Raw genomic sequence first — 576,716 nt, forward strand, 5'->3', positions numbered from 1 at the left:
CTGAAAAGTCATGAAGGTGACAGAAGATAGGAGTCGACTCAGGTAATCCGTAACAGTCAACACAATATGTATATCTTAGGGTAACTATTAAATTACTTTTATAACCCATTCGCACATCTACAACGCACATGTGCATCAAGTACATCTGGTGTAAATTTGGCTAATTTTCAATAATGCCACATCTTTTTATGTTTATGCTTGTACATAGCCATGATGACTTTTTATATACAAAAAAAATTGTTTTCAAATATGACAGTTCCATCGGATATTCAGGCTTCCTTCAACAAAAGACTGAATTACTGGCCATGACATTGCGCAGGTCGCTGAAAGGGGCGTTAATGAACACCAAACAGCAAACAAACTATATTTACAGTAATATTCATATTCTTACTGATTATTTGTATTATAAAAGGTGTCAAACACAGTTATAAAATATTACATACTCGTTTGGTGGGTTGGAGTAAATAGCATGGTCAAAATACCATTGGTGCTGTCATACGCCACAATTCAAAGAAAACATGCAACATAAAAAAAAACAAGAAGAAGAACAGAAGAACAAAATTCCATAAATCATTGCCCAAAAGATATAGTAACCAATGTATTGAATTTGGGGTTTATTAGCTCACCGGGACCCGAAGGGCCCCATGTGAGCTTATGCCATCACTTGGCGTCCGTCGTCTTCCGTCGTCTGTCGTCGTCGTCTGTCGTCGTCTGTCGTCATCTGTCGTCGTAAACTATTTCAACAATCTTCTCCTCTGAAACTACTGGGCCAAATACCTTCAAACTTTAACTTAATGTTCCTTAGTGTATCTAGTTTATAAATTGTATCCGAGGTTTTGATCCTTCGACAAACATGGCCGCCATGGCTAAAAGTAGAACATAGGGGTCAAATGCAGTTTTTGGCTTATATCACAAAAACTAAAGCTTTTAGAGCAAATCTGACATGAGATAAAAATGTTCAATTGGTCAAGATCTATCAGCTCTGAAATTTTCAGAGGAATTGAACAACCCATTGTTGTGTTGCTGCCACCGAATTGGTAGTTTTAACAAAAATTTGCAGTTTTTTGTTATTATTTTGAATATTATTATAGATATATATAAACTGTAAGCAGCAATAATGTTTAGCAAAGTAAGATCTACAAAAAAGTTACATGACCATAATTGTCAATTGACTCCTTAAGGAGTTATTGCCCTTAAAAGACAATTTTACACAATTTGTTCATCAAGTTTGCTAACATTTAAAAATCTTCTCCTCTGAAACCACTAAGCTAATTACCTTCAAACTTTAACTAAATGTTCCAAAGGGTATCTTGTTTATAAATTGTATCCGAAGTTTGTATCCATCGACAAACATGGCCGCCATGGCTAAAAATAGAACATAAGGGTCAAATGCAGTTTTTGGCTTATATCTCAAAAACTAAATCTTTTAGAGCAAATGTGACGTGGAGTCAAATTGTTTAATTGGTCAAGATCTATGGGCCCTGAAATTATCAGACGAATCAAACAACCCATTTTTTTGTTTGCTGGCACCGAATTGGTAGTTTTAACAAAATTTTGCAGTTTTTTGTTATTATTTTTAATATTATCATAGATATATATTAACTGTAAGCAGCAATAATGTTCAGCAAAGTAAGATCTACAAAAAAGTTTACATGACCAAAATTGTCAATTGACCCCTTAAGGAGTTATTGCCCGTAGAGACAATTTTAACAATTTGTTCATCAAGTTTGCTAACATTTAAAAATCTTCTCTGAAATACAGGTGAGCGATTCAGGCTCTTCAGAGCATCTTGTTTCTTAACAAATTAAAAAAAAAAACAAAACGTAAATTAGTTTTAGACGGAAAAGAATAGAACAAATTGTCTAATTTAAACATGTTAAAGGCAAAAGACCTGAGACAAAGACTTTTTTTCTATCACTCGACCATCCCTTCTTTAGTAAGTTTTAGTGAGAAAAAACACAAAAGATTTAGAAAACAAGTAAATCGACCAAAGACAAAATAAAAACCAACTTGCTACACGGTTTAACAGCTGAAGACTACATTTACGAAACAGGTTTAAGTTATACCATATCAACCAATACATGCAATAATGCATCTGTAGGGTTGTTTTGTTTTTTTCATTATAATTTGTGTATTTACTGATTGTAAATCAATGTCAACATACATAGTTCAATTTATTACTTCCGCATCTAAATTGATCATTGGTAAATAAAGTTATCAAAATGATTGGAAATATCGCGTTAGTCTTCATTATTTGTTCCTTTTTGAATGGACTTAATTCTGGAGGTAAGTTTATAGTTTTGCATCATGTTAAGTGTAATCAATTAATTCATGCTAGTGGTTCAGATATTTTAGAATCACTTTATATTATTTAACATTACTGCTAACCATATAATATTTTATACTTATTGACTGGGTATGAGTGGAATAGTAAGTTTATTGTCCCCGAGGTAAAACCATTGCCCTGAGGCGTAGCCGAGGGCAATAGTTGTATTCGAGGGGACAATAAACTTACTATTCCACGAATATCCAGTCAGTGAGTGTTTTATTATACCAAAAGAGACAACAGACAATAAATGTCGGGGCTAAATCAACTATCGTAATATAAAAAGCAGAAACACAACCATACTGTTTAACGTATACTTCATATATATTCTGAATAATAAGGCTACGTCCTGCACTGACGTCAACCATAGATACAATAAGTAAAACGCGACGTCGCAACTCCCACGGTATTCTCAACATCTTCCAATCCCGTAGCTGCATTTAAAATTCCGCGAAATATAATGACGCTTGCGGTCAAATAGTTTCATCGATGTCCAATAGTTGGAAACTATTGACCAGTCAAATAGTTCAACGCTTGCAATTTAAAAAATAGTCAAAATATTGTGTACTTATTTTATATAGAAAATGATAACTGAGGTATAATAAAAGTAATTTAAACATATATATTGTAGATACAGTTACATGGATTGAGAGCGCATCAAGATGTGGTCTTGCAAATCAACAAGAAATTCAAACAACAAATGCTTCATATCCGCCATCATGGATAGGAGGCTATTACCTAACAACTTCCTGGGTGGCATACCTAGGTATGTAGCAGAAAAAAACACTGCTATCTTCTACCACAATTAGTCTGCTGGTTTATGTGTTTGAACTTAACAACAGGGTTTACAACAAAGTGAAGATATAGCAGTTGTCATTCTGTTTTAGTCTTTAAATGTAGTTAAAACATTTTCACTGACTGAAATGAAAAAAAGAACACTTTTAAATAAGCATAAACAAACAATTCTTGTTAAGAATACGGCATATAGACACATATGCATTCATCTTAAATAAGATTGACAAGCGTACTGCAAATGAGGTGGATTGTTGGATTTTATTTTTTTTATCTTTTAGTTTCGCCTCTTTCTATTTTACAAATATTATAAACATCTTTTATGTATTCTGATATTTATTAGAAATATATCTATTGGGATTTTAGGTTGTTTCTACAATATCACAAGTTTCAATGACGACTCTGATCGCAAACCAAACCAAAGTACTCTCCTGCAGCCTGTCTCTCAAAATGTGACGCATTTAATTATTTTACATAAGAGGTAATCATATTGTTTTGGTATGCTCATAGTATATTTAGTCCGTCAAATTTCATTTTGATTTATGTCGAAAACAGACCCCGGAAATACCAAACTGGTTCAAATGATACTCCTGCAGTATAATATGATATTGATTTAACTGACAGGTGTCTGACTCTTCCGAAGCTTCTGCACTTTCCCATGATATTATAGGGGTTTGATTTTGTTCAATAATCACTGTAATCATGAAGGGATATGGTTTGCATGCAAGTGCAATCATTGGGAAAATCATAAACAACAGCAAAGCGCTTTCATTTGTGTTCTTTATCCCAAAGTAACAGTGAGACATTCAAAATAGTGTAAATGTTTGCAAATCAAAGCAGATTATTATTGCAATTAAAGTGGCAGTGTTTATTTATTATTGATATGAATAGCTTTACTGAAATAACACAAACTGATCGGTTTTGCATGTTTTGTTGCAGTTTAAACATTGTAGATGCTTGAACTCAAAGAAGAATCTTCATGCAACTGATCCGGAAGATTGCAAATCTGGAAAAAGACATAAATACTTTAATGTCTACAAAACTATAAAAATAACGAAAGGTAATACCTATCAGTAACTGGCACTTGATTGTTAAACTCTTAAATTATCCATTTGGTAGACAGGTGTATAAAGAGATGCTTGGTATACACATCAATGAAAGCATAATATCCAATGAAAGACTATTCAAACATTCAATTGAGATACCGGATTTTAAAAAAGTATCTGAAGCACAAGATCGTCCAAGAATTATTTTTAAATCAGATATCATAAAAAAGCAAACCACAATTGTATGAATCCCCAATGTATAAAAAATCCAAACAAAACCACACATGAATATATCACAAACATAACACATGTATTAGGGCTTCTGGCATGCATATTGACACGAGGCTTGGCTTCACTAGTGTTTTAGACCTCGAAATCTCTACTTTTGTTCTGATAAATGGTAAACATAGAGTGAAAAAATATATACAAATCAGCTCAGAAATATAAATTAACTTTATAATAATGTATAGTCACAATTAAAATTAAAATCTAAACCGCAACAAAGAATCCATATAAATGCTGAAATAAAACTCTGTCAATCGTCAAGCGGAGTATTTTCAGTTTCATACGGCAATGTACGGCGATTCATAACAATAAGAAATGCTCTTTGGCTGTATCATAAACAGAGTTTTAATGATTTTCAATCCAAAAATAATTACAGACGTATTATTTTAAACTACTTGTATACACAGGAGGAAAAGCTCTTCTATACAAAAGATACCAGATCAAAGAATTGAAAATTTCGTGTAACTAACGACGTTGATCATTAGGTATATGAAGCATAACAGAAATCGGTACAACACTTGTCTTTTTATGAATAACATTTCGTTTAGGCTGAGAGCAAAACATCACTGTTCATTCTATTAAACATAAAACATATTAAAAACATTTAAACGTACCTATAATCAACGCTCAAAACATTTTAACATTCTGTCTCAAACCAAAATCGACTTCTGAACTAATCATAGAGCTCGATATCTTTGTTAATACATTATTTATGTAGAGCGCTCAATTATCTTGATTGAAGATTGTTGGTGTTTAACACAACTTTCTGCATTCTTGGCTATATATTGGCGGTAAATCATCATGAGTATAGACAGGGAAGGTATACTTACTTCTAAAACACTAACTATCAAAGATACGTGTTTGTTCTTTCAAATTTAGAGAACCCAAGAGGTTTCAATAACCAGAAACTACAATGTACAATTATACAAGACGACAGAACGACAAATAAATTGTTTGTGAAGGCGGAACAGTGTGATAATAGGAACTCTGTCTTGTGTGAAACATCAGCAAAGGGTACGAAAATAATTATGCAATATTATGCATGACATAGTGTTCCAATTTTCACCCATTTTCAGATGAGTAAAAAGAAATTGCAACAACTATTCCACTTGAAACATTGTGTATAGTTGACATTCTTTGAAATAATTCTATTTCAGTTCACTATATATTAATTATATTAATATCGTTAAATCTGATGAAAAGATGACAAAAACATGTATGAATATGTTTTCTAACATTACTACACTATAATGAGACATACATGAATGCATGTTTAAAAAACATAAAAAAAAAAGACGTGTACTTTTCTTATAGTGAACTTCAGACTTTCGTACAAACATATAGAGAAGATTCCCATATTAATAGATACAATGATTCACACATTGACTTTGATTTCCTGGCAGATCATTGATAATTCCGTTAAATGTATTTACAAATGAATTTTGCTATTTTCATATAACTCCTAACGTTTCAGGTATACATCCCCTGCTGTATTTTTGTTATGGTCTCATCATCCTTGATGACGGTTATCTTATACTGTATAGATTGTGTGATGAAAAGCTTGATAGTTTGCAAACGTAAATGATTTTATAATACTTAAATAAAAATTTGGCTGGGGTAATAAATGTACACTACTTACAATAAGTGCGTCTTTTATGTCACTGTTGCTGAATTCTACAAACACTTTTACTTAACGCGAAATATCAACCCTTACCTAATCTTTATTCTTTCAAAATAGACTTCCCCAGAATTAGCACAACTCTCTTTGTACTAAATGCTCTTTAAGTTCCTTAATTGCCAAGGCTGTATTTAAAAAAAACCTTCCGAAACTGTGGGTTCCCAGAACTCTTCAACTTTGTACTGTATTTGCCTTGCTACATGGTTGACAGTTATGGGATATCCCTGTCACAGGAGACTCCAATTGTCGTAACTACAATCACGTTTTTACCAAATGTGATGACCAAATTAGACTTATAACCAAGTTTGTAATACATTCAACACGACGAGTGCCACATGTAGAGCATAATATCCTTCCGAAGCACAAGAGATCACCCAAAGTTTTTGGTGGGGTTCGTGTTGCTCAGTCGTTATTTTCTATATGTTTTGTTTTATGTACCGATTTTTGTCTGTTGGTGTTTTTTTGCCATGGCTTTGTCAGCTTATTTTCGATGTATGAGTTTGAATATTTTTTTGCGTGTTTTATCCGAGTGTAACTGATGGGTATATTAAAGAAGAAACGCGCGTCTTTCGTACACAAAGGTAGTCCTGGTATCCAAATATGATTAATCTATTCATATGTGTTTTGCTCTTAAACTGTTTGGCATTAAGTGGTCATGAGTATTGAAATTTTGGTAGATGATACACGTGCTTTGTGGACTTACCTTTAACCTTATAATTTTGATTTCTGTTTTTCTCTTCAAATACGTGTATTAACACTTATCTACGTTTGCGCCCAATATGTTGACCTTTAGATATATAATTATGTATTGATATCGAAGTCTTGATGTCTTTTAGATGTCTAGGCAATTTTTGTTTTAATAAAACCCAAAAGATTCATGAATATGAGGTTATTTCTTAAAGAGTTGATTGCTAAACGTCCAGTTCATACTCATTACGTAAGTTCAGGATGAAACACATAAGAGGCATTTCACATAAAAGGTACGTTTTGAAAAATTGGTTGATTTGGAAATTAAGTCTCCACATGAAAAAATAGGGCGTCTTGAACTGCTCACCAATTGAGTTGTTGAAATGTTTATATAACATGTATAACATGCTGAAAACGTAGAATTCTCAAAGGTTTTAAAGATTTGGAATAGTACTGCAGAAATGTACTTTTTTTTTTTTTTAGAATTAAGTGTTTTTGACGACAACAATTATACGTATGCTGTAGCAAAAACGAAGTGCAATATATTGGATTATTACTCCGTCAAAGACAATCTTAGTCTTCAAAATATTACGTTCGAAGGGAAATCATATTGGACAAACGTTTTAAGATTTTCGACGGAACGATGGGTAAATAATACCACTGACATCGATGTCTTGAAAGGTTTGGAATAAACAACACATAACTTTAAATGTATTTGAAAGGCTAAGATGGAATTTCAGGACGTTCTTTTCGCATTTAAATACACAGTATATATCTTAACATGTTCATGTTGATAATGTTCATGATACTGTTAAATTGTTATGCATTTCGTGCGAGATAAGAACGAAGCATATACGGAAAAGTTGAAAACAAAATAACAACACTTACAACTTGAATGACTTTTCAACAATCACAATGCTAACAGGGAAGATTACTAAACTGTGTCTTTCACTCCTGATATCGAATAAAATAGTAAACGAAAATGCTAAAGAAACGTGATTGTACTTCTTCGGTGATTTTGTTTTTAATGATTAAGAATAAGTGTCATTTTAAACTCCCCCTTCCCCCCCCCCCCCCCCCAATTATAATGATATTGATTTGATCTTAAATATACGACAACTTCAAGAAAAAAAGATCTGCTGTATTGTTTGCATCTATGTGACTTTTCTGGTTTTGTTTGGTCGTTCTAACTAATATTAACAATATTGTATCCAATCATTCATCTATAATGTCTATAACATGTTTAATAAGTTTATTTAGCTATTTTTTTTTCTTTAAATTTTTTGTCATGATAAATCAATGATAAATGCGTTGGAAGTTATTGATACTTCGCTTCTATTTAAGATATCACGAAAGCTACGAGAAACCAGATATGTTTATCAGCATCACAGATTGTCGGATTTCCACCTGCTGTAAGACAATTACCTTGAAACAACTTTCTACCATTTAGATGTTCTCCTGTATATACACCTTTAATAACAGATGCTGTACTGAATACTGGTAAGAAGACAACTAAATGTGTTCTTGCCGCAGTGGTTTACTGCTTAGTCTGTTTTTGGTGATATCCATTTGACGTGGCTCTGTACTTATACATCCCGTCATTGTGTTATGGTAAATTTTTGTATTCTTGTCTTTCATTTTTGTTAATGTGCTTTGTCTATATGCCTTTTTGTGTTTCTTTGTTACATATGACGTGGCTCTGTTCTTATACATTCCGTCATTGTGTTATTTTGCTATGGTAAATTTTTGTATTCTTGTCTTTAATTTTTGCTAATGTGCTTTGTCTATATGCCTTTTTGTGTTTCTTTGTTACATATTTGTTTATTTTTTATAATGATTAAGATTATAACACAATGTTGACTGCTGTACCCCAATTTTTGACATTTTTACCTATTATGTCTGTTTGGTTTGTTCACACATCGTTGTCAATATAATGGAATTTTATAATGGAAATGTTAGAGGTTTAGCTAGCTTTAAAACCAGGTTCAATCCACCATTTTCTACGTAAGAAGATGCCTGTACTAAGTTAGGAATATGACTGTTGTTATCCATTCGTTTGATGTGTTTGAGCTTTTGATTTTGCCATTTGATTACCGGCTTTCCGTTTTGAATTTTTCTCGGAGTTCGGTATTTTTGTTATTTGACTTTTTACTGTTGGTATCGGAGAGATTTAGGTCATACTACAATACCATGCTACACAGTACCAATAACAACAAAAAACGAGAAATCTCATTATGAAGGCAAAAGTAGAGTTACAAGTTATAAATCAGAAGAATTTGTTTATGTGATATATTGTGTGAACAGTGCCAATGACACGACTAAATTTACCAAAGACAAAAGAACGTGGGTGTAAGCAACTCTATGTCAAGGTACAGCCTTAAACAGTGAGCAGACACATTAGACACCAACATATGAAACCCACTCAAGTATAGGCTCCTGAGAGGCACATATAAAATGTGATGAGATTAAGCATATTTGTGAACATTTGACATTGGTGTAACAGTACAACGTAATAACACAATACGAAACTCCTCGCCCATTGAACTTTTTGTTTTAAAATTAAGAATATGGTGCATAAAGACTATTTAAGCATAAAATATTTGTGGCATAGGGGTGGCGCCAATGTTAGGAAAACTCTACAATTATGACATCACAAAGACATCACAAATGACGCAAATTGATCCAAATCTTTTTAAATTGAAATCATTGTGTCATAAGACATTTTATCATAGATTTCATCAAAATCTACCAACATTGTGTTAGTTAAAATTTTGAAATTTTATGAGGCCAAAACTATGATCTAGTGAACCAAATCCTTTCTTATAATCTTGAGGTATACTATAATTTCAAATGAAAGTTGAGCAAACAACAAAAAATCAATAATTTATTCATTAGAATACCTATACAGAATAGATGTATATACTGTATTTTTCTGTGTAACTTTGCATTCTTTAATGCAAACTCCAAAATTGAAACATTTTACATATTTTTAAGTATAATTGTCATAAGGATCATACTGATATATTGTCAGACATCTATGAAACTACAACAATCAACGACTAATTTCGACACGTTGAAAGCCAAAGTGAATCAAGCAATGCAGAATGGACATCAACGTATGAAGTTGATACAACAAATGACAGTTTTTCCTGTGATGATTCAGTGGTTACTTTCAATCGAGGTACTGTATATACATAGACCAATCTTATATTTCTCCACCCATACCAGTTATATTGAATTCCAAAACGTTAGCTTTGATAGCATGTATAAATACAACATTTTAATTTTTAGAGTGCAGAGCTAGTGTCGCTCTAATGGGCAAAAAAAGGAGGAGGAATAAAATGTAAAAACACAAAATCAGATAGGAAAGCAAAGCTCTTCTAGTACTTTGTCTATATCGTTGCTGGAGGACTAGTTCATTATAGACCCCAAAACACGTTAACGAAATTAAACGATTTGAAATAAATTTAATTATAAAATTTATTGCAATGAAAATAGAGATCAACATTCCATTTGTAACTTTGTCGTGATAAGGAATGTATACCATTGAAATACCCTTCGTGTTGACGCTTGATTATTTGTCATGTAGGTGGGGTATTATTGTATCGCTGGTGACTGGAGTTATACCTCTCAAATGACGATTTTGGACTTATGTTTTTCTGTTTATGTCTATAGTAATGAAATTAATAAAAGATAGATGCAACGGAGCAAAGTATAGACAGCAAAATGGAGCAGGATTCATTTAACTACTCACTGGAATATGTTTAATGCATATTGTTTTACAAGCCCCTATTCTGACGTTGCTTTGGCCCCTTTCCAAAATCATGCATCGGCATTTGATAACAGATCTACATGTAAGAAAATGATAATATGAGCGAACCAACTCGATTACACCTAATTAGAATTACATTATTGATGTCATTCAAATGATGTTTTTGATATAATGGAATTAATTATATTCTAGATAAGGAAATGCCTGTACTAAGTCAGGAATATAACAGTTGTTGTCCATTCGTTCGATGTGCTTGAGCTTCTTATTTCACCATTTGATAAAGGATTTTCCGTTTTGAATTTTACTTGGAGTTCGGTAGTCTTGTTTTTTTTTTGTGACTTATTTCTTTTTGTTTTGCATATCATCTTAAAAAACTTGTAAACAAATATTTAAGAAATAACTATAATCGAGTTTCAAAATTTCATTTACCTTTTAATTAATTATAACTTGTGTTAATTTTTAAAACATTAACGGTACCAATATTTCTGCACCAGTTGCACATTTTGACAATAAATGTGTCTTCAGCGATGCCCCAGGCCATTTTTTTTTTAAAAACCAAAACCTATTAAGGACATGGTGAGCTTATAAACGAAAGGACTATTTTGATTTGTTTATGCTTTTTGAGACATCATTTCAAATATTTTAATTAAAAAGATTCGTTACATCCTAATGGTAATTATACAAAAAACAGAGCGTTGTGAATTATTATTTATTAGTAAGCAGACCATTTTTTTTCATTATTCATCAATGTTGAAAGTTTTAACATTGATAGTTAAATGCTTGTTATGAAACGATATGTTAAAGAGACCTGGAAACTTAGATTTTCTTTCAGCTTTATATTTCAATACTTCAATATTCATTGTAATGATATTACCTCAGAATAATCCACAAATAAAGGAGTTATACTATCATCTTATATGTATATCTATCATATTCCTTTTAATTTTTTTTCTAAATAGGAAGCTTTCTAGAATATATCGTGTCTACATCTTTTGCATTTGGGATATTAATTTTTGCCATATTTGTCATTTGGATGTGCAGGAAAGTGAACAAGACAATCAAAATAAAGAGAAATATCCTTTCTCCGAGGAATATCGTGTCTCAAAATCAAAACTCTGCAAATGAACATGATTTCGTGAAATATGATGAAGTTAATCCTGCTGAAATGATAGATATGACAAGTGCCAAACTAATAGAAATCAAGGAAGAAAAAATTGACCCGGAAACAAATTGGAACCACATCAGCTATGTTAACCAGTTTGATCAACATGAAGGCAGCATTCAGGTTCTACTTTCACATGATACAGAATATGAACATCCTTATCACACTTTGGAGGAAAATCATTTTTCCTCACAACATGAATATCAGTCCCCTAAAGCGAAGCATGAATATGAGAATACTAAACTATGATAAGGAATTAGTCATATTATGTGTATTGGAAATTGTAGTTTCTAGATGTATATTATGATGTTTACCTTTTATTTAGTATGATTTTGTCTATTCCACCACGTCTGTTTAAATTAAAAGATAATGTAAATGTTAATGTACATGTTGTGTTTTAATTTAATTAGACACCTGTTTTGAATTTTGAATAATCAAATATTGAAGGGAAAAACGTTTTCACAGCTTGTCTTCCCTTTCTCCCAACACAAAGAGAACTATTTATTCTTAGTCGAACTAAAGATAAAAATAAGAGCATATCGTATGATCGCCAATGAGTAGACTCTCAACAAGAGACCCCCATGACGAAATTTTTCTGAAATACATATGGATAGAGGCGTAATTGAATTCGTAGGAAGACCCAAAGTGAAAGGAGGGGTAGTAGAGAATTTAGAATAATTTTAAACTCTTAAAAGTTCGGGGCATATAAATGTTGAAAATAAGCCGCACAGACCTTTGTTTTGACCCTTGAATAAAGTAGTGCATATATTCTCTCCATTATATGATATATGTTTTAAGAAACTACAAATTAAATGTGGCACAGTTGTAGTATTAAAGGGAGTTCCTATGGGAAATTGCATTGTCTGTATGCCTTTTTGGGTTTCTTTGTTATATATGACGTGGCTCTGTACTTATACATCCCGTCATTGTGTTATTGTTCTATGATAATTTTTGTATTCTTGTCTTTCATTTTTGCAAATATGCTTTGTCTATATGCCTTTTTGTGTTTCATTGTTACATATGACGTCGCTCTGTACTTATACATCCCGTCATTGTGTTATTGTTCTATGATAATTTTTGTAGTCTTGTCTTTCATTTTTGCTAATATGCTTTGTCTATATGCCTTTTTATGTTTCTTTGTTACATATGACGTGGCTCTGTACTTATACATCCCGTCATTGTGTTATTGTGCCATGGTAGATGTTTGTTTACATATTTGTGTGTTTTTATAGTGATTAAGATAATAACTCAAAGTTGACTTCTGTACCCCTATTTATGACATTTTTACCTATTATGTCTGTTTGTTTTGTTCACATATCGTTTCCAATATAATGGAATTTTATGCGACTGTCATACAAGTGAGAGGTTTGGCTAGCTATAAAACAAGGTTTAATCAACCATTTTCTACATATAAAAAAGCCTGTACCAAGTCAGGAATATGACAGTTGTTGTCCATTCGTTTGATGTGTTTGAGCTTTTGATTTTGCCATTTGATTAGGGACTTTCCGTTTTGAATTTTCCTCGGAGTTCAGTATTTTTGTGATTTTACTTTTTGATAGAAGTGCAACCTGTAGGGTCATTTTGGAAAATGGCGAGGATTGACATTAACAAATTATTAACATAAAATGCAAATAATCAGATGCAAATAAACGATAGACTTGTAAATAACAAAGTCATTGTTCAACGTTCTTAACATTTTTTTCTGAATATAAATTGTCGATTCTATTGTATATAGCCTTATGATTATTACAACCATACAAAAAAAAAAAAAACAAAAAAAAAAAAAAAAACGCATACAACGCTTTCGATTTGTTTTCTTGGCAATCCATACAAAACAATCCGATATTCCTAAAAATGTGTGTATGATTTGTTTTTATATGTTATAATGAATTACTTCTTGAGAGGAGAGGAAACTTTCAAGAATGAAAATGAAAACACCCCTCTGAACACAAATAAAAACATAAATCATATTTATGTAAAAATAATCGCCCGATACAACTTCTCATTCGAACTTTGGGATACGCATATTAAAAAACAATAAATTCCTATCCTTTATAGTCTAGTATAAACGTAAATGTTTCCGTATTTCGAAAACTATCAGGAAATTGTTTTTGTTAAAATCAAAATGGTCTGCCAAATGTGCTCAACATAGTTCTTAATTCTGATAATACATGTAGTGACATGTTTGTACAATATTTCGTAACATGAATGGGAAAACACACAATCCATTTTAGATTTGTAAACTGGACAATGTTAAGAAAAGAAAATATGATAATTTTTTTCATTATAGAAAATGAAAATAAGGAATAAGCATATTATATCTTGATACTTGCCGACGCCTATCGCTTATTCTATTTTCGCAACTTAATTTTGCACAGCATAATTTTTATCTACTTTGGACTGTTAATTCTAAGATCGATGACGCGTTATTAAAGATCCAATTTTCAAGTAATTACTTAACTATAAAATATATGCTGTTATCCAATCCAACCGTCATATAAAGAAGACTTTAGAAAATATCATAAAACCTATATGCATGATGTGTATTAAAATTTGAAAAAAAATATAATGCGAAGCAGCACAGAAATACCATGTTCAAATGAAAAATAAAGAAGAATGGGAAAAAAAAATAGAAACATTACTTTGAAAAGTCATGAAGGTGACAGAATGAAGGGAATTGATTCAGATATTCCATAACAGCCAACACAATAGTTTAAATCCAAGTTTCAGTATTCAGTTGATTTTTATAGCGCATATCGAATGGTCAACATCCATGTACATGATGTGCATCTGGTGTAAAATTGTTTGATTTGCAATAATACCACATCTCTATATTTTCAGGCTGATACACAGCAATGATGACTGATTAATTATCAAAAGTATTGTATTGTTTCAAATATGACAGTTCTTTCTCCCCGGATACTACAGCTTCCTTCATCAATTAAAAACTACATCGTCCGCCATAACACAGCCTAGGTAGCTGAAAAAATAATACCGACAACAACGAAAACAAAAAAAAAGAAGACAAAAATAACAGTCTTATGCACTTTAACATCTTCGCGGATGAATTATGCCAAAAAGTAAAAATGTCTAAAATAATATTTTATATTCGGTTCTTTTAGCATGATAAGTTGGAGTAAAGAGCATGTTATTAGAAAATATTAAAAAAAAAATCCCAAAAAACATTGATGTTATAATAGTAAAATAAGAAGATGTGTTATGATTGCAATGAGACAACTCTCCACCAGAGATCAAATGGCATAGAAGTTAACAAATCTAATATCGCATAAAAGGATTTGAAATGACTAATGTAAAACAAGTCAAACGAAAAAACTAACCGCCTGATTTATGTACCGACCAATCAACGAAAAACAAATATGATACACAGTAACAAACGAAAACCACTGAATAACAGGCTCCTGACTATAAGCCAACTTTCGAAGAAAACAGACAACTTAAACATGAAAAAAAGAAAGACGAAAAGTCGAACAACAGTTCATCAATTTGTTCTCAAAAATTAAAGATTGTATTACAATTGTCTTGAATTTCGGGTTGATCTTAACTAAATTGAAACTTGAATAAGTAAGACAGTGTTTATCTCGAGATAACATTTCTTTTACAACTTTTGAAAATATTCTATCCAGTTGTTTTTGTTTGGTTGTTTTGTCAAATAAGGAAAAGGCCATTACTAAGAAACCAAAAAGTTTCAGTTAAAAAAAAAGTTTAAATTTGATGGCATAAACTGAAAATGCGTTGACTGGGAACAAAAAACATGTTTCTAGCACTCAACTATCCTTTACTTAGCTGTAAGTAAACCCCCCTCCCCCCACACCCCCCCCCCCCCCCCAAAAAAAAAAGGTCAGCCTACAATACCATGCTATATCAATTACAACGAAGACGACACATCTGATTATGAAGGCAGCAGTCAAAGTAGTGTTACAAGCTATGAAGTGTCTATTTCTACACCCTGGATGATACATATAGGTTAATAAATTATACCAATTGACTTCAAAAGCAATCATAGTATAGTACATTTTGTCATGTCGCGGACTTTTATAACGGACTATTCGGTATTTGTTTTGCTTATTGTTGTCGACGTACAGTAGCCTTGGAATACTTAAATAAAGGTTATTTGAAATGTGTTGGATAGTACTACGGCCTTTTCCATATCGGTCCTGGTATCATCCCAAGACACCAATATTAGCCCCAGGCAAAAGCCGAGGGCTCATATGGGTCGAGTTATGATACCAGGGCCCATATGGGAAAGGACATGTTGAAATCTATTGATCACACTTTATACAAATACCTTAAAAGAAATAGACAGAATTGTATTACTCCTTTCGGCAAGATCATGCATTTTGTTCCCCATTGAATAATTCCGCTATCTTTTTAATTGATGTTCCTCGTCCGTCAATTTTATTATGAACACATATTATGTCATTACAGAGCATTATTTCTAGTTATTTGCCCATGGCCGGAATATGGGTAATCTGTTTTTTTTTATTGCATATAAAAAACCTGATGTTTTCGTAACACATGTGTGATAATAATTGTTATTTGCTACTGGTAAGAACAACGTGCCATTAGCTTATGATATCAATAATTGAAAAGAAAATAAGTTATAACATGAATTACATGAATTACAAGAACTGTTTTCATTTGGGTTATTTTTACATGTACACCTTTAGCATTCTTTCCTTTCAAATTTGTTTCTCATGCTACATGTATATCAATCGTTTTGAAAACAAACATGGTAGATTTTATGTAAATTACAACATTTTTTGTAAAATAGCATTGGGAAATAAGAACATTTCTTTATTTCTGGTAAAAGTAAGGTTAGTTTTAGTGTTATCCAGAAATGTCCAAGTTTTTATTTCACAGCCATTTACAAAAATGTGAAAGTTCACAACGACAATTTGGAAGCAGGCATTTCAACCAAATTTTCAAAGCCTGCTTTTGAGAGTTTTAATTTGTTGAAAAACCAATAATTTACTACACTTTCGAAGCCCATGCACAAAAAGTAAAATAACAAAAATATCGAACTCTGAGGAAAATTCAAAACGGAAAGTCCCTAATCAAAATACAAAACTGAAGACTGGGCAAGACGAACCCATCATACAACCTTCATCTGGCATCTTTTTATTTTTCTGGAAAAAGCATTTGAAATACTGTAAATTTCCAACTTTTTTCAAATACAAATCAACATTATGACATTATGATTGACGCATGATGAAACTAGATTTTTCAAAATATAGTATACGGTTTTCGAACGTTTGAAAGAATAATACTTTTGAGAATTATGTCAACAAAGTAAATTGCAAATACTAGTATTAAATTATTCAAACTTTAAATGAACAGAAGGGGTAGCATGATACCATCTGGATTCTCATTTCGTCCTCTTATACACGTCAATGTGACCTGGGCTCTAAAGCAGTAATAAATGCGCCAATCATTTGTGTAATTTGAACTTTGTATAATTTATAGTGATTTTAAAGTCATACATTTATACAAATAGAGGCAACAGTAGTATACCGCTGTTAAATAGTCATATATCGATTAGAGCGAACACAAATCCGGGTAACAAACTAAAACTGAGGGAAACACATCAACTATAAGAGGAAAACAACGGAACAACAGAAACACGGAACTGCAACAAAAACAAACGCCAACATACATAGAAACAGACTATTTGATAACAACTGCCATATTCCAACTTTTCCATTCCATAATCACCAACATAAGAAATGTTTTGGTTTCATCTAACCAGAAATTTCAAACTAATATCTGTTCTTGTAGTCAACATTCAGGCTTCCACAAAATAATTTGCCGTTTAAAGTGTTTCAAATAAAGGCAACCATAGTAAACCGCTACTCAAAAGTCATAAATCGATTTACTGAAACAAAATAGAAAAAGTAATATATTTTAAAGAATAATTTGTCACTTTTTTTTAAAACATATAAAGAAATCTCATAAAATAACAATTGAAAACACAAGTGTTTTTCTTTCGCCATGTTTTATGTTATGCTTTAAGATACTGTACACGCCAAAGCGAGACATAGTTTCAATTATTGTACCTGATGAATTGTTTTTCTTTAGGTCGTTATTTTTTCTCTCCAAGATTCAAGATCATGAAACAGGAGCAACTACAACATGTACAATACAATTCACCTGGTCGTTGCTCGTAGTTTTGTGAATCTTCTGCCTATGTCGGATTGAATGTAAGTTTACAATAATAGGTGCATGAAAACTGATGTTATCTCCTTATTTTATTCTTAGAAATGTTCGGTACACGTCAAAACCACATGGTGGATTGGTAGTATAGTGGTCGCTTCGAATACAGATGGTTGTAGGTAGGATGTCCGTTGGATCCAACTAAAGACTTGCAAATTGATATTTGCGGCTTCTGTACTACGCACATGGTATTTAGGACTAAGAAGAAAGAATGAACGGCTAAGAGTTATAATATAGTGTTCTTGAAAGGTGACATGCCGTTCTCCGGTATTTTACCATATCAATTAGCACAAAAATCAACCCATTGCTTAGCGTGTCGGTTAAAACAAAAAGTAGTGCAAAGCATTTGTATTTTAGTCGCATTTTAATGTTTCAAAGAACTACCACTGGACGTTAAACATTAATCTACCGTAGATTGTACACGTCAACGGGTGTCACCTCAACAACACAATATAATTATCCAAATTACACGAGTACATACACGTATTGATGAAGAACAACATAATTTTATAAAAACGTCAATGAGACAGCAACCCAAGTACTCAATTTAGTCAGAAAGAATTCAGAGCAAATATTCTTACTTCAGTAACAAATAAGTGCCAACACTTTAATCCAAGCTTTATTACTCCCCTATTGTATCCCTAGATCAGTAATCAGTGTTTCGGTACCGACATGATTTATAACTAAAAGTGTTCGTTTATATATTTAGAAACTATTTTAAAAATCAAAGGTTCAAACTCCCTCAGGCAAAGTTAACCAAAGATGGATAGGCTATTATTTTTTTATCCGTTTTTGTCATGTAGCTCTACATGTACATTTATGTCAAGTCTTAATCATGAGAGAGAGGCGAAAGATACCAGAAGAACATTCAAACTCATAAGTCGAAAATAAACTGACAACGCCATGGCTAAAAAAAAAGACCAACAGACAAACAATAGTACATAAAACACAACATAGAAAACTAAAGAATGAGCAACACGAACCCAACCAAAAACTGGGGGTGATCTCATGTGCTCTGGAAGGGTAAGCAGATGCTGCTCCATATATGGCACCCGTCGTGTTGCTCATGTTAGTACAAACCTGGTAAAATGTCTAATTCGGTAGGTCAAATTCGGGATTGTAGTCACTACATTAGGAACATATCCGCTATCATTTGTGAGACAGATATTCCATAACGGTCAACCAACTCGTGATGGCCTCCGTAAAACTTAAAAAGGGATGATTTCAACTTCACCACTTGGAACTCTTGGTTAGATAGCTTCCTTGTGAGCAGCGACCCTCTATCAATGAAATCATGATAGATTCTTCGCTTTCTAATATTTGGCTTTGAGCTTTCCTTATGAAGGTGAATACAGAAAAGCGTTTCGGACACTGTAAATTTGTAATGTTATTTTCATTTTGTTAAACCGCCGCGATCTTGATAAGATGCACAAAAAGTTCGACAGACTAAACAACATAAAACAGTAAACGAAGACTTTTGCGTCTGAGTATTTGTCCATGAACAGATCCATCTAATTTGGACCTGGTGGGGGTTTCGAATTATTAGATCTCCAAGGGAACTTATTTTTCATAAATTGATTATAACAGGACCTAACGCTGACATTTCCAAAAAACTTGAGTTCATCTCAGTTTTTTTGGGTTCGTCCAATTGTTAGTTTCCTATGCATTTTTATGCGTGTTTGGTTACTGATTTTATTGCTCCTTGGAATCTTCTGCTTTTAATTAACACTTTTTTAAAATAACATTTTGACTATAGAATAAGGTGACAAAATCGAAAAAAATCCAAAATAGACAAAAATTATAGCCAAAGCCGGGCAAGAGTTTTGTATGAGGGAATTTAAAATGTTTCAAAATTTTGTATAATCCAATTTAGAAATAGAGACAAAAGACACACAATATTGATTTGTACATTTGTAAGATAACGTTTATCTTTTCATATTGTAAGTGAATGTATAATTATGAACATAACAACAGTTTTTAACAAAAAAGAAGATGTGGTATGAGTGCCAATGAGACAACTCTCCATCCAAGTCACAATGTGTAAAAAGTAAACAAGTATAGGTCAAAGTACGGCCTTCAACACGGAGCCTTGGCTCACACTGAACAACAAGCTATAAAGGGCACCAAAATGACTAGTGTAAAACAATTCAAACAGGAAAACCAACGGTCTAATCTATATAAAAAAACGAGAAACGAGAAACACTTAAGAACCACATCAACAAATGACAACCACTGAAACAGGTTCCTGACTTAAGACAGGTGCAAACAAATGCAGCGGGTTTAAACATTTTAACAGGCGCCAACCTTCACCCTAACCTGAAATAGTAGTGTAACATTACAACATAGAAAGACACACTATAAAATATCAATGGAAATGGTGGCTTAACTCAATCAAAAAGACATATTAACAACAACAAGTAAACATACACTGAACGAATAAATTTGATCTAAGACACAATGTCAAAAAGACAACTATAACCCTGGACAAAATGGCGTTGTATAAAATAACGTACACAGGTAAATTTGAATATAATATTTTGTTGTTAGGAGTACGGAGATATTTTTTACAAAATAAATAAATTGTTGTTCATAGTACGAGAACAACAGTGAACATTATCGTCATACTAAATACCTATCAAAGGTGGAACATATTAAAAAAAAGTGTGACGAGATATAACACGAAATAAGTAAACATTGAATAACAAAAATGCTTTACAAATTGTGTAACAGGTCAAATTAACAGGAAAATTCGATCTGAGAGTACTCGCAGTTACTGAAAGCTAGTTAAAAGCCAAAAAACAATTAATAGTAAAAAATCATGCATCAGAGACTAAAATCAACTAAAACAAATCCCAGGGATTTAGTGTTTTAACGCAATGGACAGTCAAAGAAGACATGACTTGTGCAATGCCAAAATAAAAGTATCGACAGGCAGTAGGTTAGTTTGGATTTAACCTTATGATAAATATGTATAATGCTATATATAGATAAAGCAATCTCTATATAGAAAATAAACGTGGATGTGTTTATTTATACATCCCAAAAAAACATTCGAAAAGAATACAAATTTAGGTATGTTTTAAATTAGCTGATGACAAAGTCGATATTTGTGTCAATGTAAACAATATTCAAAGATCTTATTACAACATTAATAAGATAATCTTTACTAATAAGTCTGTTTAAAGGTTGGATGAGTTTACACGGTTGACATAGTGATTTCCGCGCTTTTAGTAGAATATTACCGTGAAATTCCAGATGTGAAATACCGTTTTTAATAAGTTTTCTACAGGTACAGCCAAATTTACTAATCAAATCTTTATATCTTTGAAAGAATTTAGTAAAAGTTTTAAGTAAATAAACTCATCATAGATACCATGATTGAAATTCTATATTTGTGCCAGACGCGCGTTTCGTCTACAAAAGTAATTTTTGGTAACGAAATCCCTGACTTAATAATTTACCAGTGATGCATTTATTACGTTCGTTAAAATCTATGAAATCAATCCACACACGGGCATTACGAACGAGTTAGGATAAATAAACACCGTATGATGGAGCCAAAAGGAACATCGCTGTCTAAGCAATACAAGAATACATCTGCTATTAAAGGGGAACATTTAGTGTCCATAGAAATACCTACTACCTGTCTATACACTTTATCTCCGAAACGTACATAAATGTTACGCAGGAGAAAATTTAAAGATTCAATCATATCGTCACATTTCCAGTAAGTGTATCTAGCATTCTTTCTTTTTCGTTACAGAAAAAGGCTTTAAACGAGTTACAGCAAATTAATTTGCAACGAGATTTTTCAAAAGACTGTTTGTCTTTTTATTTTTGGCCATGGCGTTGTCAGTTTATTTTCGATCTATGAGTTTGACTGTCCCTCTGGTATCTTTCGTCCCTCTTCCTTAATTAAATATGAAACTTTTTCTTGATAAGATTGTGTTGAAGTGTAGTATAGAGAGTAGAAAAATCATAACTGTCAACAGAATTAAAAGGATCATCAAAAGCACGAATTTTATCTTAAACCTCTAAAGAATTTTTAACACTCCAAAAATAATTAATACCATTATTTTCATAAGCTTTATTACAAAAGTTAAAAACAAGTTCTTTGATAGTAGTAATGGAGGTAGTTAGAAGCACTGACAGATTAGTAGTAGAACACTTACTAGATGCGGAGATGAAACGAAATTTAAATGGTTGTTTTTGTAATTAAGGTAACCAGTACATAGTCGGGACTTTCAAATGTTCGGAAGAGGCTTTAAGCTGGGTAGTGGCAGTGATATGCTTGTTTACAATTTGACTCTCTATGGAGCATACGGACCTGAATGTAGACGAACTGATAATTTCGTTTCGGAGAACTTCCGTGTAGTATATGCGTCACACCATCACTACATTATTGGCTGCTTTGTCTGCCGGTACGAACACAAACCGCTTTGCGAGTACTTGGAGTTTATTTTTGATGTCGGGAAGGGATAAGAATAAAAAAAAAACGACTCTCAAACCAAACAAACTCCAATAAAACATAGATTACACAGTCATGCTAACGTTTAATTACGATTAAGTCACTTTGAAGGCTACATTAATCTTAAGTTATTATAATAAATCCAGTAACCTAATTGCACAGTTGTTTCCCTATTTTGAAATTTTATCGGGTCAAAATGCAAAACTACATGTCTAGCTGTGTATTGATAAACACAAACATTCACACCCTTAAATGCCAAGTCATTTTTTTTTAAGTCAACGTTGAATATTCGAAATCCTAATAGTCTGTTTTGAAAAAAGTTAAAATAACAAAAATACCGAACTCCAAGGAAAATTCATAGCGGAAGCATTGCTGTAAAGCTACCCTTTGTGTTTTCCGAACTTATATTAATTTTTTGGGGAACAGGTTACTACGTATACATTTTTATGAAAAATTCGAATGTCTTGACTACATTTTGAATTAAGGGTTTACATTTATACAATATAGCATAAGATGAATATACATTACTAAAGGGGGATTTATATTTTATCGCTTTCTGATTTTGAACATTTTTAAATATTGCATTTAATATTATACATGCACCAAGTACTTTAGTCGAGCATATGTATGAGTTTCGATGAGCAGTATTTGCATCTGAGATCTGATGGTACACACTGTATGCATCCATGCCCTAATCCAAGATCAAAAGCTTTATGTAGATCCTTTGAAAACTTGTTCTTCGATCTTTACAACCATAAGATAGGTGAGAGAACTTTAATCAGAACAAGAGAGGTCAATTAGTTCATGTAGTTACGAGAATGAAATGCAACTAGGAAACGAAGACTGTGTTTCTTTGCATGCGAAGCCAATGATTAGTTCAGGTTGCAAGTCGGTATTGCTTGGCGTATGGTGAAAAGGCTGAAACATAGATTACATCGAAATATGTAGATATATGATGGGAGGTTTGTGTTCACGCAAATTTGGTTTAACCCCCACCTCATTTTAGGTTTATTGCAACTGCTATTCTGAATAGTTAGACCATGTGTTGTTGTTTGTATACATAACTATCTTGACATCTGTTTTGCTCGAATGAGTCGGTTGCTGGTGTTTGTGTGGTCCATATCTTTGATTTTACTTTTTTTATCCTGTTCATGTGGTATTCGATAAAATAAAAAAGTGCTGTTTTGATCTATGCAGCCAAGTCTTTATTGATTGCGGATTAGAAGACAATCCAGATTCCGTGTATTAGAGATGAAACAAATTTAGCGTTGTATAGAGTATGTAATCTGTAGAGTAACGGTAAAAACATTTCAGTTGACTTTAAGTTATTATTAAAATACGAAGATGTGAAATAATTGCAAATGAGACTACCATCCACCAGTGACCAAATTAAATGACGTGAATATACTAGATCACCATACGACACTCAACAATGAAAAAACCGCATTGAAAGCTATAAAGATACAGAAATATCATTAATATGTAAAACAATTCAAACGAGAAAAACAACGGCCTGATTAATTTTAACCCAATAAAAATAAACAAATTAAAATGAAACAAACGAAAACCTCTGAATCACGGGATCCTAACTTAAAACAGGAAGGAACACACAGCAGTAGCGTAGTTAAACATGTTTGCAAGCTCTTATCCCTCCCTTAGCCGGGACGATGGTTTTACATCACAACATAAAAACCCACCGTAAACAGGACTTAACTCATCAGATCCACATGAAATAAACAATAATAAGACAAACGACACAAAGTACCAATTTAAGAATACGCACAGTTATTGAAACTAGTTCTAAGCCAATTACAACTGATCAAAAAATCCTACTACAGACTAAAAAATCAATCAGAACGCATCAACCAGATTTAGTGCAAATGCGTCATAACCAGTCTGCGAAAATTATGATCGTGTACAATGACAATTTGTAGTGTCGACAGGATGCTGGATCATAAGCATTCAGTTTATTGAAGTTATCATAGGTAATTATATTGTTCTTGTAAATTATAAACCGAACAATAAATAAACATTGACTGATGGTTGTTTGCTTAATGTCAAGTGACAAACATTTCGTGCAACTTCAGGATTAAAATAAATTAAATACTACTACAACTGGTACGTTTTTGCAAGATAAGTAGACCGGGATGAGGAGTAGCAATTTCGCCTGCCACTAGAAAATAGGAGCACATTGGGTTGGAGTATAAATTTTGCCTTTCAACGAGCTATCTTATATAGTTGTTTTACATGTAACATAACTTATTTCACGTCTCCATTCCGACAGGACGTACCTTTATATTCATACATCTTGCTCAGTCAAACGGATGCCCTTTAGACCAATAACAATGAAATCTTTTTTTTCAAATACGAGTTGCCCTCGGCGGCAACATTGGTGAACGAAGTAAATCGTTGCAATGCATTTATTATAAAAGTTCAATATAATACATCTGATTTCTCTATTTTGATTTCTTATAAAAAATTTAGACAAGACCCGGATGATCAAGAAAATGGGGATAAGAACTGTTTGGTAGCTTAACAAATGGACAGATTCCAAATGAAATATACGGTAGTTTTTTGTTCCGAACAGCACACCATATTTTGCTTTTTCTATGAAGGAGGTAATTTCATTTCATTTCTATTTCTACATCAAAATGTTTCACAATAGAATCCTTCCAACCAAAACAAGACAGGCAAAAAACCCTAAAACAACTGATGTTTTCCTGTTGCTTCAAAGGTTATCAGACCAGAAAAAACCCCAAAACAAAACAAACAGAAAGCAAGACAGAAAAATCAAATTAAAACAATAAAAAATAAAGCCAAGATTATAAATATATCAAACGAAACAAAACAAGCAAAGTTAAACAAAGTAAAAAAATCGAACAACTACAAAGTAACAAAAAACCAAACGAAAGTAAAAAAACATTCAAACCAGTGTAAATTATTTTAGTGATCTAATGATCACTGATACTCAGAAAAAAACTGTTGCGATAAATGTCAAATTCAAAATTCTATTGAAAGTGACATGTTTTTTTGTTGATTTGTATCATAATTGTTTAATTTCTAAAGATATTTTGTCAAACGATACGCATCGTTTATCATCACTTGCAAAATCAAGGTAACCAAGGGACTTTGCAAAAGGCAACAAATGTCTGAACTATCACAATCGACTTTGTATTTTATGGTCCATGAGATTGTGTTAAATTTGCAAAAAAAATATGTTAAGCGGAACTTTAAATAGCATCTAAAGGTAGTACCCAACTTATGTTGAGCGGACAGAAGGACATATGCATTATTGAATCGCTGTAGAATCCCTCTCTGAGGCGAGGGTATTAAAAAACAAAATGCAAACAAAGAGATAGTTTCTTACATACACGAAATAAATACAACCATGATCAATCTCAGACATTTTCATTTATATGAATAACAGGAGTTATTCCATATTGATAGAACTTTAGTAGGTTTTTCTATATGAATGGGATTTTGAATAAATAAGCATATTCACCTGCGGAAAAAGTATATTCACCGCGCAAAACGTCGCGTGCTTTTACGTGTATAATAACGATACAATGTTTGACGTTTAGTTGGTTTTGGTAAATAACTGTTATTTTATACATATTTTTCCCGCTCGGAACATGGAATAAAACAATTACTGTCTTTTGTTTCGGTAAATATGTGGTTTAATTGACTTTTGAAAAACCTAATGACATTCACTTCGGCCGTTGGCCTCAGTGAATATCTTTTTTTCACAAGTCAATAAAACCACACATTTACCTCATGAAAAGACAGTAATTGTATAACATTCGACGATATTCGATATTCGAGACAATAACTAAATTTCATCCCTGATTCATTAACTAAACAAAACAAATATAAAAAAGAAAGGGTTGCACCAGTTGACAGGTGCCCAGATCATTTTAATTATAGTTAGCTTTCGATAAGGACAAGATTGTAGTTTATATAACAATGCTGATATATCTCCAATCATGCCTTTCGTCGGGAAAGATCGTTCATTACGCATGCCTTTATGCCTTCATTTACCAGATAGAAGACGCGCCTGTATCAGTGCACTAATAAAGTTTCAAGCATCTACATGATTGTCATTCTGCAGGGTAGTCTAGAAATAGTTTATGTTCCGCAAGTACGAAATGTCAATTCCCGTACGATTGAAAGGTGGTTGACCAACTTATTAGATCTTAATTTCCCGAATACTTCGAGCAGTATAGCATCAAAATTTTTCACCCATTCGCTCAACGTGTAGTGGAAGTGACGATGCGTACATTTTTGTCACGTGCTGATGGAATTTACATGCTAGATATAACTAACTACCATATCTCGGAACTGGCCAAACAAAATCAAGATACTGTAAAAAATCACTGAACATCGATAATACATGAATGCCAAGAAATATGAATATATGTTTAATACAAAATACTCTTTTAAAACAACGTGTTAGGCAAACACATTGGTTACACATCATAAGACGAAGCGCTGGCTTTATGCCCACTTTTTGGAGATAAAAGAGAAGGCAGCATCGATAAATTGCCTGATAATACATTTGTTTGGACGGCATTAATTAGGTCAAAAGTTCTTATTTGGAAAGATAGAAAACAGAATTATAAAATGCCGTACAACTACTTCAAATGTCAGTTACTAGGTAAATATTATCCGTTTTGAGATATTAGATTGTCAAAGCTTCTTTTGAGCTTTCTAACTCAATCTTTTATGTTTAATTATATTCAATGATTAAAGCAAGTTTTATGCGTTGTCCAAATTAATTCTAAAGCAACTTTGTGATAATCAATTACTTAGAATATTTTACTATATTCCTTGAACTTTTTACTGTAATGTATTATTACGAAATAACCAATGTATTATGTGAATTTAGCGTTAATGTAATTATTGGACTTTTAAATATTTGCAAGTATCTTGTTCCATGTTTTAGTACAATCATATAATTTGTTTCTAAATACTATGTTTTGATGACGCAGGTGTCAGTACCCCGTTGGCGCTTGCCCCCGTTGTAAAGGGGTAGTTTCACAATAAAGTATATATATATTACTAACATTTTCTTATCTTTCATGAATGTTTGTCATTACAGAAAAAAATAGAAGATGGTAGTACTGTTAGTCTGTCCATACAAAGTGCAGAAGATACTTACTTTACCATTGTTCTGTGGTGTAATCTGACAATGCTTCCGATGTGTACTGTGCTTGATGATGAAGGTATGAACATGGGCACTTTTTCAAATAACAGAACCATTTGTAATGTTTTTGTTGTTGAGAAAATTACAATGTGATAGATGTCGCAAAATTAATAACTCTCACTGTAAATGTTGACAGTGTTACTTGTTTGTCGATTTCGCGAAATCTTAGAAAGTAAACATGCATTTGTGTGTTCATTTTTCATCAATTAAAAAAAATAAATACACACAAATTCTGAATTTACAGAATGAAGACCTATGTTTTCTTTATTATTGATTTAATAATACCAATTTTTATATTTAGTATTTATTCGTGTATATTTCCTTTATTACTTAAAGATCCTATACTTTGAAAGGAAGTAGATACAAAATTCAAAATTTACGAATTATAAAAAAAAAATTTAATTATATGATAGCACCATATGTTCTTGTTTGGCAAATATACATGATTTGCTGCGTTACATATTTGTTTTTCGTTCATTATTTTGTACATGAATTAGGCCGTTAGTTTTCTCGTTTGAATTGTCTTACATCTCTCATTTCGGGGCCTTTTAAAGCTGACTATGCGGTATGGGCTTTGCTCATTGATGAAGGCCGTACGGTGACCTATAGTTGTTAATTCTGTGTCATTTGGTCTCTTGTGGAGAGTTGTCTCATTGGCAATCATACCACATTTTCTTTTTATATACATATGAGATAAATGCAATAGCCCCTCCCCCCAGTGTGGTTAGTTTAGTATAATTTATAATGCCATGCTAACTCGTTCCTTATTTGTCAAATGGTACAACACCCCTCCTTTTTCCCTAGGCAATGTATTAAATATTTTCTGTGTACCTTTGTATTTATTTATGTAAATAGATTTAACTCTGAAATTCAAACAATTTGAAATTTTTTAGTATATCTTAATCTTAATAACATTTTTATTCAGACAAATATGAAACTACAACAAACATTGACGATTTTCAACAATTTGAAATAACTTCCATTAGCCAATCACCAGCAATGAAAAAAGACGTTGAAAGACGAAGTACCTCAAACAATGCAGAAGAGACATCAAAGTACGAAATCAAAACAACAGATTACAGTCTTTCCTTTGATGGTTCAGTGATTACTGTCAATCGAGGTACTGTATATATTATATATAGAGCCATGTTGTGTTTCGACATCAGAATAGTTTTATTGAGTTTTAAACATGCTCAAATTTAGCATTTTACTATAGAGAGTACAGCATAATTGTCTCTCATTAGCAAAAGGGAAGAGAAATAAAATGCAAAAAATCGATTAGGTAAAGTGATGCTATTGTTAGTCTTGTTGTTCAATATCGCTGCATGTGGACTAGAAGACAACAAGAGTATAGCACAATTGTCGGTGCGTCGACGCAGAATGATTTCAAATGTATAGTTCTTTAAAAAAGATACAACGAACATTAGGTTCCAACTCCATCATTACATTCAGTAAAAACATTTTAGAAACGGAAAAAGGACACAAACCTGAAAATGAGAATAGCAAAATATGATAAGGAATTAGTCATTTCGTGTGGGAAATTGTAGTTTCTACTAGATGATTACAATATATTATAATTTTTACCTTTAATTAGTATGATTTTGTCTATTCCGCAACGTATGTTCATTAAATAATAAGTTCGATAGTCATGATGGTGGTCTCCGAGCACTCCTGAAAAACTGATCACCACGAAATAGCACAATAGTGTTGAAAGTTGCTTTAAACACCAATCAATCAATCAATCAATCCAAATAATAATAAAGATAATGTATATGTGTACGTACATGTTGTGTTTTTATGTAGACGACTGATTTGAAACTGGGAAATCTCGGTTATTAACTAATATTGAAAGGAAAAACGTTTTGACAGCTTGTCTACCCTTTTACTCGAAGCAACGTGATCTATTTATTCTTAGTCGAAATAAAAATAAAAATAAAAACATGTCGTATGATTGCACCGGAAATGTAAGGAGATACTACTCTACTAGTGGCAACCGTCCTGCTTAAATACAAAATCGGCAATGAGTCTTATTCGCTGATTTCATAATCGCGTAAAAGAGGTAATGGTTGTGGTTACGACCATTACCTCTTTTTACACGATTATGAAATCAGCGAATAAGACTCATTGCCGATTTTGTATTTACCAGAGACAGCAGGACGGTTGCCACTAGTAGTGTAAGGAGATCCTACTCTACTAGTGGCAACCGTCCTGCTGTCTCTGGTAAATACAAAATCGGGAATGAGTCTTATTCGCTGATTTCATAATCGCGTAAATGAGATAATGGTTGTAGTTACGACAATAAGATCATATTCGTGGTCATGTTGACTGACTAAGATATCTCATAACGGTTAACCAACTCGCGTTAGCGTACGTGAAATTTTGTAGGGATGACTACAACTTTTCCACTTGGAACCATTGGTTCAAAATCGTCTTTATATCTTTTCATCTGAATCGATACAACTATGATATCATGCCTTAAGTTTATTGTAATATGTCACAGGGTTGATTGCATACAGTTGAAATCACCCCCAGTTTTTGGTGGGGTTCGTGTTACTTAGTCTTTAGTTTTCTATGTTGTGTCATCTGTACTATTATTTGTCTGATTGTCTTTTTATTTTTGGCCATGACGTTGTCAGTTTGTTTTCGATCTATGAGTTTGACTGTCCCTCTGGTATCTTTCGTCCCTCTTTTGAAAGGTTTATTTTTTTCATTAGTGTAAAAGTATACTTGGTCGACTGTTATTCTATAATTTGCAGTAAAAAGATCCAATGGTTCTAGTTTTACTAGACATGGACTGCACTTTGTTGTTAAAAGACTAATATAGTTATATATATTATTTCCTAGCACTTACCATTCCAGGAGAACATGGTTAAGTTCAATATAGCTTACTTACATTTACTTTGAATATGAGTTTCTGCTAGGTGGATAATACACTAAAACTTAACGTCAAAAAATCGCTCAGGCAAAAATCTATCAATATACAATTCATATGAATGTAAGCTGCATTCCCATATTCATGTATTTATTTTCGCAAAAATATAGCTAAAGGGGAATTCGAACATTTAGATATAACATTAATAAAGTACATTTACAGTAGTCTGAATGTAACACGTTTTCAATAAGTAAAAATATGCGAAACGAAACCGTCCTTCAACAAAAGTAATAGACTATATAAACCTTATTTGACTGGCCATGCCAATAGCAGACATTTATGTACCAAAGTATCAGGATTATGGAACGAATGTAGCTTTACAATTTGTCAATTTTCAGGCAGCGGGTCGTCAGCGGGGAAAGGCCTGCTGCATCGGAAGTCCCGACGACCAAGGGGACAAATATTCAAGTCGAGACTATTAATTATCAGACTACTTCTGCAAACTTTTAAAAATAAAAATCCTAATCAGGTTTCTATTACTCAAATTTAATTTCGGTTAAACATGTTAAAGAAAGTTTTGTAATCAAATATGTCATTTGGATTTATAAAAAAAGACAGGCGTAGACAATTTCTTAACAAACGAAGTGTTTAAACAGGCTAGTATGTACATGTACACCCATCACTAAATAAGTTGCATATTTTCTGCTGAAATATAGATTCCTTGAGCAATCATTCAAGAAACTTCTCCTTAAGATCAAACAAGCTAGATATAAATTAAGACGACCACAGACAAAAATATCAATATGAAGCGCGTACAAAAGATGTGCATCGATTAACCTTTCTTAAGCTTGTTGAGCTTTTCCTTTTCCTTTCTTATCCGTATCATATGAATTTACGATGGTACGCGCAGGTTTAAAGAATGTTGTATGATTGACATATATCACAAATCTCATAATAAATTCGTAAAGGAAACACTTAACAATATAATGACACTTAACTATATAAGGACACTATGTACTAATATAGATTGATCAACACAGGAAGTCCAAAATATTTCATGAACTCTTAATAGCTGTCATTCACACTAATATCGGTTGTGGTATTCAAGATTAGACTTATACATTAATAATGTCAAAGACAGTACTAAGAGATAGAAACTTGTTCAATGGCCGCACCAAACCTGCACATAATTACAGCATGTTCAATGCAGAAAGTATTGGCAGATAATTAAATCATGCTTCTTTAACTATAAATACGCGAAACAAATAAATGTTTAAACAAAAAACAAACTTCGTAACCAAATATATATGTTTTATTTGAACTATGCTAACCATACAAGCAAATAAGATAAAAACAAATAAAAGACTTGTTGTATAAGAATTTATATGATGAATAATTGTTTTGAAAGGGAAAAACACATATTTTCTGTTTTCCGTATATTTCCAGTTGCACACTATACATATTTTAGAATTCATTAATGAAAAAAGCAGATTCGTGCTCAGTATAATTAACATAATTACTCATTTAAAAAATGTGTTTATCTAAAAAAAAAAAAAGGCTTAACCTAAATTTTATTTACATAGATTATATAGTTTTTTACACTTTAAAATTCTACAATTTAAGCTACACTCTCATCTATTTCATCCATAGGTGTTGCTAAAGAATAAATTTTAGATTCTCTTTTAGATCCTCTTAAATCGAGTTGTATACCAAATGGCATTGTATCTGAACTTATTGGGAGCATATGCAACAGTCTGTCTCTTAAAGACAATCTTCTGTCGTCTGGTTCGTCATAAATGTGTGTACTTTTAACGTTTATTCTCTCTGAAAAGGGTAACAATGCAAATGAACTTGCAGCATGTATGAATTCGGGTTCATCATTGCTGACATTCACAATAGAATCAGTCACGTCCGTTTGGTTATCCACATCAGAATCGATTACAAACTGTTGATGGTTAAATTGTGTTTCCCAAGCATCACAATTATTACTTACTCGGCATTTTGATTTTGGACTACCAGATCGTGATGCGCGCCTTTTGATTAACGACTTGCGCACTTGTTGACCTTTTTGTACGACGCTTTTGCTAATCTGGGAACACAATTTGTTTACCTTAGAACTTGCCGTGTCCCAAGGTTGATTGAAAAACACTGACCATATTAGCTCTGGTATGGTGATATTCACTGCTGTCTGCAAAATGAGGTGATGTTTCAGATCGCAACGTAAAGTCAAGATGCTGATATTCACAACCGTTTTCTTCCTTTTGGGAATTTGCATTTTGACAAAATTTGGTAGCACAGAAACGCGGTCCTGCTGTTTCATTTGACGTTGATGCTTTATCTATAGGATCGGAATAGTTTTCCGCCAAAACGTCAGTTGATCTGGTGGGCTGTGGAGGTCCTTCTATGGCCAAGACAACATTTTCTTCAGACTTTGAAATAGGAAATGTATATGTTCCCCTATATAAAAAATGAATGAATACTTATTTATGTTAACCTTCAGTTGTCATTGTATTATTTTCTGTCAATTGGTTGCTGTGTTAAACGATACATAAAAAATACCCGATTAGTTTGTTTATTGATAAGATCGGAATAATTTTCAATCGAAGAAACTAATAGTATCGTTATTTGCATAATAATGAACATTTGAGAGGTTAAGCTAGCTTTAAAACCAGGTTCTATCCACCATTTTCTACATAAGAAAATGCCTGTACCAAGTCAGGAATATGACAGTTGTTATCCATTCGTTTTATGTGTTTGAGCATTTGATTTTGAAATTTGATTAGAGACTTTCCTTTTTGAATTTTCCTTAGGAGTTCAGTATTTTTGTGATTTTACTTTTCAAAAGACATAAAATGGATTATGATTTTGAAACTGACATATGCAATTGTGGAGGATATGGTTAAACTTTATTTTTCGTTTTTCCGCACTGCATTTTTAATATCTACCAGAAGCGTAAAGAAAGTACTTACTGTAAGGTATACGTTTTGCTAATTTTGAAATTCTATTAGCGTCCTGTAATTATTCGTATATTTTCCTTTGGTGTGCGGCCTGAACAAGCAACCAACAATCAATCAATATTTTGGTTTGTATGGGTAGCTGGCTCATTAACAAACTCCAAAATACAAATAACCGAGTGCAGAACGTACAAAACCTTATGATACATTTGTTCGGCACCAAGCCCATATATACTCTTAAGAACAGTTACTTCATAGATGTTTAAAGTTAGATATAATCTTTGCTTCACTAGGGGAAACAATCTATCACAATGTTTAAAACGTGAACTTTCCCATAATAATGTTTAAATTTACCATCGGATAATACATGTGCTACATCAAAATTCCAAAAGCAATGATTGTCTGTGTCTGTCTTGTTGACGTTTCTCCTACATAATTATCCTTGTATCCATACGTTAAGTTGAAAGCCGGTCTTAAGTTGCAAGGCGCATGTTTGCTCCCATTTAAATGTACCCTAATTTAAGCGGCAGTAAATGTTTACAGTTCTCCATCATAATAACTTTTAATTATTGTACTTGTCTGAATATGCATGACAAATATGGCTGTTGAGTTAAATAAATTAAAACAGCTATAAATCAATCCAAATATACATAAATGTATCAATTTATTTATAATGCTGTAACGTTCGCTATTTTGGCTATTGCATACTCATTTAAAATTATACTGAATACGGGATGTAAAAAACATTTCCTGATCGCACCAAGTCACATAAATATGCAAACACAATGAGAAAAACAAACAAATTTATACCAGGTTGTATTGAAAAAGATTACCTTAACTGTATTTGGCAAAACCTTTCGATATTTTTGGTCCTCAATTCTGTACAAATTCGTACTCTATTTTGCCTTTTTAAAAATGTTTTTAATTTAAACATTATTGATGATTCTTGGCGTACAAAATCTTTAGCCTGGTATCAATGATGCGTTTATTAATAGAACTTTCATAAACAAAGTATATACGTATTGAACGGAACTAATGATAATTAAACCTATTACCACACCTTACATCTAACCATATAGGCCCAAACATTACTGCATAGATTCGCATTTCGACAATTACTTTATCTTGAGACCCAAGGATAAATAATATAAAATTAAAACTCATCCAATCTTCGAAAAGCTAAACAGAAAAATGACAAAAATTAAAGCCAAATCCAAACAAAGGCTCATGAGATTATAATTTTAGAAAGAAAACACACATCTTTATATTTCAGTTGATTTTCTCAGACTTAGTACATCCAATTTCAATAAACTGATATCCGATATACACAGACGCTTATTTTGTGATAACTTTTATAAATTCAATTATGAGTCATTAGGTATCAAACAGACTAGCAAATAATACTTGTTTAACTCTATCATGTCTATATATGTATCTACAATTTATGTTCGTAAACAGACAAAGTGTAAAAAGTTAAGATTAAAACGAATTTGTTTTTTTTATACATAATTTTTTTTTTAAATCAATCAACTTCTTTCATCTAGGTCATTTTGATTAGCCAGCGTTTAAACCAGCATGCATTTATTATGATGCATACCTCTTCGGTTTGTACACACAGCAAGTTATAGTTGCAATTAGAATTACCAAACATGACACACTCACAGCAACGCCTGTAAGAGATAAACATACAAAGTTGAAACTGGTTTCAACCCAAATGAAATACGAATTGTAGTTCTACCAATATAGAACTGCTGTTGCCCAAAAAACGATTAATTTTATCGTTTATTTATTTATCAAAAAAAATCGTAAAACTAAATGTTTTCCGTTCAACTTCTTATAATCGTTCAAAACACTAAAAACATTTGATATGAAAGGAAGTTTAACATTCTTTGAATATAGTGTGATCAGCACCAAATTGGATGCAGTTTTTTTTAAAGGCAAACATACTTGAAATTTGGCCTGCTGTTTTGAATAAAGTAAAAAATGATGAATATACATAATGTATTAACACAACATGTCATTTAAAAAACTCTCACACCAATTGTTTTCAAATGAAATGAAAGTGGTATATTAACTTGTATATTTAGTACCTATTTGCAGAGCAAAGACAGAGTTTTCGTAGAGAAATGGGGCATCAGTTGCATTAGTTTCATATATAGACGACCAATCTATATTAGTTGATAAATCCAGCCTTTCTACATTTGTTGTCGTTGTAGTTATGTTGCTTTCTGTTGAATGTAGCAATTTAATGGACGTATATTCTAAATCCATCGGTATTGTTGGGCTTGCATTATCATCGTTTTTATTTGTTACAGTAATGCTGGTTCCTGAAAGTGAAGCAATGTATACATATTTCAATCTGCTTGAGCTATTTGAGTATCGATGTTATCTATATTGCAACGAGTAAATAGAAACAAAGGAAATTCAAATTCATGTATCACCCAATGCATATTCATTCTGATAGTTCTCTATAAATATCATACGTATATGTATGTATCCATGATGTTTTTGTAATAAAAGTTATGTGCTGTTGTGTCTGTATTTTGGGAGTGTTCATTGAGAAATTGCTTTTTATTTAACATGTTTAAGAAGTTAAAAATCTCTTCCAAAATGATAAAAAAAAATTATAATAGATCAAAAGTATAAGACAATCAACAAGATTAAGATAAGCTATTCCTGTGCTTGCTTAAAAATGGAGTGATTTTTAAAAACTACATTTTTAGTGTTAAATTATGCGTCTGGATTGTTTTATGGAAAAAAAGAATGCTAAACAATGGAAACCGTTGAGTGAGAAAAATGAAAAAAAAAACACTAAAAAAAAAATCCAGAAACATGAGATTACAGTGCAATCATTTCTTATAGATAAAGGCCTCACAAAATTGAATTTAGTTTAATCAACTTCCCTAGTCACATCTCATTCATAAATGCAATAGTTTTTGAGACTAAAAACCTTTTTCGAATCGAGCAAGACATTTACAATACAAGATGCTATCTGATGAACTATGCATAGGGCGCAACACAATAGGTACAGGTCATAATAATTGATAATATATCAAAATAAAAAATTAGTAATCGATGCTTGCCAAAGAAACAAAAGACAACCATAAAGCATATTTCTAACTGTACTACTACACAACAACATGTGGTTCATTGCAATGTAAACCTTTAACAGATTGTTTTATTTAAAGTGTGTTTTAAAAATTAGTTTATACTATTGTGTGTGTGTTATTTTGATTTTTTTTCTTGGCACGCTGATATCTTGTGTGTGCTTGATTTTTGTTTGAGGGTTTAGATGAGCACAAGTGATCGACGAACTCTCATGTTTTCTACAGCTAGCTCCCTTTAACCATAACCATACAGACGTATCCTGATTCAACTTAAAAAATAATCGCAAAGCATATACGATATTTGATACAAAAAAACGAAGAGAATTAGTTCAATTTCTTGTGTTAGACTTAACATAGACGATCTACTATACAAGCAGCCAGCTACAAAAACCATAATATGTCAAGTCAAATTCTTTCTATTTGGAAATGCACTTTCAAGAGCAAAGTGGATCTGCCACCAGTTTAAAATACACAACTTTAACTTTAGGGGTAAACAAGTACACAGGACAATGTTTAAATCTTAGGTTAAACAAAGATTTTAGTATAAACGCGTAAAAATATCATGTTTCAGTCTTGCTCTGTCTTTAGTTTTCTTTGTTGTGTTTTGTGTACTTTTTGTCTTTTCGTCCTTTTTTTTTACCATGGCTTTTTCAGTTTGTTTTCGATTTACGATCTTGAATATCCCTTTGGTATATTTCGCCTATCTTTTTTCAATACACAAGAGAGTAAACTATATACCGAAACTTTGTGAACTAGTTTAAAACTATGACATTCTTACTTGTATTGGGTTTCATATCGATGACAACAGATTGATTGGTACGTCCTGATTTCCTTTTATTAACTTCTATCATCTATGCAGTATTAGTGACAACGGTGACGAATATCATTATATTTGTGTATATAGTATACGAACGTAGAATTCAACTGAGGAATATGAGGGAAATATACCTCAAACGGTATAAAGCATAGAAAGACTCTCTCACCCAAATAACGAATTGCTATATTGGTATGAATAAAAACGAGTAAATGTAGTTAGGAAATGATACATAAAGTAATATATGTATAATTATAGTACTTGTAAGAAAATCTCAGTACTTCAAATACAATACTATAGTTCATGCTTAACAGTTGTATTTCAATACCATGTTCATCAAGTACAGTACACACCAACTCAATACACTGCAGACTAATGTTGAAAAGCCGTAAAGTGTTCTTGTTTACCTCTTCTGTAAATAATGTATTTGAACTCTTTTTATTGATTTACCTTCACAAAAGCACATTAGTACATGTCAGATGTGAATAAAATAATGATGCAACATATTGTAAACAATTGACGAAAATAAGCGTTTTATTGAATTGTCTAAACAGATAATCAGATCTAGACTCTAGTTTAAAACATAAATAGTTGTTAATTTCTACGTCATCTGGTCTCTGTTGGAAAGGTGTCGCATTGGCAATTATTCCACATCTTTTTATTTTTATATAGTCTTGTTATGAAATAGACTTGAAATCGATTTATCATTGAAAACAACTAATATATGAAATGTGAATGTACTAACCAAGCATTGATTGATTAAGGGACAACTTACCTAGCTGACATTTAGAGTTGTTGTGTGGTATTATATATTTCTTATTTGCATTTGTCCAAATATGTACATTAGACCTAATAAAGGGCGTCCAAACAAATGTATTGTTTGGTAATTCATCCTTGATTATCAACCATTGATCTACAGGAAGTGAGCATCCGCTATTTGAATTGATGTCACTCTTAGATATGTCACCAAGATTTGTTGTACCTAGAAAGATAATTTAATATCGTACCTTAGTACATGTATAACATTTCAAAATATTCTTGAATGCCTTACATTATAAAATTTATAAAAGGTTTCATTGGCCTTGTCTTTATTCGAAATAATAGAAAAAGATAGACCACCTACCAAACAGTTTAACAACATCAATGTATTCATGTGACTTTCTATAGAGAGCAACCGAATCGTTTCTTTATAAATTTAGTTTATTTAAAATTTGTTAGATAATCTATATAGAAATTCCCGTCTTGTTATGACCACGGTCGACCAAAAGCTTGCTACACGGTTTTAAGCATTGACCAACTGATGCAAAGCTAATAGTGAATGTGGGATAATGGTTTCATTAGCAATCGTGCCACATCTCCTTATTTTTATATGTACATGTCTTTACTGGTTATGTTGTTTGGTTTGGATGCTTTGTGACGGAAATGACGCATTCGATTGATTTGTCATTGAGATATATATACTCACTGCTATTTCATTCATACTGGTGAACATTAAACGGCATCTTTTCTTGTTGTTATTTGATACCGGTTTAACAATAAGTAACTGGAACAGAGAACTTGATATCCTCAATATGACTTCATTTCCCGTTTTTATGTTTTATGTTTTATATTCAATTATTAGTTTGTGTTCTTAATTGAACATGCGGATTTATTTTCGAATTTTTATGAATGTAGAATAAATAGGGAGATGAAATTACCTCCTCCATCTGTGATGCAAATTGCAGTGTGCTGTTAGGAACAAGACACTGCTTTATATGTTACATTGATTTCATCTATCATTTTAGCTACAATGCAGTTTCTATCCAATTCATCTTGATTTTCTGGGTTTGGTTGAAATACTTTGAAAATAATTCAAGAAAAAGCATCAGTTTAATCACACTTAACGTCCGACACGCAAAGCAATGAATGTGGTTTTTAATTTGATAGATGCTTTTGTGCTTTTTTGTAAATGATTGTTTGTTTTGATATTGTAACACAGTGATGACTGCTGTACCCATATTTTGACTATTTTATTTATTATGTCTGTTTTGTTCACGCATCGTTGTAAATATAACGGAATTTGATGAGACTGTCGTACAAGTGAGAGGTTTAGCGCTATAAAACCAGGTTTAATCCACCATTTTCTACATTTGAAAATGCCTGTAGCAAGTCAGGAATATGACAGTTGTTGTCCATTCGTTTGATGTGTTTTACCATTTGATTTTGCCATGTGATTAGGGACTTTCCGATTGAATTTTCCTCGGAGTTCAGTATTTTTGTGATTTTACTTTTTAATTAAGCTTCTGATACCTAGAGTTTTGTATTGCATTTTATTCGGACGTATTACTGTTTTCTGTAATCATCTTTTAATTTATTCACGAATTCACCTCCTATTGCGGAATCTCGGTCGGTTACAAACGGGTTGCAATTTTCATTTTGATTTCGATTTTTTTTTTTTTTTTATACTGAACACATATATCATGTAAATTTTTCGTCATGATTATTTCGATAGTTAAAAACATTAAAATGACCAAAAGTTGAAATGAAGATTTCATGCAACACATAGGTGACAATCGGTAGACAGATGACCGCTGATTTGCGCTCAATTATATAGAGAAAACGTTTGGGAGGGTCTGAAAGTGTCTGTTAGAGGCAGGTGACCGGTAAAACGAGGTGACCATTAAGGCAGGTTTGCCTGTACTTTGTTTTGCCAATTTGTATAGATAATTTATTGAAAATAACACGATTGTTGCTAGGTAACAAATGGCAACTTGTTAACATTTCTGCCCGATAATAAAGTCTCATTCAGGTCAAACGTGAACAAAATCTGTACTCAAATACGTCGGGTTCCTGCTCCATCAATTGTGGATTTACAAATTACACAGAACTGCTCATATTCGATACAATAAGTTTAAATATAGTATGGATTATTAAAATATCAGAAACAAGACGAGCGCAAGTTATAACTGTCCATACAAGGGTAAACAGATATTGTATAATTTTAGGCCATATCATTAATAGTCATTCTTCGAATTATGATTTACAAATTACTCTCATTATGCCACAGCATGTTTGAAAAATACATAATGCAAATCAAAACCAGGAGCTTGATGTTAATTGTGTGAATTTTGGTTATGTCAGTTGACAATTGGTTCGTCCTTTGTATATTCTGTGATTGACTGGATATGTGTTTTATAATGCTAATTGTATTTTCGTTGATACTTGATTTCGAGGTTTGTATAGAACCCTATGAGAATTTTACAATTCGTGGAACATTTTAATTCGTCGTTTATCTTTACCAACCAAAGATACGAAAATTGGTTCAAATGAATATAATGAATCTACAGTATGAAGTAACTACAATGTAGCACGCCTGGTTACAACTTGTCAACCTCATGCACCATTTGAGTAACGATTTTAAACATACAAATCTGAATAAGGGTGCCACATTACTTGAAAAAAAAAACCCAAACAATTTCGGAGTCGTCAATCTTTCTTAAATGTGAACTTGTTAATGAAAAATGTTATATTCTGCAATTCCTGTCGGTATTCCTATAACTAATCTAGATTTATGTTACCTTTCATCTGATTATACACATCAAAGTACCAGTTGTCTTTTGATCCACATGTAGCATTCGTCCACTGATCTGTACATGAATGGTTACAGATTTTACTAGTGTTCATGTTTGACCAATTTTGATCTCCTAAACACACGCGTGTGTTCATCTATTAAAATAAAAGATGTTCTATATTAACAACATAAATACGAAGATGTGCTATAAGTGCCAATGAGACAAATCTCCATCCAAGTCACAATGTATAAAAAGTTAATAATTATAGGTCAAAGTACGGCCTTCAACACGGAGCCTTGGCTCACACCGAACAGCAAGTATGTTTCAACATATTGAGCTAATGGCCAAATTTTAACGTGTCTAATACGATCATCTCGTGTTTTTGGATAATAACGTATTAAATTATAAAAAGTGAAGTATTCAAAAGATTTAGGTAAGTTAGCAACCCAACAAAGCAAACAAATACGTGTTTGAAAAAAAAACCAACATCATAGTAACTAAATACAAATTGGCGTAGCTTCAAAATTAAACTTATCATTTTCTACTTTGCAAAATACAGCTAAGGTAATCTATTTCCGGGGTCGAAAACCTAAAGTTTTTCTCATAATTTATGTCAACACAGAGGTGCTAAACGTGATTACTTACAAAAATCAAAGGCTTCATTTGTCGAGCGCAAATCCTGACCATGTAGAAAAAGAAAAAGGTGGAAAATTGGAGCATGGGGGACATAGCATGGGTTAATCGTGATTTTTCTAACAGTAAAGAATTATGTCACGATGCATATGACACGTGACGACTGACATCCAAGTACTTACTATATAACTCAGTTATTGTTGAAGTCATAAAATGAACAAGAAATTATTGATTATTGGGAGACATTCCTATTATAAAATCTCGGCACTTACTTAAGAGATTTAGGGGACGACAAGTCACATACATACACCCAAATAAAACTACACACAAAATTAAGTTATCCAGAAGGATAACCGGGTTCTGCTCCACTGTCACACACGAATAGCTGCAGACGATAAAAGTCCGTAAGTAAGAAAACAAGAATGTCTTGTATATTAACTGATAGCCATAAGATCGAAAAATAACATTTAGCTTAAAATCAAACGTGCAAAATGTATCAAATCATTACAAATAAACTCAATGAGATATATCTTTTTATCTTTTTTATTACTTTTGAGTAAATCAAAAGCAACACTTGCAATGGCTATATTTTGGATAAAAGCACACATTCAACCATTTACATATAAAGAAGCTTGGGCACGGATTCAGAAATTGAAAAAAGCAACTTAAACAATTTGTCGAAAAAAATAAAGATCCAAAACTACGTTTCTAGCTATAGGTTGCACTTTGTAAATACAGCTGTTACACAACCCACGCCTCTTTTGGGGAGATATATAATATTCATAGATATTTTATTTTGTTTACATACTGGTTCCCAGATATGATCTCTATGTTTCATCTCATTGAGACATAACTTGGGAACATTACCCAAAAAATATTATAAATAAACATAAATAGCGGTCGCCTTGAATTCTGAGGAAGACCCAAACTAAAGGGAGGGATAGTACAGAATTTTTGTATATGTTTAAACTTTTAGAAGTTCGGGGCATATAATTGTTGAAAATATGCCGCACAGCCCTATATTTTGACCTTTGAACAAAATTGTAGTGCATATGAGCTTTCTATTCTAGAATATCATTTTTTACGAAACTTTCGTAAAAGTGGTACAGTTTTAGTCATAAAAGGATCTAATCTGGGAAATTGCATTGTCTGTATTTACAGAAATGCAACCTTAATGCTGCTAATAGTAGAAATAAAATTTAATATATACATGATATATAACCACTGAACCATAAAAAAGATAGAAACATTCGTTAGTATTACAAAAAGCTATAGATATGCGCAAAACAGATTTCGTTTACGTGGTTTGATTAATTTTGTTAATATTGACAACATTTACAAATTATAACCTACCTTCACGCCGAAATATGAAGACGATTCACATTTTATTGAACAACGACCTGGTGAATTGTATTTTAGTTGTTTCATGTTGTTCGTGTCTGTATACGAGGAATTAAAATAACAACCTAAAAAAAAAAATTACCAGTTACATGCAATGAAATAGGTTGTTATATTTTAATTTTTTCTAAATATTTCTGTACTGAATAAAAACACAACCTGGTATCGTTTATTGATTCTTTCCTGTAATAACATATTTCTAAAAAGCAACCTTTTCTTCTATATCTGTGCGTCCTTAAATTCATTCATATATTCATAATTTTTTTTTTGTCTCTGAAACATGTTTATACAAGTGTTTTTATAAATCGATTGGTATATAAAGCATTGAACGGAAACCGACTATACTGTTCATGTGTTCATATATGTAAATGACTATACATAGTTTAAAAAGAAAATATCGAACTTATCCCTGATTTAGAATATATCAGAAGGAAATGAAAGAGATGATCACTTAATGGTTTATGACAGACATGTACAGATGCTTTTTCAACATATATTGAAGGAGTCTCTCTCCATGTTTGAAGTCCTTGATTTGAGGAAAACTGATAGAAAAAGACAATAACAGAAGCAGATTTAATCATAACCAGACCGGAGGTGACAAATCTCACGCATGGAATTGACCAAACAAGAGATACAGAAACCATAACTCAACTTTTCAACGAACTGAATTTCCAAAATGTACAGGCAAAACATTTTTTAAAACTGGATTGGCAATTCCGACCAATGAAAATTAGGGCTTTTAAGGATGTACTTAGGTGACAAGAAAAAAATCTAGATCTAAAAATTGATACTATAAGTCGGAAGAGCATTAGTTTAAGATTAAAATAAGCTAAACATATTGATAGGTTATTGAGTTCTTTTTCGAGATATTTTGTTTAAAAAAAAAATGGCTGGATAAGGCTGACTCGGACTTTTACCTTATATTTGCATTGGTACTATTTGGGTCTCAAATCGAAAGAAAAAAAAACTAGAATCTGCTTAAATTTTGGTAAATGACCTACTATATATGAGCCATTATTATACCTTACATATATTATCAAGAATTATATTGGGTAACACGTTATCACGTATCATGAAATTAATTTTCATTTAATTGCAAGGAAGGACGAATAACCATAAAAATTTACACCAGCGGTGAATAACCCTGTTATTCACCGGCGAATAACTTTTAAAGTTTCTTGATTTGCACACGAGCTATATCTCACGAAAATGACGTCACAAACGTAAGTAAACAAAATAGCAACGTCCACGTTCTACAGGAAGCACATCGAGTGTTGAGGAAACAAGGCTTTGGCCATGCGTCTAGTGCCGATAATATCTCTTATAAACGGTCCGTTTCAGGGCCATCAATATTTTACAAAAAGATTCTACCTTTGTTATACATACGAGAAATTCTAAAACACAAATTTATTTTCGAACGTTGACTTGTGTTTATTACTATACAGTAAGTTAATAGTCCAAGTAATTATGACGTCATGAAGGGCTATTTTAATTTTTTCAGTGACGCCTTCCTGTGCCCTTAGTGAAATAACCTTCTCAAGTTGACGATTTTGGATATTCACCCTTTTCTACGGGCCATAATTGTATATTGAAGTCTTATATGAAAAGAAAAATAGGTATTATGGGGCAAAATATTTTACCCTGTATCGTAGGGAAAAAAACCAAAGAGTCCGAAAATCTGACACAAATTCCTAAACCTCACCTAAGTACATCTTCAAACAAACGAAAAGTTAAATTCTGATACTCTTAAAATCGAACAAAAAACGAACGAATTGAAGAATAGAAGGATGGTCCAAATGTGGAAGTGGGGAGGGATGGGGGGAGAGGTCAATATTTGCCACACATTGAAGTGCACAAGACATATCTCTGCATAACTCAATAAATGCAATTAACTATAAATTACCTTCATATCTCATCCAATGTGTAGAAATGAACACGTCATATCTTTCCCTTTCCAGATAAGGAGATCCATCATCATCATGGTAATTAATATGACATGGTATTGTTGTACATTTCCCCAAAGCATTCAGGTTTTCTGAAATTTCAAAATAATTGTTTTAGTATCTGCATCACGTCTGACTTTTCAAATAATGTAATTCTAAATCAAACAAGTATTTTGTATCAAAAGAAACGCATAATTGATTTTTAAGTATCTTAATACATGTATTTTGAATGGAAACGTATAATTACTAATAAAGATATTCACTCAAAACGTGTTTGATTGAGAAGAGGACAGTCAATTCCTTCGAGATTGCTGAATAAAAGTCAGTTTATCACAACTTGAAATACTTCCGGTGCCTTTCAAATTAGTACCGTGTATGACCACCTCTCGCTGCTAGGACTGCTATGCATCTCCTCGGCATGGATAATATCAATGTTTAATGATGTTTCATGGAAATGCTCGCCATTCCTCTAGCAACATTTGTCAAAGCTGATCAAGGGTCGGAGATGGGAGTTGACGCTTGCGCACACGTTTATCTAGTTGGTCCCATAGATGCTCAATAGGATTCAAGTCCAATGATTTTGAATGCCAAGGTAGCACATTAATGTTATTTTGCTCAAGTTAGTTCATAGTTAAACGCGCTGTGTAAGGCCTAGCATTGTCCTGCTGGAATAACTCCTTCTGTAGGTCAAAAACATGCATAAGGTGAGGTTGGTGAACTTTTTCCAGGACCTGTGAACCGTTAAATTACCCGGAACAGGTACCAATACCGTTTTACGACATTAGAGATAGCCGCCCAAATCATTAGATTTCCGCCACCGAAGCTGTCCACTCCTTGATACACGAGGAACCAAAACGTGCATGCATGCACAGTTCGACACGAGTTCTTCTATCACGTTTCTGAAGCTTAAAACAAGACTCATCATTGCACCAGATTTTGCGCAAGTTGCGTAATGTCCAGCCCCCCCCTTCACTGTGTTGCACCATCGTACTCTATTCCGTGTAACATCCTCAAAACGGGTCCAAATAACGGCCTCCTGTGTCTACTGCCATGTTGTTGCAGTCGATTGCAGACTGTTTGCGAGCTGATTTTTTCTCAATCCTGGTATTCCAACTCCAGCGGCTGTTGCGGCAACGGTTCGGTTGCATAAATCAAATACCCTTATGTAGTGATATTGTTCAGGAGTCGGGCGGTTCTTAGTACAGCCAGTCTGCTGGTATCTGTTCTAAAGTCACTTTGGGACACTTCGGCCTGGAGATGGCCGACGACGATATTTCGAATAGCAAGGTCCAATGCAACCTTGGCATGGCAGAATTTTTACATTTTGATGAATTAAATCTTCAAACTTGGTCCTTATATACGCAAAAGTGTAACAGTTGAGTTGACCACAATATTCTTGTGAAAAACGTTAGCATATCTCGCGGCGAAAAATATCATATGACTATAAGGGAGTCGCAAATTTCATGTAAAAAGAGAACCAAATCAAAAGAACGGGCATTTAAAGTTTAAAACTTACCTGTAAAAATTTCCAAAATGCAATTGTCTGTCTCATTTTACTTTATAAAATATATATTTTGCATTTTGAAATATTCATCCGAGCTATGCGTTTCTTTTCTTAAACAGTATATAAAGATGAGATTGAAATACGTAAGTTGTAATCCTTTTTTTCTAACTTGATTTGTATCTTCTTTATGTTTTTTTTTTGTCGCCCCGATATAGCCTTTTTGTGTTGATGCGGCGTTAAGAAAACATTAATCAATCAATCTAAATGGTTTTACTAGATGTGAACATTGGCATACTTCTGTTGCACCCAATGTCGAATAATTCCATCTTTGAGCCAACTAAATATATAGGTCAAAAGAAATGACCAAGTAATGATGGATGCAGTTGATTACACGAAGCTGTATTGCTTATTTCTTAAACATGTTGTCAGTATTTAATAACAAAATATGTAAAGATTCAAAATAAAAGATTTGGTTAATTTACAATCAAGTTCAATTCCAACAAAACGTTTTCAACGAGCATACAATTCATGCAGTTTATGCCCTTCTCCCTCATGCTTCAATGAAATAGTCCGATAGACATTTAGTCAGGTTGATTATGTCGAACAATAGCATTTCTTGGAAATTTCTATCATACTCTTTTTCAAAATCTTTGTCAACTTTTTCAAATGTTGTCGTCAAATTCTTATTGAAACTAAGTGTACAAACCTGCTACTATTAACAGCATTAAAACAAAAGACGTTCTTAAAAACATATCAACAGCCATTTTGAAATATTAAAGATTTCCCGTTGTTGCAACCCAAATACGGAAATATTTAATAACTTAAAGTTACTAAACACTAGTGGATAAAATTTCTATTTTAATCTTATTTCGGAAACAAATTAACGTTTCATTGTTTTCGAGATTTGTAAATATTTAGCAGCGTTTTTTTCTGAGGGGAACTTTTGTGTTATATAAACTTTTAGGGTAACAATAGAAAATATGAAAATATTTCTAAAAAGATGTTCAATGCGAAAACGAATGTTTTTGATTTTACTTGAACATGTTGAAAAGCTAGTTGAATTGAATAAACTTGCTAATGATTTATACTCTAATAAAAAAAAACTCTGCCTTTACGTATGAGTTCAATACTTTTAATGAAACCCTTTAAACATCTTTGACTTTTACCTTACACAAATTTTCTGTTTTTTTTCTGCAACACCCGCTTTTATTAAGAATTTGAAACATCGAATAGTTTTGTTTGATTATGTAGTTTTTGATAAATTAAGTGCATAATCATGTGATATTATTGTACGATATATATATATATATATATCAAATGTATGTGAAAGAGAGGCGAAAGATACCACAGGGACATTCAAACTCATAAGTTGAAAATAAACTGACAACGCCATGGCTAAAAAAAAAGACCAACAGACAAACAATAGTACACAAAACACAACATAGAAAACTAAAGACTGAGCAAGACGAACCCTATCAAAAACTGGGGGTTATCTCAGGTGCTCTGGAAGTGTAAGCAGATCCTGCTCCACATGTGAAACCCGTCGTGTTTTGCTGAAATGCTGAAAGTGGCGTTAAACACCAATCAATCGCGATATATATATATATATATATATCCGGATATGGTGTACAAATATTTGCACCTCATGTTTGCGGTATACCATCTTTTCCACAAGTTTATTGTTTTCTGTTTGGTATTAAATAAATATTAAGATCCATTTTGTTAGATCTGGTGATCAATTTATTTGGCAATCGCCAATGGCAGTCAGCAGGGTTTAAGAACATCAGTTGTTCGACCTGTTAGTCAAATGCGTTTTGTTAAAATAGACTTTTTCACTTTTTTTGGTCTTTTGGAAATTGTTGTTTGTGCTGTATTTAGACCCCTTTACCAAGAAATTTATTTTTACATGCACACGTATAAAAATTGCGGTTTTTATCCAACGCAATCATAGGTTTGAACGTTGTTTTCAATTTAGACTTTTATATATATATATATATATATATATATATATCAAATGAATGTGAAAGAGAGGCGAAAGATACCAAAGGGAAATTCAAACTCATAAGTCTAAAATAAATTGACAACGCCATGGCTAAAAAAGAAAAAGACCCACAGACAAACAATAGTACATAAAACACAACATAGAAAACTAAAGACTGAGCAAGACGAACCCCACCAAAAACTGGGGGTGATCTCAGGTGCTCTGGAAGTGTAAGCAGATCCTGCTCCACATGTGGAACCCGTCGTGTTTTGCTGAAATGCTGAAAGTGGCGTTAAACACCAATCAATCACTATCAAATGTATGTAAAAAAGAGGCGAAAGATACCAAAGGGACATTCGAACTCATTAGTCGAAAATAAATTGACAAAGCCATGTAAAAATTATTTTAAACAAATGAAATAAGAAGCCACAGGATATAGTTAACGAAATATCGGCATCCAACAGTTTTTATGATTGTTTGATTGATTGATTGGTGTTTTACGCCACTTTCAACATTATTGTTCTATTTCGCGGTGATCAGTTTTTATTGGTGAAGGAAGCCAGATTGCTCGGAAGGAACCATCGACCTTCGGTAGGAAAACTTACAATCCTAGTCAATCAAAATTAGAAACGAGCGCACCGGTGACGTGCTGGAACAGTTTTGATGAAAAATTCAGTTACATGAATGATATTAAATTTATTCTACACTAATTAATTGAAACAGTACTAGTTTGACTGCACTGGATTTGCAATTTGCTTTTTTCATCCCTTCAGTGATCATCGTAGCTGTACAAATAGACATATTCACAATAAGCAGAAACCAAAATAGAATCCGAGAATGAAACAAAACCCAAAATTAATGATAACTGAGAGGGTGGGTATTCTCCTCTGTAAATATCAGTGTGAACTCAATCAGTCTTTTCATTAATATTATTCTTAATCTGAAATAATTATATCGATGATTACTTGAAATCTTCCGGAGCACCTGAGATCTCCCCGGTTTTTGGTGGGGTTCGTGATGCTCAGTCTTTAGTGTTCAATGTTGTTTTTTGTATGCGTTGTTTGTCTTTTGGTATTTTTTTCCTTTTCTGACATTGCGTTGTCAATCTTCTGAATATACTGGTACAAAGTATATACCATTTAAAATGTCGATAAGGCAAAATGAAATTCAAAATCGAAGAGCATTGAGGACCCTAAAATCCGAATACAGCTAAGGTAGTCTATTCCTGGACAAGAACATCCTTAGTATTTCGAAAAATTCAAAGTTCTATTTACAGTTAATTTATAGTTATGACAATATCAAAAATAATTCATGTCAACACAGAAGGTCTGCCAACTGTGCTGGTGATACTATAATATAATCTAGAGGCCTATGTCGCTCACTTTTACAGGTATATGTGCATCTGCAACATCGGACATTCTCTGACACTGTAGAATAGATTTTAATCCACGATTAAAGTCCTTTTTTCTTGTTCTAGTGGTGCTGATACTTTTCGTTTTACAGTATCTCTCTATCGTCTATAGTTGTTTTAATCAAAACACAAATAAGGGCATTTATAGCTGACAGTACGGCATGAGTTTTTTTCTCATTGTTGAAGTTCAAACGTTGACCTATGTTGTTTATGTCCTCGTAACTTGTACACTGGTGGAAAATTGTGAATATGAATATTTGCTATTAAAAATTTTGTATCCTATCCATAATAGTTTTCAAGAGAAAAGATAAAACATTAAAAATGGTAAACATCTTTATTGAAGGCCAATAACTCCAATATTGATTGACTGACATTTTCATCCATATTGTCGTAGTTCAAGATCTTGTCTTGCTGATAATATTTTACACAAACGTTTTATTGTGCAGTTTATCTCTCTCAATTACCATTATTACAGGCAAAACACACAAAATGTTGGTTGACAACCGAGATTATCGGACACTTTTTTAAACGAGTTATCACAAGAATGTTGTGGCCAAGTTTGGTTCCAATAGTTTAGTGGAGATGATTTTCGTTATGGACGACGGATGACAATTGACACCGATGGACGACAACGAAATACGACACACGCTAATTGCAGGAAAAAGCTCACACTGGCCCTATGGTCCAGATGTGCTTTGCAATGCTATCGGATCAATACAGGAAAGAAAAAAATCTAATCTGATGTTCAGGACTTATGAAGTCTTACACACTAAAATCGGTTGTTGCATTCTAGATTAGATCCAAACATTAATGTTATAGATGATACTGAGAGATGCAAACTTGTGCAATGTTAACAAATAACCTGCACATAATTATAACATGTTTATTGCAGCAAGTATTTAATAGCTATTAAGTGATTCCCTATTATCTATAGATACGCAAAGTAATGTCCATATAAAAATACGAACTCATTAAACAACATTTTGTTTTAATAAAACTATAATAACAACACCAACAAAATGAAAAAGAACGTACAAAAAAACCACATACAAATGTGATTAGAATTTGTTAATGGAATTTAAATCTTGATTAGTAAGTTAAAAAAAAAAATCGTTCAGTGTTTCGTTGATTTCCATTCCCGGATTATTCATTTTTTTAGACTGCTTTGAGGGAAATGCAGCGTGTTGATCATAGTAATACGTTGGTAAGGTTGGTATTCATGATATAATTAATCATTGGAAAATTGTATTAATTTACACTGACTCCCACATATATATATTTCTATTTAAAACTATAGAATTTAAGCTACACTCTCGTCTGTTTCATCAATAGGTGTTGCTAAAGAATAAATTTTAGATTTGCTTCTAGATCCTCTTAAATCGAGTTCTATACCAAATGGCATTTTAAGTGGTCTTATTGAGATCATATGCAAGAGTCTTTCCATTAAAGACATTCGTCTGTCGTCTGGTTCGTCATAAATGTGTGTACTTTTAACGTTTATTCTCTCTGAATATGGTAAAACCGGAAATGCACTGTCAGTTCTTCTAAATTCGGCCCCATCTTTGCTGGAATCGATTGTAGAATTTGCTACGTCTATACTAATATCACTTTTATTATCAGCATTAGAATCGAATACGAACTGCTGAATGTTCAATTGTGTTTTCCTAGCATCACAATAGTCACTTGCTCGGCATTTTAATTTTGGACTACCAGATCGTGATGCGCGCCTTTTGATTAAGGATTTGCGCATATTTTGACTTTTTTGAACAACGCTTTTGCTAATCTGAGAAAACAATTTGTTCACTTTAGAGGTTGCTGTGTCCCATGGCTGTTCGAAAACACTGGTCACATTATCTCTTCCGTGCACGTAGTCGTATTCATTGTTGTCTGCAAATCGTGAAGTTGGTTCAGATCGCAAAGTGAAATCAAGATGTTGATATTCACCGTTTTCTGTCCTTTGGCAATTTGTGTTTTGACAAGATTCGGTTGCACAGAAACGCGGTCCTTCTATTTCATTAGATGTGGAGGTTTTATCTATAGGATCAGAATAATTTTCAGCCAATGCAGTAATTGGTATGGTGTGCTGTGGGGGTCCTTCCATGGCTATTACAATATTTTCTTCAGACCTTGAAATAGGAAATGTATATGTTCCCCTATATAAAATAAATCAAAGACTAATGTCTGCTGATCTGTAATTGTCGTCTTGTTGTTATTTCCCGTTGGGTTGCTGTCCAATCGATGTGTACCCGACAGATTTATTTTTGATGAGTTAAATATTCTTACATATATACATAAATTTGTCTTTAAAGAATAATTTACCATGAGCAATTGGATGATTTTTATAAATCTTCAAAGAGGGTTCACATTTTTACTTTGAAGACGTACAAAATCTGCTTAATGATTCAGAGAAAAGCATATAAGTCAAAATGTCAAGTTTTGTTTATAAAAAGTATTTGTTCGCAAGAACTATGTATGTATTGTGTCACCTGGCAACTTCCATGTGACACAGCCTTAAAGATGGGTCGTCGTCATTGTCAGCGTCACATTGCTCATTCGAAAATTCGTAGACCGGCTTGACAGAAATCAAACAATTTGGTACAAATTCTTCGACAGGACATGAAATTGAGCACCCGCTATTAAAATTTGTGATGTGATTAATTTTGCGTGTCATTCATCCGGATTTCTCGCAAAACGACTTCACAGAAATAAACCAAACAATATTATTAAACAAAGGTTTTCCTATTTAATTAAATGGTCGTTTGATAAATCTGTTGCAAATCTTTTTGTTGCAATTTTAAACTCATATAAATTTTTTTTCTCTAGTGAGAACGGTAGAAATGCTACATATACTAGCTGGAGGTGTGAACACATGATTAAAGATGTAAATTTTCTCCTTGATAACATTTATTTACGTTTCGACAATAAGGTTTATCGACAGGCTGTAGGTATTCGTATGGGCACCAATTGTGCCCGATAAAAGAAGCCTTGTTCCTGTACTGTTATGAATCACAGTTTATGGCCAAACCCAGTAAAGATCTGTCTAAATTTGATTTAATTGGAAAATTCAACAACACTTACCGCTATCTTGATGAACTTTTTATCGTTGAATAATCAAGAATTCTCTAAATAAATTGCCGAATTTTGCCTAAAGGAGCTTTCTTTAAATTAATCAAATATAAACAGCAATAACTCTCCTTTTTCTTAATTTAGATATTTTAGTTTTACACGAAAAAATTACGACAAATTAAAAGGGAAGATTTACTTTTTCAATAAATACAAAGATTTGGTTTGCAAGTTTGGTTGTACATCTAGAAATCGTATTTCAAACAGAATAGCACATCCTAATTTTTACGGACATTTTGTTAACCTAGCACGGAATTTAGATACGATCCGGGTAAACTTATCAATCCTTTATATGAAGTTATTCTAAAAGGTAACCAATTCAACACTATAATAAGAATATTGGAATATTGTGTGTTTTTGGTATAGATATTGATTTGTTATCAGTAAATAAAACCATACTTAATGTTGTTGTTAAACACATATGTACATTCATGTACTACAATCTGTCGATACCTATATGTTGGCATTGCAAAAAGTCATGTTTTCCCTTGACTAATAATGACTTCATTAAACTAAATCCATTGGATGTTGGATGTGTACTGATTGATATTTTAGTCTGAGATACATGATTGTTTTTAGTTGCTATAGGCTTTCAACTAGCTGTCAGTCACTGTTAGGACTCTCAGATCTTTACTAAGTGTCTTTTTTGTTGTGATACATATGGTGCCACTTCAAATCTGTGTTTTCGTTCACTGTTTTCTGCTTTGTATCGATCTGATGCTCTTTTTCAACTAATTTTTATAGTTTTTTCTTGTATTGTACTGTTACACCAATGTCCCAGGCTAGGGAAAGGGTTTGGCGCCAGCAAACTAGTTTAACCCTGCCACACACTGTATGTGTCTGTATCAAGTTAGGAGCCTGTAGTGGTTGTCGTTGGTTCATGTCTATCAAATTGTTTTGTTATAAATAAGGCCGTTAATTTTGATGTTTAAATTTTTCATGTCGGGGCATTTTATAGCCAACTATACGATATAGGCTTTTCTAATTGTTGAAGGCTGTACGGTTGCCAATAGTTGCTTACATACACTTCATTTGTACTTTGCTGGATAGTTGTCTCAATGGCAATCATATCACATTTCCTTGTTTTTATATGCAAAGATTCCTCTTTTGTACCTTTTCTAAATTTGCATATCAATTTTTGGCTTGTATTATTTCGAAACGAGAGGCGCAAGTTGTTTTCCTTTGAAGTCTCATGCATTTAAAGTTTAGTATTCTTGGGATGTAAAACTATTTCTATTCTATAATTTTCAATTACCTGTTTTTTATCCGAATGCAGCATGCAATGATTGCACTGAGCATTACCATAGCACACGCGCCAAGGGTAATGCCTAAATCAATTAGAAAACAATAGAATTTAATGTTGTTTTTTTATTGTATGATTGCCGTCTCTTATTGAACTACATCTACAAATATATTTAAATTTAAATTGATTTTCTGTTCTTACTTTTAACGTCAAAAGTGTTTTTGTGAGTTCATTAAAACGAGGCTTATTTATACTAAATTCGTCAGAGGTGTAAAAATAAACAGCTTAATCTCAGAGAACATGGATTGGTTTATAAGTTAACAATGGATTTGAACTAGCTTTCAGTTGTTGTGAGTACTCTAATATCGGTTGTCTACGTCTTTTGTTGTTTTTGTTTTTTGTTTTTTTTTGTGCTTAGTACATATCTGGTGAGTTAGTCGAGGCCTTTCCACATAATTTTTACCGTTTGTTGCTATGATGTGTTGTTAGATTACTTTCCTAGGTCAAGGGATTTGTTCAGCATTGCAAAACACGTTAAACCTTGACATATTCCTTGTGTGTCTGTTGCAAGCCAGGAGATTGTAATGATATGGTTGTTGTTTTTTGCTGTCTGCAAGATCAATGAAGATGGGTTTTTCGTTCATTATATTAGTATAAATCAAGTCGATGGTTTTCTCTATTGAACTGTGTCACGTAAACTTTGTCATACCAGTGCCTTTAAAGCTTACTACACATACCATACGGTACGTTTTGCTCATTTGTGAACGTCAAGCAGTGACCCTTTCATTGTTCACCATGTTTTTGTTTCGGTATGTATTAAAGTATATGACGCACAAAGTGGCAGTAAATTATGTTATATTAATTTTGTCATTGATATTTTATGCTTATCGTTTTTGTTATAGTGATTATTATTGTAAATCTACATACTATTTCCAATAAAACATAACGAGAAGTTAGCGAGTAATATTCTTTTTTAGCGTCAAATGATCGATGTCATCAGTGAAAAAAAGCTTGAATAATGATACAATAAAAGAGTTAATTTAGGATGTTAGGATGGTGTTGATGGTCCTAAGTGTTAAAGTAATAATCACTTTAAACATACATTTAATGTGAAGTAAATTGGCTGTTCAATCTGGTGGATAATCGTCTCATTGGCAATCAAACCATATCTCCTTATTTTTCATATATCATATATATGTCACAGATGTTTATAAAATTTCGCACACAACTTTTGGATGTGATACTTAAACTGCAAATCGAAAGACAAAAAAAAAAACCAAAACATTTCACTGTTATATTTGCTAAAATATTATTCAATAGCAATACCTAAAATATATATAGAACATTGTCAAAAGGTTCTGTACAAAACGTTCTTTATATCCAGTTCATAGATTATTTTTACAAATCGATATGTATTTGCAAGACAATTGACCGTTTTGATGGTGTCAAACTCTCATAGTTAGGTTCAACGGCTTGTTTTGAGTATACACCAGTTACGTTGTGTTTTGCTGCGTAAATAGCACAAAAAGTTGTGAAACGGTTTTTGATGTCTTTCACTACCATCACGATGAGAGATTGCTTAATAAGCTAACAAAAGAAGTCGATGACACCATGATTATTCTTATCACGTTTTATCAGACAAAAAGAAATTAAGTAATAATACCATACTAACTTTAAAAAATCCAAGGACTCATTTTGACCATTGAATTATTTGAGACAAATTCAGACGGGTGTCTGGTGAAGCAAATTTAAAGCTCGATGTCTTTGATACTTTTGTTTAAGGAAATTGTTTCACTCACATTATAAAAATAAGAATATGCGGTATGATTGCAAATGAAACAACTCTTCACAAGAGAACAAATGACACATGATTTTGCTACAAGTTTATTGTATTATTAAAGTATCAATTCAATGATATTTTAATAATAAAGGAGATAAATAGATATTTTTTTATCACCAATTTAAAGTAATGTTAAACATTCACAGTGTGACATTTCTATTCATCCAAACCGCCTCATCGCGATCGTTTCATTTTGCATTACAAAATTACATAGATATAAGAAGATGTGGTATGAGTGCCAATGAGACAACTCTCCATCCAAGTAAAAATTTATAAAAGTAAACCATTATAGGTCACAGTACGGTATTCAACACGGAGCCTTGGCTCACACCGAAAAGTAAGCTATAAAGGGCCCCAAAAAATTACTAGTGTAAAACCATTCAAACGGGAAAACCAACGGTCTAATCTATATACATACCCATCTGAATAACAAATACTGGGTCATAATTTTCTACAAGCAGAGTATTGTTCGCCACAGTAGTGTTGTAACCAATGCTGTTGTTCTCAACAAAAGTAATTTCTTTTTCAGTTGAGAGAGTATATTGCTGTCTGTCATTTGTAATATGTTTCGTTTTTGTGTTTGCAAAGCTGCTGGTTGTTTTTTCTGCAAAGATTACAATGCATTTGTTTGACATGAAAAAATTAAACAACATTTGCGATGTGCTATACTAGAATATTTTGTTAAATTCGTAATGGTTAATTTGCTCTTCATAAAATTCTACCCCAAACATGGTTAGTCATCTAACAATCTAGTTACATAGGGTACAACAGACTATTTCAACCACTACATCCTTCGAAAATCACATTAAAACAAATACAAAATAAAAAAAAAACAGTTTACGTCTCAAACACTGATTTACTAGTTTGATAGAGAGTTTTTCGATATTGAAAACTAATGCTCATCAGTCAGGTAAGTTTTTTATGCGAACAAAGCTTATATCATTTGTTATGATGTATATACATATTGATAAACAGTTGAATGGTTCATAAAGGTTTAGGATGTGTGAAGCAATATTTGCAAATTATCATTTTCTTACGTACTTCTGTAGACTACTGACACACTATATGACTATTCTCTCTTATATAATGAAATTTAAATGATTTCCTTCTGATGAATTTTGCACCAACAATGTCCTTATATGTAACTTAATAACCTTCTATGTGTTTTTCTTGCATGAATTGTCTTCCTCAACGACGCTTCTTCAATGACATAGTGCATAACCTAACGGAAATTTTATTAAGGTGTTCGACCACCAATTCAAAATCCCCATCTATTCATGCATTTCTTTTCAAATTCTACAGCTTTTAAAATAGTTTACTTTAAGTTTAACTTCATATAAACCAGGTATATCCTGAATTGTACATGTATCACCAATTTCTCTTTCACCAAAAGTTTCATTTCTGCAAATGTGTTGGTTAGTTTAAGAAAACGGTGACACCAAAAGCACTATTTTTTGTCAGGGAAAGTCTACTTTTGCATACGTTCTAAATCGATGTGAGTGAGTTGGTGGTCTGACATCTAAAGGTTAGAAATCTGAGCAGGTTTAGTATCTACGGTTATTTTCCCTTAACTGTAGTTTAAATCTCTCGTTTTTTATTCATATTAGTTACTAGTGTTACAGTCATGCTAATTTTTGTTTATTAGGTAACAATTGTTTTGGTATGAAAGTCTTGAAATTGAAAACAATATGGCATTGGATTGCCTTCAAAATATATAAAAAAATACAGTTTCTTTATTTTTACATCATTAATTATCACCAATCATTACCTAAAATACATTTTTCTATGAACAAATCTGAAATATTGTTGTCCCGCTCTGTTATGCAATTATGTGGCTGATAATTGTTGCACGGTATTCTTTGTAACTCCGGTGTCAAAGATTTGTTCACGAAGGCACATCTTAGGTCTTTGTTATTTTCAATATCTGTTACAAAAAATATACATTTAAACACCATGCATTAATTGCGTACGGACGGGTACACGACCACTCTTACCTTGGCCAATTCGTACTCAATCAACTAGTACTTTTGTCAACTCGTACTTTTACCCACTCGTTCTTCCACCAAGTCGAATCATTCAATTAGATAATTTTCTATATTGCACTTTTATCTTTAAATCTGATATAACGTTAAATTTCGCAACATTAACTGATACGGGACACACTTCATACGTCATCTGATTCCCATATTTTTCGACTCCAATCGCTGATAAAGGGGAAACGAATATTGCGTTATGAAGGTATTATGACTTCGATTGTCACCATTGTATGTCATCCACGAAGTGTTCAAATAAATTCATCCAACCCAGCCTTCGTAGTTACTATCTAACAAAGTAAGGTTTTCGTTGGCTACTAAGCTACACTTAGCAGCACTCTCATACCAAGTCATCATTTCTATGTCCTCATATTGATATTCTATTTAGTGAAAAAAGAATGCATAATTGTACATATTTTAAGAAAAAGATTACTCTCTATATGAATTGACAAACAGGGATATTGTCATTTAACACAAAAGACTCAAATTCCATTCACTGCCTTGTCAATATAATAACTTCATTGGGAACGATTAGACCCACACATTTAAAAGCAATTGATGTATAAGACCCAAAACATGAAGAGCTATATGACCAAATTAGAACTTAACAATAGCCAAATTCATCTTACTTTGTCTGAGGAATTTGTAACCTTAGTTTCTAAGTAATTTCTGAATTTATCAACGAATAATTTAATATGTTTAGAAATAGTTTGTTAAAACTCAAGGCAGTACCGAAGCACTGACTACCGAGGTGATGATACCTCTGGGACTAACTGTCTGACAGCCTTTGTATCAACCAAGTGTTAGTAAATGGAAATCACACTTAATAAATTTCGTGCATCGGAAGAGATTTTCTGGATTTAACTTCACCAGGAACGTTCAAGCCAATACATTTAAAAGCCAAATGTTTACGACCTAAACATGTGAAGAACTATATGATCAAAAGGGACATAAAAAGATAAAAAGTAGTCGAATTCATCTAAGGTAAGCTTTGCCTTAGGGAGTTGGAAACGTATTTGCTTAATTATTCCTGAATCAATCAACGGGTAATTTAAGAATACAGTTATAGGAAGATGTGGTATGAGTGTCAATGAGACAACTCTCCATCCAAGTAACAATTTATAAAAGTAAACCATTATAGGTCAAGGTACGGCCATAGTTTGTTAAAGATCAGGTCAATACCAAAGCCAGCACTCACTACTGTGATTTACACGGGAACTAAAAGTCCACCAGCTTGAAGTAATGTACAAAAGAACTATGAACGAAATAATCAACATACAGTACCTTTAAAGTATTTCAAATTTACATTAAATACGTAATTGAATTCATCTACCCGTTAAAGGACGGCACATATATTCTCATTGTATTAAAACATCTACCTAAATACCATACATGTATCAATACTCAAATATACATTGTGTACATTCTGTGATTTTAACTTTTGCGTCAGCGGAAATGCATGGATTCGACTCATGTCGTTAAAAAGGTACGTTTTGCTTTTTAAACATAATAAACAAACCTGATATACCCATACAACTCAACATCCAAAACTGTACAAATATTATTGTGCACAATATAGTAAAATAAGCCATTTTGGATCTTCTCTCATTCATGATCATTTCCTGTGCAAGGAAATAGAAAACTGTTAAAATAAGGAAATAAAATAATATTATTAGTACAGAATATTCAATTTGTTCAGCCATTACATTTAATAGGAAATGATTGTTTTTTTATTGCAATTGTATATCATATTTTATCTTTTTAAAAATGTTTTCGTGATAAAAGAGATGTATGGCATATGTCGGTGGCAAAACGACAACATACCAATGGAACGAAGAAATCACAAATGACATTGTAGAGTTCATCAGATGTATTCGACAACAAACAGTTGTCTATCATATCATAACTTTTAAAAACAAAAAGTGAACAAAGGGTTCCTATTTGTAAAGTTAAGGTCGTCCCATCGACACTTTTACGAGCCCCTTCATTATTTAGTTGAACATTATGACATATATGTGTCGTAGACTCGAGATCTTTAATGACCGCATATATGTTTCAAATGTCGAATCCACAATCCCTTCCAAATTTCCTTGGATATGATAAGTTACATGTTTTCTGCCTTGAACAACCAGCCTGTAACCACCAGTTTAGTAAAATTTCTTACTCCTTTTAACTACCTGATATCACCCTGGGATGTTAGTGAGGTTACTGTTTGTTAATATCTTCTGTTTTAGACAGGATAATAATAGAGGTACAAAGTAGATCTTGCAATAACAATGAATAAAGATAATGTACAATACTAAAAGTATACAGGACAAATTTGTCGGAAAGAATGCAAAATCATTAACAGAAGCCTGAAAGAACAAAGCGCACAGATACAAATTATGTAAACGGAGAGTTACTCTTGATACAATTAAAAATACTTGACATAACATATTTGATAGTAAAATGGAACAATACTAATATGACACCATACAGAAACGAAAACTAACACGAATATTTATAAAAGGCGTAAGCCATTCAACTTCATATAAAATGACTGCATTTGGTTAGATATACTGTGGAAGTATATATTCGTGGGTCTCAATTTCTGTGTTTAAAAGATATTTTGTTTACGTGGTTTCCTCAATTGATATATATTGTAGTTAAGTTGAAAAAAAATATCTCCTTTTGCTACAGTTCATGCACACAAACTGTTTTATTTTTATTCGATTTCCAAAATTTAAGACCTTGTTACATTCTTGAAGCAAACTACTCAAAGGTATGTCTCCTAGCGATTACCGCCTCTTCATGAAGGGAAAGTCTGTCGATTGTGCACATTGCTTAGCTGTTTTAGTCAAAAATGGGGTCAACTACTTTGAAATGTAATTATCTATATTACAATGTATTTCAACAAGAGTGCACACGCTGAAACGTTTCACCTGCTTTTCTGACCATTGCTTTTATGCTGAAAGTCTTAAAGACAAAGGTTTTACAACAAGTATCTCATAAACTCAACATTTTTAAAGCTCCACGATAATGACATCAAGGTCAGATAAATCCAGACAGACATGTAAACCTTACAACTATTCTGTACACCAAATATCATAGTTGACTTATTGCTTATGGTACCATACCAAAACAAAAAAACTTAAGATTGACCATGAAAATGAGGTCAAGGTCAGGTAATCCTGTCAGACAGACATGAACACCTTACAATCATTTTATACACCAAATACAGTTGACATATTGCTCATAGCATGTATAGTATTTGAAAAACCGACCAAAAGACAACAACTTAACATTGAACAATGAACCATGAAAATGAGGTCAAGCTCAGATGAAATCTGCCAGACTGACTGACTGTACCCCTTACAATCATTCCATACACCGCATAAAGTTTGCCTACTGATTATGCTATCAGTGAAATGGACCTAACTACGTAACTTCAACTTTGATCATTAATCCATGAGTTGAGGTCGAGGTCAGGTACTATCTGACAGACATGTAGATACTGCAAAGAACCGACAAACCAAATATAGTTATCATATCACTCAGAATAAATGACAAATTCCCATGACAAAAAAGCTTTTTTTTTTAAAGCAGTCGCTGAACCATGAAAATGAGGTCATAACATAAGGTTTCTGCTTACAACGAATGAAGCATCCAGGTTGTCTAGCTACTGAACTCTAAAGATTTATACAAATAGTTTACACCGCCGCTGCCGCCGCAGCCGCCGGATAGTAATCCCTATGTCTCGAGCATGAAATATTGATTAAAGCTAGAATATTGCATGACATATCAATTGTTTACATGTAGATCAATTACCTTTTCTCTTAGAATTCCATATTATAATCATTGTCTGTTTAAATAGTGAATATTTCAGACATCATCTCTCAGGTCTTTATCCAACAGGGCTTAATGTTATGCTATTGTGGCCAAACTTACAGAGTGTAGTTTTCCACACTTGACTAGGATATTTTGACTTGTGTTCATCCTTTTTTAAGGAGTATGTCTTGATTTCTTTAATACTATAATGACCATCAAACTAAAGAAATGCTATGAATACATGTAAATTAATTCGAAACATGTCTACAGGTAACGTTTAAAACTAAGACAAGGCTGACATACACATGTAATAAACATTATCATTCCATTTCGAATCTTAGGGCATTTTGACAGTATTATTTGGTATTTATTTGACACCTAGACCTGTTCATTTTCTGACCTCCGCACAGTTATCACTGTTGTTTCTTATTTTCATCATTTAATGTCAGAAGAAAAGTTGTTTTAGATTATCAAATAGTCAGTGTGTTCGACTTTTTGAGCAAGGGAACTGTAGGATTTTATATTGCTGTTGAATGTTTTTCTCTATCTACTGTACTTTTAACCAAGAACACAAAAGGGAGTAAACATCGTCATTCAATTAAAATTATAACCACTAAACAAAATCCACTACCCATCCTCATTAAAACAGATCCTTCTCCAAAAGTTTATTTCGCCATTGCATTTTGTTTCATATTCGAGCTAATTCCAAAGTTTTGATGATACCAAAACATGCATATTTCGGACAAAAAAAAAAAGGAAAAAAATAATGCAACCGATAGGTCGACCAGGATTGATTGATTGATTGTTTCTTGCTTCACGTCGAATGACAACTATTATGTGCATATTCGAGACGAGAAGTTATTAACAATAAACTATATAGGTACGTTCTTATAGAATGGACGACAGTGACGAAGGATACAATTTGCATGACCACCAATAGACTATTTTCATATTACCGACTTTTGACTCCAGATTATGTATTTTTTAGACAGGTTACCTTTTCTGTGGTAGGACATTCTGGTACCCGGTCAAGTAAAATCAAACATATAATCGGTGCAATTAGAGGGGAAGTTTGCTGTTTTCCTATGATTTTGTCGTGTATAGAATACATAAAACAGTTAATTTCCCCCAAAAATTGTACCGATTGAAAGCTTGATTTTACTTCTTTACGTTGCTCTTACCAGGATGTCCTACCCGTAGAGAAGGTAACATGTCGAAAAATTATATAATCCGGAGTAAAAATTCGGTAATATGGAAATAGTCTTTTTGAAACACATTGTTGTTCCAAGGGTTCTTTAACAAGAAGGAACGTGACACCCTCGCTATAGTACAGTCAATCTGCCATAAAAATGGCCAAACCTTAAACAAATTGCAACAGAAAGAAATGTGGTCTCATTTTAAAGGTTAATATGGCCTCTATCCTAAATCTGAAGTTCGGAAATACTATATTTTTGGGGTAAAATGCAGATTTTTATAGAAAAATCGATGAAAACTGGAAATAAGCCAGAACAAGTTTATTTTGTAGTAAAATCATTTAAACAGTGTGTGATACAATAGACATTGATCTAAAAAGAAATAGTATATGCAAGAAAGTGCATTTGTATGTCAAAAACGTAATTTTGGGGTAAAAAATGGAGTTTTTGTGGAAAAATCCAGCAAAACTGGAAATAAGCTTTAAATATTTAATTTGGCAGTACATCAATGAAAAAGTTTGCTTTTTGGCTTTGTATTGTTCCTTTTTAATTGTGTTATATACATAAATGGCATTATATGACAAACTTTAAATTTTTGGTCCACATTTTGGGGTCGAAATGCAAATTTTCATTGAAAACTTACAAATAACTGAAATGCTTTAATTATGTATTAGTCAATAAAATTATTACTTTTATGTGTACTGTAAATTGAATTGCCTTCCTCTAAAATGTTTTTAAATATTGAATCCATGACCAAAAATTATAATACGTGTCAAAAATAAGATTTTCATTAAAAAAATCAAGAAAAATGTGAATTGAGTACTTATACTTCAATTTGCAAAAACAACCTCATGCACTTATACATTTTTTTTAACAGTCAGTTTTTCTAATTATATAGATATATTGAACAGACGTTGTAGAGGAAAAACAATATCAGCTTCACATTCATGAGACAATGTCCATACTATAGTTCATACAAAAACTGACATGAATAGTCCTTCAACCTGTTTATATAACACTTTTTTGTTCTTTAAAATTATAGTCTTGTTGCCATTTTTCACTATACACATCAACATTAATTCTAAATTTCGTCCAAATCATTATGTGTTACTATGCTTGAATTTGAACAGTTAATGCCACGACACTCGCCGCAACTAGCAGAAAAGTCAATTCCATGTTTTCGGCACGAACATCTTCTTGAATCACAGTTCTGTTTGCAGTTACATCGTATTACTTTAAGCAGTTTTTCGGGTGCCGGTGGTAATATACATCTAACAGGCATCCGTTTACTCTCTGATGTATACCAACCCCATTGGTTAGGATCTAAATCATGTCTCTCTCCAATCTAAATTTGTGTTTGATAGAAGGTTCTCATGCTATGTAGTTTAGCAGCATCAGATGTTGGTGGCAGAGAGTGTACTTGAACAAAAATGTTCCCTACAACAACCTTTGACGCAAATTTTCTGTATCGAAGTAAATCTAAGCCTTCTACTGACTGAACACCGCCGTACAAATCGACTAAAACTTCTTCTCCAGCTTTGACAACCTGAGCTTTGCTTGATTTCTTAAGGAAAAGCCGTGCTTGATCTTGTAAGTAAGCAGATGATTTAACTTTTTTCAATATTGCTCCTTTTCCTAACCCAAACACTCGTGATGTTGTGTCGCACCCACTAAATGCGTGTATAAACGGCAACAACCGACAGATAGCTTCACCCAAATGTTTCTATGTCTTTTTGATATCCCATATTCCGATCTTTTGAACACTTTGCTTCGGTTCTGACTTGAAATTAATGTTTTTGTTATGCAGCAGGGCATGGTAGCAAAGTAAAACAAGCAAATCTGTGTCTTCGCCTATAACTACAACATGTCGTTCTTCTGAAATTGAGACTGCTGTCTGAACGATATTCAAGTCTGCATCGTCAATTATCGTATAATTACTTGCCTTAAATTTTCCACTTAGCAGGTTGATAAATCGTTGTTTGTTGTCTGGATTTGACAAAAAAGCATCCTTTTTAGTTTTACAGGGCATTTCAGCAGAAAAATTAATTTTCGGAGAAATACATCCTTTTGATAGTCGTATGTGAGTAATATCTTTCACAGTTGGTACACCTGGACATCCATCAAATACAATAGTTGCGTCAGTGTAGTGGCTTTTAACGTAATCAACATACGCTTGACAAATACTATTAAATGAGTTTCCCTCTGTCCAAGGTATGCGATGTATGAGACCCACCATCTAATACATGGTGAACATTGGTGCCTGTTTCCAAACATCCGCATCCATCAAAGTCCCAAATTGCGTCTGCTAGAATTGATTTATTTGCCTGTCTTGGTAAACCATTATTGTCAAATAACGAAGATGGAACACTACAGAGTTTATATTTGAATATTAGTGATATGTCTTCAAAGAGTCCATTAGCTACGGTGGTGCATCTTTGAAAGAGTAGCTGTGGGTCGACTTGTAATATTTCACCATCTACTTTGATACTAGTTTTGCTATTTAAAGTTATTACTTGATTTTTTTTCTTGAAAGTGTAGTCATTGACGTTTTGTCCAACAAGAGATTCTATTATCGCGGTCCCCACATCTTTTGAATTGTCTACATTAACAGAGCTAACAGCTGTTACTCCAGTTTCAATATTTTGCAGTGAACTGTCTCCAGTGAATGGACTGCGTTCTTTCATAAATGTAAGAATGGACATAATGTCTTCTCTGTCTCGTTTTTGACGTGCAGTTGATTCTTCTTTGTGCTGATCACTTGTATAGTAGCCTACTCCTGTGAGCTCTTGTATCAGTCATTTCAAAATAAAGTACAATTCCGAATTGGAACTTTTAAAAAAGTAAAGTGGTTTGAATACAAATTATATTTAAAGAACTAAAAACACATTGCTTTTCGAACATATTCCCAAAATATGCAATCTTATCGACACCTGAAAATGATTTTTTTTGAAATATTGTGCCAGATGGTGTCCGATTTTGTCCATCCTGTTACTTTTTTCAAATGTCAGAAAACATGATATTTAAAAAGAATATATCTAATCAAAGTATGTATCGTACTTATATAACAGTGTACATTTGACATCCCATTAACATTTATCCTTTATGAAGATTACCAAAAGAAAAATCTGCAGATAGTCGGTACGTTCAGAAAAATCATCATTTTTTTTATTTTCTAAAAGCTCTTAAAAAAAAAGTTTGGTAAACTGGGCAGCTCAAATCGACTAGTTTGTCCCTTTTTAATAGTATTAAATACAAACTTAGCCAAATGATCAGTTTTGTTCATAGTAAAAATTATTTTACACATTTTTGAAGGTAACAGGAACGAACAATGGCAGTAACAGGAAAGACAAGGAAGTAACAGTAAAGACAAAAAACTTCTGGTCACATAAATCAATAAAAAAACAACTTTTGGGGATTTCCCAGGGATACAAAACCAGACAAATAACAAAAACTGAATAAATTGTATTCCTTGTTTCGTCGCTTACCCTGAAGTAAGAGCAATACCTGGTTGGCCCGAAGTCATAAAAATGGGTTAAGATAAAGTGACATGTCATTTTGTGAGTTCAGTGCTTTTACGATTTTGCTCAGGATGTTGGTCTTTATCTCGTTATGTAAATCTCACCCTGAATATGCATTTAAATGTAAATGGACGCTTACCAATTACCAATCTGACCTTCCGTCATACAATCGTAGAGAAAGTATACATTATAGGAGTAAAAACCAAAACTAATTTCATCTTTTCAAACTTTAAAGTAAAACTTCTTAAAAGAACACAACACAAGATTTGAACAAAAAGTCATGAAGAACATTTTCGATTGTCAATGATAAATATTGTAGTCTTGACAAGGTTTTTTGTCCATATTTCCGGATCCACTTCATAATTACTGGAAGACCCTTTGATTTTCTTTGGCTTTGGAATAATGGCCAATATTCTTGAGTAGTTGTACCAGCACTTGTCTTTTACAGCTTTTGGCCAATAAAAGACATTCTTCTTTATATCTCTTTCAAGTCTTTGCATGCATACCACATATACATCTGAAGAATCTACGTCTTCCACATACCCTGGATATGGTGTGCTTTCATAGTCTACAATGACGTACTTGTGAAGACAATTTTTAGCGTCAGGGATGATTTCAACAGGCTCGTTTTTTTCCAATAAGGGCACACAGTGGTTTGGAACCCAGTAGTTATTGTTCATATCGAGGCGAGTTGATGTCCACATAATATACAACGGTTTATCGGAATCTTTTTCCATTGGCTCTATTCTCCGATAAAGATCTTTTCGTACGTTAGGATTCCCTTTTTTTGGATACACTGACACTATTGGCCTTCTAATAACACTTGCCAGAGCAAAAATCTGCCATATGCCCATGTATGTTTTGGAATTTCTTATCTGCATTATTTCTCTCTCATATATATCTTCAATTGATCTTTCCGTCAATACAACGCCATGGGTGTATTCATCAGAATACATTGCGAAACTTTTTAAGATGTTTTTATTCTGTTCATCGGTCCCAAAAGCATTTGACAAGTAGTTTTTATCCAGATAAAACTTTTTGTTTAGAGATAGTTCTTTTATGATATGAGCTCGGATTTCATAGGCATAAGAATCGTTTCCAAAAACAAAAACACTTCCGCATGCTGGAAGGCAGTTTCCATCAGCTCTGACCTAGTACTGGAAATAGAGTTTTGTCGGTGCAGACGTCATCTGGGAATAGTTTCATGGATCTATTGTCAATAGCAAAGTTATCTTTTTGAACGAACCGATCTTTTCCATGCAAAGTTTCTGTAATAGATTCCAAACAAGTAATTTGCAAATGTTCAAAAGATCCACATTGACTTGAATTCTTGTTTTGACAGGTTTTGTCCTCTTCCATTTTTCTCTGTAATATAACATCTTTTTTATAAGAATTCTTGATTTCCAAATTTATATCTTTATATGGTGTTGATGTAGATACCAGTGGTTTAGATTTGTTAATCAACTTTGCTTGATCTGTACCTCCACATGCAGAAAATTCAAACGAATCACAAAGATGGTCAGAGCAATGAACATCAATGCAGCTTATGCCTCTATACCTTAGCTTTCTTTCTGATTCGGTGAAGATTTGGTGTATTTTTATCGTACCTGAAATAGTTTTCAATGGTATAGGAATTCTTTTGTCTACTTCTAAAACGTCAGGCTCCTTAACTTCGTAAAGCTTGATTTTAGTACCAGTCTCAATCGTCTTGATAAATGCATCTGCTGTCAATATATCTGCTCCAAAGCTAACTTGTCTATCTGCTGATCGTTTAATAGATCCCCCTATGCCATCTGGTATTCCCTTCCCATGTCCTGCTTCGTGGAAGTTCCAGCAAGCACCAGTGAACCCAAGCTCAAATGGCATGGTTGAAAGAAGATAGAAATTAATTTTCTGTCTGTACTGACTTGTAGGTCCATCGCTGTAAAAATGCAAGTACTCTACAAATGGATACAGAACTTTGATTTCATTCAAAATAGGTAGCATGTATGCCCATATACTTTGAGGGTCATGTCTGAGGGAATCTGACACTCCACAAAATGAACGGATAGTATCCATATCTTTTGTAACATAGTAACCAGTATGAAGGGAAATTTGTGGTAATGATGCTCCAAAATGCATCGACTGAATTTCCTTTGACATCTTGCAAGAGTAGTTTTCTGAGAAGTCTACATGAATCAGACATTCAGTTTGACTTAAAGTTTCTTTGAGAGTTTTGTAATGTTTATACTGATTTTTGATATTGAACAGATGGCGACTGTACGAGGGTCTTAATAACTCATGAAGTTTTTCTGTTGCCTTTTCGATAGAAGCACTTTCTTTTTCCTTAACCGTGACGCTCAATTCTTTTTCGTCCCCACCTTTGAAGGTCTTTTTGATCTTTTTAGTATGCCATTGAGACCAGGTTACGTCAACATTCTTGTCCTCTACTGTTAGTTTGACAGTCGATTGCTTACAGTCTAGACAATTACCATACATACAATCAAGATTATCCATGGAACATACTGTTTCTTTTACTAAACTTTCTAAGTTTGCAGTCTCAACAATTTTTGCTTTCTTAAGACAATCTGCAATCAATCCTACGTTTTCGCAACATTTACAAAGGCAAGTTTCTCTTTCTTTTTCTGTTGCTTTTCTAATCCAGTAAGGCTTTAGTTTCCAGAAAGTTATAAAGCCTATCTTATTGTTTTCTGCTTTAAATTTGACAAAAAGATTCGAAAGTGTGTCGTTCAGGAATCTAATTTGTTTTTTCATTTTGTTCACACTTTTTGTATTCTTTTTATCAGTGGTAATTCTGGAATTGTCATCTCTCTCGAAAAAGGCCTTTACTGTTCCTCTAAGGTTGGCTAATATTGTTTGTTTTGACTTTCTATTCCTTTTACTTTGGTTTGTCACCTGAATTTGGCTATGGGCAAACTTCGTCAGTTTATACTTTCGGAATAACTTGCTCCTGAGAATTTCCAAGATTGACTTCTTCATTGATCTATTTTTCTCACAGTTGTTTTGCATTTCATTAATAAGAACATGATAAAAGTCTAAAGTTTTTCGAACAGACTTGAAGTTCCTTGATGCATGTTTAAACAGCCGTTTTGTCCTGCTTCGTGGTGTTTCTAGTTTTTTATTTTCTATCAAATTCATCTTATTTTTTTCTCTGTTTAACCTCATTCTGTACATTTGCACTCTTCTGTATGACTCTTCAAATTTTCTTATCAATAATTTGTTTGTTCTGTAAACTTTAGCTTTTTCTCTTTTTCTTTTCCTCTTGCTTGCAATATTCTGTCTCGACGGTCCTGGAGCATTTTCCTGTAAGGCAACTGGTACGCCCTCTTCTTGAACGGCTTGTTCATCGTTAGTAAGAGGGGATCAAGGGGGTGTTTAAATATTCTTCATATTGGTTTGTCTCTTTCGTAGATCCCTTTTGTAATTTTTCCAATATTTTCTCTTGGAACGAAGTTCTCGTTTAGTCATTTCATCTATATTTTTTTTCTTCCCTACATCCTTGAGCATCTTGTATCTTTCTCTTTCATTTCTTAAATATTGTTCACGTCTAGAAGGGTCAGTATCTCTTTTAAGCCTGTAACGACGCTGTTTCTCGGCCTGAGATAGTACCATGACTGCAAGAAAGAAATACAAAATTGGTTATTATATTTTATAAGCAAAATATTGTTATTACAAAATAGCACACTGAAGCAATATTGGTTAAATCTGAGGTTAAAAATAAAGAAGTTACCAAGCAGAACAAAAACCATTAATAGAGAATAAATATAAAACAATTGAGGTTCATATACTAGAATAAACATCTAAGTCTTTATTACAAACGATGAAGCTATAACAAAAAATTATTGACAAAAAAACTAATGCAAATTTAATATGACAGGCTTAATGGTTGTACGGTAATATCGGCGACTGAACTTTCATTTATAGTTGAAAATGATAATAAGACATCAATTGAGTTAAATATTGCCAGATCGAATGAATTTTACAAGTTTAAATCGCAAGTCATCGTTTTATTTTCCTTTGCATTATCATATATAAATGTCTATCCTGTTACCAGTTTTGTCCGTCCTGTTACCAATCAAGGTAACACATATTTGGTCAAAACAATATTTCGATATGAACGTATATACCATAAAATAATGTACCGTATATTTATAAAAATCTAAAGTGTTAACTGTAAAAAATTTATTGAGGACCATTCAAACAGCATTTTGACTTTTTTTCACAAAGAATGTTTATCTTTTAACTTTTTTGTCCATCCTGTTACCATTTTTGTCCTTCCTGTTACTATTTTCTTGGTAACAGGAAGGACAGTAAAAGGATGGAAAAATTATAGCATAACCCGAATTTTTTATAAAATAGTCGCTCCCTCATAACTGATGCAGTGTTTTTATACTTCCGGCCCATGCATACGTTACGGTAACATACGTTTTATTAGTATAGTGCAATTAAGGATGTTCGCTACTCTGTTTCAAAATAACAAGCTTTTTAAAAGACTTTTATAAATTGATAGTATATAAATAAAGGAACTAAAAAAGCAGAAAAAAATGAAGGGTCCGTGTGCTTGTTTTCGAGATATAAGCCATTGAAAATTTGGCGGGAAATAATTCTCTCTAGACTTTTCATACATTTAACATTAGCACCCTTTTTCTTTGAAAAAATATGAAAAAATAACAAGGATTTTATAGGATTTTCAAATATAGCTTTTAAAACTTTATGTAATAAAATTATGAAAAGAAAAGTAGGGGTTAGTGGGGAAATATTTTTAATGGCACTACATGGATAAAACCAGAGGATTCCGAATATCTGGCAAAATATTCAAAAACAAGAGGAGCGAACATCCTTAAAAACTATAAAATAATAGGTAACATTAAAGACATAATAAAAAGGTACGCATAAATCAGTACTTACCGATCTTTTGAATTTGATAGCCAAACGTTTTCCCTTTTAAATCTTCACGCTGCCATTATGTCCTGGATCAATGTCTATGACGTCACACTAAAAGACTTCCGTTTTTGAAGGGAGAAACTATTTTTTTTCCGTAAACAAGTAAATAGTAACAGGAAGGACAAATATTCACGAACAGACATTCTAGTTACTGAGGAATATTTGTGTTCTTAATTTTAACCATGGAAAGTTATTTTTCTCAAAGTTATGATGTTACTGAATAAAAAAATCATCCTGTTGACCATGTAAAAGCTATTTTAATTACAGATTATTTGAATGAAAAAGTAAGATATCAAATATGAACACATGGAAATTGGCAATTTTTTATGCTTCAACATTCACAAAAAAACGAATAAAATTTCTGCACACTAATATTTGCACTTACTATCTTGCAATATGTGTAACGTATAATGTTAAAAAGAAAAATGATGAAAAACAAGCAAATTAAACGGATAATAGACAATAACCGAAAAATGTACATTTTTTTGAAATGACTGGTATAGCTTGATTCATGCCTGCACAAGCGGGCATTGACAAAAGCCACTGTGATCTTTGACTTTCACCCATTACACGGCCTCTTGTCAGTCCTCCTGCTGTTTTTACACTCCTCATGAGCACTTGTTCAATCATCAGATCTGAGGACAATCCTGCCCAATATCTATCACTACGTCTCATTACATGATGGCCATCTTTGAAAGCAGCAAAAACTTCCGGATGCTCTGTTTCAAGTTGTTGCATCATCATTAGATACACATACGCAGATTTAGTATATAAGTTGTGACCAGAGGCGGCCAAGTATGGCAACATATCTTTAACACTTTTTAAATGCAATTCCTAATTGCCAGTCCGTTCTGCTTTGATAAACTGTCTAAGGATCTGAATCATTTCTTTATACTGAAGCCATAATTTAGAGGTTCGATTTTTCTTCATTTCTTCAAGTGGTCTGTGCATTGTTTCGTCGATGCTCTTAAGTACAGCACTATCACATGCAGAAGGTATGGGCAGTGTTCCTTCCAACAATTCTGTATATACATCGGCTGCCTAAGACAAGATGTTGTCGTCAAAATTATCATTTATATTTCCTTCTTCATTTTCTTCTGATTCTGGGAAAACGAAGTTGAAAATTTTAGATACAAGTAGGCTGTGGATGGCAGTGTCAACAAGCACGTGTCCTCTAATCGCACGAGGTACAGCTTTACCACTAAGCATGTGAGTAACTGCATTTTGCGCATAAATAAGTTCCAGAATTTCCTGGAGCCCCGAACTCCTCATAATGTGACCAATGCAACCTAAGAAACTCATTTCTGTGTGAAACGCTCCTAAACGCAATACTACAGACTTCAACTGACTATTTGGATGTTCATTTTGAATTAATGTCAAGGCTTTCCAATACAATGGCTGATCGAATGTCAATACCGGTGTTCTGTTGTAACGATGTGCTTGATTTGAAACAAACAGTAGAGTCGAGTATATGCATGACATATCGCTAGCATTCATATCTATCATAGGAAGAAATATAACTGTTGATTTGCCAGGGTATTCTCCCTTATGTATCATCTGCATAATACCTGACCAACCTGGTGTTGGATTCTTTAAGGGCCACACTACCAGTGACAGTAAATCCAGACTCGCAATCCTGTCTATTGCCTTTAATTCCCTAAGCTCTGAAAAAGTAAGCTTTGTCATACAGTCATTTTGAGGTTTGTAATATTGAATATTGACCTTTGCTATTGAATTGATATCATCAGACGAAACAGACATTCTAGGAATAGGTGCTGTTCGCTTAGTGCCTGGTGTAATGCCGGCAATGATTCCCATACCATGAAATGTGTTATTGCCATCGAGTGTTCTCACGTTATGGTCTACGTTGTCAGCTACAAATTGAATAAAACTATTACATATTTCGCCAGGGATGTCAACTCCTTGTGTTAAAGCGGCACTGGATTCAAATTTTTGAATTTCTTGATAAGATGAGCAATATCCTAAGCTATTTAAAGTAGAAACCAGAAAACGGGAAGCAAAGTTGTGTTGTAGTTGAATGCCAAGACCAATTTGCAAAGGAGCAATAAGCACACGGGGTCTTGATGCCTGAATTATTGCCTGTCCAATAGAAGCTATTTTCATTTTAGAGTCCTTTTCAGCAAACATTGTTTCTAGTAGATAGCTTAAGCTCTCGGGTACATATTCCAAATTTGATTTTAGTGATGATACATTTGATGCCAATGGATAATTTTCCTTGTCCCCTTTTAAAGATCGGATGTCACTTTTGATTAATTCTGCAGCAGCTTCTATTATGGCTTTTTTTCATCGTCTGGATTTTGATATGTTGGTCTTTGGTAAAACTCTTGCAAAACACAGGATGCTGTATCTCTCAACGTAACAACGCTAATTTTCCCACAAATATCTGTTAAAATAATATTTTCTCCAAAATGGTTTCTCAGTTTTTTCTTCATATAAACTGAACTGTATGCTTGTTCTCTACACAACTCATTCATTTTATTTACCAGCTCTTCAATAGTTATCTGTTCATCCTCGTGCTCTTTGAGATAATCTACAATTTTTAAAAATTGTTCACCATAAGCTGCTGGTCTTCCCTGGTAGTTGTTTTCCTTTGCTTTAGTGTCTGGTGAAAATGCTTTTGGGACTTTCTTACTTGTTCTGAAGTTAACACTGCAGGTTTGATGATATAGTGCATCTGCAGCATGTAGATCACTTATGCATTCAAGCCTCCTACGTACTTCCACTGCTCACTCATCGTCTCTGTCATTACAAACTTTTTCTACCCTCCTCTGAAAATCATCAGTTCGGACAGGAAAAACGTCGTTTCCTATAAATTTGCATTTCTGTGCCTCTTTCCCGCAAAATAAGCAATGATCTTTATAACTGAAATTTGATTTTGAACGTAGGTTCGGAATATTAGTAACAGATTCCTTCAGTATATTCTGCTGCCTCTTGCTTTTTGTAATTTCTGTTGGGTTTGTATATAATTTTCTACATTCCTGGTGGACAAACTGTCCTGCAGAAGCTAGTATCTGATACTCTCTTTCTCTACTCGCTTTATTTATTCCTTGGCTTCCTTTTCCCCATAACTTGACTAGCGATAATATATTGTCATCTTTGAGGCATATGATGCATTTTTCCATAACAGCCACTGATACCTGCAAGTATAAAAAAATATATAGCCTTTAAACAGTAGAAAATACTTATATTTCTTAATAACAATGTGTATGTACCGTCTATCACTCGATCTCCTGTGCATATTGAGTGTGAATTTTAGAATTCAAATACTCCTGATGACGATTTGTGCTTCATGAAACCAGAAAAACAATCTATGAAACATTAATTGTTGCTGGTAACGTAAAGTAAATCTCAATGTTTGGAATTTCTAATACTAATTTGAATGTTTATGAATTTTACCGTCTTTGTACTATACACTCCGATGTGCTAGCTCGTTAAATTAATAGCCCATAGAAAGACATCTCTGATGAATCGAATAATTTTGATCCCAAAACTCCTATCGTTTGCTTTTCAAATATATCATGCTTACCGGAACAGCATCAACTAAAAATCCAAGAGTCTTTGGTTTAACCTGGCAGTGACTCAAAGCGTCCGGCACTCAAGGCTATCAGATTATCGTTTATTTTACGAAACTGGTATTTGATATTCCAATATGAGTATATTTACTCTTACATCAAACATTTGTGCAATGTACATGTAACTCTATGATTCGTTATTAAAAACCTTAAAAACTAATAAATCACCGCTGGATTAGATCTCATTATGGCATACATGATATTGCATTAATTTTGCTTATGTCATCCAATACATCAAAAAAAATCTGCAAAAATAAAATAATTTCGTAATTTTCAATATGCTTGTTTATTTTTAAATCTATTACGGAAGAAGTAATCATCATCATACATGAAACGATTGTTATTTTTGCGTTTTGTATAAATTTGTTTGTTTTTTTACATCAGGATTACACTTATGTATTTATATTTTTCTAATAGTTCTTATTTTATGTTGCAGTATATAAGATTTATGCTACTTTTCTAATCCGTATACATTTAATAAATGTTAGCTTTTTGTCACTAACGGCGTTCCATAGTTTTTAAATTTTGACAAGGACGTATGTAAAAATGTTACTATTCTAGAAATAAAACGTATAAATGGGTCTAATATAATGATACATACAATTACTTCTGTAAATATGTGTATTTTATTTCAAAAAAGTTCTGATTACTTCCTTAAATAATGCCGAAAATAGTGTGTGAAAAACCTGCGTAGTGACGTCACTCTGGAATTTGTGTTTGATGATTCGTGCTTTAACAGTTGTTGTAACTAGTATGATAAAGGATATATAGACTTATTATGGATACTTACCATCAATGGAAGTCTTCGTTCACATTTTATAAATATTTTAGCAAAATAAATCAACGATAAAGTTTGTACTGACAAAAGTCTTGTTGTTGTAGTTGTCTCCCTTTGTGTGTATGGCGATCTTTTTTTGACAATATCTGCAAGCCAAAATCCACAAATTACACCCCCAAATTGATCCCTTTATACAGTTTTTATTTTCAAAGACTTTTTATATGTTGTATATGGCAGTCATCTGATAACATAAAAGTAATAATATATTCTGTTGCAATTAGTTTACAGCTCTTCTATAAAAGCATGCAAAGCAAACCTTTGATCAACTTGCTTGCTATGTTTGCTTGGATGTTTGCAAACAATAGGTAGGCGGAGTTTCAGTCTGTTTTGTATATACTGGAATTTGATTAGACAATAAAAATTGACATGCAATGAAGTTCATGTTTATTGTCCAATCAAATTCCAGTATATAGTAAACAGACTGAAACAGACTACCTACCTTTTGTTTACAAACATCCAAACAAACATAGCAAGCAAGTTGATCAAAGGTTTGCTTTGCATGCTTTTATAGAAAAGCTGTAACGTTTTTCATAGATTGCCTGGACTACTATTAGAGTCATTGGAATTAATTTCGACCAGACGTGGCTGTGTATTTATACATCCCGAATAGTCAAACGGTCGCCCCACTTTAGCAAAGTTTACTGTAGGACGGGAGAAGTCCACGGATGACAATAGTTCATTACCCTAGTCAATCCTTAGGATTTGAATAAAAGGAGATGTGCGGTATACTTTGACAAGACAGCAAACCAACGATACAGTAAAATTAAGAAATCCAAATTCAACATACAGTCTTTTATAATAGACGGATGCCTATATAATTTGAATCCGCTCCATGTCTATGAAAGTAATTTAACATTATTTCCCATAACAAATGTGCCAACTGGAACAAGAACATGTTGTGTGATTGATATATACCACCCTCCCCTTATTCATCTCATTCAGTGAAATTACGGACGATAAATAAAAGTTGTTTCAATAAAAATCAGTACAGGAAATTTAAGATCTTGTGTAATACACAAAACACTCAATATAATGTAATGTTTTTATGTATATTACACGAGGTTAATTACGAAAACTTGTTCTTTTTAGCTATTTCTATGCAAAACACTACATGGCTGGTCACCACTACATGTATCTATTTTTGAACATATTTTGCTAGGATTTTTATCTACTGCTGTCTTATTACAGTCAAATATAGCTGTGCTTAACCGGTTTGCTAAACATAGACCAGTCCATGTATATATATTTATTCAGGTTATAGGTCACATGAAGTAGTAACGGTCAAGTTATTGTTTACTATAAACACGTGTTTGTGTTTATACTAAGCACATGGTTTGTGTTTCTGTAAGTTATAAATGAATGGCATATACACGCAATGTGGCTTATTCGGGTTTATGCAGCTCGACATGAGATTCGTGAAAAGCATGATTAAGTATTACTTAAAGTCATATGAAACTTCAAATTAAAAAAAAAGTTGAATATGTTTTATATACTTAAATGGGTAAGTTTTACTAAAACATGTGATTATTGTGTAGGTGAACCTTCTTGTTAAAGAAAATCCATTATATTATCAAAATCTTCATAAATGTACCGCTATTGAATTATTGTCTTCCCAGTCAATAATTCTCCAACATTTTCCCGTATGCAGTGACCTTAGCCACATGACCTCTCGTTAACACTTCGGCCGCCGCATAGCGCAAGTGCGTTGAGAAAACCGTACGTGATGTAATACTGTAAACAAACGTGTACATTGTGTACTGGAAGGTAAATAGTAATAACTGATTCTTAAAGAACACATTTAATACAACAAATCATTTAACAACTGTTATGAAAAAGTTTGATTTACAACTGAGGACGCATGGAAAATAAAAAAAAAATTATCATGGCTCTAACAATTTACTTATTGGTCACGAGTTCCACGTGCTTTGTATTGTTTGTTTATCAATGTCACGACCCGGTAAACTTCGGCAACACACTCGAAAGTTAATTAGCTTCCTATCAACAATCACTGAATAAAATATTAGTTGTCGATAATACGTTTAAGATTCGTAATAGATATAAAAAAAAGTACATGCAGGAGTTAGTTTAGGATATATGAATAACAGTGGTTCAATAATTTCGATAACATTAAAATTTCAAGAAACTCGTTACATATGACTTTAAGGGTTTCGTTTGAGAAATTAAAGTTATTAATAGTTTGCCTATAGATTACGTAGCAGCAGTTCGTTATTATGTTGACCCACACATCCACCTCTTTTTAAGTTTATTATTGTTAATGTGTGTATATAAATATATATTAAATTATATTAATATGTATTTTTCCTCTTTTGTATATAGATTTTGATTAAGTTTACTATTATATAATTGGATTGGTAGTGCTTGTCTGAATTAATAGTGAAGGACTTTAGTGTGAAGAATATTCAATGTAATTGGTATTAAACTTGAATTTGCTACACCAGTAGGCACACTTATCATATTCATATGGTGGCCGGTTAAGGTCATTTCGCGTGTCCGCGAATTCGCATTTTCGCCTTTTATATTCTCTAGGGCGAAAACGCGAAAACGCGAAATTGTTGCACTTCTTGATTCGCGTTTTCGATATTTCGCGTTTTTGCCCCAGAGAATATGAAAGGCGAAAAGGCGAAATTGTTGAACTTCTTGATTTCGCGTTTTCGATTTCGCGTTTTCGAGATTTTGCGTTTTTGCGTTTACGCATTTTCGACTGGCGTTTTTTCGCGTTTTTGCCCTATAGAATATGAAAGGCGAAATCGAGAAATGACCTTAACCGGCCACCATATGTCCATGTGTTGTTTTATTTATTAAATAATTTATATTTGTTTAAGCTTGGCGAATTATAATATCAAGACAGATGTTTTAGGATAAACTCATCAATGACGTGTGCAGTTATGGTCATTCATCCAGTGAAAAAATATAACACTATATGCATTAGTAAATAGAGAGACACACTCAATGATTTTTTTGTAATACAGAGAAAAAAAATGCAAAAGAAATTGTTAAAATTTTGGAAATTATGGAAATATGAAGGTATAACACTTACACGAATCCAGTTGCAAAAAATTCTTATGTCGTTATTCTATGACGTCTAAATAAACTTGTTTCTTCTATTTATTCCTAAATGCATTTTTAGGGGGGGGAGGGGGGCATAGTTTGCAAATGGTTCTTCGATCTCATTAATTCCTTTCTTATACAGCTCGAATAATTTTCTTTAAAAATTTTCCATCAAGATTCCACTAAATGCATATTAAATGTAACAAAAGAAAATAAAAAGGTTTAAGAAACAAATAGTAATAAATCACATACCTAATTAGACATAATAACTTTCGATCTATATATAAATAAGAAGATGTGGTATGAGTGCTAATGAGACAACTCTCCATCCAAATCACAATTATAGGTCAAAGTACGGCCTTCAACACGGAGCCTTAGCTCACACCGAACAACAAGCTATAAAGGACCCCAAAATGACTAGACAAGTGTAAAACAATTCAAACAGGAAAACCAACGGTCTAATCTATATAAAAACGAGAAACGAGAAACATTTAAGAACTACATCAACAAATGAATAATAATAATAATAAAAGATGTAGGAACCACGTCAAAAAGACAAACTCTAACATTGGACAAAATGGCGTTAAATAAAACAACGTACACAGGTAAATTTAAATATAATAATGTTGTTGTTAGTACGGAAGTAAACATTTTTTATTATCGTTTTTCCTTTCTGTTTACTCTGTAAAACTATGTAGCTTTTTAATGGGTCGTGTGGTGTGGGGTGAGTGGGATTGTGACACTCTTCTTCTTCTTGGCTGGCTTTATCTTTTTACCGTCTTATAATGTATTATGATCTATTATCTTTTCTGTACCTTTTAAAACATATACATTTTATATTTACATGTTATTTTATCAGAGACATTTTAGAATTATTCAACTGAAATTAAATTAAACATTGTCATCACTGTCACTTCTCTCTACCAGATTACCGGTAATTATTAAACTTTCCAGTTGTTCGTCTATTACAATCATTATGTCCATTGTTCTGTATTCAGCCATACCGTTTGTAACATTAAAAGTTTTCTCGCAATCCGAAAGCGTTAACTCTGCCACTGCCTCATGTGCAAGTTTCAAACCACCGTCCATTCTGTGGGTTACGTTTTTTAAACGAGACATTTTGTTTTATTTGGTTCCATATGAGTTCGATCGGGTTTAAGCCCGGATGGTAAGGTGGTATACGTATAAATTCATGTCCCCTCTCTCTAGCGTTTGCCTGTATGCCTCTGCTAAAGCAGGAAGCTGTGGATGGAGAAGCTTTTAATCAAACTGTATGTGGTGTATTCGTAGCCCAGCCTTCCTAGTATTCGATTTTAGTACATTTGTCAAACTTCATGGAATGATATGATGCATTTTCCATTTATATAATGACGTTCTTTTTTGTGAGGTTGCTCAAAAGGTCTTCTGTAAACAACTTTTTAAAAATTATCACCATTCATTTCGTGATGATAGTCACCAGTACACTATTTCGCCATTTAAATAAGAAGTTAATTTAAAACAATTCCGAAATTTCATTCGTTAGTAAGACGTTGTCCGCTCACACTCATCTACCTGTTGTCAACATTTCTTTGCGGTATATCCAGTGTCGATCCATGTATCATCTTTGTACACAAGGTTTAATACCCTTCTCCCGGTAATATTTAATTCTGTACAAATGATGAATTCATGTTTTAACAATTACACCTTTCTCGATAAGGACCGTTCTTTTTGTTTGTGATCGATTCTACTTGAAACAAAGTTCCCTCACAATTTTAAGAAGAAGAGATTTACTTCGGAATCCATGAACATTAATGTCAGATTTAAGCGTTTCATTTGTGGTGATTTGAAAAGCAGATGACGATAGAATAAAGGCGATATAACCATAGAGTTATGTATTCAAAGAACTGTATTTTCAAAGTAGTTAGTGCGGGAAAACAAGAAGGCGCATCACGAACGGCTCTTTTGGGTATGCTTAACTACGAAAAGATGAATTTCACTTCGTACCCCGAGAATTTAACCACATATGTGAAAATGTCTCAGCCTCGAATCATACATACTACCATTACCGCCTTCCTGAAATGAATTGTGCATGTTGACCCAATTAATTTGTACATTTTTTTCTGTGAATCTTAAGTTGAAACGTCATCACTCTATGTATTAAATTATCATTAAAGAATTCCTTTAAGTCACATTTCGTTCTGCCTCTTCGATTGTGTTTATTCGTAACGGTTTTTATTTACAAAATACTTTTAAATGTTAGGATTTCTAAAATTTTCACCTGCATTAACGCACGTGATAAAAATAATTGATGACGTCTATAATATGTAAGGGGTTAAAAGAAATAGGACACGGCTGATTATATCAAATATAATCTTTAAATACTTGGAAATAATGAATTATCATAGTACGGCTTTATACGTATTGTCAATTGTCGAAAATTCTTAAAGGTTACCTAAAATATAGTTCTGCAATTTATTTATATGTCTATCTTTTGGTTTCTAAAGTGTTTGCTAAAAGTTATATTACAGTGGCTACCATTCGTTAATAGTATAGATATTCAACAACATCCGCATATTTCGTATTTACCACCTAGTTAACAGAAAAAGTGTTCGAACAAAAGAAATTAATGAAGTGTGTTTTTGCTTGGTATCATCAGCTCAGTAGTCAGTGCCCTAGTACTGTCTGGTTTATAAAAAGAAAACTTTTCAAAAATCATCCGTTAATAAATCAAAATATCTTTTAGGAAACTAAGATTCCAACTCTCTAAGGCATCATTATCAAAAACCAACTAAACATTATACTAAGGCTCCAGCTCACCCAAGCAAAGTTTACCGTAGATAAATTGGCAATTTTTATGTCCAATTTAGTCATATAGCTCTTTACGTGTTTTTGTCTTATACATCCTTGGCTTTGGCATTTTTTGGTTTGAGAGTTTCTGGTGAAGGTAAATGAAGAAAAACGCTTTGTACACACGAAATTAGGTATTAAGTGGGTTTGTTTTCTTTAGCTGATACGATATTTGCGTTTGTTATCATTTTTTGTTAATATTTTACTACTGCTTTCAATGAAGGTGCTGAACCAATGGTTCACAATGCTAATGTTGAAGTAATATGTATGCAAGTTTTATGAACGCCATTATAGTTTTGCTGATTGTTTTAAATTTTTGGAACTGTCGATGACGGAATATGTTTCAATTGTCGTAGCCATAATTCTATACTCTTTTGTAAGGTTTTATTCATTTAAAACACCACCAAATGTGACATTTCATCGAAATATCAAAAATTATGTTTTTTGTGTAGTGTTTTCTGGACTGTTGCTTGTTCATTTTTTTTTCAAAATGGTTTTGTAAATCATTCTATGGCTTTTGGTGGGTGATTGACCCTTGGTATTTTCTTAATTTGTATGATACAGCTTGAACTGTTGTTGTCGTATTGCCATCGGTCAGACAATGATTCAATATCATGCAGAGTACTTTATGGAAAGTATATCCTCATAATATTTATTTCCCTTTATGGATCAAACAATGCATTCTATGCATATTTGATTTAATGTATGTTATGAAGAGTGTTTTCGTTATATATGTAGTTTTTAAATATAGTTACACGTAACCTTAGCTGACATTTTATAGGTACTGTTGGTTGAATATATGTGTTTATTTGTTTTCCATAATGTTGCTTCAATGCCATTTCAAACTGTGGTATGCTTCTAACAAGAGCTGAAAATCCAAATACGACTTGAAGGATTAAGGGATAATGCTACTTGCTACTTCAATTTAGAAGTTCCTGCATAGTTTTATTATTTTTAAATTATGATATGTTCACTTCCTAAACGAGTAATTGGATGTATATTTTAAAAATCAAAAGAGGATTAGTTCCTATCATTATTTCCTTAAGAATATAATGCACTACATTTCTGGCAAACGCGGATTATTTCAAAATAAAATAACGAGGTTTAGTATGATTACTAATGAGACAACTATTCATCTGAGTCCAACTGAAGTAGATTTAAGCAACAATGAACAAAAACAGTAACGTAAATCCATCTTTAAAAGACACAGAAAAAAAATGACTGCCTGATTTATGACAAAACAATAAAATAAACAATAGGACCATGATGCAAGACAGCAATAAACGATTATAGAATTGCAAGTTCCTCACTAATGACAGGCACATACATGTGTATTTATACACATTGGGGTTGGATTTAACATGTTTGTATCTGTAGGAAAATTATTACAAACTTGATAGAACATCCTATTTTATACAGTAATATTGTTTCCCGAGCAGTAAATTTAGATACGATCCGGGCAAACGTATCGATCCTTCAAATTAACCCATTCTTAAAGGTTGTCGGATTTCGAGGTATAATCTAGGTGGTTGTACCACAGGAACTTGTCTCTGAATTTTGTTTCCCTATATACCTTAATATAACTAAGGTATATAGAAAAAAAAATTTCTGAGACAAGTGCCTGTGGGTTGTACAATGTACTCAGTTTCGGTTTCAATGCCAGTATTAATGTCTAATTTGTTTGATTATATATCATGTCTGACCAATTTCACTGCTGTATATGCAGCATTTTTAGTGACTGCTTTGTTTGTTGAAGTATCCCGTCTGACTGATTTCACTGCTGTTTATGCAGAACTTTTAGTGTTTGCTTTGCTTGGTGATGTATACTTTCTGACATAATGCAATCCTGTATATGCAGCATTTTCAGTGTTTACGTTGTTTGTTGATGTATCCTATCCAACTGAATTCAGAACTGTATATGCAGCGTTTTCAGTGTTTAACGTTGGCGTGGACAACCTTTTTATATCGCTTTCACTTGGAATCCATTGCAAACCAAGTTGATCGCTGCATATGTCTTCAGTTGCAAAATAGAAATCCCTTCTTGTCTTTATCAAATTTTGTTCTTGTATTTCTAAGCTGTACTGTTTTCTAGAGAGAATATGCATTTACAACTTTCAATAAATATAGGCCTAGATAGCAAGTCAATGCTTACATTTGTAAGCTTAAGATAATTAAAAAAAAAATGCTCGTGGAAGTTGCATCCGTTACCTAATAATCATCACAATTGAATAATTTAAGACTATTACAGTAGATCGTGTGTCTTCCGCCATCATGTATTGTAAAATACCAGAAATCAATCGGTCTAGGTCTTGAATGAAATGTGCCTATACTATCACTTAACGTCGTGTGTCGAGATGTTCCTGCAATGATTATTTGCATTTTCAGAAAAAGCGGCAGCAATAGTGTACCGATGTTCAGATTCCACAAAAATAATTAAAAATCATATCAGTCAATATAATATACTAAATTGTTCGTAAATTGTATTTGCCCAAAAACAGAGCAAGACAGGGTGCAGTGTTACTTTATTCGCCTTTATGAGGGGCCTGATGGGTTATTTTCGTTGTTCGTGATCGGCGCATTTTCGCTATTGTGATCCGTTTTTCTACAGATTTATTTTTTTTTATATTTTCGTGATCCGTGATCATGGAAATTTATTTTCTGTGAATCGTGATTGACAAAAAAATCAACTCGTGGTTTTTGATTTTAGTTGTAGTATTGGTGAATCAGGGTTATCATTGAAGGAGACTTGATAGTCACATATGATAATATATATATATGGTTTGTAATAGCTAGAGTAACGATACAAACACTTTTTTCATTGTTTTGTGGATTATGATTGTTTACTCTTTATGACAATGCAAGTAGTTTTAACATGTCTTGACAGTTATGTAATAGTTAGCAAGGTTATAATCAAGTTGATAAGAAAAACGTATCATTTACTTTTGAGGATTACTGCTTGACAAAATGGACTACCAGTGGCAGATCTAGAAATTTTCATTAGAGGGGTCCCGCTCCAGTCATGCTTCAGTGATTCACTTCATGTATATGATCAACCAAAGTTTTCCCACAAACGGGGGGGGGGGGGGGGGGGGGGGTGGGGGGGGGGGGTCCCCTGAAAAACTCTCTAAATCCGCCTTTGACTACTATAGTTGGCCGTTCAAATATGAGAATATTACATCTTATATGTATAGAATACAGTGGTCTCTTAAGCCCAAAATAAAAGGGCATCGCACCTTGGGTGCCCTTAGCCACGCCCTGGGTGCCTTCAATTGCGTCCCTCCCTAAAGCCTTTTTCCAAGGGGGAGATAGTAAGTTTATTTTGCTTCTTTTGGTTAATAGTGATCTGATGTATGAATGTGTATTGCCATGTTTTATGAACATGTAGTATGAATGACTTTTCTAATGCAAATTTTATAGAATAAATAATCAAAACAACAACTTATGCATCTTTATTAACATGATATACAGTAAAAAACGTGAACTCGTGATACGCACAGAAACGTAGACAAAAGAAATGAGAAGTGGCTTTTCCTATCATAAAAAAGTGCCCTGCCCTTCACCGGCCCCCTGCCCCTTTCTATTTCTAGCTGGAGCACTTCAAGTGATGAATATCTCATCTGGATTTTGTCTTGGATGAAGCAATTAGTTTTGAAGGTACAGGTTAAGTGTTGTTATTACTAATTTCCAGATGTAGTATAACTGTAAGATGTTTTGTGGTAATGGATTTGGAATGAAATATTAATTGCAAATAATTTTCTGGAACATGTTGTCAGCTGGCTTCTTATATTTTTTATTATTTTGTTGCGGTTTGTAATCTGGACATTTTTTTTGTAAGTTCTATAGATGAGATCTTCATATTGGTATTATCATTTAGTGCTTTACATTTGGTTGCATGTGTAAGCATATGCTTTTGTTAGTTGGAATATTTATACTTTCATTTCTGATGGCAACAAGTTCATGTAATACATATAGTCAGGATTATTAGTAAGCGATAGTTGTTTTGTTTGTTTATGTTTATTGTCATGATTGATATGGACTATATAGCTTGCTGTTTGGTGTGAACCAAGGCTTCATGTTGAAGACCGTACTTCAACCTATAATGGTTTACTTTTACAAATTGTGACTTGGATGGAGAGTTGTATTTGGTACTGATATGACATTCTGTTATATCTATTGACAAGATTGAGAACACATTTTTCTGTAATAAAACATATTGAATTCTATGATATCATATTTAATTATTTATCGGTAATTTGTGCATTTTTCCTTTGATGTGTACTCTCTGATAATGTCAGTATCAGTTGACTGGTCGTGATATATAAATTATTGGGTCAGTTCGTAATTGAAATGCTCGGGTGCGCTGTGTCAGGATCTTCTTTCCCCTTTCATTCACAAAATCATGCATGATTTTTTTTTTGCAGAATCGCAAGAGTGTTTTGGTGAATGTAACACTTCTCATATTGTTTGAAAGTTTCAGTAAAGTTAGTTTGCCTTTTTGACAGATTGTGTGAAAATTCGAACAGAATATGAATAAAAGACCCAATAAACTTTTAAAAAATGCACTATTATTAATAGCTTTCCTTGCTTATTCACAATGATGTACAAAATGTATAAATATATCATCCATGCTATTCCGATCTGAGTTTTTATTCATACATAGTCTGGTGCTGTTCCAAGTAGTCTTCTTTTTCTGTTTCTTGTGAAGTATTTGTTTTACCTGTTCAGTCACTTTAAAGTGTTACAATTTATATTTAGACGCAACACAGAATAGTGACCAAAAAGGTACTGCTATCATATGAGAGGAGCTAGAAAAAAAATGAAATGTACCCATTTCAACATTTTTGTGGGACCATGAAGATGTGGTTTCATTGTCAATATATAGACAGATATTCATAGACCAAATAACAAATAAGCAACAAATTCAAAAGTAGATGTAGGATGAATTATTGAAAGAAGGGGTACCCGGGGGCCCCAAACTTGACAAGGTTTGGTTTGGAACAAGTAATATGTCTGCATTAACATTAAATGTAGGTTTTAATAGGGGGACCCAGATCGCCTTTCCCTAAATCCTTTTCTGAAACTAAAGGTAACCGCATATTTCTGGGCGCGGTTGAAAAATAAATGAACATGACTTTGAAAAAGCAAGAATATTACATGTAAGCTAAAAGAAATAGACCAAATTTGGATGACATCTATTAAAATGTTTGAAATAATTATGAAGTTGACAAGAAATGAACTTGTTCAGGTAATATACAGTCAGCCTACATACTTGTTGCCTCCTGAAATGTCTGCTTACACGGTGCTTTCCTAAAATGATTTGTAATGTGATCGTTTTCATGATGAATGCTGAGCAAACATAGATTATGCCGTTGGTTTTCTCGTTTGAATTGTTTTACATTGTTATTTCGGGGCCTTTTATAGCTGACTATGCAGTATGGACTTTGATCATTGTTGAAGGCCATAAGGTGACCTATAGTTGATTATTTCTGTGTCATTTTGGTCTTTTTTTGAGAGTTGTCTCATTGGCAATCATACCACATCTTCTTTTTTTATATTATAATGACAAGATAAATGTTATGTTATCCACCCAACTAAATAAAATATATAACTTCTCGTTGAACTTCTAAAACAACGATAAATCTGCTGATTCATATCGTATCATTCAATGCTGTCAGATGCTAAGTGAAAAATAAAGAAATTTACCTTAATGTATGCTTCTATTATATTCGGCATTGTTATTCAGTTATGTCCAAAGCAGAACTTATGAAAGGCATGCAATAATTTATTTTCAATAGATTTTTGGCACTAGTTAAGCGACGTCTATGTTCATGATGTCATGTGATCATCTATATATATAAGAATATTTCATTAGAGTTGATTTATTAAAGATTGCTTTGAATCCTACTTATTGCTATTTGTCTGCAATTACTGGCCATCACAAAGGTTCACGTGAAATTTTGACGTCATAATACAAAATATCTGACGCCACAATGGAAAAGTGATTGTTGTATGATGTCAATGGTTGAAGCGGGACAGATTCTGAGGTCAGCTGGGACAGAACTCCATAAAGCGATTAGGTGTATGGTTATTATATATGGGTACTATGTTCAGGAGGATGAATTCTAACATATATACGTAAAATACCTGTTCGGTTTTGGATTAACATCCTGGATCTGGATTTCCTTATCAACCACCATCATTGTTAACGCATCCAAGTCATAAACTAGAGCCTTTACATAGTCAGTTCGATCTGCCAATATCACATATTACAAATAGATGAGGAACAAATCTCACAAACCCAGAACTTATTTCACCAGATAAGGAACAAATCTCATAAACCCGGAACTTATTTCACCAGGTAAGGAACAAATTTCACCAACCCGGTACTTATTTCACCAGGTAAAGTGTGGAACTTATTTTATAGAGATGGAACAAATTTTATAGAAATCATCTGTGAAAAAGTTCTCCCAGAACATATTTCCTGTGATATTAGTTCCACTGGAACTTTTTTCACAGGAACAAATTTTGGCTCACATATACATATAGTATCAGCTCATTCAGATTTGAAAATGTTAGCAAAATAGCAGCACCATCTGAAAATGAGAAACCTTGATTATCTCGAGCATGTGAATCAAAGCAAATAGTAATTATCATCACGACGAAATATACTTATTGTAAGACCTGGTACATTGTAATGTGAACAAATTAGAATTGGATTTATCTATATCAAATGCAGTTCTCAGTGCTGTTGATATATCAATTAACAATGACTGCTGAGCGCCACTGTGTACAGTGGCAGATCCAGAACTTTTCATAAAGGGGGCCTATCTAATCAACCAAGGGGAGAGGCGGCCCCCAGGCCCCCCCCCCTTTTTGGATCCGCCTGGGGTGTACAACGACTCCAAAGAATAAATCATCATGTACGAGTACATTAAACTGTCTACCCCACATGCGAACATCATTTGGGACCTCGCTTGGGACCTCGCTGTGTTGCAAGTATCTTGGGTTTTCAGGCATATTAATTCAAATTGCTCATTGCTGCCTTTTTTAATTTCATCTATAGTCGTAGACGTCCAGCTAGAGGGGTCATTAAACAAAGTATAGTGCACTGAAACCCTTGCCCATAACTAAACCGTGAAGCTTGGTGTTTGCTTCCTTGCACACACGCTACCATATTACTCACCTTGTTTGTTTTCTATTCTTCTAATCAGCTGTTTGTCGGCAATATTATCTGTTTTGTTTACATCAGAAATCAATGAAGCGGTGAATGCGCGGGAAACGAAAGGACATCTTCGTATCAATACGGTAAATTCCGTGATTTGAATATTTTCTAATCAATATGTTCAAGCAATGACAAATATGAGGATAACATTTTTTAATCATAGAGCACACGTTTTGTGTATTTACTATTTAAAATTATAGTTTATGAAGAAATATAGCAAAATATGTTTCAATACGCACTATAAAGTGAAGATTAGATGTATTATTGATTTGTTTTTGAAAGAACATTAATAATCCATAAATACACACTTTTGTACCAAAATTGCAACAAAATTTCAAGATAACATAAATTTCATCATCACAGAATGATATTATTTGCTCAAATTGACAGGGCTTCGTGAACTGAATTTGGCTTAAATTATGATAGCAACTGAACACTTCATTATAGTTTCTACCGATGACCTACTATCATGATTTTTATCCGACCCCACTTACGGACGCGTTGACATATAATGCATACAACTCAATAATAGCCAATCAGACGTTAAGATATCCTTCACTTCCCCCAGAAGCAGCCCGGAAGCAGCTGAGATGCAGCCATTTAATGTTATTTATAACCAATGAGATACCGTTAACAGATTTACAACATTCCAGACGTCCAGCTTCTGACTAATCAGACCGTATCACCATGGTGATACGGTAATAACCATTGCGGTAGGAACGCATGCAATTGTGTTCTTACCAGTATTCAATGTATCAGCTGTTAATGCAGGTGTGTATGCAGGAGAACATCTGAATGGTCAAACATTGTTACAAGGTAATTGTCTTACAGCAGATAGATATCCAGCACTCTATGATGCAGATAAACATCTCTGATTTTTCATGTTTTTCATGATATCTAAAGGAGAAGCGAAATATTAATAACTTCCAACGCATTCATCATTGATTTATCAAAACAAACATTTAAAAAAAATATTAGCTATGTGATTGGATACAATATTGTGATCATATGTTGATATTTATTAGAATAATTACCTTTCAAGGCATCAATGTCAGTGGTATTATCTACCCATCGTTCCGTAAAAAAAACTGAAAAATCTAAAAAGTGTCTTTGATGGAGTAATAATCGAAAATAGTACACCTCTTTTTTGCAACAGCATACGTATAAATATTGTCGTCAATAACACTAAATTCTGAAAAAAATTTAAAGGCTGGATTTTTAACAGTACAATCCTGCAGAACTATTCTAAACCTTTAAAATCTACTAATACTGTAAAAACGGTTTTTACAAAACCTTGGTACAAAGGCCCATGCGGGTCATTCGAAAAACAGAAATATCATGTCACTATTGTTTTTAATTATATTGTTGAATCCATCGACAGCACACAGAATCATTGTTTATCACTGTCATGCGTTTTATTAGATATTAATCGAAAATAAATTAAAGCTATTCCTTACTGTCATTATGAAGAATTTGGAACCCGTGACGAACCAGCCTCGTTCTGAATGACTTCCGGGATGGAAATATGCATATTTATAAGGTCGATAGATCAATGCATTTGAATACATATAATACCAAACATCTGACACTTATACTGCTATCGATGTATATTCGGAGAAAAGTTATATATAAATAAACATTTTTGAACCAAAATTGAAAATCGCGTCATGTATCCTTGATGCCCATATACAACAAAACCATGGTATAATTGTTAAAATTATACTAAAGACAGCTATGGTATAATTGTTAAAATTATACCATAGATCATGTAGATAGCTATGGTATAATTTTCGATTATTGAGATTTAATTATACTCTGGTTGCATTCCCGCAGGTTCCATTGTACATCTATAAACACTGGACACTTTTAATTTGCAACACACACTCATTTGCAAATCCGCTGCCGCCTCTCCTTAGACCTACAGTGTCGTGTATATAACCAAAATGTGCGGAATTACATGGGATTCAATAATTTCATTGCTTTTCTGCTGTTATTATTATATATATTTTGTAATTTGATTTAGAAAAACATGGGATTTTCAATATCCCATGGGATTAACCATTATCCCATGGGATTTTGGTTAAATCCCATAGGATTTTTTTGGGTCCCATGGGATAATTGTAGTCCCATGGGATATTTGTTGTCCCATGGGACAAAAAAAATCCCATGGGACAATAATTATCCCATGGGACAAAATAAAATCCTATGGAATTCAAATTATAAATATACAGTAATGTGTATGTTACAATGAATTCTGTTTGGTAGTAAAAAGTTTATAATATATATATGAGTGTATTTTTTTTTTTTTTCATTTTGTCACAAACATGTTTTTAATTTGTTTATATGACAATAAAGATTATTATTATTTTGGAAAGTATAATAATATTTAAAGTCAAAAAATAAAATCCTTTAACTGAAATAAAATGATGACATGTCTTAATAAAAGAAAAAAATATTGATTTGAAATCTTGGTCTTGTTTGTTTTATTATGAATAATAGAACTGAAAAAAATATTTCATATTCTGACTGAATAAATTGACAAAGCACAGTTAATAGTTTACTCTTTTCATGAGGTAAAGTTTTCTTTGTTATAGTTCCATTGCAATACATGAATATGCAAACGATTTGAATCTTATTCCTTTGTGGTGTTCATAATATTACATTTATATTTGCAAATTTATAAAATAAACACTTTTCCTGTTAAGTTTTAGTTTTCTTGTTTCAGCTTGCTATGAACAATTATTCAGTCCACTATATAAGAGTCAAGTAAATAAATTATTTCATCCACTTGAATATTCCTACAATTCTTAGACAAAACATTTTTGCAATCTGTTCTTCAAAAATCTTCCTCCATATATCTTTATTGGATGGAGCGATTTAAATGAGTGGACAAAGCAAGTTCATTTGGACAATAAAATACTAACATATTTTTTCATTCCTCCCTTCTTTCAATTGATAATTACGTTGTTCCATTTACATGATTAAGTTCTTGTGCATCTATGATCATGATGATATGACTCCTTTTTGTTTATAGTCATTATGTTGAAATTTCCTCTTTCTTATGTAGGAAAAAAACACATTCCCTTTCAAATTAATAAAAAAGTCACACTATGTAGAAAAATATCAACTTTAAGTTTGCTGTTCAGTATTGACCTGTTGAATGATGATCATGAAAACCAAGATGTCTGACCTACAAATACACAAAACTCAAAAATTATAAATGAAGAGAAATACAGCAATAAAATGGCTATTTTATCATGTTTATGTACATTTTGATAAAATTTCATTTGAATATTTAAAATTGTAAGAACTCTTTTTTCAGTGCTTTGTGTCTATGGTTTTCATATTAGTTGTTTTTTGTGCCTTGTTGCAGTCTTTTGAGTTAAGCCAATTGCAACAAATGTTTACAGTTTGTTCAAATGTTGTGCTGTTATTAAAACCACTGTCCCAGGTTAGGGGTGGGTTGGGTGCTCACTTAATGTTTATTTTATTAATTGATATTTGCTTTGAATTAGCTGTCAGTAACTGTGAGTACTAATAGATCTGTATGTTGAGTCTTTTTTGTTAAATGGAAAGAATAAATTTCCAGCCACATCCGGTCTGTGTTTTTGGTAGCTGTTTTTCTGCTTTCAAATTGTTGCATTCTAATGAGTTAATAAAATTTAGAATGAAAACGAGAATGTATCAAAATAACTTGACCCAAGACCAGAAAAAAACCCTTTTCAACTGATTTTATAGTTTTTATATTGAACACCACTGTCCTTAATTAGAGGAGGATTTGGCGCCAGCAAACATGTTAAACCATGCCACATTTTGTAAGTGTCTGTCCCAAGTCAGGGGCCTATTATTCAGTGGTTGTCAATTGTTGCTATATATCATATTTGTTTTGTGCAAAAATCAGGCACTTAGCTTTCACCTTTGTGGTGTTTCCCCCAAAGCATGTTTAGCATGGATAGACACCATGCCCTTTTTAAATGACACCATGCCCTTTTTGAATTGTTTTACATTTGTTATTTCATGGTCTTTTATAGATTTCTATGCAGTTTAGGGTTTGCTCATTGTCGAAGGCTGTACAGTGAACTAATTTTGTTAAATTTAATGTCATTTGATCTCTATTGGAGAAAAGCCACATTGGCAATCATACCTCTTCTTATTTTTATATCAACCCTACCATATTTTGCCTGTCCAAAATCAGGAGCCTGTACATAGTTCAGTGGTTGATGTTAATTCACGTCCGTCATATTTGTTTTTTCATAACTTGTTTTTTTTTATAAATTAGTCTTGTATACATGGTATATTTGAAGTTTGAATTGTTTTTTTTTCCAAATTTTGTTTGTGGTGAATTTTATAGATGACTATATCATGTATAGGGTATGGGTTTTCTCATTTTTTACAGGTCATCATTGGCCTCTAATAAGTAATTGCATTGCTTACATCCACTTAATTGAACTCTGGTGGATAGTTTTCTCATTTATCATACCACATCTTATTTTCATAATAATCATTATTCAAGGGCAATAACTTTTATAGAAGCGGACTTACCATTTAGGTTTTGTTGACGTCTGTAAATATATTTTTGTTGATAATTTCTTTTGTTTATAGTTTCCCTTTATCTTTAATGTTCTTGCCCTACACATAAAAGGGTAAACATAATCATTTAATGACAATAACTACTATAACATAATGAGTAGGCAACTGACAATTTTGGATCATTTACATATCTTGTCTTGCTCATCATTTTTGCTGTTTAATATTATCAATATTCTATGAAAATGAGGTCACAGTAATATTAAACTTGGCAGACAGACATCTTCTTATTTTTATATGACACCTTGCAGTCATTCCATACACCAACAAGTAGACATATGCTTATAATATCCGATATAAAATGCTCCGCTGGGCGCAGCTTGGTACGACCGCCGAGGTCGAACCCTGAACAGTTGGGGCAAGTATGGACACAACATTCAAGCTTGATACAGCACTGAATTTGGATTGTGATTAAATATTTGACACAGCATAGGTTTCTGACACAGAATGAATGTGGTCTAAGAACTTTCAAATTTTTAATTTACCTATTCAAACCATATCATTATTATTTGCTTTTATATATAAATCAGAAATAACCAATTTAAAATGAAAACTTTAAAAAAGAAAAAAAAAATCCCTCCCCTAAATTTTTTGAACCCCCTTATGATTCATCACCCCCAAACTCAATCCCAGCCTTCCATTTGTGGTATGGTACCTTGCAGTAAAATTTCAGAGAGATCCATACACTTGAACACAAGTTATTGTCTGGAAACTAGAAAAATGCTTGTTTTTAGGCCCCTTTTTGGCCCCAAATTCCTAAACGTTTAGGGCAATTACCCCCAAACTCAAACCCAGCTTTCCTTTTGTGATATGGAACCTTGTAGTACAATTTTATAAAGATCCATACACTTACACACAAGTTATTGTCCTGAAACTAGAAAAATGCTTGTTTTTTGCCCCCTTTTGGCCCCTAATTCCTACAATTTTGAGGCAATTACCCCCAAAATCAATCCCAGCCTTCCCTTTGTGGTATGGTACCTTGCAGTACAATTTCAGAGAGATCCATACACTTGAACACAAGTTATTGTCTGAAAACTAGAAAAATGCTATTTTTGGCCCCTTTTTGGCCCCTTATTCCTAAACGTTTTGGGCAAGTACCCCCAAACTCAATTCCAGCTTTCCCTTTGTGAAATGGAACCTTGTCGTTCAATTTCAAAAAGATCCATACACTTACACACAAGTTATTATCATGAAACTAGAAAAATGCTTGTTTTTTGCCCCTTTTTTGGCCCCAAATTCCTAAAATAATGAAGCAATTACCCCCAAAATCAATCCAAGCCTTCCCTTTGTGATATGGAACCTTGTGGTACAATGTCAGAGAGATCCATACACTACCACACCAGTTATGTCTGGAAGTTACAAAAATGCTTATTTTTGGCCCCTTTTTGGCCCCTAATTCCTTAACTGTTCCAAAATCAATCCCAACCTTCCTTTTGTGGTATTGAACCTTATGGTAAAATTTCATGGAGATCTATTCACTTAAACTAAAGTTAGAGTGCGAAAACCAATGTGTCTTCGGACGACGACGCCAACGTCATACCGATATACGACCAAAAAATTTTTAATTTTTGTGGTCGTATAAAAATGAAAAAACCAAGAAAACTTAGCATTGACCAAAGAACCATAAAATGCGATCATGGTTATATGAATCTGCCAGACAGACATGCACACCTTACAATCGTTACATCCGCCAAATATAATTTACCTGTTGCTTAAAGCATATGATAAACTGACAAAACAATGCAAACTTTTCATTGACCAATGAACCATGAAAATGAGGTCAAGGTCATATAAAACATGCCAGACAGACATGTGCATCTCACAATCATTCCATTCACCAAATATAGGGACCTTATTCTATGTTATTGCTTACAGTATCCGAAAAAAACACAAAAACTAAACATTGTCCAATGTACTATGAAAATAAAGTCAAGGTAAGATGCAACTTCTCAGTCAGATATATGCACCTTACAATCATTCCATACACCAAATATAGTCATGATAGTTGACCTATTGCTAATTTGAAAATAAGAAAATAGAAAAACTGACCAAAAAACAAAAAAATAACATTGAGCAATGAACCATAAAAATGAGCATGATGAGGTCAAGGTCGATAAAACATGCCAGACTAACATGTACATCCTTAAAAATTTTCATACACCGAATATACTTGACATGTTGCATACAGTATTAGAAAAACTGGACATTTTTACCTAGGAATAGTGATGTCATGGACTAGGAAATTTAGTCTGGGGACATAAATAATATTTTACTGACATCGGACTAAATATACTAGTAAATTCTGTATCCATGGACTTTTTATACTAGTTATATTTGTCTGACCAGACAATTTTTACCAGGACTAATTTATCTCTTACACTAGTTCTCAGAGAGACATGTCACCTTACCTTGACACATTATTCTGACTCTGAACAAACCAGTATTTGCTCTTACTCCTTAATAATACTGCGTGCTTAGGGAAGAAGCAGCAAATACCAACTTTAAAGTCTTTGGTTTTACCCGGTTGGGTACAAAATAAACAACCTTCTGCACTTGAGGTGAACACGCTACCACGAGACCAGGCAGTATAATATAAGGAGTTAACCCAAGATTTAAAGTTTCCAAGTTTTTGCAAAAACTGGATCAAAATCATCATTGAAAAGCAATAACTTTTTAATAAAATTTAAGTTTCTCTTTAATTATTACAGTTTTCGAGATAAAAAGGCAAATTCAAGAAATATGAAGAGAAAAAAAAATGGTTAAAATCTGTATTTAAGGCAACAACTCCTATGAGTCAGCTGCCAGTTTTGATGCAAATGGACAGTAGATTTTTTTTTTCAACATTCTGAACATTCTACCCTTGTCAGATATTGTCTATCTATTTTGGCCTTTTGTAGCTTATTACGCAGTTTGGCTTTCTGTTGAAGAGCCGTCACATTGGCAATGATACCATATTTGTATATGTTTTTGTCATGTAGGTGTAAGGAGACAACCTTTTGATTTTCTGGTGGGATAAAAAGGGGAGACAGATTTTTTATCACCTGGCCTGGTAATTTTTTCAGGGTTCGTAAGGATAGGAAACCCGGCAAATTGTAACAAACCACTGTGGTTCGACCATATTTGCCAAAAGATTAGTCCAAAATAATTATGACGTCTTGGAAGGCTATTTTAACTTTTTTCTGGGCACGTAATAGTCAAAGTTGTGACTGAGTGCGGAAATATGAAGATAGATAGATAGAAAAATTATAAAGGGACATAACTGTAGAATGGTAAAAATGATGCTACCCAAATTTGAACTTGATCTGAGTTTTGTGGTAATAAGCATTGTGTGTAAGTCTCATAACATTTGACTGAGGCTAACTTAAGTAGAGAACAGAAACTAAAAATTCAGCAATTTTTCTATTTGTAAACACGCATAACTGTAGAACAGTTGTGTATAAGTTTTATAACATTTGGTTGAGACAAACTAAAGTTTGAGAACGGAAACCAAAAATTCAGCAATTTTTATGTTTATAAAGGGACATTACTCAAGAATGGTAAAAGTGTCGCCACCAAATTTCGTACTTAATCTGTATTATGTAGTAATAAGCATTGTGTATAAGCTTCATAACATTTGGTTGAGGCAAACAAGTTAGAAAACGGAAACAAAAAATTTGTACTTAATCTTAGTTTTGTGGTAATGAATATTGTGTATTCACATTCACAATATTCATTACCACAAAAGTCAGTATTCACCTCAAAAGCTAACAAAACCTTTAAACAGACTTATTAAGAAGGGATATAGTTACAATATTGTTGTCAGGTCATTAAAGATTGCATATTTTGGCTTTAATATTGATTCACTTATAGGGTCTTTGCATCGGAATTAAACATATTTATTCTAAAACCAGTTGTTGGCATGACACGGGTTATGTTCTTCTCATCTATTTTATGATGGTATAATACTAAACCCCTAACAGGAGGGATTTTGCCTCATATTCATATGATGAAGACATAATCTTTCAATCAGCTTAATTGAGGTCTGGAGCTGGCATGTCAGTAACTGCTAGTAGTCTGTTGTTATTTATGTATTATTGTCATTTTGTTTATTTTCTTTTGTTTCCTATTCTGATATCGGACCCGACTCGGACTTCTCTTAAACTGAGTTTTACTGTGCGTACTGTTGTGCGTTTGTTTTTTCTACATTGGCTAGAGGTATAGGTGGAGGATTGAGATCTCAAAAAACATGTTTAACCTCGCCGCATTTTTGCGCCTGTTCCAAGTCAGGAGCCTCTGGCCTTTGTTAGTCTTGTATCATTTTTAATTTTAGTTTCTTGTGTATAATTTGGAGTTTAGTATGACTTCCATTATCACTGAACTAGTATACATATTTGTTTAGGGGCCAGCTGAAGCACGCCTCCGGGTGCGGGAGTTTCTCGCTGCATTGAAGACCCATTGGTGGCCTTCGGCTGTTGTCTGCTCTATGGTCGGGTTGTTGTCTCTTTGACACATTCCCCATTTCCATTCTCAATTTTATTCATAATGTTTGGTTGGGGCAAACTTAAGTTACAGAATGGAAACTAAAAATTTTGCAATCTTTCTATTTATAAAGGGGCATAACTCAATAATGGTTAAAGTGACACTACCCAAATTCAACTTGATCTGTGTTTTATCAGTGGAAGTCAAAATTAAACATTGCATTGTATAAAGCATTGATTGTAGTTGATTCAACTATAATAATGGACAAAGGAAGATAACTCCAATTTTAAAAATTACTTGATATTTAGAAGAAAATAAAAATTTTGCAATTTTTCCATTTATAAAGGGGCATAACTCTAGAACGGTTAAAGTGACGCCACCAAAATTCAAACTTGATCTGTGTTTTGTGGAAATAAGCATTGTGTATAAGTTTCATAACATTTGGTTGAGGCAGAGACATATAATACAAGAGATTGGCAACTCTAGTAGAGTCTAAATAACAGCCAATGAAATGACGCATTATATGTCTCTGGTTGAGGTAAACTTACGTTAGAGAACGGAAACTAAAAATTTTGCAAATTTTCCAATTATAAAGGGGCATAACTCTAGAACGGTTAAAGTGACGCCACCAAAATTAAAACTTGACCTGTGTTTTGTGGTAATAAGCATTGTGTATAAGTTTCATAACAGTTGGTTGAGGCAAACTCAAGTTAGAGAATGGAAACCAATTGTGGGACGTTCGGACGTACGTACGTACAGACGGACAAGGGTAAAACTTAATTACGCTACGGCGGGGGCATAAAAAAATTAAAATAGCCTTGCTAGACGTCATAATTATTTGGACTACCAAAAGATGTAACCTAATTCTTACTTGTTTGGGGAAGAGGGGATTAACCGAACCACTATTCAATCTAAATCAGTGAACTGAATTATTGTCTTTTGCAGTAGTCCGAGTCGACATCTGTAACTAATCATGCAAATTGATAGTCAACAGTATACCTCTTTCAGAATGTCAGCTTACAGATTATAATAAACAATTAATTTCCCCATAGGCGGCAATGATAGCCTTTTTCGAGATACAGACTTTAGAAAGCTGATTTTTTAAACGAAACCTTGCTAGAATTAAAGAAAAGTTATTAGGACAGTATTTTTTGGTCCAAAAAATATAGGTTCGCGTTGCTTTTCTTAGCGTAATTTGTACTTATCTCCCATGCCTATCAATTTTGCACTTAAAAATACGTGTCTCATCCTAGCGTTTAAAAGACATCTCAGTTCCGTTAGGGCTAAGGAAAATAATTTATTTGGCCTTCGGTATAATGCAGAATGCACGAAGTCTCTAATTACAAAAAATAACGGGCGCACATATCAACCAATCAGGATTAGCTATACTCTTAATTCTGAATACCATGTTATGCTCATAAAATGGCTGCGCCCATAAAATCTAATGGTGTATTGTAACCTATACGCTATTTAATACTTTCTAGAATCATGCAATTCATAGTTCGTTAGATGCATAAATATATATGCCACACAAAAATCATCTTCAAAACGTTCTGGCATTACTCTCTGAATTTTCACAATTTTTTATCAGAGGTAACCCCAGTCAAAAAATGTGGGAAAAAAATTTCTGATTTTGTTAGTAAATGCGGTACTGCTAAAAAGGGCCTGAAGATAATGTCCACTTTCTCCAATGATTCTTTATATGTCATCAAGTACTGATTATATTGATACCAAAACCGATCCAATATGTAACTACTACGGTGAATTTTGAACAACAGTTTTAAATGAAACCATTTTCGTATAAAAGTACATTTTTGAAACAGACTATAGCATTTCAAAATATGAAAAATGTGTAAATATTTGTGTTGAAACATCGAAAACTATTCGTTAACTACAAAATGTCATGCCTATTCTAATTTTTATAGTCTGCCATTCGAGTGAACATTTCAATGTTCGAAGGGGATCATTTCTGTACATTTTCACTGAATTTGGTAATTTCGATAACAGCACTTGGATCGAGATTGTCATGTTTAAAAATCGATTTGTATATCCAAACTCTAGACGTGTATGTGCTTTTTTCAAACAAATCAGCATAAGTTCAGAAAATGACATATTCTCTCCACAGTAAGTCAAAAGTCGAACCCACCCTTGTTTCTAAGGTAAAACGCTATACAAATATGAAACAGACTATAGCTTAAAAACTAGTTCATCAATAATTCATTTATCACCAAAAAATACGGTTTCACATCAAATATCAAGTAAAATTACTGTTTTTGACACTTTTTGAGCACTATGATAAAGAAATGTCGACGCTGTATAGATTATAATAAACAATTAATTTCCCCATAGGCGGCAATGATAGCCTTTTTCAAGATACAGACTTTAGAAAGCTGATTTTTTAAACGAAACCTTGCTAGAATTAAAGAAAAGTTATTAGGACAGTATTTTTTGGTCCAAAAAATATAGGTTCGCGTTGCTTTTCTTAGCGTAATTTGTACTTATCTCCCATGCCTATCAATTTTGCACTTAAAAATACGTGTCTCATCCTAGCGTTTAAAAGACATCTCAGTTCCGTTAGGGCTAAGGAAAATAATTTATTTGGCCTTCGGTATAATGCAGAATGCACGAAGTCTCTAATTACAAAAAATAACGGGCGCACATATCAACCAATCAGGATTAGCTATACTCTTAATTCTGAATACCATGTTATGCTCATAAAATGGCTGCGCCCATAAAATCTAATGGTGTATTGTAACCTATACGCTATTTAATACTTTCTAGAATCATGCAATTCATAGTTCGTTAGATGCATAAATATATATGCCACACAAAAATCATCTTCAAAACGTTCTGGCATTACTCTCTGAATTTTCACAATTTTTTATCAGAGGTAACCCCAGTCAAAAAATGTGGGAAAAAAATTTCTGATTTTGTTAGTAAATGCGGTACTGCTAAAAAGGGCCTGAAGATAATGTCCACTTTCTCCAATGATTCTTTATATGTCATCAAGTACTGATTATATTGATACCAAAACCGATCCAATATGTAACTACTACGGTGAATTTTGAACAACAGTTTTAAATGAAACCATTTTCGTATAAAAGTACATTTTTGAAACAGACTATAGCATTTCAAAATATGAAAAATGTGTAAATATTTGTGTTGAAACATCGAAAACTATTCGTTAACTACAAAATGTCATGCCTATTCTAATTTTTATAGTCTGCCATTCGAGTGAACATTTCAATGTTCGAAGGGGATCATTTCTGTACATTTTCACTGAATTTGGTAATTTCGATAACAGCACTTGGATCGAGATTGTCATGTTTAAAAATCGATTTGTATATCCAAACTCTAGACGTGTATGTGCTTTTTTCAAACAAATCAGCATAAGTTCAGAAAATGACATATTCTCTCCACAGTAAGTCAAAAGTCGAACCCACCCTTGTTTCTAAGGTAAAACGCTATACAAATATGAAACAGACTATAGCTTAAAAACTAGTTCATCAATAATTCATTTATCACCAAAAAATACGGTTTCACATCAAATATCAAGTAAAATTACTGTTTTTGACACTTTTTGAGCACTATGATAAAGAAATGTCGACGCTGTATAGATTATAATAAACAATTAATTTCCCCATAGGCGGCAATGATAGCCTTTTTCGAGATACAGACTTTAGAAAGCTGATTTTTTAAACGAAACCTTGCTAGAATTAAAGAAAAGTTATTAGGACAGTATTTTTTGGTCCAAAAAATATAGGTTCGCGTTGCTTTTCTTAGCGTAATTTGTACTTATCTCCCATGCCTATCAATTTTGCACTTAAAAATACGTGTCTCATCCTAGCGTTTAAAAGACATCTCAGTTCCGTTAGGGCTAAGGAAAATAATTTATTTGGCCTTCGGTATAATGCAGAATGCACGAAGTCTCTAATTACAAAAAATAACGGGCGCACATATCAACCAATCAGGATTAGCTATACTCTTAATTCTGAATACCATGTTATGCTCATAAAATGGCTGCGCCCATAAAATCTAATGGTGTATTGTAACCTATACGCTATTTAATACTTTCTAGAATCATGCAATTCATAGTTCGTTAGATGCATAAATATATATGCCACACAAAAATCATCTTCAAAACGTTCTGGCATTACTCTCTGAATTTTCACAATTTTTTATCAGAGGTAACCCCAGTCAAAAAATGTGGGAAAAAAATTTCTGATTTTGTTAGTAAATGCGGTACTGCTAAAAAGGGCCTGAAGATAATGTCCACTTTCTCCAATGATTCTTTATATGTCATCAAGTACTGATTATATTGATACCAAAACCGATCCAATATGTAACTACTACGGTGAATTTTGAACAACAGTTTTAAATGAAACCATTTTCGTATAAAAGTACATTTTTGAAACAGACTATAGCATTTCAAAATATGAAAAATGTGTAAATATTTGTGTTGAAACATCGAAAACTATTCGTTAACTACAAAATGTCATGCCTATTCTAATTTTTATAGTCTGCCATTCGAGTGAACATTTCAATGTTCGAAGGGGATCATTTCTGTACATTTTCACTGAATTTGGTAATTTCGATAACAGCACTTGGATCGAGATTGTCATGTTTAAAAATCGATTTGTATATCCAAACTCTAGACGTGTATGTGCTTTTTTCAAACAAATCAGCATAAGTTCAGAAAATGACATATTCTCTCCACAGTAAGTCAAAAGTCGAACCCACCCTTGTTTCTAAGGTAAAACGCTATACAAATATGAAACAGACTATAGCTTAAAAACTAGTTCATCAATAATTCATTTATCACCAAAAAATACGGTTTCACATCAAATATCAAGTAAAATTACTGTTTTTGACACTTTTTGAGCACTATGATAAAGAAATGTCGACGCTGTATACGCTATTTAATACTTTCTAGAATCATGCAATTCATAGTTCGTTAGATGCATAAATATATATGCCACTCAAAAATCATCTTCAAAACGTTCTGGCATTACTCTCTGAATTTTCACAATTTTTTATCAGAGGTAACCCCAGTCAAAAAATGTGGGAAAAAAATTTCTGATTTTGTTAGTAAATGCGGTACTGCTAAAAAGGGCCTGAAGATAATGTCCACTTTCTCCAATGATTCTTTATATGTCATCAAGTACTGATTATATTGATACCAAAACCGATCCAATATGTAACTACTACGGTGAATTTTGAACAACAGTTTTAAATGAAACCATTTTCGTATAAAAGTACATTTTTGAAACAGACTATAGCATTTCAAAATATGAAAAATGTGTAAATATTTGTGTTGAAACATCGAAAACTATTCGTTAACTACAAAATGTCATGCCTATTCTAATTTTTATAGTCTGCCATTCGAGTGAACATTTCAATGTTCGAAGGGGATCATTTCTGTACATTTTCACTGAATTTGGTAATTTCGATAACAGCACTTGGATCGAGATTGTCATGTTTAAAAATCGATTTGTATATCCAAACTCTAGACGTGTATGTGCTTTTTTCAAACAAATCAGCATAAGTTCAGAAAATGACATATTCTCTCCACAGTAAGTCAAAAGTCGAACCCACCCTTGTTTCTAAGGTAAAACGCTATACAAATATGAAACAGACTATAGCTTAAAAACTAGTTCATCAATAATTCATTTATCACCAAAAAATACGGTTTCACATCAAATATCAAGTAAAATTACTGTTTTTGTCACTTTTTGAGCACTATGATAAAGAAATGTCGACGCTGTATAGATTATAATAAACAATTAATTTCCCCATAGGCGGCAATGATAGCCTTTTTCGAGATACAGACTTTAGAAAGCTGATTTTTTAAACGAAACCTTGCTAGAATTAAAGAAAAGTTATTAGGACAGTATTTTTTGGTCCAAAAAATATAGGTTCGCGTTGCTTTTCTTAGCGTAATTTGTACTTATCTCCCATGCCTATCAATTTTGCACTTAAAAATACGTGTCTCATCCTAGCGTTTAAAAGACATCTCAGTTCCGTTAGGGCTAAGGAAAATAATTTATTTGGCCTTCGGTATAATGCAGAATGCACGAAGTCTCTAATTACAAAAAATAACGGGCGCACATATCAACCAATCAGGATTAGCTATACTCTTAATTCTGAATACCATGTTATGCTCATAAAATGGCTGCGCCCATAAAATCTAATGGTGTATTGTAACCTATACGCTATTTAATACTTTCTAGAATCATGCAATTCATAGTTCGTTAGATGCATAAATATATATGCCACACAAAAATCATCTTCAAAACGTTCTGGCATTACTCTCTGAATTTTCACAATTTTTTATCAGAGGTAACCCCAGTCAAAAAATGTGGGAAAAAAATTTCTGATTTTGTTAGTAAATGCGGTACTGCTAAAAAGGGCCTGAAGATAATGTCCACTTTCTCCAATGATTCTTTATATGTCATCAAGTACTGATTATATTGATACCAAAACCGATCCAATATGTAACTACTACGGTGAATTTTGAACAACAGTTTTAAATGAAACCATTTTCGTATAAAAGTACATTTTTGAAACAGACTATAGCATTTCAAAATATGAAAAATGTGTAAATATTTGTGTTGAAACATCGAAAACTATTCGTTAACTACAAAATGTCATGCCTATTCTAATTTTTATAGTCTGCCATTCGAGTGAACATTTCAATGTTCGAAGGGGATCATTTCTGTACATTTTCACTGAATTTGGTAATTTCGATAACAGCACTTGGATCGAGATTGTCATGTTTAAAAATCGATTTGTATATCCAAACTCTAGACGTGTATGTGCTTTTTTCAAACAAATCAGCATAAGTTCAGAAAATGACATATTCTCTCCACAGTAAGTCAAAAGTCGAACCCACCCTTGTTTCTAAGGTAAAACGCTATACAAATATGAAACAGACTATAGCTTAAAAACTAGTTCATCAATAATTCATTTATCACCAAAAAATACGGTTTCACATCAAATATCAAGTAAAATTACTGTTTTTGACACTTTTTGAGCACTATGATAAAGAAATGTCGACGCTGTATACGCTATTTAATACTTTCTAGAATCATGCAATTCATAGTTCGTTAGATGCATAAATATATATGCCACACAAAAATCATCTTCAAAACGTTCTGGCATTACTCTCTGAATTTTCACAATTTTTTATCAGAGGTAACCCCAGTCAAAAAATGTGGGAAAAAAATTTCTGATTTTGTTAGTAAATGCGGTACTGCTAAAAAGGGCCTGAAGATAATGTCCACTTTCTCCAATGATTCTTTATATGTCATCAAGTACTGATTATATTGATACCAAAACCGATCCAATATGTAACTACTACGGTGAATTTTGAACAACAGTTTTAAATGAAACCATTTTCGTATAAAAGTACATTTTTGAAACAGACTATAGCATTTCAAAATATGAAAAATGTGTAAATATTTGTGTTGAAACATCGAAAACTATTCGTTAACTACAAAATGTCATGCCTATTCTAATTTTTATAGTCTGCCATTCGAGTGAACATTTCAATGTTCGAAGGGGATCATTTCTGTACATTTTCACTGAATTTGGTAATTTCGATAACAGCACTTGGATCGAGATTGTCATGTTTAAAAATCGATTTGTATATCCAAACTCTAGACGTGTATGTGCTTTTTTCAAACAAATCAGCATAAGTTCAGAAAATGACATATTCTCTCCACAGTAAGTCAAAAGTCGAACCCACCCTTGTTTCTAAGGTAAAACGCTATACAAATATGAAACAGACTATAGCTTAAAAACTAGTTCATCAATAATTCATTTATCACCAAAAAATACGGTTTCACATCAAATATCAAGTAAAATTACTGTTTTTGACACTTTTTGAGCACTATGATAAAGAAATGTCGACGCTGTATAGATTATAATAAACAATTAATTTCCCCATAGGCGGCAATGATAGCCTTTTTCGAGATACAGACTTTAGAAAGCTGATTTTTTAAACGAAACCTTGCTAGAATTAAAGAAAAGTTATTAGGACAGTATTTTTTGGTCCAAAAAATATAGGTTCGCGTTGCTTTTCTTAGCGTAATTTGTACTTATCTCCCATGCCTATCAATTTTGCACTTAAAAATACGTGTCTCATCCTAGCGTTTAAAAGACATCTCAGTTCCGTTAGGGCTAAGGAAAATAATTTATTTGGCCTTCGGTATAATGCAGAATGCACGAAGTCTCTAATTACAAAAAATAACGGGCGCACATATCAACCAATCAGGATTAGCTATACTCTTAATTCTAAATACCATGTTATGCTCATAAAATGGCTGCGCCCATAAAATCTAATGGTGTATTGTAACCTATACGCTATTTAATACTTTCTAGAATCATGCAATTCATAGTTCGTTAGATGCATAAATATATATGCCACACAAAAATCATCTTCAAAACGTTCTGGCATTACTCTCTGAATTTTCACAATTTTTTATCAGAGGTAACCCCAGTCAAAAAATGTGGGAAAAAAATTTCTGATTTTGTTAGTAAATGCGGTACTGCTAAAAAGGGCCTGAAGATAATGTCCACTTTCTCCAATGATTCTTTATATGTCATCAAGTACTGATTATATTGATACCAAAACCGATCCAATATGTAACTACTACGGTGAATTTTGAACAACAGTTTTAAATGAAACCATTTTCGTATAAAAGTACATTTTTGAAACAGACTATAGCATTTCAAAATATGAAAAATGTGTAAATATTTGTGTTGAAACATCGAAAACTATTCGTTAACTACAAAATGTCATGCCTATTCTAATTTTTATAGTCTGCCATTCGAGTGAACATTTCAATGTTCGAAGGGGATCATTTCTGTACATTTTCACTGAATTTGGTAATTTCGATAACAGCACTTGGATCGAGATTGTCATGTTTAAAAATCGATTTGTATATCCAAACTCTAGACGTGTATGTGCTTTTTTCAAACAAATCAGCATAAGTTCAGAAAATGACATATTCTCTCCACAGTAAGTCAAAAGTCGAACCCACCCTTGTTTCTAAGGTAAAACGCTATACAAATATGAAACAGACTATAGCTTAAAAACTAGTTCATCAATAATTCATTTATCACCAAAAAATACGGTTTCACATCAAATATCAAGTAAAATTACTGTTTTTGACACTTTTTGAGCACTATGATAAAGAAATGTCGACGCTGTATACGCTATTTAATACTTTCTAGAATCATGCAATTCATAGTTCGTTAGATGCATAAATATATATGCCACACAAAAATCATCTTCAAAACGTTCTGGCATTACTCTCTGAATTTTCACAATTTTTTATCAGAGGTAACCCCAGTCAAAAAATGTGGGAAAAAAATTTCTGATTTTGTTAGTAAATGCGGTACTGCTAAAAAGGGCCTGAAGATAATGTCCACTTTCTCCAATGATTCTTTATATGTCATCAAGTACTGATTATATTGATACCAAAACCGATCCAATATGTAACTACTACGGTGAATTTTGAACAACAGTTTTAAATGAAACCATTTTCGTATAAAAGTACATTTTTGAAACAGACTATAGCATTTCAAAATATGAAAAATGTGTAAATATTTGTGTTGAAACATCGAAAACTATTCGTTAACTACAAAATGTCATGCCTATTCTAATTTTTATAGTCTGCCATTCGAGTGAACATTTCAATGTTCGAAGGGGATCATTTCTGTACATTTTCACTGAATTTGGTAATTTCGATAACAGCACTTGGATCGAGATTGTCATGTTTAAAAATCGATTTGTATATCCAAACTCTAGACGTGTATGTGCTTTTTTCAAACAAATCAGCATAAGTTCAGAAAATGACATATTCTCTCCACAGTAAGTCAAAAGTCGAACCCACCCTTGTTTCTAAGGTAAAACGCTATACAAATATGAAACAGACTATAGCTTAAAAACTAGTTCATCAATAATTCATTTATCACCAAAAAATACGGTTTCACATCAAATATCAAGTAAAATTACTGTTTTTGACACTTTTTGAGCACTATGATAAAGAAATGTCGACGCTGTATAGATTATAATAAACAATTAATTTCCCCATAGGCGGCAATGATAGCCTTTTTCGAGATACAGACTTTAGAAAGCTGATTTTTTAAACGAAACCTTGCTAGAATTAAAGAAAAGTTATTAGGACAGTATTTTTTGGTCCAAAAAATATAGGTTCGCGTTGCTTTTCTTAGCGTAAGTTGTACTTATCTCCCATGCCTATCAATTTTGCACTTAAAAATACGTGTCTCATCCTAGCGTTTAAAAGACATCTCAGTTCCGTTAGGGCTAAGGAAAATAATTTATTTGGCCTTCGGTATAATGCAGAATGCACGAAGTCTCTAATTACAAAAAATAACGGGCGCACATATCAACCAATCAGGATTAGCTATACTCTTAATTCTAAATACCATGTTATGCTCATAAAATGGCTGCGCCCATAAAATCTAATGGTGTATTGTAACCTATACGCTATTTAATACTTTCTAGAATCATGCAATTCATAGTTCGTTAGATGCATAAATATATATGCCACACAAAAATCATCTTCAAAACGTTCTGGCATTACTCTCTGAATTTTCACAATTTTTTATCAGAGGTAACCCCAGTCAAAAAATGTGGGAAAAAAATTTCTGATTTTGTTAGTAAATGCGGTACTGCTAAAAAGGGCCTGAAGATAATGTCCACTTTCTCCAATGATTCTTTATATGTCATCAAGTACTGATTATATTGATACCAAAACCGATCCAATATGTAACTACTACGGTGAATTTTGAACAACAGTTTTAAATGAAACCATTTTCGTATAAAAGTACATTTTTGAAACAGACTATAGCATTTCAAAATATGAAAAATGTGTAAATATTTGTGTTGAAACATCGAAAACTATTCGTTAACTACAAAATGTCATGCCTATTCTAATTTTTATAGTCTGCCATTCGAGTGAACATTTCAATGTTCGAAGGGGATCATTTCTGTACATTTTCACTGAATTTGGTAATTTCGATAACAGCACTTGGATCGAGATTGTCATGTTTAAAAATCGATTTGTATATCCAAACTCTAGACGTGTATGTGCTTTTTTCAAACAAATCAGCATAAGTTCAGAAAATGACATATTCTCTCCACAGTAAGTCAAAAGTCGAACCCACCCTTGTTTCTAAGGTAAAACGCTATACAAATATGAAACAGACTATAGCTTAAAAACTAGTTCATCAATAATTCATTTATCACCAAAAAATACGGTTTCACATCAAATATCAAGTAAAATTACTGTTTTTGACACTTTTTGAGCACTATGATAAAGAAATGTCGACGCTGTATACGCTATTTAATACTTTCTAGAATCATGCAATTCATAGTTCGTTAGATGCATAAATATATATGCCACACAAAAATCATCTTCAAAACGTTCTGGCATTACTCTCTGAATTTTCACAATTTTTTATCAGAGGTAACCCCAGTCAAAAAATGTGGGAAAAAAATTTCTGATTTTGTTAGTAAATGCGGTACTGCTAAAAAGGGCCTGAAGATAATGTCCACTTTCTCCAATGATTCTTTATATGTCATCAAGTACTGATTATATTGATACCAAAACCGATCCAATATGTAACTACTACGGTGAATTTTGAACAACAGTTTTAAATGAAACCATTTTCGTATAAAAGTACATTTTTGAAACAGACTATAGCATTTCAAAATATGAAAAATGTGTAAATATTTGTGTTGAAACATCGAAAACTATTCGTTAACTACAAAATGTCATGCCTATTCTAATTTTTATAGTCTGCCATTCGAGTGAACATTTCAATGTTCGAAGGGGATCATTTCTGTACATTTTCACTGAATTTGGTAATTTCGATAACAGCACTTGGATCGAGATTGTCATGTTTAAAAATCGATTTGTATATCCAAACTCTAGACGTGTATGTGCTTTTTTCAAACAAATCAGCATAAGTTCAGAAAATGACATATTCTCTCCACAGTAAGTCAAAAGTCGAACCCACCCTTGTTTCTAAGGTAAAACGCTATACAAATATGAAACAGACTATAGCTTAAAAACTAGTTCATCAATAATTCATTTATCACCAAAAAATACGGTTTCACATCAAATATCAAGTAAAATTACTGTTTTTGACACTTTTTGAGCACTATGATAAAGAAATGTCGACGCTGTATAGATTATAATAAACAATTAATTTCCCCATAGGCGGCAATGATAGCCTTTTTCGAGATACAGACTTTAGAAAGCTGATTTTTTAAACGAAACCTTGCTAGAATTAAAGAAAAGTTATTAGGACAGTATTTTTTGGTCCAAAAAATATAGGTTCGCGTTGCTTTTCTTAGCGTAATTTGTACTTATCTCCCATGCCTATCAATTTTGCACTTAAAAATACGTGTCTCATCCTAGCGTTTAAAAGACATCTCAGTTCCGTTAGGGCTAAGGAAAATAATTTATTTGGCCTTCGGTATAATGCAGAATGCACGAAGTCTCTAATTACAAAAAATAACGGGCGCACATATCAACCAATCAGGATTAGCTATACTCTTAATTCTGAATACCATGTTATGCTCATAAAATGGCTGCGCCCATAAAATCTAATGGTGTATTGTAACCTATACGCTATTTAATACTTTCTAGAATCATGCAATTCATAGTTCGTTAGATGCATAAATATATATGCCACACAAAAATCATCTTCAAAACGTTCTGGCATTACTCTCTGAATTTTCACAATTTTTTATCAGAGGTAACCCCAGTCAAAAAATGTGGGAAAAAAATTTCTGATTTTGTTAGTAAATGCGGTACTGCTAAAAAGGGCCTGAAGATAATGTCCACTTTCTCCAATGATTCTTTATATGTCATCAAGTACTGATTATATTGATACCAAAACCGATCCAATATGTAACTACTACGGTGAATTTTGAACAACAGTTTTAAATGAAACCATTTTCGTATAAAAGTACATTTTTGAAACAGACTATAGCATTTCAAAATATGAAAAATGTGTAAATATTTGTGTTGAAACATCGAAAACTATTCGTTAACTACAAAATGTCATGCCTATTCTAATTTTTATAGTCTGCCATTCGAGTGAACATTTCAATGTTCGAAGGGGATCATTTCTGTACATTTTCACTGAATTTGGTAATTTCGATAACAGCACTTGGATCGAGATTGTCATGTTTAAAAATCGATTTGTATATCCAAACTCTAGACGTGTATGTGCTTTTTTCAAACAAATCAGCATAAGTTCAGAAAATGACATATTCTCTCCACAGTAAGTCAAAAGTCGAACCCACCCTTGTTTCTAAGGTAAAACGCTATACAAATATGAAACAGACTATAGCTTAAAAACTAGTTCATCAATAATTCATTTATCACCAAAAAATACGGTTTCACATCAAATATCAAGTAAAATTACTGTTTTTGACACTTTTTGAGCACTATGATAAAGAAATGTCGACGCTGTATAGATTATAATAAACAATTAATTTCCCCATAGGCGGCAATGATAGCCTTTTTCGAGATACAGACTTTAGAAAGCTGATTTTTTAAACGAAACCTTGCTAGAATTAAAGAAAAGTTATTAGGACAGTATTTTTTGGTCCAAAAAATATAGGTTCGCGTTGCTTTTCTTAGCGTAATTTGTACTTATCTCCCATGCCTATCAATTTTGCACTTAAAAATACGTGTCTCATCCTAGCGTTTAAAAGACATCTCAGTTCCGTTAGGGCTAAGGAAAATAATTTATTTGGCCTTCGGTATAATGCAGAATGCACGAAGTCTCTAATTACAAAAAATAACGGGCGCACATATCAACCAATCAGGATTAGCTATACTCTTAATTCTGAATACCATGTTATGCTCATAAAATGGCTGCGCCCATAAAATCTAATGGTGTATTGTAACCTATACGCTATTTAATACTTTCTAGAATCATGCAATTCATAGTTCGTTAGATGCATAAATATATATGCCACACAAAAATCATCTTCAAAACGTTCTGGCATTACTCTCTGAATTTTCACAATTTTTTATCAGAGGTAACCCCAGTCAAAAAATGTGGGAAAAAAATTTCTGATTTTGTTAGTAAATGCGGTACTGCTAAAAAGGGCCTGAAGATAATGTCCACTTTCTCCAATGATTCTTTATATGTCATCAAGTACTGATTATATTGATACCAAAACCGATCCAATATGTAACTACTACGGTGAATTTTGAACAACAGTTTTAAATGAAACCATTTTCGTATAAAAGTACATTTTTGAAACAGACTATAGCATTTCAAAATATGAAAAATGTGTAAATATTTGTGTTGAAACATCGAAAACTATTCGTTAACTACAAAATGTCATGCCTATTCTAATTTTTATAGTCTGCCATTCGAGTGAACATTTCAATGTTCGAAGGGGATCATTTCTGTACATTTTCACTGAATTTGGTAATTTCGATAACAGCACTTGGATCGAGATTGTCATGTTTAAAAATCGATTTGTATATCCAAACTCTAGACGTGTATGTGCTTTTTTCAAACAAATCAGCATAAGTTCAGAAAATGACATATTCTCTCCACAGTAAGTCAAAAGTCGAACCCACCCTTGTTTCTAAGGTAAAACGCTATACAAATATGAAACAGACTATAGCTTAAAAACTAGTTCATCAATAATTCATTTATCACCAAAAAATACGGTTTCACATCAAATATCAAGTAAAATTACTGTTTTTGACACTTTTTGAGCACTATGATAAAGAAATGTCGACGCTGTATAGATTATAATAAACAATTAATTTCCCCATAGGCGGCAATGATAGCCTTTTTCGAGATACAGACTTTAGAAAGCTGATTTTTTAAACGAAACCTTGCTAGAATTAAAGAAAAGTTATTAGGACAGTATTTTTTGGTCCAAAAAATATAGGTTCGCGTTGCTTTTCTTAGCGTAATTTGTACTTATCTCCCATGCCTATCAATTTTGCACTTAAAAATACGTGTCTCATCCTAGCGTTTAAAAGACATCTCAGTTCCGTTAGGGCTAAGGAAAATAATTTATTTGGCCTTCGGTATAATGCAGAATGCACGAAGTCTCTAATTACAAAAAATAACGGGCGCACATATCAACCAATCAGGATTAGCTATACTCTTAATTCTGAATACCATGTTATGCTCATAAAATGGCTGCGCCCATAAAATCTAATGGTGTATTGTAACCTATACGCTATTTAATACTTTCTAGAATCATGCAATTCATAGTTCGTTAGATGCATAAATATATATGCCACACAAAAATCATCTTCAAAACGTTCTGGCATTACTCTCTGAATTTTCACAATTTTTTATCAGAGGTAACCCCAGTCAAAAAATGTGGGAAAAAAATTTCTGATTTTGTTAGTAAATGCGGTACTGCTAAAAAGGGCCTGAAGATAATGTCCACTTTCTCCAATGATTCTTTATATGTCATCAAGTACTGATTATATTGATACCAAAACCGATCCAATATGTAACTACTACGGTGAATTTTGAACAACAGTTTTAAATGAAACCATTTTCGTATAAAAGTACATTTTTGAAACAGACTATAGCATTTCAAAATATGAAAAATGTGTAAATATTTGTGTTGAAACATCGAAAACTATTCGTTAACTACAAAATGTCATGCCTATTCTAATTTTTATAGTCTGCCATTCGAGTGAACATTTCAATGTTCGAAGGGGATCATTTCTGTACATTTTCACTGAATTTGGTAATTTCGATAACAGCACTTGGATCGAGATTGTCATGTTTAAAAATCGATTTGTATATCCAAACTCTAGACGTGTATGTGCTTTTTTCAAACAAATCAGCATAAGTTCAGAAAATGACATATTCTCTCCACAGTAAGTCAAAAGTCGAACCCACCCTTGTTTCTAAGGTAAAACGCTATACAAATATGAAACAGACTATAGCTTAAAAACTAGTTCATCAATAATTCATTTATCACCAAAAAATACGGTTTCACATCAAATATCAAGTAAAATTACTGTTTTTGACACTTTTTGAGCACTATGATAAAGAAATGTCGACGCTGTATACGCTATTTAATACTTTCTAGAATCATGCAATTCATAGTTCGTTAGATGCATAAATATATATGCCACACAAAAATCATCTTCAAAACGTTCTGGCATTACTCTCTGAATTTTCACAATTTTTTATCAGAGGTAACCCCAGTCAAAAAATGTGGGAAAAAAATTTCTGATTTTGTTAGTAAATGCGGTACTGCTAAAAAGGGCCTGAAGATAATGTCCACTTTCTCCAATGATTCTTTATATGTCATCAAGTACTGATTATATTGATACCAAAACCGATCCAATATGTAACTACTACGGTGAATTTTGAACAACAGTTTTAAATGAAACCATTTTCGTATAAAAGTACATTTTTGAAACAGACTATAGCATTTCAAAATATGAAAAATGTGTAAATATTTGTGTTGAAACATCGAAAACTATTCGTTAACTACAAAATGTCATGCCTATTCTAATTTTTATAGTCTGCCATTCGAGTGAACATTTCAATGTTCGAAGGGGATCATTTCTGTACATTTTCACTGAATTTGGTAATTTCGATAACAGCACTTGGATCGAGATTGTCATGTTTAAAAATCGATTTGTATATCCAAACTCTAGACGTGTATGTGCTTTTTTCAAACAAATCAGCATAAGTTCAGAAAATGACATATTCTCTCCACAGTAAGTCAAAAGTCGAACCCACCCTTGTTTCTAAGGTAAAACGCTATACAAATATGAAACAGACTATAGCTTAAAAACTAGTTCATCAATAATTCATTTATCACCAAAAAATACGGTTTCACATCAAATATCAAGTAAAATTACTGTTTTTGACACTTTTTGAGCACTATGATAAAGAAATGTCGACGCTGTATAGATTATAATAAACAATTAATTTCCCCATAGGCGGCAATGATAGCCTTTTTCGAGATACAGACTTTAGAAAGCTGATTTTTTAAACGAAACCTTGCTAGAATTAAAGAAAAGTTATTAGGACAGTATTTTTTGGTCCAAAAAATATAGGTTCGCGTTGCTTTTCTTAGCGTAATTTGTACTTATCTCCCATGCCTATCAATTTTGCACTTAAAAATACGTGTCTCATCCTAGCGTTTAAAAGACATCTCAGTTCCGTTAGGGCTAAGGAAAATAATTTATTTGGCCTTCGGTATAATGCAGAATGCACGAAGTCTCTAATTACAAAAAATAACGGGCGCACATATCAACCAATCAGGATTAGCTATACTCTTAATTCTGAATACCATGTTATGCTCATAAAATGGCTGCGCCCATAAAATCTAATGGTGTATTGTAACCTATACGCTATTTAATACTTTCTAGAATCATGCAATTCATAGTTCGTTAGATGCATAAATATATATGCCACACAAAAATCATCTTCAAAACGTTCTGGCATTACTCTCTGAATTTTCACAATTTTTTATCAGAGGTAACCCCAGTCAAAAAATGTGGGAAAAAAATTTCTGATTTTGTTAGTAAATGCGGTACTGCTAAAAAGGGCCTGAAGATAATGTCCACTTTCTCCAATGATTCTTTATATGTCATCAAGTACTGATTATATTGATACCAAAACCGATCCAATATGTAACTACTACGGTGAATTTTGAACAACAGTTTTAAATGAAACCATTTTCGTATAAAAGTACATTTTTGAAACAGACTATAGCATTTCAAAATATGAAAAATGTGTAAATATTTGTGTTGAAACATCGAAAACTATTCGTTAACTACAAAATGTCATGCCTATTCTAATTTTTATAGTCTGCCATTCGAGTGAACATTTCAATGTTCGAAGGGGATCATTTCTGTACATTTTCACTGAATTTGGTAATTTCGATAACAGCACTTGGATCGAGATTGTCATGTTTAAAAATCGATTTGTATATCCAAACTCTAGACGTGTATGTGTTTTTTTCAAACAAATCAGCATAAGTTCAGAAAATGACATATTCTCTCCACAGTAAGTCAAAAGTCGAACCCACCCTTGTTTCTAAGGTAAAACGCTATACAAATATGAAACAGACTATAGCTTAAAAACTAGTTTATCAATAATTCATTTATCACCAAAAAATACGGTTTCACATCAAATATCAAGTAAAATTACTGTTTTTGACACTTTTTGAGCACTATGATAAAGAAATGTCGACGCTGTATAGATTATAATAAACAATTAATTTCCCCATAGGCGGCAATGATAGCCTTTTTCGAGATACAGACTTTAGAAAGCTGATTTTTTAAACGAAACCTTGCTAGAATTAAAGAAAAGTTATTAGGACAGTATTTTTTGGTCCAAAAAATATAGGTTCGCGTTGCTTTTCTTAGCGTAATTTGTACTTATCTCCCATGCCTATCAATTTTGCACTTAAAAATACGTGTCTCATCCTAGCGTTTAAAAGACATCTCAGTTCCGTTAGGGCTAAGGAAAATAATTTATTTGGCCTTCGGTATAATGCAGAATGCACGAAGTCTCTAATTACAAAAAATAACGGGCGCACATATCAACCAATCAGGATTAGCTATACTCTTAATTCTGAATACCATGTTATGCTCATAAAATGGCTGCGCCCATAAAATCTAATGGTGTATTGTAACCTATACGCTATTTAATACTTTCTAGAATCATGCAATTCATAGTTCGTTAGATGCATAAATATATATGCCACACAAAAATCATCTTCAAAACGTTCTGGCATTACTCTCTGAATTTTCACAATTTTTTATCAGAGGTAACCCCAGTCAAAAAATGTGGGAAAAAAATTTCTGATTTTGTTAGTAAATGCGGTACTGCTAAAAAGGGCCTGAAGATAATGTCCACTTTCTCCAATGATTCTTTATATGTCATCAAGTACTGATTATATTGATACCAAAACCGATCCAATATGTAACTACTACGGTGAATTTTGAACAACAGTTTTAAATGAAACCATTTTCGTATAAAAGTACATTTTTGAAACAGACTATAGCATTTCAAAATATGAAAAATGTGTAAATATTTGTGTTGAAACATCGAAAACTATTCGTTAACTACAAAATGTCATGCCTATTCTAATTTTTATAGTCTGCCATTCGAGTGAACATTTCAATGTTCGAAGGGGATCATTTCTGTACATTTTCACTGAATTTGGTAATTTCGATAACAGCACTTGGATCGAGATTGTCATGTTTAAAAATCGATTTGTATATCCAAACTCTAGACGTGTATGTGTTTTTTTCAAACAAATCAGCATAAGTTCAGAAAATGACATATTCTCTCCACAGTAAGTCAAAAGTCGAACCCACCCTTGTTTCTAAGGTAAAACGCTATACAAATATGAAACAGACTATAGCTTAAAAACTAGTTCATCAATAATTCATTTATCACCAAAAAATACGGTTTCACATCAAATATCAAGTAAAATTACTGTTTTTGACACTTTTTGAGCACTATGATAAAGAAATGTCGACGCTGTATAGATTATAATAAACAATTAATTTCCCCATAGGCGGCAATGATAGCCTTTTTCGAGATACAGACTTTAGAAAGCTGATTTTTTAAACGAAACCTTGCTAGAATTAAAGAAAAGTTATTAGGACAGTATTTTTTGGTCCAAAAAATATAGGTTCGCGTTGCTTTTCTTAGCGTAATTTGTACTTATCTCCCATGCCTATCAATTTTGCACTTAAAAATACGTGTCTCATCCTAGCGTTTAAAAGACATCTCAGTTCCGTTAGGGCTAAGGAAAATAATTTATTTGGCCTTCGGTATAATGCAGAATGCACGAAGTCTCTAATTACAAAAAATAACGGGCGCACATATCAACCAATCAGGATTAGCTATACTCTTAATTCTGAATACCATGTTATGCTCATAAAATGGCTGCGCCCATAAAATCTAATGGTGTATTGTAACCTATACGCTATTTAATACTTTCTAGAATCATGCAATTCATAGTTCGTTAGATGCATAAATATATATGCCACACAAAAATCATCTTCAAAACGTTCTGGCATTACTCTCTGAATTTTCACAATTTTTTATCAGAGGTAACCCCAGTCAAAAAATGTGGGAAAAAAATTTCTGATTTTGTTAGTAAATGCGGTACTGCTAAAAAGGGCCTGAAGATAATGTCCACTTTCTCCAATGATTCTTTATATGTCATCAAGTACTGATTATATTGATACCAAAACCGATCCAATATGTAACTACTACGGTGAATTTTGAACAACAGTTTTAAATGAAACCATTTTCGTATAAAAGTACATTTTTGAAACAGACTATAGCATTTCAAAATATGAAAAATGTGTAAATATTTGTGTTGAAACATCGAAAACTATTCGTTAACTACAAAATGTCATGCCTATTCTAATTTTTATAGTCTGCCATTCGAGTGAACATTTCAATGTTCGAAGGGGATCATTTCTGTACATTTTCACTGAATTTGGTAATTTCGATAACAGCACTTGGATCGAGATTGTCATGTTTAAAAATCGATTTGTATATCCAAACTCTAGACGTGTATGTGTTTTTTTCAAACAAATCAGCATAAGTTCAGAAAATGACATATTCTCTCCACAGTAAGTCAAAAGTCGAACCCACCCTTGTTTCTAAGGTAAAACGCTATACAAATATGAAACAGACTATAGCTTAAAAACTAGTTCATCAATAATTCATTTATCACCAAAAAATACGGTTTCACATCAAATATCAAGTAAAATTACTGTTTTTGACACTTTTTGAGCACTATGATAAAGAAATGTCGACGCTGTATAGATTATAATAAACAATTAATTTCCCCATAGGCGGCAATGATAGCCTTTTTCGAGATACAGACTTTAGAAAGCTGATTTTTTAAACGAAACCTTGCTAGAATTAAAGAAAAGTTATTAGGACAGTATTTTTTGGTCCAAAAAATATAGGTTCGCGTTGCTTTTCTTAGCGTAATTTGTACTTATCTCCCATGCCTATCAATTTTGCACTTAAAAATACGTGTCTCATCCTAGCGTTTAAAAGACATCTCAGTTCCGTTAGGGCTAAGGAAAATAATTTATTTGGCCTTCGGTATAATGCAGAATGCACGAAGTCTCTAATTACAAAAAATAACGGGCGCACATATCAACCAATCAGGATTAGCTATACTCTTAATTCTGAATACCATGTTATGCTCATAAAATGGCTGCGCCCATAAAATCTAATGGTGTATTGTAACCTATACGCTATTTAATACTTTCTAGAATCATGCAATTCATAGTTCGTTAGATGCATAAATATATATGCCACACAAAAATCATCTTCAAAACGTTCTGGCATTACTCTCTGAATTTTCACAATTTTTTATCAGAGGTAACCCCAGTCAAAAAATGTGGGAAAAAAATTTCTGATTTTGTTAGTAAATGCGGTACTGCTAAAAAGGGCCTGAAGATAATGTCCACTTTCTCCAATGATTCTTTATATGTCATCAAGTACTGATTATATTGATACCAAAACCGATCCAATATGTAACTACTACGGTGAATTTTGAACAACAGTTTTAAATGAAACCATTTTCGTATAAAAGTACATTTTTGAAACAGACTATAGCATTTCAAAATATGAAAAATGTGTAAATATTTGTGTTGAAACATCGAAAACTATTCGTTAACTACAAAATGTCATGCCTATTCTAATTTTTATAGTCTGCCATTCGAGTGAACATTTCAATGTTCGAAGGGGATCATTTCTGTACATTTTCACTGAATTTGGTAATTTCGATAACAGCACTTGGATCGAGATTGTCATGTTTAAAAATCGATTTGTATATCCAAACTCTAGACGTGTATGTGTTTTTTTCAAACAAATCAGCATAAGTTCAGAAAATGACATATTCTCTCCACAGTAAGTCAAAAGTCGAACCCACCCTTGTTTCTAAGGTAAAACGCTATACAAATATGAAACAGACTATAGCTTAAAAACTAGTTCATCAATAATTCATTTATCACCAAAAAATACGGTTTCACATCAAATATCAAGTAAAATTACTGTTTTTGACACTTTTTGAGCACTATGATAAAGAAATGTCGACGCTGTATAGATTATAATAAACAATTAATTTCCCCATAGGCGGCAATGATAGCCTTTTTCGAGATACAGACTTTAGAAAGCTGATTTTTTAAACGAAACCTTGCTAGAATTAAAGAAAAGTTATTAGGACAGTATTTTTTGGTCCAAAAAATATAGGTTCGCGTTGCTTTTCTTAGCGTAATTTGTACTTATCTCCCATGCCTATCAATTTTGCACTTAAAAATACGTGTCTCATCCTAGCGTTTAAAAGACATCTCAGTTCCGTTAGGGCTAAGGAAAATAATTTATTTGGCCTTCGGTATAATGCAGAATGCACGAAGTCTCTAATTACAAAAAATAACGGGCGCACATATCAACCAATCAGGATTAGCTATACTCTTAATTCTGAATACCATGTTATGCTCATAAAATGGCTGCGCCCATAAAATCTAATGGTGTATTGTAACCTATACGCTATTTAATACTTTCTAGAATCATGCAATTCATAGTTCGTTAGATGCATAAATATATATGCCACACAAAAATCATCTTCAAAACGTTCTGGCATTACTCTCTGAATTTTCACAATTGTTTATCAGAGGTAACCCCAGTCAAAAAATGTGGGAAAAAAATTTCTGATTTTGTTAGTAAATGCGGTACTGCTAAAAAGGGCCTGAAGATAATGTCCACTTTCTCCAATGATTCTTTATATGTCATCAAGTACTGATTATATTGATACCAAAACCGATCCAATATGTAACTACTACGGTGAATTTTGAACAACAGTTTTAAATGAAACCATTTTCGTATAAAAGTACATTTTTGAAACAGACTATAGCATTTCAAAATATGAAAAATGTGTAAATATTTGTGTTGAAACATCGAAAACTATTCGTTAACTACAAAATGTCATGCCTATTCTAATTTTTATAGTCTGCCATTCGAGTGAACATTTCAATGTTCGAAGGGGATCATTTCTGTACATTTTCACTGAATTTGGTAATTTCGATAACAGCACTTGGATCGAGATTGTCATGTTTAAAAATCGATTTGTATATCCAAACTCTAGACGTGTATGTGTTTTTTTCAAACAAATCAGCATAAGTTCAGAAAATGACATATTCTCTCCACAGTAAGTCAAAAGTCGAACCCACCCTTGTTTCTAAGGTAAAACGCTATACAAATATGAAACAGACTATAGCTTAAAAACTAGTTCATCAATAATTCATTTATCACCAAAAAATACGGTTTCACATCAAATATCAAGTAAAATTACTGTTTTTGACACTTTTTGAGCACTATGATAAAGAAATGTCGACGCTGTATAGATTATAATAAACAATTAATTTCCCCATAGGCGGCAATGATAGCCTTTTTCGAGATACAGACTTTAGAAAGCTGATTTTTTAAACGAAACCTTGCTAGAATTAAAGAAAAGTTATTAGGACAGTATTTTTTGGTCCAAAAAATATAGGTTCGCGTTGCTTTTCTTAGCGTAATTTGTACTTATCTCCCATGCCTATCAATTTTGCACTTAAAAATACGTGTCTCATCCTAGCGTTTAAAAGACATCTCAGTTCCGTTAGGGCTAAGGAAAATAATTTATTTGGCCTTCGGTATAATGCAGAATGCACGAAGTCTCTAATTACAAAAAATAACGGGCGCACATATCAACCAATCAGGATTAGCTATACTCTTAATTCTGAATACCATGTTATGCTCATAAAATGGCTGCGCCCATAAAATCTAATGGTGTATTGTAACCTATACGCTATTTAATACTTTCTAGAATCATGCAATTCATAGTTCGTTAGATGCATAAATATATATGCCACACAAAAATCATCTTCAAAACGTTCTGGCATTACTCTCTGAATTTTCACAATTTTTTATCAGAGGTAACCCCAGTCAAAAAATGTGGGAAAAAAATTTCTGATTTTGTTAGTAAATGCGGTACTGCTAAAAAGGGCCTGAAGATAATGTCCACTTTCTCCAATGATTCTTTATATGTCATCAAGTACTGATTATATTGATACCAAAACCGATCCAATATGTAACTACTACGGTGAATTTTGAACAACAGTTTTAAATGAAACCATTTTCGTATAAAAGTACATTTTTGAAACAGACTATAGCATTTCAAAATATGAAAAATGTGTAAATATTTGTGTTGAAACATCGAAAACTATTCGTTAACTACAAAATGTCATGCCTATTCTAATTTTTATAGTCTGCCATTCGAGTGAACATTTCAATGTTCGAAGGGGATCATTTCTGTACATTTTCACTGAATTTGGTAATTTCGATAACAGCACTTGGATCGAGATTGTCATGTTTAAAAATCGATTTGTATATCCAAACTCTAGACGTGTATGTGTTTTTTTCAAACAAATCAGCATAAGTTCAGAAAATGACATATTCTCTCCACAGTAAGTCAAAAGTCGAACCCACCCTTGTTTCTAAGGTAAAACGCTATACAAATATGAAACAGACTATAGCTTAAAAACTAGTTCATCAATAATTCATTTATCACCAAAAAATACGGTTTCACATCAAATATCAAGTAAAATTACTGTTTTTGACACTTTTTGAGCACTATGATAAAGAAATGTCGACGCTGTATAGATTATAATAAACAATTAATTTCCCCATAGGCGGCAATGATAGCCTTTTTCGAGATACAGACTTTAGAAAGCTGATTTTTTAAACGAAACCTTGCTAGAATTAAAGAAAAGTTATTAGGACAGTATTTTTTGGTCCAAAAAATATAGGTTCGCGTTGCTTTTCTTAGCGTAATTTGTACTTATCTCCCATGCCTATCAATTTTGCACTTAAAAATACGTGTCTCATCCTAGCGTTTAAAAGACATCTCAGTTCCGTTAGGGCTAAGGAAAATAATTTATTTGGCCTTCGGTATAATGCAGAATGCACGAAGTCTCTAATTACAAAAAATAACGGGCGCACATATCAACCAATCAGGATTAGCTATACTCTTAATTCTGAATACCATGTTATGCTCATAAAATGGCTGCGCCCATAAAATCTAATGGTGTATTGTAACCTATACGCTATTTAATACTTTCTAGAATCATGCAATTCATAGTTCGTTAGATGCATAAATAAATATGCCACACAAAAATCATCTTCAAAACGTTCTGGCATTACTCTCTGAATTTTCACAATTTTTTATCAGAGGTAACCCCAGTCAAAAAATGTGGGAAAAAAATTTCTGATTTTGTTAGTAAATGCGGTACTGCTAAAAAGGGCCTGAAGATAATGTCCACTTTCTCCAATGATTCTTTATATGTCATCAAGTACTGATTATATTGATACCAAAACCGATCCAATATGTAACTACTACGGTGAATTTTGAACAACAGTTTTAAATGAAACCATTTTCGTATAAAAGTACATTTTTGAAACAGACTATAGCATTTCAAAATATGAAAAATGTGTAAATATTTGTGTTGAAACATCGAAAACTATTCGTTAACTACAAAATGTCATGCCTATTCTAATTTTTATAGTCTGCCATTCGAGTGAACATTTCAATGTTCGAAGGGGATCATTTCTGTACATTTTCACTGAATTTGGTAATTTCGATAACAGCACTTGGATCGAGATTGTCATGTTTAAAAATCGATTTGTATATCCAAACTCTAGACGTGTATGTGTTTTTTTCAAACCAATCAGCATAAGTTCAGAAAATGACATATTCTCTCCACAGTAAGTCAAAAGTCGAACCCACCCTTGTTTCTAAGGTAAAACGCTATACAAATATGAAACAGACTATAGCTTAAAAACTAGTTCATCAATAATTCATTTATCACCAAAAAATACGGTTTCACATCAAATATCAAGTAAAATTACTGTTTTTGACACTTTTTGAGCACTATGATAAAGAAATGTCGACGCTGTATAGATTATAATAAACAATTAATTTCCCCATAGGCGGCAATGATAGCCTTTTTCGAGATACAGACTTTAGAAAGCTGATTTTTTAAACGAAACCTTGCTAGAATTAAAGAAAAGTTATTAGGACAGTATTTTTTGGTCCAAAAAATATAGGTTCGCGTTGCTTTTCTTAGCGTAATTTGTACTTATCTCCCATGCCTATCAATTTTGCACTTAAAAATACGTGTCTCATCCTAGCGTTTAAAAGACATCTCAGTTCCGTTAGGGCTAAGGAAAATAATTTATTTGGCCTTCGGTATAATGCAGAATGCACGAAGTCTCTAATTACAAAAAATAACGGGCGCACATATCAACCAATCAGGATTAGCTATACTCTTAATTCTGAATACCATGTTATGCTCATAAAATGGCTGCGCCCATAAAATCTAATGGTGTATTGTAACCTATACGCTATTTAATACTTTCTAGAATCATGCAATTCATAGTTCGTTAGATGCATAAATATATATGCCACACAAAAATCATCTTCAAAACGTTCTGGCATTACTCTCTGAATTTTCACAATTTTTTATCAGAGGTAACCCCAGTCAAAAAATGTGGGAAAAAAATTTCTGATTTTGTTAGTAAATGCGGTACTGCTAAAAAGGGCCTGAAGATAATGTCCACTTTCTCCAATGATTCTTTATATGTCATCAAGTACTGATTATATTGATACCAAAACCGATCCAATATGTAACTACTACGGTGAATTTTGAACAACAGTTTTAAATGAAACCATTTTCGTATAAAAGTACATTTTTGAAACAGACTATAGCATTTCAAAATATGAAAAATGTGTAAATATTTGTGTTGAAACATCGAAAACTATTCGTTAACTACAAAATGTCATGCCTATTCTAATTTTTATAGTCTGCCATTCGAGTGAACATTTCAATGTTCGAAGGGGATCATTTCTGTACATTTTCACTGAATTTGGTAATTTCGATAACAGCACTTGGATCGAGATTGTCATGTTTAAAAATCGATTTGTATATCCAAACTCTAGACGTGTATGTGTTTTTTTCAAACCAATCAGCATAAGTTCAGAAAATGACATATTCTCTCCACAGTAAGTCAAAAGTCGAACCCACCCTTGTTTCTAAGGTAAAACGCTATACAAATATGAAACAGACTATAGCTTAAAAACTAGTTCATCAATAATTCATTTATCACCAAAAAATACGGTTTCACATCAAATATCAAGTAAAATTACTGTTTTTGACACTTTTTGAGCACTATGATAAAGAAATGTCGACGCTGTATAGATTATAATAAACAATTAATTTCCCCATAGGCGGCAATGATAGCCTTTTTCGAGATACAGACTTTAGAAAGCTGATTTTTTAAACGAAACCTTGCTAGAATTAAAGAAAAGTTATTAGGACAGTATTTTTTGGTCCAAAAAATATAGGTTCGCGTTGCTTTTCTTAGCGTAATTTGTACTTATCTCCCATGCCTATCAATTTTGCACTTAAAAATACGTGTCTCATCCTAGCGTTTAAAAGACATCTCAGTTCCGTTAGGGCTAAGGAAAATAATTTATTTGGCCTTCGGTATAATGCAGAATGCACGAAGTCTCTAATTACAAAAAATAACGGGCGCACATATCAACCAATCAGGATTAGCTATACTCTTAATTCTGAATACCATGTTATGCTCATAAAATGGCTGCGCCCATAAAATCTAATGGTGTATTGTAACCTATACGCTATTTAATACTTTCTAGAATCATGCAATTCATAGTTCGTTAGATGCATAAATATATTTGCCACACAAAAATCATCTTCAAAACGTTCTGGCATTACTCTCTGAATTTTCACAATTTTTTATCAGAGGTAACCCCAGTCAAAAAATGTGGGAAAAAAATTTCTGATTTTGTTAGTAAATGCGGTACTGCTAAAAAGGGCCTGAAGATAATGTCCACTTTCTCCAATGATTCTTTATATGTCATCAAGTACTGATTATATTGATACCAAAACCGATCCAATATGTAACTACTACGGTGAATTTTGAACAACAGTTTTAAATGAAACCATTTTCGTATAAAAGTACATTTTTGAAACAGACTATAGCATTTCAAAATATGAAAAATGTGTAAATATTTGTGTTGAAACATCGAAAACTATTCGTTAACTACAAAATGTCATGCCTATTCTAATTTTTATAGTCTGCCATTCGAGTGAACATTTCAATGTTCGAAGGGGATCATTTCTGTACATTTTCACTGAATTTGGTAATTTCGATAACAGCACTTGGATCGAGATTGTCATGTTTAAAAATCGATTTGTATATCCAAACTCTAGACGTGTATGTGTTTTTTTCAAACCAATCAGCATAAGTTCAGAAAATGACATATTCTCTCCACAGTAAGTCAAAAGTCGAACCCACCCTTGTTTCTAAGGTAAAACGCTATACAAATATGAAACAGACTATAGCTTAAAAACTAGTTCATCAATAATTCATTTATCACCAAAAAATACGGTTTCACATCAAATATCAAGTAAAATTACTGTTTTTGACACTTTTTGAGCACTATGATAAAGAAATGTCGACGCTGTATAGATTATAATAAACAATTAATTTCCCCATAGGCGGCAATGATAGCCTTTTTCGAGATACAGACTTTAGAAAGCTGATTTTTTAAACGAAACCTTGCTAGAATTAAAGAAAAGTTATTAGGACAGTATTTTTTGGTCCAAAAAATATAGGTTCGCGTTGCTTTTCTTAGCGTAATTTGTACTTATCTCCCATGCCTATCAATTTTGCACTTAAAAATACGTGTCTCATCCTAGCGTTTAAAAGACATCTCAGTTCCGTTAGGGCTAAGGAAAATAATTTATTTGGCCTTCGGTATAATGCAGAATGCACGAAGTCTCTAATTACAAAAAATAACGGGCGCACATATCAACCAATCAGGATTAGCTATACTCTTAATTCTGAATACCATGTTATGCTCATAAAATGGCTGCGCCCATAAAATCTAATGGTGTATTGTAACCTATACGCTATTTAATACTTTCTAGAATCATGCAATTCATAGTTCGTTAGATGCATAAATATATATGCCACACAAAAATCATCTTCAAAACGTTCTGGCATTACTCTCTGAATTTTCACAATTTTTTATCAGAGGTAACCCCAGTCAAAAAATGTGGGAAAAAAATTTCTGATTTTGTTAGTAAATGCGGTACTGCTAAAAAGGGCCTGAAGATAATGTCCACTTTCTCCAATGATTCTTTATATGTCATCAAGTACTGATTATATTGATACCAAAACCGATCCAATATGTAACTACTACGGTGAATTTTGAACAACAGTTTTAAATGAAACCATTTTCGTATAAAAGTACATTTTTGAAACAGACTATAGCATTTCAAAATATGAAAAATGTGTAAATATTTGTGTTGAAACATCGAAAACTATTCGTTAACTACAAAATGTCATGCCTATTCTAATTTTTATAGTCTGCCATTCGAGTGAACATTTCAATGTTCGAAGGGGATCATTTCTGTACATTTTCACTGAATTTGGTAATTTCGATAACAGCACTTGGATCGAGATTGTCATGTTTAAAAATCGATTTGTATATCCAAACTCTAGACGTGTATGTGTTTTTTTCAAACAAATCAGCATAAGTTCAGAAAATGACATATTCTCTCCACAGTAAGTCAAAAGTCGAACCCACCCTTGTTTCTAAGGTAAAACGCTATACAAATATGAAACAGACTATAGCTTAAAAACTAGTTCATCAATAATTCATTTATCACCAAAATATACGGTTTCACATCAAATATCAAGTAAAATTACTGTTTTTGACACTTTTTGAGCACTATGATAAAGAAATGTCGACGCTGTATAGATTATAATAAACAATTAATTTCCCCATAGGCGGCAATGATAGCCTTTTTCGAGATACAGACTTTAGAAAGCTGATTTTTTAAACGAAACCTTGCTAGAATTAAAGAAAAGTTATTAGGACAGTATTTTTTGGTCCAAAAAATATAGGTTCGCGTTGCTTTTCTTAGCGTAATTTGTACTTATCTCCCATGCCTATCAATTTTGCACTTAAAAATACGTGTCTCATCCTAGCGTTTAAAAGACATCTCAGTTCCGTTAGGGCTAAGGAAAATAATTTATTTGGCCTTCGGTATAATGCAGAATGCACGAAGTCTCTAATTACAAAAAATAACGGGCGCACATATCAACCAATCAGGATTAGCTATACTCTTAATTCTGAATACCATGTTATGCTCATAAAATGGGTGCGCCCATAAAATCTAATGGTGTATTGTAACCTATACGCTATTTAATACTTTCTAGAATCATGCAATTCATAGTTCGTTAGATGCATAAATATATATGCCACACAAAAATCATCTTCAAAACGTTCTGGCATTACTCTCTGAATTTTCACAATTTTTTATCAGAGGTAACCCCAGTCAAAAAATGTGGGAAAAAAATTTCTGATTTTGTTAGTAAATGCGGTACTGCTAAAAAGGGCCTGAAGATAATGTCCACTTTCTCCAATGATTCTTTATATGTCATCAAGTACTGATTATATTGATACCAAAACCGATCCAATATGTAACTACTACGGTGAATTTTGAACAACAGTTTTAAATGAAACCATTTTCGTATAAAAGTACATTTTTGAAACAGACTATAGCATTTCAAAATATGAAAAATGTGTAAATATTTGTGTTGAAACATCGAAAACTATTCGTTAACTACAAAATGTCATGCCTATTCTAATTTTTATAGTCTGCCATTCGAGTGAACATTTCAATGTTCGAAGGGGATCATTTCTGTACATTTTCACTGAATTTGGTAATTTCGATAACAGCACTTGGATCGAGATTGTCATGTTTAAAAATCGATTTGTATATCCAAACTCTAGACGTGTATGTGTTTTTTTCAAACAAATCAGCATAAGTTCAGAAAATGACATATTCTCTCCACAGTAAGTCAAAAGTCGAACCCACCCTTGTTTCTAAGGTAAAACGCTATACAAATATGAAACAGACTATAGCTTAAAAACTAGTTCATCAATAATTCATTTATCACCAAAATATACGGTTTCACATCAAATATCAAGTAAAATTACTGTTTTTGACACTTTTTGAGCACTATGATAAAGAAATGTCGACGCTGTATAGATTATAATAAACAATTAATTTCCCCATAGGCGGCAATGATAGCCTTTTTCGAGATACAGACTTTAGAAAGCTGATTTTTTAAACGAAACCTTGCTAGAATTAAAGAAAAGTTATTAGGACAGTATTTTTTGGTCCAAAAAATATAGGTTCGCGTTGCTTTTCTTAGCGTAATTTGTACTTATCTCCCATGCCTATCAATTTTGCACTTAAAAATACGTGTCTCATCCTAGCGTTTAAAAGACATCTCAGTTCCGTTAGGGCTAAGGAAAATAATTTATTTGGCCTTCGGTATAATGCAGAATGCACGAAGTCTCTAATTACAAAAAATAACGGGCGCACATATCAACCAATCAGGATTAGCTATACTCTTAATTCTGAATACCATGTTATGCTCATAAAATGGCTGCGCCCATAAAATCTAATGGTGTATTGTAACCTATACGCTATTTAATACTTTCTAGAATCATGCAATTCATAGTTCGTTAGATGCATAAATATATATGCCACACAAAAATCATCTTCAAAACGTTCTGGCATTACTCTCTGAATTTTCACAATTTTTTATCAGAGGTAACCCCAGTCAAAAAATGTGGGAAAAAAATTTCTGATTTTGTTAGTAAATGCGGTACTGCTAAAAAGGGCCTGAAGATAATGTCCACTTTCTCCAATGATTCTTTATATGTCATCAAGTACTGATTATATTGATACCAAAACCGATCCAATATGTAACTACTACGGTGAATTTTGAACAACAGTTTTAAATGAAACCATTTTCGTATAAAAGTACATTTTTGAAACAGACTATAGCATTTCAAAATATGAAAAATGTGTAAATATTTGTGTTGAAACATCGAAAACTATTCGTTAACTACAAAATGTCATGCCTATTCTAATTTTTATAGTCTGCCATTCGAGTGAACATTTCAATGTTCGAAGGGGATCATTTCTGTACATTTTCACTGAATTTGGTAATTTCGATAACAGCACTTGGATCGAGATTGTCATGTTTAAAAATCGATTTGTATATCCAAACTCTAGACGTGTATGTGTTTTTTTCAAACAAATCAGCATAAGTTCAGAAAATGACATATTCTCTCCACAGTAAGTCAAAAGTCGAACCCACCCTTGTTTCTAAGGTAAAACGCTATACAAATATGAAACAGACTATAGCTTAAAAACTAGTTCATCAATAATTCATTTATCACCAAAATATACGGTTTCACATCAAATATCAAGTAAAATTACTGTTTTTGACACTTTTTGAGCACTATGATAAAGAAATGTCGACGCTGTATAGATTATAATAAACAATTAATTTCCCCATAGGCGGCAATGATAGCCTTTTTCGAGATACAGACTTTAGAAAGCTGATTTTTTAAACGAAACCTTGCTAGAATTAAAGAAAAGTTATTAGGACAGTATTTTTTGGTCCAAAAAATATAGGTTCGCGTTGCTTTTCTTAGCGTAATTTGTACTTATCTCCCATGCCTATCAATTTTGCACTTAAAAATACGTGTCTCATCCTAGCGTTTAAAAGACATCTCAGTTCCGTTAGGGCTAAGGAAAATAATTTATTTGGCCTTCGGTATAATGCAGAATGCACGAAGTCTCTAATTACAAAAAATAACGGGCGCACATATCAACCAATCAGGATTAGCTATACTCTTAATTCTGAATACCATGTTATGCTCATAAAATGGCTGCGCCCATAAAATCTAATGGTGTATTGTAACCTATACGCTATTTAATACTTTCTAGAATCATGCAATTCATAGTTCGTTAGATGCATAAATATATATGCCACACAAAAATCATCTTCAAAACGTTCTGGCATTACTCTCTGAATTTTCACAATTTTTTATCAGAGGTAACCCCAGTCAAAAAATGTGGGAAAAAAATTTCTGATTTTGTTAGTAAATGCGGTACTGCTAAAAAGGGCCTGAAGATAATGTCCACTTTCTCCAATGATTCTTTATATGTCATCAAGTACTGATTATATTGATACCAAAACCGATCCAATATGTAACTACTACGGTGAATTTTGAACAACAGTTTTAAATGAAACCATTTTCGTATAAAAGTACATTTTTGAAACAGACTATAGCATTTCAAAATATGAAAAATGTGTAAATATTTGTGTTGAAACATCGAAAACTATTCGTTAACTACAAAATGTCATGCCTATTCTAATTTTTATAGTCTGCCATTCGAGTGAACATTTCAATGTTCGAAGGGGATCATTTCTGTACATTTTCACTGAATTTGGTAATTTCGATAACAGCACTTGGATCGAGATTGTCATGTTTAAAAATCGATTTGTATATCCAAACTCTAGACGTGTATGTGTTTTTTTCAAACAAATCAGCATAAGTTCAGAAAATGACATATTCTCTCCACAGTAAGTCAAAAGTCGAACCCACCCTTGTTTCTAAGGTAAAACGCTATACAAATATGAAACAGACTATAGCTTAAAAACTAGTTCATCAATAATTCATTTATCACCAAAATATACGGTTTCACATCAAATATCAAGTAAAATTACTGTTTTTGACACTTTTTGAGCACTATGATAAAGAAATGTCGACGCTGTATAGATTATAATAAACAATTAATTTCCCCATAGGCGGCAATGATAGCCTTTTTCGAGATACAGACTTTAGAAAGCTGATTTTTTAAACGAAACCTTGCTAGAATTAAAGAAAAGTTATTAGGACAGTATTTTTTGGTCCAAAAAATATAGGTTCGCGTTGCTTTTCTTAGCGTAATTTGTACTTATCTCCCATGCCTATCAATTTTGCACTTAAAAATACGTGTCTCATCCTAGCGTTTAAAAGACATCTCAGTTCCGTTAGGGCTAAGGAAAATAATTTATTTGGCCTTCGGTATAATGCAGAATGCACGAAGTCTCTAATTACAAAAAATAACGGGCGCACATATCAACCAATCAGGATTAGCTATACTCTTAATTCTGAATACCATGTTATGCTCATAAAATGGCTGCGCCCATAAAATCTAATGGTGTATTGTAACCTATACGCTATTTAATACTTTCTAGAATCATGCAATTCATAGTTCGTTAGATGCATAAATATATATGCCACACAAAAATCATCTTCAAAACGTTCTGGCATTACTCTCTGAATTTTCACAATTTTTTATCAGAGGTAACCCCAGTCAAAAAATGTGGGAAAAAAATTTCTGATTTTGTTAGTAAATGCGGTACTGCTAAAAAGGGCCTGAAGATAATGTCCACTTTCTCCAATGATTCTTTATATGTCATCAAGTACTGATTATATTGATACCAAAACCGATCCAATATGTAACTACTACGGTGAATTTTGAACAACAGTTTTAAATGAAACCATTTTCGTATAAAAGTACATTTTTGAAACAGACTATAGCATTTCAAAATATGAAAAATGTGTAAATATTTGTGTTGAAACATCGAAAACTATTCGTTAACTACAAAATGTCATGCCTATTCTAATTTTTATAGTCTGCCATTCGAGTGAACATTTCAATGTTCGAAGGGGATCATTTCTGTACATTTTCACTGAATTTGGTAATTTCGATAACAGCACTTGGATCGAGATTGTCATGTTTAAAAATCGATTTGTATATCCAAACTCTAGACGTGTATGTGTTTTTTTCAAACAAATCAGCATAAGTTCAGAAAATGACATATTCTCTCCACAGTAAGTCAAAAGTCGAACCCACCCTTGTTTCTAAGGTAAAACGCTATACAAATATGAAACAGACTATAGCTTAAAAACTAGTTCATCAATAATTCATTTATCACCAAAATATACGGTTTCACATCAAATATCAAGTAAAATTACTGTTTTTGACACTTTTTGAGCACTATGATAAAGAAATGTCGACGCTGTATAGATTATAATAAACAATTAATTTCCCCATAGGCGGCAATGATAGCCTTTTTCGAGATACAGACTTTAGAAAGCTGATTTTTTAAACGAAACCTTGCTAGAATTAAAGAAAAGTTATTAGGACAGTATTTTTTGGTCCAAAAAATATAGGTTCGCGTTGCTTTTCTTAGCGTAATTTGTACTTATCTCCCATGCCTATCAATTTTGCACTTAAAAATACGTGTCTCATCCTAGCGTTTAAAAGACATCTCAGTTCCGTTAGGGCTAAGGAAAATAATTTATTTGGCCTTCGGTATAATGCAGAATGCACGAAGTCTCTAATTACAAAAAATAACGGGCGCACATATCAACCAATCAGGATTAGCTATACTCTTAATTCTGAATACCATGTTATGCTCATAAAATGGCTGCGCCCATAAAATCTAATGGTGTATTGTAACCTACAACAAAGAATCACTGGTGATAGGGGAGTGTAACCGATAAATTGATCCTGAATCAGATAAGATTTTCCCAGTAACGGAGAACCCCTTTCTTTGAGTGAATATAAATAGTGACGGGGGTCTCACAAATAAATTTAAATCTGAGTTACAGGAACATCGATTAGCAAAGTAAACTTACATATTAATCTCGAAGTTATTTACGGTAAAGACAGACTGTGCTCCTGAATTAAGGTATTATACATTTGTGTATTTTACTCCGGGGGGGGGAGGGGGGGGGGGGGCACTTCCAATATACAAGGTGATAGGACGTGCCGCTGGAATAGGTCACTTTTTCCAGCTTGAAAATATGGGAATAAGTAAGGAAAACTATCAGAAATATATGATAAGGTCGATCAAGTTCCAATTACTTGTATATGAAAAGCCCTGTCATTTTTTTCACAGCCGAAAGTCTCGCCGTAAGTAAACATTACATACAGAATCTTAGCCTTACATATTCCACTTTTCCAACACACTCCACGAAAACCAACCAATATGGGAAATTAAGGTTACAATTTTACCCACGCAATATATGAAAAGGTATACATTTTTAAGATCTAAATTATATGAATAGGGTGGGGTAACAGAACCCCAGCGGCGACCCCCCTAATCAATTAAGTATTGAAGTCCCCCCCCCCCCCCCCCCCCCCCCGAGGTATTTTACTGCTACAAGATATTTGATTTGCTAATCACGCACCCGTTGATGAGCAGAGAACCATACTTTCAAGCCAGGGACAGTCTATACTAACAGTTAGTATAGAAAGTCCCTGTAAAAAGGCAGGCAAATCCTAACAGTACTGTAACTTAATGATACATGTATATCAAGTTACAGCACCTCACCCAGCACAGTTAGCACACTGGTGTGTGTCAGTCTTATAATATAAAACTGCGTAGGTTCATATCGTTTGATTCGACGTTTTTTCTGATATTTTTTAGGACCGTTGTCATCATTGTCAAATCCGACCTGACCTGCAAAAATATAATTCGACTAAAAACAATGCCAGTCAAAATTGCTTTTTGAGACTGGGCGACTGAAAAAGTTTTAAAATGTGACCTTGTGACCCTAATTGGAATTCTTCATTCATCAGCGTGTGTCGGTGTGGCTAAAAAGGGGGCATTGTTTTTTTTTCTTGGGACAAAAAATTGTTTCTATCTTTATTAAAAAAAAAATTAAGACCAATCATAAACTTTTTTTTCAAAACTCAGTGTCGTATTTAACTGTTTTCCCAACAATATTTAATAAAAGCTTAAAATGTTTGTTTCACTTCCCTCCTGATTTTTTTTCTCAAGAAATTATAGAATCAGTTAATGGATATATATATATATATATATATATGTCTGTGGTCACCGTCATGCATTTAGATAAGAAATTCCAGCATGCATCATCAATTAATTCATGTGTATTTGTGACATCAACATATCTGAAACATTATATTATTTCCCAGTAATTATGTAAAGCATTTTGATTTACAATTATATATGTCTGTGACTTATGCATGTATATATCTTACAAGCACTTGTCTCGAAAAAAATCCTATATACTTTAATAAAAGTATATAGGAAAAAAATTCTGAGACAAGTGACTGTGATATATCTGTCAGTCCCAGAATAATAAATATAATTGTATCTTAATCTTTGGAAAAATCCGATTATTAAATTGGTAAATTCTTTTACTTCATAATTATGTCAAAGTATACTTTTTAAAGTTTTAAATTTTAAAGTTAAAATGAATATTCCGTTTTGATCTGAGGAAAAACTTTTTAAACTGTAATGACATGGTCAGTCAACTGATTTGTTGCATGGCTGATTACAGGTAATTAAAGCATGCAGTAATTTTCCATTACGACAGTGCGTGTACCGGTGTGTTCTCATTTCGTGAATTCCAGGTAAAAAAGGTAAAAAATATACCCTGTGGTGTGTATAACGTATTAAAAATACCGGTTCATTCCTCCTATTCCCACTTTTTATAAATCTGGTAAGAAAAGTTAGAATTTCATGTGGGAATAGGGGGAAAACTTGTGCAAACAAAGGATTATACTGTATAAACATTGATTAATCAACTTTTAGTTGACAAGTGTTTTTTTGGGATAGGTAATAGGTTACTTTTGTGTGTGTATGAATTCTGTGTTTTTAATTAAAATAAATATGAAATAAATGGAAACAAATATAAGTAAATTATTTTTTTCTTTTATAACACAAATTCAACAGTTGATTCAAGCAAGCATTATAATATGAAACAAACAATACAAGTTAACAGCACTAAAACAAATCATACATTGTAGCACACACATTAGAAATTCACTGTATATAAGTCAATTAAAGTTTAATAATCTATTCAACATGAAGAAGGTGGGAGGCTGCATCACCAAACTGTACTGCTATGACTTCCTGGTTGTGGTGTCTAACCTTAAGCTCTTTTAATCTGTTGTTGATTTCGACATACTTTTGTTTTTGGGTCACTCTCTTCCCACCGGCTGCATTCTGATCATGTTCAGGGAGTTGAAAGCTTCCTCATGTTTCATTAGATTTATATATGAGTTTAAAGATGTTTGGATGTGGGTCCTGGACATGTTTTTTCAGCTTGCTGTGCCATCCCTCTAGATGTGTAGTCCTCGGTCCATGTGCTGTGTAATGGTCCCAAAGGTGACTGTTCTGTTCGACCCAGTATGTTGTTACATAGTCTGTAAAGGACGTGTAGTTGATGTTAGTATCAATCTGATCTATGTCGGTGAGGGCATTAAACCACACGTCTTCGACCTCAGCAGAAGGTACATGTGAAAGAACAGTGGCACGGCGTACTAGTTGATGAAAGTTGTTGTCTTTCTTGTATGGAACCTGAATCCCTGTTTCTTGTGCTTTTCTCCAGATGCATTGTGTGTAGTGGAAAAAACTTTTGCGTTGATGCCAGGAAATACAGAATATACTGCATTTCGGATGGCAAGTCCAGGAAGATAGTGGAAGGCTGAAGTTGTAGTTGGTGTTGGTGGCATACATCTTTGAGTAAAGTCAGGAAGTAAACTGTGTACCAGTGGATACATTGCGCCGTCAACCATTGCGTGAAATGTGTAAAGTTGGAAGAATAGGCTCGGACAGGAGGAAAATGTACCATCCCCATATATGATATTTGCAGCTGCTAAGTGTAATAGATTATTTTGCGTACTGAAGATTAACATACGCCCAACTGTGTTGTCGTCTGTTAGCCGGAATGTGTCACCTTTGGTAGTACGAGCCCAAATACCATCTGTGTTGATTTCATCAACAGTTTTTGGTAAAACTATTAGGTTCTTCTTGCGTTTGTTGTACATGGAAATCTTGCAAGATGGGAAAGTTTGTTATAAAATTATCTATCATCAATTTATTTGTTCGGATGACAATTTTTTAAATTAACAAATTCAATGATTGTTAAATCTTATTAATACTTCTATTTATCTGACTTATTCTTTATTGATTTTTTAAGTATTACAAATAAAAAGTGTAAGAAATATGTTTTCTTTTAAAAAATACAGGTAAATCTTAGGTGAATTTTTAATTAACCTTGATTGTTATAAAAACAAATTATTTATCAAAACATCTATTGTTATTTGCATGTGGGAATAGAAGGAATAGTGATTTTTAAAAGGTGGGAATAGGAGGAAGACACCAAAATACCATAGTTTTCTAGAAAACATCCTGTCTATGTGTAATACAGATTGATGACATTACACAAAATTTCTTTCGTTAAAAGTAGTTAAGTATCTATGTCCATTCCCTATTGCAACACTATAATTTTTTCGAAGAAAAAAATGTTAAAATTTTAAAAAAAAAACATTTATATAAAATAAAGAAGAAAAAAGTAGCAAATAAACTTATGTAACTACGCATTGAGTAAACATAATTTCACTTTACATGTACAAACCCTTGAGAAAACGTATATATAGATGTGTTTAAAAAGGCCAATTCCCAGTGGATTTATTTCACACTAGGACCACAGGCACTTGTCTCAGAATTTTGTTTCCTATATACCTTAATACAGGGACTTTCTATACTAACTTAGCATAGAAAGTCCCTGCTTAATATAACATTAAAAGTATATAGGAATTTTTTTTTCTGAGACAAGTGCCTGTGACTAGGAACTAAGATAACTAGAACTAAGTTCATTGGAAAGTCTTTTTGTCTGATACATGTATAAGTTTAGATAATGTACATAATTAAGAACAGCTTCAAATATATGCCTATAAATTAACGGTACGTCTAAAAAACGCTCAGGACCTCCTGAGTGCAGACAGGACATAAAAAGTCACTCAGGACATGTATATATGTTTTAGTGAGCGTTTAAGGGTATACATTCGATAGATAAATTAATAGTTGATCTTATAATTTTGGTTTTGATAAAATCAAACCAACATTAAAGAAGTTATTTGGGATACGTCATGCATGACCGATGATCATATTCAATACCAATCATCATTTTGATTAGGACGTTTGATCTTTAGTAATTAGGACTGATTGGTGATGGTTATAAACACATACAAGTAAACTTTGCAAACAAACAAAAAAAAAAACCGTTTCCTTGGAAAAATTATAAAAATACATGAATATTGTTTTTACAAAAAAAGTTAAACAAATTTTTCATTTTGTATGTAATAATTGAAGCCATTTAGAAATATAAGAAATCTTCACATAGTCGGGAAATTGTCAATTCAAGTTATTACATTTGAAAACGTTAACAAATATAGATCTTATTCGATGTAAAATGTGGCGTCCTTGGAGATCAAAACCCCGTTTAAATAGGGTTTGTCTACTTTCGTCTATTGCCGAACATTCTATAATCCAGGATTTTTACAAATCCTTGCTATAATATAATGAATCGCGTCGCCAATATCACCACAATTACATTACGTACAAATACAATCTTCTCTTAAATATTTGGCATCTAACAATTTCAATAGGAAATTTTGAGTCGAAACTGAAGTACCAAATCTACAAAAAGAATCACTATTTTTTGTAGTAGTAGGCGTCGAAAACTAAACTGTTTATAATCTTTTTTTTCTCCTAAATTAATTGAAACTCCTGAAATAATTTAACATTATCTATGGACAGCTTACATATGCAAATCTTTCTAGAAGTATGCGAGTGTATTGTAATAATTTGTTCATTAACCCCCCTTTTTCCTTCTATAAAATTACATTGTAATCGATTTTATTTTCAAATTTGTGTTTGCTTGGATTGACATTTAGAACGTACAATAAAAAGTAACAAGTAAAAAGTCACGATTCAGTTTTGGGATATTTTTTTCTTTGAATAAACTTAATTTTAAAAACGTTTCGGTATTTTTCTGAAACATTTTTAAAAGGAAACGGACTTGTAAACAAAATTTATTTTTGAATATTAATACTGAACAATGATTTTTAAGAAAACAATCTGCCAAAGTGGTTTGGTAATTAACTGGCTTCATGCTGTCAAAAATGTCTCCTTTTTATAAGTTATTGATAAAAAACACTATTTGATGGCGAATTAATCATTTCCTCAACTAAATACATTTATCTATAAATAAAGTCAATTCGTCAAGAACTTTCTCTCTATATTTAAACAATTGTGAAATAATTAATTTAAACTTTTGTACTGCGACTTTCTGTCCGTTTACCAATACTTATTCCTTGTTAAGTTTTTTCATATCCATTTACGAATACTTATAATGTGATAATTAATTTTTCCGGATGTTTTTTTATCCTATTTTCATATCAAACAACCATGTTCCCCGTAGAACGGAGTTAAGAACAAATTTAGGAATTTAGTACTTAAAATTTTCAACAACAAAATTTTACACTTTCATTTACCTGGATTTTTTTCTACGCTTCGAAGCCACATCCTGCATCAAACTTAGCCAACACCTCGCATGGCGTATTCACGATGTGGAGGGATTGACAATATACAATCAAAGTTAGCAATATACAGCAAGTAAATAATTGGGTGTTGAATGCCAGTAGATCTGAATTTGTAATTTTTTAAATTGAATTTTACCTGTTTAGAACGTGTATTGTTGAATTGTTTAATAAAATTACACACATAATCTGGGCTGATATGCATAAAACCACTTTAAGTTCAAGGTATCAATGAAACTGGGTCTGCATGAAAAATGACTTATCACATAATACCAGAACCTATGTTTACTGTTAGACGATAAGAAAATATAGCTGTAGGCCTAGTTGAAAATCTTTACAAATTATTTATTCTGTTAAATTCTATTTGACTGTCTGGGTGCTTCTTATGTGTTTTAAATGTTTGCGTTTTGTATGCTATAGTTAAGTTTTATAGACTGTTGTACGTTATTTGGTCGTTTTTAAGTTTTTGCCATGGCGTTGTCGTATGTCTTCGACTTATAAGTTTTATATAATCTGCATCTCTTGTGCTGTATTTTAAAATGTATAACAATTTTCATCAATACACCAAAAAATACGAATAAAGCTTTCGTATATATAAAAATAAGGAGATGTGGTACGATTGGTAATGAAACAACTATCCGCCAGTTCAATTCAAAAACCTGATATAAGCAAATGTGACTTACTTACTTACTTTAGTCAGAGAGATCTTGAATCTGAATTCAAGGATACGAAGTGGGAATGATTTAGAGGTGGATTAAGGTGGGGGCATGGGGGGCCCGCCCCTTTTTTGGAAAAAAATTGGTTGATTATTTAGAGAATCACTGAAGCGGGCCCCCTCTTTATGCATGACAGTTAGTGCCTCCCTATGACATTTTTTGGATCCGCAACTGGTGAGGACTTCATAAAAAAATATTTAGTAAGTTTTTGTTTTGTGATAAATAATGATTTTACATTCACATAGACAGAAATAGGATAAAATAAACTACCGGAAGCTTAAGTCCACATAAGAGGGTATGGATGGGGGTTAACAGAATAGAGAATAACGGGCAAACAATAAAGATTAAAGAATAATGAAATGCTAAAATATGAGGAAAGAGAATAATGAGCAAAAAGTGTAAGTTTGTAGAAATATAGCTAAAAAAAATAAAGAACACAGAAAAAGAAGACCCCCCCCCCCCAACCCCAAGATCCTGACTTCAACTTTAACGCTGCCGGGATATTTTGAGACAAAGTGCACGTATTAGTAGTCAGCCGAAACCACTAAGCGTTTTGCATCCATACGAATTTTTTCGGGATACTGACTGCATAGTAAATTATCAATGTACTTCTCTGTTTCTTGGGAAAAATTTGGTTGATTATATAGGGATCACTGAAGCATGACTGGAGCCGGCCCTCCCTTATGAAAAGTTCTGGATATTCATAAAATAAACAAACAAATTATCCAAAAGATGAATAATACTTAATACTTACGACTAAGATTGATTATAAGTATACTTGAGTCGGTTTTACAAAAAAAACAATTACAAGTAATCGTAAGTATACTGTATTGTACATGACTTAATTACTATCAATATTATTTGTAAGTTTTTTTGTGAAACTTACTGCTGAATTGTTTATCCATGCTTATGGTACATCTAAGTTGTACGCTTTTTTTAAAACCACCTCCAAGGTTTAATGTCTGCTCGCCCATAGAATCTGTTTGTAGATATAGGAAGATGTGGTATGAGTGCCAATGAGACAACTCTCCATCCAAGTCACAATGTATAAAATAAACCATTATAGGTCAAAGTACAGTCTTCAACACAGAGCCTAGTTTTTGTCAAAAATGAAATATATTGATATTAATAGTATATAGGTTAAATAATTTATTCATACATTTTTAATTGACTGACCTAGAATTATCATGATTATTGAGGACTTTAAACCATTCCTATTTTTAAAAAGGGACAAAAATAAAATTTATATATAATAACAGGGTGATACAAATGAGAAAAACTCAAGAAATTGTTTTCAATTAAGATAAATACATGCAGTTAATAATGGTTTTCAGTTGTTTTTTAAAGCAGAGGCAGATTTAGTTTAAAGTTGGAAAAAAATTAATACACGAAGTTAATCCAGAATTATGTGTTTATCATTTTTTTTATGTTTAGGTTGCCAGCAAGATGAAAAGAACAATGCAGTTCAAAAGTCAAAATGTGGATAAGCTGTGGTACAAGGTTCTACTTTTGCAGATTTTCATATTTTGCATGAATGAATTTGAAGTTTATATCATGGAGGGCAGAGAAAGAAAAGAAACACTTCAATTTTCCTGCTTCTGAAAGATAAATGTAAAACATCTTGTTTGGTAAGTTTTATGCTGTTTTGATAGTGTTTGTGCGTCCATCTGTCTTTCTCTAAATTGTATTCACAGGCCTCGACAATAACGCTTGTCCTATTGTCCGGTACCAGAGGAAAAAAAGGTCGGACAAGTAAAAGCTATATCAAGCTTGTCCGACGGGACAAGTAAAATTATTCTGCAGAAAATAAATTTAATCCAACTTGGATGAACAAAGTAATTATAAACAAAAAACAAGAAAAGAAGATAAAAACAAATATTAATTTGACATGTTTACTTGCAATCGATACTTTAAAACTGGTTCTTTGTCAGGTACTTTTTTAGAGGTAAAAGGCATACTTTTCTCGGAAACCAGTCTTACTGAGGGTGTCATTCGGTCCAGTCATTAGTAAAACCCTCTTACTGATCCGAATCAGCGATGCGCTTTGTAGCTCGGAAAAAGATTCAGCTCCAAATTTAATAGACAGTTTGGCACCGTAGGAAACATATTTAATAGACATGATTAATAAACAGTTTGGCAACGCAGGAGACATTTCGGGACCAAGACAAATCAGTACCTCGTTTTCCGAACTTATTCTGTTGCTTTATAATAAATACCATACCGGTAATTTTTTTAACAAAAAATATTTTTTTAAATAAAAATGAAGAAATTATTTACCATAAAATTCACAAAATCATATTTGATCATTTGTAGAAAAAAAACAATACTTGCAATACGGTGACCTATAGTTTTTAATTTCTGTGTCATTTGGTCTCTTGCAGAGAGTTGTCTCATTGGCAATCATACCTCATCTTCTTTTTTTTATTAATTGCATTTGAAAAAAACTTTTTTCAACCTTAAAACCAAGATACAAATCCAATGAGTGTACATTGACAGGCTTATCAGACGGTGCCTCATGTGCAGAGTCTGATGAGACTTTGGCACTGAAGGAAGCTAGAACCTAAGTCCTGTGACATGACTAGATTCAGTTGTTCTCGACTCATATTTTTGTAAAGTATTTCAAAAGATATATATCAAATTCTGTTCTTTTGTTTTAATTCATTTTGTTCCTTGAATCAACTTGAAATGCAAAAATGGTTATTATTAAGATTTTTTTTGGACAAGTTACAATTTCATTCGGACAAGTAAGTTTTTGTATGTACTTGTCCTACTGGACAAGTTGAAAAAAAATTTATTGTAGAGGCCTGAGAACCGGAGCATTTTTTTTAATGAAACAAAACGTTATAAAGAACTAATAGAGAATTTAATTGTGGTCTGTGGCCAATAATTTTGTAGTAAACATGGTAAACAATAGTCAAGATTAGCTTTGAAGATAATAATAATTACTTTAGATGTATGTTTCATTATGATACTGTTATTTTTATTGGCTAACAGCAATTTCGTGTCCTTCTGAAATTAAAATTCATTGCACAATGAAGCTGACATGAGGTCCCACAATAAAGGGCACAGGTAAATTAAAAAAAAACTTGATAGAAATCGTGTTTTCATGATCCTAGCTAAAAAAAATGTAATTATATTATTGAATGCTTCTTTTTGTAACTTCATAGGCAAAAAAAAGATCATGATAGGGGTGTAAAAGCTTTGACCGTGCGCATAGTTTTAGAATGAAGCACTTCTGCGCTTCATACAAAATGTACTTCGGTCAACGCTTTTACACCCCAATGAAGTTACAAAAAGAAGCATTCAATTCTTAAATAAAGATGGTTTAACTATCAAAGGTCAGGGATGTCTATTGGGCAAACTAGCAAAGTAAGCAACCCAAAATTTGGTCAACAAGACTTGTGAAATAAGCTCTGAGAGCTTGGTAAATGATCTCTCAGCCTTCACAACAATCCTAGAGCACTTGGTATCCTGAAGTGACTTACTGTGAGCCCTTTCACTTCTTACATGTACATGTATGTATATATATTTTTATTGAAGACATACATGTATATGTGCTGCTTCTGAAATATACCATGTGATCTTATTTAAAGAGGTATAAAATTACCTATTCATAGATACTGTATAAATTCAATGAGTTTAATTGTTGATTATCATTTTTACAGGAAGGAGAGGACAGAATGGAAAGAAAACGGCCCTACAGAGTTACAGATTCAACAAGGACTCAAAAAAGGGGATAGTTGCATCATCTTATGGGGATGTAATCCAACAATGTAAGTAGTAGTTTTAATGAATTTTTCACAGCATGCCCAATTCACCCTCAAAACCAGCCATATATCCCAAAATTTTTATAGAATTTCTTTACAGACCTACAGTATACATTTGTATTTACTGAGAATTGATTAAATCTAAGATTTAATTGACCCAACAGTCTAAAAGTTGTACCCTCAAATTGAAAACGCACATAACATTGTCATTGAAATATTATAACTTCATAATTCACAATGAAGTTAGATATTATAACCAGTCTATATATATCGATAAGTAAATAATATTTTTCTTATCCATAAACAGTTTTCAATTTCCTATAAGTTCTGAGCTTATTTCCGTTTGGATTGTTTTGGTCATTAAAAAGGTTATGTTTCCAAAGATCAAGATATTTATTAAGTGAAATACATGTAGCTGTGACAAAAGGCCATTTGCCAATATGTTGTTAGTAGATATTTTTGGCTTAAGAGCAGATTTTTGGAAGGGGCAAACTGGTTCATTCTTTTTCCATTTTACTTCAGGAGTCAAGCAAGACTGAAAAGTTTTATCTATAAATTACTTGAAAATTACATATTTTTTTCATCCCATTTATCATGACTTTATAAATAGCTATCAAAATGATTTTGGGTTCATTGGTGTAAAGGGGGGAAATCTCACATGTGACACTTAAATCATGAATATTACTGTGGATTCATTATTATTCGTTGGATACCAATTTTCGTGGATTTCGTGGGCACAGGTGAACCACGAAATTAAATGTTCAACGAATAACAAATTTTATATAGGCTTATATGCACACTTCGACAAACCACGAAATTAAATATCCACGAACATCCAAGTTTTTCATAATCCACGAAAATTGGTACCCACGAAAATAAATGAATCCACAGTATAACTTTATCACAAATCATGCATATAAATCATGTAAATGAATTAAAATATTAATGAAAAAGTATCAATATTCTATTGTAACATTCTACAAGTTCATAAAGAAAACAAGCATCACAATCAAATCATGCACTGGACTTATTTTGATTTCTGAAGTGTTTGTACATGTGCTATTAAACCAAGAAATACTTTCCTTTCAAAAGTTTGACCAAAAACCAAAAGATCTGGCTTTTAACCACTAATTGGCAAATCAACTATCTGTTGAAGGATATCAGATTTACAGAACTTGAAAAATAGATTTTTTCACTATTTCCAACTTTGACAGCTCAAATCTCTAAAAGCATTACAGCTAAAGAGACAATATCTGTCAGACCTTTGCTTTCATAACAAAGCTATTTAATATGGACATCAGTAAGAACAGGCTTTGCGTCTGTCGTCTTCCATGGTCATCGTAAATTTTTTCAAAGGTTTTCTATGAAACTACTGGATGGATTGGGACCAACCTTGGCAGGATTGTTCCTTAAGACAGAACTGATTATGGAATATTTTATCCATAGAAGAACATGGCTGTCGTTACTAAATGTAAAACAGTTTTCAAAAATATCTAAAAAAAAACAAAACATTGGGTTAATCTAAAATCTGATAGGGTAAAAATGTTCAGCATGATGAGATCTACCTGTGTAGACATTATAATGTTTAGGGTAAAAAACCTTCATGACCAGCTTCTCCTTTCAATAACATAGAGAACACGCAAGTTTAGCAGTGATCGGAAAATATTATTTTTACATGGGTTATTTTCAGCACATTTTACAAATATCTACATGATCTAAGATTTGAATGGGACATTTTTTTATAATTCTAAACGATATATTTTAATTTAAAGCTTCAATGGGCCTATGGCCCATGGCCCCTGCCTTTCCCAATCACTGGTTCAGCCAGGAATGAATCATATATAATTTTGGACCTTATGTGGGAGCCTTTTCCATGAACATGTGTTGATCAATATCATCAATACTAAGTGTAACATATCTGTAATTGTTTATTTTATTTTATTAAATGCAGCCAAAGGTTTCAAATGGCTATTTCTAAACTTGTACTGGAAGATGATGGGACTGAAGTAGACAGCATGTATTTCGAAACCCTACCTGACAATTGTCTGGTAATGATATTAAGTGATGGACAGGTTTGGTCACATTTACCTTCTTCATCATGTTCATCCTCACAACCTTCTTCATCCTCCTCATCTGGACAGACTGGAGATCATAGTAATGGTAAATGTAGAAATTATGTTATATTTGTTTGCTCATCTGGTCTGTATACAGAAGAGCACGAGGCAAACATCAATTAACATTAATTTTGTGTATCATTGTAATTAACATATTTTGGAGACATTTTTTTTCTATGAAACTTTTATGTCAACTCTTTATATGTAAAGTTGGTGTACTATTATTGTCTATTAACTTAACTACCTACCAATGCATACAGTAAAACTTGTAATCATATTTATTTCTGTTTTAAATTGCAGTAAATCACAGGGTTATGGCCATGGTGGAACAGATTAGAAAGGCTGAATCTGCAAGTAGTTCGGTAATTATTTCCCTTACTTAGGCAGGGGAATATTGAAATACCCTTGTCTTTTTGTCCACCCGAAAAAGCTTTCACAAAAATCTTTGCCTCCTTTATTGGATTACTTACAAATTTGGTATTTGTGATCATGGTGATGTCAACTTTTTCTTGCCATTGTCGGTAAAGATCTAATTTTTATACGCCCGTCTAAGACGGGACATATTATGGTATACTGTCTGTTGGTCCATCCGTTCGTCATTCATACTTCGGACAATAACTAAAAAACACTTCCACCAACTTTTATAACACTTTGTTGAATTGTTTATATATTGAAGTAAGCTCCCGTTTGATTTTTATGAATTTCAGATTTTTCGTTTCCATGTAATGAAGTTTTATCCTTAAAAAAGGGGGGGATTTTTTAGTTTTCTTACAATAATTCAAAAATGCTTCCATCAACTTTAATGTAACTTTGGTGAATTGTTTATATCTATTGACGTATGATCCCTTTCAATTTTTATAAATTTCAGATTTTACATTTTTCAGTTATGAATTTTTATACTTAAAAAAGCCTAATTAATGTACAAAAATAAATCATTTAAAGCATACAGACAAGCTAAAATGGCAATAGGCATATCATGCGCTTATACCGCAGCTATTTATTAAATTTTTTGCGATAAATTTGATTTTATCACAAAAAGTTTAAAGATTAACAATATATTTGTTTTAAAAAAACAGCAATATTAAATGCACACAATAATTTCAGCGTTTACTGTATTTCAATCAAATTTAAAATCACTTTTTTTTTTAATTACATGAACTACCTTAAAGTTTCTAATTCAGTATTGCCAAATTAGTAATGATAGAAAAGATATTCCTGTCTAGTTTTACTAACAATCTTTATATGGTTATGCATCTGATTTAGAAGATTACAATCTTTGAATGAAAAGTAAACTTTTTACCTTTGAATTTTCCTGGAATATATAGGAATATGACTTCAAGATAAAAAAGATAAAATGTTTTTAAAAAATTTGAACCTTTTTTATCAATATACTGTACTAATTTCTATGAAAATTATCATAATCTCTAATAATTATAATATATTATTCATTGAGCAAAATGTATTTGAAGATGAAATATTTTTTTGAGAATTTCTAAAATTGGTTGAAATAATAGGGACAATTTAGCTTGTTGCACTACTTCTGATATATCACTGTAGAAAAGACAGTTTTTCATTGAATATTTGCTCACAGAAAATTAAGTTTATTGCAGTTTTACTTGTGTCTCTAAGATTAAAATTATTCTACTTTAGTTGACTTATGTGGGTCTGTATATTTTGTGATGAAAATTAGAACTGTCAGATTACTAATCATACATTTAAATTCATTTCAGAGGGCTGCAAATACAAATGTAACAACAACCTGTGGATGGCAGCACTTTTCCTATCAGTTCATGAAATATATCATGGTAAAAAATACCAAAAACCAAGCCAACCTTGGACCTAGAAGTATATCAATAAGTCGGTCAGCCAGTGAAAATGAAATATTACAGATTTTAACCAGCATATTCTTTCCAAGGGGAAAAAGTGTGAAGGGGAGAATAGAATCGATGGATGTAAAACTTGGTAGCTATATGGGGATGGTAATAACAGATATTGGTGCAACCTTAAGATCTAAAAAACCCCATTTTTATCTTCTGACAAAAGAAAAGGTATGATTTTAGGTTTAAAAGTAAATTATAAGGCCTCTAACAACTGCCCTGATCACGTAATTAGAAGATTTGTTGAAGATACCATTTCAAAGTTGTACCTCCATGTACAGGCAAACTTTAGGGGTGGTCAGGATATCAGTAGAAAAATATTGTTTTCAGTACACAATGGAGTACATTAAAAGGTAAAAAAACAAACTTAAGGAGGCTCGCGGGTATAAGATTTTGAGAAAAAAATTAAACATTTATTTTTCATTTCAAATTTTATTAATTACCTTTAGTAGTTGTTTCTTTATCATATGGTACAAAAATCATTCCAAAAAATCAATTCGTGTTGGCCCCAGGTGACTTTTAAAATGTAGATATCATTGAAAAATTATCTCCCTTTGGTGCAAAAATGCCATTTTTTTGCATTAAAATTGAAATATCTTTTTTAACTCATCGGTGATCTTTATTTTTTATTTTTTATTGTTGTTTTCGAATAAGCTGTACATAAACTAAAAAATTGTAAAATTTAAGCTATTTCTGTAATTTAGTTCTTTTTTTATTTCGATAATATCGTTTTTTCTCCTATTAGTTCAACAGAAAAAAAGGACAAAAATGTATGCTTCTTTCGAAGGCAGATTGTGAGTGTAAATGAACGGTGACCCCATTTTTTTATTTCATTTTTCTATTAAGTATAAGATAAAGTTCATTTATAGAAAAATATAGCGAAATCCTATATTAAATAAAAGAATTAATTTAGAACCGCGAGCCCCTTAATCAAGATATTGGAGGAAGGGTTAAAAGGGGTGGTGGCGGAGGTGGAGAGTATACTTTGCATGTGTGAAAGATGCATAGTCAGTCCACCATAGGCTGCATGTGTCCAATGCAATCGACTATACTTTTTGGTCCCCCATTATACAAGGTTCTACATGTTGTGTTTCCATGCAAGTCCTGACATTGATGGTTTTTGTTTGCTCTAAGCATCATACATCACTGATGCCTAATGTTTTAATGCATATAGCCCTTGCAGTCACCGTTGATTTACTTTGATCATATATATATGACATCTGAGATATGATCTCTGTGTTTTTATTCACAGATTCCTGAAATACTCAGTTCTGCATCATCAGATTCAGATGACTTACCCGACCCAGAAATGTCACTTCCTGTCCTCACTTTTAGGCAGAGCCCTACTATGCAAACTGATTGGACACAGCCTTCATCACAAGGTCTTACTTTGCACACTGATCGAACACAGCCGTCATCACAAGGTCTTAGTATGCACATTGATCGGACACAGCCTTCATCACAAGCATATGTTACTCCACAAAGGAGTGGGACTGGCATGTATAGTATCCAGCAAACACCTGAGACTCAATTTGTAACTTTACAACCGGAAGTACCCAATGTTACCCCACAAAGACCTAGTAGTAGCAGTGCAAGTGCATCTTTGGCAACAACATGAACAATGTGGAATGAAACAGGAACGCCAGAGGTAAATTTATTATTGCTTTCTGTGAGTGTGATAGAGGCTATATCAGTGCTTTTGAATCTTTTAAATGAAATCTTAACATATGTCTATGCAAAATAAACACTTGTCCATTTTATAAATTTGAAGTAAATTGAACATGCCCATATTTTTAGATGAGTTGCAATGAAGTTGAACTCTGCTATTGGTTTGATGATGGAGGACGGGCAGGCATCGATATTCGTTTCCAGATGATAAGTTTACATCTGATTAAAATGAAACTTTGGGATAGTGTTACATATCAAGCAATTGAGAACCCTATGGATTTTTGGGAAAATCTGTTAAAGGTCAAGGTTACAGTCACAAAATTTCTGAATTCTTTTTTTGTAAAAATAAGGTTTCCGTGACGATTACTCCAAAGTTTACATCTGATTAAAATGAAACTTGATCGATATTGTTACATATCAACCAAGTGAGGTCTCTATTGTTTTTTGGGAAAATACGTTCAAGATCAAGGTCACAGTAAAAAAAAAATACTCAGAAAATTTTGTAATAATAAGATTACCGGACGATAACTCTAAAAGTTTACATCCAATTTGAATGAAACTTTGGAATATTGTAACATGTGGAGTAATGAGTAACAGAAATCTAAAATGACAACTGTTATCCACCTTTTTAACAATGCATGATATGAAAGCCAAAAGCACAGTTAATTGTTTTGGTTTTTTTAATTATGGATATGTTTTTCGCTCACCTGACTTAAGATTATGTTAACTTTACTTGCCATTACTTGATGTCTCCATTGTTTGGTGAAAAAAAGGGGGGAGGTAGATGGATATGTGTAGCAGTCTTGTTTGGAAATGAGGTATATACATATAATTTTATTCCTAGTGTATTGATATCTGCTCATGAATACTTAAATTCTACATTTGTGCACTTTATTCTGTAGGAGCCCTACATGATTATTTGTTGGCTTGTCCTGCATAAATCAGTGTTTGTCTCGGCTCATCCTACACAAAACAGTACTTTTAAAATAGTTTTAATCTATCAAAAAAAAAATGGCTGTATAGTTACAAAAGAGCATTCGAATCATATTACAATTTTTATGTTGCCTGCAATGTGTTGCAGGAGCCACATTTAAGGTCACTTTGGGACCATGTGTCTTCCTGCGTCGTCTTCACCAAAAAATTTCGTCTAAGTTTTCTCAGCTACCACTTGACGCAGTAAGATGCTTGAAACTTTGCAGAAGTCTTAATGCAATAGTACTGTAAGGTGTAAAGGCCATAACTCATCTACTTCCAGTTTAACGAAAACTAAGGGATGCAGGTGACATACGCATTTCAGGGAAGGCTCCATCTAGTTTAAAAATAACTCAAAAACAATTACATTCAGCAAAAAATGTGATAAGGGGAGCATTGTTCAGCGTGACAAGACTGACCTATGCCATAATTTTCAAAATGTTCAAATTACCTATGTTGGAGTTAAGATGCTTTAACTATGAATACAACATTGAGATTAGACAACATGGGTAATAAATTCAGTTTAATATTATTTATTTAGGACAAAATTGGATAAGAGCTGTTTTTGCACCCATCCACCACTTCCACTACAGACTTTAACTGAAATTGGTCTAAAATACATGATGATGTTCCGTTTTAGTACAAAAACATGTCAATATTAGGTTTTGTGAGAATTCTTTTAAAGACAGATCTAGATTATGTGCCCAAATACGACTAAAAATCGGAACATTGTAAAAAATTGACCAATTTTTGATGTATGTTTAAAAATATTTCTATTACTTTTACTATTTTTTATATTACAGGTGTGTATACAATCCAGAAAATGTACCATTTGTTATGACAAAGATGTAACAGCGTTTCTGGTACCATGAGCGCATAAATTCTGCATGGCTTGTTGTAGAAGAGTACAACGTTGCCCCTTGTGTCGGATTGAAATCACAAATGTGGGTTCCCTGCAGACCAATAATGAGAACTGAAAGTGAAACTCATAATTCATAACATGCATAAGTTTGTTGACAAAATAGTCATAGTTAAAACTTTTTTTCAGTTCAGCATATTTTTATACCCCCTAGAAAAGGTGGATGATTATTGTGAATTTACAAAATGAAACAATATATTTGAACGTATATCCAGTTGATATGTCATAATTATACCTCTTGTCCACAAAGGGGAATTGGCACACTGTTTTAACTCTGTTCATCCGTCCAAAAGTAAACATTTTTACCAGATCCTCTAATCCCTTGAAATTTGAAAGAATAGCAAAACAGATTAGTACAATGAAGATGAAAATGGTTCAGTGGGCAAATATTTATAGTTTCAATAAAAATAGTGTTAGTGAATCTAGAAGTCTTAACTTTCTGTATCGTATTATCATTAGAAAAATTCCATCTCTGGAGTGAAATTGGTTTTTTTTTGGTTACTAAACAGGTGTGGTTATGCCATAATGTTCTTTGTTATGCCATATTTTGGTTTTAACTTCCCGATTAAGTTAATGTCAAACTCCTTATTGATGTCTTAGTGTGTTTCAGTATGTAGAGGTATTTTAAGTGAGGCTGTACTCACAGTTTTTTTTACCTGTTAATCCTCTGGTATTTGTGATAAGCATTGTATGAATGTACAGACAGTCAATGACAGTACTGTGATATGTTTGTTTATTTAAGTTTGTTTGTTTTATAAATACTAATCACCTTTTTATTTTTTTAAAGAAATCATCTTTTATAATTGTTAGATTTAGGCATTGCAAAACAGATTTAGGCATTGCAAAATAGATTCAGGCATTGAAAAACAGATTTAGGCATTGCAAAATAGATTCAGGCATTGCAAAACAAATTTAGGCATTGCAAAATAGATTCAGGCATTGCAAAACAGATTTAGGCATTTTAAAACAGATTCAGGCATTGCAAAACAGATGCAGGCATTGTAAAACAGATTCAAGCAATGCAAAACAGATTTATCTTTTGTACAGGCTTTATATTAGAGCCTATTGTTCAAATCCTTTCCTCCATTATTTTGTGATACATGTCCAGATGTGTTTGCAGGCTATTCTGTGTTTCATCATGTATGTATGTGTGCTGTACTTTGTCTTTTTTTTTTAATTTGTATTTGCATGAAAATCTGCATTAAAGTTATAATGCAAACTTTGAAGTTACTTTTTTTATTTCCGAACCAAATGCAGACATTTTGTGTTGCCTTTTGTAAACCCTTGACATTCTCTGGATTCAACACATCTGTCAATTTGTCTACCAATAATTTATTCACACTGCCATCACAGCTCATCCATTGTCTGTCATCATTCTTTAATTTTTTTTCAAAAATCTTCTCTGAAACCAATGAACCAATTTACTTGAAACTTTATAGGGATGTTTTTATACATGTTCTTTACAAACATTCCTCCTTTAAAGACCTTTTCAATTGATTTGATCGAAAACATGGCTGCTGTTATTAAAAATAAAACATAGGGGTCAGGATTTTGCATATAACACAAAAACAAAGCAAAAGCAGATATCAGAATTCTGAAAATGAAAGAGTGTTCACTACATCAAGACAATAACAATCAAAACCAAGGAGTAAACAAAGACTCACAAAAACCAAAGGACATTTACATCAACAGTTATAAATAATAATTAAGAAACAACACGAACTCCACTAAAAACTGGGAGTGAAATCAGGTGCTCCGGAAGGGTAAGCATTTCCTGTATCGTATACGGCACCCGTTGTGTTATTTCTTTGTTCAGTTCGGTAATGATGGAAGGTTATTATGACTGAGGAAGAATATCAGATATGATTTCTGACACACTTTTGTCATAATGGCCAATCAGCTCATGATGGCGACCGTAAAATTTCTTGAGTGATGACCTTAATTTGATTGATTCATAGCCCTGTCTTAGCAACTTTTGAGAAAGCAGTATTCCTCGTTCAACAAAATCAGCGTATTTTGAGCTAGCTCTAGAGTAACACATCAATTGAGACACATATACTCCATATGCTGGTGCCGCTGGGATGTTGCTACACAGAAATTAAAAGTTGACTATAGGAAAATTAAAATCATCGCGTTTATCATAAATTTTGGTATTCAACCTACCATCAGTAGTCATTTCGAGAAAAAGGTCTAAATATGAAGCAGATTTATCTGTGTCGGTAGTATCTTTAATTTCAAGTTCACTTGGATATATTAAATGTAAGTGATCACTGAATCTATTATTATTAAGAGACAGTTACTGTACATCATCAATATACCGAAAGGTGAAATTAAAAGACTGGGCTAATTTCTTTTCTCCTTTCTGTACAAGCCCTTGGATAAATATCAAGATCTATCTGCTGTGCAATTTTCGTGATGATCTACTTTTGGTAAATTTTTTGTGCAAATCCAGGAATTAATAAAAGAGTTATTGCCTATTAGGATATTTATTTAAAACTTGAAGACATTAAGTTTTTTGGTCATGACTTCAAAATGTCAGGAGACTATAGAGTAAATATGCTCATTGAAATTTTTCAGTATCAAAGGGGCTTCAATTTGAATTAAAGATCAAAGGTTGCCCGTTACCTTTGTCCTTAGCAACAAGGCTTATGTGGCACTTAAGTTCTTAGCAACCATGGTTATTTCCACTGGTGACAATATAAGCTTTGGTTTGGTACTATTTTCCAGGGTAATGTGTCAAGGTCATACCAAGTTACTATAGCAACTTACTGGGTGTAGCTAAAAAAATCCGTAGCAACTATGGTTATTTCATTAGAGGACGATCAAGGCATATTTATGACAAAAATGTCTGAGACCATTGATCAAGATCATGGCCCTTCACTATTGCACAGTGTTTTCCCTAACTTTTTTGACATCACGAAAAATATTTGTGAAATTAGCCAGCAATCTCTGTATAGTATGAATGGTCTGGACAGCTTTATAACCGTTAAAAAGGCAGCATTATTGCAAAATAGGTGGTTGATTTTACTGGATACTGGCTTTCATCAAAGCTATAAACAACTAATAAATAAATCATGCAACCAAGACTAAATTAGCAATCCGTACACATCCATCATCCAATGGATTTAGTGTAAAGACGTCATTAACAGTCAGAGAAAAGCATGACCTTGTGCAATGCCAAGATACAGGTATCGACAGATTGTAGATCCATGAATGTGTATATGTATATAACAATAATACATGTAATATTTAGTTTGCTTTTAATTTCCTGATAATAAAATCAATATTAATACCAATAAAAACAATATTCAATGATCTAATTACAGTTTTGAATTGGTAACCTTTTAGAATAAGTTTATTTAAAGGATCGATAAGTTTATCAGGATCGTTTCTAAATTTCCGGGCAGGTAAACAACATTTCCGTAAAAATGAAGATGTGCTATCCCGTTTCAAATAAGTTTTTTACAGGTACAACCAAACTTCAAAACCAAATCTTGATATCTATTAAAGAATTCAGTAAATGTTTTAAGTATTTGTGGTAACGAAATCCCTGACTTAGTAATTTACCAGTAAAAACGTCACAACAGACACGGGCATAGCGAACGAGTTGTGAAATATAAACACCGTAAGATGGTGCCAAAGGAACATCACTTTCCAAAATAGGAAAATTAACAATAGGGAACGAAAAAAGTCAAGAATACACAATTCACAATAAAAGTAAGCAAATTAAATGCGATTATTGAAGTTCATAAACCATATATTACAATTGAAAGCTATCACACCAGTAACCTTATCATAACAATGAGCTCTTCATAAATGAAGTACATAGATACAGTAACACATGTGAATTTGAGTAGCAGTACAGTAGTAAGGTAACGAAAAGTCGCCCCTTTTGTCGTAAATTTTAGTTTGGAGTTCCCCGTTTAAAACCGAAATATCTTTATCTAGGAAAGGACAGTTATCACCGTTTAAATTTCATTTATTTATAGTAAGTTCCTTTGGGTAAATTTTGGCAGTATATTGAGAAAATTCTTGATTATTTAACGAAAAAATATCACCAAGATAACGATAAGTATAGTTGAATTTATCAATTAATTGCAATTTAGACGGGTCTTTACTGGGTTTGGTCAAAAAATGTGATTCATAACAGTACAAGAACAAGTCTGATTTTAAAGGGGCGCAATTAGTGCCCATAGGAATACCTACAACCTGTCGATAAACTTTGTTGCCAAAACGTACATAAATATTATCAAGGAGAAAATTAACAGCTTCAATCATCTCATCACACCTCAAGTAAGTATATGTATCATATTCACCTTTCTCATTAGAGAAGAAGGCTTAAAATGAGTTGCAGCAAATATATTTGCTTTCAGATTTACCAAACGACCATTTGATTAAATAGGTCCTGGAAAACTTTTATCTCATAAGATTGTGTGGAAGTGTAGTGTAAAGTTTAGAAAAGTCAAAACTGTCAACAGAATCAAAAGGACCATCAAAAGCACGTTATTCATCTAAAACATCCAAAGAATTTTTTACACTCAAAATAATTAATTCCACTATTTTCATATATTTTATTACAATAGTTTATGATAAGCTCTTTGGTAGCAGTTAAGGAACTTGTTAAATACACTGAAAGATTAGTTGTAGGACACTTACTAGAGGCCGAGATGAATCGATATTTACTTTTTTTAGGTGTAGTTTAGGTAACCAATACAAAGTCAACCATGAAATATATAGGTCACAGTGACTTAATTCCACTTGGATGCTAACAGACTGCCATAGATGCATCTATATGGAATTTTACATAGCAACTAGTACATCTAGTAACTACGTTAAAGCTCATTCGGACGTAAACTTGAACCATGGAAGTAATATTTAAATATTACTTCCATGCTTGAACAAAGTCAGTCAACCATGAAATAGAGGTCAAAGTGACTAAATTTCACCTGGATGCTGACAGACTGCCATAAATGCATCTATATGCAAGTTTTCATGACATTAATACATGTAGTTGCTAAGTTATAGCAAGGTTGGACGTAAACCTGAACCAGATGGACGCGGGGGTGACCCCAATAGTTCTTCCTCAACTTCGTTGAGGCGATTTAAAAATCATGTATTCTTGTATTTGATGGACATAGGGAAGTAGATTAGCATCCAGGCAAATGACGATTCACTGTATGCACCCATGACTTACATCTTCCACTTCACTGAACTAATTTTATTTTTAATCTCATGCTAATTATCTCAGCAAACATGTTTTGAAACGGATTTTTTATTCTTAAATACCTTTTGTTTTAATCCTAATCATGGTACAAATCAAATATTGTGTGTTTTTTTCCTATAAAAAGAACATATTAATTCTATGCAAGTTGAATAGTCAAAGCAGTTCATTAAAAAATATATGGCATTTGAAAGAAGTTGATTATAAAAAAAAATCGCGTTGCCATAAAAAAAATTGCGCAATTTTTTTAAATTAAAGTTTGCTCGCATGAAATGTATGGTTATGCAGTTATAGAGAATAGAAATAATATTACAACATTTATTAGGTGTCTCTGATATGATGCGGGCAACGTGAAACATTGAGATGCTCTACAATAAGAATATACATCGAAACAATGGTCTTTCCTTTGATTTTGTCTATAATAAACCTGCCAGGGCTTCGACAATGCGTTGAAGAGGCAAAATGAATTATAAACAACCTATTGATCGAGTTTATCGTGTAAAAATGTCATAAACTGATCAAGATATAACTTCAATAGTGATAAACTGATAACCGTAACTGGAATTACGACGATTCCAATATAGCGACGGCTGAAATAGGTAAAATCTTTTCAGTAATTTTTCTCAAATGTAGCCCGTTATTGTCACGAGTTACTGATGTAAGACCACTAATTCGGGCCTGGCCAAAAAGCACATACCAGAGAGTAGTACATATTTAACACAAGATACTTCCTACGCTTGAGTGTTACTTTCAAAATATGTGGAATATTTAGGTACTTTTGGTATCAAATGAAAGCTGAAGGACTGGTGATCATTGAAGAACACTTTTGGACTTTTAATTTTGAATATAAAAAAACTGCACCAAATTTTAAAAAGGGGGATACTTTTTGTCTGTATGTCAGATCTGAAGTACCTGTTTTGGTACATCCGAAGTTCCGGGAACCAGTTCTTTCTTCTATGCCATTAAAGGTATGTTGATTTTTTCAGTACAAGACACCATATAAAAGTGTTGCTTTGAAATGCAATGATTGTCACTTCATTTGAATTTAAATCAAAAGAGGTGTGCTTGCTTGAAACGGAGGAATTAACATAGAAAGCAATGAGACCATGAATTAGTGGTGTACTTCCTACTCAGCTGCAAGGTTTTTCTATATCATTACACCCTATTTGAATCGTAACGGTGCACTATAATGGTCTGAGCGCTTAGAAAATTGCTGTCGAAAAATTTGGGATGATAATCGTAGTTCAATTATGGCATTTTTCCTGTTTGATATTCGTAATTTCTTTATGGGATAATAGTAACTGAAAAATAATAAATATCATCCCGAATTTTTCGACGGTAATTTTCTTAGCAGTTAGACAATCGTAGTGCACCGTTACGATGCAAATATGATAAAATGGTATAGAAAAACCTTGCAGCTGAGTAACTATTGACAAAAACATGCTACATTCGAGAAAAATGACTGAGAAGATTTTACTTATTTCTGCCGTCGCCATATTGGGATCGTCGTAAATCCAGTTACGGTTATCAGTTTAACACCAGTGTAACTTTCAGGATGTAAACTGTCTGTTTTTTGTAGTAATCATCCCACATCGTCTCGGTAATTAAACAAGAGGTGATCGTTCATTACCAAAAAGTTTCAGCCCGATTCGCTCTTTCCATAGGCTGTTTATCTACAACCGTCTATCTATCTTTAATTGTGGTATAAATAACACAGGTTGGTCTCATGTGGTTCGATAAAGGATATTTCAGAATTTGCCAATCAAGCTGTTTAAGCTTCTGTCCAAATAAGGTTTTTGTCTCGCCTGCGACGAAGTCGCTGAAAGCGAGACATAGGCGTTACTTTTTCGACATATCTGACGAACCATTTTGAAACCCATGGATTGGTTAGTTGATAAACAATTTTGGACAGGATTTGAATGCTTCGTTTATAAAAAAATATTTCAGGTTGGAAAAAAACAAAACAGATCACAAAATCCGAATTGGCATCATTTAATACAGGGAAAAGTTTCATTTGTTTAGAGGTAAATATGCGGAAAAGTAAGATAAAAATTATAATGATTTGCGGAAACGTAAACTTTTGATTTGCGGAAAAGTAAGATATAATGATTTGCGGAAAAGTAAGATATAATGATTTGCGGAAACGTAAACTTTTGATTTGCGGAAAAGTAAGATATAATGATTTGCGGAAACGTAAACTTTTGATTTGCGGAAAAGTAAGATATAATGATTTGCGGAAACGTAAACTTTTGATTTGCGGAAAAGTAATAATGTAAATTTGAAAAATTTGCGGAAATGTCATGCGCCCGTCTCAAGCTAAGAAGTTTACTAAAACATTGTCACAAAACGCGTCACTACCATCTTTGTGATCAATACAATAAAACCCAAGACGTGATGCATTTTCAGAAAATTAGTTCACATTTTAAACCGGGGGTAAATTAACATGAAATTATTATTATTAGTATCGGAGGTCAACCCTCCTCATTGTTTTCTAGTGCCGGATCTTGATCTTCCTCATTGTTTTTTTTAGTACCGGGCATCAGCTTTCCTCGTTTTTTGTAAATACCAGGAGCCAGTACTCCTCAATGTTAGTTCAAAATATACATGTATCTTTAATCATTAATTTAGCATGACTTAATGATGCTAGTACCCGATATATGTGTATTTTATTGATAAAAACAGCCCATATTTATGTAGCAGAAGCATTCTACTTTTCAATAAATAACTAAAAGTTTACATTTTAACAATTTTGTAAAACTACTATATTTTGGGGCCAAAAAGGGGTCTTACTGGACCTACTCCTTTCTTCATTCTGATTGGTTGATTTAAAAAAAATCTCTTTGGAAGTCCAATCAAGGTGAGCATGAGCAACTCACGCTTCTGTGAGTCTCTACCTGTTTGTTTGGCTTCAAATTGTACTTTTCATTGTTGAAGGGCTGATTAAATTGACTATATACATGTATATATCTTTATTCCCACAAACCAAATTACAAAGGTACAGAGATTTGCATGTGGCATTTAAATGTTGATTGTAATGTTTTGTGCATTTCATTAGATGAATGATTATTGTGTTGTAATACATGAACGAGGTTACTTTATTATTTAGCGACATATTTTATTTATATCCTGGAAAGAGAGTACAACAATGAACAGTAGTAGTAAGTTCACAGACTTGTTTGTCATTTGTTTATTGAAAGTACAAATATCTTAGTGAAAACTAGTTTATTTCATTATGAGCGACTTGGTGTGTCTTTAAAAAAATATTTGGTAATAATGTGTGAAGTGGAAAACATCATGTTTGTTAACCAATTGTCTTTTTATATTCATTGTTGCATTTGAAATCCTAAGACATCTCCATTTGAACTTAACAGATGTCAACAATTTTAATTCAACAATTATTTGATTGATAGCAGCAATGCATTAGTATCAATGTAAAACATTATTTTGCAGGGGTGTTTTTATGATATTTGAAAGGGGCGTAGAATTAAATCATTCGGGAAAAAATTGGACCTTTTTTTGGCTAAAAAGCAGAAAGTAATTGTGAAATGCACTAATGTAACGGTTCCTGACTTGGAGCATGTATATTTTATAGTTAAAGTGTCAGGGTGTGACATTTTGTTATGCCGAATTCTCTCCATTGATTGTCTATCGTATATAAAAATGATTGGATGGATCTTAACAGCAGTAGACCAATAACGAGCAATTCCAAATTCTAGGGTATTAGGCGTTACTTAACATTTCGATAGTCTTAGGCCAGGATTTATTGAATCGGAGGCGTAATTACGGTTGACCTGGTAAATGATCTATAGGGAAGCTCAGAAGCTCCTGGATTTCAACAATTTAGCATCAACATATGAAGTAGCCAGACTGATAAATATCTCTCTATTTTAGATTAAGCTCTGGTTTCGTTGAACGACACACCTGATACAAGACAAACAAACACTGAAGAATAAAGTTCTTTCGTTCTAAATATTGTAGGCTTTTAAGGTGGAATACATGATTGAATATGAAAAATTGACGTCATTGTACCACAGTACTAAATTAAGGCAATCAGTTTATTGTCTAGTTCCGACAAGTTTATATGCAAAGGAAGATGCCCGGGGTAGGAGGGAGGTTGCACCAGGTCTAAACATTGACGGGGTGTTCTTCTAGGAGTTCAAAGCCTTGACCTAGTTCCAGACAATTTTTGATTGATTATGATAACAGACCACACATTGATGAAAATAATCTGCCTCCGGATCACTCAAATTGTGAATTGTTTGATTAACATGTGGATATGAAATCTTTTGAAGAAGTTATAAATTCAGTTAAAAAAAAAAAATAAAATGGACATGACAAATGAAAAATAAATATTAAACGATAACTTTTTCTGAACTTTTGATATATATAATATAATAAAGATCTATTTTGTTACATCTGGTAATCTGTTTATTTGGCAATCGCCAAGGCAGTCAGCAGTGTTTTAAGAACATTCGTTGTTCGACCTGCTAGTCAATTGCGTTTTGTTGAAATATATTTTTTCACCGTTTTGGACTTTTGGAAAATGTTGTTTGTGCTGTATTTAGACCCCTCTACCAAGAAATTTGTTTTGAATGCATACGTATAAAAATTGCGGATTTTATCCAACGCAATCATAGGTTTGAAACTTGTTTTCAGTTCAGACTTGTATTTATAATACCCCGTTCTAGATAGTCAAATCTGACCTCTTCCAATGCAATGCGAAAAATAACCCTAACCCCATCAGACAATTTAGCTGATATGAACCCCGGTTGTCGGAACATACCCGTTATCATATATAGTGTATCATGATAGGCCCATTACGCCATCACCTGGACCCGTCCCTAGTTTGTTAATTTTTTTTTTATCTGCATTGCCAAAATATTTCAAATCATTATAGTAGTCTGGTACATGTATGATCATTCATTGGTCAATTTTTGGGGGAGCAATTTGAAAGTTTTGTAATCTGAAACATGTTCTTTCTACCCAATCGTTCTTAAAAATTAAAGTCTAACGCTTGCAGCCCAATCTTTTTATACCCCCGCAACGACGTTTAAATAAGGGGTGTATACTGGAATCATTATGTCCGTCCGTTCGTCCGTCTGTCTGTTCGTAGACATTTTTTGTCAGGAGGAAATCTCAGAACCTGTTCAGAATTTCTTTTTCAAATTTTTCAGAATGTTACCTACCATATGAACTTGTGCCTCTGATATTTTCAGATTGATTCGTTAAAAATTGAAAAACTTACAGTTGTTTGGATTTTTTGGTACTTGATATCTATATGGACAATAAATTGTCCAGAGGAAATCTCAGAAATTGTAAATAATTTCTTTTTCAAATTTTGTTTAAACGTTTACTACCATAGGAAAGTATGCTTCTGATATTTTCAGATTGATTCGTCAAAAATTGAAAAAGTTACAGCTGTTTTGATATTTAGGTACTTGGTATCTATATGGAATCTCAGAAACTGTTAACTAATTTCTTTTTCAAATTTTGTCTAAACGTTTACTACCATAGGAACTTGTGCCTCTGATATTTTCAGAATGATTTGTCTAATTTTGAAAAAAAGTTACAGCTGGTTGGATTGTTTGGTACTTGGTATCTATATGGGGGGAAAATTGTCCAGAGGTAATCTCAGAAATTGTGAATAATTTCTTTTTCAAATTTTGTTAGAGTGCTAGTAAACAAAATACCTTGTACCTTTGATATTGGTACCCAATACTGATTTGCAACTTTGAAAAAAGTTGTGCTAATGGACAATAAGGTAGCGGGTGGGGGTGTTTTAACTTTGCTCCTGGGTATACCCAGATTATCAAAGACATTTTGTGTGTAAACAGTCTTTGAAAATCAAGTTCGAGACACAGATTTCATTGTTTTGTTCACTGTATTTGAATTCAAAATTGAAGATCATGTTAACTTTGTTATAAACTTGTTAACATTCATTTGTTTTGAGAATAAAGTTTTTATTCAACTTTATACTTCTTTTTTACACAACAGACTTATAACATACAAGACATCTTCAGTTTCATAATATCAACTAAGATTCAATCGGTATTGTGAATCCATGGACAAGTACAGTGCAAAGATATGGAACGCCTCAGCTGTCTTATGTGGAACTCTGATATTACTTTATGTTGTTTTATTATTACTTTATGATATTTTGTCTTTACTTAATATGGTTTTGACATTACGTAATGATGTTTTGATATAACTCAATATGGAATAGTCATTACTTAGTGATATTTCGATATTACACGATATAGTTTAGTATTGACTTGATATAGTTTTGTCATTACTCGATGTGGTTTCACCATTATTTAATGTGGTTGTGTCATTAGTCAATGTGGTTTTAACATTACTTGATGTGTATGTGACTTTACGTTATGTAGTTGTTTCATTACATGATGTGGTTTTGTTATTTTGTAATGATGATTTGCCTATTCTTTATATGGTTTTAACATTACGTAATAATGTTTCAAAATTGACGATTTTACACTACATGATGTGTTTGTTTCATTATTTGATGTGGTCCTGTCATTCTTTGATGTGGTTATCCCATTACTTGATGAGGTAAAATCACGTGACCAATTCGGAAAAAACCTGTTCTATTTTTAGATAGATTTCCATGTTGTATGTGCCTTGGATGAGTGTGGCCATCCATCGAATTAGAGTTCAAATTAAAGTTAGGGTTACTGTTTGAGTAGAACTTTGAGTTAGTCTTTGATTCCGAATTCAATTCATTATTAGAATTAAAGTTTTAGTTAGCATTGAGTTTCGAGTTGGACTTCAAGTTTGAGTCACATTTAAAGGTAGAGTTCTAGTTACACCATTAAATTTGAGTCACTTTTTGAGTTTAAGTAAGATTCGAATTTAAGTTTCATTTAGATTAATTAAGATTTTGAGTTGAAATTCGTGCTATCTTATATGAGTTCGTAATTAAATTTTCTATCGCGGAACAAGGACTTTTGCTCGGGATTCCGAAAAGAGGGCTGCGGGGTATGCGTACAAAAGATAAACAATGTTACAGTATACAAAACGCAACATAGAAGTTGAAATAAAGTTAGATGTGGTGTGATTGACAATGAGACAACTATCCACCAGAGTTTAAATGCAGTGGATGTAAGAAATCATATATAGGCAACCGTACAGCCTTCAACACACCATATAGTCAGCTATAAAAGTCCACCATGCACCATGTGAAAATTCAAACGAAAAAAACAAACGGTCTTATTTATATTTAAACAATCTACAAAAAAAAAAATGACACACATTTATACAACGACAATAATTGAACTTCGTGCTCCTGACTTGGGGCAGGTACATAAAGAAAGTGCACGTGGCGGAGTTAAACATGTATGTGAGCGCTAAATCCTAACATTACATCGGACTGTTACACTTGTTAAAGTATGGTCAAGGGACACCCGGGAAAACCTGCAGACAAGCAATTGTTAACAGACAGGCTGCATAGAAGCTGAGAAAAGAGTTATGTACAGTGTTATATGTGTTAAATGTGTTCAAAGTATCAGTAAAACAGAAATTATTTTATCTAAAAGCACTGACACGCAACAACACATCATCACAAAGCAACTCACTAAACACCAGATCAATCTGCTGACAAAAATGCGGCGTAAGTTTCGGGACTTAAATGGCATCAACGAAACATGCTCTGTCGCCATACTTGGGGTAACAAATTGCAATGTGTACATATAAATACAACACAAAATTATATTTTATTTGTTAATTATATGCAAGTTGGAAGAACTGCAGTGATCGTTCGAAATAAAAGTTCGGCATCGGCAGAAGTTTGAACAACAGGAAACTCATTTTGTCTCCTCCCAGAAATAAGCTCTACAATTTGAAGAAACTGTGCACTACATCCATGTTCAGTTATATCTGTCGAATGTTGTTGTATCAAAGTGTCAATTGTGTGTAAATTACATGGCAGGGGAAAGGAATAGTCTAAACCCCCAAAGATCTCAGGTTGATAATACATCATATCCGGTATACTTATGGGTGCTATTACTTCCTGCCGTTGCTGTCGAATTCTGTGACTATTCCATCTTTCCTTGAACATGTCAAGCTGATGTTGCACGATGGAGAGGTAGCAAAATCGGACACATTCTATATGAATAGGTGATGAAACATCTAGAACACCAGTATCTTGAAGATCTCGGAAGTGATTCCTCCAATAGTGAGTAAAATTTGTTTTTAGAGTTCCCCAGAACCTCTCTATTCTTTGATTTCCCACTGATCTACCAATTAAAAAACTGTTTCTGCCAGACATATTATCATTATGGTCATGTCTGAGCGCTCTTTGCAAATCCCGCATTAGAACATTTTTTCTGTTCCTGCATCCGATTGAATCGCCCTTGGAATCCTTTTTATCTTCCTAATCCATGAAAGAAACCAAAATGCAATAAATCTGGGATTGTTATTCGACCGACTTGCAGTTAACCACAACATTTTCCGAGAATATCCGTCTATTGCTCCGTGAATTGCAATGCCATATGGCTTAAGTTTGTCATATCCATCGACATGAATAAGAAAGTTGGGTCCCCTGTTGAAATATAACCTCCTCCTTAAACGTCGACGACTTCTATTGGCTACACCATCTGGATCAATTGCTTTCAAGCAATGTCTTACCCTTGATTGTGTAACGCAGACACCAATCATTCCTTCAAGTAAAAGCTGAGAAATCTGTTACGATAAAATTTAAAGCAACAACATTTTTTAAGTCGGCATGTAAAACAGGAAGTATATGTGCGGCAAATCTGAAACGGGGAGACACGGTACATGTCATCATGGTTTTTAAAAACCATGTATATCACATACATGTACATATGAAATCATCCCCTCCAGTAGAAGCTGAAAAAAATCTGTTACGGGAATATCGCTTGATATGTACTATATGCATTCAATCCTCATGGGTATTAATGTGCATTAGAAATAATATTTTATTAATAAGGCGGAAATCCTAATTCAAAAAGGCTTTAAGAAGTTGACCTCGTTATTAAGAATGTTCGCTTGTCATGTTTTGGATTTTTTGTCAGATTTTCGAAATCCTCTGGTTTTATTCATTTAAATGCCTTAAAAAATTTGCCCAAGTTGACTCCCATTTTTCTTTTTATACATCTTTTACATGTATAAATAAGCCATTTGTAAAAGTCTTATAAATAAAATTGAGAATGGAAATGGGGAATGTGTCAAAGAGGCAACAACCCGACCATAGAACAGACAACAGCAGAAGGTCACCAACAGGTCTTCAATGCAGCGAGAAATTCCCGCACCTGGAGGCGTCCTTCAGCTGGCCCCTAAACAAATATATATACTAGTTCAGTGATAATGAACGCCATACTTAACTCCAAATTGTACACAAGAAACTAAAATTAAAAATAATACAAGACTAACAAAGGCTAGAGGCTCCTGACTTGGGACAGGCGCAAAAATGCGGCGGGGTTAAGCATGTTTATGAGATCTCAACCCTCCCCCTATACCTCTAGCCAATGTAGAAAAGTAAACACATAACAATACGCACATTAAAATTCAGTTCAAGAGAAGTCCGAGTCTGATGTCAGAAGATGTAAACAAAGAAAATAAACAAAATGACAATAATACATAAATAACAACAGACTACTAGCAGTTAACTGACATGCCAGCTCCAGACTTCAATTAAACTGATTGAAAGATTATGTCTTCATCATATGAATATCAGGCACAATCCTTCCCGTTAGGGGTTTAGTATCATACCATCATAACATATATGAGAAGAACATAACCCGTGTCATGCCAACAACTGGTTTTAAAATAAATGTGTTAAATGCCGATGCAAAGACCCTATAAGTGAATCAATATTAACGCCACAATATGCAATCTTTAATGACCTGACAATAGTATCGTAACTATATCCCTTCTTAATAAGTCTATTTAAAGGTTTTGTTAGCTTCAGAGGTGAATACTGATATTTTTGTGCTTTATAAAGAATATTTCCATAAAAAATTGGATGTGAAATACCTGAACGTATAAGAAGTCTGCATGTTGAGCTATATTTACGAATGATGTCCTTATACCGATGATAAAATTTAATAAATGTTTTGACAAGTTTGTGATATCGAAAACCCTGGTGTAATAATTTTTCAGTAATACATAAATTTCTCTCGTTAAAATCTAAAACATTGTTACATACACGAGCGAATCGTACAAGTTGAGATATATAAACACCGCAAGATGGTGACAAGGGAACGTCACCATCTAAAAATGGATAATTAACGATAGGAAATGAAAAATCATCTCTTTTATCATATATTTTAGTATTAAGCTTTCCGTTAATGATATATATATCATGATCGAGGAAAGGGCAATGGTCATTGTTAGTATTAGCTTTATTTAAAGTAAGTTCAACAGGATAAATTTCTTTAGTATACATACTAAAGTCGTCATTATTGAGAGCCAAAATATCATCCAAATATCTAAAAGTATTATTAAATTTGTGTATCAGATGTTGTTTCGATGGGTCTTTGCTGATTTTTGTCATAAATTGTAACTCATAGCAATACAAAAAAAGGTCCGCAATAAGTGGTGCACGGTTAGTCCCCATTGGAATTCCGATAACCTGACGATATACGGAATCTCCAAAGCGAACAAAAATGAAATCTAGTAAAAATTCAAGGGCATATATAGTATCAAAGCATGTCCAATTGACATAGTTTTTTTGTAAATCTATTTTTTAATAGTTTTTGAGAACTTTAACTTGTCAATGATAAAGCTATGAAAGGACAAGAGAGAACATTTTCCCGCCAAAATTTCAATGGCTAATATCTTGAAAACAAGCTCATTGACCTCTATTTTTTTTTTTTGCTTTTTTGCTTCCTTAATTAATCCCCTATCAATATATACTGTTGTTACGGAAAGCTATTTAATTTGAAACTGAGTAGCGAACTTCCGTAACCGAACTTTGGCTTCCCATTTCGGTATTTTTTGGTTTTTAGTACTTCTTGTTTTAAATTATTTTGGTTTTCGGTATTCCAACTGATTCGGATCATTAATGCTGCTGACGAGAGGTAACTCCTTGAAATGTACCTACAGCATATCAAAACTTTCAATATCTTTGGAATTTTATTATCTCCCTTTACCTTTGGAAAATATCCAAATTTACAACACTAACTGCATTTTATAAACTATTGTTTTTCTCTTAAGACTAAACCCTGCCTGATATGCTACTGACAAACATTTTGTTGCGTGGTACATGTGCATTTAGAAATTTTGTATTAAGAAACTTACAATTGGCAGATTGCATGCATTCATCTTGTTCATCTTAGCAGTAAGTTCATGTGGATCTGGAAAGAAAAAAAGGTTTTTATTTACATTCATGTATTTCAGATACAAATGTATATACTTCACAAAACTAGAGGTTTCAGGACTTCACAAAACTAGAGATTTCAGGACTTCACAAAACTAGAGGTTTCAGAGCTTTAATCGTTCATCTGGATGTTTGAATTATCTTCGCTTTAGAGAGTGTACAGAGCATATGCTATCTCATGATGCTTTTGGCGCGTCGGATTTAGGAAAAATTACTTCCAGTTGACAAAAGTGCCCATTAACTATATATTTTGGACCCTGTAGAGCATATGCTACATGTATCACAAAATCCAATTTTAACCCACAAAGGCCCCTTTAGGTTTAAGACAAACTACTTCCGGTTGATAAAAGTGCCTAGCAACCATATGTTTTGGGATTTGATAGAGTATATATATGCTATCATAGGTTACAGTTTTTCACCCAAAATGGGCACTTCCGGTTTTGAAAAGTGCCTAGCAACCAAATATTTTGGGATGTGATATTACACTTCTGTGCTGACATTAATTATCATTGATATGGTCATATTTATAGATTAACTGTTTACAAAACTTTTGAATTTTTGAAATACTAAGGCTTTTCTACCTCAGGAATAGATTGCCTTAGCTGTATTTGGCAAAACTTTTAGGAATTTTGGTCATCAAGGCTCTTCAACTTAGTATTCATTTGGCCTTTTCTACGTTTTTGGATTCGAGCGTCACTAAGGAGATTTTTGTGTAGACGAAACGCGCGTCTGGCGTATATACAAAATTTAATCCTGGTATCTAAGATGAGTTTTATATTTACACCAAAAAGGGCACTTTAAGGTTTAGAAAATTTACTGCCTGTTGATTATAATTTATATAGTGCCTATTAACCATATATTTTCAGTGGCGGATTCAGAATTTTCATAAGTGGGGGCCCACTGACTGCCTAAGAGGGGGCCCGCTCCAGTCACGCTTCAGTGATTCCCTATATCAGCAACCAAATTTTTCCCCAAAAAGGGGGGGGGGGCCCTTGCCCCCCATAAATCCACCTCTGATTTTGGGATTCGCTGAAGCTTTAGCTATCACAGGGTGCTATTTTCAACCAAATAGAGTACTACAGGTTAGAAAAAATATACTTCCGGTGACAAAAGTAGCTTTCGAGTTATTTGGAAAATACTACAGATAGAAGTAGATTAATGTGCTTGGCATTTTAACATTTTCTGAATAATATTTCTTTACAAAAAGAAGTAGAGAATAAATGGCAAAAAACTAACATGTCACAAACACTCCGCATCCCACGAAAGACCTATAGTTGTACAAATAAACATTTAATTTTAATAACATTTAAACTCGAAATAAGAATAGACTTGCTTGACTAAGATGACGTTATTTGATTTGTATATTGAAAATGCAGACTGAAAATTTAGTCATTTGTAAATTTTTTATCACAGGAATGGGTCCTGATTAACCTTAAGAGGGAATTGCGCTGATACAAAAGGTGTGGACAGATGGACGGACAGGGTGATACCTATATAGACCCCCCCCCCCCCCCCCCCCCCCCAAACAATTATGTTATAAAATACTTACTCACCAAAAGACTTTCTATCTACCAAACTACATCAATCCTGCGATGCTGCCATCGGTACAAGCTCAATATCATGTCTGGTATAACACGTGTCAAACGAGGTAATCAGCTGACATGGGGAAATATATCAACAGTTCTTATGCTTAATTAAAACTTTCCAGAGTACATTTCAAGCTGGTTTTCTTCATAAATAGATGTAGACTTGTTATATTATTATGTCTTTATAAACTTAAAGTTGTCAAGTTGTCTAATGGGAACGCTCACTTTCACTTCAGGAAGTATTCAAGATAAAAAAAGACGGAAAAGAACACCACAAGGAAAATAGAATCAACATATCAACTGGCCTTGCTAACAAGTCGCCATTCCTTGAAAACAAGTAAACATTCCCTGAAAACAAGTCGGAATTCCTAGTTAATAAGTAAGAATTCCAAGAAAACAAGTAGACATTCTTTGACAATAAGTATACTTAATTTGTACCATATACGCTTCCATACAAAAGCAATCATTTTTATATGCTGCATTTATTTATTAATCGCTACAGGCATTTGAAAAAATCCCAAAGTCAAATGATTGTAACTTGTTCGTACGTTCTATGTGCAATTAGCCAGTGCTTTTTGTTTTTCCTTATGCTTAAACAGAAAATAAGTGATTAAACTAGTAAATTTGCGACCGAAGATGACAAAAGGAGAAAGGAAACTCATATATTGAAGAGAAACAGGCAAAGCCATAGAAAAATACGATAAACAACGAAAAGACAAACAAGAGTCTACAAAACACTTTATATAAACCTAAATACCGAGTAGCACGACCCCCTCCACCACACCGCTCCCCCAACAACGCCGGGTTGATATCAGGTAAGTATGTTTTCCTGGCACGATTACAAATTTATATACAGCGACTTTGTAGTAAGAGCTAAAGCTGGCAGCAATGTAACAAACAGCGAGTTCGATCATGAACTATAGTATGTCAACTAAAAGGTGATAAAACTTTGCATGCATGTCCGGTCTGCCAAAGTTAAACTCACTTTTCGAAATGGCAGAACTATTGAAGATTTGTGATGTCAACAATAATTATCAGGATGGAACTGATTTGGTAATCCTTATTCCAATGAAATCAATAATTAATTTGTCCCAGTTATGATAGAGTTAAGAACTCTCTACTAGAAAGCTGAATAACTAAGAAACAATCAGGCGTACAAATGTATTTCAATCATTCGTTACCACAACATTGCTAGATAGAAATTTTTATTTAGAAGCAATTGAAAATACACTATCGTGAAATATGATGTCTCATTATATACCGAGTGAAAGGTACGAAAGAAATGTATAATTATTATTATAGATTGCTTGATTAATGAAACAAAAAGCATTACGTGATTAAACCAAAGGAATATTTGATATTGATATCACATATTTAGATTTTTGAGTGCATTCCAAAATGTAATCATTTAAAAATGAAATATAGATCATGTGTAAAAAAGAAAACGGTCTTAAATTGTTAATTACAGAGCCCGAGGAGCATAGAGAAAAACAAATAATTACGTTGAATGAGGATATAATGGTTATTCGTTAGATGAAGTGCATGTTCCATTTAATGTTCAGATTTAGCAAAATCTCACCTACTATGGGACTTTTAAACAAATGTACAGTCATTCTGATTATTACGGAAGCGTATTAGGGTCATTCTTTTTTACTTTTTTTTTTCAAATTGTCGACTTTAATCTTGGAATTATCAACTTTAATCTTGGAATTTCCAACTTTAATCTTGGAATTATCAACTTTAATCTTGGAATTATAAACTTTAATCTTGGAATTCTCAACATTGAACTCGGAAATTCCAATTTAAACTTGGAAATTCCAACTTTAATCTTGGAATTATCAACTTTAATCTTGGAATTATCAACTTTAATCTTGGAATTATCAACATTAAACTGGACTCTCGCCTCTGCCAAACTGTGCACTTCTATTTGATGTGGTTTACTGCACCAATTTTTATATAATATACATCACTAATATTTGGTACCTATATCTATATAAATATACACAAAGAATGACCTTTACTCATATACAACATTTTAATTATGACCCATGCTTATATAAGCACTAAATGTATATCATCACTCATAATTTCCGGAGTTCATTTGGGAATAAATTTGAAAGGTGAATTTTAAAATACAGATTCCGGGACTTTATAGTTATGTAAATATAAAGTCCCTGATTGATTCAAATACCACAATTGGCCATTAATATAAGATTTCCAATTACATATGTAGAACATACCCCAAATTAATAAAGTTATGACAGAATAATGCCTATCAATATAGAATGTAATTAAAAAGTAGTGTCATATTTATGTAAAATTATGACCCATATTTTTGGCATATCCACGTATACCCATTAATACGAAGTTACTTCCCCTTTCATGGATATTAGGCTACGTGAAGCTATACAAGACTTTAGATATAACTTGAAAGTTTAATGTTGATAATGCCAAGTGTAAAGCTGATAATTCCAAGACTAAAGTTGGAATTTCCAAGTTAAATGTTGGAATTTCAAGACTAAAGTTGATAATTCCAAGATTAAAGTTGGAAATTCTAAGATTAAAGTTTGAAATTCCAAGTTTAATATTGATAATTCAAAGATTAAAGTAGATAATTCCAAGAATAAAGTTGGAAATTCCAAGATTAAAGTTGATAATTCAAAGTTTAATGTTAACAATTCTAAGATTAAAGCTGATAATTCCAAGATTAAAGTTGGAAATTCCAAAATAAAAGTTGGAAATTCCAAGAATAAATTTGGTAATTCCAAGACTAAAGTCGACAATTTAAAAAAGGATGTCCCTTATACGTTTTCGTAGATTATAATAACTTTAAGAACATGCCATTTTTTTCTCGTGCCATCTGCAGCCACGACCACGACAAAATTGAACTATGTCAAATCTGTATACACCAGTTTTACACAAGCTCTGTATAGAATAGCGTAAAACGACATTGCCTGGAAAAGAGTATGTCACTATACAAAAAGAGAAAGTAAACTCCGTTTCAAAAGATTTTACAATATCATACAGAGGGTATAAGTTACATAACTTTTTACCTGGCGCCCTTGTTTCTTAGAAAAAAGCTATTCAAATACCAAATGTAAATTTCTCACTTAATAAGAATGGCAGCAGTCCTTTTACGCCAATTGTTAATTTTAAGATGTATCATTTGCGCAAAATATCATTTTTCAAAGGTATCAATTGTTCCAATATACGGAATTCATTTGGGCTATTATTATATTCTGTAAAAAAGGGTTTAAAAATTTATGTACCTTTAAGATATAATCTATGGAATAAATGGGATATTGTTGCTTAAAATTAAACCGAAACGTGAGTACACAATCAAAATCTGGAATATTTTCTCGTGGGTTTGAACCCACCCCCACTGAAAAATATTAATTGGCCATATTATACCTCGTTGTGTTCCTGTACCACCTATGCATGCATTTATGATAATAGTTTATACCTACAGTCACTACCAGTTACGTAGTGGCCATCAAAAGATGCCCACCCCCACCTGATTTTGGCTACTTTTTCACGTTTTTCCGATTTTGAACTCTTAAACGGCTTTCAAAGTGCCATATTTCATGAACAGACATCTGAGAAAAGTTTATGGACCATGAACTGCTTGGTTGAAGTCCCTGCTATCATGACAGTTCAGCTGGGGCAGTTCAAAAAAGGTATGGAGGGTCAGACGGGCCATCAAAGAATGGTTGTCGCCATCACGCCTACAGGCGGGATTGGGGGCTAAAGGGTTAAGACTTGCACTTCTGTTTAATTACTAACAGCGACAATCAATAAAGATTAATCAACGGGATCCGTGATCTCGTTTCTAATCCGTTTTCTTGGATTCCCAATGCATGATTTCGGATAAACGATCCTTTATCTCGGTTTCCAATAAGTGATCATGTGGCATGGCTGTTGATAGTTGAAAACTGACTATTAAAAAAAAACACTTTACTTTTAAAGAGTGATTTTGACTTTTTTAAGAAATTCAGAATCCGCTGGTTTTATCCACGTAGTGCAAATAAATTATTTGCCCAATCACCCCTATATTTTTCATAATTTTATTACATATAGTTTACAAAAAACATTTTTGGAAATCTTATAAAATCCTTGTATTTTTTCATACCTTTTGTAAGAAAAGAGGTGTCAATTTTAAAGTATGAAGAATCCAGAGAGAATCGTTTCCCGCCAAATGTTCAATGGCTTATATCCCAAAAACAAGGACATGTACTCTTGAATTTTTTTCTATTAGTTATAACAATCTTTTAAAAAGCTAGTCATTTTGAAATAGAGAAAAGAACATTTTTAACAATTTTTAATTATAGTTTTACAAATAAAACTAATGATGTTTCTATAGCAAGGCTTATACCCTCCGTACATGCATGTTAGATGCTGCTGTAAAATTCAGTATTTGGACAATGACATTTTGAAAATTTTGGCTTTCAGCCGTATCAATGTTAAAGGTCAAATAACTTTTTGGGGTCAAATGTCAAAGCCAAAATGACATAATCTTACTGACAAATCACCTTCCTGAAAGGCGTCTGAATACTTAGTTTAATATAAAAGAAAAGAAAAGATATGGTATATCCATCCATGAAACAAATCAGTACATGCGCAGCAAAAAAAAAAAAAGAAAAAAGAAAAAACCCACAAAAAACAAAAGAATAGCGCTTGTATTGCTGTTCTTCATCTCAGGTCACAATTAGTAGAAAAAACAAAGTTTATGAAGTATCCATGATCGATGACACAAAATCAGTACATACACAGCAAAAAACAAATGCACAAAAAGGCTAAGTTTAGTTAACCTAGTAAGTTCTCAAGGGAACAGTTATGCCTTAACATAAATAACTATCATTGGGGTCAAACGTCAAGTTTAAGGTCCGAGTGACCTGATTTTGGTATTTGACATATATTTCTACATAAAAAGTTTTGTCAATCTAAGTGCTACGGTAAAATAGATATGCACCGTACACAGATCAGACAATGTTTTAAAGTAAAAGGGTCAAATGTAAAAGGCAAGGTAGGAGTGACCTAACTTTATTATTTGAAACATCTCTTTCCCATGATGCATCGGCGTTACACGTTTGGTCAATCTAAGTTCTACGTTACAAAAGTTATGCGCAGGATAGAAACCAGAAGATTTTACTTTTATAGGGATCAAAGCCAAGGTCAGAGTAACCTGATTGAAAAACCAAGATAACGGATTATAAATCTGAAATCACGGATAAGAAATCAGAAATCACGATTTGGGAAACCGAGATAACTGATTATCATCCGGGATCACATGCTATGGCGGGAATCTGAGATCACAGGTTGGGAAACCAAGATAACGGATTATTAATCCGAAATCACGGATTAGTAATGCAGATCACGATTTAGGAAACCAAGATAACGGATTAGTAATCTGAGATCACAGGTTATTAAACCGAGATCACAGGTTGGGAAACCGAGATCGCATGTTGGGAAACCGAGATAAAGAATTATTAATCCGAGATCACGGATAACTTATCTGAGATCACGGATTACTAATCCGAGATCACATACTGGGAATACGATATCACGGATTGGGACTCCAACATCACTTCATTCATTAGTAGAGTTAATTTGATCTGCATCTTACATCCATTTTGTAGTCACAATTCTTTTTTAAAATGTTTCTTGCTTCCATGAATCAACAAGCTAGTTATTATTTATTTTTGATTGTGTATAATTTGTATTTTTAGGACAAAACAAGACGTAGTGCATTATTTCAAAAGTTAGATAGAAGGGGTAACTTTCTTTGAAAAAAAAACATAAAAAAAAAAAACAATTAATGAAACAAGTATTCAGTCTTTCCTCATGATTCATGTTATGCTTTTGAGTTACAGCAAGACATGATTTCAATTCTGGTACCTGATAATTTGACTTTCTTTAGGTTGTTATTTTTCTCCTCAAAGAGTCAAAAGCACGAAACAGGAATACCTCGATAACAATTCACCTGGTCGTTGCTCATTATTTTGTGAATCTTCTCTCTATTTCGCTGTGCAGGTAAGTTAACTATAATATGTAAACGAAAGCTGATGCTATATCCTTGTTTGATTCTAAGTGATGCCTGTTACACGGTAAAACGGTGGATTCATGGTATGGGGGTCGCTTTGAATACGAATGGTATGATGTTCGTCGGATCCAACCAAAGACTTGAAAATTGGAATTTGCGGCTTATGTGCTCCGCATATGACATTTAAAATAAGAAGAAAGAAAAAACAGCTATGAATTATAATTATGTGTCCAGATAAGGAGACATGCCTTTTTACTGACTTTTGACCATATACCAACTAGCACAAAAATCAACCTATAGCTTAGAGTGTCTGTTTTGAAGCATTCTTATTTTAATCACATTTGAATGTTTCCAAAAAGTACCAATTGACGTTAAACACTTATCTACCGTCCATGGTACACGCCAGCGTGGTGTCACCTCAACAAGCAATTTATACGAGTATATACACGTATTGATGACGAATACAATAATTCCATGTAAACGTCAATGAGACAGCAACCAACATACTAGATGTTTAGCATTCCTGATAAAACTATAGATCAAGAAAAGCACTTTGGACGCAGCATTCCAAGTATCTATAAAGCACTATTTTCTTTTTTTTTTTTAAACCGCTATGATCCTCGGCTGATAAATTATAAAAAGATTTAGCAGAACAATCATATATCTTGAAGTAAGTTCTTTAACATACAGAACAACAAACAATAGTAAACAGAGTCGTTCCGCGTCTAGGTTCATGAACAGATCCAATTATTAAACTATATACTAGGAATATGACGAAGACCTGGTGGGTGGTTTAGAATCACATGACAAAAAACTTGAAACAATTTAAACAAAAAAACAAACGGCCTGGTGTATGGTGAAAGATTGATTTACAATGTTCGCGTTGAAAAGGTTGAAGTGCAGATTCATGAACCTAGCAACACTTAATGTTTTGTCAATGACATTGTAAAATTAAGGAGATGTGGTATGATTGCCAATGGGACACCTGTCCACCAAAGTTCAAATGAAGTGGATGTAAGCAATTGTTTATATGTTACTTTGTTTAAATGTGTATACATATTTTTGTTTAAAAGAATTTCAATCACTCTAATCAGTCTAATCATTGACTATGCTTTTTTGTGTAATATTCATTAGATTGTATTGCTCAAATTTTGGGCACCATGATTGGTGAATAAAATATCTTTTCAAAAGTTTTTGGACAACTGTCCGATAGGAATAGAAAAAAAAATACGGACTGTCAAACATAAAAAATAATCCAATGAAATATAGATTACACAGTCATGATATGTTGAATAATGACCAACACACGTTGAAGGCTATATTACTATTATAATATATACAAGTCTAAATTGAAAACAACGTTCAAACCTACATGTATGATTGCGTTGGATACATTCACTAAATTGCACAGTAGTTTCCATAATTAGAATTTTATTTGTTTCTTGCTGTGTATTGATACCTAAACAAACACATGCAGACCCTTAAGGATGTATTCTTCTGAAGTTTCAGTCTCGTTGAAATCTCGTTCGGGAATTATTTCCAAAACATGTGATACAAGTAGGAGATATCAATGAATTTAAAAAATATTATAATCAAATTAAACTCTGTGAAAAAACTGTGTACTTACAGTTTCTTTTCAAAAATTCTTTGATATGTGTTTTTTCAATCATTTATAACAAAAAAGTTGAAATAATATGCTTTTTGTTCTAAAAAAAAGAGAAAAATCTCTAATTTGCAAAATTGACAGCATGGTCAATTTGACACAAAAAAAGCAACAAGATTTTATAAAACTTTCTAATATTAACACCAACCTATAGTGTTTTTAAGTTAAAATTATTCAGATTGGTCCAATTCATCTTTAGTGAAAGTATGAAAAAAAGTGTAATTGTGAAACTGTGATTTTTTTCATGAAAATAGCCCAAAAATGGGTAAAAATTGATGAAAAATGGGAAAATCAATAAAAATGGGTACTTTCAAATGGCTGTAGCAAAAAAAAAAAAAAAGTGCACCACCATATGATTTTTTCTTCATCAATTACTTTCTTACAGTCATATAAACCAAAAAATCAGGTTAGGAAAAAAAGTTTAATTCTAGAATTTTTTGCTCCTTAGAGGTGTACATCCTTAAATGCCAAGTTATTTATTTTAAGTTAAGAAAACGTTGAATATTCGCAATCCTAATGTTCTGTTTTGAAGCATTGCTGCAAAGCTTTGTTTTTTCATAAATTGCATTAATTTTTTGGCGTCGGATTGCTACATTTTATGAAAAATGCGAAATTCTTGACTACATTTTGAATTTAGGTTTAAATATGTTAACGGCAATAAGAAAAATTAGGCATTAAGCTAAAATCATAGGCAATAAGTTAACGTCTAGGCATTATAATAAGTTATTGTCTAAAATTTTCATTAAGCTTATTTCCTGAAATCTGATGATGATTATTCAACCTATTGCCAAACAACATTTTAGGCAATTAGTGAACTTTGGGATTTTTTATTTATCTTCCATGCAAATGTACATTCGGTTAACTATTCTTGATGTCAAGTTTTGTTTATATAATATTGCAAATATTGATATATATTAATTTAACAGATCTTCAAATTTTAGTATTTTTCCATATTCATAACCGAATTAACTTGTATTTCTTTGTGGTATTACCAAAATTGATATGTTTCAAACAAGTGATCGTATCCAATGAAGGGAGAATTAAGGATTGATGATTCTATCTGAAAATTATTTGAAGAAAATTCGCACTTAACTGGTCGACCTGGTTTTGGTCACAAATTTTTTTCTATTTATTGTATGTGATATGTAAAACATTACTGTTAAATTTTTTGTTAAATGCTTCCAGGCAATCATGTCTTTTTCACTTCATCATCTGTATCATTAGCATTTAAGTGACATGTCTACTGTAGACAAATTTCTCGAATATTTGCGGTCTAAATTTCAATCAGTGAAAACAAGGAGTATATACCCAAGATAGTACATTGATCTTTTGCCAAAGATTGAATTTTTACCTTTGAGAATACCCAGAAAAGACGGCAACTATAATAGACTATTACAATTAAAAAAGGTATGGCATTTTTATCATTGGAGGCTTTGAAAGGTAAAAAGTAAAAAAGGATTTGAGAATGATGATGAAAATTTAAAAACAAAATGTTTTTCTAGAGGAAATGTATGGTACTTTGGTAAAGGCACATAAACAGGCCATGGCGACAGAGACAGAGTTCATTTCGGGGTCTTTTATAGCTGACTGCGGTATGGGCTTTGCTCATTGTTGATGGCCGTACGGTGACCTATAGTTGTTAATTTCTGTGTCATTTGGTCTGTTTTGGAGAGTTGTCTCATTGGCAATCATACCACATCTTCTTTTTTTATATTTGTTACGTTAGAGCTTGCACGTCAAAATGTGCGTCAGAGGTGACTTTCGATTTAATTGTTGTTTTCACAATTTTTGGTGCATCCCATAAACTGCAAAGTAACAATGGTCGTGAATTTACAGCTTTGGTTATATCCGAGATAAACTTAAGGGGCCAGAACTAGTACTGACTTTATATCAGGTAGTTGACATTTTAAACTTCAGTTCTTATCATGTTTTTATGTACCAAATGTATTTTAACTTTGAATAAATGTCTTTTTATTTACTTGCATATACATTTTAGGCATTAAGATTAATGCCTGGACACATTTTTCAGGATTTAAGCTGAAATTCTAGGATTTAAGAATAATGCCTAACATAATTTAGGCAATTTACTGCCTAGGAGTTAGCTTATTGCCTAGGATTTAAGCTTAATGTCTATTTCACTTATTGCCACTAACATATATATATATATATATATACAATATAAGATGAATATACAATACTAAAGTGGGATTTATACTATATCGTTTTCTGATGATAAATATTTTAAAACTTTCATTTAATATTATACAAGTATCATGTACTTTAATAGTCGAGTATATGTATGTGTTTCGAAGAGCAGAATTTGTATAATAGATAAAAGGCCTCTAGTCAAAACTGTCATCAGCCTTGTCCTAATCCAAGATCAAAAGCTACATGTGGATCCTATGATAACTTGTACTTAGATGTATACAACCATAACATAGGTGAGAGAACTTTAAATAATCAGAATGAGGTAGGTCAATAGTTCATGTAGTAATGAGGATGAAATGAAATTAGAAAAAGAAGACTTCGTTTCTTTACATGGGAAACCATTCATTTGTTCAGGTTGCAAGTCGGTATTGCGTTGCGTATGGTGATTAGGCTACAACACAAATTACACCGAAACCTGCATGTACATACATTATGAGAGGTTTGTGTTCACGCAAATTTTGTTTAACCACACCTCATTTCAGACCTATGGCAACTGCAATTCTTGATAGTTAGACCATATGTTGTTGTTTGTATTGATAACTATATTTACGTCTGGTTTGCTCGAATTAGTCGGTTGTTGGTGTTTCTGTGGTCCATATCTTTGTTCTTTGATTAGTTTCTATATTGTCTAGTAACCCTTTATATCCTATTTATGTGGTTTTTGACACTATAAAAAGAACTGATCTGATCTATGCAACCCAGTCTTGATTGCCTGCGGAGACAGTTCAGATTCCATGGAGTAGAGTTGAAACTAATTAAGCTTTGTGTAGAGTATGTAACCTGTAGAGTAACGATATGAACAATTAATTTACATTTAAGTTAATATCAAAATACGAAGATGTGAAATGATTGCAAATGAGACTACTATCCACCAGACAGTCAGGATTCTACTTCGTCAAAATTATCTCCCCATTACGCCGCTGATTTTTTCCAATCGTAAAAATGGAAGCCATTGTAGGGATGACGCGCTGTCAAGTTAGCTCTTGAAAACCGATAATTTTTTCAACACAGCATCATAACGATCCTTATATGAAGTTGTATTTTAAAAAGACAAATGTATCTACTAGCTATTAAAAATCATTTAATGTACTTTTAGGCGTTTAGTCAACTTAAAACTATTGTCTGATTGGTTTTCAGGGGGAATTTTTTAAAGTTCATAACACACTAAAAACATTCTAATTGAATATTTCGTGGAAGGCAGGCTAAAAATTTTCAGGGGTTGGAGATTAATTACTATAGATAATACATACAAAAAATTAATTTTTTTTAAGTTATGAATTTTTAAGATCCGCTTGAAAGTACTTTTAGTTAAAATTTGTTATTCAAACACACCTACTCTGTTCTTATGACTCATCAAAAAGGTATTTCACTTGACCCATATATTTCATTTTTTAGTACGGTGAGTTTTTAATGTTATTATATCAACCTGTAGCCTGAATATATAAAAATAATAGAATCTGAAGCGAGAAGATGTATCAAATATGTGCTTCATTCGTTTTCAGGACAAAAAAGTCGGCTCAAACACACCTGAACATAAAAAGGTGTTACTCAACTTTCTCTTTTTGATGCAATTATTGCCATTTTTACGATTTTTTACCAAAAAATGTCGCCGGGGGCAGAGATGCAACGTAATGCTTTAAAAAGATCAATCTTTTATTTTTCTGTGGAATTTGTTTCGGCGGAATCTATGCTTATGCACAAAAAAATCCACATGTATTTGCATCTACCACAATCGACTGTTTTGTGAAAATTTGTCTTTAATTTAAAAGTGTACAAATATCTCGAAGCTTCATACTATAGTTTAAGTACAAACACGTATATAAGATGCATAAAATCCTAAATTATGCGCCTACATTAGACTTTTAAAGCCCAAAGAAACAATTCAAATATACCAACTTGGCCTTTTTTACCTTCTCTAATAAAGAGTTCCATTTCTTTTGTTTAATTTCAACTGGATATCAGCCTGCAGAGACCAAATGACGTGAATATACTAGATCACCACACGGCGCTGAACAATGAGAAAACCCATACCGTATTGATAGCTATAAAGATACAAAAATAACATTAATAATATTATGTAAAACAATTCAAACGAGAAAAAACAACGGCGTAATTAATCTTAACCCAATAAACGAAAAACAAATTATAAGAACAACCAACGAACACCTCCCAATAACGGGCTACTAACTTAAAACAGGAACACACAGCATGTGGCGTGGTTAAACAAGTTTTCAAGCGCTCATCCCTCCCTTAACCGGGACGATGGTTTTACAGCACAACACAAGAACCCACCGTGAAAATGGTTTGACTTATAAGATCGGCATTAAGCAAACAATAATAAGACAAATGACACAAAGTACCGATGTAAGAATACGCATAGTTACTGAAAGCTAGTTGGAAGCCAATTACAACTGATCGAAAAGGTTCTGCTCGGAGACTAAGATATCAATAAGTACACATCAACTGGATTAAGTGTAAATGCGTCATAATCAGTCTGCGAAAAAACATGACAGTGTGCAATGACAAAATGTAAGTGTCGACAGGTGAGGATTTTGGATCATTCAGTTTATAGAAGTTATCATAGGCAATTATATTTTGAACAATAAATAAACAATAAACAATAAATACACATCAAGATGGTTGCTTGCTTGATGTCAAGTGACAAACATTTCGTGCAATATCAGGATTAAAATAAATTAAACACTACAACAATTGGTACGTTTCTGCAAAATAGGTAGATCGGGATGAAAGGTAGAAATGTGGACTGTCCCTGATAAAATTAGAGTACGTTGGATTGGAGTATTAATTTTGCCTTTCAACGAGCCATCTTACAGAGTACACGGTTGTCATTCGGTATATCGAGAAAAAAGATTTTGAAAGAATAAGTAAAGGTGGTCAAGTATTGTTATTGGATTGTGAAAGATTTTTATAGGATCGTGAAGGAAATCTTATCGTGAAGACACATGCAACGCCAGTAACAATCTAATTTAATCAATTACATTTTTGTATAATGACAAATATTGGAAAAATAAAACTGTCTGTCAAAATGGTTCAATATTATGATCATTTTCCAAGAGAAATCAAGGCTTAAGAGTACACCCTTTTTACAAAACTACAAAAGGCAGATTGCTCCTCGAAATTTCAGAGCAATAAAAATGTAAACAAACATGATTTATTTTTAAATTTTTATTGCATAAACTACTTTTCTCATAGAAATATCATTCAATATTACTAATTAAAATAGTTCTCAAAGTTATTTTTTATTTAGTTTAATCAGAAACTTTGCAAAAAATGGTAATATTTGTAAATATTTGACATTTCTGTCCGTGAAAGATCAGGTACCGTATTTTGGTGATCGTGAAAAGGATCGTGAAAGATATATTACCGCTTATTCTTTATTGCAAACAAAAGACAATTTATATTTGTCATTGGTATAACAAAAGATTGGGTTTGCATGACTTATTCACTTTTGTTTGTGAATAGGGCTATGATGGTTCAATGCCATTGGATCTGATTATTTGATAATAACACACCGACTAGTTCTCGCATAACAATATAAGTCCGTCTGTCCGTCCTACATATGTCTTATGTCGTTTGAAAAGTTAAGATGGTCTCATCTGATTTCCATTAATTTTCATGCATAGTCATATGTCTATAACGAAGATCCTTGCTGATTTTTGTAGAAATTGGAAAAAAAACTTCAAAATGATGCGCACAACTTTCAAACTCGTGCTAACGACTTTCAAAAATGGTGCGCACGACATTCAAAATAGTGCGCACGACCTTCAAGAACTGGTGTGTACGACTTTGAAAGTCGAGCGCACCAGTTTGAAAGTCGTGAGCACCAGTTTGAAAGTCGTGCACACCAGTTTAAAAGTCGTGCGCACCAGTTTAAAAGTCGTGCGCACCAGTTGTTGAAAGTTGTGCGCACCAGTTTATAAATGTCGTGCACACGAGATTAAAAGTCGTGCGCACGACGATTTTTGAATTAGTGCGCACCAAATTAAATCTCCGGTAAACGAAAATAGTTATATTTACATGGCACTTAAAGGGCTCCGTAATACAAAATGACATATACACTTTCCCGATAAAATACAAAATAAGTAAAATGTAAATACAAGGGTATACAAAGTGAAATCAACACTATAAAAATCTCATAATCGCTGCTAAGGTGAGGAAAATTCAAAATTTTAAAATTGAAATCATCTCGATTGTCATAGACTCTGGAATTGGGATGAGCGCTGTAGTCAAATTCGGGGTACGTGTAGAGGCCGAGATAGCTGTATATGTGGTGTCTATAATCTCTACTTCATGACTTTCACTGGAACCCTATCAGAGAATTTTGTATTGTTAATGGAAATAATATCTTGAATACACCTGTATGTAAAATTAAATGATATAGCTTCTTTGATCTAACCCTTACAAAAACAAAAACGTTCACATTAAGATGTCCAGGGGAAGACCACTAGACCCCCCTCTGGCTTCACTTATTCGTGGATGCCCTTAGTATTATATAGACAAAGATATTTACTTTTCGCTCCTAGAGGTCTTATTATCTTGGATGCATAGTTACATGCAGCATTGCCTCTTAAATGAAAACAGGTCTAAATATGGGTATTATTAAGAAAGTTGAATCATTTTTGACAGACATAAATTTGTTTTCTGATTTGTTTCTACTTATGAAAATACAGCAGATTTTTTTCACAGATTTTGAAGTATAATTACAATTAATTACATTCTCGATCCGATACCAGATCTTGCACGATCCGATCGCAATGCTTGACCACCGTTAGATATTCTTTCACGATCATTTTTCTCGATATACCGAATGAAACCTGTGGAGTAGTTTTACATGTTTTACATGTAGCATATCTTATTGCACGTCCCCATTCCGACAGGATTTACCTTCTCGCTCAGTCAAACGGGTGCCCCTTTAGACCGATAAAGCTGAAATAAATTAACTTGAGTTTCCGTCAGCGGCTATATTGGTGAACAAATTAAATCATGTAAATCCTTGCAATGTATTTATTGTTAAATATCTGATTAAAAATGTGTAAATTGTTTAGAATTGATGCTCTTTCTGTATTTATCAAAAAAAATTTAAACACAAACCTGATGAACAAGATGAGGTGGATAAGAACTGTTTAGTAGTTAAGAAAATGGACAGATTCAATGCGAAATATAAGGCTGTTTTTTGTTCTGAACAACACGCCGTAGTATGCTTTTCAGACATGTATGAACGAGGTAACTTCATTTAGTTTTATATATCAAAATGTAGCATCCCTATTCCCCGCTCAAAAAGAAAACTTAACAAAACAGAAAATTCAAATGCAAACAAACAAATTATAGACCAAGATAACAAAAATATAAAACAAAAAGAAAAAAGAAAGTAAAGACAAAAAATAAAATCAAAATAAAAACAATTTGTCTGATGGTTTCATAACGTTGTGTTTAATTCTAGAAAGCATTTTATCAAACGATACGTCTATTTTCACTTAGAAGCCAAAACAATCGACTTTTTAGCTCACCTGACCAAAAAGGGCCAAGTGAGCTTTTCTCATCACTTGGCGTCCGTTGTCCGTCGTCGTCCGTTAACTTTTACAAAAATCTTCTCCTCTGAAACTACTTGGTTAAATAAAACCAAACTTGGACTAAATCATCCTTAGGGTATCTAGTTAAAAAAATGTATCCGCTGACCCCGCCAATGAATCAAGATGGCCGCCATGGCTAAAAATAGAACATGGGGGTAAAATGCAGTTTTTGGCTTATATCTCTGAAACTGAAGCATTTAGAGCAAATCTGACAGCAGTAAAAATGTTTATCAGGTCAAGATCTATCTGCCCTGAAATTTTTAGACGCATCTGACAACCCGTTGTTGGGTTGCTGCCCCTGAATTGGTAATTTGTAGGAATTTTTTGCAGTTTTTGGTTATTATCTTGAATATTATAATAGATAGAGATAAATTGTAAAAAGCAAATTGTTCAGCAAAGTAAGATTTACAAATAAAGTTACATGACCAAAATTGTCAATTGACACCATAAAGAGTTATTGCCCTTTAAAGTCAATTTTTCACAATTTTTCGTAAATTTTTGTAAATTTTTATAAAAAAATCTTTTTCTCTGAAACTACTTGGCCAAGCTCATTACAGATAAAGATAATTGTAAACAGCTAGAATGTTCAGTAAAGTAAGATCTACAAACAAGTCACCATCACCAAAACAGAGAATTTTGTCATGAATTCTATTCTTGTCTATAATGTGTGTCCTTTGTTTAATATGCACATAGACCAAGGTGAGCGACACCGGCTCTGTAGAGCCTCTAGTTTAGATAACTACGGGGAATAACTCCTGGACGTTAAATATCAAAACTATCAAAATCAAACATAATCTGTATCTTATATTCAATAAAACTGTGGTCAAGTTTTAAAAGATGTCAAACAGTATTTTAAATTTCATACGGAAGTTGAATTAAACCAGACGCATAAGGTGATAAGGGGACAATACAACAGCAATTGAAAAAAAAAAAAACTATCAAAATAGACTTTGTCTTGTATCTTATGGTCCATTACAATTTGTATTGAAATATCACTTTACTTGGTGGAACTTTACCCTCTAGAAACCCAACTTATGTGAGACGGACCAACGCAAGGAAGGAAATGTGCATAAGTGCATTAATATATGGTCCCTCTCTTCGAGGCGGGGTTATAAAAAGTGAACAAAAACAAGACAAAAGAGATACTTTCTTAATAAACGAAATAAAAATAATTTCTAATATGAGACATTTTCATCGACATGTATAACAGGACTCATTGGAAGACAATGGAACAAACAGCCCAATTTTATATTTCATGATGAATCACCGAAACAAATCAAATATAAAAAATGAAAAAAAGTAATCTATATGCTCTGCAACAGTTGACAGGCTCTTTCACCGTTTTAAGGTAGATTAACTGTATACCGCCATCTTGGATTGTAAAATAGCAGTTCACTATTATAGGTCTACCTCTTTGCTTTAATCTGCAAATTTTGAGACGGATTGGCAATTAATAGGTTAGACTGTTTATTATAATAATGGAACATAAGTAATTTATAACATTATTCAAACTGATTTATATACAAAAATACCAAATATTTGTGTTTGTTCGAATCAAATTGTCAACTTAGCCATTTAAGGGGAGGTACATGTAACTCAAATGGTAAAGTTTTTATAAAGAAATGATAGAAAAATTCAATTTTTACTTGTAGCAAGAACACAAGGTTGGTGACACCATTTTTTCTTTTTTATTTTCTAAAAGCATATTTTAAAACCTATCTTCTCATATTTCATTTCAAAATTCTATCTCATAGATTTCTTTTTATTCACAAAACAGTTTTTTTCATGAACAATCTATACAAATTTGAGCAATTTTGCACGACTTGTAGCTTGAAAAATAGCACGGTGATATATACTTTTTATTACATTTTTGAAAAAGAAGCATGGAAAAATCTACATTGTGGCAAAGTATTCGAAAATTCGATCTGAGGAAATATATAAATACTCCAACTTAAATATAACTAGGTTTAAATCGAAACAGGATGAGAGTTTATTTAAAGATTTATGACAACTAACTGATACAATTATCATTAAGTCGACTAATTGACACAGGCATAAATACTAGAAAACAGTTAAACTATTAGACATAAGTGTACGCTATTAATTCTACAATGCAAAGTCGAAATTTTGTAAAATATCAATGATCATCTTTAATAAATGAAATGTCACAAAATAAGAATCACTATCATTATAGATGTTTAATATATGATACGCTTCTAAAAAATCGTTTTAGGGATACCCGAATTTGGTAATATATCAAAAGACAAAGTTGATTTACTAAGGCATTGCTCACTTTTTGGAGATCAGAGAAAAGGAAACAACGATATCTTGCCTGATAACAAATTTGTTTGCACGGCATTCATTAGGTCTAAAGTTCTTATTTGGAAAGATAGAAAACAGAATTATAAAATGCCGTTACACAACTCAAAATGTCAGTTGCTAGGTAATTGTTATCCGTTTTTAGAGATTAATCTGTCAAAGCTTCTTTTGATCTTTTTAAGGTTACACGATGACGAAAGACGTTATGCCACGAATTATTGTTCCTGACGTTATTGAATAAAGTTCATAATAACGATCAATTATATTGTTATGTTTTTAGTCTTTCTCCGTATATAAGAACATAGCTATCGATTGAAAAATCTAACAAAATAAGTTAAAAAAAAAAATTTCCCTATATATCTGTAGGACTCTAAAGTGCGATGGGGACGCTAAAGTACGATAGTCACGCTAAAGTGCGATGGTCTGCGCTAAAGTGCGATGCCTCCATACGCTAAAGTCCGATGGTCCGCGAAAGTATAGACGTATGAAACGTAGTTGGATTATGACGTTAACAGTCGTTTATACAAACCAAAAATGAACATGCCGGAAGATAAATTAAGAATATTTGATTAACAACTTTGAAACCAAATGTCCATGACTTAATTAATTTAAACGTAATCGTGCTTTGTCGGCTGAGGCAAATGTGTTTTTTTTTTCGGGTGCTGGAAGAAGGATTTGTATCCTGCAGTCGAACATTTTACTATATAGATACAAAACAGCATACGCATAAGTATCCTGTATCCTGCTTCAATTGGAAGCGAACGGATGCATTTAAATCATTGTTTACGTTGCAGTTTACTTTGCGGTCCCCGTTAAAATATTGTCGATTTTATTTAAGAAATGACTGTAATATTTTTTCTGTCTATGAAGAAATAGCATAAAAAATGTGGTGCACACTGAATAACCCGCGTAGCGGGTTATTTTAAAGTGTGCACCTCATTTTTTATGTTATTTGGAATAGACAGAAAAAATATTACAGTCATTTTTTATAATTTAATTCTTAATTCCATTTTAAACCGGAGTAAATCATGAAAAAACGTTGATGACGTCAAGGTCACATGACAAATTTATGTCTATGAGCTGATAAACAAAACAACGTCAGCCAACCGGAAGACGCGTTACATCCAAAATTAAATTATTGAAAAGTAACGTCGGTAGAATTATAAATTGTCGGCTAAAACATTAGTAAATTGTAGGAAAATATAACATGTATTTGTACTGGCTACGAAAAAGGAGAAAGCCCGGAGAACATCGCCTTTCTCTCTCATTTAAAGTAAAGCTTAAACACATAAATGTTACATATTCCGACAATGAACGAATTTTGTATTTGTAATTTACAATGATGACTGTAAGGGGAGGTGTTCACATTAGTGATAGACTTTGTAAACGGCAAGCTACACCAATTATCTAAATATTTGATACGCCCGAATTGTTAAAAATTCATTTATAGGAAATATAGTATTTTGTGACACCTAAGTTACCTTTTAAGCAATAATTAAGTGGTCGGTGTTTTAAATTTAGAAACAATCACTTGAGGCTACCGGTAAAGTATAAAGCCTATAACATATGTTATACCATACTAGCGTTTGCAAAAAGACTATTTTTTAACATCCATGTACTTTAACGTTTTAAGCCCTCTAACCATACCCTTTTGGTCCATCGCACTTTAGCGTGATATACCATCGTACTTTAGCAAACAAACAACCATCGCATTTTAGCGTGAGACACCATCGTACTTTAGCGTAGACCATCGCACTTTAGCGTGACCATCGCACTTTAGAGTACCATCGCACTTTAGAGTCCTACATATCTATGTAAATTTGTCGCCAAAATTGACGTTTTCATATAAAAATTACAACAAAAAAAAACAAAAATAGTGACCCCCAATTTTTATTTCATATTCCGATGTAACTCGCATCAAAGTACAAGTGTGCCAAATTTTTTAGAAAATCGGGAGATATGCCATTTGGTATCGTGTTACCTTAAATCAATATTTTATGTATAATTGGATACAATGATTAAAGCAAGTTTTTTGCGTTGTCCAAATTAATTTCAATGCAACGCTTGTATTAATCAATTATTAAGAATATTTTCTGATCTTTCATGAACGCTTATTTTTATAGAAAAGATGGAAGATGGCAGTACTGTTAGACTGTCCATACAAAGTGCAGAAGATACTTATTTTACCATTGGTCTGTGGTGTAATCTGACAATGCGTCCGATGTGTACTGTGCTTGATTATGAAGGTATTAGCATGGACACTTTTTCAAATAACAGAACCATTTGCAATGTTTTCGTTATTGCTAAAATTACAATGTGATAGATGTCGCAAAATTAATATCTCTCACTTTAAATGTTGACAACGATACTTTTTTGCAGATTTTTGAAATCTACAAAATTTACCTTGCATTTGAGTGTTCATTTTTCATCAATTTCAAAAATAAATGCACACAACAAGTTCTAAATTTATGGAATAAAGTACTATAAAATTGAGAATGGTTTTCCTTATAATTGATTTAATAATACCATTTTTTTGTATTTGTTCGTGTATATTTCCTTCATTAATTTAAGATCCTTTACTTTAAAGGTAAGTAGATACAAAATTCAAAATTTTGAAATTATAGAAAATCGATATTTTATATGTGACAGCACTATATGTACTTGTTTGGGCAATATACATGAGATAAATACCCCTCCCCCCTTTTCCATCCAAGTGTGGTTAGTTTAGTTTGATTGATAATGCCACGCTAACTCCGTCCTTATTTTGTCAAAAGGTACAATAGATAAATGCAACACTCCTCAACTCAATGTGGCTATTTAGTTAATAAGGTTAAAAAAGTTTACCTTTATATTTGGTGCAATGCGTAAACACGAAATTCTCACTTAAAAATTCAGAGTGAAACTTAACAATGAAGAGCAACATTATTTAGAATTTGTTCATACTCCGTCAGCGAAAATATTTTATACATATGCATGAAGGAGATATTTGTTTGTGTACTGCAATGATGTTGTCTGGTGCTAATGCACATTTTCAACTTTCCTTATAAGTATTTTGTAATACCTCAGCGTCTTCCCTAGGCAATGCATTAATATTTTCTGTGTACATTTGCATTTATTTATGTAAATAAAATTAACTCTGAAATTGAAACAGTTTAAATATTTTTCAGTATATCTTAATCTAAATAACATTTTTTTTCAGACATCTATGAAACTACAACAAACAAAGACGAGTTTCAACGATTTGAAATAACTTCCATTAACCGATCACCAGCAATGATAACAGACGTTGAAAGACGAAGTACACCAAACAATACAGAAGAGACATCAAAGTACGAAATCAACACAACTGATGACAGTCTTTCCTCTGATGGTTCAGTGATTATCCTCAATCGAGGTACTGTTTATATATAGAGCCATCTTATGTGTCTCCATAAGAATAGTTTTTTGCTCAAATTCAGTATTTTACTATTCAGAGTACAGAATAATTTTCGCTCATTCACGAAAGGGAAAAATCGAATAGCTATGCTATTGTTAGTCTTGTTGTTCAATATCGCTGCTTGTGGACTAGAAAAGGGACGAAAGATACCAGAGGGACAGTCAAACTCATAGATCGAAAACAAACTGACAACGCCATGGCCAAAAATAAAAAGACAAACAGTCAAATAATAGTACAGATGACACAACATAGAAAACTAAAGACTAAGCAACACGAACCCCACCAAAAACTGGGGGTGATCTCAGGTGCTCCGGAAGGGTAAGCAGATCCTGCTCCACATGTGGCACCCGTCGTGTTGCTTGTGTCATTACAAATCCGGTAAATAGTCTAATTCGGAAGGTCACATTCGTGAAAAGGGAAGGGTATTGTAGTTACGACATAAGGAACATATCCGATATCATCTGTGAAACGGTTATTCCATAACGGTCAACCAACTCGTGATGGTGTCTGTAAAATTTACGAAGTGATGATTTCAACTTCACCATTTGGAATTCTTGACACGAAGCTTACGGGTATAGCACTTTTGTCGGCGCTTCGACGAAGATATGATTTTGAACGTATAATTCTGTAAAAAAATACAACGAAACTCAGGTACCAACTCCATCAGGCACAGTTGGTCTTACTCTATTTTTATCTTCTAAAGTTCGTTTTTGGTCATATGAATTCTCAAGTAGAATTACTTTCCTAATAGAGATTATTCCAGAAAAACTCATCGGTCGCACCAATTAATTCAAATTCATAAACTGTTAAAATGTGAAAAAGGACACTGTATCATGCATGTGGAAGCCCTACAGTTTCAACGTTGTCCGTCCGTCTGTCTGTTAACAAAGTTGTGTAAAGAAGAAACATCAGAAGGATGAAATGGACACCAATAAACATTTGCACAGTTGTACATAAAATATAGATTTTGCTTATTTTTTTCTGTTACCTATTCTAACATCGGACTCGGACTTCTTAAAAACTGAGTTTTACTGTGCGAAATGCTGTGTGTTTGTTTATTCTGCATTGGCTAGATGTATAGAGGGAGTCTTAAGATCTCACAAAACATGTTTAACTCCGCCATATTTTTGTGCCTGTCCCAAGTCAGGAACCTCTGTCCTTTGTTAGTCTTATATGTTTTTTAATTTTGGTTCATTTATATGTTTCGGAGTTTAGTGTTACGTCCATTTTTTTCTGAACCAGTATACATTTTTGTTTAGGAGCCAGCTAAAGCCTACCCCCGGGTGCGGGATTTTCGCAGTGTGGAAGACCTATTAGTGGCCTTGAGCTGTTTTCTACTCTTTGGTCGAGTTGTTGTCTCTTTGAAACATTCCCCGTTTCCATTCTCAATTTTATACATATCATTTGTTGTTTAAAAAATCACCGCGTTATCTTTGTGCATACATGTAACACAATGTAAGATTCATCGACTTTCTGTCAATACTGTTGAAGTTTACAAAATAAATGTTGCAGTGATTTTTGAAACAAACAATTGTTTTTTCCAAAATGAATTTCGAAATTTGCCAAATGCATTTTTACAAGAAAATAAAATAAAATGCAATCTTAGTTTTTGCTAAGGTAGCTAGGGTGTCTTCCTCCATCTTGGATTTTGTAATACCAGAAAACAATCGGTCTAGATCTTTAATTAAATGTGCAAATTTCGAGAGTAGTAGGTAATTCATGTGTATACATTTTCATTAAAAATATATAACATAGAAAATGACATGTTTAATCATATTTATTGCTGTATTTTACAAAAAACAGAATACTTTTATTTGATTCAATTTTTTCCAACTTTGCCACATAAGGGGAGAAAACTCAAATGTAAGGGCAGATAATTCTGATAAAGAAACTTTTACAATAGAATGTGTTAGGAATTTACCTATTTTATTATGTAGCAAGAAAACGAGTCCCGTCACCCCCTTTTTTCTTTATCTTATCTGAAAGAATATTATTAGAGCTATCTTCTCATATTTAATCTCAAAATTCTATGGTGTAGTTTTCGTTTTAAGGCGGAAAGTTGGATTTTCTATGCATAATCTATACAAAATCTGTCAATTTTGCACAACCTGTAGCGTGGAAATAAGTCCCGTGACCCATTCTTTTTATTATCTTTTTTAAAAAAGCATAATATAAACTACATTTTGACAAATTATTAAAAAAAACTATGGGTTTTAATTTAGACACCCTATCTACCTTAAAACTCACAAAAGTTAAGATTTTTTTTTTGCTAGGATTTCAAAGAAATATAGAATATAGGTATGATAAATTAGACTATCCAAACGTATTTTTCGGAAACACATAAGTACTAGTTTTTTTAGGATATTAGTCAATTCCAGGTAAAAGAAGTTGAACGATGTTCAAATATCATATATCCATTAAAAAAATACAAATCAAGGTGAAATTACAAAAAGAATTGAGGGAAATTGCATAAATTCAACAGTGACCAAATGCGTGGACAGGGTAAACATCTCCTGCTATGCATGCTTCACCATGTTCACCTGTCATATGAATGAACCTTCAGTAAAAGGATATTAGAAACGGAAAAAGGATACAATCTGTGAGTATACAGATCAGTCGACTAGTCCGGTATCTAACGAATGAGACCGTGATTACATGTTGCAAGCAAATTGGGACATAGACAGATCGTAATTCGTAATAATGAACTTAAATCTTGTGTAGTTTCACGTTCAGTGTCATCATTCCACGAATATGTTGGAGCAGTTTTTGTATACGGAGAACATCCATGTAAGAATATGAATAAAGCTTTGTTTTTCTACACAATATCCTTATGATGATAATGATATAAGAAACAGACCACTGTTAATAAATACTAAACAAAATCCAATAATCATAAACAGCATAGTTATTATTTTTTATTTTACGAAACCGTTTCTTTGATGCGTATGCATGTTGAAATATAGATAAACGCATGTTATGAAATGACAACATGTATGTTACAATTTATTAAAAAAGACCTGGAAACATTTGCTATTTTCTAGATGTTTATTTCAGGTTTATATTTCAATATTTATTGTTATGAAATATGACCTAAGAATAATACACAATTAATTATTTATGCTGTCATCATCATGATCATATATGTTTAATTATAATATAACTTTCTTTCTTTTTTCTAAATAGGAAGGTTTCTAGAATATATCGTGTCCACATCTTTTGTATTTGGGATATTAAATCTTTCCGTTTTAGCCATTTGGATATGCAGGAAAGTGAAAGAGACAAACAAAACAAGAAATGTCTTTTCTTTGAGGAATATCGTGTCTAAAAATCAAACCTCTGTACATGCACATGAATTCGTGGAATGTGATGAAGTTAACTCTGCCGAAATGATAGATATGACATGTCCACAAATAAAGGACAAAATAGTCAAAGAAGAAAACAATGAATCGGAAACACGTTGGAACCACAGCTATGTTAACCAGTTTGCTCAGCACGAAAGCATCAGCCTTCATAATGTATTTCACAATGATAACGAATATGAACACCCTTATCACACTTTGGAGGAAAATCGTGTTTCACCACAACATGAATATTCGTCAGCTGAAGCGAAACCTGAATATGAGAATACCTAAATATGATAAGGAATTAGTCATATTATGCGTGTGGGAAATTGTAGTTTCTACTAGATGATTACAATATGTTATATTTTTTATATATGATTTTGTCTATTCCGCAACGTATGTCCATCAAATAATAAGGTCGATAGTCATGATGGTGGTCTACGAGCACTCCTGAAAAACTGATCACCCCGAAATAGCACAATAGTGTTGAAAGTGGCTTTAAACACCAATGAATCAATCAATCAATCCAGATAATAATAAAGATAATGTATATGTGTACGTACCTGCTGTGTTTTTATGTAGACGTCTGATTTGAAACTGGGAAATCTCGCTTATCAACCAATATTGAAAGGAAAAACGTTTTGACAGCTTGTCTACCCTTTTACTCGAAGCAAAGTGATCTATTTATTCTTAGTCGAAATAAAAATGAAAATAAGAACATGTCGTATGATTGCCAATGAGTCGAATAATCGATAGACCAAATGCTGTTATTACCACTAAAATATCCCTTTCGTTTCTATATAAGATGCTGAACCGAATACACATATACAATTAAGCAGAATATACCAAAGGAACATTCAAAACTCATAAGTACCTAATCAGGTTACTATTACTCAAATTTAATTTTGGTTAAACATGTGAAAGAAAGTATTGTAATCAAATATATTATTTGGATTAAAAAAAAACAGGCTTAGACAATTTCTTAACAAATGAAGCGTTAAAACAGACTAGTATGTACATGTACACCCATCACTAAATAAGTTGCATCTTTTCTGCTAAAATTAAGATTCCTTGAGCAATCATTCAAGTAACTTCTCCTAAAGATCAAACAAGCTAGATATAAATTAAGACGATCACAGACAAAAATATCAGTATGAAGCGCGTACAAAAGATGTGCATAGATTAACCTTTTTTGTTGATCTCGACCTTTTCCTTTCTTATCATTATCAGATGAATTTACGATGGTACGCACAGGTTTAAAGAATGTTGTATGATTGACCTATATCCCACATCTCCAAATAAATTCGTAAAGGAAACACTTAACAATATAATAACACTTAACTATATAAGGACACTATGTACTAATATAGATTGATCAAAACAGGAAGTCTAAAATATTTCATGAACTCTTAATAGCTGTCATTCACACTAATATCGGTTGTGGTGTTCAAGATTAGACTTATACATTAATAATGTCAAAGACTGTACTAAGAGATAGAAACCTGTTTAATGGCCGCACCAAACCTGCACATAATTACAACATGTTCAATGCAGAAAGTATTGGCAGATAATTAAATCATGCTTCTTTAACTATAAATACGCCAAACAAATATATGTTTAAACAAAAAACAAACTTAGTAACCAGATTAATATGTTTTATTTGAACTATGCTAACCACACCAGCAAATAAGATAAAAACAAATAAAAGACTTGCTGTATAAGAATTTATATGATGATTAATTTTTTTGAAAGGGAAAAACACATATTTTCTGTTTTCCGTGTATTTCCAGTTGCACAATATACATATTTTAGAATTCATTAATAAAAAAAAAACAGATTCGTGCTCAGTATAATTAACATAATTAGTCATTTAAAAAAAGGCTTTACCTAAATATTATTTACATTGATTATATAGTTTTTTTACAATTTTAAATTCTACAATTTAAGCTACACTCTCATCTATTTCATCAATAGGTGTTGCTAAAGAATAAATTTTAGATTCTCTTCTAGATCCTCTTAAATCGAGTTGTATACCAAATGGCATTTTATCTGATCTTATTGGGAGCATATGCAACAGTCTGTCTCTTAACGACAATCTTCTGTCGTCTGGTTCGTCATAAATGTGTGTACTTTTAACATTTATTCTCTCTGAAAAGGGTAACACTGCAAATGAACTTGCAGCATGTATGAATTCGGGTTCATCATTGCTGACATCTACAATAGAATCAGTCACGTCCGTGCTTTTATTTATTTGGTTATCCACATCAGAATCGAATACAAACTGTTGATGGTTAAATTGTGTTTCCCAAGCATCACAATTATTACTTACTCGGCATTTTGATTTTGGACTACCAGATCGTGATGCGCGCCTTTTGATTAACGATTTGCGCACATTTTGACCTTTTTGTACGACGCTTTTGCTAATCTGGGAACACAATTTGCTTACCTTAGAACTTGCCGTGTCCCAGGGTTGATTGAAAACACTGACCATATTAGCTCTGGTATGGTCGTATTCACTGTTGTCACCAGAATGAGGTGATGTTTTGAATCGCAACGTGAAGTCAAGATGCTGATATTCACAACCGTGTTCTGCCTTTTGCGAAATTGCATTTTGACAAGATTTGGTAGCACAGAAACGCGGTCCTGCTGTTTCATTTGACATTGATGCTTTATCTATAGGGTCGGAATATTTTTCAGCCAAAACATCAGTTGATCTGGTGGGCTGCGGAGGTCCTTCTATGGCCATGACAACATTTTCTTCAGACTTTGATATAGGAAATGTGTATGTTCCCCTAATTAGAAACAATGAATACTTATTCATGTTAATCTTCAGTTGTCGTTGTATTATTTTTATGTTATTTGGTTACTGTGTTAAATGATAAGAAATAACTAACTGTAAGGTATAAGTTTTGTGAAATTCATATATCGTCGTGTAAGTATTCATATATCATGTATATATTCCTATGGTCTGCGTCCTGAACAAGCAACCAACAACTGATGAAAATTTTGGTTTGTATGGTTAGCTGTCTCATTTACAAACTCCAAAATACAAACAACCGAGAACAGAACATACAAAACATGATGATACATTTGTTCGGCACAAATCCCATATATATCCTCGTCTAATGATTTTCGTACTTTATAGAATGTATTGTGACGTCAGAATTGCCACTGAAAAAGCATGCATAGTACGAACTCATAGGACGTACGAAAACATATGATCTGACCATACTATTAAGAAGAATTAATTGAAAGATGTTTAAAGTTAGATATAATTATTTTCTGCGCTAGAGGAAATGATCTATCACAATGGTTAGAACGTGAACGTTTTCCATAATGATGTCTAAATTTGACATCGGATAAAACATGCCTCACATCAAAATTCCAAAAATAATGATTTAAAAGCATATGTATAATTGTAATCCTTTACATCGAATACGGTTCTAACCTCTAGATCTCATTTGCTATTTTTTTTTCGTCGGGTCTAGATTTCTTTTGATATTTTATTCGTTGGGTGTCTTTCTTGTTGACGTGTATCCCACATAATTATCCTTGTATGCAAACGTTATGTTGAAAGCCAGGCTTAAGTTGCAGGGCAAATGTTGGCTCCCATTTAACTGCACTATAATTTAAGTGGCAGTAAAGGTTTACAGTTCTAAATCCTAATCATGATAATAGATTTTCATTATTGTACTTGTCTGAATATGCATGACAAATATTGCTCCGGAGTTCAATAAATTACAAAAGCTATAAATCAATCCAAAAATAGAAGAATGTCAATTTAGTTATAATGCTGTTACAGTAACGTTCTATATTTTGGCTATTTCATACTCATCAAACATTTTACTGAACGCACCAAGTCACATAAATATGCAAACATAATGAAAAAAAACCAATCATATCAGGTTGTTTTGAAATAGATTCCTTAGCTGTATTTGGCCAAACCTTTCGATATTTTTTATTCAAAATACTGTACAAGTTCGTACTCTATTTTGCCCTTTTAAGTTTAATTTGAACATTTGTGATGAGTCTTGGCGTACAAAGGTTTTTAACCTGATATCAATGATGAGTTCATTAATAGTACTTTTCTAAACAAAGTATATACGTATTGAAAGGAACTAATGATAAATTAACCTTTTATAAAACACTACATCTAACCATATCGCCCAAAACATTACTCCATAAATTCGCATTTTGACAATTACTTTATCTTCATTGAGACTGAAGGCCAAATTAAACAAAATAAAAACTCATCCAATCAAAGCCAAATCCAAACAAGGACTCATGACCATTTTAGCAATTTTAATTTTTTAATTGATTTTCTCAGTCTTATTACATCAAATTTCAATAGAATTATACCCGATGTACACAGACGCTTATTTTGTGATAAATTTTATAAATTCAATGATAAGTCATAATCATCAAACAAACTAGCTTCGGTAAATAAATTTTGTTTATATTAACTCTACCTATGTTTCTACAATTTACGTTCTAAAACAGAATAAATGTAAAAAGTTAATAAACGCCTTTCATTCAGGTAATTTTGATAAGCCAGCTTTTAAAACAACATGCATTTATTACTTTGCATACCTCTTCGGTTTGTATACACAGCAAGTTACAGTTGCAATTAAAATTACCAAACATGACACACTCACAGCAACGCCTGTAAGAGAATATCATAGAAAGTTGAAATTGATTTCAAACCCAAATGGAATACGAATTGTAGTTCTACCTTTATACAACTGATGTTGCCCAAAAAATGATTATTTATAAAAAATCACTTTAGACAAAGTGTTTATTCCGTTCAATTCATTATCTTTGTTCATAACCCTAAAGACATTTTTAATATTAGAGGAAGTTGATCATTCTGTGAATGTTATATAGTGTGATAAGCATCAAATTTGATGCAGTTTTTGTTAAGGGCAAAGATACTTGATATTTGCTCTACTCTGCTGCGATGAATAAAGCTAAGGATGATGGATATAATACTATATTAACACAACATGCAATTCAAAAAAATTTCACATCCGTTGTTTTCAAATGAAAATGAAATGGTATATAAACTTGTATATTTAGTACCTATTTGCAGAACAAAGACTGAGTTTTCGTAGTGAAATGGGGCATCAGTTGCATTAGTTTCATAATTAGATGTCGTTGCATTAGTTTCATATTTGGACGTCGTTGCAGTAGTTTCATATCTAGACGTCCAATCTATATTAGTTGATATATCAAGCCTTTGCAAATCTGTTGTCGTTGTAGTTATGTTGCTTTCTGTTGAATGTAGCAATTTAATGGACGTATATTCTGAACCCATCGGTATAGTTGTAAATGTATCAGCATCGTTTTTACTTGTTACAGTATTGTTAGTTTCTGAAAGTGAAGAAATGTATACAAATGTCAATCTGCTTAACCTTTTTAATTACCAATTTTATCTATATTGCTACGAGAAATAGAAACACAGGAAATTCAAAGCATGTATCACCAAATGCACATTTATTCGAACAGTTTTCTATAAATATCTTACATGTATCCTTGATTATTTTGTTACAAGATGTGCTGATGTGTCTGTATTTTGGGAGTGATCATTGAGACATTGCTTTTTATTCAACATGATTGCTGTTCAGTGTGAGCTAAGGCTCCGTGTTGAAGACCGTACTTTAACATATATGTGTTGATTTTTACAAATTGTAACTAGGATGGACAGTTGCATCATTGGCACGCATACAACATCATCTTATATCTATTAAAAAGTTTTTAAAAAAACGATTAAACAAAATTATGATACATCAAAAGTTTAAGACAATCAACAATATTAAGAGGAAGCTCTATTAACACTTGTGTAAACATCTGGTCTATTCAAATACATCTTGATTGGCATTTTACAAAACTATAAAATAAAGAACAAATTTTTCAATAGTAAAGTGTATTGCATGGAAAAAATATCAAGTATCCCCCCCTAAAAAGTCATTAAAAATACTTCCTTATTAAATATGCTCGGAGCTTTCTCGTAAAAAAATCTTTTAAAGAGTAGAATTTTACTGGGGCTAATATTCGGATTGAAGGATTTACCATAATAAACCAATACAGTCAAGTGTCTGTGTGTGTGTGTGTGTGTGGGGGTTGGGGGGTTAAGGGGGGGGGGGGGGGTTATATTTGCTTCACATTAAAGCGCACAAGACACTTCCATCTGCAATTAACTATAAAGTATCTTCATATCTCATCCCATGTGTAGAAATAAACACGTCATATATTTCCCTTCCCTGATAAGTCAATCCTGCTTCTTGGTAATTAATATGACATAGTATTGTTGTATTCTTTACCAAAATAATATTGTTTTCTGACATTTTAAAATTAAATATATTGGTCCAGTGAAATAACAAAGATATGATTGGTTCAGTTGATTATACGTAGCTGGAAAATTTATTCCCCTAAAAAGTACTATCAATAACACACACGGTACCAATTTTTCTGCACCAGATTATCATTTCGACTATCAATGTCTGAATCTCTACAGTGATGCTCGTGGCCAAAATACTTGAAAATCCAAAGATTAATGCAAAGATGAAGAGATATATACCAAAAAGGACCAAAAAAGTAAAGCCTCAGTAAAGATTCATTCCTTAATTTTTAACAGCAAATTTTAATAACAATAGATCAATAGATCCTCCTGTTTTTATACAGACATTTGTAGAAAAAAAAAAAGAATTCGATTAGTCTAAAATATGCTCATTTCCAACAAAATCTGCCTATTCAACTAACAACAATTCACACAATGCATGCTCTCCTCCCTCAAGTTTCAAGGAAGTAGGCCGATGTATCATATGCTGGTTATGTCGAGCAATGTCATTTTATGGAAATCTGTTTCATAATATTTATCAAAATCTTTGTCTCTGTTAACAAAGTCTCAATCAAACAAAGTGTACAAACCTGCCTCCATTAACAGCACCAAAACAAAAGACGCTGTTGACAACATTCCAACAGCCATCTTGAATTATAAATGATTTCCCGTTATTAAAAAATACGGAAATATTAATTGAAATTCTTAAAAGAACATTATAGTGGATGAACTTATTCTATATAAAGCTAATTTAGGAAACAAATTAACGTTTAAGTGTATTCGCGATTTGTTAATATTTATCAGAGCTTTTCTAATGATGAGTGTATAAAATCAATTTTAGGCTTATAATAGGAAATATGAAAATATTTCAAATAAACTGTTGAATACAAAAACGAATGTTTCAGATTTTACTAAAACATGTTGAAAAGGTAGTTGAATTTAAATAAACTTGCTTATTACTTATACTCCGATATAACAACTACTCTGCATTACGTTTTTATGAAAACCTAAAACAAACCTCTCCGACATTTATCTTAAAAAAATAATTAGATCTTTCTGCTATAGGCGTATTTTGTTTGATTAAAGGGGCACTAACTACGAGATATATAAAAAATAGTAAATATGATTTTATTTTGATCAATCGTTCATGAAAGTGAAATAGTGAAATAATATATCGCTTTTAGCAGCCAGTATGGTTCAATTTTGTCAAAATAAGCTAAGAAACTTTGATGATGAACTATTCACTTGCAAGGGAATAATTCGACCTCATTGAATCCGTATTCATGTGAACTTCAGGTAAACCCCTTAGCTAGAGGTGGATACCACATGCATTGTGCGTGTTCAATTATTTAAAGGAAAAGAATGTCAACATTGAAAGTGAAACAAAGGTAAATCATTTGATTGACTGATTCGATCCACAAAAACAAACATTCTTTAACAGGTAAAATCGATGATTAACATATATTTTTAATCTATAATATGAAATTAAATAAACATAGAAAAATCCAAATGCACGTGTCTGATATCTATTTATATCTATATTTATGTTTATATCGCTTATATGGCAATCGGAGGTCTTCAGGGGTCAACTCGACAGTTAATTAGATGGCGTCTAGACTAAAATACACACGAAACGAAGTTACATATTTATAGGTATAGAACCACTAATTCAGGCCCGGTCGGAAAGAACATACAAGAAAGTAGTACATATTTTAAACAAAATAGTTCCTACGCATAGCTGTATCTTTGTCAATAGTGGGAATATTTGGGTAGTTTTAGAATCAAATGAAAGCTTGGGGACTTGGGATCACTGTAGAACCCTTGTTGAAAGTTTTATTTGAATTAAAAATAAGTATATGAAATTTTAATAGGAGGGCTCATTTGGCCTGTTGTTCAGATCAGAAGTTCCTGTTTTTGTACTATCAAACTTCCGGGAACCAGTACGCTCTAATATGCAATTAAAGGTATGTTGATTTTTTCAGCACAAGTCATCATAAGGTACAGTTTTTACATGAAATAACTGCCACTTTATTTGAACTTAAGACAAAGAGGCCATTTATGCTTGAAATTGCAGAATTTAACATAGAAAGCAATGGGGCTATGAATTAGTGGTTTTATACCCATAGAGCCCATGCCCAGGAATAAGACAGTTGTTGTCCATTCGTTTAATGTGTTTGAGTTAATGATTTTTCCATTTGATAAAGGATTTTTCGTTCTGAATTCTACTTTGAGCTCGGTATTTTTGTTATTATATTTTGACTAATCGCCTTTTGTTTTGCACATCATCTTAAGAAATATATTACAGAAATAGCTATAATCGAGGTTCGAAAATTACTTTTACCTTTCATTAAATTATTTTATTTAAAAAATTTTATAACGTAAACGGTACCAATATTTTTGCTCCAGATGCGCAATTTGACAATAAACATCTCTCGAGCAATGCCCCAGGCCAACATTTTCAAAATCTGCGACTAATTTAAAACATGGTGGGCTTATAAACGAAATGACTTTTTTTTGGTTATAATAATTCCTATTCTGTGAAAAACCACACTGAATCTACAAGAAAATATAATAATGATGATAGTATCAAAATTCTGGACTTTTTGATCGAAACTATTTGTAGAGTTGGAGGACTTACATTTCAACAGACAGTATTCGAATGTGCACCTTTACTGTCCGATTTGTTTTTGTCCTCGAATGAGGCATAATTCATTCAGAACCTTCTAAAAGACAAACAAAAAAGCACTATGCGAAATTCTCAAATTTTACTTTCAGATATAGGATCACTTCACAGTAAAAGCTATGAAAAACAGGACGATTTCAACTTCCCATTATCAATTTCTCGATTCCTTAGCAGTAACATACCCTCTTTCCAATCGTATGGTGTATATACATCTCTGTTGATACGTTATGCTCATGCATGTTCACACTTAAAGAACTTTATATACAGGGGTGTGCTCTTACGCAGAAACTACTCCAACAGAGTTATGAGGAGGAAAGATTAAAAATTCGTAAGGGTTCCGCAGAACCCAGTGTATCGCCTACTTTTGCTGATGTCTATGTTTTCAGTGTGATAGGGGAATGCAAATAATAGATTTACAGTTAATTAAATAAAACGTTTGAAATACTTGTAAAAAATGAATACAGTATGCAATCAAATCTATAGATTTATAAAAGAGTTGAAACATAAATTTATTGAATGGGGAAAACATTATTAAGAATTTTCCTCTAGATACTATCTTTTGATTGTAAGAAGCTTCTGTCCAAATTTGGTAACAATCCAGGATGGTTTATAAATCTAATAAATGTTTTAGAAACTGTATGTAATGTTAACTGGAAGAAAAACTTAGTCCATTTATAAGTAAAATACGGATAAACAAGATTTTTGTTTACAAAATGTACTTCTTGATACTGTCTAATGATCATAACCAAGCTTCTGTCCAAGTTTGGTAGTTTGGTAGTTTAAGAAAGTTATTAAAATTTCAAAAACTTTCACAACAGAGTTAACTTTTGTGGACGCCGCCGACGATGACGACGACGGAATATAGGATCGCGAGGTCTCGCTTTTGCGACAAAAGTCGCAGGCTCGACAAAAATGATACTCCGTAAACAAGACATTTTATGGACACCATCACAAATTGGTTGATATATACGATATGTCTGTGTCTGTGTCTAAACCAAATAACGACATTTTTACCATCTACTTCGTCTGGTCTTTTAAGTTTCGAACGTGGCCTAAACCCGAATATGACTTTTTTGCTGAGTATGAATTCTCATTACTATTAAACATGTTAAACGTGTCTCGGTATTTGTACATCCAACAGTCATGATGTATTAAGTAATGATGTGTGATTTGTAATTCTGATTGATATTGTCTTGTGGTTTTCATTATATTTCTATGTTTCATATGTAACTATGTGAAAGTAAAGATAATTAATCACCTAGTTCATTTATATGATTTTTTGCGTTTATGTAGAAGTTCAGTGTGTTCTTTTCCTCTTCTAGTTGATGTATTTCCCTCAGTTTTATATTGTGACCCAGATTTGTTTCAGTTAAATCAATTTATGACTATTGAACAGCGGTTTACTACTATTGCCTTTATTTAATAAGTTTATGATTTTTGAGACATTATTTCAAATCTTATAATTATTAAGATTCGTTATATCCTAATGATGATGATACAAACAGACTGTTGGGAATAAGTACGAAAAAGAACAACTCACTTAACCTATTTTTTTATGTATTATTAAGCAGCCCGTTTTTTCCATATTCATACATGTTGAAAGTTTTACCATTGAATGTTAAATGCTTGTTATGAAACGACATGTTAAGGTCATCTGGAAACTATTGCCATTTTATAGATTTTCGTTCAGCTTTATATCTTAATATTTCACTTTTCATTGTAATTGGTATTACATCAAAGTAATTCACAAATAAAGGAGTTATACTGTTATCGTATATGTATATCTATTATATACCCTTTTATTTTATTTTTCTAAATAGGAAGTTTTCTAGAATATATCGTTTCTACATCAGTTGCATTTGAATATTCATTTTTACCATTTTTGCCATTTGGATGTGCAGGACAGTGAAAACGACAATCAAAAGTAAGAGAAATATCCTTTCTCCGCGGAATATCGTGTCTCAAAATCAAACCTCTGCAAATGAACATAATTGCATGAAATATGATGAAGTTAACCATGCTGAAATGAATATCAGTCACATAAAGCGAAGCCTGAATATGAGAATACAAAACTATGATAAAGAATTAGTCATATTATGTGTATTTGACATTGTAATTTCTAGATGTATATTATGATGTTAACATTTTATTTAGTATGATTTAGTATAATCCACTACGTTTGTCTAAATTATAATATGATGTATATGTGAATGTACCTGCTGTATTTCAATATAAAACGTCTTATTTGTAAATGAGTTAATCCGATCATCACCCATTATTGACAGGAAAAACGTTATCACAGCTCGTCTACCTTTTCGCCTGAAACAAATAGAACTATGTATGTTATGCCGAATTAGAATTGAAATAAGAATATGTCGTATGGTTGCCAATGAGTTAACTATCAAAGAGTATCCAAAATGACGAAATATAATTGAGCCAGTATTTTTTCAATAAGAATATCTCTTTCATATAGATCAGAACGCTGAACCAAATACACAAATCAAAACCAGCAGGAGATACAAAGGGAACATTTAAACTCTTAAGTAGATATAAACTGACCCCATTGCATGAAAAAAAAGACGACAACGAGAAGACAAACAATTTCACATAACAATACATAGAAAAAAGATTGCGCTGCTTGAACCAATAAACAGCTGGTGGTTATTTTCGATGTACCGAAAGTGTAAGCAGATCCTACTCAACTAGTGAAAACCGTCGTATTGTCCATGGTTAATACAAAAAATGGCAATGAGTCTCGTTCGTTGAGTTCATAGTCGAGTAAAAAAGGTCATGATTGTGGTAACGACAATAAGAACATATTCATAGTCATATATCACTGACCAAATTATCACATTACGGGCAACACAATTGCGTTAGCGTAGGTGTAAAGTTTTAACTGCAACTTTTCCGCTTGGAATTATAGGATAAAACTCTTATTCGATAAATATAATTTGCTTTAAAAAATCAAATGCATATAGTTTTACCAGACGTAAACTGAACTTATTTGTTAAGAGACTTGTACAAAATTATATCCTAGCACTTTTTAGTCTGATCATTGAAGAAGAACATTGATATATAAGCGAAATATAGCTTACACACACATTTACTATGATTATGTGTTTTTGTGTGGTTGATAATACAATATCAGACATTTAAGTATCAAAGCAACATGATTATGAAACGAAACTAGCTTGACGACCAGGTATCGTTATTAGACAGCGGGTCGTCAGCAGAGAAAGGCCGACTACAACAGATGCCCTGCCGACCAAAGAAACATATTTAAGTGGAGACTATTAATTATCAGAACACTTCAGTCAGAAAATATGAAAGAAGAACGCTTATTTGTATAAAGAAAAATAGATAATTCATCGCATTATCCAAAATGCTAAACCAAAACCAAATATTTATGTTTTTATAATCATTTCTTTAACTTGGCCATCTAGGGGAGATAACTCTTATAATAGTAAAATTTGTATACTTAATGATAGTATTTTTGTAGCAAAAAACCAAGTTCGGTGACACAATTATTATTTTTTTTTTCTTAAAGTATATTTTAAAACTTATCTTCTCATATTTTATTTTAAATTTTATCTCATAGATTTTTCGTGGAAAATCTTTACAACTTTGGTCAGTTTTGTAATTTTTTTGTGCATATTTTTGTTTTATACGACTTGTATCTTACAAAATAGCCCGGTGACCCATACTTTTTATTATATTTTTTGAAAAAAAAGATAAAAAAAATTTCATTTTGGCAAAGAATAAAAAAAATCTATCTGATGAAATATATGCTGATGATCCACCTAAAGTCTTGTTAAACAAGTCTTCTTATCATAGTTGTTATTCTGATTTAAAACAATAAGACTAGGTGTATACAAATTCTTAACAAATGGGATATTTTTAACAGGCTAGTATGCGCACCTATCATCAAAATGAGTTGCATATTAATGTCCTGCTGAAATTGAGATTCCTTGTATACTAAATTAAGTAATTTATCATAAAGATGTAACGGGGAACTAATTATATCCGCCGTTTCTTCAATGCAATTTAATCATAATTGTGGGGCAGATTTTTTATTTCCTATATTAGACTGCAAAATTTCAATGACTTTTTTTAATTTTCCTCGGAGTTCAGTATTTTTGTCATAATAGTAGCCCCTCCATGGTTTCTTGGATAATTCTTTAAAGGTTATGACCGGAATTTAAGAGAGCAATACTATTTTAGGTATAAAGAAGGTAATTTTATTAACTACCTCGTTAAAATCGAAAAATAAATTTGGACCGTTTACTCACACAGTCATCCACTTTACATTCCAGATTAACATAACATTGAACGGAAGTTGAACGTTTAATGAATAAATATCCTTTGGATATACATGTACGAAATATTTAAGCATCTTTACATATTCTTCATCTCGGTAGAATATCCCATTTAAACATTTGTAGATTTAATAAGGGACTTCATTCGTGGGAACTGGACTGGAATCCTGTAAATATGATCCTATTCTAGATCAAACAATCTAGATATAAATAAAGACAACCACAGACAAAATGATCAAAATGTAACGCGTACATAAACATATGGATATATTTCAATCTTTAACCTTTGTTGTTGATCTCCACCTTTCTCTTTATTATCCGTATCAGATGAATTTAAGGTGGTACGCATAGGTTTAACAAACGTTGTATGATTGACCTATACCACACAATTAAATTCGTAAAGGAAATACTTAACAATATGATGACACTTAACTATATAAGGACACTATGTACTAATATAGTAATAATATAATAATACAATAATATATTTTGACGTCATATATTCATTTGTTGATATATTCTGTCTTTCGAGATCTGTTGTCATTGTAGTTATGTTGCTTTCTGTTGAATGTAGCAATTTAATGGACGTATATTCTGAACATAGCGGTATGGTTGTGCTGCCATTATCATAATCTTTATTTGTTACAGTATTGCTGATGTCTGAAAGTGAAGCATTGTATACATATGTCAATCTGCTTGAGCTATTTGATTATCGATTTTACCTATATTGCTACGAGTAAATAGCAACAAAGGAAATTCAAATTCATATATCACCTAATACATACTACAGTTCCTGATAATTATCTTACATGTATGCATGAATGATTTTTTGGCACTAGAAGTAATATTGTTGTGTTTATGTATTTTTAAAGTGTTATTGAAAAATAGCTTTTTATTTCAGAAGTTAATCAACTCATTGGTTTCATACGTGATCTTTAAACAAAAAATAATACGTCAAAACCATAAGACAACTTGTGCTTGCTGAAGAGTGGAGGTATTTTTTGAAATACATTTTTTGGGGTTATTTATGCGTCTGGATTGTTAAATGGAGAATAGAATGATAAGCAATAAACAAATTTAAAAAAATCAAAGAAACAGGTCTCATTAGACTGATTTTAGTTCAATCAACTTTCGGTGTCTTATCTCATTCATATATTAAATAGTTTTCAGATTAAATACTATTTTCCAATCGAGCAAGAACATAACGGTACAATATGATATAGCACGAGTTTTATTCGGTTTATCAGGAGAAATGATCGTGAAAGAATAACTAACGGTGGTCCATCATTGCGATCAGATCGTGAAAGATCTGGTATAGGATCGTGAATGAAATATTATCGAGAAGACACATGCTCCGTCAGTGAATAGTCTTATTTAATCAATTATTATGAAAAATATTGGAAAAACAAACAAAATGGTTCAACATTTTGATAAGTATCCGAGAAAAATCAAGACTTAAATATACACCGTTTTTACAAAACTAAAAAAGGCAGATTGCTCTTCGAAATTTCAAAGAAATAAAAATGTAAACAAACGTGATTTTTTTCAAATTTTTAATGCATAAAATACTTTTCTCCTAGAAATATAGTTCAATATTACTGTTTGAAATAGTTCTTAAAGTTATTTTGATTTAGTTTATTCAGAAACTTTGCAAAAACGGTAATATTTGTACAAAAATTGATATACGGATCGTGAAAGATCGGGTACCGCATTTGAATGATCTTGAAAAAGGATCGTGAACGATCTGTTACCGCCTATACGTTTTTGCAAAAAATCCACTAAAACGCGTGAATCTTTCTTTAATCAAGTGATTATTTATTCTTGTAGTCGGTATATCAACATATTGGATTTACATGACTTATTCCGCTTCACTTATGTTTGTGAATAGGGCTATAATGGTTCAATGCCATTGGATTTGATTTTTTTATAATACCACACTGACTAGTCTTCTTATAACAATATAAGGGTGTCTGTCCGTCCTGCATAAGTTTTATTTTGTTTGAAAAGTTAAGATTGTCTCATCTGATGCCCATTAATTTTTATGCATAGTCATATCTGTAAAACGAAGATCCTTGCTGATATTTGTAAAAATTGGGGAAAAACATTGTTTAAAACAGAAGAGCAGAAATACAACTGTCATATTCCTGACTTGGCACAGGCATTTTCTTATGTAAATGGTGGGTTAAATCTGGTTTTCTTGCTTGCTTATACGCCTTCTTGTATGACAATTGTTTAATGTTCCGTAATATTGCCAAATTAGGGGAGCAACACTAACAGAATTAATTGGTTTACGTGGTCATATCTGGCATCCAGTAGGATACATCACAGACATAAAACACATCTTAATTTAACGTTCAATAGAAATCAGAAGATGTGGTATGAGTGCAAATGAGACAACTCTCCGTCTAAGTCACAATTTGTAAAAGTAAACCAAGGTCAAAATACGGCCTTAAACACGGAGCCTTGGCTCAAACCGAACAAACACACTTACAATCGAATCAAACAATTACGCCAGGCAAAAAAAGAATATGTAGTTGATAATACAGCCAGTATAGTAAAGCATAATTAAGGAGCCCCTTAAGTGTCATGTAAATATAAATATGTTTGTTTGCCGGATTTTAAATCTTGCACGCACCAGTTTGAAAACTCGTGCGCACGACTTTCGAACTTGTGTACATGACTTTCAAACACGTGCTCACGACTGTCAAAAATAGTGTTCACGACATTCAAGATCTGGTGCGCATGACTTTGAAACTGGAGAGCATGACTTTTAAACTATTGCGCATGATTATCAAAATGGTGCGCACGGCTTTCAAACTGGCGCGCACGACTTTCAAAGATGTTCTGCAGACTTTCAAGAACTGGGGCACACGACTTTCAAACTTGTTTGCATGACTTTCAAACGTGTGTGCATGACTTTCAAACTTGTGTGCATGATTTCAAACTGGTTCGCATAACTTTCAAATTGGTGCATACGACTTTAAAACTCGTGTGCACCAGTTTAAAAGTCGAGCGCACCAGATTTTGAAAGTTATGCGCACCAGTTTTTAGATGTCGTGCCAAAACTAGTGCGCACCAGTTTAAATGTCCGGCAAACGAAAATATTTCTATTTACTTGGCACTTAAGGGGCTCCGTAAGGGTCTCCTCTCATAATGACATATACACTAACCCGATAAAATTCATAAAAATTAAAATATAAGTAGAAGGGTATACAAAATGAAACTACGCTATAAAAATCCTCATGTGTTCTTATCGCATCTCTGTACCAACCCACATAAAGAACGCTAAAAGTCAAAAATCTGAAAGCTGGATGCACATATACCGAACCACGACAAGAGTCATACGATCAAATGGAACATAATACTATAGTAGTACAAAGACAAATAAAGATAAAACTGTAAAGTAGATAAAATACTACACAGAGTCAACACCTTAAACCCTGGTTCATTAATTGTTTGTGCAGGCACTGATAACGTTTTACAAACTCGAACTGAGTATCAGCTGCAATCTCTTGAAAATCGTATGAGTTCAGAAATGTATACTTCATAGGCGGATGAAGTTGGTAAATCGCTGCTAAGGTGAGGAAATTTTATAATTTCAAAATTGAAATCATCTCGTTTGTCATAGACTCTGGTATTAAAAGATAACAGCTGTAGTCAAATTCGGGGTATATGTTTAAAAATGATGCAGAGGAAGCTGTATATGTGGTGTCTATAATATCTAGTTCATGACTATTAATGGGACAAAATGAGAAAAGTTCGTATTGTTAATGGAAAGAACATCTAAAATACACCTGTGTGTAAAATTAGATGATAAAGTTTATTTGATCTAATATAAAACTAAGAAGATGTGGTATGATTTCCAATAAGACAACTCTGCACAAGAGACCAAATGACACAGAATTTAACAACTATAGATCATCGTACGGCCTTCAACAATGAGTAAAACCCATACAGCTATAAAAGGCCACGCAATGACATATGTAAAACAATTCAAACGAGAAAACTAACGGCCTGATTTATGTACAATGAACGAAAAACAAATATGAAATACACCAACAAACGACAACCACTGAATTACAGACTCCTGAATTGGGACAGGCACCTACATAATGTGGCGGGGTTAAACTTATTAGCAACCCTCTTTCTAGCCTATCGTGCGGGTGCACTCGACTCCAATCTTAATTGACTAGGAAAGTCAGTTTTTCTATCGTAGGTCGGTGGCTCCGGGCACTCCGGCTTCCTCCACCAATAAAAACTGGTCGCCACGAAATAGCCCAAAAGCTGTGATTAAAAGTGGCGTTAAACACAGAAAATCAAATCAAATCTTTCTAACCTGGGACATTGGTGTAACAACAAAAAAATGAACAAACTATTAAATTCAGTTGAACAGGGCTTTACTCCTCAGATCGATACAAAGCAAAAACAAGTAACAAAAACACAGATGAGCACGAACTCTCATCTTTCGACAGTTAACTCCTTTCAACAGTCACCGTTCAGATTAATCCTGATTCAACTTACCAAGTTAACAATATTGGCAAAGCATATAAGATATTTGATACTAAAGACTATTAGAATAAATTCAATTTCTTGTGTGTGATGAACTTTACTTAGACGATATACAAGCAACCAGCTGCCAAACCATAAGATTGCAGGTCAAATTATTTCTATTCGAAAATGCACTTTCAAGAGGAAAGTGGATCTGCCAACAGTTTAAAATACACAACGTTAACTTCAGGGGGAAACGAGTTGAGAAGACGATGTTTAGACTTTAACTTAAACAAAGATTTTAATATCAACGCGTACAAATATCATGTTTCAGTCTTGCTCAGTCTTAAGTTTTCGTTTGTTGTGTTTTGTGTACTGTTTGTCTTTTCGTCGTTTGTCATTTTTGCCATGACTTTGTCAGTTTGTTTTCGAATTTTAATTTTCATTATCCTTTTGGTATATTTCGCCTATCTTTATCAATATACAAGGGAGTAAACTATACCGAAGCTTTGGGAATTGGTTTCCAACTATGACATTCTTGCTTGTATTGGGTATTTTATTAATGATAACAGATTGATTGATACGTTTTTTTTTCTTTTATTACCTTATATCATCTATGTAGTATTAGTGACATCCGTAACGAATATCAGCATATTTGTGTATATAATATACGAACGTAGAATTCAACTGAGGAATATAATTGAAATACACATCAAACGGTATGAAGAATAGACAGACTCGCTCAACCCAAAAATGAATCGCTATATTGGTATGAATTAAAATAAGTAAATGTAGTTAGGAAATGATACGTAAAGTAATATACGTATGATTATAGTACTAATTAATAAGACAAAGTACTTCAAATACAATACTATAGTTCATTCTAAATAGATGTATTTCAATACCCTTTTCTTCAAGTACATTACACATCAAGTCAATACACTGCAGACTTATGTTGAAATTACGTAAAGTGTTCCTGTTTACTGCTTCTGTAAATAGTGAATTTTTTTTTTTATTTACTGTCACAAAAGCTCATTAATACATGTCAGATATGAACATACTAATGATGCAACGTATTGTAAACTATCGAACAAAATAAACGTTTTATTGAATTGTCTTAACAGATTATTTGATCTAGTATTTAACATGAATAGTTGTTAACATCTACGTCATTTGGTCTCTTTTAGAAAGGTGTCGCATTGGTAATTAATCAACATCTTCTTATTTTTATAATAGTCTTGTTATGAAATAGACTTGAAATCGATAGATCATTGTAAACAACTAATATATGAAATATGTATTGTACTAAACAAGCATAGATTGATTTAGGAACAACTTACCTAGCTGACATACAGAGTTGTTGTGTTGTTTTGTATATTTCTTATTTGTATTTGTCCAAATGTGTACATTATACCTAATAAAGGGCGTCCAAACAAATGTATTGTTTGGTAATTCATCCTTGATCTTCAACCACTGATCAACGGGTAGTGAGCATCCGTTAATTGAATTCATGCCTCTTAGATTTGTTACCATGATTCACTCTACTTAGAAATATAATTTAAAATCGTACCCTAGTACATGTATAACATTTCAAAATATTCTTGAATGTCTATCATTGAAGAAATTATAAAATGTATCACTTGCCTTGCTTTTACTAAAAAAAAAAATAGAACAAGATAAGACCACATACCAAAATAGTTTAACAACATAATGTATTCATGTGACTTTCTAAAGACACCAACCGAATCGTTTCTTTATGAATTTATAAATTCAAAATGACTTATATAATCTATTTAGAAATTCCCGTCTTCTTATGACCACGGTCGACCAAAAGCTTGCTACACGGTTTTGAACATTGACCAGACAAACTGTTGCAAAGCTTATAGTGAAGTTCCCGTTTTTAATATTTTACATTTTTACTCTTATTTTGTGTTCTTAGTTGAAAATGCTGATTTATTCTCAAAATTTATAAATGCAGAATAAGTATTGAAATGAAATTATAATACATAGTGAAATGAAATTACCTCCTCCATTAGAGATGCAAATTGAAGTGTACTGTTCGGAACAAGAAACTGTTTTATAGGTAACATTGATTTCATCTATCTTTTTAGCTACCATGCATTTTCTACCCAATTTATCTTGATATTCTGGATCTGGTTTAAATACTTTGAAAATAAATCAAGAAAATGCATCAGTTGAATCGCACTTAATTAAAGCTTCTGATACTTAGAATTTTCTATTGCATTTTAGACTGATGTAAAATTACAATTTTCTGAAATAATCTTTGCTTTAATCTTCTCTGTTTTACCAATTTGTATAGATAATTTATTGAAAATAACATAATTGTTGCTGGATAACAAAAAGACAACATTTACACTATTTTGCTCAAGTCAAACGTGAACAAATCTTAACTTAAATGCGTCGGGTTTCTGCTACACCAATTGTGTAAAATTTTGATTCGCCAATTTAATGAGAACTGCTTATATTTGATACAATATGTGAAATATATGATATTGACTATTCATAAATCATAACACTGTGCGAGTTGTTACTGTTCATACACGGGTAGAGCGATATTTTAGAACTTTAGGCCATGTAATCATTGTTAGTCTTTCTTTGAACTATGATGTTCATTTCTCTCATTAGTCCATTCCCCTTTCCACAGCAAGTTTTAAAACTACACAATGCAAATCAAATCCAGAAGCTTGATCTTGGTTGTGTGAATTTTGGCTAATGTCAGTGGACAATTTAAGGTTTATTCGTCATTTGTATACTAGAAGATTGACTGGATATGTGTTTTTATCCTGCGAATTCATTTATTTTAGTGGGTAGTAATGTTTGTGGATCTTATAAAAATTATGTTTTCGTTGATACTTGATTTAGTGGGTTTGCTTAAGTGTTCATACAACCCTATGATTATTCTATTATTCGTTGAACATTTCAATTCGTCGCTCATCTATATCAAAGAAAGCTATTAAAATGGTTCCAAAGTAATAATAAAGAATAAAACTAGCACACCTGATAACATGTTACTCTACAACTTGTAAACATCATGTACCGGTTGAGTGACGGTTTTTAACATAAAAATCTAGAGAAGGATGCAACATTTTTAAAACAAACGACAACCAATTTTGGGAGTGGTCAATCTTTTCTTTTTTTTTTACTTGAACATGTTATAGACAAATGTGATTTCATTTTCTGCAATGTCTGTCGATATTCTTATACTTAATCTAGATTTCCTATACCTTTCATCTGCTTTTACACATCACAGTACCAGTCGTCTTTTGATCCACATGTTGCATTCGTCCACTAATCAGTACATGGATGGTCACAGTTTTCACTAGATATATATTTGACCAAGTTTAATTTTCTAAACACACACATGTGTTCATGTATTAAAATAAAGGATGTATATTCACATGAACGTTTCAAAATATTGAGCTAATAGCCAACTTTTAACGTGTCTGTACATGACGTGATATAAACATAATTGCCTAACTAATAGGACCATTCCGTGTTTTGGATAATAAAGTATCAATTTATAAGAAAGTGAAGTATTTAAAAAAAAATAAGTTAGTTTGCAACCCAACAAATCAAACAAATACATGTTTGAAAAAAACACCCAACATCATATTAACTAAATCAAAATTGGAGTAGCTTTAAAATTAAACTTATTATTTTCTACTTTGCAAAATACAGATGAGGCAATCTGTTTCCGAGGTAAAAAATCTATAGTATTTCTGATAACACAGAGGTGCTAAACGTAATAACTTACAAAAGTCTAAGGCTTCATTTGTCAAGCGCAAATCTGAACAATGTAGAAAAAGAAAAAGGTGGAAAATTGAAGGGAGAAGGGAGAGAGAATGGGGTTATTTGTAATTCTTTTAAACAGTAAAGAATATTGTTAAGATGCAGATGATACGTGACGACTGACGAAAAGATACTTACTATACAACTCCGATATTGTTGAAGTCATAAAATGAACAAGAAATTATTGGTTATTGACAGAATTCCTTTTATGATATCTCGCCACTCACTTCAGAAATTTAAGGGGCAACAAGTGACATACATACACTTAAATAACACAATAAGGTTTTCTAGAAGGGTGCTTACGGTAAAAGTCAGTTATTAAATTGATAGCAATAAGTTCCAAAAATAACATCTATTTTAAGATTAAACGTCCATAATGTGTCTAATAATTGCAAATAAGTTTAATGAGATTTATCGTTTTAACTTATTAAATACTTTTAAGTAAATTTAAAACAGCACCTGCAATGGATCCGGATATGTTTGGATAATATCACACGTTAAATCGTTTACATATAAAGAAGCTTGGACACGGATTCAGAAATTGAAATAAAAAAACTAAACAATGTGTCGACACAAAATGATTCCAATTTACTTTTCTAACTTAATGCTGCTAGTAGAAAAAGTGCAATTTAATATATATAGCCAGTGAACCATAAGAGAACCATAAGAGAAAAAGAAAGCCATGTCAGTTTTTCCAAAAGTAATTGATGTAAGCAAAACACAAAATTGACAAATTATAACCTACCTTCACTCCGAAATATGAAGACTATTCACGTTTTCTTGAACAACGACCTGGTGAATTAGGGTGTATTTGTACCGTGTTGTTTGTGTATGCGTATGAGGAATTAAAACAACAACCTAAAGAAGAAAACATTACCAGTTTCATGAATTGAAATAGTTCGTTATTTTTTTTATTTTTCTCAATAATTCTGCACTGAAGTGAACACTTGGTATAGTTTATTGCTTCTTTCCTGTGATAAAATATTTCGAACAAGAAACCTTTTCGTGTTCATCTGTTAGTCCTTGGCATTTTTCATGTATTTACAATTTTGATTTTTTTTTCTCTTTGAAACATGTTCAGAAAAATCTTCTTGATTAATATAAGGAAGATTTAAATGGATACCCGACTACATTATACCTTTGTAATAGAAAAATCAGACTAATCTTTGATTAGCGATTTAAAAACTCACAACGAGAGGAAATGAAATATAGGATAACTTGATGACACTAGAATTGTATAGTTGCTGTTCAATTTATATTAAAGGGCAATAAGAAGAACCGAATTCATTATTACTTGACCGGAATTGGCTTTCGGAAACTGAATTTATGAAATGCACGGATGATACATTTTTTCTGTGTTTTTCGGATCTTTTTGGATTCTTCAAAGAAAAGGGCTTCGGATGCATGATATTGATAAAGTATTGTTTTCATTATTGTACAGCACTGGTTTAATATCGCTGCTGATGGTTTGTCAGTCCCCAAAGTATCCTCAGTTCAGTAGTCAGTACTTCGGTACTGACATGATTTATAGCAAAACTTTCTTAAGTTGTCCGTTTATAAATTTACCAATTATAATGTGACTGTTTAAAAAACTTAGGTTGAAGACAAAGTTGACCTAAGATGGATAATAAAGTGTTCTTTTTGTTTTATCTTTGTATGTTTCTTGAAATTTAACCTTTTATTTGTCTTTTGTTCAAAATAGTTCTAAAAATCGATGGAAATGCCGACCAATACAATTTAGAGCTTATAAATGATGAAAAGTTAGAATTTTATTTCCATTAGATCAATAAGTCCATTTAACATTGTAAATTTGTGAAGAACCAATTTCATTATCTGCCGTTTAGTTTTAATCGGTAAAAGTATTAATAGTTTCTGGAGAAAGAGTGTCGCTCTCGATCAAGTGTTTGTTTTCAATTTCTTTTGTATGCTGTTCATGCTGTACGTTGATTAAACATTTGAAAGATTGCAGGTGATGGAATGCAAACCCGATTAAGCTACTTGTCATTCTTCAAGAAAACCATTAAAAAGACGGTCATGTTTCCCTAGTTATCAGCATAGTACAATATCGTAAAACGTTTTTTTAACCATATCACTCAACTTACCAGTGGTGTATTTTCGGCTTTTTTTCTAGAACGTTGCAATTGACCATAGAGAAGAAGCATAAAAGAGATCGGTTCCTGAGAGATGTCAGCTCGATATTTTAGCGTGATTCAAGAGAGAACAAGTCGTTAGGACCAGTATAAGAGAGACTGCAAATAACCAAGGCGCTGAAACTCCAAATGGCAAAACGTAAAAGGCTCGCTTTAAATTTTGATCTATCCTCGATATTGATAGATATCCGATTTTATTTTAAACTAGAATCTTTGACAAACGTTATGATTTCAATTTTTTCAATTGTCAACTTCCCATTTGTCAGCAGTGACATCCCCTCTGCTCAATCGTAAGGCGTTTACATATCAGATATATACGTTACGCACGTGCATGTTCACGCTATATCTCATTAAAACGGTTGTGCTTCTTGAAATAAAACTGCCCCAACAGCTGAGGATTCTCGTTTGAAGTTGTCCATCTATATTGACATCAATGAATAGATCAAGCTATGAAGTCGACTTTCTACTTTTCGTGTTATCCTATCGTAAGATATAAGTATTGTCGTCTGATCGGTTATTTTATCGAGTGAGTCCTATTCACAGTTGTGAAATTTTGACTAAGTGTAAATTTAAACATCGGTGAACTGTTCTCGATTTAATTTTAACCTTTGTTAATGTTATCTTGCATTGTTTTCAATTGATCATATTTGTTGTTTTTAAATTGCATTTTAAGATTATGGATTTTACACTTTTGCCAACATTGTTCATACTGAAGGGTCGTTAACAATGTTTAGGCTACCAATACAGACATAACCAGCCGCATTTTATGTAATTTAGGAATTGCACATGTGATATCAGGTGGTTTGCATTTGAAGTCACCAAATAGTTAGATTCAGCAACATATGTTTGCTGTTGAAAATTGTGACTGCAATTAGTGTAGTACATATTTGAAGGTATTAGCGATGAATTGAAAACACTGATAATCGAAGTCGGAAGATTATTTGTATTTCACTGATTCATGATGAAGGAAATTGCCTTAATTGATGGCATCAAGCCTTTGTTTGAAAAGAAAGTGTTATATCGATCTTTTCTCTGTTCAAATTCTTATAATGTGAACAGGATTTGATGGGCAAGATAAGAGATGATATATGCAAGAATAGATTACCTTAGCTGTATTTGGCAAAATCTTTCTGAATTTGGGTTCGCAATGCTCCTCAACTTCGTACTTTAATTTGCCTGTTAATCGAGCGTCACTGATGAGTCTTTTGAAAACAAAACGTGCGTCTTGCTTACACAGTTTTAAAGCTGGTGTCTATGATGAGGTTATATACATAATTAGATTGAATAGATAGAATGGACATTTTTGACAGTCGTTACTAAACATATATTTTTAAGGAATTAAGTTTTGAACAGTTGTTGTGTGCGGATGTGAATGATACCAAAAAGCTTTTAAATAAAATGTAAAAGGTAATATGTATGGAAATATCATGTAGTGATAGTGATGCACAAAGTCTGACGTTGCCTGTATTTACCTCGGGGGAAAGGGGGAAGGGGTCAGTGGTAAATAATCTATCTTACGGACAAAAATATATAAATGTTCTGAGGCAGTCGTGAAGGTATTAAAGTTTAACGAAGAATATCGGTATAAAAATATATTGTGAACTTTTACCATACTTTCAGTACCTGCCAGCCTAATTGGAATGCTTAATTCACTTGTACCTGTGTTTTGTTTTTTAGAAAACTGATTATGACTACGGTATAGTTTTTATTGATTTAAGATTTACGTTTGTCTCTATGACCAAGATCGTAATCTAATAAAAATTGGGATAGTTTTTTACAAAAACTAGATAGACATTAGCCTGAAATGTCCAGACCATCGAATGCGGTATTATTTTCCTAATATTTATCATGTCTTTGTCGTCTGAGGAATTTTATTTGTTGCGAAATTTTGCTAAAAACTACGTAACTTGCTTAAACGTGTTTGTGATTTTTGTTTTTATTCAGATTTGTAAAGATGTTTTTCTTTTAGAAATCAGTTTGTTTACTTATAAATTTCGGTTGACTGTGTATTTATCTTTCATAAGATGACATTACATATTGTGTGATTCATTTAATTAAGAGAAAATTCAATATGATTTATCAGTAATCTTCAACGAGATATACATTTGCCAAGGCTCTGCGTTGAAGGCCGTTCTTTGACCTATAATTGTTTATTTGTTATACTTTGTGACTTGGATGGAGAGTTGTCTCATTGGCAATCATACCACATCTTCTTATTTCTATTTAACAAAACTCCTGCAATTCAGAGAAAAAGTTTTGAAAAAAAACACGATTATCATTGTAAAATACAATAACTTACATAACTTTTCCGTTGAAATTTATTTTCATTTCTGCGAGAAAAAAAAATCAAACATGCGTGCTTGTCATTTAATTTGCATTCAACTTTTTAAATTATTTTGGCCTCGAGCATCCCTAAATAGACAGTTATTGTCAAAATGCACATCTGGTGCAGTGAAATTTGCATCATTCATATTTATAAGACAGGTGTATTATACTGATTTCAGTTTGCATGACACGGATTTGCCGAACACCATCATCAGATTGTCAATGGGGCTAACATTCAGTTTAGACATGTGTGACAAAAATATTAATTGGACGAACGAAAGGAACGCATGGAAGGATGGACGAAATGAAAGCAATATAGCCAAAAGTTGGTGAGGGAGTATACTTTTTTGCTATACATTGAAGCGCACAAGACACAGCCATCTTCAATAACTTTATAAATGCAATTGATTATAAATAACCTATATATTCCATCCAATGTGTAAAAATAAACACGTCATATCCTTCCCCGTCTTGATAAGTCGATCTCTCATCATGGTAATTAATAAGACATGGTATTGGTGTTGTCTTCCCTAAAGCATTCTTGTTTCCTGAAGTTTCAAAATATTTTTCAAGTTATTGCATTACGTCTGACTTTCAAGGTAGAAATGAAAATAATGTAATCCAGAATCATACATATAAAGATGAGATTATAGTACTTAAGTTGCGATCCTTTCTTTAAGATTTTTTTATCTTGATTTGTATCTTCTTGATAGTTTTATCAGATGTGAACATTGGCATACTTATATTGCACCTAAATAAATGGGCCAAAGGAATTATAGACCAAGTAATGATGGGCGCAGTTGATTACACGTAGCTGTATTCATTATTTACTTAAAAGTAAGTTGTCAATAAAGTCCACTTGTATTTAATAACAAATGTAAAGTTTTAAAAAACAGTCTTGGTTAATTTCTAATAAAGTTCGATTCCAACAAAATGTGTGTATTCAACGAACAAACAATTCATGCAGTTTATGCTCTCCTCCCTCATTCTTCGATGAAATATACCGATATAAGATTAGTCAGGTTGGTTATGTCGAGCAATGCCATTTCATTGGAAGTCTCTATCATAACCTTTTTCATAATCGTTGTCCGCTGTTTCATTTGTTTTTCCTCAAATTCTTAATTAAACAAAGTGTACAAACCTGCCTCCATCAACAACATCAAAACAAAAGACGTTTTTGACAACATATCAACAACCATTTTGAATTATAAAAGATGTCCCGTTATTGCAAACAATACGGAACTATTTAATAATATACTAAACAGAACAATAGTGGATGAAATTTCTATAAAAAGCTTATTTCGGAAACAAATTAACGTTTAATTGTATTCGATGTGTGTTATTATTTATCAGAGTTTTTTTTTCTGATAGGGAACTTTTGTATTGTATTACTTTTCCGGGTTAAAAAGAAATATAAAATGTATTACTAATAAAATGTTAAAATGCGGAAACGAATGTTTCTGATTTTTGTTGAAAATCTAGTTTTATTTGATTAAACGTGTTAATTATTTATATCCTGATACAACAAATACTCTGCATTTACTTATGAGTTCAATACTTTTAATGAAATTTTTAAAAACAAATATCTTTGACTTTTACAATGTTTTACCTAACAAAACTTTTTTTTTCTTCAAAAGACGTTTTTCTTAAGAATTTAAAACATTGACTAGCTTTGTTTGATTATATGGTTTTAATAAATTAAGTACCGTTTTATATGATATTATTGTACCAAATATATATCTGTCAAATGTATGTTAATGTCATATAATAAAAAATAGAAAAAAATGTATTCAAACTTTAAACAAATAAAATAAAAAGCCACAGAATATAGGTAACGAAATATCGACATCCACGCGGTGGTTATGTTTATTGGTACATGATTGCTCGGAAGGAACCACCGACCGTTGGTAGGAAAACTGACAATCCTAGTTAATTTAGATTAAAGTTGAGTGCACATGCCACGTGCTTTAACAGTTTTCATGAGACATTCAGATACATTAATGATATTAAATTTGTATTACACTTATTACGTGTAACAGTACTAGTTTTACTGCATTGGATCAACATTTTGCTTTTTGTATCACTTCGGTGATCATTGTAGCCATACAAATAAGCCAAACCAAAATAAAAAAGAGACCGACACAGAAACCAAAACCGAAACCAATGATAGCTGAGTGGGTTGATATTCTCCTCTATAAATTTCAGTGTGAACTCAATCAGTCTATTCATTTATATTGTTCTTAGTCTAAAAGAATTATATCGATGATTACTAGAAATCTTCCGGAACACCTGAGATCACCCAAGCTTTGGTGGGGTTCGTGTTGCACTGTCTTTATTGTTCTATGTTGTATTTTGTATACTGTTGTTTGTCTTTTGGTCTTTTTCCTTTTTTGACATCGCATTGTCAGTTTGTTTTTGACTTTGAGTGTGAATGTCCTTTTAGTATCTTTCGCCTCTTTTTGACTCGTCAATTCGAATGATATTTTTGTTTTTGAAATAGTGAAGATTAAATCAACCTCTACTGAATATACTTGTACAACGTATATACCATTTAAAATGTTGATAAGGCAAAATAAAATTTGAAATCGAAAAGCATTGAGGACCTAAAATTCCGAATGGTTTTGCAACAGCTACGATAACCTATTCCTAGGCAAGAACATCCTTAGTATGTCGAAAAATTCAAAGTTTTATAAACAGTTAAGCTATAGTTATGACAATATCAGTGATAATCCATGTCAACACAGAAGTGCTGACTACTGGGCTGGTGATACTATAATATAAACTGGAGGCTCTAAAGACCCTATGTCGCTCACCTATATAGGTATATGTGTATCTTCAACATCGGATACTATCTGACACTGTAGACTACACTTTAATTAACGTTTAAAATGTATTTGTTGTTGATCAATGGTGCTGAAGTATTTCTCTGATTACAGTATCTCATTATCTGGTTTAGTTTTTGATCAAAACACAAAATAAGGGCATTTTATAGTTGACGATACGGCATGAGATTTTCTCATTGTTGAAGGCCTTACGGTGACCTATAATTGCGTTTATCCTCGTAACAAAACTCTGGTGGAAAGTTGTTTCATTAGTAATAATACCACGTCCCCTTATTTAAATGATTTTATTATGCTGCATTAAAAATTTAGAAAATAAATTAAGACAACCACGGATGATCTTGGGTGCTGAAATATTTCTCTGTTTACAGTATCTCATTATCTTGTATAGTTTTTGATACGACATGAGATTTTCTTATTGTTGAAGGCCGTACGGTGATCTATAATTGCTTTTATCTTCGTAACAAAACTCTGGTGGAAAGTTGTCTCATTGGTAATCATATCACGTCCCCTTATTTTAATAATTTTATAATGTTGCATTAGATATTTAGAAATAAATTAAGACAATCACGGATGAGGTTTCGGACATGTTGCGTGCACATGAATATTTTCTATTTAAAGTGTCTCCCTATCTCTATAGTTTTCAAGATAAAAGGCAATAACATTAAAAAAGGTAAACATCTTTATTGAACGTAAATAACTCCAATATTGAGTTGACTGACACTTTCTTCCATGTTGACGTATTTTAAGATCTTGTCTTGCTGATAATGTTTTACGCAAATGTTTTATCATGCAGTTTCTCTCTATCAATTATAGTTTTCAAGGTTAAAGGCAAAAACAAACAAAATGTTGATTGACAACCGAGATTATCGGACACTTTTTTAAACGAGTAACCCTAATGATGTTGTGGCCAAGTTTGGTTCCAACTAGCAAGTAGTTAAAGAGGAGAAGATTTTTGTAACTGACGACGAATGACGATTGATAACGATGGACGACGACGACGTACGATGGACGCTAAGTGCAGAAAAAGGCTCATACAGGCCCTATGTGCCAGATGAGCTTATAAATGCTCATGGATCAAAACATGAAAGAATCAAGTCTTGTCTGATGTAATGAACTTATGACGTCCTACACACTAATATCGGCTGTTGTTTTCTAGATTATATCACTGCAATAATTGTATAGATGGTACTAGGAGACACAAGCTTGTGCAATGGCAACAAAGAACCTGCACATAATTACACCATATTTAATGCAGAAAGTATTAAAAAGTTATTAAGTGATGCTTTATTACAAACATGTATCTATGTATACGCATAATAATCATGGTAATGTTCCTATAAAAATAAAACCTTACTAAACACACATGTTTTAATGGAACTATGCTAACAACACCAACAAAAAAGAGAAAGAACGGACAAAAAAAAAAATAGGTCAAAACACGTAAAAATGTGATTAGATTTTTTTTTATTGGAAACTATATCTTGATTAGTTAAAGAAACAAAAATATTCAGTGTTTCATTTATTTCAGTTTCCGAATAATACACGTTTCCGACAATATTGATAAAAATGCAGCGTATTGCTCAGTGTTATAGGTTTGTATGGTTTGTATTCTTGTCATAATTAATTATTGGACAATTGCACTAATTTACACTACAGTTGGGTGCAGACAATGCATTACATAAAGTAAACGCAAGTTAACGCCTCGTGCACATATTTCGTTAGTTAACTTCAATTTTCGCGTTTACTAGTAAACGCGCGTTTACTATAATTACGTTAACGCGGTCAAAATGGAAATTTCTAATGTCTACCCGAGTAAACGGGCGTTTACTCTGTGTCCGTTTAGTCAGTAGTAAACGGGCGTTTACTTCAGATTTCACAAATTTATTTTTACGTGCACTTAAAAGTAAACGGGCGTTTACTACAGATTTCAGAAGTGTATTTTTACGTGCACTTGAAAGTAAACGCGCGTTTACTTTTCGCGTTAACTTATTGTGTAGATTAAGAAATAAACTTCGTGTTCATTTGTACATTTATTTTATTAAAACGACTTTTATCTTAATATTTTACTTATATGTGTTTCAAACCAGAACAATTCAAAAACACCTTTAATTCGAAATATTAATTTTATTTAATTACAAAAAAATCAGTTCCAATAACTTTACTGATTAGCAGATTTTCTATATATTTTCTTTTCAAAAGTTACATGTACAAATATCGAGGCTGATAGAAAGGTTATCCAACTAATCGGAAAATATTTGTATATGATGGGATATAAACATCATGGTTTACGTTGCTTCGTTCCCCATTTTTAACTGTCTCTTCGAATTCCTATATACTATGAGGTATAACTCGATGCATTAATATTTAATACAATATTTTTAATCGTAATTCACCTTGTTTGATTGGATTTACATGATTTAAGCTTCTGTTTTGCCAAATGCTCAAACGAAAATTGTACAGTGTATTGAAAGGGATAATAAAGTGTTGTATAAATATGTACATTTGTACCATCTCGTCAATTTAAACAGACTTATCCATAACGATTATAAATGATTTTTGGGACGTTCGAAAAATATACTCGATCTGCACATGAATGAAATATTGCCACTGGACGTTATGCTACAAACAAATTCAATCAACCTACATAATATATTAACAGTAAACCATGTATACTATTCCAAGAAGAGAACTTCTCATAGTTTTCATTATAAAATATATGAATCAGTCATGTGAGTGTTAAACGATGCCGTTAAATAGTTTTGTTTAAAATAAAAAACATTACGAACTGCTGATATAAAAATATTTACTGATTTACTATGTGACTATAAGATTTACATAATAAAATGCAAATATGGTCAGTTTTGGTTGATGCAGACAAATAATTTTGTTATGCGAGTCAGTCTGATGTATGAAAACTACAGAAATTTGTTTATGATTCAATATTTTGAATAAAAAGAGGACATGCTGCTACTCTAAATTGATGTAGAACATTTTTTGTAGTCATTATGTTTCAATATTGCTATAATTTGATTGATACAATCCATCCTTACATGAAAATATTACTGATTAACTATGTGACTATAAGACTTACATAAAAAAAAAAAGCAAATATGGTCAGTTTTGGTTGATGCCCACAAATAATTTTGTTATGCGAGTCAGTCTGAGGAATGAAAACTACTGAAATTTGTTTACGATTCAATATTTTAAATAAAAAGAGGACATGCTGGCACTCTAAATTGATGCGAACAAAATTTTTTAGTCATTATGTTTCAATATTGCTATAATTTGATTTATACAATCCATCCTTATATGAAAATATAACTCATTTACTATGCGGCTATATAGATTTACATAATAAAGTACTTATATGGTCAGTTTTGGTTGATGCAGACAAATAATTTTGTTATACGAGTCAGTCTGAGGTTTGAAAACCACTGAAATTTGTTTATGATTCAGTATTTTGAGTTAAAAGAGGACATGCTGGCACTCTAAATTGATGCGAACAAAATTTTCTAGTCATTATGTCCCAATATTGCTATCATTTGTATTATACAATCCTACTTACATGAAAATATAACTCATTTACTATGCGGCTATATAGATTTACCTAATAAAGTGCTGATATGATCAGTTTTGGTTGATGTGGACAAATAACTTGATAATACGAGTCAGTTTGAGGTATGAAAACTACTGAAATTTGTTTACGATTCAATATTTTGTATAAAAAGAGGACATGCTGGTACTCTAAATTGATGCAGAATTTTTTTTTGTAGTTATCATGTTCCAATATGGCTATAATTTGTTTTATACAATCCATCCGTATATGAAAATATAACTCATTTACTATGCAACTATATTGATTTATATAATAAAGTGCAAATATGGTCAGTTTTGGTTGATGCAGACAAATAATTTTGTTATACGATTCAGTCTGAGGTATGAAAACTACTGAAATTTGTTTAAAATTCAATATTTTGAATAAAAAGAGGACATGCTAGTACTCTTAATTCATGCAGAACATTTTTTGTAGTCATTATGTTCCAATATTGCTATAATTTGTTTTATACAATCCATCCTTACATGAAAATATAACTGATTTACTATGCGACTATAAGATTTACATAATAAAGTGCAAATATGGTCAGTTTTGGTTGATGCAGACAAATAATTTTGTTATAAGAGTCAGTCTGAGGTATGAAAACTACTGAAATTTGTTTTCGATTCAATATTTTGAATAAAAAGAGGACATGATGGCACTCTAAATTGATGCGAACACAATTTTTTAGTCATTATGTTCCAATATTGCTATAATTTGTATAATACAATCCATCCTTATATGAAAATATATCTCATTTACTATGCGGCTATATAGCTTTACATAATAAAGTGCTAATATGATCAGTTTTGGTTGATGCAGACAAATAATTTTGTTATATGAGTCAATCTGAGGTATGAAAACCACTGAAATTTGTTTACGATTCAGTATTTTGAGTTAAAAGAGGACATGCTGGCACTCTAAATTGATGTGAACAAATTTTTTTATTCATTATGTCCCAATATTGCTATCATTTGTATTATACAATCCATCCTTACATAAAAATATAACTCATTTACTATGTGGCTATATGGATTTACATAATAAAGTGCTGATATGGTCAGTTTTGGTTGATGCTGACAAATAACTTTATGATATGAGTCAGTTTGAGGTATGAAAACTACTGAAATTTGTTAAAGGGAAAATTCGCGATTTTTTACTTATCATCTTATTATGTTCATAATACCATAAAAAACATATTCACCAAGTTTTATCTGGATTTGAACACTAATAAAGAAGAAAATTAGGAATTATTAATTTTATTTATTCGAACTTCCTGACTTCTGTGACGTAGTTTAAGTCTTTTTGCATGCCGGGAGTGGATTAATCTCATTTTAAGTCTTGTTCGTTAATCATCTTATAACGCGATTTAAAGCGCATCGACGACTTTTGGCGTAGCTATTAACCAACTAATAATTCAGAAAGAAAAGTGATCAGCCGTGCAACTTTTAAAATTAAAATGCACCTTTTATATTTCAAGGATTTCTGATATGCTTATAGTAATAAAAGTAAATCATACAATTGAATGTTTTTATGATTTTTTTTCCGACGGATATGTTGAACAAACATATATAACTGATAGTGTAATAAAAATGCATGTTTGTATTTTCACCTATTACTTCAGTCGAGGATTTGTCTTACTATACAAATCCTTGGTTCAGTCTAGTACTGTGTAAATACAATGCATGTGTATTATACTGACACCACCTGGTAAAGGCGTGGTTAAATTCACGGTTATTAAAAGATTAGCATTATGTAATTTTAATCTTTTGATCTTCACAAGAGTTTTGTTTGGCCTCAAGGGTTCACCGTTGTAAGTATGAAAAATATGGGGGGAAAAAAAGATAAAACAGAAGCGCGGGTTTGAGACAGGATATTTTTGTTATTATTTGGGGAGGAATATGGTGGCAAAATAACTGAATCGCCGTTATATATTTTTTAATATTTTGCGTTAGCTCAATTTTTTAATAAATAGGTGGTCATTTTGTTGTAACATCGAAATTCTGAATTATTTTCAATTAAATAATTTCATAGATAAAAATGGCTCACGAAAACGAGCGTATAAATCAAAACTGTACTATTTCAAATTATCATCGGTAACCTTGAATATTTATTTAAATGTGCAGAGAAAATTATCAGTTACATTAATATAGTTTGGTCCGTCCAAAGCGATCTACATTTACCTAATCGGGAATGCCCTGATTAAAATATTCTAAATCTCACAACGTATAAATTCTTTAGCTATTTGACCAACGATGTTTTAAAAAATTAACAGAATCAATCTAACGTCAACTTTCCTTTATTGAATGGAGAAAGACCGGCGGAATCAATTTTCAATGTGCTTTATATCTTGTACCTTTGCAAGACTTATCATTCATTCATAAACCCACTCTAAACCAGAGACATATATAAGTCTGTTTAAACTGACAAGAATACTCCTAAAACGGACAAACAGTATATTCTTTAAATTTCTGTGATTTAATACCAAGAAAGAAAAAAATCCCGAAATTAATTTGATACTCAATATTTTTCCGGGAAAATATTCACATCCTCATTCGGTCTGAAAAAAGATAAGAATTTGGTGTACAGAACATGCAGAAGTGTGAATGTCATAAAACCTATTATTTGTTATATCAGAAACCATTATAAATGTGAACCTGTATACGTAAGACCTCATGGGACGTCACCTAAGATCACCTAACCACATACAGGTAATATACAAGTAGCTCTGTTATACCCGGAAATTTCAAGGTTAATCACTACTGATACAGAATATACCAATGCAACGAAAATTCTGATGATTGTGAAGCATGACCATTCATTATTTTAGAGGCGTCTTAGGTGGGGGATTGCCGGAACGATTTAATTTAAATTCTGACTAGGTTTTTTTTCCTCAATTTAAATCACTGAACTAAAAAAAAGAAGAAGAAAACTACGCCCAAGAACAGAATTCTTCTTGTAAATTCATAAATACACCGTTCTTATTTTGTAACTTTCGATAGACATGAACTCCAACCCACTCCCCAAACCTGGGAACAGTATATCTCACAATATATATATTCCTGCCAAAATAACAAAAAAAGGAGAAAAAGAAAGACATGAACGGTAAATCACATCAGATTCAGATATTTATATAGTTGATTGTCGTTAGCTAGAGATGAATACATGTCTCTGCGTTAACTTATAACAATAACAGGAAAGTATAAACTTGAAATAGATTTATGATGAATGCTATGCAGCTGCGACACTCCTTTTTATCACAGCGTACATGCATGTATTTAAATGACTGTCCGTTATTTCGATTAAGAATGACAATCGTACGTAAAATCCTATAGTTCATGGTGAGACCTTTTGTACCAGATATGCGACTTTTCGTATTTATATTTTCTCTTATATTACTCTCATTTGATATTTTATGCATAAGTGCAATATTGGGAATGGTTTATTACCACCACAAGCTAACTAAGAAAATTAATCAACCCTCTAGCTGACCAGACGTTAATACAACTACTATCAGTCTATCCGCAGTGAAGTTTCTTTATTTCTTCAAATAGGCTTTTGGGGATCATTAGTGTACGTCCAGTGGCATATATATTACATGCATGTCGGAACAGGAAAATTGACATCAGGTACTTTTAGAACCATGTTCACATTATTATACAGTATACCCAACAATTGTGATGATGACGAATTTCTTAAACTGTTCAAAATAATCTTATTGAAAAATAAATCTGTGATTTTACTATGTCCATAACTTCGATGGGCCAAAGCAAGTTAGATATCGAACTGTATTTAAATCAGATTGGTTCTGGATGTTTCTCTCGTATATTCAATTTACATGTATATATTCTAAATTGCGACTATCTATAGTTCCGTAACCTTCTATCTAGGCGTATAAACCAATGATCGACAAGTGCGTACATTTTGTTAAATCAATATTTGAATGTTTCAAGATGTCCATACTTTTTGACAACGAGTATAATTTTATACTTACATTTTCCCCAATTTACCCTTGGAAAATATGTAAATAGATTTTTTATTTTATCAAATCTTTTTTTTTTGGAATTATTTAGATTTTCATAAATATCATTCTTTACACCAGAAAGGTTATTTATAAACAAGCGTATGAGTTTAGTAATGACTAGTATATCACTATCGGACACGCAATACAAAGATGTATATTACACCTGATAGTTTCAAAATGGAAAGTTACAAGTTATCGGCCGTGTACACTGATCAATACCCTCAATTGATACACGAACTTGCTTTATGTTATTGTGTAATAAGAGTTTTAAAGCCCGACAGGAAATCGCTTGAATACCTGGACGTGTCACCTCACAATACCTCTGGGATTTCTGAAGCCATGCTAGTGATCAGATAAGGGAAGGTCCGAATTTATTTAAATAAGTTTATTACATAAAAGAATTATGAACAAACTAGATTTTCGAAAACAATTTTACACGGAACACTTATTTATGACTTTGAACTTTGACTATTAACTTATTTCCATTAAAATTTCTTGTTTCATAAAACTTAGTTTAAAAAAAAAAACAGTTTTAAAACGACAGACCATAGTACTAGTTATTTAAAAAAAAATACATAATTACATTTTCCGTATCAAGTTAGTTAGGAAAGGTTGCACAACCATGTCTATTATAATCTTTTTTGTGACCCGGGAAACTGTTTATGCTTTCCTTGTCGGATAAAACAACCGTTCACTTGACAAGATATCGACACTCAATTACGGCTACGTTAGGTTACTGCTTGTTTTGGTCCTTTGTGGTTTAAAGATATATCGTGTTTTATATTCAGGGAGGATGTCAAAATGGCCGCATGCGGAGAATTGATACTCTAAATTTAAAATCGATGGTGATCTCTTATCTAGCAGAATAAAACTTTAATATTTATGAATTTGTGCTTTTTTATACATAATGAACATAATATCTATTTTTCATTTTTTTGCGAAGTTTCCCTTTAACGATTCAATATTTTGAATAAAAAGAGGACATGCTGGTACCATAAATTGATGCAGAATTTTTTTTAGTAGTTATTATCTTCCAATATGGCTATAATTTGTTTCATACAATCTATCATTACTGAAAATATTACTGATTTACTATATGCTACTATAAAATTTACATAATAAAGTGCTAATATGGTCAGTTTTGGTTCATGTGGACAAATAATTTTGTTATAAGAGTCAGTCTGAGGTATGAAAACTACTGAAATTTGTTTATGATTCAATATTTTGAATAAAAAGAGGACATGCTGGTACTCTAAATTGATGTAGAACATTTTTTGTAGTCATTATGTTTCAATATTGCTATAATTTGATTTATACAATCCATCCTTACATGAAAATATTACTGATTAACTATGTGACTATAAGACTTACATAAAAAAAAAGCAAATATGGTCAGTTTTGGTTGATGCCCACAAATAATTTTGTTATGCAAGTCAGTCTGAGGAATGAAAACTACTGAAATTTGTTTACGATTCAATATTTTAAATAAAAAGAGGACATGCTGGCACTCTAAATTGATGCGAACAAAATTTTTTAGTCATTATGTTTCAATATTGCTATAATTTGATTTATACAATCCATCCTTATATGAAAATATAACTCATTTACTATGCGGCTATATAGATTTACATAATACAGTGCTTATATGGTCAGTTTTGTTTGATGCAGACAAATAATTTTGTTATACGAGTCAGTCTGAGGTTTGAAAACCACTGAAATTTGTTTACGATTCAGTATTTTGAGTTAAAAGAGGACATGCTGGCACTCTAAATTGATGCGAACAAAATTTTCTAGTCATTATGTCCCAATATTGCTATCATTTGTATTATACAATCCTACTTACATGAAAATATAACTCATTTTCTATGCGGCTATATAGATTTACCTAATAAAGTGCTGATATGATCAGTTTTGGTTGATGCGGACAAATAACTTGATAATACGAGTCAGTTTGAGGTATGAAAACTACTGAAATGTGTTTACGATTCAATATTTTGTATAAGAAGAGGACATGCTGGTACTCTAAATTGATGCAGAATTTTTTATTTGTAGTTATTATGTTCCAATATGGCTATAATTTGTTTTATACAATCCATCCGTATATGAAAATAATACTCATTTACTATGCAACTATATTGATTTCCATAATAAAGTGCAAATATGGTCAGTTTTGGTTGATGCAGACAAATAATTTTGTTATACGATTCAGTCTGAGGTATGAAAACTACTGAAATTTGTTTAAAATTCAATATTTTGAATAAAAAGAGGACATGCTGGTACTCTTAATTCATGCAGAACATTTTTTGTAGTCATTATGTTCCAATATTGCTATAATTTGTTTTATACAATCCATCCTTACTTGAAAATATTACTGATTTACTATGCGACTATAAGATTTACATAATAAAGTGCAAATATGGTCAGTTTTGGTTGATGCAGACAAATAATTTTGTTATACGATTCAGTCTGAGATATGAAAACTACTGAAAGGAGTAGGTCTGGTAAGGGCCGATTTTGGCCTCAAAATTCAAGTTCATCTGATGACAGATTTTGGACACTTTTTAAACACTTAAGTGTCTACTTCAGTCGATTCAATCAGTTTATGTGAAAGATTTGAACTGATTTAGTCATTAAAAACGCTCAAATTCAAGCTTAAATATGAAAAATCTATCAAATATGCCATAATATGTCACTTTTCAGATGTTTTTTGTCAAAAATGAAAGTGGCCGCATCCGTGTTCATTCTCAGCCTTCATATATGTTATGTATTATCATTAAATACACCTTACATTTAAATATTAAGAATGAAACCAAATGCGGCCACTTCCATTTCAGACGGAAACCGTCTAAAAATTAACCAAAATGATAAAATTTCGAAGATTTCAGTAATTTAGCATGATTTAATGATGCTTGTACCCGATACATGTGCATTGTATTGTCAAAAACAGCCAATATTTATGTAAGAGAAGTATTCTTCTTTCTAATAAATAGCTAAAAATTTACATTTTAACAATTTTGGAAAACTGCTATATTGTGGGGCCAAAAAGGGGTCTTACCGGACCTTCTCCTTTGTTTAAGATTCAATATTTTGAATAAAAAGAGGACATGCTGGCACTCTAAATTGATGCGAACAAAATTTTTTAGTCATTATGTTCCAATATGGCTATAATTTGTTTTATACAATCCATCTGTATATGAAAATATAACTCATTTAATATGCGGCTATATAGATTTACATAATAAAGTGCTGATATGGTCAGTTTGGTTGATGCGGACAAATAACTTTATGATAAGAGTCAGTTTGAGATATCAAAACTACTGAAATTTGTTTACGATTCAATATTTTGAATAAAAAGAGGACATGCTGGTATTCTAAATTGATGCAGAATTTTTTTTAGTAGTTATTATGTTCCAATATGGCTATAATTTGTTTTATACAATCTATCATTACTGAAAATATCACTGATTTACTATATGCGACTATAAAATTTACATAAAAAAGTGCTGATATGGTCAGTTTTGGTTGATGCTGACAAATAACTTTATGATATGAGTCAGTTTGAGGTATGAAAACTACTGAAATTTGTTAACGATTCAATATTTTGAATAAAAAGAGGACATGCTGGTACCCTAAATTGATGCAGAATTTTTTTTAGTAGTTATTATCTTCCAATATGGCTATAATTTGTTTTATACAATCTATCATTACTGAAAATATTACTGATTTACTATATGCTACTATAAAATTTACATAATAAAGTGCTAATATGGTCAGTTTTGGTTCATGTGGACAAACAATTTTGTTATAAGAGTCAGTCTGAGGTATGAAAACTACTGAAATTTGTTTACGATTCAATATTTTGAATAAAAAGAGGACATGCTGGTACTCTTAATTGATGCAGAATTTTTTTTAGTAGTTATTATGTTCCAATATTGCTATAAATTTGTATAATACAATCCATCCGTATATGAAAATATAACTCATTTACTATGCGGCTATATAGATTTACATAATAAAGTGCTAATATGGTCAGTTTTGGTTGATGCAGACAAATAATTTTGTTATATGATTCAGTCTGAGGTATGAAAACTACTGAAATTTGTTTAAGATTCAATATTTTGAATAAAAAGAGGACATGCTGGCACTCTAAATTGATGCGAACAAAATTTTTTAGTCATTATGTTCCAATATGGCTATAATTTGTTTTATACAATCCATCTGTATATGAAAATATAACTCATTTAATATGCGGCTATATAGATTTACATAATAAAGTGCTGATATGGTCAGTTTGGTTGATGCGGACAAATAACTTTATGATACGAGTCAGTTTGAAGTATCAACACTACTGAAATTTGTTTACGATTCAATATTTTGAATAAAAAGAGGACATGCTGGTATTCTAAATTGATGCAGAATTTTTTTTAGTAGTTATTATCTTCCAATATGGCTATAATTTGTTTTATACAATCTATCATTACTGAAAATATTACTGATTTACTATATGCGACTATAAAATTTACATAATAAAGTGCTGATATGGTCAGTTTTGGTTGATGCTGACAAATAACTTTATGATATGAGTCAGTTTGAGGTATCAAAACTACTGAAATTTGTTTACGATTCAATATTTTGAATAAAAAGAGGACATGCTAGTACTCTAAATAGATGCAGAATATTTTTTGTAGTCATTATGTTCCAATATTGCTATAATTTGTATAATACAGCCCATCCGTATATGAAAACATAACTCATTTACTATGCGGCTATATAGGTTTACATAATAAAGTGCAAATATGGTCAGTTTTGGTTGATGCAGACAAATAATTTTGTTATACGATTCAGTCTGAGGTATGAAAATACTGAATGTTGTTTAAGATTCAATATTTTGAATAAAAAGAGGACATGCTGGCACTCTTAATTGATGCGAACAAAACCTTTTAGTCATTATGTTCCAATATTGCTATAATTTGTATTATACAATCCATCTGCATATGAAAATATAACTCATTTACTATGTGGCTATACAGATTTACATAATAAAGTGCAAATATGGTCAGTTTTGGTTGATGCAGACAAATAATTTTGTTATACGATTCAGTCTGAGGTATGAAAACTACTGAAATGTGTTTACGATTCAATATTTTTAATAAAAAGAGGACATGCTGGTACTCTTGATTGATGCAGAATTTTTTTTAATAGAGTTATTATGTTCCAATATTGCTATAATTTGTATAATACAATCCATCCGTATATGAAAATATAACTCATTTACTATGCAGCTATATAGATCTACATAATAAAGTGCAAATATGGTCAGTTTTGGTTGATGCAGACAAATAATTTTGTTATACGATTCAGTCTGAGGTATGAAAACTACTGAAATTTGTTTAAGATTCAATATTTTGAATAAAAAGAGGACATGCTGGCACTCTAAATCGATGCGAACAAAATTTTTTAGTCATTATGTTCCAATATGGCTATAATTTGTTTTATACAATCCATCTGTATATGAAAATATAACTCATTTAATATGCAGCTATATAGATTTACATAATAAAGTGCTGATATGGTCAGTTTGGTTGATGCGGACAAATAACTTTATGATACGAGTCAGTTTGAGGTATCAAAACTACTGAAATTTGTTTACGATTCAATATTTTGAATAAAAAGAGGACATGCTGGTATTCTAAATTGATGCAGAATTTTTTTTAGTAGTTATTATGTTCCAATATGGCTATAATTTGTTTTATACAATCTATCATTACTGAAAATATTACTGATTTACTATATGCGACTATAAAATTTACATAATAAAGTGCTGATATGGTCAGTTTTGGTTGATGCGGACAAATAACTTTATGATATGAGTCAGTTTGAGGTATCAAAACTACTGAAATTTGTTTACGATTCAATATTTTGAATAAAAAGAGGACATGCTGGTACTCTAAATTGATGCAGAATATTTTTTGTAGTCATTATGTTCCAATATTGTTATAATTTGTATAATACAACCCATCCGTATATGAAAATATAACTCATTTACTATGCGGCTATATAGGTTTACATAATAAAGTGCAAATATGGTCAGTTTTGGTTGATGCAGACAAATAATTTTGTTATACGATTCAGTCTGAGGTATGAAAATACTGAAAGTTGTTTAAGATTCAATATTTTGAATAAAAAGAGGACATGCTGGCACTCTTAATTGATGCGAACAAAATTTTTTAGTCATTATGTTCCAATATTGCTATAATTTGTATTATACAATCCATCTGCATATGAAAATATAACTCATTCACTATGTGGCTATATAGATTTACATAATAAAGTGCAAATATGGTCAGTTTTGGTTGATGCAGACAAATAATTTTGTTATAAGAGTCAGTCTGAGGTATGAAAACTACTGAAATTTGTTTACGATTCAATATTTTTAATAAAAAGAGGACATGCTGGTACTCTAAATTGATATCAACAACATTGTGTAGTCTTTGATAACATTATTAATTAACTGTAATCGTCAATATGTCAATCGAAAATGACAAGTTGGTTATTTAATTTTGAAGTACCTTTTATATTTGATATTTTAGGTCAGTGTATCCAGGATACGCTGACAATCTGCGTTAACGCGCGTTTACTACAAACAGTTATCGTGCGTTTACTTTTGACAAAAATAGAAGACGTTAATGCGGAAGTAAACGCGAAAGTAAACGCCCGTTTACTCTTTACAAAATTAGAAGACGCGCCGTTTTTGCGTTAACGCGGAGGTAAACGCGAAAGTAAACGCCCGTTTACTTTTTATGTCTACTGAAATTTCGGAGTTAACGCACAGTTAACGCGGCGTTAACATGAAGTGCACGCGAGTAACCGCCGCGTTAACTTTTTCGGCCCGTCTACATGTAATGCTTGGTCTGCACCCAACTGTAACTCTCAGATATGTGTTTTACTATATGTATCTAAGATTATACAATTTAAGCTACACTCTCGTCTATTTCATCAATAGGTGTTGCTAAAGAATACATTTTAGATTTGCTTCTAGATGCTCTTAAATCGAGTTCTATACCAAATGGCATTTTAAGTGGTCTTAAAGAGATCAGATGCAAGAGTCTTTCTCTTAAAGACATTCTTCTGTCTTCTGGTTCGTCATAAATGTGTGTACTTTTAACGTCTATTCTCTCTGAATATGGTAAAACCGGAAATGCACTGTCAGTACTTCTAAATTCGGACTCATCTTTGTTGGAATCGACGGTAGCTTTGTCTATATTTAGATTACTTCGATTATCCACATCAGAATCGAACACAAACTGTTGATTGTTTAATTGTGTTTTCCAAGCATCACAATAATCACTCGTTTGGCATTTTAATTTTGGACTACCAGATCGTGATGCGCGCCCTTTGATTAAGGATTTGCGCATATTTTGACCTTTTTGTACAACGCGATTGCTTATCTGAGAAAACAATTTGTTCACTTTAGAGGTTGCAGTGTCCCACGGCTGTTCGAAAACACTGATCACATTAGCTCTACCATGGTCGTATTCATTGTTGTCCGCGAAGCGTGGCGTTGTTTCAGATCGCAATGTGAAATCAAGATGTTGATATTCACCGTTTTCCGTCTTTTGGCAATTTGTGTTTTGACAAGGTGCTGTTGCACAGAAACGCGGTCCTTCCATTTCACTAGATGTGGAGGCTTTGTCTTTAGGATCGGAATAATTTTCAGCCAACGCAGCAGTTGGTATGGTGTGCTGTGGAGGTCCTTCAATGGCAATGACAATATTTTTGTCAGACCTTGAAATAGGAAAATAGGAAATGTATATGTTCTCCTATAGAAAATAAATAAATGACGTATCTATACTGAGTAAAAAAATGAGCAAACAATGTTCGTCTTTTTCTCTATTTCAAAAATAAACTATACTTGTAAACCCTTAACATGTTTAAAAAAATCAATAATTTTAACAAACAAAATAAACTATTAGATGGAAGTTTTAATTTCTTTGTCCAATTTACTTTAGAAATATCTAGTTTAAAGTGTTTTAATGAAAATAGATGTTGCTAAACTAATTTTTACTCAGTAGATGTTGACATTTAGATGTCTAGTTTATTCATTTATTCACTAATAAAATATCAAAATTGCAAAGATATCTTTAGATGAGAGTCTTCATTATATATTGAACAATCTGTGAACTTTATTATTCGTGTTGTAGTTCATCAATTAAAACTGAAAGCATTTTTCAACATAAACTCAATAAAAGCATTTTCTTTTTTGTTCCGACAAAAATATCTTTATAATTGTATTCTCATTTTTATAGCTTTTGTTAAATAAATTTTCAGATATAATGTTACCTCTTCGTAATGCGAATGCAGCATGCAAGAACTGCAATTAGCATTACCATAGCACATGAACCAAGGATAAAACCTGAATAAAGAAAGCAAACATAATTTTATATACCATGTTAATCTCTTTTACAATTGTTAGTCTAATGTATCTACTACCTGTACTTCCTTATTCAAAAATTTACATTAACAAAAAGACATGGTTTAGAACAATTGCATTTCTGACCTAATACTGATATGTTTAAAACAAACTGGTTGATCGAACAAAATAACAAGATACCAATGAATGTGAAGCATCATATGCACAATTCGATAAATAATTTCTGATAAAAAATGATCGAAAAAGCATGAAACAAATATTGAAATCGCAAATGACAAACGTTGCATGAAAATCAAACCATACATCACAAAATATGATCTCAAAAACACACTTTGGCGAACGTGTGAATCGGCGATTCAGCGAATTATTGACCTTTTAGTTTACACATTTCGTAATGTAAATTATAACTGCATTTAAACAATGTATACATGGCTTATTAAAAACTCAGTTATCCGACAGCGATGTCAAACCAAAACGAAATTACAAAATCTATATTTTAATTGTGTACACCATATATGTCCATTCTACCATTTACTAGATCATATGACACACAGCAATGCAATGTTACATTTATATATCAATGCTACATGAAATCAAAATATAGAGATGGTTAATGTTCAAAAAGTAGATACACACAAGTTCTATTCTTTGCAAAATTGTTTTTAGAAATATTTTGGCTTATGTATGTAAATCGTGTTATTACTACTACAATACTAGTTGGCTGCCAATAGAAAAGTATGTCAAGTAAAACTTATACCCGATTTATACGAATATCAAAACTATAACTTCTCATTATACATGTTCAAAGCATAAACCAAGGAATTAAAGTAGACATAATTGAGGTTTTATGATGTTTTATGATGTTTAAATTTTTTTCTTTTAAACCCGAGCGTAAGTAATAAAAGTACCTTTATTAAAAGAATTATAAAATCATATCAAACGGTATCATATATCATATATAATTAAATGTTTATGTATTGTTCAATCATATGCACAATTTTACAATATTAATCACATAACTCAGAATGTTTCGACAACAGATTAAACTGCGTAGTTTATAAGATTAAAGATGTTATCTTCATAACTATAAATTGCGAAATATGGTTTTGCTTATAAAATATTACAATCTAATTAGTATGATAAACACAGTATCATGTTTTCGACATAAATAATATATCTTTAAATACGTTCCATACAAACAAAAGTACAAGATACAAGTATTGCCGTCAATCAATGAGGTAAACTACATTATTACATTTAACTTGACATTTCTTTATCGGGAAGTCTCAGCATTAAACGCGTTGATTATTAAAATTTTATAATCAATATTTTTGTTACAAAAACACTATATTGACATTTATATTGTTCACCAATCCTTACGAGTATGATTGTCAATAAGGAAACTCTTTACCAGAGACCAAATGACATAAAAGTTTACAACTGTAGGTCACCGTACGACCTTCAACAATCAGCTAAAGCCATAGAGCATAGTCAGTTATAAAAGGCCCCGAAATGACAAATGTAAAACAATTCAAATTAGAAAACCAACGGCCCGATTTATGTACAAAAAAATGAACGAAAAACAAATATGATATTCAGCAACAAACGATTACCAATGAATTAAAGACTCGTAACAGCTAGTTCAAAGCCAAAAACAAAATCATGCATTTAAGACTTAAATGTCAATTAGTATTAATCCAACATCAAATGGGTTTAGTGTAAAGACATCTTTAACACTCACAGAAAAACATGACCTTGTGCAATGCCAAGATACAGGTTTCGACAGATTGTAGAGCCATGAACGACAAATGTGGTATATAAAAATTGCATTCAGTTTGATTTAAATTGACTGATAGAAAAAAATCAATATTTATACCAATAAAAACAATATTCAAAGATCTAATTACTTTGTTGAATTGGAATATCCCGTTTGAAATAAAATGTCGACAGGTACTGTTTGGTTTATAACCAGAATGAAATTGCGAAATACACCTCTCCTTAAATTTTATAATAATAAAACAGTACATACCCATTTGAATCAGAAATACTTCGTCATCATTTTCTTCACTTATAGTACTATTTGCAGTTGTAGCGTTGTTTCCACTGTCAGTTGGGAATTGCTGCTCGTAGTTTATGCTAGACTTTTCTTTATTCCTATAATCTGTGGTTGTGTGGCCACTTGCGGTTTTCTCTGCGAGAGAACATATAATCTAAATTACAATCAATACAAGAATAAACGTATTCTTATTTTCTCTGTAGTTAATATGTAGAATATTACGATGAGCTATATATCTATGTTAGGTTAAATTGCATTGTTGTGGTAGATCACATTAAAGTTTATTGCAAAATGTACATTAATGTTTGCACCATTTTAATAGGTTTTCAAGTAAAAGAGAAATAGATAATACATTTAATATGACACTATAGCCCAAACCTTTTTTTTTAACGATTTCCACAATAAGACTGTCTCGTATTCAAACACACCTTCTATTGAGATGTATGGATCGTTTAGAAGGTATTTTTAGTCCTTATATTCAGTCTTGTTTGGTACATTTTATGTAACTTTCGCACGATAAGTGAGGTATCCCACTCAAGTTTCATTCCTTAGTGAGTACTTTATCGCCATAACAGCCTTCAAACTTTTTGCTAATTTGTCGAATAGATTATTGTGTCACGCAGTAATATGATTAAGAGTAACATATGTATTTTAAATTGTTTTCTGCTGTAACTAGCAAATACTTTGTGTGTATATGTTAAATGGTATCGTTAAGCAAAATGCATTACACTTAAACAGATTCAATACCATGGTTGAAACATCTTTATTTTTCTCGTTTTTGGTAACAATATTTGAATGCAAGTGTTTTTATTCTGAGGAAATTGTTCCCCGCACTATTACGATAACATAATTACAACTGGTGATGTATCTTTATATACTCTCACTTTTTTACCTGTGTCACAGTTTTGCTTTTGGAAAAACAACGAAAAATGTTTATCTAGGCCTGTATAACAAATACATGTATGTGACTGAGAACTGTTGCATGGTCTACTTTGTAATTTTACTCCGTTCGAATTGTTGACGAATACACAACTGTGATTTTGTATACCTGTAAATATCCGATAATACATTAATAAATGATTAAGCTAAACAAATTTCAGCAAGTTGTAAATGTTTTATTGGATAATGTTAAAAATAAAAACTCCGTATTTGTTTAGTGTCTTTTTTACTTAGTGTGGCAACGGGAATGTACAGACACTTTATTCATGTTTTTATCTAAACAGCTCGCAATCGTGAAGTAGGTCGAGTGTGGTTTTTTGACCATCCCTTTTGGATATGTTGCAAAACTATTTCTACGGTTTAAAAATAGTTTACCAAGTATTATTCATATAACTACAAACACGTCTAAAATTAAACTAGCAACATACTATTTGTTGTTAGGTATATTTATAATGTTCAGAAAAAATCATTTTAAAATCAAAATCAGATAATTTTATTGAATTTGCTATGACAAATTGTGTTTATCTTTATTCTTCAATAACATTAGCCCCGTGGCCCCCTATTTTAATTTGATATTCGTAAGTATTTATAAAAAGCAATTATCTCATTGAATTTTAACCAATTCTGTCGTTTAATATTTCGATGTTTAAAAGAGGAAAAAAATAAGTTTCTCATATATAACTGATATTACAAAAATGATTTCGTTAATTTCAGTGTATTTTAACGAACAAACAAGGTCCGTGAGCTTTAGTTTTTCGATTGAAATTTGAAAGTACATTGACTCAGAAGACTTTTACAGAAGTTTGTGTGAAATCTATCTTTGAAAATTTAGACACCCCAGCTATATATATCAAAAGACTGAACAAAAAATATTAAGTGATTTTTAGTCTTTTAGTCAATTGTTAAACTTATCCAATGTGGTCAACTCAGTACTGTGTTGTCAATTCGCTAGCAGTGTATTGAGATCTGTTCAGTTTATGTTCAGACTGTTTAGTAATTGTAATTTATCTTTACACATCAACGTTATACTGAATTGTCTGAAAAGCTTCTGAACAGTACTGAAGTGACTGCAAGCGAGGTGTCTGAACAGTACTGAATTTACGGCAGTGGATAGGACGAACAATTGATTGAAAGACTGAACATGATTTTTAATAATTTGATGTTACAGACTTTTTAAATGACGTTATGATCAAAATGACTGGTCAAGACTAAAATTCATTTTCTTGTAAACTTTGATTTGCAAATATTTTTACTATATTATGTGTTTGCTCCAAGATATAGCAATGGAAATTATCTACATGTACATCACAACCAAACAAATTATAAAAATACTGTATGTAGTCTAGGAGTTTCATTAAAATGGTTGATCTTCGAATAAACTGAATCCATTTTTAGACAAAGATAAAATGACATGCAAAATAAATGCCCTTCTCAAATTTTGATAGGCTTTTTTCCCTCGTAACAATTCAAGTAAAACCATTTTTCGAATGTAGGAATATTTTTTAACATCAATTTAACCAAAATAATAAATTGCGTTGCATGTGTATTTCTTTGTTTATTCCTTTTTAACACATTTACATGGATCGAGATAAATAAGAGTGACTCGAAATTTAATCCGTTTTCGGGAATTAAGCGTTCATTATTCACCATTCAATAAATCAGCGTAAACAAATAGTAGAGCACCCATATACATCAGTGTCATTATTATTAAAAATCGAAAAACCAGTCATAAGAAGCGCATCACAGTTGTTATTAAAAAAAACAGAACACATAACTATTGTTATGGTAGGAATGGAATTTGACACTGTTTGATGATTCGATTTGGAATAATAAAAGAGGGATTGAGCTTAAAAAGGTGCTTACTAGCGTTTGGTTTAAAAATCATAAATATATTAGAATGTTTAGTCGTAGAACTAATAGAATGAATACCAGTTATAATGAAAAATGACTGGAATCGACCCTACTGAGATTTTACAGTTATCAAGACGAATTATTTTACCTGTTATCGCGGTCTGAGGTCTTGCAATACGAGACTACTTGATCATTTTATATTGTGTCGACTATTTGTACATTTGACAGCTTACGTTCTCTCGTGTGTTTCACCGAGTTTGTAAAACTGACAAATAACAAATTTCAAATGTCAAGTTAATGTTCTTACAACGAATTGCTTGTAACCAATGATATAAAATGATTGCGACGACAAATCGATTGTATAAGACAACTCATCGTGCCGTTCAAAATGTCGTCCCTTCTCTCGAATGACCCGATGTTGTCAGCAAAGAAAATTTTAAAGAAGTAAGTCTGAGCCAGATATAATAGATGCTTTCTCAAACATGTCACGCAAATGACATGGTATGCAGAATCTAAAATAGAATAAGAAAACCTACTGGAAATTCCAAGGTTGCATGATACATTTCTTTCAATTATGTGCATAGCAATGGATTTGTCCAACCAAACAGGGATAGTAGATCTGTAAAATGTCATCCAATATGACGACAAGCTGGATTCATTGTGTGCGGCTTCAATATTCGGGCACGTCAAATTATTCTTGTCAGTTCTGCATTTGTTTACTGTTGAATCTAAGTTAACGTAAAGCAGAAAAAACACAGCTTAAACAATGAAAAACAGTTATATCAGAGATTATAGCTAGCAGATTGGAGATTGCAAATATAGATATGGTTTGGAGCATGATATTATCTTACATAACTTGTTATTTTGTAATTTTTGTGCACCCGTTTTACCTTTCAATCTGCAATATATAAAACATCTACAAGTATGAAAACGGATAGCTAAAAATTCAGGATCATTCAAACCGTATTGTTTCATCAGTGAAGTTGAAACTATATTGATTAATGCAATCGTGTCATTGTAAAATAAGACTAACATTGTTCGAACATAATGAATACGATCACGTATTTCGTTCATCGAAGGATTATATCTGGGATTACAGGTCTCAATAGTTTGTCTCGTTCGCTTAACAATAGATCAATTTTAGCTATAGGGTTTCGCTCCTTAATTGATTCATGTCGTCGAATTCAATATAAGTTGCATAGTTATTGTAATTAATCATCCGACGTCCAAAACTGAAAATCCGTTTATTTTGGATTTATAAACCAATCTAAGACAGAAATACATTGAAATATCACCTTCGTTATACCTAAATGTTCTAATAAAGTCCATTAGGTTTAATGTGTATTAAATACAGCTTTACTTATCAAAACTTCTGAAAAAATGAAATCAATTTAAATCAAACCTTGTCCGTCAAGAGCAAACTTGGAATAGATGAAAAATAAGATAAAGTATGCAAACTTCTATCACAGCATTTTGGCCATATGCATTTCAAAGCTACAAACTCAGCCTTAGTTAAATTTATGATATATTCAACATGCTTTTCACTATTTATTTTCATTGTACATGTGTTTGAGCGTTTTAGCATAAAACTTTCCTTCTTTGCAAGACTCACCTGAAATATTGTTATGCTTCGCTTTCTCTCTGGAAAATTGACACCTACCTGCGTTCTGTTGATTTTCACAAAAGTCTTCTGTTCGGTCAACGCAGCTTTTTTTTGCTATCATACACGAATGGCCAATTGAACCATCTTCTGAACATGCATTCTTTGTTTTCTCAATACAGCAATTGAATGTGTCCTGAATGCCATACGGTTCTAAACATCAATGATATATTTGAACATGTAATTAAGCACTTACTATAAAAAGAAGGATTTGTTATTATTGTTACACATTGAAGCAAACCTAAATAGGGAATGTTTGTATTGATTGGTTTACATATAAGAATATAAGACGATATAAAACAGTGTATAATTCCATAAATCTCGTTTGTCGATTTGTTAATCAAGCATTTTTGTCCTTTTGTTTTATATTGCATTGTTATAGTGATGACAACGAGTACTCGAATACTTACTCTGAAGATCGTGTAGTCGAGTGCAAGTTTGATACTCAGATACTTTCCCCCCGCCTGAGCAATATTTCAACGTGATTTTATTTCGTTGGAATTTTTCTCCCTTATCGTATCATGAACAGTGTTAACTGTTTTGTTGATAGCAAGTGTACATTTATAATACAAAACATATGCCACAAAAGTGCATCAACCATCATCAGTGGTTTTGACTTGGTTTATATATAGATTGTCGAATTGTCAAATGGTAAAGGTGATAACATGTTATGTGTGTGATGCCGAAGACATATGTTGGTGTTGCAATACAGACACGCATAATAAAGTGAACATTAAACACATATCTCTGTGTCTGTTAGAATCACCTGTAATGTCATCACCAAAATATTAAAATGATTCAACATTAATTTAAGGGGGTACAGAACACCTAAGAGAAGATAACTCTTACTCATAGTCTGTTTCATTGCTGCGTTTTATAATCACATGTAATATGCAAGAACTTAAAAGATCCTGATCAGAATGTTTACATTGTTGCTAAGAGCAGATGTACACCTATTGTTATTCATTTAATCTTTAATCCATTTATAGTACCACTTTTTCAATAAATGAATCTTCAAAGAGACAAAATAGGAAAGTTTCAAAGTAAAATACATTAAAAAAGACAACCAGGAGATCAGAATTTTTCAAATGGACAAATGAAGGGAAACAGAAAGACCAAGACGTATTTGGCATCTTTAATGACCACTACAACAGTTGAACTATATTCATAGCTACATTGACACACGGAGGGAAAGGGGGGGGGGGGGGGGGGGGGGGGGGGAGTGGTGGAAAGGTTTATCCGATATTTTTTCGGTAAGGGTTTGCCATTTTTGTCTCAAAATACGTACCCATTTTAATACAAAATTCATTGAAATTCAGTACCTATAATTATATAAATATTTAAGAAAGAATGACCTATACTTATATACAATACTTAAAAATGACCCATTCTTATATAACTGCACTAAATCTATATCATCACTCATAATTCATAAATAAGTGACCCCCGTGACATAGCAGCAGAGACTGAGGTTATTTATCCCCTTTATGGGAAACCACAGTCCTAGTGTGTGAGGAGAATAACAGTTTAACTAGATCTGCTTGCATCAGGCATGTACTGTTGTATTTGTAAATCCCCTCTTCACCTATCCAAATACAGTAGGGGGGAAGTTGTTTTGGCTTAGCGCCGTTCAAATTATCTCCCTTACTCATAGAAAGGGAAAATGAGATCACGAAAGAGAAATGACTTGGCACGGTCTATAACGAATCCCAAAAGCATGCCTGTGCTGTTTTACGAAATTATCAGAACGACTCCAATCAGAAATCTGACTATCCTATTGTTATAGTTAGTCTGACTCTATTACCACATGTTTTTTTTTAAATACGCAGAGAGGGTACACAATACGACTTGTGTTTATATCAACAGAAAGTAAAAAAACGCCTAACAATAAAATTATAATCAAATAAACAAATAAATCAAGGACAATAATACTCTGCTTCTATCCATACCAAATTGATTAAAATTAAACCAGAATTGACTCCACGATACTTACTTGAAAACCGTAGTTTTGAATGAAATACACTAGCGTAAAATTGTTGGTTACGAGTAATTTATGTATGACATATGAATTTGTGTGTTGAAAAACGCTGGCATGTTCGTTTTTTTATGCATTTTAAAACTTAAGGACATGATTTATATTCATATTAAAAGTAAGAAGATACCAATGGTATAATCGACCCGATAGTGTATCATTTACAAGTCGAGGAACAAAGACAACAACAACAAAAAACCCCATCAAATTCAGTCCACAAAACATTACAGAGAAACCAAGTTTTGATATTTTTTGTCTTGATAACAGATACTTTATGTATTTCGTATACATGGAATTTGTTGATATGTCATAATGTGTGTCTTTATTGTTGTATGATCGATTTGAATAGCACATTAGAGCTTGTGTTATATGTATTTGTTTCCTAAATATTGGCTTTACACCAAACTTTGAATTCAATTGAATTAAATTAACAAGCCAAATATCTCAGGCCTAGGTTAAGAGACAACAAGTCATGGTCTGCTCAAGTGTTTCTTGCTTAAAATACAGTTATCGTCTTCGAGGTCAAAGTTCAAGGTCACATGAATGTCATAATTGTACGGGTATACACCACCTCATGATGAGACATCCACATGCCAAAGATGTAAGGCCTAGGTCAAAAGACGAAGAAGTTATGGCCTGTTCGTGATTCTTGCAAAAAAATACATTAATTTGACCTTGAGGTCAAATTTGAAAGTCACATGAAGGTTATCGTGATACAAGACACTTAACCTCTTGGTGATACATCTACATGCCAAATATCTAAGGCCTAGATCAAAAGACAAAAAAAGTTATGACTATGTACTATCAAAACGGATCTTGCTCTTATTTGTTGAGCCAATATGAGGGTGGGGGCATATTTTAAACTTTAATAGAAAAATATCTTGTAGTTAAAGTTTTATAAACTTTTGCAAGAATAACAGACTGATATAGCACTACAAATGGTTAGTTTTTTTTTTAAATTAAACGACACATTTAAAACAAAAATCTTCTTCATTAATTTACCCATTATATTCACTTTTGGGGGCTGAATCTGAGACCCCCCTTTTTTTAGTTCGGACAAAAAATTTAAATCCAAAATAAAAAACTTACAAGTAAAGGGTATCGATGAACTAAAATTTGTCTCAGTTATCACTATAAACTATGCTATTGTTAATTTAGGATTATTTTTTGAAGATATTGACATATATACCGCTATACCCATATTTCTGAAACTTCCAAGCCTGGCCGATATTAGCGTGTAAACGTTGCCATATTTGAGTTGCCAAATCTTTTACACCTATGGTTCAAATCTTTTGAAATTTTATAGATGTTTACCTAGGCCTAGTTTATCAATAAGAGAAAAACAAGAAAAATTAAACGACAGGTTGTTTTTTGGGGTATAGTATTGGGTATCCCCTTAAAGAGATAGACATCAATTCAAAAACGAGTATGTTCGTTTGAAACTGCTGTTGTAGGTAAGATAGGAACATAAGAAGTGCATATTAAACCAGAATTCAAAATGCCAACATTCAATACTATCAAATCACGAACAAAAAAATATTTGCGAAAAAACAGCGATGATTTTCGAACGTTCGTCTGTTCAACATGTATCCTTTATGTACGGACAAATGATTTCCCAGGCTAAGAACTAAGTGGGGTACGACAATACTAAAAAAGACAATACAATCACAAAACACAATACACTGAAAACTACTAGTGTTGATATTATCTGAAAAGTCGAGTACTTGCGAGTTTTCAATCAAGTATATTTTTGTACTCTTCAATGATTTCGCAAAAGAAAATTGCCATCCCAATTTTACAGGTTTAAGTACATGTAATATACATCCATGCATCAAACAAATACAAATAAAAGAAATACGAATAAAAGGAAATGCAGTAGCATCATATGTGGTACCAACTTTGTTGCGCCAGATACTCATTTTCACAATTAATTTTCACTGATGCTCGAAGTAAAGCGAATAGAAAATACGAAACTTTATTCACAGTTTGAAGCTGATGTTAATAACAAAAAAAGGACCAATAAGTATTACCAACCTCAGCCAAGTTATATTAGTTTTCTAATAAACACATAGTTACACACAAACAATAAAAAACTATTCATTGCATCAAGTCAATTTATAAATCTCAAACATGCGCAAATTTTTTTCTGAACTACGGTTTCATATCAAATGTAATGCATGGATAGTATGAAAGTTTTACTTTTGGGGGTTACTGTTCTTTCTTAGAAATGTTTCCCTAATATTCAATCAACAACATCACAGATTCTTAGAATTGTATGGTTTAATCAATATCGCAGCTGAACAATTTTAATTGAGAGGCATAATCATATTCCTTTTTTTTTAAAAATGAGATAGAAGATAAAAAAAATAAAAAAAATAAGACACCCAATCAATGGCATAATAATAAACTAGGAACGACGAAAAGGACAGACAAAAGTGTGCAAAATACTACAAAGACAAACACACACTTAACTATACATACATCATGTACCACAAACTGGATGCGATCTGGTGTGCTTAGAATGGTAAGCAGTACCTCTCCACATGTGACACAAGTCGTGTTACTCAAGTAAACATATGATGATAAGTTTCAGTTAAAGATGTCACAATAGGGAAAAAGAATATGGAATACGATAATTTGAACATGACATGTGTGACACGATTATTACATATCGATTAACAAAACAATTATCATGGCGTATGTAAAGATTTCATAGGGATTAATAAACTTTACTTCTATGAACCCTTGTTTAAACAGCTTCCCTGAAAGTAGCATCCATATGTCACAGATGTCATCATGTAAACATGAATGAACTCGGATAAATAGTGACTTTGTGATTGGTTAACGCCGGCAAGTTGTGACCGCCTATAGATCCGTATAGGGTTCATGACGTCATGTCTACTATAAAAAGTGACGTCATCTATTTATGATTAGGTATGTTATTGTTTATTTTTATACAAAACACGGTAGGAAAAGTCCCGTGTGCGATAAATTCGTTATACGGTTGACTACTAGCCCCCGATGGGTCCATAGCGGGTCCGAAAATTCATAGGTGATTCTGCCTTCGACCTCATCCCTTACGGATTTTACTAACCCTCTACTGATCCATAGGAGGCCGGTAGCAAACCATAGACAAGACCCATTGGTGGCCTTCGGCTGTTTTCTGCACTTTAGCCGGGTTGTTGTCTCTTTGACACATTCCCTATTTCCATTCTCAATTTTATATAAAACTTATAATATTAGTTATCTTACCACCTATACATTTCTAGGATAATGATTGGTTAAAAGCAACCGCGTGGAGACCGTGTATATTCCATTTTTTTTTTGTTAGTAGGCGGGCTTACTTCAATACACGGTTAGTAGTGGTGTTACGTCCCTTAATAAAAACAACACGGTGTTGATGAAAAATCTTTACAATTTCAACAGACGAAGAAATTGATGATGAACGATTGAAATAAATTCATAAAACACATTTAAAGCTAACAAGTTGTTATGGTTGGCATTTTGTATTTGTATAGATTAACGGAACATGCGGAAGTAGGTTCTTAATACTAACGGTATTGAAGACTTGATCACTTTGATAAGCCACTACTCTAAATACCACATGTTTAGATATTCGGTAATATATATTCGTTACATAGTGTGCTAGTAACCTAATTCGAGCCTCGCTCTCACCCCATATGGAATTTACTGACCCCATATATATCGTATTAAGTCACTAGCACACTATGTAAATAATATTACACAGTGTGTTAATGACCTAGTACAATGTGTATGGGGTCAGTAATTTCCATATTGGATGAGAGCGAAGCTCTGATTCCATATGGGTTGCACTGACCCCATATATATCGTATTAGGCCACTAGCGTACTATGTACATATATATCCGACTATCTTAACCTGTGGTATTTGGACTAATGGCCTCTCAAAGTGATCAATAGTAAGAACCTAACTCCATTCGTCAATACAAAAACAAATGCAAACAATAACAACTTATGAGATTTAATTTGTTTTCTACATTTATTTTCAGTGGTTCATCATCAATTTCTTCATCTGTTGTTTGAGCGAAACGTTTCAAATTTTTGTTCAACGTCATGTTATTTTACAAAGGGACGCAACACTGCTACTAACACAATATTAAAATGAAACACGTCCACTAACCCAATGTTAAATATACACGGTCTCCACGTGCACGCGGTCGCATTTGACCAAAGGTATTCCTAGATATATATATAGGAGGTAAGATAGTCAATACATATCTACATACTGCTGGTGATGCAAATTTAATCTTACCTAAGTTATGTTCATAAATAGAGTAATATGTTTCAGACGACGATCCACATGTACGCCATGGATCCGTGGATGTACAACTTGCAATGCAATCAGGTGTTTTGACATTGGTACTTTGAAAACCAAGTTCTTTAATATCTGTTTTATTGAAACACGCACACAACTTTTCCTGTCCAAATGTAAAACAAATCATTAAACAGGAACTATGATGATTAAATTCACGTTTCATTCGCTTCATTTGCATAATATACTAATCTCCCTTTTCAATGTTGTACACTAGATAACTATGTGTATTAAGACTTTCTACATTTAATCTTTTTAAACTTATATAATATAGAGTTATTTTGAAACAGTCCAATTATGTTAACAAATTAAGATTGAAATAAGTATATCTTATGAATATTTGAATAGTTACCTTTAATCCTAAATACTGATAAGCTGCGCAAAATAAAGAGCACAGTGCTGGGGAATTCTCTTTCAATGTAGTGTTTTGTTTTATGCATTTTTTTACGTAGAAACAACCTAAAAAAGTAATGTGTTGTTATAGATGACGTTAAGCAAAGGAAACATCCTTTGTACTGAAGAGAAAACAGATCAGTACGGGAATGAAATAATACACACAACACATGTTTAGAGTTATACCAATCATAATCATGATATCGGCATATTTAATAATTAATAAATGTTGCTTGCCGCTATTTGTAAGCACTGTGATATACTTAATTACCTCTAACGAGGTATTAATAGCAATTCTATCAAAGGATACACACATGTGCACATATGTGCAATCACAGTTAAATCAAATGATAATTAATCAATGGTGGCATGGACAAAACAAAATTATACATGTTTTTAAATTTCGACTTTATAACCCATAATTTTCTTATTATTATTCTATGTTTAACATATGAACAATATTTTGTTATACGCTACACAGATGAAACAGGAAGATTGCATTGACCTTTCAGACTAAACATGACGTCACAAAATGCTATTTTTCAATAATGAACTACGAAGTAAGGAAACCGCAAACATGTAACTACATTTTTGTACCTTATCTGACTTTCATTGATATTTTTTTCTTGAGCTGATTCGTATCCTAACGGTGTTTAATTGAACGATTGATATATATCTCGCATTTTACGTTTTACTTCTATTTGTACTAAAAAACAAATTCAAAATTCAAATTCTTCTTTTTTTCTATTAAAAGAGCGATAGAAGATTGATATTTTATTAAGAATTTCCATTTTGCTTCAATATTTCAGTAATGTGTCATGTCTTTATTCGAAATGTTGACTGATGGACTGGTTTATACCATTTGAGACACAATGCGCACCAGCAGTGGAATCAAACCAGTGTTTGTAAAAACTCATCAAAGATAAATAGACTTATTTCCATTCTCATTTTTATTATAAAATATTTCGCTAGACATGCAATTCGCGTGAAAATAATGCATGTTATTAACTAGAAATATAATCTTTAAAAAATTTGGTGGCTATATGTTGACTGCATCTATATATTTCATCGAACTTGAAACACGTATAGTCAAATCTGCATCATATCTTGACTTACAACTAAACATTGTCAATTTGAGTTGATTGAATACCTAATTTATTAGAAAAAAGACGATATTGATATTACCCTTGTCAAATTTGTATTTCTGTGTCGACATATTCCAACAAGGCATGAGTAATTAATATGTATCTCCTTGTTGATACACTTATCACTAGCTTGTTATCCCTTAAATGCGTTTCCTGATGGAGGGTTACTGCTTACAAGGAGGATTTTGTGTCAAGGGTACTAAAAAATTTAGTTAAACTCATAACTCATTCCTCAAATGTGACATTACAACTACACTTTTACTTGTAATGATTAACAGGATTGGTGTCAATAGTTGAGCAGAAAATATTTGCTCTTCTAAAGCAAATAAGACCCCTCCCGGTTCGTAGTGGAGTTTATGTTGCGCAATATTGGTTTTCTTTATAACGTTTTGTTATTAATCTTTGTTTTCTCGTCGGTTTTTGTGTTTGCCTTTTTTTCAAATGATCATGTTTGCTTGAACCTTGGCAACTTCTCTCATTTCAAAACAACCAGTCATGTACGGTTCATTGTTTATTTGTTTTAGCTTTTGACATCTCAAACAATTGTACCTTCAGTATAGTACAAGGGTATTTTTAAAAAAATAACAGTTTTTTCCATCTTGTGTTGATTTTTATATGTTTTTTTAATTTCTAGCTTCAGTCTTTAGTTTTTTGTTCTGTGATTTGCATGTTTTATGTACTGTTGTTTGTCTGTTTGTCTGTTCGTCTTTTTCTTCTTAGTCATGGCGTTGTCAGTTTATTTTCGCTATATGAGTTTATTAAATTCTTTCATAGATACAAAGATTTGATTAGTAAATTTGGCTGTACCTGTAGAAAACTGATTAAAAACGGTATTTTATGTCCTAAATTTTACGGTAACATTGTACTTAAAGCGCGGAAATCACTATATAATCCGTGTAAACTCATCGAACCTTTAAACAAACTTATTAGTAAAGGTTATCTTACCAATGTTGTAATTAGATCTTTGAATATAGTTTACATTGGCACTAATATCGATTTTGTCATCAGCAAATTGAAACATAACTAAATTTGTATTCTTTTCAAACGGGATGTATAAAGATACACACACGTTCATTTTGATCTATAAATAGGTTAACTCCTAACTAGCTTACTGCCTGTCGATACATTTATTTTTGGCATTGCACAAGTCATGTCTTCTTTGACTGTCCATGACGTTAAAATACTATATCCCTAGGATGTGTTTCAGTTGATTTTAGTCTCTGATGCATGATTTTTTATTATCAATAGTTTTTGGCTTTTAACTAGCTGTCAGTAACTGCGAGTACTCTCCAATTGTACTTTCTTGTTTATGACCTGTTGATACTAATTGTAATTCTTTTTTGTTATTTAATGTTATTCAGGGTTCTGGTCTATATACCAGCTTTGATAATTGTTTGGTATTACTATAAATTTCACTTATTCGTACTATGAACATTAAAATTATTTATTTTGTAAAAATATTTCCTTTCTCTATTTGAACTGTACACGTATATCTAACAACAAAATTATTTTTATTTACCTGTGTTTAAAGTAATTGCAAATGGCTGATATTTTTGTTCAAGTATATTGTTTTTCTTAAATTGTTTAACATTTCACAGCGGTATAACATGTTACTTTAATTATTCTTCCCTTAGTTTATTTATTTTGTTTTTGCATTGTATCATAGATCAAATTTATTTGTTCAGTGTATGTTCACTGGTGTTAATATGTCTTTTGATTGAGTTAAGCCATTTCAATTGATATTTTATAGTGTGTTTTTCTATGTTGTGATGTTACGCTATTGTTTCAGATAAGAGTAAAGATTTGGTACCATTAAAACGTTTAAACCCGCTGCAATTGTTTGCACCTGTCCTAAGTCAGGAGTCTGATGTTCAGTAGTTGTCGTTTGTTGATGTGGTTCATAAGTGTTTCTCGTTTCTCGTTTTTTATATAGATTAGACAGTTGGTTTTCCCGTTTGAATGGTTTTACACTAGTTATTTTTGAGGCCCTTTATAGCTTGCTGTTCGGTGTGAGCCAAGGCTCCGTTTTGAAGACCGTACTTTGACCTGTAATGGTTTACATTTATAAATTTTGACTTGGATGGAGAGTTGTCTCATTAGCACTCATACCACATCTTCTTATATCTATTGAATGTCCCTTTGGAATCTTTTGCCTCTCTTTTACGTCTTTTTGTGTATTTGAACAGATTTGTAGTTTATCTGTTGATTTAATTACTGCATTTACTACAAAAGAACGTATTTGTTTCCGACTAATATCTTATTTAGTAGATATGCATTATCATCTCATTATTCCTGATACTTGATTGTTCAAGAAGTTTCCTTTATACTTGTCTTTTCCTATGTTTGCATCTATACACGTTTTAATAAATTTGGCTTAGCTTTTGTAATCTTTATTTTAAAATTGATTTTGATAAAAAAAGAAACATGCTTATCATTTACTATTGTAAGCACCTTCGTATGTCATCCATGATGTGTTCAAATACATTCCTCCTACCCATCCTTCAAAATTGTCGTCCAAATATTTAAGGTTTTCATTTGTTACTAAGCTGCACATAGACGCACTGGCATACCAAGTTTGTATTTCTCGTTCTCCCGGTGGGCTTTCTGTCCAATGAAAAGACAAGGCATTACTCATATTTAAACGAAAGCATGGAATACCGTATTCATGAAACTGAAAAAGTTCGTATACGTACGCAAGAAAGAGAATAGAAGACACAACTCTTCCGCTTTGTCTATTTGCCTTTTTTTATTTTTCTTTGTTGACATATTTGTTTGTTTTTATAGTGATTAAGATTATAAAACAGTGTTGACTAATGTACTCCTATTTTTGACATTTTTTTCCTATTCTTGTGTTTGTTTTGTTCACACATCGTTGTCAACATAGTGGAATTTTATGCGACTGTCATACAAGTCACAGGTTTAATTAGTTGCAAAACCAGGTTTAATCCACCATTTTCTGCATAAGAAAATGCCTATATCAAGTCAGGAATATAACAGTTGTTATCCATTTGTTTGATGTGTTTGAGCTTTTGATTTTGTTATTTGCTTAATTAGGTACTTTCCGTTTAGAATTTTCCTCTGAGTTCGGTATTTTTGTTGTTTAACTTCTTACTTAGACTCAATCGTAGTGACAGTTGTGCTTAAGATGTGCAAAGATTATCTGATTAAATGATATCTATATTTCACTTTTCAATTGTTACAAATTCGAAACAAAGTAAATTAACGTCTCATCATTGACGCACATGGATATCTGAACCCCAGCATTTCACAAATAGATATTTCATGTTGTAAACATCGATCGAATTACATGTATACATGGATACGAATCAAATGTCGTAGTATGATCCCGTATTGAATTTTAATATGTAAAAAAAACAAACCTGATTTACAAATAGTAAAGCAAATGCTCATTTCTAAACAGAGTATTGTCCACAGGATAGAAATATAAGCCATTTTGAATTTATATGTGTAATGCATTTCCAATTAAAGGAAATATTACATTGATAAAACAAGGAAATATTACAAAATAATAAATATAGATCTATTTGTTAAGCCTGTTTCAAACGAAAATAATTTTCAAAAAATGCATGTATATTTTATAATTAGATTGTGATCATACTATCATATTATGATGTGGTTTATTTTTGCATCCACTGGGTCTATGAAACTGCCGGTGGTGGTTTCATCTACGATGATCACCAGCCCAGTACTCAGCACTTCTGTGCTGACATAATTGGTAAAGATTAATTTATTTATGATTATAAAGTTGCTGTTTCGAAACTTTGTTTTTTTTTAAATACTAACGATTTTCTAATCCCGGAAAGCATAACCTTAGCTGTATTTGGCAAATTTGTTAGGAATGTTTGGTCCACAATTCTCTTCAACTTCGAATTTTGTTAGACCTTTTTAACTTTTTTGATTCGAGAGTCACTGATGAGTTTTTTGTAGACGAAACGTATGTATGGCGATCATTATTTTAATCCTGGTATCTATGATGTGTTAATTGTCTCACCTTTTTCCGTTACTCATTGATGAATTAAGGACATAAGTACATATGTCAATGACAATGATAAAGCTGTAAAATGAAATATCAATTTGATGAATTCAACAATGAACAGTTGTCATTTCTATAACTTATAGGTATAACTCAGTTAAAAATCATCCCTTCCTCATTTTTCCGGACGCCATCAGGAGTTGAATGACCGTTATGGAATATCTGTATCACAGATGACAACGGGTATGTTCCAATTGTCGTAGCTACAATCCTGTTCCCTTTCCGCTTAATGTGACCTACCGATTTAGTCAATATGTGAGCAACACATGTGGGGCAAGATCTGTTTACCAATGCGGAGCTCCTGAGATCACTCCTGGGTTTTGGTGGGGTCGCTCAGTCTTTGGTTGTCTATATTGTGTTTTTGTACTGTTCTTTGTCTGTTGGTCTTCTGCTTTGTTGGCCATGGCGTTGTCTGTATATTTTTGAATTATGAGTTTGAATGTCCCTTTCGTATTTTCGCCTCTCTTTTATAATCTCCCTTTCCTCCGAAGTAGCATGATGCAAATTCATGTATATATATAGTAACCATGTCATTAATAATAATTTGATTATAAAAAGAACCATACTAAGACATGATTTACGATACGACTAAGAGTGTCTTACTAAGGAAATGCAAAATACACTGTTGCATGCATGAACTAGGATAACTATTAAGCCTCTATGCATTTGAATTTGAAAAATAAAAAAAAGAACATAGACAATCTCGTCATCAAAACCAGGTTGACTCTGAAACACCAATTCTGCATGTCAAGGCAAAGTAAAAACAGTTACTGTAGTAAATTAACTTTGATCTAATATGATCATTTTCTCTGAACAGTTCTCAAAAGACTGATGAAAAATTATTTAAGTCATTTCAAATTTTCTAGTTAGTTTTCAGACTTATCCACTTCTGAAAAGTTAGCACACTGTTTAGACAATAAGCTTGCAGTCAATTAAGTTTTGTCCATTCTATAGCTAAACTGTTCAGTACATGTATTGTGCTTGTACACATACCCATCATACTGAATTTTCTGACATGCTACTGGAAAAGTCACCGAACAGTAAAGAATTTACCGAAATTGAATTGTCTATACAGTACTGAATTTACCAAAATATATGATATAAACATAAGAAGATGTGGTATGATTGACAATGAGACAACTATTCACCACAAACCTAATGTCATAGAAGTTAACAAAGATAGATCACCATGCTGGCTTCAGTAATGAGTAAAACCCAAATCGCATATAAGTCTTTAAATTTACTGAAAGACTAAATATAACAAAAAGTAAAATCACAAAAATACTGAACTCCGAGGAAAATTCAAAAAGGAAAGTCCCCAATCAAATGGCAAAATCAAAAGTTCAAACACATCAAATGAATGGATAACAACTGCCATATTCCTGACTTAGTACAGGCATTTTCTTATGTAGAGAATGGTGGATTGAACCTGGTTTTATAGCTAGCTAAACCTCTCACTTGTATGACAGTCGCATCAAATTCCTTTATATTGACAACGATGCGTGAACAAAACAAACAGACACAATAGTTAAAAATGTCAAAAATAGGGGTACAGCAGTCAACATTGTGTTATCATCTTAATCACTATAAAAACAAACAAATGTGACGAAGAAGCACAAAAAGGCATGCATCAAATTTAACATCCTCATTTTGCTTATATTATACGATTTTATTTATCTATGTAAAATCCACCCATAAAGGATGGAAGGTTTAAAGTACTGGCGTAAAATCGCGCGTTTGAAATTTGCACAGGTAGACATAAAATAATTTTGTCGTTCAAAGTATGACGGGATACATAAATACAGAGTCACGTAAAATGGATATCACAAAAACCAGACTTAACAGTAAAAGTAATATTAATAAATAAAATATTTTTTTCGTTCAAAGTATAACGGGATACATAAGCATAGAGTTACGTCAACGGACAGACAGTCACAGAACAAAAAGTCATAGGACAGAAAGTCAAAAATTTGATAGGACAAAAAGTCACAGGACAAAAAGTCACAAATATTGTTTTGACAATTGTTAAAATATATTAGAGAAAGATCTTGAAATATTTTCCTTTTATTACCTATATTCATTTTACAGTTTAGGAAATTGTTCTTTAGCCTTGATAAATGAAAATTTATTAAATTTTAATCATGCAAATGATCTATTTCTTGGCACCAGTAAGCCGTTTAAGTACCAAGCCACTTTGACATTTTGTTTTCTTAACAATTATTTGATCATTATTAATATCTATCCGAATAAATTTTAATTACAAAGTTGCTTTTATATAGTAGTTCAAGAAAAATACCAAAACTTTTTTTTTTAAATAAGTATTTTCTTATTCAAAGAAAAATAATTTCAAAACTGAAGTGTGACTTTTTGTCCTGTGACTTTTTGTCCGTGACTTTTTGTCTGTGACTTTTTGTCCTGTGACTTTCTGTCCTACATTCGTCAAATGGATATCTCAAAAAACAGACTTAACAGTAAAAGTAATATTAATAAAGACAAATTAAAGAAAAACAAGACTATTTCGATAGTTTTAAGACCTAATATTTACGTATTTTGAGATAGGTATATTTTTATGAAAATTAAAACTCTGCAAATACCAATGCGAACTTCTTGAATGTAAACGCTCTTAAATTAACATCATAGATTATAGTAAATACTGAAAATTAATAAAGGATAAAAGTTTGAACCAACCACATAATGACGCAATCAACGCAATAGTTCCCTATCAAATCAAATAGACGACTGTATTGATGTATTAAAGTACATTGTTTTATTTATTCCGTGTTATAATACAAAATGTAATTCTGTACACTAAGTAATTGATTTTCTTAAATAAAACTATTGAAAAGATAATTTTATCATCAAAGGTGTCCTTTCTACGTTAACTACAATGTCTATGTATATGAATTATATCTTAATAATTCCCATAAATACGAAATTAAAAATTCAAGTAGTTTTACAGTTTAAATTTTATTTAAAATCACTGAAGAAGATGAAACGGAGGATTTATTATAAATCTTCATACACGGAGTGCTTTCTATTCGTGGTTGTCCGGCCAGGGAGAACTATATCTTCTTTCTGACAGATACACCTCAACAACATGTATATGTACAGTCCTTTTTATTTATCAATGTGTGTATGTCCTTTTTAATTGAATTAACGAGATTTGGCCATTGTAAACTAATGTAGTAAATATTCACCCTCTAACTCTATCTAACAAAAAAAAAAAACCAAGACATTTACAATAACATTTTTTTTTCAACTTCTGGGCTTTAACATTATAACTGTTAAATCAAGGTTAAAATAATAACAAAGGTATGGATGTAATATAGAACACTGGTCCTTATGTCACTATTTACATAAAGCCTTGCAACTACAAACATGCTGTTCCTTGGCTTTGTGTTTGTTATTTGCTGTGCATGTACTGATTTTGTGTCATTGATGGATACCCTTTATCCTTTGTATTTCTATTATTTTAGAAATCATATACATTTTATACCGTATGGACTTCAAAATGAGAAAAACCAATATGATATATAGCCAGCTGTATGAAGGCAACACGTGAAATATTCGAAACAGTTTAAAATAAAAAAAAATCTAACGACATATTTATTTTCAAAGACTAATAAACGGAAATTTAAAATAACAGACAGCAACTAATGACCAACATTAAATAATATTTTACTGACTTGGCACAGGAACGTGAAGATTGTTGTGGAGTTATGAATGTTTGTCAGCGCTTAATTCTCCTCCTTACTTTGGATAGTGCAACACAAGAACAAACTGTAGAAAACAATACCAGAAAACAAAATATGATAAACAGCAACAAATGGTTGATTAAGAATTTTTCTAAATATTTAACTTCCAATCTTTCTACAGTAAAATATGGTCTTTGGAAATTCCGTGAAAAGGTATATTGAACAAGGGGTTTTAATCAGATGTGGATGGTTAAAAGTTATTATGATTTATCCCAAAGTCTTCAAACACAATCTTTACAATTTTACAATAATGCCAAAGCTTTTATTTTCCTACTTTTTCAATGCTATTCCCCATGCTCAATTACAAGACCGACTAGATCGTATAATTTAACAGAAATTTTCCTTCTAATATTGGAAACATAGAAGCACATTCTTTGCTTTCGGAAATAAAAAATGTTACTTTATGAAGAACGACATTGAGTCCTTCAACCAATACACCGGAGATGATGTCTTCGAAATGCTGCATTGTTTATTGATCACTTACTTGAGTTTCGTGGATAGATATTTCATTAGATAGTCCGTATTCCAAAATATATTAGTATGCATCACTATCGTCGGACTAGTTTTGGTAATCATATGAAACTGTATTTAAACAGAACCGTCTAAAAAAAAATAAAAGAAAACAACATCTTGCTCAACTCTTTTATTTCACTGTCAGATATATTGATGATGTTATGTCACTTACTATTCCGTATTTCAGTGAGTTTATCTCATTTATTCACTCGAACTGAATATTAAGGTTAATACAGAAAGTACAAGATCTTTTGCTTATTTTGATCTTTTCCTCATTATGGACACAAACTTTTATCTATGACAAATGGCTGTGCTTCTTACACAAAACACTGCTCCAACAGAGTTACGAAGAAGGAAGTTTGAAATCGACTCCACATTATAAGATTATAAGAAAAAGACAAACAGACAAACAAGAGTTCATAAACCTTAACATAAAAAAACATTAAAAACACGAACTCCAACAAACGTTAGGTGATATCTATTCTCCCTGTCTCGCTCCTATTTGGGTTCATGCGATTCTGTCAATTTTTTTTGTTTTTTCTTCTGTATTTGTAGAAAAAAGACAATGGGTATTTATCAGTTAGACACAGTATACCAAAAGATTGTCAGACAGTCAGACAAAATATTAGATTGTCTGATATGTATTCCTGCTATCAATCATTCTAATGCAGGCAACTGCACGTAGCAGATTTCATCAACATAATTCCCAGTTCAGGAATCTACGGCAATGATGTGCAATCCTAATTTAAATGGTTTTTTTTTTAATTCCGACTGAAACAGAACATACTAAAAATACAGTATAGTCTTGTACTCAACTATGATTTAAAATTTGTATATATGATCTTCCTAAAAAACACAACGTATTTCTCGTCCACACTTTTCAAATCATAACCATTCATTCGGTTATAAATATCTTAAGCAGATTCCTGTTGGGAAAATAATACTTCAAAACTGTTTAAACCATATATAGATGTGATAACATGCAAATGCTTATATATGTAGTTGAAATTTTATTTCAGTAACTCTGTATATATATTCACGTTTAATTTTTATTATATACAGCAAATACATGTCATTTTGTTTCAAGACGTCAAACGAACGAATTCAGACTTGCAAAAAAAAGTTATAACAAACTGGAATATACATCTATCAGTTCGAAAAAGTGTCATTAGAATATTTATACTTTTATAAATGTATGGCTTACATCATAATGATAATTGATAAGATTTGCCAGAACACTGTTGATTTAATTGATACATTGACATATATAACAAGCTTAGGTTTAATGAAGTGTTGTAATAAAGTTAGTGTTTGGCTATATTTTGTAAGTTCAAATACACAGTAGTGACACGCACAAATAATGGGAAAAGTACATATTTTGATTAGTTCAGTAAAGACTATGAATGTCATTAAATATCAATTGTCAGACTTTTTTAAAAATGATCAAGGTACTTCATAATTTTGTTTAACATCTGTTATTGATTTACGCACAGTTATCAAGCTATTTGAATTGGTGGCTTGTTCAACGGAGGCTTGTGTTTTACAAGTTTTTAATGAGAACATCTTTTGGAATTTCAGTTTCACTGAAGACCTTCGTGTGTCTTGTTTAGCACATTTCGATTGCCGATGAAATTTGTTTCGTAGTGTGCATTGACTATCAACATCCATTGTTTCTGCTTTGTTAAGCATATCTTTCCCTTCAATTATATTTTCAGCTAAACCTTTTTTCGCATTTTCAGCTTTCAGACTATCATATACAAAATTCTCATGGTTTAATTCAGTTACAGTATAAGCATCGTTTCCACGTATCCGTGATTGTCTTCTCAATATTGATTTGTTTATACTTCTTCCTATGTGTACCATTCCCTGCCTAATTTGCGAGAATGCTCTATGAAACTTTGAGGTTTATTCCTCCCATGGATCTTCATATACCAGATCGGATACCTTTTGATTTGTGCTATTATACTCAGTCCCGTCTTTGAAACATTTCTCGACAGATTTCAAAGTAAAATCTAAGTGATGGTACTCACTTTCGGTTTCAATGCCAATATTAATGTCTATTTTGTTTGATGATATATCCTGTCTGACCAATTTCACTGCTGTATATGCAGCATTTTTATTGTTTGCTTTGTTTGTTGAAGTATCCTGTCTCACTGATTTCACTGCTGTATATGCAGAAAATAAACTGACAACGCCATGGTTAAAAAAGAAAAAGACAAACAGACAAACAATAGTACACAAAACACAACATAGAAAACTAAAGACTGATTAACACGAACTCCACCAAAAACTGCAAATGTCTTCAGTTGAAAAATATATATCCCTCCTTGTCTTTATCAAAATTTGAATTTTTATTTCTAAACTGTACTGTCTCCTACAGAGAAAACGTATTTACAACTTTCAATAAATTTAGCCTCAGAAAGTATGTCAATAGAAACATTTGAAATTTTAAGATTATCAAGAAAATAAGAAATCTCAGTGGAATTGGCAATCATAATATTATACTGATCACAATTTAATAATTGTAGACTTTTAAGGTTTTCCGCCATCTCTCCTCGAACGGTTCGTACCCATTGCCATTGCTGTTAATGGAATTATAACTTTTCGATGTTGCCTCAGAAAATGGTAATGTGCCTAGAATATCACTTGACGTCCTGTGTCGATATGTTCCTGCAATGATTACTTGCATTTTCAAAAAAAGAGGCAGCAATAGTGTACCGATGTTCAGATTTCATAAAATAATTGAAAATTACATTAGTCAATATAATATGCTAAATTGTTCGGAAATTGTATTTGCCAGCGAGACCAGATGTGACTCTACACTTGGTCTAATTGTCCTGCTAAGAAGTAATATAATCCAAACTGGAATTTATTTATCATATCGTCCAACATATCGACTGTAGCATGACCCTTGTTCTATCTGTACTATTGCATGTACGGAAATTATATTACCTTATCATTAGTCTTAACAGATACATAGTAAGCTTTGAAATATTGTCACATTTTATAAGGGATCCGGACCAGTGAAGCAGTGAATACAGATCCAATTCTGATTTCACTAGTGTCGTTTAAAAAATATAGCCCTTGGTAGAGCAGAAAATACCACTGTTGTTTAGTGGCAAGTATTTGATTAAGTCAATAGTTATATACCAATGTCCAAAAAATATCTACGATTCTACAAAGTTACTTGAATTTAGAAATTATATAATTGATCTTTTATCAAGGATCTAACCGTTGTTTCTCGCGAGAAAAAGTACATATTTCATTACATGTATCAACAAACGTATCATATATACCAGAATTAAAATTATGTACGTTAGACGCGCGTTTCGTCTACAAAAGACTCATCAGTGACGCTCGAATCAAAAAATTTAAAAAGGCCAAATAAAGTTACTGTACGAGATTGAATAGCATTAAGGACCCAATATGATAATACAACCTAAAAATGAAACGTATCATTCTGGAAACATAAGACACTTATGAATACTAGTATGTGATTTTTCGAGAATATGCACTTTAATTTAATTCAATGACTAAGCATGCACGCCATTATTGCACGCACTATATTTCAAGCTGTCGCTATAGGCCAAGAATACGCTCGCACTCAATAGTATCCACCTTAACGTTTATCTACAAAACCACGGTACCAAAACTATAACCACAGGGGCAGGAACGCATACAGTTGTGTTCTTACCAGTATTTAATGTATCAACTGTTATTACAGATGTGTATGCAGGAGAACATCTGAATGGTAGAACGTTGTTATAAGGTAATTGTTTTACAGCAGGTGGATATCCGACACTCTGTGATGCTTATAAACATCTTTGGTTTCTCATGGCTCTCGTGATATCTAAAATAGAAGTGAAATATTAATAACTTGTAATTGTTGAAAAGTCATTCCAGTTTTGATGTGTTGCTTTTTATGTTTCCAACTTATCAGTTGATTTTTATAATGTGTATTTAAATGCAACAATAGTAGCAACCCATCGACACAAAACTCCATCTAAGCCATCCAAATATATTCCAAGTTATGTATCATTCATTTCGAACCTTTAAATGCATCGATGTCAGTGGTATTATTTATTGGTTTGAAAATCAGTAAAAATAAATTTAAGACACAACCAAAGAGCATGTCTAGCTATTATAATTCGCCGTATAAACCTACCCCGCTTCTAGATAGTTAGAAGGAAAGTAAAAGGTTTAAATTTGATTTTTGTTTTGACAACTTAATACTACGCAGTCAGTAAACACTACCAGTTTTGTTAAAAGATTGTAAACGCTGAAAATCTATTTATCTACCTTTCAAATGATTTGTGCAATTACCAATAGTCGGCAACAAAGATTTATTTCAGATATATAGCGTGTTGACAAAAATAGAAACGTATTTAAAAATACATCGGAGCGTTTAAGAGTAAGGGTGTTATAACGTCAAGGATTCTTATTAAATCATTCAAAAAATGAAACAGATCCGCAAGGATTAAGTATAAAGTTATTATAAGCAAAATAGTAACATTACGTATTGGTGTTAATGCTACGAAACTGATCATAACACTTTGTAATTTTCGACTGTTTGAAGTATATTTACTTATTTGCTTTCCGGATCACCTGAGATCAACCCCTAGTACGATTGACAGACTTAATATCAACACTCTGAGTTTGATTTCAGTATTCGCATGGATTCTTTGATTTTGATTTTAATAATTTCAAGCCGTAACTAGGCATATTATTTTAGCGAGTCTGGACTGATCGAACTTGCGAGTTTAGTTTAATTTATTATGCCATGCTAACTCCTTTCTTGTTTGTCAAAAAGTACAATAGATAAATGCAACACCATTCCACTCAATTTGGCTAGATTAAAAGATAAGATAAAAATATGTACATTTATATTTGGTGCAATGCGTGAACACGAATTCAGACTAAAAAAATCAAAGTAAAAATTAGCATTATAGAGCAAAACTATCTAGAATTTGTTCAGACTCCGTCGGCAAAAATCTTTGATAGATTGTACATATGCATCACTCATCAGTAAGATAATATTGATAATTGTTTAAGATACTTCATTGAAGCTGATTTATGCTAATGCATATCTTTACCTTTTCTTCTACAAAGTATGTTGTAATACCTTTGCCTTTCCCCCAGACAATGTATTAATATCTTTAAATTAAAAATCAGAACATGCAAACAGAATATTATTTTCTAGCAAACACTATAATTGTTTAACTGTTTGCGTATCTAAAACAAGCACAACAGCACACTTTAAAGGAGCAGAGCCGGTAAACCCAATTAACGGCCTTGTAAAAGTTTTTTTTTTTTAAACTTAAATAGATTGAATAAATCTATTATGTATGCATTGGTAAATAGTTCCTTTTTGAAAGTGTAACAACAGAAATTGTATATCTGCTTCAATTTTACAAATATACACTAGCCTGAAAAAGGAACAGATTTCATTTGCGTCCATGTTTCTAGACATTTATCACCTTTTCTGCCTTTCGTCTTCGCTTAATTTGTGGCGCCATCCCTCGCCCATTGAACTTTTTGTTGTAAAGTTAAGGATATTGTGTATAACGAATATTTCAGCAAAAAAGACATCACTAATGACGCAATTGGTTAAAATCTTTTTAAACCAGAACAATAAGACATTTTATCATACGTTTTCACTAAATTCTAAAACATTGTGTCAGTTAAAATTTTCAACTTTTATGAGCCCAAAACTATGAGTTAGTGAACCAAATCATTTCTTATAATCTTGAGGTATACTATTATTTCAAATGAATGTTGAGCAAACAACAAAAAAACAATAATTTATTCATTAAAATACCAATACAGAAGAGATGTATATACCGTATTTTTCTGTGTACTTTTGCATTTATTAATGCGACTTCCGAAATTCAAACATTTTAAAATATTTTGAAGTATATCATAATGATCCTGAACAATTTTTTCAGATATCTATGAAACTACAACAATCAACGACCAGTTTCAACACAATGAAAGCCAAAGTGAATCAAGAAATGCAGAATGGACTTCAAAGTATGAAATTGTTAACAGCAGATGACAGTTTTCCCTTTGATGATTCTGTGGTTACCCTCAATCGAGGTACTTTATATACATCGACCAGTCTTTGTTTGTCCGCTTAAACTAGTTATATTGAAATCCAAAATGTTAGCCTTGATAGCATGTTTAAATACAACAGTTTACTTTTGAGAGTACAGAACAAGTGTCGCTTATGTGCAAAAAGGAGTAGGAATAAAATGCAAAAACACAAAATCGGATAGGAAAGCAAAGCATTTCTAGTAGTTTGTCCATACCTTTGCTGGTGGACTAGTTCATTGTAGGTCCCAAAACACGTTGACGAAAATAAATGGTTTGAAATAACTCTAACTTTACAATTTACTGCAATAAAAAAAAAGATGAAAATTCCATTAGTGACTTTGTCGTTGTAAGGAATGTATACCATTCAATAACCCTTTGTTTTGACGCTTGATCATTTGTGTAGCTTTATTAAATGGCGGATGACTGGAGTTAAACCTCTCAAATGATGATTATGGACTTAATTTTTCTGTTTTTGTCTATAATCCCGAAATTAATAATAGATAGGTGCAATGAAGCAAATTAAAGACAGCTTAAAGGAGAAGAATTGACGGAACTACTCGCTATAATATGTTTAATGCATAGACTATCTACAAGCCCCATTCCTAATATTGTATGGACCCTTTTGAAATCCTGGATCTGCAGTTGATAAAAGATCTACAAAAATGCCAATATGATCGAAACAATTTGATTACACTTAATAAGAATAACTTTATTTAAATGATGTTTTTTGTTTTGCATATCATCTTGAAAACTTATAACAAAAATATTTAAGAAATTAGTATAAACGATGTTCAAATTATTTTGTTTATTTAAGGTGGTACATAACACTACAGGGGGATAACTGTGTAAAAATAAGTTGAACGTTTTAATAACGTTCTATTGTCAAGTAAATATTAAGCTTGTCAATGATCAAAATTAATGATTGTCAAACTGCTATTTATCCAATGAAAATTTTCAATTAAAGTGTTTGGTTCAATTTTTTTGAAATTTTAAAATTTTTTTCAAAGGGTCAAAGTAAATATTTTGTCAAAATTTTAAGAAAATTAAACAAGCCAAATAAATTTTAGTCAAGGTGTTTGGTACCACCTTAACTATTTTATGTGCAGTCGGGGCACTTAGCGAACTCCATAATATTATGGAATTCCGTAATTTTTTAGGAAAATTAAAGTTGTCTCCCTTAGACTAACACGAGGAATTTCATATGGGAGATAACTATATTTTTTAACTGATTCTCAAAAAAAGGGAGACAAATGAACTTTATTTATTGTTTTCTTTTCTTAAATACAATGGAAAATACGATATTTTATGACATTCTCACAAATAGAAAAAAAATATAGAATTGTTTTCAAAATTTAACATTGATTTAAATAGTCGTAAATGTTTCAAACATGTAGTTGGTGGCAAATTTTGACACAAGATCTGTAAAATAAAACAAAAAACAGAAGATTTGGTATGATTGTGAATGACACAACTCTCCACAAGAGACCAAATAACACAGAAATTGACTTGACACATGTACATACATAATATGACGGGGTTAAACAACTTTGAAGGCTCCAAACCCTCCCCTAACCTGAGATAGTGGTGTAACATTACAAAATATGAACGAACTGTATAAATCAGTTTAAAAGACCATATGGTATGGGATTTTCTCATGGTTCAAGGCTTTACGGTTGCCTATAATTGCTTATATCCACTTCATTTGAACTCTGGTGGATATTTGTCTTATTGTCAATCATACAACATCAAATTCTCCTTATTTATTTTTATATTAACTCATCAAATGAATACGAATTAGAAATTCAATTAACAAAATCACAGAATGGACAAGGACGTTGCAGGCTACTTATACATCAGCACTTCATTTGACATCATAATCAAACTGATGAAGAATATCTGTTATCTGAAATGGTTATAGATACTTACATTTAATGTTCCCTTTTTATATATAGCAACGATATTAGGCATACTCTTAAAAGTCTATATGTCAGTAATTTTTCAATGAAAGACGAGATGATAGTGTATTGATTCGATTGTCTTTATTAGCATCGTTAAAATAAAAAAAAAATGATAACAGTCTTGGTAATATGCCCTCGATATATTATTTCCAAATATAACGCAATCAAGGTGTATCTTATACTAAAAACACTCCTAACCCATATTCATTGACAAGAGTGTCTATTTCAATAACATAAGTCTGAATAAATGTACCAACCAATTACCATTTCTATCAAAAAAGGCATTTCGATAAATTAATTGCAGGACATAAATATAAACCTTAATAATCATTGACAAATTGTTGTTGAAATCAAAGAGATTTATGAATATACCTACTATATCAACATGTAAATAACACATTGACGTATGCGTGCTTCCCATGTGTGTGCTATAAATACATTATAATCTGCAGAGATATGTTAAGTACTTAAGTTAGAAACAGAGGTTAAATTGGTACGTTGATCCCTCGAATTGCACTTGCCACTTTAATATATATAATCATTTGTGATAAAAGTTTAGAGATAAATCGCCAACTTTGAAAACAGACAACGCAACAAAATACACAAGCGTAAAAAATAATAATACATTTTGTTTTTAAAACTTTTATTGTAAGTATGCTTCTTAAGAAAAACAAAGTAATCGACGGGTTAAACACGGGATAGTTATCTAACAGCACAAGATAAAATAAAACTAAATTAATCAGGTGAAAAAGTCTATATAATACAAAAACACTCAAAACAAATGTATGAGTGTATGAGTTTAATTTGATTCATTTTCGAGCAGCGACAAATTTAATTCCAATTGGTATTATGTTTTTTTTGGAATCTAACTAGATGGTTTTAGTTCAATGCTTGGAGTTTTGTAGTGAGAGCTATGATTTTAACAAACTATTTTCAAACGATAAAAGGGTAGTTGTAATTTCTAAATTAAAAGTTTTGTTAAATACGTTTCCTTTTTCATTTACTAGGACACACCCGCGACATTTCGGGTACGTGAATTAATTAAAATATCTAATATGTATAAGCCTTATTTTTAGCCTGGATTCTTAGTATTGGTATTGTCATCTGATAAAGTCATGCTGATAATAAGATGCACGGTTTTCTCAGCTTTAAAATGTTTTCTGTTTGAACCCGTCGACCTGGAACTTATTAATTATTGGGAATATTAATTATTTGGAAAACAAAAGGGCCTGGAATGGTGTAATTTTTTATCAGCAACATTGTCCTATATTAGTTATATATATAGAGTGGAATTCTTTGATTCACCGTTTTTACGTCATGCCAGCTTACAAATTGGAATCTGTACCTACGCCTTATTTTAAGTCTCTATTTTTAATATTCGTGCTGTCATCTTATAAAGTCATGCTGATAAAAAAAACGTACAGATTAGGTAACAGGTAACAGGTGACATATACTATTGGTATCGGTATCGGTATCGGATTAGACCCGGAACTTGTTAATTGTTGGAAATAATAATTATGTGGAAAACAAAAGGGCCTGGAATGGTGCAATTTTTAATCAACACCATTGTCCTATATTAGTTTTGTATAAAGTTGAATTCTTTGATTCGTCGTTTTTACTCCATACCGGCTAACAAATTGGACCTCGTTATTTTAGTATTATAGATGTTGTTCTGTTTTTTGTGTTTTTTTTTTTTTTTTTCGTATGTACTAACTTTCCGGACTTTAACGTGAAAAAGTTGCCGAAATTTAAATGAAATTTAATATAAATGATATAAGCTTGTGACATACTAAAAAACCTTTTTATTCAGGTTTATCTAAATTTTATTTCAAATTCAACTAAACTGAGAAACTGAGCTGTATTTTGGTTACGTGGTAATGTACATGTACATTAAAATAGTCCACAAAACAATCCGAACATTTTAATATGACTCCGCAACCACCACAGTCTTAACTCTGACACCTATTTATTATTTTGCCAGGAAAAATAATAAGCCTTATTAAGGACACATATGCCAGCACGAAACTGACGGGTCGGTTTGAAAAGAATATGACACATTCAATTGTATTGCAATGCATTCATTGTAATCTTTTTTTAACCGTTTAGCAGTATCGTTTATATGTTTTAGACATTTACTAAACTTTTCTAGGAGTTTTTGCTTATTCATATTCTAATAATTCGGTAGATAAGTACATCTTTTTAAAGTAAAGTAATGTTTCCTGTATTAAAACAAATCAGTGAAAGTCGACTTTTTTTATTACGTTTATGTGCTTTTTGTGTTTTTAGCTGTGCATGTACTGATTGTGTGTCATAGATGGATACGCCGTATCCTTTTTTTCCCCTGCTAATGCGATGATCTGTCGTCTTTAAATACTGCACTCTCACACATATATATTTCCGATTTTGATTAAGTTAAATGTGCAGTACTTCAACAAACAAAATGTTTTTTTTTTTAATTCTAATAGGGCCTATCATTTCTTAATCGTTCCTTATCTATCAACACAAAGCATTTGCACTAGATTGTGTAATGAAACTCCATCACATTCACGTGATAAGTGTGGTGTATGTAAAGTTTTCTCCATATCGTCATTTTAAGAGGAACAGCTGTAGTAACCGAATATAAGCTTCTTGTAGTAGATAGCATTTTTTATTATTTAAGTTAGTGGTCATCCTTAACTTTGTAGTTTTTATTGTGTTATTTTCACTGTAACGACATATTGTTAAGATATTGAAAAGTAGAAATATTTGCACACGAAAAAGTACCCCAACACATTATGTACATATACCAAACTTTCGATTTAATCATTTTCAGTTTTTGTCTTTGATTGTGTACCTGATTTGTTTCCGGAGGAGTCTATTTTTTCACAGGACATTTACTATTTTCTACATAATGCCTGTACCAAGCCATGAATTCTAAAGTTGTTTTCCATTCGTATTTAAAGTGTCTGGGCTTAGGATTTTGCCATTAGACCATTGAACTTCCGTTTTTAATTGTTCCTTTGTGTTTTTGGTGTTTGACTTATTTGTATGTACTAGTAACACTATTCTTGACAAATGATTCAACATATTTGCATGGAATAAGGGGACCTTTTTATTCGAAACATTTCCGGTAGTATAATGTTCCAATTACCTTTTTTATCTAATCCTTTTTTCGTCATAGTAAACAAAATCTGTACCCCAAAAAAATGAATATTTATTTCATTTTAACAACATAAATGGTACTAAATTTTCTGAACCAGATGCGTATTTTGACAATAAAAGTCTCTTCAGTGACGCCCCAGGCCAAAAAATCCAAAACTTATTAAAAACACGGTGAGCTTAAAAAGAGAAAGGAATAATTGAATTTGTTTATGCTTTTTAAGACATAATTTCAAATCATATAATTACATATTAGTATATCCTTACGCTAATTATACAAAAAACAAACCGTTGTGAATTAACACGAAAAATATCCATTTACTTATTTAAGATAATTATTATTTTTATTTTGTAGACATTTTTTTAATATTCATCAATGTTGAAGCACAGTTAAACGAATGATATGAAATAATAACATGTATGTTGCAATTCATTAAAAAGACCTTGAGAATATTTCTATTTTCTAGATGTTTATTTAAGATTCACATTTCAATGTTAGTTGGCAAGGACTATTACCTCAGAATAATCCACAAATAAAGGATGTATGCTGTCATCATATATGTATTCACAAGTCTTCTTATTTTTATTTTTTTTTCTAAATAGGAAGTTTCCTACAATATATCGAGTCTACATCTTTTGCATTCGGGATATCAATGTTTACCGCTTATGCCATTTGGATGTGCAGGAAAGTGAAAGAGACAAACAAAAGAAAGAAAAAATATCCTTTCTCCAAGGAATATCGTGTCTCAAAATCAAAAACTCTGCAAATGGACATGGTTTCCTGGAATATGATGAAGTTAATCCTGCTGAAATGATAGATATGACATGTCCACAACTAAAAGAAGTCAAAGAAAACATTGACCGGAAACACATTGGAACCACAGCTGTGTTAACCAGTTTGTTCAGCATTAAAGCACCAGCATTCATGGTCTACCTTTCTATGATAACGAATGTGAACATCCTTATCACACTTTGGAGGTAAATCGTTTTTCATCATAATAAGAATATTCGTCACCTAAGGCAAAACATGAATATGAGAATACCAAAGTATGATAAGGAATTAGTTATTTTATGTGTATAGGAAATTGTGGTTTCTAGATGTGTAATATAAAGCTTACCTTTCATTTGGTATGATGTTGTCTATTTAACCACGCCTGTCCAAATACTATTGGAAATATCATAAAAAGTACCTGTTGTGTTTGGATTTAGACGTCTGATTTGAAACTGGGACATACGGCTCATCACCCAATACTAAAAAGAAAAAAACGTTTTCACAGCTTGTCTACCCTTTCACCCGAAACAAAGAGAACTGTTTATTCTGAGTCGAATTACCAATACAAATATGAACATGCCGTATGATTGCTAATGAGTCAACTCTCAACGAGAAACCAAATGTCGAAATTTATTTGAGCAAGTGGATATTTTCAATAAGATATCTCTTTCATATTTACATCGGATCGCTGAACTGAACACCTATAAAAAAAACAAGCAGAAGATACCAAGGGAACATTCCAAACTAATAAGTATACATTTTTAGATAAACTGACGCCATAACAAAAAAAAACAACAAAAAATAAGAAAACGAGAGACGACGAAAAGACAAACAATTTCACAAAACACTACATAGAAAAAAATACTGCGCAACTCGTCTAATCAAATATGTCTTTTGGATTTAGAAAATAAGGCTAGATGTAGACAATTTCTTAACCAATGAGGTGTATTAAGCAGGCTAGTATGTGCACCTACATGTATCACCAAATGAGTTGCATATTTCCTGCTAAAGTTAAGATTCATCGAGTACTCGATCAAGTAATTTCTCCTAAAGATCCACCAATCTAGATATAAGTAAAGACATAAACATGTGGCTAGATTACATTTTGAAAACTTTGTTGTTGGTCTCCACCTTTTCCTTTCTTACCTGTTTTAGATAAATTTAAGATGGTACACAAACAATTAAAGAATGATAATTCTTATATGATTTGCATATTAGAGAATACGTTGATATGATTGGTTGAGAGGACTTCCGGTAGTTGTTCTTGACGTTGTTTATTTTTCGATAGACGACGTTGACCGAACTTCTTTTCGTAACCAATGTAAACAAGATGGCGGCGATAATGACACAATCCGGATCGACGTTAACAAAATTTATTTTTAATTCGCGTTAATAGGTCTTAATAGTTAAATTAAATAATAAACACAAAACATTCGTTTGAATGATATTTTTTATCAGATTGCAAATTTCATGGAGTACATATTTTTGCGTTAACCAACAAATATATTCATGCGCCAGGCCTATTCAATGACATAAATATACAATTAACGTGTGATTATGGTTACGAGTGTGGAAAAATAAATTCCTTATCTCCAATTTTAAAGAATTATAAGGATTAAACGCCTTTTTAAAGGAACTTATTGGTGTATAAACTGTACCAAGTCACTCACAAACATATCATAAAAGTCCTTCTTTTATTTGTTTGTGAGTGAATTGGTCGAGTTTATACACCAATAAATTCCTTTAAAAAGGCGTTTAATCCTATATTGTATGATTGACAAATACCGCACAGCTCCAAAACAAATCGTAAAGGAAACACTTAATAATATATTGACACACTTGACTATATAATGACACTATGTACTAATATGAATAGATCAAAACCGGAAGACAAAATATTTGATTTCATGAACTCATGATGTCATACACACTAATATCGGTTGTGGTGTTCAAGATATGACTTATACATTAATGTCATAGACATTAGTGGGAGACGCAAACATACGGAATGGCGGCATCAAACCTACACATAAATGTTCAATGCAGAAAGTATTGAAAGATAAACAAGTCATGCTTTATTAACTATAAATACAAACTCAATAACCAAACATATATTTCTTAAATTGAACCATGCGAACAACACCAGAAAATAAGATAAGCAAAATACAAAAATTGTTGTATGAGAATTTGTATGATTGCTAATTTTTAGATAAGGAAAACAAATATGTTCTGTGTTTTGTTAATTCCCAGTTGCACAATATACATATATCAGAAGTCATTAAGCGAAAAAGCAGTTTGATGCTAAGTATAATAAACATAATTAATCATTTATAAATTGTTTTATCTAAAAAGAAAAAAGAAAAAAAAAAAGGCTTAACGAAAAATTTATTTACATTGACTCCCAGGTATATAATTTTGAAAATTAAAAAAAATATAAAATTTAAGCTTCACTCTCTTCTATTTCATCAATAGGTGTTGCTAAAGAATAAATTTTAGATTTGCTTCCTAGATCCTCTTAAATCAGATCAATACCAAATGACATTTAAGTGGTCTTATTGAGTGCATATGCAAGAGTCTTTCTCGTAAAGACAATCTTCTGTCGTCGGGCTCGTCATAAATGTGTGTACTTTTAACGTTTATTCTCTCTCGAAATGGTAAAACCGGAAATGTACTGTCAATCCTTCTACATTCGGACTCATATTTGTTGGAATCGACGGTAGAATTCACTACGTCTATATTAATATTAATTTGATTATCCACATCAGAACCAAATACAAACTGTTGATTGTTCAATTGTGTTTCCAAAGCATCACAATAATTACTAGCTCGGGTTTTTAATTTTGAGCTACCAGATCGTGATGCGCGATTTAATTAAGGATTTGCGCATGTTTTGACCTTTTTGACCAACGCTTTTGCTAATCTGAGAAAACAATTTGTTGATTTTAGACTTTTCCGTGTCCCATGGCTGATCAAAAACAGTGACCACATTAGCTCTGACATGGTCGTATTCACTGTTGTCTGCAAAACGAGCTGCTGTTTCAAACCGCAACGTAAAGTCGAGATGCTGATATTCACAACCGTTTTCTGTCTTTTGGGAATTTGTATTTTGACATGATTTAGTCGCACAAAAACACGGTCCTTCCGTTTCATTAGACGTTAATGTTGTATCTAAAGGATATGAATAGTTGTCAGCCAATACAGCAGTAGATCTGGTCGGCTGTGGAGGTCCTTCCATTGCCATGACAATATTGTCCTCAGACTTTGAAAAAGGAAATGTATATGTTCCCCTATATAAAATAAATCGAAGACTTATTTATGTTAACCTTTAATTGTCGTTTTATTATTCATGTCATTTGGTTATAAAAGCGTAAAGAAATAGCTTATTTTAAGAATAAGATTTGCTAATTGTGAAATTAGTATAGTGTCCTGTAATTATTCATACATTTTCCCTTTTTCCGCGTCCTGAACAGGCATAACTTATTTGCAACTGGATATAAGCAACCAACAATCGATCAATTGTTTCGTGTGTATGGTTAGTTGTCTCATTAACAAACTCCAAAATACAAATAACAGAGTACAGAACGTACAAAACCTGATGATACATTTGTTCGACACCAAGCCTATATACTTTTAAGAACAGTTGCTTCATAGATGTTTAAATTTAGATACAATTATTACTGCGCTAGAGGAAACGATCTATTTCAATGCTCAGAACTAACCAAAAATAAATCATCATGCAAAGTACCGCCAATGACAAATTTGCGAAGGACAATAAGACTTGGTATGTCCGAATGTATGGGAATCGTGACCTTTTTTCTAAGACTTGGTATGTCCGAATGTATGGGAATCGTGACCTTTTCCCATGATAATATCTAAATGCATCATTGGATAATACATGTGTACCATCAAAAATCCGAAAGGTAACTATACACACATGACTATATCACATCGGGACTATTTATGAAAGACAAACACATCTTTATATTTCAATTGATTTTCCCCGACTTATGACATCAAATTTTAATATACTAATAACCGATGAACACAAACGTTCCTTTTGTGTTAATTTTTATAAAATGCATTGATGAGTCATGAGGCATTAAACAGACTAGCATCTGTAAATGTTACTTGTCGTACACTAATGTATGTATCTTAAATTTATATTCTTGAACATAACGCATTTTATTTACATAAACAAAGAAAATTCTTAAGTCAATAAACTTCTTTTAAATTAATTTATGACATGTTAATAAGCCAGCTTTTAAAACAACATGCATTAATTATTATGCACATCTTTGGTTTTTATACACAGCAAGCTACAGTTGCAATCAAAATTACCAGACATGACACACTCACAGCAACACCTGTAATAGATAGTCATTGGAAGTTGAAATGAACAGGTTTGAACCCATTTAAAATATTATTGTAATTATACCCATATACCACTGTTGTTGCCAAAACACTTATTTATTTTACCGTTAATTTATACAAATCTTAATAGAAAACAAAGGATATGTGGCATCCATTCATGACACAAAATCAGTACATGCACAGCAAAAAAACACACAAAAAGCAAAGGAACAGCGCTTGTATTGCTTTTCTTTATCTCCAAGTCACAGTGCTCCCTTTAAAGTAAGTGTTAATTCCGCTCAACTCATTATCATTTTCAAAACACTAAAGATATTTTTTATCAGAGAAAGTTGAACATTCATTGAATGTTATATAGTTTGATAAACACCAAATTGAATGCAGTTTTATTTAATGGCAAAATACTTCAAATGAGTATAGCTGTTTTGAATAAAGGTAAGAATTGGGGAAATACATAATGTATTACATAAATTTGTCAATGAATACCTTTGACATCAATTGATTTCAAATGAAATGAAAGTGATATATAAACTTGTATATTCAGTACCTATCTGCATAGCAAAGATTGAGTTTTCATAGAGAAATCCGGCGTCAGTGGCATTAATTTCATATTTTGACGTCCAATCGACATTAGTTGATTTATCCAGCCTTTCAGAATCGGTTGTCATTGTAGCGAAGTTGCTTTCTGTTGAATAATGCAATTTAATGGAAGAATATCCTGAACTCAGTGGTATGGTTGTGCTAGCATTATCGTCTTCTTTATTTGTTACATTATTGTTGATGTCTAAAAGTGTAAAGCATACACATTTTAATATACTAGGATTTTTGAATATCGGTTTTACCTTTACTGCTAAATTATTTCTAAGTAAATAATTACAAAGGAAATAAATAGTCATGTATCATTCATGTTTATCCTGGTAGTTCTCTATTAATATATTATGTATCAATGATTCTTTGCTATATAAGTAATAAGTTGTTGTGTCTGTTGTTTGGGAGTGTTCGGTTAAAATTGTTTCTCTTTTATCTTTCTTGAAAAATAATTTATTTTACATCGAAATTATAAGACAATTATCATAATTAAGATAAGCCATGATTGTGCTTGCTTTAGAGTGGGATTTTCAAAACTACCTCTTTTGGGGAAAAGTATGCGTCTGGATTGTTATATGGAGAATAGAATGTTAAACAATAGAAATTGTGGAGTAAGAATAAAAGTAATCGCAAAAAAAAAAAATCAGCGCAATAGAAATGTAATGTTGTAATTGTGAATATATTTAGGCAACGCTACCAAATGTCATCCATCAGAACGAAACTCCAAATTTGGAAACAAAAGACAACCACAGAACATGTTCCTGACTTCATTACGACATAACAACATGTGGCTGAATTTTACAAGCTTAATGAAATGTAAACCTTAAACAGATCGTTTTATTTAAAGTGTGTTTTAAATGTGAGTTTATTCTATTGTGTGTGTTATTTTGATTTTGTGTCTAAATGAATAAATGAAGTAATGGGAAATAATACGTGAAGTAATATATATGTATCAATATACTACTTATTAGAAAAACTCAGTACTCCAAATAAAGTAATATAATACATACTAAAGAGTTTTATTTCAGTACACTTTTCGTCAATTACAGTACACATCAAGTCAATACACGTCAGATGAATGTCGAAAAGACGAAGAGTATCCTTGTTTACTATTTCTGTAAATAATGAATTTGAACTCTTTTTATCATGTTTATTGACTTACGGGCAGATAGCTCATTAATACATGTAAATATGATCAAATGATGCAACATATTATAAATAAGTTATGGAAATATGAGTTTTATTGATTTCTTTTAACAGATAATTTAATCTGGTAGTAAACATAAATAATTGCTAACTTCTACACCATCTGGTCTCCGTTGGAATAGTGTTGCATTGGCAATTATACCACATCTTCTTATTTTTATATAGATTTGTTATGAAATTGACTCGTACTTGATTGTTCATTGAAAACTAGTTATGGAGTGTGTGTTGTATTTAAAAAGCGTTAATTAATTTATGGAACAACTTACCTAGCTGACAGTCAACGTTGCTGTGTGGTATTATATATTTCTTATTTGTACTTTTCCAGATGTGTACACTAGACCTAATAAAGGACGTCCAAACAAATGTATTGTCAGGTAATTCATCCTTGATTTTCAACCATTGGTCTCCTGGGAGTGAGCTATCATTATTTGAATTCATTTCGTTTTTAGATATTTTACCAAGATTTACTGTACCTAGAAAGATAATGTAAAACCGTACCCTAGTATAACATTTCAGAATATTCTGGAATGCTTATCATTTGTAAGTAGTTAAAAGGTATCATGTACCGTGTCTTTATTCAAAATAGTATCCCACAAAAATAGACCATTCTAGTCTTGTTCTGACCACGGTCGACCAAAAGCTTGCCACACGGTTTTGAGCATTGATCAAATGGTGCAAAGTTAATAGTGAATGTGAAGGTCGTATGGTGAACTTAAGCTACCTAAATTCACGTCAATTGGCCTATGGAGGATAATTGTCTAATTAGCAATCGTGCAACATCTTCTTACTTTTATATGTCTATGTCTTTACTTGTTTGGTTGGGATGCTTTGTGATTGAAATGATGTAATCGATTGCTTTGTCATTAAGATGTACTAACACGTATTTCATTCATATCGCAGAACATTAATCATCTTTTCTTGTTGTTATTTGAAACCGGTTTAACAATAAATAACACGAGCAGGGAAATTGTTATCTTCCCAAATGCGTTCATTTTTCCGTTTTTGTGTTTTATATTTTATTCTTAGTTTGTGTTCTTAGTTGAACATACTGATTTATTTTCAAATTTTTATAAATGTAGAATAAATAGTGAAATGAAATTAGAATAAATAGTAAAATGAAATTACGTCCTCCATCTGAGATGCGAATTGCAGTGTGTTGTTCCGAACAAGATACTGATTTATGGGTTACATTGATTGCATCTATCATTTTAGCTACCATGCAGTTTCTATCCAATTTATCTTGATCTTCTTGGTCTGGTTGAAATACTTTAAAATGAATCAAAATAAAACATTAGTTATTACACACTTGGCTAAAGCTTCTAATGCTTAGAATTTTAAATTGCATTTTAATCTGATGTACTATTTCTATTTTCTATAATCATCGTTTAATTAATCTACTCTGTTTAGTCAATTTATTAAAAATAACATACTTGTTGCTAGAAAACAAAAAGGCAACTTTTTAATCATTTTGCTCCGATAATAAAGACTCACTCAGGTCAAACGTGAACAAATCTGAACTCAAATGCGTCGGATTCCTGCTCCACTAATTGTGAAGCAATACTAAAATTACATTGGCCAAATTTGATCAGAACTGCTCATATTCGATACAATATGTGTAAGATATTGCATGGATTATTCACATATCAGAACAGAGACGAGCATACGTTATTATTGATCACACAAGGGTAAACAGATATTTTATAATTTAAGGCCATATAATTAATAGGCAGTCTTCGAATAATGATTTCAATTTCTCTCATTTGGCTACAGCAGGTTTTGAAAATACACAATGCAAATCAAAACCAGGAGCTTGATGTTCATTGTGTGAATTCTGGCTATGTCAGTGGACAATTTAAGGTTGGTTCGTCCTTTGTTTATTCTGGGATTGACTGGATATGTGTTTTATAATACTTATTATATTTTCGTTGATACTTGATTTCGTGGTAATGCCAAAGTGTGGATACAACCCTATGAGAATTTTACAATTCGATGAACATTTAAATTCGTCGCTCATCTTTACCACTGAAAGCTACGAAAATTGTATCCAATGAATATTAATGAATCCACAGTATGATACAGCAACACGTCTGTATACATGTAACTGTGCAACTTGTAAACCTCACGCTCCGGCTGAGCGACGATTTGGAAATTAAAAGTAAAGAGTGCCACATTTCTTGAAGAAGAAAAAAACAATTTCGGAGTAGTCAATCTTTTTTTTTATTTGAACATGTTAATGACAAATGTGATGTCCTTTTCTGCAATGCCTTTCGATATTCTTATAATTAATCTAGATTTACTTTACCTTTCATCTGCTTATACACATCAAAGTACCAGTCGTCTTTTGATCCACATGTAGCATTCGTCCACTGATCAGTACATGGGTGGTCACAGTTTTTACTATGGTTAATATTTGACCAATTTAGATCATCTAAACACACGCATGTGTTCATCTATTAAAATAAAGGATGTATATTCATATGCATTTTTAAAATATTGAGCACTTAAAAGCGAATGGCAAAATTTTAAGGTGTCTGTAAATAACGTGATGGAACAAGAACTGCTTAACTAATAAGATAATTCCGTGTTTTTGGATAATATATCATCAATTTATAAAATAGTGAAGTATTTATAAATTTTTAGTAAGGAAGCAACAAAGAAAATGAATACGTTTAAAACACCATCATCATAATAATTTAAATTGCCTAAGCTTAAAAATGAAACTTAGCATTTTCAACTTTGCAACATCTGGTACTGTATACATAGGAAGACCATATTGCATTTTTGTGTATGAATATTCATATTCTCCACCACTTGTCGAAGTTTAATCAAAATCTAGTCAATCTGACACCAGACATTTACAAAGGTAAATGGAAAATGTCGTATTTGGTGGATTCAAAAGCATGACCTATCACGTATACATTTCAAATACATTAAATAAATACAACAAACACACTTGAGTTTGGAAATTCGCTTTCAGTCTGAAAAATTAACCTTGAAACTATGTTGTTTTTCTTAGGCGAGTATGAGCTATCACAAGCATGGTTAATTATTTACAAAAGAGGAAACTTTGTATGTTTGTTGTTTCAATAGTACTTAGTTACTAAATATTACTGATAGCATGCAGATATTTGCTGATGTAAACATTCATCATAGACACATCTTATAATTTGGTACGCCCGACTCGCTTTTGGTCTATACAAGACATGTAGAGCAATGAGGACCCATCATTCCAAAAAGTTTCGACAAAAATGTCTACGGTAGTCTATGACTTGGTTAGAAAATCCTCAATATGTCGAACAATTCAAAGTGTTTTAGACAGTGAATTTGAAAAAAAAGAATGTTCAATGCTATAACATGTCAAAATAGAAATGCTGACTACTGGGCTAGTGATACCAGTGTGGACAAAACGTCTAAACACTGACAAATTCTTTTTGTTTTGCTCCTTGATTTAAACACCTATCAATTCTCATTGTAATGATGATATATTCAGATTTAAGCTCTCCCGTTGTACGCTCAATAATTTAAAATGACATTCACACTTAAGGTTATCAAATCATTAAAGATTTTTAACATTGGAGCATACAAAATAAATCTATATATCATTAACCCTGTTAGGACTTAACATATTTTTTGTTCTCAAATTCTGTTGTCTGATTGTTGTCCTAAGGACGCCACCTTACATTTTATCATATTTGTTATTGGCGAATAATTCCGTTACCTTTGGGATCAAATGTTATGCCTACTACCTTCTTCTTTATGAATTTATTTCCAGCGATGGAAAACAGACACCAAGCTTTGTTTTTTTAAACGGCAACGAAGAGAATCAGTTGCACAATACATGAATCTAAATCTAAATGCAATATGCCGAGCCTCCACCATGAGGCATTCAGGGCCTAAATTCTGAAAGGTTTTGCCAAATACAGCTAAGATAATCTATTCCTGTGGTAGGCAATGGTCGAAAATCCATAGTATTTAGAAAAATTCAAAGTTTAGAAACAGCTAATTTACAAAAATGACCATATCAATGATAATGCATGTCAACACAGACGTGCTAAACGTGATAATTTACAAAAATACCAGGCATCAGTTGTCGAGTGCAAATCTGAAGCATGAAGAAATAGGAGAAAATGGCGGTGGGGGACGGAGCGTGGTTCTCGCGTTTTGTTTTTTTTTCATTAGGAAAGAATTCTTTCAAGATGCAAATGATGATTGACGACGGACGGATATAGCTTACTAAATAGCCCCGTTATTATTGAAAATGGTTTAAAATCAAGGAGATTTTTTTATTATTATTAGCAAGCATTTCAACTATTACAGTTCGGCAATTTTTAAAGAAATTTAGGGGACAACAAGTGACAAACGTGCAACCAAATTAAACAACAGACACAATTAGTTCTGCAGAAGGATAACCGAGTTCGGCTCCACTATCATACTCGTCTAGCTGCTAACGTTAGAAATTCGTTAGTAAGAAAAGAAGTAAGAAAACAAAAAAAGGCAGACAGAAAGCTATGGCAAATGGAGAAAACTGACTTAATATCGCGGCTAAACATAGACATACTAATTTAAATAAGTCACGGACCCACGATGTCGTCGGTGTGTTCTAGTCTATATATAACCTGATGCACTTTTAAATTTTTATAATAGTAAAAGAAAATTGGAAATTAGACAACTATCTAACATGTTTAACATATGACAATAAACTCATTATATATATCAAGATTCAAATTCTGTACGCAAGACGCGCGTTTTGTCTACAAAAGACTCAAAATCAAATCAAAAACAAAAAAGTTTGAACAGCAAAATAAAGTACATGTATGAAGTTGAAGTAAAAAACAATCATGACAGACGGCACCAAACGATAACCACTGAAATTTAGCTTCCTGGCTTTAGGCATGTACATAGAAAATGAGGCCAGTTTAAACATGTTTATTAACTCCACCCTAGTCTGGGTATAACATCAGACTATCTAAACATGTCTGTAAAAACAATTGAAAAAAGGTTTTATTCAGTAGATATGTACTGCTGACTTCGCGGTATGGGTTTAACTCATTGTCGAAAGCCGTGCGGTGACCTATAGTTGTTAATATCTGTGTCAATTTGTCTATTGTGGAGAGTTGTCTCATTGGCAATCATACCACATCTTCTTATTTTTATATAACAATTTAGAAAAAAAGTACCTATCGATGCATCTTCGCAGGCCAAAGGTTACAATCCTCCTTTTCACCCTTGGCAGATAAAGACATACTGTGTGCATACAGCATTGTGCCATGTATCGACATTTGAAGTCACTTCCACTCCGATTGCATCATAATTAATCAATGACAGTACTTGTTTGTTTTTAAAGTCGGATATAAAAGAAAAAGGTTGATTAAGAACTTTAAACCTTAACTAAATGTATCACTAAATGCCGTCATATGTTTTGGGAGTAACGACCGACTCTTTGCACAATCTTCATTGGGAATTGTTTATTCATTTTGTACATGTATACGTGATCATGTTAAAAACATGCAAACCATTTAAAATTCATATCAATATATATCATCATATTTTATTGTTCAAACAACTTATTTTGATGTTTTAAAGTCAGTTAAAAAAATGCAAACAACACGTTATAAATTTCTTGCGTCCAAAGCGCTTTCTGGATTTCCCTTATCAGGAATGCTCAAAGCCAAATATTTGAAAGCCAAGGATGTATGTGTAAGTTGAAGAGCTATAAACCAAAAAAGGACCTTAAAAAACCCAAATCCATCTAAGCCCAACTTTGTCTGAGGGAGTTGAAACCTTAGTTTCTGTTAAATTTCAAAATTTATAAACGGGCAATTTCAGATAGTTTGTTATAAATCATGTCAGTACCGAAGTACTGACTACTGAGCTGATGATACCCTCGGGGACTGATATAATGCTTTTTTGCGAATTATCTTCTGAGGTCATGCCTTATTTATTAAATTGATAGCCACACTTTCCAAATAAAGTATCTCGCTTAATATTACCAGTTCAAAAAGTGTCTAATTATTGCAAATAAACTGAATGATATATATATCGTTTTAACATTTTTCTAACTTCTTTGATACTTTTGATTAAAGTCAAGAAAATACTTGGAAAGGATAAATTTTGGATAAAAACATACGCTAAATCACTTACCAATAAACATGATAAAGAACCTTGGGCACGGATATAGAAATTGAAAAAAAAAACTGAAACAATTGTTTGAAAAAGAATGATCCAAAACTACTTTCCCAGACTAATGCTCCTAGTACAAGAAAAAAACATTTAATATATATAGCCAGTAAACCATAAATAAAAAGCCATCTAAATATTGCAAAACGATATTGATGAACGCAAACAAATTTAGTTTTCGTGCTATGATTAATTGTGTAGACATTGACAAAATTGGCAAATTATAACCTACACTAACACCGAAATATGAAGACGATTTACACTTCAATGAACAGCGACCTGGCGAATTAAGTTTTAGTTGTTTTGTTTTGTCCGTGTCTGCGTATGAGGAATTATAATAACAACCTAAAGAAGGAAGAAATACCAGTTACATGAAATGATATAGTTTGCTATATTTTAAATGTTTTTTCAATATTTCTTTACTGAAAAAACACACCGTTGTATCGTTCATTGCTTCTATCCTGTAATAAGATATTTCTAACAAGTAAACTTTTGTTCTACATTTTTTCGTCCTTAGAATTATATATGCATTTATAATTTGTTGAATATAAAGAAGCATTTAAACGGAAACTGACTAAATTGTTTATGTTTACATACATATAAATGACTATACATAGTGTAAAAGAAAATATCTTACTTATCAATGATTAACAATATGGAAACTCACAAGGAGATGCAATAGATGATCATTTAATGATAGAAGTGTACAGGTGCATTTCAACATATAATGAATGACCGCTCTTCATGTTCAATTGAAGTTCTTGATTACAGATAAAACGGATAAAACAGAATTAATTATTACGAGGCCGGAAGTTACCCATCACATGCATGGAATTTACCAAAATGAACCAAAAGAGACCAAACAAGAGATTCAGAATTGGTAACTCCACTTTTCGACGAACGGAAATTACAAAATGTACGGACAATAACTTTTTCCTGCGTTTTTTGGATCATTTTGGATTCCTTATTATTGTTTTTTAAATTTTAACAATTCTTTGGTCTTTTGTGCAAAATATTTCTTAAAATGGATTGACTATTCCGACCAATGAAAGTTAGGGCTTTTAAACCAATGAAAAATCTGAATTGTAATTTGATTAAAAAACGTAATCTTTTGATGAAAATATTTTATCATCTACTGTTAAGTTCTAATCGGCAAATCGTTTCTGGAGAAAAATTTCGAGCTCTATCAAGCGTAGGTTTGAGTTCCTTTTATCTGCTGTTCATTCAGTTCATTGATGAAATATTAGGCGAAAAATCGTTGATGGAATATAACACCCGATTAAGCTACCTGTTATTCTTTGAGGAAACCATAGAAAATACTCAAAATGGCGAAAAGTAGAAAACCAGCTTCATATATTGACCTTTTCCTTTATACTGACAGATGGACGACTTCAAACTAGAGTCTATGACAAACGTTATGATTTTATTTTTTTAATTGTCAACTTCCCATTTCTTAGCAGTCACAAACCATCTGCTCAACTGTATAGTGTTTACATATCTGAATTAATGCGTTACGCTCGTGTAAGTTCACGTTATAGTTCATTTAAAAGGGTGTGTTTCTTACTATAAAATTTCTCTAACAGAAGATTTTAGTTTGAAGGCGTCCATCTGTGTCAATTTCGAGGAAAAAATTTGAACATCGGTTAACTGTTGTCGAATTAATTCAACCCTTTGTTAATGTTATCTGGCATTTTTTTGAATGATCATATAAGTTGTTTCTAAATTGCATTTCAAGTTTATGAATTTTAACATTTTGGCCAACATATTTCATAGAGAAGATTTTTATTAGTATTGTTGACAATGTTTAGGCCATCGGTAATAACGTAACCAGCCGCATTACAAAATTTAAATTCAAAACTTGCACATGTGAAATCAGGTGGCTTAAACTTGAAGTCATCAATCGTGAGATTCCGAAAAAATGCTTGTTGCTTACTGCAATTGGGGTAGTTTAAATTTATAGGTATAAGAGATGAACGAAAAATACTTATAATTGAAGTCGTAAGGTTATTTGTATTTCACTGATTCATGATGAAGGTAATTGCCTTAATAGATGGCATCAAGACGTTTGTTTGATAAGAAAGTGATATACGGATCTTCTCTCTTTTTTAACTCTTATGATGCCAACCAAACTGACAATTTAAGTATGGCAATATCAGTGATGATATATCTAGGAATAGATTATCCTAGCTGTATTTGGCAAAACTTTTCGGAATTTGAGTTCTCAACGCTCTTCAACTTCGTACTTTATTGACTTTTTTTTTGTTGATTTCAGCGTCACTGATGAGTCTCTTGTAAACAAAACGCGTCTGGCGTAAACAATTTTAATCTTTGATTAGCTTATATATCTAATTAAATTGAATAGATTTTTGTTTGGCAGTGGTTACTAAACATATGTTTTTAAATAATTAAGTTTTAAACAGTTGTGTTTTGGGCGGATGTGAATTTTACCAAAAAGCATTTCGAATAAACTGTAGAAGTTAATTTGTGGAGATATTATGCAGTCAAAGGGATGTATAATGACTGGCCATGTCTGCATCTACGCCGGGGGGCTCAGTGGTAAATACTCTATCCTACGGATAAAAAATATATAAATTTTCCTAGACGATCGTGAAGGTATTAAATTAGAGAAGAATAACTGTGAACTTTAACCATACTTTCAGTCTCTGCCAGCCGAATTTGAATGGATTATTCACTTGTACCTGTGTTGTGTCCTTTCGAAAACTAATTATGTGCACGGTATAGTTTTTTTTTCAATTTATGATTCATGTTTTTTTCTCTATGACCTAGATCGTAATGTAATAAAAATTGGGATAATTTATTAGCAAAAACTAGTTAAACATACGCTGTAACTATCCAAAACTAAGATCAACACCTGTGGTTTTATTTCCTTACATTCATAATATGTTTTTGTCGTCTAAGGCATTTTACTGATTGCGAAATTTCGCTTAGAACTACGTACGTTGTTACAACGTGTTTGTGATTGTTGTTACATTCAGATTTGTTAAGACATTTTCCTTTTTAAAATCAGTTTGTTCACTTCTTTACTTCGGTTGACTGTGCATTTATCTTTTTTGAGTTAACATTACATATAATGTGATTCATTTAATTTTGAGATACTTCAATTTGATTTTTCAACAAACATTCAACAAAATACATGCAACAACTCATATAAAAAGTTTTGAAAAAAAAACAAAAAAAAAACAAGTAATTCATTGTAAAAAAACAATAACTTACAAAAGTTTCAACCGAAACAGTTGAAGAACTTTATAACTATAAAGGACCTAAACAATAACAAATCAATCTAAGGTCAACCTTGCCTAAGGTAGTTGAAACCTTATGTGTTCCTTAATAATTTCTAACTTTATAAACGGACAATCTAAGAAATGTTTATTATAAAATCATGTCAGTATCGAAGTATTGACTACTCAACTTATTATACCTTCGATGACTGATAGAGTCCGGTATCGCCTCAGGGCTCAAAAATGAAAACAGTACTTTATAATGTCATACGTCCAAAGCGCTTAAGGAGCCAAATTTCTATGGGGCTAACATTCAGTTTAGACATGTGTGATAAAAAATTAATTGGACGAACGAAACGAACGGATGTAAGGATGGACAAAATGAAAGCAATATAGCTAGGAGTTGGGGAAAGTGGTATACAATTTTCTGCACATTGGAGCGCACAAGACACATCCATCTTCAATAACTTTATAAATACAATTATTTTTTTCAAATAACCTATATATCTCATCCAATGTATAGAAATAAACACATCATATCCTTCCCCGTCCTGATAAGTCTGTCCTTCAGCATGGTAATTAATATGACATGGTATTGGTATACTCTTTCCCAAAGCATTCTTGTTTCCTGAAATGTCAACATAACTTTCCCAGTAATTGCCTAACGTATGGCTTTCCAGGGTGAAATGAAAATAATGTAATCCAGAATCATACATATAAAGATGAGATTAAAGTATTAAAGTTGTGATCCTTTCTTTAAGATTTTTGTACCTTGATTTGTATCTTCTTAATAGTTTTATCCAATGTGCACATTTGCATACTTCTTTTGCACCTACATAAATGGGCTGAATGAAATGACCAAATAATAATGAGCGCAGTTGATTACACCTAGCTGTATTGAATAGATTATTTCCTTTAAAGGAAGATGTCAATAAAATCCTCCAATATTTAATAACAAAATATGTAAAGATTGATAATGGCGGATTTGGTTAATCTATAATTAAGTTGGATTCCAACAAAAGGTGTGTATTCGACAAGCAGACAATTCATGAAGTTTGTGCTCTCCTCTCTCATGATTCAATGAACTATGCCGATATACGTTTAGTAAGGTTGCTTAAGTCGAACACTGTCATTCATTGGAAATCTTCTACATACCCTGTTTCAAAATCTGTGTCCGCTTTTTCATTTGTTTTTTGTCAAATTCTTAATTAAAAAAAGTGTACAAACCTGCTTCCATCAACAACATAAAAACAAAAGAGGTTTTTGACAATATATCAACAGCTATTTAAATTACAAAAGATTTCCCGTTGTTGCAAATAATACGGAAATATCTAATAAGATACTAAACAGAACATAAGTTGATGAAATTTCTGTTTAAATCTTATTTAGGATTTAATTATCTTTTAAGTGTATTTTAGATTTATTTTTATGAAACAGTGCTTTTTGTCTGATTGGCAATGTTTGAATTATATTACTTTTCAGGGTTTAGATAGAAATAGAAAAACATATCTTATAAAATGTTCAATGCGGAAACAAATGTTTCTGATTTTACTTGGAAAGCTAGTTTTATTTGACTAAACTTGCTAATTATTTATACACTTATATAACACTTCTCCTCATTTGCGTTTGAGTTCAATCTTTTCCTGTAAACCTGAAAAACCAAATATCTCCGACTTTTCCCTAGCATAAAAATTTTGTTTCTGCTAAAGTCACATTTTTCTTATAAAGAACTTGATATATTGAATAGTTATGTTGGAATATGAGGTTTTTTTAAATTAATTAAGTGAATATTGTTTTCTCGAAACCATTGCTTGTTTTATGTGATATTATTGTATAAAAACTAAATATATATCATTCAAATGTATTTGAATGTCATATGATAAAGAATATAAGAAATGTGTTTTATACAACTGAAATGAGAAGCCACATTAAATATCGACATCCAACAGTTTTCATGACTGATTCATTTGATTGATTGATTGATTGATTGATTGATTGTTGTTTGAGGCACTTACAGCACTAAAGTGCTATTTCGTGGCGGTCGGTTTTAATTGGTTGAACAGCCTGACTGCCCGGCAGGAATCATCGACCTAAGGTAGGAAAACAGACAATCCTATTCAATCAAGAGTCAAGCACTTGCTGGAATAGTTCTCATTAAACATTCAAATAATGAATGTTATTAAATGTGTAGTACACTTATTTTCTGTAACGGTACTATTTTTACTGCACTGGATTCGCATTTCAAAATAATATCACAAGCAATGGTTTTGAGATTTTTTGGTGGGGTTCGTGTGTTCAGTCTTTGCTCTTCTATGTTGTGTTTTGTGTACTGTTGTTTGTCTTTTTGTCTTTTTCTGTTTTAGCCATGGCGTTGTCAGTTTATTTTCGACTAATTAGTTTGAATGTACCTTTGGTATCTTTCGCCTTTCTCTTAGTATCCCTTCAGCGATCATCATGGCCATACAAATAAACATCTTCACCATCAGCCGAAACCGAAATAAAAATAAACACAAAAACAAAAGCCGAATTCAATGATAGTTGAGTGGGTTGAAATTCTCCTCTTTAAATTTCCGTGTGAATTTAATCGGTATATTCGTTTATTTTGTTTTAAATCATAAAGTATTATATGATGATCACTTGAAATTTTTCGGAGCACATGATATCACCCAAGTTTTGGTTGGGTTAGTGTTGCTCAGTTTTTAGATGTCTATGTTGTAATTTGGTTTCTGTTGTTTGTCTTTTGGTCCTTTTCGTTTTACATTGTGTTCTCATTTTATTTGCGACTTATGTGTTTAAATGTCCCTTTGGTATCTTCAGCCTCTCTTTAACTCGTCAATTCAATTTTTGGAAACTTCTACTGAATACACTGGTACGACGTATATACCATTTAATATATCGATAAAGCAAAATAGGAGACAAAATTGAACAGCACTGAGAATCCAAAATTCCGAATGGTTTTGTAAAATACAGCTAAGGTAATATATTCATGGGCAAGAAAATCCTAACTATATCGAAAATTTAAAAGTTTTGTAAACAGTATAGTTATAGTTTATGTCAACACAGAACACAGAAGTGTTGACTACTGGGCTGGTGATACTATAATATAAATTAGAGGCTTAGAGCTTTTGTCGCTCACCTAGGTCTATATGCACCTTTAACATCGGAAACTATCTGACACTGTAGACTATAACAGAATTCACGATTAAAATATCTTCGATGTTGAACATGTGGTGCTTATAATTATTTCTGTTGACAGTTTTTTTCTATCTTATAGATTTTGATCAAATCACAAATAAGGGCATAGTATTAGCTGCCTATACGATATGACTCTTTTTCATTTTTAAAGGCTGAGCGGTGACTTATAATTGCTTTTATCTCCGTTACTTGAACTTTGCTGAAAAGTTGTCTTATTTGCAATCATACCGAATATTCTTTTTTTGTATTATGCTGCATGAATAATTTAGACACGAATAAAGAGAACCACAGACAAGGTTCCAAAAACGTAGCCTCCACATGATTGTTTGCTCTTTAAAGTTTCTCCCTATACATAAAATTTTCAAGGTAAAAGGCAAACACATTAAAAAGGTAAACACCGTTATTGAATGTCAATCACTCCAATATGGAGCAGACTGACACTTTTATCCACGTTGACGTAATTTAAGATCTTGTCTTCCTGATAATATTTTTCAAAAATGTTTTATTGTACAGGTTTTCTCTATCTATTATAGTTTTTAAGATTGAAGGCAAAAACACACAAAATGTTGGTTCACAACCGAGATCATAGAACACATTTTAAACGAGTTAACCAATGGTGTTGACCAAGTAGTTTCAGAGGATAAAAGATTTGTAAAAGATAACGGACGACAATTGACACCGACGGACGACGACGACATCCAAGTGAAGGAAAATAACTAAAACTGGCCTTATTGGCCAGATGAGCTTATAAATACTAATGGATCAAAACAGGAAAGAAAAATCTAATCCGTACTACACACTGATATCGGTTGTTATATTCAAGATTAGATCTTTACAGTAATTTTATAGATGGTACTGGGAGAGGCAAACGCATGCAATGGTAACAAAGAACCTGCACATATTTGCAACATGTTTAACGCAGAAAGTATTAAACAGTTATTAAGTGGAGCTTTATTACAAAAAATGTATCAATATACTAAAAAAAATCTTTGAACTCTTTTTTTAATTCAGTAATGAAGATAGTGGATATACGTATACAACATTTTAAAGAACATTTTACTCTTAACAACAACCATAAAAATCCTATCTCTCGTATCAAACATAAACTAAAAGAACTAGCCAAGGAATTTGTTTTGTCCCGGCTGATAAAGCTGCTAATAATATCATTATAGTTTGACGTAAATTTTACATTGAGGTTCTGCAAAAGGAAATCACGAATTCACCAACATTCCAACTGACTTCATTTTCAGAAAACGATATCTGTAACAAACATAAACTATTAGCTACTTCTTTACAAGCAGAACCAAATACAATGAAAGTCCCAACTATGTGTAGGCTTCCGAAGCTACACAAATCACCTTACAAATATAGATTTATTTTGTCTTCAAGTCATTGTTCCACTACTAAATTGTCTATTCTTCTTACTAGTACACTTGGTACAATCAAAAACCTGATAATAAATTGTTCAAATAAGGCCTTTGAAAATAGTGGAATTAACTACTTTTGGAGTGTCAAAAACTCGTTGGAAGTACTTGATAAATTGCATGCATATATTGGTGATTTTGAATCTGTTCAAAGTTTTGATTTTTCTACCCTATATACCACTTTGCCTCATATTCTTATTAAGAAAAAATTCACACACCTAATTAAATGGACATTTAAAAAGTCGGAATGCGAATACATATGTTCAAACTCTTTTAGGTCATTTTTTAGTAGCAACAAACAAAAGAGCTATGTCAATTGGACAAGCTTTGATACTATATCTGCCCTTGATTTTTTACTTGATAACATTTTTGTTCGCTTTGGAGATTCCGTATATCGTCAAGTTATCGGAATTCCAATGGGGACTAACTGTGCACCACTTATTGCAGACCTGTTTTTGTATTGTTATGAGTTACAATTTATGACTAAAATCAGCAAAGACCCATCGAAACAACATCTGATACAAAAATTTAACAATACTTTTAGATATTTGGATGATATATTGGCTCTCAATAATGACAACTTCAGTATGTATACTAAAGAAATTTATCCTGTTGAACTAACTTTAAATAAAGCTAATACTAACAATGACCACTGTCCTTTCCTCGATCTTGATATCTATATCATTAACGGGAAGCTTAATACAAAAATTTATGATAAAAGAGATGATTTTTCATTTCCTATCGTTAATTATCCATTTTTAGATGGTGACGTTCCCTTGTCACCATCTTATGGTGTTTATATATCTCAACTTGTACGATTCGCTCGTGTATGTAACAACGTATTAGATTTTAGCGAGCGAAATTTATATATTACTGAAAAATTATTACACCAGGGTTTTCGATATCATAAACTAGTCAAAACATTTACTAAATTTTATCATCGGTATAAGGACATCATTCGTAAATATAACTCAACATGCAGACATCTTATACGTTCGGGTATTTCACATCCAATCTTTTATGGTAATATTCTTTACAAAGCACAAAAATGTCAGTATTCACCTTAAAATCTAACAAAACCTTTAAACAGACTTATTAAGAAGGGTTATAGTTACGATACTGTTGTCAGGTCATTAAAGATTGCATATTTTGGCTTTAATATTGATTCACTTATAGGGTCTTTGCATCGGAATTAAACATTTTTATTCTAAAACCAGTTGTTGGCATGACACGGGTTATGTTCTTCTCATATATGTTATGACGGTATAATACTAAACCCCTAACAGGAGGGATTGGGCTTGATATTCATATGATGAAAACATAATCTTTTAATCAGTTTAATTGAGGTCTGGAGCTGGCATGTCAGTTACTGCTAGTAGTCTGTTGTTATTTATGTATTATTGTCATTTTGATTATTTTCTTTTGTTTCCTATTCTGACATCGGACTCAGACTTCTCTTAAACTGAATTTTACTGTGCGTACTGTTGTACGTTTGTTTTTTCTACATTGGCTAGAGGTATAGGGGGAGGGTTGAGATCTCAAAAAACATGTTTAACCCCGCCGCATTTTTGCGCCTGTCCCAAGTCAGGAGCCTCTGGCCTTTGTTAGTCTTGTATCATTTTTAATTTTAGTTTCTTGTGTATAATGTGGAGTTTAGTATGACGTCCATTATCACTGAACTAGTATACATATTTGTTTCGGGGCCAGCTGAAGGACACCTCCGGGTGCGGGAGTTTCTCGCTGCATTGAAGACCCATTGGTGGCCTTCGGCTGTTGTCTGCTCTATGGTCGGGTTGTTGTCTCTTTGACACATTCCCCATTTCCATTCTCAATTTTGTAGTATGCGCAAAGTAATGTTCATATAAAAATCAAACATTTTTAATAGAACCATGCTAATAAAACCAACAAAATAGAAAAAGAACGGACAAAAAATAGGTCAAATTCCGTAAAACGTGATTAAAATTTTTTTATTGGAATTTACATCTTGATTAATTAAAGGAAAAAAATCCTTTTATGTTTCGTTGAATTCCATTTCAGGATTATACATGTTTAAGACAGCATTGATGAACATGTAACGTTTTGTTCAGTGTAATACGTTAGTAACATGAGTAAGGTTGGTATTCTTGACATAATTAATCATTGGAAAATTTAACTAATTTACACAGACTCCCAGATACATCTTTTACTATTTAAAATTATACAACTTAAGCTACACTCTCGTCTATTTCATCAATAGGTGTTTCTAAAGAATAAATTTTAGATTTGCTTCTAGATCCTCTTAAATTGAGTTCTATACCAAATGGCATTTTAAGTGGTCTTATTGAGATCATATGCAAGAGTCTTTCTCTTAAAGACATTCTTCTGTCGTCGGGTTCGTCATAAATGTGTGTACTTTTAACGTTTATTCTCTCTGAATATGGTAAAACCGGAAATGCACTGTCATTCCTTCTAAATACGCACTCATCTTTGTTGGAATCAACAGTAGAATTCGCTACGTCGTTACTTGTATTACTTTGATTATCCACATCAGAGTCGAATACCAATTGTTGATTGTTCAATTGTGTTTTCAAAGCATCACAATAATCACTTGCTCGGCATTTTAATGTTGGACTACCAGATCGTGAGACGCGCCTTTTGATTAAGGATTTTCGCATATTTTGACCCTTTTGTACAACGCTTTTGCTAATCTGAGAAAATAATTTGTTCACTTTAGACGTTGCCGTGTCCCATGGCTGTTCGAAAAAACTGACCACATTAGCTCTGACATGTTCGTATTCACTGTTGTCTGCAAAACGAGCTGCTGTTTCAGATCGCAACGTGAAGTCAAGATGGTGATATTCACCGTTTTCTGTCTTTTGATGATTTGTGTTTTGGCAAGATTCGGTTGCACAGAAACGTGGTCCTTCCACTTCATTTGATGTCGATGCTATGTCTACAGGATCTGAATAGTTATCAGCTAAAACAGTAGTTGGTTGATGTGAATGCCCCTTTACGGCCATGACAATATTTTCTTCTGACCTTGAAATAGGATATGTATATGTTTCCCTATATAAAATAAATTGAAGACTTGTGTATGTTTACATTTAGCTGTCATTGTTATTTGTGTGGTTAAAATGCAGCCCTGTTGATATCATATGACTCATTATTATTTGTTGGGTACCAATTGTTCATGGATATTGAATGAACTATTCAATAAGGTATATAGTTCTTTTAGGGTTGTTTGAGAACTTTGACAGGACAGAACAAGTACCAACGAAAATACAACTTTTTGTCAGTCCATGGAAATTGGTCACGAAATAAATCATCCATAGCAATCACTTTATCTCAAGTCTAAGGGATCTGAATGATTTTTAACCAAAATAAAAGTTCATTTATCGTTAAAGGTTTCTAATCACAATTTTGGTTTTCAAATATGTCAATATGTCGGGTAAGGATTTTCCTATGTGATACAGAAGTATATCATTTTAACTTGCCAAGGACTTTCTTATGCGAGTGAATATATAATATCAGTAAAACTGAGAATTGACAATTGTTATTGACAAGTAAAACATAAAACGTAATTTTCATATGTTTTTGTTTTTGTTTTTGTATGACCTAGAAGATAGATATGATGCTCAAGACTAGATATATTCAATGACAAAACAAACTAAGTGCTACTGTGGTGCAAACATACATTGTATGTTACCTTGCTTTTTTTCGCCGACAGTGAAACTTATAAAAGTAGGAAGATATGGTATGATTGCCAATGAAATAACTCTCCACAAGGGACCAAATAACACAGAACTTTACAACTATAGTTCACCGTACGGCCTTCAACAATGAGCAAAACCCATAGCGCATTGTCATCAATAAAAGGCCCCAAAAATGACAAATGTAAAACAATTGCAACGAGAAAAATAGAGGCCTAATTCAAGTACAAAATAATGAACGAAAAACAAATATGTTACACAGCAACAAACGACAACCACTGAATACATGTAACAGACTTGAAACAGGCACATACAGAATGTGGCGGGGTTAAACTCGTTTGAAGGCGCCAACTCTCCCCTAACCTGGGACACTGGTGTAACAGTACAATAAAAGAACAAACTATAACAAGAAGCTCTCAAGAGCCTGAATCGCTCACCTGTAATTTTTTGCTTAAATTTTTCGTCAATGATTATTTTTGTTTTTCAGTATATTTTAATGAGTGGCTTTGCCATTTTAATGTTCTTTGTATCTGTCATATTTTATTCAAAAGCAAAAAAATGTATTTTACCCCTATGTTCCATTTAAGCCATAGTGGCTATATTTCTTGACGTACAAGGAAATAAATATACAAAATTTATACTAGATACTCTGAAACTCATTCAGCCCAAGTTTGGCTGAAATTGATTCAGCAATTTCAAAGGAGAAGATTTTTAAAGTAAGCAAACTAGATGAACAAATTGCGAAAAATTGTCTTTAAAGGACAATAACTCTTTCAGGGGTCAATTGACAATTTTGGTCATATAAAACTTATTTGTAGATCTTACTTTGCTGAACATTTTTGCTGTTTACAGTTTATCTTTATCTATAATAATATTCAAGATAATAACCCGATAGATACCCGATTTGGCTGATAATTTCAGGACAGGTAGACCTTGACCTAATAATACTTTAACTTTTTGTCTGATTTGCTCTAAATGATTTAGTCTTTGAGATATAAGTCAAAAACTACATGTAACCTACGATCTATTTTTAGCCATGGCGGCCATGTTTTCTGAGGAAACAAAAAATAAAGCACAAACTTTGTTCTAGATAACCTAAGAATCATTCAGCTTAAGTTGTGTTGGAATTGATTCGGTAATTTCAGAGCAGAAGATGTTTGAAATATATTACACCGGATGGACGACGACGGCGACGACGGCGACGACGGACGCCAAGTGATGGCAAAAGGTCACATTTCCTTTGGAAAGGTGAGCTAAAGATCAGATAAAAAAGCTTATCTTTTCCGATTGATACAATTAGAAATACATCTAACAAAAACACAAAGTGAACGTTGACCGGTACATAAGCATTAACACAACACAAACACACTAAGTACAGATCTGAGAATACTCGCAGTTACTAACAGCTAGTTCAAAGCCAATAACAACTAATGAAAAAAATCATGCATCTAAGACAATGTATCAATCAGTACGCTGTTTGTATGTCTGTACTGTTTATCAAAAATGTAAGAAACAAAGACTTGAAATAGATTTTTGTCTTTCTTTTTCCGTTAGTTTAAATGGGAGCTTTGTGCAGAACTTATGAGTCAAACTAGCCAATTCCAGCTAAATTGTACAGTTTTTCATTATGTAGTAATGTTACACGCCGTTCTCAGTATAGGTAAGGGTTGATGGTTTAAATCCTTTCGCATTATTTGTTCCTTCATCCCAATTGACGTCACATTACTTAGAAAGTTTACTTTATCATGAGACGGATTTGAATAAATAAAGACGGTCCTGACATCATGGACACATATTCGAGGCCGGACATACATGTGATTATTAAGTTACATATATATTTGTCTTTTTAAATATGAATATATATACAAGGTAAACGTGTATTGGACCACACACATAAGATTTGAAAAAGAGCTTTCACCGACTTCAAAAATTATAAAATATGTCGTGTTGAGAATTATACTGGGTGTATGAAGTATGAAAATACGATTCCATCAAAGTGAAACTTTAAAGATCAACACCAGGTCTTGAAATTAATAATAATAGTATATTATAACAAAAAATAGTCCGTGACGATGTACTTGCAAATGTGGAGGTGTTAAATAGGTGGTAAATCACAAACCTCTTTTTTTTAAATCTCGATCAGTAAGAAGCACAGTAGAACATAGAATGAAAATTTACCACAGGAAACACACTACTTTGAAATGGTATAAAAGACAGCAAAAACAGAAAAGAATAGACACAATTACACTGAGCAATATCGTACATTTGCACTATATAAAATAAGGTTCCAAGTTCCAAGAGTATTCTGAACGCAAGCTAGAAAAAAACTACCGACAGCAAGGTAATAAAACCGACGCGTGTTATTATGACAGAATATGATAACGTCCTATATTTACTATGTAATATCGGTTGCTGGACATAATTAAAAAAAGTTCATACAAGAATGTAAAAACAGTTCCTAGTACAAACCATGTTGGTTTTACGTAACTTTAAATTTGCGAAATATTTACCTACAGTAATACAAATAAGTATACCATAGACTTTTGTTTTATCAATCTACATTAAAGACTGTATGGTTATATGTACATGTCATTTTGTTATGTATTTCTTTCGGTAGTTGCATATTTGAAATATAACCGACACTTCAATGCTTCAATTCACACTTCAAACCTAAGGCCAATTATCAGAGCTTATTCGTTTTTTTCACAATTTAAAGAACCGAACCACAAAGAAAATTAGAATGTAAACTATTTCAAAGCAACACTTTTTTTAGAAGCATCTAAAATTTTTCCGTCCGTTAAACCAAAAACCAATCGACTATTGTTCTTTATTGACTCTTTGTTCAGTTTGAAACAATATGTTCTGAATATTCATGCTTACCTTTTTGGTCTGTATATGCAGCAAGATAATGTTGCGATTAAAAGTACAAAACATGACACGCTTATAGCAATGCCTGTAAGAAAAGAGCATCACAATTATATGAAGACATAACTACTCTTTTATAAATTTGGTCAATTTTACTCATTAAACATAGTCATGACAGGACATTTAGTAGTTAATAAAATGATACAAAAATGGATATTAATCGCAATTTCCTTCAAATATCTTCTTGTATCTATTTGGTTAAGGTGAGCATACAACCATTCATTAAACAAATTTCTTTTTCTCTTCAGACAGTATTTTAAATGGCATTAGCTACAATTTAGATCCAAAAAAAAAAATCAAAATACAATTTATACATTTATAAAAGCGGAATATTGAAATAATCAGCCGTCAGTTTGGTTCATTTTTTGTCAAACTAAGGTCAAAAACATCGCTGATATATTATTGATATATTATTAATAATTATATTATTAATATTTCAATTCGTTTAAATCTTCATTCATTTGAACTTCACACCAAATGCCCATTTAAAAAGCACCAAAGCAATTGTTTATATAATGGCGATACTTTTCCAAATTGGTTTTGGTATTGATACATGAATACATAGCAAAAATGGGCTTCTACATAATACAATGTAAGATTAATCATATTTTTATAACCGTTATTTATATGCTACCTTGACCGATGCACCCACGCACTGCACAACATACTTTAGTGCGGTAGGATAGATACTTGGTGGCCAAGCGGTTTAGTAGTCAAATTACTGTAGCAGTAGCCTGTCAACACTGAGGTTGTGAGGTCATTTCGGGCACTCCGGCTTCCCCTCCCTAAAAACTTACCGCCACAAAAAAAACTCAATAGTACTGAAAGTGGCGTTTAACACAAATCAATCAATCAATCAATCGTTCATTTTTTTTATGAAACCTAAGGATTCCAAGCATGTTTATCACACATGAAAACATTTATGTGCAAGTGACAGAGTGTTAACCTAGTTAATGACAGAACAACATGGTTCCAGTAACATTGTTTATTAACCAAAAAAATCGATTCAAACAGAATAATCACATTCAAGTCTGTACCAATCACGACATATGTTTTCTTGATCTTAGGTATCTAAATACCAGAATACTTCCAATCTATGCATTCATCGATTGTTTTCTATTCCCGATAGTGAAATTTCAATGCTCTCTAGCTTCTTTTCGAAAGCATGGGATTCCATCAGTTTTTGTATTTTACTTTGATTTCTATCATTTGAATGGATCAATGAGATTTTAATATTTTGATATTTACATCAATTGAGTCGGTTGAGAAGTAAACTTTACTACAACAATCTTTTATTTTTCTTATTGTAAACTTTCCATTTCTCTGTAGCAGCGTCTGCAAATAGATATCTTGTACGATGTTCAAGGGCGTGCATTTTCTTTCAATATTTGTCTATCAGGGTAAACTACTTTAAAAGAAGATGTTGTATCAAGACTTCCAAGTGGTTACGTTGAAATAATTCCCTTGAACGTTTTATGGACCCCATCATGATTTATTTGCCGTTAGATAACGATTACCACAGTTACCGAAGGAGTTCGTGTTGCTCAGTCTTTGGTGTTTTATGTAACATTTTGTGAACTTGTGGGTATTTTCGTTGTTTAGTGCCATGGTGTTGTCAGTTTCTATTCAACTTGCTTCAATTTAAATGTTCCCTCCGTACTTGCAACCCCTTTCTAATGGAAGAATGTGTTCCATTTGGTGTAACAAAAAACCCACCACTTTCCAGCGATTTTGACATTAACAAAAGCAAATCATTACTCGATTTTATCTTTTAGTTTGCAACACAACATGTGCCACATGAAGAGAAGAAACTGCTAACCTTTCCGGAGCACCCAAACGTTCATTCCCAGTATCTCCTTTATTTTTTTTCACTCAAGGTTAAAGTTCAAAGTTGATGTTGTTAATATACAAATTGATATATACAATACCTATCTGCAGGACAAAAACTGAGTTATCGAAGAGAAAAGGGTTGTTTGTCGTATTGAACTCATATCTTGATGTCGAATTTTCAATTGTAGAGTCGCTTTTGCTTTCCACTTGTGTTGGCATTATTGTTTTCCATTCTGCTGAGTTCTTCTTTGAATCAAACGTATAGTCTGAACCAGTTGGACTGCTAGTACTTGGATTATGTTCTTTTCCTGTATGACTGTCATCATTTCCGCTATCGACTTTGTATATGACTAAAACGAAATTGTCATTTTACAAACTTGTCTCAATTTAGATAATATCAAAATCTTATGCAGTTTATATTCTTAATTGTTGTCCATATTTTTATTGAGCATGCATACATGGCTACATACATCATATTGTTTTATTCACGGTCCGCAATGAATATATGAAGGACCACTTTATGATCTTACGCTCAGTTTTATCTTCGGAAGGTTAATTATCACGAATGGTTGCTGCTGTATTTTAACATATACATTCTTATCTAAGGTGTAAAAGCATTTGAAAAACTAGAAAATGTATTAAGAAAAGGATATTTCGAGAGTTTCTTAACAATTCTAAGGGAATATATTGATTAGTTGTTAGTGGTTTTTCTATAAATTTTTGATTGCTGAAAGACCTTACGGTAACTGTCAATGTGATAAGTAAAAAGTCAGTTTATTAGTATGGCTATATTATGTTTGATTTTTGGTTAACCCATTTTTGCTCAACTTGCTAACTACATGAGGTATAAGAGATTTACAATCAGTTGGTGACTTCGACCCGACTCTAAGAGTATATATAACAATAACAATGTACAAAAATACGAGGGCGATCTAAAGATTATAAAAAGATTATATTGTATATTGTTTCTTCATTTTTATAGCATGTATTGTAGTCGGCTATTCAGCAATAACACAACACACTTCAACTTTTTGGCATAAAGGTGTTCCGATAACTATAATATATTTTAGTTTGCTGAATACATGTTTCACAAATACTAGGGTTTTTTTTTTGTTATGAGTCTTTTGAGTTTCCTACACTCTTTCTGTTGGGTTATATCTATTGTCTTTTAAAAGACGTCACAACACGATATATTCATACCCGACTTCATATATATTTCGATTGATGAAGGAAGGTTTTTAATAAATCATTTTAGTTTTAAACCATTTATGTCTTACTGGATTTCTATGCTTTTGATCAGAGTACGTATTGTTTCGTTCATCATACTTTACGTTATAGCTGAGTGATTCTAACTAATCGTGGACTATATTCATGAAAGATAATATAACAATACTATAACCTTTTACGTCTATCTATCATGAATTTGTATAGATTTCGTAAAAATGTCGTTTAGATATTAAGTAAAATAACAAAATTACCGAACTCCAAGGAAAGTTCCCCATCAAATGGCAAAATCAAAAGCTCAAACACATTAAACGAATTGAAAACAAATGTCATATTCCTGACTTGGTACAGGCATGTAGAAAATGGTGGATTAAACCTGGTTTTATAGCTAGTTAATTCTCTCACGTGAACGACAGTCGCATAAGGTTCTATTGACAACAATGTGTGAACAAAACATACAGACATAAAAGGTAAACATGTTAAAAATAGGGATGCAGCAGACACCATCGTGTATAAATCTTAATCCCTATGACAACAAACAAATAAAATCAAAAAACAAAAAAAACAAAATCGCATAAGACAAAGCACATAAGCAAGAAATGAAAGACAAGAATACAAAAATTTACCATAGCACAATATCACCATGACGGGATAAATAAGTACCGAGCCACGTCGAATGGATATTACCAAAAATAGACTAAACAGGAAAAGTAATAACTTACAAAAACAATTAAAAGAACACTATAACACCTAGTTATGATGATAAACAACGCCAGTACCTAGAATCTATACTTCAAGACAATCGTGTAATATTTGTGAAGTTGATACGAAATATTTATCAACAAGGTCTTGGTCTCTTCCGATGAACTTTTTTAAGAAAAAGGACGAAATGTTCTTTGACATAACCCTGGTTCATCAACTTTCTGCTCAGACACTAGTGACGTTATATAAAGTCTGAGAAGCGGCTGCAATTCTTTAGATATATTTTTTTATTGGTACTAACATTGATTTTACGTCTTATAATTAAAACATAACTAAATATATATTGCTATACTAGTATATGAACAGTTATGATAATTTTATCCTACATCCTGTAGATACTGCTTACTTATATCATGCGTTTCTAGATCGTTTATGACATATTTACACTAAATCTGTTGGATTTGTACTGATTGATACTTAATCATGGGGAACATGATTTATTCATTAGTTGTTATTGGCTTTGAACTAGCTTTCAATAACTCTTATTTCGGTACATTGTGTCAGTTGTTTTTATGTTATTTGTTTTTGTACCTCGTACCGATATTTACCGAGTTAAGCCAATTGCTACTTAGTTTTACAGTGTATTAAATGTTGTGATTTTACACACCTGTCCAAGGTCAGGGGAGGGTTGAGCGCTAAATAAACATGTTTATCTACGCCATATCGTTATGTGCCTGTCCCAAATCAGGAGCCTGTAGTTCAGTGGTTGTCGTTGGTTCCTGTCTGTTATATTTGTTTTTCGTACAATATTTTATTTTTATTTTTAAGGACATTAATTTACTCGTCTAAATTACTTCACATGTTTCTTGTCGGTAAGTTTGATAGCCAACTATACGGTATGCTTTGTTTACATTGTTAAAGGCTGTACGGTTGTACATAATTTGCTCACATCCACCCTGGTTGATAGTTGTCTTATTGGCAATCATACCACACCTTCTTTTTTATCAATCCAAAATGTCTTAACAGAAAGTTGTGATTATATTAAAAAACCGACACGGATGAAGATAATAAACAATGTCAAAACGTTCAGGCTTTAATTAAATCTGTATAAGGGTAAGTTGATGTAAGCATACGATCTGTATTGTGTATCATACTATTAAAGGCAGATAATCTTTAACGACTATATTACATTATTGTGTAAACACGTTACTAAGTAATTATGAGCTATGAAAGTCAAGTAGTTCGTGCACCTTTCTGAGTAAGTTTTAAAAAAATTCAAACACATATACTTTATTGTGGGTTAGCATTCGTTAGCTGTCGCTATCCTATAGATTAACAACTGTTGGTTATATTGATTATTTAGAATCTTCATTGAAGGTGGAGCACGAATGGTGTGTTAATTAATTCTTTTGATGTGTCATTTGTATGCAAGAGTGGCATCCCTTTTTGCTATGTTCAATTCGCAAAAGTATATTGAATTTATGCGTGTATTATCTCCCTTAAACCGGCTCATAGTTTTATATTTACGTATAGTTATTTGATTTAATTTTAGAAAATGACAAATTTCAGTAGATTTTAGATTTTATTATTGGTTTATTAAAGACATTGAGGTCTGGAGCTGGCATGTCAGTAACTGCTAGTAGTCCTTTGTTAATATATGTATCATTGTCCTTTTTCTTAGTTTCTTTTGTTACTTATTCTGACATCGAACTTGGACTTCTTTTAAACTGAGTTTTACTGTGCGTATTGCTGTGTGTATGTTTATTCTACTTTGGCTAGATGTATAGGGGGAGGGTTGAGATCTCACAAAACATATTTAACCCCGCCGCATTTTTTGCGCCTATCCCAAGTCAGGAGCCTCTGGCCTCTGTTTTTTTATAGATATAAGAAGATGTGGTATGAGTGCCAATGAGACAACTCTCCATCCAAGTCAAAATTTATAAAAGTAAACCATTATAGGTCGATGTACGGTCATTCGTGCTCCACCTTCAATGAAGATTCTAAATTATCAATATAACCAACAGTTGTTAATCTATAGGATAGTGGCAGCTAACGAATGCTAACCAACAATAAAGTATATGTGTTTGAAATTTTTTAAAACTTACTCAGAAAGGTGCACGATCTACTTGACTTTCATAGCTCATAATTAACGTGTTAACACATTAATATAATATAGTCGTTAAAGATAATCTGCCTTTAATAGTATGATACACAATACAGATCGTATGCTTACATCAACTTACCTTTATACAGATTTAATTAAAGCCTGCACGTTTTGACATTGTTTATTATCTTCATCCGTGTCGGTATTTTAATATAATCACAACTTTCTGTTAAGACATTTTGGATTGATAAAAAAGGAGGTGTGGTATGATTGCCAATAAGACAACTATCAACCAGGGTGGATGTGAGCAAATTATGTACAACCGTACAGCCTTTAACAATGTAAACAAAACATACCGTATAGTCGGCTATCAAACTTACCGACAAGAAACATGTGAAGTAATTCAGACGAGTAAACTAATGGCCTTAAAAATAAAAATAAAATATTTTACGAAAAACAAATATGACAGACAGGAACCAACGACAACCACTGACATAAAACGTTTTCGTACATATAACAGTGTAAGAATTAAAACAACAATTATCGAAATATCATGAGTATGCTAAAAGTCAAAACCTCGTTATTTATCTAAGCCTCAAATTTAGTCACAAATAATGAAAATGAATAATGGAAATTTATTGTGCTCACGTCATATAAATACTATTAATAACACCGGAAGTTATTTATGAAAAATTCATTTTAATAATCGATGTACACAATATAACTAAATTTGATTTAGACTTGACAATAACGGTTGCAGAGTATATTTAATGACTCCGATTTTACGGTCTCACTGTTATGAATGTAGATCTTCAACATATTTGTTCTGGCCTACAAACAAAACTTCACTCTCACTTCGACCTTTCAGCTGGATTATTCCGAATCCTATCCTTCCTCTAAGAATAATAATTATTACAACATTAACAGTATTAATACTTAATAAATACAAAAATAATAAAGATTATATTAAAAGTTTTCAATGAAAAAATTGTTATAATTAGAGCAATATTAGAGCCCTAACGCCTTGACTATGTACTATGCTAGGGTTGATCATACGCGGAACTATTATGCTCATGAGCGTTTTAAAACTGCATAGTATATTACATCTATATTTGTTATGAAACCTTAAATTACTTTTAGTTACAAAACTACTACTATAACATGAATTGTCCTTTTATCAGAACTATGGCAAGTCGTTTTTATCTTTTTTTTTTATATGGTTTTGAAATATCTTAATTTTAAGTATAATCGATATCTTTTTTTAATGATATATCTTATTTGATTTGAATGTAATTTTTATATTTTGTACAATATATATCTTTGTATAAAAGATAATTTATAAACTTTAAAAGATATCTTTTATACTAAATAAGATATCTCATAATTGTTAAAATATTTTTTAACAAACACTTCATTAGATATCATGTACAATTTATACAATTTCTTTTATCATGTTTATAAGTAAATAAGATATCTTTTAAAGTATATAAGATATAAAGTATATATGATATCTTTAAAAGTATATAAGATATCTTTAAATGTATGCATGATATGTTATTATATACTGCAGCTGTGCTATTTGCGCAGTCACATTGCATTGACCGTATAAACATTTGTGATATACAGTTACTGACCGTATATCGCCTTGTTTATGACGTTGACAATGCGTTTCCGTAGTGTTGTATTTATGACATCAATAAAATATACAGGTTCGTGGAAAATTTACGTCGTCCGCTCCAAATTTAAAAATGATGGTTTTTACCGTAAACTTTTTATTTGGAACAGTAATTGGAGTTGCGGTATATAAAGAATAATCATACATTGTCTCGAAATATAAATTTTATTTATACTCGGCAAAACCTCGCTTTCTGCCTGTTTCTAAGCCTTGTACAAATAAAATGTATGTTTCGAGACAATGTATAATTATTCTATATATGTTTATAAGATATCTTGTTGCTTTTTGACATATCTTGACAATTGAATAAGAAAGAAAAACGACTTGCCATGAAAGTTAAATACATAATACGCTGTTAGTTAATATTGATGATTTTTGAAGTATTAAAATAATCCTCCTTTTACAATTTTGTTTCATGTACACGCTTTTTTCTTCACATTCGTTATCAAAAGGAGTTTACTGACCTGTTTCTATAACCAACATCAAAATCAGAAACGTTTTTGACCATATCTCTCCAGCCATTTTGAATTAAAAATCATTTCCCGTTGTTTAAAAAAATACGGAAACATTTAATAAAATGTTAAAAAGAACAATAGTGAATGAAAACAATGTATTGATAGACTAAATTAACATGATTAAGGAAACGCATTTACATGTTAATTATATATGAAATTTATAAACTATTCATATTTTAAGGGGAACATTGACCAGTTTTATTTCAATTATAGAAAACCAGAAGTTGTCATTAACATGGTAAATACCATTGTAAGAACAGTAACATAAGTGTTTCCCATTTACTTAAAGGAAATTGATGTTTTCATCGCATTTCAATGCAATAAGAACTCTGTGTAATCCCAATTTTAATTCTTTGTGTTCAAGTTAAACTGGTTTTATCCTATCACATGTTGTGCCTTGAGCACGTCAAACAATCCTGAATGTGTTTTTTTGTTGTTGTTGTATGTGTTTTTTGTTTTTTTTGTCTTTTTTTGTTTGGGATTGGGGATGTTGGCAGGGAGAAACATAACAAAACTTTGAATATGTATCTTCAACATATAACAATGAAAAATTTAAATACTGTAAACCTTATGTCGGAAACCAAACCTACCATCGGAAATTAAGATGCGGTGTATTGTTTATTTTATTATAGTTAACTATCTCTTATTTTTTCTTTACTGGCTGCTTTGCAAACAACCTTTATTGAACTGTTAAGCAAATGCATCAGCTTTATTTGTACAATATTATAAAAGAGAAAACAAACATAAGTTGACTCTCATGTTGGTATTTGTCACTCGTAGTATTTGCTATATATATATACTAGTTACGGATTATGCAGATTTTTTTTTTTGGAACGACCTTTTGTCATTCTGTACACAATATCAAATGAATTGGCATTTTCGAATTTCTTGTTGAAATAAACAATATAGTTAATAAATTTGGAAAATATTGAAGAACATAAATAATTCACCTTTCTTTTTTTATTCAATAATTTTGAATGATGTTATTGCGATTAAAGTAAGCTCTGAAAATACTCAAATGCAATAGCTGGATTTTACAAGGTAGGTCGACCAGGACTGAGGACAGGAAATTTTCACCATCACTTGAAATTTAGGATATTTTGTTTGGGGGGGAAAGATCCATACGAAAGGCGACATATATCCATTCGGAAAGTTGTTGCCTTTGTTCTTAAACGTAGATGGTGTTTTGACTCTCCCAACATAAGACCTTAGATTATTCTTTTTTTTTTGTTCTCCGAACGGACGTGGATGTGTATTTATACGTCCCATAATGCCAAGCGAACATCCAAGTAGAAAGAGTTTTAAGTGATTCGTATCATTGTAAGTATTGATAGCTTTAAAATAATGTTATACCTGTAGTACGTGGTATAGCCTCTAGAAATAGCTATTTATCATTCCTAACAAGACTTCACATTCCGCTATATAGATGATGTCATCGTAATAAATAATTCAAAGTTTGGTGACTATGTAGAACACATTTGTCCCATTAAACTTCAAATATTGAATACAAACAGATACAGCTAAGTCTGCTCCATATTTTGAATTACATATAGAAATTGATAATGAGGATCGACTGAGATCAAAGCTATATGACAAAAAGATGATTTCAGCTTCTTAATTGTGAAATTTCCATTTTTATGTAACAACATTCCAGCATGGCCTTCATATGGAGTATATATCGCCAAGTTGATACGATATTTACTATCATGATTTTCTTGATGGATGCTGCTGATAGGGCATCTAAACCATGATTTTCAAGTTCAAGTGCTCATTGAAGTATGATCTCCATATAATTCCGGAACACCTAAGACCACTCCCATTTTTTGATGGGGTTCGCGTTGCTCATGTTCCCATGGCGTCGTCAGTCTCTTTTCGACTTATCAATGCGAATATTCATTTGGTATCTTCCGCTACCTTTTTTCATATATTGGAAGGATAAACATACGGGTTATGTTATAGATAATGCATATTTGAAGGTTATTCTTGAAGTATTACACACCACCGAGGGACGTCAGGATTGGTCAAATGAAAGACTGACCGTCGGGAGGTCTTTCTTTTGGGCAATCTTAACACCCCGAGGTGTGTTATACGACAAGAAAAACTTTAAAATATACATTATCTGACTTATATGCCGTCAACAAATATTATTTTCTGCAAAGATCTGCAGTATTTTCATCCTATTGTACAGACCACATAAAGTGGGTTAATCTTTTGTGGTGTGTTCAGGTTTTTATACGCCTTACGGCACATTTATAATGTCAAATAAAACTAACTAATTAATCTAGATTTATGATTTTTAAAAATCATTGTCCATTTTCAATAGAAATATTACTGTAACTGCACGAAGCAAGACACAAATGAATTGTTATGGTGTATGAAAAATAAAAGTAATTTAATAAGTAATTATTCATTGTATCAACTTTGTTCATGAAAGAGGGATGCTATGTTGTTTCTTTGTTGTTGCTTATTTTCATGACATCCTTATCGTGATAAGCAGATTATTTTTTCAACAAATTTTTAAACGAAAAATTCAGAGTGATTGTTTTCTCTCTTTTGTCTTGCAATACAACTTTTTTATATATATAAAACTCAGAATCAGGAATACATAGTATATATACCCCCCTATTTTAAAGTACGTGGGTGTTCTTTCATAGAAAAAAGGAATATTGGGTCATTTGTAAAAGGTATATAAAGATGTAGAAAAAAAGAACTGGCATGAAGAGAGCACACATTCGTGATCAAGTACATGTAACACGAAAAACGAATATCCATAGGTCAAAGTATTATTTCCAATACAATGTAAATAAATAAAATTTTCCAAATCCTACACACGAATGTGCTACATCTAACTTGTTTTAAAGTGTTATGAAATGTTTTGCATTATTAAATTCATCTCATATAATGTCCCTTTATTGTAGCGATAAATTAACAAAACTAAACATTATATTTCTTCGCAAGATAAAACGTGCGTCAACGACGATTTTTGGTATTTCAGTCCAATAAACGGAGGAAAGGATTGTTTCTGCCTTAAACCTGCGAAATATGGAAAATAAAAAAAGTCATTTACATTACTGCTAGTAGTCCTTCGTTAATAAATGTTCATTATTGTCATTTTGCTTAGTTTCTTCTGTTACTAACATCGGACTCAGACTTCTTTTAAACTGCATTTTACTTTGCGTATTGCTGTGTGATTGTTTATTTCCACATTGGCTAGAGGTATGGAAGAAGGGTTGAGATATCACAAAACATGTTAAACCCCGCCGCATTTTTGCGCTTGTCTCATGTCAGGACCCTATGGCCTTTGCTAGTCTTGTATGTCTTTTTTTAAATTTTGGTTCATTTATATTTTTCGGAGGTTAGTGTGACGCCCATTTTCGCTGAACTACAGTAGTATACATTATTGTTAAGTAGGTCTGTTTTCTGCAATATGGTCGGGTTGTTTTCTCTTTGGCGCATTCCACTTTTCCAGTCTCACATTTTTATCATACGATTCAAAATAGACAGCTGTTGGCTTGAGAGATTCGTCTATTTGTATGAAGACTCAACTCTCAATGCTGGCTTTGGTTAGTGAAATTACAAAACAGTACGCGTAAGAATGTACGATAAGAAAGAGTGCAGAAAAGAACTTAACTGCATAAACCGACATCAAAAATATAATTATACGTTATTATGAGACGTTCATATTGTTGAGAAAAATAAAAGAATAAGGATTTCTATCAGCTAAACACGTATCATCAGAGAATGTCTGAAAATCAGCTAAAAAATTGACACTTTCTGATATGTATTCGAACTATCATACACTTGTATAAGGACAACTGCACTTAACATATGATACAACAACATATTTAATCCACGACAGTAATGTGCAATGTTTTGGAATTCAGACCAAACAAAATAAGAAATAAAAAAAAAACACATTTTATATAAAAATAAGGAGATGTGGTATGATCGCAAAATGAGACAACTATTCATCCAAGTTAAAACAAAAAGTGGATATAAGCACAAACAGTCATATAGTTATAGGCAACCGTACGGCGTTCAACAATGAGAAAAACCCATAAACTCTAGTCGGCTGTAAAAGGCTCCGACATGAAAAATATGATACAATTCAATTTAGAAAACAAACGGCCTTATGTATAACAAAACAATTTACGATAAAAAATTGTGACATGAACTAACGACAACCACTGAACTACAGGCTCCTAAATACGGACAGGCACATTGTTGAAGACGATGAGTAAAACATATAGGTCAGTACCCCTAAAATGCTAACTAGGGCTTTACAACAATTGTCGAATCATAACTGTTCATTGGAAAACTAATAGAAAAAACAGATTCCGTTTTTGAGAATAATTTTTCAAACTGTGCTTTGAAAAATGAATAATAAAAAGCAGATTTCTGTTGGAAAAATAATATTTCAAAACTGTTCAAACCATACGTGTGATACATGGCCATACTTATGTATAGAGTTGAAATCTTATTTCATTAATTCTACATGTATGTACAAGTTATATTACGGATACAGATTAATTTTGTCTTTTTTATTTTGTCTTCAAGATATTAAACATAATTAACTAAATGATGATTTGAGAAAAAATATAATAACAAATTATAATACATTATATGCGTACAGTTTGAAAAAAAAATCACTAGAATGATTAGACTTTTATAAATGTATGGCTTAAATTCATATTGTTTATTGATTAAATTTGCTTGAACACTGATGTTTTAAATTGATATATTGAAATTTAAAACATATTTAATGAAGTGTTGTTATAAGGTACTATTATGAACATGACTACATTTTTTAAGTTAGACTAAATTACCGTGGTAACATACAAATATAAGGTGATAGTAAGACAATGAACATCATCCAAATTCGCTTACATGACTTTTCTTTTAATGATACAGTCACTTCTTGAATTTTGTAAACAAATGGTATTGATTTACGCACTGTTGTCATGGCTAATTGAATCGTTGGATTGTTCAAAAGATGCTGGTGTTCTAAAAGTTATCAATGAGAACATTTTTTAGAATTTCAGTTTCACTGAAGACCTTCGTGTGTCTTGTTTAGTACATTTCGATTATTGATTTACTTTGTTTCGTAATGTGAATTGACTAACACCATCCACTGCTTCTACTTTGCTAAGCATGCCTTTCTCTTCATTTATATTTTCTGCTAGATCTCCCTTCGCATTTTCTGCTTTCGGCGAATCATATACAAAATCATCCAGACTTAATTCTGTTACAGTATAAGTATCGTTTCCACGTATCCGTGATTGTCTTTTCAATATGGATTTCCGTATACTTCTGCCTCTGTGTACCATACCCTGCCTAATTTGAGAGAAAGCCCTATGAAACTTTGAGGTTTCTTCCTCCAATGGATCTTCATACACGATATCGGATACCTTCTGCTTTGTGCTATTATACTCATTCCCATCAATGAAACATTTCTCGTCGGATTTCAAAGTAAAATCTAGGTGATGGTACTCACTTTCGGTTTCAATGCCACTATTAATGTCTACTTTGTTTGATGGTATAGCATGTCTGACTAATTTCACTGCTGTATATGCAGCATTTTTAATGTTTGCTTTGTTTGTTGAATTACCCTGTCTCACTGATTTTACTCCTGTAGATGTAGCATTTTTCGTGTTTACGTTGTTTGTTGATGAACTCGATCTGTTAGTATGCAAACCAGTATTTGCAGCATTTTCACTGTTAACATTTTGTGTTAATGAACCCTGCTCGTTTGATTTTAGTATTGTATATGTAGCATTTTCAGTGGTTGCGTTGTTTTTTTTATGTATCCTGTTCAACTGAATTGAGAGCTGTATATGCAGAATTGTCAGTGTTTAACGTTGGCATGGATAACCTCTTTATATCGCTTTCACTTGGAATCCATTGCAAACCAAGGTGATCGCTGCAATGTCTTCAGTTGCAAAATAGATATCCTTTCTTGTCTCTCTCGAATTTTGACCTTGTATTTCTAAACTGTATTGTTTCCTACAGAGAATATGTATTTAAAACTTTCAATAAATATATTTACAGCCTAATATAGCAAGTCGATACTTAAATTTGGGAGCTAAAGATTATTAATAAATACCCATGAAAGATGGAAAGATTATCTAATAATTATCACAGTTCAAAAATTTAAGACTATTAAGGTAGATCGGGAGTCCTCCGCCATCTTGAAATTTAAAATAGTAGAAGTAAATCGATCTACATCTTGAACGAAATGTTTACATCAACAACTTTTAATCTTAAGAGAATAATGTGTATTATCATTATTTTACGGCTGGTTCTGATAAAAACAGAATATTTTGTTGTTTGATTCTATTTCTTACTTCATGTCCTATAACAAATATATGAGAGGAAATACCTCAGATAATGTAACTTTTATGAAGAAAAGTGTAATACATTTACCCATTTCGATTTGTTTCTTACATCCGATTTCACCCTATTAGACCAATCTTTTCATATGCTATCTTAATGTTTTATCGTTTAACCTTCTTTCTATCACATGAATTTGGGTGTTAAGTATAATTTCTACAAAATCAGACAATGTCACACAACCCGTAGCAAGCTCTTTGAGCCATATCGGTTTGTATATATTTGAAATAAAGCATGATAAAAACAACAATTAGGCAAATAAAGCTGGAATGTTTAGAATTGTACAAAATTTCCAAAAGCATTATGATTTTTAAAAGGGCAAAACAGGACATGTGAAAACAATTCTTTATAGGGGAAATTAATAACACATACCTCTTTTGTCTGTATAAATACAATACAAATATAGCTGCAGATATAATAAGAATAGACAGAAATACTGTGATACCTGCAATGCAAAATTTTATTTTGTTCTCTCTATCTGAATTTCAATTAGTTACGTGTAAGTTAATCAAACAGTGGTTTCAAGGAAATAGGGGGAGGGTTGAGATCTCATAAACATGTTTAACCCCGTCGCATTTTTGCGCCTGTCCCAAGTCAGGAGCCTCTAGCCTTTGTTAGTCTTGTATTATTTTTAATTTTAGTTTCTTGTGTACAATTTGGAGTATTATGGCGTTCATTATCACTGAACTAGTATATATATTTGTTTAGGGGCCAGCTGAAGGACGCCTCCGGGTGCGGGAATTTCTCGCTGCATTGAAGACCTGTTGGTGGCCATCTGCTGTTGTCTGTTCTGTGGTCGGGTTGTTGTCTCTTTGACACATTCCCCATTTCCATTCTCAATTTTATATAACAATGCATAATATATGCAAACAATTTATCCCAATTAAGAATACATTAAATGAAATGAACTTACAAAGAATGCGAAGTATCAGTCATTATGTTCCGGTCCGTTTACAAACTTGGTTTACAATGAAATCTGGCTGTCATCGATTTATTTAAACGTACATTTTCTGTGTAGTATTTTGTAAGTTCATGTTTATCTTTCCTTCTTTTTATACCGGTCATGTTATTTGTTTTGTTTACTTTTCTGTAACTTTTTTTAAATCAATATTTGATCCCCTTTTCTCGTCACTTTGCGTCCGTCGTCGTCCGTCGTCGTCCGTCGTCGTCGTCCGTCAACGTCGTTAACTTTTTACATTTTAAACTTCGTTTAGAGAACCACGGAATGGTATGAAACGAAACATTGCATGAATATTTCTTATAAGGTGCTGACCAAGTGTTGTTACTTTGTAGCTGATCCATCATCCAAAATGGCCGCCAGAGAGGGACTTAGTTTAACATAGGACCCTATGGGAAATACATACAAATGTCTTCTTTTACAAAACCACTAAATGGAATGAAATAAATCATGGCATGAATGTTACTTACGAGGTGATAACCAATTTTTGTAACTTTGAATGCGATCAATCATCCAAGATGGCCGCCAGCGGGGACATAGTTTAACATAGGATCCTATGGGAAATACATACAAATGTTTTCTTTTAGAGAACCCCTGAATGGAAGAAATTAAAACATGGCATGAATGTTCTCCATGAGGTGCTTACCACGTGTTGTTACTTTGTAGCAATCAATCATCCAAGATGGCTGCCAGCGGGGAACTTAGTTTAACAAAAGACCCTATGTGAAATACATACAAAAGTCTTCTTTTGAAGAACCACTGAATGGAATGAAACCAAACATGGCATGAATGTTCCTTATGAGGTGTTGACCAAGTGTTGTTACTTTGTAGCAAATCCATCAACCAAGATATCTGCCAACGGGGGTCTTAGTTTAACAAAGGACCCTATGGGAAATATTTACAAATGTCTTCTTCTAGAAAACGTTTATTGGATTGAAACCAAACATGGTATGAATGTTTCTTTTGAGGTGTTGACCAATTGTTGTTACTTTGAAACTGATTTGTCATTCAAAATGTCTTCCAGCAGGGGGAGCAGGTTTAACATAGGACCCTACGGGAAATACATACAAATGTTTTCTTCTAGAGAACCACTGAATAGAATGAAACGAAACATGGCATGAATGTTCCTAACGAGGTACTGACCAAGTGTTGTTACTTTGTTGCCGAACCATCATCCAAGATGGCCGCCAGCAGAGGACTTAGTTTAACATAAGACCCTATGGGTAATACATACAAATGCTTCTCCTAGAGGAATAACACTAAATGGAATAAAACCAAATATGGCAGAAATGTTCCTTATGAGGTGATGATGCAGTGTTGGTACTTTGTTGCCGATTTACTGTTCAAGATGGCCACCAAGAGGACCTTAGTTTAACATAGAACACTATGGGGAAATATGTAACCAATGTCTTCTTCTAAAGAACCTTTGAATGGATTGAAACCAAACGGTATTAATGTTCCTTATGAGGTGTAAACTTTACAAAAGTTTTCTGCTTTTGATTAAAGTACGGGGCCAATATTAAACCAAAATTGGCCTCAATCATTATTAGGGTATGATTTTAATCTATTTTACATGATTTCCAAAAACCAAAGTAGAATCAGTAGAGCCTCTAATTTGATATTCTATAATAAAAAAGAAAACCTCATTAAGGATTAGTTTTTCTGCCGTGCGACTGCTGCCATAACAGTTACAGTGTAATGATGATAACCAACATACTACATCAACATTTCAAAGTGAAAAAATCTAAGTTCGCGTCGTGCTTACTTCTGATTTTTAAATTTCCGTGCTTCATAAACAATGACGTACATGTACCTTAATTCCAAATATAAAAACAGCAAAGTCAATTTATTTATGACAAAAAATCTCTAGATTTTTCAACTTTGAAGTTCCTAAAATATAACGTTATTGAAAATTCAATGAAAGTTTTAAAAAGGTGATCGTTGTCTGAAAACTTTGACAATCCTAAATGTACACTGCAACAAAAATATTATCAAAACAAGTGTTTGGGAAAGTTAATCTCAGACTAAATGTAAACGATGCAGACAGAATTCATGATAAGGATTGCAAGTGCTTGTTGAACATTCGGATGTTTGTTAGAGATTAAGCTTGGGAATTAAAATTTAGGTACATTTGTATGTATTATTCAAATGAACTGCACAGCAATGTTGGTAAACATTGTTGCTCAAATGGTCTTGCCAATGATTATGATAAAGACTTCAGTTATCCTTGTTCTATCAATTTCCTCATACTCCTCGAACGGTTCATTGCCATTGTTGTCGTTGACAGTAGTATTATAACTAGTCGATGTTGCCTCAGAAAATGGAAATGTACCTTGATTATCACTTGACGTCGTGTGTTGATATGTTCCTGTAATGATTACTTGCATCAGGAAGAAAAAAAGGCAGAAATAGTGTACTTATGTTCAGATTTTATAACAAAAACAAAACAGTATATCAGTCAACAATGGTAAATGTAATATACAAAATTGTTCGGAAATTGTATATGCCCAAAACCGAGCAAGGCGGGATGCCTTTCAACTTCGTTCGCAAGATGTGACTCTACACTTGTTTAATTGTCACAATAAGAAGTTAAACAATCTATACTGGAATTTATTCATCATATCGTCCACCATTTTGACTTTAACATGGCCCCCTTCAGCATGAATATATCTTGACTATTGCTTGCACCGAAATTATGTTATCTGATGATTAGTCTTAACATGTACATTTTAATTTTAAAACATTGTTACACTTGTTAGGGACCAGCAAATACAGATTCAATTCAATAAAGGCAGCAGTAGTATACTGCTGTTCGATAGTCATAAATCGATTGAACTGAAACAAATCCGGGTCACAAACCAAAATCGATGGGAACATCAATTATAGGAGGAAACAACGGAACAACAGAAACACTGAACTGTTACAAAAACAAACGCCAACATACAAAGAAACGGACTATTTGATAACAACTGCCATATTCCTGACTTGATACAGGACAATTCAAGTTATTGTTTAAAATCAAGTAGTTTGATAAGACGATAGTAGTGTAACAATGTTAAAAACGTGTCTATGTTTCTACCGAATTAATCATAAAAGTTGTTATAGACCTTTAAACAGGGATGAAGACATTAATTTCCCGTGAAAAAATATTCGTTTCATTAATGATATATTGACAAAAATTACAAATAATACGGATTTTACTGCAAAAATACAAAATTTATGATTGGTAGAATGTGATTTTACCCACAGTTAACAACTTTGTTTGATTCCTCAAATAACCATTCACGCATTTGTTGCATGCCCTGTGCATAATGCCAATCATCCGCTTACAAACAATGGTATCGACCTTACGGTATTACCATCATGACTATAGAATCCACGATACCATCAATATAACCATTGCGACAAGAACGCATACAGTTGTGTCATTACCAGTTTTCAATGTATCAACTGTCTTTGCAGGTGTGTATACAGGAGAACATCTGAATGGTAGAACGTTGTTACAGGTATAGAACCACTAATTCAGGCCCGGTCGGAAAGAACATACAAGAAAGTAGTACATATTTTAAACAAAATAGTTCCTACTCATAGCTGTATCTTTGTCAATAGTGGGAATATTTGGGTAGTTTTAGTATCAAATGAAAGCTTTGGGACTTGGAATCACTGTAGAACCCTAGTTGAAAGTTTTATTTGAATAATAAAGAAGTATATGAAATTTTGATAGGAGGGCTCATTTGGCCTGTTGTTCAGATCAGAAGTTCCTGTTTCTGTACTATCAAACTTCCGGGAACCAGTACGCTCTAATATGCAATTAAAGGTATGTTGATTTTTTCAGCACAAGTCAGCATAAGGTACAGTTTTGACATGAAATAACTGCCACTTAATTTGAACGTAAGACAAAGTAGCCATTTATGCTTGAAATTGCAGAATTTAACATAGAAAGCAATGGGGCTATGAATTAGTGGTTTTATACCTATTACTGACAGGCATGTTAAATTCTATTTTTAGAAATCATACCCTTTACAGTGAAAATTGGTCACATTTGTTGTCAGAAATCATGTTACATTATTTTTTTTATGTAACAATTATGTTAGTGTCAAATTACAGCCCTCAAATTGCTACAATAAGGTATTTTAGCCTTTTTTGGTCATTTAGCATGCACACAGTTAAGATTTTACCTGAAATTTAAATTTTTGGATTATCTAACACTGAAACCAATGAAACTTGTATATTATGACTAGTTTATAGTATAAATATTGTTTTTGGTCAAATTATCTAGTGAGTGTTCATGTTTTATTGTGTTTCTTGGTGAGTTATTTATTTCAAGGAAAATTGGTGTATACTTATATAGGAATTCCAAAATCTCACTTGAAATGCATTTTATAACCATTTTAGCAAGTTGTCTATCTTGGAGATACATGAATTGCTCTTGTTGATCCATGTTTATACATAAAAGTATGTTTTTTTTACCAAATCACTATCCTTTTCCAACATGTAGAAAAAAGGGGGGATAAAATTATCAATTATATTTTATGTTTGGACCACTGTATTTATATTCAAGGAAGAATCCCTGATAAAAATAAGACATATAGGTAAGAACACTGTTATTTGAGTAGATATTAACAAATCAGAACTGGTAAAAATTGAAAAAGTGTCATATCTGTCACTATTAGTATCCATATGTAGTTTTCTTTGTTTAACGCATATGTTACTACCAGTCCAATTTGAGCTTGAATTCAGTGATATATTGTTTTGACAAAAGCTTTATGTGTTTTTCTATGCTAGAAATAGATCATAGAAGGAAATTAAGTCAAGCAGAAGTCAATATAACAAGTTTGGTGCTGTTATAGGTATAGAACCACTAATTCAGGCCCGGTCGGAAAGAACATACAAGAAAGTAGTACATATTTTAAACAAAATAGTTCCTACTCATAGCTGTATCTTTGTCAATAGTGGGAATATTTGGGTAGTTTTAGTATCAAATGAAAGCTTTGGGACTTGGAATCACTGTAGAACCCTAGTTGAAAGTTTTATTTGAATAATAAAGAAGTATATGAAATTTTGATAGGAGGGCTCATTTGGCCTGTTGTTCAGATCAGAAGTTCCTGTTTCTGTACTATCAAACTTCCGGGAACCAGTACGCTCTAATATGCAATTAAAGGTATGTTGATTTTTTCAGCACAAGTCAGCATAAGGTACAGTTTTGACATGAAATAACTGCCACTTAATTTGAACGTAAGACAAAGTAGCCATTTATGCTTGAAATTGCAGAATTTAACATAGAAAGCAATGGGGCTATGAATTAGTGGTTTTATACCTATTATTACAAGGTAATTCTCTTACAGCAGGTGGATATCCAACTTTCTTCAGTGATGCTGATAAACATTATTGATTTCTCATGTTTTTCATGATATCTAAAAGAAAAGCAAAATATTAATAACTTTCAACGCATTGATCACTGATTTATCAAAACGAAAAATAAAAAAATATTTTAAGAAAAAAAATTAGCTAAGTAGAAATAAGAAGATTTGGTATGAGTGCCAATGAGACAACTCTTCATCCAAGTGATTGGATGCAATATTATTGATATTAATGATAATATTTACCTTTCAAGGCATCGATGTCAGTGGTATTGTCTACCCATCGTTCCGTCGAAAATCTCAAAGCGTTTGTCCAATATGACTTCCCTTCAAAAGCAATATTTTGAAGACTAATACTGTCTTTGATAGAGTAATAATCCAAAATATTACACATCTTGTGTGCCACAGCATACGTATAATTATTGACGTCAATGACACTAAATTCTTAAAAAAATTTAAAGGCTGGCTTTTTAAAAGTCCAATCTTGCAGTACTATTTTAAACCTTTAAAACCAACTAAAAACTAAAAGAAATCGATCATACTGAATTCCAGATAATTGAAAAAAATAAAGTATGACAAATAATTGTAGAAAATATTATTTTGTGAAATGTAGTAAATGTAGTAAAAAATTAAGAAACCATTAGATAAATACTACTAGAAGTTTTTCTCTGAATAGGTAATACAAATCATTTACCAAAACGGTGTTGGAAGTGTAGCAACATAAGACCGAGTTCTTTGTATCACAATGTATTGCCTTCACAAATTTTTTTTTCGTTTTCTTGTCGACTTGTACATTGCAGTTTCTCGTTATTAAAACCTGTTGAGTAATCTGATTCTAAAAGAACAAACACGTATCTTTGATAGTCATTGTTTTACATATAAGTATTTCCTTACCTGTCTATACGCACGATGACTGGCCTTCACGATATAGCCAGGAATGTAGAAAGTGGTGTTAAACACCAAAAATCATATATCATCAATCAATATGATTGAGCGCTTTGCATAAAAATTTATTGAAAAATACCGAGCTCAAAGGTAAATTCAGAAGTCCATTTGGTTTGAGACAGAATGTTAACATATTTGAGCATTGTTTATAGTTACTTTTAATATTAGACAAATAGTTTTCAGTAAATAAAAAGTGATGTTGTGATATCAGTCTTAACGAAAATGTTGTTTATAAAAAGTTTGGAGGTACTTTCTTTTAGGCGATGTATGCTTATTGATCAACGTAGTTAGTTTCATGGTATTTTTCAATCCTTTGATCTGGTATTTAGTTAGAGGAATGCGTATTCTCCGATATATACATATTGATGGAAATAAGTAAGACCTAAATACTTCTGTTATTATTTTTGGTTTGAAAATCAGTAAAAATAAATTTAAGACACAACCAAATGGTGAACTTAAGCTACCTAAATTCAGGTCAATTGGCCTATGGAGGATAATTGTCTAATTAGCAATCGTGCCACATCTCCTTACTTTTATATGTCTATGTCTTTACTTGTTTGGTTGGGATGCTTTGTGATTGAAATGATGTAATCGATTGTTTTGTCATTGATATATACTCACACTTATTTTATTCATATCGCAGAACATTCAACATTTTTCTTGTCGTTTTTTGAAACCGGTTTAACAATAAATAACACGAGCAGGGAAATTGTTATCTTCCCAAATGCGTTCATTTTCCGTTTTTGTGCTTTATATTGTATTCTTAGTTTGTGTTTTTAGTTAAACATGCTGATTTACTCTCGAATTTTTATAAATGTAGAATAAATAGTGAAATGCAATTAGAATGAATAGTGAAATGAAATTAACTTCCTCCTTCTGAGATGCGAATTGCAGTGTGCTGTTCCGAACAAGATACTGCTTTATAGGTTACATTGATTGCATCTATTATTTTAGCTACCATGCAGTTTCTATCCAATTAACCTTGATCTTCTTGGTCTGGTTGAAATACTTTAAATGAATCAAGATAAAACATTAGTTATTACAGACTTGGCTAAAGCTTCTAATGCTGAGAATTTTAAATTGCATTTTAATCTGTTGTACTATTTCTATATTCTATAATTATCGTTTAATTAATCTTCTCTGTTTAGCCAATTTATTAAAAATAACATAATTGTTGCTGGATAACAAAAAGGGAACTTTTTAACTATTTTGCTCCGATATTAAAACCTCACTCAGATCAAACCTGAAAAAATCTGAACTCAAATGCGTCGGATTCCTGCTCCACCAATTGTGAAGCAATACTAAAATTACATTGGCAAAATATGATCAGAACTGCTCATATTCGATACAATATGTGTAAGATATAGCATGGATTATTCACATATCAGAACAGAGACGAGCATAAGTTATTATTGATCACACAAGGGTAAACAGATATTTTATAATTTAAGGCCATATAATTAATAGTCAGTCTTCGAATAATGATTTCAATTTCTCTCATTAGGCCACAGCAGGTTTTAAAAATACACAATGCAAATCAAAACCAGGAGCTTGATGTTCATTGTGTGCATTCTGGCTATGTCAGTGGACAATTTAAGGTTGGTTCGTCCTTTGTTTATTCTAGGATTGACTGGATATGTGTTTTATAATACTTCTTATATTTTCGTTGATACTTGATTTCGTAGTTATGCCAAAGTTTGCATACAACCCTAAGATAATTTTACAATTCGATGAACATTTAAATTCGTCGCTCATCTTTACCACTGAAAGCTACGAAAATTGTATCCAATGAATATTAATGAATCCACAGTATGATACAGCAACACGTCTGTATACATGTTACTGTGCAACTTGTAAACCTCAAGCTCCGGCTGGGCGACGATTTTGAAATTAAACGTAAACAGTGCCACATTTCTTGAAAAAAAAAAAAAATTTCGGAGTGGTCAATCTTTTTTTTTATTTGAACATGTTAATGACAAATGTGATGTCCTTTTCTACAATGCCTTTCGGTATTCTTATAATTAATCTGGATTTATGTTACCTTTCATCTGCTTATACACATCAAAGTACCAGTCGTCTTTTGATCCACATGTAGCATTCGTCCACTGATCAGTACATGGATGGTCACAGTTTTTACTATGGTTAATATTTGACCAATTTAGATCATCTGAACACACGCATGTGTTTATCTATTAAAATAAAGGATGTATATTCATATGCATTTTCAAAATATTGAGCACTTAAAAGCGAATGGCAAAATTTCAAGGTGTCTGTAAATAACGTGATGGAACAAGAACTGCATAACTAATAAGATAATTCCGTGTTTTTGGATAATATATCATCAATTTATAAAATAGTGAAGTATTTATAAATTTTTAGTAAGGAAGCAACAAAGAAAATGAATACGTTTAAAAAACCATCATCATGATAATTTAAATTGCCTAAGCTTAAAAATGAAACTTAGCATTTTCAACTTTGCAACATCTGGTACTGTCTACATAGGAAGACCATATTGCATTTTTGTGTATGAATATTCATATTCTCCACCACTTGTCGAAGTTTAATCAAAATCTAGTCAATCTGACACCAGACATTTACAAAGGTAAATGGAAAATGTCGTATTTGGTGGATTCAAAAGCATGACCTATCACGTATACATTTCAAATACATTAAATAAATACAACAAACACACTTGAGTTTGGAAATTCGCTTTCAGTCTGAAAGATTAACCTTGAAACTATGTTGTTTTTCGTAGGCGAGTATGAGCTATCACAAGCATGTTTAATTATTTACAAAAGAGGAAACTTCGTATGTTTGTTGTTTCAATAGTACTTAGTTACTAAATATTACTGAGAGCATGCAGATATTTGCTGATGCAAACATTTATCATAGACACATCTTATAATTTGGTACGCCCGACTCGCTTTTGGTCTATACAAGACATGTAGAGCAATGAGGACCCATTATTCCAAAAAGTTTCGACAAATATGTCTACGGTAGTCTATGACTTGGTTAGAAAATCCTCAATATGTCGAACAATTCAAAGTGTTTTAGACAGTGAATTTGAAAAAAAAGAAAGATCAATGCTATAACATGTCAAAATAGAAATGCTGACTACTGGGCTAGTGATACCAGTGTGGACGAAACGTCTAAACACTGACAAATTCTTTTTGTTTTGCTCCTTGATTTAAACACCTATCAATTCTCATTGTAATGATGATATATTCAGATTTAAGCTTTTCCGTTGTACGCTCAATTAATTTAAAATGACATTCACACTTAAGGTTATCAAATCATAAAAGATTATTAACATTGAAGCATACAAAATAAATCTATATATCATTAACCCTGTTAGGACTGAACATATTTTTTTGTTCGTAAATTCTGTTGTCTGATTGTTGTCCTAAGGACGCCACCTTACATTTCATAATATTTGTTATTGGCGAATAATTCCGTTACCTTTGGGATCAAATGTTATGCCAACTACCTTCTTCTTTATGAATTTATTTCCAGCGATGGAAAACAGGCACCAAGCTTTGTTTTTTTAAACGGCAACGAAAAGAATCAGTTGCACAATACATGAATCTAAATCTAAATGCAATATGCAGAGCCTCCATCATGAGGCATTCAGGGCCCAAATTCTGAAAGGTTTTGCCAAATACAGCTAAGGTAATCTATTCCTGTGGTAGGCAATGGTCGAAAATCCATAGTATTTAGAAAAATTCAACGTTTAGAAACAGCTAATTTACAATAATGACCATATCAATGATAATTCTTGTCAACACAGACGTGCTAAACGTGATAATTTACAAAAATCCAAGGCATCAGTTGTCGAGTGCAAATCTGAAGCATGAAGAAATAGGGGAAAATGGCGGTAGGGGGACGGAGTGTGGTACTCATGTTTTGTTTTTTTTCATTGGGAAAGAATTCTTTCAAGATGCAAATGATGATTGACGACGGACGGATATAGTTTACTAAATAGCCCCGCTATTATTGAAAATGGTTTAAAATCAAGGAGATCTTTTTATTATTATTAGCAAGCATTTCAACTATTACAGTTCGGCAATTTTTTAAGAAATTTAGGGGACAACAAGTGACAAACGTGCAACCAAATTAAACAACAGACACAATTAGTTCTGCAGAAGGATAACCGAGTTCGGCTCCACTATCATACTCGTCTAGCTGCTAACGTTAGAAATTCGTGAGTAAGAAAAGAAGTAAGAAAACAAAAAAAGGCATTCAGACAGAAAGCTATGGCAAATGGAGAAAACTGACTTAACATCGCGGCTAAACATAGACATACTAATTTAATTAAGTCACGGACCCACGATGTCGTCGGTGTGTTCTAGTCTATATATAACCTGATGCACTTTTAAATTTTTATAATAGTAAAAGAAAATTGGAAATTAGACAACTATCTAACATGTTTAACATATGACAATAAACTCATTATATATATCAAGATTCAAATTCTGTACGCAAGACCCGCGTTTTGTCTACAAAAGACTCAAAATCAAATCAAAAACAAAAAAGTTTGAACAGCAAAATAAAGTACATGTATGAAGTTGAAGTAAAAAACAATCATGACAGACGGCATCAAACGATAACCACTGAAATTTAGCTTCCTGGCTTTAGGCATGTACATAGAAAATGAGGCCAGTTTAAACATGTTTATTAACTCTACCCTAGTCTGGGTATAACATCAGACTATCTAAACATGTCGGTAAAAACAATTGAAAAAAGGTTTTATTCAGTAGATATGTACTGCTGACTTCGCGGTATGGGTTTAACTCATTGTCGAAAGCCGTGCGGTGACTTATAGTTGTAAATTTCTGTGTCAATTCGTCTCTTGTGGAGAGTTGTCTCATTGGCAATCATACCACATCTTCTTATTTTTATATGAACTCTACAACAATTTAGTAAAAAAGTACCTATCGATGCATCTTCGCAGGCCAAGGGTTACAATCTTCCTTTTCATCCTTGGCAGATAAAGACATACTGTGTGCATACAGCATTGTGCCATGTATCGACATTTGAAGTCACTCCCACTCCGATTGCATCATAATTAACCAATGACAGTACTTTTTTTGTTTTTAAAGTCGGATATAAAAGAAAAAGGTTGATTAAGAACTTTAAACCTTAACTAAATGTATCACTAAATGCCGTCATACGTTTTGGGAGTAACGACCGACTCTTTGCACAATCTTCATTTGGAATTGTTTATTCATTTTGTACATTTATACGTGATCATGTTAATAATATGCAAACCATTTAAAATTCATAGCAATATATATCATCATATTTTATTGTTAAAAAAACTTATTTTGATGTTTTAAAGTCAGTTAAAAAAATGAAAACAACACGTTATAAATTTCATGCGTCCAAAGCGCTTTTCTGGATTTACCTTTATCAGGAACACTCATAGCCAAATATTTGAAAGCCAAGGATGTATGAGGACCGAAACAGTTGAAGAGCTATAAACCAAAAAAAGACCTTAAAAAACCCAAATCCGTCTAAGGCCAACTTTGTCTGAGGGAGTTGAAACCTTAGTTTCTGTATAATTTCAAAATTTATAAACGGGCAATTTCAGATAGTTTGTTATAAATCATGTCAGTACCGAAGTACTGACTACTGAGCTGATGATACCCTCGGGGACTGATAGTCTACCAGCAGAGGTATCGACTCAGTGCTGTTAAAAAAATGAAAAAAAAACACGTTATAAACTAAAAGTCCTTGTTTGTATATGGTACCAAAATCAGTCATCATTGAGTTTCTACCTTAAGTTATTGATGATAAGTGATGAAGCTATATTGAACATGTCACAATATAATGCTTTTTTTGCGAATTATCTTCTGAGGTCATGCCTTATTTATTAAATTGATAGCCACACTTTTCAAATAGAGTATCTCGCTTTATATTACAAGTTCAAAAAGTGTCTAATTATTGCAAATAAACTGAATGATATATATCGTTTTAACATTTTTCTAACTTATTTGATACTTTTGATTAAAGTCAAGAAAATACTTGGAAAGGATAAATTTTGGATAAAAACATACGTTAAATCACTTACCAATAAACATGATAAAGAACCTTGGGCACGGATATAGAAATTTAAAAAAAAAACTAAAACAATTGTTTGAAAAAGAATGATCCAAAACTACTTTCCCAGACTAATGCTCCTAGTACAAGAAAAAAACATTTAATATATATAGCCAGTAAACCATAAATAAAAAGCCATCAATATATTGCAAAACGATATTGATGAACGCAAACAAATTTAGTTTTCGTGCTATGATTAATTGTGTAGACATTGACAAAATTGACAAATTATAACCTACCTTAACACCAAAATATGAAGACGATTTACACTTCAATGAACAGCTACCTGGCGAATTAAGTTTTAGTTGTTTCGTTTTGTCCGTGTCTGCGTATGAGGAATTATAATAACAACCTAAAGAAGGAAGAAATACCAGTTACATGAAATGATATAGTTTGCTATATTTTAAATTTTTTTCAATATTTCTTTACGGAAAAACACACCGTTGTATCGTTCATTGCTTCTATCCTGTGATAAGATATTTCTAACAAGTAAACTTTTGTTCTACATTTGTTCGTCCTTAGAATTATGTATGCATTTATAATTTGTTGAATATAAAGAAGCATTCAAACGGAAACCGACTAAATTGTTTATGTGTACATACATATAAATGACAATACATAGTGTAAAACAAAATACAAGGAGATGCAATAGATGATCATTGAATGACAGAAGCGTACAGGTGCATTTCAACATATAATGAATGACCGCTCTTCATGTTTGAAGTTCTTGATTACAGATAAAACGGATAAAACGGAATTAATTATTACGAGGCCGGAAGTTACCCATCAAATGCATGGAATTTACCAAAATGAACCAAAAGAGACCAACCAAGAGATTCAGAATCGGTAACTCCACTTTTCGACGAACGGAAATTACAAAATGTACAGACAATAACTTTTTCCTGCGTTTTTTGGTTCATTTTGGATTCCTTATTATTGTTTTTTAAATTTTAACAATTCTTTGGTCTTTTGTGCAAAATATTTCTTAAAATGGATTGACTATTCCGACCAATCAAAGATAGGGCTTTTTAACCAATGAAAAATCTGAATTATAATTTAATTAAAAAAATCAAGGAGATCTTTTTATTATTATTAGCAAGCATTTCAACTATTACAGTTCGGCAATTTTTTAAGAAATTTAGGGGACAACAAGTGACAAACGTGCAACCAAATTAAACAACAGACACAATTAGTTCTGCAGAAGGATAACCGAGTTCGGCTCCACTATCATACTCGTCTAGCTGCTAACGTTAGAAATTCGTGAGTAAGAAAAGAAGTAAGAAAACAAAAAAAGGCATTCAGACAGAAAGCTATGGCAAATGGAGAAAACTGACTTAACATCGCGGCTAAACATAGACATACTAATTTAATTAAGTCACGGACCCACGATGTCGTCGGTGTGTTCTAGTCTATATATAACCTGATGCACTTTTAAATTTTTATAATAGTAAAAGAAAATTGGAAATTAGACAACTATCTAACATGTTTAACATATGACAATAAACTCATTATATATATCAAGATTCAAATTCTGTACGCAAGACCCGCGTTTTGTCTACAAAAGACTCAAAAACGTAATCTTTTGATGATCTACTGTTAAGTTCTAATCGGCAAATCGTTTCTGAAGAAAAATGTCGAGCTCTATCAAGCGTAGGTTTGAGTTCCTTTTATCTGCTGTTCATTCAGTACATTGATGAAATATTAGGCGGAGAATCGTTGATGGAATATAACTCCCGATTAAGCTACCTGTTATTCTTTGAGGAAACCATAGAAAATACTCAAAATGGCGAAAAGTAGAAAACCAGCTTCATATATTGACCTTTTCCTTTATATTGACAGATGGACGACTTCAAACTAGAGTCTATGACAAACGTTATGATTTTATTTTTTCAATTGTCAACTTCCCATTTCTTAGCAGTCACAAACCATCTGCTCAACTGTATAGTGTTTACATATCTGAATTAATGCGTTACGCTCGTGTATGTTCACGCTATAGTTCATTTAAAAGGGTATGTTTCTTACTATAAAATTTCTCTAACAGAAGATTTCAGTTTGAAGGCGTCCATTTGTGTCAATTTCGAGGAAAAAAATCAAGATATGAAGCAGACCTTCTAGTTTTGTGTTCTCTGATCTTAAAATACCTGTATAGATCCGATCCGTTTTTTTACCGATTGTTTCCTATTCTAAGTTGAAAATTTTGACTTAGTGTAAATGTGCACGGCGATTGATGTATGCATAGCAGGAGACGTACAGTGTCGGTGCTACTTTTGCGATTCACTCAGTTTTAGTTTATTACCTTTATTTGTCTCTTCTGAATCGATTATCGAAATTTGAACATCGGTTAACTGTTGTCGACTTAATTCAACCCTTTGTTAATGTTATCTGGCATTTTTTTGAATGATCATATTAGTTGTTTCTAAATTACATTTCAAGTTTATGACATTTTGGCCAACATATTTCATAGAGAAGATTTTTATTAGTATTATTGACAATGTTTAGGCCATCGGTAATAACGTAACCAGCCGCATTACAAAATTTAAATTCAAAACTTGCACATGTGAAATCAGGTGGCTTAAACTTGAAGTCATCGAGTGAGATTCCGAACAAAAGCTTGTTGCTTACTGCAGTTGGGTAGTTTAAATTTATAGGTATAAGAGATGAACGAAAAATACTTATAATTGAAGTCGTAAGGTTATTTGTATTTCACGGATTCATGATGAAGGTAATTGCCTTAATAGATGGCATCAAGACGTTTGTTTGATAAGAAAGTGATATACGGATCTTCTCCCTTTTTTAACTCTTATGATGCCAACCAAACTGACAATTTAAGTATGGCAATATCAGTGATGATATATCTAGGAATATATTATCCTAGCTGTATTTGGCAAAACTTTTCGGAATTTTGAGTTCTCAACGCTCTTCAACTTCGGACTTTATTGACTTTTTTTTGTTGATTTCAGCGTCACTGATGAGTCTCTTGTAAACAAAACGCGTCTGGCGTAAACACTTTTAATCTATGATTAGCTTATATATCTAATTAAATTGAAAACATTTTTTTTTTGGAAGTGGTTACTAAACATATGTTTTTAAATAAATAAGTTTTAAACAGTTGTGTTTCGGGCGGATGTGAATTGTACCAAAAATCATTTCAAATAAACTGTAGAAGTTAATTTGTGGAGATATTATGCAGTCAAATGGATGTATAATGACTGATCATGTCTGCATCTACGCTGGGGAGCTCAGTGGTAAATACTCTATCCTACGGATAAAAAATATATAAATTTTCCTAGACGATCGTGAAGGTATTAAATTAGAGAAGAATAACTGTGAACTTAAACCATACTTTCAGTCTCTGCCAGCCGAATTTGAATGGATTATTCACTTGTACCTGTGATGTGTCCTTTAGAAAACTAGTTATGTGCACGGTATAGTTTTTTTTTCAATTTATGATTCATGTTTTTTTTCTCTATGACCTAGATCGTAATGTAAAAAAATTGGGATAATTTATTACCAAAAACTAGTTAAACATAAGCTGTAACTATCCAGAACTAAGATCAACGCCTGTGGTTTTATTTCTTAACATTCATAATATGATTTTGTCGTCTAAGGCATTTTACTGATTGCGAAATTTCGCTTAGAACTACGTAAGTTGTTACAACGTGTTTGTGATTGTTGTTACATTCAGATTTGTTAAGACATTTTCCTTTTTAACATCAGTTTGTTCACTTCTATACTTCGGTTGACTGTGCATTTATCTTTTTTGAGTTAACATTACATATCATGTGATTCATTTAATTTAGAGATACTTCAATTTGATTTTTCAGCAGACATTCAACAAAATACATGCAACAACTCATATAAAAAGTTTTGAAAAAAAAACAAAACAAGTAATTCATTGTAAAAAACAATAACTTACAAAAGTTTCAACCGAAACAGTTGAAGAACTTTATTACTATAAAGGACCTAAACAATAACAAATCAATCTAAGGTCAACCTTGCCTGAGGTAGTTGAAACCTTATGTGTTCCTTAATAATTTTATAAACGGACAATCTAAGAAAGGTTTATTATAAAATCATGTCAGTATCGAAGTATTGACTACTCAGTTTATTATACCTTCGATGACTGATAGAGTCTGGTATCGACTCAGGGCTCAAAAATGAAAACAGTACTTTATTATTTCATACGTCCAAGCGCTTAAGGAGCCAAATTTCAATGGGCTAACATTCCGTTTAGACATGTGTGACAAAAAATTAATTGGACGAACGAAACGAACGGATGGAAGGATGGACAAAATGAAAGCAATATAGCTAGGAGTTGGGAAAAGTGGTATACAATTTTCTGCACATTGGAGCGCACAAGACACATCCATCTTCAATAACTTTATAAATACAAATATTTTTTTTCAAATGACCTATATATCTCATCCAATGTGTAGAAATAAACACATCATATCCTTCCCCGTCCTAATAAGTCTGTCCTTCAGCATGGTAATTAATATGACATGGTATTGGTATACTCTTTCCCAAAGCATTTTTGTTTCCTGAAATGTCAACATAACTTTCCCAGTAATTGCCTAACGTCTGGCTTTCCAGGGTGAAATGAAAATAATGTAATTCAGAATCATACATATAAAGATGAGATTAAAGTATTCAAGTTGTGATCCTTTCTTTAAGATTTTTGTACCTTGATTTGTATCTTCTTAATAGTTTTATCCAATGTGCACATTTGCATACTTCTTTTGCACCTACATAAATGGGCTAAATGAAATGACCAAGTAATGATGAGCACAGTTGATTACACCTAGCTGTATTGAATAGACTATTTCCTAAAAAGGAAGATGTCAAGAAAATCTTCCAATATTTAATAACAAAATATGTAAAGATTTATAACGGCAGATTTTGTTAATCTATAATTAAGTTGGATTCCAACAAAAGGTGTGTATTCGACGAGCAGACAATTCATGAAGTTTGTGCTCTCCTCTCTCATGATTCAATGAACTATGCCGATATACGTTTAGCAAGGTTGCTTAAGTCGAACACTGTCATTTATTGGAAATCTTTTACATACCCTGTTTCAAATTTGTGTCCGCTTTTTCATTTGTTTTTTGTCAAATTCTTGATTAAAAAAAGTGTACAAACCTGCTTCCATCAACAACATAAAAACAAAAGAGGTTTTTGACAACATATCAACAGCTATTTGAATTACAAAAGATTTCCCGTTGTTGCAAACAATACGAAAATATCTAATAAGATACTAAACAGAACATAAATTGATGAAATTTCTGTTTAAATCTTATTTAGGATTTAATTATCTTTTAAGTGTATTTTAGATTTATTTTTATGAAACAGTGCTTTTTGTCTGATTGGCAATGTTTGAATTATATTACTTTTCAGGGTTTAAATAGAAATAGAAAAACATATCTTATAAAATGTTAAATGCGGAAACAAATGTTTCTGATTTTACTTGGAAAGCTAGTTTTATTTGACTAAACTTGCTAATTATTTATACACTTATATAACACTTCTCCTCATTTGCGTTTGAGTTCAATCTTTATCTGTAAACCTGAAAAACCAAATATCTCCGACTTTTCCCTAGCATAAAAATTTTGTTTCTGCTAAAGCCGCATTTTTCTTATAAAGAACTTGATATATTGAATAGTTATGTTGGAATATGAGGTTTTTTAAAATTAATTAAGTGAATATTGTTTTCTCGAAACCATTGCTTGTTTTATGTGATATTATTGTACGAAAACTAAATATATATCATTCAAATGTATTTGAATGTCATATGATAAAGAATATAAGAAATGTGTTTTATACAACTGAAATGAGAAGCCACATTAAATATCGACATCCAACAGTTTTCATGACTGATTGATTGATTGATTGATTGATTGATTGTTGTTTGAGGCACTTACAGCACTAAAGTGCTATTTCGTGGCGGTCAGTTTTAATTGGTTGAACAGCCTGACTGCCTAGCAGGAATCATCGACCTAAGGTAGGAAAACAGACAATCCTATTCAACCAAGAGTCAAGCACTCCCGCCACTTGCTGGAATAGTTCTCATTAAATATTCAAATAATGAATGATATTAAATGTGTAGTTCACTTTTTTTCTGTAACGGTACTATTTTTACTGCACTGGATTCGCATTTCAAAATAATATCACAAGCAATGGTTTTGAGATTTTTTGGTGGGGTTCGTGTTGCTCAGTCTTTACTCTTCTATATTGTGTTTTGTGTACTGTTGTTTGTATTTTTGTCTTTTTCTTTTTTAGCCATGGCGTTGTCAGTTTATTTTCGACTAATTAGTTTGAATGTACCTTTGGTATCTTTCGCCTTTCTCTTAGTATCCCGTCAGCGATCATCATGGCTATACAAATAAACATCTTCACCATCAGCCGAAACCGAAATAAAAATAAACACAAAAACAAAAGCCGAATTCAATGATAGTTGAGTGGGTTGAAATTCTCCTCTGTAAATTTCCGTGTGAATTCAATCGGTATATTCGTTTATATTGTTTTAAATCATTAAGTATTATATGATGATCACTTGAAATTTTTCGGAGCACATGAGATCGCCCAAGTTTTGGGTGGGTTAGTGTTGCTCAGTTTTTAGATTTCTATGTTGTAATTTGGTTTCTGTTGTTTGTCTTTTGGTCCTTTTCGTTTTACATTGTGTTCTCATTTTATTTGCGACTGATGTGTTTAAATGTCCCTTTGGTATCTTCAGCCTCTCTTTAACTCGTCAATTCAATTTTTGGAAACTTCTACTGAATACACTGGTACCATTTAATATATCGATAAAGCAAAATAGGAGACAAAATTGAACAGCACTGAGAATCCAAAATTCCGAATGATTTTGTAAAATACAGCTAAGGTAATATATTCATGGACAAGAAAATCCTAACTATATCGAAAATTTTAAAGTTTTGTAAACAGTATAGTTATAGTTTATGTCAACACAGAACACAGAAATGTTGACTACTGGGTTGGTGATACTATAATATAAATTAGAGGCTTAGAGCTTTTGTCGCTCACCTAGGTCTATATGCACCTTTAACATCGGAAACTATCTGACACTGTAGACTATAACAGAATTCACGATTAAAATCTCTTCGATGTTGAACATGTGGTGCTTATAATTATTTCTGTTGACAGTATTTTTCTATCTTATAGATTTTGATCAAATCACAAATAAGGGCATAGTATTAGCTGCCTATACGATATGAGCTCTTTTTCATTTTTGAAGGCTGAGCGGTGACTTATAATTGCTTTTATCTCCGTTACTTGAACTTTGCTGAAAAGTTGTCTTATTTGCAATCATACCGAATTTTCTTTTTTGTATTATGCTGCATGAATAATTTAGACACGAATAAAGAGAACCACATACGAGGTTCCAAAAACGTAGCCTCCACATGAATATTTGCTCTTTAAAGTTTCTCCCTATACATCAAATTTTGAAGGTAAAAGGCAAACACATTAAAAAGGTAAACACCGTTATTGAATGTCAATCACTCCAATATGGAGCAGACTGACACTTTTATCCACGTTGACGTAAATTAAGATCTTGTCTTCCTGATAATATTTTTCACAAATGTTTTATTGTACAGGTTTTCTCTATCTATTATAGTTTTTAAGATTGAAGGCAAAAACACACAAAATGTTGGTTCACAACCGAGATCATAGAACACATTTTAAACGAGTTACCCAATGGTGTTGGCCAAGTAGTTTCAGAGGATAAAAGATTTGTAAAAGATAACGGACGACAATTGACACCGACGGACGACGACGACATCCAAGTGAAGGAAAATAACTAAAACTGGCCATATTGGCCAGATGAGCTTATAAATACTAATGGATCAAAACAGGAAAGAAAAATCCCTTCCGTACTACACACTGATATCGGTTGTTATATTCAAGATTATATTTTTACAGTAATTTTATAGATGGTACTGGAAGAGGCAAACGCATGCAATGGTAACAAAGAACCAGCACATAAATTTAACATTGAGGTTCTGCAAAAGGAAATCACGAATTCACCAACAATCCAACTGACTTTATTTTCAGAAAACGATATCTGTAACAAACATAAAATATTAGCTACTTCTTTACAAGCAGAACCAAATACAATGAAAGTCCCAACTATGTACTGGCTTCCGAAGCTACACAAATCACCTTACAAATATAGATTTATTTCGTCTTCAAGTCATTGTTCCACTACTAAATTGTCTATTCTTCTTACTAGTACACTTGGTACAATCAAAAACCTGATAATAAATTGTTCAAATAAGGCTTTTGAAAATAGTGGAATTAACTACTTTTGGAGTGTCAAAAACTCGTTGGAAGTACTTGATAAATTGCATGCATATATTGGTGATTTTGAATCTGTTCAAAGTTTTGATTTGTCTACCCTATATACCACTTTGCCTCATATTCTTATTAAGAAAAAATTCACACACCTAATTAAATGGGCATTTAAAAAGTCGGAATGCGAATACATATGTTCAAAATCTTTTAGGTCTTTTTTTAGTAGCAACAAACAAAAGATCGAGATCAATTGGACATTCTTTAATACTATATCTGCCCTTGATTTTTTACTTGATAACATTTTTGTTCGCTTTAGAGATTCCGTATATCGTCAAGTTATCTGAATTCCAATGAGGACTAACTGTGCACCACTAATTGCAGACCTGTTTTTGTATTGTTATGAGTTACAATTTATGACTAAAATCATCAAAGACCCCTCGAAACAACATCTGATACAAAAATTTAACAATATTTTTAGATATTTGGATGATATATTGGCTCTCAATAATGACAACTTCAGTATGTATACTAAAGAACTTTATCCTGTTGAACTTACTTTAAATAAAGCTAATACTAACAATGACCACTGTCCTTTCCTCGATCTTGATATCTATATCATTAACGGGAAGCTTAATACAAAAAATTATGATAAAAGAGATGATTTTCTATTTCCTATCGTTAATTATCCATTTTTAGATGGTGACGTTCCCTTGTCACCATCTTATGGTGTTTATATATCTCAACTTGTACGATTCGCTCGTGTATGTAACAACGTATTAGATTTTAGCGAGCGAAATTTATATATTACTGAAAAATTATTACACCAGGGTTTTCGATATCATAAACTAGTCAAAACATTTACTAAATTTTATCATCGGTATATGGACATCATTCGTAAATATAACTCAACATGCAGACATCTTATACGTTCGGGTATTTCACATCCAATCTTTTATGGTAATATTCTTTACAAAGCACAAAAATGTCAGTATTCACCTCAAAAGCTAACAAAACCTTTAAATAGACTTATTAAGAAGGGATATAGTTACGATACTGTTGTCAGGTCATTAAAGATTGCATATTTTGGCTTTAATATTGATTCACTTATAGGGTCTTTGCATCGGAATAACGCATATTTATTCTAAAACCAGTTGTTGGCATGACACGGGTTATGTTCTTCTCATATATGTTATGACGGTATAATACTAAACCCCTAACAGGAGGGATTGTGCCTGATATTCATATGATGAAGACATAATCTTTTAATCAGTTTAATTGAGGTCTGGTGCTGGCATGTCAGTAACTGCTGGTAGTCTGTTGTTATTTATGTATTATTGTCATTTTGTTTATTTTCTTTTGTTTCCTATTCTGACATCGGACTCAGACTTCTCTTAAATTGAATTTTACTGTGCGTACTGTTGTACGTTTGTTTTTTCTACATTGGCTAGAGGTCTAGGGGGAGGGTTGAGATCTCAAAAAACATGTTTAACCCCGCCGCATTTTTACGCCTGTCCCAAGTCAGGAGCCTCTGGCCTTTGTTAGTCTTGTATCATTTTTAATTTTAGTTTTTTGTGTATTATGTGGAGTTTAGTATGACGTCCATTATCACTGAACTAGTATACAAATTTGTTTAGGGGCCAGCTGAAGGACGCCTCCGGGTGCGGGAGTTTCTCGCTGCATTGAAGACCCATTGGTGGCCTTCGGCTATTGTCTGTTCTATGGTCGGGTTGTTGTCTCTTTGACACATTCCCCATTTCCATTCTCAATTTTGTAGTATGCGCAAAGTAATGTTCATATAAAAATCAAAAATTTTTAATAGAACCATGCTAATAAAACCGAAAAAATAGAAAAAGAACGGACAAAACAAAGGTCAAATTCCGTAAAACGTGATTAAAATTTTTTTATTGGAATTTACATCTTGATTAATTAAAGGAAAAAAATCCTTTTATGTTTCGTTGAATTCCATTTCAGGATTATACATGTTTTAGACTGCATTGATGAACATGTAACGTTTTGTTCAGTGTAATACGTTAGTAACATGAGTAACGTTGGTATTCTTGACATAATTAATCATTGGAAAATTTAACTAATTTACACAGACTCCCAGATACATCTTTTACTATTTAAAATTATACAACTTAAGCTACACTCTCGTCTATTTCATCAATAGGTGTTTCTAAAGAATAAATTTTAGATTTGCTTCTAGATCCTCTTAAATCGAGTTCTATACCAAATGGCATTTTAAGTGGTCTTATTAAGATCATATGCAAGAGTCTTTCTCTTAAAGACATTCTTCCGTCGTCGGGTTCGTCATAAATGTGTGTACTTTTAACGTTTATTCTCTCTGAATATGGTAAAACTGGAAATGCACTGTCATTCCTTCTAAATACGCACTCATCTTTGTTGGAATCAACGGTAGAATTCGCTACGTCGTTACTTGTATTACTTTGATTATCCACATCAGAGTCGAATACAAATTGTTGAATGTTCAATTGTGTTTTCAAATGATAACAATAATCACTTGCTCGGCATTTTAATGTTGGACTACCAGATCGTGAGACGCGCCTTTTGATTAAGGATTTTCGCATATTTTGACCCTTTTGTACAACGCTTTTGCTAATCTGAGAAAACAATTTGTTCACTTTAGACGTTGCCGTGTCCCATGGCTGTTCGAAAACACTGACCACATTAGCTCTGACATGGTCGTATTCACTGTTGTCTTCAAAACGACCTGCTGTTTCAGATCGCATGGTAAAGTCAAGATGGTGATATTCACCGTTTTCTGTCTTTTGGTGATTTGTGTTTTGGCAAGATTCGGTTGCACAGAAACGTGGTCCTTCCACTTCATTTGATGTCGATGCTATGTCTACAGGATCTGAATAATTATCAGCTAAAACAGTAGTTGGTTGATGTGAATGCCCCTGTACGGCCATGACAATATTTTCTTCTGACCTTGAAATAGGAAATGTATATGTTTCCCTATATAAAATAAATTGAAGACTTGTGTATGTTTACATTTAGCTGTCATTGTTATTTGTGTGGTTAAAATGCAGCCCTGTTGATATCATATGACTCATTATTATTTGTTGGGTACCAATTGTTCATGGATATTGAATGAACTATTCAATAAGGTATATAGTTCTTTTAGTGTTGTTTGAGAACTTTGACAGGACAGAACAAGTACCAACGAAAATACAACTTTTTGTCAGTCCATGGAAATTGGTCGCGAAATAAATCATCCATAGCAATCACTTTATCTCAAGTCTAAAGGATCTGAATGATTTTTAACCAAAATAAAAGTTCATTTATCGTTAAAGGTTTCTAATCACAATTTTGGTTTTCAAATATGTCAATATGTCGGGTAAGGATTTTCCTATGTGATACAGAAGTATATCATTTTAACTTGCCAAGGACTTTCTTATGCGAGTGAATATAAAATATCAGTAAAACTGACAATTGACAATTGTTATTGACAAGTAAAACATAAAACATAATTTTCATATGTATTTGTTTTTGTTTTTGTATGACCTAGAAGATAGATATGATGCCCAAACCTAAGACTAGATATATTCAATGACAAAACAAACTAAGTGCTACTGTGGTGCAAACATACATTGTATGTTACCTTGCTTTTTTTCGCCGACAGTGAAACTTATAAAAGTAGGAAGATATTGTATGATTGCCAATGAAATAACTCTCCATAAGGGACCAAATGACACAGAGCTTTACAACTATAGTTCACCGTACGGCCTTCAACAATGAGCAAAACCCATAGCGCATTGTCAGCAATAAAAGGCCCCGAAATGACAAATGTAAAACAATTGCAACGAGAAAAATAGAGGCCTAATTTAAGTACAAAATAATGAACGAAAAACAAATATGTTACACGGCAACAAACGACAACCACTGAATACATGTAACAGACTTGAGACAGGCACATACAGAATGTGGCGGGGTTAAACTCGTTTGAAGGCGTCAACTCTCCCCTAACCTGGGACACTGGTGTAACAGTACAATAAAAGAACAAACTATAACAAGAAGCTCTCAAGAGCCTGAATCGCTCACCTGTAATTTTTTGCTTAAATTTTTCGTCAATGATTATTTTTGCTTTTCATTATATTTTAATGAGTGGCTTAAAAATGCCATTTTAATGTTCTTTGTATCTGTCATATTTTATTCAAAAGCAAAAAATGTATTTTACCCCTATGTTCCATTTAAGCCATAGTGGCTATATTTCTTGACGTACAAGGAAATAAATATACAAAATTTATACTATATACTCTGAAACTCATTCAGCCCAAGTTTGGCTGAAATTGATTCAGCAATTTCAAAGGAGAAGATTTTTAAAGTAAGCAAACTAGATGAACAAATTGCGAAAAATTGTCTTTAAAGGACAATTACTCTTTCAGGGGTCAATTGACAATTTTGGTCATATAAAACTTATTTGTAGATCTTACTTTGCTGAACATTTTTGCTGTTTACAGTTTATCTTTATCTATAATAATATTCAAGATAATAACCCGATAGATACCCGATTTGACCGATAATTTCAGGACAGGTAGACCTTGACCTAATAATACTTTAGCTTTTTGTCTGATTTGCTCTAAATGATTTAGTCTTTGAGATATAAGTCAAAAACTACATGTAACCTACGATCTATTTTTAACCATTACGCCCATGTTTTCTGAGGAAACAAAAAATAAAGCACAAACTTTGTTCCAGATAACCTAAGAATCATTCAGCTTAAGTTGTGTTGAAATTGATTCGGTAATTTCAGAGGAGAAGATGTTTGAAATAGTTTACACCGGATGGACGACGTCGAAGACGACGGCGGCGACGGACGCCAAGTGATGGCAAAAGGTCACATTTCCTTTGGAAAGGTGAGCTAAAGATCAGATAAAAAAGCTTATCTTTTCCGATTGATTCAAATAGAAATACATCTAACAAAAACACAAAATGAATGTTGACCGGTACATATGCATTAACACAACACAAACACACTAAGTACAGATCTGAGAATACTCGTAGTTACTAACAGCTAGTTCAAAGCCAATAACAACTTATGAAAAAAATCATGGATCTAAGACAATGTATCAATCAGTACGCTGTTTGTATGTCTGTACTGTTTGTCAAAAATGTAAGAAACAAAGACTTGAAATAGATTTTTGTCTTTCTTTTTCCGTTAGTTAAAATGGGAGCTTTGTGCAGAACTTATGAATCAAACTAGCCAATTCCAGCTAAATTGTACAGTTTTTCATTATGTAGTAATGTTACACGCCGTTCTCAGTATAGGTAAGGGTTGATGGTTTAAATCCTTTCGCATTATATGTTCCTTCATCCCAATTGACGTCACATTACTTAGAAAGTTTACTTTATCATGAGACGGATTTGAATAAATAAAGACGGTCCTGACATCATGGACACATATTCAAGGCCGGACATACATGTGATTATTAAGTTACATATATATTTGTCTTTTTAAATATGAATATATATACAAGGTAAACGTGTATTGGACCACACACATAAGATTTGAAAAAGAGCTTTCACCGACTTCAAAAATTATAAAATATGTCGTGTTTAGAATTAAACTGGGTGTATGAAGTATGAAAATACGATTCAATCAAAGTGAAACTTTAAAGATCAACACCAGGTCTTGAAATTAATAATAATAGTGTATTATAACAAAAAATAGTCCGTGACGATGTACTTGCAAATGTGGAGGTGTTAAATAGGTGGTAAATCACAAACCTCTTTTTTTTAAATCTCGATCAGTAAGAAGCACAGTAGAACATAGAATGAAAATTTACCACAGGAAACACACTACTTTGAAATGGTATAAAAGACAGCAAAAACAGAAAAGAATAGACACAATTACACTGAGCAATATCGTACATTTGCACTATATAAAATAAGGTTCCAAGTTCCAAGAGTATTCTGAACGCAAGCTAGAAAAAACTACCGACAGCAAGGTAATAAAACCGACGCGTGTTAGTATGACAGAATATGATAACGTCCTATATTTACTATGTAATATCGGTTGCTGGACATAATTAAAAAAAGTTCACACAAGAATGTAAAAACAGTTCCTAGTACAAACCATGTTGGTTTTACGTAACTTTAAATTTGCGAAATGTTTACCTACAGTAATACAAATAAGTATACCATAGACTTTTTTTTTTATCAATCTACATTAAAGACTGTATGGTTATATGTACATGTCATTTTGTTATGTATTTCTTTCGGTAGTTGCATATTTGAAATATAACCGACACTTCAATGCTTCAATTCACACTTCAAACCTAAGGCCAACCATCAGAGCTTATTCGGTTTTTCACAATTTAAAGAACCGAACCACAAAGAAAATTAAAATGTAAACTATTTCAAAGCAACACTTTTTTTTAGAAGCAGCTACAATTTTTCCGTCCGTTAAACCAAAAACCAATCGACTATTTTTCTTTATTGACTCTTTGTTCAGTTTGAAACAATATGTTCTGAAGATTCATGCTTACCTTTTTGGTCTGTATATGCAGCACGATAATGTTGCGATTAAAAGTACAAAACATGACACGCTTATAGCAATGCCTGTAAGAAAAGAGCATCACAAGTATATGAAGACATAACTAATCTTTTATAAATTTGATCAATTTTACTCATTAAACATAGTCATGACAGGACATTTAGTAGTTAATAAAATGATACAAAAATGGATATTAATCGCAATTTCCTTCAAATATCTTCTTGTATCTATTTGGTTAAGGTGAGCATACAACCATTCATTAAACAAATTTCTTTTTCTCTTCAGACAGTATTTTAAATGGCATTAGCTACAATTTAGATTAAAAAAAAATCAAAATACAATTTTGTTTTGTTTCAAACATTTATAAAAGCACAATATTGAAATAATCAGCCGTCAGTTTGGTTCATTTTTTTGTCAAACTAAGGTCAAAAACATCGCTGATATATTATTGGCTTGCAAGTCAATATTTCAATTCGTTTAAATCTTCATTCATTTGAACTTCACACCAAATGCCCATTTAAAAAGCACCAAAGCAATTGTTTATATAATGGCGATACTTTTCCAAATTGGTATTGGTATTGATACATGAATACATAGCAAAAATGGGCTTCTACATAATACAATGTAAGAGTAATCATATTTTTATAACCGTTATTTATATGCTACCTTGACCGATGCACCCACGCACTGCACAACATATTTTAGTGTGGTAGGCTAGATACTTGATGGCCAAGCGGTTTGGTTGTCAAATTACTGTAGCATTAGCCTGTCAACACTGAGGTTGTGAGGTCATTTTGGGCACTCCGGCTTCCCCTCCCTAAAAACTTACCGCCACAAAAAACAACTCAATAGTACTGAAAGTGGCGTTTAACACAAATCAATCAATCAATCAATCGTTCATTTTTTATATGAAACCTAAGGATTCCAAGCATGTGTATCACACATGAAACATTTATGTGCAAGTGACAGAGTGTTAATCTAGTTAATGACAGAACAACATAGTTCCAGTAACATTGTTTATTAACCAAAAACCAAAAAAATTGATTCAAACAGAATAATCACATTCAAGTCTGTACCAATCACGACATATGTTTTCTTGATCTTAGGTATCTAAATACCAGAATACTTCCAATCTATGCATTCATCGATTGTTTTCTATTCCCGATTGTGAAATTTCAATGCTCTCTAGCTTCTTTTCGAAAGCATGGGATTCCATCAGTTTTTGTATTTTACTTTGATTTCTATCATTTGAATGGATCAATGAGATTTTAATATATTGATATTTACATCAATTGAGTCGGTTGAGAAGTAAACTTCACTACAACAGAGAATCTTTTATTTTTCTTATTGTTAACTTTCCATTTCTCTGTAGCAGCGTCTGCAAATAGATATCTTGTACGATGTTCAAGGGCGTGCATTTCCTTTCAATATTTGTCTATCAGGGTAAACTACTTAAAAAGAAGATGTTGTATCAAGACTTCCAAGTGGTTACGTTGAAATAATTCCCTTGAACGTTTTATGGACCCCATCATGATTTATTTGCCGTTAGATAACGATTACCACAGTTACCGAAGGAGTTCTTGTTGCTCAGTCTTTGGTGTTTTATGTAACATTTTGTGAACTTGTGGGTATTTTCGTTGTTTTTTGTTTAGTGCCATGGTGTTGTCAGTTTCTATTCAACTTGTTTCAATTTAAATGTTCCCTCCGTACTTGCCATCCCCTTCTAATGGAAGAATGTGTTCCATTTGGTGTAACAAAAAACCCACCACTTTCCAGCGATTTTGACATTAACAAAAGCAAATCATTACTCGATTTTATCTTTTAGTTTGCAACACAACATGTGCCACATGAAGAGAAGAAACTGCCAACCGTTCCGGAGCGCCCAAGCGTTCATTCCCAGTATCTCCTTTATTTTTTACACTCAAGGTTAAAGTTCAAAGTTGATGTTGGTAATATACAAATTGATATATACAATACCTATCTGCAGGACAAAAACTGAGTTATCGAAGAGAAAAGGGTTGTTTGTCGTATTGAACTCATATCTTGATGTCAAATTTTCAATTGTAGAGTCACTTTTGCTTTCCACTTGTGTTGGCATTAATGTTTTCCATTCTGCTGAGTTCTTCTTTAAATCAAACGTATAGTCTGAACCAGTTGGACTGCTAGTACTTGGATTATGTTCTTTTCCTGTATGACTGTCATCATTTCCGCTATCGACTTTGTATATGACTAAAACGAAATTGTCATTTTACAAACTTGTCACAATTTAGATAATATCAAAATCTTATGCAGTTTATATTCTTAATTGTTGTCCATATTTTTATTGAGCATGCATACATGGCTACATACATCATATTGTTTTATTCACGGTCTTACGCTCAGTTTTATCTTCGGAAGGTTAATTATCACGAATGGTTGCTGCTGTATTTTAACATATACATTCTTATCTAAGGTGTAAAAGCATTTGAAAAACTAGAAAATGTATTAAGAAAAGGATATTTCGAGAGTTTCATAACAATTCTAAGGGAATATATTGATTAGTTGTTAGTGGTCTTTCTATAAATTTTTGATTGTTGAAAGACCTTACGGTAACTGTCAATGTGATAAGTAAAAAGTCAGTTTATTAGTATGGCTATATTATGTTTGATTTTTGGTTAACCCATTTTTGCTCAACCTGCTAACTACATGAGGCTATAAGAGATTTACAATCAGTTGGTGACTTCGACCCGACTCTACGCGTATATATAACAATAACAATGTACAAAAATACGAGGGCGATCTAAAGATTATAAAAAGATTATATTGTATATTGTTTCTTCATTTTTATAGCATGTATTGTAGTCGGCTATTCAGCAATAATACAACACACTTCAACTTTTTGGCATAAAGGTGTTCCGATAACTATAATATATTTTAGTTTCCTGAATACATGTTTCACAAATACTAGGGTTTTTTTTTTTGTTATGAGTCTTTTGAGTTTCCTACACTCTTTCTGTTGGGTTATATCTATTGTCTTTTAAAAGACGTCACAACACGATATATTCATACCCGACTTCATATATATTTCGATTGATGAAAGAAGGTTTTTAATAAATCATTTTAGTTTTAAACCATTTATGTCTTACTGGATTTCTATGCTTTTGATCAGAGTACGTATTGTTTCGTTCATCATACTTTACGTTATAGCTGAGTGTTTCTAACTAATCGTGGACTATATTCAGGAAAGATAATATAACAATACTATTACCTTTTTACGTCTATCTATCATGAATTTGTATAGATTTCGTAAAAATGTCGTTTAGATATAAAGTAAAATAACAAAATTACCGAACTCCAAGGAAAGTTCCCCATCAAATGGCAAAATCAAAAGCTCAAACACATTAAACGAATTGAAAACAAATGTCATATTCCTGACTTGGTACAGGCATGTAGAAAATGGTGGATTAAACCTGGTTTTATAGCTAGTTAATTCTCTCACGTGAATGACAGTCGCATAAGATTCTATTGACAACAATGTGTGAACAAAACAAACAGACATAAAAGGTAAACATGTTAAAAATAGGGATGCAGCAGACAACATCGTGTATAAATCTTAATCCCTATGACAACAAACAAATAAAATCAAAAAACAAAAAAACAAAATCGCATAAGACAAAGCACATAAGCAAGAAATGAAAGACAAGAATACAAAAATTTACCATAGCACAATATCACCATGACGGGATAAATAAGTACCGAGCCACGTCGAATGGATATTACCAAAAATAGACTAAACAGGAAAAGTAATAACTTGCAAAAACAATTAAAAGAACACTATAACACCTAGTTATGATGATACACAACGCCAGTACCTAGAATCTATACTTCAAGACAATCGTGTAATATTTGTGAAGTTGATACGAAATATTTATCAACAAGGTCTTGGTCTCTTCCGATGAATTTTTTTTAGAAAAAGGACGAAATGTTCTTTGACATAACCCTGGTTCATCAACTTTCTGCTCAGACACTAGTGACGTTATATAAAGTCTGAGAAGCGGCTGCAATTCTTTAGATATATTTTTTTATTGGTACTAACATTGATTTTACGTCTAATAATTAAAACATAACTAAATATATATTGCTATACTAGTATATGAACAGTTATGATAATTTTATCCTACATCCTGTAGATACTGCTTACTTATATCATGCGTTTCTAGATCGTTTATGACATATTTACACTAAATCTGTTGGATTTGTACTGATTGATACTTAATCATGGGGAACATGATTTATTCATTAGTTGTTATTGGCTTTGAACTAGCTTTCAATAACTCTTATTTCGGTACATTGTGTCAGTTGTTTTTTTTATGTTATTTGTTTTTGTACCTCGTACCGATATTTACCGAGTTAAGCCAATTGCTACTTAGTTTTACAGTGTATTCAATGTTCTGGTTTTACACACCTGTCCAAGGTCAAGGGAGGGTTGAGCGCTAAATAAACATGTTTATCCACGCCATATCGTTATGTGCCTGTCCCAAATCAGGAGCCTGTAGTTCAGTGGTTGTCGTTGGTTCCTGTCTGTTATATTTGTTTTTCGTACAATATTTTATTTTTATTTTTAAGGCCATTAGTTTACTCGTCTAAATTACTTCACATGTTTCTTGTCGGTAAATTTGATAGCCAACTATACGGTATGCTTTGTTTACATTGTTAAAGGCTGTACGGTTGTACATAATTTGCTCACATCCACCCTGGTTGATAGTTGTCTTGTCTTTTTGGCAATCATACCACACCTTTTTTTTTATCAATCCAAAATGTCTTAACAGAAAGTTGTGATTATATTAAAAAACCGACACGGATGAAGATAATAAACAATGTCAAAACGTTCAGGCTTTAATTAAATCTGTATAAGGGTAAGTTGATGTAAGCATACGATCTGTAGTGTGTATCATACTATTAAAGGCAGATAATCTTTAACGACTATATTATATTAATGTGTAAACACGTTAATTATGAGCTATGAAAGTCAAGTAGTTCGTGCACCTTTCTGAGTAAGTTTTAAAAAATTTCAAACACATATACTTTATTGTGGGTTAGCATTCGTTAGTTGTCACTATCCTATAGATTAACAACTGTTGGTTATATTGATTATTTAGAATCTTCATTGAAGGTGGAGCACGAATGGCGTGTTAATTAATTCTTTTGATGTGTCATTTGTATGCAAGAGTGGCATCCCTTTTTTCTATGTTCAATTCGCAAAAGTATATCGAATTTATGCGTGTATTGTCTCCCTTAAACCGGCTCATAGTTTAATATTTACGTATAGTTATTTGATTTAATTTTAGAAAATTACAAAACCCAGTAGATTTTAGATTTTATTATTGGTTTATTAAAGACATTGAGGTCTGGAGCTGACAGGTCAGTAACTGCTAGTAGTCCTTTGTTAATATATGTATCATTGTCCTTTTTCTTAGTTTCTTTTGTTACTTATTCTGACATCGAACTTGGACTACTTTTAAACTGAGTTTTACTGTGCGTATTGCTGTGTGTATGTTTATTCTACTTTGGTTAGATGTATAGGGGGAGGGTTGAGATCTCACAAAACATATTTAACCCCGCCGCATTTTTTGCGCCTATCCCAAGTCAGGAGCCTCTGGCCTCTGTTTTTTTTTAAATTTTATAGATATAAGAAGATGTGGTATGAGTGCCAATGAGACAACTCACCATCCAAGTCAAAATTTATAAAATTAAACCATTATAGGTCTAAGTACGGTCTTCAACACGGAGCCTTGGCTCACATCGAACAGCAAGCTATAAAGGGCCCCAAAAATTACTAGTGTTAAATCATTCAAACGGGAAAACCAACGGTCTAATCAATATAAAAAAACGGGGAAACGAGAAACACTATGAACCACATCAACAAACGACAACTACTGAACATCAGATTCCTGACTTAGGACAGGTGCAATTATTTCTAATTTCAATAAGCGATTCTTTTGATACCGCCCTAATCATTGCTTATTGTTTACCTGTAGAAGAGATAGTCTTACTCGTACTCGGTTTCCGAGTCCGACGGTTATTTTTAATCTCTATTGAATACCATAATTTAAATGATAAATTGGTGTTTAAATTACACACATTGTCGTTCGACTCTGTAAGAACACGTTTATGATTGTTAATTTGAGTCAAAAAGCCTTTGCTTTTACTACAAAAAGCAGTGTACATAGAGAAGAGAAACTTAAAAAGTGCAGAAGATACGCATGCTACCATTAGTCTGTCATGCAATATGACCATGAAGTCCATGTGTAAGGGGGATGACAGTATTGACATGAACCTTTTTAACAATATAGACAAATTGGTTTCATTATGTACAAATTTTGTATGCATTATTGCTATGGGGATTACTAATGAGATGAGCCCTCGTTGGTATATTTGTACAATACTAGACTTGAATGAAATATTCCCAGCACGGTCAAACCAGATATATTTTAAATCTATGGTGTTTCCTTCTTCTCTATGTACACTGCTTTTTGTAGTAAAAGCAAAGGCTTTTTGACTCAAATTAACAATCATAAACGTGTTCTTACAGAGTCGAACAACAATGTGTGTAATTTAAACACCAATTTATCATTTAAATTATGGTATTCAATAGAGATTAAAAATAACCGTCGGACTCAGAAACCGAGTACGAGTAAGACTATCTCTTCTACAGGTAAACAATAAGCAATGATTAGGGCGGTCTCAAAAGAATCGCTTATTGAAATTGGAAATAAGTGATATGAATACCAATGACTTTCCACCAGATACCAAATGACGTAAAAGTTTGCAAATACGGGTCACCGTACGGCCTTAACCATACTTAATTTTTGTATCGAAACAAGACTGTTTGTTAGGATGTAGCATGTTTATCTATTGTCATTCATAATATCAAATAATATTAGTAGATTTGTGTAACTAAGTCCTTATACATGTCATAATTGAATAAAGTAACATTCATTTTTAGTGAAAATTGTTTTAACGTTAATTAAACTCAAATCAAAAATTGTTTGCTAGCCCCTCTTTGTGATTAATGTAAGATAACTCTGGTTAATTTTCCCAACATTTTATCATGTTTGGGAGATAATATAATTCGGTTTTCATATATAGTCTTTTTTTTATATAAAAGTGCAAATATAGGTTCCAATGATAATTTCTCACTAAAGCATTTGACATAAGTTTGAAATTTCTGGAATGAAGTGGTGGTTATTGTGTTCTGTCTTTGTGTTTGTGCGTTTGTGTATCTTGTGTTGTGTTTGTGTTAGGGGTGTCACAACATACATGTATTTGTCTTTAGGGAATCAAGTAATGCAACAATATTAAGGCATTTTTTCTGCATCATTTGACGGTCTTGCACAGTCGTTGAGCTTGTTACTTGAATGTACATGTAACTAAAAATATTTTACAAAATATGAATGGTTATTTATATTGGAATTTAATCATTCTAAACGTTTCAAAACAAATAAATGAAATTATGAATATACATGAAAAAAATTGAGAATGGAAATGGGGAATGTTTCAAAGAGTAAACCACCCGACCAAAGAGCAGAAAACAGCCGAAGGCCACCCGCTGCAATTGTTTGCACCTGTCTTAAGTCAGGAATCTGATGTTCAGTAGTTGTCGTTTGTTGATATGGTTCATAGTGTTTCTCGTTTCCCCGTTTTTTATATTGATTAGACTGTTGGTTTTCCCGTTTGAATGATTTTACACTAGTAATTTTTGGGGCCATTTATAGCTTGCTGTTTGGTGTGAGCCAAGGCTCCGTGTTGAAGACCGTACTTTGACCTATAATGGTTTACTTTTATAAATTTTGACTTGGATAGAGAGTTGTCTCATTGGCACGCATACCACATCTTCTTATATCTATAAAATAAAAATAAAACAGAGGCCAGAGGTGGGGTTAAATATGTTTTGTGATATCTCAACCCTCCCCCTATACATCTAGCCAAAGTAGAATAAACAAACACACAGCAATACGTGTAGATTTGTGTAACTAAGTCCTTATACATGTCATAATTGAATAAAGTAACATTCATTTTTAGTGAAAATTGTTTTAACGTTAATTAAACTCAAATCAAATATTTGATATTATGAATGACAATAGATAAACATGCTACATCCTAACAAACAGTCTTGTTTCGATACAAAAATTAAGTATGGTTAAGGCCGTACGGTGACCCGTATTTGCAAACTTTTACGTCATTTGGTATCTGGTGGAAAGTAAAACTCAGTTTAAAAGAAGTCCAAGTCCGATGTCAGAATAAGTAACAAAAGAAACTAAGAAAAATGACAATGATACATATATTAACAAAGGACTACTAGCAGTTACTGACATGCCAGCTCCAGACCTCAATGTCTTTAATAAACCAATAATAAAATCTAAAATCTATTGAATTTTGTAATTTTCTAAAATTAAATAAAATAACTTTACGTAAATATAAAACTATGAGCCGGTTCAAGGGGGACAATACACGCATAAATTCAATATACTTTTGCGAATTGAACATAGCAAAAAGGGATGCCACTCTTGCATACAAATGACACATCAAAAGAATTAATTAACACACCATTCGTGCTCCACCTTCAATGAAGATTCTAAATTATCAATATAACCAACAGTTGTTAATCTATAGGATAGTGACAGCTAACGAATGCTAACCAACAATAAAGTATATGTGTTTGAAATTTTTTTAAATTTACTCAGAAATGTGCACGATCTACTTGACTTTGATAGCTCATAATTAACGTGTTTACACATTAATATAATATAGTCGTTAAAGATTATCTGCCTTTAATAGTATGAGACACAATACAGATCGTATGCTTACATCAACTTACATTTATACAGATTTGATTAAAGCCTGCACGTTTTGACATTGTTTATTATCTTCATCCGTCGGTTTTTTAATATAATCACAACTTTCTGTTAAGACATTTTGGATTGATAAAAAAGGAGGTGTGGTATGATTGCCAATAAGACAACTATCAACCAGGGTGGATGTGAGCAAATTATGTACAACCGTACAGCCTTTAACAATGTAAACAAAACATACCGTATAGTCGGCTATCAAACTTACCGACAAGAAACATGTGAAGTAATTCAGACGAGTAAACTAATGGCCTTAAAAATAAAAATAAAATATTTTACGAAAAACAAATATGACAACAGGAACCAACGACAACCACTGACATTAAACGTGTTCGCACATATAACAGTGTAAGAATTAAAACAACAATTATCGAAATATCATGAGTATGCTAAAAGTCAAAACCTCGTTATTTATCTAAACCTCAAATTTAGTCATAAATAATGAAAATGAATAATTGAAATTTATTGTGCTCACGTCATATAAATACTATTAATAACACCGGAAGTTATTTATGAAAAATTCATGTTAATAATCGATGTACACAATATAACTACATTTGATTTAGACTTGACAATAACGGTTGCAGAGTATATTTAATGACTCCGATTTTACGGTCTCAGTGTTATGAATGTAGATCTTCAACATATTTGTTCTGGCCTACAAACAAAACTTCAAGACATATATGAAACGGATACGTAATTTATAAGACTCTCACTTCGACCTTTCAGCTGGATTATTCCGAATCCTATTCTTCCTCTAAGAATAATAATTATTACAACATTAACAGTATTAATACTTAATAAATACAAAAATAATAAAGATTATATTAAAATTTTTCAATGAAAAAATTGTTATAATTAGAGCAATATTAGAGCCCTAACGCCTTGACTATGTACTATGCTAGGGTCGATCATACGCGGAACTATTATGCTCATGAGAGTTTTAAAACTGCATAGTATATTACATCTATATTTGTTATGAAACCTTAAATTACTTTTAGTTACAAAACTACTACTTCAAACATGAATTGTTCTTTTATCATAACTATGGCAAGTCGTTTTTATCTTTTTTTTTATATGATTTTGAAATATCTTAATTTTAAGTATAATGGATATCTTTTTTTAATGATATATCTTATTTGATTTGAATGTAATTGTTATATTTTGTACAATATATATCTTTGTATAAAAGATAGTTTATAAACTTTAAAATATATCTTTTATACTAAATAAGATATCTCATAATTGTTAAGATATTTTTTAACAAACCCTTCATTAGATATCATGTACAATTTATACAATTTCTTTTAAAGTATATAAGATACAAAGTATATATGATATCTTTAAAAGTATATAAGATATCTTTAAAAGTATGCATGATATTTTATTATATACTGTAGCTGTGCTATTTGCGCAGTCAAATTGCATTGACCGTATAAACACTTGTGATATACAGTTACTGACCGTATATCGCCTTGTTTATGACGTTGACAATGCGTTTCCGTAGTGTTGTATTTATGACGTCAATAAAATATACAGGTTCGCGGAAAATTTACGTCGTCCGCTCCAAATTTAAAAATGATGGTTTTTACCGTAATCTTTTTATTTGGAACAGTAATAGGAGTTGCAGTATATAAACAATAATCATACATTGTCTCGAAATATTAATTTTATTTATACTCGGCAAAGCCTCGCTTTCTGCCTGTTTCTAAGCCTTGTACAAATAAAGTGTATGTTTCGAGACAATGTATGGTTATTCTATATATGTTTATAAGATATCTTGTTGCTTTTTGACATATCTTGACAATTGAATAAGAAAGAAAAACGACTTGCCATGAAAGTTAAATACATAATACGCTGTTAGTTAATATTAATGATTTTTGAAATATTAAAATAATCCTCCTTTTACAATTTTGTTTCATGTACACGCTTTTTTCTTCACCTTCGTTATCAAAAGGAGATTACTGACCTGTTTCTATAACCAACATCAAAATCAGAAACGTTTTTGACCATATCTCTCCAGCCATTTTGAATTAAAAATCATTTCCCGTTGTTTTAAAAAATACGGAAACATTTATTAGAATGTTAAAAAGAACAATAGTGAATGAAAAAAATGTATTGATAGACTAAATTAACATGATTAGGGAAACGCATTTACATGTTAATTATATTAGAAATTTATAAACTATTCATATTTTAAGGGGAACATTGACCAGTTTTATTTCAATTATAGAAAACCAGAAGTTGTCATTAACATGGTAAATACCATTGTAAGAACAGTAACATAAGTGTTTCCCATTTACTTAAAGGAAATTGATGTTTTCATCACATTTCAATGCAATAAGAACTCTGTGTAATCCCAATTTTAATTCTTTGTGTTCACGTTAAACTGGTTTTATCCTATCACATGTTGTGCCTTGAGCACGTCAAACAATCCTGACTGTGTTTTTTTGTTGTTGTTGTATGTGGTTTTTTTTTTTTTGTCTTTTTTTGTTTCTGGTTGGGGATGTGGGCAGGGAGAAACATAACAAAACTTTGAATATGTATCTTCAACATCTAACAATGAAAAATTTAAATACTGTAAACCTTATGTCGGAAACCAAAACCTTTCTTTACTGACTGCTTTTCAAACAACCTTTATTGAACTGTTAAGCACATGCATCAGCTTTATTTGTACAATATTATAAAAGAGAAAACAAACATAAGTTGACTCTCATGTTGGTATTTGTCACTTGTAGTATTTGCTATATTTATATACTAGTTACGGATTATGCAGATTTTTTTTTGGAACGACCTTTTTTCATTCTGTACACAATATCAAATGAATTGGCATTTTCGAATTTCTTGTTCAAATAAACAATATAGTTAATAAATTTGGAAAATATTGAAGAACATAAATGATTAACCTTACTTTTCTTATTCAATAATTTTAAATGATGTTATTGCGATTAAAGTAAGCTCTGAAAAAATATTCAAATGCAATAGCTGGATTTTACAAGGTAGGTCGACCAGGACTGAGGACAGGAAATTTTCATCATCAATTTAGGATATTTTGTTTGGGGGAGGGAGGAAGATCCATACGAAAGGCGACATATATCCATTCAGAAAGTTGTTGTCTTTGTTCTTAGACGTAGATGGTGTTTTGACTCGCCCAACATAAGACCTCAGATTATTCTTTTTTTTTTGTTCTCCGAACGGACGTGGATGTGTATTTATACGTCCCATAATGCCAAGCGAACATCCAAGTAGAAAGAGTTTTAAGTGATTCGTATCATTGTAAGTATTGATAGCTTTAAAATAATGTTATACCTGTAGTACGTGGTATAGCCTCTAGAAATAGCTATTTATCATTCTTAACAAGACTTCACATTCCGCTATATAGATGATGTCATCGTAATAAAAAATTTAAAGTTTGGTGACTATGTTGAACACATTTGTCCCATTAAACTTCAAATATTGAATACAAACAGATACAGCTAAGTCTGCTCCATATTTTGAATTACATATAGAAATTGATAATGAGGATCGACTGCGATCAAAGCTATATGACAAAAAGATGATTTCAGCTTCTCAGTTGTGAAATATCAATTTTTATGTAACAACATTCCAGCATGGCCTTCATATGGAGTATATATCGCCAAGTTGATACGATATTTACTATCATGATTTTCTTGATGGATGCTGCTGATAGGGCATCTAAACCATGATTTCCAAGTTCAAGTGCTCATTGAAGTATGATCTCCTTATAATTCCGGAACACCTAAGACCACTCCCATTTATTGATGGGGTTCGCGTTGCTCATGTTCCCACGGCGTCGGCAGTTTCTTTTCGACTTATCAATGCGAAAATTCATTTGGTATCTTCCGCTACCTTTTTTCATATATTGGAAGGATAAACATACGGGTTATGTTATAGATAATGCATATTTGAAGGTTATTCTTGAAGTATTACACACCACCGAGGGACGTCAGGATTGGTCAAATGAAAGACTGACCGTCGGGAGGTTTTTCTTTGGGCAATCCTAACACCCCGAGGTGTGTTATACGACAAGAAAAACTTTAAAATATGCATTATCTGACTTATATACCGTAAACAAATATTATATCTGCAAAGATCTGCAGTATTTTCATCCTATTGTACAGACCACATTAAAGTGGGTTAATCTTTTCTGATGTGTTCAGGTTTTTATACGCCTTACGGCACATTTATAATGTGAAATAAAACTAACTAATTAATCTAGATATATGATCTTTAAAAATCATTGTCCATTTTCAATAGAAATATTACTGTAACTGCACGAAGCAAGACACAAATGAATTGTTATGGTGTATGAAAAATAAAAGTAATTTAATAAGTAATTATTCATTGTATCAACTTTGTTTATGAAAAAGGGATGCTATGTTGTTTCTTTGTTGTTGCTTATTTTCATGACATCCTTATCGTGGAAAAGCAGATTATTTTTTCAACAAATTTTTAAACGAAAAATTCAGAGTGATTGTTTTCTCTCTTTTGTCTTGCAATACAACTTTTTTATATATATAAAACTCAGAATCAAGAATACATAGTATATATACCCCCTTATTTTAAAGTACGTGGGCGTTCTTTCATAGAAAATAGGAATATTGGGTCATTTGTAAAAGGTATATAAAGATGTAGAAAAAAAGAACTGGCATGAAGAGAGCACACATTCGTGATCAAGTACATGTAACACGAAAAACAAATATCCATAGGTCAAAGTATTATTTCCAATAAATGTAAAAAAAATAAAATTTTCCAAATCCTACACACGAATGTGTTACATCTAACTTGTTTTAAAGTGTTATGAAATGTTTTGCATTATTAAATTCATCTCATATAATGTCCCTTTATTGTAGCGATAAATTAACAAAACTAAACATTATATTTCTTCGCAAGATAAAACGTGCGCCAACAACGATTTTTGGTATTTCAGTCCAATAAACAGAGGAAAGGATTGTTTCTGCCTTAAACCTGCGAAATATGGAAAATTAAAAAAGTAAACCCTCAATTTGCAACAACAAACGATAGCTATCAAACGAATTAATTTTTTAGTAAATTGAAGTTTGCATTTGATCAGGACAATAATGACATTATACAGTTCATTATCTTATGACTTGTAGCAAATTTCATTGAAACTTGGTATCGTCCGGGTTGATTCTTCAAAAGAATGACTTGTCGTTCTGAAAGAAAATAACTCCATGGGTTTGTACTTGATTTTCATATAATGGAGACATAAACTTTCAATCAGTTTGATCGAGGTCTGGAGCTGGCATGTCATTTACATTACTGCTAGTAGTCCTTCGTTAATTAATGTTAATTATTGTCATTTTGCTTAGTTTCTTCTGTTACTAACATCGGACTCAGACTTCTTTTAAACTGCATTTTACTTTGCGTATTGCTGTGTGATTGTTTATTTCCACATTGGCTAGAGGTATGGAAGGAGGGTTGAGATATCACAAAACATGTGTATCCCCGCCGCATTTTTGCGCTTGTCTCATGTCAGGAACCTATGGCCTTTGCTAGTCTTGTATGTCTTTTTTAAAATTTTGGTTCATTTATATTTTGCGGAGTTTAGTGTGACGTCCATTTTCGCTGAACTACAGTAGTATACATTATTGTTAAGTAGGTCTGTTTTCTGCAATATGGTCGGGTTGTTGTCTCTTTGGCGCATTCCACATTTCCAGTCTCACAACTTTATCATACGATTCAAAATAGACAGCTGTTAGCTTGAGAGATTCGTCTATTTGTATGAAGACTCAACTCTCAATGCTGGCTTTGGTTAGTGAAATTACAAAACAGTACGCGTAAGAATGTACGATAAGAAAGAGTGCAGAAAAGAACTTAACTGCATAAACCGACATCACAAATATAATTATACGTTATTATGAGACGTTCATATTGTTGAGAAAAATTAAAGAATAAGGATTTCTATCAGCTAAACACGTATCATCAGAGAATGTCTGAAAATCAGCTAAAAAATTCGAACTATCATACACTTTTATAAGGACAACTGCACTTAACATATGAAACAACAACTTATTTAATCCACGACAGTAATGTGCAATCCAAATGTACATGTTTTGGAATTCAGACCGAACAAAAATAAGAAATAAAAAAAAAAAAAACACATTTTATATAAAAATAAGAAGATGTGGTATGATCGCAAAATGAGACATCTATTCATCCAAGTTAAAACAAAAAGTAGATATAAGCACAAACAGTCATATAGTTATAGGCAACCGTACGGCGTTCAACAATGAGAAAAACCCATAAACTATAGTCGGCTGTAAAAGGCTCCGACATGAAAAATATGATACAATTCAATTTAGAAAACAAACGGCCTAATGTATAACTAAATAATTTACGATAAACAAATGTGACATGAACTAACGACAACCACTGAACTACAGGCTCCTAACTACGGACAGGCACATTGTTGAAGACGATGAGTTAAACATATAGGTCAGTACCCCTAAAATGCTAACTAGGGCTTTACAACAATTGTCGAATCATAATTGTTCATTGGAAAATTAATAGAAAAAACAGATTCCGTTTATGAGAATAATTTTTCAAACTGTGCTTTGAAAAATGAATAATAAAAAGCAGATTTCTGTTGAAAAAATAATATTTCAAAACTGTTCAAACCATACGTGTGATACATGGCTATACTTATGTATAGAGTTGAAATCTTATTTCATTAATTCTACATGTATGTACAAGTTATATTACGGATACAGACTAATTTTGTCTTTTTTATTTTGTCTTCAAGATATTAGACATAATTAACTAATGATTTGAGAAAAAATATAATAACAAACTATAATACATTATATTATGCGTACAGTTTGAAAAAAAAATCACTAGAATAATTAGACTTTTATAAATGTATGGCTTAAATTCATATTGTTTATTGATTAACTTTGCTTGAACACTGATGTTTTAAATTGATATATTGAAATTTAAAACATATTTAATGACGTGAAGGTACTAATATGAACATGACTACATTTTGTAAGTTAGACTAAATTACCGTGGTAACATACAAATATAAGGAGATAGTAAGACAATGAACATCATCCAAATTCGCTTACATGACTTTTCTTTAAATGATACAGTCACTTCTTGAATTTTGTAAACAAATGGTATTGATTTACGCACTGTTGTCATGGCTATTTGAATCGTTGTATTGTTCAAAAGATGCTGGTGTTCTAAAAGTTATCAATGAGAACATTTTTTTAGAATTTCAGTTTCACTGAAGACCTTCGTGTGTCTTGTTTAATGCATTTCGATTATTGATTTATTTTGTTTCGTAATGTGAATTGACTAACACCATCCACTGCTTCTACTTTGCTAAGCATGCCTTTCTCTTCATTTTTATTTTCTGCTAGATCTCCTTTCGCATTTTCTGCTTTCGGCGAATCATATACAAAATCATCCAGACTTAATTCTGTTACAGTATAAGCATCGTTTCCACGTATCCGTGATTGTCTTTTCAATATGGATTTCCGTATACTTCTGCCTCTGTGTACGATACCCTGCCTAATTTTAGAGAAAGCCCCATGAAACTTTGAGGTTTCTTCCTCCCATGGATCTTCATACACGATATCGGATACCTTCTGCTTTGTGCTATTATACTCATTCCCATCAATGAAACATTTCTCGTCGGATTTCAAAGTAAAATCTAGGTGATGGTACTCACTTTCGGTTTCAATGCCACTATTAATGTCTACTTTGTTTTATGGTATAGCATGTCTGACTAATTTCACTGCTGTATATGCAGCATTTTTAATGTTTGCTTTGTTTGTTGAATTACCCTGTCTCACTGATTTCACTCCTGTAGATGTAGCATTTTTCGTGTTTACGTTGTTTGTTGATGAACCCGGTCTGTTAGTATGCAAACCAGTATTTGCAGCATTTTCACTGTTTACATTTTGTGTTAATGAACCCTGCTCGTTTGATTTCAGTATTGTATATGTAGCATTTTCAGTGTTTGCGTTGTTTGTTGATGTATCCTGTTCAACTGAATTGAGAGCTGTATATGCAAAATTGTCAGTGTTTAACGTTGGCATGGATAACATCTTTATATCGCTTTCACTTGGAATCCATTGCAAACCAAGGTGATCGCTGCAATGTCTTCAGTTGCAAAATAGATATCCTTTCTTGTCTTTCTCGAATTTTGACCTTGTATTTCTAAACTGTACTGTTTCCTACAGAGAATATGTATTTACAACTTTCAATAAATATATTTACAGCCTAAGATAGCAAGTCGATACTTAAATTTGGGAGTTACAGATTATTAATAAATACCCATGAAAGATGGAAAGATTATCTAATAATTATCACAGTTCAAAAATTTAAGACTATTAAGGTAGATCGGGAGTCCTCCGCCATCTTGAAATTTAAAATAGCAGAAGTAAATCGATCTACATCTTGAACGAAATGTGTACATCAACAACTTTTAATCTTAAGAGAATAATGTGTATTATCATTATTTTACGGCTGGTTCTGATAAAAACAGAATATTTTGTTGTTTGATTCTATTTCTTACTTCATGTCCTATAACAAATATATGAGAGGAAATACCTCAGATAATGTAACTTTTATTAAGAAAAGTGTAATACATTTACCCATTTCGATTTGTTTCTTATTTTCAGATTTCACCCTATTAGACCAATCTTTTCATATTCCATCTTAATGTTCTATCGTTTAACCTTCTTTCTATCACATGAAATTTGGGTTTTAAGTATAATTTCTACAAAATCAGACAATGCCACACAACCCGTAGCAAGCTCTTTGAGCCATATCGGTTTGTATATATTTGAAATAAAGCATGATAAAAACAACAATTAGGCAAATAATGCTGGAATGTTTAGAATTGTAAAAAATTTCCAAAAGCATTATGATTTTTAAAAGTACAAAACAGGACATGTGAAAACAATTCTTTATAGGGGAAATTAATAACACATACCTCTTTTGTCTGTATAAATACAATACAAATATAGCTGCAGATATAATAAGAATAGACAGAAATGCTGTGATACCTGTAATGCAAAATTTTATTTTGTTCTCTCTATCTGAATTTCAATTAGTTACGTGTAAGTTAATCAAACAGTGGTATCAAGGGAATACAGCAAACTATATAACAATGCATAATACATGCAAACAATTTATCACAATTAAGAATACACTAAATGAAATGAACTTATAAAGAATGCGAAGTATCAGTCATTATGTTCCGGTCCGTTTACAAACTTGGTTTACAGTGAAATCTGGCTGTCATCGATTTATTTAAACGTACATTTTCTGTGTAGTATTTTGTAAGTTCATGTTTATCTTTCCTTCTTTTTATAAGGGTCGTGTTATTTGTTTTGTTTACTTTTCTGTACCTTTTTTTAAATCAATATTTGATCCCTTTTTCTCGTCACTTTGCGTCCGTCGTCGTCCGTCGTCGTCGTCCGTCATCGTCGTTAACTTTTTACATTTTAAACTTCTTTTAGAGAACCACAGAATGGAATGAAATCAAACATTGCATTGATATTTCTTATAAGGTGCTGACCAAGTGTTGTTACTTTGTAGCTGATCCATCATCCAAGATGGCCGCCAGAGAGGGACTTAGTTTAACATAGGACCCAATGGGAAATACATACAAATGTCTTCTTTTACAAAACCACTAAATGGAATGAAATAAATCATGGCATGAATGTTACTTACGAGGTAATAACCAATTTTTGTAACTTTGAAGGCGATCAATCATCCAAGATGGCCGCCAGCGGGGACTAAGTTTAACATGGGACCCTATGGGGAATACATACAAATGTTTTCTTTTAGAGAACCCCTGAATGGAAGAAAATAAAACATGGCATGAATGTTCCCCATGAGGTGCTTACCAAGTGTTGTTACTTTGTAGCAATCAATCATCCAAGATGGCTGCCAGCGGGGAACTTAGTTTAACAAAAGACCCTATGTGAAATACATACAAGTCTTCTTTTGAAGAACCACTGAATGGAATTAAATCAAACATGGCATGAATGTTCCTTATGAGGTGCTGACCAAGTGTTGTTACTTTGTAGCAAATCCATCACCAAGATGGCTGCCAACGGGGGACTTAGTTTAACAAAGGACCCTATGGGAAATATTTACAAATGTCTTCTTCTAGAAAACCGTTTATTGGATTGAAACCAAACATGGTATGAATGTTTCTTTTGAGGTGTTGACCAATTGTTGTTACTTTGAAGCTGATTTTTCATTCAAAATGGCTTCCAGCAGGGGGAGTAGGTGTTAACTGCGAGTACTCTCAAATCGTACTGTCTTGTTTATTTGACCTGTTGATACTAATTGTATTGCTTTTTTGTTATTTAATGTTATTCAGGGTCATATCTGGTCTATATACCAGTTTTGATAAGTGTTTGGTATAACTATAAATTTTCACTTCGTACTATGAACATCAAAATTATTTATTTTGTAATAATATTTCCTTTCTCTATTGGTTCTGTACAGGTATACCTAACAACAAAATTATTTTCATTTACCTGTGTTTAACGTTATTGTAAATGGATGGTATTTTTGTTCGAACATATTGTTTTTCTTTAATTGTCTAACATTTCTTACCGGTATAACATGTTACTTTTCTTATTCTTCCCTTAGTTTATTTATTTTGTATTTACATTGTGTCATAGGTCAAATTTATTTGTTCAGTGTATGTTCAATGGTGTTAATATGTCCTTTGATTGAGTTAAGCTATTTCAGTTGATATGTTATAGTGTGTCTTTCTATGTTGTGATGTTACACTATTGTTTCAGAAAAAGGGTGAAGGTTTGGTACCATTAAAACGTTTAAACCCGCTGCATTTGTTTGCACCTGTCCTAAGTCAGGAATCTGATGTTCAGTAGTTGTCGTTTGTTGATGTGGTTCATAAGTGTTTCTCGTTTCTCGTTTTTTATATAGATTAGACCGTTGGTTTTCCCGTTTGAATGGTTTTACACTAATAATTGTTTGGGGCCCTTTATAGCTTACTGTTCGGTGTGAGCCAAGGCTCCGTGTTGAAGACCGTACTGTGACCTATAATGGTTTACTTTTATAAATTTTGACTTGGATGGAGAGATGTCTCATTGGCACTCATACCACATCTTATTATATCTATTAACATAGGACCCTACGGGAAATACATACAAATGTTTTCTTCTTGAGAACCACTGAATAGAATGAAACGAAAAATGGCATGAATGTTCCTAACGAGGTACTGACCAAGTGTTGTTACTTTGTCGCGAACCATCATCCAAGATGGCCTCCAGCAGAGGACTTAGTTTAACATAAGACCCTATGGGAAATACATACAAATGCTTCTCCTAGAGGAATAGCACTAAATGGAATGAAACCAAATATGGCAGAAATGTTCCTTGTGAGGTGCTGATGCAGTGTTGGTTTCTTTGTTGCCGATTTACTGTTCAAGATGGCCACCAAAAGGACCTTAGTTTAACATAGAACACTATTGGGAAATATGTAACCAATGACTTCTTCTGAAGAACCTTTGAATGGATTGAAACCAAACGGTATTAATGATCCTTATGAGGTGTAAACTTTACAAAAGTCTTCTGCTTTTGATTAAATTAAGGGGCCAATATTAAACCAAAATTGGCCTCAATCATTATTAGGGTATGATTTTAATCTATTTTTACATGATTTCCAAAAACCAAAGTAGAATCAGTAGAGCCTCTAATTTGATATTCTGTAATAAAAAAGAAAACCTCATTAAGGATTTGTTTTTCTGGCGTGCGACTGCTGCCATAACAGTTACAGTGTAATGATGATAACCAACATACTACATCAACATTTCAAAGTGAAAAAATCTAAGTTCGCGTCATGCTTACTTCTGATTTTTAAATTTCCGTGCTTCATAAACAATGACGTGCATGTACCTTAATTCCAAATATTAAAACAGCAAAGTCAATTTATTTATGAAAAAAATTCTCCAGATTTTTCAACTTTGAAATTCCTAAAATATAACGTTATTGAAAATTCAACGAAAGTTTTACAAAGGTGATCGTTGTCTGAAAACTTTGACAATCCTAAATGTACACTGCAACAAAAATATCATCAAAACAAGTGTTTGGGAAAGTTAATCTCAGACTCAATGTAAACGATGCAGACAGAATTCATGATAAGGATTGCAAGTGCTTGTTGAACATTCGGATATTTGTTAGAGATTAAGCTTGGGAATTAAAATTTAGGTACATTTGTATGTATTATTCAAATGAACTGCACAGCAATGTTGGTAAACATTGTTGTTCAAATGGTCTTGCCAATGATTATGATAAAGACTTCAGTTATCCTTGTTCTATCAATTTCCTCATACTCCTTGAACGGTTCATTGCCATTGTTGTCGTTGACAGTAGTATTATAACTTGTCGATGTTGCATTGATTATCACTTGACGTCGTGTGTTGATATGTTCCTGCAATGAGTACTTGCATTTTCAGGAAGAAAAAAAAAGGCAAAAATAGTGTACTTATGTTCAGATTTTATAAAAAAAACAAAAAAGTATATCAGCATTCAACAATGGTAAATGTAATATACGAAAATGTTCGGAAATTGTATATGCCCAAAACCGAGCAAGGCGGGATGCCTTTCAACTTCGTTTGCAAGATGTGACTCTACAATTGTTTAATTGTCACAATAAGAAGTTAAACAATCTATACTGGAGTTTATTCATCATATCGTCCACCATTTTGACTTTAACATGGCCCCCCTTCAGCATGAATCTATCTTGACTATTGCTTGCACCGAAATTATGTTATCTGATGATTAGTCTTAACATGTACATTTTTATTTTAAAACATTGTTAGACTTGTTTGGGACCAGCAAATACAGATTCAATTCAATAACGGCAACAGTAGTATACTGCTGTTCGATAGTCATAAATCGATTGAACTGAAACAAATCCGGGTCACAAACCAAAATCGATGGAAACATCAACTATAGGAGGAAACAACGGAACAACAGAAACACTGAACAGTTACAAAAACAAACGCCAACATACAAAGAAACGAACTATTTGATAACAACTGCCATATTCCTGACTTGATACAGGACAATTCAAGTTATTGTTTAAAATCAAGTAGTTTGATAAGACGATAGTAGTGTAACAATGTTAAAAACGTGTCTATGTTTCTACCGAATTAATTATAAATGTTGTTATAGACCTTTAAACAAGGATGAAGCCATAAATTTCCCGTGAAAAAATATACGTTTCATTAATGATATATTGACAAAAAGTACAAATAATACGGATTTTACTGCAAAAATACATAATTTATGATTGGTAGAATGTGATTTTACCCACAGTTAACAACTTTGTTTGATACATCAAATAACCATACACGCATTTTTTGCATGCCCTGTGCATAATGCCAATCATCCGCTTACAAACAATGGTATCGACCTTACGGTATTACTATCATGACTATAGAATCCACGATACCATCAATATAACCATTGCGACAAGAACGCATACAGTTGTGTCATTACCAGTATTCAATGTATCAACTGTCTTTGCAGGTGTGTATGCAGGAGAACATCTGAATGGTAGAACGTTGTTACAAGGTAATTCTCTTACAGCAGGTGGATATCCAACTTTCTTCAGTGATGCTGATAAACATAATTGATTTCTCATGTTTTCCGTGATATCTAAAAGAAAAGCAAATTAAATATTAATAACTTTCAACGCATTGATCACTGATTTATCAAAACGAAAAAAAAAAAAATATTTTAAGAAAAAAAATTAGCTAAGTAGAAATAAGAAGATGTGGTATGAGTGACAATGAGACAACTCTTCATCCAAGTGATTGGATACAATATTATTGATATTAATGAGAATATTTACCTTTCAAGGCATTGATGTCAGTGGTATTATCTACCCATCGTTCCGTCGAAAATCTTAAAACGTTTGTCCAATTTGACTTCCCTTCAAAAGCAATATTTTGAAGACTAAGACTGTCTTTGATGGAGTAATAATCCAAAATATTACACATCTTGTGTGCCACAGCATACGTATAATTATTGACGTCAATGACACTAAATTCTGAAAAAAAAATTAAAGACTGGCTTTTTAAAAGTCCAATCCTGCAGTACTATTTTAAACCTTTAAAACCAACTAAAAACTAAAAGAAATCGATCATACTGAATTCCAGATAATTGAAAAAAATAAAGTATGACAAATAATTGTAGAAAATATTATTTTGAGTAATGTAGTAAATGTAAAATTAAGAAACCATTAGATAAATACTACTAGAAGTTTTTCTCTGAATAGGTAATACAAATCATTTACCAAAACGGTGTTGGAAGTGTAGCAACATAAGACCGAGTTCTTTGTATCACAATGTATTGCCTTCACAAATTTTTTTTTCGTTTTGTTGTCGACTTGTACACTTGTACATTGCAGTTTCTGGTTATTAAAACCTTATGAGTAATCTGATTCTAAAAGAACAAACACGTATCTTTAATAGTCATTGTTTTACATATAAGTATTTCCTTACCTGTCTATACGCACAATGACTGGCCTTCACGATATAGCCAGGAATGTAGAAAGTGGTATTAAACACCAATAATCTTCAATCATCAATCAAGATAATTGAGCGCTCTGCATCAAATGTAATAAAAAGATACCGAGCTCAAAGGTAAATTCAGAAGTCTATTTGGTTTGAGACAGAATGTTAACATATCTTGAGCATTGTTTATAGTTACTTTTATTTAAAGACAAATAGTTTTCAGTAAATAAAATGTTGTGTTATCAGTCTTAACGATAATATTGTTTATAAAAGGACAAGTTTGGAGGTGCTTTCCTTTAGACGATATATGCTTATTGATCAACGTCGTTAGTTTCGTGGTATTTTTCAATCATTTGATCTGGTATTTTGTTAGAGGAAAGCTAATTCTCCGATGTACATATTGATGGAAATAAGTAAGACCGTAATACTTCTGTTATCATTTTTGGTTTGAAAATCAGTTAAAATAAATTTAAAACAAAACCAAAGAGCATGTCTTACTATTATAATTCGCCGTATAAACCTACCTCGCTTCTAGAAAGTGAGAAGGAAAGTAAAAGGTCTTACTATGTCATTTTAGACAACTTAATACTACGCAGTCAGTAAACAGTACCAGTTTTGTTAAAAGAATGTAAACGCTGAAAATCTATTTACATGTATCTACCTATTAAATGATTTGTGCAATTACCAATAGTCGGCAACAAAGATTTATTTCAGATATATAATGTGTTGACAAAAATAGAAACTTATTTGAAAATATTTCGGAGCGTTTATGAATAAGGGTGTTAACATGGTTATAACGACAAGGATTATTATTAAATCATTCAAAAATGGAACAGATCTATAAGGATTTAGTATAAAGTTCTTGTAAGCAAAATAATAACATTATGTATTGGTGTTAATGCTACGAAACTGATCATAACACTTTGTAATTTTCGAGCTTCTGAAGTATAATTACTGATTTGCTCTTCCAGAGAACCTGAGATCAATCCCTAGTGCGATTGACAGACTTAATATCAACACTCTCAGTCTGATTTTAAGTATTCGCATGGATTCTTTGATTTTGTTTTTAATAATTTCATGCCATAACTAGGTATATTATTTTAGTGAGGCAGAACTGATCGAACTTGCGAAAAAATAGAGCCGAGCGAGGCGAGGCGAAACATTTCGGCAGGGGGTCTGGGATATATTGTGTAAAATCCTGCATTCTGAGCATTTCCAGAGGGCTTGACATCGTTGAGACAAGCTGTCTGGAGTTTTTATTTTTGGACACTCTTTATATATTTTTCTTTGTATAACAGATGTACTAACCCCAATTTTTTAACAACTTTATCTTAATTTATATGTCAGATAAACATCCAAATATTAGTTTGAGTCTGCCGTCAGACCACAGAACAAACATCGACTCAGTTATTCAAATTGGAGTTTGCCAATTTTTCTATGGCCGGTTTCGTCAAATCGTTTCAGAATATTTGGTCAGCTGACATCCTTATCGCGAAATCCTGTTTTAAAGGTCCCACCGTCCCTCAAAGTAAAGGTAGGGGTAGTAGAGAATTTTAGTTTACAAGAATTGTTCCTTCCTCACCTTCAGTATCGCTTTTCCTTTTCTGCAAGAGCCTGTTTTAACCAAAGATCCATGATGATTACCGGTTACTAGTTTAATGTAATCAAGAAACATTACCCGGTGAGATGCTGAAGAATAATTTAAAAGGAACTATGGTGTTAATATGTCCTTTGATTGAGTTAAGCTATTTCAGTTGATATTTTATAGTGTGTCTTTCTATGTTGTGATGTTACACTATTGTTTCAGAAAAAGGGTGAAGGTTTGGTACCATTAAAACGTTTAAACCCGCTGCATTTGTTTTCACCTGTCCTAAGTCAGGAATCTGATGTTCAGTAGTTGTCGTTTGTTGATGTGGTTCATAAGTGTTTCTCGTTTCTCGTTTTTTATTTAGATTAGACCGTTGGTTTTCCCGTTTGAATGGTTTTAAACTAGTAATTTTTTTGGGGCCCTTTATAGCTTACTGTTCGGTGTGAGCCAAGGCTCCGTGTTGAAGACCGTACTGTGACCTATAATGGTTTACTTTTATAAATTTTGACTTGGATGGAGAGTTGTCTCATTGGCACTCATACCACATCTTCCTATATCTACATATCAAATTATAGAAATTAAGGTTGAGACAGAAAAAACAAATCACTATATTTCGTATTCAATTACCATAAACAAATACACGAAAAATGTCAGTGTCGAAATTTTAGTGAGGCAAATATGCCTCACTTGCCTCAATGGTTGTTACGGCTTTGAGCTGCAAATAATTTTTTTAAGATGCACGATTCCCTTTTTTTTTTTAAATAACTTTTGATCAGTATCGTCACCGGCATTATTTTATTATTGATTTTTTCGACTCTATCGTAAAAAGAGGTAATTTTCTATTGTTCTCGTTCATCAGTTTAGGCACTGTTCATACTGAAAATGAATAATACTTTACATAAAAATAAGAACATTTGTATGTATGGTTGCCAATGAGACACTTATCCTTTGACCTATACACACCAATGCCCTGCTTTATGCAAAAACAAACGAAAATCAGACATATTAGACACCAACTTACGAAACCCACTGAATTACAAGCTCCTAGCAGGCAGATATGAAATGTGATGAGATTAAACATGTTTGTGAACATTAACTGTCCCAAACCTTTAACTTTTGTGCAACAGTACAACATAATAACAAAATATCAACGTTATTTGGAAAGAGATTGACGTATCAAATCTGTACAAATAATAACAAGATAAATGACACAAAATACCTGTATTTGATGATAGCTACAGTTACAATAATTAGTGGTTAGTTTAGTTTAGTTTATAATGCCATGCTAACTCCTTCTTATTTGTCAAAAGGTACAATGGATAAATGCAACACCACTCCACTCAATTTGGCTAGATTAATAGATAAATTATTTACGTTTATATTTGGTGCAATGAGTGAACACGAATTTAGACTTAAAAAATCAGAGTGAAAATTAGCAGTATTGAGCAAAACTATCTAGAATTTGTGCAGACTCCGTCGGCAAAAAACGTTGATAGAATGTATGTATACATCACTCATCAGTAAGATAATTTTGATAATTGTTTGAGGTACTTCATTGATGCTGATTTATGCTAATGCACAATTTTATCTTTTCTTCTACTACGTATTTTGTAATACTCTTGCTTTCTCCTAGGCAATGCATTAATATTTTTAAATGAAAAATCAGAAACAGGCAAAAAGAATATTATTTTCTAGCAAACACAATAATTGTTCTACTCCTTGCGCATCTAAAACAAGCGTTACTGCACACTTCAAAGGAGTAGAGCCGGTAACCCCAATAAACGGCCTAGTAAAAGTATATTTTTCAAAAATGTTATTGAGTAAATCTATTGTGTATGCATTAGTAATACATTTTGAAAGTATAATAACAGAAATTGCATATTTGCTTCATATTCATCAACACATTAGCCTGAAATAGGAACAGATTTAATTTTCGTCCATTTTTCTAGACATTTATCACCTTTTCTACCTTTTGTCTTCGCTTTATTTGTGGCGCCATCCCTCGCCCTGTGAACTTTTTGTTGTAAAGTTAAGAATATGGTGTATACAGAATATGTCAGGAAAAAAGACATCACTAAAGACGCAATTGGTTAAAATCTTTTTAAACTGAAACAATAGGACATATTATCATACGTTTTCGTTAAATTCTAACAACATGGTGTCAGTTAAAATTTTCAATTTTTTTAGCCTAAATCTATGAGTTAGTGAACCAACTCCATTTTTTATAATCTTGAGGTATACTATTAATTCAAATGAATGTTGAGCAAACAACAAAAAATCAATTATTTATTCATTAAATTACCAATACAGAATAGATCTATATAATGGGTTTTTTTCTGTGTACCTTTGCATTTATTAATGCGAACTCCGAAATTCAAACATTTTAAATATTTTTAAGTATATCATATTTATCCTGATACCAATTTTTTCAGATATCTATGAAACTACAACAATCAACGACCAGTTTCAACACGATGAAAGCCAAAGTGAATCAAGCAATGCAGAATGGACATCAAAGTATTAAATTGATACAACAGATGACAGTTTCCCTTTGATAATTCAGTGGTTACCCTCAATCGAGGTACTTTATATACAAAGACCAGTCTTTGTTTGTCCACCTAAACTAGTTATATTGAATTCCAAAATGTTAGCCTTGATAGCATTCTTTAAATACAACATTTTACTTTTGAGAGTGCATAACTAGTGTCGCTCATGTGCAAAAAAGGAGGAGGAATAAAATACAAAAACACAAAATCGGATAGGAAAGCAAAGCACTTCTAGTAGTTTGTTCATACCATTGCTGGTGGACTAGTTCATTGTAGATCCCAAAACACGTTGACAAAATTAAACGATTTGAAATAACTCTAAATTTACAATTTACTGCAATGAAAACAAAGATTAAAATTCCATTAGTGACTTTGTCGTTGTAAGGAATGTATACCATTCAATAACCCTTCGTTTTGACGCTTGATCATTTGTGTAGCGGTATGAAATGGCGGATGACCGGAATTTTACCTCTCAAATGACGATTATGGACTTACTTTTCTGTTTTTGTCTATAATCCCGAAATTAATAATAAGTAGGTGCAATGAAGCAAATTATAAACAGCAAAAAGGAGCAGGATTTATGGAACTACTCACAATAATATGGTTAATGCATAGACTATTTACAAGCCTCATTCTTAATATTGTTTGGACCCTTTTAAAATCCTGGATCCGCAGTTGATAAAAGATCTACAAAAATGCCAATATGAGAGAAACAATTTGATTATACTTTATAAATATATCTTTATTTAAATGATGTTTTAACTAATTTACTTTTGTTTTGCATATCATCTTGGAAACTAATAACAAAAATATTTAAGAAATAAGTATAATCGATGTTCAAAATTTCATTTTATTCTGCTTATTCAAGGTGATACATAACACTACATGTACATGGAGATAACTCTGTAAAAATCAGATGAACGTTTTAATAACGTTCTATTGTCAAGGAAATATTAAGCTTGTCAATGATCAAAATTAGTGATTGTCATACTGCTATATATCCAATGACATTTTTCCGATAAAGTGTGTGGTTCAAGTTTTCTGAAATTTTTATGTTTTTGTCAAAGGGTCAAAGTTAATATTTTGTCAAAATTTATGAAAATTAAACGAGACAAATTAATTTTAGTCAAGGTGCTTGTTACCACCTTAACTATTTTATGTGTTCATTTTAATAGCATAAATGGTACTAATTATTCTGCACCAGATGCGCAGTTTGTCTCTTCAGTGACGCCCAAGGCCAAATATTTGAAAATCCAATAAACGGAAGGAATAATAGAGATTATCAAAATTTTATATTTTATCAAAATTTTATATTTTCAATAATCTGGTTTAATTCAAACAAATATTTGTGTGGGTATGTGGGTGTTGCAGCCTGTAGCTCATTGCCATATTTGGCATGACTATAGATGGCGCTCTCATGTGGAATTTGAATTTTTGAATTCCCGTATCGGGCGGTTGTCAATTTGCTGTCGACAACAAAGCAGGTGCTGCAGAAAATAGTATATGAGATTGTTAGAGTTGTTTCCCGTTGTAGCAGCACTTATGTCCTGGGAATCATATTTTGTTAACAAAAGAGTTATTTTTCATGTTGATAATCAGGCGGTTGTTCAAATCATTAATATGAAAACTAGCAAATCAAGTAGAGTTATGACTTTAGTAAGACAAATGGTTTTAATGAACTTAAAAAACAATACGTCAGTTAAGGCAATTTATATTCCTTCAAAACAAAACCAAATTGCTGATTGTCTTTCCCGTTCTAAGTGGGGGAAGTTCAGAAGCATAGCTCCAGAAGCAGACCAGTGGCCAACCAAAATTCCAACACAGATCTGGAATATTTAAGTCAGGTGGCGGATTATATTATCAATCAAGGTGTGTCCAAAAATACACAAAAATCATACAATTTAGTTCTGTCAAAACTTTGTAATTTTAGATCATCTTACAAATTGAAACAGCATTGGCCAGTGCCAGTCAATGATTTGCTAAATTTTATAGCTTTTTTGTCAGTACAGGGTCTTTCGAGGGGTACCATATCATCTTATATATCCGGAGTTTCATACCATCATAAAATACAAGACATACAGGATACTACAAAATTCTTTATAATTGGCAAGGCATTAGAAGGAATAAAAAGAATTCAAGGAGGGAAACGTTATGACATTAGAGCACCAATTACAGTGCAATTGTTATTAGATATGATAGGTTGTTTAGATAAAGTATGTAAGAATAAATATGAAGCTGCTTTATTTTCAGCAGTTTTTTTCAGTTGCCTTCTTTGGTTTGCTAAGGGTAGGGGGAATCACTACTTCAAAAACTAAGTCTGTTATAAATGGCTCCAACTTAACAATTTCTGATATTTTAGTTAAGAAAAAAGTCCTGGAGCTAAGAGTAAGGTGGTCAAAAACTGACCAAAAGGTAAAGTCCGTTACTTTATTGATACCTGAGAACAGAAAAAACTACTGTCCGATTCGACTCATTAACGAATACTTAAAGGTGCGACCTACCTGTAACAATTCAGATTTGTTTATTCATTATAATGGTATGCCTTTAACTAGATACCAATTCAGCAGTAAACTGGAAAAGGCTTTACATTTTCTCCATATTAGTAAAGGTCATTTTAGGTCACATAGTTTTAGAATTGGGGGAGCCACGGAACTAGACAGGCAAGGGGTCTCAGAGGAGGTAATTATGAAATTAGGCAGATGGAAATCGCATGCTTATTCTCGCTATATTATGTTGCAATTTTTCTAGTTTTAAAAGGCCAACAAGCTACAAGTTTTCACAGGTCCCAAGATTTTATGGATTGTTGGGAGTTCCCTTGTGCATTGGGCCAGTATAGAGGCGAAGAAATATGGTAGGACCAACTTGGGACTGGAGTCCAAAGGTGTTACAACATACTGGATTTGGCAACCTGGTTTACAGATTAAAGATTTGGACTCCCTACTGGTTACAAAAAGAAATTTTTTACCTTCTCCTAATTTTATTATTATTCACTGTGGAGCTAATGATTTGACAGATTTAGAATTGACAGGGAAGGGTTTAATTGAAAATGTAAAATGTTCTATCCTACGTTACCAGGCTTTATTTAGAAATGTTATTATAATATGGTCTTCAATGCTACAGCGCAGATACTGGCAATTTGCACCCTTGAATGCGGGTGCAATAATCGAACAGAAGAGAAAAAGAGTGAATTCAGTGGTCAAAAACTTTGTAATAGGAAATGTGGGGAAAGCTATTATTCATGAGAACATTAGGGCAAGTGAGGTGTCTTTATACAGAACAGATGGACCTCATTTATCACAAACTGGAAATCAGGTTTTCTTAAATAAAATACAAAGGGGGGGGGGGAGTCTTTCCTACGCACAAAAAAATCAACTTTTCCAATGCTTCAATAATGAAAATTTTGTGGAGGTGAGAACCCAAGTCAGATTTGGTAGCTGACTTGGGCTCTCATGTGGGGGTCCAAGGAGACTGGTAGTGATTGGGGGATTATTTCACTCGGCCCTTGCTCTGGGCCTGACACGTTCTACAATTTGCAGGTTTGAAAAATGTGATTATTGGTAACGGTGGGGTCTACAGATGGGTAACTCTGGGACCTCCTCCACCTCATCTTATAGAGGGGAAGCCTACACCTGCCAACAGGTGGGGCACTAATAACTAGAGCATTGGTAATACGAGTGTTTTCCCCGGTCACTCCCCATGGTAGGTGGTGGTGTAACCGTGTTTAACTACCAGGGGTTTTATGACACTATGTCAACATAGGTTAGCTGATAGCAATTGTGTATAGGTAATCGGTAGTCACCCTGGCGCCTCAAAAAAATATTATAGAATACTCTGTAGCCAAAGTAATGCCACAAAGTAAATATGTATATTCTAGTCATAAAAATGTAAATACAAGTTGGTTTAATAAAATGTATGTATAATTAGAGTGATTGTTTTTGTATAAGTTGTAAAAGTTATGAATGAAAAACAGAGGATGGAACTTCTACACAAATGAGAATAATATACAGAGAGTCTGTAGTATTTTAATTTTGGTATTTGTGAATTACAATTCACAACAGACAAAGAGAGACAACACTAGATCAGTTTTTTAATCATTTTGTGATTAAAGGAAGGACTTCAACATAGTTTAAAAAATACGTCAACAACTCTTGATCGTTGTTCGTCATCTCATCGTTATTCGTTCTGTATTAATATAGGGTCTTCTTCTATGAGTATTGCAATTAATTGAATTTGTTTATGCTTTTTAAGACATAATTTCAAATCATATAATTACATATTAGTATATCCTTACGCTAATTATACAAAAACAAACCATTGTGAATTAATACGCAAAATATCCATTTACTTATTTAACATAATTATTATTTATCATTTTGCAGACCGTGTTGTCAATATTCATCAATGTTGAAACATAGTTAAACGCATGATATGAAATGATAACATGTATGTTGCAATTCATTAAAAAGACCTGGAAAATATTTCTATATTTCTGTTTATTTAAGATTCACATTTCAATGTTGGTTGTCATAGACTATTACATCAGAATAATCCCCAAATAAAAGATGTATGCTGTCATCATATATGTATACGTATACTCTTCTTATTTTTTTCTAAATAGGAAGCTTTCTGCAATAAATCATGTTTACATCTTTTGCATTTTAGATATTGATTTTTACCGTTTTTGCCATTTGGATGTGCAGGAAAGTGAAAGGGACAAACAAAAGAAAGACAAATATACTTTCTCCAAGGAATATCGTGTCTCAAAATCAAACCTCGGCAAATGAACATGATTTCTTGGAATATGATTAAGTTAATCCTGCTGAAATGATAGATATAAAATGTCCACAACTAAAAGAATTCAAAGAAGAAATTGACCCGAAAACACATTGGAACCACAGCTATGTTCACCAGTTTGTTCAGCATGAAAACAACAGCATGATAACGAATATGAACATCCTTATTACACTTTGGAGGAAAATCGTTTTTCATCACAACATGAATATTCATCACTTAAAGCGAAACTTGAATATGAGAATACCACAATATGATAAGGAATTTGTCATTTTATGTCTACGGGAAATTGAAGTTTCTAGATATTTATTATAAAGATTACCTTTTATTTGGTATGATTTTGTCTATTCCACCACGTCTGTCCGAATAATAATAGAAATAACATAAAATGTACCTGTTGTGTTTTGATATAGACGTCAATTCGAATTTTATAGTGTGTCTTTCTATGTTGTGATGTTACACTATTATTTCAGGTTAGGGTGGATGTTGGCGCCTGTTAAAACCCGCTGCATTTGTTTCCACCTGTCCTAAGTCAGGAACCTGTTGTTGAGTGGTTGTTGATGTGGTTCATAAGTGTTTCTCGTTTCTCGTTTTTCACATAGATTAGACCGTTGGTTTTCCTGATTGAATGGTTAATTTTTAACATTGTCATATAAGCGGGAGGTTTGGCTAGCCATAAAACCAGGTTCCACCCACCATTTTTTCTTAAAATGTCCTGTACCAAGTCAGGAATATGGCAGTTGTTATCAAATAGTTTGTTTCTATGTATGTTGGCGTTTGTTTTTGTTGCACTTCAGTGTTCCTGTTGCTCCTTTTTTTACTCTTATAGTTGATGTGTTTTCCTCGGTTTTAGTTTGTAACCCGGATTTGTTTTCTCTGAATCGATTTATGACTTTTTAATACCGGTATGCTACTGTTGCCTTTATTTACACTAGTCATGTTTGGGACTCTTTATAGCTTGCTGTTCGGTGTGAGCCAAAGCTCCGTGTTGAAGGTAGTACTTTGACCTATAATGGTTTACTTTTAAAAGTTGTGACTTGGATAGAGAGTTGTCTCTTTGGCACTCATACCACATCTCCTTATATCTATCATAAGTATAGATAAAATGACGCCATAACAAAAAAAAAGTAGAAAAAAACGAAAGACGACGAAAAGACAAACAATTTCACAAAACACTACATAGAAAAAAGACTGCGCAACTCGTACACACCAAACACTGTAGGTGATCTCAGATGCACCGGAAGTGTTAGCAGATCCTACTCAACAAGTGGCAACCGTCGTGTTGTCTACGGTAAATACAAAATTGATAATGAGTCTCATTCGTTGATTTTATAATCGATTAAAAGAGGTCATGATTGTGGTTACGACAATTAAAACATATGCGTGTTCATAGACAGAATAAGATATCACATAACGGTCAACCAACTAGCATTAGCGAACGTAAAATTTTTGAAGAGATGACTACACTTTTTCCACTTAGAACCATACGGTAAAAATCGTCTTTTTATCTTTTTATCTTAATCTCTAAAACTATTATAAAATTGAGAATGGAAACGGGGAATGTGTCACATAAGGAAATGTCTGTACCAAGTCAGGAATATGACAGTTGTTTTCCGTTCGTTTGATGTGTTTGAGCTTTTGATTTTGCCTTTTGATGAGGGACTTTCCAATTTGAATTTTCCTCGGAGTTCGGTATTTTAGTTATTTTACTTTTTTCAAAGAGAAAACAACCCGACCAAAGAGCAGAAAACAGCCCAAGACCATTAATGGGTATTGAACAAAGCTAGAAAATCAAGCACCCGGAGGCGGGCTTCAGCTGACCCTTAAACAATAATGTATACTAGTTCAGCGAAAATGGACTATAGCATTAAGTTGATGAAATATGCCAAAGGGTGGATTGCAAACATTTCAAATCATATATAGGTTTACCTATTTCATTAGTGTAAAAGTACGCGTGGTCAACTGTTATTCTATAATTTGAGGTAAAAAATCCAATAAATCTAGTTTTACTAGACATGAACTGATCTTTGTTGTTGAGAGACTTGTATACCATATTTTTCTATCACTAATCATTCCAGGAGAACATGGTTAAGTTCAATATAGCTGACGCACTCACGTTTACTTTGATCATGCGTTTCTGCTTGGTGGATAATACACTAAAACTTGAAGTGGGATAACCGGTTATCTACTCTATGGCAGAAATTTACCAATATACATGTATATTTGTTTTATTGTATAGTGTATTGCTTTCTTTCAATATTCACGAATTATTAGTGAAAACCAATATGTTTATAAAGTGTATTGATGAACGTGTAATGTGTAATATGAGTGTTTAAGTCTAGGTTATTTATCTAAATACATTACAATCAGGTAAATGTGAGAAAGATTATTTGGTAACACAAATTGACGTCGAGGAAAATTATTTCGTTATATGTTGTTTTAGATCTGAATGCTTTTTTATTTGGGAAATGCGGCAAATCTTTGATAGTTTCTGTTTATTTTATCGGAACTTTTACGGACTCTGATACATTTGAAGCTTGACATTCGGATATTGTGCTAACTCCTGTGTATGTTTGAATGCAGCATTGTACCTCCTATATGGCATTTGGACAATTTTGACATTGGTCTTTCCTTGTAAGAAGCAATGTTACATACAAAAATCAAGAGAGGAGAGCTGGAGTATCATATCATCCGGCCTATAATAGGACGAAATCACAGGCAATTAACTATAGAATATTTACATTTGTCAATCTACATGTATGATTGTTTGCCTGCATTTCATTTGGACTCTAACGAATAGTTCTTTCATTGGCAATCATACCGCATTTCCTTATTTTTATATTCATTGCTCAATTTGTATGCGTTCGGTAACTTATTTTCGCCAACATGCTTGTTCTCTGTAGTGCAACTGACAAATTTATATACTTACCACTTGATCTAAACTAGGAATAATCGTTATCTTCTGCTTTCCAGGTGATACCCCAAGTGTAATATGGGACATCTCCTTTAGCAAACCTTCCTCCCGCTAGCCCTGGTCGATCTCTGTTTTCGTTCCAGACATTCTCGCGATATCATACCAAAGTACAAGTATGTAATGCTTAATTATCACAACTGTATATTTTTCTTACTGTTTTTTTTCACCAATTAATCCATAAGTTCATTTTTGTTTTGTTTCCAGTAATCCTGTCTAGTTCTGCTCTCTGTAAAAACAACTCCCTCATAATGCAGGACTCCCGTCAGGATTGCTACCTTAGAATTGTTCTCTCTCAATTAAGCAGAAACACCTATAAATAGTCTAAACCACTAGTTCATTGTCTCATATGTGATATACGTAGACAGATATCTATAATATTAAACTGTTGATATATATTTAGTGCAAAAACTACATATATATATGTACTTTTTCCATGTGTAGTTATTTTCACGAATTTGGTATAACTGATGAGTATATAATTTCGCGATATGTGCTTATCACTGGTGTTGTTATGATAGTTTGACAGCTCCGTTAAGTCATGTAAGGCAATTAGGGTAAACATGCAGGTCCAGTCTTAAAACAGAACATAATTATTCCATGGTTTTTACATGAATGTAAGCTGCATTTTCATTCTCATGTATTTATTTTAGCAAAAAGATAGCGAAAGAAAAATTTTAACAAATATATATACCGCAAAAAACGTACATTTTTCAGTAGTCCGACTGTTGCAAATGTGCACGTGGTAAAAATAAGTGAAACTAGACCGTCCTACAACTAAAGTGTGTAGACTATATAAACCTTATTCGACTGGCCATGCCAATATCAGACATTTATGTACCAAAGGAACAGGACTATCGAACGCAATTAACGTGACAAAATCAGATGCCCTTTCAATTTTCAGGCAGCGGGTCGTCAGCGAGGAAAGGCCGACTGCAGCTGAAATCCTGCCGACCAAAGGGAAACTTATCCAAGTCGAGACATTTAATTATCCGACTCCTTCTGCAAACTTTTAAAAACATGAATGATAACCAGGTTTCTGTATTTAAATTGAAGTCTGATTAAAGAAAGTCGTCTAATCAAATATGTTATTCGTATTTAGAAGAAAATAAAGACTAGGTGTAGACACTTTCTTAACCCATGAGGTGTTTTAAGCAGGCTAGTATGTTCACCTACATGTATCACTAAATGAGTTGCATATTTCCAGCTGAAATTAAGATTTCTCGAGTACTCAATCAAGTTATTTCTCCTAAAGATCCATCAATCTAGATATTAGTAAAGACAACCACAGACAAAATAAATTATCAACATGTAGCCCGTACATAAACATGTGGTTAGATTACATTTTGTATACTTTGTTGATGATCTCCACCTTTTCCTTTCTTATCTTTTTTAGATACATTTAAGATGGTACACACAAAAATTAAAGAATGTTGTATGATTGACATATCTGCACAGCTCCAAAACAAATCGTAAAGGAAACACTTAACAATATAAGACACACTTTACTATATAAAGGCTTTATGTACTTATATGAATAGATCAAAACAGGAAGCCAAAATATTTGATGTAATGAACTCATGATGTCATACACACTAGTATCGGTTGTGGTATTCAAGATATGACTTATACAGTAATGTTATAGACAATACTGGGAGATGCAAACTTGCGGAATGGCAGCATCAAACCTGCACATAAATGCAACATGTTCAATGCAGAAAGTATTGAAAGATTAACAAGTCATGCTTTATTAACTATAAATACAAACTCAATAACCAAACATCATTTTTATTAATGGAACAACACCAGAAAATAAGATTAATTTCCAGTTGCACAATATATCAGAATTCATAAACGAAAAAGCAGCTTGGCGCTCAGTATAAAAAAACATAATTAATCATTTAAAATTTTTTTTATCTAAAAAAAAGAAAAACAAAAGGCTTACCAAAAAAATTAATTTACATTGACTCCCAGTTTTTGCTTTTTTCAAAATTTTAAATTATACAATTTAAGCGTCACTCTCATCTATTTCATCAATAGGTGTTGCTAAAGAACAAATTTTAGAATTGCTTCTAGATCCTCTTAAATCGAGTTCAATACCAAATGACATTTTATGTGTTTTTATTGAAAGCATATGCAAGAGTCTTTCTCTTAAAGACAATCTTCTGTCGTCTGGCTCGTCATAAATGTGTGTACTTTTAACGTTTATTCTCTCTGAAAATGGTAAAACCGGAAATGCACTGTCAGTCTTTCTAAATTCGGACTCATCTTTGTTGGAATCGACGGAAGAATTCTCTACGTTTATACTTATATTACTTTGATTTTCCTCCTCAGAATCGAATACAAACTGTTGATTGTTCAATTGTGTTTTCCAAGCATCACAATAATTACTCGCTCGGCATTTTAATTCTACACTGTCAGATCCTGATGCGCGCCTTTTGATTAAGTATTTGCGCATGTTTTGACCTTTTTGTACAACGCTTTTGGTAATCTGAGAAAAAAATTTGTTGACTTTTGACGTTTCCGTGTCCCACGGCTGATCAAAAACAGTGACCACATTAGCTCTGACATGGTCGTATTCACTGTTGTCTGCAAAACGAGCTGCTGTTTCAGACCGCAACGTGAAGTCGAGATGCTGATATTCACAACTGTTTTCTGCCTTTTGGGAATTTGTATTTTGACAAGTATTGGTCGCACAGAAACGCGGTCCTTCTGTTTCATTAGAAGTTAATGCTTTATCTATAGGATCGGAATAGATGTCAGCCAGTACAGCGGTAGATCTGGTCGGCCGTGGAGGTCCTTCCATTGCCATGACAATATTGTCTTCACACTTTGAAATAGGAAATGTATATGTTCCCCTATATGAAATAAATTGAAGACTTATCTATGTTAATTTTTAATTGTCGTTTTATTATTTATGCCATTTGGTTATAGAAGCATAAAGAAATAGCTTACTTTAAGTATAAGATTTGCTTATTGTGAGATTCGTATAGTATGCTGTAATTATTTATATATTTTCCTTTGGTCCGCGTCCTGAACAGGCATAACTTATTTGCCACTGGATATAAGCAACCAACAATCGATCAATCGTATGGTCTGTATGGTTAGTTGTCTCATTAACAAACTCTAACACACAAATAACAAAGTAAAGAAAGTGCAAAACCTGATGATACATTTGTTCGACACCAAGCCCTATATACTTTTAAGAACAGTTGCGTCATAGATGTTAAAATTTAGATATAATTATTACTGCGCTAGAGGAAACGAGCTATTACAATGTTAAGAACAAACCAAAAATAAAGCATCGTGCAAAGTACCTTCATTGATAAATTTGCAAAGGAAAATAAGACTTTATATGTCCGAATAAATTTACATCGAATACGGTTGCTGACCTCTAAATTTCATTTGGTAATGTATTTAAAACGCATTTTTTTCACATTAATTGAAAATTCTTACGTCAATGAACGTCTTTAATTCGGGATATTTTGATAAGCCAGCTTTCAGAGCAACATGCATTAGTTTTTATGCATACCTCTTTGGTTTGTAAACACAGCAAGTTACAGTTGCAATTAAAATTACCAAACCTGACACACTCACAGCAACGCCTGTAAGAGATAATCATAGTGTGCTGTAATTATTCATATATTTTATTTTGGTTCGCGTCCTGAACAGGCATAACTTATTTATCACTGGATATAAGCAACCAGCAATCGATCAATCGTTTGGTCTGTATGGTTAGTTGTCTCATTAACAAACTCCACTTGAAACTGGTTTCGATCCAAAAAAAATACTAATTGTAGTTAAAATACACCTGTGACATAAATCTTTTGTTCAAACTCTACATTATTTTTCAGGAATGGACAGTTATTTTCTATTGTTCATCTTCACTCATCCGGACGTGTTGCCCTTTGGATATTTTACCTATGGGAATAATTCTAAAGGACGAAACGCGATATTGAATGAAGATGAAAACTAACTAAAATACAATGTAGCTGATATTCGTTTTTTTTAAAAATTGGATCGTAGTAATACAATGAACACCAAATATCTCATTATTGATAAACAGCTTTTATTTGCGAGTAGTAATTCCATCGTATAATATATAGTATCGTATTCACTAAAATTCCACAATATTATACACGATTTGTTTCCCTATGTAAATCTTGACTGAATTTCTGTGACGAATAGTATCCGATCGGGTAAAAACGAATATTTTCCATTGAGTGCCATTCCTCTTCTGTGCATCTACAAAATATCAAATGTTTTAACTCAGTTGAATTCTTTTATGATATTGAACACATGAACATCATTTAATAAGGAAAATTAGAGAAAAGTATATTTCACTTAAAGATTTGCTTTAATTTTGATTTAATTTTACCGTTCACGATATCAATTCCTTGAAATTTGAAGTGCTGTATTTTGATTTTGTACAGCAACATTTCCTTTGTTTCATTTTAATATGTACATTAAAAACAGAAAAATACTCGGATAGTTTCTACAATAATATTGTTGTTTAATAGAATAAAAAGTACAAGAAACTGAATTGGTCAACAAGTTTTCTCGATTGAATTGTTTCATATTTTTCATGTCGCTCCCTTTTATAGCCGACTATACGGTATGGGTTTTTCTCACTGTTGATGGCCCTACGGTTGCCTATAATTGTTTACATCCACTTTATTTGAATTTTGGTGGATAGTTGTCTCATTGGGAATAATACCTCATCTCCTTATTTTTATATTAAAATGGCGTGTTCGGTATATTATTTGATTGTTCGTTGTTATAATGTGAATAAAGACTAATGAATAGAACTTGAGGGGTATGCATAACATTTGAATAAGGCTTGTGGTAAATATTGGGCGGGTTTTTTATATTCAATTTTGAATAGAAACGCGTAACACAATCGAATTCCTTCACTGTTGTTGTCCGGTGGCTAATAAACCAGTTATATCGGCAGCGCAAATGACGGCGTTGTTCTTGAACATGTTGAAATGTGTAAATGAAATCAAAAAGAAGTTTTCCACTAAAGTTAAAGACATACAAAACAGTATCTAGAATTGTTTTTAATCACGCGGGTTTTTTCTTTAAATTAGGGAATTTAGGGAAGAATGAAAAATATTTTCAGTGTGCCTGTATTGCTATTTTAGACTCATCTAAAAAAGCATAACATTTTGTTCGTTGTTATGAGCAAAGGGAAAGACAAAAAAGTGGTGTGATGCACGAAACACTGTTTTCTTGTTTAATTTTATTTAATCTAACAGAATTGCTTGAAATATAGAATCATATCATGTTTCAAATATGATTTATACTCGAGCACACCCTCATTAGTAAGTTAAATAACCTAGACTAGAGTGTTACATACCTGGAAATTTATTCTAGTTGTACCATTTCCTTTTTCATAGACGATTCTACATCCAAGATTTATGAAACGAAAAATACATATAATCCATTCACTTACATGCATAAATACTATTTTTTTTTCTCTCCCGAAATACCACTTAAAGACACAAATAAATATCCTTTCAATCACACTACAAGAAAGAAGTGCGTAACCAATGACTTAAAACATAAATCTGGATGAACTTTATTCAAGATTTTTTTAAAGTAATTATTCTACTGTTCATAAATACTTCGTTAAGTGATTAGATCGTCAGCTTGATCTTAAATTTAGCCTAAGGATTATTGGGTATAACACGGGGAAAATGAAAAGAAACCATTACAGAATGAAATAAAGTTCTTGAAAATGTTAACATCTGAAGATTTTTTTTTAATTTTTAAGGTGTATTTTAAGTTAGCGAAAGTCAAAATAATTGTCAATTCCTGGGAAATAATGGGCGTCGGCCCTACGGGCCTCCGCTCCATTATTTTCCAGGAATGGACAGTTAATTGGACTTTCTCTATAACTTCTACCAAATTACCACTGTAGTAAAAAAAACTTATCAATTTTACCGTTTATTTATAACAAATCGTAACTCTCTTAAAACTAAGTGTTTTTCCGTTCAACTCATTATCTTTTTTTTCAAAACACTGAAGACATTTGATATTAGAGGAAGTTGAACATTCATTGAACGTTATATAGTGTGATCAGCACAATGAATGCAGTTTTATTTAAAGGCAAACATGCTTCAAATTTGTTCTGCTGTTTTGAATAAAGATAAGAATTACAATGTATGGAAATACATAATGTTTTAACACGACATGTCATTAAGGTGGTACATAACCCTGCAGGGAGATAACTCTGTAAAAATAAGCTGAACGTTTTAATCACGTTCTATTGTAAGGAAATATTAAGCTTCTCAATGATCAAAATTAGTGTTTGTCAAACTGCTATATATCCAATGAAATTTTCCCGATAAAGTGTGTGGTTCAAGTTTTTTGAAATTTATATATTTTTGTCAAAGGGTCAAAGTAAATATTTTGTCAAATTTTTGACGATTAAACGAGCCAAATTAATTTTAGTCAAGGTGTTTAGTACCATCTTCAATAATTTTGACACCAATTGCTTTCAAATGAAATAAAAGTGATATATACACTTGTATATTTAGTACCTATCTGCAGAGCAAAGACTGAAAGAAATGTGGCATCAGTTGCATTAGTTTTATATTTAGACGTCCAATCTACATTAGTTGATATATCCGGCCTTTCATAATTTGTTGTCATTGTAGTTATGTTGCTTTCTGTTAAATGTAGCAATTTAATGGACGTAAACTCTGAATCACTCGGTATGGTTGTGTTTGCATTATCATCGTCTTTATTTGTTACACTATTGCTGGTGTCTGAAAGTGAAGCATTGTATACGAATTTCAATATGCTTGAGTTATTTGATTATCGATTTTACCGATATTGCTACGAGTAAATAGCAACAAAGGAAAAACAAATTCATGTATGATCCAATGCACGTGTATTCTGACAGTTCTCTATAAATATCTTACATGTATGTATCAATGATTTTTTTGCAATAGAAGTAATATGTTGTTGTGGCTGTACTTTGAGAGTGTTCATTGAAAAATTGCTTTTAATTTCAGAAGTTAAACAAAACTCTTTCATGCATGATCTTTCTCAAAATGAGAATTTATAATACATCAAAATTATAAGACAATCAACATGATCAAGATAAGCTATGATTGTGCTTGCTTAAGAGTGGAAGGATCTTTGAAACTACAATGTTGGGTTAAATTATGCGTCTGGATTGTTTTATGGAGAATAGAATTTTAAAGAATGGAAACCGTTGATTAAGAAAATGAAAAAAAAAAAAGAAAAAAAAATCCAGAAACAGTTTGTAATAGATGAGATTACAGTGCAATCATTTCTTATAGATATAGGTCTCATAAGATTGATTTTAGTTCAATCAACTTCCCTTGTCTCATCTCATTCATATATGCAATAATTGTTCGATGCGTGCCAAAGAAAAAAAAGACAACCATAGAGCATATTTCTAACTTCATAACGACACAACATGTGGTTGGGTTCATTGAAGTGTAAACCTTTAACAGATCATTTTATCAAAAGTGTGTTTTAAATGTGAGTTTATACTATTGTGTGTGTTATTTTGATTTTTTTTCTTGGCACGCATTTTGTCAGTGTGCTTAAATTTGTGCTTGAGGGGTTAGATGAGCACAAGTGATCAATGTATTCTCCTTTTCTTCGACAGCTAACTTCTTTTAACCGTAAACGTACAGACTAATCCTGATTCAACTTACCAAATTGAAAATAATGGCAAAGTATATAAGATATTAGATACAAAAGACGAAGAGAATTAGTTCAATTTAATGTGTGTGATGAACTTTACATAGACGATCTACCATACAAATTCTGTCTTTTCGGCAAGACACTTTCAAGAGAAAAGTGGATCTGCCACCAGTTTAAAATACACAACTTTAACTTTAGGGGGAATCGAGTTCACAGAACAATGTTTAAACCGTAGGTTAAACAAAGATTTAAGAACGTGAAGTAATTAATAGATGTATCATTATAGAACTAATCAGAAAAACGTAGTACTTCAAATAAAATGATATAATACATGCTAAACAGTTTTATGTCAATACCTGTTTCATTAAGTACAGTACATATCAAGTCAATACACAGCAGATTAAAGTTGAAGAAACGAAGAGTATTCTTGTTTACTGCTTCTGTAAAAAATGTATTTGAACTCTTTATATTGATTGACGGACACGGAAGCTCATTTATGCATATAAGATGTAAATATGATACTGATACAACACAGTGTAAAGAATTGATGATATAAGCGTGTTATTGATTTTTATAACTACAGATAATCTAATCTGGTATTACATATGAATAGTTGCTAACGTCTACGCCATCTGGTCTCCGGTGGAGAGGTCTTACATTGGCAAGTATACCACATTTCTTTTTTTTTGTATATAGTTTAGTTATAAGAAAGACTTGTAAGCGATTGATTATGGAAAATAAAACTAATTTCTAAAGTGTGTGTTGAATCAAACGAGCGTTCAATGATTTAAGGGACAACTTACCTAGTTGACAGTCAACGTTGTTGTGTGATAACACATATTTCTTATTTGTATTTGTCCAAATGTGTACATTAGACCTAATAAAGGACGTCCAAACAAATGTATTGGTTTGTAGTTCATCATTGGTTTTCAACCATTGATCTCCAGGAAGTGAGCATTCCATACTTGATTTCATGTCACTCTTAGATATGTCACCAACTTTTTTTGTATCTAGAATGATAATTTAAAATCGTACCCTAGTATTACATTTCAGAATATTCTTGATTGCTTATTATTTTAAAATAGTTATAAGGTATCCTGTACCTTGTCTTTATTCAAAATAGTATCCCGAAAAATAAACCACATACCAAAATAGTCTAACTATATCTCAATGTATTCATGTGACTGTCTATAGAGCTATAGAGAGCAATCTTTTCGTTTCTGTATGAATTTAGTTTATTTTAAATGTTTTGGATAATCAATATGGACATTCCCGTCTTGTTCTGACCCCCAGTCGTGAAAAGGCTTGCTACACGGTTTTGAGCATTGATTAAATGGTGCAAAGCTAATAGTGAATGTGAAGGTCGTATGGTGACCTTAAGTTACATAAATTCAGGAATTGGTACATGGAGGATATTTGTTTCATTAGCAATCGTGCTATATCTCCTTATTTGTATATGTATATTAGAATAAATAGTGAAATGAAATTACCTCCTCCATCTGAGATGCAAATTGCAGTGTGCTGTTCGGAACAAGATACTGCTTTATACATTACTTTGATTTCATCTATCATTTTAGCTACCATGCAGTTTCTATCAAATATTTCTTGATCTTTTGGGTCTGGTTGAAATACTTTGAAAATAAATCAAGAAAAAGCATCAGTTTAATCACACTTGATTAAAGCTTCCGATACTTAGAATTTGTATTGCATTTTATTTTGATGTATCATTACTGTTTTCTGTAATCATCTTTTAATTAATGTACTCTGTTTAGCCAATTTATTAGAAATACCATATTTGTTGCTGAATAACAAAAAGGCATTTTTTAAACTATTTTGCACCGATATTAAAAACTCACTCAGGTCAAACATGAAAAAAATGAACTCAAATGAGTCCGGTTCCTGCTCCACCAACTCTGGAGCCGCACTAAAATTACATTAGCAAACCTTGACCAGAACTGTTCATATTTGATACAATATGTGTAAGATATAGTATGGATTGTTCACATATCAGAACAAGAGACGAACGCAAGTCATTTCTGTTCATACTGGGTAGACAGATATTTTATAATTTTAGGCTTTATAATTGATAGTCATTCTTCGAATTATGATTTTCATTTCGCTCATTAGGCAACAGCAAGTTTTCAAAATACACAATGCAATTCAAACCCTGGAACTTGACGTTAATTGTGTGAAATCTGGTTTTGTCATTAGACAATTTAAGATTGATTCAACCTTGGTATATTCTGAGATTGACAAGATATGTGTTTTATAATATAAATTATATTTTCGTTGATACTTAATTATATTCGTCGCTCATCTAAACCAACGAAAGCTACGAAAATTGGTTCCCAAGGAATAATAATGAATCCACAGTATAACAACAAGCCTAGATACATGTAAATGTGCAACTTGTCAACATCATGCACCAGTTGAGAAACAAAAACATCTAAATAATGGTACGACATTTTGTCGAAAAAAGACAAATAATTTTGGACTGGTCAATCATTTTGATTTAAATTTAAACATGTTAATAACAAATATGTGATGTCATTTTCTTTTTTTTTCTTTCTTTTTCATAGATTTTTTCAATTTCTAACTAATTTTCTCTCGGTTTACTTTTTTCCAACTTCAGATATTCAATTACATTATTAGTTGTTATAGTTGTTAACAATGCCCCTGTGTGCTACAGCAATGATTCTAATGTGCCTCCTTGTATTGTTAGCTACTAATAAGACCAGCAGCTTTTATTAGCAAACTTCTTAAACATCTATGTATTATGTGTGTTTGTTTCAATTTACAGTGATGTCATTTTTTTGTAATGACTGTCGATATTCGTATAATTAATCTAGATTTACTTTACCTTTCATCTGCTTATACACATCAAAGTACCAGTCGTCTTCTGATCCACATGTAGCATTAGTCCACTGATCAGTACATGGAGAAATACAGTTTTTACTATGGTTAATATTTGACCAATTTTGATCTTCTAAACACACGCATGTGTTCGTCTATTAAAATAAAGGATGTATATTCATATGCATGTTTCAAAATATTGAGCACTTAAAAGCGAATGGCAAAATTTTTACGTGTCTGTAAGTGACATGATGTAAGCATAATTGCTTAACTAATATGATCATTCCGTTGTTTGGATAATAAAATATTAATTTATAATATAGTAAAGTATTAAAAGATTTAGGTAAGGTAGCAACCCAATAAATGCAAATGAATACATGTTTGAAAAAACAAACCAACATTAAAGTAACTAAAAATTGGCGTAGCTTCAAAATTAAACTTATCATTTTCAACTTTGCAACATCTGGTACATGGGAGAACATATTGTATTTTTTATCATAATTCATATTTTCCGGCCTATTTTGAAGTCCAATAAAAAAAAAAGAAGGTGCGCGACACATCAAAATGATCTACAGAATGAAGAGGTGGGCAGACATATATTATTTGAACGTGATGTATACTGTGAGACCAAACAATATCTTCGTATGGAGCTATATCTTCGACAACTGCAGTAAAAGGTAAGATGAACCTGAAAAGCAGTTAATCCTCCTAGATTCCCGCAGTAATGCATTAAATTTAGCGAAATCAATTTCATTTGACGAATCAGCGTAGAATGTTAACCGATTCGGTAAAAGGTCAAAGCTAGGGAACCATAATTAGTAAATTGGAAGGATTTTGGCATTTGTCAATATAACACCAGACATTTAAAAACTTAAGGTAAATGGGAAATGTGGATCGTAATTTGTCAAAAGCATTACCTATCACATGTACATGTTGAATAAATTTTAAATAAATACAACAAACGCACCTTAGATTGGAAATTCACTTTCTGTTTAAAAGGTCAACCTAGAAACTAATTTATTTTTCTTAGAAGAGTAAGATCTATCACAAGCATGGTTATTATCAACAAAACAGAGAACTTCCTAGTTTGTGATTACAAATTAGTAATTAGTTACCTAATATTTCTGAGAGCATTTGCAAAAATTCACTAAAGACACAAGGCTTATAATTTTATACAATAGATTCGCGTTTCGTCTAAACAAAACTTATCAGTGACGCTTGCATAAAAATAGCTTTAAGACCAAAGCAAGTATAACAATGAAGAGCATTAAGGAGTATACTTTCAAAATGTTTTGCTAAAATGTATTCCGTAATCTGTACCTTGGTTAGAAAATCCTTAGTATGTCGAACAATTCAAAGTGTTCTAAACAGTGAATTTAAAGACAAAAATGATCAACAATATTGCATGTCAACATAGAAATGCTGAATATTGGGCTTGTGATACCATTGAAAACGAAAATTCTACACTTTTTTATTTGCTCTCTAATTAAACACCTATCAATTCTTATCATTTTGAAGCTCTTTCGTTGTATGACCAAATTATCTAAATGACGTACAGAACTGAGGTTAATAGATTATTAAAGATGTATGAAGGAACATTGGGGCAAACAATTTTAGAAATCATTCAATACCCTTTGAGGCTTTAAAGATATTGTTTGATTTTGAATTGTGTTGTTTGATTTTGTCATAAGGATGCTACCTTAAATTTCATAATACATTTTAGTGTAGAATAATTCCGAAAACAAATAATTTCCGGATTTCCTTTCCGTCATTACCATTGGTTTCGGATTTTATTCCTACTATTACCTTCTTCTTTATGAATTGCTTTCCAGCGATGCAAAACATACACCAATTTTTTTTGTTTTAAACGGCAACAAAAAGAATCATTTGAACAATACATGAACAATAATCAAAAGTCTTACTGTATTTCGTTCTTTACATGAGCACACACATTTACTTTCCTGTTGTGATACAACCCTACACTTTTACTAATAACGATAAACAGGGCTGTCAATTCTCAACTTCATTTAACTAAACAAGCAAATAAACTAATCATATATACCAGGATTAATATTTTTTACTATCGTTTCGTCTTCAAACGACCCATCAGTGACGCTAGAATCGGAAAAAAAAGACCAAATATAGTACGAAGAGCATTGATGACCCCAAGTTCCGGAAGATTTGCAAAATACAGCTATGGTAATCTATTTTTTCCGGGGTCAAAAATCAATAGTAATTCGAAAAATTTAAAGTTTTGTAAACAGTTAATTTATAATTATGAACATGTCAATGATAATTTATGTGAACTCAGAGGTGCTAAACGTGATAACTTAAAAAAATCAAAGGCATCATTTGTAGAGCGCAAATCTGAACCATGTAGAAAAATAAAATGTTGGAAAATGGGGGCAGGTGGCAGGGGGTAGGGAGAACGGGGTTACTCGTCATTTTTTTTCACATTTTAAAGAATTATGTCAAGTTGCAGATAATACGTGACGACGGACGAAAAATTGCTTACTATATAATCCCGCTATTGTTAAAGGTGACATAAAATGAACAAGATATCATTGATTATTGGCAGACATTTCTATTATGAAACCTCGACACTTAATTAAGAAATTAGGAGATAACAAGTGACAAACATACATTCAAAAAGAGTACAGACACAATTAAGTTCTCCAGAAGGATAATCGAGTTCTGATGAATTGTCACACCTGAATAGCTGCTTACGGTAAAAGTCCGTTAGTAAGAAAACAAGAATGCCTAGTTCATTTAATTGATAGCCATAAGTTCCAAAAATAAAATCGCCCAGAATGTGACTAATAATTGCAAATACACTTAATGAAATATATCTTTTTAATATATTTTATACTGTTAAGCAAATTAAAAACAACACTTACAATTGATATATTCTGGATAATTTTACATATAAAGAAGCTTGGGTACGGATTCCAACATTGAAAATAAAACAAATAAAACAATTTGTCGAAAAAAGAATGATCCAAAACTACTTTCCCAGCCTAATGCTGCTAGAGGAATAAATTACATTTGATATGTATAGTCAGTGAACTATAAAACAGAGAGAAAGCCATGTATGTATTACAAAAAGATATTGATGTACGCAAAACAAATTTTGTCAATATTGACACAATTGACAAATTATAACCTACCTTCACACCGAAATATGAAGACGATTCACATTTCATTGAACAACGACCTGGTGAATTAGGATTCAGTTGTTCTGTTATATCAGTGTGTGCAAATGAGGAATTAGAATAACAACCTAAAGAAGAATAAAATAACAGTTACATGAAATGATATAGTGTGTATTTTCTAAATGTTTCGCAGTATTGCTGTACTGAAAAAAAAAACACAACCTGGAATCGTTAACTGCTACTTTTCTGTAATAAAAAATTTTTTACAAGTCACCTTTTCTTCTTTATCTGTTCATCCAAAAAATTATCCATGCATTTATATTTATGTTATTTTTTTTTTAATTTTGAAACAATGGTTTGATAAATTGTTTGGTAGAAACTAGATGTTTTGGAACGGCACGAATGGTCCCGCCAGCAAAAAAGGCTTGAAGCCATTTTTAGGAGTCCAAAGCCCGTAATTTCGGCAAAAAAAGGCGGAGCGGAACCACACGTAAACTCTATCTGTAATTCATCATAGTAGACTCACATACTACAATTCAGTCCAATATCATAAGACAGTGTTATACGGATCTTTTCCCTGTTTTTACTATTATGATGCCAACCAAACTGACAAGTTTATTGTGGCAACACTATAGAGATGATATATATGGACAAAATGAAAGCAATGTAGCATAGAGTGTGTGTGTGTGTGTGTGTTTGTGTGTAGGGGAGATGGGATACAATATTTGCCAAAAATTGAAGTACCTAAGACACATCCATCTTCAAAAACTTAATAAATGCAATTAAAAAATTATAAATAACCTTCATATCCCATCCAACGTGTAGAAATAAACACGTCATATCCTTCCCCGTCCTGATAAGTCGGTCCTTCATCATGGTAATTAATATGACACGGTATTGTTGTACTTTTCCCCAAAGCATTCTTGTTTCCTGAAATTTCAAAATAATTTGTCCAGTAATTGCATTACGTCTGACTTTCTAGAGTGAAATGCAAATAATGTAATCCATAATCATACATATAAAGATGAGATTAGAGTACTGAAGTTGTGATCCTTTTTTTACCTTGAATTTGTATTTTCTTGATAGTTTTATCAGATTTGAACGTTGGTATACTTCTAATGCACCTCATATGGAATAGTTCCCTCTTTGAGAAGAGCTAAATATATTGGTCAAGTAAAATGACCAAGTAATGATGGATGCAGTTGATTACACGTAGCTGGATTAATTATTTCCTTAAAGGGTTGTCAATAAAATCCTCTTGTTTTAATAACAAGCTACGTATAGATTTAAAAACGCAGATTTGGTTAACTTGTAGATAAGTTCGATTTCAACAAAATGTGTGTATTCAACGAACAAACAAATCATGCAGTTTGTATTCTCCTCTCTCATTTTTCAACGAAATAGGCCGCGATACGCTCAGTTAGGTCGGTTATGTGGAGCAATGTCATTGTATTAGAAATCTCTATCATACCCTTTTCAAAATCTTTGTTCGATTTTTTATATGTTTTACGTGTAATTCTAAATCAAACAAAGAATACAAACCTGCCTCTAGAAACAGCATCAAAACAAACGACGTTTTTGACAACATATCAACAGCCATTTTGAATTATAAAAGATTTCCCGTTGATACAAACAATACATGCAATACGGACACATTTAATAAAATACTTAACAAAACAATAGTGGATGAATATATTTTATTTAAAGCTCATTTAGGAAACACATTAACGTTCAATTGTATTCGAGATTTGTAAATATTTACCAGCGTTTTTTTTCTGACGGAGAACTTTTGTATTATATTACTTTTTAGGGTTACAATAGGAAATATAAAAATATTTCTAATGAAATGTTGAATGCGAAAACAAATATTTCGGATTTGACTTGAAAAGCTAGTTGAAATTGAATAAAATTGCTAATTATGCATACCCTTATATAACAAATACTCTGCACTTACATATGAGTTCAATGTTTTTCATTAGAACCTTCAAAACAAATATCTCCGACTTTTACCTAACACAAATATTTTTTTTTCTGCTTAAGGCATTTTTATTTATTAAGAACTCGAAATATTGAATAACAATGTTTGATCATGTGGTTTGAATAAATTCAGTGCAGTTTGTGTTATCGAAACCAATACTACTTGTATATGATAGTATTGTACGAAAACCAAATCATATCTATCAAATGTATTTGAATGTCAAATAATAAACAACATACAAAATATGTTTTAAACACCTGAAATAAGAAAGACAAAATATAGGTTAGAATATATCGACATCCAAAAAATTACATGATTGATTGATTGATTGATTGATTGATTGGTGTTTAACGCCACTTTCAGCATAATTGTTCTATTTCACGGTGATCAGTTTTTATTGGTGGAGAAAGCCAGATTGCACGGAAGGAACCACCGAACTGCGGTAGGAAAACTGACAATCCTAGTCAATTAGGATTAGAGTCGGGCGCACCGCACCTGTCACGTGCTGGAACAGATTTATGAGACATTCAGATACACGAATGATATTATATTTATTCTACACTAATTACGTGTAACGGTACTAGTTTGACTGCACTGGATTTGCATTTTGATTTTTGTATCCTTTCAGTGATCATGATAGCCATATAAATAGACATATCCACCATAAGCCGAAACCAAAATAGAAACCGGAATCGAATCCAAAAACTAAACCAATGATAGCTGAGTGGGTTGATATTCTCCTCTGTAAATCTCAGTGTGAACTCAATCAGTATTTTCATTAAAATTGTTCTTAATCTAAAATAATTAAATCGATGATTTGTTAAAATCTTCCGGAGCACATGAGTTCACCCCGGTTTTGGTTGGGTTCGTGTTGCCCAGTCTTTAGTAATCTATGTTGTATATTGTATACTGTTGTTTGTCTTTTGGTCTTTTCCCTTTTTTGACATTGCTTTGTAAGTTTAATTTTGACTTATGAGTTTGAATGTCTCTTTAAAATCTTTTGTCTCTCTTTGACTCGTCAATTCAAATGATATGTTGTTTTTTTTTTTGAAATAGTGAAGTTTAAATCAACCTCTTCTGAATATACTGGTACAAAGTATATACCATTTAATATGTCGATAAGGCAAAATAAAATTAGAAATCGAAGAGCATTGAGAACCCAAAAATCGGAATGGTTTTGCAGCTAAGATAACTATTCCTGGGCAAGAACATCCTTAGTATTTCGAAAAATTCAAAGTTTTATAAACCGTTAAGTTATAGTTATGACAATATCAAAGACAATTCATGTCAACACAGAAGTGCTGACAACGTTAACTGGTCTGGTGATACTATAATATAACCTAGAGGCTCTAAAGGCCCTATGTGGCTTACCTATGTATATGTGCATCTTCAACATTGGGCACTCTCTGACAATTTAGACTAGACAGTAATTTACGATTAAAATCTCTTTGTTGTTGATGTTGTGGTCCTGATATTTTTTCTGTTTCAGTATCTCTCTATCTTCCATAGTTTTGATTAAAACACAAAAAAGGGATATTTATAGTTGACTATACGGTATGAGCTTTTTTCATTTTTGAAGGCCGTACGGTGACCTATATTTGCTTTTATCTTCGCAACTTGAAGTCTCATGGAAAGTTGTCTCATAGGCAATATTACCAAATCTCCTTATTTTTACACATTTTTATAATGCTGCATCAATAATTTAGACATTAATAAAGACAACCACGGACGAGGGTTTGGAAATGTGACGTGCACATGAATATATGCTATTTAAAGTTTCTCTCTATTCATAATAGTTTACAAGGTAAAAGGCAAAAACATGAAAAGGTAAACATGGTTATTGAATGTCAATACCTAAAATATGGAGTCGACTGACACTTTTATCCATGTTGACGTATTTAAGATTCTTGTCTTGCTGATAATGTTTTACAAAAATGATTTATTGTACAGTTTCTCTCTATCTATTATAGTTTTCAAGATTAAAGTCAAAATTACACATAATGTTGGTTGACAACCGAAGTCATCGGACACTTTTTCAAACGAGTTACACCAATGATGTTGTTGCAAAGTTTGGTTCAAATTGGCCAAGTAGTCTCAGAGGAGAAGATTTTTGTTAAAGATAACTGACGACGGATGACGATTGACACCGATGGATGACGATGACTTACGACGGACGGTAAGTGAAGGAAAAATTTCAAACTGATGTAATGAACATATGACGTCCTACACACTAATATCGGTTGTTGTTATCTAGTTAAGATCCATACAGTAATGTTATAGATGGTGCTTGGAGAAGCAAACTTGTGCAATGACAACAAAGAACCTGAACATAATTACAACATGTTAAATGCAGAAAATATTAAATAGCTATTAAGTGATGCTTTATTATCTTTATATACACAAACACGGCTGGTAATCTACACACGCAGAACAATCGGTTCTGCAATGAAAACCGTGAGAGGATTTTCCGGTTATGCTTGAGTGGAGTAATTGTCACCGCTTCAAAAGGTATGTACATTTCTAAATCGCAATTTTCTAATTCAACTGATCAAAATATTGAAAATCGGAGAATGCTATGCTGTGGTGAATACTTTAACAAAGAGAAACATGTATCATTTATTGTTGTGCATGGAGTAAAACTCCTACAAAATCAATCGTCCCACGAGTAATTGCCGAAAAAAGTGACATTTAAATCTTGAGATGGTTCTATTAACAGACCTACAAGTTCAGATTTAGTTTTTTTTTCTGTCAACGGGATTGAATGTCGTTTTGGGCGGCGTGTACGCTGTCCGAAGTTGATAGACGTCTTAATAAATCTAAAAACTGCCAATTTTCATTATTTCATGCGTGAGGGGATTGGTTCTGATTGAGGACATCGTGAATGCGTGAGGGGAAGTGCAATCATATCTTTATATCGAAAAATGCAATAATCACTTCAAAGAAACTTTAAGGCAAGTAACTTGCATAGTTTTATTGAAGTTCATACTAAATATAAATTGACAATGGAAATGGAAATGGCTAAAACGTAAATATAAGTGGTTTAGATTTATGATTGACTATGTTTTTTTCTCATGTGCATGTATTAAGACTTTAATCTATGTTTTAGATGGATTGAACACGCCACTATTGCCTGCAGTGTGATAAGTCATAAACTCAACGTCCAAAGCCGAACTTCCATGCAAAGTTGTTACATAAAAACACACTAGACACAAAGTGCAGCTACTGTGACAAGACTTTTTCATCTAAAGATAGTAAAAGAAGTTGAAAATTCCTCCTGAAAATCATTTGTGTTACACTGAAAAGGCTTGGCTCCCATGCGGACCACAGATTCATGCCTTCTTTTATTATCTTGAGATGAAAATGTCTTGTCACAGAAGCTGCACTTTGTGTCTAGTGTGTTTTCATGTACCAGCTTTGCATGGAAGTTCAGCTTTGGACGTTGAGTTTATGACTTATCACACTGCAGGCAATGGTGGCGTGTTCAATCCATCTAAAACATAGATTAAAAGTCTTAATACATGCACACGAGAAAATCAATCATAAATCTAAAACACTTATATTTACGTTGTAGCCATTTCCATTTCCATTGTCAATTTATATATTTAGTATGAACTTCAATAAAACTATGCAAGTTACTAGCCTTTCTTTGAAGTGATTATTGCATTTTTCGATATAAAGATATGATTTCACTTCCCCTCACGCATTCACGATGTCCTCAATCAGAACCGATCCCCTCACGCATGAAATAATGAAAATTGGCAGTTTTTAGATTTATTAAGACGTCTATCAACTTCGGACAGCGTACACGCCGCCCAAAACGACATTCAATCCCGTTGACAGAAAAAAAACTAAATCTGAACTTTTAGGTCTGTTAATAGAACCATCTCAAAATTTAAATGTCACTTTTTTCGGCAATTACTCGTGGGACGATTGATTTTGTAGGAGTTTTACTCCATGCACAACAATAAACGATAAATGTGTCTCTTCGTTAAAGTATTCGCCACAGCATAGCATTCTCCGATTTTCAATACTTTGATCAGTTGAATTAGAAAATTGCGATTTAGAAATGTACATACCTTTTGAAGCGGTGACAATTACTCCACTCAAGCATAACCGGAAAATCCTCTCACGGTTTTCATTGCAGAACCGGTTGTTCTGCGTGTGTAGATTACCAGCCGTGACAAAGTAATGTTTATATAGAAATCAAAACTTATAAAACATTTGTTTTGTTTAATGGAACCATGCTAACAACACCAACAAAAAGGAAAAAAAACGTACGAAAAAACTCAAGTCAAAACACGTAAAAGTGTGATTTTATTTTATTTATTGGAATTTATATCTTGATTAGTTAAAGGAAAACAAAAATCGTTTTTGTTTCGTTGATTTCCTTTTCCGGATTACACTCGTTTCAGACTAAATTGATGAAAATACAGCGTTTTGTTCAGTGTAATACGTTGGTAAGGCTGGTATTCATGACATAATTAATCATTGGAAAATCTACACTGACTCCCAGATATATATTTTAATTCATGTATTTAAAATTAAACAATTTAAGCTACACTCTCGTTTATTTCATCAATAGGTGTTGCTAAAGAATAAATTTTAGATTTGCTTCTAGATCCTCTTAAATCGAGTTATATATTAAATGGCATTTTAAGTGGTTTTATTGAAATCATATGCAAGAGTCTTTCTCTTAAAGACATTCTCTGTCGTCTAGTTCGTCATAAATGTGTGTACTTTTAACGTTTGTTCTCTCTGAATATGGTAAAACCGGAAATGCACTGTCAGTTCTTCTAAATTCAGGCTCATCTTTGTTGGAATCGACGGTAGAATTTGCTACGTCTATACTTATATTACTTTGATTATCCACATTAGAATCGAATACGAACTGTTGATTGTTCAATTGTGTTTTCCAAGCATCACAATACTCACTTGCTCGGCATTTTAATTTTGGACTACCAGATCGTGCTGCGCGCCTTTTGATTAGGGATTTGCGCATATTTTGACCTTTTTGTACAACTCTTTTGCTAATCTGAAAAAAACAATTTGTTTACTTTAGACGTTGCCGTGTCCCACAGCTGCTCGAAAACACTGACCACATTAGCTCTGGTATGGTCGTATTCACTGTTGTCTGCAAAGCGTTTAGTTGTTTCAGATCGCAATGTGAAATTAAGATGGTGATATTCACCGTTTTCCGTCTTTTGACAATTTGTGTTTTGACAAGATTGTGATGCAGAGAAACGCGGTCCTTCCACTTCATTAGATTTGGAGGCTTTATCTATAGGATCGAAATTGTTTTCAGCCAAAACAGCACTTGATATGTTCTTAGGTGAGTGTCCTTCAACGGCCATGACAATGATTTCTTCAGACCTTAAAATGGGAAATAAAATTGAGAATGGAAATGGGGAATGTGTCAAAGAGACAACAACCTGACCATAGAGCAGAAAACAGCCAAAGGCCACCAATGGGTTTTCAATGCAGCGAGAAACATCCGCACCCGGAGGCGTCCTTCAGCTGGCCCCTTAACAAATATGTATACTAGTTCAGTGATAATGGACGTCATACAAATTATACACAGGAAACTAAAATTAAAATGATACAAGACTAACAAAGGCCAGAGGCTCCTGACTTGGGACAGGCGCAAAAATGCGGCGGGGTTAAACATGTTTTTTTAATATCTCAACCCTCCCCCTAATCCTCTAGCCAATGTAGTAAAACTCAGTATAAGAGAAGTCCGAGTCCGATGTCAGAATAGGAAACAAAAGAAAATAAACAAAATGACAATAATACATAAATAACAACAGACTACTAACAGTTACTGACATGCCAGCTCCAGACCTCAATTAAACTGATTCAAAGTTTATGTCTGCATCATATGAATATCAGGCACAATCCCTCCTGTTAGGAGTCTAGTATTATACCGTCATAAAATATATGATAAGAACATAACCTGTGTCATGCCAACAACTGTTTGTATACATGGTATATATATACATGGTATATGTTCCCCTATATAAAATAAACCAAATACTGATATATGTTAACCTTAATATGTCTTTTACTTATTTTTGTCTTTTGGTTGTGATCTTTTTGATGTATACACATATCTTACTTGTATATTTGATTTTAAAGAGTAGAAATAATGTTCAGACAAAAGAACAAATAAGTTTTATGACGTCATGCACATCCTTTACTATATTAAAAACACAAAATGAAATCGAGAAAGTATACATTGCAGCCGTCTAAATATCGACAATAGCTAAATATGATTATTGACAATTTACATTTTACTGTTGACCTTCAAAGGTATTTTGCTCATAAGTAGTATATTTTATAATATATATAGTGACGTCAGACCCATAAAATGTTACAGATAATGTGATTAAGACAAAACAGTTTGTCATGTTCAAGATAGATACATACCTCCTTGGTCTGTTAAAACAGCAACCTAAGCTGGCAATTAAAATTACTAAACAAGACACACTTATTGCGATGCCTGTAAGAAATAAACAAGGACAAATAAACCAAAATGTCATAGCACGTATAAAAATAAAAACAATTATCTTTTTTACGGTGTATTAAACTAGTTTCCAAACAATTTGTTAATTTATTTACCGTATTCCTACAAAGTTTAAAATAGGTTTTCTTTTTTTTTTGTTCAGTTGATTTAATCCGTATCACAAGGTCTCAGTGTAGTAATTCAACGAGGTTTTATAGTATTATCTTATACGGAGTTGTATATATAGGAAAAGCATCATAACACGAACTTGATACCTGTATTACTAATGGGATAAATAAATATACAACAGAACATACAGATGAGGATACAGGCGAATTTAAAACAAATTTTCTTTCATTAAAACTGACACCATTTTTTTCCCACAAGAATAAAATAGTTAAAATAGGGGGCAATACATAAACATTAAATGAGATGCAGTTTTTTAATATACATTTATCAATCCCGTTATGTCCAGACGCCTGAGATTTTCAAAGTGTTTATTTCATTTATTTATGGATCGATTATCTTGAAGAAAATGATCCTCCAGATTATGCATTGTGGATAACATTTTAAAGTAAAAACTAATCCTAAGTACTAAGATATAACTTTGAAGTAAACTATGCATATGTCTATATCTACAGTACCTATATGAAACACAAATACTGAGTTTTCGAAGATGAAAGTGCTGTTGGTTGTATTAAGTTCATATTTCAGAGTCACATCTGGATTTATTGATACACTCTGGCGTTCTGGATCTGTTTTTATTGTTGTTGAGATTTTTTTTCGTATCTGTTTGTTGATCGGACGAATATTTCGGGCCCATTGTCATTTGGTTGCATAAATTATAGTCTGTCGCAGGGTTAATTTGTTTTGCTGAAGTCCTGCAGATGTCTTAATATAATAAAACATTTATATTAGAACCAAATTGAACTTAATATTCCATTTCTAGTTTCACTGAAAAAAACTAATCGTATGATGTTAGTAGTTATAGTCGTATGTTCTGTCGTGTTTATATGTATTCAATATTGATAGGCTAATTTTAAACGATGTTTCCTGCTTTCATTTGACATGTTAATATTTTCCAAGATGTTGCCTTTTATTCAGAATTTATAATAACCTGCGATTAAGGAAATACATTTTAATAAGGTAGGGTCCACGATCGAGTTGGTGAAAGAGATACCAGGATTTAACCTAATGAAATATATATTAAGAAATTAATTTTTATCATGGTAAAATGATGACAAAAATAAAAAAGAAATAGAAAAAATAAGAAGCTCCACTTGAAATTATTAGGTTTCCAAAAAGTTATTGAAAATACGGTAAACTTTTTATTATTCTTCCAAAAAATGAAAAATGAAAAAAAAGGACGCGGAATATACCAATTGGTCATTCAAAACTTTATAGGTCGAAGGGTAACTGACTACGTCATGATGAAAACCGAAAAATAATGGTAAGAAAAATTAGTCCACAAAACAATACATAGAACACTTAGGAATGAACAACGCGAACCCCAGCAATACAATAAATAAGCAAGCACCAACAATGTTATTAACGTTATTGTGAAAAAATAATTATCTTCTTAGAGAATATGCATGATTCCATGTCTGTAATGTTGGTCTCATTGCGATGTGTATGCACTCGTCAACGTTTATATTAGATTAAGGATTCCGGAATATATCAGCCACCAGACAAAAAACATCTTACGGAAAAGTTACAGTAAATTGGTTGTTTTGCAGATTTTTTAATTTTTCAAATTTTAAATATCATTGAATGAATTCTTCTAAAAAAAAAAATCAACATTGGTATAGAATGCACATGAAATTGGTAAAAACATTTCTTAGATTTGTCTTAGAATTATCAAATTCATCGACTTTTCTTTAGATTTGATATTCTATTGATATAGACATTTCTGTTTGATAAAAATAAAAATGTGAAGGGTCAGCGACTTTATTGTTGGTGTATCAACCAATGTGTTACCTAGATGGTAATGAACAATATGATGACGTCACACCTTTTTCAACGTTTGGTGATATTTTTTCACCTAGAACAACACTTTGAATGACAATAGATGATGTATACCGTAAACACAAAGTCGGTGACCCTATCATTTTTTTTTTTCATCATTTCAGTGGAAATTTATGTATCAACACAATATCAATTGTAAAGAAGAATCTCTGCATTAATAATTGGAGATTTTATGATTTTAAGACAAATTTTAGAACGTTTTCCGCCAAATTTAGAAACTTTCTATACAGAGATGCAGAAAAAATAGAGATTACTATTTTTTTCGATTTTAAGCTATAGTTGAACATTTAACAAGACAAAGTTGTATGCACAATATTACCAAAACCTGTTCAATATAAACATAAGGTAAAGTGGTATGAATGCCAATGAGACAACTGTCGACCAAACCTATTCACTGTACCTTGACCGTAAGTCATCAATAAAGCCAAAAACACAAACATTTGTTTTTCTGCTTGTCCTATTTTGGAATCATTATTTGAAAATAATTTCCTTTCAATATTGTTTCTTGCTAGTAAATCGTTTAAAAAATACATTTTGACTTGTTTGTATCCATTTTATCACTTTTCGTCGCAATTAGTTTCTTAAACATGCATATGAAATGTTATGAGACAAAGAGGTCAATCAACTGAAAATAGTAGAGTTGTAAACTGATTTTTGATTTCGACATTCCTTAAATACAAAGTAAAACAGAAAATAACCAGATTGATGAAAGGGGAAAATAATTCTTAAAATAATCGCAATTATATTGAAAATAACGAATCTTATAAAACTTTCTTCTGTGTACTATTTTTTTTCACCTTCAATATTTTTAATGATCATACCTTTATCTTGTAGCAATGTACACTTGGGCCTTGTCAAGTTACATTGCAGATGAATTATGAAATCACTATCATTTACGAAAATACACACAGAATCGAAATCGTGTAATTTTCCTGTAAAAAAGTGTTTTGAGATAGAATATATATGGAACGCCACAGCTGTCTTATGTGGAACTCTGATATTACGTTATGTTGTTTTGTTATTACTTGATGATAGTTTGTCTTTACATAATATGATTTTGACATTACGTTATGATGTTTTGATATAACTCAATATGGAAAAGTCATTACTTAATGATATTCCGATATTACATGATATGGTTTCGTATTGACTTGATATAGTATTGTCATTACTTAATATGGTTTTGTCATTACTCGATGTGGTTTCACCATTATTTAATGTGGTTGTGTCATTAGGCAATGTGGTTTTAACATTACTTGATGTGTATGTGACTTGACGTAATGTAGTTGTTCCATTACATGATGTGGTTTTGTTATTTCTTAATGATGATTTGCCAATTCTTTATATGGCTTTAACATTACGTAATGATGTTTCAAAATTTGACGATTTTACACTACATGAGGTGTTTGTTTCAGTATGATGTGGTCATGTCATTCTTTGATGTGGTTATCCCATTACTTCTACGAGGTAAAACCACGTGACCATTTTGGAAAAAATATGTTCTATTTTTAGACCGATTTCAATATGTCGTTTGTGTAATGCGCTTTGGATGAGTACCGCTATCCATTAAGTTAAAGTTCAAATTAAAGTTCAAGTTGTTGTTCAGAGTTATTTGGTATGAAAAAAAGAAAAAACGACAGACAAAAATAAGAAAAAAAGTACTAAAAAAATTTACAGTAATTCGGACATATCCCTAACCATTTGGTCCTGCCATTTGTTCCTTAAATCTCAAATGGAAGCTGTAAATTAAAAAAAAATAAAGATTCTTATTAACCCTATGTCTCGCCGGATAATTCTGCTGTCAGTGTAAAAGCGTAAATTAAATGTTGACTGACTGCATTAACCGGTACACTTAACGGAGGAAAACATGTTTTTCTGTAGATGCTTTTATCTTGATCTTGAAGAATAACTCCTATACAAGTTTTATAACCATTCATGGAGGTTTACAAATTGATCATGTCAAAACAGTTTAATTCCGTAATATTAGATGCATTAAAAAAATATTATATAGAAATAAAGAAATGTGGTATGATTGCCAATGAGACAACTCTCAACCACATACCAAATTTCGAGTTGAACTTCGAGTTTGAGTCACATTTAAAGATAGAGTTCCGAATTACAATTGGACTTCAACTTTAAATTTGAGTCACCTTTTGGCGTAGAGTTCGAGGTAAACCCTTATTTGAGTCTCATTTGGATTAAGATTAAGAGTTGAAATTCGAGTTATCTAATATGAGTTCTATTTTTTTTTTTTTATTGTGGATCAAGGGCTTTTGCTCGAGTTTCCGAAAAGAGGGTTCAGGGGTAGGTATGCGTACAAAAGATAAATAATTTTACAGCATACAAAACACAACATAGAACTTGAAATAAAGTTAGATGTGGTGTGATTGCCAATGAGAAAATTATCCACCATAGTTTAAATGCAGTGGATGCAAGAAATCATAGGCGACCGTACAGCCTTCAACACACCGTATAGTTGGCTACAAAAGACCACCACGTGAAAATGTGAAACAATTCAAATGAGAAAACTAATGGTCTAGTTTATAGCTAAATAATCTATAAACAGCTGCCCCAAAGCGCATGATACGCCCGTCGTCTTGTGTGTGAATTTTTATGCAATAATCATAAATTGTTTTTGAGATACCGCGCGACATGTGAAAAAAATACACACACCTGTTTTAGTTACTAAGTCCCGTTACTCAAAAGTTTTAATCTTATTTTCACCAAAAAGTATACAGATCGTTTGACCATCATTAGAAACAACTATGTTAAGTTTCATGAAATTTGGATAATTCGTTCTTAAGTTACGGTGCGACATGTTTACGCCGGACAGACAGACGGACAGACGGACAGACGACATTTGTATAACATAATACGTCCCGTCAAAATTTTGACGGGCGTATAAAAACAAATATAACACACGTGAAACAACGACAACCATTGAACTACAGGTTCCTGACTTGGGACAGGCATTTAAAGAAAGTGCACGCGGCGGAGTTTAACATGCATGTAAGCGCTAATCCCTATCCTAACCTAGTGTATCATAGCACAGCATAAGAAGAAAATGGAAAGACAGTTTTGATTGCCTCAACTAAATAGATCAGTATGACTATGTAACATAAATCCATCAGCGTGATCTCGTGGGTTTTGGAAGGGTAAGCGGATCCTGCTTAACTTGTGGCACCCGTCGTGTCATTCGTGAAAGTACAAACCAGTGATTTGTTTTTTTTTGGTAGTTTACATTCAAGGAAAAGATGACGGGATTGTGGTTACGACAACTGGAACCTATTCGTCGTCACCTGTGAAACAGATATTTCAAAAAGTTTTTTTTTTTCAATTAGTGCGTGGTATATAAGAAACTGCAATTAATGAAAAAAAGTTTAATATTCATATGTTCAAATGAACATACATGTACACGCAAAAATAAACCTGGAGAATTCTTATTTTATAGAATTGATGCTTTGGTTACGACAACTGGAACCTATTCGTCGTCACCTGTGAAACAGATATTTCAAAAAGTTTGTATTTCAATTAGTGCGTGGTATATCAGAAACTACAATTAATAATAAAAAGTTTAATATTCATATGTTGAAATGAACATACATAACGTCTTCATCATTTAAGTTGTTAGGTTTCTAGTTTGAACTGGTTTTATATTTTTCATTTCGAGACCTTTTTAAACTTACTATGTGGTATGAATTTTGCTCATTCTTAAAGACCATACAGTCACACATATATGTTAACTTCTACGTCATTTGGTATGTGGTTGAGAGTTGTCTCATTGGCAATCATACCACATTTTTTATTTTATTTCTATGTAAGGTTTATCTATAAAGACGACAACTTACTTAGCTGACATTCCAAACTTTTGTTAGACATTTTCGAACTATATATTCCATTCCTCGAAAAAAGAACAACTTTAGATTGGTAGAATGGTGTCCATACATAATCTTTGTCAGGTAATGTATCTATTTTATTGTCATCTTGATCTCTAAAGAGTTAACAACCTATTCAATATTTGGTGACGTTAAGCTTCGTATGGCGACCGGACCACACTCTTGACCCTAAAAATGATAAAGTATTTGATATATGATATTTATTTAGAATCTTATATATTCACAATTCCAAAGTGTTAAACATTCATTATAAAGTTATGTATTATCCTTTTATTTTCAACCGTGCTAAAAATATAGATAAAACATAAAAGATCCATAGAAATTTATAGAAATGTTAAAAATATATAATTATGAGCGATATACTGATTTTGATATAAGTGCTTTAAACAAAAATATTATGAAACTAATTGAGAAAGACATATTTTAAAACATTAAAGCAGATTAGTGTACAAGAGTTGTTGCTTATATAGAGAGAAGTAAGTTGAGGACTTACAAATTGTTTCAACACGATTATCGACTGAAATTTATTTTAAAAATATTCTGACAATTAAACATAGGTTGAAGTAAATTTTTGTACGCTTAAGATGTGGAATAGCTACCCTTAAAACAGAAAATAGAAGGTATAATAGAAAGGAAGTACATGAGATGACAGGTTTTAATTGTATTATAGAAGATGAACATCATGTCCTTTTGATATGCCCATTATGTGTAAATTTAAGACAAATGATGACCGCTGAAGCTTTACGTTTAAAAGTAAATTTAAAGTTTTTACATCACTCTCCCAGGTTAGGGATCGGTTGGGCTCCCGGAAAAATGTTTAACCAACATAATAAATTCTTTACAATGGGACAGTTTACATAATAGGAGAAAAAAATAGATGTACAATGCTATAAAAAATTAATTTGGTTAGTAGAAGTTCTTAAGGACAATTTAAGATAATCTGATAGACGTACTAGGGGGCAACATACATTTCAGCAAAGGGCTAATAAAGACTTCTATAATTACTTTTTTTTATTCAAACACCATTTCTGACTGGATTTCACTACCTGAAACAATAGGTATATCTGAAACCCTGGAATCCTTCAAAAGTGACATACCAACTTATTAAACCACCAAAGCCATTGTACATATTAAAAATTGAGAATGGAAACGGGGAATGTGTCAAAGAGACAACAATCCGAACAAAGAGCCAAAAAATAGCCGAAGGCCACCAATTGGTCTTCAACACAGCGAGAAAGTTCCGTACCCGGAGGAGGGCTTCAGCTGGCTCCTATAAAATTGTATACTAGCTCAGCGAAAATGGACGTCACACTAAACTCCGAAACCTATAAATGCACCAAAATTTAAACACACATACAAGGCTAGCAAAGACTAAAGCTTTTTGACTAGGGACTGATGCAAAAATGCGGCGGGGTTAAATTTTTTTATGAGATCTCAACCCTCCCCTTAAACTTCTAGCCAAGGTGGAATAAAAAACAGCAATACGCACAGTAAAACTCAGTTTAAAAGAAGTCCGAGTCCGATGTAAGTCAAGGTAACAGAAAAATCTTAGCAAAATGATAATGATGAACATAAATTAACAAAGGACTTCTAGCAGTTACTGACATGCCAGTTCCAGACCGCAATTACACTGATTGAAATATTATGTCTTCATCATATGAAAATCAAGCACGATCCCTCTTGTAAGGGGTTTAGTATCATACCATCAGAAAATATACGAGGAGAACACATCCCGTTTCATGTCAATAGCTGGTTTCAGAATAAATGTTTTTATTTCCGACGCAAAGACCCTATGAGTGAATCAATATTAATTCCAAAAATACCATCTTGAATGACTTGACAACCGTATCGTTAATATATCACTTCTGAATAAGTCTGTTTAAAAGTTTGGTTAGCGTTTGAGGTGAATGACGACATTTTGGTTTTATTGTGATTAACAATTGGATCACAGATAAATATTTTGGTATTCTCTCATTTTTATCCTTTTCACCGGGATTTCAGGAAAAAGGCAATAATTATTAAAAATACGTCATTAATATTTTAAAATGCGTTTGACAATTGACTATTTAGTCCCTGTTCTAAAATTTGTCATATTTCCAAACAGAACTTTTATTATTTAGAAGACAGACTATGCAAAAATGTTGACGTCCTGTAAAAAAAGAAATTGTTCGTCCTTGACCTTTAATCGTGATTTGACAGAAATTGCACCGTACGAATAGTTGACAACCGGGCAAAAAAGATAGTACAGATGAAATGCTTTCGAATGATATATGATTTAGCCGTATGTTAGATGGGTGCATTGAAAACGAAATTCTATGGGTAAACATTGATGAAAAATGTGAAAATCATAGAAAATGGGTACTTTCAAATGGTCGTAGAAAAGAAAAAAGTGCACCACCATATGATTTTTTCACCATCAGTTACTTTCTTACAGTCATATAAACCACAAAATCAGGTTAAGAAAAAAAGTTTAATTCTAAAAATGTTTGGCTCCTCAGAGGTGTACATTCTTAAAGCTAAGTTAGCAGTAAAATCTACTTGTATTTGATAACAAAATATGTGAAGATTTAAAAAAAAAACAGTTTTGGTTAATTTCTAATTAAGTTCGATTCCAACAAAATGTGTGTTTTCAGCGAACAAACAATTCATGCAGTTCATGCTCTTGTTCCTCATGCTTCGATGAAATATGCCGAGATAAGATAAGTTAGGTTGGTTGTGTCGAGCAATGCCATTTCATTGGAAGTTTCCATCATACCCTTTTTTATAATCGTTGACCGATGTTTCATTTGTTTTTCCTGAAACTCTTAATTAAAAAAAATGTACAAACCTGCCTCCATCAACAACATCAAAACAAAAGACATTTTTGACAACATATCAACAGCCATTTTGAATAATAAAAGATTTCCCCTTGTTGCAAACAATACGGAAATATTTAATAAGATACTAAACAGAACGAAATGAAATTTCAATTAAAAGCTTATTTCGGAAGCAAATTAATGTAAAATTGTATTCGATATTTATTATTATTTATCAACTTTTTTCTGATGGGGAACTTTTGTATTGTTTTACTTTTCAGGGTTAAAAAAGAAATATAAAAATATTACTAATAAAATGTTAAATGCGGAAATGAATGTTTCTGATTTTAATTGAAAGGCTAGTTTTATTTGATTAAACTTGCTAATTATTCATATCCTTATATAACAGATACTCTGCATTTACCTATGAGTTCAATACTTTCAATGAAACTTTTAAAAACATATATCTTCGACCTTTACCTAACCCAACTATTAAATGTTTTTTTTTCTACAAAAGGCGTTTTTTCTTAAGAATTTGAAACATTGACAAGCTTTGTTTGATAATGTGGTTTTAATAAATTAAGTATCGTTTATGTGATATTATTGTACCAATTATATATCTGCCAATGTATTTTATGTCATATAACAACAAATAAGAAAAATGTATCTAAAAAAATAAAATAAGAAGCCACATAATATAGGTAACGAAATATCGACATCCACGCGGCGGTCAGTTTTTATTGGTAGATGATTGCTCGGAAGGAACAACCGACCTTCGTAGGAAAACTGACAATCCTAGTCAATTAATATTAAAGTCGAGCGCACCTGCCACGTACTTGGACAGTTTTCATGAGACATTCAGATACATTAATGATATCAAATTTGTATTACACTTATAACGTGTAACGGTACTAGTTTGACTGCTCTGGATCCACATTTTTGCTTTTTATATCCCTTCAATAGTCATCGTAGTCATACAAATAGACATTTCCACCACAAGCGAAAATCAAAATAGAAACCGAGACTGACACAGAGACGAAAATCGAAACCAATGATAGCCGAGTGGGTTGATATTCTCTTATATAATTTTCAGTGAGAACTCAAACAGCAGTCAAGGGCGTTACTCAAACATTTTTACAGTTACTTAAATAGGTGATTTTCGTTTTTAAAAATTATTAAATTACTCATGACTTTTTACATCATTTTATGACATAAAATAAGGAATTTATCAAATTTGAGAGGAGTATAGAGATACATTGTAAAAGGTTACTTTGAAAATAATGATACAAATATTACTTGAATAAGTTATTTTATACATCTTTGAAAGAATTAGTAATCACAGTTATTTGAGGAACATAGGTAATTGTTTGGGTTACAAATTATAAATAACGTCAAGTCTTAAATAAATCACAAATGTCTATCTATTTCTATCTGTCTACCTGCAAGATTTGCAAGGAAAGTGATATTTTAATAGTCCAAAATAGACCAATCTTTGACCCAAAAGCATCTATATGAAAAATAAATGCATCAAGAAAAGCAATTAGTCTTTCAGGAGGATTAGTTTTTATATTTCATGGGAAAGATGACTGTGAAAATTTGTTAAAGGTAGAAAAATATGTATGAAAGAATACCGTTAAAAATAATTTAAAAGTTACTAATATAAGTAATATCTAAAATAGCCTCGTTTTCAACATTTTCAAAAATTACTCGTTTAAGCAATGTCCCTGACTGGTCATTTTATTCGTTTATATTGTTTTTAATCTAAATGAATATATCGATGATTAACAGAAATCTTCTGGAACACCTGAGATCACCCCACCTGTGGTGGGGTTCGTGTTACACTATCTTTAGTGTTCTATGTTGTATTTTGTATACTATTGTTTGTCTTTTGGTCTTTTCCTTTTATGCCACTGCATTGTCAGTTTATTTTTGACTTTGTTTTTGAATGTCCCTTTAGTATCTTTCGCCTCTCTTTGACTCGTTAATTCAAATGATATATTTGTTTTTGAAATAGTGAAGATTAAATCAACCACTACTGAATGTACTGGTACAAAGTGTATACCATTTAAAATTTTGATAAGGCAAAATAACATTCGAAATTCAAAAGCATTGAGGACCCAAAATTCCGAATGGTTTTGCAGAATACAGATTCGATAATCTATTCCTAGGCAAGAACATCCTTAGTATGTCGATAATTTCAAAGTTTTATAAACAGTTAAGCTATAATTATGACAATATCAGTGATAATTCATGCCAACACAGAAGTGATGACTACTTGGCTAGTGAGACTATAATATAAAGTTGAGGCTCTTAAGGCCCTATGTCGCTCATCTATATAGGTATATGTGTGTCTTCAACATCGTATACTATCTGACACTGTAGACTAGACTTTAATTAACGATTAAAATTTCTTTGTGGGTGATCTTTTCTTGCTGATAATAATTTACACAAATGTTTTATCGTGCAGTTTCTCTCTATCTATTATAGGTTTCAAGGTTAAAGGCAAAAATACAAAATGTTGGTTGACAACCGAGATCATCGGACACTTTTTTAAACGAGTAACCCCAATGGTGTTCTGGCAAAATAGTTTAAGAGGAGAAGATTTTTGTAACTGACGACTTATGACGATTGATACCGATGGACGACGACGACATACAAAGGACGCTTAGTGCAAGGTAAAGTGGGCTAGATGAGATTATAAATAATCATGGATCAAAACATGACAGAGAAAAAATCTTATCTGATTGAATGAATTTATAATGTTCTACACACTAATATCAGCTGTTGTATTGTAGATTATAGCAATACAGTAATTTATAGATGGTACTGGGAGACGCAGGCTTGTGCCCTGGCAACAAAGAACCTGCTCATAATTACACCATATGTCATGCAGAAACTATTAAAATGTTATTAAGTGATGCTTTATTACAAAAATGTATCTATATGCGCATAGTAATGTTGTTTTTAAAAATCAACCCTTACTAAACATGCTAAACAAATATCTTTTAATGGAACCATGCTAAAACACCAACAAAAAAGAAAAAGAACGGGAAAAAAAATAGGTCAAAACACGTAATATGAGGCTATTTTTTTTTTATTGGAATTTATATCTTGATTAGTTCAAGAAAAAAAAAACATTCAGTGTTTCGTTGATTTCCTTTCCGAATAATACACTTTTCCGACAGTATTGATGTTATACGTTGGTATGGTTGACATTCTTGTCATGATTAATTATTGGACAATTGCACTAATTTACACTAACTCTCAGATATATGTTTTACATTACAGCTATATGATTTAAGATTTTACAACTTTTAAGCTACACTCTCATCTTTTTCATCAATAGATGTTGCTAAAGAATAAATTTTAGATTTGCTTCTAGATGCTCTTAAATCGAGTTCTATACCAAATGGCATTTTAAGTGGTCTTATTGAGATCATATGCAAGAGTCTTTCTTTTAAAGACATTCTTCTGTCGTCTGGTTCGTCATAAATGTGTGTACTTTTAACGTTTATTCTCTCTGAATACGGTAAAACCGCAAATGCACTGTCAGTACTTCTAAGTTCGGACTTATATTTGTTGGAATCGACGATAGCTTCGTCTATACTTATATTACTTTGATTATCCACATCAGAATCGAATACAAACTGTTGATTGTTCAATTGTGTTTGCCAAGCATCACAATAATCACTCGCTTGGCATTTTAATTTTGGACTACCAGATCGTGATGCGCGCCTTTTGATTAAGGATTTGCGCATATTTTGACCTTTTTGTACAACGCTTTTGCTAATCTGAGAAAACAATTTGTTCACTTTAGAGGTTGCAGTGTCCCACGGCTGTTCGAAAACACTGATCACATTAGCTCTACCATGGTGGTATTCATTGTTGTCCGCGAAGCGTGGCGTTGTTTCAGATCGCAATGTGAAATCAAGATGTTGATATTCACTGTTTTCCGTCTTTTGGTAATTCGTGTTTCGACAAGATGCTGTTGCACAGGAACGCGGTCCTTCAATTTCATTACATGTGGAGGCTTTGTCTTTAGGAGTGGAATAATTTTCAGCCAACGCAGCAATTGGTATGGTGTGCTGTGGAGGTCCTTCCATGGCAATGACAATATTTTCTACAGACCTTGAAATAGGAAATGTATATGTTCCCCTATATGAAGTAAATAAATGACGTATCTATACTGAGTAAAAAAAAAATGGGCAAAAAATATTTGTCTTTTTCTCTATTTCAAAAATAAACTATAATTGTACACCTCTGAATAAATCAATAATTTGTGCAAACTAAATTAACTATTAGATGCAAGTTTTAATTTTTTTTGTCTAATTGACTTTGGAATTATCTAATTTAAAGTGTTTACATGAAAATAGATGTTGCTAAACTTATTTTACTCAGTATATGTTGACATTTAGATGTCTTGTTTATTCATATGAGTGATTGACTTTTTCTTTGAAAGACAACCCACGAATTTATTTATTCACTAATAAAATTTTTATAAATTGCGAAGGTTTCTTTAGATAAGAGTCTTTAATATATATTGAACAATGTTTGAACTTTATTATTCGTGTTGAAGTTCATCATTTAAAACTGAAAGCATTTTTCAACATGAACTCCTAAAGTATTTTCTTTTTTGTTCGAAAAAAAATGTCTTTATAATTATGTTCTCATTTTTATGGCTTTTGTAAAATAAATTATCAGATATAATGTTACCTCCTCGTAATGCGAATGCAGCATGCAAGAACTGCAATTAGCATTACCATAGCACACGAACCAAGGATAAAACCTGAAAAAAGAGAGCAAATATAATTTTTTTATGTACCATGTTAATCTCTTTAAATTTTCATTTGTTTGTCTAATGTATCTAATACCTGTACTTTGTTAATACAAACTCGAGATTTTCTATTTACATCGACCAACAGATAAAAGATAATGTTAAGGACAATTGCATTTCAGACCTAATGCTTGTATGTCTAAAACAAAAGGATTGTTTGAACAAAAAAACAAGATACCAATGAATGTGAAGCATCATCTACACGATTTGATAACACATTTTTAATCAAAATTGATCGAAAAAAACATGAAAAAATTTTGAAATCGCAAATGACAAACGTTGTATGAAAATCAAACCATATATCACCATATATGATCCCCAAAACACACTTTGGCGAACGTGAGAATCGAAGATTCAATGAATTATTTATTTTTTAGTGTACACATTTCGTAATGTAAATTATAACTGCATTTAAACATACATGGCTTGTGAAAAACTCAGTTATCCAGCATATATGTCAAGCCAAAACTAAATTACAAAATCTATATTTTAATTGTGTACACCATATATGTTCATTCAACAATTAAGTTAATCATATGACACACAGCGATGCAATGTTACATTTATATGACAATGCTACATATAATAAAAATATAGAGATGATTCACGTTCAAAAAGTAGATACACGTAAGTTCTATTATTTGCAAAATTGATCTTTTAAATATGTTGGCTAATCTATGTAAATCGTGTTATTTTAATACTACAATACTAGCTGGCTGCAAATAGTAAACTATGTCAAGTAAAACTTATACCCGGTTGATTCGAATATCAAAACTATAACTTCTCATTATAAATGTTCAAAGCATAAACCAAGGAATTATTGATGTTTTAAGATGTTTAAAAGTTTAATTTTAAACCCGAGCGTATGTAATAAAGTAACTTTATTAAAAGAATTATAAAATCATAGCAAACGGTATCGTATTTATAATACATAATTAAATGTTTATGTATTGTTCAAGAATATGCACAATATTGCAATATTAATCACATAACTCATAACTGTTCGACAACATATTAAACTGCGTAATTTATTATATCGTGTCTGTTATATTCATATCTATAAAATGCGAAATGTGGATGTGCCAATGAAATATTGCAATTTAATTAGTACGATAAACACAGTATCATGTTTTCGGCATAAGTAATATATCTTTCAATACGTTCCATACAAACAAAAGTAAAAGATAAAACTATTGCCGTCAATCAATGAGATGACATACATTGTTACATTAAGCTTGACATTTCTTTAATGGGAAGTCTCATCATTGAACGTCTTGATTATTAACATTTTAAAATCAGTAATTTTGTAAACAAAACACTATATTGACATTTATATTGTTCATCAATCCTTACATTTAAAATAAAAATAAGGAGACAGTAATGATGGTCAATGAGGAAACTCTACACAAGAGACCAAATGACATAAACGTTTATAACTTTAGGTCACCGTACGACCTTCAACAATGGGCTAAACCTATGGAGCATAGTCAGTTATAAAAGGCCTCGAAATGACAAATGTAAAACGATAATCATTCAAACTAGAAACTATCATCCTGATTTATGTAGAAAATAAAGAACGAAACAAAATATGATATACAACAACAAACGACAACGAATGAATTTCAGACTCCTGAAGGTGGCGGGTTAAACTAGTTTGTTGGCGTAAAACACTTCCGCTTACCTGGGGCAGTGGAGTAACAGTAATGTTCAAAATAGGAAAAAAATATAAAAAAACAGGCCGGACGTAAAAGATATTCATACATTCCAAAAACAAAAAAATATGTAAATATAGATCTGATAGTACTGGCGGTTACTTACAGCTAGTTTGAAGCCAAAATTACTTCATGCATCTTAGACTTAAATGTCAATCAGTATTAATCCAACATCCAATTGGTTTATTGTAAAGACATCTTTAACAATCAGAAAAAAAAACAATAATCTTGTGAAATGCTAAGCTACAGGTGTCGACGGATTGAAGAGGCACGAATGACCAAATGTGGCATATAAGAATAATATTCAGTTTGATTTAAATTTACTGATAAAAAAATCAATATTTATACCAATAAAAACAATATTCAAAGATTTAATTACAGTGCTGAATTGGAACATTTTAGATTACGTTTATTCAAAGGATCGAGTTTTGAAATAAAATGTCAACAGGTACTGTTTGGTTCATAACAAAATAAAATTGCGAAATATATCTCTCCTTAAATTATTTCATATTAAGACAGTACATACCCATTTGAATCAGAAATATTTCGTCATCATTTTCTTCACTTATAGTACTATTTGCAGTTGTAGTGTTGTTTCCACTGTCAGTTGGGAATTTCTGCTCGTAGTTTTTGCTAGACTCTTCTTTATTCATATAATCTGTGATTGTGCTTATGTCGCCATTAGTGGTTTTCTCTGCAAGAGAACATATAATCTAAATTACAATCAACACAAACATAGCGTATTCTTATTTTCTCTGTAGATAACATGTATAATAGTACGATGAGCTATATATCTATGTAAGGTTTAATTGCATTGTTGTGGAAGATCAAACTAGATTTTATCGCAAGATGTACGCTAATGTTTGCAACATTATAATAGGTTTTCAATTAAAAGAGAAAAAGATAATACCCTTCTTTTTAAAACTATTTCCGCAATACGACTGCCTCGTATTCATACACACCTTTAACTTGTCAGTCGTCCTTTTATTGAGATGTATGGATCGTTTAAAAGGTATTTCTAGTCGGTATATTCAGTCTTTTTTGGACTTTCGCACGATGAGTGATGCATCCCATTCAAGTTCCATTCCATAGTTAGTACTTGAACGCCATAACAGCCTTCAAACTTTAAACATAACGTTAGCAGATTACGTTAACAAATATAAGAAAATATTCCGATAACGATGTTTGCTAATTTGTCGAATAGATCATTGTGTGACGCAGTAATATGATTTAGATTAGCATATGTATTATAAATTGATTTCTGCTGTAACTAGCAAATACTTTGTGTGTATGTGTTAAATGGTATCGTTAAGACAAATGCATTACACTTTAACAGATACAATGCCATGGCTGATACATCTTTATTTTTTCTCGTTTTGGTAACAATATTTGAATGCAAGTGTTTTTATTCTGAGGACATTGTTCCCCACACTATTAAGATAACATAATTACAACTGGTGATGTATCTTCATAAACTCTCCCTTCTTTACCTGTGTCACAGTTTTGCTTTTGGAAAAACAACGAAAAATATCTATCTAGGCCTGTATAAGCAATTTTTGACTGAGAACTGTTGCATTGTCTACTTTGTAATTTTACTCCGTTGGAATTTGTGACGAATACATAACTGTGATTTTGTATACCTGTAAATATCCAATAATACATCAATAAATGATGAAGCTAAACAAATGTCAGCAAGTTGAACATGTTTTATTACATTATGTTCAAAATATAGACTCAGTATATGTTTATTTTCTACAATACTTATTGTGGCATCGAAAATGTACAGACACTTTAGTTATGTTTTGTTTAAGCAGCTCACAGTTGTAAATTAGGGCAGGTGTGGATTTCTGACCATCCCTTGTGGACATGTTGCAAAACTATTTTTACGGTTTAAAAAAAGTTTACCAAGTATAATTCATATAACTACAAACACGTCTAAAATTAAACTAGCAACATACTATTTGTCGTTAGGTGTATTCAGATTGTTCAGAAAAAATTCATTTTAAAATCAAAATCAGATTATTTTATTGTATTTGCTATGAAAGATTGTGTTTATTTTTTATTTTTCAGTAACATAAGCCCCGTGACCATGTACATCACAACCAAACAAATTATAAACATGCTATATGTATTATAAAAGTTTCATTAAATTGTTGATATTCGAAAAAAACGAATCTTTTTTTTTAGAGAAAGATAAAATAAATTGCCAAATAAATGCCCTTCTCAAATTTGGACAGGGTTTTTTCCTCGTAACAATTCAAGTAAAACCATTTTTCGAATATAGGATTTTTTTTACCGCAACTTAACCAAAAATCATAAATTGTGATGCATGTGTACATGGGGTATTTATTTGTTTATTTCTTTTAAACACATGTACATGGATCGATATAAATTAGAGTGAATCGAAATTTAGTTCGTTTTCGGGAATTAAGCGTTTATAATTCGCCATTTAATAAATCAACGTAAACAAATGGTAGAGTACCCATATACATAAGTGGTATTATTATTAAAATTGAAAAACCAGTCATAAGAAGCGCATCACAGTTTTTATTAAAACAACATAACACACTATTTTTTTGGTCGGAATGGAATTTGATGATTCGTTTTGGAATGAAAAATGTGAGATAGAGCTTAAAAAGGAGTTTACTAGCGTTTGGTTTAAAAATCATAAATATATTTTACTGTTAAGTCCAAGAACTAATAGAAATGAATACCAGTTATAACGAAAAATGAATGAAATCGACACTACTTAGATTTTACATTTACCAAGGCGAATGCTTTTACCTGTTATCGCGGTCTGCTATCTTGCAATACGAGACTACTTGATCATTTTGTATTGTGTCGACTATTTGTGCATTTGACAGTTAACATCTAGTGTCTTTCACTGAGTTTGTAAAACTGACAAAAACCATATTTCAAATGTCAACATAAAATTGCTTGTAATCAATGGTATAAAATGACTGCGACGACAAATCGATTATATAAGACAAATCATCGTGCCGTTTAGAATGTCTCTCGAATAACCTGATGGTGTCAGCAAAGAATATATTAAAGAAGTAAGTCTGAGCCAGATATACTACATGCTTTCTCAGACATGTCACGTCAATGTCATTGTATGAAGAATTTAAAATAGAATTAGAACTTAACATACTGGAAATTCCAAGATCGCAGGATAAATTTCTATCAAGTATGCGCATAGCAATGGATTCATCCAACCAAACAGAGATAGTAGATTTGTAAAATGTCAACCAATATGACGACAAGCTGGAATCATTGTGTGCGGCTTCAATATTCGGGCACGTCGAATCATTCATGTCAGTTCTGCAATTGTTTACAGTTGAATCTAAGTTAAAGTAAAGTAGAAATACACAACTCAAACAATGCCAAACAGTAATGTCAGAGGTTATAGCGGATTAGAGATTGCAAATATAGATATGGTTCTGAGCATGATATTATCTTTCATAACTTGTTATTGTGTAATTTTTGTGCACCCGTTATACCTGTCAGTCTGCAATACAGATATTTTACACATCTACATGTGTGAAAACGGATAGCTAAAAATCTCAGGATCATTCAAACCGTTTTGTTTCATTGTGTCATTGTAATATAAGACTAGCATTGTTTTTACAAAATGAATGCGATCACGTACTTCGTTCATCGAAGGATTATATCTGGGGTTACTATGAGGTCTCAATAGTTTTTCTCGTTCGCTTAACAATATATCAATTTAAGCTATAGGGTTTCGCTCCTTAGTTGATCCACGTCGTCGAATTCAATATAAGTTGCACAGTTAATATAATTAATCATCCGACGTCAAAAACTTAAAATCCGTTTAGTTTAGATTTTTAAACCGATCAAAGACAGAAATACATTGAAATATCACCTTCGTTATACCTAAATGTACTAATAAAGTCCAGTAGGTTTAATCTGTATTAAATAAAGCTTTATTTACCAAAACTTCTAAAAAATGAAATTAGTTCATATCAAACTTTGTCCGTCAAGAGCAAATTAGGGAATAGATGAAAAATAAGATAACGTATGAAAACTCCTATCACAACTTGTTTGCCTATGCATTTAAGAATCTACAAACTCAGCCTTAGTTAAATTTATGATATATTCAGCATGCTTTTCACTATTTATTTTCATTGGTCATGTGTTTGAACTGTTTAGCATAAAACTTTCCGTCTTTGCAAAACTTACCTGAAATATTGCTATGCTTCGCTTTCTCTCTGGAAAATTGAACCTACCTGCGTCTTGTTGATTTTCACAAAAGTCTTCTGTTCGGTCGACGCAACTTTTTTTTGCTATTATACACGAATGGACAATTGAACCATCTTCTGAACATTCATTCTTTGTTTTCTTAATACACGAATTGAATGTGTCCTGAATGCCATACGGTTCTAAAGATCAATGATATATTTGAACATGGTATTAAACACTTACTATAAAAAGAAGAATTTTTCATTATCGTTGTTCATTGACGCAAACCTAAATTGGGAATGTTTTTATTGATTGATTAACATATAAGAAAATAAGACGATATAAAACAGTGTATAATTCCATAAATCTCGTTTGTCGATTGTAATGGCGATGACAACGAATACTCGAATACTTACTTAGAAGATTGTGTAGTCGAGTGCAAGTTTGATTGATACTTAGATCCTCCCGCGCAATTTATTTCAACATGATTTTAATTCGTTGGAATTTTTCTCCCTTATCGCATTATAGTGTTAACTGTTTTGTTGATAGCGAGTCTACATTTATAAAACAAAACATATGCCACAAAAGTGAATTAACCATCATCTGTGGTCTTGACTTAGTTTATATATATTGTCGAATAGTCAAATGTAAAGGTGATAATATGTTATGTTTGTGATGCAGAAAACATATAAAACATATATTGGTGTTGCAATACAGACACGCATAATAAAGCAAACATTAAACACACATCTCTGTGTCTGTAAGAATCACCTAAAATGTCATAACAAAAAATTAAAATGATTCTAACATTAATTTAAAGAATTAGACGTCAATTCAAAAACGAGTATGTTCGTTTGAAACTGCTCATCGTTATAGATAAGATAGGAACAATCGAAGTGCATCATGTACCAGATCTCAAAATGCTCACAATCAATACTATCAAATCACAAACAAAAAATATTTGCGAAAAAAAACACCGATGATTTTCGAACGTTCAGCTGTTGAACATGTATCCTTTATTTACAGACTATTGGTTTCCTTAGAACTAAGTAGGGTACGACAATACTAAAAAAGACAATACAATCACAAAACACAATACACTGAAAACTGCTAGTGTTGATACCATCTAAAAAGTCGAGTACTTGAGAGTTTTCAATCAAGTACTCTTCAATTATTCCGCAAAAGTAAATTGCCATCCAAATTTTACTGGTTTAAGTACATTTAATATACATCCATGGATCGAACAAATACAAATAAAGGAAATACGAATAAAAGGAAATGCAGTAGCAACATATGTGGTACCAACTTTGCTGCACCAGTTGCCCATTTTCACATTTAATGTTCAGTGATGCTCGAAATCAGGCGAATAGAAAATACGAAACCTTATTCGCAGTTTGAAGCTGTTGTTAATAACAAAAAAGCACCAACAAGTATTACCAACCTCAGCCAAGATATATTTGTTTTCTACTAAACACATAGTCACGCACAAACAATTAAAACACTAATCTTTGCATCTTTTGAATTTATAAATCTCAAACATGCGCACATTTTTTTTCTGAACTACAGTTTCACATCATATGTATTGCATGGATAGTATGAACGTTTAACTTTTGGGGGTGAATGTTCTTTCTTAGAAATGTTTTCCTAATATTTAACAGACAACATCACAGATCCTTAGAATTGTATGGTTCTATCAATATCGCAGCTGAACAATTTTAATTGAGAGGCGTAATCATATTTCATTCATTATTAAAAAGAAATAAGATAAAAGATAAAAAAAATAAAACACCCAATCAATGGCATAATAATAAACTAAAAACGACGAAAAGGGCAAACAAAAGTCTGCAAAATACTCCAAAGACAAATACACACTTAGATATACAAACATCATATACCAAAAACTGGATGCTATCTGGTGTGCTTAGAATGGTAATCAGTACCTCCCCTTATGTGACACCAGTCGTGTTAATCAAGTGCATATATGATGACACAATAATGAGAAAGAATATGGAATTATTACTACGATAATTTGAACATGGCATGTGTGACACAATTATTACATATCGATTAACAAAACAATTATCATGGTGAATGTAGCAACCGTATGTCACAAATGTCATCATGTATACTTGAATCAACTTGGAGACAACATATTATCGCATCTCGGATAAATAGTGACGTTGTGATTAGTTTTTTACGCCGTCACGTAGTGACCGCCTAACGATCCGTATGGGATTCATGACGTCATGTCTACAATAAAAAGTGACGTCAGTTATTTATGAATAGGTATGTTATTGTTCATTATTTTTACAAAACGTGATAGGAAAAGTCCCATGTGTGATAAATTTGTTATACGGTTGGCTATACATTTTAAATGATTATATTACGGTTAATTGAACGTAAGATAGTCAAAACATATCTACATACTGCTGGTAATGCAAATTAATCTTACCTAAGTTATGTTCATAAATAGAGTAATATGTATCTGACGATGATCCACATGTACGCCATGGATCTGTCGATGTACAACATGCAATGCAATCAGTTGTTGTGACTACACCCTGGAAACCACCTTCTTCAATATCTGTTTTGTTCAAACACACACACAATTGTTCCTGTCCAAATGTAAAACAAAACATTAAACAGAAACTATAATGATTAAATTCATGTTTCAATCGCTTCATTTGCATAATATACTTATATTATTAATTTTATTTTGGCTTTTAACTTGCTTTTAATAACTACGAGTACTCTCCAATCGTACATTTGTGTTAATTTGACCTGTTGATACATATTGTAATGCTTTTTTGTTATTTAATGTTTACATACCTAGTGTTATATATCTCGTCTCTCTATTTTCAAAATATACCACCTTTGGTAAGTGTTTGGTATGACTTAAAAAAATTTCACTTTTGTTCTCGTACTATGAACAACAAAATTATTTATATTGTAAAAAGTATTTCCGTTCTCCATTTATACTGTATACCTCACAACAACATTATTTTCATTTACCAGTGTACATTATTCTATTTGGCGGCATTTATTTCAAGATTATGGTTGTCTTTCTGAAATTGTTTAACATCTCACCTTTTATTTTATTGATTTTTTAATGATATTGTGTCATAGATCAAATTTATTCGTTCAGTGTATATATGTTCTCTTGTGTTAATATGTCTTTTGATTGAGTTAAGCCATTTCAATTGATATTTTTTAGTATGTCTTTCTATGTTGTGATGTTACACTATTGTGTTAGGTAAGGGTGGAGGTTAGTACCTATTAAAACATTAAAACCCACTGCATTTGTTTGCACCTGTCCTAAGTTAGGAACCTGATGTTCAGTGGTTGTCTTTTGTTGATGTGGTTCATAAGTGTTTCTCGTTTCTCGTTTTTTTTTTATATTGATTAGACCGTTGGTTTTCCCGTTTGAATGGTTTTACACTAGTCATTTTTGGGGCCCTTTATAGCTTGCTGTTCTGTGTGAGCCAAGGCTCCGTGTTGAAGACCGTACTTTGACCTATAAAGGTTTACTTTTACAAATTGTGACTTAGATGGAGAGTTGTCTCATTGGCACTCATACCACATCTTCTTATATCTATTATCTCCTTTTTCAATGTTAAACACTAGATAACTATTAACACTTTCTTCTTTTAATCTTTCAAAACTCATATGATATATAGCTATTTCTAAACAATCCAATTATGTTAACACATTAAGATTGAAACAAGTAATTTCTTATGAATATTTGAATAGTTACCTTTAATCCTAAATACTGATAAGTTGTGCAAAGTAAAGAGCACAGTGCTGGTGAATTCTCTTTCAATGTAATATTCTTATTTATGCGTTTTGTTAAGAAGAAACAACCTAAAAAAATAATGTGTTGTGTTAGATAATGCTAAGCAAAGGAAACACCATTTGTACTGAATAGAAAACAGATTAGTACGGAAATGAAATAATACACGACAAATTTATAGAGTTATACCGATCATAACCATGCTATCGGCGTATTTGATAATTAATTAATTATGCTAGCTGCTAGTTGTTAGCACTGCAATATAGTCAATTATCTATGCCGAGGTATTAATAACAATTCTATCAAAGGATACACATACGTGCACACACATGCGCAATCACAGTTAAATCAAAGTATAATTAATCAATCGTGGCATGGACAAAATAAAATTCTACGTGTTATTAAATTTCAATATAATAATTTCCTAATTATAGGTCTTTATTCAACATATGCACACCCTTGTTTTACACGCTGCACAGATGAAGCAGGAAGATTGCATCGTTACTAAAAAAAACAACGAAGTAAAAAACCGCAAATAATTCCGTATGTTTGTGTAACAGTACAGTATATTATCTGAAATTGATGTTTATTTCTTTCTTGACCTGATTCGTATCCTAAAGGAGTTTAATCAAACGATTGTTCTATATCTTACATTTTACTTTTTACTTCTATGCATGTGTACTAAAAAGACATTCAAAATTCAAATTATTTTTTTATTTAAAGAGCGATAGACGATTGATATTCTTTTAATAATTTCTTATTTTGCTTCAAGATTTCAATTATATGTCATGTCTTTATTTGAAATGCTGACTGATGAACTGGTTTATACCATCTGAGACATCAGCACTATCACCAGCAGTGGAATCAAACCAGTGTTTGTAAAAACTCATCGAAGATAAATAGACTTATTTCCATTCTCAATTTTAGTATAATATATTTCGCTAGACATGCATTTTGCGTTAAAGTAATGCATGTTATCAATTAGTAATAATCATTTAAAATTTTGGTGGCTATGTTGACTGCATCTATATATCACACCGAACTTGAAACACGTATAGTTAATTTGCTTCATATCTTGACTTTAATTTAAACATTGAGAAATGTGTGTTGATTTAATGTCTAATCTAAAATGACGATATTGATATTACCCTTATTTATTTGTGCCAAAATATTCCAACAACGCCTGAGTAATAAATATGTATCTCCATTTTGACACACTTATCACTAGCTTGTTATTCCTTTAATGCATTTCCTGATAGAGGAGTATTGTTTACAAGGAAGAATCCATGTCAAGGGTACTAAATAATTAAGATAACCTCATAACTCATTCCTCAAATGTGACATTACAACTACATTTTACTTGTAATGCTAAACAGGATTGGTGTCAATAGTTGAGCGCAAAAATACTTTCTCTTTCAAAGCAAATGAAATTAAACCCGGTTCGTAGTGGAGTTTATTTTGCGCAATATTAAGGTTAATTTTATAATGTTTTGTTACTAATCGTTGTTTTTTCGTCGATTTCTGTGTTTGGCTATTTTTTCTAACTATCATGTTTGTTCGAACCTTGGCATCTTCTCTCATTTGAAAACAACCAAAAAAGTGTATGGTTCATTATATTTGTTTTAGCGTTTGACATCTCAAACAAATGAACCCTCAGTATAGTCCATCTTCTGTTGATTTTTTTTATTTCTAACTTCAGTCTTTAGTTTTTTATGCTGTGTTTTGTGTACTGTTGTTTGTCTGTTCGTCTTTTACTTTTTAGTCATGGTGTTGTTAGTTTATTTTCGCTATATGAGTTTGAATATCCCTTTGGAATCCTTTGCCTCTCTTTTACGTCATTTTGTATATTTGAACAGATTAGTAGTTTATATGTTGATTTAAATACTGCATTTACTACAAACAACGTACTTGTTTCAGACTAGTATCTTATTTAGTAGATATGCATTATCATCTCATTATTCCTCATGTTTGATTGTTCAATAGGTTTCCTCTGTACTTGTCTCTGCCTATGTTTGCATATATACACGTTTTAATAAATTTGTCTTGGTTTTTAAAATTTTTTTTTACATTAATTTTGTTAAAAAAGGCATATGCTTATCATTTACTATTGTATGCACCTTCGTATGTCATCCAGGATGTGTTTAAATACATTCTGCCTACACATCCTTCAAAATTGTCCAAAAAAGGAGGATTTTCATTTGTTACTAATCTGCACATAGACGCACTGTCATACCAAGTTTGCATTTCGCGTTCTCCCGGTGGTCTTTCTGCTAAATGAAAATACATGGCATAACTCATAATTATTTAAAAGCATGGGATATCGTATTTATGCAATTGAAAACATTTGTATATGTACTCAAAAAAGTGAATTGAAAGAACAACTCTTTCTTACTAAGACTCGAACGTAATGACAGCTGTGCATAAGTTTTGTAAAGCTTATCTGTTTTAACTAACTCTTTATTTAACTTTTATATTGTAAAACTTTGAAACAAAGTAAATTAACGTATCATCATTGACGCACACGGACATCTTAACCTCAGCATTTCATACATAGACAATTTTTATGGTAAACATCGATCAAATAATACATGGATACGAATATAATGTCATAGTCTGATCCCTTATTGCCTTTGTATATATAAAACAAACCTGATTTACAAATAGTTATGCAAATGCTCATTCCTAAACAGAGTAGTGTCCATATGATAGACATATCAGCCATTTTGAATATATTTAAAAAAAAATTTTAATGCATTTCCGATAAAAGGAAATATTAAATTGATAAAACAAGGAAATTTAACAAAATATTTGATTTAGATTTATTTGTTAAGCCCTTACTTTCAAACGGAAATAGTTTTCCAAACTATACATGATATATTCAGATTGTGATCATACTATCATATACTTATGTGCATTTTAACAGCCACTGGGTCTATGCCACTGCTGGTGATGGTTTCTCCTCCTCCTCCACCAGCCCAGTTGTCAGCACTTCTATGTTGACATAATTGATAATGATTGATTTGTTCATGAGTATAAGTTTGCTGTTTCAAAACATTTTTTTTTTCGAAATACTAAGGATTTTCTAACCCAGAAAAGGATAACCTTAGCTGTATTTGGCAACACATCTTAATAAATGTTGGGCCCACAATGGAATTCGATTTCCAAATTTTATTTGACCTTTTTAACTGTTTTGATTCGAACGTCACTGATGAGTCTTATATTGACAAAACTCCCGTATGGCGAACTTAATTTCAATCCTGGCATCTATGAACAGTTTATCGTCTCACCTATATTGTGATTTATTGATGAATTAAGGACATTTAGTACCTAGGTCAATGACAATGATTCGGTTACACGGCTACAAGTAGAAATATAAATAGATGAATTAAAACAATAAACAGTTGTCATTCCGGCGAATGTGACCTACTGATTCAGACTTATCAACGGGTTTGTGCTAAAATGAACAACACATTTTGAGCAGGATCTGCCTACCATTTCGAAGCACCACAGATCAAACCCTGGTTCTTGGTGGGGTCGTACAATCTTTGGTTGTTTTAATTGTGTTTTTGTACTGTTTCTTGTCTGTTTGTAATCTCATTTGTTAGCCATGGCGTAAACGCTCTTAAATAAACATCACCAATATGATGGTAAATACTGCAAATTAATAAAGAATAAACGTTTGAACGTACCAAAGAATGACTCAAGCAATTAGTACCCATTGTTATACCGACTGTTTGTTGAAATATCAACTCTCCAAACTCAACAAATGTATTGTGGATTAAAGGTTCAGCAGTTTGATAATATTATCTTCAGTGTATTTTCTGATAGAATCAATGTGCTTCTTCACAAAAGAATTATTATAACCCAAACAAGAAATTTATATCTACCATTCCCATTTTTATAGAAAGAAAGCTCTGTTAAATGGAATGGTGAAGTCGATCTTTCAATTGAGAATAATGAATAGCAGTGTAAAGCGTTGAAAATTATAGGTCCTAATTTTGTTGCAAAATTGCAAAGATTGTGATCTTTAGATATTTGGATTTTTTGAAAATCCATAAACCATAGATGTGGTAAAATGCAAATGCTTGTATATGTAGTTAAAATTTTATTTCTGTAACTCTATATGTATATACACGTTCAATATGTATTATATAGCAACAAATAAATGTCATTTTGCTTCAATACGTCAAACAAATTAACGGAAGAATTCAAACTTACAAAAAGAGGTTATGACAAGCTAGAAGATACATCTAACAGTTCGAAAAATATGTCATTAGAAAATTTAAACTTTTATAAATGTATGGCTTTTATCACAATGACTTAATTCATACATTGATATATTTATCCTGCAATCGACCTTTCTACTCCATGTACTATACAAATACAGGTGTACAGATAACACGAAGCGATATACGTATACTAGACGTATATAGTCTCCTTTTATCCAGCTTCTGTTGCGAGTGAACGATTATGTTAAATTACTGTTTACGTCACAGCTCAATTGTGGGTCCTCATTGCGGTCCGCATTTAAGTCAAGTCGATTTCTTTCAAAAACAAATTCAACGATTTGGAGGGGAAAAATGTACAAAATTAATTGCAGGATAAAGACAATAACTGTTAAGTGTCTTTTAATATCAACTGTATTTGTACTCTGCTCGAAACAGGAGAAATTGGTTGCAGAAGCTCGCATTACACCTGTTTCTTAGCTTCGTACAGATACAGCTGATATTTAAAGACACTTAACAGTTATTGTCTAAATGACAATCTAGGTTTAATGAAATGTTGTAATAAAGTTAGTGTTTGGCTATATCTCAAATACACTATAGGGACATGCATTAATAATGGGAAAAGAACATATCTTAATTAGTTTGGGAAAGACTATGAATATTATTAAATATCAATTGACAGACTTGTTTAAAAATGATAAAGGCACTTTATAATTTTATTAAACATCTGTTATTGATTCACGCACAGTCATCAAGGCTATTTGAATGTATGGCTTGTTCGACGGATGCTGGTGTTTTAAAAGTTTTCAATGAGAACATGCTTTGGAATTTCAGTTTCACTGAAGACCTTCGTGTGTCTGGTTTAGCATATTTCGATTGTTGATTAACTTTGTTTCGTAGTGTGCATTGAGTTGCACCCTCCATTGCTTCTGCCTTGTTAAACATATCGTTCCCTTCAATTATATTTTCAGCTAAATCTTCTTTTGCATTTTCAGCTGTAGGCGAATCATATACAAAATCATCCACACTTAATTCCGTTACGGTATACGCATCATTTCCACGTATCCGTGATTGTCTTTTCAAAATGGATTTCCGTATACTTCTTCCTCTGTGTACCATACCCTGCCTAATTTGAGAGAAAGCTCTGTGAAACTTTGAGGTTTCTTCCTCCCATGGATCTTCATACACCATATCGGATACCTTCTTTTTTGTGCTATTATTCCCATCTATGAAACATTTCTCGTCGGATTTCAAAGTAAAATCTAGGTGATGGTACTCACTTTCGGTTTCAATGCCAGTATTAATGTCTACTTTGTTTGATGGTATAGCATGTCTGACTAATTTCACTGCTGTATATGCAGCATTTTTATTGTTTGCTTTGTTTGTTGAAGTACCCTGTCTGACTGATTTCACTGCTGTAGATGTAGCATTTGTCGTGTTAACGTTGTTTGTTGATGAACCCGGTCTGATAGTATGCAGACCAGTATTTGCAGCATTTTCACTGTTTACGTGTTGTGTTGATGAACCCTGCTCGTTTGATTTCAGTGTTGTATATGTAGCATTTTCAGTGTTTGCGTTTTTTGTTGACGCATCCTGTCCAACTGAATTGAGAGCTGTATATGCAGAATTGTCAGTGTTTAACGTTGGCATGGATAACCTCTTTATATCGTTTTCACTTGGAATCCATTGCAAACCAAGATGATCGCTGCAAATGTCTTCAGTTGCAAAATAGATATCCCTTCTTGTCTTTATCGAATTTTGACCTTGTATTTCTAAACTGTACTGTTTCCTACAGAGAAAATGTATTTACAACTTTCAATAAATATATTTATAGCCTCAGATAGCAAGTCGATACTAAAATTTGGAAGCTAAAGATTATTTAAAAAATGCCCGTGGAAGTTGCAAAAATTATCTAATAATCATCACAGTTCAATACTTCAAGGCTATTAGAGTAGCATCTTGAATTTTAAAATAGCAGAAGTAAATCGGTTTACATCTTGAATGCAATGTGTACATCAACAACTTTTAATCTTAAGGGCATCCGATACAGTTTCACGTTATACAGTTTTTTCTATTATTTTGAAATATGTTGTAGCCCTGGACGAGTTATGAACGAAATCACCAAATAAAACATAGGTCACCGTGCTTGTTTTCGGGAAAATTGAGGCTGAAAATTAGGGATTTTTGCAATTTAGTAAAACAGTTGAGCAAAGTTATACAAATTTTGGAGTAGATATTCTTCGCCATAAATTGTTAAAATTGGATTCAATCTGAAGTTGTGATAAGTGAAAATAAGAGAAAAACAAATCCCGCCAAGAATGACTAGTTAATTATTCAAGCCATGCTTAAAATTATGGATAAGATGCTCAAAGTGGGATATTTTTTTACCTTAAAATGTGGAAATCGAGAGGTTCTTATAATGTCATTTTTCTCATTTTTCTAAATGAACTGTCTTTTGTCATGCTTTCTCCAATAGCAAATAAAAATTATATGTCACCGTGCTGGATTCGAAGATAAATTGCGATATATCCTAACAATCGCATCCCCCCTTGGTAACTTCAACGTTAGCGCAAAAATGATCGACGCAGCTGGCTGACAGTTTCGACGTCTCCCGCCAATTATCCCTGCAAGGTTATCGGCGACATATTCCAAGTGTTTGTATATTGCTTTAAAAGAGCAACCTTAAAATAATAATATTGTTTTGGAAATTAAAAAAAATGTGTATTATAAATACCTCTCTCTCTTATTATGTTCATGTTCCAAGAGAGAAACATCTCAGGTATACCGTATAGTAATTGTGGACTGTTGATTTTTTTTTTACGGCTTCATTTAAAGACTCGCGGCAACTTAGAGCTAGACATGTAGGAACTGTACACACTCGTGTATTGTTGAAGATCATAATGTTGACATCTAGATATTTTTTGTTTTGGTTGGTGGGCTGCTGTTTCATTGACATACCCCCAAAACACCCTTTTATTCACATTTAATCGCTTTTAATAATTTTACATTTATTCATAAATTTCAAACTGTTATTCGGGTGAATGATTACAGTTCAAGAAAACTTTACAATAATCTTAAAATATTTCATAATTTTTGATCTGGCAAAAATGATTCAATTTATATCTGAAAAACGGGACATGTTACCTATACATGCATCCTTCATAACTTTGGTTTTTGGTTTTTGTGTCCTTTTTATTTATCTCCCAAATATCCAACATATACCGTCCGAAATTACAATTTAAAATCAAGTCACTTAAAGCATTTATAATCTGGTTAATAATTGTTCTGAAATACTTTATAATGTTGTAGAAACCTCATAGTACAGCTGTGATGATTTTTTAACATAGTTAAAGACCTTTAACAAAAGACTATCAGTGTGTAATAAATTTATGAAAAACCTGTCCATACCTCTTTTGCTTTTTTACTATTATATTGGCATACATTCTCCTCGTATTAACCAGTATTTCAAGTTTTTTTGTAAAAGTTTCGATTAAAATCGGAATACTTTCATTATAGCGTAATTTTGTTAGTAGATTTTTAACGGATTAAAAGACCTTTAAAAAAAGACTATCAGTGTGTAATAAATTTATGGAAAACTGGCCCTACCTCTTTTGATTTTGTACTACTATATTGGCATACATTCTTCTCGTATTAACCAGTATTTCACGTTTGTTTTGTAAAAGTTTCGATTAAAATCGGAATACTTTCATTATAGCGTAATTGTGTTAGTAAATTTCTATATATATTTTATTTTAAAAGTTGTATCATCGCTAATAATTGCGGCATACCATTGCGTCCTCTCATATTTGACATAAATAAATTGAATAAAATGTTCCGTAAGAAAATTTACTTCTTTTGAAGTGTTGATGTGGAATTACAATGATTAAAACTGGATTTCTGCGCTCTCTGAACTTTCAATATGAAAGTTACAAATTGACTTTGCTTGTTACTAAAATGCGCCGTAAAACTATTGTTTTGTGTGTTGTCAGACAATCGGATCAAAATCAAAATTCAATCGGGAATGAATGATAATAAAAATGATAATTGGCATGCATTATGTTAACACCAAAAGGGTCAGTCGTCTTGAGATTGCTCACCATACGATATTTTGTTGACTTCATTGTTCAAGACCTCACAGAAGCTTCAAGACGATGAACAGCAGAAACAGTAATAAGTGTTTAATTTCTTATGATTTTATATATCAATTGTTAGAATCAAAAGCACTAATCTTAAAGGCATAGAAGTTGACGTGTGTAAGAAACATAAGTTGGAGCATCGATTATACTAAATACCGTTCAAGCGGGGTTTTTTTATTACGGAAAATTACACGCATGACGTCCCACCGAAGTTCACGTTTTGGTGTAATTCGAACGCTTTAACGTCGCGCCACTTGTTAACTCCCTTGAAATTGAATCGGATGCCCTTAAGGAAGAAAATATTGTGTATTATCATTATTTTACGGCTGGTTCTGATAAAAACAGAATATTTTGTTGTTTGAATCTATTTCTTACTTCTTGTCCTATAACAAATATATGAGAGGAAATACCTCAGATAATGTAACTTTTATGAAGAAATGTGTAATACATTTACCCATTTTGATTTGTTTCTTATATCCGATTTCACCCTACATCTATAGAAGACCAAACTTTTCATATTTTATCGTAAATATCTATCGTTTTACCTTCTTTCTATCACATAAAATTGGGGTTTTAAGTATAATTTCTACAAAATCAGACAATGTCACACAACTTGTAGCTATGAAAAAGCTCCTTGAGCCATATTTGTTTATTTTTGAAATAAAGCATGATAAAAACAACATTTAGGCAAATAGAGCTGATATTTTTAGAACTGAACAAAATTTCCAAAAGCATTATGACTTTAAAGGGGCAAAACAGGACATGTGAAAACAATACTTTATAGGGGGAACTAATTACACACATACCTCTTTTGTCTGTATAAATACAATACAAATATAGCAGCAGATATAATAAGAATAGACAGAAATGCTGTGATACCTACAATGCAAAATTTTATTTTGTTCCCTCTATCTGAATTTCAATTAATTACGTGCAAGTTAATTAATCAGTGGTTTCATGGAAAAATAGTAAACTGTATAACAATGCATAATACATGCAAACAATTTATCACAATTAAGAATACATAAAATAAAATGAACTTATAAAGAATTCGAAGTACCAATCATTATGTTCCGGTCCGTTTACAAACTTGGTTTACACTGAAATCTGGCTTTCATCGACTTTATAAGTTTATGTTTATCTTTCCTGCTTTTTATACCGTTCATGGTTTTTTTTTCTGTAACTATTTTTTAATCAATATTTGATCTCCCTTTTTGATATTCTTTTATAAAGAGAAAACTTCATTAAGGATTTGTTTTTCTGGCGTTCGACTGCTGCGATAACTGTCACAGTGTAATGATGATAACCAAAAAACTACATCAAAATTTCAAAGTAAAAACATCTCAGTTTCCGTCGTGCCTACTTCTTATTTGTAAATTGACGTGCTTCAAAAACACTCACGTACATGTATCTTAATTTCAAATATTAAAACTGCAAAGTCATTTTTTTTTATAAAACAACAAAAACAGAACGAAAATCGAAAACTTCTCTGGATTTTTTAACTGTCTACAAATTTAACGTTATTGACAATTCTATAAACGTTTTACAAAGATGATCGTTATTATCATATGGATTGATGTCTGTAAATATTGACAATTCTAAATGTAAACTGGAACACAAAGAAATTCTTTAATTTTCAGCAAAAATATCATCACAACAAGTGTTTGAAAAAGTTAATTTTAGACTAATTGTAAACGATGCCGACATAATCCATTATCGGTAAGGTTCGCAAGCTTGCTGAACATTGAAATATTTGCTAGACATTTAGCTAGGGATTTTGAAATATAGGTATATTTGTAAGTATTATTCAAATGAACTGCACTGCAATGTGGGTAAAGATGGCTGTTCAAATAGTCTTACCAATGATTATGATAAAGACTTCAGTTATCCTTGTTCTATCAATTTCCTCATACTCCTCGAACGATTCGTATCCATTGCCATTGCTGTCTGTAGTATTATAACTTTTCGATGTTGCCTCAGAATACGTGTCTCGATTATCACTTGACGTAGTGTGTCGATATATTCCTGCAATGATCTCTTGTATTTAAAGAAAAAGAGGAAACAATAGTGTACCGATGTTCAGATTTCATAAAAAAATAAAAGTTATATCAGTAAATATAATATACAAAATTATTCGGAATTTATTGTATTTGCCCCAAACAGAGCGAGGCGGGATGCCTTGCTACTTGATGCGCCAGATGTGACTCTACACTTGATTTAATTGTCACAATAAGAAGTAAAAGAATATATAATTTATTTATCTTATCGTCTATCAATTTGACTTGAAAATGGCCCCTTTCTGCATGAATCTATCTTGACAATTGCACGCACCGAAATGATGTTATCTGATGATTATTCATGTAGCTTTTAAAATATTATTACACCTGATAGGGACCAGCAAATACAGACCAAATTCGAGTTTCTCTTTTATCTCTTCAAAAATATTGCTCACAATAGAGCAGAAATATCAATGTTGTTTAATTTCAAGTCTTCAGACGACAGTAGTTTACCCATTGTTCAAAACTTGTCTACGGTTCTACCGATTTACTTGAATTTAGAAATGTTGCTATAGACCTGTAAACAAGGATCAAGCCATGATTTCCCGTAAAAACAATAAACATTTAATTATCAATGTATTGATAAATTTCATTATTCATATTTTGATAAAAATTATAAATAAGACGCATTTGACTGCAAAAACAAAAAAAAAAAACATTTGCATGATTGTTTATTATTAATTGTTTTTGGCTTTCAACTAACTTTCAGTAACTGCGAGTACTCTCAAATCGTACTTTTGTGTTAATTTGACCTGTTGATACAATTTATAATGCATTTTTGCTATTCAATGTTTACTTATTTTGTGTTATATCTTTTCTCACTATTTTTGATATATACCACATTTTATAAATATTTGGTATGACTATAGGTTTTCACTTCTGTTTGCGTAATATGAACAACGAATTTATTTATTTTGTAAAAAATATTTCCGTACTCCATGTACTCCTTACAACACAATTATGATATTTACCTGTGTACGTTATTTTATTCAACGCCATTTTGTCCAAGGTTATAGTTGTCTTTCTGATATTGTTTAACATCTCCCCCTTTTGTATTACTAATGTATTTACATTGTGTCATAGATCAACTTTATTCGTTCAGTGTTTATATACTTGTTTTTGTTAATATGTCTTTTGATTGAGTTAAGCCATTTCAATTGATATTTTATGGTGTCTTTCTATGTTGTGATGTTAGACTGCTGTTTCAGGTTAGGGTAAAGGTTTGCGCCTGTAAAAACGTTTTAACCCGCTACATTTGTTTGCACCTGTCCTCTGTCAGGAACATGTTCAGTGGTTGTCGTTTGTTGATGTGATTCATAAGTGTTTCTCGTTTTTTATATAGTGAGACCGTTGGTTTTCCTGTTTGAATGGTTTAACGCTAGTCAATTATGGGGCTCTTTATAGCTTGATCTTCGGTGTGAGCCAAGGCGCCGTTTTGAAGGCCGTACTTTGACTTATAATGGTTTACTTTTTACAAATTGTGACTTAGATGGAGAGTTGTCTCATTGGCACTCATACCACATCGTCTTATATCTATATACGAATAATAGAATTTGTTTACTCACAGTGTACAATTTAATATATTTCATTAAATATGTATACTAGCAATTATCGCACGCCCTACATTTCAGGATGTGGTTGTAGTCTAAGGATACGCTCACACACAATTGTATCGACCTTTTGGTATTACTATAAAATTCACGATACCAAAATTACAACCATTGTGGTAAGAACGCATGCAATTGTAGTCTTACCAGTATTCAATGTATCAGCTGTTATTGCAGATGTGTATGCAGGAGAACATCTGAATGGTAGAACATTGTTACAAGGTAATTTTCTTACAGCAGGTAGATGTCCAACATTCTGTGATGCATATAAACATCTCTGATTTCTATGTTTTTTCATGATATCTTAAAGAGAAACGAAATAGTAATAACTTCCAAGTTGACACATTCATCATTGATTTATCAAAACAAGCAAACAAAAACATTTCAAGAAAAAAATAAATAAGTAGAAATAAAAAGATGTGGTATGAGTGCCAATGAGACAACTCTCCATCCAAGTGATTTGATACAATGTTGTTGATATTAATGAGAATAATTACCTTTCAAAGCATCGATGTCAGTGGTATTATCTACCCATCGTTCCGTCAAAAATCTAAAAACGTTTGTCCAATATGATTTCCCTTCAAAAGTAACATTTTGAAATCTAGTACTATCTTTGACGGAGTAGTAATCCAAAATATTACACTTCTTTTTTGCCACAGCATACGTATAATTATTGTCGTCAATAACACTAAATTCTGAAAAAAATATGAAGGTTGGCTTTTTAACAGTACAGTCCTCCAGTACTATTTTAAACCTTTAAAACCTACCAATACTAGGAGAAATCGATCATTCTGAAATCCAGAAGATTGAAAAATACAGTATGAAAAGTAAATGAAGAAAAAAATATTTTGTTACTTTAAGTAAATGTAGTTAAAAATTAATAAAAACCATTAGATAAATACTACTAGTAGTTTTTCTCTGAATAGGTAATACAAATCATTAACTCAAACGGTATTTGAAGTATAGCAACATAATCATCTATGGAATTTTCCTGTTCCGACAGTAAAGTCCTTGCTAGAGTGGGGCGTCCGTTTGGATGTGTGGGATGTACAAAACGTAGCCAAGTTCGACTTTGATAAGAGTTCAACGCTTATTATATAACCCTTTTAACAGCTCCGTTGGTGACCTGTCGTAGAAATCCTATTTTGTTTTTCATTGAGAGACCAAATTTCCCAATTTTCATCCCAGTCGAGCAATCTTTCAAAACCTACCTTTTATATGAACAGTTTTTCTGTGTGTTAACCTGAACTTGCATAGAGTGAATGAACTGGACGTTAAGCAATCAAAAATCTACCAATTATTGAAACCCCATTTGGAATCGTTACACTCTTTAAGCAATAACCTCATATTCAATATAATGAACCATTTGTTTTTCAATAAAATATGAAAGTTAGGTGGATGTCGATGAGACATTAAGCCTTCGACACAAACCATTATATAATACCTTAATACATTAATTTGAAAGAGAGAAAAAAAAACAGAAATCAAAGATATAAGGTAATTGTTATGTCCACATGGCGCATGTTTCGTCTACCAAAGTTTCAATACGTATTGCCGCTTAAATCAAAGTCAAAGAATCAAAGTCAAATTAGAATATAAATAGACTCATCATCGATATCAGATTTAAATTTGTGTACGCCAAACTCATCAGTGACACTCGAATAAAAACAGATAATAAGGTATTGAAGAACCAAATTTCCGAAGGTTTTGCCAAAAATAGCCAAGGTAATATATGAATTGAAAACCACTGACCACAAAACGAGTTGTGCCAAATCCGACAAAGGCCATCTTTGCCAGAATGTAGAATAGAAAAGGATGAATTTTCGCTACAAATTAAAGTGTTCCCTCGTAAATGTTGTAGAATTCAATAACAATTGTGTGAAGTTGCACTTATTGTTAGTAGTGTTCATTTATTACCCCATAAAAGTGTTTTATTTAAATATTAAAAACCTTAAAAATATATACCACGGGTTGTTTTAATACGTTAAAACGCTTGGACCTCTATGAAACAGCAATACTTTTTTGTGAAAACATTTAACGGATATATTTTTCATGTGTCATGAAATCAAAATCGAATACAACAAAAATATTAAGATACTGACGAGATTGGGACATACAGGGCTTCCGTGTTAGCATTTCCATTCCATCTGTGAATTATTCATGTTATTTAAATAGTATTTATTATTATTGGAACTTCCCTATATGTTTGTGCGAAAGTCTGAAGTTCACCGTAAGAAAAAAAAATCTATTTTTTTTTAAACATTCATTACTTCTATGTCTCATTATAGTATAACAATGTTAGCAAACATCTTCATATATGTTTTTTTTAATCTTTTTTTTATCTAATTTAACGATCTACATGTGATCAATATACAGTGACCTTCAATAGAATTATTTGAAGGCATGATAACTACACACAATGTTTCAAGTGAAATAATTGTTTCAATTTCTTTTTACTCATCTGAATATGGCTGAACTTGTGAACAATATTTACAGCACAATAGTGCATATTTATTTACGTACCTTTTACTGATGTTTCACATAAGACCGAGTGCTTTGTATCACACTGTGCAGCCTTCACAGATAATGTATTCGTTTTGTTGTCGAGTTGTATAATTGTACAATGCAGTTTCTGGTTATTAAAATCTATTGGGTTCTCTGAATCTAAAAGAACAAACACGTATCTTTGATAGTCATTGTTTTACATGTAAGTATTTCCTTACCTGTCTATACGCGTACGATGATTGGCCTCCACGATATAGCCAAGACTGTAGAAAGTGGTGCAAAACACCAACAATCATCAATCATCAATCAAGATAATTGAGCGCTTTGCATTAAAAATGTATTAAAAAGATACCGAGCTCAAATGTAAATTTAGAAGTACATTTGTTTGAGACAGAATATTAACATATCTTGACCATTGATTAAAGTTACTTTAATTAATCATGTTAATAGACAAATAGTTTTCTGGAAATAAAAAAGTGATGTATTGCTATCAGCCTGAACGAAAATGTTGTTTATAAAAAGACAAGTGTTTTCTTTTAAGCTTCATATGCTTATTGGTCAACGTCGTTAGTAACATGGTATCTTTCAATCATTTGATCTGGTATTTATTTGTAGAGGAAAGCCAATATTTTCTTTTGTATATATGTAGTTGGAAATTAGTCAGACTTCAATACTTAAATACTTCTGTTATTTATTTTTTTATTATTTTTTTTTTTTGGTTTGAAAATCAGTAGAAAACTGTTTAAGATATAGCGAAAGAGCACGTATTACTCGCCGTATGAAATCTACCCCGCTTTTAGAGAGTACTATTGAGAGACTTAATATTACAGTCTGAGTTTGATAACAGCATTTGCATTTATTCTTTGTTGCGGTATGATTTTGATTTCAATTGTCACTAAACATTATATTAGAGTTAGGTTCTATTTGTGAACTGATTTTTATATGTTTTTTTTTTACGTAATTTTTGTTTGTCCACTTGTCGGAATAAACGTAGATATTTTGATGTCTAAAACACTAGTAAAGCCAAGCCGCGTATCATAATCCATTCCAGGAACGTAATATATGTGTTATGTTTGTGATACATATTTTTTTTACATTCGGAGAACATGAAGTTGCGGTTCGATCTTTGATTATCTTTGTTAAATTCAAAAATAATTTTTGGACGATATGGTGCTTAAGATATTGGGTTGATACTATTCTAAAATCTGGGATCTAAACTAAATGTTTGAATAGTCTTTCGTTAGATATCATACTCTCATTGACGTGTATACCAAACATCTCCTCGTGGATCGGATAACTTAAGATTTTCACAATCAAGTTCTCGGTTGCTGATTATTATTACCTTTTGTTATTTTTATAGTTTTGTAGACATTAAAGTATTTATGTCTTTTTCCAGATTTGCAATCTTCCGGATGAGTTGTTTGTAGATTCTTCTTTGAGGTCAAACATCTGCAATGTTCATACTGCAACGAAACATGCAAAACACATTAGTTTGTGTCATTTTGATAAGATTATTCATATCAATAATACAATTACAATGTTATTCTAATAATCTGTTTTGATTTGTTAAAATTTACAACATGTTTAATGTCTCAAATTGACTTTTAGATGAAAAACAGCAATACAAGCGCTTTGTCATTTGTTATCATTGTGTCCAAAGATTGCATGGATTTTTTCATTTGAATTGGAAACCGTATCCCTTTATTTTGACTATGATTTTTTTTATTTTTTAAATGATAACAAATTAATTAGTCTTAATCTGTTACAAGTACCTTATTGCTACAGCTTTCACGAACAAAGTACCCTGAAATATTCATATCTTGAAGAGCACGGTATCTTAAAGGTTACAATGTCTTTATAATGGTTAAATAGCTACACATTTAACTACAATATGCAAGCAAATCATCTAGATTAGTAGTTACGTAAATTTGTTCCGGCATTGACTTTTGCTTTTCCATCCTTAAACAGTCTACATAATACACACTGTATTTTTTTATTGCGCTTGTCAAGTGTGATACAATAATCGTAACCTGGCATGCTTGGAGGATATATTCTTTATGTTGATCTTATCAACTATGATTTGTTTCATGTTTTACGGTTTAGTATTTCAGAGGTCTTCTTTCGGAATAAATCAATATGAAATTTGACGGACTAAATATACTATAATCATATCAAAATGTACTGATTACCTCTAATGTAAAATATTTAAATGCGTCACATTTTGATAGACAGGCTGCTGAAGAGATATTTGGATAGCGATCAGAGTCGTCTTTAAAACTTGTGACATTGTAGAAACAACCTAAAATTACAATAAATATAATTTTAATAAATATCAGAATACATAAACGATGTATATAATATATGTGAAAAGAAAGACACAAACTAATCAATCGAAAATCGAATATAAACAATCCACCACTTTTGCATCATGTGTGTCCATCTTATCTAAAATAAATGCATAAGTGTGTAGATGCTGTATTCTAAACAAGACTTGTTTTTTTATGCTTGTTTAAAAAAAAAAAATTTTTTCTTTCATGTCACTCAATGAAATTGTTAAAACTACATTTAAAGACTAAAACAGAATGACAACCCCTATATTCTCACTTTGTTGTAAACCCTGGAGTAAAGTTCAAATACATAAGTATATTATCATACTAATTTAGGTAAAAGATGTCAGTGTATTTTTTCTGCTACATACCTAGGTATGCTACCCATGGAGTTGTTAGGTAATAGCCTCCTATCCACGATAAAGGGTATGATTCATTCAATGTTATAATTTCTTGTCGATTCGCAAGAGTACATCTTGATGCGCTGTTAATCCATGTAAGATAATCTACAATACATATGTTTAAATTACTAATAGTATATGGTTAGCAGTTATGTTCAATAATATGAAGTGATTTGTAATTATCGGAACTACTAGCATGAATTAACTGAATGCACTTAAGGTAGATGGGGGGTCTTAATTTAAATCCATAGAATTTTTTGATAATTTGTCAAAATGAAGTTTATATCACGCTTTTTTTTTAAAATATAATAAAAAGTATCGGTCACCGCGCTATATTTCACGCTACTGGTTGAGCAAAATTGTCAGATTTTGTATAGATTATGCATGGAAATCCCAAATTTGGGTGATAAAAAGAAAACTACACCATAGAATTTGAAGATAAAATATGAGAATATAGCTCTAATAATATGCTTTCAGATAAGAAAAAGAAATAATGGGGTCACGGGACTCGTTTTCTTGCTACATAATAAAATAGGTAATTCACAACACATTCTATTACAAAAGTTACTTTATCGAGTTATCTCCCCTTGTATCTGAGTTGTCTACCCTTATATGGCAAAATTTTTAAAAAATGAATAAAACAAAAATAACCTGATTTTTGTAAAATACAGCCGTTAATATGATAAAACACATAATTTTCTATATTAAAATGAAAAGTCTTACACATGAATTACATACTACTCTCGAAATTTGCTAATTTCATTAAAGATCTAGACCGATTGTTATCTGCTTTTTCAAAATCCAAGATGGAGTAAGACACCCTATCTACCTTAACGTGATGCAAAACTATAAACATACCTCCAGAAATCAATCCAGCCAAAACAGAATAACTAATGAAGACTAACATTAGATTTCCAACCATTTTGATATCTGTATTTATCAATGATCAATTTAAATGCGGAAATAATAATATGAATTGTATACGTTTCAATTGATTTGAATTAATACAATATACATATTATTCTAAAAAAAAAAAAACGACCCTACAAATAAAACATTGTAAGCCTGTACAAGGTCTGGCTATATGGACCATGTGTTGTTCGTTGGTGTTTGTCTTTGTGTGCAATCTGGTTTTTTTTTAGAGCGGTATATTTTTGTGAATATATGAAACTCGTTGTTTCCACTTTTTGCATAATTGATGAAATTCGGGCTTCGTTTAAAATAAGCAGACTCCATTATGTAGAAAATTAAATATGAGTTTTGCTTGGAATAAAAAATTGTCTATAGCTAACGTGGGCGTACCCAAATTGCATCTGTTTTGACAATTTTATGCACCTACGTTTATATATTATCCAGACAAAAGTTTCAATTCTGTGTTTAGTTTGTACATGTATCCTTATTTACTGTATAGTTCTACCAATCTTATTTTGAATCCATATTGAATCATAGAAAATCGGGTTTGAACCGACCTCCAAACGATCCATGATTCTGAAATAAAGTACCCAAATTGCACTCATGTTTATATTCACATTCGTAAAAATAACAAAATTGATGGTTTGTTTTATTTCTCCAAATATTTAGAACAATTTGACAATAGTCCATGCTTACTATTCATTTCTTAAGAAATGGATGCCTGTAACATATTTTAATTGCTCATTTTTAAAGTTGATATTTTGAGGACGTCGCTTCCTACGTTTCCGTAGATTTTACTTTTTCCAGTGAATACTTCATCTGTCGATATATACTGTGAACTTTTTTTGTATATTTGAATATTTTATGTTGTTGAAAGACGTTCATAATGTCAAATAAAATAAAATGTTTAGTCGCTAAGGAAACTTGTAAGATTTCTGCAGCTATATTCGCTAAATGGGTGCAATTGGGACACTCGGTGCAATTTGGGTACTGTGACCTTATTTTTTGAAGTGATTTGTGCATATCATTTATATCATTTTTATAAGAACTGTTATTAATATGTTTATTAAGTCAACTTGAAAAAATCCGTGTTGTATATGACAACACTACAGCAAGAACAACAAAACAATCCAGAGGTCAGCATTTAGTCTTAAAAAAAATAGAAGTTTAAACAATTTTGAAATGTCAAACGATTGTTAAGGTGGTACCTAACACAACAGGGAGATAACTCTGTAAAAATCAGCTAAACGTTTTAATTACGTTGTATTGTTAAGGAAATATTAAGCTTCTCAATGATCAAAATTAGTGTTTTTCAAACTGCTATATAACCAATGAAATTTTTCTGATAAAGTGGTTGGTTCAAATTTTTTGAAATTTTTATATTTTTGTCAAAGGGTCAAAGTAAACATTTTGTCAAAATTTTATGAAAATTAAACGAGCCAAATTAATATTAGTCAAGGTGTTGGGTACCACCTTAAATGTCTTTAACAAAATGTATCAATTCTAACTGAAGATAACGTTTATAAATGTGATCCCTCCGAAACATTTCTGACTTAGTCTTCATCAGGAACGCCCACACCCAAACATTTGAAAGCCGAAGTTGTACAGGTACTTGATTACGAGAAGGCACATACATATACATAGCCGAAAAATAATTGTCAGTAAATCAAACAAGAAAATGACCACATTAAACTACATAAATCAAAACAATATATATTAAGCCATGCAACACACTCATAAGTCATGAAAATGAAATATGAATAATGATGACTTATCCGGTGTATCAAATACCAGAACACCGCATAACTGATTAAGTTATGCAAATTTTAATTTCACTATAAGTAACACAATTGACATCCAAAATTAAGCATGAAAAGCTTACATTTCCCGAAACCCCTACTTCACCCCTTTTCCGAGATGTATGTTTCTCAGAATGCCCTGTGACTATTATTTAGCATGTTTAGCATGTTGTCTCATTGTACATGAAGTCACGATAATGTCTTGCATTGGACGTTTTTCAACTTGCCTATTCAACGTTTAGGAATCTAATTCAGTGCAGCATTTAAAAAATCGTACACTAATCAGTTGATTGCCTTATCACGTTCAAATGAAAATGCCACCAATGAAGTAACGTTATTTTCATTTTGGGGGTATGAACCATGATATTCACATGATCCTTTAGATTCTGAAACGTAAGTCAACATAAACACATTGGTATATGCAATACTTCTCTGATCGTCCTCCAAATCATGAATTGAAGTTTGGTGTAGTTGACTTCATGACGACCTGATCTTCAAAATATATGTCCTATTGACTTGGCGAAATATGAAACCTTAGGAAAAAACAAATATATTTTTGGGGTGAATAAGGAAAACTAAAACGAATGACTTTGTTGTCGCTGCGTTGATTATATAACACTATTGCTATTTATCGGTGGTACTTCGGCAGACTTTTTTTAGCAAATTATTATTATTTATCGTTATATAATATAATTACGGCAATGTCTCTTAAATCACAGCGTACAATTCATTTTTTGATTAAATTGAATATTAACAAAAATAAGTTACTATGATACTATAACGATTGTACGTACTTATATGAAAGGCGGAAATAATACAACTTCAAGTATAGTGACCTGTGTCAAGTACTTATTTCCACCTCATTTTACAATAATTTATCAAACCTATTCACGTTTTTGGAAAATTGAAAATTACATCCAAAAAGGAAGGATGTCGATATTTAGTTATTTATTGTATATCTAGTGCGAAATTAATTACAATTAACAAATGAGGTTAAGTATTTCCTCATTTCTAAATGTTATTTTTGTAGTGTTTCCTTTATCTGTCGATAGGGACAGGTTTATTTTTTTCAGAGGGTATTATTAGCGCGAATGCCAACACTTGTGATGAACCTCAATTCGAAATTTATAAGCACTATAATTTAGAGATTTCAACAAAATGTACCATTGTTGTTTTTCTACATAATGTGATAAAGATATACATACATATTTAATTACTTATGTACTTTCCTTTTTGATTAACACGATTACTCAAAGACTTAGCACATAAACTATTGATGGTGCAATTGCCCCATTTGATCAAAACCCCTAGTTGACATTAACGCTAGCTCCGTTTGGCCATGATGTAAGTGGTGCTTTGGTGTGAAAGTGTCAGGACCTTCATAGCCAAGGACATAAACATTGCTTTTTCGATGCTCAAATGAATTAAAGCTATCTTATTTCATCACATTTTAAGTCAATAATTTCAGATAATTCTGGTTTTCTTTTCTTCTTTTTGTTTGTTTTTGATACAATACATTTTTTTAGTTAAAAAAGTCGTTTCATTCTCTTACTTATCAAGCTATTGGTCGAACAATAACAATTTTGAGGTTGGTTATGCGTTGTTATTGAAAAAAAAATATATGTCAACTGTCCTCTATTTTATTTTATTGAAATTTAGATGAGAACAACATTTGAACATAAAGATATAATAATAAGACCCCACCCAACACTACCACTCGACCAACCGGATAGTTGAAATGGTCGTTCTAGATGAAAATATAAACAATCAGATCAGTGATTACGCAACATCTGATGCATCAGGAAATAATAACTCAAATGATTTCCTGGTTTCTATTTTTAACTGTACATAGTTTAATGGTCGCGGAGGAACAAAGTCGTTATTGTCATAAAAAAAGTAAAACATCAACATAACCATATATATGTACTCCGTCGCTGAAAAATTTTAAAGCATATTGGTAACAGTTGGAATATGAAATTGGATAAAATGGCTGCACCTCTTAAGTTTTTAATGCATTCTTATGTATCGTATTTTAATAAAACAAAATTGTCTGAGCACATTCTTAACAGTTCAAAATCTGTCAAAAAGTCCAGATACGTTCATATTGGCCTGTTCTCGTGTATTATTGTTGGTTGTTAATCTTGAACAGCTAAAACCGCAAATATCTTTTCTTTTTTGGTCTTAACTTCTAAACTTGATAGATAATGCCGTTCCATATTGATACTTACGTAATTACCGCTTAAGCCTATCTTAGAACTCAATAAATCAATAAGATTTCGTATCATCCTCTTTCAAAATGCAAAAATGCACTACTAACACTGTGTTGTCTACTTTGAACGAAATTAATTACTTTTATTATAATTATGTCTATAACTTATAATCATGTCTATGCATGTTATTGTAAAAACAAGTTTTTATTTATCAAAGCCGACACAAAAAAAAAAATCATAATTATTCATTTGTATCAAAAAGGTCGCGATCACTAGATTTCCTGGCGTCAGTAAATTTTGCATAATAATTTTCCAAATAGAAGGTAAACATGGCCTTTAAAAACTGACTAATCGTCTCAATGAACTACAATGCATTGTGGGCTACTTCGAGTTTACTTCCACTTAAAAACACGTGGAATAATAGGAAAACTGTCAACTTGTATAGTGTCTGGGACTCTCATAATAAATGTTTTTGTTCAGCCAATGTATTAAATGTAAAATATATAACATAAACTTTAATTTGTATGCTCATTAAAAAAATAGTGTTGACTGGCTTGTAAAAGTCGTTGAACAGGTTTTGTCCATTGTTGTCCTTTAATTTCACGTGAAACAGTGAAATTTTCAATGAAGTGACCACTGTCCAGTATAAAAATCATTACAGCTCTTTGAAAGCTGTCAAAACGGTTTGAAGGAATAGGATACACGCCTATCTCTATATTTGCTCTTGGATAATTTGTATCCTGTAAAATGCCGTCCCAAAAACATTGCTGCTTCGAAAAACACAAAGAACATGGCACTGAAACACTGCTTAATTTCAAACATGTTCCAGTTGTGGCGTTACAGGCTGCCCGGCAATATGGATGTAACGACAGATACAGACTTATCTACACTGGATGTGTAAACTTTTTATCAGGACCTGATCTAAAAGTATGTATATCATATTCAGTATTCTCAAAAAATTGTGTTGTAAAAAATGGGGACAGGAAATAGCTTCACATAGTTTGTATATTTTTGTCCATCGATGAAGTCCGTCTGTTGCTACTTTTATCCCAAAATATACCTAAGAGGTATTTTTATCGTTCGGCTGCTGTCCTATTGACTTATGTGCAATATCTTCTATGATTTAAATCCTCCGGATCATAGTGGGTGCCATGTTGCCCGTGTTTTCTAAAACGTGCTTTGTATATAGAAATAAGAAGATGAGGTATGCGTGCCATTGAGACAACTCGCCACCCAAGATCGCATCGATGCTCATCAGTGTTCAGACTTCATATTAGAGGAATATAAGCATAACATAAAAAATAATTTTATCTGCTGTGGCTAACAGTATAAAATGGGAAACAGTAACTAAGAATTACGATACTCTTGATATTTGACGGAGAACATTAACTCATTACTTGGAATAAAATTGAGAATGGAAATGAACTCAAATTAAAAAACATACAAGACTAACAAAGGCCAGAGGCTTCTGACTTGGGACAGGCGCAAAAATGCGGCGGGGTTTAACATGTTTTGTGATATTTCAACCCTCCCTCTATAACTCTAGCCAATGTAGAATAAACAAACACACAGCAATACGCATAGTAAAACTCCGTTTAAAAATAGTCCGAATCCGTTACATTACCTGCAATTTTGTATAGAAATGAACAAATGGAATATATGAAACGACCGAGACAAATACAGGATGTCAAATCTGAAAAGGACCTGTTCCGAGCAGAATTAAGAAAAACAAAATATTTGTTTCCAATAAATGAAAGAAATATAATAGGTTTAGAGCCAACGCTGCAATGTTCACAAAACATATCAAAGTTCACGTCCTTGTCGCACATAAACGATTTTATTTAGATTGACAAATATCCGAATCCGTTAAAAATATGAAAAGCTTCAATATCTACTTTGCGTATAGTGGAGCGGCGAACGCTGAAAAAGAGGCTTAGATAACGAGTTTAAATTACTTAACTACCTCATGGAATATTGATGTCTTAAAATGTCTGTCGACTATTCAACTTAAAAAAATATTTGTCGTAAATGTCAAATGTGATGCCAATGATGTTAAAAACTACATTAACTGACGTTACCCAACTGTCATCGAAGACCCCACTACTGTTTCGATAGACTAATCTCATAATTAACCCTTTTCTAAACATGATTTGTGATGTAAATTGGTTAATATGATTATTCTTGAACTTCATACATTAATAGAGCATTTTAAGTGCTATATTTAATGCACAGAGTATCTGCAAATTGCTGGGGAAAAAAAACCCAAAAAAAACTGTTTTACACCTAGCATTATTTGCATGTGCAATAAATGTGTATTTTAAAGGTGCAACCGTAAAGCCGTCGTATAATACTTCAATTAAACCGATTAACTTTTTGAAGAAAATTAGTAAAAAAACAATATAATTGGTTAAACATCTGCATTGTAGCTGAATTTCAATTCCGGATATTTGTCATACATGAACCTACACTGTTCTGGTTTCTAGTTATAATCCCACACTAGGCAATTTTGCGATGGTAATTTGTAGCTATCATCACGCGTATGTATTGTTTACTTTAGAATTTCTGCAGCCTTGCGATTTATTTATGATGCTAGGTATTGTTGTTTAGTCGTGTTTGTTAAATTTAACCCTGAAAGCGACAGGCATTGTAGGGTGCGTTTGGTTTTCAGGTGTGTTCGATCTGTTGCATATTCCAGAAAAAGGACTATTACACTATTTCGTTAAAACTAGCTCTATCTGATGCCGTGAAAAGGTGCTCTGACACTGTAGTTGACAAATACATTACATACAATTTTGTAATTGCTTAAATTTAAGAATAGCAACAGAATCTAGAAAAAAAGTCTGCTGAAAGTTGCAGCAGTGAAACGTAATGATTTAATTATTTATATCAACGAACTATGTAATGACATATAAACTGATGTAACCATATTTAGGTATCACAGGTCTTGTTTTGAAAGATACACAAGTCAACAGAGTTTGAAATCAGTAGCACGGCTGAAAAGGAAGCACCAGATATGAAGCCAAATATACCAAATACTTTGTTGATTAAAAGTAATGTGGACTCGGCCTCTCGATAGATTAAAGTGTATAATTTGCAAGAACATATCTGCTGTTAGAGCAGGCGACGCTGATATGATATACCGAATAACGCAAGAGAATTTGCTCAATAATACAGTTATCATGCTGCTTGTTTGACCCCATGTTTGGCATAAAGACCAAATTACAGAAAGAGTAGTTAAAATTATAGACAACGACCTTATTAGTGACAAAAAAGATTTTTGACTATTGTTATTTTATCAATGTTGATAATGTACCAGTATTACTTACCAAATAAAATTAGTAAGATCTGCAAATACTTTAAACTCAAGGCTAAACGTAAGAAGCACTACACGGATGCCATAGAGTTCTTTTCTAAACAAAGACTTGTAAATCGAGCATTTAATTTGTAAGCGACATATCTAAAGCCGCAAAAAGCAAAATCGAAAATTATTTAAAAGCTGACAGACGGTAATGTTATCAGCTGTTCGACTTCACATTGTAACCATGAAAAGGCAGATACCGCAATGATTTTCCATGCTTTCCATGCTGATGTGTTAGTTGTTAATGTGTTATCGTCCTGAACATGCATGAAATATTTGCCACTGGACGTTAAGCAACCAACAATTAATCAATTAATCTTTCTTACACGAATTTGTGCCTTGTCAAAATGTAGGTAATTGTAACAATGTCCAAGCCGTCTCAGCCGACATAGCTGATGACGCAGATGACATATCATGAAACATTATTTATTAAGTCTCCCAAACGAAGTTTGGGAAGACTTATTGTTTTTGCTCAGTTCTTATTATTCTTCTTCTTCTTCTTCTTCTTCTTCTTCTTCTTCTTCTTCTTCTTCCGCCGCTTTTAAATTTGAACTAGTCCGCACCCGTTCTCCAAAACCGCTTGTCGGATTAACTTAGGGTTTCACAATATGTTAGACTAACATGTCTAGTGGTGCAATCAGGGTTTTGTTTTTGCAATGGGGTTTATAAAGGGGTACTTTGAGGGGCAAAAAGAAAAGAGGGTTTTACTATAGAACCCTATGGCATTTTATTTTTTTAAATTTTCAAACGATTATAAATTGAAAACCGTTCGTGATAGACACAAACTTTTTAATTGAAAATGTTCTAAATGATAAAGCCCATTAAATGAAATACAGGGTTAGTCCCCAGGGGTCACCCCCACCCCCTGCCATTTAAGAAAGTTCTAATACCTTGTAAGTGGTCAAGATCCCCACTCCTAAACCATCTATATTCTGGTTTGTCATGCTAAGATGGTTTGAATGATATACAGGGTTAGTCCTCAGGGGTCATCCCCACCCCCTGTCATTTGAGAAAGTTCTAATATCTTGTAAATGGTCGAGATCCCCACCCCTAAACCATATATATTCTGGTTTGTCATGATAAAGCACACCAAATGTAATACAGGGTTAGTCCCCAGGGGTCACCCCCACCCCCTGCCATTTAAGAAAGTTCTAATATCTTCTAAGTTGTCAAGATCCCCACCCCTTAACCATATATATTCTGGTTTGTCATGCTAAGATGGTTTGAATGATATACAGGGTTAGTCCCCAGCTGTCATCCCGATCCCCTGCCATTTGAGAAAGTTCTAATATCTTGTAAATGGTCGAGATCCCCACCCCTAAACCATATATATTCTGGTTTGTCATGATAAATCACATCAAATGAAATACAGGGTTAGTCCCCAGGGGTTACCCCCACCCCCTGCCATTTAAAAAAGTTCTAATATCTTGAAAGTGGTCAAGATCCCCACCCCTAAACCATATATATTCTGGTTTGTTATGCTAAGATGGTTTGAATGATATACAGGGTTAGTCCCCAGGGGTCATCCCGACCCCCTGCCATTTTAGAAAGTTCTAATATCTTGTAAATGGTCGAGATCCCCACCCTAAACCATATATATTCTGGTTTGTCATGATAAAGCACATCAAATGTTATACAGGGTAAGTCCCCAGGGGTCACCCCCACCCCCTGCCATTTAAGAAAATTCTAATATCTTCTAAGTGGTCAAGATCCCCACCCCTAAACCATATATATTCTGGTTTGTCCTGCTGAGATGGTTTGAATGATATACAGGGTAAATCCCCAGGGGTTATCCCGACCCCCTGCCATTTGAGAAAGTTCTAATATCTTGTAAATGGTCGAGATCCCCACCCCTAAACCATATATATTCTGGTTTGTCATGATAAAGCACATCAGATGAAATACAGGGTTAGTCTCCAGGGGTCACCCCCACCCCCTGCCATTTAAGAAAGTTCTACTATCTTGTAAATGGTCGAGATCCCCAGCCCTAAACCATATATATTCTGGTTTGTCATGATAAAGCACATCAAATGTTATACAGGGTTATTCCCCAGCGGTCACCCCCACCCCCTGCCATTTAAGAAAATTCTAATATCTTCTAAGTGGTCAAGATCCCCACCCCTAAACCATATATATTCTGGTTTGTCCTGCTGAGATGGTTTGAATGATATACAGGGTAAATCCCCAGGGGTTGTCCCGACCCCCTGCCATTTGAGAAAGTTCTAATATCTTGTAAATGGTCGAGATCCCCACCCCTAAACCATATATATTCTGGTTTGTCATGATAAAGCACATCAAATGTTATACAGGGTAAGTCCCCAGGGGTCACCCCCACCCCTGCCATTTAAGAAAGTTCTAATATCTTCTTAGTGGTCAAGATCCCCACCCTTAACCATATATATTCTGGTTTGTCATGCTGAGATGGTTTGAATGATATACAGGGTAAGTCCCCAGGGGTCATCCCGACCCCCTGCCATTTGAGAAAGTTCTAATATCTTGTAAATGGTCGAGATCCCCACCCCTAAACCATATATATTCTGGTTTGTCATGATAAAGCACATCAAATGTTATACAGGGTTAGTCCCCAGCGGTCACCCCCACCCCTTGCCATTTGAGAAAGTTCTAATATCTTGTAAATGGTCGAGATCCCCACCCCTAAACCATATATATTCTGGTTTGTCATGATAAAGCACATCAGATGAAATACAGGGTTAGTCTCCAGAGGTCACCCCCACCCCCTGCCATTTAAGAAAGTTCTAATATTTTCTAAGTGGTCAAGATCCCCACCCCTAAACCATATATATTCTGGTTTGTCATGCTGAGATGGTTTGAATGATATACAGGGTAAGTCCCCAGGGGTCATCCTGACCCCCTACCATTTGAGAAAGTTCTAATATCTTGTAAATGGTCGAGATCCCCACCCCTAAACCATATATATTCTGGTTTGTCATGATAAAGCACATCAAATGTTATACAGGGTTAGTCCCCAGCGGTCACCCCCACCCCTTGCCATTTGAGAAAGTTCTAATATCTTGTAAATGGTCGAGATCCCCACCCCTAAACCATATATATTCTGGTTTGTCATGATAAAGCACATCAAATGAAATACAGGGTTAGTCTCCAGGGGTCACCCCCACCCCCTGCCATTTAAGAAAGTTATAATATCTTCTAAGTGGTCAAGATCCCCACCCCTAAACCATATATATTCTGGTTTGTCATGCGAAGATGGTTTGAATGATAGACAGGGTTAGTCCCCAGGGGTCATCCCGACCCCCTGCCATTTGAGAAAGTTCTAATATCTTGTAAATGGTTGAGATCCCCACCCCTAAACCATATATATTCCTATTTGTCATGTCTCAAACATTTGAATGACGTATACGGTCAGTCCCCAGGGGTTCCCCCCACCCCCAATGTTCTAATATCTTGTAAATGGTTGAGATCGCCACCCCTAAACCATAGATGAAAATATAATTTATTTAGTGATGACCTTTGACCTTGATTTAAGGCATGATGGCACCAGCTTTCATATTTACGACACTTTTTTTTTTCTAAAAGTACACGATATAAGCTTTCCAAAAAGCTGTTATAATGCAATGAGGTATGTAGATAATTTAAATTTCTAAAATTGTCCTCTCCGATGCTCCACTAACATGACTAATAGACGTAAACAAAACGAAACTACAGCTTCTTGCAATAATTGAGGAAAATATTGTGTCATTACCTTCAGAACAATTTGAGATAGAAAAAAATCATAAAAAACGGAAATATGCAAAGAATTGAATTCTTGTAGATTTTATCAACATTGTCAGACAAGAAACGCCTTGAACAATTTCGATGAATTATGATATTTGAGATTTGTTTTATTCATGTACTGTACCTCTCAAATTATAAATATATAAATATTACACAGAATTCTATAGTAAATTACGGAAGCCCTGGAGTGCCATGTAAAAAAAGATACAACTTGTGCGCACAAGTTACTAACTTGTGCGCGCAAGTTACTATCTTGTGCGTACAAGTTACTATCTTGTGCGCACAAGTTACATAACTTGTGCGCACGAGTTACTTACTTGTGCGCAAGAGTTGTACAACTTGTGCGCAAGTTACAAGTGTTCTAATTGATATGCGCTCATCTTGCTTTAAAAGCTTATTAATGGAACGCCGTAACTACCTAATGCGAACGTATGTTTTTATATATGCGCATTCTTTTCAATATCTGTACATACTTTTTCTATATATGCACATACTTTTCCTATATATGCACATAGTTTACTTTATATGCACATATTTTTTCCTACATATGCACATACTTTTTCTTTATATGAACGTAGTCTGGTGCCTTCATCTGTAGTCACTTGTTTTGCAAGCCATAACTTTGTATTAGCCGATTTGTTTGTAATAAATTAATGGCACGTTGAGACTGATTTTAGTGGTTGTTGTCCCAACTGTTCAGTAAGAGAGGTACAAAAGTTGTACAAAAAAGAGGCAGTTTTATTAAACTTAGTTTAAATTGCCTATTTCTTTACCAATTTTAATGGGTTTTTAAAGTCTTCAGTATAGATCTGTAATTTAAATAGGTTTCTACTATTATGATGTAGTAGGTGGGACCGATTAAAAATGGGGGAAATTTAAATTTGTGTTTTAATGCCCTGCTGCTAGGTGAATGGGATATAAAGTTTTACCCTTGACCGTATGTCTTTCCGTCTGTCCTATCATCCGCCTATTTGTTTTCGGCACTCTAACTTAAGTTTGTCTTTTCTTAATTTGATGAAGCCCATGTACACAAAAGTAAGAACTATAACACGCAGACAGAGTGCTAATGTGGATCGTGGGTCACTTATCGTCCTTGAGTTATGCCCCTTTTTAACTTGGAAAATTGCTCTTTTATTTTGGTTTCCGCCCTCTGTCTTTAGTTTGCCTTATTCAAATGTAATAAAACTCACAATCAATGTTAAGAATAACAACAGTCAGATTTCGAATTTGGATAGTAATTCACTTTCTTCAAGTATGCCCCTTTATAATTTGGATAATTGAAAAGCTTGAGCGGGGACATTCGCGTCGTCAGACACATTCCTCTTTTATTGTAATATTATGTTGGTTTTTTTTTTTGGTTAAAAAACTAGCAGCAGCAGTATGCAATTTGTCTCTGTGGGAAAAATCTATTCCCAGTGAATGGAAAATGATTTACTTCATGTTTTCGACTCTCCATTGACAACATTTGCGAGTATGGCCTTGAGAAACGTTGATAGTCCGTCGGAAGGGGACGATAAATGGCTGACCCGTGTTAAGAGAGAGCCATATCTCTTGCACGTAAAAGATATCCTTGTAGATTTCGAAAAAGAGCAGGCTAACGCCGCTTCAAGGCAGCACTCGTACCCGCAAAGTGGAAAGGGATTAATAAGTCGCAATAACTTGTTTCCCAATCCACTATAAATAATTATGTTTAAACTAATTTTCTAGTACTTCGTTTATTTCTCGCCTGCGACGAAATCGCAGAGTTAGACATAGGTACTAATATCCATTTTTGACACTCTAAAAGTAATCAATTGAACTGTTTTCAAAGGCCTTATTTGAACAATTTATTACCAAGTGTACTAGTAAGTAGAATAGATAGTTTAGTAGTGGAACAATGGCTCAAAGACGACATACACCTATATTTGTAAGGAGTTTTGTGCAGCTTCGGAAGCCAGTACATAGCTGATATTTTTAAGTTTTCCTTGTTAATATAAAAAAGAAGATGTTGTATGGTTGCCAATGAGACAACTATCCACAAGAGACCAAATGACACAGAAATTAACAACTATAGGTCACCGTACGGCCTTCAACATTGAGCAAAGCACATACCGCATAGTCAGCTATAAAAGGCCCATAAATGACAATGGTAAAACAATTCAAACGAGAAAACCAACGGCCTGATTTATGTTAAAAAAATTGAACGAAAAACAAACATGTAACACATCAACAAACGACAACCACTGAATTAATGGCGCCTGACTTGGGACAGGCTCATACATACATAATATGGCGGGGTTAAACATGTTAGCGGGATCCCAACCCTTCCCCTATACTGGGACAGTGGTGTAACAGTACAACATAAGAACGAACTATAAAAATCAGATGGATACAAATAGAAATACATCTAACAAAAACACAGAGTGGACGTGGCTGGGTACTTCTATATCCGAACAACAAAAATACACTAAATACAGATAGTCTGTTTCTTAGATACTATAACCAACAGGTTAACTCTATTTTCCAAGGAAAACTTAACATTGACCAATGAACCATGGAAATGAGGTCATGGTCAGATAAAACCTGCCAGACTGACATGTACCACATATAGTTGATCCACTGTCTTATAACTTCTGATGAACTGACCTAATCACGTAATTTTAACCTTGATCACTTATCCATTAAATGAGGTCATGGTCAGGTGAACCATGTCTGACGAACATTGCAAGGAACCCATATACAACATGTAGTTATAATCCTATTACTCATAATAAGTGAGAAATTCACATGTCAAAAAAACCTTTAAATTTGCTCCAGCTGTCGTTGTACCAATTAAATTAGGTCAAGGCCAATGGACATATGACAGACGAAAACTTCGAAACATAAGGTATCTACAAACAAAGTATGAAGCATCCAAGTCTTCTATCTTCGGAAATATAAAGCTTTATACAAATAGTTAAATAGTTAACGCCGTCGCTGGATATTAGTACCTATGTCTTACTCTGCGATTTCGTCGCAGGCGAGAGATAAACGAAGTAAATCGTTTTCCATTCACTGGGAATAGGTTTTTCCCACAGAGACAAATTGCTTACTGCAACAACAAAAACCATAATATTACAATAAAATAAGAATGTGTCTGACAACGCGAACGTCCCCGCTGAAGCTTTTCAATTTTCCAAGTTACAAAGGGGCATAATTGTAGAAAATGAATTACTATCCAATTCGAAATCTGACTGTTGTTATTCTTAACATTGATTGTGAGTTTCATTACATTTGGATAAGGCAAACTAAAGACAGAGGGCGGAAACCAAAACAAAAGAGCATTTTTTTCAAGTTGAAAAGGGGCATAACTCAAGGACGATAAGTGACCCACGGCCTACATTAGAACTCTGTTTGCGTGTTTTAGTTCTTACTTTTGTGTGCATGGGCTTCGTCAAATTAAGAAAAGGAAATTTTAAGTTAGAGCGCCGAAATAAAATAGACGGATGGAAGGACAGACGAAAAGAAATACGGTCAAGGGTAAAACTAATTATCGCATTCACCTAGCGGCAGGGCATCAAAACACAAATTTAAATATCCCCCTCTTTAATCGGTCCCTCCTACTGCAGCATAATAATAGAAAACTATTTACATTTACAGATCTATACTGAAGACTTTAAAAACCCATTAGAAATCACAAAAAAAGCAGTTTAAACTAAGTTTTATAAAAATGCTCTTTTTACAACTTTTGACCCTTTCTTACTGAACAGTTGGGACAACAACCACTAAAATCAGTCCCAACGTGCCATTAGTGGTAAGAATCCTTGTGTTAAAATTCATTACAAACAAATCGACTAGTACAAAGTTATGGCTTGCAAAACAAGTGCATGACTACAGATGAAGGCACCAGACTACGTTTATATAAAGAATAAGTATGTGCATATAAAGTAAACTATGTGCATATATAGGAAAAGTATGTGCATATATAGAAAACGTATGTGCAGATATTGAAAAGAATGCGCATATATAAACATATGTTCGCATTAGGTAGTTACGGCGTTCCATTAATAAGCCTTCAAAGCAAGATGAGGGCATATCAATTAGAACACTTGTAACTTGTGCGCACAAGTTGTACAACTCGTGCGCACAAGTTAGTAACTCGTGCGCACAAGATAGTAACTCGTGCGCACAAGTTGCGTAACTCGTGCGCACAAGTTGTGTAACTTGTGCGCACAAGATAGTAACTTGAGCGCACAAGTTGTAATTTTGTTTTACATGGCACTCCAGGGTTTCCGTAGTAAATAGATAATGGAAAACCAATTTTTCTAAAAGGTTTTTGTGCTTTTTTCTTAGAGACAAAGTAATAAATACATACCTTTCCTCGATTTAAATGACTTTTCTAATCATAAAAGTAGGTACAATATCATAACATCAATTATGTGAAAAGCTGGGACATTTTAGTGACCCCAACATATATTTGACACCCTTTTTACGAACCCACTCTTAATTCCAGGATCCCTTATTTTTTTTACTATCTGAATGAAAGTACATCTTATGGGTAATTGTGTTTTTCACTGTTGTTTCGTTGCTGTCTTGTGGACGAATATCTGAAATCTTCGTTTAATCGTCAATAATATTTATTTAATGGTTATATTTCGGATAATTCAAACATTTGTTTCTTCGCATAGAAACAACTATTCGTTAATCTGAGCCTGGAAAGAATACTTTATATCACGGACTATAAATGTAGATACTAAAGATGAAAAACTAAGCGAAATTGTTTATCCCGCAATGCATGAAAAAATGTGTTGCATTTCAGTAAATAACACATGTTCTCGGTTGATCGTAAACACGTAGTAGTCCATCATGCATTGTTACTCATTTAGTGGATTGGTAAAAAATTCCAGGTAAAAAAATATTGTGTCATACGCAATTAAACAGGTATAGGCTGAGTTTGGATATACGCCTAAGGCGGCCTATAAATATCAAACCATAAGTACCCAAAGGTACCTATGGGTAACCATAGGCCGCCTCAGGTGTATATCCAAACACAGCCATAGTTCCGAGGACATTAATATGAATTATTATCAAATTATTAATTTAAACATATCCATATAAGGTAGTCTACACGACCTGCTAAACTGATGCTAGTTTCATTAAAAAATGACAGCTATGAAAACAATAAAAGATATTTTTTTGAATAATCCATTCAACAAAAATTCACCACGTAGTATAAAGACAAACTCAGAATAATAAACATCTGTTAAAATATATTAAGACAGAATCAGTCATCAAATATTGACCGGTATATGATATTAGCGTCACATATGACAATGGATGTGTTCGAATTTTCGTGACCATTATCCTGTAACCATGTTAGCGATTATGACATCTCCGAATGAGACTAGTTACATAATTTGTACTTACCATGATCAAGTCGATGGGTGCGACTGGTGAAACTTATGCTTTCGGAGCGTCTGAGATCATCGCAAGGTTTTGGTTGAGGTTTGTGCTGCTCAGTTTTCTAGTATGTAGTGTATTGTGGACTTGTTTGTCTAGTTGTCTTATTTCGTTTTTTGTCATGAAGTTGTCAATTTCTCTTGACTTATAAGTTTTGAAATGTTCCCTTTGTATCCATATTTTTTTTACACTTTTCAGAATATTTAGACAAATTTCAAACAAATTCATGATCCGATGACTTTGCAGTTATTTTATAAAGACTATATTAGTCTATATATTAAGGAAAATCATGACAGTGTTTGTTGTTGCAATATAGATGATCTTACTGTAAATTTGGGACGACAAACATCAAACGCCTTCATTTGTATTGGATGTTTCAAAATCGTACTTTGAATTTGTGTCATGGATTAATACAAAGCAGTCATGTTGTTTCATATTAAAAATGAAGTTGTTTTTTTTTTTTTTTGGGGGGGGGGGGGGGGGGTTTAATGTCTAATTGACGAATACCATGTTTTTATTGTTTTTTTTTTTTCAAATCAGAAACATGGCGGCTGTGAATTTAAAGTGCAAAGTATATGAGACAAAAATGATCAGTATATGAAATAAACAAATATTCAATATCACTCTACATACAGTAATTTTTCCATGATGATATGGAAAAGTAACAGGTTACAACAGGTGAATGGTAATATCAAACATTGCTGTCGAACATTACCGTACTCTGACAACTAGCAGTTCGGATATTTAACACACTTTCCTATTCTTAACTCCATATTCCTCACAATAGTCGTTTAAGGAATATAACTTTATTTGTCTTAAGAAATCTTAAAAAGGTGTAATTTCAAATCAGGCACCTCTCACATATATATACATGTTGTAATGCCCAAAAAAGGAAACAGATCACACTTTCTTTTGCTAACACGGGAATTGCAGTAGCGTCGACTCGTTGTTTAAGATTTGCGACAGAATGCTTCGATATTTTTTTTTAACTTTCGCACATAGATAATTCTTGCATGGTTTTGCCTTTCTTTGTAGAAGAAACCTCGGTACTGACATGATTTATAACACTTTTCTGAAAGTCTCTGTTGATAAATTAAAAACAAATATATTAGGGGCTAAGGTTCCAACTTCCTCTGTCAAAGTTGATCTATGATGAATTTGAATATACTTTTTAGGCCCCGTTGGATAATATATCTCCTGACGTTTTAAGGATGTTCACTTCTCTGTTTCAAAATAACAAACTTTTTAAAAGACTGTTATAAATTGATATTATATAAATAAAGAAACTAAAAAAAGCAGAAAAAATTAAGGGTGTCCGTGTGCTTGTTTTCGAGATATAAGCCATTGAAAATTTGGCGGGAAATAATTCTCTCTAGATTTTTCATATATTTAACATTGGCACCTTTTTTCTTTCAAAAACGATGAAAAAATAACAAGGATTTTATAAGATTTTTAAAGATAACATTTAAAACTATATGTAATCAAATTCTGGAAAGAAAAGTAGGGGTTAATGGGCAAAAATGTTTAATAGTACTACATGGATAAAACCAGAGGATTTCGAATATCTGGCAAAAATTCTAAAACAAGAGGAGCGAGCATCCTTGAGGTGTTTATACATCAATGGCTTTCAAATATTTGGGTTTGAGCGTTTCTGATGTAAATCTAATGAAGCGATTATAACGCACGACATTTATAAATTGTTGTTGTCATTTTATGAATGAAGACGCGTTTACAGGTCCAACACAATTATCTCCCCAGAAGAAACTTGAAATAGATTACAACTCGAGTAGCCTACAAATCTATTATACATATGACTTACTGAAAACTATGCATGCTGTATGTGTACCTCTTTTTGCCTTATTAATTGTTTGCATCATTTGGTTGGGTTGTTGCCTAATTAAAGTGCACATAATATTATTAACGACTTATTTCATTTATACTGACATAGCTAATACTTGCAAATAACTATGTCGGACCTCCGTTTGTATCTGTTTTGACTTTGGCATCGCATGATGTAAAATTTGAACTGCTAACAAAATTTTACAATTGAATGTTTTATAATTACATTTGCTATAATATTTACTTGGCCCATTTTGATTTTGAAATGTTTATGTGTTATTTTTTCTGTTTTTAAAATTTAATATGAGAAATAATTCCAATACATGAACCAATTGCATCGTTATGCTGTTGTTATATCTATAGATTTTTAATTGTTATTAGCAAAAAATATAAAGAGAAAACAAAAAACACAAAATCTAATATAACTATTGAATATTGAAAACTAAATAGATTTTTAAAGATTGGATTAATAATCTCTTTATGCAGTGTTGTTTACACGTGTTATAATATTTAATTTAACAATGCATATTTATATTTTTCTAACAATCATTCTATTTCTAGTAAAGACGGGACATTTTGCTTAATAATTTACAATTCACCATTGCCGACGATTTTGATAAATTATGCATAGTTCGTTTATACGAAAAGAAGGATAACCCATGTTCTCCAAATAAGATTAATTTTAGGCTCGTAAAAATTCCCATTATCTTTAGTCATGCTAATATTTTTTATTCTTGTCAGATATCATATTTGCAAAACCCAATTTAAAAATAAAGTAAAAATAAGTTTGCTAAAGATGACAAAGACAGGTTTTAAAATAAATATTGAAATCACATATGTCGCGTCAGTTCTACGTTACTGTATAGAAACAACATTAATTTTGTAATAATATTATACAATGAATATTGTTCTTCATGGAACACATAAATAAACGTGTGTATTATCTAAAAGTAAATCTTCAAAGTTTAATGTTACAAAATTTATTTTTCTAGTCTTCAAACAGTTTAATTAATTTAACGCCACATTTAACCACACTTTAAAATCATTGTCGGATAACATAACATGATTAAAAACTGTTTTCAAGGTTCAGATAGAGACATAAATATTTAAATTATGTTTGTGTCTATTGTGAAACTTTAGAAACGGCTGTAAACTTTGTTACGTCTGTGTTGTCATCACATTATTGATTGTGTTTTTTCATGTCTAATCCTGAACTCATACGGCGGTTGTTACATGCAAACATCCACTTTATTTGAACTTTGGTGGATAGTTGTCTCATTGGCAATCATACCACTTCTCCTTATTTTTATATAGCAGGTGACAATATCACTGCGGATCTATTCATTCTCGCTTGGTGTTGCGTTCAATTGTTATGTCGGTAAATTCTTAATAGATTTATAAGATTTTAAGTATGATAAAATACTGCTGCCTTAATGTGCCTTTACGTACAAGACGTCATAGTCATATAACGGAGAATGGAATCGAATTCAATATGCGATCGTTGTATTACGCCATGTATACAACATTCAACAATTTTCTTGTATCCTAGCTTTTATGTTTTGAAACGTCATGTGTTGACCAAGTTTCGTGTAGATTGTATACATGGAAGAGGAATAAACAGAACAGAGTTATTATAAAAAAGCTTACTGTTTAATTATCTTGTGATCATAATACATAATGTGTTTACATTAGATTGAAATGATCCTAAAAATTGTAAATGCAAAAGCAACAGAAGGTCAAACGTCGATTTTTTTTTTAAACTAAGAATTAAAAAAAATATTTATAACATGTACGTTATGAGCCTGGTATAGTTTTACTATGTGCATGTCACTTTCGGGTTCAATAGTGATGTCACGCAATCAGAAATCCGATTTGGAATACACAGGTTCATTAATAGTCTTGCCTTGCTGCCGGTACGCCTGGGATACATCATAATCATCATTAATTTCTCTCGTATGGTCATATATTTCACTAATCTCGTTTCTCTGAATCAACCCGTGTGTATCTGTCTCATCATACACCGTATCAACATCTCGATTGTGATCATAATAACAGACATCCTCCTCGACATTCGGCCTGTTCTTCCGGCATGTACTTGACACATCATACTCATCGCTATCGGGCAACCCTGCTTGGTCATATACTGTTCCTTTTTGGTTTATTTCCTGTTGATCATACTCCGCGTGGTTGTTCACCCTTTTTGCCGACAGCAGAAGATTTGCATCACTTTGATCTTTTTTCATGCAATCCGGTGTATTGGGTTGGTTTTCAATTATCTGGTCGCCTGTCACTGTCGAATAATAAACATCAGTTGCAGCGGGTACCTCTTTATGCATAGAACGTTTTCGTCTGCAAATTAAATATAGACAGGAGGAAAACGATGAAACGTCACCAATTTCATATGTACTTATTGAAATAAATGAACAGTGTCCATTTCGTGACAGAAATGTGGTTGTAGAGAATTTACTGTTGATTGTTTATTTTGGTTTTTATTTGATCCCTGTTGGTTTTAATGTTTGAAAAAATTATTTACTTTGGTTTGCAGATCATTTCGTCTTGAACACTACATTTGTACATCATATTAACAATGATGTCTACGTTTAAAAGGGACCAACAACCTGAAGTAGAATAATGGCAGCTTTCGAATAAAAAACAAGCAAAGTACATGTACTACAAAATATATAGAACAATAGACATTTGAAATAACAAAGAACTGGGGTTGACATAAGAGTCACAACACGAGTCTGTGTATTAGTTAGTGATTTCTGCTTCTATGTACCCGTTATAAAATTATTACTTCAACAATTCAACGAGTGATGACATACTAGAAAATCTACGAGAAGACAAACAAGGATAGCAAAACATTACACAAAAAACTAAGAATTGATTGAAACGAACCCAATCAAAATCCACAAGTGCTTCGGAAGGGTAATCCATTTGTAGGGTTGATATCGTAATCATAGGATTATTTATTGGGAATGTTTGTTGAAAGAACCAATTACTTAATTATATTCTTTTTTTCTACTGTTCCTGATACAGAACGTTTTATTTCTTCAGCATGATCTAAACCGTATTCGTTATATTGTGCTAACGTTTTCATCTCAAGTGCGGGAGATTGTGGGTTCAATTACGGCCGGATCAATCAAAAGTGGATTCTGTAGATCTATAGGTTATCAGCTAAGCACGTGGTATTACGGAGTAAGAGCAAACAGTGGTAAACCTGAGGTCAGAACAATATACCCGAAGAGGTTGACATGTCTTCCTGCAAACTGTTACCTCGTGTACTAACACTTTACAATTCCTACTACGTTTGTCGGTCTAGTACAAAGATTGGTTTTTATTTCTATCGCATTAACATATTCTTGACTTGCTAAATCATTGACATAATCTTACAATCTCATAACTTACTAGAAGATAGTCGACTTCTTTTTAGATACTATTTAGTAATTGTTATATGTGTTTTTTCGTGTTATATAAACGAGTTCATTTTGGGGAACATTCAAATAAAAACTCAATCAGTATGCAATGTAGAGACAAATTTATAATTGGAACAATATAAGTGTCCGGTGTTAAACACCTACATACCACTAACTTCATTATCAAAATAAACTAAAATACTGAAGTATGTTCAAGAATATTTGAAGCGACAACAACGATCTTACCTTCTGACACAGACAGCTAGAACTATCAAAAATATCAGCAATATGGCCAGTGTCACTGCTATTCCAACATATATACTAACCATGCTAACTAAATGACATGTAAAATAGTTTCTTTGTTATTTGTTTATCACATTCGTTAAATAGCTATTAAACAAGTAATAGACAATTTATTTTCTTTAAATTTTTGATTGGATAATTATGATATAAATACATTGCATAGATGTGATTGAACTAACACAACTATCAGATTTAACCTACATTGAAAAAATTACAACAATCCTAACCTGTACAAAAACTAACTTAGAACAGACCTGTTTACCGCTTCCCAAGTTAATTTAAGACATCGTAAGCAGACAAGCAAGTTAACGTCATCGGTGGTAGACAAGACTTAGGTTTGATTTTTAAGGACTGCTGCAAACCTATTGACAAGTCTGCTCCAGACCAGACCTGTGGACAAGTCTATTTTTGACCAGTGTGTTGACAGATCTGCTCCTGACCAGACGTTAGGACAGGTCTGCTGTTGACAGATTGTTGTGTTTAACCATTTTCATATCAGACCTGATCTTTGATTATAGAAACGATGATCGTATTGTTCTATTTTCCAGTATAATTGAGCAAAATAATATACTCTTGACGCTGTGACTCTATTATACAAATTAAAATATCTTTTTTTCCAATTATTCTTGTATAGATAAAATAATAGTTATAAAATTTTGCAGTTTTTGATCGACATATTTTAACCTGCAGTCATTAAAGAAAGGAAACATGATTTTCCTAATTTGAAGGCGGATGAAAGGGTTATCTAGCGCATTGGAAAAATATTTTATATGATGGAATAGTAGAAAACTTTGTTTAAATTGCTTCGTTCCTCACTTATTTACAGTCTCTCTATGAGTTTTCTCATCGTAAATCACTTTGCCTTTGATTTACGATCAGATTTTTGAGAGAATGTCTAAACGAAATTCTAAAACCTGTTGCATGTTAACTCTGACCCGCCGAAATGACTGGTTATCAAGTTCACTTGCTTTACAGGTTAGGACTGCACCCATTTGCACGTCTCAGAAGCTGTGTAATTCAAAAATATACATTTTTTTCAGCAGCTTCACACCAAAAATGTCCGTAAATAGCCTAGAAAAAAGCGAAATTGGGAAAACAGCTCAAAGTAGTTGCCATTTACGTTACCAAAAATCTGAATTGAATATCATCCGTTTAAATGCATCTTTTCAGTTGTACTAGTATACACAACTTAAACAATAATAAAACTTAATTTCTTTTCAGATGGTTTAATAAAGGATCGACAGACACACCTGGCGTTATCACAAATCACGAATGGAACCGATTTTAGCCTGCACTCATTATCATAAAATAATATTTATAATAATTTATATTTATATACTAGTATTGAAGTTTACCTTTCGAATCCCCTGTTTCTTGCTCATTGTTCGTTGTAATACCGTTTGTATCTACAAATTAAAGATCCATCATATGTCATATATTCCCAAAAAATTCTAACTTATACATTTCTACAGTTTTAGACTGCATTACAATGACCACATTATGTACCTTGCAATGAAAATTCCTCAGAAACGAAACCAGAGGTCATCCTCTTATAAAGTAGTGTTTGTTATATGCTTGCATGCTTTGGTTTGGGTTTTTGCCTGTTTGTTTTCTTTCTGTTGTTTACACTAATCGAGAGACAAAATGATGGCATAGATTATTTTGGCACTATCTTTTGTTCTGTATTAAAACGATAATCAATTTTGTTATATACTGCTATCATTATTGTATTTATTAAAACAAATAAACAAATAGAAGAGTCAATGAATCTGGTTTCCTGAAACTCATGTAACTTATTATGGTACACTGCCAATACAAAACGGAACAACAGAGAGGATTTTGTATTGGAAACAATAAAATGAAATAGATCGATATACTCTTTTCTTTTGATCAGGCAGATTGATAAATCATTATTTATTAGTTTCGCAGTATAATTCGCCATGATTTTGGGACCATACCAATGAAACATTTCCTCGCTAAAATTGCATTGACATTTTTAAAAAAATCAACGGGACCTTAATGATAACAATTACAAACCTGTTCCTGCATTTTTCATTGTTATTCAACGCAAAATAATTATCTAAGATACCTGGGACGATCTCATTTCATAATGGATCTCTTTTGTTTATTTATTGTACCTCGAACTTACTAACCCGGTGTAGATCTTTAATTCGAGGTTCAATTTACTAAAAGTTAATCGGGCATGGTTAATTAGACACGCCCTCTTAGAATCAGGGGGTCCAAAATAGGATCGGGAAAAACAGCCAGCGAAATGCCGTAATTTACAATTTCAGAGAATCAAAGAGCTTTCGGTTGATTTAAAATCTCCGGTCAATAATCAGACGGTATTTGAGTGGAAATACAAACCTGTCCGAAACCGGGAAATGTTGGCTGCAACAGGAATTTATTTACAAAATAATTCCATAACTCATTTACTTATAGTGGCCGTTATTGATTGTAAATTAATGTCGTTTTATTTTTGGCATTGTCTACCGTGCAGAAAAAAAGGGGGGAGGGGATAATAACTTAACTTACGAATTTGATCATGGTTCAACTTTATTCTAGTACGGCAGACGTTTTACCTCTAGCCAATGCTCTATCTTATTAAAATGTCACTCTAAAATTGTTACACTGTATCATTTGCTTCCGGTCGATCCACTTTGCATCTCGTCGTGAATATGCATGATATATTTGCCACTGGACATTAAGGAAGCAATCAATTAATCAGCTTCATTTAGTGATGTATAATTACTAGTCTTTAGTTGATAATTGTCGCAAACAGTTTTCTAATTTTTATATATTTGATTTTTATTTATATTTGATTTTTTAAGCGTACATTTTAGCATTTCTTTCGTAATTTTTCTCTTTGCATTTAATTTTTTTTAACATTACATAGCGTAGTCTATATCAAGGGTTACATTGTATCCTATCCACCTAACCTAGGAGGAGGGGAGTAGAACAGAAAAAAAACCATCTTCATTGAGAGGCAATAACTCATATACGGAAGCGTACAATGAAGGCAGTCTCGTCTAGGTGACAAAATTTGCTGTGTCAAGTTTTTTTTATATCTGGTATAGTTGTCATAAAAGCAAAAATGGATAAAAAAATGTTGGCAACAATTTGTATAAGGATTCAACTTATTTTGACCGTTTCATTTATTTTTTAGATATTGTCTTACTGAACGGTTTTGTTATCTATAGTTTTTTCCATCTACAATTGTCCTTGTAAAACGTGCAAAAATGTGTTTAAATCAACCATGCGACTTATTTGAAGATTTAGTTGACTTTTGTTGTTGTTTAGAGATTTCACTCATTTAACTTGTGCGTAGATCGTATTTCCCCCCTCGAAGAGTTATTCAAATGGTTCTTTAACGTATAGATAGCATGAAACTCTCACTACACCAGGCATTGGACATACGACATTTCTATTTCGACCGGACGAAGCTGCGTATTTATACATCCGAACAGCCAAACGGACGCACCCCTTTAGCAAGGGTATACTGTCGGACGGGAGAATTCCAGAGATGTCAAGATATTTCTATACCCAAGTAAATCCTTTGGTTTTTATTGGAAGGAGATAAAGGTATACATTAATGCGATAGCAACCCAACGACACAGACAAATCAAAACATTAAGAGTCAACATGCAGTCTTTTGTAATAGAAAGATGCCTATACTGAATAATAAGCTCAAAACCGCCCCATGACTAAAACATACGGAGTTGATTTAATAATATTTACCGTCAAAGATATCCGAACAGACACATTTGATTTAATATTATTTACTGTCAAAGATATCCAAACAGGCACAAGTGTCTGGTTGAAAAATTTCACCTGCCCTTTTTAATTTCGATCGGTGGAAATTAAAGATGTGTAAAATAAACCAGTAGACGAAAAACACTTCACTGTACAGTAACGGTAAAATAAATGATGATAATGGAAGACGTCAAGCGGTAAATAAAATGCATATTCAGGATGAAAACATGTAAATAAAATATGAATATTAACAGTGCTTTGTACTAGACCGACACGCTGAACCGGATTTTTTAACTTGTAAGTTCGCAAGCTAATAGTTCGCAAGAAGAAAAGTCACCCTACGCGGACACATTTCTGACTCCGAGCCGACCAGTCAGTGCTCTTACTCGTAAATGCCGCGTGTTTAGCGTTGAATTAGCAAATACCAATTGTAACGTCTTTGTTTGACCCGGTTGGGATTCGAACCAATGACCGCCCGCTCTCGAGGCAAACACACTCACACGAGACCAACCAGGAATGCAGAAGTAAAGAATATCATACCAAAACTCAAGTACAATAAACAATAGTTTCACAGAATTTTCAGTTACTAAAGCGAGTTAAAAGTATATAACCTAAATTAGATGCGTTAAATGATACTGGAAACTACACGTAAATGTCGATGGCTGGCTTCAGAGTAGATTTCATGGACCAACGCTCTCTACAAATTAAAAACTCTTGCACCAATTATTTGAAGGGTCCGGATGTTGCCAGCTGTCCTTACTCAATATACCCTCATTTTCCAGTGGTATTCCAAGTTTCACGTCCCACCCCACTTTCGATCTCCTATTGTAAGACCTACCTATTGTATTGAAAATTTATGTGTTCTCGTCATGAACATGCATGAAATATTTGCCACTGGACTTAAAACAAACAACAATTAATCAACTTCATAAATTATTCCATGTACACAGTACACGAGGACAAGATCTTGTAAAATGGTATAAAGTAAAATTTCCGTTTAAATCACTAAATAATAGTGGAAATTTTTTTATGTTTGTTTTTGTTTTTGTTATTTTTTTGCAATTTACTACATAACTGAACACTTATATTTGTTTTTTTAAATATTTTTGTTTTACTATGGTTATTATCTACTGTTTTATTACGATTTATAATATATGATTATGTCAGGCGATTATAAAACTAAGAAAGGAAAAAAGATTTTTTCAAGGTGTTTATGGTTCATTTAGACTTGAAAAGGGAATGACGGACGACTAAAATATAAGTGTTTGTTTTCATATAATACATTTTATTTCAATTTAAGAATGATGATCGACCTTGCGAAAATATCTCATCTATACACATTTTGATCGAGCCACTTAAACTTAAATAACTTGATGTTAAAGATGTTACATTTAGGCTATTTAATACGATTTTATTCGTTGAAGTTTACAGGCATAGTTTTTTTATTTTAAAAACACAAACAAAACAAGATTTATTGATTAATTGGACTGAACAGACAACACTAACTATTTTGCAATTACATGTAACGTAGTGTTTGAAAATTACAGAATCAAAACCAAAATGAACATTTACCTGAATATTGTGATGGTCAGTTGTAAATGATGTCTGTATAGAGTTTTGATTTACTCATTTATAAAATAAAAAATCTTTATTTTGATAAGTTGAAATTCAAAAATATAAATTTACCCCTTAATTTTATAAAACTAACCTATGGTGTTATTTTAATGCTAAAACAAATTATAATAAATAAATAATTAAATAATGTAATGCCATTTAATCGGTCCGTTTCCAATGCAATTAGGTAAATATTTTAACAGCTATATGTCCAATTTTATTTAAAAGACAAAAATGTTAGTCAAAACGTATTTTAGATTTATAGTTTTATTTAGGCATTAAAAATGATTTTTAGTAAAAGAGCACGACATCGTGTTTCTAGAATAATTGTCATCAACCTTGACAATATTATTTGTATATATCAGTCTGAGTACTGTTTAACTATCATTTAAGCTGAATACATTTAGACTCGTCCAATTCATGGGAATAAGGCTTCTGCGCGTGGTTTTTTGTGTACTTTTCTTATCTTTTTGACGGTTTGTAAGTCAGTAAAAGTCCAATGATTACGTTAATATTGACATTAAAAGACCTCCTCACAAAAAGGGCTGTTCAAATCCCCTCGCCCTTCGGGCTCAAGGATCTCAACATCCCTTTTTGTTCGAAGGTCTTTTAATATCAATATTAACTTATCATTGAACTTTTACTACTACTAAAAAGAGAAATAAATGAGTAAAGGACATCAAATTGATCTAATATAAACTGCAATTACTGTATTCTTCTAAATTGGAATATTTCAATTTTACATGGGAAGAAAAACGATATTTTGTGCCTTATTATTAAGGGTTTTTTCGTGGACCGTGATGATCCTTGGTCCTATATTACTTACGTTGCAGTGTGAATAATTTCTAACTTTTTCTCTCGTGTCAGTCATGCGGTTTTATATTTTAACATTGTTACATGTTTGCTATCTATATGTATATAAAACATGTAAATTATCAAGTCAGGGATTTTGCTATGACAAATTACAAAAATTAGAGTTAGGTATAAATCTCAAAAATACATTGAGCAATACTAATCAACGCAAAAGGAAAACAACGGGAATTGTATCTCTTTCCAAAGGAAAAAGATGAAATTGGGGGAATCGCCAGGATTAGTGTTTCCTGATATCCATGCATATTAACCTGTCATGCGAATCCACACTCAGTCAAAAAGTCATAACCTTTGCTAGTTTTTTCATAAACACGAATGATTAAGCAATTCTTTTTAATACTGATATGTTTGCATTGCACGATGTCTTAAAATTACAAACGTTTGATTTGTTCTGATTGATATTTCAAAGCGAGAAAACATTTTGTATTTACTAGTTGTACATGGGTTTGAACAACCTTTCAGTAACTGGAAGTACTCTTATATCGGTACTGTGTATCATATGTTAACTGTTAAACTAATATTGTGTAGGCCGGTTTTGTGAATCAAGCTTTCTCCATTGAATTCCACACTTTGAACTTTTGTTTTGACATATAGCTGTTAAAATATTTGTCCTTTTGTCTCTAGTAAAAGGTTGTCTCATTGGCAATCCTATCACTTATCATTTTTATTAATATATGTGGCAGCAATATGAATCTATTCCTACATACTTGACAAACAAGCGTTTCAATTTTGTGTAGTTATAATTTTTGTAGTTCAATTTTATTTAAAAGACAAAAATGTTAGTCAAAACGTATTTTAGATTTATAGTTTTATTTAGGCATTAAAAATGAATTTTTAGTAAAAGAGCACGACATCGTGTTTCTAGAATAATTGTCATCAGCCTTGACAAATATCATCATATTTAATGTTGGTATTTTTTAAATCTCTATGATGACTCAACCTTTTACAAATAAAATATTTCATCATAACACAGATTAGACACATTGAAAATTCAAATTTTGTTTGACAGTATAAAAATATTGGTTGAAATAATCGCTATTGTCCTTAAAAACGCGTTTGCTATTATTACAGAAAAAATAAGAAGAAAGATTTAGTCGTAACTTACCCCAGACGTCTTTCTGACAGAGAGAATGGTAATTTTTGTCACAATTTTGAGCTGTTAGAATATACTTGGAATCTTTTGTGAGCTTTATTGCTAAACATATGTATCCATTTTTCTTATACATATCAGTTGGAATATCTAAATGCAACACAAAAACAAAGTTCTTGATGCAAATACATGTAAGCACGCAAAGTATTTTATAAAAGAAAGAAAATGAGAAAGAAATCAATGTCAATGGCAGCGTTCAAATTTTTTCTACGACTCAATACTATTTATGTATTTAGCATTAGGCTAAACTAAAGTTCAGACATGAAAACCAAAACACGCAGAATATTCCATAAGGTGATTGGGCAATATTAAATGGACTGTAAACAAACTATCTGCACAGCAATGAAACATAATTGTACATGAAAAATAATTCAAACTCCTATGAAGACATACTTGTATACATTTAAACATCTAAAGATAAAAATTGCCATTCTTGTCCATATTTCATGCATTATTGATTACTAGTATAAGTCTTTACATTATCACTCAGTGTGTTTAAACTTCGAAGAAGAAGAGAAGCTTATATAAGTATAATCTATGTTTATGTATGAAGAAAATGCTTTATGCGATAGGATTATTAATGTATAACGTACCTGCATTCCAAACAATCCTCTCCTTAACGAATCTGTTGTGCCATAATTTATCTGCAAATTGTTTGTCATTATCACACTGGTTGTTCAAAAGTTGAATATATTTTGTAAATGTGTTGCATGTTTTTCTTGCATCGTACCAATTCAACTTACTCTCAAAACATCTAACATCAATCTTCCTGGTGCCGTCTGTTGCAGGTAACAAATACATTATACATGTTGTAAAAATGAAAATACATCTTCACTTCGGCAAAAGGTTATGCATTGCAATAAAATAAATCAAACCTTGTTTCTGTGTAAATTTAAGATTATTATGTCAAAATTAAGTAAATCATGTAAATGATTCCGTTTTTGCTTTAAACCACAATGATTGTTATATATTATATCTACAATATATTATACAATCTATTCAAAATGACTCCGAGAGATTCATTTACCGAAATAAGATAACTCTGTCAATATTGAAACATGGGACAACAAACTAGAGAATCCAAAGATCCTGTCTGGCCATTGTATCTTCAACAATGTCAACTTGTTGCTAAGAATCCTCACGTGAGAGCAGTAACGCTGTAACGAGTTCACTGACAATTTCAGTCATGTTTGCGTATTTGTAGAGATGCCCTTCTGATCACTTTTGCCTTTTAAAGTTTCCGTCCACATTTGCATCTATTGTTTTTTTCAAGATAATAGGCAACAGCCAAAAAAAATGTATCATCTTCATTTTGATTAGTTTCTTTTCTTACCTATTCTGACATCGGACTCGGACTTCTTTTAAACTGAGTTTTACTGTGAATATTGCTGTGTGTTTGTTTAATCTACATTTCCTAGAGGTATATGGTGAGAGATGAGATCACACTAAACATGTTTTACTCCGCCTCATTTTTTCACCTGTCCCAAGTCAGGAGCCTCTGGCCTTTGTTAGTCATGTATGTTTTTTAAATTTTAGTTCATATATATGTTAAGGAGTTTAGTATGACGTCCATTTTCACTGAACTAGTACATTTTTTGGTTTAGGGGTCAGCTGAAGTCCGCCTAAGGGTGCGAGATTTTCTGGCTGTGTTGAAGACCTATTGGAGGCCTTCAGTGAACTTGAAATTAAGGATACTACTGATACTAGACGGACTGTTTCATACCTTGATCTCTTCCTCAATATTGACACAGATGGACGACCTCAGACAAAAATATATGACAAACGGGACGATTTCAACTTCCCAATTATCAATTTCCCATTTCTCAGCAGTAACATATCCTCTGCCCATCGTATGGTGTTTACATATCTCAGTTGATACGTTATGCTCGTGCATGTTCACACTATACAGACTTCATATACAGGAGTGTGCTCCTTACGAAGAAACTGTTCAAACAAAGTTATGAGGAAGAAAGATTAAAAATGACACTCCGTAAATTTTATGGACAAAATCACGAATTGGTTGATCAATACGATGTGTCTGTGTCTAAACTAACTAAGGACATTTTTACCACGTCTTAGATTGTGGTTTACCATTTACGTCGTCTGGTCTTTAAAGTACCGAGCGTGACCTATTCCCGAATATGACTGTTTTGCTGAGTGTGAATTCGCATTGCTACATGTATAAGGTGTAATACCACCAAATCATAGTACGTCACATCCGGTTGCATACGAAAATAGGTCGAACAAAATATTCCCTTGAATTTGACAGTTGTAGGTAATTGATCCTACATTTCATTGCAGTAAAACATTTCTGTGTCATAAACATAAATCTTGGGTATTTCAAAGCACCATTATTTTATCATTTAGGGTTTCTATTGAATATTTTAGAAACTTGAGGTTACATGGTTACTAAAGCTTGTACACAGGTTAAAAAAAGGGGAAAACTTTGATTGGTTAACTTCCAGTGATGGTTATTTTCTTATATGCAATGAAATGTTATGTGATTTTTTTTCTATAGTACTGGACAGGATAAAACTTTACTCATGCCAAGTATTTCTTTATTCAAAACAAAGATAAATTCTGCACAATTTTTTGAAAAATGCAAATTTAACAAAGACTTATGGGGGAAAATCAATGGTGGTATTACACCTAATATGGGAAGCTGTACATGCACCTTTGACCTTGTAAGTACTCTCCTGTGTTCAAATTTCTTGCTATTTAAGTGAAATATTACAAATAATGAAATATTCTGAGTGAATTGAGTCTCCAAAACACATTTTATGGGAAAATTTCCTTAAAATAGGACTTTACCATGAATTTTAGTTGACAGAACAAGCCATACTTAGAGTTTTGGGGAGCTTTTTCTCCTTATTTCTTATATTCTGCTATACTAGAAAATTTTTTCTAAGAAATACTTTAATAAATATATAGTGTTAAGTAAATGAAATTATTTTTAAAGCAGTAACAACAAATTATTCACCAAAAGAGAAGCTTTTTATGTCCCTCTCTGGAACGCGGCGTAAATTTAAGTTTTACGTAAGGACTTATTGAAACCTCCTTGGAGACAATAAACTTTTATACGGATAGTTCATTCAGCTTGAATACTTCAATAAATCATTTATTATAACATCTCTATCATAAATGAGTGAAAGTTACCCCAAAATTTTTATTTATTGGCCTAAAAAGTAGAAATTTAGATGAAATGAGAGGTATAAATGGACCAAAAGAGACCTCATAAGGAAGACAAAGAGGTCCATTAGTAGTATTTATCATCTTAAAGTCATCTTTTGTATCATATTCAACTGTTTGTAGGCAGATGAGATAAATATTTGATCATTTATTGGTCCACACTATATTCTATCATGATGCGGCTTGGTTTGGATTTTTCGAAGAAATTTTGCTCGAATCGCTGTAGATTTTGTCTTACATTATACTAGATTTTTCTCAAACTATTGAACTGATTATGACAAAACTTGACAGGAATGCTTGAAATAACCAGTATTACAAAGGAAAAAAGTCACATTCAGTTTATTTAACAAAAAAGTCTTCTTTAGGTGTAATACCACCAAAAATCATAGTACGTCACATCCGGTTGCATACGAAAATAGGTCGAAAAAAAATATTCCCTTGAATTTGAAAGTTGTAGGTAATTGATCCTACATTTCATTGCAGTAAAACATTTCTGTGTCATGAACATAATTATATCTTGGGTATTTCAAAGCACCATTATTTTTTTATTTGGGGTTTCTATAGAACATTTTGGAAACTTGAGGTTTCATGGTTACTAAAGCTTGTACACAGGTTAAAAAAGGGGGAAACTTTGATTGGTTAACTTTCAGTGATGGTTATTTTCTTATATGCAATGAAATGTCATGTAAAAAATTTTCTATAGTACTGGACAGGACAAAACTTTACTCATGCCAAGTATTTCTTTATTTAAAACAAAGATAATTTCTGCACAATTTTTTGAAAAGTGCAAATTTAACAAAGACTAATTAATAGGGGAAAATCAATGGTGGTATTACACCATAAGACGTGTCTCGGTATTTGTTTATCCAACATTCATGTATTTAGTTATGATGTTTTATTTGTAATTCTGATCGGATATTATTTTATGTCTTATCGTTTGTAGTTGTAATTCTATTTTTTATTTTCTATTCGTATGTAAAAGTAAAAATAATTATTCACCAAGTTCATTTATATGATTTTAGTTTAAAGCAACTATATGTAAAGTATTCATTTGTTTTAGAAGAAATACCGATATAGTCAGATAATACAATTAATTACACAATTCTATATTTATATTCTTGTAATTGCTATAGAATACATCAAATAACATAATTACAAACCTAATCTCGATTTATATCCATTTTTTAGAAATTTACCTGTGACGTGAGTTTTTGTGGCGTTGATACATTCGTGTGACGTACAGTTCGTAATTCTATTATGCTGTTTTTGTGTACAGTCCTAAACTATTTTAGGTATTCGTTGTTATTCTGTGGTTAACATGTCGAAATGTATTATTTTATATTTTATTTATGTATTTCTCTGTCATGAGTGTTCTTGCATTTATTTGTACTGTATTCCTGTCATGTAATTTTGTCATTTTAGCGGTATATTTTACATTGTCATAAAGAGCGAGGTTTGGCTAGCCACAAAACCAGGTTCAATCCACCATTTGTTCTTAAAATGTCCTGTACCAAGTCAGGAATATGGCAGTTGCTATCTTATAGTTTGTTTCTCTGTATGTTGCATTGTCGTTTGTTTTTTGTTGCACTTCAGTGTTTCTGTTGTTTCGATGTTTTCCTCTTATAGATGATGTGTTTCCCTCGGTTTTAGTTTGTAACCAGGATTTATTTTCTCTCAATCGATTTATGACTTTTGAACAGCGGTATACTACTGTTGCCTTTATTTTTTACTCTTTGGTCGGATTCTTGTCTCTTTGATACATTTCCTATTTCCATTTTCTATTTTATCTTTTTTAGTTTTTAAAATTAAAGGCAAAACGGTAACAATTAATTACATTTGATATTTAAGGGGAAACACTCCTTTAAGAAGTCGTCTGGCAGTTTTAATGTTAATGGACATCAAGTAGATCTGATTACTCAGAACATTTCTGCTTGTGTCAAATTTTCTCTATTCAAGATTAAAGAAAACAATATCATTTTACAACTTTGTTCTACGTGCAGCCCTGTCCGTTATGTTGGTTTGCAAGCGGGGTCATCCGAACCTTTTTAAACTAGATATATAATATTGATCGTAGCAAAATTAGACCCAGTAGTTTTAGTGGAGACGATTTGTTTTAAAAGTTCACGACGACAACGGATGAGAAGAGCTCACTTGGCCTTTCGAGCAGTTGAGCTAAAAAAGCATGAACACTTCATAGATACTAGGTTATTACAATTGTGTACACCAGACGACACGTGCATTTCGTCCGAAAAATACGCATTAGTGACGCCCGAGAAACAAAATTCATAGCCAAGAAAGTACGAATTTTAAAAGCTTTGATGACCCAACAAATCGGAAATGTTTTGCCAAATACATATTCAGTGTTATCTATTCCTGTGGTGGAACATCTTTAAAATGAGACATTATTGAAAACCCTGATAATTATTTTCTTGTTTGCATACAACATATGCCATCAAATACTAAAGTTGTATCTTGTTGCTATGTTCGCAGCCGCCAAAGAAATAAACAAACAAGTAAAGCAAACTTTACTGAAAACAAACTGAGAAATATATGTGATTGGTACCTGTTTCAGAAGGTTTATCAATGTACCGTTTTGCAAAATCAAACTTTTACATGTTCTATTGGGGAAGAAATTGGTATTATAAACAAAGTTTTACGATGATGTAAGATTTTGTTAATAAACATATGGAGAGAAAGTAGAGGTTATATTTATACATTGTTATTGCAGAATTGAAATCGAGTATTCCTGACGAACTGTACCTGCTTCACAAATGACATCCTTATTATTGAAATTGGCAAGTCAAATGTCCTTGATAAGTCACTTTTGGTGATGTCCCAACTGATGAAATAAGGTCGAGATTTGGTCGACGATTTGTTGAAATATCCGTGATTATCTCTGCCACAGACATACAATAAAGGTAAACATAATGGGGTCTTAAAAACTTTCGAATCAATGACTTATTTCGATGCAATAGCTCGGGGTCAGCAAATCTTAATGAGGGATTCAATGATATAATAGAAAAGTTTCTAAATACTTAATTGTTCCTGGTGTCTCCGGGTGAGCTTCGCAAACAATAAATACTATCATTACAAATTTCACTTACATTGATTGATAGATCAGGACATACGTATTTTCCGTGATAACGATGCAATTAATTGTGTTAAAATATAGAAGATAATTTTATTGGTGAAAGGAAAGTTATGGTTTGTCAGATGGAAATAGCTAAATTTACGACACTGATAATATCGTTAGCCCAATTGAACATAATCGTTATATATATGTTAGACTCAGATCGACGTCCGGTCTCTAATGCAAGTCCATTCCTCAAATCGACGTCCACATCTGACGTCACGTTCTCAAATCAGTGTCCAATAATTTCACTCTCTAATCAACGTCCAAAATGAATCACAAAACGACATCTGATTGATGATAGTCTGCTCTCATCTCGATGTCTATTAATTACATTGATTCATTTGATCTTTGTTAATATTGTCTGTATCGTTTTGTCTTTTCGTGAAGTAGCGTACAGAAGCTATAACTGTTTTCTTATATTGTACGACAATAAGACAACAAACCAACGACAAAGATAATCGAAAGACATCTAGAGGGCAGGTAGTATGTCAAAATGCGCATATGGTGCAGAAAAGAAAATGGTTCCGTTTATGATATTACTACCACTGGGTCGATGACTCTGCTGGTAGACTGATAGTTCCCGATGGTATCACCAGCCCAGTCGGCAGTACTTCGGTACTGGCATGAAATACGGATTTTGTGTTACTTAAATTTTTCTGTTACAAAATTTTGGGAATTATTTAAAATTAAGGAATATATGTCCCTCATGCAAAGCTCTAATTCCTTGCCCGGCTTTGGATACACTTTTGTTCTTTTTGTTTTATAGCTCTTCGTCTTTTTCATAAGCTTTGGATTTTCAAATATTTTGGCCTGGATCATCAGTTAAGAGACATTGATTGTCGAAATGTGCATCTAGTGCAGAAAAATTGGTTCCGTTTATGTTATACTGACTCAAACAATATAGACAAAATAAACACGTACGGCCAATTATTGAAAAGTATCCTTTATGATTTGGTCTTATATTTGTGAACAACTTTTTGAGTTTTAGGTTCCATCCACACTTTAACATGTTTAATAAAGATGTGATTTCACTGCGACAAGTCCATAAAACGGACGTCGATTTGAAAACAACAAAAAAGACGTCGATTTGACGGACCTCAAATTGGCCGTCGATTTGGAATGTTTTTTTATTGTGAAGTCATATTTGGACGTCGATTTGAGGAACAGACATCGATTAAAGACTGGACGTCGATCTGAGTCTTACATGTACATATATTCATAATTTAACATATGATTTTAAGATATTAACACAATTATAGAATATACATGCTTAATCCAATTTTACCTGATTGTTTGACCTCCTCACACTTAAACTGTAAGCCTTCTTTACAACTGATACGGTTTACTTTGTGACTATTGCCAAACGTATAGAAACAATTACCTCCAATTTCTTCACCTGTAATTGTTGGTTACTTTTTTTTTGCATTTTTGGATATTGTTCATGCAGCATTTTAACGGCAATTAAATAGCTTGTCTTAACATGCTTAAACTTTTGTGTTCCCTATTGTGCTTCGTGTGAAGATAAACTATGTTTGCAAAAACACACATATACAAATGTATTACAATTGTAAAGGAGTTTGCATTTCATGTAACATGCTTAAAATTATTTATACTATGAAAACCAATCATAAATTATAATCAATGAATTCAAGATAAGCGATTACTCTTATATTGTTAATATATTTATTAAATTAATATGAATGTAAATCATAATTGCAAAAACTTACTACTCGATAATCCTATCAGTTTATACGCTGAAAAAATATATTGTGTGCCTCCACATCTGTCAACATTGTCTTCATCACATCGTATGTCGCAGATCTTGGTTGATACCTTGCGTACTACCTCTTGTCTAACCCATTGTTGTTGCGTTTTATCCGGTACACAATAGCAAGTATCATTCTATTTGTTATCAAATATATAAGAACACTGTTAGACGTACATTACACAGATATATATCTTTTTAAACCTTGACTTATATCTCGAACACTCACCAGTCAAATTACTCTGTAAACCAACATAAAAATTATATTCAATCATAATTTGAATGACCGTTATAGAATATATGTGTCACAGATGGCCGCTATTGTAAAATCACCAAATACAAAAGTTTACATTGCATCAGCAACAAGACGAGTGGAACAGGGCTTATTATCAAGCCGCAAAAAAACTTAGTTCAACCTGAACTTTCAGAGGGAGTACATTCGTTAAGTTTTATTTTCGGTTTTTTTTTCAGCGATTTTTATATTTGGTTGCCATGATGTTCCATTTATGTTTTTAATCACCCAGTTTGTATTTATTGTACGTGTTCAATAAAATTTGTCCGAAGCTATCAAGTGTTTAACTTTACCACTACGAAGTGTTACGAATACCAATGAAACAGTTATGCACCAGAAACCAACACTTAATGATTTTCCACCTGATGCTGAACAAAACTTTGTCAAAGACAAAAAGAAAAGCAAGCATCTTATATGGCAATGATATCCAGTCAATCAACAATCCAAAAAGGCTGGAATCACGTATTCCCCAATGAACTTGAGATTTAGGATACTGAGGAAACTAGAAGGATCTGCTTACTGTCTTTAATTTTTCCTCAATACTAACACAGATGGATGACTTAAATCTAGAATCTATGATGCACGTTATGATTTCAGCTTTCCAATTTTCAACTGCACGTAACGAAATATTACCATACCCTCTGAGTAACCGAATAGCATTTACATATCTTAATGTATATGTTACGCTGGTGCATATCCACACAAGACATACGTCATAAACAGTGATTTACTACTTTCAGCGTATTTACGTAACACTGGCATTTAAATATTCTGGCATGAGTGGGAAATCCAATAAAAGTGCTTTAGTTTTAAATTCCATTTACAAGGACTTGATTGTTATTAGGAAAAGATGGCCTTATATGGATTTGGCTACTTTTTATGTTCTTTCTGGTTTATTGTTGTTCAAAATTTTTAGGATCTTATACATCCTTGGCTTTCAACTATTCGGATTTAAGCGTTCCTGATGAATGCATATCAAGAAAAGCCCTTCACACGCATGAAATTTATATATGTTATTTTAATTTTTTTTTATCACTGCCGGTATACCATCATCTCTGTAGTAAGTGCTTCGATACTCGAGTGAATAAAAGGATATACATATCTAAAATTTTAAATGAGACTAATGACCGATGAATTTCATTAGAGTACCACGACAGGAGCCGCCATATGTGGAACAGAATTATCTTACTCTTGCAGATCACATGCGATCACCCCTGAGGTAAAATCAGTCAAATACTCAGTGCTTCGGTACAGACATGATTAATAACATAAATTTATTAAAATTTCCTGTTCATGAATTAATCAATGATTACGATTCCTGCCCTCACGCAAACTGACCTGCGAACAAATAAACTATCGAAAAATCGAATAGTCATTCGAAGTAATATAAACATAATATTTGATACACGAAGATGATACGCTTTACTGCATTTGGACAGGACGACAGTAAGGACTAATTCCAATATTAGGAAAGTATGCTCTACATTTATATTTTAACATGTATAAATGCAATTTATGCTCGTTTTATCTTATGTTATTCGACTCAGCGTGTCCACAAGCAAAAACATGAAAACGGAAAAGGCGACAGAAGAGGCAATCACACAGCATTTGTTAAAGAAAAACAGACAATACCATTATCAAAAGGATAACCACAAAACGACAAACAAACGTTAAACGCGATCAGGTTAGTGTTGATCCAGCAGTCTATATTGTTCTTGTACAGATCGATTTTAAACTATGGAACTTAGAAGATATTTTTTTTTTGAGATATTGTTTTCTAATTGACCTCTTTCGACTTTGTGTAATGTTTGAGAATTGAAATGCATTTTGTGGTTGTTATACGAAGTATTCGAATAAAGGAACGTTTTCAAACGATACGCTAATTTACAAATGCCATAAGTAGAGTTTACTTTCACAACGCTAATTTACAAATGCCATAAGTAGAGTTTACTTTCAATGACATTTGGTCACGAATTAAATACAGTTCGATGTATTTATTATTGGACTACTCGTTCTCTTATTTATGGTTTTTGTTTAATTTGTAACATAAGTAACTGAAACCAAATGCAACGTTGCTATTTAAAAAAATAACTTCCAAACATGTTACACAACTTCAGTAAATAGACAGGTACTTATGTCTGATTTGTTCTTGTTTTTAAATTTCATTTAAGTTAGATAATGTTTGATGATCATCTGAAGATTAGCTTTTAGTTCGTACAATTATTTATTCCAAAATCCATCTTGATTGTTTCATTGCATATATATATTGTCTTGTGTACTGTTTTTTTTTTGTTTTTTTTGCCATCGCTTGGTATTTTTTTTCAACTAATAAGCTTAAATATTCCTTTGATATCTTTTATTTATCCTTAACAACACAGAGAGAGAGATGACAATGTTTAAAGTCTATTACTGACAATGAATTTATATATGCATATATGGCAAAATTAGGTTTTTAATAACAAAAACGTCTTCTTTTTTATCAACTTATTAATTAAGAGCTATTAGAACATGCAATTTAAGATATAAGGCAAGCATATGTGTCAAGTAGAAATCATAATTTATTCCAATTACCTGTAGAAAAATGAAGTCTTTGTCTTTTAAGTATTCATCTTGTTTACAAAATAGGGAACACTTTTCAACACCGTTTTGATACAAAGTTTTATGTTTTCGTAATGCATTCACTGTATTTTTTACGTTTGTAAAATTCAGACACTCTAAAATAAAAACAAATATCACAATACAGAAGAGCAATTAAAGGTCTTTCCACATTAAACTTCTAAATAATTGGTAAGATGTCACCTGGGGTTTTCTCAAAGTCATTATTGATGTCCTATCATAGGTTTTTTATAGCGATATAAAAAATATATGATTTCTTACTTTTGTCTGACATAAGTGAAATAATTTGATACTTCTGGATTAAAAAATGACACTTCTGGTAACGTATGATAGCTTTAGTCATACTGATTCCAAAAAATATATGGTTTCTACATATTTTTGCCTGAAATGAGGGAGATAAATTGAAACTTCCGGTTTAAAAAATCCTTTCCGGTACCATCTAATAGGTTATTACACACTGATTCCAAATATATATGGTTCTTGGTAATTTTAAAGGAAACCTGTACAAAAACTGGCCGCTTCCGGTTTATAAAAAGTCACAATCTGCTGACCTTTTCTATGTCATATATTTTTCAACCTAATGCAAAGGACCCAATACCATTATGATTTATAAATATGAATGTTTAGCAAAGGTCAAAAGCTAGAACGTCAACTGTATCTTCAACATTGATCTAATTTTGAAGGTCATACAGCAAGAACATGAAATTGAAAGACCCTATGTTTCCTCTTAATATAGTTATTAGTTATACCACTATACAGCCAATCTTAAATTCCAGAGAGGAGAAAACCCCTTTTAAATGTGAATGTACCATTTGTCCAATGTATATGTATTGCGACACCTGGTAACCACATTTGTAGCAATAAAGGAAAAATATTCTGTCGATTTCTGATACGGTTTCTGATAAGAACCTTTAAGCCAAAATCAAAACTCAAATTTCAACATTTACAAGTGTAAATAGTGGAGTTTGTAAATGTCCTATAAATTTCCTTTCACTACCCAAACACAAATTCAGTGTAACTATTCCAGACGCATTTAAACACCAGGCACATCCAAACAGGTGACACTTTAAGCATGAGTTTTAACTGCAGATGGTTAAAGTCCATGACATTTTCTAATTTATTTTTCAATAAATAATATTAACAGGGATGAATTACATTCATGACTTACTTAGTAGTAAATTAGAGTAAATCATATATGGAAACAATCATTGGCACTCGTTCTATATCAGCCATCTACGGTGATTTCAATATCCAGTCCCAATCAGGAACATGCACCTGTGTTAAGTAACTATATAATCAAGTTCACATGTGATGGCGTTTCCGATATCACATATCCGATTCTGCATTAATTATTAACAAAATTTATGAATATCATTCATCGAGCAGAGTTGATACGGTTGTGATTTTGAAAAACAAACAGAAAAACATGTATACATATACTTATTTCTTGATTACTGAGTTGAAATTATTGCATCTGATAACGTTCTGCTGCCAGCAAAATGGAATAATGCATGTATCAAAGTTCAAGTTTTAAAAGGAAACGAACATACAAACTAGGTACTTGCATGCCAATACAATTTAATTACGGAATGCATCTATCGCATTCAACACTTTGATTTATGTTTGGGTTAACTTTACTTCTGGTACTGTTTGGTTTTAACAGCTTTTTAGACATTGTCAAAGTGTTTAATAGGTTGGGGCATTTAAATAGGTTGGCTGTGTGCATCACCAAAGAAATGCGCATCTTGTGAAATACAATGTGTATCGTTCATGTTATAGGTATGTCCATATAGAATATTATAATTGAAAAAAGAAATGAAGATATGTAAAAAAGTAAAACTAATGATTAATCTATTTTACCGTAATATTCCATGACAGGTGATCGTACTACAGAGCCATTTATCCAAAGAAAGGGGGGTTTCATTTTAAAATAAGGTAGCATATCATTTGCATTAATAGTCTGACATGAATCTGAACGACAAGAATTGAATATGCCCTCTCCAGACAATGTCCAGCCATCTATACAGTCATTGGCAGCCCTATCCCATGTATGATTGGCTTCACTCACATTAAAAACTGTAAGATAAGTAACAAATAATAAAAACAACATATGCAACTTTCATCATATATTTTAAGCTCCTGTATAATCTTCATCTTAAATTTGCACATAAAAGCAATCATTCCGTAGCAATTTTGCACATGCAAATGCAGTTTACGATAATTCCTAACACCAGTTGTTTTTGTTAGGAATAGTATCGATGCTATCAATTGATGTATGACCGTTGTGAATTTTTGTGTCACCAATATTCACAAATATCTCCAATTGTTGTTAACCACAATCCTGACTTCTTTTCCTTGTTCATGATTACACAGAATAACAGTTTTGCATTGTTGCATTACTCATGGCTGTTACTACTTCAGCAGGAGTTGTTAATTCCTTTAGTTTGTGATGACGTGAGAAAATTCCTACTTGTAAGTTAATGCGTTGAATATTTTAAAGATCATTGATTGCCATGAAATCATACAATTCATTGTATACATTACATTATAATTCACCTAATAACAAAATAGAAAAAAAACAGTTCTCTCAACCCTATTTAACAAAAGAAAGTACAATATACATAGCATGCATAAGTAGGTATACCTGTTGTATAAGGAGTTGACTTTAATGTCGTTTTTTCTGTCAATAGCTCGCCTAAACCTTCTGTTAAATCTAGATTAAAACAATAAAACAATGTAATTTACATTGTGTACATGTAATAACAAGTATGAAGACCGTATCTTGACCTATAATGGTTTACTGTTATAAATTGTGACTTGGATGAAGAGTTGTCTCATTGGCACTCATACCACATCTTTCTATATCTATGACAAACAATAAAATAACAAAATTACGAAACTCCCATGAAAATTAAAATCGGGAAGTCCCTAATTGAATGGAACAATCAAAATCTCAAACACATCAAACAAATGGAAAACAACTGTCATGTTCCTCACTTGGTAAAGTCATTTCAACATGTAGAAAATGGTGGATTAAATTTGGTTTTAAAGCTAGCTGAACAAAGAGACAATTCAGGTAAGAAAATCAAAAATAAGGGTACAAACTGATAGGTTTAATAGTATTTGCAAACTTTGAAGCTAAAGATCACCAGTTATGTAACTTTGATTTTACAAACAGGTCGAAATTAGAATATTTGACAATAGATTTGCACTAGGGTCTTACTTTGATAGACATTTTAAGGATCTGCTTACCCTTCCGGAGCACCTGAGATCAACCCAAGTTTTTTGTTGTGTACATTTTGCTCTGTCTTTTTATTTTTTAATCATTTCGTTGTCAATTTATTTTCGACTTCTGAGTTTGAATGTCTCTTTTGTATCATTGTACGACATTTGAACATTAATCATTTAAAAACTTTTTAAATAACTTACATGCAGATAGATATTTTTGCGATAACAGATTTCCAAAAACAAATATGTGTATGATACGATACATAAATCTGATAACAGTTACACTTATACATATGCTTGAGTAGTGATAAACCAAAAGATTTATAAACGTATTTTTACAACATCCGACCAGACAGGAAATAAATATAGATTTATCTAAACATGCTAAACCAGACTTGGTTTACACCTATTTGTAAAGTTATAAAGTGCTTTATGTGGTTTCTTGTAAAAGCCCATCTCCGTTTTACTTATGATATCCGAAGTGACTTGCATATGTCTTATTATTGTTTTAAATGTATTCTTTAATAGTCAATAATTGATTGATGAATTATAGATTTCTCCTTTAAGATCACATGGCCCATAGGGTCAAGTGAGCTATTGCCATCACTTGGAGTCCGTCCTAACTGTGATTTTTTTTATAAAGTCTTTTCCTCTGAAACTACTGAGCTACACTCAATATTGGCTGAATGATCCTTTTTCGTATCTATTTAGAAAATGTTTGTTTTTTATTGTGGTCTGTAAAAAACCATGACTACCATGGCTAAAAAAAGAACATACGGGTAAAATATTATTTTTGGTTAATATTTCAATGTTAAGACAGTACAATCAAAACTGATCTATAATACAACTAGGTCGAAATCTATAAGACACATTTGAGCTCATAATTTGAAGTTACTACCCTCGAACAAAAATTGAAAACAACACGTTTAATAATTTCATGCGTCCGAAGCGCTTTTCTGGATTTAGTTTCATCAGAAACGCTCAAAGCCAAACATTTGAAATCCGAGGATGTATAAGTACCGAAACCGTTGAAGAACTATATGACAAAAATACCTAAAACAAATAGCCAAATTCATCTAAGGTCAACTTAACAACTTTTTATGGAATTTGATAGTCCTTGGTTATTAACTTCAAAATAAATAGAAATTTTAAACAGCAAAAATGTCCAACAAAGTGAAATCTACTGATACTATATAGGTAAAATGATTGAATTCTACACTTCATCATTTATAGCTCTTGAAAGACTATTCATTTCAAATCTTGAATATATTTCAGAAATTTAGATGATTAGACAATAATTTTCAATGACAAAAACAGTAAGACCTATATACAAATAACAATATGTCAAGCTGACGGAAGTGATCACTGAATCGTTTTTGTGCGCAGAAGCTATGGTAGATTGAGAAACACTTTGAACAGTAAAAAAAGTTCAGCAAATATTCATTGATGCAAGATCTACAAAAACATTTCAGGTGAGTGATGCAGGCTCTTAGGAGCCTCTTGTTTATCATTATTGCAAGCAATGTATAGCAAATAGTTGAATCAAAAGACGACATACGTTGTTAACATTCAACTGAGGGGAGAAAATAGACACAGTACTTGTTTAATATTCTATTATCTTAAATTCATGCAATTTAGGTAGTAAAATTCACTTTTTTAAGTTTCTCCGAGTCTTTCGTTTCGATTGACCATAATTCATCATTTTTATCCTATTGTTATATTAGACATTAAGGAAAAGCTTGAGAAGACAGATTTAAAAGTAGAGGTCATTGTTGTTTGAACCTTTGTTTTGTCTGAATATCTTTTGACTGCACTGATTTGTTCGTGAGGTTTTCTTAATATTATTATATTGTGTATTACCTTTGGTCACTGAAATATTTTCTAGGCAGATCTATTTTGTTTTGAACTTTATCTTTAGGACATGCATTTTAGCTTAACGATTTTTAATTCAATCCGCTAATTACGAATGAAATGGCATACAAACTAACGGACATTCTCCTAAAGCACATGTAGAAATAAGAAGCTGTGGTATGAGACAACTCTCTATCAATGTCTCAATGTGTAAAAAGTAAACCATTATAAGTCAAAGTACGGTCTACAACACAGAGCCTTAGCTCACACCGAACAGCAAGCTATAAAGATCACCAAATTACTAGACAGTGTTAAACAATTCAAATAGGAAAGCCAATGGTCTTTGATTGTTTTTAAGAGTAACAAATTTTGAAAACATCTTGGCACGTTAGGTAATTTGTATGATAACTTGATAAATAAGTATGCATAAATAACATATATATTAAGAAAGGATGGAGTTGGTTTAATCAGATTCTATGACTATATTGTGTCTTCTGTAGTCAAAATGTGCACCTGCCGTATTGTTAAAAAAATCTAGTAAAACAGATGATTATATGTTAACGATTATGAAAGAAATACTGATGTTTATTGAATTTCCCGCTTCTCATTTGCCTATTAAAAAAAGTAATATAACAAAAATACCAAACTCAAGAAAATTCAAAACGGAAAGTCCCTTTACAAATTGCAAAATCAAAAGATCAAACACATCGAACATACAGAAACAACTGTCATATTCCTGACTTGGTACAGGCTTTTCCTTATGAATAAAATTGTGGATTAAAACTGTTTTTTTTAGCTCGCTAATAATCTCACTTATATCAGAGTCACATATAATTCCATTATATTGACAACAATATATAAACAAAACAAACAGGCATCAATGGTGAAAATGTCACAAATTGTGGATACAACAGTCAACGTTGTGTTTATAATGTTTCATCGTAATCCCATCTTTCTATACTGATTAATAGTCTTTATTGCTGTGTTTCATCTGTGTTTTTCGTTTATATTTTTGTACATAAATTAGGCAGTTAGTTTTGAATTGTTTCCCTTTTGTCATTTATAGCTGACTATGCGGAATGGGCTTCGCTCATTGCCAAATGATATACTGTGACCTATTTCTGTGTCATTTTGTCTCTTGCCAAGAGTTGTCACATTAGCAATAACACCACATCTTCTTTTTTATATTTAAAACAACTTCAATTCATCATGTGTTTTTTTCAATAAACATTTTTTATACAAACTTACTATACTCGAAAGGCAATACAACTATAGTTTGTATTATTATCGAAGAAACATAAATGGAATGAACATTGAATAATAGCAAATAAAGGAAACCAATTTAACATCAATAAAAAAAACACACTAATCTTGTCTGTTCCATTTTGTAAAGATATATTTATTTGCAATAACTCAACCACGGCATTAACATAGTAATACTGCTGAATATTAATATTATAATGTTGCATTGTCATGTTACCAATGATTTGTTTTAATGATATTTGAAATGATACATCTTATTTCAATTTCGTTTGGATAATCACTGTCCACAGCTACTATGATTTGATATATTTCCAGCTGCTACAACATGCTGAGTTACGGTTTGTTAGTTATATCTTACAGGTTGCATTAATATTTTAAGAAGTGGCTTAAATTTTCATAACGAAATAATTTTTACTACAAATTGGTATCAAAACTTATCATATTGTTCATGTCGTTAGGACAAAACGCTTCAAGTGTACTACACTTAGAAAGATGATACAGCGTTCCATATCGCTTCTTAAGCGCATTGTATAACTGTATTTTTGTATTCTAAAATGTTTAAATCTGTAGTATTATTTTTTTTCAAAATAGATTATATAAATTTAGAGTCAGTTGAAAATAAAACTTTCCAACAAAAGAGATAATTTCAGATTCTTATTGTGTAATTTCAATCTGTATGTAGCAACATTCCAGCAGCGCCTGCATATGGGAAATATATCTACCAGTTAGTACGATATTCATGGGCTTGCGTTTCCTATCATGATTTCTTTGATAGAAGGTTGTTGTTCACAAGGAAACTATCAAACTAAAAATTCCAAGTGGTAAAGATGAAAAATTAAAAGGACGTCATTACGACTTTGGTTGCCAATTATGTCATGTTTATTTTACAGATGACATCATATATGTTCAAATTGTCGAAACCACAATCCGGTCCTATATCCCCCAAATATGACCTACCGAATAAAACTAACATCAGCAACACGACGGATGCCACATGTGGAGAATAATCTTTTTCCTCTATCGGAGCACTTGCGATCACCTACAAATTTCTGATTGGATTCGCGTTGCTTAGTCTTTAATCCTCTGTATTGTGTTTTGTGTACTGTGGTATGTCTTTCTATCTTTTTCCCCTGCAATGGCGTTGTAAGTTTATTTTTGACTAATGCGTTTGAATGTCCCTTTTATATATGTTGGCTCTCTTTCTCGTCTAGTACCATGTGTTGTAGGATTTTTCCTTGTATGCTTAAAATTTCTTAAAACAAATCTGATATTTTTTTATACATATTTGTATCATCTCCCCTTTGACGGAGGGTCGTATGCTTCAGTTTTCTCTATATAGATACTAAATATGTGACACTAACCTTCATTCGACACCTTGTGACATAGGGCCTTTCGCTTTTCGGTGCAGTTAATAGAAAGTAGCTTAAACACCTTCTTCTCTTCTAAACGAAGTCCCAGACATTTGTAGTCATATTTTGATTTAGGTCCTGAATAAAGCGATAAAGACGATACACATTTTTATATTGATGTTGATAATAAGTGAAAGTAATTATTCAGTGCGTATTCGTATTGTGTACATCTGCTGAAGAAATTTCAAACACTAGTTATAAAAAAATATGTATAAAAATCAACATGCAGTGAGCCGCATATCAAAAGTATTAACTGCCCAGGCGAAAATGATTAACCTATACAAATTAGTAATAATGAAATAACAGGAAACAATGACCTACTTATTGTAATTATTGTTGATTTGTTCTTTCCTGAAAAATCATGAATTAATTGCCACTGGACGTTAAATAATCTCATTACAAATAAGAACCGATAACTACACACACCTGACTAACGTTGAACCACAGGGACTATTGGAACAGGGTTATAATATTAGCATGATTGGCATGGTGATATTTTATTAGAATAAAGAAAAAAGAAAAGGAGCAACGTCATTTTTTTTAAATTAAAAAGATAGTTGTAACGAACATGTCAATTATTTAATATCATAATTGTATATTTAAGCTGAAAAGGTCCACCTATAAACTATTGAACTGTTTGGTTATTAAAGATAAAATTCGTAATAATACATGTAAACATTTGATATAGAATTTAAGCTCAGTAAGATATTTATATTGATGAAATGCAGTATTGTAAAATAATTTGTTGGCTTTAATTGAATTTCTTAAAAAAATTTGGAATCAATGGAAAAAAGTGATGATCATTTGAATTTATGGTATGAATGCATTTACACACTTGTATGATAAAAGAATATTTATTTCTTTTTCCTTAACAATTTATTCATTTGCATGGTTATTTATAACTAAATTGAAGATTTGAATAGATCCGTGATATCAATGATACTAATTACGTAATAAAAATTAATAAACGATGCTTCAAAACGTTGTTTTAAACTTGCATTATTGACAGTTACTTAGTTTAAACATAATTATTTATAGTGGATAGGGAAACAGGTTGTTACAACTTATATCAATCCCTTTCCACTTTGCGGGTGCGAGTGCTGCCTTGTAGCGGCATTAGCCAGCTCTTTTTCGAAATCTACAAGGGTATCTTTTGCGTGGAAGAGATATTGCTCTCTCTTAAAACGGGTCAGCCATTTATCGTCCCCTTCCGACGGACTATCATCGTTTTCAAGACCATACTCGCAAATGGTGTCAAGGGAGAACCGGAAATTCAGTCCCTGAAATTTTCTCCCCTGAACGGTGATCGAACCAGGAACCTTTGTGTTAGTAGTCCGATGCACTAACCACTACACCACGCTCTCACAATTACTTTTCAATACTACTTACTTGTGTTCCACACAAACAACAACTTAACAAAGCTGTATTGAAAGTCACTTGTGTTGACTGATACCGGTGCTATATAACAACTTTCGCCAGACCGTGTTGATATTTTGAAGTAGGCACCTGATTTTAAGCAGGTCGTTAGGGTCTGACGCCATGTTAAAGGGATCTGAGTACAGTTCGTTTCCATTTGTTTGCGATCATCTGTAAAATATAACATAGGTTATTATACATACTTATTTTTGAAAGAAAAGTAAAAAAAGTTTTATGCAACATGTACTTTTAAGAAACAAACCTTTCTATACCATAACCCGACTTATTATTCAGATGGATTTGCGAGTAAAAAATATTATGCTAACAGTAAATTGTCATAAAATTTCAAACCTGTATTTTATTGTTCAAGAATTTACGAACATACTTCAAAAAGTCAATAACTACGTACTTATAAACTCAAACTTTATCAACTAATGCAGACCATTAATTTGATGGATTTCAAGCACATGGTTTTGCATTTGTTACTATTAGATGTAGATAGTTTGTCGTCAATTCAAATGGCTTGTAAAAAAAACATTGAGCAACTTGCACTTTTGAAGTGGCTGGACGTAACGTAGGTATAGTGCGTTTTTGATCGTCTGATTTTGACAAGAGACATTGCAGGGTCTTAATTAAGGGAATTGATGTATTACAAAGTCAACTTGTACTTTTGATTAATTTTTTGATTTAATTTTGGAAATATTGTATTTAAGTCGATATTGGATGTCGTCGTTATGCAAATGTATGCACACAAGCCTATAAAAATTTGTTCTTTGTTTAAAATTTAAATTCGTGATACAACTTTACCTATGATATTCACGAAAATTGGTATCCTAAGAAAAATTGTGAATTCACAGCATTTTGAAAAACGATGCTTTTGCTAATTCATTCATCATCTTTTTTGTTTGTTTCAAATGATTGTAAAATATCAAACAAACTGCTTAACGGAGTACAAATACTGCGAAGATAAAAGCAATGTTGACCTCATATAAACAAAATGAGCTTGAGTTAAATTAAGAACACTCATGATTATACATATATAGCATTGATATTTTAGGAGCTCGTTCGTGTTGTATAATGGAAGATAATAATTAATTAAAAGCAATTAAAATCATAAAGAGCGGAATGAAAGTCAAAATGGTGGCCAAAAGAAACTAGAATAAAATTAGGGACCCACATTATTAAAAAAAATAATTATAAGAATTAAAACCAATTGTTCAGAGAAAAATTGAAAGTGTTTCCATATAACAGGTCTAAATGATTGATAAAAAGTCGGTTAATCCAAAGTTACTATTGGCGTCTAATCATAGGTTTCTTCATACTGATTAAAAAGATACTATATACTTTTGACTTAAACTTGAGAGATAATTTGCTACATCCAGTTAAGAGAATGTCTTTTCCGGTCTCATATGATAGCTTACTTTACTCTGAATCCAAAAACATATGGTTTCTATATACTCTTCTTTCAAATAAGAGAGATAATAAGCTACTTACGGTTTTCGAAAGGCGACTTTAGGTTTCATTAATAGGTTATTGTATTTTGATTCTAAAAATGTGTAGTTTTTCAGTATTTCTTCCGTGAATTATTGCAAAACTAACTAATTCTGGTTTGCACCAGGTCACTTCCTGTTGATAATTGACAAGGTCATATGTCACTCAGCCCTTTGCAAAAGACACTATGGCTTTATCGTGTACTAGAATGAAGTTATTTTTGATTTACCTTAAATTTGAACATTTTAGGGGCAAAAAATCCAATAAATATCATCAGATTGTTTTAGACAAAATATACCATTTCTTTCTCATCAAAACATTTTGCATCAGTTCTTTTGTATCTAGCCTTCATGGTTTGAGAGGAGATGCACGGAATATCAAAGGGCAAAGTTTAGAATATGAACTTGACCTTTGACCTTGACCTGATTTTCCAAGCTATGCCTCAAGGATCTCCAATCAAAATTCCTTACGTTTTTAAGGCGTATGGTTAATGAGTTACACTGACATACCGATATAATTAATAGTGACGGGTAGATAACTGCTGTAAAATGTCACCTGATCGCTTCGCTCCAAATTGACCAAAGCTGTATAAGCATTTAACGAACAATTTTGAAGAATCAAAAGTTCTTTACAAGTAGGTTGTATGAGAAGGAGAGTGAACACTCTGCTTGATATCAGATAAGCATCCCCAGAATAGCAATTTGATCAGAGGATAATGATAAAAATATAAAGAAACCGACATGTTTATCACCCACTTCATATGACCCTCTGATGTACCAGGCTGTTACCGCCAACAGTCTACTTGATTAGGAGAATTGCGAATGTCACTTGATTGTAATCGGTGACTAGGTCATTTAAATACATGTTAAATTATCGTTACTAATTAGTTTCAATGTGTTTATTCACAAAAGTGTGTTTCTTCATGAACAATCTATGCAAATAAGGGCAATTTTGCACGACTTGTATCTTGAAAAATAGCACGGTGAACTATACTTTTTATTACATTTTTGAAAGGAGTAGTAAAATCTTCATTCTGGCAAAGTATAAAAAGATTCTATCTGAGGAAATATATAAATTTCACATATAACAATATATATATATATATAAAAGTAAAAGAGGGACAAAAGATACAAGAGAGACAGTCAAACTCATGACAAATTTAGAATATGACCTTGACCTTTGAACTTTTTCATTTCTTTTTAACCAAGGACCTCAATTCAAAAGATCCTAGGTCTCTATCACTTATGGTTTACCAGTTAGAAATGCATATCACTTATATCAAATACATAAGGGGAAATAACTCTCATATGGAGTCTCCGGATAGCTTCGGTCCAAATGGCCAACCTAATCCTGAAGATATAAAGAGCGATTTGGTAAAATAAATTTGTCGTAATCTTTTACGGTTGCGAAGGAGTAGTGGTCACAAGAAAAACAATGTAAAGGGAGATAACTCTTACAACGTAAAGTGTTCGGTTTAACAGTGTCAGTTTCAAAAGCGTATTAACTGTACAATATCATATTCCAAAAATATAAACGACATCTTATAAAACAACAATACTACGCCAGAAAAAAAAAAATAGGCGGAAGAATAAAAAAATTAATTAAAAACCAATTGTTCAGAGAACAATTGAAGGTCTTTCCACCCATAAAGATCTATTTTGGTATAAAAATATTAAAATTCGGTTTAAAATGTCAAATGATAGCTTATCATACGCTGATTCCAAAAATATATGGTTTCTATACATTTTTTTTTTAAATAAGGGAGAAAATTTGTCACTTCCGGTTTGAAAAATGTTATTTTCGGTATAATTTGAATGTTTACTTGACACTGATTCCAAAAAATTTTGGTTCTATATACTTTAATATTAAATAAGTACAAAAAATAGCTACTTCCGGTTTACAGAAGGCCACTTCCGTTTGGATTTTCCAAGGTCAAATGGCTTGCAACCTAATGCAAAAAGTCCCATGGCTTCATTATGTATACATATGAGGTAAAAACAAAGGTCAAAATCTATAACGTCAATTTACCTATGACCTTGAGCTCAATTTCAAGGTCATTAACCAAGGACCTCAAATCAAAATACCTTAGGTCTATATTAGATATGGTTTACGAGTTATATCACCTTACACATAATTTTACATATAAAAGGGGAGAAAACTGCCTTTATATGTCAAGGTACACTTTCAACTAAAATGTATGTGTTACGACATGTCGCAACTTACAATTTAGTAAAAATATGTTGTCGGTATCTTATACGGTTTTTGAAAAAAAAGCCATGGGACTTTTTGCATTAGGTTGCAAGCCATTTGACCTTGGAAAATCCAACCGGAACAGTGTTTAGGAAGATAACTCTTACAAAATACAATATTCGGTTTAGCGGTGTCAGTTTAAAAAGCGTATAAACTGTTCAATATCATATACCAAAAATATAAGCGACATCTTTTGAAGCAATACAGCGGAAGAAAAAAATTAGGCGGAAGAAAAAAAAATAATCAGAACAAAAGCAAAAGGTCTTTCCACGGAAAACTGGAAAGACCTAATAATAATCAGAACAAAATCAAAAGGTCTTTCCACCAGTAAAGATCTATTTTGATATGAAAATATTTAAAATGTCATTTCCAGCGTCAAACGATGGCTTAGTGTATGCTAATTCCAAATATAAATGGTTTCTATACAAAAAAAATTAATAAGGGAGATAATTTGCGACTTCCGGTTTGAAAACTGACACTTCCCGTATTATTTGATAGTTTACTTGACAACGATTCCAAAAATATATGGTTCTATATACTTTAACATCAAATATGTACAAAAAAAACCTACTTCTGGTTTACACAAGGTCACTTCCGGTTGGCTTTCCAACTTGAAATGATAATACAAAAAGTCCCATGACTTCATCATGTATACATATGATGTGAAAGCAAAGGTCAACATCTAGAACGTCAAATCTACCAATATCCTTGAGCTCAATTTTAAGATCATAAACCAAGGACCTCAAATCAAAAGACCCTAAATCTTAATTATATATGGATTTGCCACTGGACGTTAAGCAACCAACAATCAATCAATTAATTATATATGGTTAATGAGTTATATCACCAAAAGCGTTATTTTAAATATAAAGGGGGAGGAAACTTCAATTTAATGTAAGCGTACCCTTTCAACCAAAATGTATGTATTCCGACATGTCGCAACTAGCAATTGAGTAAAAATATGTTGTCGATATCTTATACGGTTTTTAAAAAGAGGCTAAAAATAAGCCAAAATCAAAATTAAGAATATGACCTTGACCTTTGACCTTGACCTAATTTTCTTTTCTTTGGACCAAGGACCTCAAATCAAATGACCCTAGGTCTCTATAACTTATGGTTTACAAGTTTCACATGCATATCACTTATATCAAATGCATAAGGGGAAATAACTCTCATATGGAATCTCATTACGGCTCCGGTCAAAAGGACAAGGTATGATAAGCTATAGCAATTGGCCCCCTATTTTTCTTAAAATTAAAATGAGTAAAACCTTTTCAATATCACACTATTTTAAAAGTTTATTATCAAATCTTTTTAAAAATCAAGATAACTGTTATGATTATGTGTGTTATAATGATTAAATGCCTCGCTCTTTTTCCCTAAATACGCGAATTTAATCGAAATCTTGATTTTTGTGACCCTTCTAGCACAATTTTAACTATGAGCGGACGCGAGTACCACGACGATATTTGTGTGTGTTGTTTGTTGGAAACATATGTCTTATTGTTTTCAATGTAATCATGGTACTCGCGTCCGCTTATAGTTAAAAAATAACATTTCCCCCGAAAAAATATGCCTGTTTTGACGGATGATAAGAATATATAAACCAAGGACCGGGTCGGACTTTCATTTCCGAATCTGCATTCTTAGAGCTGAACCTACGATGCTGGATACAAAATTAATTAATTACCGACGAAATGGGATAGGAACAGTTTGTGCGTTTATCGGTAAGTATTCCTTCGTGATTTAAGTTAGGAAAATGGTTAAATATTGAGGACGGAGGATATATAAATCGCTTATTGAAAGAAAAGGTTTCAAGTATCAACGGGGCACTGATCCAAATACCGGTGTTTTTTCTTGTACATTCATTTTCCCCTTTTCCCATTGTATGTCAAAGTTTGTGGAACTAAGACTATTTATTACTCGATCCTGTTAATCAAATTCAATGTTCAAGCTATGTTTTATGGAAGTGAAGTTTCGAAATGCGTTTCCGACCCCTCCCCCTAAAGAGACAATTGAAGAAACACCACATAACGAAATCAAATCATCTTCAGAAAGAGACGGTATCAATTTATCTGAAATTATTTGAGATTTATATATTTAATCGAAGTTCATGTACTGTTCTTTAGAAAACAAAGAGGGGGAGAAAAAGACGGCCGTGCAGTGCAGCAGACGATTTTTAAATGCACGGTAAAAAGATAGTACAGCTAATTACGTCAGAAAAGTTTATTGGATTTTCCCTTTAAGTAATTTTTTAAAGAAATAATCTATGACCTATGCAAAGCTTTAAAAGAAAACTTTTAATAGGTATTTAGAGGGACGTTTAATAATATGTAAATACGCCTTATTTATAAATACATCTTATTTCCATCAATAAGTAAATACGTGTTCGTAGTTTAATCGGTTAGCGGGTTACCTGGATTAATAAGGATAAAAAAAAGCGGGTTACCTGGAAAGCAGAAGATTAGTGGTTCAATGCTCAGTAGAGATGAAATTTTTGGGGCTATGTTTTGCACTATCATATTAGAATACTTATACACATAACATGTAAAATGCTGATAATGATTATTTATTTATTTATTTTTTTTTTTTTATGTGTACACATTTTAAATATAACAGCGGATCCTATGATTTTCATAATGTGTCTGAGTACCGTAATAGACAAGCTCGCATGAATTAATAGCATTTTCAATTTATAAAGGAATAAGCAGTTTATCTAATAAGTATTCTTAATTTGTATACGTAAATGTATTTTTCCGCATAGACAAATTCTCTGCGTTTTGTAAGAAAATAGCGGCCGGCGCATTTCGTTAAAAACTTTTTAACATTCTTTTATATAGATGGCATTGGCTACGGTTACATGGAAAGGTAACAATAATAAAAATATTATTGTTACATTGGAGACTAATTGCCAGAATATAGGGTTGGGTAAGGAACCGATTAATTACGAATGTAACAATAATATCTGTGTCTAAGGTTACATTGCGTGATTGTTACACTAATGCATTGCAATGTACGATGGGACTATAGTTATATGTATGAAAACAAAACTTAAAAACTTTTATTTGATATTTACAATATTACATACAATTTTTATTTTTTTTATTTACAATGACAGTTTCCACAAATCAGGCCAGTATGTTGTTTTTTTTTTTGGATCATGTTTAAGTCCGACGCATTTTTTTAAATCACTCCAAGCAGCCATCACAAACCAGTAAATACATTTTCGCAGTCCAAGTTCTTAACAGCGAACCATTGAACTATATTTTTCGCCTTTGGCACTACTAAACTGCTCTTTGGTCGGGTTGTTGTCTCTTTGACACACTCCCCATTTCCATACTCAATTTTAATATCTCTAAGAACATCAAAACAATTAAATCAATGCTTAATACTATTTAAACACTATTTGTTGAATAATATTATTATTATTATTATTATTTATCACTAATATTATCTAGTACATATCGAAGAGTTAAGCAACAAAACTATAGAAGGTTTAATTTTAATGTATCTTGCGTACATCGCAGTCTAAGACTGTGTCTACCGTTACATTGCGTTATTGTTACATTAAAGACTCTTTAATGTAACAATAACGCAATGTAACCGTAGACACAAATATTATTGTACATTCGTAATTAATCGGTTCCTTAGCCAACCATGTATTCCGGCAATTAGTCTCCAATGTAACAATAACTTTGTTATTATTGTTACATTTCCATGTAACCGTAGCCAGTGCCTATATAAATTAGATCGTTGGTTTTCCCGTTTGAATGGTTTTACACACTAGTAATTTTTGGGGACCTTTATAGCTTGCTGTTCGATGTGAGCCAAGGCTCCATGTTGAAGACCGTACTTTGACATATAATGGTTTTTCTTCTACCAATTGTGACTTGGATGGAGAGTTGTCTCATTGGCACTCATACCACATCTTTTTATATCTATTCAAAATCGTAAATCTCGGCGTCAGCGTATATTTATTATTTGGTTTGTAGCAGTAATATATAACACAGAATTCAATCATTACACACACTTGAGATTTAAAATATCGATCCGAATCGATTTACAGACAAAAGATCGTGGTAGATAAATCTATTTCGGTTAATGGTGTTAAACATCGGGATTGTCGTGACATTTTAATGAGTTACGTTTCCACTCTTTTTCAGTTACATTTAACAAATGCCACAGAATGACGTAGCATGACCTGCAAGAATATCACGTTTGAACCAAAGTCAAAGCAGGTAAATACATAATACCAATTAAAACAACTAGATATCATTGAGATGGGAGCCATCTCTGTGGGCCCCGCTGTAAATAATGTGTGGTAAAAAAAAATGTATCTTTATCATTGGACATGGGGTTATCAACTGAAACCGCAGTTTATGACCTTGACCTTTGACCTAGGAAGTTGTACATAAATTATGACAAACCCTCTGGTGTTGGTTTATATACATTTCAAGCATAAACTTTGAAATCATAACGGTTCTCAAGATATAGAGCGGACACGATCTTTACCATAGGACACGGGGTTGTCAACTAAAACCAAAGTTTTTGGCTTTGACCTTTGACCTAGGAAGTTGTACATACATCATGACACACCCTCTGGTGTTGGTTTATATACATGTCAAGTATAAACTTTGAAATCATAACGGTTCTTAAGTTATAGAGCGGACACGATCTTTACCAAAGGACATGGGGTTGTCAACTAATACCAAAGTTTTTGACCTTGACCTTTGATCTAAGAAGTTGTCCATACATTATGACACACCTTTGGTGTTGGTTTATATACATGTCAAGTATAAACTTTGAAATCATAACGGTTCTCAAGACATAGAGCGGACACGATCTTTACCAAAGGACATGGGGTTGTCAACTAAAACCAAAGTTTTTGACCTTGACCTTTGATCTAGGAAGTTGTTCATACATTATGACACATCCTCTGGTGTTGGTTAATATACATGTCAAGTATAAACTTTTAAACCATAACGGTTCTAGATATAGAGCGGACACAATTTGTTAAGGATGGACGGACGGACGGACAGACGGACAGACAGATGGACGGACGGACAGACTGGTCACTATAGGGCGTCCGCCATTCGGCGGGGCCCTAATTATAATTTAGAAAAAAGATGCAAAATATAAGAATACCAAATCGTATGTCGTTCACCTATCCGTTCGATCGTTCGTTCATTCGAATCACAACTAACCTCATAAAGCCTTCTCACCAAATAAAATAGTATGTATCACAGTTGTCATCAGCTGATCCTAATGCTAATCTATCTGAGATTGAGTATTTTGAAAGTTAATTTTTGTAGGAAAAAAGGGGGGGGTCTTCAATGGAACCCAAACGGGTTTTTTACAAGTCTATGGATCTCTATGAAATTGTACCACAAGGTTTCCATTACTAGAAAGAAAACCTGGGATTGATTTTGAGGGGCGTGGCCTCAAACCATTTAGGAAAAATTGGCCAAAACAATAAATTACTTTCCAATAATTTGAATAAATTGCTAATTCTGAACAATTTCAATAGGGTTTAATTCCAAAAAAGTCTTAAAATATTTGTGATTTGAATATGCTAAATATGACTATTTTTAATTTTGGGCCCTTTTTAAAAATTACTCTAAATTGATGTCCAAAAATAAAACTTTGTTTTAAAAAGAATGAAGTTTTGAGAATTTAACCATGTATTTGTGTTTTGATTTTGGTCCAGTTTTTAAATTGGTCCACTTTAAAGTCCAACGGGTCAAAAATTAAACTAAGTTTGATTTCAACAAACATGGAAGGTAAGGGGTCATACGATATGTAGAATATAACTGTGAATTGAATTTACGATTTTGACCCGGTTTTTTTATTGGTCCACATTAAGGTCCAAAATTAAACTTATTTTGATTTTAACATGAATTGAATTCTTAGGGTTCTTTGATATGCTAAATCTAAACATGTATAATGATTACCATTCTGATTTTGGGCCCAGTTTTTAAGTTGGTCCAAATCGGGGTCCTAAATTCAACTTTGTTTGATTTCAACAAAAATGGAACATATGGGTTTTTATGATATGCTGGGTCTAACCGGGTATTTAGATTTTGAATTTTGGACCCCGTCAACATTGAGGTCTAAAGAGTTCAAATTTAAATTTGATTTGATTTTTAAAATGAATTGAATTATTGGGGTTCATTGTTACGCTTGATCTAAACATGTATTTAGATTAATGATTTTAGGCCAAGTTATTAAGTTGGTTAAGTTGGTCCAAATCGGGGACCAAAATTAAACTTTGTTGGGGGTTTTATGACAAGATAAATCCAACATTTTGGACTTTGTTATCAAATCAGTCCACATTGAGGCCCAAAGTGTTAAAATTAAACTTGGTTAGAATTTAACAAGAATTTGATTTTAGAGGTTCTTTGATATGCTGAATCTAACCATGAATTTAGATTTTGGACCATAACAGGCAAATGTCCTATTTCATATTTTTAAGTTGTTAGGCCCTATTCACTCTGTGTCCGAAGCTTATGCTGTGTCAAATATTTAATCATAATCCAAAATCAGAGCTATATCAAGCTTGAATGTTGTGTCCATACTTTCCTCAAATGTTCAGGGTTCGACCTCAGCTGCGGTCGTAACAAGCTGCGACCTGTGGAGCATGTTATTTATTACTGTAACATTATGAACCCTTGTGAACGCAAACCCTTTTAGACCTTTTACCAAAAAAATTTCACACTTAGTAGGGTCATGGGTTATGATATGCAGTGGACCATACTGTAAAGTCTTTTTGATTTGACAGTGAAAATTATATGATTCATTAAAACTAATTAAAACATAGTAGTAACTTTAAGTACGATGTAGACTGATAATTTCTAATAGCAAAGAATTCAAGAGCTAAATAACTTCTATTTCAGATGGTTAAAGAATACAAGTGTTCCTTATGTGGAAAGTGTCACCTTAAAGATAGACGTCCTATTAAGTCCACACCTTTAAAGAAATATGTATCATCAATAATAGGACGTAATATTGAAAATGATGAAGTTATCTGTGGAAAGTGTAGAGCTATGTTTAACAAATCGGCTAAGACAAATGTACAAACGAATAACAATCCTTCTGAAGACAGTGATTCTGAATTTGTTGTCGAAAATCCACCAATAATCGATATCGCAAGTCAAAAACAATTCATCTGAATATTTCTTCAACGCATACTTCTCATAAATACTGTATTGTGTGTAAGAAAGAAGGAAATAGGCGTGTTAAAGTATGTGTTGTTTCTTTGAAAGCAAGAACACAAGCATTTATACAAAACGCAATATTTTTTTACTCTAAAGCGAGATGTTGCACGTCTCACCTTCAAGATCTTCATTTTTCACAAGCATCACTTATGTTCTTAAAAGCTAAATACACTAAATCTTTCTTCAGCCGTACCGAAATTGTAGCTCTTCTAGAAAATGTCCGGCTTACTATGTCAAAATCCTCTATTTTGGATTTTGATAATCCGTCTAGACTTACAGACGATGATTATTATAACTTGACTGGGTTAACAAAGCAGCAGTTCGAGGATTTGTCAACTTACTCTACAACGATACGTCAATCCAATGTAAGATCTGTTCGAACATGTTTGGCAATACTTTTGACTAAATTACGCACTGATCTTCCTTATCAAATTATTGGAACTATATTTTCAATGACAAAAAGCCAAATTCAAAGAAGTATACACAGCGCTCGAACTTCTTTGCAGTCATTTATTACTCAGAACGTAGGGTTTCAACACATGAGCCATGATGATTTCGTTGAGAATCATACAACTGCCACTGCTCATACACTTTTTGGCAACAACGAAAAAGTAGCTATTTTAGTACTAGACGGCACCTACATTTACATCCAAAAAAAGTTCAGATTACAAATTCCAACCCCAATCATATAGCTTGCATAAACATCGTCCTTTGATAAAGCCAATGGTAGTTGTTGGGACAGACGGTTATATTCTCTCCGTTTTAGGTCCCTACTTGTCAAATGGTAAAAACAATGATGCCGCTATAACTAAACATATGGTGACAGTGAATGCTGAAGGAATGAACGAATGGCTTCAACAGGATGATGTATGTATTGTCGATAGAGGTTTTCGGGATGTTGTTGAATATCTTGAAGAACAGGGTTACTCTGTTCAGATGCCACTATACCTTAAAAAGGGTCAAAAACAGCACACAACAGAGGAGGCAAATACCAGTAGACTGGTAACAAAAGTCAGATGGATTGTAGAAAGTGTTAATGGTAGGCTGAAACAATGGCGCTTTTTTGACAAGGTTGTTTCGAACCATTACATTCCTTCCATCGGAGAATTGTTACGCTTAGTATGTGCATTGTACAACAAATATCGGCCTGCAATAGCAAGCACAAATGCAGATGATATCAAGATAGCTGAGGCAATGCTTGATAAAAGCAAGAAAGGAAATTTAGTTCAAGCGATTGTTGAAAATGAAGGATTAATTAATAAAAGAGTAATATATACTCTAGTTGACGGGTCATCTGCAGATCAGTTAAAAGATTTCCCGGTCTTATCTGAGGAAAAACTTCGCCAGATAACGATGGGGATTTACCAACTTAAGCAAGCCCCATTATATGTAAGAGAGCATATTGGAAATGATAGCGTATATCAATTGTATGTTTGCAAGATAAAGGCGAATTTAATAAAAATTAAATTGCAATCTCGTTTTAGTAACAGTTCCCCCCACAATGTATTTGTACAGTATACATTAGACGGTGAAATAAGTGGATGGTACTGTACTTGCAAGGTTGGAGCCAGGATTGTTGGATGCTGTGCTCACGTATCCAGTGTACTTTGGTACTTAGGATTACACCGACTTCAAAATACCTCAATTAATAGTCCCAGATTTACAAAGTCAGTTTTGGATGCCTCAGATCTACCTGACTTAGATACAGACAGTGATTGTAGTTCTGATGTTGAGGAATAGTTCTTCAATGCGTCTTGCTGTCGTTGGGCTGCGGTGTTGCTTTCTTTATATTTTGACATAATTTAAACAAAAATACTTTCCAAAAACATTTAATAGTCAGATATAAAAAAAAAATCGTAATCTATTTTCATATTCAATCGTAGTATGAACAGTATTGAAGATCATTTATTTGTCCATCCTGACTTAAACTTTTAATTCTTTAGCAACAAATGCATACGGTTTGCCTAATGTCATCAGCTTTTTATTTCAAACTTTATATGGTTGTTTAAATCCGCTTTGTTTATATCCTGCTTGAAATATTTTTCATTGGCATTCATACAACATCTCCTTAATTTATATTACATGTATATTGATTTTGTTGCGAAAGTTTGATTGTATACTATAAATTAGATGAAATTGTGTTAAGTTTGGTGTTTTTATGACCTGCTTGGGGTAATGGGAAGCTATCAATTTTCTTAGTAGATCTTACAGGAAATAGCAAAGACCCTTGTCTGTTTGTTTGTCTTCATTGATAGTTTTTGTTAAGCTTTTTAAGAAATCTTAAGGAAGGCATTGGCTATGATATTAAATCAGAACTATTTTTTTTTTATCAAAGTGGCATTTTTCTTTATTTTATCCTTCTTTATGCTATGAAACGAATAGCTTGTATTGTATTTGGTACTATTGTTAATTAAGTATAGAATATATAGGACATTGACTAATATTTAAAAAGGGATGATGTTCGAATATTATCAAACATGGATTTTGAAATTGGACACTTTTAACAGCACCACATGGGATTCTGATCATGTTTAATTAATAGCTTCTTTTATTAAATGACTTGGGTTAAGTGTACAAAATACCAGATTCAACTGTCCTTTCTTTAGAACCATGTATAACCATGATAACGGATTGTTGCCGTGTGTATTTAAATAAAACGATAGGTTTTTTTGCAAATAGATTTATTTGTTGTTTGACATTCAACTATTGAGATCTCATTTAAAAAAAACGATTATATAACGAATCTGTTTAACTAATTAAGTTTGTGAATCATCTGTGCTTAAGGGGGATGTTGAAGAGTTAGATATAGTTAGAGATTGTGATACAAATATCACATTTACGTTTTGTTTATAGAGATATATTGTTTGAACATTGCTGTTTACTGCTGTCTTTATTGTTTACTTTTAAAGGTCCAGCATTACCATGAAAAATAATGAACATAGCTGATATACTTATCAAACCAAAAATAAATATATATATAATAGTGTTCCTTTCATCTTCAACTAGGAATTTTCAAAATACATTTTAATAAATCCAAATGTACAAATTCTACTGGGATGGCTTTCATATTTTGTAAGCTTCACAAATATTCATTTTCATTTAAGTCAGTATTTTAGACATAAATACATGTTTCTTATTCACATCATTCTATGTTTATTTGACTTATTAAACACTTTGTTCAAAATAGATTTCTTTTTATTTATATAAAACAGAACAATCATTCTATGTGAATAAAGAGAATAACGTGAAACCCGGAGATGTGGGATTGATAGCAATGATACAGTAACCCAAAGTCTTAAAATAAACATTGCGATATTTTTCAAAGGTTATTTGTGAGTCAAACAGAAGCTGATGTTTCGAAATCTTACAATTCTCAAAATTATTGAATTTTGTATAAAAAATCAATATTTCATAGAAAATACATTTCTTCTATTTACATTACTCAATACAGGTGTCATTATCTCATATAAATACACATTCTGGTATTTTGCAGAGATTTTTTGTGAGTTAAACAGATGCCAATAATAATTTTCTGGAAATTCTCAAAATCATTAACTTTCGTATAAAAAACAAATACTTGTCTAGTATTTATAAAACTTGACAGATATCTGTAATACCTTTAACTAATCATTGTGATAAGATTTCGAGAAGAACTGGCGAGTAGTACAGAAGTTCAGGACATAAATCGTATAATTTTCAAAATCAGTGATTTTCATAAAAAAACAAGTTTTCCCCCAAAAAAAGTTGTCTGATCTCTACATAATTTCAACACTGTCTATTACTTCTATAAAGATAAATTGTGTCAAAATTTAGCAAATATCTGATAAGCAGAACAAACGTTAAATTCCAGTAACACTCTACAGAAGGAGTTCTGATATAAAAGGTTACGCACAGAACTACATTTACATATGCACGTGTAATATGACGCGCATGCGCGTGATAGCACCAAAATATGACCATATTTTTAATGGCCCGTCCCTAGGCTTAAGTTACTGCAATTATGGATTATTTTCAAAAGGGGACCAAAAATGGCCCCTTTCATACCTTGTCCTTTAACAAAACATCCTGAAGATTTAACGAGCGATTTGGTAAAATAAATTTGTCGTAATCTTTTACGGTTGCGAAGGAGTAGTATACACAAGAAAAACAGTGTTCGGGGAGATAACTCTTACAAAGTAAAGTTTTTTGTTTCGCGGTGTCAGTTTCAAAAGTGTATTAACTGTATGATATCATATACCAAAAATCTAAGCGACATATTTGGAAACAACAATACAGCGGAGGAAACAAATTAGGCCGAAGAAAAAAATTTAAAAAAATTAAAAACCAATTGCTCAAAGAACAATTGAAGGTCTTTCCACTTCTAACGATTTATTTTGATATGAAAATATTAAATTCCATTTCCAGTGTCAAATGAAAGCTCATTGTTTGATGTTTCTATATACTTTTAAATGAAATAAGTACAAAAAATAGTCACTTCCGGTTTGCTTTTTCAAAGTCATGTGCCTTGTACCTAATGCACAAAGTCCTATGGCTTTATGATGTACAAATATGAATTTAAAGCAAAGGTCAAAATCTAGAACGTCAAATTTACCTATGACCTTGACCTCAATTTCAAGGTAATAAACCAAGGACACTAAATCAAAAAACCCTAGGTCTTTGTTATGTTTGGTTAATGAGTTATATTACTATACGCATAGTTCTAAACATAAGAGAGGCGAAAACTCCAATTTGATGTAAACGCACCCTTTCAACTAAAATTCAAGAGCTACGACATGTCATAAATGACAATTTTAATAAAAATATGTTGTCGATATTTTGTACGGTTTATGAAAAGAAGTGAGAATAAGCCAAAATCAAAATTTAGAATTTGACCTGAACCTTTGACCTTGACCTTATTTTCTTTTTTTTTGGACCAAGGACCTCAAATCCGAAAACCTTAGGTCTCTATCACTTATGATTTACCAGTTACAAATGCAAATCAAATATATCAAATGCAAAAAGGGAAATAATTCTCATATGGATTCTCCAGAATACTTCGGTGTAAACCAAACTCAACATCCTGAAGATATAGGGAGCAATTTAGTTAAATAAATTTGTCGTAATCTTTTATGGTTGCGAAGTAGTAGTGCACACAAGAAACACAGTGTTCGGGGAGATAACTCTTACAAAATAAAGTATTTTGTTTAGCGGTGTCAGTTTTAAAAGCCTATTAACTGTTCGATATCATATACCAAAAATCTAAGCGACATATTTGGAAACAACAATACAGCGGAAGAAAAAGATTAGGCGGAAGAAAAAAAAACCAATCAGAACAAAAGCAAAAGGTCTTTCCACGGAAAAGTGGAAAGACGTAATAATCAGAACAAAAGCTAAAGGTCTTTCCATGGAAAAGTGGAAAGACCTAATAATCAGAACAAAATCAAAAGGTCTTTCCACGGAAAGGTGGAAAGACCTAATAATAATTAGAAGAAAATCAATAGGTCTTTCCACGGAAAAGTGGAAAGACCTAATAATAATAATAATCAGAACAAAATCAAAAGGTCTTTCCACGGAAAGGTGGAAGACCTTATAATCAGAACAAAACCAATAGGTCTTTCCACAGAAAAGTAGAAAGACCTGATAATAATTATAATAATAATAATTTTCTTTGAATCAAAAACAACCAGTTAGATACTTATCACTTGCTATTGTTTTTTCACAGATTATGTGTCTATACCCTTCATTATTAAAACATAGTTATTTATTAGCATAGGAAATACAATCATGTTTATCGATGATATTTCACATTTAACAATATATATTTATATAAACGTAAAAGAGGGACGAAAGATACCAGAGGTACAGTCAAACTCCGATTGAAAATAAACTGACAACGCCATGGCTAAAAATAAAAATAAAAACAGACAAATAATAGTACAGAAGACACAACAGTAAGATTCAGGTTTTAAACGCTGCCAAATTGTACAGTAACGATTACCTTTGTCTGATGTGTTTAGACACAGGAACTGTAGATCAACTGGGCAAATTTTACATTCCTCCATCGAATGAGCTGGATTTTGTAGATTTTCACATACACATGAATGCTCTCGACCTTTTTGAGAAAAAAATAATAGTTCAGATTTGCTATATCTCTGTACAACTAATTTAACAAATATGCATTAAAAATCCTTTTGAATGTTATACAAATATAACAACGATTGGAATGATAGTGATGGAAGTAATAGTACAAGTAATGATAACAATGATGACAATATTTAAGAACCAATTGTTCTCTAAACCAATTGTTCAGAGATCAAATGAACGTCTCTCAATTCAAATCAAATACAGTTTTGAATATTTGAAAACAAATATTAGCTGAAGATTCAACATATATATTATATTCTGAACTTTTTTTAATGAAATATGGGCATATAAACCACTTCCGGGAATGTAAAATATCAAACTCGTTGTCAAATAATAGCAACATTGTAATCAAATACAAAAAGTGATTCGAAAAGTATATGCTTTAGGTGTGTGGTTTTTTTTTTATATAATCAGAAAGATAATGCTATTTAATTAAGTTCTAGTATGAAGGTATAACAAAGATCGAAATTTAGAACGTGTGGATTCACCTTTGATTTTTAAATCAATATTAAGTTTACTGCATGTGACTTTGTTTTCATTGGTTTTTGGTTGGATCACTGAAAAAGATATATGTCTATGCCACTTACTGTTTATGAGTTGCAGTAATATTTCATTTATGTCGAATTCATATATATGAATAATAAACAGATGAATAACTCCAGTAACATGAGTAAAGAATTTCCAGACTGCTTCGTTAAAAAAGAACTTGATTGCGTGAGAATCTATTTTTTCTGGAACAATATTTATTTTATCAGGTGCGATCTAGACCATCTAGAATGATAGCCATTACAATGATAACAATAACGAACTTTAAAAGCATAAATAGAATGTGACTAAATCAGACCCAGTCCTTGTTAGCGGAGTTTAAACTTTTAAGCATAATTAAACATCTCTTAAAGTAAAACATTACCAATTTATTTATATATCCCCTAGATTATGTCAAGACTGAACGAAGGTTGCTTTGATATGAAATGCACATTTTACCTCTGATTCTGTTTTCTGTTATGTTATACACAGAAAAGTAATTGCTGCCACCACATTCATCTGTATTGTCTCCTGGGCATTGCTCTGAACATCTGGCATTGTGGTTTTCGTTCATGCTGCTGTCACTTCGTTTTGTCTGTTCAATCAATCTTCTTTGTGTCAAGCAAGAGCATGCTTTTTTCTACATAAACAACAAAATATTTGTTTAGTACTAATAAAACAAAATTATGTATCTAAGGATATAGTGGGAATGACAAAGGAATGCCGCTCAATCTTGTGCCACGGCTTTTAAGAGCTTGCAGTGGTGTGTGAGGTTTTAGTTTGCTTTGTAGGGCATTATAGTGACTTTAAGATGAAGAAAACCAATAAAACTATTGTATAGTCACTGTGGTAGTTTTTGTATATGCGTGTACGGGCTAAGTATGACATTTAGTGCATCGTATCCTTAGATGCTTAATACTAAATTTGATGTTGGAATATGTCTAATTTATTGAAATGTATGAACACATTGCATTTATATCGATGGAAATTGACAAAAAGCTAAAAATAAATATTGACACTTGCCCTATGCTTATTTCATCTTTGGATCATGCACTATGGTGTGTTTTATTTGCTTTGTGTTGCAGTTTTGTTTCATTGCTGATACTAAAAAATGTTTTAAAATGTAAATAGTCCTACCACCTAGAGTAGGACCGATTTATGGTTTGCTAGTATATTATTCAAATGTAAACTTTTTAATGACGAAAAAAAATACAGTGGTTTCTTGGGTGCAATTCTATATCGAGATTCATTTCTTGATGCTCCAAATTGCAGGTATAATGGCTTATGAATTTCTTATGTTTGCTATGCCTGTGTTTAACGGAAAATGCTTTGTATTTACTTATAACTTTTGTCTTCTTTTGCTATTCCTGACCATTTATATAGCAATTTTGACATCTGGCATCTTAAACTTTTTCTGTACTTTACTACTTGGTAGAGTATCAAGGTATGGGTGATTAACGGTTTTTATTCTACATTGTTTTTAATTAAATGTGAGCATACCTTAAAAAGAATAACATCGTTCGTTTTGAATCCACGTTCTTGACAGAAGAGTACACAGTTTAACACGTCATTATCAGAAATGTTCTTGCTGTCTGTGTTAATATGTGCTGACTTAATATCGAAACAACCTGTGAAACGAATGGTTAGTATACTTTAGAAAAATTACGGTAAACTAAACAAGAAAAAAAGTGTATGAACAAATTGCTAACAAACCTATACATTTTGGAAGTGCATTAAAGGAAAGAAGAAAATAAACCGAATATTATCTGTATGTCCCTTTAACTCATCCTAATACTGACGTTGCATTGTGGTGTCTTCACTGAAAATGCAGGAAAAATACCCCCTGTAACAAAGGGACAATGGAGATAGTTTAACAGAGGAAAACCGTGTATTTAAACAAAAGAAAACAAACTTGTAATAGTTAACCAATTCTGAACTGAAAGATTCATTTTGTACTCAACAGCTCTTAAAAGACTGAATCATGTGCAGTCTTTCAGTCAATTTTCAAACTTATCCACTGCGATGAATTCAGGACTGTTCAGTCAATTCGCTTGTAGTAAACTAACCTGTACAAACTACCAACGTACTGAATTTTCTGGAAAGGTACTGAAAAGTAGGGGATTAAATAAAAGCAAAGTGTCTGGACAGTACTGATTTTCTACAAGAAAATAAATGAAAAATAATTCAAACTTTTAATAAGACTTCACGTTTCAAGAATTAAATTTTTATCATAAAGTTAAAAATCAAAATAACCGCTTAAAACACAAATTCGTGTACTAGTGAAGACCAACAACTGACATCGACCCTCTGATGTCCCCTTGTATTGGCTAATTTACTTTAGCCCTTGTTCTATACTCAGATTTCGACCTTACCAAGATATTCCATGATTGGTGACATCAACACATATCCATTTACCCAATATGTGTCGTTAATATTAATTGTTTTATCTATTCCTTTAAGATTTATCTTCTTGCAGGTTTCCGGTTGACAGTTGCTAAAAGCATTTTTGCCAGCGACTTCGTAACCTGTTCCACAATCGAAGTGAGTATTCAAAACGTTTTGTTGGCTGGTGACTTTGAAGGTTGTTCCTGTTTGGTAAAGAATGTATTTTTACAATTACAGCTTCGTCTGTAGGATGTCATGTGTTTTATATTGTTCAATTCCACAATAAAACAGGTGTTTTTTACTACTTATAATGTAGTCTTTATGAAACAAGTTGTTTCATTTCCAATCCACAATTGATTCTTTTGTACTAACAAGAGCAACACGATGGGTGCCACATTTGGAGCAGGATGTGCCCACTCTTTCAGAACACCTGAGATCATCCCCAGTTTTTTGTTGGGTTCGTGTTGCTCAGTTTTTAGTTTTCTTTGCGGTGTTTTTTTTTGTACTATTGTTTGTCTGTTGTTTTATTTTCCCTTTTTAGCCATGACGTTGTCAGTTTATTTTCGACTTATGATTTTGAATGTCTCTCTGGTATCTTTCGCCTTCTTTGACATGTCCTGGGCCGCCATATTGAATTACTTGAATCCCTAAATGTTCTATTAATACAATAATATCAAACATATGAAAAAAACCTTAAAAATCCAACATTAAAGATTAGCAATTATCCTATTTGAAGCGTACGAAAAGCGGAATAACCACTATTTTGAAAGCTGTATATTTATGAGTCAAATTGTGTCGTGATGTCAATGCGCAAAAATCATTCATGAAATTTATAGGATTCTTTTTTATTTTATGCATTTTCCTTTGCTGTAATGTGCTACATTTGTATCTCTTTTTTTATTATTATTATTTGTTTTTTTATATATAAAACATCAAAATAGGAATAACAGTGCTGCACTTGAAGAGGTGTCGCCGTCAATTGAGATTTTACCGTTGTAAAAATCCGTTTAGCATCATTTGCGACCCGGCAAATGCCCAATTGACGACTGCAACACTTCATCTACCAAAAAAACAAATTCTGTAGTTTTAAAATACGACTGTAAAATGACTTCCCTAAAGTACACAAGATGAATAGGTACCAAAATACGCGAAGAAGTATTTGACCCACAGCTGTGCCTTAAACATAATAGCCAAATCGATCTTCGGCAATTTTGTTTCAAACTAAAATTAGCATTTTAATTTAAAATTATATGTGGATAAGAATATAAAAGACTACTGTTACAACAACAAAAAATACAAAAATTGTTCGATGAAAAACATTAAACATTAAATATGCCATTTAATATAGCATAAAACATATGATATTTGTTTGTTTTTTTATCATGTTCATTGTTATGTGTAAAACAAAAGCACCAACATTAAAAAATGTATATGTCATTGTGTCTAAACTACCCCGGCAAAAAATGTTTGGACTCGATGGTATCTAATATCCGGCACGGTGACGGAACATCAATAGACAGAAAAAAGGTAGTTTCCTGTTAACTTATTTGTTATTTTTGTGATATCGAAGAATATATATACATATATAACTATTTTCTATTGTGCGATGTAATATTTTCTACAACTGTTCTAGATTAACGGAGAAATAAGTAAAAAATGCACGTCAACATGACGAATTGAGTGAACCTTGCCTCGAATTTGTTTAATTTCTCCTTAAATTGTTCACATGGTACGGAAAGAAAGGTACGGAAAGAAAGATATTGACATGGAGATTGCAAAACTAGTCACTTTGAGCACCTCAATCCTTGTATTTCTGGGTATGGAACGAAAGAAATAGGTCATGTCAAAATGGAAGCACCCGGTTTTGTCAATGTTGTTTACTACACAATGACCCGGTTTTGTCTATGTATAGAACCCGGTTGTGTTTATTTTATGAAAAACAACGTTAACACTGGTACCCTGAAACAAACAAAAATAAATTTACTAATGACTGATCATGTGGGTTTTCAAACCAGATACCTCTATAAAGCGTGTGGCCAAGTTTAATTAAATTGTTAAAGAGGAGAAGATTTTTGTAAGATAATTGGCAAAAACGCAAAGAAATGGTAAAAATCGTAATAAAAGGTCAATTATTCTTACAAGGATATCGACCAAGTCGACTTCTTCGTATATATTGTCTTGCTGATCATTTTTGCTATATAACTTTTATATATTTCAAGATAATAGACAGAAATGGACTTGGACTTGGGTGGAGAGTTGTCTCATTGGCACTCATACCACATCTTCTTATATCTAGAAATGGAAAAAAGGAGAAATTTGTCATTCAAGGACATTAACTTCTATAAGAACTCGTGTGAGAGTTTTGATGTGTATGGACAAAAGGTAAAGCTCAACATTATGAATATATTTGCCCCTGTTAAATTTTCTCTATCTATAGCTGTTTTCAAATAATAGACAAAACTTGCATCCCCCTATGTTCTATCTTTGTTGACAAGCGTGGTTCATCAAAAACTTTTTAAACTAGATAACCCAATGATGATGAAAAACAGTTAAGCATAAGTTTGTTAGACCTTTTAAAACCGACATAAGATTGTGGATAAGGTTTGTTAAATGTATTGTAGCCCAGTAATTTCAGAGGAGAAGATTATGTAAAAAAAATAACGGAAGACGACGGACGATGGGGGCCAAGTGATGAAAAAAGCTCACTTTTCCCTTAGGGTCAGGTGAGCTAAAACCAACCAAGAATTCCAAACAAGATTGCACCGTTCTTGAATTAAAAAAAAGTCTAACATTTCATAAATATCGCTTACACGAACGAGATGAACTAATCAGACATGGCAAAACAACTTCAATTGCGTTTTTTTTTTAACAAAAATAAATACTACTACGTATTATTTATACAGGATTGACTGTACGCACTGACATGTCGCGACTGCTTGAATGATCGTTATCGAAACTATTTTGAAGGTCTGTAAGATAAATAATTTAATAAAAGTATCTCATAAAATTAACATTGTTCATGGAACCATAAAAAAGTCAAGGTCTGATGAAACCTGCCAGACGGACATGAACACATTACAATCATTAAAACCAACCAAAAAAAATCTTAACATTTACCAATTAATCATGAAAATAAGTTCAAGCTAGGTCACTTAAATAGTCATGTGCACCATACGAGCAAATCTAGTTGACCTTTTACTTATGGTATTAGAGATATGGACTTGAACACGAAATGTTAACCTTGATCAAGGATATCAACCATTATCAGCTATTCATTTTGTTAGGAAATCGCTGAACCATGAAAATGAGGTCAAAGGCAATGGACACATGACAGATAGAAACATCGTTACATAAAAGATCTGTGTGCGAGGTATCTTGCAGTCAGGCCTTCTAACTTCTGACATATGAAGCTTCATACAAATAGTTCAAGCCGCCACGAATTTGCATCCCTTGGTCTCGCATTCCGACAATTCCAAAATATCAATGTGAATTTTTAGAATAAACATGGTATCCTACTTACATACATCCAATTTCGCGGGTGTCCTTGCTTTCTTCTTTCTTCTTTCTTATAAAATTTGCTACGCTACGCTCTGCGGTTTGTAAGCTGTTTGAATTACGCCCACTTTGAAAAAACATGAATCCGTCCTTATATAATTTGATTTTGGATGTAACACGTCCTCTGATTGGCTGAAAGTGTAGCTCATAGACATAATTTTGTCATGTGACCGCGACGTCATCAACATTTTTATCATGGTTTACTCCTTTTTAGAATTAAATTATAAGGAATGACTTAAATATTTTTTCTGTCTATTCGAAATAACATAAAAAATGTGGTACACACTTTTAAATAACCCGCTACGCGTGTTATTCAGGAAAGGGGGACGAAAGATATCAGAGGGACAGTCAAACTCATAGATCGAAAACAAACTGACAACGCCATGACAAAAAACAAAAAAGACAAACAGACAAATAATAGTACAGATGACACAACATAGAAAACTAAAGACTATTTTTTCAATGCAAAGCAAAATTATAATTATTTTGTTCCAATAAAGTAGGAATTAAGTGTTTACAGATTCAAACAAATAACAGGTTGTCCTCTGTTAGAAATCTTTTTCCAACCAGCCATCAAACTCCTTTTAATTGCTGAAGTTGTTATGCGATTATGCATTTTTTTCTTTGACAAAACCGGGTTCTGCCTTGTGAAATCTAGGACAAAACCGGGTTGTACACATTGACAAAACCGGGTGCTTCCATTTTGACATGACCCATTTCTTTCGTTCCATACGCAAAAATACAAGTATTGAGGTGCTCAAAGTGACTAGTTTTGCAATCTCCATGTAAATATCTTTCTTTCCGTGCCTTTCTTTCCGTACCATGTGAACAATTTAAGGAGAAATTAGACAAATTCGAGGCAAGGTTCACTCAATTCGTCATTTTGACGTGCATTTTTACTTATTTCTCTGTTAATCTAGAACAGTTGTAGAAAATATTACATCTCACAATAGAAAATAGTTATATATGTATAAATATTCTCCGATATCATAACAATAACAAATAAATCAACAGAAAACTACCTATTCTCTGTCTATTGATGATCCGTCACCGTGCCGGATATTAGATACTATCGAGTCCAAACATTTTTTGCCGGGGTAGTTTAGACACAGTGTATGTGTAACGATTAAAAAAAAACGCAGGTGAGTGCTTGAAAGATAATACAAGATTCATAGGTATACATGGTATATGTATGACATTTGAAATGATGATCATGGGTTCGCGCATGGCACTTTATACGACAGAATATATGCATGCCAATTGATGAGACACTTATTGATATAAGCATAACACTTTAGGAGACAATTTTTGAGGTTTGAAGTAAGATAAAGTTCGTTGCATATACAACATAACTCCATAGTTTTCACACCTGTATTTTACGGTTCCTTGCTCTTTAAATCAGCACTAAGCTCAGTCACTTGCTTGCAATTTTCTGATATCAGTGAACAGAGATTTTTTTCATAACATATTATACTTGAATATCTCTATTCTATGCGCATTAAGGATATTAAAACAGATGGTTTAGCGGTAATTGATGATATTCAATACAGTTTATAAGAGAGTCACAGTGTACAGGTTGCCAATTAATGAGACAGTTACCGATATATGCATAGCAGTTTTGAAGGCAGTTATGGGTAACTGCATGCCAAAATAGCACGCCAATTATTGATGCATGCATAACACTTGAGAAGGTTGTCATGGTTATGTGCATAACGGTTGATACGACAGTCTTGATATATGCATAGCAACTGATACAACAGTCATGGGAATATACATTGATATAACCGACGTTTGATAGAATAGGTACGGCTTATCGTTTTACCCTTAACGTTCTTAATGCAGCGGTCATGGGTATATTCATGACAGTTAATACGACCACTGTAGTTCTGTAAATGCCAGTTGATACGGTGTCATGGATATATTGATGTCAGTTGATACCACAAGCATTGCTTTAATCATGTCAGATGAACGAGATTTAAAGTAGTTGATACGACAGTAACAATGTTTTGTTATATATGCATGACAAATCACACGGCGGCCATACGTATTCACATGGTACTTGATATGATAGTTACACTGTATGCATGTTAGACAGTTGGAAGGAAAGTTAAACAGTATTTTCATAATATGTATGCTTCTGGAAATAATAGCCTAATTGTATACGCATGACTGTTGATATGATACTCACATGTTATATATATGACAATTAAAATCACAGTCATGTGTATAGATATTATCTTTGGTATATGTGAGTCTCAGTGTATATCCTTATTGTTGATATCAGAGTATCAGTGTATACACTTTCATCAAAACAAACTAGCGGTAATGATATCGCAAATGGCTCCGTGCGTTGATTACGTTAAATGCCAACAAACAAACAATTCCAAATTTTGATTATTTCAAATGTTCTTCAACATTGAAGGCCACAATGTGACTTATACTAGTTGCTTATATTTAAGCAATTTGGTCTCTTCTGTTTAATTGTGTTTGTACCTTAATGCACATATATAATTTATATATATACCTTTCAGCACCCCATTTCTTCTTCATGTGTTATTGCATTGATACATATACATATATTTGTCGTTGTCTTATCCAGTTGAAGGTAAAATATGTGTGTTAACTTAATATTCTTATTGACCTATCCTACCTTTAACAGAATACATAAATCCAAACAGAAAATATGCCTCAAGATACATCGTGTCATAATATCGTGCGTTCAAGGTGGATGCTGAAATGGAAAAACAATTACGCGGAAATAAATAAACACAATGTGTAATTTTCAATTTTACATCCATTCTAAAAAAAATAGTTAATTATGTTCAAGAAGACGTGGTATACAGAACAACACAACAATTGTTCAAGCACTTAAACTAACTATTTTTAGAAATACTTAGACACTAAACGTATAAATTCTAACATGTGCATATTTTTTTCTTCGCAGAGAATAGTGCGATTTTGTAATATTTTTAAATGTAAAACGATTTCTTATCAAGTAACACAAATTTATGAACCCAATCTGAGGTGTCTATATGGCTGTACGGGATTTATCATATAAATTAGCTGCCACGTCTGAACAGAATGAAGACGTTAAATTCGATGCCTCGAGAAGATAGTGCCATGCTCTCTTCACTATTCAAGCATAGCATTTTCAACTTTCTGTGACCCTTTTTTTTGGAATACCTTAAATGCATTTAAGGCACTTGATAAAAAGAAATTGCTAGGAATTATCCCCTCAGAAAACAATAACATTCAGTTTAAACCTGATTTGAATCCTATGTATGTTCGTCTTCTCAACACTTCTAAGAATATTCTCTAAATTATTGTTTTTTTTCCAATCAATCAGTCAATCAAATACGAAACAGAAGTGTATGTGACATGTGTATTGTGCATTGAATTATATTAGATTAGTTATTTTTAGAGAACGCAATCTATTTCAAAAAGAGAATTTCTATTTTATTCTCTTTTTTCGATGTTTTCTATTTGTGTGAACAAAATATTCCAACAAACATTTAACTGGCATGATTGTAACACATATATTTGATAATGGTATCAAATAACACTACACAACAAAACTAGGAGAACAATCTCAAGAAATAAACACATTTTACTTTACATATACAGGAAACGTAGAAATTATTTGTTAACAAGTATTGGGGAAAGTTCCCAATAAAGTTGATAACCAATCAGATATCAATAATTTGGGAAATTTCCTCAAAAAGATGATGACCAACAACAAATCAATAGAATGGGGAAATTTCCCTAAAACGATGTTAACGAAAAAGAAATCAATAGAATGATAAAATCTCCCCAAAATGATGAAACTAAAAAGAAATAAATAGAATGGTAAAATTTCCCCAAAAAAGACGATAACCAACAAGAAGTCAATAGAATGGGGAAATCTCCCCAAAAAGATGATAACCAACAAGAAATCAATAGAATGGGGAAATTTCCCCAAAAAGACGATAACCAGCAAGAAGTCAATAGAATGGGGAAATCTCCCCAAAAAGATGATAACCAACAAGAAATCAATAGAATGGGGAAATTTCCCCAAAAAGATGATAACCAACAAGAAGTCAATAGAATGGGGAAATCTCCCCAAAAAGATGAAAACCAACAAGAAGTCAATAGAATTGGAAAATTTCCCCAAAAAGATGATAACGAAAACGAAAACACTAAAATGGGGAAATTTCCCTACAAAGTTGATAACCAAAAAAAAAATCAAAAGTCTAGGGAAATTTCCCAAAAAAGATGATAACGAAAACGAAATCACTAAAATTTCATAACCAAAAATAAATCCATAGACTGGGGAAATTTCACAAAAAAGATGGGAACGATACCGAAATCAATAGAATGGGGAAATTTCCTTACACAGTTGATAACCAAAAAAAATATTTAGACTGGGGAAATTTCTTCACAAAGATTTTAACCAAATAGTTATCTATAGACTGGGGAATTATTCCCACAGAGATGATAACCAAAATAAGTTCACAGGCTTGAAGAAAAATACTCATGCATTGCACAATGATTGCACATTCCGTTGTATACAACAGCGAGAAGTATGTCGTCTAACAGATACTGTAAGAATAGAAAAGAGTCACTGCGGTGAAACATTTTCAGCAGCAGATAACACAATTGAAAGGAATCATTGGCTGGGGAAACATTCACACTGATAAATTAAACAACAAACATCAGAGATAGAGATGATACAGTATAGGAAATGGGCTAATTTCCTCACAAAATCTTGTTTAACTGTAATCATGTATATCGAGGCCTTTAATAGGCGACTAAACAGTATGTTTTTTCTCATGTTGAAGGCCGTAAGGTTGCCATTAATTGTTAAAAACCACTTAAAATGATCTTTGAGGAATAGTTGTCTTATTGACAATCATACCCGATCCCCTTATTTTTGAATAGCTATACATTAACTCGTATGTTTTTATCTGTCGGGTCCTCGGTGGCCAAGTGCTACAAGTAGTCCAACTACTGTATCACTAGCCAGTCAACGCTGAGATTATGAATTCGAATTCCGCTCGTGCAAGGTGCGCTCGACTCCAATCTTAATTGACTAGGCCAATGATTGTCAGTTTTCCTATCGAAGGTTCGTGGTTTTCTTCGGGCAATCCGGCTTCCCCCATCAATAAAAAATGACCACCACGAAATAGCACATTATGTTGAAAGTGGCGTTAAACACCAACAAATCAATCAATCAATCAATTTAATCTGGTGAAATTCCCAGCCCGTTTGAAAAAAATTACACCCTATGGGAGACCATGAAAAAAATTGACACATTTGAAGTGAGTTTATAATCTTGCAGAATGTGGTTTTAATTTCAACTGTTCAACATTTACAGCAAATATTATAATTCAAACCATACAGATTAAATAGAAAATAAGCTCTGTCCTTTATTTGGTGTCTTTATACAGCAGTAATAGATCATGCCTTAAGTTGAAGTCTTCTTTTCCTTGCCTGTAAATATATCATGCCTTGAGTAGAAGTCTTCTTTTCCTTTCCTGTAAATATATCATGCCTTGAGTAGAAGTCTTCTTTTCCTTTCCTGTAAATGTATCATGTCTTGGGTAGAAGTTCTTTTCCTTTCCTGTAAATAGATAAATCGTTGATACAAAAGATTGATACATGTACCAGACAGTGTGACGTTACGTTAATATTATAAGGAAGGTTCCATTTTATTTTTAGGGGAGGGGGCTGGGATGAAATTTGAAAAAAAAACGTCAGGACCGAATAGAGGGAAAAACAAAAAGAAAAAGGCAGGACAGAGATTACAATTAAAAAAAAAGTATGCAGGACAACATTTTTCATCCTCCCCCCTTTTTCCCCCAATTAAAGTCAAATGGTAGCTCCCTTACGTATAAATAAACCTGCTATATGTATATCGTTACAGGGTTAACTGCATTGAATGTCTCAATACTTTTTGTTATCGTCATTCTGACGTTGATATCTATAAAATGAGAAGATTGTACCTGCATAGGGCAATTTTGATATCATTTAGAAAGAGTACGAGCACCTTTACAGACATTCTGATATCTGAGTATACAACAAATTTTGAGGAGGTTTGCGCGAACTATAAGTTCAGTTTTAGAATATGTATCATGAGAATCATTCTGTCAACACTGTGTTAATCGGGACAATTTTCAACTCGATATTTGATTCATAAAAATTAGGACAATACAAATATTTAAAAATAGATGTGAAACCCTGTCTAATTTAGAAAAGATGGAGTTACAGTCTATACATGACTTTCTTTCACTTGCAGTATATTTACATATTTGCCAATGTGCGTTTTTGTATTGGCAGCAGAAATGTCCTTAAAAACTAGTAAGTCTATTTCCTCATCAATTGACTACGCTTGAGAATTGGCAATAGTTAGGAATAGTTCACGCTCACGATTTTTTTACGACACTGTATGGTATAATAGCGTCATAGAGTATAGAAGTTGTGGTGACGTTACAGTAGAAATTAAATAAGGTCACCGAATTTGTTTTTTTCCGCTAAAAATCAAACCTTAAAGAAATGCATTCTAAAAAAATAAACTAAATAAATGGGAATGGACACAGATGCTGACCTTGCTTGCATATAATGTTATAAAGGGACACAACTCAAGAACTGTAAAAGTGACGCTACCCAAATGTGTACTTGCTCTAAGTTTTGTGGTAATTAGCATTGTGTATACGTTTCATAACATTTAGTTGAGGCAAACTTAAGTTAGACAACCGAAACAAAAAATCCAGCAATTTTTCCATTTGTAAAGGGGCATAACTCTAGAACGGTAAAATATGACGCTACCAAAGTAACTCGAATAATTCAATCCCTCTCCGTGTCCGATTTACTTCCACGCGAGGGCTTGAACTCTTAATGATCATTGGTCGCGTCGCTGGCTCTCTGTGAGAGAGAGCCAATCGGCGACGATCAGATTGTGAGTCTGCGCAAATCTATGAAAACAGTTTCCGCCCGCAATATATAAACAATCAAAATGGATGTCGTTAATGCTTTGAAAACAATAGAGATGAAATATGCCTTTAATTTTAAAGAAAAACAGCTTGAGTCGGTAAAATACATCATGGAGGTTAAAGATACATTCGTTGTCCTACCAACAGGATATGGGAAAAGCAAAATATACTCCCATTTACCCGAGATTCATGGACTTGTGAGAGATACTCCTGGTACAGTGCTTGCTTCAGTCTTTGATGAAAGATCAGGTTTCTAAGCTCAATAAGATGGGAATTTCAGCAACTTTAGTTGGAGAATGCCAAAGTGACAAGAACATTGCTGATATGATACGAGAGGGTATATATCAGTTGGTATTTTCTTCTCCAGAAGCTGCCTTGACACCAGGGTTTTGGAGACGTTGCTTTACCACTGGAATATTTCACGACAACCTCTTTGCTGTTGTTGTTGATGAGGCTCACTGCATCATAGAATGGTAAGTTATCACGGTATTGATTAAAATGATACTATTAGTGTGTCTATACTATACAACATTGTCAGCTGATCTAAGCCTTGATTAAGATCATGCATGAAAAAATAATATGTGGAAGAAGTATGATTGCCTATGAGACAACTCTCCACAAGAGACTGGATGGCATTTTGCAAATGAACAAAACCTGTACCACACAGTCTGTAAAAATTTCAAACGATACATGTTATGTTGTATGTATATATTTATAACATATACTTTTAATCATTTGTTTTTTTGCTACAATGTAACAATAAAACAATTTAATAATGTGTAGGATTTAATAATGTCCCCCATGAAATAATGTCCACCGAACATTATTTCATAGTAAGCACTGTTTAACATTGTATTATGAGTATCTATATTTGCATAACAAATATTTATGGTTTTTGTATATATTTTTTCAGGGGTGATGATTTCAGACCAGAATATGGGAACCTTGCACACCTCCGTTCCATTGTTCCTGACAAAACAGTTTTTATAGCAATGACCGCCACTGCAACCAAAGAAATGAGAAGAAGGATTATTAAACACCTTGATATGTGCCAATCAGAGACACAAACCGTATGTATGTTGCCTGAAAGAAAAAATCTTACGTATGTGATCAAGAAATCAAGAAAACAAACAGATGAACTTCACTGGATCCTTGCAGACATACTAGAAAACAAGGAAAATGCAAAGAAGACAATCATTTATTGTAGAAATATAGCGGCATGTGCAAATTTGTATGAACATTTTTACATTAACATTGATGATACTCTGAATTTTGATAGTAGACTAATTGCCATGTTTCATCGCTCCACAACAGAAGAAAATAAGGAGCAAGTGCTGTCTGAATTCCCAAAACAGGACAGTAAGTTACGTCTTGTATTTGCCACTGTGGCTTTTGGTATGGGGGTCGACATACCGGATGTTGAACAAATTGTACACTGGGGTGCCCCTCGTAGTTTGGAGCAATATTCGCAGGAAAGCGGTCGTGGTGGAAGAGACGGCAGACAATGTGTCTGTGTGTTGTACTTTTCGGGTATAGACATTGCTAAGGACAGATCAACTGATGCTATGAGAGAGTTCTGTCGCACTTCAGGATGTATTCGTAAAGTTCTAAATGTCCATTTCAGATTGGGAACATTAAGCGAGGCATCAAACTTTGAAAAAGGTCTGTGTTTTTGCTGCTCTTTGTGTTCAGAGCAGTGCAATTGTAACAATTGTTTCATACCGAGGTGTAATGTTGACTTTGCAAATGTAAGCGAATCTGTTGTGTGTGATGAACTGGCTGTAAGGTGTCTCACTAGTAAGCAAATGAAATTATTAAAACTTAATTTGCAAGACTACCAAAGTGTTATATGTGAAGACAATCCAAGCAACATCCATGACTTTGATTGCCAGTTAATAGAGGAAATAGTTCGTCATTCTGATACCATTATGTGTATTGAAGATGTGATAGAATTGGGGCTTTCTAAACATGACTATGCTGAAGACATACTGTTGTTGATAGAAGAAATAGAAAACCTATAACATGTTTAAAACTATTGCAATTTTTGTGCAGTTACATTTGTAAATACACATGTAAATTTAAACAATGATTTAACAAAAATTTAAACAAATTAATATTTTAACAGTACATGTGTATATACATGCTTATGTATTACAGTCAACAATGACTCTTTTAGGATCAAGTTAATCAACACATTTAACTAAATAAAAATAAAGGTTAATCATGTTATTTAGTTAATGTTTAATAGTCGCTTTTCAAATCACTAAAAGACTTTCTGAAGCAATTAATTATCTTTTTCCCCTATAAAATTTATCTTCAAAGTTTTCTAGGAATGACAGTAGCAAATTTTTTTTATGTAAATTTTGTTTGTTTCATATGTGTATTATAAAGTGTTTTATTTTACTGGCTAGAGTACGAAAAAATTTGACAAAAACCATTGATATTGTAATGAACAATGATTTCTGACATTAAATTGTATATTATTGTAATCCTAAATTTATTGTCTATAAATTCAAACGTGTGTTATAATAAACTGTATGTAGTTTCCTTAAATCTATTCTTTGTTACATGTATATATTTAATTATATATACAAATAAGGAGATGTGGTATGATTTCAACTGAGACAATTATCTAACAGAGTTCATACATATTTGATGTTCTGATCGACCTTTGAATAATCTTGGATCTTCAGTCATGAAATTCTCTGAACCAAAAGTACATTTCATACTTTCACTTAAGATGAATATGTCAATGAGACAAAAAAACCAACAACGAAAATAGACACCTAATATTTACTACATAGACCTCTATTATATTCATGTGTCCTTTCTAAATATCAAGAATTAAAGCATCCTGTACCTTTAAAAGTTGAAATTATTTAGCGAGAACCAAAATATATGCTGTCAACAACAAATATACATGTACAACCAGTAGCAGTCTGAAACACCACCCTATCCTCCACCAATAAAAACAGGAGTCTCCTAAAAATACACAGAAGATACCAAGGGGAAGATAAAAATTTGTTTGTCAACATCATTAATAAAATGGAAAGAAACCGATAAGACAAACATGTCAACCAAAAAAATAAAAAGAAATTAAATTGGAACAACAAGAAATCCCTACAAATTTTTAGGGTGCTCTAACATAGATATAAGAAAATGTGGTATGAGTGCCAATGAGACAACTCTCCATTCACTCCATACAATGCTCCAATATAGGGTTCACAAAATTTGCTTCAATTAACGTGGTGTAAAACTAAAGGGTAACAAGATCCAGAGCCACAGAAATGAGATTTGCAATAAAATCAATAGTAAATGAAAGGATATGGAGTAGTTGTACATGGGACAAAATTGCACACAATACATAGAAAACATAGAAAATTATCAATGAACAGGGCTTTTCCTGTTCTTCATCTTAACAGTTGATGTTGGGTCTTCAACAATGAACGAATCATTCATACCCTACACCCAGTTCACATTCTTGCTCCCCACCCGCCTTGGAGTGCCAACTTGTGCGATGCTTGTGTACGACAGTTCTCCAGTAGAAAGCACCAGGGATACAAGAAAGTTTCAATTAGTCTTCATGTAGTTTCAATTGGCAATAACAAATAAATATTCACGCACAAAGGTTTAAATTTCTATAATACTTGGTTGTTCAATGAGAATTCCTACTTTTCTGTCCCAAGACGCTTTTATTCCTGGTTGGACTAGACTTTTTGACCTTTTTGATTTGTACAAATGTATCAGCAATTCAGAGTTTGATTTCAGTTTGCTTAGACTGATTAATATTTTGATCTTTAGCGTCACTAAGGACACAGGACATGTATGAATTTATATGCACATCTGGTGCATTAAAATGAGTAACCTTGGATGTTAACTTCTTCGTGTACCTATCTCTTTCTTTTAGAATGAAATATCAGTTTGGGACTTTTGCTTGTAGACAAAATGAAGATGCATCAGTTTGTTATTGGTAATTTGAAAACTTTTGTGCAGGATCCGAGACTCATGTCCTTGATATCAATCCTGTAATCAATATCATTATGAAAGTGATATGTTAATAAATACCAATACATGTACTAGTAATGACAAATTAAAGCCAGTATAGAGAAGAAAATGCCAAAATATTCAGACAAATCAGCTACATGTATTTTTGTATGGTGAGTTTGGCTTACTGTAAATAGTAGTAAGGTGTCTTATACTATGTTGCTTAAATCAACCTTATTTGCACTGGTGGATAGTTGTCTGTTTGGCTATCATATCATCTCTATATGTTTAAAAAAAGGCTGCAATTCAGTGGTTGTTGTTTGTTTATGTGTTACATATTTGTTTTTCGTTAATTTTTTGTACATAAATTAGGCCTTCAGTTTTCTCGTTTGAATTGTTTTACATTGTCATTACTCAGCCTTTTATAGCTGACTATGCGGTATCGGCTTTGCTCATTGTAGAAGGCTGTACGGTGACCTATGGTTGCTAATTTCTGTGTCATTTGGTCTCTTGTGGAGAGTTGTCTCATTGGCAATCATACCACATCTTCTTTTTTATATGCAAGATAAAATCATAGCTGGAAATGTAAGTGAATCATCACATTTGCTTCCAATAATCTTCACAACTACAGCTGGAAAGTCTTGTAAAGACACCAATCTAACCTAGTGATGCAAACCATATCAATTGGGCAAAAAAATGTAACAAAATATGATTAAGACTGCTTTTCATGTTTATTATTGCTTGAATTTTTCCAAGCTGAATTTTTAATAATTTAATTGACAGATGAAAAACAATGAAATTTAAACAGTATACATACAGAGTAAATAAAGCACATGACTTGTGAACAATTACTTTTTTCACACTATGAAAACATAAAAATGAAGTTCTATTATTGTTGATCTCCAGGATTGATGGACAGTCAATGTTTCTACTAGATACATGTATACCAAAGATTAAAAATAACACACACAAATATCACAATTTTCTTAACATTGCACTATTCACTTCATAATAATTAAAATAACATTCAAAAACTTTAAATTACATATAACATATATGTAAAAAAAAAACACCAATAATCATAACAGTTGTAAAAAATTAAATGCTAACATATTACTGCATTTATTATTACTTCTACTGTTATTGCACAGAAAATGATGTATTGCACAGAAGATGTTTTCATTTTATATTTCTTAGTAAATAAGAAAATGATAAATTACAAAATGTATGCACTAAAGAAGAAATGATCAAGTGATGCACTATTGGTAGTATCCATGACATATAAATACATAAGTTTTTTAGAAGGATGGCTGTTTTTCTTTGAATTACACATAAATCTACATTTTCAAGGTTAGCACTAGGCTGACTAATAAACATGTTTAACTTTAAAATATTGAAATACATGCATGAAAGTAAAAAGGTTATCATGCAGGTACCAGTCATGTTTTTCATACAAAAAAAATGCACCATAAATAAAACCAACACATACAAAAAAAAATGCACTATAAATAAAACCAGCCTCATTTCAAAGCAATACATGTACAGCTGACGATGATATTTTTATACTTTTAAGAGACACAACCAAGAATCAGTATCTAGAGGTCAAAATAACAATGAATAAAAAAAACTTTATACATGCTACTAATGGGCTGCCTTCAACTCATTAAAACAACAAAAAGCACAAGTTATAAATAAAAAAACACAACATAATAGAAAGCTTTCTGATATTGGACATGAAATGTATGATTAAAATGGAGTAACTTAATCAAGTATACACATGTATTTATACAACATTTTTTAAAGCCACCATTAACAATTTTTCACAGTTTAGCACCTTTTTTTCATACATAATATGATTTCCGTCTCTGTATCTTGGCGTATGTTTCCTTCTTTTCTGTTAGCCATTTGTTAAAAGTCTTCCCTTTCAGGTCAGAAAGTGGATCGAATTGAATATATTGAAAGGATTTGTGATAACGTCCTGGAATTTCATTGAATAGTTTCTCTGGTTGGAGTTGTGTTACAATCATGTTTATGTCCTTTTTCAAAGATGGTTTTGAATTTGAAGGCTTTCCAAAATACTCTCCTAGACCATTTACATATGCATCCATGATGTCGTTGCATCCTTGAAGGCTTCTACCAACACGTTTTATGGACGTTGATGTTAGATTTCCATGCAGCGCATGCAAAGCATCCTTGGCTCTCATGTTGAAGAATTCCAAGGCCAGGTCACCTGGTACGTTCCCACCTTTTCCGCCATGGATATTAATTGACCGATTATGTTTCAGTTCAAAGGCAAGCCTTGGAGGTAATGTAGCCATAATCTGTGCTTGAAGTTTAAAGGCCAGTAGGCGGTATTTTGTATGGTTTGAATTTGAAAACCTAAGCATATCAAATTTCCACATTCGAAAAAGGCGATCACCATCATTCTCTTTGGCTGAGTCTTCCCTACACCAGTCCATCAAACCATCCCGAAGCACACAACATGTGTAATTAAACTTAAAGTCAGTTTTGGAATCTGCAGATTTTTCCTTTGTCTTCTTCTTTGGTTCATTTGCGACTGGTTCATGTGGCTGTAATATATTTAAATCTTTATATTGACAAGTTTGTCGATGGTTGCGCCGACACAGTCCATCCAACAGGTAAGATTTTGGACAACCAGGATAACCGCATGGCACTCTATTGGTTTCATTGTTGTCTTCTGTTATGTCATCACAATCTAGAGTAAACCGTTCTGTCTTAATGAAACGATCAACAATAGTCTGAACAATATGTTCCATTAATTCTGCTTTTTGTTCATCTGTTGCAAGATTATTTACATGGTTATCGAATTCATTCAAGTTGTCTACTCCAAGGACTTGTAATGCAGCTAGGAGTATAAAACCTTGAGTGGTCAATCTCATAAACTCTCTGCAATCATTCACTGCTTTTGTCACCTGTTTGGGTAAAGAAAAAAAAGATTTACTAAAAGCAAAAGTATTGTGATAATAATATTTTTCTATTATAATGACACTAAGTTATAATAAGAATTGTAAAAATGAGATTAATGCCATCCGGAATGTTAGAGATTTTTGTTGTTTGATTGCTATCTCATTCATGTACACCGACATCTCCTTTTTATCATAACATAATTGACTGTCAGAACAGTCAGTCAAGAATTATCCCTGTAATATCTACGTGTCAATTCAAGTGTTGTAATATGGGAGTTTTACAGTGTCCTCTTTAAACTATTACATTCCTATGTTATTGGGCTATTGTGTCTGGCGATATTTCTTTAATTTGCATATTTTGAATACTCATCAAATTACCTCTGATTTTACTCCACGTCTATCAAGCATATTCCTTAACTGGAACAGTGTTCCTCTTTCACCAGATGATGAGCCTTTGAACAGCATATTAAATGATTCCTGTAATAATGAGAATTACACAAAGCTATAATAAGTATGTAAAGAATGGCATTATTTCATAAACACATATTTGAGGGGCCTGATGGGGGGGTCTCATCACGATTCACGAGTTGATTTTTTTGTCAATCACGATTCACAGAAAAGAAATTTACCTGATCACAGATCACGAAAATATAAAAAGAGTTTAATCTGTAGAAAAATGGATCACGATAGCGAAAATGCGCCGATCACGAAGAACGAAAATAACCCATCAGGCCCCTCATATTTAACAGAAAGTTAATTTCTGCTTGTTAATCAAATTTAATGTTAAAAAAAAATGACATACAAAATTTAAAAAAAATTAAAACTTAGTAAAAGATTTCAATACTAAGTACTTGGTAAAAGATTTCAATACTATGACTACATTTTCAATCTGAAGAAAAGAAGTATGCTCTTACCTGTAATGATATTATGTGGCCATGCCAGTCCTCACTTTTCCAAACGTATCCATCTAGCCTCTGCTCTGGTGTCCTTGCATCTTGTCTGGCTCTCTGTGCTCCATCACCCCTTTCTACACTCAATGCATCTCCTCCAAGAAGTAATGGTATCATTTTACCGTTCTCTGTTGTTGGCACATACTGTTGCAGGTGTTCCATTATCTCAATCATCTGTTCCATGATGTTCTCGTCTTTCTCTAAAATGCCTAAAGGAATCTTAAAAAAAAAAGAAATTTGTTATTAACATACAAATATTGTTTCGTTATAGAACATAGGTAATAAATGCTTGAACCAAAGCATAAATATATACACGTATTTATAAATTTTAGTTTTGCCTACAGTATCATGTATCAAATGATCAATTATTTTATAAAATAACAGCATAATTTTTTACTTTGTTTTCTCATAAAATTGATCATATATATATACACGTACATTGTGACTATTAGATCATTGTTGTTTATACATGTATATTAAAAGGTATGTTAAATTATCTTTTAAAAATATTGTATCACTTACAACATTGCTCTTTTTTTCTGACTGCTTTGAATATTGATGCTGGATATGGTATTCCACTAAATACTTTAAGTTTTCCAAGCATGGTACATTTTCAATAAGAGTTCTCTTCATCAATGTCTTGAAGTCCTGATGCAGGTCAAAGTACTCTTGGTCTCCAGGGATGAATGCATCATTTGGGATGGATAATATATTAGCCTGTGGATGGGTTGAATCCAAATCCAATCCTGACACACGAGAATGGACAGCAATAGAATGAACTAAGTTGTGTATTTTGTTCTTGTTATCAAGTGTTTTATGTCTGGTCTTTTGATGTAAATTTAAATTGTCCATCACAACTTGAAAGGATCCGCCATCTCTGTTAGCTTCCTTTAGAGTTGTAGTAAATGGTGATTCATCTTGGCTTATGACTGAAATTTAATCAATAAATATAATGGTATGCAATACAAAGGTTTTACAATTATGTTTAAATAAAATAGTCTCCTTTTTAGACAATATACATGTTTATTAATTCATAAACATAAGCATTCTAACATGTGAACTTCTTATGAAGCAATATCTGGGTTACAAAGGTCAACTTCTGAAATCAACATAACACAAGGTGACTGATCCTAAAAAAATATTTATTTGGTCTTAGGTAATTCATCTAATCTAACAATTCCCAGTTTTGTCCTTTTCCTGATTGTATTATTACTTGAAATTTAATATAAAAAGAAATAAAAAACATACCTATAGCTGCATCAGTCACGCATTTTACAACAGGAGTTCTTGGTGAAAGATCTGGAGTTGTTTGTTCTTCTGTAACATTTGGTACCCAAACATCAAAGGTATCATCTGCATTGAAAATAAAGTACACATGTAGAACTATAATCTTTAAAGATTTAAAAACATTCCCTATTTTTTCATAATATATATATATGCAAGTCTAAATTGAAAACAATGTTCAAACCTATGATTGAGTTGAATAAAAAAACACAATATTTATACGTGTGCATGCAAAATCATATTTCTTGCTATACATGGAGGGGTCTAAATACAGCACCAACAACATTTTCCGAAAGACCAAAAATATGAGCTAAAAAGGTATATTTTAACTTACTTGAATAAAACAACTGAATTATTCGGGTTATATTTTAACAAAACGCATTATACTAGCAGGTCCAACAACGGAGTGTTGATTTTACTCAGCAGATTGCACAAGCTTGTGATTCGTGGTTTATTCAAATGTGTTGAAACTTTTTTACTTGTGTTTGAAAATTTCCCTCCACAATAGTTACAAAGTATTATATACAACATACCAAATGGTTCTGTAGTAGAAACTGACACATCACAATGGACATTCAAATATCTGTTGTCTTTTAGTGGAGTATCTGAGAGTTCGATCTCACCAACAAAAAGTGGGCTATGAACAGGATGCACAGAACTTAATTCCCCATCAGAGACCTTGGTAATTGGAGTAGCGTAATAATAATCATCTAAAAAAAAGAATAATACATGAAATACATTGGACACATATTTCATTATAATTATATATAATACTGTTATGATTATTTTTTGGAATTTTCAATTTTGGTTCTCCATCTAGCAATGTCTAGAATAATGGCTCAATAATTTTGGTGCGAGAAAAACAAATATATAAATTCAAAATATAAGCCAAAAATTTACAATATGATTTGATGATTAACCTGAAATAAGACATTGAACCATGTCTCAAAGTTATAATATTTAATAGCATTGTATATATATATATTGAAGACAGTGCATTTTATCTTGTAAACTACATGTACATGTATGCATATAAATTGTTGCATCAACATACCAAAGCATTCTATAGTTGGGATTGTCACTTCGTTAGCATCAATGGAGGGTAAATCACCATTTGACTCTTTGCCTTTGAGAGGGGTATCTGTGACAAGAAGTGCAACTGAGTAGCAATGGTCACTAGAGGTCACAGTACTAGTGTTGTCTATAGTAGAATAGCAATGGTCTCCTACAAAAGAAAAGGCATGTTCACATGTTCTGGAATTTTAAAGTAAAAGATCCTAAGTTTCAGATTCTGATGATATTAAATAGTACATATACTGATATACTAAACTATACATATGATTGTGTACATCATGTACATATTTATATACATTTTGTACAGTGTATGCTATAAAACAAAATAAAGAAATAAAAGAAATTGAAATCAAACAAATATTTGCAAATGGCATGATATGTAATTACATCATTTGTTTCTTAAATTTTGATGATAATTACATGAATTATAAACTAATAAAAAAAATTAAACCATAGAATCATCCTCCCTTGTCCATGTATTAACTAATCATGCTAATCATTATTTGGATTTGATGTCACACAATTTTTTTTTCTTCTGAAAAGCATACATGTATTTGACACACCTAATTTAAATATTTCACTGAAATGCAAATATTTAACCATGATAGCTATTATTTAAGTTATCAAATTCCTAAATCAATCACATGTTACTCAATATACCTAAACTACTATCTTCTGTGACTGTGTTAAGCTGATATTGGTTAGACATCTCTTTTGACCACTTCTTGACAGGCATATCAAAGTTTTCACATGTTTGATCTACTAAGCCTAATGTTGCCTTGTAGGAGTTGCATATCCCTGCTCTGTTAAATGTACTGTAAACCTAAAAATCAGACATAATATGTTGTATTAATTTGTATATCTGAGTTAAATTTTACAATTCTATAAAATGTTTCAGCATACTGAGTACATGTTGTTAAAACTTGGTATAGCATGATCAATTTGGTGGGGGGGTCCAGGTTTTTTCCAAACAATATTAAATAAATGCTTTTGAATAGGGACTTAAGCATACATATATGGATATGGTTTGAATCCACCCTCCCCTTCTACTATGTAGACATAGTTACATTGACAACATGATATTTGATTACAGCATATATATATAACCTAGGGCTATGACATGCTTTTAATGCATACTAATGTATATGTATAGTGTATGGAACACAAATTTATCTAACTTCATAGTTACATTGACAACATGATATTTGATTACAGCATATATATATATAACCTAGGGCTATGACATGCTTTTAATGCATACAGTGTATGGAACACAAATTTATCTATCTTCACTTTTTTTTAAAGGGATGTGCATTATCACCTACTTTAATTTACTCTTAACTTGTGCATGCAGTTACATGTACTCCTGTGAGTGAATGCTAAATACCTTAAACACAATACATGTACATGAACCTTAGTAGTTAACAACAAGATTTTAAGGTTACCTCTGATATAATAAATGTATATACACATGTCATGTACATGTATACTAAATGTATTTTACTTACCCTTGTTCTCACATGTCCTCTGTACATCATGACACTATTAATTGCTTGTAAGGTGTTCATCTGCCTGTTTCTACTGAAAAGTAGTACACCCATACTGGTCACCATTCTTGGGGTCTTCACTAATTTGTCCTTTTTACTATTTCCAATAATAGCACTTAAAATGTCCATTGTTATTGGGCATGTACTCTCTAACTGGCTTATTGCTGACCTCCATGTGAACTTTGAAATGTTGGAAACTTTGAATACTGAACTTTTCAATCTACATAATTTTTGTGCTTCATCGTCAAGTGCCTTTTTCACAGTAGTTGCCAAATCCTTCTTTACCTCATCTATTTGAAGCAGGTGATTTAATGCTGTTTTGTACTGTTTCATCACAATGGCTCTGTAAGCAAGTTTACCAGGGCCTTGCAAAAGTGAGTTTCGCCGACTACTCCTAAAACCTATTTGAACCTGCAAAAACAAAAAAGACCTCTAGATAAGAATTTCAGAAGTACATGTATATAAAATGGATTAAGTCTCTATATACATCATTGTACATGTATCGTATCTTTTAACATTTGAAAAATTTGCATTTTTATAAAATCAAGGGTTTGTGTACATGTATGAGGGTCTGGGTGTGGTTTACAGAATAATAAAATAATGGACAAAATATATGAGATAAGAAGAGATTAAATGGTCTAAAAATTATAAAGATAAAGGAAGGGGTCACCCATATCCAGATCATCAAATATATACAATAACTATTGTTTGGAAGTTACATGTACATACATGTATATGTTATAGATGATTTTGAATGTACATTTTGTTATTATACATGTACATGTACCAAAATAAGAATTCAAAAGAAAAGATATACTTTCATTGTACTTTACATAATCTTTAAAATATAAATACACATAGTATTAATGCAAGTGTATACTATAATAAAATATTAATGAGTTTGTATTTAAATGAGCAGTATATATATAAAAAATGAAGGGTACATGTATATACGTGTACAATTTTCATACAGTGAGTATATCCATATACATGTACATTTATTTTTATAGAACTATTCATGACTGTCTACATCATCATTTTTAATATAGAACATTTAAGTAAAGTTTGTGTCTCTAGTTACCTTCACTTTTGGACCAGGCGATTGTAGCTTGGAAGTTTCTGTTAGCTTTCTGCAAGATGATGGAGTCTGTGATGACTTTGGAGTCTGTGCCTGTGGTGGTTTTGGTGTTTGGAATTTCAACTGTCGTCTTCTGGACCCCTTACTTGGTGTCGAAAATCTGTTTCTCTTTCCCCTGGGGGTGCACCCTGATTTAGACGGTGTGAGTGCATGTAATGCCCTCTTCTTTGTCGTGGTTGGGCATTTTTCTGTCGTTGATGGGCATTTTTCTGTAATGGTGTGGATGGCAGGATATTCATCTTTATCTTGGTCAACAACAGTTTGTAAGTTATTAGCGAATTCGATGAATTGTGGTGAAGCACTTTTCTTAATATTGTTCAATAAGTTCTTCAACTTAGTTTCACACGTAAATACGGCCTTTAAAGTAATAACACATTGGTTACAAATGAAAACATCATCAACTCTCAAGTCAACAACATAGCGAATTTGTTCTTCATCTATTTCATAACACTCTGACAGTATTTTAACAGCATTAACTTCTTTTATTTCGTTTTTCAAATTTCGCCTCTTTTCATTCTTTAAGTTGTTAAGGTCAAACACATGCGTACAATGAAAACAAATCCGATTACAATGATCCATTTCACATATTTACATATGAATACAAACATCGATAGCTCCTCCTTAATTTACCGCCAAATTATTTGTAACTCCCACAATTCATTGCGAAGTAAAATTTCCGGTTGACGGACTTTATCGACGAAGGCGTTCAGGCGTTAATGTAGCCATCGTAGATCAGCGGAATATAACGACTGAATTATTCGGGTTACTACCAAAGTTAAAACTTGATCTGTGTTTTGTAGTAATAAGCATTGTGTATAATTTCATAACATTTGGTTGAGGAAAACTAAAGTTAGAGAACGGAAACAAAAAAATAAACATTTTTTCCATTTGTAAAGGGGCATAACTCTAGAACGGCAAAAGTGACGCCACCAATATTCAAACTTGGTCTGTGTTTTGTGGTAATAAACATTGTGTATAAGTTCCATTAAGTTTGGTTGAGGCAAACTAAAATTAGAGAACGGAAACAAAACAATTAGCAAGTTTTCCATTTGTAAAGGGGCATAACTCTAGAACGGTTAAAATGACGCCACCAAAATTCAACCTTGGTCTATGTTTTGCGGTAATAAGCATTGTGTATAAGTTTCATAACATTAAAGTGAGGCAAACTAAAGTTAGAGAACGGAAACAAAAAAATCAGCCATTTTTCCATTTGTAAAGGGCCATAACTCAAGAATGGCATAAGTGACGCCACCAAAATTCAAAATTGATCTGTGTTATGTAGTAATAAGCATTGTGTATAAGTTTCATAACATTTGGTTGAGGGAAACTAATGTTAGAGAACGGAAAGCAATTTTGGGACATCTTTAAGGAAGTACAGACAGACAAGGATAAAAAACTGATTATACTTATACGGCGGGGGCATATAATTTGAAAATAAATCTTTAGAAGTCTGTTGCCGATGAAAAAAGCAATATCTAGAAGCAATGAATTATATTTAACAAGAATGTCTCCATAGTACACGGATGCCCCATTGCACTATCATTTTCTATATACAGAGGACCGTGAAATTGTAGTCAAAAATCTAATAAGGCATTTAGATTAAAAAGATCAAATCATAGGGAACATGTGTACGAAGTTTCAAGTTGATTGGACTTCAACTTCATCAAAAACTACCTTGACTAACAACTTTAACCTGGAGCTGGACGGACGAACGGACGAACGAACGGACGAACAGACCAGGAAACATAATGTCCCTCTTCTATCGTAGGTGGGGCATAAAAATAACAAGAACAACTTTCAGTGGTGTCGTGGTAGCATGTTTGCATCGAGTGCAGGCGGTCATGGGATCGAAACCCGGCTTGGTCAAAACAAAAACTTTAAAAGTGACATTTGCTGCGACTACGCTGAGCACGCAGCATTAAGGAGTAAGAGAAAAGACTGGTCGGCTCGGAATTAGAAGAAAGTGTCCTTTTATGGTTAATGAAAATGTTTTACATGTTCCACTCCAAACATTGCCTAATAAGGGCTCCGGTCCCCCCCCCCCCCCCCCCCCCCCCCGTTTTTCAAAATCCCGGATCCGCATTTGATGTCTTCCTACGGACTGTTGCCTTGTGAGCGAGCAAGTTTTAAATCCATCCCAGCAAGTCGGTCTAGTACAAAGCAGGGTTTATTATGCATATCACATTAACATATGTTCCCATCCTAAATAAAAATCAACTTTGCCGCTTGACTTTAAGCAGCAATCCATCGTCACCTTCTTATACTAAATTGCACTAACACTCGTGTTCTATAATAGATACCTTATTAGCGTATCTTATAATTTGATCCTTTCTTCGTATTTTAATTATTGGTAAAATTTCTCATACATGTGTAAGACGATTTCTGTGAAAACACAGAAAAAATAAAAGAATTATAAAGGTATTGAATTGCAGTGAAGAATGCAAAGATTTGATACTGATTACGCTCATCTTTACTTCTTTATTTAAGCTTGCACACTTGGTATGTAATACTATTTATTATACTTCACGTAAAAATGCAATATTTTGATTGGCTTATACGAGGGTGTTAATTCACTTTATTATACTTCATGTCAAAATGCCAGATTTTGATTGGTTAATACGAGGGAGACAATTTATTCTATTCTATGGTAAATACTCTATTACCCTTCACGGAGACGCTTGATCAAGTGTGCGCTTTATTAAATATGACTCTATCCTATGGCAAATACTCTATTACCCTTCACGGAGACGCTTGATCAAGTGTGCGCTTTATTAAATACGGATGGTTGTTATATACAAGACGTCATAGTTTATTACTTTGAATTTGAAATTTAATCGACAGTAATAACAGAACATTCAGTATAATAAATTAAATAACACATATCTGAGAGGGTGATAGAGCAGATTGTTACCCCGAGAAAAGACATTGTCAACCTTGGCTTCGCCTCAGTTGACAATTTTTTCTCGGGTAACAATCTGCCCTATCACCCTCTCAGCTATTTTATTATTTATATAGTAAAACCCGCTCGACCAAGATCGTTCAAATTCGAATTAAATGTATGTATGAACGACCAGCCACTCCGCTAGCAGCGATTTTTCAGATATGTCTATAAACCAAAAAAAATTGCATAAGTTTCATTCTAACTTAATTTTTTTCTATTAATATACTAGTAACCCCTAAATCGTGTGTTTTATATATAAAATGAAGCAGTCAAAGACACTATTAACAATGATTAAATGAATTGTCGTTACATTAATGAACACGAACTGAAATTTTGAAATTCATTTAATCAGAGTGTCTTTGACTGCTTAATTGTATCCTTAAAACAGATAATTTAGTAGTCATATATTATAGGGACTCTGAGGGATTCTGACGTTACCGACGTAATATATCTGCCACAGTGCAATTTTGGCAAACCCTTTTTTCCTGATATTAAAAACAAATAACTTTTCCTCCAAACCAACACATTAAAAATTATATATAGCGAAAACCAATATTCCACAGAGTACTCTTCTACTATAGTTTTACGATAAAAGAGCACACAAAGTCCGATTTTGATGATCCATTGTTACGTGTGCATTGTTAACGTTCTGAATTTGCGGTCGTATTCTAACAAGCACATCGCACTTAAGACCATTTCGCTATTTTCTATGCAGAAATCCAAATATGAGAAAACATAAGATATTAAGTATCGTATATCCTAATTCGTTTAAGATAGGTATAAAATCAAAATAATAGTGCTAAGCAGCAAACAAATGCATTCATTTCAGATTTATTAAAAAATCTAGGGTTTTGTGGAACATTTCGCAGTTTATACCAGTCCCATTCAATTCTACAGATAAAAATAATTAAAGTTCGGACTGTCGTGTACAGAGATTATTCTTATACAAAAAGCGCGTTCCATTTGAGATTGGTATCACTAAAAATTCAAGTAGTATTTTACGTCTATTTTTATCACGATTACGTCATCTATTTTTACCTTTAAAAAACAAAAAAGAATCTAGAATTGATCATGTCAATTTCGAGCATTTCTGGAAAGCATGGTGCTAACATGGATAATAAGTACTATTTGATGGGAAATGACCAGCCTTGGCTTAATGTATTAACATGCTTTGAATGCATTTGTATTTAGTCTTTTTTTTACCAAAACATGTTACTCATATACATACGTTTGTGATCACCCCACTATGAAGTGAATAAAAACTGTTTGAGAAATAGTTATATTGACATTTACTTCTCATAAACTTTCATTTAAAAGCAAGACACTATAAAAACTATAAGACAAATAAAACGGTGTAATAGTATACACGTATTGACTGGTTATGGTGTAATATTATACATGTATTGACTGGTTATGAGGGCAATAGCAAGTTTGTTGTCCCTGAGATATCAACTATTGCTCGAGGCCGGGGAATTTGGATTTCTTTGAAAATTCTGTTTTTCGGTATAGTAAACACTTTATGACTGGTTATGGGGATTATGACAGTAAATAATAAACTGTTTGCTTTGAAAGATCAGAGAATTAATAAATAAAGATGCATGACTTAATCTCGTTTTTATGTAAGATGTAGAAAACGGACACAAATTCTGAACGTGGGGCATAATCTTGTACAGATTTAAAATATATTTCTTTATTATGAAGATCGTTTAATTTTTTGACAAGCTCATATATCTTAGAATTGCCTTAAATGTACCGAGCGACACACGATAGTCAAAAGGGAGCTCTATACAATATACATGTAACAGACTTGTTAGTCTGAGATTGATTACTTGAATGATAAACTAGAACAAATGAGTACGTTTAAACGATATACCGACGAGACGGCAACAAAACGACACAAATAACTAGAAGACATCTAGAGTGCAACATTGCAATATATGAAGCTCTACATCACACCGAATCAAACAACGTGAAACCAATAACAGGAATTTTCAACTAATGCGGAAATAATTGTTTACACTTTTTTTCATACAATTTTACAACAATTGCAGGAAATACTTGAACTTTGACGTTTGTTTGATTCAAACAAAGAAAACCACATGACAGAAAAACAATAGAAATCACGATATAGTACCTATAGACGGAAATATTAAATGCATGACAAAAATAGATACCAATAATAATACATAAAGGTCAAGTATTGAGTACAGATGTATTAACTTAAACTTTTAACAATAAAGAAACTGAAGCTTTAATTTCCTATCTGAAATAATGAAGAGCGTATTATGGTTGTAACATTCTTTTGTATGCCCACCTACGATAGAACAGGGTAGGGGGGCTTATATTTTCTGTTCTGTTAGTCCGTCCCATATTTGGTTAAGGTTTTGGTTTAGATAGTTTATCATGAAGGGCTGGTCTCATCAACATTAAATTATATTAAGGACAATTGTTCATTAATTTATAATGTGAACTTTTCATATTATATAGCAGATTACGGTTTTGACAACGATTACACGGTTTACAAATTGCGGGCTTTCAAATAAAGGAAATATAAACCAGTAATAATTTAATTTTGGCAGCTTGAGTTAACATACATGCATACATAAATTAGTATAATATACACATAAAGATATTCATATAATACGATACAAAAGACTACACATACAAATATCAAACTAAATGAAGCGGGTCCAAATGGAATAATTGTAAAGTTTTTCGGTTTCCATCGGGCCGGGGTTCGAACTCACTACCCCTCTCCATTCTCGCAGAAAATAACAATCTTTAATTCTGAATTGCCTGTTGGCGAATACAAGCCATGAAAGTTATCTTTATGGTTCCTATACATGGATTCTGGGTTTTTATAAAGAAAACTATCGATATGCTAGGTCCACGTTTTGTTTCGTCAATTTCTTGAAGTATATCAAACGATGATAATTGTAAACGACAAAGATAAACATAAATAGTAATGTAAAAAAGAAAGATATTGCTTAATTCATGAAAAAAAAAGAAAAAAAAACAATTCAAAGTGCACGTGTTTTCTTCATACAAAATAAACATTAAGATAATCTTTTTTTATTTTTCATTTTTTACTTTTTTGAAATTCCATGTACATGTAGTTAGTAACCACTTTTTTTAAGAATCTGGTCGATTTAGAATTTCACATATTGGATAGAATTCTGTCTACTGTTTAAGACCTTTTGTCGAACTCTGAATGTCTTTTGTGTCGTTGGGCTGATGTCTCATTTACGCATACCACTATTCTTCTTTTATTCATATCAAAATATAAAAAATAAATAAAACACTTTCATAGTTTTCATTTAAGAAAACATCCACATAGAGTATAATATCATGTCACAGTTAAAACCAAGTAGCCTCTCTAGGAGTAGCTTTGTTGATTTCATAGATTGCAATACAGTGATTTGATAGCAATGTCAGTAGAATGTAGTTCTTTAACGGTGCTATCATTTCTGTATTACAGAATCTGGAGCTTTAGACCTCACAGTTGTTTTTATACCCTCATTAATCATTTTCTTTATAATAGCATGCAAAGTAAAAATTTGTTCTCTGTCGGTCCTCCTGAATTACACGCTGTTCATATTATTACTACAATATAGATAAATTTCTTGCACGTAAGTTGTATACGTATAAAAATTCAATTCTGGTCCTAAAAAAAGTTAACGCAATCTTGAAATGTCCGTAAAGGAATAATATACAGAATATTTTGACTGACATTGCTTAACTAGAGCTTGTTCAATGTAAAAACAAATTGGACCCAACTTTTATGCTTTTAAACAAGCAAGTCGAATTAGGAATTTTTCGCCAAACATCTTCCATCTTATTAAAGCTGTCAGTAATTATCAGAGGACATGATTTTCCATTTCTAACAGATGGACATTGTAGTAAACTTTTTTGTTTGTTAGAGACTTATAAGACTTAAAATCAGTGTTTAAAGGATATTTGCCATGTTAAATCTACTTGTTTTCATGACAATGCTGCAAGTAAGTCATGTTCAAACAATTGCAGATAAACAGTGTATTCCAACAAGGCGATAACTCATCCTTAACCATTCAAATCACATTTCTTCCCGCCAAAATATTTTTTTCCGTTTTGCCTCAATTAATCTTCTAAAATGATGTATAGTTTAAGTATGATGCAATTGCGTCAAAAAATCCTGCAGAGTCCCTATATATTAATAAAAACGGTTTCAAGTTAACTAAGTTTGAATCTGATGCAACTTTTGGGTTTATAGTCATATCTGAAAACTGGCTGCAAGCGTAGTGGCTGCTAGCTTGATCCTGGTGTGCGAGGCATTAATACCTTAAAAATGAGATTACTAGCTTGTGTATGTTGAAATTGATCTTATTTTGTCATGTTTTCTAAAATCCTACCCATAAAATTCCAACCTATTCATGTTATACTTTTTTCATAATATTTATAGCATGCAAAATCAGATATAATATAAAGTAATGTCTACTAAATCTGCTTATAAACCATTCGTGCAACAGTTACTTGAAAGCATAATCGAGTACACACACTATCGTTTGCTATAAATACGTATTATATCCAAGTGAAAATAATGCCATGATGCAGCTAAAAATACTTCCAATACTGTTGATTATGATTCATAAAACGTACGTTAATATTAAGCGTATATATCAATTATTTTCGTTCAATCTCGGCTTCCATGTCGTGCTACGGTTGGTACGGCATCAAATCGGGTATCTGCTATTAAAATTTCTCTTGTGCAAATGTAGAAGAAGAGATGAAGGAGTCTGCAGCTGTGAATTTTTGTGTTCAAGATAATTTCAGAATTGATGGTTGTTTGTTATTTCATTTTCACTAAGCGTTGGTCATTTGACTTTCCCACAAGTATTGATTACAGCACGGTGTTGTCTGTTCACTTTTAATTGTATGCATCATAAATATCTAGCAAATAACACATCTTGTTGTGATTAACAAAATATATCGATTAAAAAGATGGTCTGAATTATTCGGGTTATTTATATATATTGTGCATAAAACAGTGAAAAATAGTAATTACATGCTTTGTATAAAAATATTTCCTTTCTCTATTGGTACTGTACACATATACCTAACAACACAATTATTTTCATTTACCTGTGTTTAAAGTTATTGCAAATGGATGGTATTTTTGTTCGAGCATATTGTTTTTCTTTAATTGTTTAACATTTCTTACCGATATAATATGTTACTTTTATTATTCTTCACTTAGTTTATTTATTTTGTATTTACATTGTTTCATAGGTCAAATTTATTTGTTCAGTGTATGTTCAATGGTGTTAATATGTCCTTTGATTGAGTTAAGCTATTTCAGTTGATATTTTATAGTGTGTCTTTCTATGTTGTGATGTTACACTATTGTTTCAGGAGAAAGGGTGAAGGTTTGGTACCATTAAAACGTTTAAACCCGCTGCATTTGTTTGCACCTGTCCTAAGTCAGGAATCTGATGTTCAGTAGTTGTCGTTTGTTGATGTGGTTCATAAGTGTTTCTCGTTTCTCGTTTTTTATATAGATTAGACCGTTGGTTTTCCCGTTTGAATGGTTTTACACTAGTAATTTTTTTGGGGCCCTTTATAGCTTACTGTTCGGTGTGAGCCAAGGCTCCGTGTTGAAGACCGTACTGTGACCTATAATGGTTTACTTTTATAAATTTTGACTTGGATGGAGAGTTGTCTCATTGGCACTCATACCACATCTTCTTATATCTATTTATTTAAAAATTGACACACTTGCATTGTCACTGATCGATGAAATGAGCTCGAGGCCAATTGAAAACTGTCAGATGGGCATAAGGACCTTGCAAGGTACGCGCTTATACCAATTAACTAGCTATTTGTTAGCGAAAAATACGTCATAATTGTGTCATTTGGACAGAGGATTCGTTCTGCATATGTCTGAAATATTTGTCACTGGAAGTTAAACAAGCAGTTTTATATTTGTATGATAATATAAATTTTAATTTCTGGTAAATGATACAATCAAACTATTTTTTCAAATTGATATGCTACAATTAAAATGTTTCACTAGACGCAAAAAGGAACTGGTATCGCAGTAAGGTATTCTCGCAGTAACTACCGGTATGCTTTTTTGAGAACATGTAGTGGTATTCATGCTAGAAATAGGAATTTTGATGATCCATATTTCAAAAATGACAACATTGTTTCATAAGAGGAAAAAAGAATCGGCATGGCAGTAATTCCTCGTCTTTGAATATATATCATTATATTGACGAAAGCTATGAATATATGTCAATATACACTTTGTTTTATCAAAATTACTCTGAACAAAAACACATTATCTATCCAAAATTTTTCTAACATTACGAATGATAATTGCTATGAAGATGTTTCACAAGACGCAAAATGGATCGATATGGTGCTATGCTTTATTTTTATAATCCGTATTTCAGAAATGACAATATATTATACTTTGCTTTATCAAGTTTTATTCTGGATAAAAACAAATGATTTATAAATTTTCTTTCATCACGAAATCAGAATGTTAAATATGGACGTCTGTCTGTCCAACTGTCTTTTGGTTATTTGTGTCGTTGGGCTGTCTGATAACACGACTTTGAAATATGTATCTATGAAAAAACTCTCTCATTTTTATACCTTATTCTAAAATTTTGAATACAATTGTTTTATTTCTCCTTTTTCTACTTCAACAAATGATGTCTTTGATCACCGCTTGTAAGATTTATATTTAGAAAATTTGTATAAAAGTTTCTTTTTTTTTTTCTCTCTTTTTTTCCAAATATTTGATAAATATAAAAATAAGAAGATGTGGTGCATATATGATTGCCAATGAGACAACTCTCCACAAGAGACTTAATGACGTAGAAGCTAGCAAGTATAGGTCACCGTACGGTCTTCAACATTGAGCAAAACCCATACCACATAGTCAGCTATAAAATGACAAATGTAAAACAATTCAAACAAATATGCAGATATTTGTTCATGCCAATCGCAATCCAGTTCTCATTATACAATAGTTATGATTTTATTTGTGAAACTGAAACTTTGACAAATAATTTTGTATTTGCTTTTTTATCCCAGTTAAAGGTCTAGCCTTTATTTATATAATTAGGTTCATTTAAGCAACATTTTTAAATATATATACAAATGATATTAATCTTCGATAATTGATAATCTGATAAATGCCGTAATGTAAATATGCATACCTACTTTGTAACACGGCTTCGTAAGTTTTTTAACTTACCGATTTAGCGCAAAATTCAATAAAAACAAATATTGTTTTCGTATGAAATGACCTTCCTAACCATTATGCAAACGAATATATATATCCTTTGCTCGGAAAAAGGGGGGGGGGGGGGGGGGGGGTGGCACTTAATGTAATAATGTAATGAGTGGTAAGGATGAGCCACTAAAATAGTTCACTATTTCATGCTCCATATGAGAAATTCAGATAACATATATCAATAGGTTGAATTTATCACTTGCTTGATTATATCATAAGTCACTGTAAGTATCTGAATCAGGTGTCAGTATCTATTTTTGATGCAGTTAAATCCGACCATTTTGACATTTGCACCTAATTAACATTCAACGGTTTGTATACATGAAACATAATAACAATTATTTAAAGAAATTCCACAGTGTCAGCGTCTTTTAAGAGGGAACGGGAATGTAACTTTTTATCAGTTTTTCAATAATATAAATCTATCTCTAGCCATGGGGTGTCACTACATTTATCTGACCAAACTTGTTTATTGTATATTGAAAGTGAAATTTCTTCATACTGAAAGATATGAAAGGGCAAATAGTGGAAAGTATTTAAGATGTGACGAATTTATCAGAAAAGCAAGGTGTGATTATGACGATTGCAGGGGCGATTTCAAAAAGGAGGGAGGGGTTCCCAACCCAGGATAAAAGGAGCGGAGAGTTCCAACTCGAGGAACCCCCCCCCCAGGATCCGCCACTGGATTGCGTTGCTTTTAAACATTAACGTGACGTAGTTGGAAAATGAGGTTATATATTTTTATCCCCATATCGACACTCCTTTCAACCCTACGTAGCCAGCACATACAGTTAATCAGTAAATAATTTAGTCAAACGTTTGTGTATTTGTTTTCACATCATGAACTTATCTGATGACCAGAATATTATAGATGATTATGACCAGCTGTGAACTATGGATTGTAGATACTATGTAACGCCAAGGAATTGTATACTCAAAGCATAAACATAATTTATAATTTGGAACTAATCGGTGGCACACTGTACGTCTACGTATGTAAGGAGATCAAAATAGAATTTTAATAGAATATCATAAAAATTGAGACGAGGCTTTGTTCGTTTGTCCATATCATCATAATATTAGATATAAGAAGATGTGGTATGGGTGCCTATGAGACAACTCTCCATCCAAGTCACAATTTGTAAAAGTAAACTATTATAGGTCAAAGTACGGCCTTCAACACGGAGCCTTGGTTCACACCGAACAGCAAGCTATAAAGGGCCCCAAAAATGACTAGTGTTAAACCATTCAAACAGGAAAACTAACGGTCTAATCTATATATGTCATTATAAAAATAAGAAGATGTGGTACGATTGCTAATTAGACAAATCTTCTAAAGACACAAAATAACACAACTATAGGTCATCGTACGGCCTTCGACAATGAGTAAAACCCATACCGCATAGTTAGCTGTTAAAATCACTGAAATGACAAATGTAAAACAATTCAAAAAAGAAAACTGACAGCCTGATGTATGTGCAAAATAATGAACGAAAAACAAATATGATATACAGCAATAAACGACAACCACTGAATTACGGGCTCCTGACTTGAAACAAGTACATACAGAATGTGGCAGGGTTAAACAAGTTTGAAGGCGCGCCAACCCTCCCCTAACCTGGGATAGTGGTGTAACAGTACAACATAAGAACGAACTATAAAAATCAGTTGAAAATGGCTAAACTCGATAGATCGAAACAAAGCAAAAATACATCTTACAAAAACACAGAGTGGACGTGGCAGGGCACCTATACATCCCCACTACAAAAAGACACTAAGTACAGATCTGAGTGTACTCGCAGTTATTGACAGCTGTTCAAAGCCAATAATAACTAATAAAATCATGCATCTAAGACTATAATATCAAATAAGTTCACATCCAACATCTATATAATGGATTTAGTGTAAAGATTTATAATAAATGAATGTGCCTATTTAAATCAATATTTAGTTTGATTTTAATTTACTGATAACCACTATACCAATGAAAACAGTACAAAAAGATCTAATTATAGCGTTGAATTGGTAACCTTTTTAGAATAAGTTTAATAAAAGGAACGATAAGTTTACCCGGGACGTACATGTATCTTAATTTCCAGGCTCGGCAAACTATATGTACATCTCCGTAAAAACTAGGGTGTGCTTTCCGATTAAAATACAACCAAACTTCCAAACCAAATCTAAATATCTATGGAAGAGTTTAGTAAAGGTTTTAAATAATTAGGTAACGAAATCCCTGACTTAATAATTTACCACTTATGAATATATTACGTTCATTTAAATCCGAAACGTCACAACAGACACGTGCATAGCGAACGAGTTGTGATGCATAAACACCGTAAGATGGTGCAGAAGGAACACCACCGTCCAAAAAAAAAAAAAGGAAAATTAACAATAAGGAACGAAAAATCGTCCCTTTTGTCGTGTATTTTTGTACTTTGGTTCAGCCGGGAATCGATCTGGATGAAAGGCCTACATTTCAAAATTTAGTGGTTGCTTAATTATAAATCCCGCATGCACTCTATACGTCAGTAAGGATTTTATTTTCGGCTTGCAGAAGTCTAGGTGACCATAATATTTCTATTCTCTAATAAACACTATAGATGCACAATTCAAAGTCATTTAATTATTAATTTCAAGTCATACAACTTCAATTAATTTTCAAGTAAATCAAAGTAATGTAAGATTTATAGACATAATAATTTGAATCAGCATTACACACGACTCCACATATTGAGTAATTCATCGTGATATAAGTTTGACCGGAATTATGTACAGATGTTTTGATAAACCTGATAACCGGATGGTTACATATACCATATTTACCCCATGTACGTCACAAAATCAACTAGTCAACGAGGGACTTATGGAATACTTTAAGGCAAAGCAGTTAGAATTATATCCCTTGGAGTTATTTGGGGGAGACTGTGAAAACGTATTCACACCTACGGTGGGGGAAGTGTTACAATTTAGGACAAACCCCGCCATGAACAAGGGAACAGCTGTATTTGTTAGTGGATACTGGAGAAGAGGAAGATGCATAAATATTATCAATACTATGTCAAGAGGGAAATTATTTGTAATAGAAGATGACAACACAAAATACAAATTTGAACTCAACAGATATCAGCTTAGACCTTACAATTTTTTTAAACATATTCTCTGTGACAAATAAAATATATTTAAAAAATATGTTTTTTAAAATCAATGACCAACTATGTAATTAGATTGTGATACTAATTTCGAAATTTAAGAAATTATATAAAAAAATAAGATGATGTGGTATGATTTTCAATTAGACAAATATCCACCAGAGTTGAAACAAAGGCAACCGTACGGCCTTCAACAATGATAAAAAAAAAATGTAAAAAACGGTAATGTTAATGATTTAAAGCCGCTACATGATTAAAAGCCACATGAAAAATGTAAAAATATTTGAACTAGAAAAGTAAAGGCCTTATTGAGTGTTAGTGCAGTAATTTATTATTTATTGATATTGGACATTGATTACAGAAGACCACAATAAATAGGTCGTTGTTTTGGTAATGCCTGGACGTCGACTAAAGGATCAAAATATTTGACGTCGATTTGAGAATATGACGTCAGAATTGGACGTCGATTTGATAATGTGACATCAGATTTGGACGTCGATTTGATGATAGAAATATTGGACGTCGATTTGAGAATATGACGTTAGATTTTGACGTCGATTTGAGGAACGGACGTCGATTAGAGGCCGGACGTCGATCTGAGTCTAACATATATTGCCTATGTTTTTGTTAATCTACAAATCTACAAATCGTCTCCTCTCAGCTGATGACATCAAAAAGGAAACCAAAGGAGGCGATAATAAGTGCTACTGCTAATAGATTCATAACTAATAAATTGCCGATATATTTTGATGCATGATAAGCATCATTACTATAGTTGATAATTATATAAATAAGAAGATATATGGTATTATTGTCACTGAGAAAACTCTCCACAAGAGACCAAATGGCACAGAAATTACCAACTACAGGTTACCATACAGCCTTCACTAATAAGTAAAACCCATACCTTATAGTCATCTATAAAAGGCCCCGAAATTACAAATGTAAATCAAATCAAACGAGAAAACTAAATTATGAACTAAAAAATGAACCAACAACTAATATGATACACAGCATGAAATGCCAACCCCTGAATTACAGACTCCTGACTTGGGACAGGCAAAGACAGAATGTGGCGGGGTTACACTAGTTTGAAGGTTACAATAGCGCAATTATTCGTAATGCATATTCCGAATGGTACCAGCGATGTTCCGTATTTTATTTCTCGAAGACTACACAAACTAGGAAAAAAAACGAATGCCTCTTCTTCAGTCAGGGATATAACTCTATAGGGTTATTACAGAAAAATAACATACATTTGTTATTGTGGACTAAAAAGTCAAAGAACTGTGATAACATATGTATGTTACATGTTTCAAAGGGACAATATAACATTAGTTTAGTTAAAATGTATACAAGTTCTATTCATATTACTATTGTCTTTATGTATACTTAACTATAGAAAGATATAACAGTTCATAGTTTGCCAATTATGCATAGTACACCTATGTTATTACAGAAAAAATATGCCTGTAATAACTAAAGGGTGTTATCACAGCTACTCCAAAGCATTTGCTCAGACATACATTATGATTAATTACAATGTATTTTAATTTATTGTAAGAAATAATGACCAGAGCATGTAATGAGGTTCTGCGCAAGCTTCCCAGTTATTCCCAAGTGTCTCATATAATAAGTTACATTCCTTTAATAACCAAGCCTTGTTATTACAGCTAAGTTTATCCATTAAAAGCCTCGTCTCATTGATTTACCATGATGGTTAATCAAAAATGTATTAATTCAATTCAAAAATTAGTTATCAAGGCTATGCATTTAGTTTCTGGCAAAGTCTCAAGAGTTCCCTAGAGCCCACTATAGATTAAAATATTTTTGTTTTATTTTACAAATAACAAACATATGTTATTGCAGATTTAGAAAATTTAAGGAATAAAGAGTAGACAACTCATGAAAGTATCTGTAATAACACATGCAAGCTATTTTCTGTAATAACCCTATAGAATTATATCCCTGACTGTTCTTCATTCTAGTTGATATAAAGTAGAATTTCAAATGATGTTCTGTGCAAAACATTTGTTTATATTTTGATATTATCTTGCCTGTAATACTATTTTGTCATTGGAGAGTGTACATGTAGGTCTTGATGTCATATCTTGGAAAGGTTGTATTAGATTTATGCAATACGTCTAGACTCTGCATGGCCTGTATACCAGTGCATGATATATAGACACATGTCTTTGTTTTTTGTCGACTATTTTGTTATGAAGTAAGTCGTTTGTTTTCTAATTGAATTGTTACATGATTTTGAGGTCGGAACATTTTATATTGCCGACTATAAAGTGCGGGTTTACTTATTGTTGAAGGCCGGACGGTTGCATATAATAATTATTGTTTACATCCTCTTCATTTAAGCTTTGGTCGATTGTTGTCTCATTGGCAATCATACCACGTACATCTACTTATATTTATATAGTTCCAAAAAACCCGGTATAATCATAATAATAGAAAATGCGAGAATACCAATTTTATTCGTATTAACAAAGAAAACCATAAAGTCCTACAAATCTCTCTGAAAATAAAACAAGTTGCTTTTTTTAAAAAAAAAGACAAAACGTGAACCTTAGAACTTTTTAATTCTAATTATTAATTCAACTGTATAAGAAATTATATATCAGTGTTATCTTGGCCATGTGTGTGGAGGATAATATTTTCTTTTAATCATAAATCATTACAATTTTGGCATGTTGAGAGAAGTGTTAAATTTAAAGCAAGGGGAGAAAAAAAAAAGATTCCAAGACGTATAATTTCTTAAAGAATAATAATAATTCAAAACATGGAGGACACATGTACCTTCTTCCAAAAATCCATTAAATTAATCTAGAAATAAGTAATGAGGCATTGCGAACTGGTCAGCTAGCAGGACACATTAATGTTCGTTACCGACCAATCATCAATAAGTGTAACTCTCCCGCGAGAGATACTTACTTGATCTAATTATAAATATAAAAAAGAAGATGTGGTATGATTGCCAATGAGACAACTCTCCACAAGAGACCAAATGACACAGAAATTAACAACTATAGGTCACCGTACTGCCTTCAACAATGAGCAAAGCCCATACCGCATAGTCAGCTATAAAAGGCCCCGAAATGACAAATGTAAAACAATTCAAACGAGAAAACTAGCGGCCTAATTTATGTACCAAAAATGAACGAAAAACAAATATGTAACACATCAACAAACGACAACCACTGAATTACAGGCTCCTGACTTGGGACAGGCACATACATACAGAATGTGGCGGGGTTAAACATGTTAGCGGGATCCCAACCTTCCCCCAAACCTGGGACAGTGGTGTAACAGTACAACATAAGAACGAACTATAAAAATCAGTTGAAAAATGCTTAACTCATCAGATGGATACAAACAGAAATACTACACAGAGTGGACGTGGCCGGGTACTTGTATATCCCAACAACAAATAGACACTAAGCACAGATCTGAGAGTACTCGCAGTTACTGACAGCTAGTTCAAAGCCACTAACAACTAATTAAAAAAATCATGCATCTAAGACTAAATTATCAATTAGTACACATCCAACATCCAATTATTGAAGAGGCATAACTTTTAGATTCAAAATACAAAAAAAATTCATTAATAAAATAGAGTCACACGAGGTAAAAAAAAGTATGCATTCTTATTGCCTATGATGTACGTCAATGAAGACAAATATGATCATTGACAATTTAGAAGAAATTGTTATCAATGCATTAGAATTTATTGCGGACACACAGGAGAATATACTTTAAAGATTCTCAACAAAATAGATTTAACTGCATTTGTTAAATTAATTCTTAGAAACAATGAATTTGATTTTAATGAACTGTTATACAAACACATTATAGGAGCGTACCAACCAGGCTTATTAATTTGTACTCATTAAAATCTTAGATAAGTTCCAATGGAAAGAAAACATCAAATTACACTATCAATAGGGATGACGGTTTTATGGTCTTCACAGGCAAATCAGAGCAAGTTGAAGATTTCTTTAACCTTGCATACGAAATTGACCATCTACTTAAGTTCTAATATGAGGTGTCGACATCTAGTATGGCCTATTTAGAGGGTGGTAAAGGGTTATTTTCGTGCAACGTTTTCGGCCTTTTTATTTCACGTGTTTCCGTGTTTCAACGTTTTATTTCTCGTTTTCTCGTGTTTGGTTCGATGTGCGTGCTTCGTGTTTTCCCTTAATTATTTTCCGTGTTTCGTGTCGGTACTCTTATTTTCTCGTGCTTGTCCCGCATTTGATTAAAAAGTAAACCGGGACTAATTCAAAGTCAGCCCAAATATTGTTTTGAATTATAAACTAATTAATTGGTTCCAAAATATTTATTAATAGCCTATTATATTACTATGATAAATCGGATGCAACTAACGGACGCTAAAAGGTGACCACATGCAGGGTCGCCATGTCCATTTATAATGACTGCATGATCTCAGAGAACGAGTGAGTAATACCTTTTGGTACTTTTTTCCTTAATATTTACAATTTTATTCCTTGACTTCGTTTTTCCAGAGTGTTTTTTTTCTCCGTGCAACGTTATTTCACGTGTTTCCGTGTTCAGACCCTCCCTTTTACCACCCTTTATTTAGATACCGAAGTGTACAAAAGTGAACGATTCCATAATAATGGAATTCTTGATGTTAAGTCACATATATTTAAAACACAGAAACGTTTCAATATTTACCAATCACTAGTGCACATCCAAACTACAAATAAATTTAAGAGCATTACAGTGTGTGAATGGTATAAGAAATTTCTACTTCTACCACTAAGTGACCACCATCATTTGGTTGACTATCCTGTCACTGTTTGGTGTGCTCTTGCATACTTAACAAGTCCAAAAATGATTTTAACAGAAAGGAAATAATTTGTGCTGTACATAACATTTATACATGGTGCAAATAAAAACATGGGACTTGAAATTTAATGTGAATGCATGCAGTAGTCTCTTGAACGAGTCAAGACTTTCTGCAGCGGTCACTGAAATAATAGTGACATCAATGAATTAAATAAACATTTAATTAACTTACAAGATAACTTTATTGATAGAGAATACTGTAAAAAGGAAACAGTAAAAGTTGTAAAAATGTATATTAACGAACAGTCTTTATTTTACTTGTTTTATTTTCATTTGAAACAGATTTTTTTTGGATCCGATTTGTCAAAATGACAAGTGTGCATAATGATTTTATTGTTACAAATCAAATCCCAAAAGCCCACTATAGCTATAACTCATTATGTAGAAACTACAGCACTATTTTAAAATATCTCTCTGTGAATATCTAGACACAGATGTTTGATACCATGGGTCGTTATAATTAAATCTTGACCATTTAACTTTCACTTGTTTGTCAAAGGGTACAACTGTCAACTTCGCCCAAGTCAGTCAGTAAACCCTTGCAATGCATAAAATGTAGCTTTACAATAAATATAGTGAATATACATATTTAAAAAGGATCTATAGATTGTTTATTTTCATATATCAGATAAGTGAATTAGCGATCTGTGAAAATTCTTTATTGCCATGTTTTAAATATCTTAGATACACCGTATGGAGGTGCTCTTAATTGTAGGAAGCTAATACAGATAAGATGAATAGGTGTTCCGAATGAACAATAATTTAGCTTCCGAATATTCCTCCATAGACTATATTTCTAACTAATAAATATGCGTGAACCCTCAGGGGTTCACGCAACAAAAACCGAAACAAACATACGTATTCTGATGATACATAAATTACAAAAGTTTAAGTTAAAGAAATATTTTAAATCTTATATATGTACCTGAACGTATCACTCCTTGTGCTCCTGGTAGGTTTGTTGTCTTTACTTTTCTCACTACTTGAGTTTACTACACAATATCCAAACACAATTTATGATTATCGTTCACAAATGTAAAATTAAGTGTCTAAATTATTCATAACGAACAACAGTACGGTTTACTGTGTGCCTGTATAATCTTGATAATTCCCCACAACACTAAATGCTTGTCAATCACAGCATCATTTTACTACTGTATTACAGATCTCGGAAATAGTCGTCATCATCTCGTCTGCACATCTAACTTAATGTACGCGTAAAATTTCACATTTACAATGCTGCCATATGTTGTTGTGTATTTTAATGAATGTTGATGCCATCTACGACAAAAGAAGTGAAAGTGAAAAAAAGAACAAAATTGGCGACAGGTATGTTTTATACATGATTAACAAATATTTATAACTGTGGCTGTACCATGAATTTACGCTTGTTGAAATAAACGATTAAAAACCTAAGAATTAATTCAATGATCTTTAATCGTGTTCAAACATGCATCGATCTTAAAAGACATCGAAAAATTAGAAAAATTCAAATCCTTAAACGCTGTACGAGTATAAGACATGAAATTTTATCTTTTGTGATTTAGAACAAGTTAAAATGTATAGTCAATAATCATGATAATGGGTTAAGTGTACTAAATGCATGTTTTTAAGTGAACACGTGATCTATTTTCACTGCTCTTTGGTCGGGTCTAAGGGTCGGGTTGTTGTTGATACATTCCCCATTCCCACCCTCAATTTTAACAAAGCTTATACATATAGTGTTAATATACTGTAACAGCAACCTAATAATACACCATTATTCTTCTTTTTATGATACTAGTCATGCTAGTAATCAGGCATTCAGTAAGAATCAATTTTAATGCATATTTTCTCCGAGGAAAGGGGGTGAAATATTCTTGTTTACGTACTGATCACTGCAGTGGCGGATTTACTTGGAGTCAGAGGGGGCCACGTGCCCCTCCCCATCGCAAGGTCAAGGTCACCAGCAAACTTTGTATTGCTATTGAATCTACTTATCCACATCTAAGATATTATTTACAGCTTGATTTGACTTATACACTTGTCGTTCATCAAACCCAGGCTCCAGTCGCGGATCCAGAACTTTTTCTAAAGGGGAAGGGGGGCGCTGACTGACCTTCATTGAATCCCTATATAGTCAACAAAATTTTTCCCATGAAAGAGGGGGCCGGGCCACCCAGAGCCCCGTGGATCCGCCTATGGCAGCTTCAACATGCGTTAGTTATGACAGCTTATCGTTGGGTGTGTAAATATTGACACCTGTCTGAAATGTCTCCTTGCAAAAGCTTTTATGTAAAGTACATGTACATGTCAATTTGAACAGCACGAATATTTCTATTGGTTTTTAAAACAATATTACAGATAAAGGATGTACTTAGGTGAAATTGAAAAAATCTAGAGTTTAAAAAGTTGATACTATAAGTCAGAAGGGAATTAGTAAAGGAACAAAATAAGCTAAAAATATTGATAGGTTAGAGAGCTCCTTTTCGAGATATCTAATCTTTAAAAAATGGCGGGAAAAGGCTGACTCTTACCTTATATTTAGTATTGGCATTATTTGGGTCTCAAATCGAAAGAAAAGAAATCTGGAGTCTGCTTAATGTTTGGTTAATGACGTTTTATGAGCTATTGAAGTCTTAAATGAAAAGAAAAATGGGTGTTATGGGGCAAAATATTTTACCCTGTATCGTATAAAAAAAACGAAGGAGTCAGAACATTTGACAAGAATTCCTCATTAAGATCATTTAACAGGTGAAATCTTCTTTCAGGAAAGAAATTATATATGCCAGTTGTTTTAGTGTTTATTGGAACACCCTTCAATAAAATGTAAAAGCGGTTTCCTAAACCCCGGCTAATTACCCACTAGGTCTGGGGGCATGCACCCAATATTAGTATCCTCATGGAAGTATTATCATTTATATTGACAGGAACTCCAACAAGTGGACTTCAATCGTTTATAGTGCGATGCCGCATTAACTATCTGTTAATTAACTCGACATGTCATATGGATGCATGGGTTTCGATCGATTTTTTGGAACCTCGTGACATTGTAATTACGGAACATACCGAAATAACCGGATGTGTACTTCATTGTCAAGGAAATGACATTTACCGACCATGTCATTAATGACATATATGTCAGTTTTTACGCAATGTTTGCCTTAAAATAAATAAAAAGGAAGAAAAGAAATCCCCGCAACTATTTTCATAAAAAAAAAAAAAAAAAAAAAAAAATCCCCACAAGCCATAAATATTTCAGTTTAAGTTACAATCAGTTTAAAAGTTTTGTTTTATTCATGAAAGGGCCGTTGGCTTAACACGCATAACGGTTATATATGGGTCATTTTCAAAAAATGTCGAATTTTGAAATTGAAAAATGTATTAAAAATTACTTATTCAAACAACCCTCTACATAAGCAAATCAAAACAAACAGTACTTAAAGAACAACATGTTAAAAGATGCAATCTTAATAATGTCATACAAGAATATCTTGAAACATTTTTTGATAGGTGGTACAATATTTTGTCTCTCCTGTTACCATTTTCAAAAGAAATTTTGGGTTATTAAGAAAAGGTTTAGATAAAATTTTAAGCTTGTTTTACGTAGCCAATTAGATGGTTTTCAAGAGAATAAACTTCTATGTATATTCATTCTGTAAAATAATAGATTATTTGCCAATTTTCCAGGTTGTACTGAAAAATGCCTCTAAAAATTTGTTTTCAAAGGTTGTAAAAATTACCACCAGTAATGCAAGTCTAAGATAGCAATTCATATTGTTCGGCTTTTTTTTCTCTCTTTCAAATAAACCCAACATCAAGTAAATCCCTCATAAGTTAGTTTACTTTTCTCTTTATTTCATTGGTAACAGGAACGTACGTTTATGATATGTCACTATATAAAAGTCTATCCTGTTACCTTTTTGTCTATCCTGTTACCGATATCAGTATTGCACCTGCAAATGCTTAATTGGGAAGAATAAGACGTTATAACTTTAAGATGAGTTCAAACAACGAAATATTTCATTCGTTTTGCAACTATATGTTAAGATAATTTTTTAACGACGTTTCTGTCTACAATTGTCTATCCTGTTACTGTAACCATAGCAACCATAGTAACAGGATAGACATAACAGGATAGACAAATTTCTTCATTTTTTAATGCTGTTGTGAAATGACTACTCCCTTTGGTGAAGTGATTATGATTTTCTGTTGTGAATTTGATTTCCAACACGATATTGCACTTTTTACAAGTATACTGTTGGTGTAATTAATCAAAATTGTTGGTAACAGCAAAGACATGAAAAAAAGTACCCTCTATTTTTTTTCACTAAATGTCTTAAAATTTCTTTTCTCTACACTGTCGTACAAGAAACGTGGTGTTTTAAATGTAAAGGTAACTTTGAACTTTTGAAATCAACATTGACCGATTCGATATTCATAGGGAGAACAATATCACGGCTGATTTAAGTAGCGGTAACAGGATGGACATGAACCTCCCGTACGCTGATTGAATTTAGTTTGTAGATAATATGTTACATATAATGATTAAGAAGCTACGATTTTTCGTTAGAGTAATTATTAACGTTCTTAAAAAGTCCCTTTTGCAGATATCAAGGCGATCAGAAAATCGGGGAAAAATCATTTGCAATGTGTTTTTCTGACACTGTACGCACACAAATACCCCCAAAATCGGACTTAAATACATTTTAATCTTATCAAAATAGATGTAAATCGTGTTTATTATCGATGTTCTGAATCATAAATCCGATTAGCTTTCATTTAAACCATTACAACTGAAATTTCCATTAGAAATACAAATTTTAGCATGGGTGTACTGAAAATTCGACATTTTTTGAAAATGACCCATATACAGGCTTGAAAATCATAAAATTCTTATAAAAAGTATTAACCAGCAATTATCATCGCGCTTTACTCCTAACTTTGACAATGTTTTTTAATTAAAGTGTTTATTGAAATAATTTCCCCCAAAAAAAAAAATTCAAAAGTTTATTCCAGTAGCGGCAGGAGCCGGGGGAGGTCAAAGGGTTTTGATCAGAAAAATATCAAACATTTACTATTATTTTAATTGTAGCATATCAATTTGAAAAAATAGTTTGATTGCATCATTTACCAGAAATTAAAATTTATATTATCATTCAAATATAAAACTGCATGCTTGTTTAACTTCCAGTGACAAATATTTCAGACCTATGCAGAACGAATTCTCTGTCCAAATGACACAATTATGACGTATTTTTCGCTAACAAATAGCTAGTTAATTGGTATATGTGCGTACCTTGCAAGGTCCTTATGCCCGTCTGACAGTTTTCAATTGACCTCGAGCTCATTTCATGGATCAGTGAAAATGCAAGTGTGTCAATTTTTAAATAAAGCATGTAATTACTATTTTTTACTGTTTTATGCACAATATATATAAATAACCCGAATAATTCAGACCATCTTTTTAATCGATATATTTTGTTAATCACAACAAGATGTGTTATTTGCTAGATATTTATGATGCATACAATTAAAAGTGAACAGACAACACCGTGCTGTAATCAATACTTGTGGGAAAGTCAAATGACCAACGCTTAGTGAAAATGAAATAACAAACAACCATCAATTCTGAAATTATCTTGAACACAAAAATTCACAGCTGCAGACTCCTTCATCTCTTCTTCTACATTTGCATAAGAGAAATTTTAATAGCAGATACCCGATTTGATGCCGTACCAACCGTAGCACGACATGGGAGCCGAGATTGAACGAAAATAATTGATATATACGCTTAATATCAACGTACGTTTTATGAATCATAATCAACAGTATTGGAAGTATTTTTAACTGCATCATGGCATTATTTTCACTTGGATATAATACGTATTTATAGCAAACGATAGTGTGTGTACTCGATTATGCTTTCAAGTAACTGTTGCACGAATGGTTTATAAGCAGATTTAGTAGACATTACTTTATATTATATCTGATTTTGCATGCTATAAATATTATGAAAAAAGTATAACATGAATAGGTTGGAATTTTATGGGTAGGATTTTAGAAAACATGACAAAATAAGATCAATTTCAACATACACAAGCTAGTAATCTCATTTTTAAGGTATTAATGCCTCGCACACCAGGATCAAGCTAGCAGCCACTAAGCCAGTTTTCAGATATGGCTATGAACCAAAAGTTGCATCAGATTCAAACTTAGTTAACTTGAAACCGTTTTTATTAATATATGACTACTAAATTATCCGATTAAAGGATACAATTAAGCAGTCAAAGACACTCTGATTAAATGAATTTCAAAATTTCAGTTCTTTTTCATTAATTTAACGACAATTCATTTAATAGTGTCTTTGACTGCTTCATTTTATATATAAAACACACGATTTAGGGGTTACTAGTATATTAATAAAAAAAAATTAAGTTAGAATGAATCTTATGCAATTTTTTTTGTTTATAGACATATCTGAAAAATGGTTGCTAGCGGAGTGGCTGGTCGTTCATACGTACATTTAATTCGAATTTGAACGATCTTGGTCGAGCGGGTATTACTATATAATAGGGGCAATAAGTTTTTTTATCCTTGTCTGTCTGTACTTCCTTAAGAACGTCCCAAAATTGGTTTCCGTTCTCTAACATTAGTTTCCCTCAACCAAATGTTATGAAACTTATACACAATGCTTATTACCACAAAACACAGATCAAGTTTGAATTTTGGTGGCGTCACTTTTGCCATTCTTGAGGTATGCCCTTTACAAATGGAAAAATTGCTGAATTTTTTGTTTCCGTTCTCTAACTTTAGTTTGCCTCACATAAATGTTATGAAACTTATACACAATGCTTATTACCGCAAAACAGACCAAGGTTGAACTTTGGTGGCGTCATTTTAACCGTTCTAGAGTTATGCCCCTTTACAAATGGAAAAATTGCTAATTGTTTTGTTTCCGTTCTCTAACTTTAGTTTGCCTCAACCAAACTTTATGGAACTTATACACAATGTGTATTACCACAAAACACAGACCAAGTTTGAATATTGGTGGCGTCACTTTTGCAGTTCTAGAGTAATGCCCCTTTCAAATGGAAAAAATGTTTATTTTTTTGTTTCCGTTCTCTGACTGTAGTTTTCTTCAACCAAATGTTATGAAACTTATACACAATGCTTATTACTACAAAACACTGTGACAGATCAAGTTTGAACTTTGGTGGCGTCATTTTTTACCGTTCTAGAGTTATGCCCTTTACAAATGGAAAAATTGCTGGATTTTTTGTTTCGGTTGTCTAACTTAAGTTTGCCTCAACTAAATGTTATGAAACGTATACACAATGCTAATTACCACAAAACTCAGAGCAAGTACAAATTTGGGTAGCGTCACTTTTACAGTTCTTGAGTTGTGTCCCTTTATAACATTATATGCAAGCGGGAGCAGCATCTGTGTCCATTCCCATTTATTTAGTTTATTTTTTTAGAATGCATTTCTTTAAGGTTTGATTTTTAGCGGAAAAAAACAAATTCGGTGACATTATTTAATTTCTACTGCAACGTCACCACAACATCTATACTCTATAACGCTATTATACCATTCAGTGTCGTAAAAAAATCGTGAGCGTGAACTATTCCTAACTATTGCCAATTCTCAAGCGTAGTCAATTGATGAGGAAATAGACTTAAAACAATCTAATTAAAATATAGATCTCGGATTTCGTTATACTACGTTATACTACATACGAGGATCTAACAACTACCTTATAAGGTTTCACTTCTGAAGGATTTTGCATGTGACTTTTTCAACCAATCAGAATTCTAGTTATCCAATCTGAACAGCGCACGCGGAACATATACTTGAACGAGGTTCATTGAAGGTCCCGAGGGTATCTAAAAATAAAAACAATGGGACTTAAAATTTATCGCTTCGATTGTTAATCGTTTGGAAATAGTTTTTAAATCTCTTTCGTCGTCATATTGTAACTATAGCCATGAATATTTGAAATATGTGACGTTTGTCAAAGTTTTCAGATGTGCCTCATATGCTTTATGACTTAATTGAGGTCGGATCGTAATCGTGGAAATTAAAGAGTACAGTAAACACTGCTAAACTGTACACTATAGCACTGCCAGTGGCGGATCCAGGGTGGGTGGGGGGGGGGGGGGGGGGGGGGAGTTTTTTTTAGCTCAGTTGGTAGAGTCTACTTGAGAGGTGCCTTACTGTACGAATTTTTGTGAACTGTCAGGGGGGGGGGGGGGGAGGGGGCTATTATATATTAGAAAAAAATCTTAGGTAGTAGGCTATATATTTAAATACATGTGTATTTCCTATACAATTCCCATGCTGTAGCAGATACATATATACCAAAAACCAATCCTAGTCTATCATTGACATAATAATTGATAAATAAATTTCTAACTTGATCTGTAACTTGGCATGATAAAACAATACACCAAAAATCAAATCAATATCTTCAAGCACGAAGAAAAAAAGTGTGGAAAACTGATTTGCCGGACTGATGGATGGACAGACAGACACACGGACGGAGTGCAAACCTAAAGTCCCCTTCGACTTTGACGGTAGGGGACTAATAACCAGGCATTTTGTAATATCAATATACGATTTAGATAGCTGTGAATTTAGCTCGAACTGAAAATTCTTGCTTTTTTACCTTTTAAATAAATCCTTACATTTATAGCTAGCAATAAACCTGACTTCCAAATAACCTTGCATTTTGTAAGATCAATATATGATTGAGATAGCTGTAGAGTTTTATTAAAATCCAAGTTAATTTGAAAAAAGTTATAGACATTTTTAAAGGTGACTATCTGAATTAAGGGAGCTACCATTTGATTTTTAGGGGGCGAGGGGGGGGGGGGGGGGGGGGGGGGGGGCTAGGATGAAATTTGAAAAAAATAGGCAGGACAGGAGTTTTGAGTAAAAAAAGTCAGGATGACAATTTACGGTAGGTAAAAAAAAGTCAGGATAAACTTTAAAAAAAAGGCAGGTCGATTAGAGTGAAAAATAAAAAGGCAGGACAGATATTAAAACTAAAAAAAATGCAGAACAAGATTTTTCATCCTAGCCTAACTTGTTATTTTATAAGATCAATATATACTTGACATTGATGGGCTGCAGAAGTCATATGCAGAATATAGTGACCCTATTGCTTCAAAGTGTCTGCAAAATAGACCAAAATCATAAATAATAAATCATGAAAAAGGTCAAGGTCAGAAAAAAAATGCCTGTGTCGGACATGTTCACCTTAAAATCATTCCATACACCAAATGTAGAGGCCTAATTGCTAGTTTGAGAAATAGACTATAGCTAAACCACAACAACTAAAGATTGAACCATGAAAAAGAGGTCAAGGTTTGATGAAAACTGCTAGTCCAAAATGCACATGAACATCTAACAATTATTCCATACACCAAATATAGCTGAACTGTTGCTTATAGAATGAGATACAGACTTGACCATAATACATAAATTTGTAAAGTGAAATTTTCACATGAGAAAAGCATAATTTTTAATCAAGCAGTCACTGAACCATAAAAATTAGGTCAAGGACAATGGACATTTGTTGGACAGAAACTTAGTGACTACACATATAAGGTACACAAAAATGTATCTGTGTACAAGGTATAAAACATCCAGGTCATCTATCTTCTGAAATATCAAACTTTATTCAAATAGTTTATGCTGCTGCACGATTATGCTGATTGTAATCCCTAAGTGTCACATTTTGTAACAATGGTCTCAGGTGACACAAAAACTATTTCAATCACATTTCATTTGCCTGTACCAAGTATAAACCCTGTTGTATACTTGTAGTACATGTTGCATGGCCTATAGTTTGTTTTTTTTATTTTTAGAATTGTGTATTAAATGCATATGACAGATCTATATAAAATAGATGTGGTACATTTTTGTACATGTAGTGATGTACATGTACATGAATGATTATCACAGACACAATGAACAAGATATTTCTGCTGAATTTATTCACTACTTTTATAGACACATTAAAGACTAGAGCTTGACATATTGCATAGACAATTGCCTTTCCTTCTATTGAAGCCTTATATATACATGTAGGTTTCATTCTAGATGTCATTTAATTATTTTTTACTATTTCAGTTGCTGTCAGTCTATTACAAAGCAGGATTATTATTCACATCACATTAACATATTCTTGTCCTGAATATGCATATTAATTTGCCACTAGACTGTAAGCAGCTATCCATCATCATCATCATCATCATCATCATCATCATCATTGACATATATATATAAACGTTTCATGTATAGCATCTCTTCTTGTTCATTTTATTTCGTCCTGAATATGCATGAAATATTTGCCACTGGACGTTAAGCAACCAACAATCAATCATCTTGTTCATTTGTAAACTTTGACCTACTGCCTTATATACATTTTGTAGAATCTGAGAAATGGAATTAACCACAATTTGCACAAAAAATTAACCTTAATCACTGATGGGCTTTTGTTTGATTTTATTTTTACCTAATACATGTATATATACCTTAATTTTTTATTTAGATATCTGTAGACTTATAAGTTGAAACAAGAGTGCACATGCTGAAATGTCTCGCCTACTATCATGACTATACTGACCATTGATTTTATGTTGATAGTCCTACATATAAAGTTTTACTACAAGTATCACATTTACATTTATGATCCAAGAAAATGAGGTCAAGTTCAGATAAACCAAGGCGGAAATACATGTACACCTTTAATACAATCATTCCATACACAGAATATAGATGACCTATTGCTTGTAGTATAAAAGAAACTGACCAAACCATGGAAATTCCATATGGACCAATGAACCATGAAAATGAAGTAAAGGTCAGATGATACCTACCAGACAGACATATAAACCGTACAATCATTCCTTTCACCAAATATAGTTGACATATTGCTTAAAGTTTAAGAGAAACAGACCAAAACACAAAAACTTAACATTGAGCAATGAACCGTGAAAATTAGGTCAAGGTCAAATAAAACCTGCCAGACTGATATGTACATTGTAAAATATTTCCATACACCAAATATAGTTGACCTACTGCATACAGTATTAGAAAAACAGACCAAAACACAAAAACTAAACTATACCCACTTAACCACGAAAATGAGGTAAAGGTCAGATGACACCTGCCAGCTGGACATGTACACCTTACAATCATTACATACATGTTCACCAAATATAGTAGACCTATTGCTTATAGTATCTGAGATATGGACTTGACCATGAAAACTTAACCTTATTCACTGATCCATGAAATGAGGTCGAGGTCAAATGAAAACTGTCTGACAGGCATGAGGACCTTGCAAGGTACGCACATACCAAATATAGTTATCCAATTACTCATAATAAGAGAGAAATTAACATTACAAAAAATCTGAACTTTTTTTTCAAGTAGTCACTGAACCATGAAAATGAGGTCAAGGACAATGGACATATGACAGACGGAAACATCATATCATAAGGCATCTATATACAAAGTATGAAGCATCCAGATCTTCTACCTTCTGCAATATTAAGCTTTTAAGAAGTTAGTTAACGCCGCCGCATCACTATCCCTAATTACACAAAATTTATATTATTTTTTAACTTTTGTGATAAAATGGTGATATATGTGCTCAGTTGATACAACATTTTACAATTTTCATGCATTTTGGGACTCACAAGTTTTGAAAATGATGAGTCCAGACTGATTATGATGAGTCCAGGACTCATGGACTCGCCTTAGTGAGAACCCTGGACTCGACAAAAAATTGAGAGACAAGTTGAACCCCTTCTGACAACACATGTAAACCTTGGATCCCATACATGTATACCAAATATAGTTATCTTATTACTTATAATATGCCACAAATTCACTTGATAAAATCACTATACATGTAGTTTTTTAAGGAGTCGCTGAACAATGAAAATGAGAATAAGGATTGATTGATTGATTGATTGTTGGTTGCTTAACGTCCAGTGGCAAATATTTCATGCATATTCAGGACGAGAACAAGTTCACAATAAATACAATAGGTAGGTTCTGTAATAGGTTAAGGGATTAAGGTCGGAGAAATTTAGACTACCACGGGAAATGAGGGTATATTGGATAGGGGCAGAAATTTAGCCTTGCAACAGGTCACCTACGGACCCCTCAAAGAGTTGTTGCAAGGGTTCTTAACGTGCAAAGAGCGTGGCACTCTCTTTACACGAGGCATCGGATTTAACGTCCCCATTCTGACCGGACGTGGCTGCAAATTTGTACATCCCGCACAGCCAAACGGACGCCCCACTTTAGCACGGGTTTTACTGCCGGTCGGAGGAAGACCAATGGTGACCATACTTCTATTCCCCAGTCACCCTTGGGGGTGAGAATAAGGACAATGGACATATGACTTGACAGAAACTTCTAAACATAAGGATTCCTTATACATTATGATTTTAAGTATGACAAATCCATGATTTCTACCCTCTGAAATATAAAACTTCATATAAATAGTAAATGTTGTCCGATTAGCATTTCATGTCTTGCATGTCTAGTATTCTGAAACTTTTGTCACAGACAGGACATAACTGGAGGGAGACCTTGGAGGAATTAAGCTTCCTTATACATGTTATAAGCCTCGTGGTAATAGTCAGTAAATAAAAAGTACATTTATCTGGAGGAAAATGAACAAGGAAGATACAAAAAGTGAAGGTAGTCTTCAGTTCCACTGAGAACAGACATAGTTATCAGAAAAAATATTTTTTAATTATCTGGTTTATCCGTTCAAATAAAGACAGAAGAAATCTATCTATTACTAACTGTTCTGAACTGCATTTTATTTAATTAACATATAGCACTGTCAACATGTACAATGTACCTGAAAACAACCAAGCAACAATCTTTTAGTTCACAAGTATAACAGCTTGATCCATATGTGATCCAAAATGTGCAGAATGCTATTATGGTGGTCCGAGGTTCATATTCACTTTATACTTCTCTACTTTGAATATTATATCCTATATCACCTTCATTGCTGGTGATCATCATGTCATGTACATCATCACAGTACATGTAGAACTTATTTTTAAACTTCTATTGGAAACCAGATTGGTCAAATATGTCTTCATAACGAGTCGAAAATATGGAATGTCTTGGACTAGGTACCGTGGCTTCCAAAGATTTAAAAATTGTCTGATGGTCTTAAATCTGTATTGTATATGACTGTTACATCAGTCTTCACGATGAACTGCTAAATCTACAGGCCCGGAGCTCAATTTTTGAAAATTTGTAGTTAGATTCTGTTGGCTTGTAGATATGATTTTTACAGGCCCGAGAGCAATATTACAAGCCTGGGCTGCCTGGGCTGCCACTCAGCGTGAAGACTGTTACATGTATAAATGAAAAAGGCTTTTATATCTTTGCTTTTGTACAGACATCATTGACATTTATATTAGCAAACAATTTGCATTTCCTGGCACATCTATTTGTTTGGTGGCTGAACATTTCCAAATGCATGTTTCATGTTTTTCACATCCTTTTTAGTTTTCTGATGAAAATGCTGTTGCTTCCAGTTGATACAGATTCTATAGCTGAGCCTGTGTCTGGCCATTTCTTTATGTCTGGCATGTGTGTGAATTATTCACAGTGACTCTCAATTTCATTTCCCCAAACTTTCTGTGTCTGATTCCTTTCCATGAAGCTATATAGACCAGGGAAGAATACATGGAATATCAATTTAAATATATTTATGGAATATTCAAAACAATGTTGACTCCATTATAAAAATGCTGACTCCATTATAAAGCTTATTTAAGATTATTTAACATCCGTTTCAAAGGAACTCATTTAATATTTTCTTTAATAATTATTACTAGCTTTTCCAGACTGAAAGATGAAGGTAAAATGTACATGCATGTTTGTTTAGGGTTTCCCTACCTACATGTACATACCCTGTTACTTAATACTAGTGTTTATTCAAACACATTTTAATTGATATGTTCCTCTGGTTAATGACAGAATGTTTTATTGTCCTTAAATAAATGTTACTTACAGAGATAGGTTATCTAAAGTAAATTTATAAATTGACACTGTGAATCCATTTCTAGGATCCACATCTTCTTATCTTTGAACATTTTTTGGGGAAATAAAAACATTGGCCCTTGGATAATCCTTTTTGGGATTAGTCCTTGAGGTGTGGATTCCCTAATCAAATTTGTACGTACATGAATTTATTATCAGAATCAGTACACAAATATTTAAACTTGTATTTCATTTCATTTCACATTTTTTACTTTTTGTTTAGCATCATCATTTCCAGACATTAATTTTATAAGATACCTATTGATTTTGTTTGATAGTTGGTTGTTTTCTGAACAATTTAACATACATGTATGTACTATGCTAGAGATAGTCTTGTCTGTCTTGTTCTTCTATATATTGATCAAGTATATGTATTGGACATGTTGAATTTAAAGATACAGTATTCTATCAGTCAAGAGCATAATTACTTAATCAAGTCTTCAAAATAATTTATACTAGTAATGTTAAAATGAAAACAAAGCAGTGGCGGACCCAGAAATTTTCATAAGGGAGGCCTGTACAGCCATGCTTCAGTGATTCCCTATATAAACAACCAAATTTTTCCCAAAAAAGGGGGCCCGAGCCCCCTGAGCTCCCCCTCTTAATCCGCCTCTGCAAAGTTACTCAATCATGTAGTTAAAGCTAAATATTTGAGCATAAAAGACTACAATAAATGGGGAATGTGTCCATAGGACACAGATGATGCCCACTCTTGCAGATCATATAAAGTTATAAATAGACATAACTGAAGAACGGTAAAAGTGATGCTACCCAAATTTGTGCTTGATCTGAGTTTTTTGGGTAATACGTATTGTGTATAAGTTTCATAACATTTGGTTGAGGCAAACTAAAGTTAGAGAATGGAAACGAAAAATTCAGCAATTTTACCATTTGTTCTGGAACGGTTAAAGTAACACCAATAAAATTCAAACTTGATCTGTGTTTTGTTGTTATAAGCATTGTGTATCAGTTTTATAACATTTGGTTGATGCAAACTAAAGTTAGAGAAAGGAAACCAACTTTGGGATGTACGGACGGACGCACAGACAGATGAACAAGGGTAAAACCTAATGCCCCCTCAGCTACGTATACTGTGGGGGCATAAAAATGTATTTTCTGTAATTTCAGATATCTGGTTAACATATATGTTAAGAGTCTTTTTGTGGTTTGGATGTACAACTACCCGGCCACGTCCACTTATTTGTAGTATTTGTATTTTATCCATCTGATGAGTTAAGCCTCTTTCAACTTATTTTTATAGTTCGTTCTTATATTGTACTGTTACAACACTGTCCCAGGTTAGGGGGAGGGTTGGGATCCCGCTAACATGTTTAACCCCGCCACATCCTGTATGTATGTGCCTGTCCCAAGTCAGGAGCCTGTAATTCAGTGGTTGTCGTTTGTTTATGTGTTAAATATTTGTTATTCGTTCATTTTTTTTGTACATAAATTAGGCCGTTAGTTTTCTCGTTTGAATTGTTTTACATTGTCATTTCGGGGCCTTTTATAGCTGACTGTACGGTATGGGCCTTGCTCATTGTTGAAGGCAGTAAGGTGACCTATAGTTGTTTATTTCTGTGTCATTTGGTCTCTTGTGGAGAGTTGTCTCATTGGCAATCATACCACATCTTCTTTTTATATGTACATAAACAGGATGAAGTTATTTTTCTCACAACATTGCACAAAGCATTAAACTAATATTTAATGAACACTGAAACACTAATTGCCATTCTGACCCACTGTGGCCGAGTCCAAGAATAGTGAACATTTAATTTCTTTCTTGGCAGAAAATTTTTCCTAACAATTATCTGGAGCACCACATGATATCAACATGTATCAGTGTGTGACAAAAGTAAAAAAGTATGCTGATATTAAAACTTCTTCTGCATGTGCTGGCGTAAGTATACATGTATATCTTTGCAAGTACACAGTAGAATATCATCAATAAGATGCAGTGGAGGAGATTACTCTGACGTCCAACGGCTGTTTTGCCAGACAAGCTGGGACCGTGGGACGGCCCCAGCTTGTCTGGCAAAACAGCCCGACTATAAGATGACATTATGATCTATATACTATTACCAATGAATTTAGATTTACCTGATCCCATATCTTCATTGACTTTGTAAATTCTAATGTTTTGGTAGGAGAATGCGTTGGAAGACATGCAATGTATTTTCTTGTATATTGATTATTGTCATGTTTTTTAAAGTACACTGTAAATCCTCCACAAAGATTTTTTTTAATAAACACTCGAGAAGTTGCCCGGCCAATGATAGAAAATGTCAACCTTTAATACTCTATTTTCGAGAATTTACCTTTGAATGCAGACTTGATTATCGGGTAGCAGATATCTGCCATAATCTGGTATGTAAACTCTTTCCATAGCCCGTTTGAAGCATATTGGAAGCCTGACCATGCAATCTTTGATCTCCAAAATTTGTCTCTTCTCAAATTTCAATTCTTTCACTTTGTACTAAGGCAAAATTTCAGTTAATGCATTTTCTAAGTTATTTTTCCATTTCTACGTCGCCATCTTCAACATGTTCCTAGGTCGCGTTCATAAGGAGCATTCTGATTGGTCGATATAAATACTTTCTGGGGTCAAATATTACGTTATATAAGGTCACAAAAGTCAAACCTTATAGGGTACTTGTTAGATCCTCGTATGTAGTATAACGTAGTATAACGAAATCCGAGATCTATATTTTAATTAGATTGGACTTACTAGTTTTTAAGGACATTTCTGCTGCCAATACAAACACGCACATTGGCAAATATGTAAATATACTGCAAGTGAAAGAAAGTTACTGTATAGACAGTAACTCCATCTTTTCTAAATTAGACAGGTTTCACATCTATTTTTAAATGTTTGTATTGTCCTAATATTATGAATCAAATATCGAGTTTGAAATTGTCCCGATTAACACAGTGTTGACAGAATGATTCTCATGATACATATTCTAAAACTGAACTTATAGTTCGCGCAAACCTCCTCAAAATTTGTTGTATACTCAGATATCAGAATGTCTGTAAAGGTGCTCGTACTCTTTCTAAATGATATCAAAATTGCCCTATGCAGGTACAATCTTCTCATTTTATAGATATCAACGTCAGAATGACGATAACAGAAAGTATTGAGACATTCAATGCAGTTAACCCTGTAACGATATACATATAGCAGGCTTATTTATACGTAAGAGAGCTACCATTTGACTTTAATTGGGGGTAAAGGGGGGGGGGGGGGGGGGAGGATGAAAAATGTTGTCCTGCATTTTTTTTTAATTGTAATCTCTGTCCTGCCTTTTTCTTTTTGTTTTCCCCTGTATTCGGTCCTGAGGTTTTTTTTCAAATTTCATCCCAGCCGCCACCCCCCAATTTTTTACACAATGTGTATTACCACAAAACACAGACCAAGTTTGAATATTGGTGGCGTCACTTTTGCAGTTCTAGAGTAATGCCCCTTTCAAATGGAAAAAACGTTTATTTTTTTGTTTCCGTTCTCTGACTGTAGTTTTCTTCAACCAAATGTTATGAAACTTATACACAATGCTTATTACTACAAAACACTGTGACAGATCAAGTTTGAACTTTGGTGGCGTCATTTTTTACCGTTCTAGAGTTATGCCCTTTACAAATGGAAAAATTGCTGGATTTTTTGTTTCGGTTGTCTAACTTAAGTTTGCCTCAACTAAATGTTATGAAACGTATACACAATGCTAATTACCACAAAACTCAGAGCAAGTACAAATTTGGGTAGCGTCACTTTTACAGTTCTTGAGTTGTGTCCCTTTATAACATTATATGCAAGCGGGGGCAGCATCTGTGTCCATTCCCAATTATTTAGTTTATTTTTTTAGAATGCATTTCTTTAAGGTTTGATTTTTAGCGGAAAAAAACAAATTCGGTGACATTATTTAATTTCTACTGCAACGTCACCACAACATCTATACTCTATAACGCTATTATACCATTCAGTGTCGTAAAAAAATCGTGAGCGTGAACTATTCCTAACTATTGCCAATTCTCAAGCGTAGTCAATTGATGAGGAAATAGACTTACTAGTTTTTAAGGACATTTCTGCTGCCAATACAAACACGCACATTGGCAAATATGTAAATATACTGCAAGTGAAAGAAAGTTACTGTATAGACAGTAACTCCATCTTTTCTAAATTAGACAGGTTTCACGTCTATTTTTAAATGTTTGTATTGTCCTAATATTATGAATCAAATATCGAGTTTGAAATTGTCCCGATTAACACAGTGTTGACAGAATGATTCTCATGATACATATTCTAAAACTGAACTTATAGTTCGCGCAAACCTCCTCAAAATTTGTTGTATACTCAGATATCAGAATGTCTGTAAAGGTGCTCGTACTCTTTCTAAATGATATCAAAATTGCCCTATGCAGGTACAATCTTCTCATTTTATAGATATCAACGTCAGAATGACGATAACAGAAAGTATTGAGACATTCAATGCAGTTAACCCTGTAACGATATACATATAGCAGGCTTATTTATACGTAAGAGAGCTACCATTTGACTTTAATTGGGGGAAAAGGGGGGGGGGGGGAGGATGAAAAATGTTGTCCTGCATTTTTTTTTAATTGTAATCTCTTTCCTGCCTTTTTCTTTTTGTTTTCCCCTGTATTCGGTCCTGAGGTTTTTTTTCAAATTTCATCCCAGCCGCCACCCCCCCCCCCCCCCCCCCCCCTTTTCCCCTAAAAATGAAATGGAAGCTTCCTTATAATATTAACGTAACGTCACACTGTCTGGTACATGTAGCAATCTTTTGTATCAACGATTTATCTATTTACAGGAAAGGAAAAGAACTTCTACCCAAGACATGATACATTTACAGGAAAGGAAAAGAAGACTTCTACTCAAGGCATGATATATTTACAGGAAAGGAAAAGAAGACTTCTACTCAAGGCATGATATATTTACAGGCAAGGAAAAGAAGACTTCAACTTAAGGCATGATATATTTACAGGCAAGGAAAAGAAGACTTCAACTTAAGGCATGATCTATTACTGCTGTATAAAGACACCAAATAAAGGACAGAGCTTATTTTCTATTTAATCTGTATGGTTTGAATTATAATATTTCCTGTAAATGTTAAACAGTTGAAATTAAAACCACATTCTGCAAGATTATAAACTCACTTCAAATGTGTCAATTTTTTTCATGGTCTCACATAGGTTGTATTTTTTTTTAAACAGGCTGGGAAATTCACCAGATTAAATTGATTGATTGATTGATTTGTTGGTGTTTAATGCCACTTTCAACACTATTTATTGTGCTATTTCGTGGCGGTCATTTTTTATATGATGGGGGAAGCCGGATTGCCCGAAGAAAACCACCAACCTTCGATAGGAAAACTGACAATCATGGGCCTAGTCAATTAAGATTGGAGTCGAGCGCACCTTGCACGAGCGGAATTCGAATTCATAATCTCAGCGTTGACTGGCTAGTGATACAGTAGTTGGACTACTTGTAGCACTTGGCCATCGAGGCCCCGACAGATTAAAACATACGAGTTAATTTATAGCTATTCATAAATAAGGGGATCGGGTATGATTGTCAATGAGACAACTATTCCTTAAAGATCATTTTAAGTGGTTTTTAACAATTAATGGCAACCTTACGGCCTTCAACATGAGAAAAACCATACTGTTTAGTCGCCTATTAAAGGCCCCGATATACATGAGTACAGTTACACAAGAGTTTGTGAGGAAATTAGCCCATTTCCTATACTGTATCATCTCTATCTCTGATGTTTGTTGTTTAATTTATCAGTGTGAATGTTTCCCCAGCCAATGATTTCTTTCAATTGTGTTATCTGCTGCTGAAAATGTTTCACATTCACAACAGTGACTCTTTTCTATTCTTACAGTATCTGTTAGACGACATATTTCTCGCTGTTGTATACAACAGAATGTGCAATCATTGTGCAATGCATGAGTATTTTCTTCAAGCCTGTGAACTTATTTTGGTTATCATCTCTGTGGGAATAATTCCCCAGTCTATAGATAACTATTTGGTTAAAATCTTTGTGAAGAAATTTCTCCAGTCTAAATATTTTTTTGGTTATCAACTGTGTAAGGAAATTTCCCCATTCTATTGATTTCGGTATCGTTCCCATCTTTTTTGGGAAATTTCCCCAGTCTATTGATTTATTTTTGATTATGAAATTTTAGTGATTTCGTGTTCGTTATCATCTTTTTTGGGAAATTTCCCCAGACTTTTGATTTCTTTTTGGTTATCAACTTTGTAGGGAAACTTCCCCATTCTATTGACTTCTTGTTGGTTATCGTCTTTTTTGGGGAAATTTTACCATTCTATTGATTTCTTTTTAGTTTTCATCATTTTGGGGAGATTTTATCATTCTATTGATTTCTTTTTCGTTAACATCGTTTTAGGGAAATTTCCCCATTCTATTGATTTGTTGTTGGTCATCATCTTTTTGGGGAAATTTCCCAAATTATTGATATCTGATTGGTTATCAACTTTATGGGGAAATTTCCCCAATACTTGTTAACAAATAATTTCTGCGTTTCTTGTATATATATGTAAAGTAATACGTGTTTATTTCTTGAGATTGTTCTCCAAGTTTTGTTGTGTAGTGTTATTGGATACCATCATCAAATATATTTGTTACAATCATGCCAGTTAAATGTTTGTTGGATTATTTTGTTCACACATTAGGTATTTTTCTTAGAACGGTTCATATCGCTTGTTTAGAACCCAAAGTTATACTAATAGAAGTAGTAGACATCTGACTACTTGCTCTTTTTTTTGTATTGCCTATGTTAACATTACAGTCAATATATTGTATATAATCTTCCTGTCTGACCATTTCATTGTTTGCTTTTGAATTGTGTCAATACTTCATTTCCATGTGACAATTACAAATATTTAATCACAAGAAAAGTATTAAAACAACAGCAGTTTTAAATTTTCCTTGTGGATTTAGGAGCATTTTGAAATCCTAATGTTTTTATAAGGATACCAAGAAATGGTGCTAGAAAAGAAATGTGTGAGGTCATATAAGCCTGGTAGAAAATTATTTTACTTTTCCATTTCGTACAGCATCTTGATGTACTGATTTTTTTTTGTAATAGAGAACTACATTTAGATATGATCGTGCAAGAAAAAACATTATATTGTCTTCGATGTCAAATCGAATAGAAAGATGTGGTACGATTGCCAATGAGACAACTCTTCTCAAGAGACCGAATGACACAGAAATTAACAACTATAGGTCACCATACGGCCTTCAATAATTAGCAAAGCCCATACCGCATAGTCAGCTATAAAAGGCCCCGGACTGATAAATGTTAAACAATTCAAACGAGAAAACTAACGAACCAATTTATGTACAAAATATTGAACAAAAAAAAAATGTAACACAGCAACAAACGACAATGACTGAATTACAGGTTTCTGACTTGGGACAGGCACATACAGAATATGGCGGGGTTAGCGGACGATTAAATCCTCCCCTAACCTGGGACAGTGGTGTAACAGTTCAAATTAAGAACAAACTATACAAATCAGTTGAAAAAAGCTTAACTTATTAGATGGGTACAAACAGAAGTACATCTAACAAAAACACAGAGTGGACGTGGCCGGGTACTTGAACATCCTAACAATAAAAAGACACTAAGTATAGATCTGAGAGTACTCGTAGTTACTGAAGGCGAGTTCAAAGCCAATAACAACTAATAAAACATAATCATGCATCTTAGACTGAATTATCAATCTGTACACATCCAACATCCAACAGACTTAGTGTAAAGACGTTATAAACAGTCAGAGAAAAACATGGCCTTGTGCAATGCTAAGGTACAGTTATCGACAGATTGTAGAGCTAAATTTCATGATTAGTTCAGTGTTGCCTTGGAAGCCAGCATGGTACCACCTATTATATAAGGAATTTTTCTTTATTATTATTCTTAAGAATACAATGCAAATGCTTCAATCGTTTATTTATTCACGTCTGTTTCAACATATATAGAGGTAAATTCCATATTTAATTGTAATATGAGATCCTTAATACTTGACTAAAAGTAAAGAGTTATATAGGAATCTAATATATGTTCTTTTCGTCCATTTGTATTTCAATTAACATGCACATAAAGTAAAACAGCATCTTTACAAAAAAACGAACCCTTAGGTTAATTCAAAAAGGAAAGTCCATAAAGTTTGACAAATTTAAACGTTCTATTCTATCAAGCAACGGAACGATCGTTCATTTCCTGGCTATGGAATTACAAAATTATAGAAATTATGTCATATGTTTCTGAAACATAGTACAGATATATATACAATATATGTACATTGTCGGAAAATATAAAATTTATTTGTATGAGCTTTAAAAACAGGACGAAAAGCGAGGCTCGCCGAGCTTTTCTTCTGTTTCGTAGCGAGTACAAATACATTTTATATTTTCCGACAATGTACATATATTGTTTTTATCCTGAAATTTACACCCAAAACTTGAATCTTTAGTTGTTAAAATCTAAATCATTGTCTCTAATTATTCAAAGAAATCGACATAGTTTAAACGCGGACCGCGAAGAGGACCTCAAAATGAACTGGTACGCAAAAAGAAATATCCACATTACCGCTTGCTCAACATGGAAGCGGGGTAACAGGAGTAAAAATAAAGCAAAAATTTATTTGTGTACCTGTTATTTGTACAATAGTTAGCTGATTGCAGGATAAAACAATATAATAATTTTTTTTTATCTTCAGAATTCTCACCAAATTAATATGCTACATCAAAATACAATGGGACGTGTTGATATAGACTAGTATAGTTCTAAAATTTCCGGTAAATTTTGATTCGTATTTTAGTGTCTAA

General features: G+C 32.4%; 8 protein-coding genes and 1 long non-coding RNA gene across 21 annotated transcripts; 1 reads left to right on the forward strand and 8 right to left on the reverse strand.

Annotated features, from left to right (window-relative positions):
* Positions 1-32,442: 32,442 nt before the first annotated feature.
* Positions 32,443-279,131, reverse strand: LOC127708908 (uncharacterized). Of its 4 annotated transcripts, XR_007985432.1 has the most exons (6): positions 39,095-39,183; positions 38,173-38,379; positions 37,726-37,809; positions 35,567-35,803; positions 35,074-35,146; positions 32,443-32,979 (listed from the first exon to the last, which is right to left on the reverse strand). XR_007985432.1 is itself a non-coding variant. In XM_052214069.1 (4 exons), the coding sequence occupies exons 1-4, from the start codon at positions 201,348-201,350 to the stop codon at positions 32,634-32,636; spliced, it is 768 nt and encodes a 255-aa protein (XP_052070029.1). In that variant the 5' UTR covers positions 201,351-201,355; the 3' UTR covers positions 32,443-32,633. The 4 variants fall into 4 exon arrangements, 3 of the variants coding, with proteins under 3 accessions (XP_052070029.1, XP_052070027.1, XP_052070028.1); XM_052214069.1 differs by lacking the exons at positions 35,074-35,146; positions 35,567-35,803; positions 37,726-37,809; positions 38,173-38,379; positions 39,095-39,183 and adding exons at positions 198,956-199,028; positions 199,445-199,735; positions 201,293-201,355; XM_052214067.1 differs by lacking the exons at positions 32,443-32,979; positions 35,074-35,146; positions 35,567-35,803; ... (1 more) ...; positions 38,173-38,379; positions 39,095-39,183 and adding exons at positions 196,007-197,157; positions 198,956-199,028; positions 199,445-199,735; positions 201,293-201,355.
* On the reverse strand, positions 40,934-45,001 carry LOC127708914 (uncharacterized). The gene is made up of 3 exons (XR_007985434.1): positions 44,883-45,001; positions 42,935-43,047; positions 40,934-41,102 (listed from the first exon to the last, which is right to left on the reverse strand). It is a non-coding gene; the product is annotated as an uncharacterized LOC127708914 (long non-coding RNA).
* Positions 146,021-152,758, forward strand: LOC127708912 (uncharacterized). The gene is made up of 5 exons (XM_052214078.1): positions 146,021-146,217; positions 146,472-146,533; positions 147,902-148,219; positions 149,301-149,696; positions 151,492-152,758. The coding sequence occupies exons 1-4, from the start codon at positions 146,022-146,024 to the stop codon at positions 149,664-149,666; spliced, it is 942 nt and encodes a 313-aa protein (XP_052070038.1). The 5' UTR covers position 146,021; the 3' UTR covers positions 149,667-149,696; positions 151,492-152,758.
* A 17,092-nt stretch (positions 279,132-296,223) lies between the features above and the next one.
* Positions 296,224-354,453, reverse strand: LOC127708910 (uncharacterized). 6 transcript variants are annotated; one of them, XM_052214072.1, is made up of 4 exons: positions 354,376-354,453; positions 302,818-303,069; positions 300,845-300,917; positions 296,224-297,320 (listed from the first exon to the last, which is right to left on the reverse strand). In XM_052214072.1, the coding sequence occupies exons 1-4, from the start codon at positions 354,431-354,433 to the stop codon at positions 296,480-296,482; spliced, it is 1,224 nt and encodes a 407-aa protein (XP_052070032.1). In that variant the 5' UTR covers positions 354,434-354,453; the 3' UTR covers positions 296,224-296,479. The 6 variants fall into 6 exon arrangements, with proteins under 6 accessions (XP_052070032.1, XP_052070034.1, XP_052070030.1 ...); XM_052214074.1 differs by lacking the exon at positions 302,818-303,069 and adding an exon at positions 345,496-345,747 and having other exon boundaries at positions 296,224-297,293; XM_052214070.1 differs by lacking the exon at positions 302,818-303,069 and adding an exon at positions 345,496-345,747.
* Positions 354,454-360,396: 5,943 nt separating this feature from the next.
* LOC127708906 (uncharacterized) lies at positions 360,397-442,477 on the reverse strand. Of its 3 annotated transcripts, none has more exons than XM_052214063.1 (10): positions 442,400-442,477; positions 441,512-441,646; positions 441,003-441,112; positions 440,156-440,276; positions 438,832-438,972; positions 436,806-437,003; positions 436,456-436,611; positions 434,505-434,669; positions 361,393-361,465; positions 360,397-360,631 (listed from the first exon to the last, which is right to left on the reverse strand). In XM_052214063.1, the coding sequence occupies exons 1-10, from the start codon at positions 442,461-442,463 to the stop codon at positions 360,505-360,507; spliced, it is 1,290 nt and encodes a 429-aa protein (XP_052070023.1). In that variant the 5' UTR covers positions 442,464-442,477; the 3' UTR covers positions 360,397-360,504. The 3 variants fall into 3 exon arrangements, with proteins under 3 accessions (XP_052070023.1, XP_052070024.1, XP_052070022.1); XM_052214064.1 differs by lacking the exon at positions 361,393-361,465 and adding an exon at positions 433,451-433,523; XM_052214062.1 differs by lacking the exons at positions 360,397-360,631; positions 361,393-361,465 and adding exons at positions 428,385-430,297; positions 433,451-433,523.
* LOC127708907 (uncharacterized) lies at positions 380,595-426,988 on the reverse strand. Of its 2 annotated transcripts, none has more exons than XM_052214066.1 (11): positions 426,932-426,988; positions 426,400-426,549; positions 424,247-424,353; positions 422,945-423,107; positions 420,540-420,692; positions 419,444-419,635; positions 417,783-417,932; positions 416,819-416,986; positions 414,460-414,532; positions 413,513-413,874; positions 380,595-381,328 (listed from the first exon to the last, which is right to left on the reverse strand). In XM_052214066.1, exons 1-11 carry the CDS (start codon positions 426,960-426,962, stop codon positions 380,871-380,873), a joined length of 2,007 nt encoding a protein of 668 aa, XP_052070026.1. In that variant the 5' UTR covers positions 426,963-426,988; the 3' UTR covers positions 380,595-380,870. The 2 variants fall into 2 exon arrangements, with proteins under 2 accessions (XP_052070026.1, XP_052070025.1); XM_052214065.1 differs by having other exon boundaries at positions 380,595-381,191; positions 413,376-413,874.
* On the reverse strand, positions 382,838-394,788 carry LOC127708911 (uncharacterized). Of its 2 annotated transcripts, XM_052214076.1 has the most exons (10): positions 394,096-394,788; positions 393,355-393,483; positions 392,569-392,681; positions 389,409-389,556; positions 388,039-388,179; positions 387,352-387,558; positions 386,905-386,988; positions 385,408-385,635; positions 384,222-384,267; positions 382,838-383,107 (listed from the first exon to the last, which is right to left on the reverse strand). In XM_052214076.1, exons 1-9 carry the CDS (start codon positions 394,151-394,153, stop codon positions 384,230-384,232), a joined length of 1,146 nt encoding a protein of 381 aa, XP_052070036.1. In that variant the 5' UTR covers positions 394,154-394,788; the 3' UTR covers positions 382,838-383,107; positions 384,222-384,229. The 2 variants fall into 2 exon arrangements, with proteins under 2 accessions (XP_052070036.1, XP_052070037.1); XM_052214077.1 differs by lacking the exon at positions 382,838-383,107 and having other exon boundaries at positions 383,949-384,267.
* A 19,981-nt stretch (positions 442,478-462,458) lies between the features above and the next one.
* LOC127708904 (uncharacterized) lies at positions 462,459-518,530 on the reverse strand. The gene is made up of 17 exons (XM_052214061.1): positions 518,292-518,530; positions 512,074-512,289; positions 511,202-511,329; positions 510,161-510,341; positions 509,031-509,144; positions 492,072-492,269; positions 490,635-490,760; positions 485,576-485,644; positions 484,792-485,007; positions 482,887-483,029; positions 479,986-480,160; positions 479,544-479,654; positions 472,530-472,715; positions 471,892-472,026; positions 465,905-465,955; positions 464,493-464,580; positions 462,459-463,179 (listed from the first exon to the last, which is right to left on the reverse strand). Exons 1-17 carry the CDS (start codon positions 518,437-518,439, stop codon positions 462,690-462,692), a joined length of 2,775 nt encoding a protein of 924 aa, XP_052070021.1. The 5' UTR covers positions 518,440-518,530; the 3' UTR covers positions 462,459-462,689.
* A 4,266-nt stretch (positions 518,531-522,796) lies between these two features.
* On the reverse strand, positions 522,797-534,703 carry LOC127708307 (uncharacterized). Its single transcript, XM_052213156.1, has 10 exons — positions 534,337-534,703; positions 533,489-533,651; positions 532,809-532,979; positions 532,288-532,464; positions 531,719-531,823; positions 530,993-531,399; positions 530,435-530,689; positions 529,899-529,997; positions 528,615-529,526; positions 522,797-522,862 (listed from the first exon to the last, which is right to left on the reverse strand). Exons 1-10 carry the CDS (start codon positions 534,502-534,504, stop codon positions 522,797-522,799), a joined length of 2,523 nt encoding a protein of 840 aa, XP_052069116.1. The 5' UTR covers positions 534,505-534,703.
* Positions 534,704-576,716: the final 42,013 nt, after the last annotated feature.

The sequence above is a fragment of the Mytilus californianus genome, unplaced genomic scaffold (assembly GCF_021869535.1).
Source record: "Mytilus californianus isolate M0D057914Y unplaced genomic scaffold, xbMytCali1.0.p SCAF_7, whole genome shotgun sequence".
NCBI classification, from domain to species: domain Eukaryota; kingdom Metazoa; phylum Mollusca; class Bivalvia; order Mytilida; family Mytilidae; genus Mytilus; species Mytilus californianus.

Excerpts from the sequence above, each read along its gene's own strand:
- LOC127708912 (XM_052214078.1), top strand. The coding sequence starts at position 146,022 with ATGGCTATTTCTAAACTTGTACTGGAAGATGATGGGACTGAAGTAGAC. Across the intron at positions 146,534-147,901 it reads CTGAATCTGCAAGTAGTTCG|AGGGCTGCAAATACAAATGT; the intron begins GTAATTATTTCC and ends AATTCATTTCAG. Across the intron at positions 148,220-149,300 it reads ATCTTCTGACAAAAGAAAAG|ATTCCTGAAATACTCAGTTC; the intron begins GTATGATTTTAG and ends TTTTATTCACAG.
- LOC127708908 (XM_052214067.1), bottom strand. The coding sequence starts at position 201,350 with ATGGCTGTTGGAATGTTGTCAACAGCGTCTTTTGTTTTGGTGCTGTTA. Across the intron at positions 199,736-201,292 it reads GGTGCTGTTAATGGAGGCAG|AAACTAACAATACTGTAACA; the intron begins GTTTGTACACTT and ends CTTCACTTTCAG. Across the intron at positions 197,158-198,955 it reads TGTGTATACAAACCGAAGAG|GGGAACATACACATTTCCTA; the intron begins GTATGCAAAGTA and ends GTTTCTAATTAG.
- LOC127708910 (XM_052214072.1), bottom strand. The coding sequence starts at position 354,433 with ATGGCTGGAGAGATATGGTCAAAAACGTTTCTGATTTTGATGTTGGTT. Across the intron at positions 303,070-354,375 it reads GATGTTGGTTATAGAAACAG|TCATATACAAAGTCGATAGC; the intron begins GTCAGTAATCTC and ends ATTTCGTTTTAG. Across the intron at positions 300,918-302,817 it reads AGTTTTTGTCCTGCAGATAG|GCATTGCTATAAGCGTGTCA; the intron begins GTATTGTATATA and ends CTTTTCTTACAG.
- LOC127708911 (XM_052214076.1), bottom strand. The coding sequence starts at position 394,153 with ATGGCTGTTGATATGTTGTCAAAAACGTCGTTTGTTTTGATGCTGTTT. Across the intron at positions 392,682-393,354 it reads ACGTTGGATGGGATATGAAG|GTTGTTATTCTAATTCCTCA; the intron begins GTTATTTATAAT and ends ATTCTTCTTTAG. Across the intron at positions 386,989-387,351 it reads CAACGTTGACTGTCAACTAG|AAGCAGTAAACAAGAATACT; the intron begins GTAAGTTGTCCC and ends CATTTTTTACAG.
- LOC127708907 (XM_052214066.1), bottom strand. The coding sequence starts at position 426,962 with ATGAGCATTTGCATAACTATTTGTAAATCAG. Across the intron at positions 419,636-420,539 it reads TGAAAATCAACAAGACGCAG|ATTCAACTGTAAACAATTGC; the intron begins GTAGGTTCAATT and ends ACTTTAACTTAG. Across the intron at positions 381,329-413,512 it reads CAAAAGCGTTGTACAAAAAG|GTCAAAACATGCGCAAATAC; the intron begins GTCAAAATATGC and ends TTGTACAAAAAG.
- LOC127708906 (XM_052214062.1), bottom strand. The coding sequence starts at position 442,463 with ATGGTTGGAAATCTAATGTTAGTCTTCATTAGTTATTCTGTTTTGGCT. Across the intron at positions 440,277-441,002 it reads TTAAATATTTTACATTAGAG|TATGAACATTGCAGATGTTT; the intron begins GTAATCAGTACA and ends GTTTCGTTGCAG. Across the intron at positions 438,973-440,155 it reads AACTATAAAAATAACAAAAG|ATTCAGAGAACCCAATAGAT; the intron begins GTAATAATAATC and ends TTGTTCTTTTAG.
- LOC127708904 (XM_052214061.1), bottom strand. The coding sequence starts at position 518,439 with ATGGATGTAAAATTGAAAATTACACATTGTGTTTATTTATTTCCGCGT. Across the intron at positions 492,270-509,030 it reads TCTAAACACATCAGACAAAG|ATGATCGCAAACAAATGGAA; the intron begins GTAATCGTTACT and ends TATATTTTACAG. Across the intron at positions 465,956-471,891 it reads CTGTCAGAAAGACGTCTGGG|ATACAAACGGTATTACAACG; the intron begins GTAAGTTACGAC and ends TTTAATTTGTAG.
- LOC127708307 (XM_052213156.1), bottom strand. The coding sequence starts at position 534,504 with ATGGACATTTTAAGTGCTATTATTGGAAATAGTAAAAAGGACAAATTA. Across the intron at positions 532,980-533,488 it reads CACAGAAGATAGTAGTTTAG|GAGACCATTGCTATTCTACT; the intron begins GTATATTGAGTA and ends TTTCTTTTGTAG. Across the intron at positions 530,690-530,992 it reads CAGAAAAAAAGAGCAATGTT|ATTCCTTTAGGCATTTTAGA; the intron begins GTAAGTGATACA and ends TTTTTTTTTAAG.